This window comes from Rhinolophus ferrumequinum, chromosome 6, assembly GCF_004115265.2.
Source record: "Rhinolophus ferrumequinum isolate MPI-CBG mRhiFer1 chromosome 6, mRhiFer1_v1.p, whole genome shotgun sequence".
Lineage (NCBI taxonomy): Eukaryota > Metazoa > Chordata > Mammalia > Chiroptera > Rhinolophidae > Rhinolophus > Rhinolophus ferrumequinum.
In genome coordinates this window covers 51,955,220-52,475,386 of record NC_046289.1, presented here as the reverse complement: position 1 = coordinate 52,475,386, position 520,167 = coordinate 51,955,220, and the positions used below count along the sequence as shown (strand labels likewise).

At 36.9% G+C, this 520,167-nt stretch overlaps 1 protein-coding gene and 2 pseudogenes across 17 annotated transcripts; 2 read left to right on the top strand and 1 right to left on the bottom strand.

Moving 5' to 3' along the window:
- Positions 1–51,108: 51,108 nt before the first annotated feature.
- On the top strand, positions 51,109–51,458 carry LOC117023386 (programmed cell death protein 5-like; annotated as a pseudogene).
- A 31,217-nt stretch (positions 51,459–82,675) lies between these two features.
- On the top strand, positions 82,676–473,288 carry TCF12 (transcription factor 12). 17 transcript variants are annotated; one of them, XM_033108034.1, is made up of 21 exons: positions 82,676–82,694; positions 149,691–149,787; positions 150,826–150,898; positions 271,599–271,672; positions 292,974–293,076; positions 364,055–364,119; positions 388,816–388,948; positions 392,690–392,742; positions 427,978–428,083; positions 429,123–429,262; positions 429,546–429,690; positions 430,004–430,068; positions 438,554–438,632; positions 447,349–447,422; positions 448,434–448,505; positions 449,236–449,442; positions 457,587–457,701; positions 458,613–458,793; positions 463,086–463,318; positions 466,985–467,138; positions 469,983–473,288. In XM_033108034.1, exons 2-20 carry the CDS (start codon positions 149,713–149,715, stop codon positions 467,125–467,127), a joined length of 2,136 nt encoding a protein of 711 aa, XP_032963925.1. In that variant the 5' UTR covers positions 82,676–82,694; positions 149,691–149,712; the 3' UTR covers positions 467,128–467,138; positions 469,983–473,288. The 17 variants fall into 17 exon arrangements, with proteins under 17 accessions (XP_032963925.1, XP_032963924.1, XP_032963930.1 ...); XM_033108033.1 differs by lacking the exon at positions 82,676–82,694 and adding an exon at positions 147,913–148,048; XM_033108039.1 differs by lacking the exon at positions 82,676–82,694 and adding an exon at positions 148,473–148,731 and having other exon boundaries at positions 458,613–458,775.
- On the bottom strand, positions 219,865–220,876 carry LOC117023385 (L-lactate dehydrogenase A chain-like; annotated as a pseudogene).
- Positions 473,289–520,167: the final 46,879 nt, after the last annotated feature.

The following is a 520,167-nucleotide window of genomic DNA, read 5'->3' as shown; positions in this document are numbered from 1 at the left end:
TGATTTTTTTTACGTGTAAATTAGCAAGGTACTACCAGAAAGAGATAAGCATAGAACAGAATTAACAAGTTTACAAACAGAAATGAATGGGAATAGATAAAGTCCAGTATTTGGAGGGCTTGCAGGATTGGAAAATACAATACTTCTTAGATTCCAAAGAGAGAAGTGACTTTAAAAAGCTTTGAGCAAAAAAAGCCCCAGTACGATTTGAACAAAATGACTCAGCCTATGATTTGAACAAAACGACTCAGCCCTTAGGAAAACATCAGACTACATATGTATCAGATAGCACCTATTGTTTCAGATAGCCTCAAAATAGCAGCTGTTATTTTTCCCCCAGCTTGATAGAGGTATAACTGACCAATAAAATTGTATACACTTAAAGTGTATATAACATGATTTGATATACATATCCATTGTGAAATGATTACCACAATCAGGTTAATTAACTCATCCATCACCTCACATAGCTCTGTGTGTGTGTGTGTGTGTGTGTTGTGAAAGCTTAAAATCTAGTCAGCAAATTTTATGTACACAATACACTATTATAATTTACATTAGATCCTCAGAATTTAGTCATCCTATAATTAAAAGCTTGCACCCTTTGACCAGCATCTTCCCAAAGTAGCAGCTATTAAACTGAGAGAGAGATTCGGTCAAGGAAGTAGAGAAATAGGCAGCTTTTTGAACTATGTCTCCAGAGGGAATATTGTTGGTACTTCAACCATTACTGTTGACTATTTACCCACCTTTTTTGGGTGCTCCCTTTGCACCAAGTTTCACTGTGCTCTTACATCCAGCAGTCAGGATCGACAGCTTTTTCAGAGGACTACACTTAGGTTATTGGATCCACTTTGCCTGCCTTCATAGAGACGGGAAGTACCTGAAAATTTGTATGCCCTTACTTACGGCCAGCTCTTAACCAAGGACTGATAAATGCAGGAGTGTGAAAGCCCTAATTCTCCTGTCTTGGGTGGGAAAAACTTGGAGACATAATTTATACTCCAGAATTCCCCTACAGGGTCAGGCTGCTGCTACCCCGTAAGTATTTTGTCTAAAGTTGTACCCTTGCTTATGTGCATATTAAGCTATTACCCCAGCTCCAAAGCCACCTTTCATAACTGAACTTTGTGATGCTCTGTGCTGGGAATCTTCAAGCCAGTTTTTTGCTTTGCCAGCTGGCTCCCTGTTATGTTCTGCCAATAGAGGACACTAAAGGGAGACTGCAAGGCTGAAGGAGGAAGAAGGGATTGCTTCTTATTCCCATTTACTTCTATTTGCTTTATGTTCCTAATGAGAAATAGTGAAGAAATAAAATGGAGTCACTATAGTAAACCTGCTAAATTACTAAAATCAAGTAAGTTGAAGCATGAGGAAATGATTCTATTCTTGTTTTAACTAGCCTGGGAACTTAAACTTTTGAACTTTCCAGTACTGCATAAATGCCTGGATATACATCAAACCTCCAGATAACCCTCAGATTACCCCCTGAAGGACTAAGGAAAGAATGTTCCCGTATCCAGATCACCTGACATCTAGAGGATTACCATCTGGGACAAATCTAGAGGCTAAGAATACAGAACTAATTCCTCCAAAAATGTACTTTTTACGATAAAAACTCAGCTTTTCTTTCTTCTTCAGACATTCTGGATATTGCCTAGTTGTGATTCCGGTTTGCAAACTCTAAGACCCTTGAATAAATCTTTATCATTTATTTCTAGCCAAAACCTCCAGACTTTTTTTTAGTTCATTTGACACTGTGATTATGAATCCAGCAAGTTTTATCAGGCCCAGCAACAATTCATCCCAGTCAGTTGCAGAGGCTGAACCTAGTTTATAGTTTTCCCAACACTTGCAGAAACCTCACAGAGAGGTAAACACCAGGCATCATCACCACCTCCTCAGAGGTCTAGGTTCTCCTTCTCCTTCTCCTTCTTCTCTCTCTCTTCCTCCCTTCTTCTCTTCTTTCTTCCATCCCTCCCTCCAATACAGCAAGAAGGCGGCTGCCTACAAGACTGGAAGCAGGTCTTCCCAGATATATTGGACTTCCCAGCCTCTAGAACTGTGAGAAATGTTTGTTGTTTAAGCCATCCAGTCTATGGTATTTTTGTTGTAGCAGCCCAAACAGACTGACACTGTTAGTGATTCAAACCTCTTTTCTTTGTTCCCTCACTCTAGAGCTGGTAGCTGCTTCCTGTAGTTGCTACCTCCGTAATATTTAGTGTCCTCTTTTTGCCTTTAACAATTCTTTATTTTAAATTGTCTCTGTTAAAATAACTAGTATGCTTCTGTCTCCTAACTGGATCCTGAGTGGTACACTTTGTTGCTGCTTCTTCCCTGTCCAGGTTCTCCCACTCCCATACAGTGCTCTTAATAAATCATTATTCACAAATCCTCTTCTCAGGATCTACTTCTGGGAACTCAGTCTAAAACAGTTTCTGAAAGAACTTCAGGTATTGTTAATGGCATGTTGAACTGACTGGAAACAAATTGGTAAGAAGCCTACTACATATTTGAAGGAATTGTATTGCCAAAGCAACCATGAACCTACTCTAACATCATTTTTAATTGTTCAAACTGTAAAACATCTTTGGCTGACCCCCTAGCCTCTTCAAGTATGAAAGCTATACAGTCTCCAATGAGAGCAAGCTCTTATTCAGATACAGCCATGGAAGACTTCCCTAAGGGCAGACCCAGCAGTCATAGTGTGATGGTTAATTTTATGTGTCAACTTGACCAGTCTAAGGCATGCCCATATAGCTGGTAAGACGTGCCTAGGTGTGTCTGTGAGGGTATTTCCAGAAAAGATTTGCATTTGAATCAGTTGATTAAGTAAATAGAGAACATTGCCTTCACCAGTGTGGGTGGGCATCATCTAGTCTGAGGAAGGTTGAATTTGTTATCTCTGCTTGAGCTGAAATATGCACCTTCTCCTGTCCACAGAGTGTTTTGAAGGCCTAGAAGATGAGGGAGGTACTGGGTAGAAGTAGCGTGGGGTTCCTGAATGATGATGGAACAGAAACACCTCCTCCACCAAATACATCAATCAACACTAGACTATGAGGTGAGTGAGAAATAAACCTTAATATGTTAAGTCACTGAGATTTGGGGATTATTTGTTTGAGTAGCTAGTATTAGTTACCTAAATATATTGTTAGTAAATTTTCCTGTGACATTGACTTTAACCGTATCCTCATGATTCCTGAATTTCTATTTTCAAAGCACATCCCTCTCCAAAGCATCAGAGCCATATATCTTATCTCCAGCCTAGTTCTGTGTGATTTTGGAAGTTATTCTTGGCGGTGTGGTCTCTAAGATTGGTTTTTAAGCCTTTACAGACTAACCAAGAGCTCCTAAATAAATTTCTTTTCTGCTTAAATAAGCCAGAGTCTATATCTGTTGCTTACAGCTAAGAACTTGATTTATATAATACTCTCCTTGCTTGCTCCCATTGCACTTCATATGTGTGAGTTTGTGTTATTGTTCAGTAAATACTTCCTCCTATATAGTCCTGGTATACTTTCCTGCCCTACTAGTGTTCTACTTGACCACACGTTTTGCTTTGGCCAATGAGATGTCACCATTTGTAATTCAAACAGAGGCTTAAAATACGCTTGTGTGTTTGAGCTTTCCCTCCTGTACTCCGATGATGAGAAGAGCATATCCCAGGTGGCTGGTGATTATTCAGCCTGGGCCCCAGAGTGAGACACAAAAAGCAAACCACATACTTCAAGAAGCCACTGATTCAAAGACGAGGGACACCTGGAGCAACCTTGAACCCGCTCTTTATTGTCAGGCTCAAAATCTGGAGTGTAGAATCTCCTACAGACCAAGGAGCAAGAAAATAAGCTTGCTAGTTAAGTTGCTGCATTCCTTTTTATCTTTTTAAGTTGAGGTATAATTGACATAAAACATTAGTTTCAGGTGTACCAATCATGATTCCATATTTGTATATATTGCTAAATGATCACCACAATAGATCTAGTTAACATCTATCATCATACATAGTTGCAAAAGATTTTTTCTTGTGATGAGAACGTTTAAAATTTACTCTCTTAGCTACTTTCAAATATGCAATATGGTATTGTTAACTATAGTCACCATGCTGTACATTACATCACCATAACTTATTTATTTTATAACTGGAAATTTGTACCTTTTGATTCCCTTCACCCACTTTGCCCTCTCCCCAATCCCTGCCTCTGGTAGCCACCAATCTGTTCTGTTTCTATGAGTTTGGTTTATTTTAGATTCCACTTATAAGTGAAATAATACAGTATTTGTTCTGATTTATTTCACATATCATAATACACTCAAGTTTCACCCATATTGTAGCAAATGGCAAGATTTTATTCTTTTCTGTCTAAATAATATTCCATTATATATATCACGTCTTCTTTATCCACTCATCTGACAATGGATACTTAGGTTGTTTCCATTTCTTGGCTATTGTCAATAATACTGCAATAAACATGGGGATGCATATTTCTTCTCTAGTTACTGTTTTTGTTTCTTTGGACAGATACCCAGAAGTGGAATTTCTGGGTCATATGGAAGTTCTACTTGTAATTCTTTGAGGAACCTCCATACTGTTTTCCATAGTGGCTGCACTAATCTGCAGTCCCACAAATAGTGCATAAGTGTTCCCTTTTCTCCACATCCTCAACAACACTGGTTATTTCTTGTCTTTTTGACAATAGCCATTCTAAAAGGTGTGAAGTGATATTTCCTTGTGGTTTTGATTTGCATTTCCCTGATGCTTAGTGATGTTGAGCATCTTTTCATGTACGTGTTGGCCTTCTATATGTCTTCTTTGGAAAAATGTCTATTCAGATCCTTTGCCTATTTCTGAATTGGATTGTTTGTTTCTTTTTGCTATTGAGTTGTATGAGTTCTTTATATAATTTGGATATTAATCCCTTATCAGATATTTGATTTATAAATATTGTCTCCCATTCTAAGTTGCTGCCTTCTTATGCAGCATTGCATCTATAGCTGACTAATCCAGTATATAGTAATTATTAATAGTTATAACAATAGTCAGCCTATATTGTAATATTGGTTTATCAGTCTATTGACCTCTACTAGACTGTAAGCTTATTGTAGGTGGAGATTTTGTCTTATTGGCCTTTCATTTTCAGTACTTATCACAAAATCTATACCAAATTTCAATGAATTTTTAAAAATTTATTGGGGTGACAATGGTTAGTAAAATTACACAGATTTCAAGTGTACAATTCTATAATACATCATCTATATATCACATTGTGTGTTCACCACCCAAAATCAGTTCTCCTTCCATCACCATATATTTGACCCCCTTTACCCTCTTCTAATATCCCCTCTCCCCCCTTACCCTCTGGTAACCACTAAGCTATTGTCTATGTCTATGAGTTTTTGTTTCTTTATTTGTTTGTCTTGTTCCTTTGTTGCTTTCAGTTTTATATCCTACACATGAGTGAAGTCATATGCTTCTCAACTTCTTCTGTCTGACTTATTTCGCTTAGCACAATAATCTCAAGATCCATTCATGATGTTGGAAACGGCAGTATTTCATCTTCTCTTATGGCAGAGTAGTATTCCATTGTGTATATATACCACATCTTCTTTATCCAATCATCTATCAAATGATTCTTTGGTTGTTTCCGTCTTGGCCACCATAAATAAAGCTGCAATGAACATCAGAGCACATATATCTTTATGGACAAATGTTTTCATATTTTTTGGTTAAATACCCAGGAGATGATTTGCTGGGTCATATGGTAAATGATGCTGGGAGAATTGGAAAACCACGTGCAAAAGAATGAAACTAGACTGCTATCTGTCACCATGTGCCAAAATTAACTCAAAATGGATCAAAGACCTAAACATAAGACCTGAAACAATAAACTGCATACAAGAAAACATAGGTACTAAACTTATGGACCTTGGGTTCAAAGAGGATTTTATGAATTTGACCTCAAAGGCAAGGGAAGTAAAAACTGAAATAAATGAATGGGACTGTATCAAACTAAAAATCTTCTGCACAGCAAAAGAAACCATCAACAAAACAGAGAGGCAACAACCGAATGAGAGAAGATACTTAGAAACAGTGCCTTCGGTAGTGGCTAATATCCAGAATATATAAGGAACTCATCCAACTCAACAACGAAAAGACAAACAATCCAATTAAAAAATGGGCAGAGAACCCGAAGAGACATTTCTCCAATGAGGACATACAGATGGCCAATAGACATGTGAAAAGATGGTCAACATCAATAATCATCAGAGAAATGCAAATCAAAACCACAATGAGATATCACCTCACACTGATTAGAATGGCTATCATCAACAAGACAAATAATAAGTGTCGGAGAGGATGCAATGGGGGCGGGAGAGAGAACCCTCATACACTGTTGGTGGAAATGCAGATTGGTGCAGCCTCTATGGAAGGCAGTGTGGAGGTTTCTCAAAAAATTAAGAATGTAATTACCATATGACCCAGCAACCCCTCAGTTAATGTTTAATGAATGAACGAACGAATAAATGAATGATGGTAAGCATTCTAAGAAACTGCATTTTTTGTCTATTGTACAACTATAGGAGCCTTGTAGAACAGCATTGCTTTATTATAGGATTTCCTTCTTCAGTCAAAATATAGTAAAATTGATTAGATTAAGCTGGATTAAATAATTGCATATCAGTACAACCAATTTTCCCCAAGACTACTCTCTCTTTTTCTTGGAGTTTTGGATGCTCCTCAAAGAGATGAGAACACAGGAACAGCTCATAATAAATATGTTCAATGAACTTCATTTCAATTTTCTTTCCAAAACTCCTCAGTTAACAATTTACACATAAACTCTGCTACTACTACTTCTATAGGAAGTTGTTACTACCATTATGTATGGATTGTACTAGCTTCATTTTCAAATATTAAGCTAATATTTTTGTTTTCAAATATGGCCTTATTTGGTAGCATCTCACTGTCACTCCCATTCACCAAATACCTAACCTATAGCTAAGACAATAAAAATTCATTAAATAAACTTGACAATTTATATTAATGTTTTCCTGAGTATGTAAATTTTTGATGCAATCATTTTGATTATGGACATTTTAATGCAGCCTAAAATACAAACTCTTATACTTATTTTTATTTTGAGAAAATATACAAAATTATTGTTCTCAACCTATTCCTAAGCCTCATACAATTGCTGACATCCTCTATTGGAGTAATGATCAGGAATGTGATGAGGCTCAGAGATAAAGCGAGTGTGAGGAATGAGGTGTAAACAAACAAGAATTTATATTTTGTCATGACCATGACCATTTTGATGATTCTGTAACAACTGCATCAAATTGGCCATGTCAAAAAACAGAATTCAAAGATATGCGTGTGTCCTATCCCCATGTCTCAGTTTAAGTCCTGAAGTATCGGTAGGGAACTGAATCATAAATAGAGTGAATCATAAATAGACTGAATCATAAATTTCTAGTGATAATATTTCTAAGTGATAAGCAGGTGGAACTATATAATATGTTATATAATATATAATAATAACTATCTATAAATATGTTGATTGAGTACACATGAGCAACATTTACTCATCAAATAAAAATATAACATTTAATCCAAAATATTTAATAATATACATAATCATATTTATGCACCATAATGAAACATAAATGACAAAAAGTTTACAAAAATGATAATCTGTGTTTTTCCCAGTTTATTGATATAACGAACATGGCATAAGTTTAAAGTGTACAACATGATTTTACATATTGTATATATTGTAAAAAGATCACCACAGTAATTTTATTTAGCATCCATTACCTCACATAGTTACTTGTTTTCCTTGTGACAAGAACTTTTAAGATCTACTCTCTTAGCAGTTTTTAAGTATATAATACAATATTGTTAATTATAGTCACCAAGTACATCATTGAACATTACATCCCCAGAACTTATAACTGGAAGTTTGTACCTTTTGACCTCCTTCACCCATTTCTCCCACTCCCAAGGCCCTGAATCTGGCAATCATCAATCTATTCTGTTTCTAAGTTTGATTTTTTGTAGATTCCACATATAATTGAGATCATACGTTTTTGTCTTTCTTTGTCTGATGTATTTCACTTAGCATAATGCCTTCAAGTTTCATCTATCTTGTTGCAAATGCAGAATTTCCTTTTTTTATAGCTGAATAATAGTCCATTGTGTGAGTGTGTGTGTGTATGTGTGTGTGTCACATTTTTATTACCCATTCATCTGAAAATACACATTTCACGTCTTGGCTGTGGTAATAATGTTGCAGTGAACACAGGGCTTGCAGATATCTCTTCGAGACAATTATATCATTTGAATATATACCCAGAAGTAAAATTGCTGGATCACATAGTAGATCAAAAAATCTATTAATTTTTTGAAGAACCTCCATACTGTTTTACATAGTGGCTGCAACAATTTATATTCCCACTAACAGAGCACAAGGGTTCCCTTTCTCCACATCTCCCCAGCAAACCACTTGTCTTTCTGATAGTTGCCACCCTGACAGGTATGAGGTGATATTTCAATGCGGCTTTGATTTGCATTTCCCTGATGTTTAGTGATGTCAAACATCTTTTCATGTGCCTGTTGGATATCTCAGTATCTTCTTTGGAAAAATGTCTATTCAGGTCCTCTGCCCCATTTTCTAATTGGATTGTTTTGTTATTGAATTGTATGAGTTCTTTATGTATTTAGGATATTAACCCCTTATCACATATGTGGTTTGCAAATATTTTCTACCATTCTGTAGGTTCCCTTTTTATGTTGTTGATTGTTTCTTTCACTGTGCAAAAGCTTTTTTAGTGTGATGTAGTTCCATTTGTTTATTTTTGCTTTTGTTGCTTACGCTTTAGTTGTCATATCCAAAAAAAAAATCATTGTCAAAATCAATGTCCAAGACCTTTTTCCCTTAGGAGTTTTATGGTTTCAGGTCTTACATTTAAGTCTTTAATCCATTTTGAGTTAATTTTTGTGAGTGGTGTAACATAGGGGTCTAGTTTCATTCTTTTGTTTGTTTTTTTGTTTTGTTTTTATTAGTTTCAGGTGTACAAAGCAACATAATAATTAGACATTTACACCCCTTACAAAGCGATTACCCGCCTCCCTCAAGCTACTACCACTCTAACATATAACTGTTACAATACCATTGACTATCTTCCTTATGTTATACTCCACCTCCTGTGACTATATATATATATAATATATGATATATATTATATACATAATATAATATATAATATATATGTATATTTTTAAAATTATATTTGGCATACAATATCATTGTACTTCAGCTCCAGCTGTACAGCACATTGGTCAGGCATCTACACATTCTATGAAGTGATCCCCTTGATAATTCCAGTGCCCATCTGGCACCCTATAATAATCTTATATGTAAGATTATATGTAATAATCTTTATTACATTGTTGATTGTATTCCCCATACTGTATTTCATATCCCCATGACTATATTGTGTCTACTAATTTGCACTTTCTAATCCCTTCACCTTATCCCCCATCCCCTCCCCACTCCCATCTAGCAACCAACAGTTTTTTTTTCTAGTCTCTAAGTCTATTTCTGGTTTGTTATTCTGTTCTTTAGATTCCACATATAATGGGATCATATGGTATTCGTCTTTCTCAGTCTGATTTATTTCACTTAGCGTAATATTCTTAAGGTCCATCCATGTTGTTGCAAATGGTAAGATTTCATTCGGTTTTGTGGCCAAGTAAACCCAATTGTATAAATGTACAATTAAACCACTGTTTCTTTATCTAATTGTCTATCGATGGACATTTCAGTTGTTTCCGTATCTTGACTATTGTGAATAGTGCTGCAATATACATAGGGGTGCATATATTTTTTGAATTAGTGTTTTGGATTTCTTTGGATAGATACCGAGGAGTGGAATTGCTGGGTCATAAGGTAGTTCCATTTTCAATTTTTTGAGGTATTTCCATACTGTTTTCCATAGTGGCTGCACCAATCTGCAGTTCCACCAACAGTGCACGAGGGTTCACTTTTGTGCACATCCTTGCCAACACTTGTTGTTTGTTGATTTATTGATGATTGCCATTCTGACGGGAGTGAGATGGTATCTCATTGTGGTTTTTATTTGCATTTCTCTAACGATTAGTGACGCTGAGCATTGTTTTTAAAGTTAAAGTTTATTGGGGTGACAATCGTTAGTAAAGTTGTATAGGTTTCAGGTGTACAATTCTGTAATACATCATCTATATATCACAGTGTGTGTTCACCACCCCGAGTCTGATGTTGAGCATTTTTTCATGTATGTTGGCCATCTGTATGTTCTCTTTAGAGAAATGTCTCTTCATGTCCTCTGTCCTTTTTTAAATAAGGTTGTTTGTTTTTTTGGTATTGAGTTGTATGAGTTTTTTTTAATATGAATTTTGGATATTAACCCCTTATCAGATGTATCATTGGCAAATATCTTCTCTTACTCGATAGGATGCCTTTTTGTTTTATTGATGGTTTCCTTTGCTGTGAAAAAACTTTTTTGTTTGATGTAGTCACTCGTATTTGTTTTTTCTTTTGCTTCCCTTGCCCAAGGAGATATATCAATAAAAAAATTATTAAGGGTAATGTCTGCAAATTTACTTCCTATATTTTCTTCTAGGACTTTAATGGTTTCAGGTCTTACATTTAAGTCTTTAATCATTTTGAATTTATTCTTGTATATGGCATAATAAGGTGATCCAGTTTCATACTTTTTTGCATGTATCTGTCCAGTTTTTCCAGCACCATTTATTAAATAGGCTGTCTTTAAGGGGTCTAGTTTCATTCTTGCATGTTAACATACAATTTTTTCGGCACCATTTATTGAAAAGACTATCTTTACTCCATAGAGTATTCTTGGTTCACTTGTCAAATATTAGTTGACTGTATATGTATGGGTTTAATTTTGGGCTCTCCATTCTGTTCCATTGGTCTAAGTCTCTGATTTTATGCCAATATCATACTGTTTATATTACTATAGTTTCCAAATATAGTTTGAAACTGGGAAGCGTGATGCCTCCAGCTTTGTTCTTCTTCAGATTACTTTTGCTATTCAGGGTCTTTTGTGGTTCAGATGAATTTTAGGAGTATTTTTCTTCTGTGAAAAATGTCATTGGAATCTAGGTAGGATTGTATTGAATCTATAGATGACTTTGGGTAGTATGGACATTTTAACAATATTAATTCTTCAAATCCATGAACACAGGATATCTTTCCATTTATTTTTGTCTTCAATTTCTCTCATCAATGTGCTATAGTTTTCAGCATGCAGGCATTTCACTTCCTTGGTCAAATTTGTTCCTAAGTATTTAATTGTTTTTGATGCCATTGTAAATATGATTGTTTTCTTTAATTTTTCAAATAATTTATTGTTAATTTATAGAAATGCTACTGATTTTGTATCTTGCAACTTTACTGAATTTATTAATTAGATCTAACAGTTTTTTCATGGAGTCTTTAAGATTTTCTCTATATAAAAGTATGTCATGTGCAAACAGAGATCATTTTACTTCTTTCTTTCCAATTAGGATGCTTTTTATTTATTTTTCTTGTCTAATTGCTCTGGCTAGGACTACTAGCACTTGGTTCAGTAGGAGTGGAGAGGGTGGGCACACTTGTCTTACTCCCTCCTGATCTTAGCTTTCAGTTTTTCACCATTGAATATTATATGAGTTTTGGGCTTGTCATACTAGTATATGGTATTTATTATGTTGAGTTATGTTCCTTCTATACCTAATTTGTTGAGAGTTTTATCATGAATCAATGTTGAATTTTATCAAATGCTCTTTCTGCATCTATTGATATGATCTTATAATTTTTATTCTTCATTCTAGTAATGTGGCATATCACATTTATTGATTTCTGTCTGTTGAACCATCCTACCTCCTGGAAATAAATCCTGTTTGATCATGGTGTATGATCCTTTTAATATGCTGTTGAATTCAGTTTTCTAGTATTTTGTGGAGAATTTTTGTGTCTATATTCATCAGGGACATTGCCTTATAGTTTCCTTATCTGGCTTTGGTATCAGGGTAATGCTAGCCTTGTGAAATAAGCCTGAGAGTGTTCCTACTACTTTACTTTTTGCAAGAGTTTAAGGATTGGCATTAATTTTTCTTTAAATGTTTGGTAAAATTCACCAGTAAAACCATCTGGTCCTGGGTTTTTCTTTGTTGGAAGGTTTTTGATTACTGATTCAATCTTCTTTCTCTTTATTGTCCTGTTCAGATTTTCTGTTTTTCCACAATTCAGTCTTGGTAGGTTGTATGTTTCTAGGAATGTATCCTTACTTCTAAGTTGTCTAATTTATTGGCATGTAATTGTTCATAGTAGTCTCTTATGATCCTTTGTATTGTCATATCAGTTGTAATATCTCCTTTTATTTATAACTTTATATTTGGGTCCTCTCTCTTGTTTTCTTTGTTAGTCTAGCTAAAGGTTTGTCAATTTTGCTAATATTTTTCAAAGAACCAACTCTTAGTTTTGCTATTCTTTCCTATTGTTTTCCTATTCTCTATTTCACTTATTTCTGTCCTAATCTTTATTATTTCCTTCCTTCTGCTAACTTTGGGCTTAATTTGTTCTTATTTTTCTACTTCTTTGAAGTGTAAAATTGAAGTATTTATTTGAGATCTTTCTTTTTTCTTGATGTATGCATTTATCACTATATACTTCTTCCCTCTTAGAACTGCTTTTGTTGCATCCCATAAGTTTTAGTATATTGTGTTTCCATTTTCGTTTGTCTCAAGATATTTTTTAAATTTCCCTTTTGATTTCTTCTTTGATCCATTGTTTGTTCATGAGTACATTGTTTAATTTTCATGTATTTGTGACTTTTCGAGCTCTCCTCTTGTTATTGATTTCTTGTTTATATCATTGTGATCAGAAAAGATACTTGGTATGATTTCAGTCTTCTGAAATTTTCTAACTCTTGTTTTGTGGCTTATCATATGATATATCCTGGGGAATGATCTGAGTGCACTTGAGAGGAATGTGTATTCTGCTACTGTTAGATGAAATATTTTGTATATGTCTGTTATATCCACTTTGTCGATAGTGTTGTTCAAATACAATGTTTCCCTATTGATTCTGTCTGAGCTATACATTGTTGATAGTGGGATGAAATCCTCAACTACTATTGTATTGCTGTTTATTTCTCCTTTTAGTTCTATTAGTATTTGCTTTACATATTTAGATGCTCTCATATTGGGTGCCTAAAAATTTAGATAGCATTTTTAAATGTATCTATACAATGCTTTTTTCAAAAAATAAAGTATGTAAAGATACAAACAATATGGCAAAATCAAATAAATTAAAAATAAGAAAATAAGTCAAAAGTGAAGGAAGGTTAGAAAAATTTCATGTCCTAATGCAAAAAGCAAATTATTTTCTTAGGAAAGCAAATCTATGCTTGAATTAAAACCAGAAAATAATTTCTCCATTCGGTCATCATAGGCAAGATTCTCTGTATGGTATGCCTTAATCCAGGAGTACTATATACATTTCACTATATACAAAGAAATGGATGAATTACAAATCCCTTAAGCAGTCCTCCTTAGTGTTCCTTTCAGCTGAGCTTAAAAAAAATAGTGAACAGCTCTGAATTTGAGATTAATCCCCCTGAGAAATACCTAGAATACTGCTATTCATTGTCACTAATTAAGTACAGAGCCTTATGTTTTAATAATTAGCAGAGCTATGGGGTGGCACTGACATTTTCTACTGAATATTAAAACATGCAAAAAGCTGCCTGTATAGAAAGTCACTCCACCTGGTACTTGGGGTTGTGCCAAAGAAATAAAATAGTAGAAATAAGGATAAGATTGTCTTCAGAAAGTAATTTGTGTCTACTCTAAACCACACACAAATGGATAACTAATGTTCTAGAGTTCCATACCATAAAGTATGGCAACCATAATTTTGGTCTGGAAAATGTTAAATACCACCACCACACTTTGCCATTAAATTTTTAATATTAAAGTATTCATAGATCATCAAGATGTAAGTACTGTTAATTTCTTATTATGTAATAGTTCACCTGAAACTTGCCTGCTTTTTGAATATACTATTAGTCCAAGATGGCTAGAATTGCAATTTGTCAAGTATGAAAATAGCATCTTAAATGACCTATTTGGTAGGCAACACATAAGTGAAGCTTCTAATTTTTACAGCACAAAGGAGGTAGTATTTTTAAAACAGAATAGTCCATGTTGCCAATATTTGAAAGCTGTAGTGAGATGACTAAGTCATTTAAAGTAAGGTTCTTCATTCCGTTCTGGAACATCCTCTGTCAGCATGGCCTCTGTTCCATTTTCTTCTTCCTCTCCTTTTGGGACTCTAGTTAAATGAATATTAGATTTCCTGGTCTCCTCCATGTTTCCTACACTTTCTTCTGTATGTCTCATCTTTTTTGTCTATTTGTGCTGCATTTTGCATAATTTCTTGTAAAACATCTTGTAGTTTGCTGTTATATTCATCCACTCATCTTTAAAGTTCATATATTGTATTCATTTCTGTACAATATCATTAGTTCTTTTTCAAATCTGATCAGTCCCTTTTTAGAGTATTCTGATATCTTAAATGTTTTTTATTTCTTTAAATGTAGTAAGGCAGGTTTTAAAAATAATATCTATCTGAAAATTCCAATATTTGCTGTATTTTGTTTCTGTAGTTTTTCTCATGGCATCTTTTCCGTGTGTGTGTGTGTGTGTGTGTGTGTGTGTGTGTTTTACTGTGCACTGCTATTGTCCCTAAAATATTATGTGAAAACATTCTTTGAGGTCTAGTATAAATGTACCTTCTCTCAGAGAGGATTTTCTTCTACTAGTTTAAGACCAAATTTTCCTAATTCATGGCTTCCTGTTCCCTGGACCATCCAAATCCAAGTCTGTAATTCGTAGGGAGGATGAGCCCACTGCCACAACCTCTCAGGGAGGAATTTTTCTCCTTTTCTTTTTACATATGTTCTTCTCAGTGCCAAGTGAACAACATTCCCTTTGCTTCCCTGGTGTATGAGAATGTAGATGCATTTCAGATTTCTTTTTTCTTTGAGGTTGATGCCACTTCAGTGGGGAACGGGTCATCTGTTAGGCTCCCCACCTTGAGTAGGCCCTGGGTATCAACTTCTGATTCTTCCATGCATGAGATTGCTAAAACCAAAGCCCAAATGTGCCAAGATCAACAAGTTCCCTAAGAGTAGCCTCAGTGCATCAGTGCTCTGCTTATTTCTCCGAATTCTAGTGTTTTCTTTGATTTTGGTCCATAATTTCATTACTACCATGACAGTTCTACAATGCTTTTAAGAAAAAAAAAATAATTTTTAGGATTTTATTTTTTGGTTTTTTTTTTTGCAGGAAGATTAAGAATAGAAATAGAATATACATATAACTCTAAAAGGAAGAGAGGTTTTCTTTTCTTCTAATATCTGTGTCTCGTTTTGGTGTACCAGAATAATTCTAGCCTCACAGAGTTGTGAAGTAGTCTCTGCTCTTTAATTTTTTGGAAGAGTTTGTATAGAATTGGTATTTATTTTCTTCCTTAAATGTTTGGTAGAATTCACCTGGGAAGCATCTGGGCCTGGATTTTTCTTTGTGGGATAATTTCTAATGACAAATTCAATTTCTTTAATATATATACATATATTTAGGTTATCTGTTTCTTTTTGGATGAGCTTTGGCAGTCTTTGTCTTTCAAGGAATTTGTGTATTTCATCTAAATTGTCAGATTTATTGGCACAAGTTGCTCATATTATTTTTATTTTTTTAACAGCTTAAGAATCTATATGGATGTCTCTTCTCTTATTCCAGATATTGTTAATTTGTGTCTTCTCTCTTTTTTCTTTTTCTAATCAGTCTGGCTAGAGTTTTATTAATTCTTTTTTTATTTTTCAAAAAAAAACTAACTTTTCATGGATTTCTAGTATTGTTTTCCCATTTTCTATTTCACTGATATCCGCTATTGTCTGTATTATTTCCTTTCTTCTGCTTATTTTAGGTGTGACTTTCTCTTCTTTTTCTAGTTTCTTATGATGAAAGCTGAGGTTATTGAATTGAGACCTCCCTTATTGTCTAACATAGGCATTTTATGTATGAATTTCTACATAGAGATTTAGCTGCCTGTAATAAATTTGATTTGTTTTGTTTTCATTTCATTCATTTCAAAATACTTCAGTTCAAATCCCTCTTGATTTCTCTTTGACACATAGGTTATTTAAAAGTGTGATATTTAGTTTCCAAATATTTGAGTATTACCCAGATATCATTTTGTTATTGATTTCTAATTTTTTGGTTTGTATTTTAAATTAATAGACTTTATTTTTTAGAACAGTTATAGGTTTTCAGAAAAAGTGGGCAGGAAGTACAGAGTTCCCATACACCCCTTCTCTTTCTCACCTCACCCCAGGTTCCCCTTTTAGTAACATCTTGCATTCATATGCTACATTTGCTACATTGTCTCCAGTGTACATTAGGGTTCATTATGTGCTGTACAGTTCTATGAGTTTTTACAAATGCATACTGGTAATGTTATGTATCCATTATTATTTTATCATACAGAATAGTTTCACTGCCTTAAAAATTCCCTGTGCTGCACCTATTCAACCCTCCCCTGCCCTAAACCCTTGGCAAGCACTGATGTTTTTATTGTCTCTACAGTTTTCCCTTTTCTGGAATATCATATAGTTGGTATTATAGAGCGTGTAGTCTTTCAGACTGGCTTGTTTTGCTTAGCAGTATTAATTTGAGGTTCCTCCATGTCTTTTCATGGCTTGATAGATCATTTCTTATCACTGAATAATATTCTGTTGTCTGGATGTACCGCAGTTTGTTTATTCATTCACCATTCATTTGGTTGTTTCTAGTTTTGGGCAACTACCATATGATTAAAGCTGCTATAAACATTCACATTCAGGCTTTCTCATGTGCACAAGTTTTTAAATCATTTGGATAAATACCTAGGACACTAAAAATTTGATTCATTTGTCCAGGGTCATACAGTTAGGGAGTAACACAGCTATAATTTGAACTCAAACAATCTAATCCAGAGTCTGTACCCTTAACTCTATTCCAAACTGCCTTTCAACGTGTGATACAAGAAAGGTAAACACAGTAAGGGAAGATTTCACAAATAATGGGGTTTAAGTCCAATCTTAGAAGAAGACTAGGAGTTGGATAAATAGAAGTGGGAAGAAACTTTCAATGTGGGTGTAGCGAAAGGCTGCTTGAAAAACTATAGTGTGGGATAGTGGTGATGGTTGCACAGCAATATGAATTGCTTAATGCCACTGAATTGTAAAGTTAAAAATAGTTACAATAGTAAATTTTATGTTATGTGTATTTTACTGAGAAATTTTTAAAAAGCATAGTGTCCATGTTGGTTCATGGGTGTGGGAGTAAATTAATCTGACGTTAAAGTTTCACTGGGGGAATAAAAGGTGATCAAGTTAAATTTGTTAATTTAGAACAAAATAAGTATGAACTTCTAATTATAGTATAAGGTATTGGGGAATCGTTGAAAATTTTGGAAGATGTAACAGACATGAATTCTTCAAAGTGTTAAGAATTCTTCAAAGTACAACTTCAAAGTGTTAAGTTGTGTTGTATGAGAAATTTACTGAAGTAGGGGCAAGGCTAGAGGTAAGAGAACCAACTCAACTCAGCCTAGGTATGTTCCCGTGTTCATTATCTCATTTCGTCCAACAGTAGCATTATAAGGTGGGTGTTACCATTCCCATTCTATAGTCCATGAAGCTAAGATTTATTCACGTTCATAGTACTAGCATATAGGAAAAGTACAGTAATTTGAAACCAGACCTAACTTCCAATCCAGTGGAATTCATGAATAGCAAAAGTAACATGGACTTAGGGATCACACAGACCTGTGTACGAATCCTGGCTCTGTCTTATTAGCTATGTGGCTCTAGGGAGGTAATTTAGCTTGTTCTAGCCTCAATTTTCTCATCTTAGAAAATATGATAAAAATATCTATCTCCTCAGGATTAAATTCCATGTATATAAAGTGAGTGATAAGCCCAGTTCATAGCATCCAAGAAGTGCTTGATAATTGCTCATTCACTTTTTTCCTCCTTAATTTCTGATATTTTCTGACATTTTAAATAATATATATGAATCATTAAATAATTTGTTGATTGCATATAATATTTAAAACTTCCTATTTGTAAATTTAGGGTTTCTTGCATTGAGAAATGATAATTTTTCACACAATAATCTATTTCTAGGTACTAGAAAAGCACATTTCACAAATTAAAGGCACAAAATTCTAAAGAAGAACTATGAAGATGGTTTGGAAACTCATGTACATATTTATTTAACACCATTTTATATCTTTAAGAAGGCTTTTGGAAACTTATTTAGAAAGCTGAAAAGTCCTTGAATACCAAGTGGTTTAACAGGAATTTTTTAATGACTTATGTGTAAATGAATTAAAAACACATGAATTCTATTTTCTGTAAATAACACATGGTTTTTAAAAGTGAACATGTATTTGGAAAAAAAATGTCTTCTGTGTACTAGTGGATTAAAACTCTTAAAACATAATGTCCCCCCAAATGAGGCAAACCCCCTTTGGATTCTAGATTACTATCAGTTGAAGTTTCTCAGTCCAGAAAGAAAATATTGATCACAGCATATATTATATATTTGATTTTGTTGAGATAAAATTACTTTAGAATGGTGTCCAAGGCTACATCTGATGAGACTTCTTGGCTATTTCCATTTTCACTGTGGGTCCAATTAAATCATTTTCTTTTGTAGACAAAGGAAAAAGCAATTGTTTTCATCAATATAAATTGTTTATATGGGAGCAACTCTAGGATCTCAGACATGAGACTAGTGGGGTGTGAGTGAGGGAGGGAGTGTTTGCAAAATATGGCATCACAGTTTCCCAAGAAGAATAGTTTATTTTGCCAGAAATGCAGGAGAGCAATCATACATTTTCATCAAGATATTAAAACCTTTCACTAACAATGCCAAGAATATAAGTATCTCCAAATATTTTAGTTATATTCTGCCAATAACTTCCTGTATCTACTTCTCTCTCTCCTCTCTCTCTCTCTCTCTCTCTCTCTCTCTCTCTCTCTCTCTGAAAAGGAAGATAGCTACCACATTTGACATCCAGATGAGGCAATCATAATTTTAATATTACCATTATTTTGGAAGAAACCATTCAATTCATTCTTTTGGTATTTAGAAGAGTTTCCACTCATTTGAAGTAGTGGACATTGCCTTTAATAATCTGCAGTCCTCCTCTCCCCTCGATGGTGAAACTTACTACATTTTGCTAGCTGTAGAATGAAACACATGCAGATAAAATTGCTTTGGAATAAAGCATATGTTTGTATACTGAATGGGCTCTAATATATAACCAAATGGACATTGATTAAAAGGACCAGAAGAACTGTCAGAAGGATAGATATATAGATCAATGTAACAGAATTGAAGAGTCCAGAGATAAATCCTCACATTTACAGTCAACTGATTTTCAAAGTGTGCCAAGACAATTCAATGGGGAATGGATAATCTTTTCAAAAAATATTACTGAGATATTTACATGCAAAAGAATGATGTTGGACCCCCTACGTTATACCACATGAAACTTAACTCAAAACAGATCAAAGACCTAAATGGATCAAAAACCAACTCGAATCAAAGCTAAACTATAAGGCACTTAGCAGAAAATATAAGCATAATTCTACATGACCTTGGATTTAGCAATGGTTTATTAGACATGACACTAAAAGCACAGCAACAAAAGAGAAAAAATAAAGTGGACTTCATTAATATTGAAAACTTCTGTGCTTCAAACAACACCGTCAAGAAAGTGAAAAGACAAACCATAAAATTAGAAAAAAATATTGCAAATCATATTTCTGATAAGGGACTTCAATCTAAAATGTATAAAGAAATCTTACACACAATGACAGAAAGACAAATAACCCAACTTGAAAGTTAGCAAAGGATCCGAATAGACATTTCTCCAAAGAAGATATACAAATGGCTAATAAGCACGTGAAAAGATGCTCAAAGTCATTAGTCATCAGGGAAATACAAATCCAAACTACAATGAAATACCACTTCCTAACTACTAGTATATCATAAGCAAAAACACAGATAATAATTGCAATCCCTATCAAAATTCCAACTGCATTTTCCACAGAACTAGAACAAATTAATTCTAAAATTTGTATGGAATCACACAAAATCCTGAATAGTTAAAACAATCTTGATAAAGAAATACAAAGCTGGAAGTATCACACTACCTGATTTCAAACTATACTACAAAGTTATAATGATCAAAATAGTATAGCACTTGCATAAAAATAGACACACAGATCAATGGAATAGAGCCCAGAAATAAATCCACACAGATCTGGACAATTATTTTATGACAAAGAAGCTAAGAACATACAATGGGGAAAGGAAAGTCTCTTCAATTAATGGTGTTGGGAACCTGGATTGCCATGTGCAAAAGAATGAAACTAGATCACTATATTACAACATACACAAAAAGTAATTCAAAATGGATTAAAGTCTTAAACTTTCAGGGTGAGACTTAAAACCATAAAACTCCTAGAAGAAAACATAGGCAGTAAGCTCCTTGACATCGGTCTTTCGCAATTTCTTTGTGGATATGACTCCAAAGTCAAGGGAAACAAGCAAAAACAAACAAATGGGACTACATCAAACTAAAGAACTTCTGTACAGTGAAGGAAACTATCAACAAAATGAAAAGGCAACCTACTGAATGGGAAAAGATATTAGCAAACCATATATCTGATAAGGGATTGATATCCAAAATATATTAAAAAACTCACACAACTCAACGACAAAACAATAAACAATCCAATTTAAAAAATGGGTAAAGGATCTGAATAGGCATTTTTCCAAAGAAGACATACAGATGGCCAACAGGCATATGAAAAAGCATTCAACATCATGAATCATCAAGGAAATGCAAATCAAAACCACAAGATATCACTTCACAACTGTCAGAAAGACAACAAAGAATAATAAATGTTGATGAGGATGTGGAGGAAAGGGAACCCTGGAATACCATTGGTGGGAATGTAAATTGGTACAGCCACTATGGAAAAAATATGGAGATTACTCAAAAAATTAAGAATAGAATTACCATATAACCCAGGTATCCCACTTCTGGTTATTTATGTAAAGAATATAAAAACATTAACTTAAAAAGATCTATGCACCCCTATATTCATTGCAGCATATTTACAATAGCCAAAATAAGGCAAACAACCTAAGTGTCCATCAATGGATGAATACATAGATAAAGAAGATGTGGGGTGTGTGTGTGTGTGTGTGTGTGCGCGCCCATGCGCACAAAACAGAGTACTACTCAGCCATTAAAAAGAAGGAAATCTTGCTATTTGCAACAACATGGATGCACCTTGAGCATATTATGCTAAGTGAAATAAGTCAGAATAAGTATTATATCACTTAAATGTGGAATCTAAAAAACAATACAAATGAACAAACAAAACAAAACAAACTCACACATACAGAGATTAGAATGCCTTGATTTAGAATATGTGTCAGCTGGGCCTGTTTGCTCCCAGACCCATCCCTCTCCCTTCCCTTCCTCTGCTGGCTGATCCCTGCATTCTGCTTTATCCAGGCTCCTTGTCAGCTGGCTTCTGGCTGGCTATAGGCACTGACTGGAGGTGGCAAGTCAGGAATAAGGGGAAGCCAGGTCATTTCTCTCTCTCTCTCCCTCTCCCTCTCTCTCAATCTCTGCCTCAGGCAGCATCACTGGCAGGAATGGAATGGCTCCACCTCCTGCCATATGGTATCACTATGGATCCAGCTTCCTCTGGGTGGTCATGACCCCTCCTCCTTTTGCCCTCCCAGCCTGGACATGGCAGCAGCTTCCTAAGGTTGTTAATTTCTGGGTTGCCTCACCATAACATTTGGCCTCTCCCTTCTTACACCACTTGTGGGACCAATTCCCTGCATTAAATCCTCTCTGTTTTAAAAGACTTATATTTTCCTGGGTGAGCCTGAACTGATACAGGGGGTGATGGAGGATTGGTGAGAAGCATTGGAATCGGCATACAGTTTTAATGAGGGATTGGTTATGGAATATGAGAGAAGAGTTTAAAGTTCAAAATGGGACATTTCCTTGCAATCTTCTCACTAAACTGCTTCTCAGTCTTCCCCAACCTAGAAAATTACACCATCATCTACCCAGTCTCAAAACAAAACCTAGGTCTCATCTTTTATTCATTGGCTTCTTCAGCCAGTCCATCATAAAGTTTTATCCCAGCTTTTGTGATATATGGGGACTTACCTGGAATTATAAGAATTTATGTATACCTCATCACACCTAATCAAAACCCTTAGACTGGAAATAGAGCCAAATTCAGACATTACTGTTAATTTCAAAAATTCCAGTAAACGTCACAAAGACTGTGCTTTGAGAAAGAAACCAGATTCTGTATCTAGACTAGACAGCCTAGCCCTTGGACCATTGCCAAGACAGCTTCAAGGAGTGTAGGGAAGTACAACAACCCAAATTTTGCTATGTCTTTTGGAAAACTAGAGCATTTTTAGGTAGGCTAAAACATGGGAGATCCTAGGAATGTGGAAAGTGATCATCCCTTACAAAGGCTGAGGCTCAGAAAATGTCTATTTTCCTCTGGTTTGAGACTACTAGAAGACAATCTCTGGGAAGAAGACTTTCCTGCTTGTTAGCTATGTGACCTAGGGCAATGTTGTTCAACTCTGAGCTTCAGTTTCCTAAACTATCGAAAACAGGGAAAGTATTACCTACCTACCTTGCAGGATTGCTGTGAGTATTCAATCATGTGATAGGCCTTAGAACATAGCATATAGCATGCGTTCATATTCATTTGTCTTCCCTTCCACTATTCCCATGCTAGTAACACTGTAAAGTAGATTAACTATCGATAACTTTGTATGCTCTCCGTTATTAACTGTTGATCTTCCACACATGTGGTCCCCAGATCAAATGTAGACTATGGTTTGATTTATGATTAAGATAAATTGTTTTCATTGCAGAAATTCATTGCCAACTTGTTTAAGTTTGTGGAGAAAGTATTTATAGGTAATGGAGTAGGGTACAAAAGTTTTGGGAAGAAAGGCAAAATAATGTTATTATCTATGTTAAATGCAAGACTAGCAGTTGCAAATATAAGGACCATGCTCTCATAAGAAGCTCATAAGAAGTGCCTCATGAGCACCATTGTTTCGTTTTTCTTCACTTACTGGATTGTATAAATAAGTGGCAATGTGTAATGTAACAACTCATATTTATGTGCATCATAATAAAATAAGCTGTCTTAAAATACTTTGTAAATTTGATTTTAAAATATTCCTTATATAAACACCTTAATTCTCCAATTTATGAAGTCATTCTGGACAACATCTATTTGCAAAAAAAACACACAAAAAAAAACTCAAAATGGTGAGGACACAGTGTTTTTTATTTAATTTACTCTATTTCCTGACATTTTTTTCAAAATTTATAGTAATAAGCATGCATTAATTTTTGTTCTGCAAAGAAGTAAAGTTCCAAAATATTAAACATGGAGCTTGTATAATTACTGGATTCTTTCTGCTCAAGAGTTGGCCTGCTCTTTCTGTTTATAGCAAAATGAAATGAAAAAATTAAAATTAGTTACTTTCTCACATAGTGTGTGTAATGGTTAATTTTATGTGTCAGATTGGCTAGGCCACAGTATCCAGATATATGGTCAAACACCTGTCTGGATGTCACTTTGAAGGTATTTTTTTAGATAAGATTCTCATTTAAATCAGTAGACTTTGAGCAAAGTGGATTACCCTCTATAATGTGGGGGAGCCTTATCCAGTTAATTGAAGGCCTTAACAGAAAAAGACTGAGGTTCCCCAAGGAAGAGGGAATTCTGCCTCCAGAGTGCTTCCTTAGACTGCTTTTAGGCTCTAGCTGCAATATCAACTCTTCCTTGAGTCTCTAGACTGCTGGCCTGACCGGCAGATTTCAGACTTGCCTGCCCCACAATCACATGAGATAATTCCTTAAAATAATCCCCTAGATAGAGACATGGATGGATGGATGGATAGATAGATAGATAAAGATAGATAGATATAGATAGACAGACATAAGTATAGATAAATATATTCATTCTGTTTCTCCGGAAAACCCTGATTAATACAATAGGAAACAATAAACCAAGAATCAAAAGTTACAATAATATTTTGTCTGATAAAAACATATTTAGAACTTGCAACAATTCCTATTTTATTAATTTCCATTGATAATCTATATCAAAATGCCACCACATTTTTTTCCTACAAGGAGTGTTACCTCTTATCTCAAAAATTTCACTGATGAAAATCTTTTCATTTCCCTTTTCATTTTTTAATGGCTTGAGATATACAATTCAATGATTTTTAGTGTACTCACCAAGTTGTTCAGCCATCACCACAATCAATTAGAACATTTTCATCACCCCTAAAAAGAAACATCATATCTTATAGCAGTCACTCCCATGCTGGTCTGCACTGTTTTGCTTTAGGTAAACATGAATCTACCTTCTGTCTCTATGGATTTGCATAACCTGACATTCTATGTAAATGGAAGCATACAATATGTTGTCACTTGTGACTGGCTTCTTTCACTTAGCATAATGCTTTCAAGGTTCATTCATGTTGTAGCATGTATCAAAACTTCATTTCTTTTTAGTGCCAAATGACATTCCACTATGTAGCTTTACCACATTTTATTTATCCATTCCATCATGATGGACGTTTAGGTTGTTTCCACTTTTTGGCTATTATTATTTCTCTTTTTCTTGATCTGAGTGCTAAAATGTGAAATGACTGAAAGACAAGCAAGAAGAAAAAAAGTATTGAATCCTGGAAAAGTTCTCAGTTAGGTGAGGGATCACTGAATAAATGAGTTTTCAGAAAACAATATTCAGTATGGGCATGAGGCCTATTAACTAATCATTTCCAAAGCCATAACTATTAATGAAATGCCTTTCAAAATATCTTCTTATTGCAAGTATTTTTTCCTAAGTACTTCTGTTTATGGGACAAGAAATTGAAATGACTGTCTTAGCAGCATAACTCAAGTTGTATAAATCAAGGGATTAAGAGTACTTTTAAGAAGGAGTAACAGTGTGTTCCCTGTGGCTTTGGAAATGATGGTAAATTTATAAATAATGTATGGATGATTATATTATACCCTCATGAAACTGTCATACCCTTATCAGAGTGTCACTCAATACCTCATTTTCTTCAGGAGTTTCTAATTCACAAAATGTATTTTTTACACATTAGCTGGGCTTAGATTATATTTAATGTCCATGTTTCCCTGTTAACTTATTTTTATAAATACATTTCTAAAAATGAAATGACTGGATAACTCTGACTCTAAGTAACAACCATTCATGCCAGCCTGGCACGCTTATTGCTGAGCCTAACATCAGTCTTCATGTAATGTAAATTCTGTGACATTGCAAAATCCCAAGATGGTGCTCTTTTTAATTACCCTTACTAGCTGGTATAGCCAGTACTGCTTCACAGAATATAAAAAGAACAGAGGTTAGGCTTATATAGAGCAGGAAAAACAATAAAGGAAAAACAATACAGACAACTGGTCTTAGTGTGGAATGCAAGGCTTAAAAATTCCATAAAATAAGAAAGGAAAGCAGGAATGTACTTATAAGCATTTAAAAAGATTTTGCCTTCTCACCAGAAAGTGCTCACATATTAAACTTGTGGTTTCATCTGCCTATAGGTATGTTTACAGTAGGCCCCCTTATCCACAGTGGAGACATTCCAAGACCCCCAATGGATGCCTGAAACAGCAGATAGTACTGAACCCAATATATACTATGTTTTTTTTCCTGTACATACATACCCATGATAAAGTTTGAACTACTCTTGTACTTTGGGGCCATTATTAAGTAAAATAAGGGTTACTTGAACACGAGCACTGCGATACAATGATAGTTGATCTGATAACCTGATAGTTGATCTTAGAATCTGATGGCTTCTAAGTGACTAACGGGTGAGTAGCATACACAGCTTGGAGACAGTGGGCAAAGGGAGGATTCACATCCTGGGTGGGGCAGAGTGGGACAGCTCGAGATTTCATCACAGTACTGGGAATAGCATGCAATTTAAAACTTATGAATTCTTTATTCTGGTATTTTCCATGTAATATGTTCAGACTGAAGTTGACTGCAGGTAACAGAACCCATGGAAAGTGAAACCTCATTAAAGGGGGACTACTATATATAATTCTAACTATTAATAAAATGTGAATAACAACTTGACTTGCATTTTTTTATACAGGTCCAGCTAGATTAAATTGTTAGTGGGCAATGTTTATCTTGGTGTTCAATATTTACCTAGGGTGTTTCTTAATTTCCGTTTCCTGTTTCCTTTCTCAGTGTTCCTCTAGAAACATTTTTTAAAGTGATTTACACAAAGATGGTAATGACAATGCACTTATTTTCAAAGAAATATAGGCATTTTAAAAGAGGTCATAGTAACACAGAGGAATAAATTGTTACTGATGGAATTTTACATATTCACATAGACCAGAGGTATATTTCAGGGTGATCCTGAATCCATACTATTTTTTCCACAATAAAGCAGGTTATGCTATAGACTCATAAACATGAAAAACTGTCTTGCAGAACTGTGTAATGAGTATGTTTAGATGGAGGAAGGGCAGTTCTTAGATCAGAATCTCAATGTCAGCCAGGAAAAGCTGTTTTCCTTCAAATCAGAAAGTTGCAGGAAAGAATGAGTAATAAAGAAGACATTGATGGTTCTGATCGTAGAATCAGTGGATGTGAAGATGTTGCAGGCAACATACACAATTAGAAATAGACCAGTTCAGGCCCCCTTCTGTGAGTGATGCGGCTTCTGTTCTGCCATCTCATCACAATGCTCATGATTGCAGTTGTCAGCCGGTCTCCTCAGTTCAAATATTCATAATATTACCTGGAAGTGTTCTCTAACTTGGAGGTTTATACAAGCAATAAAACACTTATTTGAGAATGACTTATCCTAAACTATGGAAGAAGAATTAGATACAGATTTCCAGTTTGAAAATAGTGGGGTAAAATTGGCATTTCTGCCTTCTCCTCTAGGAAATCACCCAAAAGAAGAATGCGACACAGAAATGCAAGCTAGAATACATATGAAACCCTAAGCCACAAATAGATAGAAGGGCTGCCAAAAGCAGTGAAGATGAAACAGGATGTGGGAGGGAACAGAAGGGGATGCCTGTGGATACAAATCCCTGAGAAAGCTGGCACTACTCCAAGATGAGGATCATGCCTAAGACACAGAGCAGAAATCCTCCTGTGTCCTAACAGGGATAGGGGTGTGGGGTAATGACAGAAGCATCCATACATTAGTTTGATTCTGAGAAGCAGGGGTGACAGGACTAAAAAAGGACTCATGACAAGCCGTATTTTAAGAAACAGTGTTAGTGAGGCAGAGGAGCAGAAAACGAGTCTCAATGGTGTGAGTCTTACAGCTGCCTATCTCTGTTGGCTGGGTAGAGCTAACAGTTAAGTGGACTTACATTAAACTGAGGGCTCAGGGGAGATTTCTGCTAGCTTTGGACACAGCTTCAGTGTGTTCAACATATGAACCGTTTGCAAATAGATGGCCAAGGAAAAGCACATTCATCAAATATGAGAAATCAAAAATAAACTATCCAGGATCTATATGCAATATTAAAAGAAAAGAGGAAAGAAGGAACAAGAAAACAAATGCAGATGAATGCTGCTCAAAGCAGTATTTCCATAAAACAGATGAAAATTTTGACCAAATATTTTGCTATGGATTTAAACAGTTAACAAAGCCATTCATCTATAAAACAAGAGCCCATCTATAAAATACATGCAGTGTATTTTAAAAGATTTAAAAAGGAAGGGAGAGAAAATTCAATGAAGTCAAAAGCTGTTCTTTGAAAAAAAATCAATAAAATTGATAAGCCCCCAGCCAGGCTAACAAAGGAAAAAAGAGAGAGGACAAAAATTATTAATTTCAGAAATGAAATAGGAGACATCACTACAGATCCCAGAAAAGGCATTTCAGGTTTCAGGATAAGATTGACACATAATTGTCAACACAGACATATCCTAATACAATTGCTGAACTTTGAAGATAAAGAAAAATCCTTTGGACAATCAGACAAAAACAATGAGTCATCTATGAAGGGTTAAAACAAAAGAAGCTGATATCAGACTTCTCTACAACAATGTGCAAATCTAGAAGACTGGAGAAATTGTCTTTAAAATCCTCAAGGAAAGAAAGTGTGACCCAAGAAAATTTATATTAGCCAAATTGTTCTTCAAATATAAAGGCAACAAATAACTTTAAATATTCACGAACTCTAGAAATATTGGGAAAATATTTGCAATTTATATTACAAAGTGCCAATATTTTTAATCTATAAGGAATCTTATTTTTTTAACTATAAACACACCAACCAAATGCTAACAGTTTTGAAAACTCAGACAACATGGAGAAGTTTCTTGAAATAATATACAGAGAGTACCAAAAAATATATACACATTTTAAGAAAGGAAAAAAACTGTATTAAAATTGTAATACTCAATATATACTGATAACAAAAGATGAATACAAGTTATGCATATACATTTTTTTGACACCCTGGTATATACCTTATAAGAAGTGACTGAAGAAGAAATTAAAAGCTTGAATTTCTTCTTGAAAAGTCCTGCAACTATTAAAGATATTGAAGTAGTTGTTTAAAATCTTCCCCCAAAGATGAGATTAGGTAATGTGAGTAGTCATAAGGATGTATTTTTCTGCAGATCAGGAGAAAGGTCAGGACTAATATATGTCAATATGTTAGCAGAGAACATGTAAAATAGAAAAACAACTATGCTAAGAATTGTCAATAAATAAATAAATAAATAAATAAATAAATAAATAAATAAATAATTGAAACCTTGAATGTGTATATCAACAGAAGCTATTGCTGTTCTAAAAGGCCCAACTGGCAACTTGACCAGCCTGAGCTGCTCACATGCTGATGTGCCAGAGTTGTTGTTTGGAGCAGAGGCTGCCCCCATCAGACCAATCATAAACCACTACTTTTCTCTTCTGCCAGGAACAAAGAACACCTTTGTAGGTGACATTTGTGGAAATGAATGAATTGCGATACAGAAATTAAAGAAATGGAGTGGAAAGGAGACAATTGTAAAGTATGGGGGTGTGAAAATACTATTGCCAAAGATTTCTAGATTTTTTTATTTATTTCTGAGAAAGGGAAAAGTATGCCCATTTCCTCATTTCCAGTATATCTATATATATCTTCAAAGCTCATCATCATCTTTATTTTCAGCAGGGCTCATTTATTAGGTATTATTTTTAGGATACAAGATGAAGTTTAGTGGCTGAATTACCAGCAAAAAAGAGCTCAAGCCTCTTTCTACATGTAAATATCTCTTCCTTCAGTAACAGCACTGCAAAAAGTAACCACTTGAACCATCGAACATCCCCCCAAAATTTCAACCACTCCCCTGGACATAACCCAGAGGCTCATTTGTCCAAATCAAATATCCATCAACTAAATGTATTTTCTCATTATGGTCAGCAACTTCAGATTCATTTTGGTCTTAAGTAAATAAAATTGAATAAAAAGAAAAAATAATTTAACAACAACAACAGAAGCCTATAGATAAACCCATAACCCTGAAAATAAATGGCCGAAGAATATGAACAGTTTATATAAGGAAATATAAATGGCTCTAAAACATATATGAAAAGATGTTCAATCTCATTCATAATGAGAAAGGCAAATTAAAATTAAACTGAAATATCATGATTAACCCATCAAATTGGAAAAGATCATAAAGCTTGGTAACACTGCATAAGTGAGAATGTGTTAAAGAGGCATTTTCATATGTTACTGATAAGAACATAACCAATATTTATCAAAATTACAAGCAAACATACTCTTAGAATCAATAATTCTACCTCTAGGAATTCATCCTATAGATGACTTACATATGTACAAAATGACCTATGTACAATACAAGTCATTACAGCATTATTTATAATAGTGAAAGACTGGTGACAACTTAAATGTTCATCAATGTGGAGCTGGTCAAATAGATTATGATGCACCCATTCAATGGAACACTATGCTGCTGAAGATAGATTGGGTAAATTTATCATTGATATGGAATTAGTTCCAAGATACAGTTTAGTAAAAAAAAAAACAAAAAACAAAAAACAAGCTTCAGAGTATGTAGAATGTTATAATTTCTGTAAAAACTCTATGTACACTTGCTTATATGTACACTGACGAATGTATAAGATGCTGGTAATACTAGTTGCCTCTGAGGAGTGGAACTAGGTAGCTGGACAAGGAGTTAAAGTGAACTTATTATTGTATACTCTTGTACTTTGTAATTTTGAAGCGTGAATTCATTACCTATTTATACATATGTACATACGTGCGTACATACGTAATAGATACATATGCACATAAGAAAGCAATGTGTGATTCTGTCGTTTATGTCTGGTATCTTTTCTTGGGAATTTATGAATCCTCTTAGTCTTGAGTGGCTGAGGGATGGGTCCTGTGCTGCCTCTGCTTTTGCCAACCCACTTTTGGGTTATTTATTACTTTCTTCTGAGTCTTACCCTAGTTATAGTCCCATGATATCCTGAGTGGTAACAGTGCTTCCTTATAGCAAGGCTTTTAAGATTTCCAATAATCCTCATGCTTATTCACATGCAAACACTCAAAAATTCATACTTTAAACAGAAGCCTTCATTAAGCTCTAACTGTATCTGGTTTTTAATTGCATTGAACTTGAGGAGGTTTCTTTATATTTGTTTTAGGGCCTGCCAAATTAGGAATATTTCCCTTCTCTGGGATAAGCCATATTTTAATTCTTCTATCACAATGAGACAGAAATTCAGGATTATGAAAAACAGAAACTGGTCAAAAATGGTTAATATGCCCTTTTGTTTTCTATCAAATCCAATGATCAAATAATAATTATACTTAGCAATCCTTTTTTCAACTGTTTGCTTAAAGGTGGAAAATGTCCGTTGTCCAAGCAGTCCTGGGCTCTGAGTTTATATGTCTTGCTCATGACTGGAAGTGGATTACAGAGGGTGTATCAGAAACCTACAGGTAATCCCTGCAGGATAATTCTAGGTTATTGCTCTAGCAACGAGGACTATCCTGACTCCCTACATTAAAAGAGCAGACAGTCTTTCATGAAGTAGAGATTGTAGATGTCTAATGAAATTTACAATCTCCTGATGCCCTGTGAAGCATCCACCAATGGCAAAGTCCCATTGGACTTGCCCATGCTAAGGCCTATTTAATATTACAACAAAAGGAAAGGTCTCCATATAAGCAGATTAGGGAGACAAAATCAAGCAAACCAGGTTTCTAAACAAGGGGACTTTAAGCATAGAATTTGCATGTATTATTCCCTCCGTGCAAACATGCATATATTGCTCAGTGAATTTCGGCCCACCATGCTTAAAACCAATGGTAATCATATTAGTATCCCCCTTACTATGGCTGCTACAAGCGGAATTTCAGGCTCCATTTGGAGATTTTCACAGTAGTAGTAACTCCCTCTCAACAGTCTCCAATATCCTTTTTCTAAAATGCTACTTGGAACTTTGTAAGGGTAATGGTTTCTTTGCCTCTGTGTGGCAAGTTTCTGCTTTATACAATCTGTGTCTGCTTCTCTGTTGACACTTTTCTCTTTCATCTTAGCTTCTGGCTAAAAGAGCAAATTCCAGGTCAAATTTAATTTGATAACGGATTAAACACTGTAAAGAAATAATGGAATCTATGTTGTACGCTGTGTAACACTATTGAATACCCTCTATTCCACTTGGCTGCAGCCATCTAGGTTTTGGTGATGAAATTGTTTCATGTGTGCTCATGTTCTACGTCGTCATCTGTTCTTCGAGTCGTATTGTTTTCCACCTCGATTTAATACTTTTGTCCCTGCATGTCCATGTCTGCATTTATAAAGAAAAAATATAACTTATTATTGTCCATTATTGTCTTAAAAATTTACTCAGTCGGGGTGAGATAGAATGGGGGACTGTTCCTCTCACCCTGGATGAACACCTGAGAAGGCCTCATCACCTTTCATGTATGACAGGATGGCCAAAAGGGGGACTTGTTAAATTAACTAAACAAGGAGTCCATTAGACTGAGGTGGCTCTAAGGCCATGGTGGTCTATGTAAGCAAATCAAAGTCTAAGCCTGTGAATGTCTCAGGGTTATGAAATCAAAATGCTCAGGACAATAAGTCACAAACAGCCAACTAGGCTTTATACTATAACTAACCAATAATTTCCTTACTTTTCTTCCCCCTTTTCTTTATAATTGTCTCACCCTAAACCCCTGAGAGTAGAGTCCTCCTAACTACCTCTGATTTGGCACTGATTCCAAATGACGTTTGCTCAAATAAGCTCTGAAAATAAAAAAATAAAAAATGGAGAGCCTGGAGGCAAGGAGGACCCTGTAATGAGGGAGCAAATCGAGGGGAATGAGGCAACTGTGTATATCCGTATCCAGAAATAATCATAATTCTTCATTTAATTATGATTATTCACACCTGCTTTTAATACAAGCATCAGTATACACATGCTATATTAGTTTCCTGTTGCTGCTATAACCACTTATCACAACTTAGTGACTTAAAACAACACGATTTATTGTCTTACAGTTCTGTAGGTCAGAAGTCCGACACTGGTCTCGATGGGCTAATCAAGGTATTAGAAGGATATGGTTCTCTCTGGAGGCACTACAGACAAATCTGTTTCCTCGCCTTTTCCAGCTACAAGAAGGTGCCCCGCATCCTTGGCTCATCCCCAACCCCCAACCCCCAACCCCCATCTTCAAAGCCAGTAACATCACATCTCTCTGAACCTACTTCCATCATCACATCTATTTCTCTGACCACAGCTAGGGAAGTTTCTCTGATTTTTAAGGACTCATGATTAGATTGGGCCCACCTTGATAATCCAGGCTAATTCCCTATCTCAAAGCCTGTATCTTAATCACACCTGCAAAGAACCTATACCACTCATTCAAGCCAGAATCATCTCTCACCTGTATCTCACCTGGATTTGGAATAGCCTTCTATCTGATCTCCATTGTTTTCATCTTGCCCACTATAATTATCTCACAGCAAAATCAAAAGTTGTGTTTTGCACATTATAAGTTCGAAATACCTGTTAGACAATCAAGAGGATTTCAAGTAGTTGTCCAGTACACAGATGAATCTTCAGTTCTGGAGCTCAGGGAGAGGTTTGGATTAGAGATATAAAATTATGAGAGATTACCATATAGATGGCATTTAAAACTAAAGGGCTGGAGGAGATAATGAAAGGAGGGAGTGTAGCTAGAGAAGAGGCTGAGAACTGAGTCCTAGAGCCTTTCAACAAGAAGCAAATTAGCAAAGACTTCAAGTCTATCAGTGAAAATAGGAGGAAAACTAGGAGCTGTGGCTTTCTGGAAGTCAAGTGAAGAAAATTCTTTTAGGAAAGATAAAGTAATCAACTGTGTCAAATGCTGTTGAGAAGTGGAACAACATGAGGCTGAATATGAGGACTGCCAATGGATTTGGCAAGATGGAAGTAGTAATCTCAATAAGAGATCTCAACAAAAGCAGTTTCTTCAGAGGAGGAGGAGTAACTACCAACGCTTGATTGGACTATGTGGGAGCTATGGAAACCATCACTTAGATCTGCTGCTCCAGGGAGCTTAGTTGACTGGTGGCCCCAGCTGCAGTCCTTATACATGCACCCCATATGCAAAACATGTGAGAAAACTAAAGTTCAAAAAGCTTAAGTGAATCTCCAGGGTTTCCATGATTAGGAAGGAGTAGAACTGAGAGTTAAAATTTTGCTGATTCCAAGTCAAATATTCATTTTGATACCACACCCTCGGCCTCTAAGAAGACACAAGAGGTTGGATAGAGGGTAAAAAGAACAGGGTAGACAGGGAGTGATCTCACCAGGGTTAAGTGTCAGTGTAGGGGGAATTGGAGCTCATATTAAGGAGCCCAGGTCCATTCAGTAGACATAAACATAGGTAAAAATGAAACAGAATGCCAGGAAAGCTTTTATATAGGGTACCATAATTAAGCTGTAGTGTGGAAGGGAATCACTCAGGATTCTGAGTTAGCAGGCACGTAGGCATGTTAGAATTCAAAGGTAGCTTTATGGTTCCTGTCATGAGAGACCAAATGGATGCACTCAAATTAAGAATATTAAGAGAGGAGCAGGATGGGGTGGGGAGGTTGTGATAGAGGAAGATGCCTAATTCCTCTTGACATATGATGATGTTTGGGATGGGGAAAGAGTCCCCTCTGGACCTAAGGGGACAATATATCATGGCTTAATGAAGAGGTAGAACTGGTGTCATTTCTGTAAGTTATAGAAAGGGGAAGGATGGAGAAGAGGAGGCTTACGTAGTCCCTAGGGATCAGGAAAGAATAAGCCTTCCCCCCCCCCCCAAATTCCTGATCACAGTGGTGAATAATACATGTTTCCTGACTTGGTTAAGCTATCGAATGCTTAATTTTTATGTTCTTACCCCATGTCTTCCTTTTGCAAAAATAATTTCTGCTTTTTTCATTATAGGAATAGACATAACAATAGTTATTTCTCACTTCACATTATATGCTTTCCTGTACATAAAAGCCAGCCAATTCTACTAACCCATCTCTCTACTTCCCTTCTTGTCTTTCTCCCCTTCTTCTCCTCTCTTCCTGTCCTCCTCTCATTCCCTTCCTCTCTGTCTCTGTCTCTGCCTCTGCCTCTCTCTGTCTTTCTTATAAGCGTGTTCTAGAATGTGTGTTAGCCCCATAGTTTCCTTCATAACTCTCTCTCCCTCATGAGCAGAGGATCAGTCATCAAGGATGTATAGTAGAGGGAGAGAGAGAAACATTTCAAGATTCACCAAAAAAGAGCAATTCCATATTGATGGTTATAGACAGGAAAGAGTTGAGAGCAAGCTAAATTGTGCAACCTAGAAGCCTACAGCGTTGCCTGAAATTTCATTGGTGCTCCATCTTTCAGAACCTTGGGCATGATATATGAAGGATGATCAAGAGAGAAGGACCAAAATAAATGAAATATATTCGTATGTGCCAATAAGTATCCTTTAGTTCAGATTGTTCACTAACCATTTAAATATCTCATATCTGCTTACCAAATATAATTGAAGCCCCCTTACCCTCTGAACAGAAGAAATCTTCTAGTTATATATGCAACCCCTACCCTTTGACACTCTGTATTTAGCTACTGAATTCATCTTAGGTTTCTTCTTCTTTAGATTTTATGCAATTTACATCCATTGCCTTAATTTGTTCAGTATTGAACCAGTCATTTCTCATTCAACTCCCTTGTGCTGTATGGATAAGCTCCTTCACAGAGGAGCTTATGCTCCATCCTACACAAGGGCAGAGTATTATATACCTCTGTGATCTTTCACAGAAGAGAATCCCCCCAAAATGTGATGATGGATAGATGGATGAGTGGATGAATAGATGACTGAATTACCTTCCATTTATCCTCCATTCTCCACCGGATGCCTTACCTCAAATGATCCCTCTTTCATGAAGCCATTCTTCAGTTTATCCTCCACATACCCACTCTCATTTATTTGAATGCTTTGTTTCCTAAGACACTTATCCCATCCTGTATTTTTGTTTTACCATCCTGTGTTTTGTATTTGTTTTAGTCTTCCGTAGTGTGGGATTTTTGTCTCATCTTTATATCTCCTGTGGTACCTAGCACAGAGCTTACACACAGTGGATGATAAATAAATATTTTTAGTGTAATTTTATATAGAGTAATTTGATTTTTCTAATCCCCTTGCAAGACTGGTATTATTGTCCTCATTTTATTGATTAAGAAACTGAGGTTTAGAGAAGTTAATGATGATCACCCAGCTGACCACAGTCACCCAATTGGCCAAAAAGCTGATCAGCAGGAGACCACAGGGCTAGGAAAGGAGAATCAGCTTTTACCAGCACCATTTCCTGACTCAGTATGCATTAAACAGATCTGCTTTTAAACAGCCTTTAAAAGAAACATGCTGGGTCATAAAAACGAAAACCTTCTGCATGTAGGAAGAGAGGAAGGTCTTTAAATACATTTTCCTGCTTTGATCTTTCCTTTAGTAGGGCATATGTCATATTTTCCTTTTAACCAGTATACATCCATCACCATACACCATCTTACCCAGATGTCTTATGTGTTTAAAATCTGTTCTTATTTTTTAATGTCATCATTGCCCACCTGGTCAAGGCCTCCATTGCCTTAGAATTACACAATTGCTGAGATGCTTTAATTGTTCTTTCCACCACATGAGTCCCTCTACCTTCCAGTCAATTCTCCACAATACTAATAAAACTTTCAAAAATACCATTGTTTCCATACTGCCACTACGACCCCCAATATTTTTTAATGGCTGTCCTCTGATTTCAGAATAAGATCAAACTCTTCAGTCTGAAATTTGATCTGCTCACAGCCTTGTCCCCAACCTCATTTCCAGTCTTTTCTTGTACTACTTATCAAAGCCGCCTTCCGTTTTTCTGCCTCAGATTCTCCACACGATTCTCCATGTGTTCCCTCCTCTTAGTCATGTCATTTCTACTTAAAATGTCTTCTCCTTTCTCCACCTTTCATCAAAATGCTATACTATCTTCAAAGAACAGCTCAAATGCTAAGTCCATTCTGAAGTTTTAGCATATTCATCATCCTTTGCTAATCATTCTTTCTTCTTAATTCCTTTAGCATTGTCTATATGCCATTTGATGATCTTTCAAAGCACACATACTCACTGATAAATTTTTAAGTCATCCCAAACTGAAACTCTGTACCCATTAAACAATAATTCTCCATCCTCTCCTTAGCCACTGTCTTTTTTTATTTTTAATCTTTTATGATTATAACATGCACTGTGGTTGAGAAACGCTGATTTGTAGGTTTGTACACCCATCCTCTGCTCTAGACTGATGTATCACTGAGGCTTAGAAATCATTGCTGACTGCACTGCGCCCAGGGTGGTGGCATTGGTGGTATTTGGGGAGCCAGCTTTCCTACATTTTCAGTGGGACAGTTGACTGTGCACCTGGAGCCTCTCGTTTCTGGAGTTACCCAGCTGTCTGTCTGTCTGTCTCTCTCTCTCTCCTGCCCCCTTTCTCTTCCTTCCTACCCCACCCTAGCTCCCTCTCACTTTTGGTGTTCATAGCAATGAGGGACTCAAGCTCCATTTTCAAGCTCACTTTCTGGGTCTTTTCCCCTATTTCTCAGGGTTTGGTATCGAAAATGTTTAGCCTTGCTTTTTTCAAAAAAAATGTCTGGATTTGCAGCTTCATGGTCATCCTCCCCAGTACATTCCTTCCTGAAGAAGTGGATGAAGCTGTTTGTTTGTCTGTTGTTTCTTTATTTATTTCTATGTCATTCATTGACCACAGGGTGTAAAGTGGCCGTTAGGAACTTAAAGAAACTGTATGAGGCTGAGTATTTTAGAAGGCACTACATTTTTAGTATATGAGCTGCTGAAGCGAGCACTACGCTACATTTTTTTTTTTTATAATTTATTTTTAATTTATTGGGGTGACAATTGTTAGTAGAATTACATAGATTTCAGTTGTGCAATTCTGTATCACATCATCCATAAATCACACTGTGTGTTCACCACCCAGAGTCAGCTCCCCTTCCATCACCGTACATTTGATCCCCCTCACCCTCATCCCCCACGCTACATTTTTGATAGTGGGAAAAGTGATGAACAAATCTTTTGCTTTCTATTTCAGAATAATGAACTAATTCTTAACTTTTTTAGCTGCTGAATTATTTAGAATGCCTGATTTTATTCAATGCTTTTCTATTATAATATATAAGGATGTGGGTGAGAAGAAATATAGAGGGGTGAAATAGATTTATTTAAAATTTTGAAAGTATAATGCTGAAGTTGTAAGCCTGCTTTAACTCATGTTTGAAATTAAGGCAACACCATATGTGAGGGGAGAGTAGAGAACAAAAAGAAGTGATGGATAAGGTGGCATTATTTGGACATTTTATCATTCATTTACTTGTTATGCTATCTGTACTAGGTACAAAAAGAGGTCCAAAAATGAAAATGCATGGTCCTACATTCCAGGAGCTTATTTTCTAGTATGAGAGACAAAATAAGAAGCTAACAAAGTAAAATTAAACGCAAAAAAAGAGTGAGAAAAAAATGAGAAAGGTAGGAATCAAGAGAAAAAGGGAGATCCATTGCGATTGTGTCAAACCAGGAAAGCCTTGGTGGTAGAAACAAAATTTGAACAATGTCTCTGATGGCACGGAATGTTGTAGGAAGGTCATTGCTTTGGGAAGATCTGGCCAAAGTTCTGGAATAGTGTTAATAAAAGGATAGAGTCTGGCTAGGACACAGTTACCTGGGTGAAATGGCTGCACACAAGCATAGATTGGGGTCTTTTCTCACAAGACACAAGACTGTGGAAACCATTAATGTTTCTATCTAGAGGAGCGTCATAATTAAGTTGTGTTTCAGGTAGGTGAATTTGACCACCATGTGTTGCTTGAATTGGAATAGGGAAGATTAGAGGCAGGGATAATGCAACATTAGACTGCCTTTTAAAGTTTACACCCTTACTCTAACATGAGTGACAGCTTGACAGAGTGGAAAAATCATTGGACTTGAAGTCTAAAGGCATTCTCTGGCTGTGCCTCTTACTAGCTGTGACCTTGGTCATGTTACTTAATATCTGTACCCTCAGTTTCTTTTTGTATTAAGTGAAATTAATACCTATCTTGTAGAATTGCTTTGGTAAATGATATAAGCCCCAGAACACAATGCCTTGCACATAATACGTGCTCAATGAATGTTTGTTTCCCTCCTTTTCTGACTAATTCAGATTTTAAATTTGTTAATATTGCTTGAGTTAGTGAACACCCACATTGTTCATTTCAGTGTTTTAGATGATGCGAAAGTCTATGACACAGAAGGCAATATTCCATCACATTTGCATTTGGGATAATAAAATAACAATCAGAAAATTAACAAGTACTTTGGGTTCTCAACACAGTCTGAGTTTATTCCACATTCATTTAAGCAATATTTATTGAGCCCCTGCATGGGTCTGTAACTGTGCAAGGAGATTCCAAAGTAGATACAACTCAATCCTGTTCTGGAGAAGTTCAAAGTCAGGTATCAGAGACATACCAATACACAGAAAATCTAAAAAAGTTTACAGTAAGTGCTAGAAGTTTATACAAAGTGTTATGGGAACACAAAAGAATGCATAACTATCTGAGTTTGCAAAAGTAATGGAAAGATTCACAAGGAAGCAATCCTTTTAGATAAGTCCTGGAGTGTTGTAGTTTATCTGCTATACAGGTGGAGGAAGAACTACAAGCCAGGGGAAATAGGGTGTAAAAATATAAAGAAGAGAGGGGTTGAATTTGGCTGCATTTAACTGAAAATAAGAATGACAGTGGTTTAAACAAAGTTGGGATTTATTTTTTTCCCCTCATACTAGGAAATCTAGCAGTTGCTGGCATTGATTTCGTGACTCAAGGATGTCAGGTTCTAGGTTTCTGAGATTATTTTGCCCTATACTCCAAAGGAAGCTGGGAAATAAATGTTTCTTATTTATTTATTTATTTATTTATTTATTTATTTATTTATTTATTCCTTCTTAAGCTGGACACAGAATTACCCCTAACAAAATCAAAATTCTGTTAAAAAGGAAGAAAGGGGGGATATATTTGTTATAGGTAACTAATGGTCTTTTCTATGGCATGTTTACGGGATGGCAAATAGTCCATGTAGCTGGATGATGACATTTCAGAGAGGACTGATAGATTGGAGATATACGTAGAACTGAACCAAAGGAAGAACTAAAAATTCACCTGTGCAATTTATTTTTATGGGAAAATATATCCAAAGTTACATGATGGGATATCAGGAACATGTGCAGCAGTTCTTTATTCCCATCACATTTTGGCCAGTCAATTGATCAGAAACCTCCCAAATCCTACAAATGCAGCCAAGGGCAGGCTTCCAGCAGGAAATACTACTTGTTTTGCATAGGCTGCCTAAAATCCATTATTCTTTCATGCCTTGTTAATGAAAAAACTTTCTAACTGCCAATAATATTTCTTTTACTTTTGTCCTTCTATTCCTTTCTCTTTTTGCTTAGAATTTACACCAGTGTGTGGCCATTTCTTCTCACTCTTAATGAGTTTTCAGCAAGATTCCATATCTCTAACTGAAAGGCAGGTGTAATCATATCTAGGCTCCAGGGTTTCTGAGACTTAATTTTATTTCTATATTTCTCAAGTTTCCATCATTCTGTCACATTGCACGACTCCTCACTCCCTCATCCTGGAGTTCCAACAGTTGTCTTTTAGCATGTGCCCCTTCTCCCTCTGGACTCCTCCCTTCCTTGGGTACTCTTATCCTCTCTTGCATAAGGAAAGGTCAGGAAGGTAGTTACCTGGAGAGTTCAATGCTTTCTAATGGCTGACTAAATCATTAGACCATTCTAAAGTCTGCTGCCAAATCAAACCTATACCCTATATTGTTAATATAGATAAAAAGTTTTCATCATTTTTTTCTGAGCTCAAAAGTAATACCTGTGTACTTGTAAAAAATATTTGAAAAACACAGATCAACCATAAAAAGAAATGGGACTCATCCATAATCCCACCATCCCCAAATACCCACTATTAACACGTTGGTATATGTTCTTTCTTTTCAGTCTTCCTGTTACACATATGGACAATTTTTGATAGAATCACTGTGTACATACTGCTTTGAACTTGTTTTAGTTAATAATGCACCATAATAGGTTTTCCAGTCATTTTTAACAATTTAATTTTAATCTTATTTAAAGCATATAGTTTTTAAATCAAATAGTATTAACAAAATTTTCAATGAAAAATCATCAGCCCCCTGCCTGACCCCTCCCCATACTAATTTTCATTCTCCAGGGTCAAACACTTCAACCGGCCTAATTGCTTCTCCTGGAATGGATCTGTATATTTCTAAATAATATGCCTTTAAGATTCTTTCTGGGTTTTAAATTTTAGATGTTGAAAATGTCTCCCACAATGGAAAACCAGGACTTAGAACTCATGAACTCTTCCCTCAATGTACACACACATTTCCTCTTGGAGTTATCATTGAGTGTTTATATTAAAATGATATTAATAATGTGAATGTACTTAATGAGACTGAACTGTATACTTATTTAGTTAAAACGGTATATTTTATGTTAGTATATTGTACCACAAATTTAGAAAAACACACAAGCTGCAAAAAATAAATGATATGAACACTGTTCATAACTAGTCATTTAATACACTGTACTGCATTTCATTTCTAGTACAACTTTTTTTTTTCCTAGAATCAGTAATTGCCTGTGTTTTCTTTCCTATTTGCTTAGTTTTTTTGGAACTGATCCCAAGCCTTCCAATAGAACTATAAAACCTAAATCAGTAGAGACAAATACATCCGGTTTCTTTTCGTTTTTTGTTTTTTGGTTTTTTTACAATACCCCTTTTGGAGTCCTCCATAATCTTGATCCTATCAGACCTGGAAGCTAAATCTAGCTTTGTTTCTATCTTGAAAAGTCCTTTCGCCTCTTTCCTATCTTGGATGTCTTGTTTCCTGAATCCCAATACTTTTTTCTTGCTTTGTGGCCTCATTAATGAAGCATACTTGAGTAACTTCCTGAAAAACTTTGCACGAAAGTTAAAGTTTTTGTTTTTATGAATGACTGAAAATGGCTTTATTATAAATTACGTTCACTTGATTGGCTGTTTAGCTAGGTAAAGAATTGGACATTGCAAATAATTTTCCCTGAGAATTTTGAAAGCCTTTCTCCATTGTTTTTAGCTTCCAGGACTGTTGTTTACATAGCTGCCATTCAGAGTCTTAAAACTTTGTATGTTATTTGGTTTCTCTATCTGTGTGTGTGTGTGTGTGTGTGTGTGTGTGTGTGTGTGTGTTTCTCTCTCTTTAAAATTTTCTCTTTATACCTCGGAATTGGAAATTCCACAATGGTATGACTTGGTTTGGTATAGGACTTGTTTCATTCAGTGTGCTGCTCACTTACTATGCTCTTTAAGTTTGGAAACTTGTATCCTTTTGTTCTGGGTAAATTTTGTTTTTCTGTGATCATTTCCCTCCTCCATTTTGGGTTGTTTTGTTGGACTTCCATTATTCAGATGTTGGCTCTCTTGGACTAATAATCTTATTTTCTTTTCTTTCCTCTTTTCCATCTCTTGTCTTTTTGTATTGTTTTCTGGGAAACTTCCTCAACTTTATCTTCCCACTCTTCTATTGAATTTTTCCATGGTTATTTATTATCCATGAAAATTCCTTTGCTTTCCTTCCTTTCTTTTTTGATTTTTTTCTTTTTTTTCTTTTTTTTTCTTTTTTATAAAAGGGAATTCTTTGTGTGTCATGGAAACTGAAGCTATTAAAGACGGCTTTTTGTAGTGTTTTTTCTTCTCTAGGTGTTGTTTCTTCTTTTGTTTCTCCCCTCCTCCATCCCCCCCCGCCCCCCAGTTTCTTTGCTGTGGTCTCTTTGTTGGAAGCATTCCTCAAATATCTGATAATCTTCTCTGTTCATATTTAAGGAATCACTAAAAAACTGATTTGGTTAGAAGCTCTGTGTACCTGAGTGAAGCTTGCTAATTGATGAGTTATCTGCTATAGAATAAGCAGGCCCCAAAATCTAACTGCAAGTACTTTCTCTTATACTGATCAGTTTTGTTAAAGGAGAATCCTCCATTCTCTTGTTTAGGGGATATAGGCCTGACCACCAGTCTAGTAGCCTTACACATATATATATACTTTATATTATTTTTCACAGTTGAGATCATGCTATTCATGTTTTCTAAAATGTGTTTTTCATCTAACAATATATTTATCTTCCCATGTCTGTGTGCATAGGAATACACAGGAATATAAAATGGATGCCTAAAATTTCATATTATCTATAAGCCATAATTTACTTAAATTGTTTCTAATTGATGAGCATTTGGGTATTATTTTCTATAGCAATATTGCAATTGTCTTTTTCTTTCTATTACTTGTGCAAGAATATCTGTACAGTAAGTTTTTAGAAGTGGAAGGGTTGAATCAAAGCATGTAAATATTTAAAATTTTTATCAATATTGCCAAATTACTATCTAAGAAGGTTATACCAATTCATACTACCACCAATGGTATGTAAGAGTGCCTACTTACTTATATTCTTGACAATTCTGGGTGTTGTCAAATGTTTTCAACTTTGCCATTTTAACAGGATTTTAAAAATTATATCTAGTTCCCGTTACAACTTACATTTTTTTCATTACTAGTGAGGTTGAATAACTTTTACTGTTTTTATTAGCCATTTGCATTTATCTTAATATAAACTTTTTCTTTGAATTCTTTGCACAATTTTCTATTGGGTTATTAGTCCTTTTCTTATTGAATTGTTTGATTTTTCTATACATTGAAATTAGGCCTCTGTGTGTTACTTACTTTGTTTAACTTTTGTTTTCACTTTCTAGTTTTATTTTTTTCTGAATAGAAATTTTAAATTTATATACATTTTTTAGTTTATGGCTTGGGTTTTAGGTGATTCTTTGAAAAGCCTTCCTTACTCTAAGATGTTAAAAAAAAATTCACTATGTTTTATCAAGTGTTTCATATTGGCTTTTATTATATTTATATTTTATTATATTTATATTTTATTATATTATATTTTTATTATATGGTTAGATATAATATAATATATATACAATCATACTTTATTTAAACAATACTCTATTATTACACATTTATGTTGTTTTCCGTTTTCTGGAGGCTACGTCCTCTTGTTTTGTCCTGGACTCCTGAGAAACTGAAGAACAATAGGTGAATGTATTGTCTGTGGAGGCTGTACATAAATACGTAAAAGTTTTTCTTATCTGGTTTCAATAATCCCAACTGCTTTAAGCACATTTCATTTCATTTTGTGGTTCATTTTTGTTACTCTCCTCTCAAATCCTCCTTGCCATTTCACATGTACATTAAAATGCCAGTAGCCAAACTTGGCATGATATTTTAAGGGTGTGACCAATTCTAAGTTTAGCAGAGGGATACTTTCCTAGCTCTTGGATGTCATAGACCTATTAATATATTTCACTATCACAGTTAGCTTTATAAAAACAGCCACACTATATTGCTGACTCATTCTCAGCTGGTGGTCCCAAGCTATCCAATTCATAAAACTAGAAATAATATCTAATGTGTTAGATGAAAGAAAAAAGATTTAAAAAGATCCTGGAATTTTGGATCACTGGGCCAAAGATGTAACTTATCAGGAAGAAATGAAACGTTTTGCATTTAATGTAAAAAAAGAGAAATGACCTGAGTACAAGAGAGGGATGATTTCACTTAACGTTTAAACACTGAAACATTTTAGTTTACTGTAAATTTAATATCTGCAACAATGTGAAACAGCTGTCAACAAGTTTAATGCATTTTTGACAGGAAAAATATTGATGTTTGACTGTTCACAGGCTCTCTACCATATCCTTCAGTCAAGGAAAGTTCTTTTTTGGCCGGGTCAGTTCCCTGGTCTTTTTAAGAAATTAGTAGAGTGGGTAAGAGGAAAGAGGTTTGATCGAGCTATTGGAAAAGTTGGAGAGATGCTGAAGATGAAAGGAGGGATTAATAAAGGAAAAGTGAATAAGTATAAGTACTGCCTATGAGAGAGAGTTTGGGAAGTTTATAAAAGACAGAAAAGAGAAGGAAATTGGGTTAACTATTGTGTTGTTAGCAAGGGAGGCTTTTAGAAGAGGAGAGAAGCTTTAAAGGAAATGTCATGTGTTATGCATATCATGTCACTTTGTGTGTGTTCTAAAAGACTTAAGTAAAATTTAAACATTTTTCCAATTTTTTTGGATGTCTGAAATGTGTGTCTTTGGATGGAACTTTGAGCTGAGAAACAGCCACAGAATATCTGGACTGTATACAGTTTATAAAATCTTATGTCACATCAACAGAACTCCAGTGTTCACAATAATAAAGATGACAATCATGTCATTTGGTCATCTTAGCCCTGGGTACCACATTTTTACAAGATGTACATAGTTTGCTGGGTCTGCTACAACTAAGTACTACAGACTGGATGGCTTAAACAACAGAAATTTAATTTCTCACAATTCTGAGGTCTAAAAGTCCAAGATCCAGAGGTTGACAAGACTGTTTTTCTCTGAGGCATTGCTCTTTCGTTTGTAGTTGGCCATCTTCTTCCAATGTCTTCACATGGTCCCCCCTCTGGATGTGTCTATATGTGTGATGTCTTCTCTTTTTATAAGGACCCCAGTCATATTGGATTAAGGCTCAGCATAATGACCTCATTTTAATTTAATTACATCATTAAGACCCTATCTCCAAAAAGGAACCCTCATACATGGTGGAAACGTAAATTGGTACAGCCATTATGGAAAACAGCATGGAGGTTCCTCAAAAAATTAAGAATAGAATTACCATATGACCCAGGAATCCCTCTCCTGAGTATCTACCCCAAAAATCTGAAAACATTTATGCATAAAGGTATATGTACTCCGATGTTCATGGCACCATTATTTATGGTGGCCAAGGCATGGAAACAACCAGAGTGTCCTTTGACAGATGATTAGATAAAGAAGATGTGGTATATATACACAATAGAATACTACTCTGCCTAAGAAAAGATGAAATACTGCCATTTGCCACAACATGGAGGGATCTTGAAATTATCATGCAAATGAAATAAGTCAGACAGAAAAAGCATATAACTTCACTCATATGTGGGATATAAAACTGAAAGCAACAAAGGAACAAGACAAACAAACAAAGAAACAAAAACTCATAGACACAGACAACAGTTTCATGGTTACCAGAAGGTAAGGTGGGAGTGGGGATGGTAGAAGAGGATAAAGGGGGTCAAATATATGGTGATGGAAGGAGAATTAACTGTGGGTGGTGAGCACACAATATGATATATAGATGATGTATTACAGAATTGTACACTTGAAACCTGTGTAATTTTACTAACCATTGTCACCCCAATAAATATAATTTTTTTAAAAAAGACCCTGTCTCCAAATATAGTCATATTCTGAGGTATTGGGGGTTAGGACTTCAACAAGGACACACAATTCAGACTATAGCACAAAGCAACTGACAAATTCAATCCTTATTTTCAGATCCCTTTGAATTTTATTGCTGATCTTTCAAGACTTACCCAAGTTCTTGTAATCTATAAACCACCAGGATAGTCTCAACTTCATTAAATTATTGTTAAAAGTAGTAAATTCACCTGGATGATATCAACGCACATTCTTTCTATTCCACTCAAAAGTAATTAGAATCTGTTAGTTTCTTAAATATGTGCAAAAATGCTATGTAAGTTGGTCCTTTGAAGATTTTACACACACACACACACACACACACACACACACACACACACACACAATTTCCTTTTCTGCAAAATGAAGCAAGTGGACCAGATAACCTGTAAGTTCTCTTCTAGTCCTAAAATCCTACAATGTTGGTTCAAGGAAAATAAAAGTATAATATGTTGTTAAATATAATTTTTAAATATTCGTGTTATAAATAACAGGCATGCAGGAAAGGCAGAGATCATGTTAGGAATTGTTAGAGTTTTTCTTAGAATTGAAATATCTGGGATGAAAATCCTTTATGTAGGATTGCTATCTTAGAGTTAGGCCTTCAGAATCATAAGAACTCATACTGATGGCAATTAAGGCTCCCAGTTTCATATTGTTTCTATAACCAGTGTTTTCTCTTATAGTTGTATATGCTTCAAAACTGGTTCAGGAGAATTGACCATGTACAGTCATGCCCTGCTGTACATTTCATATCTCTTTAAGATTGTATGGAAAAATACATTATATTTCCCATTTCCTTTACTTTTATTTTATTTTATTGTTGCAGAAATAGTAACATTTAATCAGCATTAACTGATTATCCATGTATTTAGGCATAGAAGAATAGATAGTAAACTTCTCCAGTACACAGATAAATATCTGAGTTTGACACTGTTTTACACATTATATTTGTTCTCATTTCCCAAGCTCATGTAGAAATCTATTCATATACTTTTCAGCAAGCCAGGATTACACAGTAGATCTGCCAATCCCTAAAATTAGTTTTTTAAAATACCTTGTACAAGTCAGAAAATACGGCTCATCTCTTTGAAGGCTGAAGACAGGCTAATATTTTACTTCTCTTTTAAAACCAAGATAAGGGCCAACTATCAGGCAAAAGTTGTGAAAATGTAGCAATAATACTTAGAGGTTGCTTTCTACAGTAAATTATTACACTTTGAAAGACTTTCATACACTACTGAGGCTCCTTTCTGACATCAAGTTAAAATCACTTTCGTGTGAATAATTTTTAAATAAAACATTTTCTGAGGGTGGAAAAGAGCCATATTGGATTTTATCTGGTTATTGAATTCACAAGGTGCTTTGTATCAAGAAAGTGGGTATTGTGCCAGCATTATTAACATATTCTATTTAGAAAAATGACATTGTTATTCATATGAAAACAGATGTTGGTCTAGATAAAGTTAAATGCCTTCACTGGTTTCAAGATGTGTACATGAAATTACAGAAATTAATTATAGTTCAAGCCAGGACTTGACTGCTGTAACGGGAGTGTCTGAGTTATCTACTGCTGCATAACAAGCCACCCAAAAATTTAATGGCTTAAAATAAAGCATGGCACACTTTTTCTGTAAAGGGCCAAATAGTAGATATTTTTAGACTTTGTAGGTCATACAATCTCTGTCACAAATACTCAGCTCAGATCTTTTACCTCAAAAACAACCATAGATAATATGTAAACAAATGATGTGGCTATGTTCCAAAAAACTTTATTTACAAAGAAGCAGTAAGCCAGATTTGTCTCACAGGTCATAGTTTGTTTACTCCTACTAAATTAAGGCTCATAATTCAATGGGTTTGTATCTGGACAGGACTCTCAGTGGAGGTGACTTGTCTCTGCTCTCCAGGGTGGTTGGGTTGACACATGTTTGTGGTCTATTGGCAAATTGTCTAGGGGCAGAATGGTCCTGAATGGTCTCACTCATACGTCTGGCAGTTGAGTGTGGCTCTTGGCTGGTACCTTAGCTTGCTTCCACATGCCTCTGTAGGAGGCTAGCTAGCGTTTCTCACATGGCAGCTGCTTCCAGCAGAGCTAAAGCAGAAGCATCAAGGCTTCTCTGAGGCCTCAGGCAGGAAGTCACTCAATGTCACTTCATCATATTCTCCAGGTCAAAGTCAAAAGGCTGGCCCAGATTCAATAAACTCTACCCCTGATGGGAGGAGGTGCAAAGAATTAGTGGCCATTTTAAACTCACTAGAGAAAGTAAACTGTCAAAACAGAGTGCTATCAGCTCCTGTAAGACTTTTATCAACTTTCTTACTTTGAAAAACTTGTTAAAACCTCATGTATTGTGGTCACAATTCTCACTGTAAATTACATAGCCACAACTTTAAACAAGAAATAAGAATCAAAATTTTCATTGAAATTATTTTGAAATTTTTGTGAAAAGAAAGCATAAAATAAAAATAAAAGGAATCTTTTAAGGAGTAGGAGTGAATTGATCTCATTTTTATTTTTAATAGGCTACTTGGTCAAAAGGATCATTTGAAAAGGAGATAGTGAGGGAGAATGTGGAAGGTAGTGAACAGGGATGGCTAGAATTTTGAGCCTTGGAAGTGAAGAGATTATTGCTTTTGAAACTCCCCCTCAATGGGTCTTCAGTTACATTTGATTACTGTACAGCCAAGCTTCTCTGTAAAATTGTACTTTTTAACTTTTCAATTAAAAAATATTTTGTTGAGAGGTTCTTTATCCCATTCTTCATCAAATTTTACCCACTGGTTTTAGCATTCATTGTTTTTTTTGAATTTATTATTATTATTATGATTTTCAAATAATGATTTTCTAAAATTCCATCATTCCTTCTACATTTACTAGTCATAAGAAAAAATCTCTTTTCCTCCTCCCTTCGTTCTTCCCTCCTCCCTTTCTTTCTTTCATCAATATGGATTCATGAATTCCTATTTTATTCAATTTTATAATTCATATTATTGTTACAGATTGTCCCAGATTTGGCTAGTGGGAGCCTCTTGAAGCTGGTTTTCCTGTTCTTTTAACATCCTTGTCATTTTTAAATGTTTCTTTAGTTTCTGACACAAGATGTTCCAGGCCCATCTTGTATATTCCCTGCCTCCACTCTACCTTGTTCCTTTTAATGAATAATGGAATTTAGAAACCAAGATCTGGATGCTACATGTGCTCATTGCTTTTGGGATATTGCTGTTTCCAGGCTGTCACAGTAGACAGAGCTAGGGAATGTAGGTATATACACATGTTTACATATGTTTACAACTCTGTTTATCTATCCATCTGTCTAAATGCACACCCACCTATTGAAATCCATGAGTTCGCTGACGTTGCCCATCCAAAAACACAGGGTTCATTCTAGTTTTCTCATTTGTACTTACCTTTTCTGACAATGAGAATCTAGGCAACCTTTATTCTCAATACACATCTGACCCTTGAACAACATGAGTTTGAACGGTGCAAGTCCACTTATACGTGGATTTTTTTCAATAAATGTACAGTTGGTCCTCCATATCTCTGGGTTTCACATCCATGGATTCAACCAACCGTGGATCAAAAACAGTATTTTCAATCTACAGTTGGGAATCCGCTGGTGCACAGGTCTGACTGTTTGCATTGTTCTACTCCATCTTATATAAAGGACTTGAGTATCTGCCCATTTTGGTATGCCCCGGGGTCCTGGAACCAATCTCCCATGGATACCAAGGGACTGTAGTTAAGTTTTGGGGGAGTCAAAAGTTATACACAGATTTTCAACTGTGCAATAGGTGGGTGCCCATACCCACCATGTTGTTCAAGGGCCAAGCATATTCACACATTTGTTCAATGACCCTGTACGGAAGGACTTTCCCAGTGTCGCTGCTGCCCCACCATGTGAACTCCCCCCTCATTCCACTCCCACTCTGACACCTTGCTCCAGGCTGCCACCTCCCCACAGTCATGCCCTCTGGTTCTGCTCAGGTTCCAATACTGTATGCCGGCCCACCACAGCCACTGTTCATCCCTCTGCCCCTAGTTGCCCACACAGACTTTTGGGCAAATCTTGAAGGAAGGAAATAATGAGTGCAGTTTCTTGATTTTTTTTTCTATTATTTGGATTAGGGCCTATATAAAGTATATTTGCATTAACTGCAGTACAAACTTCAAGAACAGTTATTGTGTGCCTAAACCTACAAACAACTAATTATTATCACAAGACAAGCATTACCAGTGACATAGTTATTACATTATTGTTATCACTGGTTAATCTACAGCGTTCTTTTCAATAGTTCTGTTGTTTGGATGCTATGGTGTTTAGACTTCCAGATAAATGATCTGCCACTGTAATTGTCTTCGTATTCCTTATCTCCTTGTACTAGACGTTTTAATCAATAGTGACCATGACTACATTCCTCCTGAAAAAGCAGCCTATTAAATTCTGTTAATATCCCATAACTGCAATCCTTACAGAAGCCAAAGCTGATTAGACAGTGGCCCAAAAGCCACCAACCTATGATTTGACCAGAATAGGGTTCTTCCTATAACAGATGTTCTTGGTTCCCTGCCTATACACACTCCCTGATCCACACTATGCTGACAGCATCCTGTTATGAGCACCTACCACTTTCTACCTAAGACAAATGGAGCAGACAGGATGTTACATGAGTCAAGCCCCCTGGAATCAGCCCTAAGCCAATGACAGACGGGAGTTAAAGGCCAAATACCCAACTTCTTTGCTTCTAAACTGGGATAATTCTGAGGACTATTCTAAACTGTCTCCCAGAGTTCCCCCTTTGAAAAATTGCCCATAGCAGTAACCTGCTCAGTAATAAATCCATCCTCTGCAATGCGTAAGCAGAGGCTGGCAGAGCTGCAAGCAAATCTAGGGGATCCTGGTGAGGCAGCACAACAGGAAGCAAAGCCCAAGGAAGCAGAAAGGAGAAACAGTATTTTAGCCCAAGTTCTGGATCAGTCGGCCAGGGCACTTGTAAAGACTCAGCACTTGTAAAGACTGAGAAAACTAAAGCATTTGCGAATTACCTTAGACAGATGGCAAGGTATGGACAACTAAGTGGGAAGGTCACAGAACAAGTTTCACTAGAAATCCTTGGGAAAGCAAGTCAACAAACAAAAAAGAAAACCACAGTTAAATTCAACAGAAGAAAAGTGATGGATTCTGATGAAGATGATTATTGAATTTAAGAGGCTTAGACACTGGAACTTAATGAAACAATTCTAGGACAGATAATACTCGGCAGAAGTTAAGATCTCGTTGAATGTTGACTGTTTATTGTATATATGCCTTTAGAAATACATATATCTCCCAGGCATTGATGCACTACAGAAAGTTCAAAGTTAAAGTCCCAGATTAGTTAAAAAATGGAAACACTTCCTCATGCCTCAGCCTACTTGATTTTAGTAATTTAGCAGCTTGACTATAGTGACCCCATTTTATTTCTTCATTCTTTCCTCTGGTATACTTAGATGTACCTCCATTCAAAACTACTCTCTAAGTCTTAGCTATGAAAAGCAACAAAAATTTTTTCTCTTTTTTTCCCATGGAGCAAACACTTGAACATATTTTCATACTTTGTAACCAGTAGAACTAATTATTGTTTCTGTATGCTCAGCATCCCTTTCTGCCCTCTTCTGGTAACTGTTCCCCCTTTCCCACACTCCCGTTCCCTACATACATACACTCACAACTTCCTTTAGTCAACTCCCTGTTTCTTAATTCATGAGGTTCTGTCCCTACCTCCAAGAAGTTATATACCCTACAACTGGTCCATCACAATTCCCTAAATTCTGGAGGGCTTGCATATATGATCTAAGCCAGATCAAACATCTACCCTTGGATTTTATAAATGGACGATGGGGAGAGAAACTCTTTTCATCTCCTGAGTTTGCCAAGCTGTGGTAACATAAGCTTGAATTTGTTTATGCCTAACCCTGACACCTCATTCCCACCAATCCACAAGAAGGAAAGTCCAACTATAGTAGAAGTGGTTGAGAGAAACACATAGGGAAATGAGCGAGAGTGAGAGAGAGAGATTTTAGCAAGAATTTTCTGAGTCTCCAGAATCCTACAAGCTAGCCTCACCTTGTAACACTCCACCAGCACCTCCGTCCTTAGAGCATAGCAGAGCATCAGTAGAGCGATCTGGTTCTGTGTTTCCCATTGCCCTGCGTGCTAGATGTTTGGGAGCCTGCAGCAGGGGCCATTGTGGTCCAGGGGATTCTTTAATAGAGATTAGGGTGTATCCAGTGGAAGGGGATTTCAGAAAGAAAAGAGAAGATCCATAAGTAATGCATAAAGGGAAGATTATAGGAGGAATGTTCATACTTCTTTGTAGGGATGAGATGGAATGGAAAGCTACAATAGTCCCCCCTTATCCATGGTTTCACTTTCCGTGTTTTCAAAAAGTAACCCACTGTCAACCTCGGTCCGAATATATTAAATGGAAAATTTCCAAAATCAACAATTCCAAAGTTTTACATTGTGCATCATTCTGAATAATGTGATGAACTCTCAGGCCATCCTGTTCCATCCTGCGTGGGAATTGAATCATCCCTTGGTTCAGCACATCTACAACACCGTGTACAGCACCCATCTATTAAGTCACTTAGCCCTCACGGTTATAAGATCAACTGTTGGGATATCTCAGTCCTTGTGTTCAAGTAACTCTTATATTACTTAATAATGGCCCCAAAGCATAAGAGTAGTGAAACTGGCAATACAGATATGCCAGAGAAGCCATAAACTGCTTCCTTTAAGTAAAAAGGTATGTATGTATGTATGTATGTATGTATGTATGTATATATGTATGTATGTGTGTATGTATAAGGAAAAAACATAGCATATATAGGGTACTGGGGGTCTTGGAATGTCTCCACTGTGGATAAGGGGGAACTACTGTATTTTTTTTTTTCTAACAGGAAGGGCTTTTGGGAATTTAGCCAAGTGTGAAAGGTGATTTGTCCCAAAGACTTTAATAAATGTATCTGAGTAAATCAAAACAATCTAAGTGTCTTGTGGCCAGTTCTACTTGAATGTCTCAAAAGGAACTGAAATTAATCTGAAATTGAGACTGTATCTCCCAAAGTTGGTCTTCTTTTAATACCCCTTATCAGTACAATGTCACCACCATTGATCCGATTTATGTTTCAGCCAGAAATCTGGGGTTATCTTTAATAACTTCTTTGCCTTCACTTCCTCCACATCCAAATAATCACCAAGTTGTATTTATTTTATCTTCTAAAGAGCTCTTGAATTTTTCTGCTTATTCCCAGCGCTGTTGCCACTTCCTGTGTCCCAGCTATCATCATACGGGACTACTATTTAAAGCTACTAATTAGTCTTCCTTTGTGTCCTCTTGCTTCCCTCCAATCCATTTCAATCCATTTTCCACTCTGAAGGCCATCTTTTTGTGTGTATGAATGCTTATGTTACTGTTCATGTTTCTGTTACTTCCTCTATTCTTATCCTGCTTAAAAAACACGTCCGCAGTCTGTTGGACATCTCTGATGATTTCTGTCCAGAAAATTTCCACCCTCCTTATGGGAATAACACCCTGAATTTCTTTTAGGAAACCACCTCTCCCCAAAATGGTGTGGGATTACCCCCATCTCCAGCTCCAGAGTTATAAGTGTCCTAACTGGCATACTCTGCCCTAGCCACAGAGATTGTTTTAGAGAAGGGCACTTAACCCTTACCTAAACCACTTAAAGTACTGCATTCCCCTAGCCAAAGGAATTGGTTCAAGGTGGGCATGCAATTTAAGTAAATCCAATCGGGGACATTGAGTGGTTCTTGTGATCATAATGGAAACCAGACTGAAGATAAAGCTAGAATACGGATGAGAGCAGAGACAAGGGATCCCAGAGAGCCAGATATCCTCCTCCTATGGTTAAAACTGTGCTTAGGTAGGGTCTGAACTCTGAACTTAACTGTTACATAAGCCAATGACTCTCTCTTGTTTTTGTTTTTTGTGGCTTAAGATAGGGTAGACTAGGTTTTCCATCACTTGGCAGCTCTAAGATTCTTAGCTAATATCCATCCTAGATAATGTACCACTGCACATGGAATAAAGGCAAAAATCCTTAATACAACTTAAGGCACATCTGTATTTACTCCTTGGGTTCAAGCCACAGAGGCTGAACTTTAACCTCTGTTCATACCATCCCCTCTTCCTGAAATACTCTGGGCCACCCACATGCCCAATATCATGCTTCTTATCATACTTATTCATTAACTCAGTTCAAGTGCCTTCCATGAGTCCTCAAACGAACCACAATATGGAGTCAAAGCACAATACAGAGTCAATTTTCCTATGTTTGCTCTAATGAGAATTTCATAAATATAACAAAATTTATTATACACTTAGTAGAACAATACTTTCTTGTTGTTTTCAATAATGGTTGAATGAAAATATACCATTAGTCAATATGGACTTTGAGTGAGCTATGATTCTACAATTAAGGACATCTAGAAAAGTAAAATCGTAATGCTTAGATTTCTAAATTTATCTTTTCTTTAACCTGAAATGCCTTCACTTCTCATTTTTGTCTAATCCAAATTCCCCCTCGTTTTTAACAACAACTGAACTCACACCTTACAACCTATTATTCTGGCTTGGTTTTGCTGTTGTTTGTACTTCTAGACTAGTATACTTGTTGTGTGGGATCAGTGACTCCCAACTGTCAATCCAAGAACTACATTGTCTGTATCCCAAATCACCTGGAAAACAAAAAATACATCTTCCATACTGTTCCCCACTCTTCTCCCACTTCTAAGATTTTGACTCAGTAAATCAGAGAATCTAAAATAGCTGAAAAAAATTTTAAACATTCTCTGTACATTCGTGTTCATAGAAGAAGCATTATTCACAATAGCTGAAAGGTGGAAGCAACCAAGTATCCATCGACAATGAATGGATAAACAAAACATGGTATATACATAAAATGGAATATTATTCAACCTTAAATAGGAATGAAATTCTAATATATGCTACAACATGGATGAACCTTGAGGACATTATGCTAAGTGAAATAAGCCATTCTCAAAAGGACAAATACTACATGATTCCATTTATACAAGGTATATAGAATAGTCAAATCCATAGTGACAGAAGGCAGAATGGTGGTTGCCAGGGGCTGAAGGTGGGAAGAATGGGGAGTTATTGTTTAATGGATAAAGAGTTTTACCCATTAAGTGAGAAAAGTTTTGGACATAGATGGTGGTGATGGTTGCCCAACAATGTGAATGTACTTAAAACCACTGAACTGTACACTTAAAAATAGTTAAGATGGTAAATTTTATGTTGTGTGTATTTTTATTTGTCACAATTTTTTAAATGTTTAAGGTGATAAATTTTATGTTATGTATATTTAACTACAATTTTCAAAAAATTCTCTAGATGTGGGAAATGCTGGCCTCGGTCATTTGTGTTTGTTCTTTATTATTCTTTATTATAATATTTTATTCATACATTCCTTTATAAGTATTTACTGAGTATCTGCCATGCACAAGCCATCATCCTAGATGCTGGAGATGTAACCATAATGCAAGCAGACAAGGTCCCTGCTCTCAGAGAGCCATAATTCTACTGTCTATGATACCGTATTTGTAAGAACTAGGTAGTGTAGCATGAGATATAAGACCCAATTTCATAGTGGCTTAACACTCAAGATTTTATTCTCTCATGTCAAATGTCTGTTCGGCAGGAGCCAGGTTCCTTCTAACTTTCTTCTTCATGAACACTAGGGTATGACCATATAGGCATGGTCCAAGGTGGCTGCTGGATAGCTGGTCATTGCATCTGCATTCCTACCAGCAAGAAAGAGAAAATACAATCCAAAGGGCATAACCCTTACTTTAGGGATATTCTCTGGAAGTGATATCTCATTAAAAATTACTTCATCATATGGCCACATCTAGCTGCAAGGGAAACTGGGAAATGCAATCTTTATTCTTGGCAGCCATATGCCTCGCTAAATTTCAAGGGTTCTCTTACTGAAAAAGACAACAATGAATACTGGAGAACTATCAGACTCTGCCACAATTATTTTCCCAGCAGATCTTGAACACTCTGAAGGCTGAGAGGGCTCTCAAAGTACAGAATTATTAAGAGACCAAGGGGGAAAGTAAAGGAAGCATTTGGGATGATATCCCTTTAAAGGTTTCACCCCCTATTGACAAAGGTTGCCTTAGAGCAGTGGTCAGCAAACTTTTTATGTAATGAGCCAGATAGTAAATATATAGGCTCAGTCAATCAGGTCTGTCAACCACTCAGCTCTGCTGTGATTGTATGAAAATAGCTATAGAAAATAAGTAAATGAATGTGTGGCTGTTTCCAATAAAATTTTATTTACAAATACATGGTAGGCTTAGTTTGGCCGTTTGGAAATAGATTGCCAACTTTTGCTTTATCTTACAATATAAGCCCTTAAAAGGCCTTAGTATATTATTCATATATATTACATTTTGTCACCTTCATGGGTAGTATTCAAAACCAAACATGTGACTCGGGTCACTCAGGGATTTAGGTTTTGTTCATGCCATCAAGTTAGCCACTGAAACAAGTAGAGGTAATAGTTAAGCCTTAGGGGAATTTAGAATGGGTAGTAGAGAAGGTGTTGTGGAGGAGAACCAATTGTGGCAAATATTTTCTCCCATTCTTTGAGCTGTCTTTTCACTTTCTTGACAGTGTCCAACGAAACAAACATTTTTAATTTTGAGGAAGTGCAATTTTTCTTTTTTTCTTTGGCAACTCATGCTTTTAGTGTCTTATGTAAGAAACCATTGTCTGAGCCAAGGTCACAAAGGTCTAAACCTATGTTTTCTAAGAGTTTTATAAACTCTTACATTTAGGTGTTTGACCCATTGTGAGTTAATTTTTGTATATGATACGAGGTAGGTGTACAACTTCATTCTTTTGCATGTGGATATCCAGTCCTGTTAGCATCAGACTTCTTCAACAGACTCTTCCTACCCCATTAAATTATCTTGGCACCTTTGTTGAAAAAGCAATTGCCCATGAGTGTATGGGTTTACCTGTGGACTCTCAGTTCTACATATCTATCCTTATTCTAGTCCATAATTATTTTTATTAACCAGAATGCCTATTTTTCCAGTATGGGGGATAACATATTCTTTTATTCATGTAATCATTTACCAAATATTTTCTAAGCACCTTCTATGTGTCAGGCACTATGAGGGTGCTTAGGGGAGAAGGAAAAATACTGTCATTTAGATTAGGTCTAGGTACACATAAGTCTCCTAGGACGTGTTTCCTCAAATGTAGCTTCCTGGGAATAGTACCTTTTTCTCTGTAGACCTATGAAGTGAAGAGGCAAAATATCTCTTTGGCACATTCCCAACATACAGTGATGGGACTGGCACAAAATAACTACAATGGACACTGCCATTCAAAACGGGGGGCAATTGAAGCACACAGGCGTCACTGGTCTGTAGCAATACTAAAATCCAGCTGGACATGTTTCCAGTTCCTTGATGAGAGGATCAGTCCTTTAATCCTCTGGGAATTATTTGCCATGGCTCTTGGCTCCACACTCTGTATTCTTGACCTCTTCATTTTCCATAGAAAATAGCCCACATTTACAGCTAAGTAATTTTTCTCAGCCTGCTTCTGCCCATAGAAAGTTGGGGGTCCAAAGATCTCTTTTCATTTTATATAATCTCTATATCTTTTAGTCCAAGTTGATACAATTATTTTAAAACCTTTGTGGGTTTTTAAAATGAGTTAATTTATAATCCACTCCATTAAAACAAATCTATACCCCTGGTCTTTTTGGGATAATGTTCTCTCACTTTGGTCTTCCTATTAGGCTCTTGAGGGAGTAACACCTTTAAGATTCTTAGAAGTCCTCTTTAAATAGAGATGCTATTAAGATTCTTAGAGGACCTTTTCTCTGACTAAACTGCTGTTGAAGAAATCACTTAAGATTTTTCTGAGATCATAACAATGGATCTTGTAGTTCTTCCCTGGATTTGATCTTTGTTGTGAAGCTTTTTCTTAATTGAAATCTTGGAGAGCCTGGAAATGATAGTTTTATTATGCAATTCAGCTCTTTATTTAGCTTGTTTCTGACTTGTCACCTTTTACTATAAGCAAGAAGAAAAAGCCAGGTGGCACCTTCAACATTATTCCAGCTCATCAGGTATATTTTCTACTTTGTACCTTATCACAGGTTACAGTGTTGCTGTGCATTTTGTCACTGCATAACAAGCATCCTCTTTCTTCTATTGCCAATAACATTCCCCTTACTTTCCTTTAAGCCCTCTCGGAGAGCCCTCCTGAGGGCCATCAGACTCTGCCACCAGTCTCTTCAAGGCCCTTTCACCTTCCCTCTACTGCCCCAAAGTCCCAAAGTCACTGCCATATTTTTAGAGTTTTATTACAGCCACACAATACTCCCAGGTATTAAAACCCATTCCAGATGCTATGGCTGCAACATAAATTATTCCAAATTTGGTGACTGACAGCAACTATTTATTATGCAGATGGAGTCTGTGGGTCAGGAACTTTGTGGGAGTGGCTTGTCTCTGCTTCATAATATTTGTGAGATGGAAGACTTGAAGTTTGGGGACTGGAATCACCTAAAGCCACTTACACGTCTGGCAGTGGATACAAACCATTCGCTGTGGATCTCAGTCTCTCTCTATGTGGTTTCTCTGAATGGGCTAATTTTGGCTTCCTCATATAATGGTGGCTGGGTTATAAGGGAAAGTACCCTACAAGAGAACTGGATCACAGCTCAATTGCTTTTCATGACCTAAACTTGGAAGCCACACAATGTTACTTCTGTCTTATTCTGTTAGTTAAGATGCTCATAAGGTCCTCCCAACTTCAAAGACTCCACTTCTTCCGGAAGGAGTGGCAATTTGAGAAGAAATATAGAGTATGTGGGACGAGAAATAATGCTGTGGCCATTTTGGAAAACACCTAGAAAGATACTCCTAGAAGAAACCTAGAAAGGTACTCCTTCAATAGGTCTCTTGCATAAAAATTCCATCTCAGGCTCTGCTTCTAGAGAACTCGACCACATTAGTTTCAAGGGCTGCTGTAACACAGTCCCAGGGGCGGGGTGGCTTACACAAGAGAAATGTGTTATTTCACAGGTCTGGAGGCTAGAGATCCAAGACTGCGGTGTTGATAGGGTTGCTTCCTTCTAAGGAGAGGCATCGGTTCCATGTCCAGCAGCTTCTGGTGGTTTGCTGGTGATCTTTAGTGTTCCTGGGCTTGTAGACACAGCACTTCAACTTCTGCCTTCGTCTTCACATAGCGTTCTCCCTGTGTGCATGTCTGTGTCCAAACTCCCCCATTTTATAAAGACACCAGTTATATTGGAGTAGGGCCCACAGCAATGATGTCATCTTAACTGATTGCATCTGCAAGGACCCTACTTCCAAATAAGGTCACATTGTAAGGTAGGTGAGTTAGGATTTCAACATATAACCTTTGGCAGGGGGGCGGGCGGAGGACACAATCAAACCAATAACCCTGACCTAGGACATAAGAGTACCTACTTTACAGTATTTATTGTAAAGAATATCTGAAAGAATGCATAGGAAATTTGTGGCACTGATTAAATGAATAATAAATGTTAGCCAACATCATTATTTATCTCTGGATCCAGAGAGACTAGCACAGTGTAGCACATAGTGAGCAAATAGTGAACATCTTTGAATTTTGTCTGTCTGGCATTTACTCCATCATTTCTGGTAAGAACATCCTGAAACAATTCCCTTGCCAGTCTTGGTGAGGCAATCATGCAACATGCCCTCCCTCAAACAGGAGGTAAGTAGATGGATGCCATTCAGACTCTGTCTCCCGTTAATTAAACCTGCGCTGTCTCCTGCCTCACCGTGACTTAGCCATTTGAAGGAGGGATAATTGGCATTTGTCTGGAGCCCAGCCCTTTGTGAACGCTCTCCCTTTGGTTAGAGAGTTTCCTTCCTCTCCAAGTTAAAAGTCAAAAGTTGTACTTCCCTAGCCCTCCTTGTTGCAGGGCACAAGTATGTGACTCAGGCCCCTTCCCACCGCCCCCCTGCCAGAGACCCTTGTGAAGCGTCCTTTGAGAAGAGACCCAATGTGAGAAAGAAATGACACGTGGAATCCATTTTTGCCAGTGAGAGTGACACAACTGCCACTTGGCCTTCCGAGGTGGCGCTGTTGAGTTTCTGGTAACAGAGCTGGCAGTAGCACCTGCATCAGTAAAATTCCTGCTGGCAGCGGGAAATGTCGCATTGAGTGCTAGGAGGGGGGTGTGGGGGCTGTAGCAATGTCCTCAGTCTACTGCTGGTGCCTGTTCTAGGTGGTGGTCTGGAAGTTCAGCCTTGAGCCTGGCTCTCTAGCCATCCTGGCAATCCTGTGATCTGCCAAATATCCTTTAATAAATTTCTTTTTGGCTTAACCAGTCGGATTTCTTCCAACTAAAATTTCTGGTACTAATATAACAGTCAGTAAAAATCTGTTACACTGATTAACAGTACTACATCTGATGAATTAATGACAATTCTGTGAGGTAAACACTATTATTCCCATCATACAGATGAAAAATAGATCCAGTAATATTAAGAGTGTTCTGCTCAAGGTCACACAGCTAGTAAATCTTAGAGTAGAAATTTGAATTCTAGTCTCTTTAAAAAAAAAAAATCTCCAAAATTCATGTTTTTTCAGTATGCCATTTGAAACGTGCTTTCAAAAATAATCTTGTGACAGAGTAGATTGGCTTGCTCAGAATTCATCCTAATCTCCTTCTAGTGTGCCTTCCCATACCACAGAGGCTGGGGAAGCTAAAACTGACATTTCCCAGACTCATTTGCAACTGAGAACATGCTTTAGACTACCAAATAGATGAACTTGTGTGAAAATTGAATTTAGAACTAAGTCAAGAAGAAGGAAGGCAGGCCTTCATTCTGATGATACAAATCAGGTACATATGGTTTGGGAGCAACAACTGAGGTTACAACTTCCTGATTCCTGAACTGCGGCAAAAGTAGTGTGACCTTGGAACTGGCAGATGGCACAGGGGCTCCTTGATTCCCCAGCTTCCTGACTGTTACAGAGAGAGTTCTCAGGACAGGTCAGCTCTGTGGTGGTGTTCTGGAAGTCATTACTGGAGGCCCAGCCGAGAGCCCACTCCTCCAGCCCTTCTAACTGAGCATCTGAGTCCCTGCATCCAATCCTTTGCTACTTAAATTACTAGACTGGTGTCTAGTATCTACTTCCAAATCCTGTCTAATATAAGCATGTACAGAGGTCCAGTGCTACATAACCAAGCAGCACTGCATAGAGATTCTCATCTTCTCTCAGAATTGCAATTAGCTGCGGGGGGGGAGGAGTATGTATCGAAGGCAAATTGATATTTTATATTAAAGTATTAAGCACCATGGCTTTTCCAATCTTGCCACGCTTGTATCTCAAGAAACTGAGTGTATCAGTCAGGGTGCAGACAAGCAATAGATGGTTCATTCAAACTGGATAATTTGGGGAGACTTGAATAAAGACCATTTTTCAAAGATACACACAGGGCATGGAGAAGCACAGGGGTTATGCAATGCCGTGAGAACTATAGTAGCAAGAGGAGGGCATGTGTTATGGACTGAATGTGTCCCCCCAAAATTCATATGTTGAAATTCCAACCCCCAATATGATGATATTAAGAGGTGGGGCCTTTGGGAGGTACTTAGGTCATGAGGGTGGAGCCTCATGAATGGGATTGGTACCTTTATAAAAGAGACTCCAAAGAGCTCTCTAGCCCCTTTTCCATCACACGAGGATACAATGAGAAGTCGGCAGTTTGCAACCAGGAAGCAGCCTCTATTCAGACACTGAATTTGCCACGTGCTAATCTCAGACTTCCAGCCCCCAGAACCGTGAGAAATAAAGTTCTGTTGTTTATAAACCACCCAGTCTGTGGCACCTTGTTATAATAGCTCAAACTGACTAAACCCCATTATGCAAATCTGAAGACAGTTGTGTAGGGAGGAAGCCTTCCAGAAGCTGTGAAAATCGGTTGAGGGCTGCAGCTAACTCACAGAAACCTCACACTCTGCCCTCCTTTAAGTTTCCTGCCCATTTCCTGAACCCACCTGGAAGTCAGAGGACAAGAGCCTGTGTTGCAATCCTTACAGGACACATGCCAGGGTGGAGAATGGTGGAGACCCAATCTGAGGAGCAAATGGGAGATATCCAGCACGGGGAGTGAAAAAAATCAGCAACAACCCCAGTGCAGTCAGAGATCATAAAGAATGTAGGTTGAAGTGGTTTGGTGCTACTGAATTTTTTAATGCTCACAGGTTGAGTTTATTCATTCTTTTTAAAGATGGTCAATATCATCTGCACTATGTGATTTGAGGGCATTTTACTCAGTTTAGCAGAGTGTCAGAGAGCATGAGAAGTGGAGGTCACCTTTAGAGATCTCTCATTTCATCAGTGAGGAAACTAAGACTTAGTGGAATGAAATAAATTCCTCCAAAGTCACATATCCAAAAAGTTGCAGAACCAGAAGGAACACCCAAGTCTAATGATGCCCAGTAAGGGTTTCTTCGACTATCTGTAGCCAAAATCTGTGCTGGATACAAGTTATGCTCATTACAAAGCGCCAGATTCTGATGTAGCTGCAGTCTCAATCTTGAGCATCCTTCTGCCTTGGTTTTATTTTCCTCTTCATTTCAAACATTTACCTGATAAACTGAATTTCAAAGACACTTTTCCTAAAAATAACTAAAACATATACAGGAGGAAATTAGCATAATGTATTTTATCTATAATTTACCGTGTGTGATCTAACAATGTGCAACAAAGTAGCGCAGAGAAAATTCCCCTGGGATATTTGTTTCCATTTAAAAACACCTCAGTATGAGGGGGTGTTGGGAGCAGCAGCCTGTGACACTTCCATCAGGGGAAAATGTTATTCCAGTGATTCACAGCAAGAGCCCTGACAAACACTTTGAGTTGACATAAAGGTTCTTGCCATCAGGATAAAATGAGAATTGCAGTGGGTGGTCCCATTCTAGCCTCGTGTCTCCTTCTACTTCTGTCCTGGCTGAGGTGGTTGCCCTGGCAACAGTGGGGTGGCAATCAAAACCATTTGGAACAACTTTTAGGAAGCCTTATGCACGAAGACCTAATTTTTATTTGCTGCTGCCTTTTTTCTCTTCTTAAAGGGCAACTTTTCCAAGGCTGTCATTCCCTGAGAGGGTGTGCTCTTTGGACTACCTTAAAAGCCAAATCATTCTTAAGTCTTTGGCAAGGTCCAGCTGGAGGGCTGGCCTGAGCTTGGCAGACAGCAGAGGAAAGGGGCTTTATTTCTCATTATTCAGCTTTGGATCCCAACACAGATGGTCCTGATCTCCTCCTCCCCCACTGAAAAATTTTTCTAAAATGACACCCAAGTTTTTCTTGGCAGAAGTTATAATTCCTGGCAAACAGTTCATTGCAGCTCTAATTATGATGACAGCTTTAATGGAGAAGATAATCATATTAAATGGTTCTTATTCAGTTCCATGTGATGAATTAGTGATTACCATGAAATGTGTTAAACAGCCAAAAATAAGGGGAAGGGACAATGTACTGAGAGCTACAAGTTGAGATCTGAAGGATTCCGAAACTGTGTGGGAGACAGGACAAATGACCTTTAAAGAGGAGATCTGATTCTAATATCTCTTGTGGCTTATTTATTGATTAAGAAACCCCTTTTGCCTGATGTGTCCGAAAAAACTTTTGTTAAAATGGTAAAGAAGATTTTATTCGAGACTATTGCAATGGGAGCCATCTCTATTGCAAGAGGAAAGAGAGATTGGGCTCAACTCCCAATACAATAGGACAAGTGAGAATTTATAGCCAAGAAGCAGAGTGGGTGGAAAATTATTAAGAGGAGACATTAAGAGTAGGAAGATTCTTTTTCAATAGGATTCCTGCTAAAGGCAGGTCAAGGACTTATATATCAAAGGTGGAGAATGAGAGACTTGACCAGATATCACATGTGATCAGATGTCAATAGTTGAGGGGACTCTCACTAAATTTACTTAGCAGGATTCTTCTTAAAACCTCTTCTTAAAAGGTTAGGCATGCCGAAGACAGGATAAGGCCAAGATGGAGGCTTGAGAGTTTGTCAGTCTCTCCTCTTATTCAAGGAAAGAAGACACATTCTTCCTTCCTCTGAACAATGTAAGTCTATTTCTTATTTGGTCTCCTTTTGTTCATTAAGGACTAGATGAACCATCTGTTGGGACTAGAGGTTATTTGCTGGATGGTACAAGTCATTGTGTATTTAAGAAGGGGGATTTCTACCGTGTTTCCCAAAAATAAGAACCACCCCGAAAATAAGCCCCAGTTAAGATCATCAGCCAGACGGATGCATTTAGTACGTTATGACAATGTTCCAGAAGAAGATGACCTGACTGTATTTGAATAAATAGATTGTTGTACATGAAAAAATAAGACATCCCCTGAAAATATGACCTAATGCGTCTTTTGGAGCAAAAATTAATATAAGACCCGGTCTTATTTTCGGGGAAACATGGTATGAAAAATTAAAAAAACAAAGATTAATGGTTTGAGCAGACTATAAATCCAGTTTCTGAGTCTGGAGGGCAGCTAGTCAAGAAGATTTCTAGATGTTGGGTTTGAAGCATCTTTAGATAGTAGAGTAAGGATAGTGGTGGCAATCTGACAGATTTCCTTGCGGTTTGAATGTCTTTGGTGATGGCATAAACATCAGTGTCACAGACATAGTTACTTCTCAGAGTAGAGCATAGAAGATGTGAAACTTTCAGTAAACTTCCTGAGTGGCCTACACAGCCGCAGATCCAGGCTTGAAGGTTCTTGTCATCCAGCTTCAGCTTACAAGACAACCTCGAGTCCCAATAAGGATCTGGGCAGTCAGGTTTTAGTTCTTGGTGCCATCAAGTTAGGAAAGCAGGAGAACAATTGGAAACATTAATTTGGAGAATTGCAGACATACATTGGAGGAAATTAGAAGAATTGAGAATTTGGTAAGCACTGATAAAATGTGTAAGATGTCAGGATCCAGTCCAATTTACAAGAAGATAGCAAAACCTCAAAGGTTAGGACTAGAGTCTGATAACCCACAAGGGTGAGCTATAGTTTTACATTGACACATAAAATATTTCTCTACACTCACTCTTTTTTCATCAAAATTAAACAAAGTAAGATTATTCTTGTTTACAAAATGTCTGGTCTCATTAGATCTGATGTATTATTTACATAAGTACAACAACAATAATAATGACCACACAGACCTTTAAAAGTTTGCTTGGCTGGAACTTTTCCTAAGGAATCTCAAATTAGACTTTTAAAAGCTTCTCAAGACTAGGAAGCCATGCCAAGAACTTGCCACCAGATTTGACCTACAGTACCTATAGGTCCAGGTGAATTCCTCTCTTCTCTAGGTCCTCAAAATATCCTAAGCTTCCTGGGCCTGCAGTAGGTAAAATTCTTTGCTCACCTGTAAGGCTGGGAACCCTATTAGCCAGTCACCAGCCCTATTTTCCCAAAAGGGGTTTGTAAACATTGGTTCCATAAAGTCAACCTTAGTTTCTTAAAATCATCTGGTCATATCTAAATCAATACTGTGTTTCCCCAAAAATAAGACCTAGCCGGACCATCAGCTCTAATGCATCTTTTGGAGCAAAAATTAATATAAGACCCGGTCTTATTTTAATATTAAAATAAGACCGGGTCTTATAACATAATATAATATAATATAATATAATATAATATAATATAATATAATATAATATAATATAATATAATACTGGGTATAATATAATATAATGTAATACCAGGTATATAATATAATATAATATAATATAATATAATACTGGCTCTTATATTAATTTTTGCTCCAAAAGACACAGTAGAGCTGATGGTCTGGCTAGGTCTTATTTTTGGGGAAAAATGGCATATATCATTCTCAAATATGAATTCTGTATCATGTAAAAATAAGAAGCCGAAAGTATATAAACTTAAATTCGTGCTTAGTAATTTAAGGTTTAGTAGTTTCGCTTACTTAGAAATGATCTATATATTTAATGAATATCTATTAATTAATTTAGAATACTCTAAGGTTGCAAGTTACCAAAAAAATTTTGGAAACTTTTTAGGCGATATATTTCAACATTAAATAAAGTTAGCTATCATCTCAACCTAGTTTCCCTGTTAACTATTTTTACACCATATGTATGCTAGGCAAGTATCAAAATAAATTACAAAGCAAAGACCTAAAAAAAGTTAATTACAAAATGTATGCTATTATACTTGATATATTATGATATTATACTTAATACTGATAATTCAGAAGATGTAGCTCTTTTTTATTAAACCAACATTAAACTAACCTTTTTAACCAAGATTTTTCCAAATCATATAACTTGAAAAGCATTTGGGTCAGTTTCTATATTTCTGGGAGTTTTAGGAATATTTAATTTATATGAGCACTTATTTATCTCTTTTACACAGAATACAGCTCCTTCATGAGATTTATAAATTAATTTGGTAATACCATCTAGAGGTAGAAAAATATCACATATACATAACATACATATATAAACATACATACATAAATATACAGACAGATGCTAATAGAGACCTTATAGCTTTTATTCTAAAATTTTAATCATGAGTCAGATAAACATAGTAATACAAAACTCACTGGTTTGTATTAAATAGTTGACTCTCATCTTTGCTCCACTTTCTATTTTTACCTTAGTTGTGTTTCTTACAGCTGGAACAAGTTTAGGTTACCTGATCAATATGAGAGCTAATATTTTACCAATATTTGCGGCAGAGACTTTTAAGATTTTCTTTTTCCCTGACATGTAGTTTCTTTTGGGGGACCCTGAGTCTCTTGAGAGCCTCCAGTGGGGCACAGGGGTCCTAAAGTTCAAGGAACTATAAGGAACAGAGGGGCTGGAGTGAGAAGGGAAAAGTCTTGCAGGGTAAACTAAGAGATGGAGGAGGTAGGGACTTGAAAGTATTGATAGCAGAGGATTCAAGGGGGCTGAAGGGAAGACGAAAGTTGGTAGAAGGAAGAAGGAGGAACAGAAGTGATAGTAAGGGAGAGAGGTCTTAGAGGAACCAGTTTAGGGAAGTCATTGAAGTTCCAAATTATCCTTAGTAAAATCATTCCAAAAAGAAAGGAAGTAGACAGAGTTAGTGCCTGGTGGTGGGGCATACCGTCACAGGGTTGTGAGGTGGGATTTCAGTCCACTGAGAAGCTCCCTGCTTCTTAACTCATAGCACCTTATAAACAAAGAAGCCTGGGATTCTAAACCCAGCTTCTAGAGTAAGGCCTCCAAAAGAGCCAGGAACTTTCCACTCAGGAGTCAAGGTGTAAATCCCTACTCAAAAAGATCCAAGAAAACTTCCATCAAGGAAGATGCTTGCTCAAACAGGTATCTTTCAACCAAAGAATCCTGGGACTCAGACCCAGCCTTAGAGAGTATCTTAAGACTCAAAATCTGTCTTTACCAGGCTTCAACAGACTGACATCAGAACACTGGCTCAGGAGCTGGACTCACCAATGGATCCCTAATCGGTCAGGAGTGAAACAAAGGCTTGGGGTTCCTGGATGAAAGGACCATGTGTCCAATGGTGAATTTAATCCTGTCGGAGTCACGGCACCATAACTGTTAAAGAAAAAATTATTCAGACACTTATTAAAATGATAAGGAAAACTATTGAAGACTATTACATTGCAGTGTGGGAGAGATTACAACAAAGACAGCTGGGATTCATAGCCAATGAGCAAAGTGAGGCAGTTAGTGAATGGAAAATTACTCAGAGGAGACGTTAAGAGTAGGGGGATTCTTACTAAACCAACTTAATAGGATTTTTGATGTAGGTGGGCTGAAGTGATCAGATATCAAGAGTGGAAGATGAGGAATTTGATCAGATATTGAGAGTGATCAGATATCAAGGGTGGCAGGATTCTTGCTAAACTCACTGGCAGGTTTCTTGGGCTAGACAAGCCAAAGACAGCTGGGGGCCACGGTAAGACCTATGAGAGATGGCTCAGAGTTGCTGCGCAAAATCTGGTCAAGGAAAGAGCCTGTCCTGTTCATCATTAGGACTACATACTTTTACCTAGTGACTCAGATAGGAAAAGGGAAAAAAGGAGGGAGGAAGGGAGGAAAAGAAGGAGGAAAGGTTCTTAAAATTGTCTTCCAAAGTCAGATTATTCCGAGTGCTGCCACATACTTGTTTTGGGGAAGATAAATTTGATCTTTTGAAACAGCCAAGAGACATTTGGGGTCAAGTTTTAAAAACAAGGAGAGGATCAAATTGAGTAATATGGTTATAACTATAAGGCAATGAGCTGATGGTTCTTGTATAGTTTATAAACACGGTGACCAAACTTGACCCATTTTGCCTGAAACTTCCGCAGTTTTAGGACTGAAAATCTCCCTCAGTTCCAGGTAAACCAGGAAAGTTTACCCAAGGCTGTCTCAGTTTTCATCCTGGGAAACCCTTTAATCCTGGACAAACTGAGACGGTTGGTCACCCTATTTGTAAAAAGAGCTCTGAGGTACTTCTAAACAAGAAGTTTCAAACATCATTTTGAGTCATGGCACATAACAAACGAGGTATCTGGCTTTCAATTTAAGGTTGTTGTTTTTTTTTGTTTTTTTAAAGCCACCGCATTCATTTAGTCACATATTATGTAGGAAAATAAATATTCACCCCGACTCCTATTTAGTTAGAAGTACATTTACTTAAACAACTTAATTCAAATATGAGGCCTCTCCACAAATGTTCAGTTGAAGAAAGCTCACTTACCAAATTAAGACATTTGTGTACAGTTGTGCATATTTTCGTTTTATATTAATATATCTCCTTATGTTTTGCTACCAAATTCTTACTAGAAAACAAAGACATTCAGATTTTCTATTCATCCATCTGTAAGCTACAATAAATGTACTTACTATGTGTAATAACCAAAGTGTGTGTGGGGTGTTTGTGTGTGTGGTCTTCCATGGGAAAACGACTTTCTTTAGTTTTATCTTCGCTAAACTCTAATTCATCTGTACTTACACTCATTTTCCCAAGGGATGTGCTATTCCTTTAGAAGTCTTTTGTTTTTGTTTTTTCAGGGCTAGAGATAGATGAAGAGCATTGGATGGCAAAATCTTGCTCAGAAACCTCTGCTGTTGCTTTGATTAATCAATAGCATGTACGGTGGCATTACTTTATCCTTTAAAAATCTATTTCACATGTTCTCCCTTTCGAGTGAGTACCTCCCTCTCTAATCAGTGGGGCCCACACAGGGTGGGAGGGGAATGTGGTAGCTGGAAGCCTGGGACATGTCTGAGGTTTATTGGAGCTGAAGAGGTTCAAGAGGAAGCAATTTAGGGAGGTGCTGAATTAAAAATCACTTAATGCTAAAATATCCACATAAGAGGGCAAACAGGGAAAACCACTGAGAAGGTTAGAAACAGAGTATAGAAGTAGAAGCTAAAAACATTTAAGGTAGTTCTCTTGGTTTTTTTATAGGGTACCAGCAGCCTCTGCCTGATGGTGGTGGATATTTTAACGAGGCCTTGCTCTTCTTCCACATCACACTCCAGTAGACCAGTAGACTACATTATCCAGTTCGGATGGCTGGAAAGCCTTAACATGTTCAGGTGGGTTCTAAGTTCAGGTGGGGGAACATCATATGTTTGCTTCTCTTAACTGCCATCCTTTCTAATGGACAGATTGCTGTCTGTGGCCCTACTGGGAATCCAGAACTTTTCATAAGATTCTTGGGTTTTTCTAACTCAGTTGTCAGCGTATGATGATGGAGTTTAGGGTTGAGAGCAGGGTCTCAAATCGCTGGTGGAAACAGACTTCATCTCAACTTTTACTAAGAAAGTAGGAGCAACCAGAAAACAGCTATGACAATTTTCCATCATCACTTTTACTAATTTTTGCCTAACCTTCCTTTATGATCGAAGAACTGTCCTGAAGTGCTAAGTAAGTCCTGTTAGACTTCATCACTTAAACCCTGGATCCCCTCTCACCTATTCAAAGGCTTTGCTCTTTCCATCATTCATTCTCTCCAACATTTCCACATTTCCCCTATTATGAGCAGTCCCATCAGCGTATAAACATGCTATAATACCTCCCATCTTAAAATAAATCTGTCCTCCATAGAATCTATGCTCTCCCCCCACTACCCCATCCTGTTCTTAGGTCCACTTGTATCACTGTTTCTAAAATTAGTTGTCAAGACTCAATGTCTATACGTCTCACTTCACAGTCTCTTTTTCAGTCTTCTCCAATCATGTTTTCTTCCCTACAGCTCTACTGAAGCTATTCTGTTCAGGATCACCGATGAGCTCCATCTCTCCAAATCCTCTGAACAATTCCCAATGCTTCTCTCACTTGACCTCGCAGCAGCATTTGACTCAGACAACCACTTGAATTCCAGTTCAACCTTCTTGGTCTTCCTCCTACATCTGTAACTGGTTTCTTCTTAGTCTGCTGACTCCTTCCTCTTAGTCCCAGTTTTTAAATTTGTTTAAACCTCTCCTGTTCCTTAAATAACCCACTCACTTTGGAGGAGATCTTATCCAGACCCATGGCTTTAAATTATATCTCCCGGTCAGTAACTCCTTAATCTATATATTCTCCAGCCCTGACATTTCTCCTGACCTCCAGACTTAAGAAACATATCCTGCCACCTATGTGACATTTCCATTAGATGTCTAATAAGCATTATTTCAAACTGAACACTTTCAAAATAGAATTTGATCTTATCTCCCAAACCTGTTTCTCCCAGTTTTCTCCACTGCAGCTACTAGCTTTGCCATTCATCCATGCTGTATTCTGAATGTGTCCCCCCAAAATTCGTATGTCGAATTCTAACCCCAAAAGGTGATGGTATTAGTAGATGGGGCCTTTAGGAGGTACTCGGGTCTTGACGATGGAGCCCTCATGAATGGAGTTTGTGCCTTTATAAAAGCAGTCCAGAGAGCTCTCTAACTCCTTTCACCAGGTGAAGGCACGGCGAGAAGGCATCGGCTACGAGCCAGTAAGAGGACCCTCACCAGAAGGTGACCATCTTGGCTCCGTGATCTCAGACTTCTAGCCCCCAGCACTGTGACCAATGACTCCCTATTGTGGATAAGGTACCCAATCTGTGGTACTTTGTTATAGCAACCTGAATGGACCAAGACCATCCAGTTGCTCAGGATATAGACTTTAATTTCATTCTTAACCACTTTATTTCTCTTACACCTAGATATCATAAAAATCCAATTGTGTGGGCCCCTGGCTGTGCCTGATTATAAATTAATGACGGCTAGGACTGGATGTCCTTAGAATTCCCACCCAGATGAGTTCCAGGATTGGTGCTGTAGTCTTCCCTCATGGCTCTGTGGCTTCCAGGATTGGGACTGAAATAGTAAATCTAGTGCTTAAAAAAGATGACCTTGGTACTAACTGGATTTCCACATCTATCTTAGCCACACTAGCTTCTATGACAAGGGATTCATTTTCCCAAGGAGGATGAACAATTGAATTTTCCAATAGCCAATTTCCCAGAGAAGGAATTCTTCCCTTTCCTTGGATTTGTACTTTTCCTGGTTGGCCTGCAGGTGGTGCTGTAGCCTGCAGAGGACTGGACGGACAGGGACTGATGGGATGTTAGGTCTAGATAAGTATATCAGGATTTTTGTCTGAGTAGATCTTGCCTCCTTGATCCCAGATTTGACTTATTCAGCACAAGAAGATGACTAGGGCACCGCACAGGCAAAATGATACCATCATCTGCCAGACTGCCCCTGTCCCATTGATCTCAAATTTCTTAGACCAGAACCCTGGAGAGTGTACAACCTTCTCTATGTCCAACCAGGTGATAAGAGAAAAACTGCCTTCTAAATAGGTCCCAAATGAACTGCCCACGTGAGGCTGCTAATGCCTTTGCAGAAAGGGCACCTATCTATGAGGTAAGAGGCCAGTCTGTCATGATGCTGGCTCCTACACTCAATAGAGCAGGTTAGCATCCCGGCCCCACCCTATCACACATTCCACTTCTGCTAACACTTGTGAATAGAAGAGCTGTCCAAAACTGGCTTGGCAGGAAGTCATGCACATCGGCAGTGGGTCACAAATTCATTCACTCCGCACTGAGATGTGCAAAGAAAATGCAATTTCTTTATTTCTCCATAACTCATCTGCTCATCCATACGGAACTGGGAAAAAGGACCCTCAACTTATTTCATTCCGTTAAACTTAGTTCAGTTCGGTAATTCAGACAACCCCTTCATGTGCATTCTCCAGTTTCTTTGAGTAAAAGATTAAGTCTTTCAAACATTCTCTCCATTTTCTTGTTCTCCTTCAAGATAACATCTGCATGTACAGAGGTTTCGAAGAGTTAGATGACCCATGGCAGCAGAGGTGGTATGTTCTGGGTCTTCAGGTGGGGAGAGTGGAGTGGCTAGCTTTTGAGTTCCCTGGATTGGTGATCAATAAGCCCCATCTATTTCTTCAAGTGTAGTTTTTCTGGTGTAGCGTTTTGAAATGAAGTACTACCTGTCTCTGTAGTTTGTTTCTAGCCTTCTCAAAATTCCTACTCGGCCACTTCTTTGTTTTGACCAGAGCCCTCTGATGTTTCTCTGTGCTCCCAATACCATGTGTCATCAGAACACATGGACTTGCTGGGTCATGTATACACCCAGGACATGGAGGCCCAGGAGGAACGGCTCAGGTCCATCTATCAACCTACCTCCCACTACAGCTCCTCACCATCAGGCCTTGCCAAGACTTTGGCCCCTGACCTTGCCTCTTCTTTGTCTTATTCCTTTCATAATCCCTTAGAACTGAAAGAAGCAGTCGTTAAGCAATGCACTTGTCCATGTAACATCTCCCTTGTAGGCTACAGCAGTGAGCCTCATGGCCTAGCTTTCGTAGGTGAAAAGGCTATCTTCCTACACTTAAGAAAAAACACTGTGATTTGGGTTCTCCCACCCAGTTCTGGATAAGCCTTAAATCTGAATTTAGAAAATCTTTTCTTGACAAAGGCTGACTTGAAGTCTTGGCATAGAATCAAGGCAAAATACAATCAAAGCACCAAAGGTCAGAAATTACTTTGTTGTTCTAGAGCTACACTGTCCAGTATGGTAGCCAGTAGCCCCATATGGCTATTTAACTTTAAATTTAAAATAGTTAAAATTAATTAGAATTTAGAAATTCAGGTCCTCGGTGGCCAGCAAAGATACAGAATTAATATCACTGAAGGAAGTTCTACAGGACAGCTGTTCTAGAGGTACCCTTCTCCCTTTCCTGAAGCACTAAAGTGCTTTATTTAAATGGAAGCTTCCCGTAAGAATAAGTTTTGCATAACAGGGCACTACATCTGAAAATATATTTTTAAACAATTACTCCTAATGTTTGTTGCCCTGGACTCCTAAGACGCTGGGTTAATCAATAAGCCCCACCTATTTCTTCAAGTGTCAGTGATAGTCTCTGTTTCTCCTAAGGAGAGGCTACATAGTTGTGGAGCCTAGTGCAAAATAAAATTTTTGAAATTTTATTCAGAAGTCATTAAAAAAATCCAAGACAGCGACAACAGAGAGTATTAACCCAAGCACTGGCTTTTCTGAGTGTGGGGCTCAAGGGAACTGCATAGGTCTCATACTTATAAAGCCACGCTGGCTTTGTTCTAAGAAAATCGTACCTAAAAGAGAAATCAAGGCAGCTCTCCAGGCTCACTGGGGAATTTACTCACCAGTGGCAATGCCAGGGCCCACAGCTGCGCTAGTGGTGGCCAAGCTCTGATGTTAACTCAGACAGCTGCTCAGGGAATGCCTGTGGTTGAAAGGAGCCACCTAGCCAGAAAGCAGGGACAGGAAATAAGGACCCCAGGATGTACTGGAAAGCCCAATGCTGGAAGGCCTGGGCATGTCAGGGGCTTCCAGCTGGGTATGTGTCCATCACAGGCAGGGACATTTCCAGCCCGGAAGGCTGAGATCTATCAGGGCCATCATTTTAGAAACTGCTGGAGGACGAAGGAAAGGTAGCACATCCAGGAACTTCAGCACAGGGAAGTATGTCGCGTTTTCCTGCCTGGACTGTGGGTGTTAACACAGCTAACACCCAGGTGTCCAGGAGCTTGTGCATGGGGCAGGGCTTACCTGCCTCATCTGAGAGACAAGGGCATTTGAGCAAAGGCCAGAACAATAGCCACTCAGAACTTCAAAATGAATCATCACTGCCCAGGAGCAAGACAGAGAAAGAGAATCTACTCGTAAGTCGACTAACCGGAAACTGAGGAAAACAGACACAAACAGAAAGATCTGAGAGGTAAGGTGAGACTTGGAACCTGTAAACATTCTGTAAGATAAGTAAATTAATTCTCACAGCTTTCTAGAGTGTAGCAGATTGGTACCTACCCATGGAAATGCTGGTTAAAATGCAATATAAAATAATTTTTAAATAAACAGCTAAGTTCAAAGGAAAAAAAAGGTTTTAGAATGAAGAGAGAAAACAAAGCCAAAGTGGGTTCAGTCTGAGTTGACCCTCTGATTCATTTGATGGTCTACATAGTTCTTGTTCAGGGTTTTCTTCAGGTGCCCTTGTATCTCATACTGACCCCTGGCCTTGGGCAGACAAGTGCTGGCCCTCTGCCCAGGCCAGGCTCTTGTCCACCTTCTCTGTTCAAGTTCAGAAGCTGCATAAGGGATCTCCCTGAGCTCCCTGGAATGCAGATTCTGGGGACCTAAGACATGTCCTTGGAGAAAGACCCTGAAGAGCGAACCCTGCCATGAAAAGAGACGTAGCAATGTCCAGACTTCACAGCTTGGGAAAGTAGTATGAAAGCCTTGGGTTTTAATTTCTCACAGGGGACTTTTTTGTTTTAATTCCAACCCTAGGCAGATAGCAAACATCCAGTAGAGAGGAAAGGGGAGAATAAATTTAAAACTATATCAACCTAATAGAAAGTAGAAAAAAAGAATCAAAGTTAAAGAACAGTTAAGTACAATGGAAATGGTAGAAATAAGTTCAAATAGATCAATAATCAAAGTGCATGTAAATATTATGTATTGGACTTGCCTACTAAAGGAAAGATTCTCAGAAGGATTTTTAAAACTTCCACCATGTACTGCTTATAAGAGACACACCTGAAATATGATGACAGGGAGGCCATTATGTAAACAAAATAGAATTTACTAGAAACATAGTAATAAAAACTAAACTCATATAATAATATCAATTTGTAAAGCTTTGAGACAAAAAGAGGATCATTACATAAGGACACAAAAATAAACAGATTAATTCACATTGAAGAAATGGTAATTTGGAACCGTGTGTGTGTGTGTGTGTGTGTGTGTGTGTGTGTGTGTAAATCTATAAATATAGTTGTAGAAGATATAAACAACATAAGTAATCCTATACCCAGATTTCAAGAAATACATATTCTTTTTAGCACACTTGAAGCATTTTTAAAAACTGAAAAAGTAAATTAAAAACTCAAAAATTAAATTTCAAAAAAATACCAATCACTCTCAAATCACATGGAATATGTTCTCTGACAACAATGCAATAAAACTAAAAATCATTAGAAGAGTTACACTGCCCTTTTCATTATTTAGAAACTTTTAAATAATAATTAAGAGAGAAAAATTAATGGAAAATACCAAATGTTTAATACTGCTCGGACAATGAAAACCCTACTACCAAAGGGTGTGGTATACAGTTTAAGCAGTATTTAAAAGGAAATTTAGAGTTTCAAATGCGTATAACAGAAGAGAATGAAACATATACCTCAAAGGTAGATCAGAACAGAGAAAGTAGAAGGAAAGAGGTAAAACAAAAGAAGAGACATAGATAAAAGGGGGAAAATCATTAAGGAACCAATAGATCCAAAAAGCTAGTTCTTTCAGAATCGTAGACAAACCTGGCAAAATTGATTGAAGGAAAAATGTAGGGGGAGAAAGGACATGACTATAAATAAAAGTCAAGATTATTACAAGTACTAGAGAATACAATGAATATCATCACACTAATAAATTTGACAGTTTAATGAAATGGACAGTTCTATAGAAATACAAAAATCACTAGAACTGACTTGAAAAAAAATGGCAATCTATACACTTATTTATATCCATTAAATAAATTGAATCTTTAATTTTAAGAAATTGTACCCAAAGAAAAGCACCATGTCACGTAAGTGCTTACCCAAAATCTTCAAAGTTTATTTACTGTATTGGACATTTTCAGTGAAGACAAAAATAGAAAAGCTCCTTGCTTCATTTTTATAAGATATGTATATTTGTGACACTCAAAATGAACAAAAAGACAACATGAGAAAAAAAAGTTGATTATCCTTACTTTTGAACACATGTGCACACATATTTTAAAATATTAGTTATCTGAATTAACACATCACAATAGACAAGGCACAAAGCAAATATAATAAAATGTTAATTGCAGAATCTGGGTGGTGGATAAATGGGTATTCACTATGCAGACAAACATTACTGTATGTTTAAAATTTTCCACATGAAAACCTTGGGAAAAGTAAGAAATAATAATCTTTGTACATCTGTAACCTCTAAAAACATATCGTGACAGAATCCCAAGAATGATTGGACATTAAAAATCTACCAATGCAATTCATCTCAAAACAGATGAGCAATTTGTAAAAGTACAATTTATGAGAAAAAAACCTATTAGGAAACTGGGACTGGACTACAACCTCATTATCTTGATAAAGAGTATTGTAGGATTGGGGTTGGCTGTGAGTGGCAGAAAATTCCAAAGTATATAGAATTTTATTTCTCGCCTATGTAAAAGGCTGGTTAGGTAGCCCACAGCCAAGTTCCTGCTATCATTTTATTATGTTTTGGTGATCTTTATTCCTAAAATTACTTCAAGTCCGATATAACTGCTCCAGTTCCAGTCATCACATATGCATTTCCACTAGCAGGTAGGAGAAAAGAGGAAAGCGGTATGTTTCCCCTTTAGGGATCCTACTGGAATCGACATATGCGACTTTTACTTACATCCCAATGGCAGCTACTAATTTATACACCCTCACCTAGTTGAAGGTAGTTCCATATGCTGGCATTTTTCTTGACAGCTATGTCTCCAAATAAAATTTAAAGATTCTATTGAGGAAGAAAAATAGGGAGAACCAATTTGGGGGTGGAGGGGGGAAACCAGCCATGTCTTTTATATAAATCTACCAGAAAATATGATATTTAGGTAGTGCCTTTATTCATTTTTATGTTTATTTTTTTTACAAATTGTATTGGGGAATATTGGGGAACATTGTGTTTCTTCAGTGCCCATCAGCTCCAAGTCGTTGTCCTTCAATCTAGTTGTGGAGGGCGCAGCTCAGCTCCAAGTCCAGTCGCTGTTTTCAATCTTTAGTTGCAGGGGGCCCAACCCACTCTTCCATGTGGGAATTGAACCAGCAACCTTGTTGTTGAGAGCTCGTGCTCTAACCAACTGAGCCATCCCGCTGCCCCTCCAGAAGCTCAGCGGCAGCTCGTTGTCTTCAATCTAGTTGTGGAGGGAGCAGCTCACTGGCCCATGTGGGAATCGAAATGGCAACTCTGTTGTTCAGCGCTCACGCTCTAACCAATGGAGCCATCTGGCCATCCCTATAAGTGTGCTTTTAGAGTCAGGAACAAGTCAAGGGTACCTCTTATCACAGCTTGTGATAAACACTGGAAGGAGTCCTAGCCCAGGCAATACTTTTAAAAAGAGTAAGAATTAGAAAGAAAATTTATTTGCAGACTATAAGATTGTTTACATATAATTTGCAAGAGAATTTGTGGGCAAATAATTTAAAACAATAAGAGAATTTATCATTCTGGATACATGTTCAGGTTGTAAAAGAGAAAACACACACACAGACACACACACACACACACACGTGCGCAGTCTGACAATTAAGTTTGTGAACTCATCCTAGAAAAAGTACTACATACCTCATTGCTGAATATCACTATGGTCACCTTCCAAGTACTCCCCTTAGGAAGCTATGCACCAATGCCAGTGCCTAGTCCACCCTTCAAAGCAATTTTGGAACTCTTTTTCTGGAATGGCCATCAGAGCTATTGTCATATTACCCTTGATGTCCTGAATGTCATCAAAATGTCTTCCTTTATCTTCAGGTAAAGAAAGAAGTCATTGGGGGCCAGATCAGGTGAGTAGGGAGGGTGTTCCAATACAGTTACTTGTTTACTGGCTAAAAACTCCCTCACAGACAGTGCCGTGTGAGCTGGTGCATTGTCGTGATGCAAAAGCCAGTAATTGTTCACAAAAAGTTCAGGTCGTCTAACTTTTTCATGCAGCCTTTCAGCACTTCCAAATAGTAAACTTGGTTAACTGTTTGTCCAGTTGGTACAAATTCATAATGAATAATCCCTCTGATATCAAAAAAGGTTAGCAATATTGTTGCAACAAGTTCTCAAACTTCATTGTCAGACCGTGTGTGTGTGTGTGTGTGTGTGTGTGTAGTGTGTGTATACCTATACATATATACATATATATTATCTCATTTACAGTAGATACTTAGGCAAAAACTAATGAAATACAAGCAAGATCTATTTTGGGAAAATCACAAAAATTACATAAAAGATGCAATGGACAAATGATGAGACACTGAAAGATTGAGAAGTACTGTTAAATCCTGTAGATCTCCCCATAAATTTATAATAAATCTATGAATCATTGTAATTCTAACCAGAACCCCAACAAGAATTTTCATGGAATTTAACAATACTATCCTAAAGTTCAGGTGGAAGATTAAAGAGACAAAAGCAGCAAAGAAATTTTTGAAAAAGAAACACTAAGGAATAGAGATTTGCCCGACTGAGCTAATTATAAGGCTGTCGCTATTTAAACAGTGTGGCATTGGGGCAAGGATTAAAAATAGGTCAAAGAAACAGAATGAACGAAGTAAGTCCATACTGACCTATCTACACATATAGAAGCTTGATATGGACAGAGATGGCTTTACGTATAAGCAGGGAGTGATGGCCTTCAGATAAATCGTGTGAAGACAACTGGCTATAACCAGTACATCTACGGGGCAATTTTTTTAGATCTCCACTTCCTGCCAAAACAAAATACATCCCACTCCAATGAAAAACTTAAATGTATGGGGAAAATCTTGAAAGTTAAAAAGAAAGTATCGAGAATGTCTTCATTACATTCCTTTAGGTTTCTTAAATAAAACATCAGAAGCACAAGTGATCACAGTGAGAATTTGAATATATTAAAGTATTAAAATTCCATTAGACAGAAGATACCATAAACAATACAAATGCTAGTCACAGACTGGGAGAAGTTAATTATAATACAAATTACTGGGTATTAGTATCTAGAATAAAAAGATCCCTATAAATCAGGAAAAAGAAGTAATACGGTAGAAAAATTGTCAGAGGTTTCAATTGGTAATTATGAGAAGGAATGAAAGAACCCCAAAACATAAGAAAAGATATCTTCAGTAACAAACACAAATTAAAACCATAATGAGGCATTATGTCGTTACCTCTCAGATTGGCAATATTTTAGAAGTCTGAGAAGCCCAAATCTTGGTAAGAATGTGGGAAAAAAAAATATTTTTTTAAAAAAAAACATGGCTGGTGTGAATGTATATTGTTAAAAACCACAGTGGAAAACAACGTTGCAATATCATATGAAGTTGGTGAGCACATACCCTATGCCTTAGCAATTCTACTTCTGGGTATATATATTCTGAGGAGATATGAAAAAAATATTTATTGTAGCATTGTTTTTAACAGTAAAAAATTGGAAATAACCTAAACATTCAAAAATAGAATTGTAAATAAATGGTGCCAAAGTCACACAATGAAATACTAAATATGTGTGTATTAAACATATAAAAACCAGGCAGAAAGGATACATGCTAATTTCAGGATAGTGAGTACCTCTGGGCAGAGAACAAGGGACTTAGGCAATGGAGGTTGTAGTTAAAATGTATCTGTAATGTTGAAACAAAATAAACCCTAAAGCCATTATGGCAAGATGTCAACATCTGTTAAATCTGTTAAAAACAAGGAGCCTGACCCACCTGTACAGATTGATAAGGAATGATTTCCAGGATATACTGCTAAGGACAAGAGTAAGCTTCGGAAGAATATAGCGAGTGGACTACCACGTGTGCAAAAACTAGAGGACAGGATCAGCTTGTGTTGAATATTTCTGAATGATACAAAGTAAATGGACAACAACGTGGCCTCTAAGTGGCAGGAGACTGGGGGCTGGGGTTAGCAGTGGGAAAGAGACCTGTGTTAGGTGCCTTTTTCTAATATCAGGCTACTTGTATCACTTGCATATATTTTCTCAAAAGTAAAAAATTAAAACAAAAATAATTAAATTAAAATGATTCCTATCCCAACAATGCACTTAGAACCGAAATTACTGTTTTGAGGAATATTTTTTGTAAAGATATAAATATATCCTTATGTTTGCCATCTTCCCAAGTGACTGATTTTTCAGAAGAGTTCTTGATAACGAGCTCCTTATGATTAGTTACAGAGAAATATACACCCTTCCTGCTGCATCTGCTTTAACTGTGCATCTATTTATATGGGATGACGGATACTTTCCCTAATAAATCTTACCGTTTCCCCTGCTAAGGAACTGAGTGCTGACTAAATGGTTGATGACACATGGGAGTTATTCCTACATTTTCTGCACAGTGAAACAAATCAATGCAATACCGTGTTCTTCTGTTCTAAACACCAACAGCTTTGGGGCATGTCACAAAAGGGGGGGGAGGGGTGAACAATGATTCTGTTCTTTCTAGACTTTCCTGCCAGAGACAGCCAGAGGCAACTTGAGAGCAAAAGCAGGATTTGGAGTTTCTAACCCGAGGCGTTCTATTTCCATTAGCTAATTTACAATCAAGAGAGCCCCAATACTGCCAGATCTAGAACTCAACTACTTCAAACAGTGGCCTTTCCTCTTATATTTTGCATTGAGTTTTTACAACTTGTTTTCAGGTTGTTTAAAAGCTAATTACTTGAGCAGAGTAGTATTTTCAAATCTTTCAGCTTAGGACCACTTTAGGAAACAAAACAATCCAAAAGAACTGACTCTCACTGCCTTCTGTGACCCCAAGCTGGACTCCAGGCCTTATGCCCCAGTTGGTGGAAAGTGCGATGATCTGGTTTTTTCCACTCTGTAGGTACCAAAGAGGCTGGAGAAAGACTCAGAGCAATGGGGGGAAAGAGGAAAGAGGATCCCAGGCATCTCTTTTTCATGTCTTTCATTTCACAACTTCTTCCTTCCTATGCCTGCTGGTGTGCTCCCTTGCCTTGTTCCGGAGCCAAAAGACAGGTCAACTTCACTGCTTCTTATCCAAGTTGGCAGAGGTGGTGGCAGCAGGGTGGTAACTCTGCCCGATGTTCTCAAGCTGCAGTTGGGACACATCCAACAGCAAAGTCACTCAGTAAACAGTTCTCTGTTTTCTCTTTTCCTTGAGTTGGCTGGAATATCTCTTGGCCCTAGTACCACCCACTCTTTAATTCAAACCAAACCCACAGGCCAGAAACTTCACAGATCACCCTATCTTAAAGCAGTCTTATGCTGGGTACAAAATACCATCTACAAAATCATTGATATGCTACATTATTTCAATTCCAAGCTCTATAGATGTCCTTTTGATGGTTTGTTTTTTTTCTATTTTTAATATTCCTTGTACATCATTCAGTTAAAAATTCAAGAACCTTATTAAATGTTTATTTTGTGCCTAGCTTTGTGCTGGGGTGGGGTGGAGATTAACAAACATTGAATGTAACAGTTCCTTATTTTAAGATGTTTACAAACTAATTAGAGAGAGAAAAGTCAATATGAAACAAAGAATAACTCAGGACAAAATATCTTTAAACACCAAAAGCAAGAAGATACATATCAAAGACCTGGAGAGGTTAGGAAAAGCTTTAAGAAAGATATTAGACTGGAGCTGGGTTTTTAACCCGGTTGGGAAGGGTTTTCTAGGTGTGACAAATAGGTCAAGAACTCAGAGGCTGGTCTCAGAAGAGGAGATTGTGGGATGTCAGAGACCAGTCTAATAAAGTAACTCTGATACCCAGAAAATACGTAAATAAACAAACAAAACCACGGGGCAAAGACAGATTAATAAATTTGTTAAGAATTACTTATCTTACTCATATAGACTCCTAGAGATCAAAGGGACCTCATGAATCATGTCACCCATCTTCTGTCTCCATTTTACAGATGAGAACACGGCGGGGGGATTAGAGTCGTAAAGCGATTTCACCATATCAAGTAACAAATTAGTACCAAAGAGGAAATTCAACCCCAGAGCTCCTGACTCCCTGTGCACCGCACTCTGCCTCAAACGACCGGATGACTCACAGCCAACTGAGACCACTGACATACCCACAGTAACAAGGTAAGTTCCATAATAGAGGACTGTAGAAGACATAAGGCTCATTTTGCACACAGATACTTGGGATATTTCTAAATTTTTCTTTTCATGAATTGTAGTATTTATTACATCATGTTTTACCTCCTCTGCTTGACATTCAATATCTTCCATAACATGGCCCTGCCTGGCCTTTTTGACCTTATTTCCCAACACTTCCTACTATAAAACCTCTGCTCCATCTGGATATGATGATCCACAGTCCTCAGCTTTTTCCAGGCTCATCCTTACCTCTGGGACATTGATCCTGTCATTTCCCCCTTCTCTAAGGTTTTCCCCCCGCAAATTCAACATTGATATAAAACCCAGGTTCAGTTACCGGTAGGATTTTCAGCTACCTCAAGTCTTCTCAGAAATACCCCTACTTAGTTCAGTGCAACCCAGTTCATTTCAATGACATTTTATGGAGGACCTGCTGTGTACCTGGCACTCCTACTAGGTACTCAGGATTCCAAAATAAGTAAAGCATGGGTGTTGCCACCAAGGTGCTGAGTCTAGAAGGAGAATGCAGGCATGAAAACAAATCACTACCACCCAGAATCACAGACACAGCTACAAAAGACAGAGACAGCACAACCTAGAAGATAGAAAGGGAGACCTCATGTCTGAGGTAGCTTAAAGGATGAATGGGAGTTTATCAGGGGCCAACTTGGAGGAAAGGGAAGGAAAAGGGCTATTCTAGGCAGTGAAGACTGGATATGGACATTCACAGCATTTGGTAACTTTGGCTTTGTTTTGTTTTGTTTACTAAACCAGGCTTGGGTTTGGTACTAGGATTTGGTTTGCCTTCAAAACAGTGTGCAAATAAAAGGGCAAGAGGAGATAAGGCAAGAGAGGTGGTCCAGGCTCCTTATCAAGCTAGAGCCTGGACTGCATCCTATAAATGATGAAGAGCTAGTAAAGACATTTTAAGTGTCAAGTATTTGGGTGGGTAGTTCAGAGGAATGTGGGCCCTTCCTGGCATTCAAGCAATCAAGTAAAGCTAAGAAAAGTTATGGAGACAGATCTTCAAGAATGGATAAAATTTCAACACACTGAAATGGAGAAGTCATTAGTGGAAACAGCAAAGTAGTCATTTGATTGTTACCTGATTGTTCCAGGTATGTCAATTTTTTCTCCTGAGACATATTACCTCAATTCTTCAAGGAGAGATTATTTTTCAAATTTCCTTTTAATAGCTCCAAGTAGCTAATATAGAATACAGCTCTAGATACACAGTAGATGTTTGGTCAATTATCAATGCCCTTTTGGGATGTGGCAAAAAAGGGGAGGGGAGAAAGAGAAAAGAAAACCCCTCATATTTGTTCATGACAGGAGCTTGTTTTTATTCCTAAATCTGTTGCGAAGAATGAAAATTCATAAGGTTTTATAAATTCATATTTGAAATGAAGATGGTGTGTATAATTGGAAGCTTATGGTTGTCTAATAAAGGACAGAAGATTCCACTCAAAGCCAAAATTCCATCTCTAAGCAGCCTTTCTCACTGTGTGGGCATCCCAACTGCTAAGTTTGTTTAATAGATCAAATTAAATGGATGACTGCTTTTGAAGGGCATGTTAGAGACTTGGGACTTAGCTCTGCTTTGGAGCATGTGTCCCTCAGGTCACTGCTGACAAAAGTATTCAGTCTTATCAGAAAGTCAAACCACATTTAGATATTGGGGAGAATGATAATATGATTTAAATGTTTCATATACATATTATTTATTTTTTCTTAAAGAGAAACAAAGGGCACTGGGTTTCACCAATTCTCTTTCCCTGCTCCAAATGTGGTCTGGCTTTGTAAAACACCCTGCCAAAAAAAATTTTTAAGTGCAAAATTTTTTTTGTTCCATAAAGATAAATGTCCTTTTTATGTGTTCAACAGTGCTCATACTGCATTACATATGTTATTTTTAACTCCTAAGTGGTGAGAGGCTGTCACGCAGGGATGATATTCAAAATAGTTAACAATGGTACACCATGTACACCAGACACTCAAAAGGGACCCCTGAGCAATCTGGATGGTTGCCAGCTGGTTCATCAGACCTGCACATACAAGCTCCATCTCAGCCCTGGTGTACTGCTACTTTTGCCCATACATTTCCCTTCGGGAACAGCCATACATTTTCCTTTGGAGAACTTCCCTACTCCATTCCAAGTGATCTTGAAAGAAATGGCCATCATAGAACCCCACCTTCCCTTGGCCACAAGGCTGAGACATGGGACCCATATTTAGCCAGTCAAAACAGTCCATTCTTTTACCACAGTAATTGATTGAGAAATGGGAGTATGACCCAATTTAGTCCAAGCATAGTTCTCCCCAAAACTTTTACTCTGGAGTTAATTGGAAAGATGTCCCGTATGTTGGAGGTTGCCTTCATAAAGGAAAAATCCTATTGAAGGGTGAAAAAAGAGATCTGACAACACTGTTTGTTTTGAGCCTCTGGAACCAGTCATGTTTACAGCCAGATGCAATTTCTTGGACTTCCCATTTACTCAAGGAAATATTTTCATGTAGGCTTTCCTTCCTTCCTTCTTTCCTTCTTTCCTTTCTTTCTTCCTTCCTTCCTTCCTTCCTTCCTTCCTTCCTTCCTTCCTTCCTTCCTTCCTTTCTTTTCCTTTCTTTTTTCTTTCTTTCTCTTCCTTCATTTCTTCCTTCCCTTCCTTCCTTCCTTCCTTCCTCCCTCCCTTCCTTACTTCCTTCCTTTCCATTCTTTTCTTTTTTTACTTAAACTAAATTGAGTTTCTGTCCTTTGCATTCAGATAAGTACTTAATAATTATGCCCACATAATTCTATATAATTTCCATTACATATTGCTGATGAAATCTTGGATTTAATTGAAAACTCTGCTTTTCATTAGATTGTCCTAAGGCTCCAAACCAATACATTATGCAACTAAAAGCCATCATGGATCCTTAATCAGGAGAATAACAAAATAAAGATGGTGTTTTAGAAAAATTTGCCTGGCAAGAGATGTGTGGAGATAATCAAAACAACATATGCTCATACATGTATTCAGAAATTTATATTTATTCTTAATTTTCAAATATGCCAGATGCCGGTTTTTTTTTTTTTGTTGTTAGCCTAACTGAAAAAAAGCTATTATTTCCCATACCTTAAGAATGTTTAGAAATTTTTATACACTCTGCTTTTAGTTATTTGGAACACTGAATCATAGATTTACATCATTCATTTATCCTATAAGCATATATTAGGAAGATACTATGTGAAATTACTGTTACAGGCTCTAGGGATAAAAGATGAGTTAGATGATTTCTCTACCCAACAACTCACATTCTGGTGAAAGAAGAAGTAAATAGATCAACAGTGTGAGAACTGTCAGGTCTGGAACGCTTCCTTATGCTGGAGGTCTCCTCCTCTTCCTAGGAGATGTGGCTCGTCGAAAGCAGGGTGCTGTGGAGTATACTAGGTGCACACAGCTCCATAAAAGCAGCTCTTGAGTATTCCGGGCTAAGCTGCCTAGTGAATCATGTAGTCCTGGACTAAGTTAAGGAAAGTTATAGACAGACCTTGAAGATTGTTTTGGTCTTTTTTATGTAAAGAACTTTCTTAAGGGAAAAATAAAGAGTTAGGTATCCATGTTTGATGGATGTGATCTTAACTCTCTTTACAAGACCAGATATGATCTTCAGGAAATTACTTGGTTGATTCATACTTCCATTGGCAAATTAAACTAAATTTTTAAAAAGTTTAATTATTTACAAATTCTTGAGAACAAAGAGAAGGGACACATAAAATTTACATTTTCATGCATTATCAAGCCTCTGTTTATTCAGAGCCACTCCTTCCTTAAAGATGTACAGTGGACAGGTCTTTGGAGTGGATTGTTGCAAGAAATTTCTCTAGGCTGCCTCATTTTCCTCAATTCCTCCGTTAAAATTTTGCAACAACTTAACCCATAGCTGGCTGGAATTCACTTACAAACTCCTAGGAACGAAAAGCCAAAATGACACTGACAACAATTTCTTTCACCTTTTTTTCTTGTCCTAGTACCTGCATCTTTCTGTGAGTGTTGTTTGGCTTCAGTGAATGATTGGTGTGTTTGAAAAGGAGAAAAGAAAATAAGTCTTCGATTCTTTTTTCCTTTCTATTCTAACTAGCTTTTTAATTTTCCATGTGGACTTACAAATTTAAATATAGTCTAAAATGGCCTTTTTTTTCTCCCAAAGTAACTCTTAACTCTTAAAAGGGGAAAGTAAAATATTTATTATGTTAGATTATTTATTATAAAGGATTTAGTGCCTGACTTCTAAATTATATGATTTGGGGAGTAGAATGCTCTTTAGAGATTGCCTGGTCCAAATTCCTCATTCTACATTCAGACAGGTTAAATTACTTGTCCAATTTACAGAGCGAGTAAGGGGAACAGCCAAAACCAGAACCCAGATCTCAGAAAGGTTCTCAGAATTGCTGATAAGTTCCCTCCCCATTTCTCATAACAGCTATTACAAAGCTTCACCACTGTTTTCCTAAACCTTATACTACTACCTCCCCATAACTCTGGCCTCCTACTTCATAGAAAATTAAAAGTCACCAAGCATGATTCCAGTTTCTACTTTTAAACTTCCTCATATCTCATCTTAAAGGAACATTATCATTACTTTTCAAGGGTAAAGTACCATTTGTTATCTGTATCATACTGACTCCCATCTCCTCTGAGACCTTATTGTGTTAATTATTTCTTCTCATATATATGGGAAGCATTTCTTCATTAACCCTTCTTTTTAGCACATAAACATGCTTAAGGACTCGCATGTATCATGACTTTATACCCCATTCCAGAAACATTCTTTCCTTTTCATCATACTCAAGCTTATTTTAGGAAAGGTGTTGTTTCACTGATACTACATTTTCACCTCCTATTCACTCCTTTAACTTCAAAAATATGACTTTTGATGCTACTATTCAACTGAAAATATTTGGGCAAAGACCATCAGTGCCTTTTAAGGACATTTCAATTCCCTCCATTTGAGAACTCTCTTCTCTTTTGGCTTCCGTATTCTCCTCTAAACATTGGGTTTCTAAGTTTTTCTCTTCCCCTTCATTCATTCCTTAATTACTGATGCTTCCCAGGTTCTTTTCTAACACCTTTTCTCTCTCATTCTGTACTTTCTCTGGACAAGTCCCACTTATATCCATGGCTCAGCTCTCACACACAAATAATGAACACATACCTTTTAAAGGAAAATTTTCTCTTAAGTTTTCAAGGCTGATCAAAATTATTTTTATCATAATATTATTTACTTATTTAAATATAAAACTAAATATAAATTCCTTATGCTTATAGTTCTTACACAAATATACAACCAAAAACTTTATAAAATGAATTCAAATAAAACTAAAAATCTAAAAAACTCATAATATGAAATAAACATTAATTTATGTGGATTGTTATGTTGTTTTCTTAAAACTAAACTGCCAACACACAATATGAATATGAGGCTCACTGATAATAACATAGGTTCTTCTTAATTTAAACAAAAATGCGTACCATGTGATGATTCAGTTCTCCCACCACTTTTCTCTATCCAAACTACTATAAAACCTTCATTCATATGAGTAAGCACATGATGACACCATTTTGTCTTCACTTGACCTGATTGCATCATTTACCTAGTAAGGTTGGTTCTGTGATACTTGGCACCAACTAGTTTATAAACATAAATACAAATGTAGACACTGAAGTAAGGTGATCATTTAGATGATCCAGATTATTGTTGAAATGAAAGCAGGAATATAAAAATCGATAATTCACAAACCCCTGAAAATATACTTCGTGAATCCCAAGGATCTAGAAACCCCAACTTTGTGAATCCCAGATCTATGTTGAGAGCCCCAAACCCTCTCCTGAGCCTCTGTCCTGTATTTCCAACTGCCTACTAAACATTTCTCTACCTATATGACCTATAATCACCTCAGATGCAACATGTCCAAACTGAACTTGTTGTCATTCCCCACGCATACACCCACCTTAACCTGTATTCCCAATCTTAATTAATGACATCATCACCTACCCAGTAATCTAAGCCAAAAAGTTTAGTCTCATACTAGATTCCTTCCTCTGCCTCACTTCCTACATGCAAGTCTTGTAGATTCTACTTTCTAAACTTTCAAATCGATAGTCATTTTTCCCCCCAGAAATTCTACTCAAAAACTATTCCAAGGAAATAATCTAACAATAAAGCAACAAATAGAGAACAAAGATGTTCACCTTATTAGTATACTTAATAAACTAAATCAACATGACCATTTAACAGTAGGGGAAAGATTAAGCTAAATTCGGTACAGGTCATTCTTATTCAGAAACAATATAAGGTTACAGTTCCTGGCAGACTAGCTATCAAAACAAAATTTTAATCCCCATTGCAAAGCACCTTAAAAATGCTCATTAAATTAAAAAAATTTTTTGTAAGAGAGATTCTCAGAGGCCAAAATAAAGAGCAAGAAGGAGGGCTTCGTGAATCCAGAGAGATATGAGAGATCCAAAGCCAGCTCCTGCCTTGGGTATCTGTCAATCTCTGGTGGCCTAGAGCTTTAGTTTTAAAAGCCACTGAGCATGACAGATTAGAGACAATGTAGGCCCAAGGAAGGCTGGATTTATATTATATTATATTATATTATATTACATTACATTATATTATATTATGAAGCAAGGAATCCCAAAAAAGCAACATCCTCAGTGAGTTGAAAATAATCCACCCCACAGCGGAAGATGTGAATGAAAATTTTCTGTCTTGGCCATAAAAGGAGGCCAAAAAAAAAACAAACTTATTCTTGATAATTCAAGACTACAAGCCCAACCTCAAGTGGGTTTGGTAACAGAATTTATAGAATCTGAATGCTCCCAAAAATGTAAGTAGAAATTTTCATTCAAATTAGTTCTAGCTTACCAGTGCTCCAAACATTTAGCAGAAACTAAAACAAATCTCTCCCAAGAAATTCAACTTCAACATAACTTCAAAAAAATTCTACTAAGAAAGTTTCAAGGAACTGAAACCCATAGTACAATATAATGAGACATGAAGAATAAGTTATTGTGAACAATGTCAGCATAAAAATTTCAGGATAAGACTCACAAAAGCTTCAGTTATAAAAATTATTGACACAGAATATAAAATAAACATGTTTAATATATTTAAAGAAATAAAAGAAAATATAGCCAAAGAATGAGTCTATAAAAAAATTAGCTGAGTTATAAAAGAACCAATAAGAACTTTTAGAAATACAAAATATAATTACTGAAATTAAAAAAAAAAAAACACAACAACCACAGTATGTGGAGTAAATAGCAGGTTAGATAGAGCTGAAAAAATAATTAGTAAATTGAAGATAGTTCCGAAGAAACTATCCAGAATGCAAAAACAGAAAGTCAGAGATAGAATATATGTAATAAAGATGAACACATAGCACTCAGTAAAAGAATCTAAAAGTGAATACTTGTAATACTGAAAGATCAATGGAAAAATGAAGAAGATATTATTTCCAAAATGATTTAAGACATGAATTTTTGGAGTCACGAAGCCCAATATATTACAAACACAGAAAACAAAAAACAAAACAAAACAAAAAACAGAATCTGCTAGACCTAAACCCCCTCTAGAAAACAGCTAACATTGTACTCAATGATTAAAGACTGAAAGTTTTTCCCCTAAAATCAGTTATTCATATTGAACTGCAAGGGGCTCCAAATAGCCAAAACAATCTTGAAAAAAGAAGAACAAATTTGGCGCCTCACACTTTCTGGTTAGAAACTTACTACAAAACTACAGTAAACAAAACAGGCATGAAAATAGGTCTGTAGACCAAGGCAATAAAATTGAGAGTCCAGAAATAAACTCAGACATCTGTGGCCAATTGATTTTCAACAAGAGTCCCAAGACCATTCAAAGGCAAAAAACAAACTAACAAACAAAAAAACAAAAAACAGTCTTTTCAATGAATGGTACTGAGACAAATGGATATCCACAGGCAAAAGGAGGAATTTTGACTCCTAATTCACAGCACATAGAAAAATTAACTCAAGATGGATCAAAGACCTAAATGTAAGAACTGAAACTATAAAACCCTTAGAAGAAAACATAGGGGTAAATCTTCATGTGCTTGGACAATGGATTCTTAGAGATGCCACTAAAAGTAAGAGCAACAAAAGAAAAAAACAGGTAAATTTGACTTCATCAAAATTAAAAACTTTTGTACCTCAAAAGACATTGTTAAGTTAGTAAAAAGACAACCTCAGAATGGAAAAATATTTATAAAGTATATCTGATAAGTTTCTAGTGTCCCAAATATATAAGAACTCTTACAACCTGACAACAAAAACTTGAACAGACATTTCTCTTAAGAAGAATATACAGATGGTAAACAAGCACATGAAAAACTGCTCTACATCATTAGTCACTAGGGAAATGCAAATCAAAACCACAATCAAATACCACTTCACACCCACTGGGATAACTATAATAATAAAACAAAAACAGAAAATAACAAGTGTTACTGAGGATGTGGAGAAATTAGAACTCACATATATTGCTGGTGGGAATGTAAAATGGTGCAACCACTGCGGAAACACTTTGGCAGTTCCTAAAAAGATTAAACATATAATTACTATAAGACCCAGCAATTGCACTCCTGAGTACATACCTAAAAGAATTCAAAACAAGGACTCAAACAGATACATGTATGCTGAGGCCAACATTCACTACAGCATTATTCACAACAGCCATTAGAAAGAGTTCAAATGTACATCAACAGATGAATGGATAAACAAAATGTGTGTGTGTGTGTGTGTGTGTGTGTGTGTGTGTGTGAATATAACTCAGCCATGAAAAGGAATGAAGTACTGATACATGCTACAATATGGGTGAACTTCAAAATTATTGTGCTAAGTAGAAGAAGCCAGATAATAAAAGCAGACACAAAGACACAATCATATATTGTATGATTCCATTTTTATGAAATATCTATAATAGGTAAATCCACAGAGACAGAAAGCAGATTGGTAGTTCCCTGGGGCTACAGAAAAGGATGAATGAGGATTGACTTCTCAATGGGTACAGGGTTTTCTTTTGGGGTAACAAAAATGTTTTGGAGCTATTTAAATGTGGTGGTTACACAACATTGTGAATGTACTAATGCTACTGAATTATACGCTAAAATGGTTACTTTTATGTTACGTAAATTTCAATTCAATTTTAAAAAGATATATAAATTCATAATACTCATATAGAAATAAAGAAAGCAAACTATGACACAATGTTAACAGTTTGTCAATCTAGGTGAAAGACATATGGATTGGATATTTGTTGAATTATTCTTTCAAGTTTTATGTAGAAGTCTTTTTTTGAAATAAAATATTGGGAAATTTTGAATAAATAATAACTTAGTTTCAAAATATAGAGAGTAAAAATTTACATAATCACAAGGGCAAATTGACAAATTCACCATCAAAATAACAGATTTTAATAAACTCTATTAATAATTGATCAAACAGATAAAACATCAGTAAAAATAGCTGAACGAGTTTGATTTAATGGACATAGACAGAACATTGCACCCAAAAACTATAAGAATACTATCTTTGTAATACATATGAAGTATTTATGAAAATTGACTGTATTAGAAGATAAAGCAAGTCTCAATACATTTTGATGAATCAGTATCAGAGAATACATCTTGACTACAATGCTAGCTATCATAAATACATAACAAAATATATGTATATTTTAAAAATCTACATTTGGAAATTTCAAAACACATTTCCGAATTATTCATGGAATAAGAAAAATATGACAGAATTTAGAAGAAAATGGAACTAAATGGTAACAAAAATAGTATACATCAAAAGTTGTAGTACTAGAGAAAATACGAGTATATAGCCATGTCTTAGTAAAAAGAAAAGCTGAAAATTAATGACATAAGCCCTACTTAAACCATCATAAAAAGAGCAAAAGAACAAAGATATTAAATTGAGAAAACAATAAACACATAAAGTAATGAAAGAGAAAACAAATATATACCAAAGAGCATTAACAAAGAAAAAGGGTGTGTTTGAAAACACTAATAAAATTGGCAAACCTCTGGCAAGATTGATCAAGAAAAGGGGAAAGACAAGTTAAAGTACTGGAACTATTAAAGAGAAAATAATTGTAGATGCAGCATAAACTGAAAAATAAGAATATTAAGAAAATCTTTAGGCCGATAAATCTGAGTGAAGAGGAAAAATTCGTAGAAAACAAACTCAAGGGAAAAAACTGGAAAATAGAAAAACATGAATGGTCTTACAATCAATACAGAAATGGAAAACCTTGAGTAACTTAAATTTTTTCAAACACTTGCACACACGAAACAAACCTGACCTAAATGATTTTACCTGTAAGTTTTACTAGGAAGAGTTCATTTCAATTGAAACAAACTAGTCCCAAGAATAGAAACCAAGCATTCCCCAACTAAATCATAATGATAGCATAATTTTGACACCAAATTCAAGCAAGGGTATTGTAAGAAAGAAAATTTCAGATCAATCTCACTCATGAACATAGATGCAACAATCATAATTAAAATATTAGCAACCCAAATGTAGAATCCTTTTTAAAAAACTATTCATTATGAACAAGCCAGCTCTCCAGCTCAAACAGCCTTGGTTTGTAATTGTTTGCTGATTTCCGTGGTCCAAATACTACAAACTGGCTAATTTCAAAATACGAGTGTGATTTCGCTGAATACAAATTTGGAGAAAGATACTAATAATCAACTTTCACAAGTCACTCTGAGTTGGTTCATATATACCACTTACATGACAGAAGTACCACTGAATACCAGTGGGTAAAGATAACCAGGCTGTGATATTGGTTATCCATATTTTAAAAATAAAATTGAATGTCTACTTCATACCACACACAAAATTCATTCCAGATGGATTATGGATTTAAACATGAAATGCAAATTTTTAAGAATTTTAGAAAACAATGTAAAAGAACATTTTTCTGAACTTGAGGGAAGAAATTATTTCTATAAGACATAAAATCACTGACAATGATAGAAAAGATCGATTCTTTTTATTATATTAAAATTACAAAACGTTGCTCATCAAAATACACCCTCAAGAGAGTGGGAAAACACCACTGAGAGAAGCGGTGAAAATTCTCACTTGGAGATTTTTTCCCCCTGCTTTTTAGTGTTTATCTGACTAGCCAGTTCTCAGAACCATTCAATAATGTTGACCACTCTCTTCTTAAAATCAGTTTCTCCCTTTGCTTCTGCAACAGTACTCATCCCTAATTCTCCCTTTTTCTTCTGAATATTCTATGTAGGTCTTCTACTCGTTTTGCCTCTTCCCACCTCCCACCAAACTTAACTAGCTTTTAAAAATATATAAAAAAGAATATATGCTCATTGTTAAAATTCTAGAATATTTAAGAAAATATGAAGAATAGAATTTAAATTATCAGTAATCTTAACACCCAAAGATAACAATTATTATTAACATTTTAATTATTATATGCTGCCAGACTTTTACTAGGAATATATATTTATCTTCATAAAATGCTAACTACCATGTGTAGTAGACCTTTTCCCACTTACTATAACATCTACATTCTCTCATATCAGTATAGATTAATATTGTTACTCTACTTATTAATAGTCAACGTTCACTGAGCTTTTATTAAAGGTACTATGCTAAAAACTCTTTACCTCTACTTAAACTTCACAGTACAACCTTATAAGATAGAAACTATATCATTACCCCTATTTTACAGATGATAAAACTAAGGCTTTGACAATTTGAGTAAACAGTTCATGGTCTAATAGTGAGTAGCCCTAGTAAAGCAACCAAGATTTGAATCCGAGCTGTTTAACTCCAGAGTTGGAGCTCTTTTCAATATCCACTGATATAAACCTTTATCAGACAGAGTGAATTCATTTATAAATAACAGGATGCCCAACTAAAAGAAAAGTAAACAATTAAAAAGATTTGAATTAGATTGTTTTAAAGGTAGGTATACCACTCAACAAAGCAAGGCGTTGGGTTGGCATTTCTATGACTCTTTCTTATAGCTTTCCCTCAGAGTGGCTTTCCCATAAGATGGCTACAGAGCTCCAAGTACCACGTTCTTCCATCCTTACACAAATATACAAAGACAAATGGAAATAAGCCGGGTTTTCTCCTCATATATCTATTTTTATCAGGATAGAAAAACCTTCCCAAATGCTCCAAGGAGAAATGCCTCCATGTCTCATTGACCAGAAATAGATCGCCTGTTAACCTCTAAACCAAACACAGGTATAGGATTACCATCATCCTCACAATTCACTCCCTGGACTATGCCCACCTTCTCTGATCCTATTACCACTCAATACCTGAAAAAATGGCAATTCCCTTAGCAAGGGAGAATAGGAAAATGAGTGTTAGGGTAGCAACCAATATGATGCCAACAACCATTTTAAATTTTATGTATATGCCACAATTTAATTAAGAAATCCCATGATGAAAGATATTTAGGTTGTTGCTAATCCTATGTTATGAAAAAAAAGCTATAATGCACATACCTATAGGGTTTTCATACTTTTAAATTTCTCCTTAAGATAAATTCCCAGAAGTAAAATTTTTGTAGCAAAGTAAATTTTTAAGGTTAAAAAATATATTGCCAAATTACCCTCCAAAATGCCTAAGCAAATACGTACTCTCACCAGGAGAGTATGAGAGTACCCATTTCTTCACACTGTTAAAAAAAGTTAATTAGCTTTATCACTGTTTTTTAAATATTTGAAAATATAATTTTGAATTGTAAAACTTTTTCTTCTAAATCTTAATTTTTAAATTACAGAAGCAAAAGTTGCTTTTTGGCAAAAATTTTACAGTCCAAATATGTAAAAAGTAAACATCCTCCTTAATCCACCCCCAACTGCCAATATCTCATTTCCCAGTGGTAATCACTGTTAACAACTTTTTAACTCCACAGTTTCAGGGACTTTGGCTATCGTGTTCTTTGCTGGATCCTTGGTCAATGGCCTAGTAGTTGCCAGGAAATAATACATTTAATAAATGTTTATTTGTAAAAATGACATCATACCTGATATTATCTTCTGAAACTTGACCTTTTCACAACAACATATTTATTGTAAATATTTTTCTATTCTTGTATAGATATGCTTCATTTCTATAAATACATGAATTGTATGGATGTAACATAATTTATCAAACTCCTAGTTACATTATCCCAAGTTTTGACTATTATAAGCACCACTGAAATGAGTATCCTTGGAAGTATATCTTTGTTTTGTAGTGCAAATATTTCTGAGGGATAAGATCCTATACAGATTCAAGGTCAAAAAAATATCTGCCAAATTGCTTTCCAAAAGATTGCACCTATCTACATTCTCTTCAATATGTGAATGTTTTCCTAGTCTCAAGCCAGCATTTGACAGCTTAAGTATTTCACCTTTTGCTACTCTGAGATGCTAAAATTTTATCTCATGGTTTGAATTTTAGGCATTACCATTTAGGCAGTGATTTAACAGTTTCTTACAATCATTGGCCATTTGTATTTCATGGGTAAATTGCCTCTTTATATCCTTTACCTATTTTCCTGTTAGATTTTGTTGTCGTTTCCTTATTTGTCTGATGAACTGATGATATATTATAGATACTTATCTTTCTTCTACTATTTTTAAATATTTTCTATCCAGTTTGTTATTTGTTCTTTAACATTGTTTGTAGTATCTTTATCATACATGAATTTCAAATTCAAATCTTTTTTGGTAGAGTACCATGGTGGCTTAGTTGTAGCTTCATAACTACATTTTGCTATCTGATGCCACTTCATAACATTTTGCCCCTTCTCAATACTCTTTTTTAAAATGTCTTCAATTGTTGCATTTCCAATTTAATTCAGCATATTTCCCTAAAAAATGCTCCTATTCTTGTTCAATTCTTTGTGAATGGACTACCATGTCAAATCACCCAAGTTCAAACAACTTTGATTCTTTCCTCTCTTTCCCCAGTAGTCTATCTCTTTAAGATTTCTCAAATCTTTCCCCTCTTCACTGTTCCCACAGTTCTTGCCTTAGTTCAGGCTTCATCACTTGTGAACTGAATTATTGCAATAACCTCACAATCTCACCTTCAGCCAATCCATTCTTCCACAGAGATACTTTTATTTTTTAAAAAAATCTGATTATGTGACTACATTTTTGAAATTCTTCAGAGTAGAGTTTGGATCCTTTAATTTATCGTGGAAGTATCTGCCTATTACTTTGGTCTCCTTTCTGCCCATTTCTCTATAATTTCTTGCTGATTCTCTTCCAAGTCCCTTATGACTCTTTCCTCTGTCTAGAAACTTTTCCTTTGCTTTTTTATCTAGTCATTTCTCACTCACCTAAAATTTCAGCTGAAGCTTCACCTTCCCCAGAAATATCCATTTGTGATGCCACATCATCTAGTGCATATGTCTGTCATAGCACCTATCAAACTATTCTGTACATGTTTGATTTTATTCATAATAACCTAAAATAACCTATGTGTCCATCAGTAATAAATTTGGCAAGTAAGTTATGGTTTATTCATGCACTGCAATGCTTAACATCAATAAATGATAAACAAACTACCGATACATGAAACAACAAAGAAAAATCTTACAGATAAAATCTTGAGTAGAGAAAGACAAACACAAAAGAGTATACAGTACACCGTCCCACCAGCCTTATTAGAAAACTTAATGAATCACAAGGTATTGGGTAGAGTACACAGAGGGATCATACCTCTGAAGTGGGGAATAATTAGCTGTAAAGCACTACTTCAATCTTGCCTAACAAATCTTAAAAGCAAGACTAAAGAGGATCAAACTATTTCAGAGTAACTTATTGTGTCCAAGATCAAAACTCAAGAATACTTACAGTAATACAAAAATTCCTTGTATCCAATGAGGAAAAATCCACAATGTCCAGACTTCAATCAACACTTGTCAAACAAGGATCAGATCTGGTCAAGATGGTGGAGTAGGTAAACACTGTGCTTATCTCCTCTCATGACCATATAAAAATTACAACTAAACTATAGAACAGCCATCATTGAGAATCACCTTAAGTCTAGCTGAACCAAAGCCTTATAACTAAGGACATACAGAAGAAGCACCTCAAGACTAGTAGGAGAGGCAGAGATGTGGAACAGGCTGGTCCCACACCGGTGTGGGACCATTAAAAATCAGGAGGGATATCTCAGCTGCAGAGGTCCCCCCTGGAGGAGTGAGGGGTCCCAACCCCACACCAGGCTCTCCAGCCCAGGGTTCCAGTGCCAGGGAGAAAAGTCCCCATAACTCTGGTTGTGAAAACCAATGCAAATTGTGGCTGAGTAAGACGAGGGCAGCAGCAGTCACAGGCACTTCTCTTAAAAGGCCTGCACATGGACTTACTTGCTGACAAACTCACTTGCTCTGAGCTCAAGTACTGGGGCAGAAGCTTGAAAGGCACCAGGGACATATGGGGAGGAACTCAGTTGTCTGACTTCAGGGTGAGGGCTGGAGGGGCAGCTTTCTCCTGGACAGAGGAACTGGTGGAAGCCATTGTTTCTTTATTGAGCTGTCACCCCTCCCAAAATACAGACACAGGCAGACGCCATATCTGGGTGTCGAGACATCAAAGTGGTTAATACCTTTCGTTTGCCCTGATTCCCTGAGACCCCACCCCACCCAACTTCCAGGCACACCCAAGCCGCTTCCAGTGGCTTTTCCATATAAATGCTGTGGACTTTGCTAAAATCTCTCAAAACCTAATCTGGTTTCAGCATGTCCTGTATCTCTGGCTGAGCAGCGATAAGCCTGGCACTAGTGATATCTGGCCTTGGTTCACAGCTTAGCCTCTCTAGACACCTCTAAGCCCAGAATGAGCAACAGCCATATTTGGATTGTTTTGTGGCTCATGCCAGGTGCCCCAGGGAAGGGCACAGTCTACAGCTGAACTTGGCCTGGGGTGGGGCCCATCCCAGGAAGCCCTGGGGCTGGCACACCTAGTGGGCAGCTTCAGACCCAGCCAGAACATCACCCAGCTGCCTCCAGGGATGACACACCCATAGGGCACACTTGGCAGGCACCAGAGCCCTTATGAAGCAAATCCTCCTCTGTAGGGTCGACCCCTGTACAATAGTTCCTCCACATATGTCACAGACAGTCCATACAACGAATCAGCCTGAGAATCAATCCTGATCACTGACATACAAACAGCAACCAAGGCTCAACTACAACAGGAGGGCTGACACAACCCACACAAGGGATGCACCTGGAGTACACAGCTCAGGTGACCAGGAAGATTGTGCCACTGAGCTCCATCTACTACATAAGGCCAGTCTACTAAGACCAAGAGACATTACAGCCCTACCTAATACATGGAAACAAACACACAGAGGCAGCCAAAATGGGGAGACAAAGAAACATGTCCCAAAGGAAAGAACAGAACAAAGCTCCAAAAAACGAACTAAACAAAATGGAGATAAGCAATCTACCAGTCATAGAGTTCAAAATACTGGTTATAAGGATGCTCAGTGCTCTCAGTGAGAACTTCAACAAGGAGATAGGAAACATAAAAATGAAAATAGAAAAAGGAACCAGGCAAAAATGAAGACTACAATAACTGAAGTGAAAAATACATTAGAGGGAATCAACAGTAGATTAGATGAAGCAGAAGATTGAATCAGCAATTTAGAAGATAAGGTGGCAGAAAACACCAACAGAACAGCAAAAAGAAAAAAGAAGCAAAAAAAAAAAAATGAGGATAGTTTAAGGGGTCTTTAGGACAACATCAAGCATACCAATATTCACATTATGAGGCTACCAGGAGAAGAGAGAGCAAGGAACTGAAAACCTATTTGAAGAAATAATGACAGAAAATTTTCCTAACCTGGTGAAGGAAACAGATATACAAGCCAAAAAGCACAGAGACTCCAAACAAGAGGAACCTAAAGAGGCTCACCCCAAGACGCATCATAATTAAAATCCCAAAGTTTAAAGGCAGAGAAAGAATTTTAAAAGCAGCAAGAGAAAAGCAGTTAGTTACCTACAAGGGAGCTCCCATAAGACCATCAGCTGATTTCTCAGTAGAAACTTTGTAGGCCAGAAGGGATTGGCAGGAAATATTCAAAGTGATGAAAAGCAAGGACCTACAACAAAGATTACTATACCCAGCAAAGCTATCATTTAGAATCAAAGGACAGATAAAGAGCTTCCCAGACAAGAAAAATCTAAAGGAGTTCATCAACACCAAACCAGAATTACAAGGAATGTTAGAGGGACTTCTTTAAGACAGAAAGAAAAAAAATCAAAACTACAAATAATAAAATGGCAATAACCACATATCTATCAACAGTTACTTTCAATGTAAATGGATTAAATGCTCCAATCAAAAATATGGGATGGCTGAGTGGATAAGAAAACAAGATCCTTACATATGGTGCCTACAAAAGACTTCAGATTGAAAGTCACACACAGACTGAAATAAAGGGATGGGAAAAGTTATTTCCATCCCTTGGAAACAAACAAAGAAAGCTTGGATAGCAACATTTATACCAGACAAAATAGACTTTAAAACAAAGGCTATAACAAGAGACAAAGAAGGACCCAGTAATCCCACTTCTGGGTATTTTATCTGAAGAAATCCAAAACGCTACTTCAAGGGGACGTGGGCATCCATATGTTCGTTGCAGCATTATTTACAATAGCCAAAATGTGGAGGCAGCCTGGGTGTTCATCAATGGATGAATAGATAAAAAAGAGGTGGTACATGTATACAATGAAATATTGCTCAGCAATGAAAGGGAATAGGTTCTTGCCATCTCTAGTGGCATGGATGGACCTGGAGGGTATTGTGCTGAATGGAGTATGTCAGACAGAGGGAGACAGATACAATGTAATTTTGCTTATATGTAGAATCTAAAGAACAAAATACACAAAGAAACAAACAAAAGAAGATCTCAAATCAATGATTTCAGTTTCTACCTAAAGAAACTAGAAAAAAAGGGGGCAAATTAAACCCAAAGTAAGCAAAAGAAAGGAAATAATAAAGATCAGAGCAGAAATCAAATAAATAAAAGACAGAAAACCCATACACAAAATCAATGAAACTAAAAGCTAGTGCTTTAAGGGGCCGGCTGGATGTCTCAGTTGGTTAGAGTAGGAGCTCTGAACATCAGGGTTGCCGGTTCGATTCCCACATGGGCCAGTGAGCTGCGCCCTCCACAACTAGGTTGAAGACAACGAGTTGACACTGAGCTTCTGGAGGGACGGCCGGATCGCTCAGTTGTTTAGAGTCCCAGCTCTCAACAACAAGGTTGCTGGTTCAATTCCCGCATGGGATGGTGGTCTATGCCCCCTGCAACTACAGATTGAAAACGGTGACTGGACTTAGAGCTGAGCTGTGCTCTCCACAAGTAGACTGAAGGACAACAACTTGGAGCTGATGGGCCATGGAGAAACACACTGTCCTCCAATATTCCCCAATAAAATTTATTTAAAAAATAAAAGCTGGTGCTTTGAAAGATTAATAAACTGATAAGTTTCTAAACTGATCATGAAAAATCCCCACAAATTACCATAATGGGCATAACAGAAGTGACATAAATAGATTCTATTGATATTAAAAGGAACAAGGGAATATTATAAATAACTAAGCCAATAAATTTGACAATTTAGATAAAGTAGACAAATCCATGAAAGACACAAATTACAAAAACTCATTGAGGAAGTAGATAATTCTAAACATATGAATATCTGTTCAAAAAAATTGAATCTTGGGGTAAATTTTTCCCACAAAAAATACTCCAGACCAGATGGCTTTACTGATGAATTCTACCATGCACTTAAAGAAGAAATAATTCTAATTCTACACAAATTCTTCCAAAAAAAATGAGGAAGAGGAAAACTTTTCTGCTCATTCTATAAGTGTCATTAGATAAAGACATTATGAAAAACAGAAAATTACAAAGCAATATCCCTCATGACATAGATGAAAAATTCTACACAAAATTTAGTAAATCTACTCCCACAGTATATAAAAAACAACATCATGACCAAATTGAATTTGTCCCAGAAATGCAAGGCTGTTTTACATTTGAAAATCAATTGATATAATTCACCCTATTAACACAAAATTAAAAATAATTCAATATGATCTTCCAATAGACATAGATAAAGTCTTTGAAAAAAATCCAACATCTATTCCTATTAAAAACTCTCAGCAAACTAGTAATAAAAGGAAACTTTCTGAACCTTATAAAGGGCACCTACAAAAAAATCTACAGCTAGCATCATACTTAAAGGTGAAAAATGGAATATTTTCCTCTAAGATTGGGAATAAGACAAGGATATCTGCTCTCTCTATCTCTATTAATCATTTTACTGGAGGTTTTAGCCAGTGCAATAAGGCAAGAAAAAGACAGTGATGACATCCATATTGGAAAGGAAGAATTAAAATTGTCATTATTTTCAGACATGATTGTATACATAGAAAACCCTAAGGAATCTATTTTAAAAAGTTACTAATAGTAGTGAGTCTAGCAAACTTACAGGATACAAGATTAATATACAAAAATCAATTGTATTTCTCCATACATGCCATGATCAATTGGAAATCAAACCTATTTTAAAAACATAGTTTACAATAGTACCAAAAATATGAAACAGGGATAAATCTGACAAAAGATATGAGAGACTTGTACACTGAAAACTCCAAAACATTACTGAGACTAATTAAATAAAATCTGATAAATGAGTATTTATACTTTGTTCATGCTTTAGAAGGCTCAGTATTTTGAAGATGTCAGTTTTCCCCAATTTGAGCTATAGCATCAATGAAATCCCAGTAGGCTTTTTTTTTTTTTGGTAACATTTAAAAGGTTAATTACAAAATTCATATGGCAATGTGAAGGACTTATAATAACCAATATAGTTTTGGAAAGAAGAACACATTTGGAGAGCTAATGGTAACTGATTTCAATACATTACAGTAATAAATACTGTGTGGTATTGGTGTAAATATGACAAAGAAATCATTGGAACAGAACAGGGCCCAGAAATAGAACCATACATACGTGTATGGACAACTGAGGTTTTGGGTTTTTTTGTTTTTGTTTTGTTTTGTTTTTTACAAACGACAAAGGCAATTCAGTGGAGAAAGGATCCTGTTTTCAACAAATGGTGCTAGGATGTGGGAGAAAAAAAAACATTATCTTAAATAACAGAGAGCCTCTCAGGGCATGTCATATCTCTGGCAGATTGGGCTACATAAGAATTTAAAACTTGGATACGGAAAAGATAGCCTAAACAAACTAAAAGATAAGCAAAAGATACAGATAAAAGAAAAACAGATCTTTTGGAGAGAAGATATACTTATAAAATACACCAACAAAGGATTAAATCCCATAATCTATCAAGAGTTCCTGCAAATTAATAAGTAAAAGATAAAGCACAGTCAATTCCTAGGAAAATATGTCATAGAGCTTCTTTCCTATGTTTTCTTAAGAAGTTTTATGGTTTGAGGTCTTATATTTAAGGCTTTAATCCATTTCAAGTTAATTTTTGTGAAAGGTATAAGATAGAGGTCCAGTTTCATTCTTTTGCATGTAAATATCCAGTTTTCCCAGCACCATTTATTGAAGAGACTGTCTTTTCTCCACTGAATATTCTTAGCTCCCTTGTCAAATATTAGGTTTATGTCTGGGCTCTTGATTCTGTTCCGTTGGTTTATTTGTCTGTTTTTATGTCAGTACCATATTGTTTTGCTTATTATAGTTTTGAAACATAGTTTAAAATCAAGAAGTGTGATGCCTCTGACTGGGTTCTTCTTTCTCAGAATTGCTTTGGCAATTCCAAGATCTTTTGTAGCTCTATACAAGGTTTTGGAATATTTTGCAGCCATAAAAAGAAGGAAATCCTGCCATTTCAACAACATGAATGAATCTTGAGGGCATTATGTTAAGTGAAATAAGTCAGATACAAAAAGACAATTTCTGTATGATCTTACTTATATATGGAATGTTAAAAAATCAAACTCACAGAAACAGACAAAAGACTAGTGGTTACCAGATGCTGGGAGTCAAGGTAGTAGTGGATCGGGGAAATGAGTGAAGGTGATCAAAGGATACAACTTCCAGTTATAAGATGAATAAGTTCTAGGGAGGTGATGTACAGCATGGTGAATATAGTTAACAGCACTATACTGTATATTTGAAAGTTGTTAAAAGTAGATTTTCAAAGCTTTCACCACAAAACAAATTGTAACTATGGGAGGTGATGGATGTGTTAACTAACCTGATTGTAGTAATCATTTTTGCAAAATGTACATATATAAAATCACTATATTATACATCTTAACATGTAAACTTATACAGTGTTACATGTTATATCTGAAGAAAACTGGAAATAATAAAATAAATTTTAAAAAAGTTGTTCAATATCATTAGTGATTAAAGAAACACAAAGTATTTTCCCATGATATTATTATTGAACCTATAATGGTTGACATTAGTTCCCCAAATCCAAGCCAGTTATCCAGTGTGCTCTTGAAAGTAGGGTTTCCCCTCTCAAGGCACAGAAAAGTAACAAACATGATAAAACTTATTCTGCTTGTATCTATCTATATGATCATGAGAAAAGCATACCTTGTTTCCCCAAAAATAAGACTGGGTCTTATATTAAGTTTTGCTCCAAAACACGCATTAGGAGTTATGTTCAGAGGATGTCATCCTGAAAAATCATGCTAGGGCTTATTTTCTGGTTAGGTCTTATTTTTCGGGGAAACACGTATATCAATATACTACTGGGTTTCCCCACTCAACTCTGGGTAGTAAGGAAGGTAAACAAGACTCCCTCAATCGTTGCCAACTCTAATTTATCTTCTCACATTGGCTTAAAGGTATATTTCCTCCCAACTCAAAAGAAGATGATTCACCTTTCTGGAGTGGGCATTCAGTGACAACTGCTATGTCAGGGACTTTGCATTAACTATTTCATTAAATCTCTACCACAACATGGCAAGTTTTTTATAGAGGAGAAAATTGGAACTCAGAGAACCTAAGTAAGAATATATTTCAGTATTCATGTTCTTTCCACTGCATTGTAAAGAATCCATGAATTGTTCTCTAGTCATACACAAATCAGTGTATGAAAAAGGCTCTGATAGATATCCAGTTGGTTAAAATTAAATAATTTTAGAAGTTCCACATGAAATGCTGAAAACAATTTTAATGTTGCACATTCCTGTGACAAGTCCTGATATTTATGACACTGTGTTACAATTTTAAAGTGAAAAGAATGCTGGTCTTGGAGACAGAAAGACCTGATCTCAAATCCCAGCTCTGATACTTACCAGTGGTGAAACATGGTTCAGTCCAAGACCTGATTCTCTATGCTAAACCCTGACTTCACTCCCCACTGTAATCTATCCATAGTTATATCATTATATTGATCATCATTTGACTTGTTTTGGAGTTGTTCATATGATAGTCTTCTCCACCAATATATTGTGAGCTGCTGGAGGACAATCATTTTGTGTCACTGACAGCACCCAAAAAGTTACTGGTGTGTAAGTGTTTTACCATGCATATTTATTAGATGAATAGCTTATTATAAACAAAAACAAGAAAGATTGGCAATACTACGAGTTGGCAAAAAATGGGGAAGCAATCTGGTCAGGAGAATAATTTGTCAGTGATTATTAAAAGAAATGCTATGAAGAATAAGACTAAAATATCCCCCTCTACACCCTTCCACATTACTCCATGCTTTCCTCCACCCCTACCTTGATCCCTTGACTTTTCTTCCAATACTTTGAATTGAGAGAAAACTACTTAAGAACAGGGAGTGTGTTTTATTTGTCTTTGAATTCACAGAAGTAGCACCGTATAATGCTTAATAGATGACTGTTGAAGTGAAATGAATGGTAATTTTGAGAAGGAAGAGAGCATTGCATGCAGAATATTCATTTCAAGAGGTAAAGTTACAGTTTTAATTTATTTTCAGTTGTGATTCCTCCATAAGTAGGGAAATTCTATACCAAAGACTGAAAAAAGCACATCATAAAACATGGTTCAGTCCATTTGAGTGCTGTTTCACTTTTAGCACAGAATGTGTTGAACTTTAGTGTTCCTGAATCACACATTTCTAGTGCAAATACATCAAACTTTTAATTATTCGAGGGTGATTTATCAAATTTGTAGATTAGCAAGTCTTTTTGCTTCTTCTGCTCTCTCTAGATACATAGACCTTTGAGTGACTTCTCCTTTCCTTGTGCATGAATGGAAGTGGGATTAACTCATTATGAATAAAGGAAACATCTGTGGTGCTTAAATGGTGGTAAGAAATGCATAGAAATTCAATACCACCTGTATGTAGTTCTAATACTGGTCATAAATTGTGTTGAAATAAAATACAGTATTCAAAATTCAAAGGGTATTTCTTGAAGTAATTCATCAGAGAACAATTTTTCCTCATATCAACCAAACAACTAACTAAATGAAGCATTTCATTTACAATAATAAAAAATTTTATATTGATTCAAATCATTGGCAGTGTTTACACACACAAAAGAAAGCGGATGTCGACATCACTGAGAGATTTGGTCAGTCAGGCTTATTCCAGCTTGTCTATGTCTTTCATTTAGTGGCAGGAAATCTACCATCAGTCCCTGTCACTTAGTGGTCAATTAATTTAATGTTTTACTTCTATTCAAATCCTGTGCTTTGATACAGCTGTCATCATCTCATAAATGTAAGAAAAAAGCAACCCTGTTTATAAATTATGAGCATTTTTAATCCTAGTAATGTAATTTGTTCTTTACATTCTTACTTATATTTTCTATCACTATTAATATTTCACGTAAGTGTGAAATCAAGCTTCTGTGCACACAAACACACACAACTCCCAGTTTAATGTCAACGCATTTAGAAAGGAAGAAAAAAGACTTTTTATAGGGGAACCAATGTATAAAGCTTCAACGTTTATATGTCATCTAGTGAGTATACATACTTACAAATATATGAAAAAGAAAACAATGAAAGGAGTGAGGGGACAAAATTAAAGTGACTGAATGGGGGCGCTGCAAAGCTACCATGTGTAGCTGCATGGATTGTTCACCACAAAACTTCAGGGATAGCAGTAATTCTGAGTACAAGGTGGATGGTCCCGGCTGAGTTGTACAATATGGCAGTATTGGTGGACTTCCTTTTCTTTGGGACTTAAACATTTTCTTATAGGATTTAAACATCCTATAAGAAGGACTAGATTGTAATAACAGCTCCAAATCACACTTCTTAATTTCCTAGTATGGTTGGAAGTAACCTGTTCCCCCACAAGGGGATAGGGAAAGGAGAAAGAAAAGTAGAAAGGATTTATATAGAGGTAATATTTATATAGAGGTAATATTTATATACCTCTATTTATATAGAGGTAATAATGATAAAATAACAATAGCTGTATTTTTAAAAAATATTCACTATGTGCCAGGTATGGCACGTAGTATTTGCACATCTTAACTCTTTTAATGGTAGGAGTAGGCACTACTATTATTCACATTGAATAGACAAGGGAATTGAGGCCTACCAATGTTAAATAACTGGCCTAACACAACATAGTTGTAAGAGGGGAAGATGTGAGGTGGGAGAGTGAGCGGTGATTGACTCATATCCTTTGCAAAATTGTGACTATCAGTTGAAGGTCAGTTGAAGATTCCTCTCATTTAAATCATTCGCTCTTCCTAAAATAAATATATTTATAGGGAAACGCAGTCCCTTAAGAAGACACTTTGTCTTCAATCATAAAATCAGATTTAAGAATAAAGAAAAAATTAAGTTCTAAATATAATTCTGAAAAAATAATAATTTTCCAAAATTGAAATATAAAATGCCTAGGATAATGTTTCCAGTTAACACAAATGCTAAAGAGATTTAAAAAAATAATTCTTTTTTGAAAAATTAGTTCATTATGTAAGTTTCAGGTGTCCAGCATCATAATTCAACATCTGTATACACTACAAAGCGATCACCACAAGTTACCATTCTTCACCACATAGTTGACCCCCTTTGCCCATTTTGCCCACCCCCCAACTCCCTTCCTCTCTGGTAACCACTAATATGTTCTCTGCACCTATGTTTGTTCTTATTTTGTTTGTTCATTAGTTTTGCTTCTTTTAGATTCCACATGTGAGTGAAATCACATAGTATTTGTCTTTCTGCATCTGACTTATCTTACTTAGTATAATACCCTCAAGATCCATCCATGTTGTCCCAAATGCAAGATTTCATTCTTTCTTTATGGTTGAGTAGTATTCCATTACATATGTGTGTATATACGCACACACACACATATACGGGGGTGCCAAAAAAAAGTATACACATTTTAAGAAAGGAAAAAACTGTACTATATATATATATATATATAGAGAGAGAGAGAGAGAGAGAGACCAAAAAAATGTATACAGAAGATCTGAAATATATATATATATATATATCTTTATCCATTCATCCATCAGTGGACACTGGTTGTTTTCATGTGTTAACTATTGTGAATAATGAACATAGGGATGCATATATCTTTCCAAACTAGTGTTTTTTGTATTCTTCACATAGATATCCCAAAGTGAAATAGCTGGGTCATATGGTAGTTCTAGTCTTAATTTTTTGAGGAATCTCCATACTGTTTTCCATAGTGGCTTCACCAATTTACAATCCCACCAACAGTGTACCAGAGTTCCCTTTTATCCACATCCTCTCCAACACTTGTTATTTCTCGTCTTTTTTATAATAGCCATTCTAACAGGTGTAACGTAATATCTCATTGTGGTTTTGATTTTCATTTCACTAATAATTAAGGATTTTAAACATCTTGTCATGTGCCCGTTGGCCATCTGTATGTCTTCTTCTATTCAGGTCCTCTACCATTTTTTAAATGAGTTGTTCATTTTTTTTTGTTGAGTTGTATGAGTTCTGTGTATATTTTGGATATTAACCCCTTATCAGATACAAGGTTTGCAAATATCTTCCTCCATTCTGTAAGGTTGCCTTTTTTTGTTTGTTTATGGTTTTCTTCACTATGCGGCTTTTTAATTTGATGTAGTCCCAATGATTTATTTTTACTTTTGTTTCCCTTTCCTTTGGAGTCATATCCACAAAGACATCACTAAGACTGAGAACAAGGAGTTTATTGCCTATGTTTACTTTTAGGAATTTTTTTTGTTTGTTTCAGGTCTTACATTTATGTCTTTAATCCATTTTGAGTTAATTTTTGTGAATTGTAAGACAGTGGTCATTTCATTCTTTTGCATGTGGCTGTCCAGTTATCCAAACACCATTTCTTGTCCTTTCTCCATTGTATGTTCTTGACTCCTTTGTCATAGATTAATTGTCCATAGCTATGTGGGTTTATTTCTGGGCTATCAATTCTGTTCCATTGATCTGTGTGTCTGTTTTTGTGCCAATACCATACTACTGTTTTAATTACTACAGCTTTGTATTATTGCTTGAAATCAGGGAGCATGATACCTCCAGCTTTGCTCTTCTTTCTCAGGATTGTTTTTGCTATTCAGGATCTGTGGTCCCGATAATTTTAGAATTATTTGTTCTAGTTCTATGAAGTATGCCACTCGAATTTTGATAGGGATTGCACTGAATCTGTACATTGCTTTGGTAGTATGGACATTTTAACAATATTAGTTCTTCCAGTCCATAAGAATGGAATACCTTTCCATTAATTTGTGTCATCTTCAATTTCTTTCATCAGTGTCTTGTAGTTTTCAGTGCACAGGTCTTTTACTTCCTTGGTTAAATTTATTCCTAGGTATTTTATCATTTTTGATGCAGTTGTAAATGTGATTATTTTCTTAATTTCTCTTTCCAATAGTTCATTATTAGTGTATGGAAACACCACAGATTACTGTATATTAATTTTGTATCCTGCAACTTTACTAAATGCATTTCTTAGTTCTAACAGTTTCTTGGTGCATTCTTTTGGATTTTCTATATATAGTATCATGTCATCTGCAAAAAGAAACAATTTTCCTTCTTCATTCCCAGTTTGGATGCCTTTTATTTCTTTCTCTTGCCTGATTGCTCTAACTAGGACTTCCAGAGCTATGTTGAAGTACAGTACTGAGAGTGGCCATCCTTGTCTTGTTCTTGAAAAGGTTTCAGTTTTTCACCATTGAACATGATGTTAATTGTGGATTTGTCAAATATAGCCTTTATTATGTTGAGGTACATTCCCCCTATACTCACTTTGTTGTGAATTTTTGTCATGAATAGATGTTGAATTTTTTAAAATGGTTTTTCTGTGTCTATTGAGATGATCCTATGATTTCTATCCTTCCTTTTGTTGATGTGAAGTATCTTGTTGATTGATTTGCGGATGTTGAACCATCCTTGCATGCCTAGATAAATCCCACATGATCTTTGTAAATGATCCCTGTAATGTATTGTTGGATTTGGTTTGCAAATATTTTGTTGAGGATTTTTGCTTTTATGTTCATCAAGGATATTGGCCTGTAATTTTCTTTTTTGTGGTGTCCTTTTCTAGTTTTGGTATCAGGGGAATACTGGCCTCATAAAATTTGTTTGGAAGCTTTAACTCCTGTTCAGTTTTTTGGAAGAGTTTGAGAAGGAAAGGTATTAAATGTTCTTTGAATGGTTGCTTGAATTTTCCAGTGAAGCAGTCTAGTTCTTGACTTTTATTTATGGGAGAATAATTTATAATTGATTAGCTAGCATTTTGTGGAAAATTCTAGGTTTTAGAATGAATAAATAAAAATTGTCCGAGGAGAAGGGGAAATATCACAGAGGCACTGATAGAAAAAAAAAGGAGCAATAAATAATTATAAGGAGAAGCAGTCAGAGGAGGCTCTACAACTAAAGGAAATGAGAGTTGGAGGCGGGGCAAGTTAGTAATACACTGCACAGGAGACCTAAAATATTTCTAAAGTGAGACATTAGCCTTTCCATGTCTAATTGATTCCTCGTTTCATAACTTCTGAATATTTGAATTTCTGCACATACAATTTATCATATTGCATCACATTCATGTTAAAATGACTTCATATAAAATTTTAATTTGAAAAACCAACTTAATGAAATTATTATCTTAAGTTTAATAAGAAATTGCAACAATTATCTCTGTATATTTGCTTCCTCTGCCCCATCTCAATGCTGCTGTATTAAAATAATTTTTTGAGCAATTGAAATATTTAGAGCTACAAAGGAAAATTTGAAAGGTAAAGATAAAAATACCATTCGTAATATGAACACTATTTAAGCTCTGGCCTAAAGACTGCTGGCAAACAGTCTATTCTCCATCTTGTTAAAACAACCCATCTTCTGAGCATGTTCAGAGTTTGCAGAGGTCTTCATTTATATCAGAATGTCAGGAATTGGAGAAACAAAAATATTTTGAAAGTGATGTGTGATGTACATTGTTTTGTCAAATATCTAATTTAATGGGGCAACCTGTCAAAGTCAAGAAACGATATTTGGCTAAGATGGGTAAGATGCAGACCTGGCCACCCACCCACCAGCTACATGAAATGAATTTAAATTAAGTTGGTTATTTTTCCCAAGATGAAGAACAACCACTAAATATTTTATCCCAATTTGTCAGCCCTGCTCTATTCCAGTGAATTCCATTAATCCAAGGCCAGTAACACTGTTTATTCTCTCCAGAACAATAAGCTTAATCCAGTAGGTTTATTTGTTTAAGTCACTTGGTGAATTCTTTTAAATTATGCCTTGTTTCTAGTACTGCTTGCATTTTGCATTCATGTAAGCTTTTGCTGCAGCTGCTTGAGAAGAAAAGAAAAGAAGGCTCTTGTGCAGCAATGAGAAGAAAATACATTTGTAAACTTTCCATTCTCCTAAAATTAGCACCTGGCATATGGAATATTCAGCAGGTGGCTCAGCAGGGACAGGCTTACTGTTTTTCATACCTGCCACTGAGATGTTTGACATTTTGACTTGCTAAGGAGCATGATTTTTGAGGTTATCACTTGTGTGTGTGTGTGTGTGTGTGTGTGTGTGTGTGTGTGTGCGTGTGTGTGTGTGTGAGAGAGACAGAGACAGAGAGAGAAAGAGAGAGAGAGAGAGAACACATGTACGTGCATGTGCTTGTGGGCATGCTAAGGAACATCTCATAGAGGTCTCTTACAGGAGACAGTGCAAGAGACAAAAGCTACAAAGTTATACAATTAAGAAAAAATTAAATAGTATGTGTTTGCCTGTGTTCCATACATACTACTGAAGTTGAATAACTAATTCAAACCCCACTGGTTAGAGAATAGGGAATTACTGTGTGACTTAAAGAATTCCAGGAATTACACTTTATAATATAATAAGAATACTGTTTGAATATTATTTGAACACCCCAATTTAAAGTTCACTAAGATAACTTCCCTCAATTCTATGAAAAGCAGCTATTGAATCAGCATTCCACAAACATTCATAAACAAAGACTATGCATCATACACTATTTTAGGCAATGGAGCTTTTTTCTAAAAATAGTGGAGTTGCAAATTTGAATGTAACTTAGGAAGTATCATGAACTAATCTTGAATATGGGAAGTGAGGGAGACAAAAGTCTCAGGTAATCCCTTAGGCTTGATGACAAAGTGAATGATAGAATCATTAATGGTGTCTGACAAAGACCACTAATTGCTTACCTAATATCCACTGTACTCATTTTTTTAATGTAACTGACCTATATAGTATCAAAGATGACAATATGAACAGCTAAAAACTATATTTTCCAATCTCCTTTATATCTAATAAGACATAATGACATAACATATAAGCAGACATCTTTGAGTGGGGCATCCATGAAAGCTCTCTAAAGTACACTGACTTAGCAGGGTGGCAGCACTTTTTCTTTACCTCCCTTCTTTATGCCTGGAATGTGATGGTTGGAGCACCAGCAGCTAGTTTGTGACCATGAAGTAACTTGAAGCTAGGGACTTCATACTAAGGATTGTAGAACAAAAAGATGTATTCCTTGGGAGAAGATATTCACCAATGATATATATGATAAGGGGTTAATATCTAAAATTTATAAAGAACTCATACAACTCAACACCAAAAAAATAAACAGTCCATTTAAAAAAATGGGTCAAGGACCTAAATACACAGTTCTCCAAAGATGACATACAGATGACCAATAGACATATGAAAAAATGTTCAACATCACTAATCATCAGAGAAGTGACATGAAGACCACAATGAGATATCACCTCACACCTGTCAGAATGACTATCATCAATAAATCAACAAACAAGTGTTGGCAAGGATGTGGAGAAAAGGAAACACTCATGCATTGTTGGTGAAAATGCAAATAGGTGCAGCCATTATGGAAAACAGTTTGGAGGTTCCTCAAAAAATTAAAAGTACAACTACGTACCTTATGACCCAGAAATTCTACTTCTGAGTATTTAACCAGAAAAATCCAAAACACTAATCCAAAAAGATATATGCACCCCTATATTCACTGCAACACTATTTACAATAGTTAAGATATGGAAGCAACCTAAGCGCCCATTAATAAATGTTTGGATAAGGAAGATGTGGATATACAATGGCAGATTACTCGGCCATAGAAAAGAACAAAATTTTACCATTTGCATAACATGGATGGACCTAGATGGTATTATGCTGAGTGAAATAAGTCAGACTGAGAAAAACAAATACTATATGATCTCACTTAATGTGGAATCGAAAGAACAAAATAAACAAACAAACAAAACAGAAACAGACTCATAGATACAGAGAACAAACTGATGGTTGCCAGAGAGGAGGGGTTGGAGGACTGGGTGAAAAAGGTGAAGGGATTAAGAAATACAAATTAGCAATTACAAAATAATCACAGGGATGTAAAGTACAGCAAAGAGAATATAGTCAATAATATTTCGACAACTACATATAGTGCCAGGTGGGTACTAGACTAATCGGAGGGATCACATAAATTATATAAATGTCTAAACACTGTGCTGTATATCTGAAACTAATATAAAATAACATTGAATGTCAACTATAACTGAAAAAAAATGAATAATTTTTCAGAAAAAAGATGTATTCCTTAAAATTGGTTAGTTACCATGTTAGCCCTAGGTTGTCTAATTCTAGAGTTTTATTTTGATAGAAACATAAACCTTTATCATATTTAAGCTACTGTTATTTCAGGTCTCTGTTACTAGCCATTACAACTAATATTGATTGATATCCCATTACAGAGAACCAAGTTGCTTGGAACTTTTTGGTATGTGGCGGCATTAGGAGAAATTTCAGCTTTGTATGTGAGGTACTAGTGGAACACCCAGAAGTCACTTGGAAACAAAAGCGAGAGACATAGATTTGACATTGATCCAAGTGGGAGACTAACATCTACAGCTTATCATTTCTATTTAGTAGCTCTTAATTTTCTTCAGTTCATAACTATGGCAAGGACTTTCTATTTTTTATTTCTGAGCATTTAACATGAGCTTTACCTTGAATGAAATAAAGGCAATCTTTATTTTGCAGGGCAGTGCAGATCCATAAAAATGAGTGGGCAAGCTGAAATTGTGCAGTGATGTTAGTAATCAATGGAAAAATTGTGATTGTTCTGTGACCTTTAAAATTTTTGTCAAAACATTGCAACTTTTGCTGTCAGTTATACATGTATAGAGAAAAGAAAAATAGTAAAGCTATTATTTAATAGTATATTGGAATTTGAGGCATTAGAAACATTGAGAATTAAAGTTTTATTTCTTTGTTAAAAATGTATCAGGAGTAGTGCTTGCCTTGTCCTTGTATAACTTACGATACAGGGAGCGAGGACCTTTCATGTGCCCTAGTGAATTATTATTCTCCTTCCTAAGTTTGGATCAGCTTCAGACATTTTTTCCTTGTACCTTCATGTTGTGAAATATCTCCAAAAGTTCCATTAATGTGATGGGTTTTTTTTTTTAATATGTTCCTTCTTCTGGGACATCTTCATCTTTTTTGTCACAACGACTTTCCTTCTTTATGTTGATAAGTTTGCCTTCACCAAGTTCCTCTGGCTGCATATCTAGAGTCTCTCAAATGGTGGCAGTGTCAACCTTCCCACTGTCAGCTATTATTCTATAATTCCATTTATGTTCAATTCGAATTTCACTTCCAGCAATGTCACTTTTGGGTTATTTGCTATACTTTGTTCCCTGTTAGCTAATCCTCTCTTTTGATTATCCATTTTTGGAAAATGTCACATGGATTTATCACTGGGAGACAAGATGGCAACACAACTACACACTTTTGCTATCTCTGTATATGAACTGAAAAACAGATGCTGAGTGACCAATCACTGACAGGCTTTGAAAGAAGTGACGTGATTGGTCACTGATCATGATGTGCATCTGTTATTTACATAGTGATTTGTGGACTGAAGAGCTAGTAACAAAGTTTGTACTTTATGCAATTACTGAACTGAACTGAACCATGGTAACTGAAATGTGAACTGTGACGCTGGAGAACTAAGTTATTTAACTAAACCATGGTAACTGGAAATCGTGCATGTCAGAACCATGCAAAGTGAGCCTGTTGGACATGATCCAGTTCAGTGCTGGTGAGTAAAATCTAGAAGTGTTTGTGCAACATTCATTTTCTCCCTTTCGTACCTCCTCTTTTTACCCACTTTTTAGCCATTTCATTTCTAATAATATTACTTCCAGAGAGTGATAAGGGGAATTTACTGTGCATCTTAATCAATCAGTTGTGCAACTGATGGTTTTGGTTAAATATATTGGCTAAAATGTGTGTGGGCAGGGGAGGAGTTTTAAAATTATCCTTAATCATATATTTTCTGTCCTGTTCTTGCATCCTATAACCATGGACTGCTGAATCAGCATAGCTTTAACAATGTTTTATCATAAAGGACTTTATTTATAATAAATTCTGTGTTATTCAACATTTTTACTAATCTGAATTATATTTTTCTTCATTCACTTAGTAAATATGTGCTAGGCACTGTACCACATGCTTGGAATATTTCGTATCAGCAAATGAAACAGACACTAATGCTTACATCTGTGGTGCATACATTTTAGTTGGTAGTTTTGAGAGGCTAGAGCATGAGGCAATAATGATGAAGCTTGCTACAGTGCTGCAGTGTTGTCAAGATTATGATGAAGTTATAAATGGGAAAAATATAGATATCTAAATGCACATGTGAAAATAGTATTAATAACCTTAACCAGATGATCAACATTAATATCACTAATAAAGTGATATAATGGACATCATGTACCTCTAGATTCAGTACCCTAAGAAGGACACAATATCACTACGTAATATTCTGTCCAGATATGTATAACATAAATCTAATCATAAGGAAACATCAGACAAATCCCAAATCATGAACATTCTATACAAAAGGCAGTATTCTCCAAAAATGTCATAATTCTTTTTAATCTGAATTTTAGGATGCTTTATTACTAAGGATTCTTAGTTTTATCAAAGGATAATTATTCACATTTCTGTATCTGTAGCAAATTTTGACTAAATTTATTTATAAAAATATCTTCTTTAGCACTCATTTTGATACTGTTTTAGGCACTGTCTTAGCTTTGATTATCTAGGAAAAAGACCCTGATCAATTTGAGGACTATAATTCATTGGAAGGTTTGTAATCTGAGGACACTGAAAGTAAAGAAATAAGCAAATGAGGTAGAATAGGAGGGGGAATAAATTTAAGGGTGTATTATTGAACTGGCTACAGCTTCATGAAGAGATACAGTTAAGATGTCTCTGAGAAAACCATACATAGAAAACAGAGTAAGGGCAAAGCATAATTTTTATGCTTTATTTACTTTACACCACATTTGATCATTCACTGGCCTTACTGAGCACCTGCTTGCTCTGTATCAAAATATTACTTACAGTTTATCCCTAAACTATCTAATTCACATCCATATGGATGTCTCTACACTTGTGTTGAGTTTCTCTGCAAAGAAGTCCTTTCGAACTCAAATAATTTTCCACCTTCCTCCTTACTGAGAAAAGCAAAATGAGCAGTTATGGTACCATTTCTATATAGAAGAGACTTAATGGTTCAAAGTAGGTCTCAGAGCTTATATTCTACATAAGAATGGAAATTAGCTTCTTGACTTCTCCTGAGTTAAGCCTTATGATATTTACTTTGAAAACTGCTACAGACTTATATTCAGATGAAAGCAAAAAAAAATGATTCTAAAGCCAAGTAGAAAATTTAAGGGTATTAATATGTTTTGGGGATACCCTGATCCCTTTTCCCTCCACTGGTTAAAAAGTCCAGTTTTAAGCTCAATGGTAACATAATGAAAGAAATCTGTTTTTGCTATTCCTCCACTCTCCCCCTTTTCCATGTTTCTTCCCCTATACCCAATACACGCAAGTATCCTGAAAACTCATGCTGCGCTGTGCCTGTCTGTGGCATCCCCCAGACCTTTTCTCTTACTTCCTGTATTCGTTTGAGAGGGCTGCTATCACAAAATACCATATACTGGGGGGCTTAAACAACAGGAATTTATGTTCTCACAGCTCTGGAGACTGGGAGTCCAAGATCAAGGTGCCATTAGGGTTTGTGTGGAGAGAGCTCTGCCCTTGGGTGGCAGGCTGCTCGCTCCTACGGCCTTTCCTCTGTAGTGCCTGAGGTGGAGGTGGGTGGAGAGTGAATTCCCTAGTGTTATTTTTCGTATGGACATAATCCTATCAGATCAGAGCCGCACCCTTATGACCTCATGTAACCTGAATTACTTTCTTAGAGGCCCCATCTCCATATATAGACAAACTGGAAGTGACAGCTTCAACACGTGAATTTGAGGGGGACACACATATTCTGTCCATAACACCTCCTGTCCTAAGTCTTCCCTTAAACCTTATCTTCCCCTAGCATACATAACCCCTAGAGACTTGTTTTTTGCTAGGTGGCCAAATAAAACACCCACCCTATCCCAATTTGCCTTCAGAGCAGTATACCTTTCTCACTCCAGAATACAGGCTCTGAACCAATATGCTAATTTTTTTAAATCATTTTTATTATCTTATTTATTTTTCAAAGGCCTCAGCTTGCTCTACTTAATACTTGAAGGGCTTCCAATTTTTATATGTATTCCTTTTCTTTTTTTTTTTTTTTAACAAGACTTTGTTGGGGAACAGTGTGTACTTCTAGGACTTTTTTCCAAGTCAAGTTGTTGTCCTTTCAGTCTTAGTTGTGGAGGGCGCAGTTCAGTTCCAGGTCCAGTCGCCGTTAGGTGCAGGGGGCACAGCCCACCATCCCTTGGCGGGACTCAAGAAGTTGAACTGGCAACCTTGTGGTTGAGAGGATGCGCCCCAACCAACTGAGCCATCCGGGAGCTCAGCGGCAGCTCAGCTCAAGGTGCTGTGTTCAATCTTAGCTGCAGGGGGTGGAGCCCACCATCCCTTGGGAGACTTGAGGAATTGAACTGGCAACCTTGTGGTTGAGAGCCAACTGGCCCATGTGGGAATCGAACCGGCAGCCTTCCGGAGTCAGGAGCATGGAGCTCTAACCGCCTGAGCCACCGGGCCGGCAGGTGTTTACGAAGCACATCAACCTATTGTCTTTTTCCTGTATTGTACGTGTCTTTTAATTTTGTTTAATTAAGTCCAGTACAGAGATTGGCACTAAATAAATGTTAGTTCCCATTTCTCCTTCCCTGAAGACATACGTGGATTAAGCATCTTCTTTAGACCAAGCACAATGCTAAGTAGGTACTAGAGATCAAAAAAACCTAACAAGACACTATCATTCTCTACGTGGGCTGACTCTCCTGCTAGGGTGACAAAAGTTCTGGTGCTGATGCAGATGGTGTTACCTTGTTTTATTTTCCTGAGCCCTCCTTCCCTGTCTCCTGTTCTCTGGGGAAAGTACAGGCTTGTTCACTTTTATCACTTCTCAAAGATGAATATAGCATGTTTTCTAAATTTGAGTTTTACCTTATTATATAGCTTATTTTAACTACGTATTTTGTGCACAGACATCTTTAAGGGTTGACTATGTAGTAACTTCTTTTTAAAAAGACTCAGAGTCTGTAATCCCATCACAGTAGCCTGCTTTCAGTTTTTATAACATTTCATGCTTTTTCTTCTTCCAAGTCTTGTTAATCTTCTCAGTATGAGACTCTGCCTGGAATGTTCTTCTCTGGGCTCTTAAGCAGTCAGCTCCTCCAACATGAGGCCACCATAACCACCCTGCCTAACAGCCAATGCCACCACTATCCATTATCTAAGACTCGTTGGTTTCCTTTGTGATACTTAATACAATTTGTAATCATTTCGATTACTTGTTTTCATGTTGATTGTATTCCTCACTAAACTGTGAGTCAAATCTGTGTCTGTTTTTTTCACAGCTATATTCCCAATGTCTAGCAGAATGCCCAACATATAATAGTTGTTGAGTAAACACTTGTCAGATGACAGGATGACTACTGAGGATGAGAGCAGAAAGGGGAGAAGTGGGGGAGGGGGAAGAGACGTCTCTAACCCTCAACCATCTTGTTCTTCTTCAGAACTCCTAAAGGGTCTAATATCTAGTAACCTTCAAATACTTTCCTTGTGTACCTCCTAAAATAATGTATTTAAATGATACATGTCCTCACACATGTTTAAGTTGATATCTAAAATTTTTCATAACTTTAAACAAATGCAAAGGATAAATATCATGTATATTGTAAATATTGGCATTTAAAATAAATCTATTAGACACTGTTCTTTAAAATGTATCCCATGGAACCTAAATACCATAGAGATTTGAGATCCACCACTATCCATTTTAAAAAGGCACAAAAGTCCAGCCATACCATTCCCAGACATCAGAGACAATGTGGTGTAGAGGTCATCCACAAGACATGTATAAGAATGTTCATAGCAACTTTATCCACAATAACCACAAACTGAAGAGAAACCACTTTTTCCTCAGCAATACAATGGCTAAATACATTATGGTACGGACATACATACATACATTGGGATATTATATAGCAACGGTTTTCAAACTTTTTGGTCTCAGAACCCCTTTATATTCTTAAAACTTATTGAACACTTATTGAGCCATTTCTATCAATATTTGTTATATTAAAAATTAAGACTGAGAGATTATTATTTTAAAAATAACAATAACATGGATAAATCCTGAAAACATTATACTAAGTGAAATAAACCAGACACAAAAGCAAAAATATTGTATGATTCTACTTATAGGAGGTACCTAAAGTAGTCGAATTTATAGAGACAGAAAAAAATGGTGGTTGTCAGGCACTAGGGGAAGAAGCAAATGGAGAGTTATTGTTTAATGCATAAAGAGGTTCAGTTTGGGAAGATGAAAAAGTCTGGAGAAGAATGGTGGTGATCATTACACAACAATCTGACTATACTTAAAATCATTTAACTATAAACCTAAAAATGCTTAAAACGATAAATTTTATGTTGTGCATATTTTACCACAATTAAAAAATAACAATAAAAAATCCATTACATGTCAAGGTACATATTTTCATGTATGACTAAATTTTCCAAAGAAAAATATTAGTAAGAAAAAGTGGCATTATTTTACATATTTGCAAATCTCTTTAAAGTCGGGTTTACTAGAAGACAACTGGATCCAAATATCTGCTTCTGTTTTTAATTCGTCACAAAATGTTGATATGGTTGAAGTATATGAAGAAAATACAGCCTCGCAAAGATACATAGTGAAAAAGAGAAGGATTATTGTAGTATCCTTTTCAGAAAATTGTAAATGGTCTTCTTTAATACTACATCAAAACTTAAATAGTAGTTTCTTAAAATATGGGTTCACCAAAATACGCAGATCTTCCAAATATTCACACACTTCATCTTATATCAGAAAAATCACATTTGTTAATGTCAACAGAAAAGTCTTGAAGTATTAGAAAGATGTTAAGCCCAGGATAGTGAATATAAACTTCCCAAAATTCTACATTTTGCTTGAAAGAAAGCAAATTTTATCAATGTCAACAAATGTAGTCTGTTATCTGCCTTGAAGTGACAAGTTCACACCATTTTATTTTTTTGACAAAACATCTGCCAAATACCTAAGTCTGAGCAATCACTTTGTCTTTGGTTCCTTCAAGTAAAATGGTATTCTATGAAAAAAACAACCAATTCAGTTCATAACTCAATCACAGAAGTGCTTTTTCTTGAGACAATCATCATACTGCTGTATATAGCAGAAGCACTTCATGTGTATTTCCAATTTTATCGCACAGAAAATTAAGAATACACGTACTAATCCCTGCAACCTAAGAATGAAAGGGAACATCTTCAACCTAATAAAGGAAACACCTATTTCTAATATAATTAATGATAAAAGATTCAATGTTTTCCCTTCTAAGACTGAAAACAAGGCAAGGATCTCTGCTTTCATTGCTTCTACTCAACCTCGTACTAAGAATCTAGCCAGTGCAATAAGAGAAGAAAAAGAAATAAAAAGCATGTAGATTGGACAGGAAGAAATAAAGCTGTCTTTATTCACACATGATATACTTATATACATAAACATTTCAGAAATAGCTACAAAAAAGCTGCTAGAATAAATCAGTTTTAGCAAATTCATAAGATATAATGTCAATATATAACAATATATGAAACTAACAACTGGAAATTGAAATGTTAATATAAATACCATTTCAAAAAATATTAAATACTTAGGAATGAATCCAACAAAATTTATACAAGATTTGTATCCTGAAAATTACAATATATTTATGACATTTAAGAAGATATAAATAGAGAGATATGTACCATGTTCATGGATCTAAAGATTTAAAATTGTTAAGATATCAATTTTCCCCAAACAAATCTATAGATTCAATGCACTTTCAATCAAAATCCCAGCCTTTTTGTAGAAATTGACAAGCTAATTTTAAATTTTATATGGAAAAGCCAAGCATCAAGAATAACCAAATGAATTATGAATTATTTTCTTCTTAAGTTTTTTAAAATAGGTATGACTCTTAAAAACAAAGGCTTAAAACAAAGAGGCTGTCAACATAGATCCTACAGACATTAGAAGAATAACAAGAGAACACTATGAACAACATTATGCCAATAAATTCAACAACATAGATGAAAAAGACAAATTAGGGCCCTAATCCAATAAGACTGTTGTCCCTATAAGAAATGGGAAAGACCTCAGAGGCATGTACTTGCACAGAGAAAAGGCCATAGTAATAGAGTGGCCATCTGCAAGCCATGGAGAGAGGCCTCAGGACATACCTACCAAAAACTTGATCTTGGATTTCTAGTCCCCAGAACTGTGAGAAAATAAATTTCTGCTATTTAAGCCACCCAGTCTGTAGTATTTTGTTAGGGAAGCTTTAGCAAACCAACACACCAACATAAGTTTAATATCAACACCTGGCAAAGATGGTATGAAAAAACCAATTACAGACCAATATCCTTCATGGATACAGAGGCAGAATCTTTAATAAAACACTAGCCAATCAAATTAATAGTACATAAAAAGAATAGCACTACAAAACAATGTAGACTGTATCCCAGGAATGCCAGATGAGTTTAAGATTTAAAAATTAATTAATGTACAATAAGTCCTCACTTAAGATCACTGTCATTGATAGGTTCTTGAAACTGCAAAAAACTACATATAATGAAACCAATTTTACCATAGGCTAATCAATATAAACAAGAGTTAAGTTCCTAGTCAGACCATTAACATTACAACAGATAACATTGCATGAAACAACAGTATACAAGGACCTGTTGTAATTCACTATAATAACAGACTAAGGCAAAACCCATAGGATCATCACAATACATACAGAAAAAGCATTTGACAAAGAACAACATTCATTCCTTATAAAAACTTTCAGCCAACCAGAAACAGTAGGGAATTTCCTCAGATGAATCTGCAACATAATTAATGATGAAAAACTGAATTGTTTTCCCCTACACTGGGAACAAGGCAAACATATCATCATTACTAGTCTATTCAATATTTTACTAGAGATCCTAGTCATTTTATGAAGGAAAGAAAAAGAAACACATTAAAATAAAAAAGAAAGTAAAATTGTCCCTATTTGCAAATTCTGTGATTATTAATGTAAAAAAAAAAAAAAATCCCAGGGAATCTAGAAAACAATTACTAGAACCCATAAGTAGATCTAGCAAGGTCACAGAATACAGGCTTCAGACACAAGACTCTGTTTAAAGCAAACATTAAACATATGTCTTTATATACTAACAGCAACCTACTGGAAAATGAAATTTAAATAGCCATCCCATTTACAACAGCACCAAAAATAAAATAATTATAAATAAATTTAACAAAAGATCTTTATATTGGAAACTGCAAAAACATAGTTAAAAGAAATTAAAGAGTACCTAGAGCGATATAGCATGTTCATGAGTCAGAGGATTCAGTATTGTTAACATAACAATTCTCCCCAAATTGTGGTATTAGTGAAAGGATAGACATATAGATCAATGAAACTGAGTACAAAGTCTAGAAACAAACATATACAAAATTCGGACAATTAAATTCGCAAACTTAATTGTCCGATCTTCGTGTGTGTGTGTGTGTGTACATATACACACACACACACACACACACACACACACACACACACACATATATATATATATATATATATATATATATATTCAAGTGAGTTTTGACAAAAGTGCCAAGGTAATTCAATAGAGAAAGAGAGAAAGAGTGGTCTTTTCAGTAAGTAGTACTATAACTATTGGATATCTATATTAAAAAAAAAAAAAGGACTATTGATCCTAAAGTCACACCATATGCAAAAATTAACTCAAAATGGATCATAACCCTACATGTCCTATATGTAAAACCTAAAACTATAAAATTTACAGAAAAGAATATCAGAGAAAATATTTGTGTCCTTAGATTAGTTAGGCAAAGGTATTTCAGAGAAGACACAAAAAGTTATGAACCTAAGAAAAAAATATTCATGCCAAGGTGCCAGCAGTTTTAACCACCATTGCTTTTGCACCATCAATGAAAACATCAATACACTGGAAAAGGCAAATAAATAAAAGTCTAACCTGTTATGAGAACGGATCCCCCGAAAATTCTCAGAACCTCCCCTAACACACACACACACACACACACACACTCACACACAGGTCCTCAGGCCACACTTTGAGAACAGCTGTTTTGCAGCTATTCAAAAGAATGAACTCTGGTGTATGCAACAAAGAATGCATCACACAGACATAATGTTAAACAAAAGGAGAAAGAATCCTGGGACAAAGGATATAATTCTATTTATGTAACTTCCAAGAACAGGCTAACATACTCTATAGCATAAGAAGTCAGAATAAGGGTTATCTCTGGGATGGGGGGAAAGGAGATGAACTTGGAAAGGTCACAGTCAGGAGGGACACCCCCCACATCTTGATTTAAGGGGTGGTTTGTGCGTGTTACTGTGTGGATGTATACCTCAATAAAAATATGAATATGAAAAGAAGGAATATAAACAAGTTCTTCTTTAATAGTTTTATGTCTTTTTTCCTCCTTGAACTTATATTTCAATTCCATTTCTTAACAGAATATTTAATGAAATATATTTCTATACCCTAAAGTCTTTTCTTAAACATCATAATACTTCTACGTAACAAAACCATATTCTCAATCAGGTCAATTTCAGGGAAGAATTCCTAAGGAAGTTGAGAATCTGGAAATTCTAGTTTGAAGATGATGGACCCTAACATTCACTTGGCACACCACACCTTAATTGTTAAGTACCTTTTTATCTATGTCGGTCTTATTTCACTGGAAGGTTAGTTCCTTAAAGGCAGGGATCATCTTGGGTCTTCCATAGCACAGGACCTGGCGCACAGGAATTGGCCCATTGATTCATTTTTGTGTTCATTGGTGTAATGAAGATTTCCTTAGTATTTATATGTAAGGTACTTGCTAGGCCCTGGATATATAATGACGGGTAGGTGCAGGGCTGAATAAATTCCTGGTGATAATTGATTGATAATTATCAGCTACATTTCAGAAAGAGCGTAATTCTCTTTCTCTTCTGAACTCCATGTGCAGGTGCACTACAGGTCTTATTAACCCTGTTGTAAAAATGGGGACACCAAGACACAGAGATTAATTAACTGACTTGCTCGGGGTCATGCACTTCATCATGAGTTGAGCGAAGATTAAAACCTTTACAGGTCCTTTCCTGGACTGAGGTGCTAGGGGAATTCATTCAGATTGACTGGAGTTCACATTTCATTTAAATGCTCTCATTTCACTTCTGCTACATTCACTTTCTCTGATTCATATTTCAGGACCTGCAGTCTGAACTGGTTTACTTCCACTTCAGACCCTGTCAAGATAAATTAGACACTGAGGGTCCATGACACTATCTGAAGCAGAAGTACTATTGGTAGAAAATATATAAGCAGTTTTATACTTCAATATAGTGTAGCACTTTTTTTGAGAACCTAATTTCTACTAAAAATGAAATGGGAATAATAAACCTGGATGAATTTTAAAATTTGATTTTACTATACATCCTCAGGCAAGGATAACCAAAGAAAGGTGGGTTACAGTAAATATTTTTTATCTCCTGACAATATATCTACACACCATTCTGCTGAATAAGGTCTGACAGGTTCCTGACTGTGAGCAGATATATGGTAACAACTCTGATGATACACAAACTTCCATCAGATACAGGCTCATTTTTGCTGTATTCATCCATCCATAGCCTAGCCTGTTTGTTGCTGACAAGTCAGGTTATTAATAAAATGTACTGTACCATGAGTGCCTTGCCCTACATGGTGTTTATATTGTTGGAAACAGTAATTGTTGGAAACAATGGCCTCTGTGAAAAGATGTGATATGTATGAACTGTGTAAAGATCAAAATGATTTAGACTAATAATGGTAGTTGCTTGTGAAGGATTAAAACATGGGTTATGCTGCATAGAGCTAACGACTTGGCCTGGCTTTTGAGTTTTATTTCCATCCTGACACAGTTTCCCCACCAAAATGCAGAGAACTCTGAATTGACTCCCCAGTGTCTCCTAATACACAGTGAAATATTTGGAAGAGAGTCAACCTTTAGTATGTTAAATGAAAAAAGGAATGAATACAAGTTTAGGAAAGAAATGGACCAAGTTTCAGGTTCAAGCTAAGCCATTACCTGAGTTCCTTCAGGTTGTGATTCAGAAAAATAGAGTGGGACCCAAACTCCAGGAGATTGGTATTGGTGGGCAGAGTGAGGGCAAAATGGAAGCAGTTTGAAGTAAGTAGCTGAGGATACCACATGGCACTCCATGCTGAGGCAGACAGAGAAGCCTGGGGTATAGAACCCGGTTAGGAAAGGATAAAACTTGCCCTTGGTCCTCACCTCCCCATTCTTGCCCTAGCCCCACACCCAATAGGATCTGGATAAGTTCTTGCATCTTTCAATCTGGAGTCCCCTGGGACAACAAAAGGGGCTTCAGATCTCTGATTCTCACAAATGGAGTGCTAGGTAACTGCATGTGGTTTAGGGACCACTGTGAGTGGCTAGGACAAAAGAAACGTCTTAAGTAGGGTAGACAGGGCCAGGTCCTGAAATGGAGATGGATTACTTTTGCATTGAGGTAGTAAAGAAAGAACATAAGGGGAAGACAGAAAAATTTAGAAAGGATGGAGAGTAGATACAGAAACATTTTGAAGTAGAGGAAAGGAAAGATAAAGGAACTTTTTGAGGCCTAAACCACAGTCACTTTTCCTGATTTTTTTTTCTGGCAAAATTTGATGTTGCTTGGATGATACCCTTCCAATGCATTCATGGGAGGTGATTTCTCTCCCCAGCATGAGGGGTAAATTATGTTTGCCATCCTTCTTTTTACAAGTAGTTTAGGATGTGAGTGTGACACAATTCTGCCCAATGGGACTCCATTCAGCTAGAGGCCTTTAGAAAGGGTTACCCTTCCTTTTCTGTGAGAGAGATAGAAAGAGTTGGGAGACAACTTCCCTCTCCTTGGCTGGATGCCCCTGACTGCATTTGACGCCAAGAAATGCAGAAGCAATGGTGCAGCCTGGAAGGGAGATGGCAGGAGAGTTACCATCATCTGAGGACAGCAGAGCAGAAAGAAGAAATCTACTTGAGTCCTTGATGGCATCCTTGAGTTACTCAACTAATAAAGGAACCACTTTCCTCCAAACTTCTTACTTTCTGAGATAAATTCCTTGTTTTTCAAAAGGCACCTCTAGTCAGGTTTTCCATTGCTTGCACTTTTGTTGATAGCTTGGTCTTTTATACTAAAGGTGGAAGCATGTGTTATGAATGTAAACTGTATGAAAAGTTTGAAATGGATATTTCAGCTTTCACTTATAGCCTCCTTCCATCTTTTTTCCCTTCCTCATCCCTTCCCCACTCCTACTGGACTCAGACAAGGGCCAGGGGACACAACACTGAACGCAAAGGGATCACTCCTTTCTGGAGACTTAGTCTTTGTTCCTGGCTCAAGCACACTGTTCGGCTCCTTCTTCATGGAAGACATGTTCTTTCCCAAGAAGCTTGTCAGTCACTCCAATAAACAGGCTTCTGTTGCCCCATCAGTTCCACAGAGATATGCAAATATGTCTGAACTCAAGCCACAGCTTGGCTCATCTGGGAAGCCCCAACCACAGGACCATTCTGTACCTATATCTAGCAATGTTCTGTGGTCTTTGAGCAGAAATAGAGAATGAAAACAGCCAAGACTTAGGGATGGGACTGGTAGAGGCTCGGAGAAGGTCTGAGAACACAGAAGTTAGAGTTGCCTTACTACATTATAACCCCTATGAAGACCACATAGCACGCAGCACAGAACTCTGCATCTAAGAGTTAGTCTCAACAAAATTCAATTAAATTTAATTGAAATGACCAGATTGTAAGCTGAAGGTCAAATGGCTTTCTTTTACAGAATCTTCTGTTCAGAGAGTGCTTTTCAATCATCACCACTTCCCCCCCCAAAACAAAACCTTCAATGTTTTCATCTCGGTTAAGTAACTTTATTTTTATAATATACTTTGAGATAGGGAGTGGTAGGAATAGGTTTTAATTTACCAGGAAGAAGCAAAGACACAAAGAGATGATCTGAGTTGGCCACCATCCCAGAGGGCATCTGTGGCAGAACTAGGATGGTCAGAAGTCCCTGAGGGCTCTCGAGCCATTGTTCTGATGTCCCTGTCTGTAATTGTTTTGATAGCAATTTCCCTGCTTCTCTCTCACTAGCCTGCTAATCACACATGTCAATCACATTCAGGATGCCATGGGCCTAAGGGTCAGCACTGTCTCAGGGGGATGCAGTTCAAAAAAGAAAACAAGGCACAACAGAGTACTTTCTCCTTCAAGCGTGCATGTCAGTTGTAGCCTCATAAGTCTGACAATGTGTGCAGGACAAAGTGTTGCTTTTTTCTCCCCCAGATGGTGAAAGGATACATCAAGTGCTCTGACTACAGCTGAAAACCCAGTGACAAATCCACCAGTTTAAGATCCTCTTAGTAGAGAACACTCAAGGATATTGCAACGGTTCTCCACCCAATCTCTAAAGAATCAGGAGGGATGTCCTCTTTCTTCCTTCTCAACGACAGTCTCAGTAGCTTCACTCCAGGCGGTGGAGCAGTAGTGTAAATCTTGACACAGATGCTAATTACCCTTCTCCTACAGACCACTTGGCCTTCTGTCCTCATTTCACTTTCACTTTAGAGAGCAACATCAAGGGGCCCAGGAGACCAGGTCCAGACCCGAACCTGGAGAAGGCCCCAGGGAAAAGAGCAAGAGCGGCCCAGAGGGTGGGGTGGGTAGGGGAGAGTGCGCGGGATTGCGGCTGTTCGAGTAAGGCGTGGATCCTGGAATGTGCGTGTGCACGACCCTCGAGCACGGCCCGCGCGGCGCCGATTGGACGGGGGCGCGCGGCGGGGGAAGCCCTTGGCTAATCTCCTGCCACTCAGCCGGGCCGACGTCGGCGGCCGCAGCGCTGCGCGCGGAAGGACAAATAGTCCCCGAGGCAGCGCTGCGTGCCCCTGCCCGGCTCTGCTTGCCCTGCCGGGAGCTGCTCGGGTCCAGAGGTCCGCGCGGTGGCGGAGGCTCGGTTTATGCGGCTCGTCGATCCCCGCTTCCCCTTCGCAGTCTGACGGGTGGATGGTACTCCCTTGGGAAAAGTAATCGGATTCCGGGCCCCCTGCAGCCGGAATCAGCGGAAATCTGAGGCTGAGCCTGCAGCTTGGGAGGGGCGGCTGGGGAGAAGAGGAGAGGTCGGGGAGTAGCCGCCAGGGACTCTCCCTAAAGTATTGTTGGCGTGCTTGTTTCTGTACAGGCCGCGGTGGAAAGCAGAGTGGTAGAGAAGGACCAACGAGATTGCGCCTGGTGCCCTTTTCCGCCTGCCATGTGATACTTGCCCCCCAGGTTGTCATTATTCCGAAATCCACCTGGTTGCTGATCCCCGGGAAGAGAAATACTCTGGAACCTTTGAGTCTTTCAGCCACTACCACTTCCTTTTTCTCTCAGAGCTCTACCTGGAGCTGGGATGGAGAAAGAACACTGTCAATCCCGGGATTAGAGTTGTCTCTTCTTCATGGGTTAACTCAGGAGAAAAGAGCGTCCTTACCAGACTCATCCAAGAAAGTATCGCAAGGCCTTGCCTTAGCAGTAGCAAACTGAACTTAAATTCCCTTTGCCTTGGGGAGATGGAACAGAAGCGGAAGTCTTAAGCAGAGTTTTTGGCTGAGATGATAGGAATATTCTAGGAATTTATGTGGCTAACTCAGCCCTCTTGTGATTTTTTTTTTTTGTCATGTCGTTTGCTACATTTCATTCATTCATTCATCATCAAAAACTTTTATGGGAGATTTCTGCGTGCCAGGCTGTGTTGTACTTATCATGGATACATCAGTAAATAATACAAGTCCCTGCACTCCTGGAATTTCACTCCAGTTCCTCCAGTGGGGAAGACAAACAATATATTTACAAACAGATCTACAATATAATGTCGTGCAGTGATAAGTGCTATGAGGACAAAGCAGAGTAAAAGGACAGACGATGCAGGTGGGAGTAGTGAGTTATTTTATACTTTAGGTCAGTTGACCTAGAAAGGCCTCTGATGAAGTTATGTTTGAACAGTGGTCTGAATGAAATGAGGGAGAAAATCAAGGAAATGAATGGGGGAGTAACTTTCCAGGCAGATACAAGAGCAAGTGCAAAGGCTCTGTAGCTAGAGAGTGGTGAGTTTGAATTCGTAGAAAGCAAGGAGGCCAATGTGAAAGAATGCTGTGCAATAAACAGGAAGAACAGTTGTAGACGGGCTGATCTGTCCCAGTGCCGTGTAGACCATGGTATATGTGGGCTTAGCATTTGCTTCTAACAGCATTGGAAGCTTTTCTCTAAGCTTTTTATGCACTAAGGTGTCCTGCCTCTCTGTGTCTCCATGAAGCACTAGAGCCACTGCACTTTGGACGCCAGTTTTCCCTCCTGGTCTGTAATGTTAAGTATTCATTTCTGCTTTCTCCTCACCCTCTGGTACTCATCCACAACTGCTGTTTCATGTTTCTTCTGTGCAGATCCTTATCTTTAATGTCACCTTTGTCCCAAGTTGCATACTCACATCTTCAACTACCTAATCAACATTTCTAATTAGATGTGCTGCCATCTCCTCAATTTCAACAGGTCCAAAAACAATCTCACTGTCTTTTCCAAATCATTTCCTTTCCCTCTCAGTAATACCACTGCTCTCCCTGCCACCAAAGCTTGAATACTTATATGTCATTGTTGACTTATTCCTTCTCTTTATTCCTTTTATTCAACCAGTCATTGGGGACTTTGATTTATCCTTTAAAATGTCTTTTGTCAAATCCCTTCCTTTAACTCTACTTCATGGTCTTTATCTAAGCCCTTGAACACTGCCAGCCAGGACTAGTTCCACAGTCCCTTTATGGTCTTTCTGACTTCTCTTTCTGCTCCAATCTAACCTGCCAGAATAATCATCCTACATCTTCACTTTTAGCACATCTCTTCTTGCTTTCATAATTTCATGGATTTAAATTTAAATTCTTCTGACTGATTTTCAAGCTCTTTCCCTGATCTAGTTCCCCCTTTCCCTGTGAACCACTGCAATCTACCCCTTCAGTTTTTTTTATTTGTTTTGTTTTTGTTTAAATTTATTGGGGGTGACAATTGTTAAATTGTTAGTAATACCCCTTCAGTTTTAGTTAGGGCTCTCTCGCAAGTATGTTCATGTTCATTTATTCCTATGTATATTTATTTATGGATCTACCCTCACACAACTTAGTACTGATTCAGTAAGGATCCATGGTTGCAAGTGATATAAAATCCAACTCGAATTGGCTTAAACAAAGAGGGGAATTTACTGGCTCACATAACTGAAAAAGTCAAGATAGTTTTGTTAGACATGGCTTGGCTGAGGTGTTCAAATTGTGTCATCAAAATTTGGATTCTCCCTGATATGTTAGCTCTTTCCTCTGCTGTTGGCTTCATTCTGAACCTCCACAAATAAGCAACAACTAGCTGTCCTCACTACCAGCAAAGGTCAAGTGCCCGTTCCTAAACCGATCACTGTTTCCAAGAAAATGAAATGCTCTGATTAGCCTGGACTGATTCACAGCCCATCCTAGAGCTTGAGTCTATCAGTAACACATGAATGGCACATGATGACTCCACTTGGAAAGATAGGAGTATGATTATCAGAGGAAGAGTAGACATGTCCTGGTAATGGAAACAGCAGACATACCACACATCCCTGTTCTTCTCTTGATGCCCCTAAACATCTCTTCCCCTACACATGCCTTCAAAAATGTTGATGCCTACACAATGCAGCAATATTTTTACCACCAAAATGTACTCACTTCCTCTTCAGAGAGAGAGATGATCCAAAGTTTCATCTAGTTACTATGGATAGCTCCCAGTCCAGGATTGCAGGGTAATAAGCATGTTTCTCCATCGTGCAGTGATACAGTTCTTCATGCTGTAGTAATTGAAGGCTACATAATAAAATTAGCTACAAAATACTTAATATATGTGACAGAAAAAGAAAGGAACACCTGCAATAAAAACTCATACTTGGAAAAATGACATGGCAAACACAGTGGTCTCCAATTCATAGCATATATCATATCTAGCTGGACAGGAATTGCAAGGACTTACTACCATGAGAGAGGAGAAAGTTCTTTGATCAATCCATCTGGCTGCCATATGTTCCATTCCTGGAGAATCTCTCATTCATTTTTCCTCCATGTCATATCTGTAATACACAATAGGGAGGATAATTGTTCTAGGGACCATACCTCCTCAGCATTCCGCTTCCTGATACAGTGGGGATTGTAAAATCATTTGCTATGGCAGGGATAACCAGCTTTCACTACCAAATAGTTGTGATTCTCTTCTGTTATGTAGACTTGTTGCTAGGAAGTAGTTTCATAACTAGCAACTGCATTTCCCAGCTTCCCCATTAATTTTGGAAAAGTTACGTAACTAACTATCTCCATTGGAATCTGAGTGGACATGATGTGAATCACTTCTTGCAAATGTGGTTAAGAACAAGGTTATGACATCTCTGGTCTGTTTTTCCTCCTCTGGCTGCACTGAAAGGACCCTATGGCCTCACTGAAAGGACCCTATGGCCCTGGAGGACAGTCATAAGAGAACCATGAGATCGAAGGAGTCTGGGTAGCTGAAAGACCTTGTAGAAGACCACCCGCTGAATCAGGAATACTGATATGGGACTTTAGAAAAATGAAAAACTAAACATCCGTTGTGTTGAGCATTACTTCTTATAGCAGTTAGTGCTAAGGCTGAGTAACCTAACCTTTATTCTCCAGACTTAGGGTTTTTCTCACAATATAATTTTCTTTAGTTCTTAGTAAGCTTCCAGTCTATTTACATTTAGCCAATTCCATGGGGGGGGGGGAGGGAACTCCAAACAGAGGTCGTCTTAAACCGCTGTCTTTGCATCTAGATTCCAATGTGGGTAATAGGCCTTCATATTCTCCTAGCTTATGGCCTCCATTTTGGTTTCTGCCTGAAAACAATTAGAAACAATGGGTGTGTTCAATTTTACCCCAAGGGCCAAGCTTATTTATTTCTTGCCTTCATTTCTTGCTTTAACAGTCTCCTGGGGCTTTTCCAACCCCTTAATGTTAAAGTTTCTGTCATATTTGATTGCAGCCTATCAGCAAAAATAGTCATTCTTAACAAAGCAGTATTTTTCCTTCTCTGCCTTAGCTAAATCAAGCTCAGTCCTAAACTTGAGTCTTTCTTATAGGACCTTACTAAATGCCAACATGTAATAATTGATGTACTCTAATAGCTGACCTTTTAATAACAGGCTCTTTTACATTTCATACTTGATAAGCACATGTTCTGAATCCTAGTAGGCAACAGGTGCCAATTTAATCTATTATTTCACTAGTGAATTTCCAACCCAGTATAGGTGACACCTCACCTGAATGAACTGATTGAACATTTTAAGATCTTCTCTCACTAATTCCCACTCCTGTTACCAATTTATGAATTTTTAGAGCTATTTTAATTGCAGGTGGCAAAATAAAAAACAACGCAAACTGACTTATGCAAAAAGAAAAAGAGCGAGAGACTGCATTGTGTATTGGCTCACATAACTGAAGGACTAATGATATATTTAGCCTAAGGCATAGGTTGATCCAAGGGCTTAAGCAATGTCATTAGAATTCTATTCCACCTCATCTCTTGGCTCTGTCTTCTATGTTGGCCTCATTCTCAGGCTCCATATGGTGGCTCCTGGCAGCTCCAGTTCACATAATCCTTACTGTGAGCAATCTCAGTGGAAGAGTACATGCCTCTTTCCCACAAGTGCCAGCAATAGTCTCCTTATATTTCATTGGCTCTTATTAGGACATATGGCCAGAGGAATCCAGTAGGTTAGGCCTGATTTATATGATTTACTCATGTTGTTGAGAGTGGAGTCCGCCCAACCTAAAAGACATTGATGGAGAGTGATGGAAGAGGAAAATGAGGGTATGGTTATCAGAAGAGTGAATGGGTGCTGGGTAGCAAAAACCCAAATGTTTCTCATTAGATAACAATGTATAGTGTTTCCTAAGTGCTTCACGTGTTGGTTTTATCTCCTTCACGGGACTGTAAGTGTCTCAGGAGCAGGAACAGGTATTATATGTCTTGACAGTGTCAACCCAGCAGGCTGATTGATTGCCTCTTGTAACACTAAAGATGATACACTCCAAGAGGGTAAAAAGAGCTTAATAAAGGGACAATTTACAGAGGTGTGGGAAGGGTTAAGGGAACCCACAAGCAGTGGCAAAGCACATAAGGACAGGTAACAATGGGACACTAAGCTTGAAGGAGCAGGGGAAGGAAACCAATCAGAACTGTAGTTTGGAAGGGGATGTCTGAAAAAGGCTGTGACTGTAAATAGAGAAATGCCGCCACTGCCAAAATGTGGCCTACCAAAGGACTGAGAATAAACCCTTGTCCTTTTTTTCTCCCACTCTCCAAACTTCTGTTGGTTCTTCCCATTGACCAAATCCAACCAGAAGCTAGAGCGCTTGGGTGGTACAGTCTGTAGAGGTCAGCCTTTAGTACAGAGCAAGCACAAAGGATGAAAAATGGAGATGGGGGAGCACATGGAAAATAACCGAGACATCCCTGCTTATAGCCCTTAGAACAACCCTAAATAAAAACAATTCATATTCTGTGCTAACCATATAGCCTGGATTTACCAGGAAAATATAATTTTACCATTTCCAGTAAGTTTGACAAATATATAACTAATGTGGTTTAATTTGTATAGCTTTTTAAGAATTTAAAATTCATGAATTCATAAATCATAAAAGGTCTTTTGTTAGCCTATGTAGTTAAAAAGCTATCATCGTTGTATTGATATGGAACTCCTCAAGAATATTGTACCTGGCAATCCATCAGAAAGCCCTGGCACAGCACTTGTCAAATAGTGACAAATTTGATAAATGTTCTATGATTTGAAGAATGATTAAATGAATAAATTAAAGCATTTTGAGCCAGACTGTAAGTGGGAAACTAGATGGGTTTTCCTTGTTACAGGTTGATAATAACTATACAACATCTACCAAACCTGTCTCTTAAAGTCTGACATTGGCTTTTCAGATGTTGATCAAAGTATTATCTCATAGAAAATGGAATTGCAATAAATTTTCTTTGTCAATCTTTAGAAGTAAGAAGTTAACTGTCATGCTAATAAACTCACTATAAAGTCCATTTCAATTAAGGGGCTAATACTGTTTTAACCTAAACGGGGTTTCCTCATAGAATTATCATTCAAATGTAAAATATTGATATATCTATCTATCTATCTATCTATCTATCTATCTATCTATCTATTTATCTATCTATATTTACTTACTTCAACATATAAACTGGCATTATAAAATGTCAGTCCAAACTGTTTCTGTAACAGACTTTAGTTAAGCCAAAAATCCACACTTTGGCTATCCTGTGTATATAGGGTTTAAACAGTTTACAAAATGCTTTCATATGTATCATCATTCATTTATTCATTCAGCAAATAGTACTGAGTACCTACTATGTGCCACACATAATCTCTGCCCTCATGAAATTTACAGTCTAGAGCAGTGTTTCTCAAACTTTAATGAGAATATAAATCCCTTGAGGATCTTATGCAAATGCAGGTTCTAAGTCTCAGATGTGGCCCAAGACTACATTTCTAGCCAGCTCCCGGGTGATGGCAATGCTGCTGATCAAGGGACCACACTTGGAGTAGCAAGTCTAATGGACTCGTTTAATCCTCACAACAACAACCTTATAAGATATGTATCAGTGTTTTTATTTTATTGTCTTGAGTACCTACTATCCACAAAGCCTTGTGCTATACATTGTAGATAAACAGTTCAATTAGACATAAGCCTTTTGGAAACTCACTATATAGCGGGAAAAACAAGCATAACAAATAATTATTAATGTATGATTTTATATATCTATATGGTTTTATATGTATCAATATGTATATATTTCATATATTGTATATATTTCATATATATATGAAATATCCAGAAAAGGCATATCTGTAGAGACAGAAAGTAGATTTGTGGTTGCCTGGACTCAGGTGGGAATAGGGACTAACTGTGATTTGTCATGAGGATTTTATTGTGGTGATACAAACGTTTTAAAAACTGGATTATGGTAATGGCTGTACAACTTGATAAATTTACGAAAAATCATTGAATTATAACTGAAAATGGGTGAGTTTTATGATATATAAATTACATACCAATAAATAAAGTTAAAAATAATTATGATATCATGTGAACAAATGTAATAGTAAACATGTAGTCTTCACCCACTTTAATAGCCAAAGAAATGGAGCTCACAGAGGCTCATTTGCTCAAAGTTACAAAACTAGTTAATGACAGGGTTAGCATATAAATCTAGTCCTATTAAGCCAAGACTAGTTATTGTCAGAAATCTCATTGCCAGAGGAGGCACAGAGACCTATGCCAGGAAATAGATACCCTTCCACTAAGTAGAGGTTGCACCTCTCAGAATCATCCTCACCATGTGAGGCAGTGATCATCCTGAGTGGTGACCTATACACATACTGCCAGCTGACAGGCTGTGCAAGCCAGCTAGCTTCTGGCAGACCCTTTGGCTTCCTCAGGGTTCTTGAATTCCAACTGTAGCAAAGGAAGTGGGCAACCCACACAATCAATATGAGAACTAAGCTCAGAGCTGTGCAGCCAAGAACCATGTCCCCAAACAGGCTGCAGAAACTTCCTGGTGAGAAAACTGCTGTTACTGACACTGCTCTGTATGCTGGACTCTGCTCCCTTCCTCCGCTGCCACCATCACTGCCCTGAGAACTTAATTTGGCCACAGCTGCACTGTTGCAAGAGAGAACTGACTGCTATCCTTGCTACTTTGTGTTACTAGCTCTCTACTCAAGGCCATACAGATGCTTTTGGTTGGCTGAGGGCAGGTCATGTGCCTGAATCCAGGTGCAAGGGAGGATCAAGAGAGGATGGTAAGGTATTATATTTTACAACTTCTATCAGTTTCTACATAGGGAGAATAGGGCTTTACTTTCTTCCAAGACTCACATATCAGTGAATTCTTCAAGCTCAGAGAGTTCAGATGCTGGGCCACCAGAAAAGCAACAGCAACGAAAACAGAAACAACAAAAAAAGGCATTCATTATGGTGGTTCATGGACTAGCAGCATCAACATCAAGCAGAAGCTTGTCAGAAATACAGACTCTTAGGTTCTATTCCAGATCTGCAAAATCAGGATCTTCTTTCTAACAAGTGGCTGGGGTAACTTGTATGCACATTAAAGTTTTAGAAGTGTTGCTCTACATTATACAACATGTAGTTCTTTTTAATTTTCAAGTATCAGTCATTATTAGGCTCTATTCATCCATAAGGTTGCCAGATTTAATACAGGATGCCCAATTAAATTTGAATTTTAGATCAAGAGCAAATCATTTTTAAAATAAATATGTTCCATGAAATTGGGACATACTTACACTAAAAATTATTCCTTGTGTATCTGAAAATCAGCTTTATCTGGGTGCCCAGTATTTTATCTGGCAATCGTACTCATCCACAAAAGTCTCCCAACAATGAACAGAAATGAACAAAAAGAAAGGGAAATTAACGTAACTGCCTATAGTAAAGCATTTATACCAGTTTTCTATTTTGGCATGGTAAACTATAAATATGATTAGCACTCTTAACAGTTTCAAGCCCACCCTGAGTTCTGCTTAAGCTTTTAATTCTCGAGTCCCCTACAATATAAAGAGTGAATGTTCTTTTAACCCTGAATATTAACTGTTCTGTAGGATAAGAGTTTATTTTTAAATATACCTATGAATTACAACTAACTTCATTCATGAGTTTTGACCAATAGCACCTTTATCCCACAGAAACTGACCACACGTATTGAGTATATAAAGGAAATAACTGATGACAATCACTGCTGGCTTCCCTCTAGAGACTATTATTTCATTTTCTTCCTAAAGAAAGGGGTTTCTGTCTAAGTCCAAGAGGTTTAGAAAAACAGCTTTCAAACATTCTGTGGTAAGAGGCAGATTGTATGATTTATCAGTTGTAATTAGAAGCATGACAATCAAAAAGGAAAGAAAACTTAGTATTCCAAAATATATACTGATTGCATTTGCTGGAAGATGGCTTAATTTACTTAACATTTTAGCCAGTCTAAATATTTCCAGTCAGCTAAGTGGGGAATTTGGGGTGGCTGGGAGATGGTAACTTTCCTTTTATAACCTTTGATAACCTTTTGCACAGTTATCAGTGAGACACCTCCAATACAGTTTATCAACAAAAATCTCCCATTTATCATAGTCATACCAAGCCTTATCTTATCTCCTGGCTCACAGTGAAATGTCTAGGGACTCTGAGAGGGACTGCAGTGCTAAGAAGTAAATATCCTTAGGGGCTGATGAGTGTTGGGCCTAAACATACATCGTCTCCCCCAACTAGAAGCTTTATATTGTGTTTGCTGCCACCTTTTAACTGTTTGCAAGCTCCACCCTAGAGGCAGATGTCTGTAATAGCTGAATCATTAATAGTTAAACCAGCAGTACCCTGGTTTATGGTCCAGGTCATAAATGGGCCAATTGACTAGACTTTCTTTAAATGTTAAAAAACAAACATTTTATAAGTACACCATTAGTCACTTATTATACATGTTATTTCTATAAAATGGCTAAGTACTTAATTTATAATAGAGAATAGTTGGAAACTACCCGAAGCCTCTTCTCCCCCAATAGTGAACTGGTTAAACAAATAATGACATATGCATAGGATGGAAGCATTACAAATCATCTTTTCCGGGACTCGTTGGAGAAATGACTGATTCTAAGACTGAAGCAGGATATTACAAGATAATCCTGGAACATCTTGTTATATTAGAAGGTAAGTATCAAAGACTTCTGGATCATGTCAAAAGGGACTCAGAAGCTAACTTGAAGATGCTTCCATTGGTCAAAGAAGAGAAAATTTGAGCATGAATGAGGATAACTGCAATGGAATGAAGCACATCTGTGTTGCTCGCTTGATGTTCTAAAACAAAAAACTATTGGTATCCTTGGAAAATGCAAAGAAACCAACTCATTATTTTGAAAACTGATAATTAAAAAGAATTAATCAAGCATTTATCTCACTTCTCATATACAGATTGTACCTCAGGGTAACCTAATAGTTGATGAGAGGAAGTTTCTCTTTACAGAGTTTTCCAGTTAATAATAGATGTAGAAATGATAGAATATCATCACATTGTAATCCCTCATGAAATAATGCAACTAGGAAATGCTCATCAACCAGGGCTAACTTCACAAAAAGAGAGACAAGCAGACAGTACTTGCCTCCTGTACATAACATCACATGTGAAATATTCTTGCCAAACTGGAATTGGGTCAAGGCTATATATCTAAATAATAATTTACAGAAAATACAGGTGATAAAGAAACATAATAATTGACACCAAGAGAGTTACAATCAGAAAATCCATACTGTGGAAAAATCTTACAGGATAAAGAACACAGTTTTGCTTTAACAAACCAATTGAAAGAGAAAGGAGCTGGAGGAAGCCATAGATTAACAGGCTTAACACATATCAAACAATTCACTGTGTGGATCTTACTTGGATCCCAATTTAAACATATCAACTGTAATAAAAAACATTCATGAGACAATTGGAGGAAATTTGATTTGAAATCATTATCTTGAAGAGATATATCTGCATTCTCATGTTCATTGCAACATTATTTATAGTATCTACGTTCAGTTACTTTCTGAATATTTAATATTAAAGCATTATATAAACACTGTGGATGTGATAATGATATTGTTATTATATTTTTTAGAAGCATCCTATCTTTTAGATATAAATGCTGAACTATTTGTGGATGAAACGATTTGATGTTTGCTTCAAATTATCTGGAGGTGGGGATGGTTGAATAGTTATTGAAACTGGGTGGTAGGTTTAAGGACATTGATTATACTGTTCTTTCTACTTTTGCATGTGTTTGAACATTTACATAAAATAATTAGGTTTTAAAATTGTGTTTAGAATATGATCTCAATTTTAAGTTTGCAACATGCAGAAAATTAGTTCCTACTTGAGCATATCTCCTTCCCCTACTCTCACTTTCTTACCCATTACCCAATCATCCTTATGTTTCAAATAGTTCTTTTCTTTAAGTTCTCTATGTGTACCTGTCTCTAAATTAGTTCAGTTCTTAAATGGAGCAAAAAACAACACGCATTTGGTGTTATTGATGGGCCAGTGGCATTCTTGTGCTCTGTCCTTCTGGGACCAATACTTTTTGAGACGGTCAGGAATAGAAGACTGATCTGTAGTGAAGAGACCCCTGCTTCTCTGAGAGAAGTTAAGGGATCCTTTGGGGATAGCCCAGGATTTTGATCTCATTAGCATTGTGAGCTCCATTCAAGTGTGACTGACACTCACACAAGTCAATAAAGGAGCACTTCGGGAGAGCCAAGTTAGAGAGTTTTTTTTTCTTATAGATTAGTGCTTCTGTTCTTGCAGAGCTCATCAGAAAAACAAATCAGAGCACTTTTGATTCAACAAATGAATATCATGAAGCTGCATTGCTAAGAAAACTGCATTACTGTGCTAAAAGAGAAGTACAACACTAAATTGCTTGTTCAAATAAAAATGTTACTGAAAGAAATGGAAGTATATTCCGGATAATTATTAATGCTTTCATTTTCACTTTAGCTCAAGTCATATCTAAAGACTAATTGCAACCTCAGAAATTTAGAAAGCAGAGAATATATCTTTGCCAGTTTTAATCCCATCAAGCGTATTTTATTAAAGATTGAGTAAAATCAAGATGGAACACCATCATACCATTAGCAATAGAGTGGAAATGGGTATCCAAAGACTGGGAAATAGTGAGCCAGTCCTATCTAGTACTTTCCTTTAGGTTTCATTCCCAATTCCAGAGGAAGTAAAAGATGTTTAAAATACTCAATGGCATACTTTAATAATGCTACTTAATATAGTTTGAAAGCTTAAGGTAATATATTTAAACATTAAAAACAATATTTAAAAATCCTGTAGGCTTATAATACAAATGAAACAGGAAAAATTATACAGCAAGTTATTTTGGACTTAGAGAAGAATGTGCCAATCACCAAAACTTAATGTGTAATTACATAAAAATGTTGGTTCAGGGAAATTAGAAATTCAACAGATTGTCCCAAAATAAAATATTTCTGCAGTATATGAGAACAATTGTTCCCTAATTTCTCTCAAATGAAAGTGTGAATAATTAAGTGCAATCTAAATCATCCAATCCATGTCAATCAATTCATTTTATCAAATCACCCAGGGGAATGAACTCAAGTCAGGTGACTTCCACTGAAAATACAATTTCTCATTTAATTAATAAACAATTATTGAGGGATTATTGGGGTTAGAGAGAAGATACAGTTATTAATAAGAAAAGGAAAATACATCTTTTACCCCAAAGAGCTCCTAGTTGAGAGAAACTGGGCATATGCACCTAAAAACTTGAGAATATTGACCATGTATTCTCCAGATTTTTTGTAAATGTTAAGATAAACAATAAGTTGATTATAATAGACTGAATTTGCCTAAGATACCAATGACAAAAGGATTTATAAGATCTGACACATGGTAACAGTTGAACTTGGTGTCACCTAGTATTTTTTCTCTGGACTTTCCTCCAGCAATAACTTTTGCTTTTAGTAACTATTTAAAAACAGTTCATTTATAAGCACTTTACTCCTTTCAGCATTGCTCCATCTTGTTAAGCACGTTTCTCTAATAGTCATTACCTCTTCAAGGTAAATATACTCTGGCAGCTCACTTCTTGTTCATCTTTATTATCCTGAGGCTTTACGGACCTCACAGGGCCACCATTCTAAGGCACTGTTTCTCAGACTTTGGTGTGCTTCAGAATCTCAGGGAGGACTTGTTAAAAATAGATTGCTAGCCCCACCCTCAGAGTTTCTGAGATGGAACTCCACTCACAGAGTAGGTCTAGGATGGAGCCAAAAAAATTTGCATTAGTTGACATGTCATACTGACGCCACTGGTCCAGGGACCATATTTTGAGAACCACTGTTCTAAGTGATATCTATCTGCTTATTTCCAGAAGTAAGAGAGGTGAGATCACAAGAGGAGTAGAGGAAGCCAAGAAAGAATTTTCTTACTCTCATGAAAATCTCAGACCTGGCTCTGTTCACATATTTAAGGGCAATCTTTTCCTTTTGGAAGGGTTCCAGTATTGAGTGTCTTTATAACATAGGCAGCTGCTAGCACACATGTGCTCATAATGGTCTGATGAAAGTCAGCTTACATGTTTAGAGAGATGTGCAGGCTACACCCATAGATTAAGGATTAATTATTTCCAAAATAGATAAGATAAAAAACAAAGAACAGAGAATCCTGTCCATGTAACAGTAAGGGCCTCCTGACCACAACAAAGGAAAACTTCAACACACTAGAAGCCCAAGGATCAGAGAGCTGGTATATGGTCAGAATAGAGAAGGGATGGTTTTAAAATAATTGCTGGGAGTGTTATCAACTGTAGATACCAAGTTGTCTTTCCAGGTGATGAAGAATGAGGTTGTCACTTAGAGTAACAAGAAGCACATAAAATCTTAACCTCTAAACTTAGGGTGCTCCCGGTTATCCTCACCTTCTTTCATCTCCTACTTTTCTTTCTTGATAATGGAGCACAGGTGAATTGAACGAAAGGATTCAGAGCACTGCATTCGATAAATGATTAGGGACAATTGTATAGGCAACTGGAACGCCTACCTTACTCTCTACACTAAAACAAATTCCAGATAAGTTGAAGATTTAAACATAAAAAAAAAAAAAACTACAAAAGTTCCAGAAAAAATTATTAGCGAATTTTATTTTTTATAATTTCAAAGGGAGATAGACCTCCCTAAATATGACATATAACTCAGATGCCCATGCAGGATAAATACATTGGACTACATAAAACAGTTTTTTAAATTTACATGTAGAAAATAAAGACAAATTACAAGTATACATATTTGCAACTAATATCACAGACAGAGGATTATATCTGATATTACATGAAGAGCTCTACCAACCAACAACCAAATGACAAAATGGCAGCTGTTTCCTTGTGTTGCTTACTTCTGAACCAAAGTCTACCGGTGCTTAGGTCACAAGTCTGTATCCTGGCTGCAAGGAGTCTTGGGAACTTTTGGCTTTGCCTTACATGTTAGGGAGGCAAGAGTCATATCATGGCAATGTCCTCTAATACAAAAATGCTGTTTAAAAGATGGTGGACATTCATGACTAGGACAAATGCCCACTTTTGCAGGTTTTATTATAATGGTGATCAGTAGAAAATTATAGATGCAAATTTAAGATTTATTTTTCAAAAGTCTGGCTACTTACTTGGAAATACAGCTGCTATTTTGAAGACTAAAATGCCTTTTGTCATTCATTTATTCTTTAAGTTTTTCATAAACCTAACAAATATTTATTAAGCACATACTACGTACCTGGCACTGCCTTCTTAAGTACTTAGAGTACACTAGTGATTGAACTAGGAAAAAAAAAATTTGTTCCCATGGAGCTTATGATAAGTTATACTGGGATGTCTTCAGTCTCTTTGGTATTCCACATCAGTTTTAAAACTTTTATTCCAAATAAGGACTGGTTCAGTGGGTGGAGCAAAATAAGTCGCATGGTGTTTGTCAGCTTTTCAAGGCCAGTTCCATTACTTGTTCTAGTTTCTACCATGTTTCCCTGAAAATAAGACCTAACCGGAAAATAAGCCCTAGCATGATTTTTTTCAGGATGACATCCCCTGAACATAAGCCCTAATGAGTCTTTTGGGGCACAAATTAATAAAAGACCTGGTCTTATTTTAGGGGAAACACGGTAGGTAACTGCCTCTTCAAATACATGGCAAAGATAGATTCCAAAAAGGTATTTGCTGTTTGGGATGCTTCTCTCATTGTAGTGAATAAATGAGATCTGACAATAATATGTATATTGAATTGGACCATATTCAAAAGAGAATACAATAATTACATAAAAGGATTCTTTGCTTGCCAACGTTCAGTGGACACTAATATTTTCAAAATGCTTTAGAGATGTGAGAAAAATAGCAAAACGTGTATGTGTATTTGCAGGTGATGCCACTGTGTGCTCTACCTGGGACACAGTTGGGTGTGTCTCTGTATCCCTAACTCACACGGATCCAAACCAGACAAAAGCACTATTTGGTTTAAAAATGATATATAGAGTTATTTTTAAAATGCTTCCAAATCATTAAGTCATTTATCAAATATTTTTTCTTTGGAATGTTTGAAGGCCTTGCTCCATTGCCCTCTAGTTTCCAGTGGTTTTACTGAACCAATGGATGCTATCTTGTTTTTAGTCCTGTGTATGTGTCCTGATTTGTGTTCTCTCTGGAAACTTGAAGGTCTTCCCTTTGCTGTGTGCTCAAATTTCCTGGTCACCTGTTTTGGTATAGATCTATTTTTATCCATTGTGGTGGGTACTTGGTGAGCCCATTTAATTTGGTAACTCATGTACTTTAGTTCTGGGAATTTTTCTTAGATTATTTCATTGATGACTTTCCTCCTTTTATGCCCTCACCTTTCTTTTTGGAGCCCTTATTTGGATTTTTTAACCACCTGAACTGGTCTTCTCTTTTTGCGCTACTTTCTAGGAAATTTCCTCAACTTTCTCTACTCTTTTCTCAAGCTCTCCCCCCCTCTCATTTATACTCTTCTGTCTTCAATTCTAAATGCTCTAAATGTCTCACATGATGGTGGCTTCCCTCAAATGTCTGATAATCTTTGGTTGTCTGCTCATACTTAAGAATAGGGCAACAAAATGTTGATGGAAAACTCGGAGTGAATGAATGGCTGGGGTTTTGTCAGCTGTAAACTTCCTTGTAGCGTGATTTGTTTGGGCTTATAGTTGGGGAACCTCCCATGTCAGTATCTTCAGGTCTTTCCTCTTGGGTTGATCAGGGTCCAAATAGAATTATTTCTAATTTCCTTCTTGGAGGTTGCATGCCTGGCTGCCAAAATCTGGGAGCCAAGTTGGTAAAGGTATCTGGGGGTCTCAGCATCCAGTATGCAAATAATCATTTCATCCCCATATCCCCCAGAGACTTCCTGTTTCACTATCTGCCTAGAGTAAGTTTGCAGTATTTGACCTAGGTAGGAGGCAGGCATTTGTTTGCCTGACTGCCTGAAGTTGGGAAGCCAATTTGGGGATCTTATTGCTTCTTAAACAGATTTGCAAACAATCTTTATAGTACTTCCCTCTTTCTTCACTTCAAGAGGAACTAGTTAGGAGTCTTCTGGTAACACTGCAGTGCGTGCGTGCGTGCGTGTGTGTGTGTGTGTGTGTGTGTGTATGGGTTTGGTGATTGATCTTCCTCATTGCTGCCTTAAAAGTTAGTTTTATTAGTCTACTACATTTTTTTTTTTATCACTCTTCTAGCTAAATCTTTTTAAATTTTGTTGCTATTGTCCTCTTTGGCTCCCCATGCTTTTAATCCTTAAAAAGTCATTGTATGACATGACATGACATGACATACTTGATTTACTTTAATATGGGGGTAGAAAAGGAGGAAAGATAGAAGAAAAGCCCATCATTATTAAGTACATAGAGGTTCTTAATACTGTTTTTAAAATAGGTTTGAAATTTTTTATAATAATAAAAAAAACTTGCCACTTGACTTGGTTAGCTCTCTCTTTTCCTTCTCTTTCTCTTAGCTTTAAGGAATACTTGCCTTCTAAACAAGAGATCAAGGTTAAGTCAATCTCCCAAGGAAGCAAAGCCCATTGCTTTGGCTTCTTTTCCTTTTCTTCTAAAGGTTTCTCTGGGCAATTCAGGTGTGCCTGATAAAATTGTATGTGTGTGTGTTTTCAAGTTTGGGGGTGCTCTTAGAAAGTCAGAATTGAAAATATGCTGATGGAATCCCTGTGTCTGCCTAATAGCAGGCTAAGATGAATGGACTAAAATCTGTTAGATTAACCTTCTTGAGGGCACAGTGGGTTTGGGACTCTGTTCCTCACAGCATTTGGCACCATGTCTTGCATGTAAGAAATGTTCATTAAATATATTTTAATAATGATTTATTGACATTAACTTACACTATAGAAACAGTACTATTAATTATCACTAAATTTGTATTATTGGTTGTTTCTGAGTTTTTCAATAAAGCCTCTGGCTCTATCTGGCAAGGTCAGCAAAGGCCCAGAAATAAGTTACAAGTAAACAAAATTCCAGTTATATATATATATATATATATATATATATATATATATATATATATATCAGGAATATAGGAAATCCATCGGTGGCAATAATATTCCCTTATTAAAAATGATACATGCAAAGTTAACATTACAGCATGAAAATAATCAAGTTATAATGTCAAATGACAGATTTAATTCCAGCCTCCCTTTTTTGAGTGTCTATTATGCACTTGGCACCATGTTAGGAGTATGGTACAGACAGAAACGTGGCAGTCCCAGTGCCCAAGGAGTGTACAATCTAATGAGAAAAGTAAAATATAAAATGATATGACCCTTAATAGCTATGAAAAACTTCATTCAGTCTCGTAAAGGAGTGAGGGAGCCCCTGTGACTGAGGATTTGGGCAGACAGCTATTTCTTCTTCCGAATTAGTTGTATGAAAATAAACAGGCTTCTCTTTTCTCTTGAAGACAGTATAAATCCTTCAGATGGATTTCCCCTATCTCCAAGATTTCTCTTCATTATACTACTGAGCCATCAAATCTTACCACTGGTGGGCCTTAAAAATTTTTAGTCAGACTTTCCATCTGGCATTTAGGAATTTGCTATAAAAAATGGCCTTTGAACCTATATCGCTTAGAACACACTAGATTACAAATAGCAGAAAACTCTGATCCTGTTGGTTTAACCAATGAAGGGAAACCTGAGTTCAGAAGCTGTTTGATCAGAGAGGCTCGAAAACATCACCAACAATCACATCTCTTTCTGCCCATGCTTTCTCCGTGTTTGCTTTATTTTAACCTGTCTGGACCTCGAGGTTGGAAGATGGCTGTCCAGTCCAAGGGCTCCCGGATTTTTGTTCTCCATACAACATGAGGGTAATATGCCTTTAATTATGGGGGGTTGTTTTTATGCTCCCTGATATTTTGAGTACATGCAGAAAAGGAGGTTGCCTTTGAAGCTCTCTTGAAATATGAAACAAACAAACTTTCCCCCAAGTCCCCAGCAAATCGCTTCTCTCATTGGTCCAAATTGTGTCATGTCCATTGCCAACCAGGGAATGGGACCACGCTGAATTTTTAGGTTGGAATTATGTTAACTTGCTTATATTGGAACCATTTACTCCAATATGAAGCCAAGGCAGGGATGTGATCCTAAGAACAGGGGGTGTTTACCTAGGTAAGAGGGAGCAGACACTGAAGAGGATACCACAGGATCTGGCACAAGGTCCGGGGTGTAGTCATTGACGTCATGGAAATCCCTACCCTGAAGCTACAATTGCCTTCTGCCACTGGACAGCTCCAGCTGTAATAAAGTTAGTAATTGCATATTTGCAGGGAATCTGTCTCCTTGTTTCCATGTAAGTTGGGGCTCCAAAGGCTCCTTCTTGCCATGTTGTTACCCTCAAGGCGTTGGCTGCTTCCATTTGTTACTTTGGATGTGTCTCCTTTCTTCACAGTGTTTCTCTTGCCTGGACCTTTACAGCATTCACTGACTCAAAAGAGTGAAAACACTGACTGCCATTTGAGAAAATCTTACTTCCATCTCCGAATGGAAAGGAATTGAGGTTTAGTTATTTTGTCTTCTTTCTACTCTGGGCTTCTTCAGGCCAAGTTCAGAACTTGTGCCAAAATAGTGGCTGTGCAATAGAGCCTCCCTGGGCCGTCACTGTCAAATGAAGGGACTGGCTTGACCCATTTCCAAGAACTCGTCCTGCTGTGCAGTTTGGTGGCTCCGAATGGCATTCGGGTGGGAAGAGGTTATTTTAGACGTGGGGGCTTGAGTGAGTGGAGTATTTGGGAACCTGAAGCCCATGCTGCTTTGTATGATTTGAGCGAGTTTTTGCCCCTTCTGCGTTCCACTCAGCAACAAATTGGACCAACCGCACCTACTCCAAGAGCCGATCGAGGTGGCCGGGTGTCCCTTTCCCACACACGCATCTTCTGAGCCCAGCGCTGCGCAGCCTCCCGAGGCTGGAACCTGCCGTCCCCGCCCCGAGCTCGGGATCCAGCGTCCAGCACGGCTTGCTCCGGAACGGTAGCATTCAGGGCTCTGCGGCCTCGGGCTGGGTAGCTTGGGCAGCGGATCCAGATGGGTCCGCAGAGGCTTCTCCGCCGCTCCACTTCGGGGCCCCAGGCAGGAGCCGGGCGAGCTGAAGGAGGCGCCACGGGGCCCGCCGTCCAGCTCCCGGGGGCCCGGAGGAGGCGTCCTCGGCGGGCGGCCCGGCCCTGCTTCGCCGGGTGCCTGTCTCCCGCCCCTCCCCGCCGGCCCGACTCCGGCCCGCCTCACCCCACCGCGGGCTTTGTCCACCGGCCTCGCGGCGGCCCCTCCCCGTTCCCGCCGGCTCCTCCCCGCCCCCACCCCGCGGGCCCCACTTCCTCGGCGCAGGCGGTGGGAGCGGGACGGGGACGAAGGGGTTAAGCCGGGCTCTTCCCGGCGCGGAGGGATCCGGAGCCGAGCCGAGCGCGGTGCTGAGGCCGCCTTAGCGAAAAAAATGTCCGCCTGAGGAGACCCACAAGTTCTATTCGGGGGGACCGCCAGCCCGCCCCGGGGAGGAAGGGGCGGCCAGGCCCGAGAGCCGCCTCACCCTCCCGGATCCGAGAGCTCGCGCGGGGCAAAGTGAATCGAGCCGCTGGGCGGTGCAAAGGGAAGCCGGAGCCCGCTCTCCCGGCCAAAGTGAACTTTAATCGGGGTGGTTGGATGCGAAGACGGGGCGGCAGGTAATTGCGGGCAGGCGAGCGGGAGGGGGACGCCGTGGCGGGGCTGGGGGTTCCGGAGCGCCGCCGCGTCCCTGCCGAAGCGGAGGCGCCCCTGGCCCGCGCCCCAACTCTGCGCCCTTTTGTACGGAGCGAACCCGGGGTCCCTCCAACTTGGGGAGCAGAGTGGGGGACGGAGGCGAGAGTCGCGGGCGGCCAGGCCCGCGGGCGGCGCGCTCGGCCTGCGTGCTCCGTTCGGCGCTCGGCTCGGGCTCCGGGGCGCGCGGGAGAGCGGGCTGCTTCGGTCGCCGACCAAGCTCATTGTTCGGCAGGTCCGGGGCCGGCCGGCCGCGGGCAGGGCAGCAAAAGTGGGAGGAGGCCGAGCCGGGGGAGGAGGACGCCCGGCCAGAGCGAGACGAGTTGTCGGCGTTTCTGTTTTCTTTTAAAAAAACGCCCCTTGGACGCGCGGGGGGTGCTTTCTGAACCCCCGGGCCCGCCGGGGACGTCCGGGCGGCTGCGGCCGCAGATGCGGGCCTGCGAGCGGCGCGTTCCCTGCAACTTGTCAGTTCTATTGTTGCCGAGCGAGTGAGTCACTTCGCATCTCCCCTCGCCGCCGCTCGGCTCGCTTGGACGCCCAATCGTCCCTCACCCGCCCCTCGAGACCCCCGCCCCGGCCGGGCCCCGAGCGCGGAGCTCCGGGAGGCGGCGCGGGGTAGGGGGCGCCGGGGAGGGAAAAGGGACCGGCTTGGAAACTTGCGGGAGAGGCGGCGAGTTGCGGGAGTCGCTGCGTCGCTCCGGGCCGCGCCGAGGAACGCGTGGATTCACCGACCGGGAGCGGGCTCCCGGCTCTCTCGCCCCCTGCCCGAGCGGCGGGGGTCCCCAGTTGGGTATTGAAAGTCAGCCCCGTGCTCTTGGTCTTCACCTACGCCCCTCTCCATCCCCTCGATGTTCTCTCGCTGAGCCTGGTTCTTCCTCTACCTTAGGACCTGTTAGAAGTGGCCGAAGATGAATCCTCAGCAGCAGCGCATGGCCGCTATAGGGACCGACAAGGAGCTGAGCGACCTGCTGGACTTCAGTGCGGTATGAGAGCTTTCCGCGGCATCTTGGGGTTCTGCTGAGGTTTACAAAAAAAGAAAGAAAGGAGGTGGGGGAAGCGACTTGGAGACTAGGCAGCGTGAACTCCCTCTGCTTTGAGCAGTAGTTCTCAGGGCTGGAGTCCAGCTCCCCTAAGTTGGACACCTGAACTTTGATGTAATGTCTAGACTTGCAGATTTAAAACTTTATTGCCAAAGGGGTCATTTGATTTAACCGGTTAAAAGGAGAACAATGTAATCATGAGCTTTGGTTGAGTCACGCTCTGACCCTGATGATTATTAGGGATTTTGAACTTCATATGAAAAAAGAAAATTATTTTTTCTTTAACATTTCTCAGCATTTCTCGCCCCAAGATACGGTATAGTTTATGGTACCTGAAAGATGTCAGTTACAAGAAAGTCAGTCGAGGACTAGAATTTCCAGCCTTTAGAACTGAGTAGTTTTAGCATGCGTATGTATCTACGTGTGTGCACACACATATAAAGTACAAATGTGTGTATATGTGTGTGTGTGTATATATATTTAATATTTTTTACATGGGAAATGATTGAGTGACTTAAAAGTATCAGCTGGAACCAAAGAGCCCACCGTCCTTATTTCTAGTGGGTTGCATTCTTTTATTAACTGCTGTTAGGTGGGAGGACCAATACTTACTTTGTAAAAACTGTGTTATAATGGATTCTTACTGTATGTAGTAGTTCCATTGACTGTGATTCTGACTGTATTAAGTTGGAATGTAGATGTTATGAGATTAAGTTAGTTACAAAGTGAAGATCATGGACAAACATTCACCATTTAAACTTTATCTTGGAATATCTCATGTAAAGACAGAATATAGCCAGTCTTTCCAACTAGTGTTAGGAAATAGTGTCACTCAGTGTATTTGCCTTTCTGGGTCTGAGTGTATATTTCCAATTTCATTTTAACTTCCTTCTGAAATATAGTAACTAACTGATGACTTTTGGTTTGCAAGGAGTCTAGAAGAATTTCAGGACTAACAGATACCTTTGGGTTATTTTGCAGATGTTTTCCCCACCTGTTAATAGTGGGAAAACCAGACCAACGACACTTGCAAGCAGTCAGTTCAGTGGATCAGGTAAGATAATGTCTAAAATGGGAAATTCATATTTTGCTGTTGTGATACAGTTGAGTACAAAAATATAAAGTATTTTAATATCTTTCTTCATGCCAGTCTTCATGTCCAGTTCAAATTATAAATAAAAACAAGCCCCAAATGTGGGCTGTTGCTCTAAGAATCCAGTGGCATAACTATAAGAATTTCAATGTGGACTTAAAATTATTCTCTTTTCTATGAATTTTTGAAATGAAAATTGTTTTGTTTGAGTACAAGGGATTATACCACGTCTTTATATTTAGAAAAGTACCAGAAGAAAATGCTCTATGGTCCATGTGTGTTTTTTTATTTTTTAATGTTTATTTAAATATGTATTTAAAAATTTCACAGAATTTTCAGCCCATTAGCATTATTAAGTCGGGGGTTCTAAAGAATTGGTAAAACAGTATTTAATATATGCACATGAGAAGTGGAATGAGTCAAGCAATAATTACTAAGATGTTAATTTTAAAAGATGGTCATTCTCTTAAAAGTCTGCAGCAAATTAACTCTTCTGTGGACAGTTATTTAAAAGGTTAATGTAATAAAAGTTAAAAATAAGTGAATAGGAGTTAGATTTATTTTCAAATGATCCCTATTAGATGACCGAATTCTCCTATATTCAGTACATAGAATAATGTTTAGAGTAAGTTAAATTAGATTCCTGTTCCTACAGTAGTGCTTTCCTTTTTAAATTTACTTGTATATGTATAACTAATTTGCTCTATTAACATGTATTCCATATTTCTTAAGTGTCCATTTTTTTCTTATTTAAACTCATGATTAAAAAAAATAAACATTCCAGAAGCAAGGCCCATTCTAGTGTACAAAAGCTATAACTTTCTGTCTAACTTAATTTTATTCCTAGTGCTCAGAGACAGATGAAAAAAAAAAAAAAACCCTAAAAAAACGAAAGCCATGACAGTACCATCTTAAGAAAACCAGCTGTCAAATCTCTGGGTTGAAACTTGGTAATTCCTCTTTGAATGGGTACTTTTATTTCCCCTAGTAAATGATAGTTGATTTCTTAAGATACTGTGAGAGCAAAACATCAGAAAAAGGTTAAATTAATAATCAGTTTACCACTTTATACCACTTTACAAAAATATTTATTTAAAAATCATACACTAACTTAATTTGCTAAAATTCATTTTTAATGATGAAATTGTACCTTATGGGAAGATAGTACCATGTCGTTTAACATTTCAAATTAAGTAAAATAAAAGCACTTTGGATTGTAAATACCCTAAGGCTAATATCCTTAATCAAAAGAATATCATAAAATGTCAGCCAAACTCCAACTCTTCTCCCACGTCCTTCCTTTTACTGCAATCATTTAGAAAATTGTCGCTTTTTGGGAGAGAGGGGAAAAAAGTGTTAGGTAATGTAGAAGGATATACTTCCTTTTTTTACTACTGAGTACATTTCAATTTTTGCAACTAATAATTCATTCTCAGGAACTTTTAAACTTACTTTGTCTAATACATAGTAGATGCTTAGTATATTTCATTAAATGAATAGTGATATATTGCTATTTCAGGCTATTCCAGCTTGAATTGTGGAAAATATATTTAACTGACATCCTTGCCATCAAGGACATGGACTTCAGAAACTTTCTATTAGAAGGACTTTGTGTTTTTAGAATAAGGGCAATTAATTGTTTTCACTTTTACAAATTAAGGTATGGTTTTTGTAGTTTGTGAAATTAAAGTATGTGTGAACTTGGTGTCTATTACAAGCATGGCATTGGAGCACTTGTGGGCCCTTCTTTCCGGAGCTTGTATTATACAATGAAAAAAATATTTTTCTATATTGTAGAAGTGGTGATAGTATTTAATTCTTTGGAGTAGGAAATTTTTAGTTTTAAAACTGTCAGACTTGTTATTTATCTATTGAAAGTTTGAATTTAAACACCTGTATTCAGTGAAGATAGTACTGTTTATCTGTGGTTTGTTTGAAATTCAGAAAAAAATAATTTAAAAAAAGCTGTGACCTTTAATAATATAATAATTAGTGAATGGATTTAATTTGAGCGAAGGGAAAATGGCATGTGATTATTTTATATGGTTTTCCTATAGCCATTTCTTATCTTAAAGGAAATGTCTAAAAGAAAGTGTTATAACAATATTATTTTATTTATGTACTTTATTGATATTTGAATAATCTTCTGTGTTGATATCAAAGGATATGTAATACATCCTAATGCCTGTTTATTAGAAGCACATAAGGATCCAAAGGTCTGACTTTCCTTCTGAAAAGCTGACTTAAAGATTAGAGTTTTCTTGTCTTTGGAATAACATTTGTAAAACCCCAAGCCTTTTGCCTCATGAAAATTATAATTGTACAATTTAATTCCTTTTCTTGATTATTTGTCCTTTTTGAGGATACCTTAATTTCACAGTGGGATTTTTTTTGAGAAATATAACACTTGTAGAGCTTTTTAAACTGAAAACGTACAGTATATGCTAGAATATGTGATGTTATGTTTTCAATCTTATTTCTAAAGCAAAACGAATAACTCGTATGATACCTGACACTTCATCAAAAGTCCCTATGGAAAAGATGAATGTGTATTTAGTATTACTTATTTGTCTTGAAGAGTTTGTTATAATGCCATTTCTTCATCAAGGTGTTAATTTTCTTTGCCTCACAAGATTAAATTTGTCTGCTTGGTATGATAGAGTTTGTTAGGTGTACTTACAGTGACCCTGAGAGAGGTGTTTCTCTCTGTAGGAATTAAAGGTGAGGCACTGTGTTAGGGCAGTGTATAAGAGGAAAGCTTATTGAAAGGATTGACAACATGCCTATAGTTTAGGTGTTTAAATACACTATTCCCTCGAACTTCAGAGTTTGTGTAGAACTAAATTGTGATACTTGGTTTAATTTATAGTAGTTTAAATGTTTTTGTGTTACCTGAAAATTTTTCTTTGTTAGTTTTTGAATCCAAGTAATAAGAGATGTTGGGAGGGAGTGGGATGTATTTGTGAGCCATCTGTATGTATTGAGTCTGTTTCTGATGTTTCTATCTAGAAAGTTATATTAACTAGCAAGTAAAGCTTTACTTTTCCTTATTCAAATCAGACTTTTGTAAAATTAAGAGTTCTTCTTGCACAAGAGTTTTAGAAATAATTTAAGAACTATTTTCTAGCTCTTAAATTTTTATTCTTCAGTCACTGATAAATTTTTTTTTTGCGGGGGGGAGAAATTTTTCACATGTACATAGAGAGGCTTTTTGAAAATGTTTCTATAGGGCCAGAGAAATAAATTCTCATTAAATTCCTTTTTAGTAATTTTTTTTTAAATTTTTTGTTTCGAGATACTTGCAGATTCATAAGCAGTTGTAAGAAACACTACAGAGATGCCCTGTACACTTTTACCGAGTTTTCCACAATGGTAATTATCTAGCAGAACTTAGTACAATATTACACCTAGGTTGTTGACACTGAAACAGTCAAGATACATGAACAGTTCCATCACCACAGGGATTCCTGGTGTTTCTCTCGTATAACTGCATCTACTGCTGAAGTAATTTTTCAAGTCTATGGTAAGATTACTAAATACCTACTTATCATATTAAACATGGAGAAAGCTTTTCATATTGCTGTACCATTATTTGAAAATCCCAAGAAAAAAAAATGAAGAAAGAGAAACCAAGATTTTTAAAACTAAACTGTAGTATAAGTAGGAATGGTCGTTTAAAATAGGGTGGAAACTAGGTTTGGCCTTTTCACTTAAGGTATTTTAAGGTTAAATACTTTTAAGATTATGAGGAGGGTGTGGTTCATATTGTTCCTATCAGTGCTGAAATTTATAATAACTGTAATGTGTAGTAATACACACTTGTTCAAATTTAGTGCTGTTATTTGGGTAACCGAACCATGTTAGACATTTGCTTCCAGCAAGCTGTAGTGATGAATGAAATAGCTGCAGGGCCAGCAGGCATGTGAGGGAAAATATAATATTTTAGGATAAATGTTGTCTGCTGTTAAGTGGCTCATTTCAGGTAAAAGTTTAGTAACAAAGGAGTCTTTAAGAGAAAATCTGTATATGAAAATACAAACTTGGAGAACAGAAAAATTAGAAAAAAGATTATAACCATCAGTATCCTGTGCTTTTTAGAATAGTTCCTATAATGTTTGTTCAAGTAGTCGTTGGCTCATAATAGATTTGAAAAACAATTTGATTGGATCACAATATTTTAGAGACTTGTTTATTAGATACAGTGTGGCGTACATATAATTATTTTTATCTGTTTCATTAACAATTCAAATATAAGTTCAACTTTCTGTCTTTTAGGTTATCCTTTGGTATATCTTTTTCTTTGAGTTTTTAAATAATTCTCTTGGAATAGGAAGATACAGATGAAAATGCTCAACCTTAAATATAAACGCAGTTGTTTTCACACTTTAGATTTAATGGGGTCATTTAGAATAATCTCTTATTAAAGCCAGATAGACTTTTCTGTTCTTAACAATTAGTAATCACGCCTGGACTGTCACTGCCTCCTTAGTGTTGTCAAAGGCTTGGATGGTAACTCTTGCCAGAGGAGAATAAAGTAATACTATTAGAAAGGGAGGAAATACTGAGGAAAACAAAAGGCCATTCTGGACAGTGTGTGGGATACCTTTTTTTAAAAAAGTAGTTTAATAGGAGTGCTTTTGGCTATCACTTGAATATAGTTTTTGGATGGAAATGTTGAAATTACAAATCTAATGCTTTAGCATTTAGGGAATAAAATGAGAAGATAAACGTATCACTTTAAAAGACTGATGAATGACTTTCTGCTTTGTTAAATAGTTGAGCTATGTTTATCTCAGATTTATCAGTTTAACTGCATGTTTACTTAGCATCAACTTTGTGCAGCCTGCTATTCTAGTAACTTTTGTGAAGGTGGGACATGGAGAAGGACATAGACCAAAAAAAGTGGAAGCATTGCATTATCTATAGATAGGAAGATAACATGTAAAATTACGAGGTAGATAAGCTTTAGTAACATAAAAAAACATCTATAGCTGCTCGTTAATGTAGCTTAAATTGAGTCCATAAGAATAAGGATGTGCTGAGGAGTCAGGGAGCTGTCCCAAGGAAAACTCAGAGATGTGGAATTTAGAGCTGACTTTTGAAGGAGCTATGAAAAATGAATAAGGGAAGAGAAGAACTTGCCTTCTAGATGAGGAATAACATAAAGAGACCCTGAAATGGGAATTTGACTTGCTTCAAGGTCCTATACATTCAGGGAAAGAAAAGCTAGTTTTTATTGATCACCACTTGAGCACTCCTGGAGGAGCTCATATGTATATACTGTTATCTGGAGCCAGATTGCATGGGTTCAAATCCAATAATTGCTACTTAATAACTGGGTGATCTTGGGTAAAATACTCAACCTCTCTGTGCTTCTGTGCTTAAACTGTAAAATAAGACTAATACTAGTAGCTGTCTTCATGGAGTTGTTATGAATGTTGACTGAGTTAATACAGATAAAGCTCCAAGAACAGTGCCTGGCACATAGTGAGCTTTGGTGGAATTGTTAGTGGTGAGGCAATAGAATAGAAAAGCATTTATTTATTCAGGAGGCCACTGTGCTAATCTAGGTATGAGCTCATGAAGGTTTGGACTTGGTATTAGTATAGAAAGTAGGAAGGAAACATACCAGATGAAAAGAATTGACAGAATTTGAAGGATTGGATTTCGGTAGGTAAGAGAAATGACTTATGGTTGCAGTTCTGGCATAATAGCAGGATGATAGTGCTGGAGGAAATGAAGATGCTGAATTGTTTTGAGCATTTTTTTAAAAAATAGTTTTCAGTCATTTTCTCACTAAATCATTTGTATGTTTAATTGGGGAAGGGGAACAGGACTTTATTGGGGGAACAGTGTGTACTTCTAGGACTTTTTTCCAAGTCAAGTTGTTGTCCTTTCAGTCTTAGTTGTGGAGGGTGCGGCTCAGCTCCAGGTCCAGTTGCCGTTGCAACCTTGTGGTTGAGAGGACGCTCTCCAACCATCTGAGCCATCTGGAAGTTCAGCGGCAGCTCAGCTCAAGGTGCTGTGTTCAATCTTAGTTGTAGGGGCGCTGCCCACCATCCCTTAGGGGACTCAAGGAATCGAACTGGCAACCTTGTGGTTGAGAGCCCCCTGGCCATGTGGGAATTGAACCGGCAGCCTTAGGAGTTAGGAGCACGAAGCTCCAACCGCCTGAGCCACTGGGCCGGCCCCTGTTTTGAGCATTTTCAAATCCACACAACCTGGGACTTTTCTGGCTAATTGGGGGGGGGGGGGTTATGGGAGAAGAGTGCAGGGAGATGAATGAAAGATGTTAACAAAAAACAGCTCTTTTCTTCCTGTAAAATTCATACATAGTCATCATTGAAAAGAAAATTGGCGAACAGAAAAAGCAACAAGGAGAAAGAAAAACCCACCCATTATTTCACTATCCAGAGAAAATTGTTGTTTTATTTTCTTTTAATCCGTTTTCCCCTGTTAGTCCTATGTTTGCACAGTTGGGAGCTTTGTGATGGTTTCATTTTATGTTCTGCTTTTTAAATTTCACTTAATATTATGAGCATTTTTTCATGTTCTTAAAGATTCTTTATAAACTTGGTTTAAAATTGTTGTATGCTGTAACATGGAACAGATATAGCATAGCTTGTCAAATTAGTTCCCTTACTGCATGACATTTAGGGATATTAATTTGCTTTTTGTTATAAAAATGTGATAGTGAACACCTTTTTGTACATATACATATATATGTATTTATCCACACTTTGGTTTCCTTTGGATAGAATTTGTAGATTTGTTTTTTTTTTTTGTGCCTTCAAGTTGTAATTAAAGCTAAGTGAGTGAATGAATACCCTTAGGAAAATGAACTCAGAGGGAGATAAATTATCAGGCTGAGGATTGATGCTAATGGTGGAGTTAGATATATAATGTTAGTGACTTTGGTTGATTATTTAATGTAAAAATACAAATTTTTATTAGTATATGAATGGAGTGAGTATATGATGGCATGTGGTGCAGATTTGTATATAAATGGGGTGCGGTGACTGGAGGGAATTACTGTCATTCTTTGACCTGTGTTTATGGAAATGGAGTGGAATCTAATTGGAGTCAAACAGTGAGAGAGCCCTTGAATTCTTGACTTTTTACAAGAGAGACAGTGTGGTGTAGTGGGAAGAACTGGGCTCAGGAGTAAGACAACTGGATTGGAATCAGTGCTTTGCGATTTAGTGGCTGGGTGGCTCTAGGCAAGTCATTTAAATGATCTGAGTATACTTTTTCTCCTTTGTGAAAAGTGGATTCTAATGCCTTCAGAATCCTTGTGAGGATCAAATAAGATTATCTCTGTATCTCTATATATTGCCTGCCACTCAGCTGCTTCAAAATGGGTGGCTACGTTATTATTGTGGCACCCTCTTAAGTAATACTAATGATAATATTAATTCTTATTAATAGTAACAATTATAACCTGTTTTATAGTCAGTGTTTATTGAACTATTATTATATGCTAGACGCTAAGCAATTTACAGGCATTATGTCATTTTACTTTGGATAAACTGAGACGTTTCCTGGTGGTTGATGAGTGAGGAAATGCATATATCAAGGCAACATATCAAGGTTGCTTTTTAGTGCCATAAAATTATATGCGTATATTGTTAAAAGTCTAAAAATATATCAGGCAGAGAGTAGTTTTGAGAGGCCATCAGGTTCCTAAAGACCTTTTATTTTTGTAGTTGATTTCTTTTTAATACTGTTACTTTGTAGACTAGCTGTTGTGTACTGCAGAGATGTGTACACTTTTTGAAAACCCTCTTCCATGTTCTCTCTCAGCTGCTTGAAATTCTTTCTGGAATGAGGTATAGTCTCAGTAAATAAATAAAATAAAAATTGCATGACCTGAGAGGATAGAATAACTGGGAAACAGGTTAAAGAGAATGTTGTCTCTAGGGTAGGGCTTCTCTGCTTTTTTTTTTAATGGCAGAGGAGAAGGAACATAAACTCCTCTGGTAGCCTGAAGCGACATATTACAGTGAACAGAAGAAATCTTAAAATTCACATGCATTTAACTTTCTACTCCCTAGCACGAACATATTTGTTGTAATATAAATGTTTTAATTAATCATTGAGTAAAACTGAAGTTCTAGTAAGATGCATTATGTTTAGCTTATGGCATCTCCTTGCTCCTATTTTGCTGTGTTTCTTCGGGGTTAGGCACCAGAGTGGAGTGGGATGCAGGCCTGTATTATCCTTTCTGTAGTAAGAAGCCCGCTCTAAAGCATATTCTTTAGCTGTCTTGATCTATTTCTGGATCTTTTCTTGCTCCCACAGAAGTCTATGAAAAGCGATCATTCCATTAGGGGGAAAATGGTTTTGGTAGGGAGGAAACTGTTCATCAAAACCTGAAGCACAGAGAGATTTGTTAGTAACATAACTGCCATTTGAACCTGTTTTCTGTTTCCAGCCAACCCATCCAGCAATTTCTTGACATATGCATACGCATGACTTGAGAAGAAAACATATTTTTACAGAGAGAGCTTTTTTTTTTTTGTTCTGTGTTTAAAATGTGCTCTCATGTGTTCCAGGTTAAAAATGTGCTCTCATAAAGACCATGGTGAGTCATCCAAGCTACTATAAGCTGATTGGGGACTTAAAAATCACATTTAAAGATCACACTGAAATGAGAACTGATTAGGGGATTGGTTACTAATTTTTATTGCATTAGGTAGTGACTCAGGGATGAAACCTTCAAAATAAAACAACAACTTGAGGTAAGGTTCAGGAAAGAAAAGATATTACTTCTTTTTAAATGACTGCTAACATATCATACAATATTTTTGGTTATTAAAAATGGAGAAAGTTGGCCCAAGATGTCATTTTGTCAGATCTGTTTTAGGTGTTAGGAAAGTACCTGAATTTGAACTGAGGAAGTTCTTTGAATTTGAAAGATTATTCCAGTTACCCAAAGGAAATCTCTCTGGAAGAAGCCTTTCTCAGAAGTTGTTGGTTTATTTTTTTTTGGTGGGTTTGCCAGTGAGCCATTGTGAGGCTTTAAAATGAGTAGGATCAATTCATGATTACTATTCCACCACTTCATTGGTGGTTGACGTAGAGAACACAGGTTGAACTTTAGTAGGATGCTGCCAGTCCAGTCAGTGAGCAGATGTGCTGCTGCCCTCAGCACGTTGTGAGTGGTGGGGGTGCCTGCAGGGGACCCTGCTGGGAGAGGATGCCAGTGAGCAAGCTTCTCAGTCTGTGGGGCATTTGTTGTTTCGAGGTTGCTGGGGATAAGGAGAAGGTTTGCAATGCCACTAGAGAAGGAAACATGCTAGGCTTACTTTAAACTTATAGCAGAAGCACGATTTAGCCACAAGTTAGTTTAGAGAATCAGAATTTGTATTGGGACTCAGACCCGGAGTGAAAATCTTTTGAGCTCTCCTGAGTTAGCAGGTCCTCTTAGGTTTTGCTATTTGGAAGCCCTACTTTGTCCAGCTGTCTTTGTCATCTGTCAGAAGCCCATTACCTATCTGCTCGGCATTGACATGCTAAAGTTTTGAAAAATGTTTTTCAGTGTTGGTCCCAATTTAGAATAAAGTTAAAGGGGAAAGTTATTTCATGTTGAATCTCTTGGTGGGAACTTACAGTTTGCCAACTAGGCGAGTAATTAGAGCCATTTCAAGACTGTACTAAAGAGCCTACCTGTCTCTTATCGAAGCATAAGCTAGTTTTGTTGTTGTTCTAGGTAATCGCATAGTTTATTTAATATATATCAAGACCACCTTTTACCTGCCAAAGGTCCACAATCCCTGATCTGCAATTTTGAAATCCAAAAATGTCTGAATCAAAGATTTTCCTTTAAATTCAGCATAAACGATTTTCGTGGCAAAATCTCATCTGGAGGGAGACCATTGACGAACTGTGTTTTACTAGTTACTGTATGGTTACCAGGTGCCAGGGTGATTTTTAACGTATGGTATATAGAACTCTATATTTCTTTCTAAAATCTGAAAAACTGAATTGTAAAATCCACCTGGCCCCATAGATTTCGGAAAAGGTATTGTAGACCTCTCTCTGTGTGTGTCTCCCAGGTATTGTTTTCAACTCAAAATAAGTTCTTTTTGGACTAAAACTCTATCTTAAGAGACTTTATTACTTTAAATACAGAAAAAAATTGTAGTTAATATAAAGAAAATATAAAGAAAATTCTTCTTGGAATATAGGTTTTTTCAGGCTGAACTTTATGCTTTGAGTAGTTTGTCCAATTCATTGATTGAGCGAATTGTTTTCTATTTTGAGGAGGGATAAGCGTTTCATCTTTTGGGCCAAGGAGTGTACTGACATTCCCCTGATCATATTGCATGGAAATTTTAGGGTGCTAACAGGAGATTATTTACACACATACATATATAAAACCAAATGAAAATAATTATTTACACACACACACGTGCACACACACATAAAATTAGTATTATATTATTATCTCCAAAAGGAAGCCTCAACCCTGACCATATCCAATTTTAACTGCCGCCTGAGAGCAAACAGAGAAGAGAATCCTACCAAGTTATCTTCATAAAGAAAAGGAGGAACTGAGGTATGGTTTCATAGGGGACAGACGACAAAACCAGTCTTCGGTAGTTTTATTCTGTCCTTTTATATCTGTTAAAAGTTTTCACAGATTAGGAGCATGATGTTTATTCCTGCAATATACTCATTAAAAGGGTCTTCATTAAAAACTAATTGTAATTCTAGCGAGTGTATGAAAATATCCTGAGGAGCCTGTCATTGGCGTAGTCCCACTACTGTTTAATATAAATTACGAAAGTAGCAATGGAATGAGTGTGTAATAAACTAATTTGTTGTGTATCTGTTTTGAGAGGCAGAAAAATTGGCCATTCTGACTTTTCTGGTTGCCTTTCAAACTTGGTCCCTGTTCTATTCCCAATGTTACTGTCTCAAGAGCCGTGATACAATGTTGAATAATTAAATTCACTTAAAGTTTGTAGGCGTTTGAGATGCTCTGCTGTAGGAACACAGAACAGGCCATACAGCCAGGGTCTCTCTTGACTTCATAGTTCTGTACCCTCTTTTGTCATGCTTAAAGAGTGGTGAGCGCTGCAAGGAGCAGACTCTGAGTTTGACTCTGGAGGCTTGCTGAGCTGTTGTATCCAGTTGAACTTTGCCCAGTGAGTGATTGGGGGAAGGGGAGGAGTCTTATTGTTTAAAAAAATCAATAATGATAAAAGTACTTGATAAATATTTACTCACATATTATTTACTTCATGATTCTTGTAGGAAGTTGGTAACTGTTCATTTTAGGGAGGAAATAAAGAAATCAACAGTGATATACATTTCTCTGTGGTTTCTTATTGCCCCTCAGACGCAGCACACTGATCAGTTATAGTTGCACCTGCACTGATAACAATCTCCACCAGCGCATGGTTTGTGTTGAGGAGGAATTTAATATCTCTAGAAATCTTTAAAATTTTGTTGTTGTAACAGGAGGCTTAAATAATCTCCAAAAGAAAGTGCTTCAAGATTTATTTTTATTAAAAAGAAAACTGAAAAATCAAAAGCCTCCATAAAATGAAACCTTTTTTTAGTATTGCAAGGTATTAAATATAAGCAACTACAACTTGAAATGTCTTTAGGACAGTGTAATTCTTTTTGTGTGTGGTCTTCCCTTACTGTTCAGCTGTCATCAGATTTTGTGCCTTGGGAAGAAGATGAAATTTGGTAGATGTAAGATACTGGAATATTCACATCTATTGGAATATTCACATCTATTATTTAGTGGAGGCCGTAGAAAAGAATGGTTGCTTCATAGTGCGGAAAATTCTTTATTTTCACTTCCCCTTTTCAAAGATTTATTTAGTTATAAAGGCAAGTAAAAGCAGATGGAAAACAGTTATTCCAAAGGTAGTTTAAACATGTTATTAAACATACAGAAGAGATTTTAATGGAAATTGTTAAAATTTAATTTTGGGAACAGAACTTTTAATGCATTAAAATGAAAAGACTTATGCTAACTTTTATAATATTGAGAGGGTACTGATTAGTCCATTTTGTATTATCATTTACTTAAAAGTAAACTAAGATTTCATTATGTTGAACAGCATCTGTAGCTATTTGAGAGAGCTCCTAGTGATGTACTGTTTTATTTTCTTTGTCTTTGTCGAATGGTTTACTTTAAGGTGGTAGAGAACAGATAGAGACATATTCTGGTATATTGGAAAGAAGAGGGGTTCGGAGTCACAAAGTTTTGGTTCAGAGTTGGCTCTGTCATTTACTAGATTTGTGACCCTAGGGCAGTATGTTAACTTCTCTGAGTCTTGTTCATCTTATGTCTAAAATAAGGAGAATAAAAATACTGCTTTAAGGGGTTGTGATAGTGATCAAGTTAAGTAATTTTTAAGGAAATTCTTTCTAAAACGTGGAGGTTTGTGATTCTGCCCGAATATTAGTTGTTTTATTATGTTAGGTGCCATAGCAACTCTTGAAGGGATTCCAAGCTCGCAGGTATGTATGAAGAGAGTGACTGTTCATGCAAAACTCATACATTTCAGTTACATACATACAATTAGCTCTTAAAGATTAAATCAGGTGATTGAGGCTGATGATAGTCCAAGGAGCTCCTCACAGTAGGTAGTCTTTAAAATCTTAGAATTCTTCAAGTGAGTTTTTTCATCTTTTTGGTTAGGTGGGAGAAGTTAAAGCAATAAAGTAAAAGAAACTCTCACACACATTCTTTGTTAGAACTCTGTTGATTATATCCCAAACTATAGAGCCCCCAAATTAGTACCCTTGAGTCCTTTATTCTTAGCTTTGTTGTTTTAAATGCTTGTTGAGCATCTGTTGTACTGACAAGGTTAACAACCCAGGCTTCAGTAGGTACAACAGCTGAGTAGTTCTTAGGAAACGTCTGCTTTTGCTTTGTTTGATGAGCAGTAATCTGAACGAAATTTTAGTGTCAGTAAGAACCAAACTTTTAAAGATTTAAAAGCACAGGATGTGGTGGCCTTGGTATACTCCTGAGTGAGGAGGAGCGGGTGCAAGGATGAGCCTGGGAAACACGAGCAGAGCACCATGTGCTATGTGCCTGTGCTTCACGCAGGGAGGGCTGATTTAGTCTTATCCGTAGGGGACAGGGTATCAGGGCTTGAGTCTACTGGGTTCTTTGCGATTGGAGGAGATGAGGGCTCCCGCGTTCCCAGTACTGCCCTTTTCCGGTTAGTGTGCTTGTCTGGGTATGTACAACTCCTGGCTCACCTTTTATTGGGAAATATTGGGGTTTTCCCTGACGCTTGGCGTGCGTTTATGGGATTGTATGTTTAGAACTTTCCCCTTTATTTTAAAGAAGGAAATCAGCAAATCCAAATTTCATGGAACTGAGAGCCAGTAAGGCTATTGGGGTTGCTCTGATGAGGGCCTGGGGACTCGTGGGCTCCATTGGAGCTCTTTGCTGACTGTTCTTCAGGATGAGCCAGTGACTGGGTTTCATGAGAAGGGTTATAGGATAATTTGACAGCCACTTGACAGGAGTCAAGAAAGTTCTGGGACCGTCAGTCTCTGAGTTTCCCATTGTAATAATTCCTAATGCTTTTTTGAAAGATTTATATTAAACTGCAGTGATATGAGAGTAGATGGTAAGTGAAATATCAAAACTCAGGACCTTGGGGATGGAAAGCGAGGATTCCTGAATCTAACTCCTAAGAACCCTGGGCCCAGGTGAAGTAGCATATTTTTCTTTCATAGGGAATTGACTTCTGCATTCCTGCTGCCACCTCTGTAATCTGTTTCTTCACTGCTGGACATTGTAATAGTCTCCTTCATTGGGCTCCTTGTTGTTGCCAGTTCTCTCTTTTCCAGTCTGTCTTTGCCTGCTCAGACTGCCATAAGAAAATGCTGCAGACTGGGTGGCTTAAACGACAGTACTTTATTATTTTCTAACACTTCTGGAGGCTGAAAGTCAGAGATGGGGGTACCAGTGTGGTTGGGTTCTGATTCTGGTTCTGTCTCTTCCCGGCTTGCAGATGGCAGCTGCCTTCTGGCTGCGTTCTCACATAGCCTTCCCTGGTGTGTGAGCTAAGGGAGGTGTGGGGAGAGAGAACTGTGGTGTCTCTTAGAAGGGCATTAATCCCATCACAGGGACCTCGCTCTGATAACCTCATGTAACCCTAATTATTTGTACCTCCTAAAAGCCCCACCTCTGAATCCTGACTGATAATCCTCATATTTTTAAAATATTTTCCTCCTCTGATTTGTCTGAGTCTACATTTGTTCCCTGTTGGTTATCAAAACAATCAAAAGTCTCACCTTGGCATTTAAGTTCTTTAATGATCTGATAGGAATTTCGGTTATTCCATTCTACCCTCATCGCTTCCCAGTGTGGTTTGTATGAGCCAGACATACTGGTCTCCTTCCCTGCTCCTAGTTATTTTCTCCCAGGCTTGAATACCTTCTTGCCTTTCTTGTGCTGCTCGAACCCCATTTCCTGTAGGAAATCTTTTCTAACCATTTGAATTCATAAATTTGTAAAAATGTGGCTTCCAGATATTTTAAAGACTCTTGGGTAAAGGAAAGTATGAGGTCTTTCTTTGACCCTGAAGACGAAGCTAAGGTTAATATACATGGCAGTGATAACCAGTAGATTTTGAGTCCAACCAGTTACTGTAGCTGGACAGCCTCATAAATCTAATCCCATAAATTTAAAAGAAGACTGAAGCCTACTTCTGATGAATATTATTGAACAAAGGATTTCTGTTTATAGCAGTTGTACTCTATGATCTCTGAGTTCTTTTTAAACCTAAAATTCTTTACTTTCACCTTTTAAAAAATTCTATATAGATTAGCCAGATTATAAACTCCCCGATAGCAAAGATAGTGTTTTACACTTGTTTTTCTGCAAAGTACGCTACTTTGAAGTCAATAAACACCTGGTAATTCACTGTTTTTAGGTTTGGGGATGTGTGATAGGTAGGTGGAAAGAAAGATGAAATTCCTTAAATTAAATTTCCTAGGTTAAAGTCATTTTTCTTTGCTATGTAACATCAGTTGCATGGTGAGGCGTTAAGGAAACTCTGAATTTGTGTGGATTAACTGACTGGAGACCTGAGGTGTTCATTTATTTGAATAAATAAATTCCACCTGTTCTCTTATTTCTTCTGAAAAGATCTCAGGCCATGCAGGATCCCAATTTAAACATCCGGGATGAGCTAGAAGTGGCCAAGTGGTAAAGCCATTGAGGTTGTATGTGAATACAGCTGCTTGTGCCGAACCACAGCCAGCCCTAGCTCTGAAAAGTAGAGAGAAGTGATACTTTCATAGAGTTTTCTTTTCACAGGGTGTGTGTCACTTTTCTTCTTTAGTAATGTCAGACTGTGGGGAGAATGCATTGTCTGATTCTGGGATTGATTGGGTAGAGGAGTTCAGTTCTGTAAGGGCCATAGGAACCATTTTACCCCAGTCTGGAAATCACTTGATGGCCAAAACCTTGCAAGGAATACTTTTTCTAAAACAACCCTAGTTTTTGCCAATTGGATTGAGCCATGGAAGAGAGGTTGTATGATCTAGCATTAAAGTAGAGAAACATCCACAAGAGCAGAAAAAGATGATCTTATTTAATGGAAATGAGCCCATTCACCTGCTTACTTTGTGATAGAAAGGTAAACCACCACCGTTTTACTTAATGCCTCTAAATCTTCAGTTTGAGAGTTTGGGCCAAAGCTGCTTTTGTTGACTGTAGAAAATATGTTGGCTTCATATTTTGAAATTAGGCTGCAGATCTAGACATGTCATCTTTGGCAACTGTATGGTTTGTTTATGTTTGTTTATGTATTTATTTAACTAGGAATTTAGTTGATCACTCTGATGTAATTTGGAGCTAAAATGTTACCCTCATACATGGAATTTGGAAAAAATCTTGTTTTGAGGGAAACATCGATGGAAGGTTAAGGAGTTTTGTCAGGAGAGATTTAGGACTGTATCAAGAGGGAGATATGATCTGGATGATAAAGATGCTAAAAATTCTTATCTCAGTAATCTACCTCAACAAAAATTCTCCACTGTAAGCTTCTTACTGACATAGACCACTTTATTTGAGCTTTTGGCTGCTAGACTACCCTTTTATATGTCCCATTTCTCATGTAGCTTACCTCTGAAATGTGTAGAATATATTTTTTTGTGTAGTCTGATAGAGTGATTTTTTTTTTTATCTCAAATAGTAACTTTCATTGCTTGTAAAACCTGCAGATTTCTGAGATGCCACCTTTAGAGACTTAAGGTTGATTTTTAGTTCTCTGAAAGTGCCCATTTACTCCCTGTGAAAGGAGCAGGTTTGCATATATTCAGTGAGTCTAAAATGAGATAATTGGCATTTTTATTATTTGAATGGAGGCTTTGTAGTTTTGAATTCTGTGAAACAAAGCTGTGTTTGTAAACACATTTCAAAAATATAAATGACACTTTTTTGGTGAAGATGTTAACGGAATAGCAAGAAAGTTCAGAAAAAAGGAGCTTTTGTTAGCATTTAATAATAATCTAACTGTTTCCATTGACTATCCATTGATATTTAAAGACTACCTGGTTTTTAGAAGTTTTTGAATTGAAAATAATCTTCAGATTGGATTGTGGTAGGAAAATATTTTCTTGGTAGCCAATATCCTATCCTAGCTTGGGGTTTTCAAGTATTGTCTTGTCTTTTTGGAAGAACGTATCGTAAGCAATGTGCTTCAATGTAAAAATAGTCTTGGGAAACTCGAGGAAAGCGTTTGTTTAGTGCTCTAATGTAAGATGAACAAGTTGCTGTGGTATTGGACCAATAACATAGAAATATTTTGGTTTGGCTCAACTGGTTTAGGTGTAAATAAACAGTGCCAAGTGTTCAGGCAAAATCCAAAGTGAGTGTTCAGATTTGTAAAATAAAGTGGTTAATTTTATATTCCACTCCAATTCCTTCTTGTTTTAAAAACTTTTGTTGGCATTCTAATGAAGTTGTGTGTTCAGGTATGAAAGTATTATTTCCAGAGGAAATGTATTATATCTATTTGCAGTATGGTTCTCACTAACCTCCTAGGTAACATGGGAGGTAAGTGTTAAATTTCAAATTACTTTAGAAAGCCTATATGTAAGTGACTGAAAATGTTTTTCTTTATTAACTACTTTTGAAAAACTATAAAAATATAAGCGAAAGCTAAAAAAAAAATCTAAACAGCATAGAAAGGTATATGGTAGAAAATTAAAGTTCTTCTGGTCATCCTTCCTGTTCCCCATTCTGACTCCCTTGGCAGAGATTTACACTGTTAAGTTTCTTCTCACAGTTCTTCATGCATATATAAACGAATGTATAGCTTTTTGTTTTTACACAATAGGGAACAATAGTTCTTTAACTTAACCTTTTCACTTAACAAGAGAGGGAGTATAGAGGATCACTACGTAAAGGGCTTTCTTGAGCCCATATTGATTTTAATGGCATATTTGATTTCCTAAAATATGTGTTAAGATTTGACCTGTTATAAAAAGTAACATAATTGTACAATAGATATGACTTAAGAACCTCCAAAGTATTAGCATTTGTTGGTAGTCTTGAGAATTCAGGTTCACCAACTTAATTGTTCTCCCCTTTAAAACTCAGAAATGAGTTTTATTGTAATAAAAACCTTCAAAGTATTAGCATTTGTTGGTAGTCTTAAGATTTCAGTTTCATCAACTTAATCATTCTCCCCTTTAAAACTCAGAAATGAGTTTTATTGTAATAGAAATCATTCATTAAGATATTTGTTCCTTATGTATAGGCCCTGTGCACAGGGCACACTTTTACATGAATTATTTAACATAATTTTTATGACTCTTTGAGGCAGATTCAGTTTCACTCGCATTTTTGCAGATGAGGAAACAGGCTTCACGTGGTTTGAGTAACACAGCCGCTAAGTGGCAGAATCAGGTATCCAAGCTGACCCATACAAATTATGCAGTAGTAGCTAGTTATTCAGATTGTTTTTAAAAAATTGTCTCGTGGACAGTTGTTTAATATTCTGTTATTAGATATTACAGTTATTTAATATCAAAATTTGGTGAAGTAAGTTATTGTTAAAATGTGTTTGATGGAGGGATTGGCTCTGCCCTGGTCCCAAACTCAACAATGCAGCAGCAACATGGGGGAGGGGGAACTTTTCACAAATACCTATTCCTGGATCCCCCACTCCAAATATTCTGATTACATGGATCTGGGGTAGACCCTAGGAATCTGAATTTTAACAAGCAGCCTCTTAATTCTTAAGCAACCAACCTGGCTCCAGTTAGTTTAGAATCACCAAAGTGTGTCTTTGTTTTCAATTTATGAATATGAGGTTTCAGTTCTCCACTTGTTTTCTCTCTGAAGATAATGAACCATTACTTTGTAAAAACAAACATGTGAAACTTGAAAGTTCATTTAGTGATGTGGGTTGAAACAAAGCAAAACTTTACCTTGTTGAGCTGTGTTATATCATGCTATAAGGATTAATTTTCTTCATAGGGCCGCATGGTAACTGAAGATGAGTTAAACTGAAGACTTTATCTTGTCTCTTGCAGAGGCAAACACTTTGGAAACATTTTGTGAATACATACCTAAAGTGCATAAATTAGGAAACAAAATTAAGTGATCGAGACTCAAAAGCCTCTAGAAATGGGTTGTCAGTCTCATTTTCAGTTGAGAGCAAGATAATACTTATCCAAAGAAATAATTGTGGATTTGGTCTTTTGCTTTGTCGTTGCTTTAAATGTTGAGCCTAGATTACATGCTTCTGAGACAAGAGAATTCAAAAATAAATCACTTGGTAGCTTTTAGTTTTTATACATTTTTCTGCATTTTGGTAAGCCTGGATATAAGAAATAAAAAATTCTCTTGCCTCCTTTAGAAATTCTACTTACTGTGAATCAGAGAAAAATGATTGGCAGGCTTTCTGGCATTGTTAATTTTTAGTTCGCAAAGTATTTTCTTACAGTATTATCTTTTATGAGCTTTCCTACCACAGGGATAGTGAAGTTAGCAAGTCATTAAATTCAACAAACACTATTTACTGAGTTACATTAATTGCAAAATAATGTGAGAAATATAGAGAGAAGTATGATAAAGGCTGTGTAAAAAGTGATAAATAAAGTTACTCAGAGGAAGGGGTTAATTCTTCCATTTGATATATTAAGGGTGACTGGGGAGGAGATGGAATTTGAGGAAAAGATTGTCTTAGGACACAAAAAATTGGGGAAAAGACTTTCTAGAAGGACATAGTGTAAGCAATGTCTTAAATAGAAAATGGGCATTGTGTTCTAAGAATAGTGAATGGTTTAATCTAGTGTAAGTATGTGTGTGTGACTGTTCTAGATTCTTTGCCTTTCCATATAAATTCTAATCAGCTTTTCAAATTCTATAAACAAAGCCTGCTAGGATTTTGTTTGGAATGTAGTTAACTCTATGCACTTCAATTTGGAGAATGTTGACATCTTAATATGGATTTTCTAGTATATGAACATGGTGTAACTCTACTCATTCAGATCCTTTCTAAATCTTACTTGGCAGTATTTTGCAGTTTCAATGTAGAGGTCTTGTGCATATTTTATTAAATTTATCCATAAGTGTTTCATGTTATTTAATTTTATTATACATGGGGTTTAAATTTTTCACAATTTTTTGTTGCTGCTGTATAGAAATACTATTGATTTTTATATATTGACGTTGTATCCTGTGACCTTGCTAAATTAAATTCACTTATAAGCTATAATAACTTTTTTTTAAAATGGATGCCTTAGGATTTGCTATGTATTCAGTTGGGTTGTCTGCAAATTAAGACAGATATATATTTTTCCATTCTAATCTCTCTATTTTTTTTTTTTATTGAGGAATATTGCGGAACAGTGTGTTTCTCCAGGGCTCTTCAGCTCTAAGTCATTGTCCTTCAATCTAGTTGTGAAGGGCACAGCTCAGCTCCAAGTCCAGTCGCCATTTTCAATCTTAGTTGCAGGAGGTGCAGCCCACCATCCCATGTGGGAATTGAACCAGCAACCTTGTTGTTGAGAGCTTGCGCTCTAACCAACTGAGCCATCTGGCTGCCCCTTTAGCAGCTCAGTGGCAGCTCGTCTTCAATCTAGTTGCAGAGAGTGCAGCTCACTGGCCCATGTGGGAATCGAACCGGCAACCCTGTTGTTCAGAGCTCCCGCTCTAACCAACTGAGCCATTAGCCGCCCCTAATCTGTATATCTTTTATTTATTTTTCTGTCTTAGGATACTGGCTACCAAAGTAAATAAATTATGTTAAATAGAATTGCTGAGAGAGGATATCTTTTTCTTGTTCTCAATTTTAGGGGAAAAGCATTCAGTTTTTCATCATTAAGTATAATTTAAAGTGTAGGTTTTTCGTAGATGTCCTTTACCAGGTTGCAGAAATACCTTTCTAATCCCAGTATACTGAGTGTTTTTTATTTTTTTTTAATCTTTATCATGAATGTGTTGAAATTTTTTTTTTTCTGAATCCATTGAGATCATCAGATGGATTTCTTCCTTTGTTCTGTGCGTATAGCGAATTACACTGATTGATTTTTGAATGTTAAACCAACTGGAATAAATTATGGAATAAATTCTACTTGATCATAATGTATTATTTTTATATTACTGAATTTAATTTGTTAATATTTTGTTAAGGATTTTTAAAGTCTGTATTTATGATAGATATTGATCTACAGTTTACTTCTTCTTCTTTTTTTTTGGTACTGTCTTTGTCTTGGTTTTGGTATCAGGATCATTATGGCCTCATCAAATGAATTGGGAAGTATTTCCTTTCTCCTCTTTTATTTTCTGAGTGTTTGTGTAGAAGTGATGTTATGTCTTCCTTAGGTATGTAACAGAATTCACCAGTGAGACCTTCTGGGCCTGGTGCTTTCTTTATAAGGTTTTAAATTTTGAATTCAATTTCTTTACTTGATTTAAGACTATTCAAACTTTCTATTTCTTCTTGGACCAGTTTTTGTAACTGTGTCTTCCAAGGAATTTTCTATTTCATTTGTTACTATGTTTGTTGACCTAAAATTATTCATAATATTCCATTAGCCTTTTATTGTGTATAGGATATATAACCATGCTTTACTTTTCCCTCTTGATATTGGTAATTGTGTCTTTTTTTTCTTAATTAATCTTAACAGAGTTTATATTTATCTATTTCCATCATTCTTCATTCCTTTGTGTATATTTAAGTTTCTATCTCATCTCATTTTCCTTTTGTCTGAAAAATTTCCTTCAAATTTCTTATAGTGTAGTACTGTGGACACTGAATTCTTTTTGTTTTTGATGGTCTGAAAAGCTTTTATTTTGCCTTTATTTCTAAAGGATGTTTTTGCTGGATATGGAATTCTAGATTGACTTTTTCTTTTGACAAGTTAAAGAGCTCTATTATCTTTTTGCCTTTTATTGTTTCTCACAACTCTTCAGTAATTCTTTTTTCCTTTCTAGGTAATATGTTTTTTTCTTCTGGCTGCTTTTAAAATTTCCTTGTTTTTAATAATTTGATTGTGAGAATCCTGTGTGTGTGTGTGTGTGTGTGTGTGTGTGTGTGTGTTTGCTGTGTTTATTTACAGTGCTTTACCAAATTTGAAAACATTTTAACTATTTTATTGTCACATGTTTTACATGTTAACTTTCTTGATGTTATTCCACAGGTTATTGAGATTCTATTAATTTTTTTGCAGTCTTCTTTTTCTTTATAGTTCAGTTTCAATAGTTTCTATTGTGTCTTCAAGCTACTGATCTTTTCTTCTATAGTATCTAATTTGTTGTTCATCCTATACAGGAAATTTTTCATTTTAGATACTGGATTTTATTTCTTTTTTTAGAAAAACATTTTATTTGTATTGATTTTTATTGTAAGTTATTCTAGGGAGACAAACCATTTTTTTTATTTTTTATTTTTTAAGCTGTGTGCAGCTCACAGTGGCCCATGTAGGGATAGAACTGGCAACCTTGGTGTAATTAGCACCATGCTGTAACCAACTGAGCTACCTGACCACCCCTGGATTTTATTTCTAAAAGTCCTTTTTTTTCTGTCTTGCATCTCTTTACTCTGTTTTTATTTGAATCATTGAGCAATTTGTAAGAACTGTTTTCAAGTCTTTGCTAACATCACTTTTTTTATTTTAGGCCTATTTCTATTGACAGATTTTTCTTCTGGTTGTGGGTCACATTTTCTGCTTTTGCACATGTCTGATAAATTTTGATTAGATTCTAGACATTGTGTATCTAACATTGAGTGTTTGGATTTTGTTGTTTTTTAAAGAATGTAGGACTTTGTTATGACAGGAGATAGAGATCAACTCAATACCTGCAGTCTTGTTTTCAAGCTTTTTAAGAGTGGGTCTAGACTAACTTTTATGTTAAAATAGTTTAGCTTGTTACTAACCCTTCTGAGGTCTTTACTGAAGCTTCAAATTTTCAATGTTTACACACTACTCTGACTACTTCCAATTTAAAACATCTCCCAGTCCTGCATGAGCTCCGGGAATAGTTGAATTTACAACTGCTCGTCATTTTTTTGGCTGCTTTTGTGGAGGTTTACCATATGCTTGAGTAGCATACTCAAGAAGACCCCATGCAGATTTCTGGAGATCTTTCTTTGCATAGCTTCCTCCTCTGGATCTCTGCCCCACAAATTCCAGCTGCCTTTACCTCTGACAACTCTGATCTCTGTCCCCTCAATTCAGTGGTATTGCTTTGCTCTGTTTGAGATCCCCTTCCTGCATAATGATCTGCAAATTGCTTCTAGACAGGAAATCAGGATGATGGTTGAGTTCACATAGTTTGTTTCCCCTTTCTCAGGGATCACAGTCTTACAATGTTTGTTTTCCAATTTTCGAATTGTTTGCAGTGGGAAGTTAAATTCAGTCCCAGTTACAATATCATAGCTGAAATCAAAAGTGTTGCTTTCTTTAGGAAGTTAAATATAGCTAATAGAAGATGTGTAGTAGAAAGAGCGGAGGCAGGGTTCTTGAATAAGGGCAGTATTCATGAAGCCAGGACAACCATGTAAGTCTTATCAGATATTACACTGCATTGTAAGTGATGGCCCTGGAGATGTGTGATACACAGTTTAAATGACGGCTTTGCGTGGATCAGAGCTGGGTGAGGATACAAGTGAGAGCACGCAGATGTGGAATTGATAGAACATCACCTTAATTGAGTTAGTAGTGTGAGGTGGAGTATGCCATCCAAAATGATGTTAAGATTTTTATTTTACGTGATTTATTTATTACTATGGAGGTGAATAAGCCCTATTCATAAGGATTTCATGAGGCCTAAATGAGATCATGCATGTGAAAATGATTTCTAAATGACAAAGCAGTATATTATACAATTTGAAGTATTGTTTACTGCTGAAGTCCATCCTCTGAATCTCTACAGAAAAGCCTGAATAGTATTGCCCTGGTGTCATAGTGACCTGAAAAACTTACTGTAGTAACTCCAAAATATCAGAATTCATCTCCAGGGGAAGTTTTCTTCCTCTCTGAAGAATTTAGTCAGTATATGAGAGTTTCTTAGCCTCAGGGCAATCTGTATAAGTTAGGTCTTTAAATAAAATCCCTTGACTCCAGGAGAGACTGTTAAGACAAACTGGAGTAAATACCAGTGGAGCAGTAAATACCAGTAGAGTAGTAAATACCAGTGATATTTTGTGCAAGTTGAGTAGGATAAAAAATTGTTTTCAGTGGTGCAGTCATCTCAGAAAGAAGTTGAGAACTGAAGCTTATGACAGAATCAGCTCAGAGGTCATAGCCAAAAGTATGTAAGTGACAACAATTTTTAAGGCTCTGTAGGATATGAACATGTTCCATTATTACAAGCATTACCACGCCACTCACCTTCCTATATATTCCACTTGCACTCATCTTCCTATAGTATTAGAGAGAAGTCTTACACTTTTTGTGGTAAGGGCACAAAAAATCCAACTCTTTCCCGAGACAAATCATAACCTATAAGAAATGGACAACAAAGCCCCTTTAAGTGAACTGATTTTCTCTGCTTGCTTCCAACCAGATTTTCTTGGTGACTATGCATGAGAGAAAATGTCCAATTTTATGACTTCCAGAAACGGTCATTTTCCCAGCATCCTAAAAAGGCAAAACGGGCCGGCCCGGTGGCTCAGGCGGTTAGAGCTCCATGCTCCTAACTTCGAAGGCTGCCGGTTCGATTCCCACATGGGCCAGTGGGCTCTCAACCACAAGGTTGCTGGTTCAACTACTGGAGTCCCGCAAGGGATGGTGGGCTCCACCCCCTGTAACTAAGAGTGAACACGTCACCTTGAGCTGAGCTTCCTCCCGGATAGCTCAGTTGGTTGGCGCGTGTCCTCTCAACCACAAGGTTGCTGGTTCGACTCCTGCAAGGGATGGTGGCCAGCGCTCCCTGCAACTAGCAACGGCAACTGGACCTGGAGCTGAGCTGCGCCCTCCACAACTAAGACTGAAAGGACAACAACTTGACTTGGAGGAAAAAAAAAAAAGGCCTGGAAGTACACACTGTTCCCCAATACAGTCCTGTTCCCCTTCCCCAATAAAATCTTAAAAAAAGAGGGAGGGAGGGAGGGAGGGAAAAACTGGCTGGAGGCAGTTAATCAAAAAAAAAAAGGCAAAACAATTGTCACCTTTTAAAAATATCTTTATTCATTCCACTGAATTATTTTCAATGTCTGTTTATGTTTTTAAGTGTTTAGTTTTCATCTCTAGAATCTTGATTTGTATCTTTTTATATCGTTTACATTTCTAAATTTTTTGAACATATAGAACAGTTTATAATAACCTATTTAATATCCTGGTCTCTTCTTACATCTGTGTCAGTTCTGGGTGAATTTAATTGATTTTCTTTTTCTTCTGTATGGTTTGTACTCTTCTGTTCCTTTATATACATGGAAATTTTTTATTAGATTCTAGACATTGTGAATTTTACCTTGCTGGGTGCTGATATTATTATTTTTGTATTACTGAAAATATTCTTGAACTTTGTTCTGGGATGTAGTTAAGTTACTTTGAAACAGCTTGATTTTGTCTGGTCTTGCTTTTTAAGATTTATTAGGTGGATCCACAGCAGTGCGAGGTCTAGGACTGATTATTCCTCACTAATGAGGGAATCTGTTTTGTGTACTGTACTAGGGCTGCAGGACTCATGCAGTTTTCCAGTCTGGCTGCTGGGAACAGTCACTTAACTGGCCCTGTGTGGAATGCCTGGCACTGTTACCTTTTATCTTTTATGTTATTTTTCCTTCGGTTTCAGGTACTGTGTTTCCCCGAAAATAAAACCTAACCGGAAAATAAGCCCTAGCATGATTTTTCAGGAGAACATCCCCTGAACATAAGCCCTAATGTGTCCTTTGGAGCAAAAATTAATGTAAGACCCGGTCTTATTTTCAGGGAAACACGGTAGCTTCCTCACCTATAAGTGCTGATCAGTACTCAGAGGGAGCCCTTTGCAGGAGTTTGTTTGCTCGCAGTGCTGCTCTCTGGTTCTCTGTCCTGCTCGCTCTTTGAGACCTGTGTCCATGTTCTCAATTCATTGAGTCTGTCAGTCTTCATCTTTATTTCCCCTCCTGTACCTCAGCCTGGAAATTTTCTCAAGTCAGTAAGTTTGGCCATGTGTAGGACTCGTCTAATTTGTTTCTTGCCAGTTAGATACCACTGTCTTTTGTTGACTGTTGTCCATTGTCTTAAAAATTGTTATGTCATTTGTTTTCTCCATTTTGTACTTTTTCAGGCAAGAGTGTTTTCTAATCCCTATTACTCCCTATTATTCTCTTTACTGGGAACAGAAGTTCAGCCTATTTAAAGAAGTTTTAAAAAAGAAAATTCAGTTCCTCAGTTGCACTAGCCACATTCTAATGTTTAATAACAACATGTATCTAATGGCTGCCATATTGGAGAGTACAAATATAGAAATTTCCATCATTGTATAAAGTTATACCGTACTGTGCTGCATTAGGCCACGTATTATATACAGTGTGCTCATACCTATAATAAAAACTTACATAGAACTGTAATTAGATTTATGTTTTTAAAACATAAACATAGTTACTCAGTTTATGTTTAACTTAGGTATATGTATTTCTACTTACACAAAGAAATGTAGCTTTTTAATTTTGAGTTACCAGGTTTATATTACTTATCTGGTGGATTGTGAAGTTGGGAATGGGTCTCTATGCTGTGCCATCTCCCTGTAGCAGGGTGAGAATCCTCTGGCTTGTTGAGTTATGTCTTATTTTGATTTTTTTGGTTTGTTTCTTGTGGCAGCTATCATTCTGATTGATAATGTTCCAGTCCTTTACATTCCCAGGTCTAAGACAGTGTCTGGCATGCAGTAGGTACTTAAATGCTTATTTACTCAAAAAATTTTTGAGCCCTTACTATGCGCCTGGCATTTTCTTTGGGATATGGGGATGGAGGACTACTTTCTGCTGCACACTTATGAGTATCCATTGTTTTCATAGAGAGGCTACAACTCTAAAAGTAGAGTGAACCTATATGTTGAAAACATAAACTGTATTTCCAAGTCACTCTACCAGTTGAGATGTGGAATGGCACAACCGAGCTGAGCTGCCTTATAATCTTAGTGAAAAATGGTGCTCCCCTTTCCTAGTGACTATCAGAGCTATTTCATGTAGAAAGCAAAGTCTCTGATGGTTTGATGAGAACTGTTGAAGAGCTGTGAATGTTAGTTGACCATTGGGTTCATAAAAAATGGGAGCAAGAATCGTTTTTATAGATAAATGCCTTCCACATATAGGAAACCATTATCTTCCAAGAGTCTCTAATTATTGTAAGTTGAGAAATTGGGGACATTTTAATCAATATTTAAGTTTGTTTTGAGTTGGCTGTTTAATCTACTTAGTTGTTAAGAAAAAATTTCACATTCAAGTATCAAATGATTACTTTATTAAAATGGTTATTTCTGTTATTTACCATTTAATAAAATCATTTAAAAATAAGTCATGTTTTGGTGACGGTGTGAACAAATTTTGAATTAGAAGAATAGAATTTACAGGTATCTATTTCAGTTGACTTTGGTCTTAAAAAGAAATGGCAAGATTAATGTTCAATTTTTTGACATGGCATAAATAATCTGAAAAATAAAAAAATACCTGCTGTAAAATACAGCATACATTTCTTTTGCAAATGAAATCACTATATGAATTGTAAAGCTTGAAAATGTAGTTTTCAGATGTGTAATATATTTGTATTCTGACTTATCCCCAAAAGAATTTGAATTGGACATATTCACTTGCTGTAGAAAATAAATGATGAAGTTAAAATTTACTAACTAGTACTATATATTCTTTTTAATACTGATTTTATTCATTAATAACTGGCTTATGGAATTTGATTGAAGTGATTTTTGCAGTAGTCTGTTTTAAGTAATTTTAAAAGTCTTACAATTGTATGGAGCAAAATTTAGGCTTTCAGAGGTTTGCTTTGATATTTGAGGTATTTTAATAGCTGGATCCAAAAGTACTTTTGTTAACCCAAAGCTATTTTAGTGCCTTATCCTAATTCTTTGGAATATAAACTAATCTTTCAGATTAGAGAAAACCATTAGTTCAGTAAATAAATGCCTACCGTATGCTAGGCACTGTGCTAAGTGCTTTGAGGATAATGAAGATGTATTGTATATGGCCAGTGTGGTTCCATATATCTAATAGAAGAGCGAATACACACACACACACAATTGTAATACACATATAAACCTTTTTCAGATTCTTAAAGACACATTAGGAAAAAATATGTATGAAAACTTTTTAATGAGTAAATAAGTGGGTTCATAAGTCTGTCTTTTCCTCCTTATATGTGTATCCAAACTTATTGTTAAAATAGGTACAAAACTATAGTTATATTTGTATAAGCAATCTTAAAATCTTGTAGTACAATTATCTAGCACAGTGTACTCAAACACATAGTGTACTCACATAGTAAGTTAATAAACATTTGGGGAATGAATGTCTATGAAAACTGTTCTTCTTGAGGCTTTGTATCTTGTAAATAGCTAACTTATACTTTCCATCATTTTTAAACTGCAAGCCATTACCCATCATTGGGTTGAGAAATCATTTTGGGGATTTCACACAGCATGATAAAGAAACAGGAAAGAACAGAAGCCATGAGAATGTATTATATGCACTTAGAGGATTGTTTCTATAAAATTTTAGTTTGTTATATAAATATACATTTGTCTACACTAGGTGGTGATATAAAAATATATTTAACGGGATTGTGGTAGAAAGAAAAAAAAACTTCGAAAGACACAGTTTTTGTAGGTAATTTTAGCCGCTTTTAAATGCTAGTCTCTATTATTTTGTAAGGTGTGAAAATGATTTGATTTTCATAGCTGATGTGTGATGGGTTTGGTCCTTGTTGATGCTGCTTTGTAAAATGCTAGTCACTGTGGTTTAAACTCCACTCCAGAATTTCCTGCATTAAATAAAAGTTCTACTACAACTTTTTTTCTTCTTAGTAGCCTTTAGTCTTTCAGGTCAATGACCTTTAACTCTCGTTAGCTTCCTTTAATTGGTGTTGGAGGGCAATTGACATTTGTACCCTTATTAAGGAAAAGATCCCAGAAACATGAAGAGAGATTAGAATGTAATTTTGTGAAAACAAAAACAAAACACACTGTATCAAACAGGAGAAAATTCAATTAATGATGTAAACCACCTAGGCCTGCCTTAGTTTGAAAAGAAGGAGGTTCTTACTTGATATTTCAGGTTACTATCTGGTAACAAATTTGGAACTCTTGAGACATCTACCTCTCTTTCAGCTCTGGAATTCTTCTAAATATTCGGAGTGATAATATGAACAGCTTGACTTTAAGGAATTCAAAACCCTTAATGAAGTGGAAATTAACTGTGTTCATTAATTTGTGTACATTTAAATGATTTTATAAGAGCCTATATGTACTGTTTAACAAAATTCATGTAGGAAAATTAAATGCTCATAGCCTATGTATCAGAAAAAATGCCTCAGAACTTTCCTTGAAGTTAATGTTTCTTTAAAGTAGATTTTATTTGTTATGATGTGTCAAGGCCTATTTTTTGTAGGATTATTTTCTGAAATTGAAACGATTTTACTTGCAAAGGTAATTCAACATTGAAATACTCTGTAACTTTTATTTTCTAAGAACACATATAATTCTTAAAATGAGGTTATTTTCAGAATCTTAACAGGTCATTGCCCTTCTGCTTTTTTACAGTACTTGATTTTTAAATTCTTAAAAATTAAACAGTTTTTTTAGTAGTTTCAGGTTTACAAAGCAACATAATAGACATTTACACCCCTCGCAAAGTGATAACCCCCCCAAGCTATATTACTCCTTGGACATTTTATATAACTGTTACAATGCCATGGAATAGCTGTCTATCTATCTATACATATATGTAGATGTGTGTGTTATGTATATAATTTTCTTACAGTTGACATTATACATTATTCTACTTCAGCTTCAGCTGTACAGCACATTGGTGAGGCATCTACACAGTCTGTGAAGTGATCCCCTTGATAAATCCAGTGCCCATCTGGCACCCTACATAATCTTTACAACATTGTTGATTATATTCCCCATTCTGTATTTTCGTATCCCCATGTTGATTTTTAAATTTTATTGTCATGTATTTGCTGTTAACTTGAGGACTACTTGAACACAGAAAACACAGCTTACTCAGTTTAGGAATGTGGGACTGTATAAGTTGAACAGAGATGATAAAACAATTTCTTTAAGTCAGAAGTATTTTATATCTGGCTGTGGTTTTTCCACATGTGCCATTTATTAGCAAAGATATTCTTTCTGAAATTTTGACAAGAGTGTACTATAGAAATGGTTTCAGAGCTTCTACTTCTTTCTAAGGAGTGCTGTAGTTCTAGGCAGAATTTAACTTTGTTGGTTTTTATGAGGTGTTACATCTTCTCAGGGTAGGAGACATTCTTAAAGTAATGACTGTACTGTTTTTATCTTCACTTTATTTATTTTTAGATTGCCTCATTTATTTTTAATTTTTTTCTTTTAAAAAGATTTTTATTAAACCATAGCTAACATACAATATTATATGAGTTTCAGGTGTACACCGCAGTAATTCCACATTTATATACCTAAAGAAGTGTTATCTTCTTTGTTGCCATTATCTCCACTGTATTTTTTTTTTTTTTTTTTTTTTTAAGGAAAGTGTTTTGAGATATTTGAAAAGGAAGAAATCTTTCAGTGTTTTATTTCTTGGCTTTCATATGGCCTTCATACTTCAAGACATCTGCTTTATAATATGAAAGGGGGTTATCACCCACAACCCTCCCTGCCCCTTTCTGGATGCAGCTATTTATTTTGAAGTAACCCTGGTTCTCTGTGAACTGTAACATACTGTTGATACCTTGTATTAGAGCAAGTAAAAATTGGTATGGTTGTGACAGGATATGCCCGCGTGCCTCAAGGAGGAATCAGGCAGAGTTTGAACATTGTTCATGTATGTATCATAGGGTGCTGCTAACTTGGTTTCCAGAGAACATGAGATTGCCATGGCAACGGAAGCTCTTTGAAGGCAGAAATCTTGGCAAAATGGTTGGGTCTTTTGAAGTGATGAGCGTGTTGATAGGAAAGGATCCAGTCAGCAGTTAGCACAGAAATGTAGGCCAGCAGTCAAGGAAAAATAAGCATTTAGGTTTCAGCGTTAGCTTGAGGGCAAATATATTTTGTTTCCCCCCCCCAATGCTAATCTTCCTTCAAAACAAATATTTACATGAGGTTTTCTTTTCACATGTATGCTGTTTCAAGAATGAAAGTTTCCAAACATGTGCTGTGATATTTTGGCAGGCCTAAAATTGTTTCAAGTTTTGGTAAAATCAGGGTGGTGAAATGCGTTCTAACACTAATGGTTTCTGATATTAAAATCAGAATAGATAAAATCATTATAAATTACCAGACTAGATAAAAATCATTATAAATTACTCAGTTTGGGATTGGTATTGTTTAAAAACTAGTGAAAAACAAAAATAAATCCTCAAACTTCATGATCTGCCTATTTTTTCCAAGATCCTTGTTGGAGCTGACCAACATTCCTTCTCTGTCTCCACTGTAATTCTCAGACCTCCTTGTGCTTTTGCTCTTGTGTTTGCCCCTGGGCCATCGCTCAAGTTGTGCCTCTTGCCTTTCATTTTCTGCCTCTACAAACACTACTTATCTCAGAATTTTTTTAAGTTTCACCTTTGTTATTAAGCTTTTCCTGACTACTATAACCTCCAGGAATCTTTTCCTTTCCAAACTGTTGGTTAGAATTTGTATACTGAATCATTTAGAGCTTAATATGATTTTACACATTTTTTGTTGTTGTTTATGTGTTTTATGTTATGCATTGGACTTATTTCCTTAATAATAAGCTTTTTGTGGTCAGGAATTGTTCTTATGAGAAAGGACTAGACATAGATTAGTACTTAGTGAAAACTAGTTTATTAATAGTTTTGTTTGAAATATGTTAGTGAGCAAAAATTATATTCAAATAATAGACTATTTATTTAGCTTTTTAATAAATTGTATATGTAGTTACCATGGACGGTGTACTATCTTGAGGATACTACTGGGTTATTTTTAATGCTTGATCCCAGGGCTGATATAATTTGTATAGATCCTTTTCTAACCACAATTCCTCATCTAAACTGAAGAACTCAGAAAATGATTTGGATTAGTGTTTTCTCAATTCTCTCAAGAATGGTACATAACTAATAATCTAGATGCCTAGAAGTTAATTCAGTACATGTAGTGAATGAAGGATACTAGGGTTTAATTCTTTTGTAGAATCACAGATAAGAAAGGGACATATATATGAGAATGGGTCATTTCTATATTACACAGTTTCCTCATGTGTGAATGACTTGCTTGAATCTTTCTGTACATTAAATTTACTATTCTCTTCTGTTATTTCTTTTTTTAAGAAATAAATGCTGGTAAAACTAAGGAAAGCCATTCCAGGAACTAGGTTGAAGTTTTGCTGTTTCGGTTTATTAGAAGCTATTTGAGATGATAACCTAACTTTAAACAAAACTGCAGATGTAAAATGCAGTTCACCCTTTTTAGACTAGTTTAGAGTAAACTAGAGAAATTTTTGGTATTTGAAAAAGTAAAAAGATTTTCTTCCTCTAATCTGTGAATGAAGAGGAAGGTAAAAGCTAGCTGCTGAATCAAATGTTTTAGGATTATTTTATTACATCGTGCATTTTATACTGAGAAATGTTAGGCTTCATTCTTTATTTTTAAAAGTTATTATTTTTTGAAGAAATATCTAAAGTACATAATTAAATTCAAAATTCACATTTAGCTCTTTGTTTTTGTTTACTGAGCAGGTCTAGGGGAAATGCCTAGGGCCTTAGGGTCTTTGGGGTCTGATAAAGTTTTAGGGGTTTTCCCAGTCACTTGATAGTTATTATTCCTTTAATGCAAGTGGAGTAAAAAAGCTCTTGCAGGTAACCACTAGAGAAAATTATTTGATGGTTGATGATTTATATATAGTTCTTCACCATTTATGACAGCATAAGTTAGATTTAGGTAACAGTAATTGAAGGGAAAACACTTTGTTTTAGTAATTTTTTATTCAAATCTTTATAAATTTTTATTGTTTCCTTAAAGGTTATGAAATATTTAGCTTTATCAGGGTTACAGTCATGAATACTTGTACTTTGCTTTAATACAGCAATAGTGTACTGTATTATAATGAAGGTTGATAAGATTGTTTGATTCTATATAAATCTTTTTGTGGTTACTGTGCATTTATATAAGTGGCATTTTTATTTTATATTTCCTTTTTTACCTATAGTCATTTCTTAGCTTGTCAATTTTTAGTGGGATTGACCGATTTTTAATTTTTATTATGGTGTATAATCTTTATTCTGTTCTGTAATCTAAACTGCTAAAAACAGACCTCATAGGATTAATGAGGTAGGTAGGCCTGTTCAAGTCACAGACTGTGTTGATAACATGAGAATAGAAGACCTCTCTGGTGGAGAAGAGTACATGGGCTCTGTTTAAGCTCTTTTTCTGGCTTGTTTCTCTGTTTGCCTCTGGGTATAGTTGATTGCAGTCACTTGACGTGTGACTATGAGATATACAGACTGTTGTCATTTCTCCTTCAGGTGACTTTGATATTTAAAAAATTTTAAGCTTACTTTTTTTCTCATGTAGTAGGAAAATTTGAGAAAATATCCAAGTAAATGGTTTGTTTACATTAAATGTGTTGGAACATAAACTTTAATGTCAACCAATTGTGAATTAAAGGTATATAAATACTTTATTAAATAATAGAAATGTTTTTGGCATAAAATGGTTTAAGTTGATTTGGATTTATAAATATTGATAGTGATTACTACATTAAACTCTAATATGCCCTGATAAGGAACTTTTTTTTAATTTAATTTTATTGGGGAATATTGGGAGACAGTGTGCTTCTCCAGGGCCCATCAGCTCCAAGTCATTGTCTTCAATCTAGTTGTGGAGGGCGCAGCTCACACTGGCCCATGTGGGAATGGAACCGGCAACCCTGTTGTTCAGAGCTCACGCTCTAACCAGCTGAGCCATCAGGCCACCCAGGAACATTTTTTTGAATACCTTCTCACCTGTCCTGGTGTGAAGAAAGCTTTCTGTAAATGTAAAGGGAAACAAGAACATATAATCTACCCCTTTTGGTTATTTAGAGCAGAGACTGGATTGATCAGTTAAGAAATCGTTTTTAAGGACATCCTTTGGTACTAGATGGGATATAATAGTGTATTAATTTGGTGGGCTCTATGTAGTTGTTGAAACTTGTGGCTCTTGTTTGAGCCTTGCTTTAACCGTGACTTCCCTCTTTTTCTGTGTTTGTAAATCTGTCTAGTCCACTGAGTGAGGAGGATAGGTAGAGCTGTGTCCGCCAAGGACCAGATGTGCCTCTTTCCTCACTGTGACACTCTTGAGTTTTTGTTGACTTTTACCTATAATGGATTAGGCCAAGCTCAGAGGAGAGGAAGTGGGGAACCAACTAAATAGGACTTGTTCTGTGTTCAGGAAAAATTCATAAAGAGAGAGCGAGAGGATGTTTGTTACCAAGGATGGGGTCGGGGTACTGCCCCAGGTTTTTCAGCTCAGCCTCATCAGGGTGAAAACACTGGAGTTCAAGTATCAGGGCAAATATTCTATCCGTTAAAGATCTTCTCTGAGGAAGCTTGAACACAGTAACCATAGTTGAATTGCCAAAAAAGTGTAAGTGTTGTTTCATATTAAGCTAGTTAAGTGAAGGAACTTCTCTTTTAGCTAAAAAAAGAAAATCAATCTTTATATTGAAGATAGAACTGATGGATATTAGGTCTGAGCAACAGAAAGAATAGTTACTATTAATTGGAGAATGGGGAAGACTGAAGGAGGAACAAGTTAATTTTTTTTTAGAGATAAGATTGGGAATATACTTTTAGACATGTAAAATACCTATTAGACATCTAGTTGGAGATATGAGTAGGTAGGTGGGTATTCTGGTTTGGTACACTGAGTAGAGATGTGAGCTGGACGTATCAACATGGGAGTCATCTGTGTATATATGGAATTTAAAGCCAGGGGATCAGAGTGAATGTAGATGAAGAAGAGATCAAAAAACTATGTATGGACTTCGACATTTAGAGGTTGGGGTAATGAGCAAGAGAAACTTGAGAAGCCATGTCCAGAAATACAGGAAGAAAATGAGGCAAGTGTGGTATCATGGACGGCAAATGAAGAGATTGTTTCTAGGAAGAAACAGTTTTACTAACAATTAACTGTTGCTGATAGGTCAATTAAGGTGAGGATTATGAATTGACCGCTTGATCTGAGAACTGGCACCAAGGAGCAGAGCACTTTACTCCTCCCTCAGAAGGAATGGAGACCAAAAATGGGATGTTTATTCCCAAGAAAAAGCAGAATTTCCTTCAGCACTTCTGCCAGATTGTTAAGGTGCTGACTGAGAATGACATGGGGTACCCAGATACAGGAGATGCCCTAGCCTGCCTGGCTCAAAGCGGTCTTGGAGTACAAAGCCTTTGGAGGGAAGTACCAGCGGGGTTTGACGGTGCTGGTATGGTACCATGTTTCCCCGAAAATAAGACCAGGTTTTATATTAACTTTTGCTCCAAAAGACGCATTAGGGCTTATGTTCAGGGGATGTCATCCTGAAAAATCATACTAGGGCTTATTTTCCGGTTCAGTCTTATTTTCGGGGAAACACGTTAACTTTCCAAGCGCTGGTGGAGCCGAGAAAGCTGGATGCTTACAGTCTTCAGCGGGCCCTAACTGTGGGCTGGTATGGAACTGCTCCAAGCTTTCTTCCTGGTGATAGACGACATCATGGATTCATCCTGCACCCAATTGGGGCATATCTGCTGGTATCAGAAGCCAGGCATATTAATGATGCTTTGCTTCTGGAAGCATTTATCTACCAACTGCTGAAGCTCTACTGCTGGGAGCAGCCCTTTTACCTGAACCTGATCGAGTTCTAACTGCAGACTGAGATTGGACAGACCGTGGACCTCATCACAGCTCCCCGGGGCAGCATGGATCTTGGCAGATTCACTGAAAAGAGGTACAAATCTGTTGTCAGATACAAGATAGCTTTCTACTTCTTTTACTTTTCTGTAACTGCTGCCATGTATATGCTGGTCACTGATGGGGAGAAGGAGCACCCCAACGCCCAGAAGATCCTGCTGGAGATGGGGGAGTTCTTTCAGGTTCGGGGTAACCACCTTGACCTTTTTTGGGGATCACAGTGTAATGGGCAGGGTTGGCATTGACGTCCAGGACAACAAATGCAGCTGGCTGGTGGCTCCATGTCTGCTCCCGGCCTTTCCAGAGCAGCACCAGATCCTGCGGGAGAATTATGGGCAGAAGGATGCTGAGATGGTGGCCCGAGTGAAGGCGCTGGACAAGGAGCTGGACCTGCAGGCCGTGCTCACGGAGTATGAGGAAGACAGAGCCGCGTTGTGGCTCTCCTCCAGCAGTACAGTTCGCCATCTTCCTGGGACCAGCACGCAAGAGCTACAAGCTGAAGAAGTGAACTACAGACAGCCAGGGCAGGGAGGGAGGCTCTCTATAATAAACTACAGTGAATCCAAAAAAAACGAAGAAAAGAAAGAATTGACCACTTGATTTAACAATATGGAGGTCATCGGTGACTTTGAAAAGAGCAGGTGTAGTAGAGTTGAGGGGACAAAGTTCTACTGGGGGGTTTTGGGAGAGTGGAAGTAAAGAAATTAGGGGCAGCAAGTATAGGCTCTTCACGCAAGAGTTTGCTCTTGTGGGAAAGATAGAAATGGGGCTGTAGCTGTGTGGTAGTGGGGAGAGGTGAGTCAGAAGTAGTTTTTTATGTTTTACCTTTTAAGATTGAGACTTAATAGCGTGTTATAAGATCATTGGAATGAGTCAGTAGAAGAGGAGGCTAGCTGGGAATAAAATGTGATTTCTTCCTGGAAAGGTATAAAAAAATTTTTTCCCCTTAAACACATGAAAAGATATTCACTCTTACAATAGGAGAAATCCAAGTTAAAACATTGAGATGCCATCCTTCACTTGTGAGATTGGCAGAAATTTAAAACTACAACCAAATACTTTGTTAGCTGTGAGTAAAGTGGTATTTTCATACTTTGTTGACAGTAATGCAAACTGGTATTTTGGTGCAATGGTATCCCAGGTTGGTATAGGACAACTCAAAAAGTGTCTTTCTTCCAGAGCAAGAGGGCAAGGGAGAGAAGAGTTTATCTTCTAAGGCACTTTGGGACATACATCTGACCACTTCATTTGGTCTCTTCTCACAAATCCCTAGGGTCAGAAAGAGGTGGAAACCCCCCTCCCCTTCGTTTCTGGGTCTGTCTTACTTAAAACTCTGTGGTCTCTCCCACTAAGACTGGCTTTCGAGATGCTAAAGGCAGGCAAGTTAAGGAACACAATCCTTTCCCAAGACAATAATAGTACTATAACATGGGAAATCGTGTTTTTGATTGCAGGAAACTGAATATTCACTAACTCTATCTTGTTATATTCCTTTGTAGCAAAATCATAGTCTCTCTCAAAGTAAGTGGATTCATCAGGAATGTGAGAGCAAAGGTCAGGTGATTGGAAGGCCAACATTATTTTAATTAAATAAAATTTTTCTCATTAACTGGTTTTCATAAGGCATACATTTTATATGTATGTGTGTGTATACACACACACACATATGTGTATATGTGTATGAAGAGATTTGGGAAGGCATTTAATCTTCGATTATATGTATAAGTGGATTGTATGTATAAGTACCTATGAAAAAAGAATACTTAGAATGAATATATAAACTATCATGTGTTATGTAACTGCAAAGCTTCCACATTAACTCACAACAGTTATATCCTGCACTCTTATATACATTGCTGAGTAATTTTTAGATCAATGGTACCTACCACAAGGAAAGTTAACTAATCTAATTCAACAATGGCCTGATTTCACGTTTTCATATTCAGAGTTATCTTGTTTGTAGTAGTTGTTAGAACTGGAATAGGAGGTGACTTAACAACATTAGTCAAGTTGAAAAGTTACCCTGTTGATGGGAATGTAAAACAGTGCAAACTGCTGTGGAAAACTGTGTGGCTGTTCCTCAGAAGGTTAACCATAGAGTTACTGCATGACCCAGCAGTTCCACTCGTAAGTATATACCCAAGAGAGCTGAAAATATGTCCACTCAAAAACTTGTTCATGAGTGTTTATAGCAACATTATTCATAATAGCTAAAAATTAAAAAAAAAAGCCAAATGTCCAACTGATGAATGTATAAAGCATTGTATGTCCATACACTAGAGTATTATTTGGCCATAAAAAGGAACAAAGTACTGATACATGTTACAACATGGATGAACCTTGAAAATATGCTAAGTGAAAGAAGCCAGTCACAAAAGACCACACAATATATGGTTCCATTTATATGAAATGTCCAGAATGGGAAAATCTATGATAGAAAATAGATTAGTAGTCATGTAGGCCTAAGAGGGGCGGAGAGGTTAATGCATATGGGTTTCTTGGGGATGTTGTATGATGAAAATGTTTTAAAATTAATAGTGGTGACTTGATGGTCACACAACTCTGAATGTACTACAACAATTGTTACTTTAAATATGTGAATTGTGTGGTATGTGACATATCTTAATGAAGTTATTATAAAAGGAGCCATCTATGCTTAGTGATTAATAAGTTTTTTTCTCCAATTACTAAAATGTCTGTGACCATTCTTGTACATTGCTGGTGAGATGCAAATTGCTACCACTCTTTCGGAAGGGACTTTGGCAGTATCTAACAAAACTGCTTAACCATGTTTCCCTGAAAATAAGAACTAGCCGGACAGTCAGGTCTAATGCGTCTTTTGGAGCAAAAATTAATATCAGACCCAGTCTTGTTTTACTATAATATAAGACCGGGTATAATATAATATAATATAATTAATATAATATATAATATAATACCAGGTCTTATGTTAATTTTTGCTCCAAAAGATGCATTAGAGCTGATTGTCCGGCGAGGTCTTATTTTCGGGGAAACGGTATGCATGTACTTTTTGACCCAGCAATTCCACTTTTGAAAATTTACCCCGAAAATTTGCCTCCAGCAATACAGGAATATATATAGACAAAATTATTCATTGCAGCATTATTGTAATTATAAAATATTGGAAATGACTTAAATGTCAATACAGAGGAGGAGAGCGATTACATAAACTATGGTACATCCACACAATTCAGGTATATAAAAGCATGAGAAAATCTCTATGAATTGATCTGAGTGATTTCTATGATTCTGTGATTAAGTACCATAAGCAAAGTGCAAAAGAGCATTTATACTCTACTGTGTTATGTAAGAGAGAAGGCAACATAAGAAAATATACATATATCTGCAGATGAAATACAGGAAGGATAAGCCAGAACCACAAACACAGTGAGGAACAGGATGGAATGAAGGCATGGGAATGAAATTAATGGAATGGAGGACGTTGTTGTGACATTATTAAGTATACCTTTCTGTATGGTTCTGACTTTTGGAACTATGCTAAAGGTTCACATGTTTAAAAGAAACCTAAAGTTAGAGAAAAAAACAAAAATGAAAATGGACTAAAACAGAAACAAATGAATTCAGCTGATTTCAAATGAATAATATAATTACATGTGGGTTGGGGGGAAAACTAACACAAATAACTTTGAACACAGTATTTGGACTATATGGCCTCAACTTTGAAGACAAAAACAACTTAAAAAAATATTGAACTCTGGTTTATAGGCTTTCCTTTTTTGTGCAGAGCTCTGGGTTAACAAATCCAAAACTACCGTACTTTATCTGTATGCTAGGATTGAGCAAATAGATAAGTAAATATCTTATGGGTAATGGGAGCCAGATTTCTTATTGTTGGAGGAGGGAATTTTAAATATGTAAAGGGAGAAGGCTAGAAAGAAGAAATCCTGTAGTGTTCAGTTGGAATTTGAAGTATCAATATAAATTCATCTTTCTTCCTTCCTTCCATATGAATGTTCATCAGTCTGTTCATCTGTAGAAATAATTATAGATGATACAGGTGTGTGTGTGTGTGTGTATGTATATGAATATATGTGTATATGTATATATATTAATTTATTTCATACTTTTCTATACCAACCCCTCACATGGATCTGCTTACTAGATGATTTTTAGTCAGTAAGTTTATCATTGACTAAACTTGCTAGTAAGATATTACAAAAAAAATTCATTTAGATGCTATCTTTGATTTTGTAGTTTGGCTGTTTACAGAATGTATTTGTTAAATACATTTACTAAAACATTAGACTTCTAGCTATTTGATTGTGAATAGTGGACCTCCCTGAAATGTATTTGATTTAATTTTGTAAATGTCCCCCCAAATTTTCTTTTAAAAAAAGTTTGCAGTGTTGGTAAAATGTTAGTAAAGGACCTCCTATGGCAAAAATTTTTGGCTTATGTGTAAATGGGAAACAACACATCTGTAGCTATCTTTTAATCACTTAATAGATTAAATTCATTTTGACATTTGGATTTATGTACCAACCTCTAGCTGATGACCATGATCAAATAATAATCAGGATATGACAACAAGTCATTTAAAGTATTAGTGATCAAGATGTTTTTATCTGTAGTTGACAAAACGTAGTCTAAAGCAAGAATTAAAGTTGTGTTGGAGTCATTGAGTTTACTATTAAACCCTACATTTAAAAAATATGTATATATAATTATACTCATATACTTAGTATATAATTATACTCCTATACTTTGAGAAAGAAAATATGTGTGATTGTGGATATTTAATGATTGTTAATTATGTAATAATTGAATTTTATTTGGTGATTTCAAGTTATTAGACTCTCATCTTAAAAAATTGAATTAACTAATAAAATCTTTCTAGCCCTATCACCTGTGTGAATATGTTAAAAAGTAAAATATGCTAGTAACCAAAATCTAGTTTTTTGTTTATTACTATATAATATGAGGAAATTTTCGGAGGCACATTTTTAATCCACTCAAAATTAAACAGTGGTACTAAAATTAAAAGGAACTTAAGAGACATATCAAACAGTTGCAATGTCTGGACTTTTTTTGGATCCTGATACAAACAGATTATAAAATTAAAAGTTATGAGATGATTGCACATTTGAACCCTAGATATTTATATAAAAGAATTTTTGTTAATTCTTTTACATGTATTATAATTGTGTTTAAAGAAAGAGCCTTTATCTTTTAGAGGTACAGCAATATTTACAGTTGAGATGAAATGATATATTGGAGGTTCTTTAAGATAATACTTGAATGAGGAAGGGAATAGGGGTGTAGATCAGGGCCTGCAAGCTATTGCCCATTTAGCTTGTAGCCTCTTTTTGTAAATAAAGTTTTATTGGAACACAGCCACACCCATTAATTTACATATGGCCTTTGGCTGCTTTTGCAGTACAGAAGCAGAATCGAGTAATTGGAGCAGAGACCTATGGGCCTACAAAAACCTAAATATTTACTATGTGGCATTTTACTCAGAAAGTTTGTTGACCACTGTAGAGATGTAATTAGGTAGGCCAGAACATGAACATAGGTAAACCTGTCTTCTTTTTATATATGTTTGAAATTTTCCATAATATGTTAAACTTGCTGAAAAATAATAGTTGATTGTCTGACTTTAGAGTACAAAAGAACTAAGCCTAAAAGGAAAAATCAAAGGAAAATATGAAAAGATTTTACTCTATAAAAATTCTGTTATCTGTACTATCCTATTTCTTAAAGGTCTGAAATGAATATGATAACATAAATCTGGGCGGTAGATACATGATTATATTATTTTGTATTTATCTGTATGCTAATATATTTTAAATTTAAAAAAGCCAAACTCTGTTGTGTTATATCCAAGTTAAAACATATAAGGGCAGACTACACATTTGGGAAAGTATTTGCAATATATAACAATAGATTTGAGAGTCCTAATACATAAGTAGCCTCTCTGTAAATCATCAAGAAAAACTCTATTTGTGAAAACATGGATGGACCTAGGGCGTATTATGCTAAGTGAAATAAGCCAGACTGAAAAAGACAAATACTATATGATCTCACTTATATGTGGAATCTAAAGAACAAAATAAATGAACAAACAAAACAGAAAGAGACTCGTAGGCACAGAGAGCAAACTGATGGTTGCCAGAGCAGAGGAGGCTTGGGGAGTTGGGTGAGAAAGGTGAAGGGATTAAGAAATAGTTACAAAATAGTCATGGGAATGTAAAGCATAGAGAATATAGTCAATAATGTTGCAACAACTGTGCATAGTGCCAGGTGAGTACTAATCGGGGGCATCACTGCATAAATTATATAAATGTCTAACTGCTATGCTGTACACCTGAAACTAATATAAAATAATATTGAATGTCAACTGTAACTGAAAAAAATAAATAATTTAAAAAGTTGTGGGATACACACACATACAGACCCACACACTGGAATATTAGCCATGGAAAAGAGGAAATCCTACTATTTGCAACAACATAGATGGACCGTAAAGGCATTTTGCTAAGTAAAATGTCTCAGGGAGAAAGACAAATAGTTTATGGTATCACTTACATGTGGAATCTAAAACAAACAAATGAAAATGCTACCAAACTTACAGGAAAGAAGATCAGACTTATGGTTACCAGAGTTGGGGGTTTGGGGAAGGAGAAATTAGAAGTAGGTGGTCAAAAGGTATAAACTTCCAGTTTTAAGGTGAATGAGTGTACTAGGCATGTATGTACGACATGATGACTGTAGTAAACGCTGCTGTATAATATATAGGGAAGTTAAGAGATTAGACCCTAAGCGTTCTCATCACAGAGAATTTTTTTATTGACTCTATATGAGATGATGGATATTAACTAAACCCATTGTAATAATTTTACAATGTGTGTAAATCAAGCCATCATTCAGTATACTAGTATATCAACATTTCCTATTAACTGAGAAAATATTATTTTTGAGGAAATGAATTATGTTATTTGAATATCGAGAAGTCCTTGTGGAAAATTTTATTAAATACACAACCCATTTTACAGTATATGTAAATCAAGCCATCGTTATGTACACTTTAAATTTATACAGTGATGTAGTCAACTATTGCTCAGTAAAACAGGAAAAACAGTGTTCAAAAATAAAAGACACATAAAATTTAGAAAAGGACATGTATTTTCCAAAGAAACAACTGAGCAAGGTATATATGGGAAAAATGAGAGAGAAAGAGAGAGAAAGAGAGAATATAATCAGAAAAAGGTTAATTAAAAAATCAGGATAAAAATTGTATGTATATTTACACGTATAGAGTAAACTATATGTACATATAGAGAGAAAGTTAGGTTTGTAGCTTTGTTTTTTTGTATATATTTTGGTCTTTTTGTGAATATAGTATTTTAGAGTAAGCTGAAGTTTATAAAGTTCAACAGTGGAAAAAGGATAATCTATTTTTGGTAATTGAGTTTATTGGTTAACTGTTAGAAATTTCTGTTCATGCATGTGTTTAACATCTTATGTATACTGTTGTTGAGATACTTCTCTAGATGTTCTTAAACTTGAGCACACATCAGAATCACCTAGAGGGCTTGTTAAAACACGGCTGGACCCCATCCCCAGAGTTTTTGATTCAGTGGGTTTGCAATGGGGCAGAGGATTTGCATTTCTAACAAATTCCCCTGCCTATGATCTGATGCTGCTAGTTAGGGACCACATTTTGATAAACTTTTATAACTAAAGAAATGAAAAAAGGAGGAAAAGGTATATGTTTGTATAGCAGCTAAGATCTTTGATGCACAGGGAAGTTTTTCTCATTTTGGTTTATGATCAGTTAAATGAATATTAGAAACATTTATTCGTTTTATAGAGAATAATTAAGCCTTATATTTGTAAGCTTTGATACATAGGTGATGATTTCGTTGGTTTAGACCTAGCTTTTTTCTGAATAGAACTGAGCTCTTTAAAGTATGAGTTGAGCAGTGTTACTTAGATGGATGAAAATGAACTTCAGAGTAAGTGGAAACAGTGAAAAGAACAGTGGTGTAAAGAAAAAGTGTGATTCTGCTAATATAAAATTAAGCAGGCACAACAAAATAATACATTTTTAGGGAAACATATTTGGTAAAATTATTTTAAAGAGCAAGGGAATGATAAAGCTAAACTCAGCATTGTGGTTACCTCCCAGGTGAGAGTATTGATATTCCATTATTTGTCTGTACCTTACATATATGATATAAATATATATTTTTGTTTTTAGTATTCAGTAAGAATAATTAAATACTAAAGCAAAGTGCTCTATTTCCTTTATAGGAAAAAAAAACTTAGCAAGAATACAGCTAGCTTCCTTAGGCTCTGATTAAACCTGCTGAATCCCATAGGCCAGCACTAGATAGAATTTCTGCAGTGATGCAAGTTTTTTTAATCTGTGCTGTTAAGTATGGCGAATAAGCACTTGAAATGTGGCTAGTACAGCTAAGGAAGTGAATTTTTTGTTTTAATTATTTAAAATGTATATTTAAATAGGCACATGTGGCTGGTGTTACACAGTATATATAAATCTAGTCAGTTTTAGACAGTATATATAACTCTAGGCAGTTTAGAACATGGGTTATCCCTTGAATTATTAATCTATTAATTCTACAGAATATAGTTTGGTTTGCTGACATTTTACTTAGGTCACTGATTTTTGACTATTATGTGCTTTGACTTCTGCTGCTTGTATTCCGTGATAGTAGTTTGATTTACAGGCATACCTCGTTTTAGTGCGTTCCAGTTTATGGCACTTGACAAATGTTGCATTTTTTACAAATTGAAGGCAAGACCCACCACTAGCAAAATGATTAAGACTCGCTTTATTGTGATCCTCGCTTTATTGCGGTGGTCTGCAACTGAACTCAAGGTATGCCTGTGCTTTCTTGGGCCTTATATTCCTAAAAATTGAGTCTTCAGGATCAGAAGCTACTGGACTAAAGTTTTTATTGAAAGCACAGTAATATTTTACTCATAATATTGCTTAAAATTTTCATAGAATCATGTTTTTTGGTATGTTAGTTTTATTACTTTGATTTTTATTGACTTTATTTAAATATCTCTTCCATCGACTTTTCTGAGTCCCCAAAGTTATTTTTGTTTAGTTTATACTTAGTCATTCAGTAGGTATTACTTTCTTGTGAACCATGCATTCCTGAGAAATGGGAAATGATAGAGGAAATAGACTCTAACTTATGATGTAAGCATATTTGGAAATATTTTTAGGAAGCAGAATGTGCTTGACAGTAGCACATTGAATAGTCATGGATGAATGAGAGTAAGAAAGTATATGACTAGGAAGGGACCAGTTAAAAATGTTTGTTTTTACTTTGTTATTTTGTCACTTGATGGTAATGGAGATTGTGCATCACAGTTCTTTCTTAGTAGTGTACCTGTTGCTATCTAAATATTGTGAATTATTTTAATTTGCAAAATATACAAGTATTAAGCTTTCCAATTTTGAAGAACAGTGTGTTGACATGCTTATTTAGAAAATAGTCTTGCTACAGATCATATTAAATGGTTTAAAATAGCCAGTGAGTAGGACAGCTATTGATTGCAATTCACGATTCCATGATGAGGTACAGAATTCTTGGTCCAGTTTTCAAGATCAAGCTGAGTTTTCTGTGACTTTGATTTCAGCCATCATTCAAGTCAAACACTTTGGAGCTTGTTGAGATCTCAGAAGTAACAGTGTAGAGGGATCAGAGATGACTAGTTTAGTAAAAATAAAAGTTGGTTCTTGCATTTTAAAGTCAGGTATTGCACATTCTCTAGCATCTGAAAGAAATTTGAAGCTTCTGGTTAGTGATTATGAGATGGCAGCTCAAAAAAACAGACCTTACTGCTTCTGATACAGTAATTACACAACAACAATCTGGATTGTTGGAAAATGAAAACCTAACCGAATAGATAGAGGTCAGTTTTATTTATCTGAAAGATACTCCTTCTATAGGTAGATCCTGGTGTAAGTTGAGTGGAAATAGACTGGGTGACTCTACTTGTAGCTGTATGTGCAGAACCTCATGGTTATTTGATGGTTAAATTATGCAATCCTTCTTTGAAGGTACTTTCCTTTACCCTGGTTTCTTTATCATTAAATAGGCCCTGATTTCTTTATCATTAAAATATTTCAAAGGATATCAAAAACAACAAAGACTAAGCAAATCAGACTTAAAGTTCAGCCAGCTATAACCAGGGCTATTGTATAAATAAACTGCTCAAGAAGCTAAAAGCTTGACTTTTTTTTTTTTTTTAAGGAAGAGTTTAGGTTGGATCAATCAGTAAAATGACGGATTAGAATGAAATTCTCATAATACACATGAAAATTAAAAGTCTAAATTATCTTTAGAAAACTTCCATTTTCACAAGATATCTTATTTCTTTAATAGCTAGCTTCATGATGGATTTTGTTGATTGTTTTATCCTTTATCCTTTGCATTCTTTTTGAAATTCTCTTTTAATATTTAAAAATTGTTATTAAAAGATAATGAGAATTTTCTTTATTAAAATCACTTTATAGGCAGTTTACAGGAATATCCTTATTTCTGAAAGCAGGATATACAATGTAATATAATCAAAGCTTTTAAATAAATAAATAAATAAGTTTATGTTTTCTTCATACAGGAAATATCCTTAGTTTTATACTTTTCAAATTTATGGTAGTGTGTATTATTTCACACATATTCTTAATAGGTGTTTACCTCAGACTGTTCCTTTTTTTAAATACTCAAGTGTATTCATGGACTACTACCTAGTGTTCTAAACATAATCACCTTTACAATTATACATTTATTCTCCAGTCATAAAAAGAATAGTTCATTTTATTGCTGAAGCTCATCAGTAAAATGAACTAAAAAAAGTGTTCTTCTTTGTCCCCCACCAGATGCTTTTAAAGTGATCATTTATCAAAATTGCTTAAATACGTTTTAAAATCATTATATTTATTTACTCCTTCAATAAATGTTTTGGAGTGTCTTCTATTTGTGCATTTCTATAGAAAAAGTTAAGAATCTTTTCACATCTTACACTTTTCTTTAGTTTGTCACAGTAGTATGAGAATTATGAAGCATAAAAACATCTAAATTTCAGGGTTGCATTATTTTATTAGACTGTTAGCTTAATGTATAAACTCGGGTTCCTTTCTGTGGTTGCTGTAAGTGAGCTGATTGACTAGTAGAATTCTTAGTAGAATTCTCTCTGAAGGACAAAATCAAACTTGATGCCAGGTTATGATGGCTGAGTACAGATGAAAAATTCTCAAACAACCTAATTCCTACCTATTTTCTGGTTTTCTTATCAAGTATGATCAACTAAGAATGAAAAGCTGCAAGGCTATATAATATCAAATATATTTTAAAGTATTGTACGAGGTTGGACAATTAAAAAAGTTCGCAAACTTTGTTGCAATGATGTTGCTAACTTTTTCTGATATCAGAGGGATTATTCATTATGAATTTGTACCAACTAGACAAACGGTTGACCAAGTTTACTATTTGGCAGTGCTGGAAAGGCTGTGTGAAAACGTTAGATGAAAATGACCTGAATGTTTCACCTATAATTCATGGCTCTTGTATCACGACAATGCACCAGCCCCCATGGCACTGTCTGTGAAGGAGTTTTTAGCCAGTAAACAAATCACTGTATTGGAACACCCTCCCTACTCACCTGATCTGGCCCCCAATGACTTCTTTACCCGAAGATAAAGGAAATAATTGAAAAGAAGACATTTTGATGACATTGAGGACATCAACGGTAATATAACAACAGCTCTGATGGCCATTCCAGAAAAAGAGTTCCAGAATTGCTTTGAAGGCTGGACTAGGCGCTGGTGTCAGTGCATAGCTTCCCAAGGGGAGCACTTTGAAGGTCACCGTAGTGATATTCAGCAATGACGGATGCAGCACTTTTCCTAGGATGAGTTCGCAAACTTAATTGTCTGATCTCATGCTTTAAAAAGGTAAAAATCCCAATCTCAAAAAATAACTAGGCAATAAATAGCTAATTGAATGTCTACTATATTTCTAGATCTGTGTGAGGACCTTCAAAGACTCTTAAGATATGGTATTTGCCCTTCAGAAAGTTATGGCTCTTATTGAAGAGACAAGATTAATAGCTCTGACAGTTAAAATTCCGGAGTTTTAGAGTAACTGATGTGAGGTTCATAAAAATGGTAAAAGTGAAAGGTAAGGGTTTGTAGCTGTTGATCATGTGGTTTTGACTTGAGCTTAAACATCAAAGGACATGATGTAAGATTTGTTCTCTTTACTTTAGATAACAGCAGATTGAGTTACTTTTCTGGGATTACTTCGTAAATCTAATGCTAGTCCTAGAATTTTAGGTTCCTGAGAGAATAGTATTTGGTTCAAATTATTTTGTTAAAGGTTTTTCCTGTAAGAATATTTTATAAATAGGGATGTCTGTTTCAAAGTAGTTTAATGTTCATTTTAAAAACTAAGTTTTATTATCCGACCCGTGTGTGTGCGCGCTTCTGTACCTTTGCTTATGCTGTGCCCTCTGTTCATAATGCCTTTCTTTGTCACCTTGGGCTTAGCACCCTCTCAGCCCCCATATCCTACTCCACATTCCTGTGACAACCAGATCAGTTGTCATCTCATCTGTGAGCATGACCTTCAATTTCAGTCTTCTCTTCTAAGATTTTGTTCACACTGCCAGTCGTGTTCGGTTATTCACTTATGTGACTCTCCTCGCTCAACATTTGTGCTTTTCTTGAGGATAGGTATTATTTATATAGGTATTTAGGATGCCTCGCATAATGCTGGGCACATAGTAGTAGGTAGTTGTTGGAATAAATTATTGAATTACCAAAATGCTCGTTTTTGACGTTTGGAGGATTAAGCTATGCAGTGATCATCACTTTCATAGATTTATCTAGGTTTGGAGTTGTAAATCTTTCTGTATGTTTAGTAATAAAGAAATTTATGGCTAATGATGATTCGTGTAACAGCATGAACTTACAAAAATAACTTAAGACACTAAATTCATCAGTTTACTAAAAGAGTAAGTTTTGAACGGTAGATCTTTTTTAACATAAAGTTTACTTTTATGTATAGTGTTTACTAATTCTAAATTTAGATATAATTTGTTCATTCTTTTAGCAAATATTTATTGTCTACTAAGTATTTAATGTCTACTAAGCTCCAGGCATTTAGGTAGGCTTTGGGGATACAGTGGTGAGCAAGACACATGTAAGTTCATGGAGCCTATGAAAAAATAAAAAGAAGGTAAAGTGTGAATATGCTGAATATGAATTTTAAGCCTGTTTCGTTGATATAAATTAAATTTAATTTAGATAATCACATTTTGTATGTCTAATGTAGTTAAAATGTTATAAACAAAGTTTAAAAATATACAGTAAATTTGAAATGTCTGTTGATTCTCATGATGATTACTTCAGTAAATATTAATACACATTACCGCTTTGAATGGTATATTATTACATTTTTAAAGAAAAAACTCTATATCTACCCCTTGATTATGTAGAATATGCTTTAATGTTTTAAGGAAGAAAAGTGCACTCTCTGTAGAAAACAGATGAAGTTGAATCTTCTTGACGAGTGATTTAAATTGATTCAAGTCAAACAAATTCTGTATCTGAGGGTTGAACAGTTGCTCATCTAATCTAATATTAGCTGGTAATTGAAAAATCATTTATATTCTGTCTAATACATTATCTGATTTTCTTACAGTACATACGGATTCTGAATTATATTTGGGGTAAGCATTGAGGCAGGTCGTAAATATGTTATAGATGTTAGATAGTCTGAATATTAAGAATATGTAACAATTCTGCAAATGAGTTGTTTTATAAAGTGATTGTAGAGTGACTATAGAGTATGAAGGCCAAATGACATATTTGAAAGCAAACTCAAAACATTATCAATGCAAGGTTGTTATTAGTAAAATAGTAGCATTGAGAATATGGGACATTCTTAAGATTCAGAGTTCTTGGTTTAAATATTTTCTGTGAATGTTAATATGTAGTTAGCCCTCTTCTGTTACTTCTGTCTCCTCTAGTCACTCTTTGGCTGCCACTCCTGTCTGTAGTCCAGGTTAAGCCTTTCTTGGCAAGAAGGAGATTAATAAGCATTAAAGAGAGGAGTTAAAGACGTGGACCTTATTGTGGGTCCTTCCCTCCCTCCTTCCCTAATTTATAGAAGATTGCGATTAGTGAAAGCTGTAGTGGGAAAGCAGCCAATTATATAAACGTTGCCTTTTTTAAAATATAAGAGTATTACTCCACAGTTCCTTAGCCTCAAATCTTGAGACTGGATTTGTTTTAAAATCCAGAATTTCTTGAATTTTAAAAATTGAATTAGTGATATATACTGTATATTATGTAACATTTCCCAGGGGGTCAATAGCAGAGCCCTATAATCAAATACGTCAGTATTTATGAATTGAAACACATTAACATGCACATTGGGTGGGATAACTGAGAGCTATAATTATCCTCATTTCTGTTCAGGTCAGGTTTTACCACTAAATAGTTACGTTAAACTTAGGTTTTCAGAATTTTTTGGATTTTAGAATTTTTGAATAAGGGATTATGGATCTCTCTGTCTTTGTTTTAGTGTTCCCAAGGATCTGTAGGACCTATTCCTATGAAGAAAGGAAGATATACTGTTCTTTTGTTTTCATCTTTATGAACCATATGTGTGCCTGGTTGAGATGACGTATATATATAGAAGCACACATAATATACATATACCTATACACAAATTTAGGGACGCGCGCGCGTGTGTGTGTGTGTGGTGTGTGTGGTGTGTGCTTGTGGATGTGAATGGGAGGGATGGGGAGTGGTGACAGGGTTCATTGAGCTGTTTCATCTTTGTGCTAGCTCCAGTTTGGTTACTAACATGGTGTGACATAAACCTTATTAAGCTTATCACTAACAAATTCTCTCGACAGACATAAAACCTAGAAATTCTATGTAAAATTATAATCAGAACATTCTGTGCGCCATACAAAATAACAGTAGAAAAAGTTTTAACAGTCACAGCAGAATATGGCTTACACTACTGTTTTACTAATCCTAAAGGATTGTGAAATGTTTTCGGTGGTATATAAGCAACCAAAGAAGCCATTTCATTTTGCCCATTTCATAATTAGTGCATGGACTGTGGTTCAAGACAGGAAATGAAAATACCTGAGCCAGTTGGAATGGTAATAGGAATTTAGGTAAGCAGAAACTGATGATCCAAATTGGAAATAGGCCAGCACATTGGGGATTAACACCCTCCCGTCATGAAAAATCCCATGAGATCTGAGATGACCTCAAGAGGCTTGTAATTTTGTTTGTAAGAAATTTTGAAAAACACTCAGGTTTTAATATTGCTTAACTGTGTAAGTACCAGTCAATGTGGTAGAAATTACCGTTCTTTCCACTCAGTTGTAGCAATTAAATGCCAGGTCCTGAATCAACCAGATGAAATGAACTCTTGTGTTAGAATAGTATATTTCCTTTTTAAATATCAAAATCTTCAGTATTTTTTAAGTTAAATATAAGGTCCCAGATCTTTACAAATATAACCATATAAGATACACTTTCATATACTTCAGTGCTTCTGTGATGCTTTTTCTCCAACCTCTGTGTTCTTTGCTGACAGCAGCAAGTGTGTGTACTTTGTGAGGGCAATAAATGCTGATTCCTGCAAGAAGAAAGCTCTTAGGAAGTGAGCTTAGATGTTATGAAGAGGAAGCACAAAGAATGAGGCAATTGAATGAGGAGTATTGCAAATGATTATTTAAAAGTGTGAGTCAGAAGCCAGATTACTAATACTTCCCTTGGGTCTACCAATTTTCATATACATATATACACACACATATATATATACATATACACACACACACACATATATATATATATATATATATAATATATATATATGTGTGTGTATATGTATGTCATGGTTTATTTTGGTTTACCTGGTTAGTTTATCCAGATACGTAGATGGTAGCAAATTGGCATTATCAAATTTTCTGTTTTCATACCAAAAAGCTAAATAAGTATGCTTGTAACTATAGTTCTTGTCTCCATAAAAATGTTCTAATAAACTGGAGTCATCTAATTTAAAGGTATAAAATAGATGGCGTTTAGTGAAGAAAAGCTTGTCCTCATAGTATATCTTTATTTACCCCATGATTCCTACTAAAATCTGTTTTTTATTCCTTTTAGGACACCAAGGCTTAAGAATTGTGCTACTATAACCTGTTTAGTTCTGATTATTGTTCTTTTTAAATGAACTCAATGACTAAAAAGTTATTTCGTGCAGTTTTTCTTAAATAATAGAATTTAGAACTTTAAACGTGATAATACCAACAGGACCAACTATGAAGCTGAGGGAATTTCAGTTACGAGATTTTTAGTTTTCAATAAACGACTTGTTTTGAAGAGTGGGCAAAAAGGGAACAGAAATATTTTGAAATTATCCCAAGCGTTTTCAATCTTTTTTCAGCCTTCTGTGATGCTATAGATGAGTGCAGTTTGAAAATTGAAATCTGAAGGATTTGTGTATTGGATGATTCATATACTGTTGGGTTTTCCACAAAGTTTAAATTCTTTACAGAAACAGTTTTAAAAACACCTGGCCTGAGAAGAGGATCATGCTTTTCCTATGGGACTTGAAAACCAGTGACCTATGTTCTAAAAAGATGAAAGTGTGGTTTTATTCAAAATTATAAATAAATTGCCTTACATTACTGCTTACATTTCAGTTTTTTGTTGTATTATTAATGTTGACTAAAATTAACTGACTATGTTGACAGAACCAGAGAATAAAATTGAGGTTGTGTTGCTAAATAAAATTTAAATGCTACGTTTTAAAATAAAACTTTACCCTTATAGACTGTTATGTGTGATTTGTGTTTCCATGAGGAAATGTTGATTAAGTAGTTTCCATTTTGGTATTACAGTATGTCCTGTTGTAAGTTGCTGACTGTGGAAAAATCTTTTAAGTCAAAAAAGCAGCTCAGCTTAAACTCTTAGTATTTATTATGGCAGAAACCAGAAATAGAAATCTACCAGCAATTTTATAATCTATTGAATTCCTGCATATCTTTTAGAGTAAATTAGTTTCAAAAGTTTTTAAAAAGAGGTGTTGACTGTAGAACTAAGTGAGTTACTTTGTATATATCCTTATACACAAAGGGTCTTTTTTAGTTGATTTACTAAATACATGTCTGCAGATTTTTTAAAAAAGGAAGCCTTAGCCTTGAATAAGTGACAAAATTATCTCTGTTTGGTGTATTTGTAAGAGATGTTTTTAATCTATAATACATGCTAATTAAATATAATTCTGACAAGATTTGTTTGTAATACTTAACAGGATAGACATTTTGGATGAAATAAAAAGTCTTCAAAATCTGTTTTCTGTTAAATAAGTAGCTCCTTTTGGATTTTTTGAGGATATCTGACTGTCCTTGATAGCAATCTGGATTTATAATATAAATCTACATAAGTAAGATAAGTTTTTGAGGATAAGGCCAATTCTTGACATATGATGTCTACTTGCAAAGTACACTAATTCAACATTAAGTGAAGTCTTTGCTTTTAAGTTGTTACTAATAAGGCTGTGGAGTGTGGTTGTATCCTCAGAATAAATGTTCTAAGTTTCTCTATCAGTCTTTGCTTCTGTCATCAAGAGAAGAAGGAGAGGAGGAAAACTCTTGCAGCTTCTATTTTATACGAATTTAAGACTCTGGTGAGTGTTAAGTAGCTATGGAGTCTATTACTCTGCAGTAGTTTTGGTACATAGCATGATAAATAATTTTTACTTCTGAAAAGTATTTTAACATTTTAATGATATTAATTTTCTTACCAGTTAACATTGTGCTATAAAGAGAACAGAAATATGAGTGACACTTGGAAAGAAAAGCTGTTGTTGTAGTCTGATAATGTGGTATTCTAATTTAAATTTGTGGTTTGGGAGAATTAAATTTGGACTTTTAACATCATTCAGAAGTAAGACTTATGTGCATTTTCAAGATAAACCCAGGAAATAAACCATAAAGCAAAGACTGTTTTTTTGTTTCAGAACACAGAAGATGTGACTTTTAAAATGCTTTCTAACCAGTCAAAGTAAACCTCTCATTTATCAAGTTAGAGTTAAATCGGTCGTAATGATATATCATATACCATGTCTATTAGTATGTTATCTTATGTTTATAAAGTTAATAGTGTGCTTCAAAATAACAGCTAAAACATATAAGAACTTACTGAACAAGTAAATTAAAATACTATTCCTGAAAATAACCACAATTATTTCATTGTACCTTAGTGTTAGTAGAATACCTGTTTGATTTTTAAATAGTAACATTTTATTTTCTATCAGTACAAATATGTTTTTGTTTGAACTGTTTAGTTACTTAGAAATTGTACAGTCCAATATGACTTAAAATGGTAGGTAATGCTATGGTTATAACGGGCATGTGAAGTATGCATAGAATATATTTAAAGTTTTAGTCACCTTTGTTTACATGGTTTGAAAGAAAAATTGAAGCTAACATGATGAATATAGTAGAGAACTAATACTTGAATTGAACTTCCAGTTGTATTAAGTATCTTGAAGTGTGCCTGTAAATTAATTCCAAAGTAGTGACCTTGAAGTCCAGATAACAACTCTGTCTTCTGATAAACCAGAGGGCTTTCTCTTTCTTAGGTACGGTGAATGATGTAATAATACCATTTTAATTCGTAACGGTTTGATTTATAGATAATGGTAAATACCAGAGTATTACTGAACCTGTATGTAAGTAACCACATAACTACAATTCAAGTAACAAAAATACCTTTGGTCTATGTTTTCTGTAAATTTGCATTGTAAGCTTTCAAAACTATTTCCTGATTATAACAATGATATGCTCACTTAAGAAGATTTGGAAAGTACAGAAAGAAAAAGATGAAAATAACATTTACTAAGATAAGTTAACTATATATATGTTGACATTTTGATGTTGATTTCCTTCCTGCCCTTTTTCATGTGTATACATTATATATTATGCATGTTTATACCAACATTTAAATTGGGATCATACTGTTTCTGTAATGGTATTAGATTTTAACATTAAAAATATTGGTTGTTCTGTATAATCATATTTACACGCTATAAATTTATAGGAGGACAGTTTTTGCTTTAGAAATGTCAGCAAAGTTTTTCTGAAAGGGGCAGATGGTAAAATATTTTAGGCTTTGTGGGCCAAGAAGCAAATATCAGGATATAGTAATATAGGTTCCCATAACCATTTAAACTCTAGCCATTAAAAAGTTTAAATACCATTCTTAACTTGCAGGATTTAACAGACAACTGGGTAGATTTGGCCTATCAGCTGTAGTTTGCCATTCTCTGCTTTGGAAGATTATTTTCGTGTATTTTATTTATATTTTACTGTGTGTGTGTGTGTGTGTGTGTGTCTATATCTTTCTTGAACAATTCTTGACATTACTGCCTCACAGGCACTGAGCCAGCCTGTGTGTTAAAAACTCAAGGACCCAAATTGTAATTCCAGTCATTGCTGTAAGAATCAGTTTGCTGGCTCTTAGAGGGAGGGCTGACCTTGACTTAGTAAAATAGTTACTTGCTGTCTCCCTGTAAAAGAGCTAACTGAGCTTAGAAGTGAACATAAATCAGCCTTTACGAGAAACAGGCAAGTGTTGTGCTTGAGTCTGATGCCTAGGAGATGAGGATACTGTGTAGGAGGTATTAGACCCACCTAAAACTGTTACTTAGCCTTGAAATGTCAAGGCTGCCCTCCCAAATCTAGTTTTCCTTGACCTGGTTACATTCCCTTTTTAGTATCCATTTTTCTAACTTCAGAGGTGGAACTAAACAATAAAGAGTTTATTATTATATATGGATGTAGAGGAGTAAAGATAGAAAAGATAGAAAAAGTAAAGTAGCTAAAAATGTCAAAACCACTTTTTCTTGTCTTGGGATAAAATTTGTATCTTAAAATGTATCCAGTAGGGAAATTGCGGTAGCTTTGGTATTGGCAATGATACTGTTTATTGTTAAGCAAATTTTTGTGCCTGTGTGTAAGTATTACAGTTCCCATTTTCAGATTATGCGCAGAGCTTTCCAGTTAACTCTTGTCTGTTTGTTGCTCTTTATGTCTTCAGTGAAAAAAAAAATGTGTTTGGAGCAGAACAGATGTAAAATAAGATTTCATGCTGTTATTTGAAGTTGTATCACTAATGATACGATGCAGAAGTATTCTGCCTCCCCTTTTTTAGGACAGATTTATGAATTTACTTATAGTTATCGGGCAATTATACAGTGAAGCTTTATTCAAACAAAGCACCATCTTAAGATGGTTTTCTTTTATGGTGCTTATATTTCGCAGGAACATTTAGAGGGACACTGTACTTGAATTTTTCTTTGCCCTTCTAATTAGCAGTTTAAAAGTATTGAAAACATGCATTTGAGTGGTAAATTCTGAAGTGAAATGGCTTGTGTTGCCTATAATACTGGAGATACTGATTTTAATAAAGAAGTGGTGATGATTAATTTCTGACATGGGCAGATGTGCTGTTATTAACATTGCTCTACATGTCTGTTGGACTGTAGCATACTTACTACAAAATTCGGAGCAGAGGTAGTGTGTGTTTTGGTGGACCGATGTGTTTTTGGAGTATATTTGGGAATACTGATGAACTTTTAAGAACTTTTTAACAAATTTGACCAGCACTCCTAAATTAAAATTTCCATGTCACTCTTCAAATTTGTTAACTAAATTCTCAGGTATTTGCTTTAATTTTCTAGTTCCCTTACGTGGGACTAGATCATGGAATGAAAGATGATATTCCTGACCCATTATCTCTTTCACTAAGTTGTTTTTCCATTAATGGTAAAGGATTTGCACAGGCTTATTCATCCATTCTTTTCTGATTCCTTTGCTTTTTTTCTCTCTGCTTCCCTCATGAACCCTCCCTTCCATCCGGTGACTAGTGTTCTACATTGGACAAGATAAAATGGTTGACCAGATCTAGGGGCGTAGGAAAACGCTGAATATCGAACTTGCTTAGAAAAGGATTAAACTTGTGACCTTATGTTATCTTCCATGTAATTCTAATTGCTACATTATAATGTCTTAACTTATTCAATTCAAACTTTTAATTGGTTAACAAAGTGAAGTATGGGTCTATTTAAATGAAGTTTGAAGGAAATAAGATCTCATCACTATTCATTATGAAAAATGTCTTTTAGTTTGTGGGTGTAGAAACCTGCCTACTGCTTGAATAATGATGGTCTGAAGATTTAAAAGACATTTAGGGTTAGTAATTTTTCATGGTAAAGCATTTTAGATTTTTTAAAGAAATGAAAATAAACACTAATTTTTGTTTACCTTAATTCCTTAATTACTTATATGCTCTTGTCAGAACCACAAAATTGACTCATATAAATAAATAATTGTATTATAGTGCCCTTTTTTATTTATCATTATTGACTGTTACACTGTACAGCAGTTATAACTGTCTTATAACATTCAGAGTAAAGAAAAAGTAAGTTGATTAAAACAAGTCAAAGAAGTTTTTAGTTTATTTATGGAGACAAACTCCATTGGTGTGTGATTCCTTAGATTTTCTTAAAAATTGATCTCCTTAAACTTTAAGCATTCCTCTCAACTCCAAAACCCTCTTAAATTTTGTTGCCATACTCTTTTCTACTTTTGCTTTTTGTTGTTGTTGTTGTTATAAAACTATATTTTAAAACTTTCATTTCTCAGTCAGGTGCCAGAGTTTGAAAGAGTTTAAGAGCCACTCTTTTGAAAGAAAATATGTCCTTAATGATTTTAATTTGAGTCTACTACTGAAAGTCATTTAACATTTTCTTGAATAGTGATTCTTAACTAGTTACCTGTAAATGGATCACCCACATAAAGACGCAGTGATGTGCCCATTATGTCATTGTGATTTCCATAAAAAGTGAGAGAGCAAGTCCCTTTTTTTTTTAGTTTTAAAAATATTTTATTTTGATCATTTTCCTCCCAAATAGTAAAGGATACAGGAGGACATAAAGTTGAATGAGCTGCATCACTTAGATATAATTAGAAATATATTTTTATCATTGTAATAATTTTATAATTATAATTTGACTATTTTAAATAACATTTCAGACATCATAACATTTAAAATTTTTTATTTAAAATTGTTTTCTTTCAGTTTTATTGAGATATAATTGATATATATCACTGTATAAGTTTAAGGTGTATGGCATAATGACTTGACTTACACATAGTGTGAAATGATCGCCACAATAAGTTAACATCCTTTATCTTATATAGATACAAAAAAAACCCACCTTAAAACTAGTTTTTTCCTTGTGATGGGAAATTTTAGGATTTACTCTCTTAGCGACTTTCAGATATATCGTACATCAGTGCTGACTGGTCATACGCTGTACATTACTTCCCCAGTATTTATTTATCTTTAACAGGAAGTTTATATGTTTTGACCTCCTTCATCCTATTCCTCCCCCGCCTCCACCCCATCCTTCTCTCTGGTAACTATAAATTTGACTTGTTTTTCTTTGAGTTTTGTTTTGTTTTTAGATGCCACATAGAAGCGAAGTCAAATAATATTTGTTATTCTCTGACTTATTTCACTTAGCATAAGGCCCATAAGGTCCATCAATGTTGTCACACATGGCAGGGTTTCCTTTTTTAATGGCTGAATAGTATACTGTTATGTATATACATACACCAGATTTTCTTTATCTATTTATTTGTTGATGGACACTAGGTTTATTTTCCCATGTGTTGGCTATTGTAAAGAATGCTGCAGTGAACATGGGGTGGGGGTGGGGGTGGATACAGATGTCTCTTCAGCACAGTGATTTTGTTTCCTTTGCATATATACCCAGAAGCTAAATTGTTGTATTCTATGGTAGTTCTAAAAGTTTTAATTTTTTGAGGAATCTCCAGTCTGTTTTCCATAGTGGCTACATGAATTTACAGTCCTACCAGCAGTGCACAAGGGTTGCCTTTACTCTATATCCTCACCAGCATTTATCTCTTGTCTTTTTTATGATAACCGGTGTAACAGGAGTGAGGTGATCTCATTGTGGTTTTGACTTACATTTTTCTAATGATTAGTGATGCTGAGCACCTCTTCACAAACCTGTTGGCTATTTGAATATCTTCTTTGGAAAAATATTTTATTCAGGTCCTTTACCCAATTTTTAATTGGATTATTTGCTTTTCTGTTGATGAGTTCTATGACTTCATATATTTTGTATATTAATACCTTATCATGTATGTGATTTGCATATATTTTGGACATTTGTGGTTCCATATAAATTTTAGGGTTGTTTTTCCTACTTAAAAAAATGCCTTTGGAATCTTGATAAGGATTTCGTTGAATCTGTAGATGGCTAGAGTAGTAGACATTTAGCAATATTAATTCTTCTAATTCATGAACATGGGATAGCTTTCCATTTATTTGTGTCTTAAGCAGAGTCTTTATTTTTTGATAGTGCACTATAAATTTTGAGGACCTTGTAGTGATATTCTGTAATCATAAAAGCTCTCTAGCCAGAACATGATCAAGTTTTCTTAGTGTTATTGCTGTCTTTCTATAAGTTAGTAACTATGTGAATTAAGGCTTTTTTGGTAATTGGAAGGAGAAGTCATGGCACTATTCTCTTGGTTTAGATGACCAGTATCTTCTGATAAGGATATATGAGGCATCCGAGTGTTAGTAAGAATTGAGTGAGAATAGAATTTAGAGGGCAGTTTAATTTTCAATTAGATTAAGCACATTATTTCTTCTACTGAATGCATAAAACCTGGAAAAAGTGGATGGTTCGAACAGCTATTTGAGGACTCTAAAGAATAAATAACAGATAGATTGAGAAAGAAGACTAGAATACAAAGTACCATCAGACTGGCTGTGAGTTTACCCGTTTTTCCTTCCAGTATCCCTGAGCCTGAACTTTACACAGTCTGTTGTTGGATGGCTACACATGGGCACTTAGGCACAGACAAAGGGAGCTCCAAAAGAAGCCTGCTAGTTCTGGCTCAAGGAGTGGGAAAGATAACTTCTAATGCTCAGTGCAAATGTGGGAATTCTGTCTTTTGTTATTTTCTCTGTTCTCTCATGCCGTGGTCCCAAGCAGTCCTGTGGTCATGGCAGCAGGGACTGTAGCAGTATCCTGCAGCCCAAATACTGAGGGATGGGAACCTTACTCTCCAATTGACAAACCCCCATTACTTTTTTCCCCCTCTGTCCTTTCATTGCATGGCCCCAGAGCAGGTACAGCAGCAGAAGTGTGTGATGAAGTAGATAACCTAAAGCTCAGTATTCTGGTTGAAGAAAGGAAAAGAGATGCCCCAGGAAATTGGAAAGTGCTGCGATCATGTAGAGGGAGAAACTTGGCAAAACATACCATAAAGTTGGTTATGAGTTCCTGGACTTGCCCCTGAGCTATGCATACATGGAAATAACAGACTGCTGCCCAAGTCCTAGACTGATTGCTGGATGATAGATACAAAGTGAGACAGATTCAAATAGAATGGCAAGGGCCTTGAAAATTGAACTGATATTGGAAGCATGCCCACAGAAGCCACGTTAGAACCTGCAGTCTGAACCTAACTATGCTGGTCACCTGTTAAAGCAAAAATACTAACATTATCCACAGGATTTAAACAAGAACCAGAGTTCATGCATAATACTTAAAATGGCCAGATTACAGTCGAAAATTATCCAGCATATGGAGAACCAGGAAAATTTCAGCTCACATGGAAAGAGACGATCAAGCATACACCATCATGATAGAAATGTTGGGATGATATTGCAGAGATTTTATAGTAGTTACTATACATGTGTTCCAGAGAGCAATTGTGAATGCTCTTGAAATAGATGGAAAAGTAGAAAGTCTCAGCAGAGCAAGAGAAGATATTTTAAAAAGATATGGAATTATTAGAACTGAAAAATATAGTAAGTGAAAAAAAGAAAAAATCTCACAGGATGATTCAATAGCAAAGAGGAAAGAAATTTTGAAAAATTGTACAGAGCCTCAAGGAACTGTGGGAAATTAACAAAACGTTGGACATTTAAAGATATTTTGTGAAAGAATGTGGTGCTAAAAATATTTGAAGAAATAATGGCCCTGAATATTGCGCATTTAGTGAAAAATGTATACATACAGATTGAGGTGAGAGAGCCTGAAACAGGGTAAACCGAAAGAAATCCATACCTAGACATGTCATAATAAATCTGACAACCAAAATCAAGAAAAAAATATTGAAAGCAACCAGAGAAAAATGACATATTACCTATAAGGGAACACTGAATTCAATGGTTGAGGATTTCTCATGAGAAACCATGGAGGAGAGATGAAAGAGACAAACCATTCCAACGTGCTGAAAGAAAAGAATTGTATATAACCAGCAAAATATTTTTTAGGGATGAGAGTGACATAGGGACATACTCAGATAAAGGAAAACTAAGAGTATTCATTGCCCAAAGACCACATCTAAAAATTTGCTTAAGAATGTTCTTAAGACAGAAAGAAAAATACCAGAAGGAAACTTGGATATCAGGAATGAAAGAAGATCAACAGAAATAGTAAATATTTGTGTAAATATCATAGACTATTGAGTTCTTTAAAATATATTTGACAGTTAAAAGCAAAAATTATAACATTGTCTGATGTGGTTTTCAATGGGTATAGTATAATATATGACATCTTTGGATCACTTAAAGTGGTAAAATATTGATTCTAAGTAGACTCAGAAAAGTTAAGTATATATATTGTAATCCCTAGAAGCACTACTTACAAAATAAAGATATGTTAGAATCACAATGGATAAATTAATGGACTATTAAAAAGTACTCAACCAAAAAGAAGCCTGAAAAGGGAAAACAAAGGGAACAAGTGGAAAACAAAATGATAGATGTAAATTCTTACACATCAATAATTACATTAAACTTTTAAATCCTGTAAACACATCAATTAAAAGAGATTGTCAGAGTGCACAAAAAATTACCCTATTACATGCTATCTGTTAGAAACTTAATTCAAATATAATAATATAGGTAGGTTAAAAGAGAAGGAATGGGAAAAGATATCGTGCAACACCAGTCACAATAAAACTGTAGTGGCTACCGTGTTTCCCCAAAAATAAGACCTAGCCGGACAGTCAGCTCTAATGCGTCTTTTGGAGCAAAAATTAATACAAGACTCTTATTTTACTTATTTTACTTATTTTTTTTATTATTTTACTGTAAGACCGGGTCTGTAAGACCGGGTCTTATGTAATATCATATATTGTATCGTATCATATCATATCATATACCCAGTCTTATTTTACTATAAGTCTGGGTATATAATATAATATAATACCGGGTCTTATATTAATTTTTGCTCCCAAAGACACATTAGAGCTGATTGTCCGGCTAGATCTTATTTTCGGGGAAACACGGTATATGCATAGCAAAAAAGTAGACTTCGGAGCAAAGGTAATTACATAGGATAAAGAGGAACATTGCATATTGATAAAAGGATTAATTTATCAATTCTAAATGTGTGCCTCCCAAACAACAGAACTTAAAAATACATGAAGCAAAATTTGACAGAACTTAAAAGAAAAATAGAGAACTTAACAATTACAATTAAGGTCTTCAACAGTTCTTTTTTAGGAATGGATAGAACTAGCAGACAGAAATCACCAAAGAGTGCAGAATGCCTGAACAACACTATCTACTACATAGATTTAATTTATATTTATAGACTACTTTATCCGACAATAACAAAATATACATTCTCTTCAAGTACACATTATCCAAATAGAACATATCTTGGTCATTATACAAATCTTAACAAATTAAAAAAATTGAACTCAAAATGTGTTCTCTGATCATAATGGAAATGAACCAGAAATAAGAGAGATAAAAGGAAAATCTCCAAGTTCTTGGAATTAAAAAGCAGACTTCTAAATAATCTATTGGGTAAAATAGGAAGCCTCAGGGAACATGAAATATATTTGGAACTGAACAAAAACGAAAATATGACATGTCAAAATTTATGCAGCTGAGGCAGGCAGTGTTTACAAGAAAACTTAACTACATCCAGTGCTTACATTAGAAAAAAAGACCTCAAATCAATAATCTGTGTTTCCATCTCAAGGAACTAGACAAAGGAAAACAAAATAAATCCCAGATAATAGGAGAAGTCAATAAAATTTAAAGGAAAAAAGAATAGTGAAAATCAGTAAACCCAAAAGTTGTGGTTTTTTTGCAAAGATCAATAAAATTGTTAATTTCTAGCAAAATTGACAAAAGGAAAAGACATATAGAACCAGCATCAGCAAAGAAAGAGAGAATATCACTACAGACCCCACGGGAATCCAAAGAACACTAGGAATACTAAGAACAACTTTGTGCACATAAATTTGACAAATCAGGTGAAATAGACCAATTACTTGAAATGGACTAATTCCTTAGCTTACTACCTAAACTTACCCAAGAAGGAAAAGATTATTGTGAATAGTCTTATAATTATTAAAGAAATTAAATTCATAGTTAAAAACCTACCAAAAAAGAAGTATCCAGACCAAGATGGTTTTACTGGTGAATTCTACCAAATACTTAAAAAAGAAATAACATTATTTCTCTATCATTTCTTCCAAAAAATAGAAGAGGAGGGAACACTTCCCAGCACTCTTTATGAAGCCAGAATTAAACTGATAACAAAACTAGACAAAGACAGTGAATAATAAAGACAAAAAGGAAGGAAGGAAGAAAACTATGAACCAGCATACCTCATGAACATAATTGTAAAAATCCTCAACAAAATATTAGCAAATTGAATTCCACTATCCATGAGAAGAATAATATGCCACAAAAAACCTACCGAAAAAAAAATCTACAAATACATTGTACTTTATGGTGAGGGACTGAATGCTTTTTCCCATGAATGCGAACAAGGTAAGGGTGTGTACTCTTATCTCCTATTAATATTTTACTGGCAGTTTGAGTCATTGTTCATATGGCAATAAAAGGAAATAAAAGGTATACAGATTGAAAAGGAAGAAATAAAATTGTCCCTATTTTCAGACATGATTGTCTATGTAGAAAATCCCAAAGAATCTCCTAAGACTTAGAATACGTGATTTCAGCAAGGTCACAGGCTACAACATACATACAGTTCACTGTGTTTCTATATACTAGCATTGTAGAAGCAGAAAATGAAATAATAAATACTATGTACAATAGTTCCAAAGAAATGAAATACTTTGGCATAAATATAACTGTATACATGATCTGTATGATGAAAAGTACTAAACAATGATGAAAACAAGGAAGACCTAAATAAACGTAGAGGCGTACAGTGTCCATGGAGTGATAGTAAAAATGTCATTTTCCCCCAGTAGTAGAAATGTCATTTCTTCCCAATTAGATTGATAGATTTAACACAATTTGAATCAAAACTCCAGCAATATATTTTGTAGATATAGATAATTGACTTTAATATTTATATGGAAATGTAAAGCAACTAGAATAGCTAAAATAATTTTGAAAAAGAATAAATCAGAGGAATTACACTTGCTGATTTTGAATTACGATCATTCTACAGTAACCCAGACAGTATTGTTTTGGTGAATATTAGGGATCAGTGGAACATAATAGAGTACTGAAGAACAAATGATTTTTAAAAGTCACACTTTTTAAGGCAAAAAACACCAATGTTACAATAAATGAATATTAATTCACAAAGAGGGAAGCGCATTTAAAATTTACATATCTACAAAAACTTTCTCAAAATCAATCATAGATCTAAATGTAAAATATAATTAAACTTTTTGCAGAAAACCTTCCTGATCTGGGGTTAAGCAGAGAGTTTGAAACGACATAAAATGTGGGATCCATAAAAAAAGTTGATAAATTGGACTTCATTAAAGTTAAAAATTTTGCTCTATAAAAGACAATGTTAAGAAATGAAAATATGGGTGGGCCTGGTGGCTCAGGCGGTTGGAGTGCTGTGGTCCTGTGGCCGAAGGCTGCCATTTCGATTCCCACATGGGCCAGTGAGCTGCTCCCTCTACAGCTGAGACCGAACAGCAGCTCTCCCTGGAGCCGGGCTGCCGTGAATAGATGGCGGTTGGTGTGGGCTGCTGTGTGCTGACGTGTGCGACAGTGAGCGGCTGGTGGCCGCGGTGGCCGGCAGCCGGCGTGTATGGCTGGCAGTTGGTGTGAGTGGCTGGCAGCCAACGAGAGCTGCCATGAGCCGCTGTGAGCGGCTGACCAATGACCAGCAACCGACTGCCTCAGCCGGGGGAGCGCAAGGCTCATAATACCAGCATGGGCCGGGAGCTGCACCCTAGAACTAGACTGAGAAACAATGGCTTAAAAACCCGAAATGCGGGGGCAAAAAAAGAAATGAAAATATATACTAGAGATTAGGTGGTGATAGTTGCAAACAAATATCTCACAAAGGTCTTGTACTCAGAATATATAAAGAACTCTCAGAATTCAATAGTAAGAAAACAACACAATCTAAAACTGGGCAGAAGTTTGAGCAGAAGTTTGAGCAGACAGTTAACCAAAGAGGATACAAGGATGGCAGATACATGTCTGAACAGATGTTCAATGTCAATAGCTGTTAGGGAAATGCAAGTTAAAACCATAATGAAATATTCTTACCATAGCTATTAGAACAGCTAAAATAAAAAAATTCTGACAATACCACGTACTGTTACGGATGCAGATCAATGGAATTCTCACACATTGTTTGTAGTGATGCAAGATGGTATGACCAGTTTGGAAAACAGTTTGACAGTTTCTTAAAGAATTAACCATGTGCTTACCTTATGATCCGACAATCCCACTTCTCGATATTTACTCTAGAGAAACGAAATTTTATGTTTGCACAAAAACCTGTATTCAAATATTTATAGAAGCTATAGTCATAGTTGGAAAAAACTAGAAACAACCCAACTGTCCTTCAACAGGTAAATGGTTACACAAAATATGGGCCATCCATACAGTGAAACAGTACTCAGCAGTTAAAAGGAAAAACTATTTATACATGCATTAAATTGAATAAATCTCAAATGCATTATACAGAAGGAAGGAAACCTCTTTCAAAGATTCAGTTCTATGTGCTTCCATTTATACAACATTCTTAAAAAGACAAAACTATAGTGATAAGGATAAAGTGCCAAGGGTTTGCTTTAGAGGGAGCATGTGTCTATAGAGCCATGAAGGAGTATTTTTGTATAGTGTAACTGTTGTGTATTGTGATTTGGTGCTTGCTCCAAGAATCTACATGTGTTAGAATTCATAGACCTGAACACCACAATTTTTAAAAATCAATTTTACTGTACTACTTATACAATAGTATTTTGTTTGTTGGTAATGATTGATTCAAATTAATCCTTTATCATGTCACGCCTGGAAAACCAACAGATAACGTTAACTCTGCATCTAAGAGGAGGATCAATTCTAGAGGCAGGGAATTGGATTTATGGGTGAGCTTGAGATTCACCATTTAAAAGTAGTGTACTTCTTCCAGAGTTAACAGGAAACTTAGAAAAATTTCATTCTTGCGCAAGAGGAACATGATTATTTCCTATGGGCACTTTATATGAGAAATTTAATCAATATTTATTCATTTCTGAAAACTTTCCAGTAAATCCCCACTTCCTGTGGGTTGAGGTAACCTGACGGTGGTGTGCAGTAGGGTAATGGAAAACTACAGTCAATTCTTATTTCAGGTAGTCATGTTCTATAAAGCTACCACAGATAACTGAATTAAGGAATACTGAACCATTGCTCCTACTTGAAATAGAGGATTAGGTTCCTGCAAGCTCCTGATCACAACATTTTTGTTAATTGATTAATATATAATTTTGTTTTTGTGTATTTCTGTTTAAAGACGCCTTATTTAGTATATTTTGTGAAACTCATGGTCAACAACACTGTCACTCGTGCCTGAAACAAAGCATACCTAACACACATGTGCTCTCCATGAAGCACAAACAAGAAGGCCTTGTTTGACTTCAGCTAGGAATGTGCATGTCGGGTGTTACCAGTTTTTAGCTGCTCTGCACATGTCCACAAATGACTGGAAAGCCCAACCAGTGTGCAAATTATTTTTAGTAAGTATGGAAATTTGCAGATACAGAATCTGAATAATGAGGATCAACTGAATCTAATAGTCCCTGGGTACCTGTGCAGATGGAGGAACAAAGCTAAATAATGTTATTTCTCTTCTGTGCTTTCAGCTTCGTCTTCTTTTTTCCCTACTTGGTTGATATCACAAGGAAACTGAGAATCAAATGGAAATTTTCCTGAGGTTCCATTTGGCAAAGGATCATTGACTCAGGCTGCTCATGTGCTAATGCATCTCCCTTCATTTTTAGGGATAGATGGGCTGTTGGTGACCTTTCTTGAGGAAATAGCTTTTGTTGTCAGTGATGAAATTCCTATCAGGATTGATTCTCACTTCAAGTTATAATAAACAAAAATTCTTACTTTATACGACCAATTAGATAGTTTTCTCCTTCTTTTCAAAATATAGATAATTAAAAATCTAACTAAAACCTAAATATAGGACTTAACATTTATTCATTCCCCCCCAGTTCATTTATTAATTTTTAAAATTTCACATCGTGAGTTTATACTTAGTTTTCTAACTTTTCAGAGAAATTCAGAAATTCATTCTGATTCTTAAGTTATTAGCTATACCATGTGTATTTTAGAGGACTGTTTAAAAATTTTTAGAGGATTTTCCTCTTAAAAATGAGAATGAGATTATGGCAATTAATAATCTAGAAAAGGCATGTTTGACATACTGTTCATTAGATTTTTTTAGGTAAATCATTTTGGTAATTACTGCATAGTGGTTGGGTCATTATGAGGTTAATGAAGTCTCTAAAAGATTTTAGTTTTTCTTTTGTATTCTGTACATTGTTTTCTACAAAGTATAGGTGTTTATACCATGTAATTATGTAAAATATCACCTCTGAATTCCTTTTTTTTTTAAAAATTAAGTATCTCTACTATGTAACTAAATATCTTTCTGCAAGAAACAGTAAACCATATAGGTCAAAATAAGACTACTTCGTGATCTTCTAGCATTAAAATTCATTCAGAAAAGTAAGCATGGGTCAGTATTTCCTGTCTTTCGTCATGATAATTTGTAGGAAGTCCTTCCTAGCAAACCTAATCTGAGTTAGATCAAGAAAAATGTATGCTGTGTTCCATTTGACAGGTGCGTTACTGTTTTCATCTCCCCACCCCCATATTCTGCTCTTTTGAAGGAAACAATTAGTAAAAAATGTGAAATGATGGATTTGTTAATAGAGTTTTCTACAAGTATGTTCCATGTTCTCCACTTTGTAGTAAGGAAAGAATGTTGTACTAAGATACCTTGCTTGTCATTAACTGTTAATATTGGACAAGTTTCTCTAAATTTCTGGGCTTAAGTTTCTACTTTTGTAAAATAAGGAGGCAGCATTAGATTATCTCTAATGTCCTTTCCATTTCTAAAATTTTGTGGTTTTTATGTGTAATGGTAATTGACTAACAAAAATAAGTCTGACAGATCGAGGTATATCTTCTGAATTATCAGGGAAGATTATATAACTGAAATTATAGTCTTTTAAAATATTCTTTTGAATAATTGTTTTAATTTTTTAAAAACTGTGTTATTTATGCATATGTGGTAATTGGCACATTAACTATTTTCACTAAACAGCTTTTTCTTCAACCAATCTTGATTAATGAAAGTTTATGTTTTAGTTGTCTTAAAAACCCCTTAGGCATCGGTTTTCTTTTTTCACTGTTCAAGGTTTGTTTCTGTTTTAGTTGGTATGACACTTGGATAGTTGGCCGCATTATTTATATATAGATTTTTCTTTTTACATTATATGTCAGTGTACACTACTCTGATACATATAGTATGCAAAACAAGATTCTTTAAAACAGTTAGGCACAAGACGTGCAATGTTGGATTTATACATTGGATCCCAGGATGTGGTTGATTGGAGAAAATAAGTTGGACTAGGCATAGAAGGGTAAAGGAACCAGAAGTTACATAACAGTAAACTCGTATTTCGTTTTAAGGGTGCCTGTAACGTGTGCACCATTCGCAGTGGTGGAGTCTTGGAGCAGGTGGCACTGTCCCTCACTAACTGGTTAGGACTACACAAGAGCAGAACCATTCAGCATCACAATATAGCTGCAGGGTTTTATGACCATTCCTATTTCTAACTTTAGGAAATTGATGTTATTCCAAGGCTGTCTTAATACTACTGCTTTAGTCACAGATCAGATAAAAAGGACAATATGCACAACCTCCAACTAAAATCCTGTTGCACCCTAGACAGTGAAGTGGCCCGACATTAGAAGAGTTTAAAACTGCAACTCTCTTTGGATCCCCCAAAGTGTATCTGCACTGTCCTTCAAATGGGCCTCTTCTTCAGGTGTCAGAGTCACGTTCACAACATCTGACATTCCATTCTGTCCCAAGATGTAAGGAACAGCAAGGAAAATGTCATCTTTTATTCCATGGAGACCCTTAATCATGGTGGAAATTGGATGGACCCGCACCTAAGATTCTTCATTATCCTTTCTGCCAAATCTGCCAGAAAGTCCAGTGGCCCAGGATGTGTAGCCTGTCAGTTTGATCACCTCATAAGTACTGTCAGCCACCTGTTTGTGAACTTCTTTCCACTGTTCCTTATCTGCATCAGTGCCCAAATCAGGGTGCAGATTCTTCAGGGAGACACCAGCAACATTCTCTCCGTATAGGCGCACTAGAGTCTGTATGCTCCCCAAGGACCCACCCATAACAGCTTAGTGGGTGAACTCCCAGCCTTTCCCCCACTAGGTAACTGAACTGGGCTGAATCCAGATGGCGACTATTATTACTTCCAATAACGTGGTGTTTGGGAAAGTCGCTTATCTTCCAAGCCACATAGGTCAAGAAGCCCACTGGATTGGAAACAATAAGCAATTTGCAGTTGGGGCTATGTTTTACATTAGGAATGATGAATTTAAAGATGTTCACGTTATGCTGGGCCAAATTGAGTTGGCTTTCTCCCTCTTGTTGTGTGTCCCAACTGTGAAAATAACCAGCTTGGAGTTTGCAGTCTCATTATAGTCTTTGCCAGAGACAATTTTTGAGGTTCCAAGGAAAGGGCCGCTATGTTGGAGATCCATTATCTCTCCCTCCAATTTGTCTTCATGACATGAACAAGAGCAAGTTCATCTGCCAAGTTCTTCATTAAGATACTGGTGGCACAGGCCATGCCAACAGCACTAACCCAATGACTGTAATCTTATTCTGGGGGCTTTGTTTTTCCTTAAGAAGATTCACAATCAGCTGATCTTTGAGAGTTGCCATACTGGATTTAGGACCAAAAGGAATCGGGAGTGCATGGCTGGTGGGCGGGCGTTGGTGGTGCGGCGTTGGATCCAGACTGGGCGGCAGCTGCTCCAGGATTTGGAGCCCAACATGGGAGGGTCCTTCTCTCAGGCATCAATTTTGTATTGAAGTCCTCATTAGACAAGTATTCATAATCCCAGGTTTCCACAGATAGAGATTGCATAAGGAAGCTAAAGCTTTCATGGCCAAGAGTGTTTACCTACAAAATCATCTCCAATCAAACATACCCCTCAGCTCGACTGTCTTGCCATGTATGTTGGGTTAAAACCTTTATTGGTTGCTCTCTAGCGACAAAGTGCAAACTACACATAAAAATTGTAGATAATGTAAAAGTGTAGTGTTACATGACGACCATGAAAGGCCCATTGGAGAACAGTTCCAGTCGTACAGAAAGCCATGTGTAGATGAGGTTCGGACAGAAACAGATTAGTTAACAATTGTAGAAGAGAAATTTTCCAAGAGAATGACTTCGTAGGTGCTTCAGGAAAGAGTAGTTTGGATATCCTCGAATTAAGAGGAGGCTTTGTTGAAAAATTCCATTTGTTTAGATAATGTTCTGAAAGTCGGCTGGGAAGTGGAGGATGATATTATATATAGTGTCAGTTAAAATTATAACCTCCCTCTCATGTTTGTTCATTCTTCTCAGAATTAGCAGATGGCTATAAGAATGACCTAAATTTTGTGATATAAAATGAAATAGGCTCTTCTAAAAATAATTTTATTTTGAAATTAAAGTCCTAATCAAACCTTTTTTTCCACTAACATTATGAAAATTTGGTCCTGTTTTCATGGATTCATTAGGTGGATTTTTTTATCTAGTACTATTTATCCGTGGGTATTGAGAATTCTGTACACTTGTAACGAAAGATGAGAACGATGGATTTCTTGATACGCAACACCATTTTTGATATCAGTGTTACAAAGCATTTATTGAATATCTAGTTGGATGTTGTTAGTGTATTAAATTTCTTTGCTGAGAGAGAACAGAAGAAACACTGAAAACAAATCAGGAGTGTAGATAATGCAAAAGATCAAGCTCATGTGGAACATCTCTAAATTTCTCAACTCAGCTTTATTCTGTGCTACATGAAGTTCAAGTTCCCAAAGGAGACGTCATTTTCATCCCTACTTGGCTTGTATACTTAACCCAAGTTGAAATTAAACACTTCCATAGAATTTTCCACATACAGTTTAAAAATAAAATGAACCCAAGTATATCTGTGTGTAAAATCAGTTGTTTTTTTGGATGAAGTGAGCTATTTGGATCTGTATATTTAAGGGTAGATATACTTATCCGGTGGAGAAAATTACAGGGACTCTATAAGTAGGGACGTCTGGTTTAGAGGTAATGCTTCCTTTACCCAGTGTGGGTTTGTGTACAGCAGATCCTCGAATAATTTTGTTTTGTTATAACTACAAAATGCTGTAGGAACTTAACTCTTGTTTACATGAATTAGCCATCGGTGAAATTGGTTTTGCTATACGTAATTTTGCTGCATTTCCAAGAACCTATCGACAACATTAAGGGAGGACTCACTGTATTTGATGTAGCTGTATTAGCAAGTTCTGACTCTTTCCTTTGTATATCCGATTTTATTTCCGTTTGTGTGCAGTTATTTGTTTTACTTGATTGATCCTCCTGTACCCCACCCCTTTATAAAGTCCTTGACAACAAGAGAAGGCCAAGAAAGGTGCAAAGTGTGAAAGTTGGACCCAAGTAGAGAGCAGTTGTAACATTCATTTTAATTGCTTGTGGTGAAGCAGAAGTAGGGTAGTGGGAGAGAGCATAGTTGGTAAACTCTGAAACTTAAAATACAAGACATGTAGCCTAAGTCAGTAAAAAATTCTTCCGAAAATTTTTCATAAGAGCAAAATTTTAAAGTAAGTCCACATTAACACTGGCATGACTAAAGAATAGGAAGGAGAGACAGTAGAATCAGTTCATTTTCATTGCAGAAGAGTTTTTAACTCATAGTTGGTCAATACTGATCTCTTTTTATACGAGAAGTCTTTTCCCCTCTTTAAAGCAAAAGTAACAAAAATAGTTATTGCCTAATTTGCCAATTATCTAAAAACAGACCTAGGGCAAGTGAGAACCATCTGGATATGGGGGTGCTTGGATAGGGCTGATGTGGCCAGCCTAGTTCTAAGTGTTTGGAGACCCTCTTCATTTTAGAGATGGTTAACAAGCATTCTTCTGGGTGGAAATTCTCAGATGCTCTTGATGTTTTACTCCTGAAAATAGAATTTCTGGCAGTTTATGTGGTCCCATTTTTATTTAGTCATATTGCTGTGGGTCTGAGAGCTGGTCAGGTAGAGCCATGAACTGGTGAGTTTTAAAGATTTTAGGAGGTAGGAAATGCCTAGGACATTTACCTTCTTAAGGTAAAAGGGCTTCCTACTGGACTTAGGTTGGCAGCATCAGGATCGACACTGTAGAAAACGCTTAATAAAAATTTTGTTCACCATGGTGGTCATTTTAACTTTTTAAAATGCTTAAATGTGAAAGAAACCAACTATTTTACCAAAGAATGCTCCCCCTTTCTCCCATCATCCATATTTCCTTATTTTTTGAGTTGGAAAAAATAATTTTTTGTTCAGATGTCTTTTTGCCAATTTTTAAAGAATTTTATGATTTTAAGGACTTCTAAGAGAAGTGATTGCATTTTGAGAACCAACTATGAAAATGGACGTAGGAAGCGTTTTACTACATGTCTCCATGTAATTTATTCATGCTCTAACTTTGCTGCTTGGAATAAAGTTTATATGATGTCTAATTAAATCATTTCTAAATTTTTTGATTCTGCTGTTACATTTTAGGAAAGTATCTTACTCTTAAGCAGGGATTTTTAACAGTCAGAGTATCTTTCTGAATTTTAATTTGCTTAAAAGAAAGAATATTTACTTGGGGAATTTTTATTATTAGAAATTAAAATATGAAAATCACATATAATCCGACGTTGAACACACTAACTTAATATGTACAATCATTGTTATTTGGGTTTAAAATTAATGAAGTGTTGTCCCAGCCTGGAAGACAATGCTAATAGGTATACATACTGAGATCTTGAACATATTTATAACTTGCAGTGTATTGATCTTTTTTTATTTTAAGAAAATATTTTGGTTCAGTTAGTACCATCAGAGAAATTGTAGTGGCCTTTTCATTTTACAATTTTGTTTCTCCAGCTATAAGAATGTATAAGTGGGAACTATTATAGGTATTTTAATTCTTTTGTGCTCTACAGATCTACAAGTGTGGCTGTTGGGAATTGTTGCAGATTAGATTCCATAGGAAGCCTGAGATAGAGTTAATCTTACAGGATGTTCATTGAGTGCCCTTGGGATCACCATCTGTGAAAAGGAGACGAAGAAAGCAGGATTGGACAGAGGGAAAAATTGAGTTGTGATTCAGACCCAGTGATATTCTTGACTAACCCTACTGTGAATTCTGTAGCTAGAATGTCCCTTTAGAGTTATCCTGAATTGGGCTAAGATTGCCAGGCCTTTTTAGCTGCACATGCATCTGTCATTGGACATGGACTGCCCAGGAAGGGGCATAATCTTGGGCAAAAGCTGCTCGCTTTAGCTCAGGCGCTCACTCCCAACAGTTGGGGCAGTGAGTCCTTAATTAAGAGGGATTGGGTGGCACATCACAGGAATATTCTTGTAGAATCTGGTGTAGGGTTTTTTATGCTTATTTTTCTTTATAGTTTCCTTTGTGCCTCTGGGAAAAGTTATATCACTTTTCTTTCTCCTGTAAGCAAGGGTAAGAGGCTTGACTTACTTTAACTGCCTTAAAGAATTATTGAGTCTCTAAAAATAAATGCTTTAAGATCATTATTACACCTATATAAGATGCTTAAGTTTCTTTGCAAAACTGTACATTATGAGTAAAAAGAAAAACATGTTCTTTTGCATTTCCGTATACATGATCTTCTCCCTGGTTGTCTTGAGGGACTTAGTTTCCCTCGGATGGCGTGAGGATGGAGTATATTACGAAGACAGACACGATAAAAATAAATAATACTTGTCTTCTGACTTTAATTTATTTAGTGTATCTATACAAGGTGTGATCAAAAGATATGGTGAACGTTTATATAAAAAATTTGATTACAGTGAAAGACACATTGCCATTAACCCCCCTCAGAACACCACCCTCGCTTCAAACACATTTATCCCGTGGTTCTTGCCACCTTCTGAAGCAGTTCTGGAAGTCCTCTTTCGTGTCTTTACTTCATCCTCCATCATGACAACACTCCTTGTCACACATCCCTTCTGGTATGGCAATTTCTGTCAAATAAAAACATTACGATGTGTCCTTACCCACCTTATTCACTGTATCTGGCACCATGCGACTTCTGGTTCTTCGCCAAAGTCAAAATGACCATGAAAGGAAAATGTTTTGAATCGATTCAGGACATTGAGGCAGCCATGACAGTGCAACTGAAGACACTCAAGAAAGAGGACTTCCAGAACTGCTTCAGAAAGTGGCAAGAATGATGGGATAGGTGTGTTTGAAGTGAAGGGGAATATTTTGAGGGGGATTGTAATGCAGAGTCTCTGGTCCTGCTCTCGGCAGGTGGACAGAGGATATGGTGAGGCCAAAAAGTAACAAAAACAGAGCCATAGACAGGAGAGTCACACCACCACATTCTCGATGGTGGCTAGCTGAGACACGAAAGCAAACATCCGCCATTACCCAACAAGGGCCCCCTCTGTACCCTAGACCCGCTGGCAGCCGAGCGAGACACAGGAAGCGGGATCAACACGATCCACAATCCGCTTGCCAACCGCACTTGCGAGCTGCAATCTGCTCTATAGCGTAACCACAGCAATTATATTAGTGACTAATGGCTAACTGGTTACAGCTGATGGCCATCTGATCACAGCTGATGGCCATTTTTTACTACCTGAGCCAGCACCTTTGCACGTGAGGTCAAGAGCCTGGAAACTGCTCTCTGGGACTCCATCCGTACAGGTATCAATGGCAATGTGCCTTTTACTCTAATAAATTTTTTAAAATTTAAAACATTCGCCACATTTTGTGATCACACCTCGTATAAAGTACCTACTATGTACCAGGCACTATTACAAACTTTGGGGATAATAGAATTTTGGAGCAGTAAAATGGGCTTAACAACTAGGCATTTTTGGCAAGATGAAGCTTTTCTGAAGTCCCCCTATAGTGGCTCACGTGGGTCAAAGTTGGTGGGGTGCTGTCATGCAGGGAGTCATGTGGCGTCTCTGGTCCTGCTCCCCACATAAGAACACAGGACACGGTGAGGCCAAAAAGGAACACCCACAGAGCCACAGGTAGGGGAGTCATACCACTATAACCACTATAGTCTCCATGGAGGCTAGATTCACACGCTTTTCTGCCAACCGACCGACACCCCACTTGCTAGCTGCAATCCGCCTCTCTGCAATCCGCAGTCCACACTCCGCCGCTTGCTAGCTCAGCCACCATCTTCTTGCTAGCCCCCATTTTTCTGCTAGTGTAGCCACGGCAGTTATATTAGTGGCCAGTGGGTCACTGGTTACAGCTGACGGCCAACTAGCCACAGCTGATGGCCATCCAATCACAGTTGATGGCCATTTACTACCCAAGTGAGCACCTTTCCACGTGAGGGCGAGAGCCTGGAAACTGCACTCCTGGTTCTGTCCACAGGTGCATAATGGTTCTCTGGAATTTTGACTTTTAAAAACGTGCCTTTGTTTCTCTTGCACTTGATTCTTCCACGTGAAGAGACTGGGTCTGAGACGGACATTAGTAGATAAAAGTTGAATTTATGGTTACTGGAATGGGACGTACCGGTTTTTCTCTGATTCCAAGGGAGGAAATACCTTAGGTCCTGAGAAGTATGAGGGGTGAGGAGGAGGGTAAGGGCGTGGACACGGGGCAGGGGATGGGTACTGATGGGACAGTTAGTGATCTTAGTCTTTCAGAACTGCCCCCAGAGTCTTCCTCAATAAGGAGAACTTCCTGGTACAGCGCTCCCAAACTGTTAAAAGTGTCTTAAATTTAACTGAGTGCTGGGTCTGCTGTTTACCTCCAGATGGTTCTGACCATGATTTGATTGTCATTCCTCTTAACCTTACTGAGAAGTGTATTGGAAACAGGAGGGGATGGCCCCAACTCCCATACCTCCCACACTAAACACCTGTCAAAACCTCCAGATGCCTTCCCTGCCCCCATTCCAGTAGCCATTGCTCAATCATTACACGAAGTGGCCGAATGCCACCTGGCTGATGTTTGGACACACCAGACAGGTTGGACTGACTTTTCTCAGGCAGTCTCCAAAAAATAAGAACTAAATTAAACTAAATGGAGAACCCCAAGGCACACCAGCCTGTTAAAAGGCCACATGTGATGCCTTGTCAGCCCGCCCCTGACCGGTTTAGGTCTGACTTGTGGACCTCCAACAATTGTAAACACTCTTTCCAGGGACACCGTAAGCACTCCCAGTATTGTGCTTTGTATGTGGAAGCCAGGCGCTAACTTGCCTTTTTATCAAAAGCAGTTGACTTGCACCATAGGGTGTTGTATGAGACCTTGAGGTATTTAATGAAACATGTAGTTTTCAGATGATTGTAGAGATCTTTCCAACATTAGGCTAACCTTGATTACTTGGGGCAACTTCTTGGAGGGATGACTGATTCATTGTTTACACGTACTTTGCAGGTAGTTATGCCACGGATGGAGTTATCCAGTTACGGTAGGTGTTAAGAAATCGGTCACTGACTTTACCTAAAGTTATCAGTGATCCGACTTCATCGCTAGAAGGTATTCAGGTCAGCCTCAAGTCACTGGCCAGGGTTGGTATGGATGATACAGAATTGCCTCAGGTTTCCTTGTGGGTCAGGTGAATTACAAGGCAGATTCTTTTTAATGCTAGGACATGTTCCTGGATTAATGCTTCAGTCTACGTGGAAAGATCAATTCAGACACATAGGGAGAAAACCATTTGGATTTCTATGGTAGACCCTGATGGTTTATGGAATTTGTTCAGCTGATGTGGCCCAGGACTCTGGAGGACTTGGTGGAGGTCAGTACTGAAGGCTGGCTTCATCTTGCTGTTTGGGGTCCTGTTTAGAGTAGCCTTAGTTATAGGATGCTTAAGACAAATTAAATAGATTTGGTCCTACCTTTGTTGGTCAGATTAATCAGCTTGGTTGATAGAATGGGATGGTGTAGAAAAATTTGCCAGGAGCACAAGATAGTGCAGAAACAAGGGGTACATAGTGTTGGAAGTAATTTTCTGCAGTCGTCATACATGTTTTGCAAGCAGAGGCACTGACTGCCTTTGTTTTGGATTATCCTTGTCCAAAGGATGCTTGTATAGTAAACAGCCTAGGAAAATAGACATAGTGTCTCTGGAGCAAAAGGGCAGGGATGTTCAGTGTTAATAGAGATACACTGAACATGCCTCTCTTAAGCAAAGGTAAGCCATGCTCACTGCACACTATGAACGATTGGGTTCCCTAAACTCAGCATTCCTCTCCTATAAACCCACTGTGTCTTCCACGTTGCTGCCATGGGATATGACTAATAAAGTAGTTTGTCACTGACTCAGGAGCCTCATGTCTTCTTCTTACACCCATGAAACTGTGACAGTCTACCTTCTTAGCTTACGAGTAGGGCAAAATCTCAGACCCTTCACAATTCTTGATACTGGAATTATAGGTGCTCTCTCTGCAGTGTCCATTTAGGGCCCCCACATCTCTATTTAAAAAAAATGATCTATTTGAGTATCAATAAAAATGTCAAATGCATACGAGGTATGATTAAAAAATACGGTGAATGTTTACATTTAAAAAAAGTATTACAGTAAAAGACACATCGCCATTAATCCCCCTCAAAATACTTCTCCTCGCTTCGAACACACTTATTCCATTGTTCTTGCCACTTTCTGCAGCAGTTCTGGAAGTCCTCTTTTGTGAGTGTCTTTAGTTGTGCTCTTGTGGCTGTCTCGATGTTGTGAATCGATTCAAAACGTGTTTTCCTTTCATGGTTATTTTGACTTGGGGAAGAGCCAGAAGTTGCACAGTACCAGATCCAGCGGATAAGGTGGATGAGGACACACTATGATGTTTTTATTTAACAGAAATTGCCATACCAGAAGCAATGTGTGACATGGAGCCTTTCTGTTGTGATCACAAAATACTGTGAGTGTTGCTGCTGAGTGCTATCCAACGGAAAGGCAGGGATCTTCAATACAGGAAGTGGCACGTCGAACCTTAGTAACAATGTGTGACAAGTTTCAACTTGTTTGGTGCCATCAGTCGGGTGTGAGCTATGGTTGAGAGAAGGTGTGGTTTAAAGTGTGCCGTAAATCATCCTCCCTCATGACAATGCTCCGTGTTACACATTGCTTTTCGTATGGCAATTTCTGTCAAAAACATTATGGTGTGTCCTCATCCACCTTATTCACTGGATCTGGCACCATGTGACTTCTGGTTCTTCCCCAAAGTCAAAATGATTTGGACATCGAGACATCTACCACAGCACAACTGAAGACATTCACGAAAGAGGACTTCCAGAACTGCATCAGAAAGTGGCATGAACAATGGGATAAGTATGTTCGAAGCGAGGGAGAGTATTTTTGAGGGGGATTAATGGCAATGTGTCTTTTATTGTAATAAAATTTTTTGAATTTTGATATTCGCTGTATTGTTTGATCACATTTTATATAACTGTCAGTCTGGCAATGCCATTTAAATGTGTATTACTTCTAGTACAGGGTCACAAACTGCTGCCCTAGCCCTTGGGGCTAAATCTGACTCACTGCCATCTTGTAAAATAAAGTTTTATGGTAATACAGCCACACCCATCTGTATTTGTATTGTCTGTGGCTCCTTTTGTGCTACACGGCAGAGTTGGGTAGTTTCAACAGAGACCTTATGGTCAACAAAGTAAAAAATGATTATTTGTTTCTTTAAGAAAAAATGGGTAGAGCCCTGCTGCATGCAGCACTTTAACCCAACATTATTTCCTTTAAATAGGCTTGCAAATGTATGTCAGGATAGATGTACAAAGATGTTCATTGTGGGGTTGTTGATAATTGTAAAACAACAACAATTAACAAAAAACTGGAAACAACTTCAGGAAATGTGAGACGGTCTCGATTTATTGTCTGAACATTGACTTGTTCTGCAGATTTTCCCAAGTCACTCGTTGGACTGAACTCTTCCCAAAGAGTCTGAGATACCACGTTACATATTTGGACTTAAATACAGAGGGTGCCAAAAAAATGTATACACATTTTAAGAAAGGAAAATCTATTTAAATTGTAATACTCAATATATACTGATAACAAAAGATGAATACAAGTCCCGTTTGACTTCTGCAATTACAAGAGGTGCTCAAAGTGGTTACCATCAGCGTAATTTTAATAGTTTTTTTCCTTTCTTAAAATGTGTATTTTTTTTTTGACACCCTCTATACATAAAATTTCTTCTTCACTCAGAATAATGGGTTGTCAGATCATACAATCTGGGAGAGAAGGCAAGGGACACCAGATTAATTTGGCAAGCCTCTGCATACTGCAGGTTCCGGGGAGTCCAAGGATCACCAGGTAAGAGGCGGAGGTCCTGCTATTAAATTCTGCATTTTAGTCTAAAGATTTTGAAAGCCAGTCAAAAGGTAACCATTGGGAAAACAAAATAAAACAAAACAAAAACAAACAAAGGAAACAGAGATTGCTATTGTTCAACAGTCAAGGTATTGCTTTTGATGTAGATGAGCCACACTAACTTCTGATTCTTTTCTGGCAAGGGGGAACCCTCTGCTTGTGTGCTCATGTGTGAGGATAGACCCCTTCAATTAGGTGGGAGGCATAGGCAGACTGAGGATAAGGAGAGAGTTTAGTTGATTTTATTTTAGTGAGCCTTTAGTAAGGGAATCATGACCAAAGTGTTTTGGAGTTTGGTATCGTGGTAAGAAGAGGGAGGAGTTGATAGCCTGGTAGGAACTTAAATTTTAGGAATCCATCTAGGGAAAATAAGGTAGAGTTCTAATATTGTGGTGGGCAGCAATGGCCAAAATACACCTTTTTAGGGTGCAATCTTGAAGATGTTTCAGAAGTATTTTGCTCACTGCATCTAGAGGGGTTATATTTTGCTCACTGCTTTTTAGTTGCAGTGTGTTTTGAGCAAGAAATCAGTATTACTTAATACCTTTGGTTAGACGAAGGAATGATTTTTATTCAAGAAGTCTTAAAAATTTATAACATTTAATCATATTAAGTTGTACATTGACATCCTCCTGGGGGGAGGGAAAGGGTATATGAGATAGGGATTGTCCCAGGAAATCTAGGACATTTGTGCCATATTTATGTAGCCCAATGTTAACAGATTTGTGGTAAGAAGATAAGTGGTGAACCTGTTTTGGGGGAGGTAAGAGTAGAAGCAAATGTATTAAGCACATCTGGAGATTTACTTAGTTCAATCTGTTGTGTACCTTGTGTTTATATTTCTTCAAGTGTGGAGCTGGAGAAGTAATATCTTACATGGAAAAGTTTGACAAATATTGGTAAAGATGTCTTTTTTAAAAGCACTTTTCCCCCCTTTTGGAAGAAGTAGTAAGAATAAGACCTATTTTTATTATTGCCTAATTTCCAGATTCTGTTTTGCCTCAGACATTAAATTTCCAATTTTCAAGTAGCCTAAGATAAACAAGCAACGTTAGGGAACCATTATGTCCAACCCAAAGCTAATAAAGCCAGCTAACAGAATAAGAACACTTGGGAAATGTGCGCAACTAAATAAATAGATTGTTTAAGTGGTTTATTTTTCTATACGGGCAGTTAGTTAGGTAAGCATGTTATTTCAGCTGGCAGAGTTGAAAGAATTTTGAGACTGTGTAGGTGGAACAATGCTAAGCTTTCTTCTAGTAAATCTGGGACGGCTTCATGGAAGAGTCTTGAGTTAGTGTGTATGAGAACCGGAGGGTGGTATGCTTATCTTTGTGAAGAGCTTCAAAATCAAAGAGCAATCTATCATTTTTGAAATTAAGGATAACAAGCTTTAATTTTTGTGTTATATGAGGTGGATGGAGGAGGTAAAACACATACCAGCTTGTGTTTTTTTAGTCTTGATATATGTTATATGCATATATAATTTCATGTTTACTTCTTTCACCATGTATTCACTCTCTTTAATTAGACTAAGAGCATTTTGAGGGTAGAAATTATCTTTTCTGCTTCTTTTGTGCCCCACATAGAACAAAATTGTAGACTCATGCTAACAAAAATTTCAGTTTTTTTCTTTTTAAAAAGGAAAATTTAAGATTTCAAATATGGAAAGCTTGGGCACTTTGTTAGCTGTTGGGCACAATGTGAGTAAAGAAAGGACTTGGGACCAAGATCTGGGGCAGAACCTTTAAAGTAGTTCTAGGTTGGAGGACCAAGATGAGGTCAGAGTGACATGCTGAAATTGGAAGAATGGGGTAAGCTACTGAGTAGAGCAGTTAGATTAGTAGTGGGACAGGAAACATTAACAGTGCCTTAGTATACAGGTGTGGGTCAGGATTCTTACCAGTCATGAGGAAACAGTTTGGGAATGCTGTTCAAAATAAGATCCATGCCTCATAACCTGTGCTAGGAAAACACATTAATTTAGGGTAGGATCCAGGGTAAAAGTCTTGTTCTCTGCAAAGTAGTGACTTTGGTCTTAATACGACTTTACTTCAGTGACTGAAACCTAGCAGATATGAGCCTCTTATATTTACTGTACTGTATTTATTTTTCTTATATTTACTGTACTGTATTTATTTTTCCTATAATTGTAGGAAGTGTGATTCTAAATAGTTTTAAATTTCTTTTTTTCTTTTAATAATCATATTTCTTGGATGGATCTCTCTTGTCAGGCCATGGGACTGGTAGAAGGAAATGTGTAATAATACCCTGATTTTATGGGATTTCTGCACTGAAAGGAGAACAGGTTACTATTTCTGGCTCATGCAGGTGGGAGTGGAATAATCTGCACAGTGCTCTTTTAGGACATTGAGGCTATTCTTGTCTCTATTGATGTATAGAGGCATTAAATGTCACATTTATACTATTGGGGAATTAAAAAAATTAGCTTTGGTTGCCATACTGAAAGGTCAGCTGGGATTATGAGAAATAATCTCCAACAAAATTCCCAGTTTTTACTTTAAGTAGATATTTGGGTAAGGTTGACTTGTGTAATAGATTCTGTTTCGATATGGGACTTGGTTCCATTCAATGCTGGCTTCGTGTATTCATTGAGCACCTGATATATACCAGATACTTCTCTAGGCATTTCATACCTATTATGGGAACCTTAAAAGAAGGACAGTGGTATCCCCATTTTTAAAGGTGAGGGTATTGAAGCTCTTTTTACCAACCAGATTAATCAGTCCTTTTTATTCCCCCTCGAAAATATATACTATATATATATTACTGACAGTGGCTCCACTGGTCACTTATGTCTCCATTGGTCATTTATGTCTAATGAGTTATACTCTAGTATTCTTCCATAGTTCTGCTTCAACCATGTATGTAAGTTGTATCCTTACCAAGAGTCAATTGCCTTTATTCCCAAACATATTAATAATTATTTATTTATAATTAAACCAATGAAATCTTAAAGAAGGTTGTTTTATGAAAGCTGACTTGAATGTTTGGAAAGACTCAATGACAAGAAGCTTGAAATAGCTGTTGAATTAGAGGTAAAGGAGACAGCATTAATACAAATTGGGTAAAAAACACAAATCTGGAAGATGGTGAATTTTTTTTTTTGCGAATGCATTAGTTTTTGCCATACTTTAAAGAAACAGGCTGAACACTGTGGAGAATACATTAGGAATGTGACTGATGGGAGAAGGGTAACATGGAACACTAATCATAGGATCCATATTCAAAAAGAGGGCCCTGATCCTGAGTTTGGAACCAAATGAAAAATAAGACGAGAGTCATAAAGATTAAAATGTCAGCTTTAGTAATGATACATTGATTAGAGTTCATGGCTTTAAAAGTGCTGCTGCCAAAAGAGCTGGCCAACATTTCAAAGAAAATACCCAGAGTTTTTGCCTTATATCATTCCAAGACCTGATTGGAAGAATAGTGCCAATCACTAGTGTTGGCAGATTTGTTATTCTTTTAGCTCCACGTAGTCAAGAAATGTGCATATTAGTCAGGACACTCATCCTTCCTTGGGATGGCGTAAGTAAGGGAGCGGAGGGATTTCTTCCAGATAGAGGCCTGAGGCTGAGTAAAGGTGATTCCTACATCAAAATATTGGGTTATGTTTTGTGTTTAGAAATCATTTAAAGTAATGGCTTGGCAATTCAGTATGTCCTCGCTTTGATCTACTTTTGAAATTATGATCATGTGCTATATTTATATAACTAAAAACGAACAGAGCCCGAGTCAAGCAGAGTCTGATTTATAAGTCTATGTACTTTTCACTACAGCCACTTGTTGAGGTTTCTTCTGGGTACCTTCCTGCTTCCCTTTTCTTATCTCTCTTTATCTATGAACCAGTTCCTGCAATTTTCCCTTTGGACTTTGCTTACAGAGCCTATTTTGTTCATTCAGGAGAATAATCCTCAAACTGAAAGGCTTGTATCAAACAACGTAATAGAATTGTAACCTATAGTAAGTGAAGAGAAAGAAAATAATCACCTAGGAGCTTTAAATACCTGAAATAACATCTGATCTCCAGATCCAGGCAAATTATGTTGAAAGAATTTGTGAATAACTCTTCATACTCAGAGTGTTACAAAAGTAGTATATGCACATTGGTTTTTTAAAAAATTATTACTGTAAAAAATATGTGAGTCAGCGGTGTGATGGAGCATAAAAGAAGTAAATGAAACCTTAAACTGCATAAATCGAAATGTGATGTCAGAATCATAGATACTAATGGTTCCACTGTCATGTTGGATGGGGTGATGAATTTATTTTCATACTTGAAGAGGGTCACTTCAACTATGGTGTCTGGAAGGGCATGTTTAGGATTTGAGCTACTGAAAATGGTGACATAGGAATAACAGTAAGCAGGGTGGAAAGACCAAGAGCAAATGGGCCTAATACTCGCCATGTTTTTGAATAATGCCATTTAAAGGAGGGTATAGACATCTGTGGTGTTCCTCTAGAACAGTTGTAGGAAAACTGTTTTTGTAAAGGCCAGGTAAATATTTTGGGTTTTATGTTGCAACCATTTGACTCTGACATTGTTACATGAAAGCAGCCATAGGAGTAGACCGTATATCGTAAACAAATGGGCATGGCTGTATTCCAACAAAACTTTATTTGTAAAAACAATGGGCTAGATTTCATCCACAGGCAACTCCTGCTCTAGAAGAGCACAGTTTTCTTCTCAAGTTAAGAGAGAATTTTTCAAGAGATTGTGGATTTCAGCAGTGGAAAGGACTGTCTCATGAGGTGTGAGTGCCCCTTCACTAATTTATTATAACCATCCACCTAATATGCTGTTGGTAAGACTTTGCACTAACTAGAAGGAAAAACCAGATGACTCCTCTAAAACTTCTGCTGACTTTCCCCACCAATTTTCCATGCTTTTCTAACTGATAAAACTTCTCTGATTTAGTCATTTGAATATTTACAATTTAATGGGAAAAGATTCAGACCAGAAAATAGGTCTGTATTCAACTTTGCTATGTATGAGTTTATTTAATTTCATTTATTGACTTTATTTCAATACAGTATTGTATTTTATCTATGTATTTTATTGTATGTGTGCATTTTATTGCATGTAATAAAATACAAAATGAGTTTTATTCTATATATTCAGTTATACACTTTATTAAACTATACATCTAAAGTATGTAATTCAGTAGTTTTGAGATTTATTTTGACAGATGTATAGAACATGTCCATCATTCCAGAAAGTTGTCTTATACTCCTTTGAGGTCAATTTTCCTCAACACCTGTCCCTTGAAACCACTCATCTGCTTTCTATCACTGTAAATCAGTTTTAGTCTGTTCTAGAAATAACTTCATAATAATGGAATCAGACATAATAAACTCTTGTATCTGGCTTCTTTGACTTAAAATAGTATTTTTGAGATTCATCCAGGTTGTTGGCATGCATCAGAAATTAGTTGTATCATTATAGACGCGCAGAAGCAATGTGTGATTGTTCTAATTGCTTAACAGCTTCTGTAACACTTGTTGTCAGTTTTTTTAAGTATAGCCATATAAATGGTAGTATCTTGTTACGGTTTTAGCTTGTGTTTCCCTGATGATGTTGACCATCCTCTCATGTGCTTATTGTCCATTCGTGTACCACCTTTGCCCGTTTTTAAATTGAATTGTCAGCTTTTCATTGAGTTTAAAAGGCTCCTCATAATTTTGGATATGAGCTATTTAGAATTATGAATATTTTCTCCCAGTCTGTCTTGCCTTTTCATTTTCTTACCAATCTTTTGAAGGGCATTAGGTTTTAATTCTGATTGAGTCATTTATTAAATTTCATTTTTGTGATTAGCAAAACTTTCCTTGTCCTGTCTAAAAAATTTTTGCCTACTCCAAAATTACAAAGATTTTTTATCGTGTTGTTTCTTCAGAAGTTTTATATGTACTTTATGTTTAGGTCCCTGAGCCATTTCGAATTTTTGTGTACAGTGTGAGGGCTTGAGGTTCTTTTTCTTTCCGTAAGATACTGACTTGTTCTATCTAGCAGTATTTGTTTGAGACTATTCTTTCTTTGTTGCATTTTTGTTTAGTATCTTAGTTGAAAATCATTTGGTCACATATGTTTGGTTCGATTCCTGGACTCTCTTTTCCTCCATTGATCAATATGTCTGTTGTGATTTATGCCTATCTCAAAATGTCTTCATTACTATAGATTTATGGTAAATCTTGAGATCAGATGCTGTAAGTCAACCCAACTTTGTTTCTCTTTTCAAAAATTATTTAGCCTATTCTGAACCTTTGTATTTCTAGGCACGTTTATTTCAAATAAGCTTGTTAGAATTTTGATTGGAATTTCATTTGCTTCATTTTGTTTTTGTTTGTTTTTTTGTTACTCTGCAGTCTTTGTTGTTTGAAGGAAAATATATTTTGTAATATTCTACATGAGTTGTTTAAGAGGGAGTTGTTTAAGAGGGTTGTTTTCAAAATTTTATTTTTAAAATTAACATGTAGTTAAACTAATTTCTTTTTTGATGTATAGTTCCATGTATTTTAACATATCTATATCTGTATCTATATCTAGATTCATGTAAGTCCTACCACAATCAATATACAAAGTAATTTTATACCCCCCAGAAACTATTTCTTTCCCCTTTCCTCACCTCTTAATCCCTGGCAACCACTAATCTGTTCTATTACTATAGCTTTATCTTTTCAAGAACTTCATAAATGTAATAATACAGTATGTAACATTTTGAGAGTGGCTTCTTTCACTAAGTGTATTACCTTTGAGCTGTAGCTATGTTGTTGAATGTCTCAGTAGTTTGTTCCTTTTTCTTGCTGAGTAGTATCACTTTATGTGGATGTACCACAGTTTCTTTATCCATGTTAAAAAACGTTTACAGTGGTACCTCGGTTTTCAAATGTAATCTGTTCCGGAAGACCGTTCGAGTCCAGAAATGTTCGAAAACAGCCGACAGCTGGGCCTTAGGATCTTACACTCAGCAGAAGCCGCGTGACATGTTCGACTGCCCAGGCGTGTTCGAAAACCGAAGCATTTACTACCAGGTTTACAGCGTTCGTAAACCAAAATGTTTGTCAACGGAGATGTTCGAAAACCGAAAACCAAGGTACTAATGTATGTCGTTTATGGTTTTTAGAGAATATGATTTAAATTGCTGTGAACATTTTTGTACCAACTTTTGTGTGAACATAAGTTTTCATTTGTGTGGGGTAAACACCCAAGAGTGGGACTTCCAGGTCACATGGTAATTGTGTTCAGTTTGCTTTTAAAAAAAATAAATGTTTGTTTCTTATTTCGGAAGTAGTAACATTCATTAGACTAAATTTAGAAAGGGAAGGAAGAAAAAAATAGGACAAGTATTAAATATTACTCATTGTCTCTCTGCTGAAACACAAACACTGTAAACACTTCAATGTGTTTCCGTTTGTTCTTCCTCATCCTCTACCTCCGCCCTCCTCCTCCACTTTCTCCTCCTCCTCCTCTTCCTCTTCTTCTTCTGTTTTTACCTAACAGTAAATATATTGAAAATATAGTTTAATATCCGTCTTATTTCTGTTAATTGCATGATTTACATGTAAGACTCACTGGGCAGTAACTTTGTAAGTTGCACATGACGCGTTATCTAGCGTGTATATAATCACAATACACATTTGTAGAAGTGAGTAACTGTGGTGGGGTTTTAGTCAGTGCAGCTGGCTAATGTTAGATATTTTGGACTAACTTTTCTTTACTCATCAAATTCTGCCTTTTGGGTGACTATGGACTCCAACCAGTTGCCTAATTTGGTGGGTGCTGTGGTTGATGCCAGCCACTCGCCTTGCCACTCCACTAAATAGAGCCTTAAGGCAGCTGAATATTTGTCATTGTCTATCATGTGAGTGATTATTTCAGGGGTAGAGGAGACTTTTCATCTAAAGCTCAACAGAATAATACAGTTATTTGTATTCATGAAGCAAAGAATGTGGAAATGTTTCCATCGAGTCTTAGAAACTAGATGCTGCTAGCTCCATAGTTTTCTACTTCTTACCTTTACTTTTAAGAGCTGGGGATACTCCTGTTCTCAGACTATTGGCTTTTGTCAGGTGATTGCTCAGGCCTTGATGTGGTCTTGTGGAACTGATACACACTCCCTTCTTTGCATTTGGCTGAAGTTCTAGTCAGTGATGTTTGCAGCCAAGAGCTTGGTTAAAAGGATTGTTTGGATTGAGGTTTGGGGGATTAAATCAGCCTTCGGAGTCCTGATCTGGCTTCTCTCTATAGTTGGATACTGTGTTTCCCTGAAAATAAGACCTAGCAGGACAATTCATTCATCTCTAATGCGTCTTTTGGAGCAAAAATTAATATAGGATCGGTCTTATTTTACTATAAGACCGGATCGTGTGTAATATAATACAGTATAATATAATACTGGGTCTTATATTAACTTTTGCTCCAAAAGACGCATTCGAGCTGATTGTCCAGCTAGGCCTTATTTTCAGGGAAACACAGTATTAGAGAATTTCGTTAAGCTAATAGACACTATAACTCCGAATTCAGGCATCGGGAAATGTAGGGTTACTTTATTTAAAAAGGGGTAGTGTCTCCTGGTTCTGGGTAGTACCGCGTAAACCACAGCACCCTGAATGTGGTTGTAAACGCTGCACAGAATGCGTGGTGAACAGCAGTAGGCAGATTGGAGAAGAACGTCAGATTGTGAAATACCACCATACCTCCAAGATCCCCTGACCTCACTTCAGTGCAGCCAGAAACCGGGAATTGAGCAGTAGTACAGACAGAACAAGATGGTGTAAGGTCGAGAAAGGGTGAAAAGCTCAGGGAGTTGGGGTCATCCCTGTTTTTTTTCTTTCCTTTTTTTCTATTTTCTCACAACCTCGTTGATAATGACATCAGTTTGCAGTGGGTGCCTGTAGGAGCCAAAATTCGGAGGGAGGGGAACCTTACTCTGTGATGCAGCTGTGATTCCAAGTGGGCAGAGGCAAACCACTGGTTTTTGAGTCTGTCTCCGCAATGTTTGGCCCCCAGACAGGCATAGTTATAGAAGTAGAGGGTTCCTTGCAGAACAGAAGAGGATATCCTCAGGAAATTAGAAAGGAGACGATGAAGAGGAAGTAGCTTGAGAACGAGACCCACGAAGTTGTGTACAAACACCTGGGCTCACTGTCAACTTGTACACTTGGAAGGATGTGACCCTAATTAACATTTCAAAGACTTTGAAAATAGATTTGGGATAAAACTCCACCCAGTTTTCAGGCTGACCACTGGGTGGCGCACCCATGGGAAAAATTCAAACTGCAATGCGAAGGCTGACAACTGAAGTGACATTGGAACCACAACCTTACAGAAAGCATATTGGAACTGCAGCTTGAACCTAACCAGGTCAACTGCCTGTGAAAACAAAAATATTAATGTACTCCATAAGATTTAAGAAGATCCTGAGTTTCATAGTGTATTATTCAAAATGTCAAGAATATAATCCAAAATTACTTAATATGCAAAGAACCACAAATAACACACATTGGAAAAAGCAATGACAGACACTATTGACAAGATAATAAAGATGTTGGAATTATTTGACAAAGGCTTTAGACCAATCGTGATAAAAATGTGTGAAGACATTGGAAATATCCCTGCAACAAGTGTTAAAGTATCAGCAAAGAAATAAAAGGTAGAAAGTGGAGTCAAAATTTGAAACTGAAAAATACAATAATGAAAAACTCACTGGATGGATTTAATACCTGAATGGAAATGAAAGAGTGGTCACTGAACTCGATAGGTCAATAGAAATTTTCCAGTCTGAATAATAAAGAGGAAAATGATAGCAAAAAATGGTAAGAGCTTCAGAGAACTATGGGCCAGTAATATAAGGGCTTAACACTGAAGTCCTGGAAGGAGAGAAGAAATAGCACAATGCAGAAAAAAATGTTTGAAGAATTACTGGCTGAAAACTGAAATTGTGTTAAAAGTCGTAGAACTACACCAAAGGAGGAAGAAAGGTTAGTTTTACTGTATGAGAATTCTAAAAAAATAGAATAAATTTTGAATAGGGTGTAGTATATTGTAATAATACGGAATTTTTATTTAATGGTGGTAAATCCTGGACTCCTTTGACCTTGAGAATTACTGGTTTCACAGTTGGTGAGAGGGAATGTTTTATTTTTTCCGTCCTTTCCTACCTTTATTGTCTGAAGTGAATTTACTGATTTGGTGTGAATAGTGGTGGCAAGATTATTATTTTTTCTTCTTTTTAGAGCAACTCTTGGTATAAATTATGGTTTGGCTTCTTATATCTTATTTTCTAAACTGTAGAAGTTTCCTGTTTAGAAGGAACTGCAAGAATGTGAACAGCCTTCGGAAAGATAGAAAGTAGGTTCTTATTTTTCTACTTACAGAATTTTATGGAACATTAGAAAAAATTGGCAGCTTTGCTTATTTAATTCTAAAAATGTGACATTAACTAAATACCCCTAATTACACAGCTCTGTAGACATTTGGCAGGGATTGTACAGGTTTAAAAGGAAAGTAAACACCAGAGTATCTATTCAAAGGGAAGATAAATAAAAATGGTTCAGAAATAGATGCCATGAATCGACACATAAGATGTAAATGCTATTTGCTCTCTAAAAGAATACTTAACCAAAGCTATCTATCTGCAGTTATTTAGTGATATGGTGTTGCTGAAATTAAGGCATAAATTATGTATATTTCAATTCAAGTTAGTGAGCTACTTTGCATCATTGATTGGCTTGTTAGTTTTCGTAATACCTATTTGGACTTGGATACAATTGACAGTTCTTTAAGAAAATGACTGCTCGTTTTTGGGGGCTGTTTGGGTTACCTAAATGATATGTACTGAAATTGATCAAAATTACTTACGTCTCCAAGGCAATTATTTGCTGTTGATTAGACAACGGATGGGAGAATCTTTAGTGTTCTGCTTTTCTTGTTAGTTGATGGCCGGCTATCAGATGGTTACTGGACTTGAGCTACGAGTATGAGCTACTGAAACTCAGGATGATCACATTATTGACTGGTTATCCTTATTCATTGCTTTGTTTTCCTTCTTTTGCTATATGTTTTGTCACTGCAGTTGACCATTTCTAGGTGGATAAGACGAAGTTTTGGAGCTCAGTTCAATAAAATGTTGCCGCTTGTGAAAGAATTGTAATGTTAGAGAAGCAGAAGCGAAATTGATAATTAATATTTGGTTTTAAAATCATTTATGGATTTTTATATGGTCACCTTTATTCCTTATGAATGTGAATGGGTTCATAAATTCTGACGACTAATTTAACATAGAGGACATTTTAAAATAAGGACATATATGTATAACCTATACATACATATGTATGGATTTATAAGGATATGTAAATAGTTCATAAAGTTTTTTCTCATACATATGTATATTTTTCACTTCATATTCACAACAATACAGTGAATTTAGTAGTGCTGTTATCGCTCTTTTACATGTAAGGGACCAAGACTTAGAGAATTTAAATGACTTGACCAAAACCATGCAGTTAGTACAGTGGAGTTAGGACTTCAACACAGAACTAGGTCATTGATTCCCAGGTCAAGGTTATTTCCATTTCACAATATTGCCTTTTAAAAAGCAGTGAGAATCTGTAAATTACTATTTGAAAAGGGGATGTTGTCACTTAAAATTCTGTTTGCTGTGATTTCCACTGTTTTTAGGGGCATACAATACCTCATTGTGTGGGTACCATATGAGCAACAATATTAAAACAAAATACTTTCCTCAATGTATTAGTTCCCAGACCTTTGTACATGTGTTAGGAAATAATGATAATAATACTAATCAACATTTACTGAGTGTTTTCTATGTGTACTCAACATAATTTATTTTATTATAACTCTTCCCCACCCCACGAAATAGATACAGTTATTATTCTTACCAGATGAAGAAAAAGAGTCTTTGATATCTTAAGTAATTTGTATATATAGGTTTTATATATATATATATATATATATATATATATATATACACACACATATATACATACAAGGCTATGTATGTGTGTATATATATATATATAGATATATATACACACAAAGTTATATATATATACAATGATGAATTAGGGGATTTGATTTCAAACTTTTAAAATGGTACAGTGTTTCCTGAAAGAGTGGTTTTATTCAAATAGTATCATGAAAAGTGTTTATAGTCAAGTCGTATTACAAGGTGCTTTTGATGGACTCTGAAGGGTGAGTTAGCTATCTAAAATTTTCTTAATTTCATTCTTTTTTTTTAATATTCTGGGGAAAAAGACACCAAAGATCCTGGCCTGACAGGATTAGAAGACTCCTAATTGGAGTATTACTAGAAAAGTGTATCAGGATCGGACTGTGAGAAGCCTTGACTGACAAATTGAGTAATCTGGAGCTTTGAGGGACTCTTGAAAGATTTTGAAGCAATATTGGGAGGATTTCACTAAGTGTGGTATGGAATGAATAGACTACTCATGATGAGAATGATAAGGACATCTTGATGTAGAGAGGTCTGGATTACGGAAATAATAGGAATGGAATAAAAGATGTGGAGAGGAGCTATTTTAAAGGGCAGGTTGACTATTCTCCCCTCCTTCTGCCTCCCTGCCCCCACTCTGGTTCAAGCCGTTGCTCACAGGGTGCACCTCACTGGCCCATGTGGGAATCAAACCAGCGACCTCGGCATTAGGAACACGGCGCTCCAGTCACCTGAGCCACTAGGCCAGTCCAACTCTATTTTGTAATTTGACATTTACCTACTCCTGGTATATACCTCCAAGTAGGATTGGAGAATTGCTGGTCATTCACGTGGTACTTTCATGTTTAATTTTTTGAGGAACTGACAGTTTTCCAAAGTGGCTGTACCATTTTACATTCTCACCAGCAGTGTATGAGGGTTCCGATTTCCCCAAATGACAACAATTGTTAGTTTTTTATTATAGCCATCCTAATGGGTATGAAGTAGTATCTCATTTTGGTTTTGATTTGTGTTTACCTGATGGCTAATAATGTTGAATACCTTTTTATGTGCTTCTTGGCTATTTGTGTGTTTTCTTGGCAGAACTGTCTCTTCAGATCCTTTGACCATTTTTAAATTATTTTTTTATTATTGAGTTGTCATAGTTCTTTATATAGTCTAGATATAAGTCCCTTATCAGATACATAATTCTGTAGTCTTTTAAATTTCTTTCAATTTTTATTATGTCCAATTTACCTACGTTTTCTTTTATTGTTTGTGTTCTTGGTGTCATATGTCAGAGAGACTTGTACATAGAACAGAGAAAGAAGCAAGCCCTATATCATTTTTCCCTCTGCAGAAGAATTTTTTTGAGGCTTTCCTTATATTGTCATAGGATCTGGGCAGCTGCAAATAACTAGTATGTTGAGATGATGTAGCTGGTTCAAATAAGGAAGGAAGTCAGTTAATTAAAGGGAGAGGTCAATTGTTTTCCCCTGGACAAAGACATAAAAATTTAAAATGTGACCATTTTCTTAAATTGATAGTTATGAGGTGATAAAATCTAAAGTAATAAAACCAGAATAGTTTGGAAAATGACTTCCTCTGCAGATTTTAAAGAATAGTACAAGCTACCTAATATAAGGTGGGATCAGTAGGCAGTAGAAGGGTCAGGGGATCCAGTGTGGCAGTAGGGTAGAGGAGAGAGAGAGCATGTTGGGTTTTGGTAGCAATTTTGATTACCTTGGAAAATTGTTCCATCTCTTATCCCTACTTTTAATGGGAAAAATAACTGAAAGGTCGAATCCATTTTGGTACTGATTTCCCATCCCCCCATTCTTAGGAATATGTCATTGATTTCGGATGCATACACGCACACGAGCACATTCATACACATGTGATTTAGTTAGACATGGCAGGAAGTTGGTATTCCTTGTTCAAGAAGGACTTTAGTCTCTCGTGTTAAATGTGTGTATTACTGAACACAGTCATAGCATATCACAGTTAACACTGTAATATGATATAAGCCAAGCTTAAAACAGCCTGATGGATTTCTAGGGGAAAGGAGTTTTAATTACAAAATGAATAATTTTTAAAAATAAACTAATATTTTTATGCATTTGAACAAAAACAACGTTAAGAGAAAAATTCCTTTTTAGTTTTATTGGAAAGGAGTTAATAGCTGTTAATTCACATTGTCTGATTAGGAAGCTGGGTTAGGGAAAGCTGTCAGTAATAGAAAAGTGTCTGGGGACTATTTTGTGCTTCTTACAGATTGAGTTTTCACGTCTACTCCTTCAGGTTTCCAGAGGTGAATCATGTATGAAAATCTACTCTCATGTCTGCATTCTTGCCAACGGATAGCCTTCCCTTAATTAGGAAAGGACAATTAAAATATAACATGTATGGAAATAAAAAGGCAAAGAAGCCTTGGAGTTTACAATATTTTTGATCTTTTCAAGTGTTTTTGTTATCTTTAATAGGAAACTGCTACTTTAGGAACAGTGGGAGGGGAAGATGAGGAAGACCTTTGTTTTTCTTTAGCTAGTTCGGGTTCAAGTGTATTCAAGACAGAGGTAAAAGTTGGAATCTCAGTGGTTTCCTGGGCACATGTAAGATGTGCATGTCTTGTGTACTGTGGTTGGCTGAGAGTTAGAACATGGGACAGGTGACTTAGCCTTTTTGGCATTTCTTCATGTGTGAATAAGGGGAGAGGAAAAGAGACTCCAAATTTTATGATTTCTGTGGTGGAGCTACCTTGCCGAGCTCTTAATTGTGAAGTGACTTCCTCCCCTAAACCTTGTTTGCCTCTAAGATACATGTAACCAATATCAGTGTTTGAGCCAGTCTGCTTGTCATGTTTTATTCATTCTGGACCTTTCATTCACAAAAATTTATCTAAAGTCTCCTAGTACTTTTAAAAATTTTAATTAATATGTCTAACTACATTATAGACTGTCTTCTGCTCCTAGTATGTTAGGGCTAAGTGGACCCATTCATGTTCCTCTCTGGGTAGTTGATGATTTAATCAATGGTTTACTAATGACTTATATCATGTAAACAGAGCTTAGATTGTTTTTTCTTCCGTACTTGCCCATATTGAAACTCATCTGCTACTTTACTCCATGTATGAGGCGCTATGAAATATTCCAGCAGCAGTCTTAGCATTTTGTTAGCCAGAGTAACTTCCTTGACATTTGCTCACCCAGCCATTTTAACTTGTTTTCCCCGTGCAGGTTATTTATCTTTTCTGATTAGTTGTGGAATCCACTTTTCCATCTGTTTCAGTAAATGCTTTTCCCTGTCTTTGGTTTTGTTTGTCTGTCAAATCTTTAACCAGGACAAAAAAAAATACCTGTATTCCATCATAACTTAGGCTCTTATTTTTGTTGCTGCTGCTTTGAATATTATAGCATTTTAAAGTCTTTGAAAAGATGAATAAATTATGCCTAAGGTTTATTTTTGACATTATATTTACATATCCTAAGAGAGATTAGCCTTAGGTTATTCCCCCTCCCCACTAACCCATCTGCACCCCAACCTCAGTCATCTTTGTTCCCTAGCTCTCTGTGTGTTCTGCTTGCTTACTGAGTCAGTGGACTCTTGTTCCAGACCAGCTTTTCAAGAATCATGAGACCAATTTATCTGTACAGGTCAGGCTTTCTTCTAGACCTCCTTAGGGCAAATAGAGTTACTAATCTGCCTGCCCTCTGACACAATAGCTACTAATCACTTAGTAGTTACAGTTCTTTGAGCTTGTCAAAAGTCATGGTTGGTTTTCATCCAGACCTAGCAATTTCTTTGTATTATCTCTATTACTCTTTGATCTAATACTTTTACTCTGCTTCAAAAATTATGTAAATCTTTCTTGAACAACGTCTCCAATAAATACTGACGCATGCAATCAATGAATATCTCTTCTATCTCACTTTAATCCCTGAATAAGAACTTTTATTATTAAAATATTTTTTAAGTTATTGCAAAATGATTCCCAATTTCCTTTTCAGGTTATTTTTCTCTTTTGAGAAGTTATCTTCTCTCCATGAAAACATGATTATATTGATTCTTATTTATTGTCTTTCTGTCATAGAATAAATGTTTAATGCAACCCAGTTGGAAAAAAATTCTCAACCATTTAATTTCTTGTTCAGTCTAGATTCCTGTTTTTGTTTATAACATGGACTGTATATTTGATTGTAGAGCCTATCTTGACATAATGCGTGATGGCTTTTCATATTTTAAATGAATGATATTTAAGTAATTTGATTTTTTTTTCTCGTTTGTCTTCAACAGTGGATTCAGTATCCAGTGAAAGCTCTTTGGCAAGTGCATAACCTGAATGAAATGTCAGGGAACAGATGGCAAGGAATTCCATAAGAATTGGCTGAAGAGTAGGAGTTTAACTTTCTGTAAAATAGCTTTACTGGCTTTCCTCTTTTACAGAAATGATGTTAAAAAGAGCTCAACCTTTAAATGAAGGAACAGTTGTTTTTAGGCTGGTATTCAGTAAGAGATAAAAGTCCTTTCAGATAAGGTCTTAACCCTGTGATTTGTTTATTTTTTGAAAGGCTGTGAGTTCTCAGAACATTGGAATATCTCATGATCAGACTTAAATACAAAAAATACAGTTCAGAGCCAATGAAATCTTTTGAAAAATCCTAATGATACTGCTTTGATTAGGGGGGGAATTGCATTTAGGGTAATTAACTTACTCATAATATGAATATGAAGGTAACTGAGTTTGCTCATGATTTCATAGATGGGTTTGTGAAAGTTATAGTCAAATTCTCTGCTTATGTACATGTACGATATCCATACACATTTTTAAGTTTCACCATAGAGTGCTGAAGATCAAACTCATAATATTGTATAAATCCCTTTTAAAGTATTGATCCATTGCATGATCCACTTATGTGAATCTATACTGCAGTTCTCAAGTATTAACTGTAACAAAGCAACCTGTCATTTTCACAGTTACATGAAGAATTTGAGGCAGGAGACTACCTGACATCAAGTACTTCTGTATTAGATAAAACTAAAAATACATTGGGAAAAAAAAGAGAGATAAAGAGAAAGATGGGCATTTTGGTTGCCAAGCAGATTTAACTCTGGCTAGGGGTGGGGTGGGGAGCTCATCTCTCATCACTCAGCTTTTAATACATTAAAGTTGTATGAATTTGATGAGCTCTTCATGATGAATCTTTTGTATATACTGTTGAACCAAGTAGTTCTTTCTGTTACTTTTTACATCTTCAGGTAGAGAAATTAGGTGCTGTGTCTGAGTGTCTGCCTTTTGGGTCCACATAAGAATAATTTGCAGGCCTTTGCCTCAGTGAGAATTAATTGTGGTAGTGGAACCTAAGATATTGTTTAATGCTAATTTTATAATGTGTACATACTGCAGAAGTTGGACAAAGGAACTAAGTTAAACAAAGATCTAGAGCTACTGCCAAACCTAAAAACAACAATGGCACAAAGAAGAGGACAGAATGCAGGGTCCAAAGCCAACAGCATCCAAATGTAAATTTGCTAGTTGACAGGCATCACATGTAAATGGGATTATTTTGGCAACTGTTGGAGTTAAAGTACAAAAGACATCTTATACAAAAGCAAAAGTAATTGAGTTTTTTTTTTTTTTTTTAAGAAAATGGTCTTTCGAAATTTATAGTAGCCATTTAGTTTGTATGAAGAATGCTGTCTTTCACTTTTGTTAAAATCCATTTATTGTTTAGTTAATCCCATTACTAGTGTACTGTTTTTCTTCATATTCATGAAAGTTATTTTAGGTGACATAAGAAGAAGACATGACCATTACATCAAAAGTTTACTGAACACATTTTTTTTTTTAGGTCTTGGATTGGGGCCCATAGTTAGAATTCTTTCTTGGTATGTTTGAAGCATATTTTATATTGTGAATATAATTGCATTTTCCAGCCCTAAATGCCTTTTACCTTATTTTATGGCAGGGAATACAATAAAATGAATCCCTAGCTAGTTGTGGGTCTGACTGAGTTGTGGCTCATCAGATGGCTAAGGGTGAAGGGAAACAAAAGGAGGAAGCTTTCTTCGAAAATTAAGTTAAGGAATGACAACAGATCATTTTATAGAAATAAAAAGGTGTAAGAAATGGGCACCACTTTTCTGTATGTTCGAAATATAGTGATTTCCCCCACTCCAATGGATGGTATTGTTTACATACGAATATTCTTATTAAGTATTCAGTATTCTTTTTTCTTTTAATTGTGGTCAAAAACACATTAACATGAGATGTACCCTCCTAACAAAATCTTAAGTGTATAGTACAGTGTTACCTATATTCACATTGTCCCACAGCAGATCTCTAGAACTTTTTCATCTTGCATGACTGAAACTTTATACCCATTGAACAACTCCCCATTTTCCCCCTCCCCAGTCACTGGCAACCACCATTCTGCTTTCTGCTCCTATGAATTTGATTACTTTTGATAGATACTTCATTTAAGTGGAATGAATCATTCAGTAATTGTCCTTCTGTGACTGGCTTGCTTCATTTAACATAATATTCTCAAAGTTCATCTATTGTGTTTCATATGGCAGGGTTTCTTTCTCTTTCAGGGCTGAATAGTATTCCATTGTATGAATACACGGCATTTTCTTTATCCTTTTATCCATCAGTAGATATGTAAGTTGTTTCTTTCTCTCGGTATTGTGAAAAATGCTGCAGTGAACACAACAGTGAAAATAATCTCTTCAAGATCCTGTCTTCAATTCTTTTGGGTAAATACCCAGAAGTGGGATTGCTGGATCTTATGGTAATTCTATTTTTAATTTTTTGAGGAACCTCTATACTGCTTTTCATAGTGGCTGAAACTTTACATTCCCACCAATAGTGTATTTGGTTCCAATTTCTCCACCTACTCACGGATACTTATTTTCTGTTTTTTGTTTGTTTTCTATAATGGTCATTCTAACAGGTGTGAGGAAATGTCTAATTATGGTTTTGATTTGCATTTCCTTGATGATTTAATAATGTTGAGAATATTTTGATATACCTGTCGGCCATTTGTATGTCCTTTGGAGAAATTAGGTGTTCTTAATTCATTTCAAACAAAGTTTAAGTCAATGAAATGTCAGTGAAATCAAAGATACTGAATTTTTTGAAGTCTTTGTGATTGCATTTGAATTGTACATAATAAAAAAAAAGTTTAAAGGATGATGTATATTATCATTACTGGAAGTAGTTACCATGTACTGGAAGTAGTTCTGTATTTGCCTATTGATTCCTTTTGGCTTAACTTATGATTTTTTTAAAAACTTGTTTTTAATTATCTAAATTTATGTAAAAATTTTCAAATAACATAAACTCATTTCAGAAAAAATTTTAAAAACAGTAAAAAGGAAGAGAATAATAATCTAACTTTGCACATGAAACTATTAGTACTTTTTGTATTTCCCTCCAGGTTTTTACCCCCTCAGGCATTATTTTAAAATAGTTGCCATAGTAAATGTGCAATTGTATTTTGCTTTTTTACTTAAAACTATCATGGAAAGGAAATGTTTATTAAAACAAGCTTAATAAATAAAAGAAAAATAAGGTATATTGATTTTTTTCATTCAGATTGGATAGTTTATAATTGGAAACAAAGAAAAAGCTATTAAATTAAGTGGGATAAGTAAAAAAGCAGCGATATTAGATGCTACTGCAAATCTTTAAATTATTATAGGAGGAGAAAGTTGGAAATAGTATTGCATTATTGCATTTATATAATCTTAGAAATGTAGACATGAGTCAGAACACATATTAAATCTGTATCAAAATACGCCACATAATTCTACTGGGCTTTAAAAATTTACCTGTGGATTTTTAAAATATAGTACAGTTTTACACTTCTTACATTGTCATTTAATTATTTTTATTTTAATCAATTTTTTGTTCATTAGAGAAATTCTTCCAGGGCATATAGTCTATTTGTTGAATGAGTCGTGCTCAGAGAGAGTTCCAGATTTGTGACTGATTCACCTGTAAATTTGTATTCTTTTTACTTAGAATTAAAGCTTTTCATTCTGACTTCCAGGCACATGTGATTTTTCAGGTTAGTTTCTTATAGGACTCGTTTTAGGGCAATATCTGCTTGGAAGTAATTCAGTATTTTCAAAAGTCATAGATTTGTGATGTTTCCCTCACAAATACATGCTGTGAGGTCAGTGGATATAAAATGTAAATGAGTATACAGGGTAGGAATTTAATCTGTTTTATTGACTTTTTAACTTGCTTGGTCATTTGTAGTGCTAATGGCCTACCACACAGAAGATGTAAAAAGCAAATAAGAAACTTGGTGGGGAGTGAATGACTAAGGATGGTTCTTGACTCAGAGATCTTCAGTAAATAATTATTGAATACATATGGTTAAATTGTGGAAACAGGAATTAGGTAATTGTAGAAAACAGTGACATTATGAAATGATACTGCTTTCTATCATGTGTTACCTTAATCTTTTAAAACAATGCACTGAAACATTGCAGGAAACAGTTTTGTGAGGATAGATAATTGGGAACACTTAGAAACTACTACATGCAAGATGCTTTCCAGGCACTTTATATACTGTCTTCTTTAAGGAGGCAGAGCCAGGGTTGTCTGATTTTCACAAATGAGGAAATTGAAGCAGAGAAAAAGACGCTACATTAAAGTCGTACAACTTGAACTATTTTTGGCCTACTACCTCAAATCCTTCCCCGTACCCTCACAATATGAAGATTCTATTTCATTTTGATTTTGCAGGTTTTTATTCTCATATTCACAGGAAAAAAACAAAGTTGATCTGGTGTAAACTTGAATGTCTTTGCAGCCTGAGTACCTTTGCGATGGGCTCTGGATGTGTCAGTGTAAAGCTGTGGGATTAGACGTGGAGAGATGACATCAGTTACTATAAATAATCCGTCATTCAGTGAGGGGTTTTACACACAGAAGGTAATTGCTGCAGCAGGCTCTCTGTATTTTAGTCACAGAGGAACTGGTATTTGAAGAGGCAGTGTACCACAAATGGGAACTCCAGCTTCGCTCCCAGTCACTTCATTAAGCAGCAGTTAACCCACCACACACAATTTTCCTCAGTGGCAAGATACCCAAGTGAGTTCTCTAACAATAAGAATGGAAAGGTCTTCCCTATAGTGTCAGACAGCTTACATTTATTGAGCATTTACTGTGTGACAGACCCTGTACTATAAGTAAATGCCTTGTAAGTATCATTTCGTTTAATTTTCATCCTCAGTCTGTGAGTTATTTACTATTATCAACCCTATTTTATAGAGGAAGAAACAGATATACCTAATAAATGGAAAAGCCAGGGATTGTACTTGGAAATAGTACAATTGTAGGAATAGATAATATTTGAAAGGTAAGGGTTGGGTTTTACTCTTTTTTTTAAGTGAAGAAACTCATAGATGTTTGCCTTCCATTTCTCCAGCAAAGACTAGGCTACTGTTTTATATCAGATCACCATGTCATCCTTGCCACATGAGTGTGGACTTCTATTTGAACTTCAAATGGATACCTCTAAAAGTCAGCATCTCTTTTTCTTATAGTCTCTAATACTGGTGGCTATAGGTACCCACTATTGTTTCCAAAGCGGTAACTTGACAATGGTACTGTTCTTGTTTCTAAAATGTAATCTTCTGTCTCTCTCTTCATTCTAAGTATGTTAGTACTTAAATTGGTGTGTTTTTTTGTCGGTGTGTGTGTGTGTGTGTGTGTGTTTGTGTGTGTGTGTCCAAAATGAAGGTATAATATTTTAAAAACACATACAGGTGTTGGGGGGAGGCTTTTAGAGGGTAAGATTTACATCTAGTGAAATAAATGCATTTTAAGTGTATATAATTCACTGAGCTTGACGAATGCCTACACGCCCATATAACCAATATCTAACCCATATAACTAATATCTAGCCCATATAACTCAAGATCTAAAACATTTCTCTCATGCCATGAAGTGGTTACACCATTGTGCTTCCTGGATTGAACACTTGTACTTCTCAAATTCTTGGAGTATTGGTGGACGACTTTCACCAAAGTCCCTCTTTAAGAATTGCCTTCCGCTGAAGAGTGCCATCTTGACCACAGTCACACTCACTCTCTGGGGCCAACCTATATCCTATGACTGTATTAATGGTAGGGTAGGGCGAGAGGTATAAAGATTTTGGTTCACTTGCTGCAATTTGGGACAGTTCCTAAGGACCACCCCATCTGGAAAACTCCCTATGTGCTGAGTTAAGGCATTTGTTGCTGTATCACAATTCACCTTCTCCCTTTATCCATTTGTGCTTTCTTCAACTCATAGGTATTGAACATGATAGCACTTCCCAGTGGTCTGCTACCAGGGAAATCTAACCTACAACACCCCATAAAAATTCCCTCTTGCCCCAAATAGCCCCCACTCACCCATACAACCATCATTTTGATTTCATCAGCTTAGATTAGTTTTGTCGCTTCCAAAACTTCATATGCAGTAGTCCCCCCTTATCTGAAGTTTCGCTTTCCACCGTTTCAGCAACCCATGCTCAACCACAGTCTGAAAATATTAAATAGAAAATTCTAGGAATAAATAATTTGTAAGTTTAAAGTAATGTCATGAAATTTCACAACATCCTGCCCTGGATGTGAATCATCCTTTGTCCTGTGTATTCGCATTGTATAAGTTACCTGTCCATTAGTCATTTGGTAGCCATCTCAGTTAATCAGATCAACTGTTGCTGTATTGCAATGCTTGTGTTGAAGTGACCCTTGTTTTACTTAATAATGGCCCCAAAGCCATTCACATAACTTGATTACAGTATAATGTTACATTTGTTCTGTTATTAGTTATTGTTGTTAATTGCTTACTGTGCTTAACTTACAAATTAAACTTCATCATAGGTGTGTATATATATATATATATATATATATATAGGAAAAAACATAATATATTTAGAGTACAGTACTATACACAGTTTCAGCATCCACTTTAGGGGTCTTGGAACACATTCCCTCGCAGATGGGGGTGCTAACTATACTGTAAATGGAATCATATAGTATGTCCTCTTTTGTGTCTGGCTTCTTTTGCTCAAAAGATTCATCCAAGTTATTCTGTATAGCAATTTATTCTTATTGCTGAATAGTAGTATTCCATTGTATGAATAAACCATCATATATTTATCATTTAGGTGTCTGTAGGCATTAGGGCTGTTTTAAGTTTTTGACTATTATGAACAAAGCTACTATGAATAGTCTTGTGTAATTCTATTTCTGAATATATATGTTTTTATTTCTCTAGGGTATATACAAAGTGGATTTTCTAGGTCATGATGTAGAAATATGTTTAACTTTCTAAAAAAAAAGGCAAAAGTTTTTCAAAATGATTTCACTGTTTTATACACACAGCAACAATGTATGAGACTTCTAGTTCTAGTTGCTGTACATTCTCTCCAATACTTGGTACTTAGGTGTTATATTTATATTTATATATACATATCCATCATATGGTTATTTTCTTTGATGCCAGTATTTTGTGCCTCAGTTTTCCCTTTCTCACTTCTTTAATTAATCAGATATTTTTTGTACTCAATTTTAATTTCCCTAATGAATTTTTAGGTGTATCTCTCCTAACTACTTTTAAGAGTTGCTGTAGGGATTACAATATATATACTCTCTTAACTTATCACAGTCTACATGGAGTTTATATTTTACCATATCAATATAAAATTAAGAATTTTGAAAGTATTGCTCCTTTTCCCTTTCTTACTGTTTCTCATAAGAATGTTACAAAGTTTTCAACATTTTTATAGTTTCTGCTTTAAACATTCATGCACTTTAAAGAAAATAGAGGAAAAATAGTCACCTGTCAAAAATAGTCATATTTGCCATTTTTGTTTTCTCTCTCTTTTTTGAGGGGGGGAGGGGATCCAAATTTTATCTAGTGTCATTTTTCTTCAGCAAGAAAACTTTAGTTAGCATATCTTGTGATTCAGATCTCTAGGCAATTATTCTGACACGACCTTATTTTTTCTCTTAGAAATTTAAAAATGTCATTCCATTTTCTCTGGACTCCTTTGTTTCTTTTGAGAAGTCAGCCTTTATTTATTTATGTAATTTGTCTTTTCTTTGTGTTTGCATTTCAATATTTTGATGATTGTGTGTATTGGTGAGGTTGTTGAGTTCATTGGATCTGCAAGGCAAGTTGATGTTTTTCATTGATTTGGGGAAAATTTTGCAAATTTTCTACCTCCTCTTCCCTCTCATCTACTTCTAGAGAATTTTAGACCATTTAATATTGTCTAACACAGGGGTGTCCAAACTTTTTTCAACGTTTTTTACCAAGGGCCATATGTGGTAAAATACACAAACAGCCGGGCCACTCACTCCAGGTGAAGTACGTATTGCCTCACCTGGTTTATTTAAGTAAACTAAATATATTTTTGGAATTTGCTGCGAGCTAATTAAAAATGGATTGCGGGCCGCAGTTGGCCTGTCGGCCGCAGTTTGGACACCCCTGGTCTAACAGGTAACTATTCAGGCTCTATTCTTTTTTTCCAGTACTTTTTCTACTCCATGTTGAATAATTTTTTGTTGATCCATGTTCAGTTTCACTTACCACTTTTTCTGACTCTTCATTTTTAAGCCTATTTAGTGAATTTTTTATTTCAGGTATTTAAATTCTAGAATTTCCATTTTCAAGTACTTTTTTTCTGTTAAGTCTCCATCTGTTCATTCATTTTGATCATCTTTTTAAAAAGTCTTTGAATATTTATAATAGCTGCCTTAAACTCCTTTTTTGCTTATTCCAACATCTGTGTCTTCTTGAGGTATGTTTGTGTGGAGTGTTTTTCCTAGGCTATAGGTCACAGTTTTATTTCTCTCCACATCTATTAATTTTTATCCCTACTGGAAAATGTGTAAGATACGTTGTAGAAGTTTTGGTTTTTTCTTTTGCAGTTTTGTTTTTGCTTTGGTAAGTAGTTACATTATTGGCAATTATCTTGAGGCTTGGTTTTATGCTTTGTTAAGGCAGGTCTGTGGAAAGCTCAAATTATTTACCAAGCCCCTCTAATTAGTTTCATCTGTGGTAACCAGCAGTGAAATCTATGCTCAGTTATTTTAGCCTTCCAGCTGTTGATTTGAGTGGGTTCCTTCTATTCTCCCCCACGTTTATGTTGTTTAGAGTTCAGCCAAAGATTTGAAGGGAGTTTAAACTTTTGGACCTTCCCCAATTGTGGCATTTTCCTTTTTGTGTTTCCTCTCCTTACTTTGCAGCCACACTGACATGTGCAAATTGTAATTTCCGGTTCTTTAAGCAGAGAAAGCAGTGGCCCTCTGCTTGTTCACCCACCACATGCAGTGCTGACTGGGGAGTGTCCTCATTGGGCAAACCATATATGAGGTATGATAAAAAAGACAGTGAATGTATAAATCAAAAAAAAAATTATTACAATACAGACACATTGCCATTAATCCCCTTCAAAATACTCCCCTGGCTTTGAACACACGTATCCCATCATTCTTGCCACTTTCTAAAACAGTTCTGGAAGTCCTCTTTCATGAGTATCTTTAGTTGCGCTGTCGTGGCTGCCTCAATGTTGTGAATCAATTCAAAACATTTTCCTTTCATGGTCATTTTGACTTTGGGGAAGAGCCAGAAGTCACACGGTACCATATCCGGTGAATAAGGTGGATGAGGACATACCATAATGTTTTTATTTGACAGAAATTGCCATATACCAGAAGTGATATGACACGTAACCTTTCTGTTGTGATCACAAAATATGGTTAATGCTGCTGCTGAGCGCCATCCAATGGAAAGGCAGGGATCTTCAATATGGGAAGCGGTGTGTCAAACCTTAGTAACAGTGTGTGATAAGTTTCAACTTGTTCAGTGCAGTCAGTCAAGTGTGAATTATGGTTGAGAGTAGGAGTGTTTTAAAGTGTGCCATAAATCATCCTCCATCATGACAATGCACCGTGTCACACATTGCTTCTGGTACAGCAATTTCTGTCAAATAAAAACATTATGGTGTGTCCTCATCCAACTTACTCCCCAGGTCTGACATCATGCGTCTTCTGGCTATTTCCCAAAGTCAAAATGATTCGGGGCATCGAGGCAGCCACGACAGCACTACTAAAATCACTTAGGAAAGAGGACTTCCAGAACTGCTTCAGAAAGTGCCAAGAATGATGGGATAAGTGTGTTCAAAGTGAGGGGGAGTATTTTGAAAGGGATTAATGTCAGTGTGTCTTTTACTGTAATAATTTTTTAAAATTTTTTAAACATTTACTGTATTGTTTGATCACATCTCGTAGATTTGGATCTTAGTGTGTGTGGTTTTGTTTTTTCACTGATCAGATCCTCTCCAGTTTTAGCCTACTTTTTAGTTTTTAAATCTTTTGTCTACAGTTTATAATTGTTATTTTCAATTGAATAACTCCAGGAAAATGGTCACTGAACATTTTGTTGCATTTTCTTCATCCCGTAATGATTCCCTCCTACTTCTTCCTAGTCAGTCACTCTCTACCCAAGAAACCACCAGTTTATTTTTGTCACTATGATTTTTTTCTGTTTTAGATCAATATATAAATGAAATCAATGTTTTATCTCTAATTTCTTTCACTAAGCATAATGTTTGTGAGCTTTATGCATGTTGTTGCATATCCCTTTAGTCCATTTTTGGTTTTGCTGAGCAGTATTAAATGAGTAAGCCACAGTTCATTCATTTTTTTAGTTGATGGTCACCTGGATTTTTTTCTATTTTTAGCTATTATAAACACTGTTCTTAATATTCATGTAATAAACTCTGTGGGTGTATATTTTTATCACTTTATCTTGGGTAAATAGCTAGGATAGTATTGTTGTACCATTAGGTATATGTATTTTTGTCTTTTAAGAAACTGTCAATTTTCTATAATGAACCATTTTACATGTCCATAGGCAATACGTAAGATTTTAGGTGCAGATCTTATTTTTATGTCAAGATTACATTCTGGTATAAGTAGAAGTCATTTTTAATATATGTTTTTAATTTCTGGTAAATAATTTTGATAAATAGTCCTATTTTTAAGCTAAAAATACTCTGAATTAGAGATTTCAAGAATAATATACTTTATTCACATAGGCAAAAATCTAACTTTCTCAGCTAGTTTTAACAGCTCTAAAAGTTGGTTGCTGGGGCAGCTTATTGGTGTAATCATTCACCTTTATAAGTTGTAGATATTTTTAAATGATTAAAGATTGTTTTTTTACGATTTAGACACTAATTATAAGAGTTGAAAAACAAAAAATCTGCCCATGGCCGTAGTTTTTGCTTTCCTGTTACTGTAATGATTACACATGAGTGTGAACAAGGGAGTGGTCGTTCATTCCAGTAGAGCATTGTGCTGGTGTCAGGGCTTCAGCCGAGTGTCTTCTTGGTGTAGATCCTTTCATCCTGTGCCTTGCTCATCGGCTGTGTCTTTTATGAAGATTTCTTGCAAAGTGACGCTGTTCACCAGTGGGACGGGGAGAGTCAGTATAAGCAGATAAGTGAAAAGCTACAGCTGCTGCCAGAAAAGCTGTCCTTACATTGAGTAACAGTCTCAATTTGTATATGTAAACTTTTGTTTACCTTCAGCCGGGTATTCAGTAACGTAGGTGTTACAGAGTAAGAGCTGGTCTTTGTTCTGAAATTATTTGAGACCACATGTTGGATGATGTTCACTTAAGAATAGTATAACTTCTACGGTGTGTGACATAGATTTATAAATATGATGCAAGTATTAAAGAGGACCTAGTAAGGCTTAGGGAGGTTGGGCAAGTTGTACATCAGAGATAGAATTTAAAGTAAGCATTAAACCATTAAGACTTAATTAAAGACAAACAAATGAAGAAACTAAAACTCATAGGCACTGTCAACAGTTGAGTGGTTAACAGAGGTTAAGAGGGGAGGGAGGTGGGAGATGAGGGTAAAGGGGATCAAATATATGGTGATCGAAAGAGAACTGACTCTGGATGGTGAACATACAATGTGATATATAAAGACGATGTATTACAGAATTGTACACCTGAAACCTGTGTAACTTTACTAACAATTGCCACCCCAATAAACTTTTTTTAAAAAACAGAATTAACTGTCAAGGAGATTATAAGTGCTAAGAGGGATCATTAGAGCAGTGAAAAGTTTACGAATGGTGCTGTGTGCGATGAGCCTGCCTCATGGTTACAGGTGAGAGTTTGAATGATAAGACACTGAACGACAGCTCTGTGAAAGCAGGTTCTCTGTGTCTTCTGCATCTCTGTATTGCCCGTGCTTAGAATCCTCCCTACACTTGACAGTGTGTATGCCATAGTAGGAAATTGGTGTTTTTGACTGTTAGGGTTTGAAAAGGGAAGTCAATTATAACTGGGTTTTCAAAGACTTTAAACATAGGAGGGACAAAACCTAGCATCATTGACAGTAAACATTCATAGAACAGATGAGTAAATATTCCATTTCAGGTTGAAGAATTTGGGATTTTATTGGTCGTGGGAACTGGACGTTTTACTTTTTAAATCTATGGGTAATGTATTTTGAAGGATTGTTTTAGGAAGATTATATTGGCAGGATATTGCAAGCAAGTGAAGTATTATGAAATAATGTTTTAAGAAGATTCAGAGAGACTCTAGCAAAAGAATCTTAGTAGGATATCATGAAAGCCCAGAATAAAAAGTTGGCAGTGGGGATGAAAGCTGCCTCAGCATATGTATTCATAAGGAACACTCAGTATGGGGCTAGTGGAGGGACAAGAGAAGGAATAATCAAAGATGATGCCAGTTTACCAGTCTAGTCAACCTGAACCATTATATGTTATAGTACTTACTACCCTTTGTATTAGAAATAATAGTAAGAGTACAAAGGCATATGGGGAAGAAATGAAGGCTATGTGAAGAGTTTGGTTTTAGATATATGATAGGTTTTAGGTGATGGCAGAAGCACCAAATGAAAGCTTCCAGCAGAAATTTGTTGATTTAAGACCAAAATACAGAATTCAGCTTAAACCTGGGATTGTGCATTTCAAAATTGATAATTCAGAGGTGACAGTCAAAATCATAAAACTGCACAAGCAATCCAAGGGGTAGAGCATAAAATGAGAAGGACACGGGATGAAGAGCAGGTACTTTTAGTTGTTTTACACAGAAGGGGAAGTGATAATAGAGGCCCAAAGGTTAATGTCAGCAAATCTTAGAGAGGCAAGGTGGTTGGTTAACGGGATTGAATGCCATAGAGCACAAAAGAGGTGAACAAAATATAGCCTGTGGTCCATCAGCTATTTTTGTAAATAAAGTTTTATTAGAACACAGCTACTCTTTATTTGTGCACATACCTCCTATGGCTGCCTTTGAGCTACAGTAGTAGAGTTGAATAGTTGGTAAGGAGAGCGTATGGCCCACAAAAGCCTAGAATATTTACTGTCTGGTCATTTACAGGAGAAGTTTACTGACATCTGCTATAGAGATCTTAGAAATGAAAGCCAAGAGGGAACCTTTCTATTTTATGATTGGGATAACCGTTGATGACCTGAAAGTTCAGTTTTGTCCTGTAAACATATGTTTACTGAGAGCGTTTTATGTGCCCCCATTTGGTGTTTGCTGGTGTGGTGTAGGAAGAGGCTAGGTACTACGTAGCAAGAGATTTATTAACAAGTGAATAAATTGTAAAGAGTGACGGTGGTCAATTTAAATTTTTGTTTTATAGAGAAATGAGTGATACTTTGAAGAGAGAGGAAGAGATTTTTAAATATAGGGAAAATATGAAGGAAACATTTTTACGGAGCTCCTCTGGGAGAGGCCGTGTGTGTTGCCATTACAGGAATTAATGGTCTAAGACTTGAAGGCAGGGAGAACATGGGCCTCATTACAGGAAATGAATAGAATTGTTTGTGGAATTAAGTTAAGAATAGTAATTGCTCACACAGCTGTTTTTAAATAGCAAATTGTGTTAGGTAATCAGCGAAAATCCATTAAAATGTACTTGATAGTTATGCAGACGCTGCTTTATTGGTACTGACTTATGATCCTAATGGGTACTATAAAAACAAACAAACAAACAAAAAACCTTTGTATGCAGTTTTCACAGTGGTACGGTCCTGGGTCCTGTATGTTTTTTGTTTAATGTGCAAGTACAATTGTAATGTTTCCATCTTACTTTTCCCACCACCAAACCCAAATATAATTGTCTTGTTCAAGAAGAGCATCAGCATGAACTTGATGAGCTCACAGAGAGCAATGAGGTGTGTTCTCATTGAAAGAAGTGGAATCCATTTCATTGTTTCTCTGTCTTCCTCCCTAGACAAAAATGGCATGTTTTATTGTATGTTTGGATTTAGGTCTACTAATTTGTTTTCTGTTTGTTTTTTTTTTTTCTATCTGTACTTTGTTCTATTGTACTTCTGTTCTTTTGGATTTGACTATTTCTTAGGACTCCATTTTAATTTATGAGTTGGCTTTTTAGCAATGCCTCTCTAAAGATATTAAATACATAATTAACTTCTCACAGTCAATTTAGAGTTAATAATTTGCCACTTCACATAAAATACAGAAATCTTGTAACCTTATAGATCCATTTATCCCCCACCCTGCCTTCTTTATGCTATTACACGTATTACATCTAAATGCCTTGTAACTCCTATGAGAGAATGTTATAATTTTTTACATAAATAACTTGTAAAGAAGTTAAAAGGAAATAACAATCTTTCATATTTACTATTTCTGATGCTCTTCTTTCCTTCCTCAAGATTCAAGAGTTTCTCTCTGATAACACTTCTTTCAACTTGAAGAACTTCTTTTAGTATATAGCTGCAGTTCTTTTGACAACAAATTCTTAATTTTCTTTTGCTTGAAAATGTATTTCACCTCCATTCTCAAAGGATATTTTTATTCTGGTAACCCTCTCGGCCTCCTGCAACCTCACCACCCCTACCCCATATTTTAGAGATGGTGTTTCCACATCTGCTGGCATCCATAGTTTCTGAAGACAAATCTGCAATGTTTTGAACTGTTATTCCTCTGTATGTAATGTTTCTCTCTTTTTTTGTTTACTTTCAAGGTTTTCTCTGTATTTTTGGTTGTCAGAAGTTTGACTCTGATGTGCCTAGGTGTGGTTTTCTTTACATTTATCCTGTTTGGGTTCACTGAGTGTTTTTCATTGGTAAATTTATGTGTGTCACCACTTTTATGAATTTTTTGGCCATTGTTTCTTCAAATTTTTTTTCTACCCTATCCTCTTTGTTCTCTCATTATGCCTGTGTTAGACTTTTTAATATCTATCCTACGTCTCTAGGGTCTTGTTCATTTTCTTTTAATCAAATTGAATTATTTCTTTGATCTATCATCATGTTCACTCACTCTTTTCCTTTGTCATCTCCATTCTTCTCTTAATCCATTCAAGAATTTTTTTAGATTTCATGTACTTTCATTTCTAAAACTTCCATTTCTTATATTTTTTTTCCTCTGTGAGATTTTCAAGTGTTTTCATGCATTATGAGCATATATCCTTTAGTTCATTGAACATAATTACATATCTGCTTTAATGTCCTTGTCTGAAAACCTCAATATCTGGGTCATCTTGAGGCCTCTCCTGATTATCTTTTCTCTTATGATTTGGTCACATTTCATTATGAAGGAATTTTGGATTGTATCACGGATATTGTGAATGTCGTTTGTGTAAATTTGGTTTCTTTCATGTTTCTCCAAAGAGTTTTGATTTCTTTGTTTCAGTGAGCAATTAATTGGGTTAGATTCAAAGTCAAAACTCTCTCTTGCCTGGGGTTGGCAGCTGCTCAAATCTCGATTTGACTCTTTTGGCCTCAGCTGCAAAGGGCCTTGGGCCTGCCCTGGGAATGTGTGTGCTCCAGGGCTCAGCTGAAGACTTGGGTAGAGATATACCAAAAAGTTGGGAATCCACTTTTCTGTGTCTCTCCTTTTTTGGCATTCTGTCCTCACTTTCTAGTGACTATGGTTGTCCTGGCTCTGTCCTCTTTTTCTTCAAGTCAGAAAGACAGTGGGTGTTCTGTTGGAATTTTAGTTCCTGCACGCTATGGCTGCTGCTTGCCTGCAAGATAAAGCTTTAAGAATGGGAAACTCACTTGTGCTGATTCCTAAAAGCTATTGAAAAAGAGTAACTCATTTCGGTGTTTTCTTCTAAGTTTTTTTCCTACCTAAATCAGCCTGGTTTTGTTCACTCTCTAGAGCCTTTAGGTAGCTATTTTACATTTGTACCCCCCCCCCCCGCCCCAGAATTTATAGTAGCTGTCTGTAGGAGCTTAGTGCATTATATTGGAAGCTGAGCTCACTAGATCAGTTTTGAGATTTCCTCGAACATATTTGCAATCTGCTTTGATAAAGAACACTCCCTTTAAAAATAATAATTATTGGATTTCTTCCTTTTTAACCCATCTTTAGTTACTAAATTTTTATGACAGAGTGTCATGTGAATACCTTAATTTTATATGTCCTTAACCAGCTAATTAACCTTTTACTGCAGAATACAGTACTTCTGTTAGGTGCCAGAAGAACACAGAGATGAACAAGATGTGTTTTCCCTATTGCAACATTTTATTGGTAGGATATACATGGAAACAACTGTAGTGTTGAAGATAAAATAAGTGCAAATCAGTTTCTAAAGAAATGTGATTAGAGTTAATTGGTGGAAAACACTTCTCAGAGGAGAGGGCATTTGATCTTAGGATGATGTGAAATTAGAAATTCAATAGGTGGGGGAAAGACGAGGATGGATATTCCAGGACTAGGAAACAATAATAAGAGTAGAATATAAAAATGTGACAAGTCTCGGTGTGTTTGGGGACTGATGAATGAATGTCTTGATGAGGCTGGAGCATTGAGTTTTTGGTAAGTACTGCAGCTGAAAAGTTAATTGAGGCACCTTGTAGAGTATCATGCACAGGAATGTGAATGTTATTCCTGAAGCAGCAGAGGATCACATTTGAGTACTGAATGGCTGTGATCCAACTTGTGCTTATAGCAAGATACATGTGTGGGCAATGGTAACTACGGATTGGAACAGGAACATAATAGAAGAATAAGTAATACGCAGGACCTTAACCAGACCACTGTATATGTGAAGGGAACAAATGGGATAGTTCCTCGAAATATTGTCCAGATAGAAAATTAATATGATGAGTAACTGATTAAGGGAAATAGGAGAACAGAGTGTCACCAAATTCAAGAGAATCATTACATTTCTAACCACATTTGTAAATATCCCAACATCATGCTGAGTATATGAAACTTGTTGGAACATTTTTGAGTTAAAATTCCTTTTCTAGCAGTGTATTTTACACTGTACTGTAGTGAATACAAAGTGATTTTTCATAGGACATGGGATGAGGTAATTTCAGAGTCATGGTATTTAAGGTTTGTGTGTGATGTAGCCACCAAGCCTAGTGATGATTTAGTTTTCTCTAAAACTTTTAAATAATTTTTGCTCTTTGGAGGTTGTTACTTTTCTAACTCACAGATTTATTTACAGTCTTAACTGCTTCTCACTGGAGTTTTCAAAATACTATTCAGTTATTTAGAATATTGGTTTTGATTATTGTGTAAAGAGAAATGATAAGCTAACAAATAGGGAACCAGTTTCAGCTTCACTTTTATTAAACTGATTGTATTATTTCCGCTTTTATACATTCATTTCTTCCACAAATATTTCTTGATACTTTCTGTGTGTCTGGCACTGTTTTATGCATCAAACATAACAGTGAACAAAACAGACTACATTCTTTTTTTTTCATGAAGCTTTCAATGTATTGGGGAAAGATAGACAGCAAACATCCTCCCATAGGATGACATTTGAACAGAGACCTGAAGGAAATTAAGGGAAGAGACCATTCAGATGGGGGCGGGGGAGCGTTTTATGAAGAGAAGAAAGCAAATAGAAAAACTCTGAAGAGGAGCATACTTGGTGTGTTTGAGCAAAAGCAGGGGGTCTTGTTGAGATAGAGTGATCCAAGAGAAAGAATAGTAGGAGATGAAGTGAGAGAGGTGGGAGGCAGAACCTGTAAAACATTGTAGACTAGTGGATTTAATTCTGAATGCAATGGGAAGCCATTGGTAGATTTTGAGGATAAGATTCTCATGCTTTGTGTTGCCATTCTAGTTCCTATGTAGAGAACACAGTCTGTAGGATGACAGTAAAAAGGGAGTTCAGGAGGCAATTGCAGTAATACAGGTCAGAGATGATGGTGGGTGGACTAAAATGATCATGTTAAAAATAGGGAGTCATAGGTCAGACTTGGGAAATGTTTATAAGGTAAATGTAATTGGATTGTACCACTGAGAACCTGAGTAGTGAGATTTTTTATTGAGGGTCATCCAGAGTTGAAGAGGTATCAAGCCTTTTTGAAAAGAGTTGACTGTGCCTCTATGGAAGAAAACAACCGGTAATGGTTTTTAAGTGCAGGGCTTTGGTATTTAGATTGGAAAGGAATGTTGTAGTTGCTTCTCAGGTGCAGTGGGAAGACTTTCCTTGTTTCCAGAAACTTGACAGCTAGTTTAGAGGTTTGGAGACAGCTCAAGAGCTTTGTCAGGGTTAGAATGTCTCTTCAAACAGTTAGCGCAAAACCTCAGTAGACTGAGTCACTAGACAGTTCCAAGGTGGTACAAAATACCTGCTTGCCCTCTGGGAGCTTAGTTTCAATCCATGGCCATCAGCTCGTTTCTTTTTCTTAAAGAGGGAGATTTATTGTTTCCTTTGGACCCTCTCTAACTTCTTCCGTTGAATCACTGGAACATCCTTTTTAATTGTATCTTTACAGGACATTTTTATATACAGTGATGTGTCTAATAACAATAACATAGTAAAATCACTGTTTGAAAGTTATTTTCAAAGTTATTTTCTTGAAATGAGCCATGTGTTTACTACCTTATTCTAGTGTGCTTTGGCACTAGAAAGAATATTCCTACTTGTAAATCAGGGGTATCCAAACTGCGGCCCGCAATCCATTTTTAATTGGCCCGCAGCAAATTCCAAAAATATATTTAGTTTATTTAAATAAACCAGGTGAGGCAATACGGACTTCACCTTGAGTAAGTGGCCCGGCTGTTTGTGTATTTTACCACATACGGCCCTTGGTAAAAAACGTTGAAAAAAATTTGGACACCCCTGTTGTAAATCTTTGTTCGAAACAGTACCAAATAGAAATTGTGATTGAATTTTAAAAGATGACCTGAGAAGGCAAATCCTTCTCATCTTTTTATTGGTCTTATTTTCTTACATACTTTTTTATAAAAAAATCAAATTTTTATTTAACATTTCATTGTACAGAATCTCAATTTTTCATGAGTAAATAAAACTCTTAAAACCAATGTTACACTTCATATGAGGCAGCATGTCTTAACTTCTTTTAAATTCCGTTATAATTTTAGTATTCCCATAGCTCTTCTGTTTTGTTTGTCATTAATGTATAGCAAAACTACAGAGGATTTGCCATTATATTCTAATTGACCTTATATCACAGTGAATTTTTAGAAAAACACAGTGTATATTTATTTCATGAGTATCTAAAATCTGAAAAACATAATAAAAATGGTGTTGGGTTTTTAGGTGTATATTATTTTACAATTGATTGCAGCCTTTGAATCTTCTCTAAAGGAATATCATTACTCCATAAATAAAATTGAGTAAAGAAACTATTGAAGAGACACATTCATAGCTTTGGTTATCTGACATAGCTACGGTATCTCCAATGAGATTTCTTTCATCAAATCATTTATTGAATTACCTTGTAGCAGATGGCTGTTCTGCAAAGTATATTATCTTTCCTTTATTTATAACAGTGTTAGGATGTGATATTTTTTTTTTCCCCAAGTCAAGTTGTTGTCCTTTCAATCTTAGTTGTGGAGGGTGCTGTTCAGCTTCAAGTTGTTGTCCTTTCAGTCTTAGTTGTAGAAGGGGCAGCTCAGCTCCAGGTCCAGTTGCCATTGCTAGTTGCAGGGGCACAGCCCACCATCCCTTGCGGGAGTCGAACCGGCAACCTGTGTTTGAGAGGATGCGCTCCAACCAACTGAGCCATCCGGGAGCTCAGCGGCAGCTCAGCTCAAGGTGCCGTGTTCAATCTTAGTTGCAGGGGGCCGAGCCCACCATCCCTTGAGGGATTCGAGGAGTTGAACTGGCAACCTTGTGGTTGAGAGCTCACTGGCCCACGTGGGAATCTAACCGGCAGCCTTAGGAGTTAGGAGCACGGAGCTCCAACCGCCTGAGCCACCGGGCTGGCCCAGGATGTGATATTTTTATAGTGCCAGCAATGGGGGGGAGAGAGAGAGAGAGAGAGAGAGAGAGAGAGAGTGTGTGTGTGTGTGTGTGTGAGAGTATGTGCGCGCGCGCGCGCGCAAGGGACAGAGAAAGAGCAAGACAGAGAGAGAGAAAGAGAGAGAGAGACAGAGAGCAAGAGAGAGACAGAGAGAAAGAGCGTGTGCATATACAAACCCCTGTGCTCTCACTCCCAACTTTATATGTGCCCCTTTTTTATAGAGATAGATTTGGGCATGATGTCAAGCAGAGTGGCTGTATTGACTTGTTTTTCTTACCAGCTTTGCTGCCGGAATAGCCTAACTACTCTTCTCCTCTCCATTCTTTGTATCGTCCCCTTTCTTCCTTTCCTCCCTTCTCAGCTCACTACTACTTAAAACATTTTCCCAATTCCAGACCTGTTTCTCGCTTTACCCTAGTCTTGGCCTAGGGTGGCAGTCTTTGGTGATACTTCTGGTAGTGTCAAGTGGGAGAAGAAACTGATCTGCAGCTTTGCTCCTTATTCACCCCTTTTATCTCCAGGCAGGTCTTGTCTGAGCCTCACCAAACGTTGAGTAATGCGTTATGTACACACACTCTGTGCTGTTGGGGCCCACATGGGGGGGAAAAACAGGTCTTGAGAGTATATAAAACTCACTCCCTCAACCCCCAAAAATATGTTTCCAGTTTTTGCTAGTGGTTTAAAACCTAGCGAAGTCTATAGGACTCTGTGCTTGGAGAATGAAAGAAGGAATGGGATAGACACTGTGAGAGAACTTTTGGATTGATTCAAGGAAGAGAATGTTTTTGGTCAAAATCAAAAGATGGTGTTAGTGGAGAGGAAGCAGGTAGACTAATATCTGAGTTCTTCATAGAAAAGAGAGTAATGCTAGATATTGAACTTTGCCAAGAAGTTTACTTGGTCCTCCAAAGTCTTGCTCTTTGATACCTCAAAAACTTGGTTTCCACCTTTATTCTTTCTCTAGAAATTAGTCCTTCTCCAGCCTCTTAGAGAACTGCCTATATCTGTAGCAATAATCAATGATTTGCTTTGTTACTTTTCTATTAAAATGTTTTACAAATGAGGTAGCAGATTGTTTCATTGAATTTATAAGCCATTGTTTTCAGATATAAGATCTAAAATTTAATGTTTGTTTTTTACTAGAAAATATTAAGTAAAAATAGTATGTCTTAAAATGGGACATGTAGAATCAAAATATATATTGGACTTTATCTAATTGGTTCTAGTCAGAAAAGCAGGTACTTAAGAGATTGTGTATATAAAAGATTAAAACAGAAAAGATCATTTTAATACCTGTATTAGTTAAATTATTCATTAACTTTTAATCTTGTTGAGTAGAAATAGAATAGATTAATTATTGGAAAGTTAAGCAAGTCTCAAAGTGTTTCTACCACTTAATTATTAGTAATCTCTCTTTTACATCTACCATTTTTTAATCTGTCAGTTGAGGAACTAGCTTCTCTCAAATTGTTGAACTGGCATGCATAGACTAGAAATGGGAAGGAAATAAAATATATGGCAGTGATGGTTTAGACATATCTTAATAACAATGTTTTTCTCCCAATCACTGTATTGCAACTGTGATGCATTTTCTTATTGTTTTTCAGATTTTGGTCAATTTGTATAATTTCTGTATTCAGTTTATTTTCTATGTGTAACGTCTTTTTTCCTGCTTACCTTAATCTTATGGCTGAAGCTTTGGAAAGTTTATTCTTCCTGTCATATTTCTATGTTTGTATAGCCATTGTCTTCAACAGAAAGGAGTCATTGATGCCTAAAGATGACTGTTGCCTTTGTCAGTGCCAGCCACAACCTTCTATTCAGAGTCTGGATATGTTAACAATAAAACTATAGAGCTCTGAGTTTCAAACCTAGCCAGATCCTTCTTATTCTATAGCGTGCTTTGAGCCCCGTGCCATGTCCAGTATTATTGGTATGTAGTACTCTTTAGCTGGTGGCTTAATTACCAATATATTTAACTAATTTTGCTCTTCCGTCATTCTGTGGAAGTAATTAGTGTCACTTGATGAGAATTGAGTATGTTTTCACAGAATTTCATGTATCTCTTTTAAATTTTGTCTGAGATGTTTTCTGTAGCAGGCACCCATCTTTTCTATATTTTTCTTTTACAAATGTATTTAAAATAACACATAGGCCTCATATTTATTAATTATTTGGTATAAGACTGTTCAGCCCTAAAACAAATAAATTATGGTCTGATTTTTTTCATTAGGATAGGACCATCAAAATAAATTTCCATTATATGTTACATATGTTCAATGAAAATATGATTTTCCCTATGCCCCACAGCCCCACCATTCTACTTTCTGTCTCTATGAATTTGACTCCTCTGGGCACCTCATATAAAGTGGAATCATACAGTATTTGTCCTTTTGTGACAGGTTTGTTTTACTTAACATAATGTCCTCAGTTGCATCCATGTTTTTGCATGTGATTAATTTCCTTCCTTTTTAAGGCTGAATAATATTCCACTGTGTGTATATACCACATTTAGTTTATCCATTAATCCTTCGATAGATAACTTGAGTTGCTTTCACCTTTTAGGTATTGTAAATAATGCTGCTACTATTGCCGGGAAATGGGTTATTGTTATTGTCACAGGACGGAATTCAAGGGCGCACCAAATAAGCCAAGCAGACAGTGAATTTAGTAAAAGAAATACGATACTACACTCCCAAGATGGTGGGAGTGGGCGGACCAGGAGAGGGTCAACTGCTCTGAAAAACAAAGGGGCTTAGGAATTTATTACCCTCAAAATGAGGGCACAAAATTTCAAAATTTAGTGGTGGTGTTGTAGGCATTCCCAGGGCCGTCTTCACGACCACTCCTTCCCATGGGGAGGTGAGATTCTCTTGTCCTTATTTGGTTCTAGTCAGAACTGTCACAATGGCACGGGGTGGAGATTTTCCCTGTCCACAATGCTAATAATATTTATCATCCAATATAATTAGCTAAAGTTACCTTGAGGGACAAGATGGAGTCCTGGGTCGGCGTTGGCCACCAAAATCTAATTCTGGCTGGTCTGGTAGCTACACCTTTTCTTAAGAATGATCTCATTATCATTCCTTTGTATCCCTTTTCTTCCTCCTCCCTTTCCTACCCCCTCTCTTCCAGCAGCCCTATTCTTTTTGCCTGCAATAACACTATAAACATGGGTTTACAAATATTTGAGAACCTGCTTTCAGTAGCCAATTTACAAACACTTTAATAAAATTATTTGAAGTTTCATAAGTAGTTTTACATTAATGGATTTTATAGTTTAATAATAGCTTTTGTCTTGGATTGGGTCACATAAGAATCTTATCTGCCCTTCTGTAGTGTTGATTGTGAAGAAAATGCTTGGAAAATAGCACTCAGGTAACTGGTGATACTGGAGAGAGAGTAACAGTGTGTTTTTATAAGATACTCCTCAAACTTGTAGAATCTTTCTTAAATATAGAAATTTAATAAGAATTTTAATAAGAATGAACAAAACATTTTGTATTTTTACACATAATCTCTGTTTTCAAAGCTTCGAGTTCACTTGAGATTGTGCCTGGAATGTGGTCTGTAGTAGGTACCCGTTGTTTCTCTACATTGTAATAATCCCTTAATAAAGGAAGTACAGATCATTAAAAGAATAAATTAGGGTCCTACTAACTGAATTAGTAGTTAGTTGGTTTCACTTTGGAAACCAACTTCCCTTTCCATGCTTTTTGTCCCTTATCCCTTCAATTGGTAATTCTGTCTCTGAAAGAGCCTTGGGAAGGGTGGCTAGTTATTGGAAATTTGGAGCATTTAACTTCTACACATCACATTCTCATCTAAATAACAGAGGATTTAAAGGAACTTTTTGAAGAAAAAGTGGTTCTAAACTTACCTAGTAGAATGTTGTATTTGCAACATCTAGAGTTTTCTCATGCAAGAATGAAACAAAAAAGTCAACTATTTGTATTTCATCATAGAAAGAAGCTCAGAAGGGGTTGGGAAAGTGTATTCTGTTAGGAGTCAAGGATGAAAAAGAAAGGTTCTCAAAACAGAAAATGGAGAAATGGATGGATTAAGAGATCTCCAACTCTTTCAGATTTTTCTAGAGACTGATTAGAAGGTGAAAATAGTAGAGCCAGAGCTTCAGGAGGTACATTAAGGAGCACAATGAATTGTTTTGTTGTTAATGGTTACTCGTCCTTTCTCACTTTGAGTTTTCCTTTGCAACTTTCATAAGAGTGGATCTACTTACTTGGATTCAAATTTTAGAGGAGATTTTACTAGGATGAGGATAGTGTCATTTGGATTAATTTTGATATTTGATTGGTTCAATTAGTTTGATGTCTTTAGTTAAGAATATCTAATCAGTGCTCTGATAGAAACCAGTTTTATTAACTTGGGCAGTTTGACTTACTTCATTTTCTGAGGCTTATCCGTAAGGGCTGAATTGTTCATATTTTCATATAGGCAGTACTAAACTACAGAAAGCTCTAGGGTTCATCTACTCTTAGAAATAGTAATGGGGATAGAGATGGAAAAACATAGATTATGCCATATTCTAAAGTCACCAAAGATATATTTCGTTTCTGAAATTCTGCAGTGTATATAGAGCATTCTATGAAGCAGTGATGAAGATATTCTGAAGTAACTTTTCTACAGGTTTCTGAGACAAGGATTGATATGCAGCCAGTTCCATGCATATGCATCTGCCACTTGCTGAATTGTACTTTCTGCCAAAGCATAACAACAACAACAACAACAAAAAATCCATCATAGTACCCATTTGAATTTGTATATTTCACTTTCTTCTTTCCATAGGTATTGATGAACGAGGAAGTACAACATCTTGGGGAACAAGTGGTCAACCAAGCCCCTCTTACGACTCATCTAGAGTAAGTTTTCTCATTAACCATTGATTAAAGCCATAAAGATAATTTGACAAATAAGTAAATTCTTTCATATATGAACTCTATTTCTTAAGAGAAATGAAGATTAATGTATGTTCATTGGAATATTGTAGAATACGAGTACCTTTGTAGTAGATTCAGTTTTTAACTGTCATACATTGAGAGTTTATTTAATCTCCTACAATGAAGGAAACATTCTTGGTGGTGTTTGTACACTTGGACTACCTACAAAATTCTTTACTGAAATTAGAAGAGCTTCACTACATATTTTCCATACATAGGCATTTTTCTTTGTGTATTGGTTTTGAGAGATGGCACTGGCTATCACAGTACCAACTTCCAGTCGCGCCTCTTCCATTCTTGCTCGAGTAGTCATCAGCTGTTTATATATCAGGGACTCTATAGCCCTGTCGCTTGGAAGCATATCAAGGCAGACATAACATGATATTTCTTGGTTGGCACTTAAGAGAAGATAGGACCAACCCAACGTACTACACACTGAAGGTTAAAAAGTTAGAGCTTTTTGCAATGATAAACAAAAAATCCCCAAAACTTAAAAAAAGGAGACTTGAGAGATTGCAAATTAGATCAAAGAATTGGCAATAAAATGAAACCCTGTGCTCCCAGATGCCCCAATAAATTGGTGAGGTTAAGAGATACCTTTTCCAAAAGGTCATACTTTGAATGATTAATGAGTTATTTATTTCTCTCAGAATTAATCAAGAGAAGAGAGACAAGCATAAAATTTATGGGTACTTAACCCTAGAAGCAAATTGGCTTAAGTGGAAGGAAAACTCAATATGTGATTGAAGTTCATAGTCTTCATAAGGGTTACAGTGTTTTGCATTGAAATGCTGAGTTAAAGTTCTTATTAAAGTGTGTGGTTTTTGCTATTATATTTGGCTGTAGCCTATGTTTAATTTATTTTAAATACTTTGGTAAGAACTAGGGTAGTCATTTGGAATCCAAAAAGATATAGAGAGTGACTGTTAAAGTTTTAGTGTTTCCTTTTCCGGAGTCAGTGCTAAGAAAGCTGAGTTATAGTGTAAAAAGCCCTGACTGCCCTGGGTATCACAAGACTTGGATTTATTATTGACTCTCCTGTGAACTTGCCATTTAATCGTGGATACCTTATTTTATTTTGGGGGTAGTTCAACTGGTTTGTGTCCAAATTTCCTTCCATCCTTAAAAGTTTTTGATTCTTTGAATAATATTATGAATAGGAAAGGTAGGTTTCCTGTTTAGATTTTGAAATAGGGATTTTATATATAGTGGAGAACACAATACTATTCATTACTACTGGATAATTTTTTTTCAGAGGCTTGAGTTAGTGTGTGATAATATGTTATTTTTTAAAGTGCATTAAATGGTATCTTTGTACCTTATGTTTACTTCCCTTTCAAGCTTTCAATTTTTTTCTACTTGAGTACTAACTAGAATTTTAGGAGAAGAGAACATAATAATGTATCCAAACATTTACACGTATCATGATCCTGAAATGAAGTTTGCCTCTTAGAGATAGATTCAAAGCAATACTTGATTTTCGTTTTGCTATTTGATCTATAGGTCAAATGTGAAATGCCATTTTTCATTCTTTATTTTTTTGAGTGTATATTGTGTGCAGTGAAAAGTTAAATTGACTTTATGGTAAGCTAGTTTTCTATTTTAAAAAACAAGATTAATCTTTAGAGATTCCCAGTTTACTGAGAAATCTGATAGACTGCTGATTTAATGCTACCCTTCTTTAATTTTGTTCCCATTGAAATCCTCTCTTCGACTGACTTTCTTCTTCTATCCTAGTCATGATTTTGAACTTAAAATGGTTTAGTGAGCTAGTTTAAGAAATTAGGTTTTATTTACAATTTCAAACCATTTATTTCTCCCCTGAACTAATCTCACCAGCACAGACATTTATAGATATCTTTGAAATCCTCAGCACTTTTTAATATTATCAACTTTTTGGGTTGTATTACTAAGCACCTTCACCATCTTGACCATTTTTTTCATAATCTTAAGTGTAGATGGATATAATTTTGTTAATATTCTCAGTTGACTGAGTACTTCATTTCCCTGAGTATTTTAATATGTTTATTTTTTTTAAATTCAGAAATAAATAATGATGTTGGCTAAAAACCAGTTTGGCACATTGTAGTAAAATTATTAAGTCAGTTTAAACTTTCATGAAATTGCAGGTACTTTTGTAGAAATTATATGAATGATATTTATTTAGACTTTACCATGTTTACATAATACATTTCTATCACAGCAAATTTATCGTTTCAAAAATAATTTGTTTTCACATTAATAATAGAAAAATCTTTTGTGAAGTTTGAATACAGTAGGCCACAATAAAAGATATTTGAAAACAGCAAAGTGAGTAGTTTGGTGGAGGTATAAAACATATGCTTTTAATTTACATGGATTCAACTCTCCGAGTTGCTATTCTCCTCCCTCCCTGCCCTCACTCAAAACTATAAGGGAGAAAGAATAATCTTTTGCAGTATTGTAAAACCATATTTGGCACATGAACTATTAATACTGTATATTATGATATGTTTTACTGTATAAGATTGGCTACACAAAATCATACAGATTGAAGTTTTTAACAGCTTTTCCAGGAGAATTTTTGCTGTGTATACTTTTTGCCTAATAGCCTCTCACTTTAAATCGAATCCAAGGAAAATACCATTTTTCTCTATAAACTTGATGCATAAGGGAGTTTCACCGAAGTTGTGTGGTTAAGAGGTCACAAACTTCTCAGCATTGTATTTAGTCTTATACGTGTTCTCTTAGAAGTAGGACAAGTCACTCCAGCAGAGCTCCTGTCTGGTGTTTCTGCCCTGTTTTTCTCAAATCCACCAGAAAAGTAGCCTCTGTTGGTTGGATTTCTGGTTATGAGCACATTCAGTGCAGAATTTTTGTTAGGCAGACACAGAAATAAACACTGTACCTAAACAGTGCTTATAGAAGAAATGGATAGCAGTGTTAGGAGATGTGGAGATGACACAGAACATGTTTGAGACACTCAGAGGGAAGTAACAGTATTTGTGATGTGTGCCTCAGACTTCTCTACCTTTGTTGGAGTCCTGGTTTCTGTACTGTTGACATACTGCCCACCTGCGCAGGACAGAAACACACACATGAACAAATAACATCATCGTGCTGTGAATATCACTTCCAATTTCAGAAATATGTGAAAGTGGTGATCGAATTAAATCACCAGAGATCGAAAGGAGCGATTAAAATCTCAGATAGTTTAGACATGCGCAAGAGGTGTTGTTAATGAGTTTGTCCCGTCCCTCTCTTATTTTTCATCTTTTCTTGCAAGCGAATATTTTCTGTATTTGGCATTGTATTAGGCATAAAGGCCAGAGAATATCATAATTTTTCTTATTTATTACAGTGTTAATGACTTATTGTTCCAGTTTCAGAGTTTTTTTCCTCTTTAGAAGGCAGTGGTTAAGGGCACAGACTCTGGAGCCAGTCTGTCTGGGTGTGAATCCCAGCTTTGCCCCTTACTATCTATGTGATTCTGGACAAGTTTCTTAAATTCTCTGTATCTCAGTTTTTTCATGTGTGAAATGGGGATAATAATGACTACTTTATAAGGTGGTTGTGAGGATTACTTGAGATAATATACAAGTGTGTAAAGTGCTTAGACCAGTGTCTCGTACATTGTGAGTGCTGTGTAAGTGTTGGCTTTAGTCCTATGTATACCAACATTCCTCAATTAAATCTACATGTAACAAACAAACTTAAATGAATGAGTGTATTTGCAAATGTGCTGCATTCTAAGTGTAATGAGTAAGAATTATTTGCTGATTCAGTGATGCTTAATATACTTTTACTTCTTTTAGATGTGTAAAGCACATGAATAAAATCTATATCCTTTCCCCTTCAATTGTCTGTTTTTCTTTCTTGGGAAAGCAGAAGTCTTCTGACAAACTTTGATATAAAAGTTTTAGTCTGTGTAGGACAATGCTTTATACATAATGGATAATCTATATGTGTTTGCTGAATAGAATTAAATCAGGGAAGAATCATGCGATTTACTAGATTGTGTTGATCAGGGAGGAAAGAAACAAAGCTGACAAGATGGAGAAGCTTCAAGTAGATGGTGGTGGTATTAATGGCAATAGGCCTTTCTTCTAGGCCTTCAAATTATTGTCCTCATTGATGACACTATTAGTGAAGCATTTTAAGATCACAGCCTCTGGACAGTTGTGCTCTGTGACTGTGGACAAGTTCCTTAACCACTTTGTGCCTCATGTTGCTCTTCTCTAAAATTATGATAATTTTACACATACCTTACAGGGTTTTTGTTAATGTGAAATGTAACAATGAAGTTATGAAGTATTTCATTTATTAATACAATAAAGGAAAGCTGCTATTAATATTAGTATTATTAACACCATTATTATCTCCAAATATCTAATACTTCATTGTGCATTGTAATGGACATATTTCCTTGTGTACAAATTCTGTTTTTGAAAAGTCTGATCGTTTTAGTTCATGGAAATTCCACGGGGCTGTGTCATCTTGGTTTTCCTGCCTCTTAGCTCTGTTATACAAGCTAGGCCAAGCCTCAAGTACTGAAGTACCATTGGGGTTTGCAACCTGGGCTCGAAGTTATGAGGAGACTCACAGGAGAGAGGAGAAGTCTTCTTGTTGACACTCTTTCCTAAGATAGAGTTTTTCATTTCTTAATTTAAAAGCTAAATGAACTCAACATCAGTGACCAGGAATTGGTATTTTAATCATGAACAGTTTTTAGGTTATATAAAATCAATTTGGTAGTTATTTTTGGAAAAGAAGTAACATTCAATTGACTAGAGTTTGCTTATTTTTTTAAATTGCTAATTTTTACCATGGTTTTCCTTTTTTCTTTATAATACGGTTGCAGAATGAAACAGTAATGCCCATGTTGCTCTTTCTTCGCTCCCCATTGTGCAGTATCATAGAATTTTCAAAACTAGAAGGTATGTTAGTTGTGTACATTAGTCTTTTATTTCATAGATGAGGGAGCTAAGACTTAGAGAGTTTGAAATTTGGCTAAGTTGTGATGTGTGCTTTTTGATACAAAATGCACATGAGATTTGGCTGGATAGTTTACCTGGTTAGAAACAAACTCTGACCTAGAACTCAGATATTCGAATTCTATGCTGGTAATTTTTAACCCCCTTATGTTAGTATTTCTCAACTCAAAGAAGAACTGTCTTAAATTTTCTGCCATATACTGAAGGAATGGCAAAAGAGAGAGGAGAAAGGTAAAAGAGAAGAGGATCTGCAATTGATACTCCAAAAGAGAACATGGGGCATGATACGATTTTTTTTTAAAAAATTTGCTGAGCAAGTTTAGTGTATTGTGAGGCTGAATAGCATAGAATTTAAGAGCTTGAATATTGAAATCAGGCTATCAGGGTTCTGATTTCTGGCACTCCTCCTCCTTAGCTGTATGACTCTGGGCACGTTGCTTCTCTTTGCCTCAAATTTTCTTTCTTTTCCTTTTTTCATAGAATGGGGTTGGGTACTAATTATAGCTACCTTACTAAAGCCCCAGACTGAGTCCTATTAGTGGAGAAGGGGAAAACCAGTTATGTGGTAATGAGTTGGCTTTAAAATACTTGGTTTAGCTGCTATGTATGACTCAGCACAAAATAATTTCAGGGACTTTTTATTAAGGGGTAAATAGTAGGTACGTTTTGAGGTTTTTCATTTTAATATGCTATGACTTCTGCTACCTGTCCCAATGAAGGTTATGTGAGGGTTCGGTTTATTTAAAGGACGCCAGCAGTGGTCATTTCTCAGACCAGTTGTCAGGAATACACATGGATAGCAGCCTGATAAACCAGGTAAGGTAGAAAATGAAAATATGAGAGTACAAGGATTCAGGAGTTGCTCTAGTCTTCTAAGAGTCATAGTCAAAGCCCTAGATCAGGTACTTGGGTTAAGGGAAATAAAAATAAAATAAAATAATTCAACTAGAGTAAACATGTAGTTTTCAGTTTCTATGGAAACTACAGAGACCGAAAGGTTATCTGGATGAGTTTAATGTTATTTCTATAGGAACTCTGGACCATTTCTGCCAGATGTGGCTAAAGGGTTCTTTAATTTTGCTCAGTGCTCTCTCCATTCTTAGCAGGTATTCAGTATCTTTCCATTCATGTGGAAGAGCTTGGCTAAAAGCCACTCTATAGTATGATGGATAGTGAGACTGTGTAATGGAGCCTTAGTTCCCCTCGTATGCTATTTATAAAAACTCACAGAGGTCATTCTGACCCCGAGCAGGGTTATACTGCCTGGAGTTTTGGGAGAACCTGTTGTGTAGTTCATTTACATTTTACAGTAGAAGCCTTGGGGATATCTAGGGGTAAAGAGAACCTGTGGTTTTCTTCTTTCTGCGGAGCACAATGACATGAGAGCCAAGCCACCATTGTAAATAAGGATGGTAACACTGTCTGCTTTTAAGTAGTTTGTGGCTTACTATGGTCCCCGAGTTTCAAGATGATGAGGTTTGTAAATGTAGTCAGTTTCTGAAATGTAAAACATGATTAAGTGTATATCTTAGAGTTCAGGAAATATGGTTAGAAATACAAGTCATATTTACCTAAAGAGTTATATAAATTTTAAAACTTTAGCTCTTTTAAGGCAGCAAATAATTGCTGAATTAATTTCATTGATAACCATGGGATTACAGGTGCGGAAGAGATAATTTGGGGTGGTTAGGAAAAACTTAGTAGAAGAGGAAGTGTTTGAGTAGAGTATTATATACAGTACAAACAGAATTTGTATGAATACGGTTCAAAGGAAGACAACTTTCTGGATATGTGGGGTGATGGGACCACAGGTACAGAGGCCTCCAAATCACAAAACTCAGTAAATAGTAAATCAATTTGCTTTGTTGGTGAGTAGTGTGATAAGGCAGGTGACCTTTCTGAAGAAGAAATATAGTCTCTCCTTTGGGAAGCAGAGAGCCAATTAAAATAGACTTTCACACAGGGAATGACACAAAGGGCTTTATAAAGATCAATATATTGTGGTACGAAGGATGGAACCAAAGTAAAAGAGTGACAAGAAATAGGATGATCTGGTAGGATGTTGCTACACAGGCCCACTTGTAATGAAATAAGACTTAGATTAAAATGGTAGAATCACAATCACAAAAATAATGGAAAGAGAGAGATATCACAAAGGAAAACAAAACTGGCACACATGGTGACTGAGGAACATATAAAATCAAAATCATATGGACTTAACTTCCCGCACAGAATGATGACTTCTGAATTAAACTCCATGTGTTTTATTTAGGCTTTGACAAGTTAGGCTTTGAACAGATTGTCTGATTTTGATAAATAGTTTTGCTGATTATAAATGGGGAAATCTAGTTATGTGAATAAAAATTTAAAAAAATAGTTTTTATTTTATTGTCCTCCATTTGTCAGCACTGATGGGTAATAAAGTTTAGTGTTACTTTCCTTTAGCGTAGATATTTCCTTTCTCTAGATTGTTCATTGTTTGCTGTTGTTTTTATTTTTGAAGGGGAAAATGGTGTAGGTTTTATAGCTACTAGGAGTTCAAATGAAATAATTAGAAAGGACACACAAATTTTGAAATAGTATTTTATGCCTCTTGATCTCAGGTACAAAACAGGAGATGAAGCAGTTAAATAGCAAAGCAAGACAGGAGGGACAGAATTAAAGTAAGTGTTTTCTGTATATTGCATCTGTGTTCCCATTAATCTCTGTTTTGTTATGTAACTGCTCCTTCTGAATGTTGTGAATGTGAAGAAAACTATGGGTAAGAGAAGGGTGTATGCTAAAGTTAGCTTTAAATAAACCCATGAGGGAAATGTTTGTTACTCTCAGTTGTATTCAGAACAGCACCTGCCTGTCAATTGTAATCTTCATGTTCTTGGATACGAAAATAATTGGGTTAAGATGGTAATAAACTACTTTAAATCTCTTGCCAACAGATATTTAAAATGAGAGAAATCATAAACCTATCAGATTGCCCGTTGCCATTTTAAGCCAGTCAAAATGGACTTTTTTTAGTCTAGCCATTCTCCCAGGGACAGTGCCTGTTGAGATTCTCTAACAGATCTTCTGGAAGGAGCCTTTTTGTCAGTTTCTCACCTCTCGGTGAGTTTCACTTAACTTTGTATGCCTGTGAAATAGCAGCTTTATCAGAATTGATCTTTACAGTTCTTTTTTAAATCTTCTCATTGTGTAGTCTTTAAAGTTAACCAGTGGAAGTCAAAATATAATAATCTTTGAATCTCTCTTATGTTCCTTTTTGTACTTGTTGAGGTCTTACTTTCTGAAAGCTTTTTACTTATTTTCTATTACATTTAGATATTTATTATTCATGTTAACAAATTGGAGGATAGATTCTGGCTGAATACATTTTTAGACCTGTGTAGCTTTTTTTTTTTATTGGTAACTTGTAACTAGCATTTGTCACAGTATATTTTAAAACCTTTCACATGGTGCCTATTCTAAGTGTCAAACCAGCTCACCAAGAAGTCATTTTTTAAATTCTATCCATTTTAGAGGTTGAGGAAATTGAGTCTCAGAGGATGTAGAAAACTAACCAGATATTAAACACCTAAGATTAGTAACTACAGGTATGACTCTAAATTGCTGTCCCTTTCTATCATATCACACTTGCCAACGTATAAAAGAGACCTCAATACAGTTTGTTATTACTGCTAGTCCAGGACTGTAAAGACAGATATTCTAGACTTGTAAGATAATGGGTCTATCATTATTTCTTATATTATTGACATTTTATACGTAAAAAAACATGAGCCATGGAGTGAATTAGATTAAGTTTGCGTCCTGATTTCAACTCTATATTTGACCTTGGAAAAGATAAAATACTTAGTTTCTGAGCCTCAGATTTCTCATCTGCAAAGAAGAGATTTATCTCATAAGAAATTTGTAAGAATTAAACAGAGGAAGTTTTATGTTTTTATTAACACAATATCTGGAACTTAACTAGTCTATAAGTGTTCCTGTTTTTACATACAGTCTCATGAAAAGTATCTAAATCCATTCTGATACAAAATCATGTTGGGGATTTTTATAGGTCTCAGATGCTCCTTAGGAAGGAAACTGTTTTGGATTCCTGGGATATGTCCTGAACAAGATGAGAGACCTGTTACAGTTTCTAAATACTCATCAATAGGTTCTATAAGTCAGAAAAACTAAATTATGTTTACAAAATTAAAAGTATTGGAAAAGTTCATTGCATTACAGGTCTTGGGATGGATATTATTGGGGGGGAAATGGGTAACCACATTCTTATGACTATAGATTCTAAAAGAAGAGGCTTGAGTTCCTTAAATCTGTTTTAAAGGATGTCTACATCACAAGGAAATTATGAGACCTAAATGAGATCATGTATGTTGAAGACAGCATGCTCAAATAATTTTAGTTTCTTTGGTGATTTACTTTTGTTGTCATATAGTCTAACACTTTTAGTCTGAGAATAACAGCTTGGTAGGTGTTCTTTAAATATATTGAACTGACTCTTAATCCTTTATGCTGTTAAATGAAATAATTATTTGAATGTGGTTTTACATCATAATCAACTTTTTGCATTGATGACTTTTCCTCTGTTATCTTTTTTCCCAATCTGGAATCCTAGTCTTCTCTTGGACTTTTCTACTCTTGTTTGGGAGCTGTTCACATTTTTTTGTCCACGTCTGTCATTCATGAAGCGTTTATTGAGATTCCACTATTTTCTAGTCACTGGAATTAGTTGGGCAAAACAAAAATGAGAAGTCCACATACCCTGGGCAAAAGTAGTGCTCATTCTCATGGGAAAAAGGGATTATTATACTATAGAATGATAAAAGCTCTGATAATGATGTCCCAGGACAACGGAAGCACAGAAATAGAAGCAATACTTGGTACGAAATCTTGAGGGCATATCAAGTGAAAATGATTATCTGTTTTGTAATACAAAAAACGGAGGACTTAAGCCTGGAGACCTCTTCCATTAGGTAAATGAGCTTGGTTAATGAATTACTTATTCTGGACATTAGTTCCTAACATGTATAAAACAAAAATTTTGAACAATACTATAGTGGATATTATGCAATTGGAATTACAAGTGATCTAAAAGAGTAAGGTAGGGTTAGTGAGAAATCAAGAATAATTTTTATAGAGCACAAACTCAGAAAATTGTGAACTCAGTAAGATGTAATAGATCACCAACACAGAGAAGATAGTTCAGGACAGCTGATACTACTTAATCACTAAGTGATCTCCAATGCTAAACATCAAGAATATGGTGTGCTCCATGCAAACTTAATAGGATATTAATAAACAATGTGTAAATACAGAGCTGGTCCACTATTCATGAATTACTGAATTAAAATTAAACAGACTTCTTTGTTGATGTTAGATTTCTGTTTTTAATGATATTGTAAATTATATATATCTTTAAGAAAGGAATAGAGTATACTTCCTCATATTTTTCAGGAATATGGAATCCTTCTGTATTTCTTATGAATTAAATTTGACTGCTAGTAACAGTCTCAAGAAATAGTAAGTTAGCTATCTTATACATTTAACTATTTAGAGCTGCGATTCATTGCAAAATCATTTTTGATTAGGGTGTGAAATAAGGGTCCAGTTTTATTGGCACCATTATTAAAGAGATCTTTTTTCCGTTGAATTCCCTTGTTAGCTCTGTTGAAAATGAATTGAACATGTATGTCAGGGTTAATTTCTGAATTGTATTCTGTTCCATTGATTTTTTAATCATTGCACCAATACCATACTATCTTGATTACTGTACCTTTAAAATAAATCTTGATAATCAGGTAGTGTAAAATTTCCAAACTTGTTACTTGGTTTCAAAATTGTTTTGCCTATTCTAGGTACTTTGCATATAAATTTAAAAATTTAAAACCAGTGTATTGGTTTCTACACAGTCTTCTGGGATTTTGGATGGGGTTGCAGTCAATCTATAGATCAGTTTAAGGGGAATTGATACTTTAACAGTGTGGAGCTTTCTGATCCATGAATATGGTATATCTCTTAAGTTGTCTTTAATTTCTCTTAGTAGTGTTGTATAGTTTTCACTGAACACATCTTGCACAACTTGCATTCAGTTTATCACTAAATAATTTTTGATGCTGTTATAACTTTTAAATTTCAATTTCTAGTTGTTCATGTCTTATATAAAACTACAGTAGATTTTTGTTTATTGACGTTATATTCTTGGTAAACTCACTAGCTATAGAAGCTTTTTTGTACATGCTGGAGGATTTTCTGTTTGGATAGTATGTCATTCATGAATAATGAAAGTTTAACTTTTTCCTTTCCAATCTGGATGTTTCCCCTTGTTGCATTGGTTATGATTTCTTGTACAATGTTGAACGAAGTGGTAAAAGTGAATAGCTTTGCCTTGTTTTTGATTTGGGGAAAAAACATGTCTTTCACCATTAAGTATAGTATGATGTTAGCTATAGGTTTCACTGATGTGATTTATTAGATTGAGGACGTTCCCTTTTATTCCTACTTTGTTTAGAATATTTATCAAAACTGGATGTTGGGTTTTATAAAATATTTTTTCTGTGTGTATGTAGATGGTCTTATGGTTTTCTTTTTCAGTGTGTTTACTGTGGAAATTATATTGATTACTATTTTTAATTTTAAACCAAACTTGCATTCCTGAGATATATAGCACTGGGTTATTACGTATTGTTGAGTTTGATTTGCTGAAATGACAAGAATTTTTATATTTGAGTAATATTGATCTGTAGGAATTTTTTTTTCTTGCACTGTCTTTATCAGAATTTGGTATCACAGTAATACTGGCCTCAGAGAATGAGTTGAGACATATTACTTCCTCTTTAATTTTTTTGAAGGAATTTGTGTAGAATTGGTATTGTTTCCTCCTTAAATGTTTGGTAGAATTTACCAGTGAAGATAACGTGGCCTGAGGATTGGGGGGGGGGCGATGACGATTTTTAATTACAATTTTAATTTTGTTATGAAGGACTATTCAAGTTATTTATTTTTTCTTGATTGAGTTTTGTTAGTTTGTGTATTTTAGGAACTTTGTCCATTTCATCTATGTTGAATTTATTGGCATAAAGTTATTCATAATATTTCTTTATCTTTTAAATATTTGTATTAGTTTCTTGCAACATTAACAAATTATCACAAACTTAGTGGCTTAAAATAACACAGATTTATTGTCTCACAGTTTCTGTGGGTGAGGAATTTGGCATACTTTAGCTTTGTCCTGTGCTTTAGGGTCTCTTGCAAGGCTGTACACAAGGTATTGGCCAGAATTGGAGTCCCATTTGAAAGAATGATTTGGGAAGCATCTGCTCCCAAGCTCATGTGTTTTTTGGCAGGATTCAGTTCCTCTTGGTTTGTTGAACTGAGGGCCACAGTTCACTGTTGGCTGTTGGCTGGAAAATGCCCTCAGTATCTTGCCAACTGGGTCTTCTCATCACGGCACTTACGTCATCAAAGCCAGCAAGGGAGAGGGTCTGCTAGCAAGATAGAAGACACAATATTATGGAGCCTAATCATAGACAGGACATCCCATCACTTTTGCCATATTCTGTTATTTAGAAGCAAGTCATTAGACCAGCTCACACTTAAGACGGATGGTTTATATAGGAGTGTGAATGCCAGAAGACAGAGATTGAGGGCCATTTTAGAATCTACCTGGTACAATATTTGTAGGATTTATAGTGATAATACCTACTTCATTCCTGATACTGGTGAATCATTGCCTCTTTTTTTCCTGCTCAGTATGGCTAAAGGCTTATCTATTTTACTGACATTCTCAAAGAACTCATTTTTGGTTTCATTGTTCGTTTGTTTCTATTTTTCTGTTTTGAATATATTTGACTTCTACTCTTACCTTTACTTTGAGTTTAATTTGCTCTTTATTTTCTAGTTTGTTAAGGTGGAAGCTGAGGTCATTTTGAGACCTTTCATGTATTCTAATAGGCATTTTATACTATAAATTTTCCTCTGAACGTGTTACCTGCATCCTATAGTTTTTGTTGTGTTGTGTTTTTATTTCATTCAGTTCAAAATATTTTATTGTTCTCCTGCTGATTTCTTCCTTGGCTCATGAATCATTTACAAATGTGTTGTTTAATTTTGAAATATTTGGAAATTCTGTTGATATATTTGTGATAGTGATATTTAATAAGATTTCGTGATCAGAGAACATTTAGTTCCCTGTGTATATCTATATTTCCCTCTAGTATTCTTTTCCTTTTGACTGAAGGACTTCTTTTAACATTCTTCATTGTGTTGGTCTGGTGCTGGTGACATTTTTCATCTTCTATGTGTCTGGAATATTCTGTATAATTTTTTTAGTAGGCATGGAGTTCTAGTAGGGGAGTTCTAGTAGGCATGGAGTTTTAGTAGGGGAGAGTGGTGTGTCCCCCTCTCTCCCCTGCCCCCTTCAGCAATCATAGGACTGATTCACTTTATTACCCCTCCCCTGCACTGCCCATATCCAATGTCTCAAAACTTGTTTAATGTATTTTGTTTAGTTTTTATTATTATTATTGTTGTTGTTTCAAGTGTGAGGGTTAATCTGCACTCTGTTAATTCGTTCTGCATGGAAGTGGAAGTGGAAATGAAGTTCTTAGCTAGGCTCATCTGATAGAGACCATGGATTTGTTTCATCGGTGGAAGCCCTAGGAGCAGCACATTATGAGTGAATGGAGAAATTAAGTCTGCGGTATTAGTTTTACCTGCACAACACTGAAAGTACTGGCTTATTCAAGAGATCTTTGGAATTTTGATACCCTATTTGCTGTTGTGCAGTTGCTTTCCTTATTACCAACTAACTATCCCCAAATATTTGTCTACTGGTATTTTGTAGTTAGTAAGCCAAAAATGTGCTCTTTAATATAGTAAGGTTAGATGTCTGCCATTAACTAAGCTGTGTGATCTCAGGGATGCCCCTTGACGTCCCGGAATCTTTTTTCCTCATCTCTGAAATGAGGCCTCTGTCTTAAATAAATAGTTTTCAACTAGAGTTTACAGATTCTGACAAGGTAGTGGTAATGAGGATTTAAGATTTATTTTAAAATATAGTAAATACAGTTGACCTTTGAACAATACAGATTTTAACTGCACAGGATTTTTAACTGCATATGGATTTTTTTTTTCCATAAATACACGGTCAGCCCTCCATATGCCAGGATTTCGGATTCGCAGATTCAGCCAACAGTGGTTTAAGCCAATGGCGTATCGGAAGCAGTTGGGAATCTGCGGAAGGCCGATGCTATGCATTGTTCTACACCATTTCATATAAGGGCCTTGAGCATCCTCGGATTTTGGTATCCTTGGGAGTCTTGGATCCAGTCCTCCGTGGATACTGAGGGATGACTGTAGTTAAGTTTTGGGGGAGTCAGAAGTTATACACAGATTTTTGACTGCATGAGGGTTTGGCATCCCTAACTGCCCTCTTCTCCCCCACCTCCACCTCCAAGGATCAACTGTACTCTAATCTAGCAGTTACCTGGTGTGTTCCAGGGACCATAGGGTCCCTGAGACCCTCTTAGAGTGTTTGAAAGGTTAGAACTATCTTCACGATACTAAGACTTTATTTGCCATTTCAGTCGTCCTCTTTCCTGAATGTACTGTTGATTTCCAAATCCTACATGATATGTGACGATGCCTCTGCTCTGACAGGTTCTTATGTTTTTAAAATTCCTCAGGTTTAATTTCTAATATGGTAAATACCAGTGGGTGTATCCAGCATAAACAAAAGTTCTTTGAGTTCTCAATATTTACTAAGACAAAAATTTTTTTTTATACAAGAGGTTCTACGACCAAAGGGGTTCTGAGACCCTGAAAATGGCTGAACTAATGGAAATTATTCTCTATTTAAGTGTGTACACTATTGCCAGATTTCTTGGTGCTGGAGATCAAAAAATTAGTGGCTAACATTAAGTCATCTGCTGACATAGTTCCAAGTTTAAATCAGTTCTCTACCATTCTGATTTAGGAAAAGTTATTTAAATTCTCTAAGACAAAATTAAGTCAACTATGAGTTGGGGGAAATACAATGTATATAGTTTAAATGAACTGATACAATACATGAAAGCCCTTAATACAGTGCTGGCATATACTGTATCAGTTAATTTATTTAGTAGGCACTCAATAGAAGTTAGCTGTGACGGTTATGATGCCACAGGGGTGTACTCGTTGACACTCTTGTTTTCGGGTTATCAACATGTTTCATTCTGCTTTAGGGCATTCTTGGCAAATCTTGATGCTGTTCTCTGCCTATCTGGCAGTGCTCATTCTCCTTTGATGTTCCCATTTGAAGCTGTGCTTTTGTATTGCCATCTTCTATACTGTTCATACCGTACCCAGGAGTTTAACTTTGAAGTTGGCAGATTGGCAAATTTCACTGGTCATGCCATCTTGCCCCTTAGACTAATAGGGGGTCTAATATAATAACATAGAATAATGGTGCAGAACAGTGGGAAGCTTCTTGCTGGCAGTCGATAATTCAGAGTTTGAGTCTGTTTTGTAATCTTGTTTACACTGAGCTTTAATTTTGTAATATGTAAAATGAGACCAGTCTTTGCTACACTTGCGTCATAGTGTAAGTTTTAGAATCCTCTGTGAATTGATACAAGGTATATGGCATTTTTATTAATTCCAGCTCTGCCAATCCCTTACTTCCACATCTTAGCAAGACACTCAACTAGTGTCTCTTCATCTGTATGGTCGATAAAATGAGTGGGAACTATATGGTGTCTTAGGGTTCTAAAATCCTATTCTGTGTAACACCTAGACTCAGGAATATATTTTTTGCTTTTCCTGTTTTAATAAATATACTTTTTCCTGCGATGCCTAGAGTTTTGATTTTCCCATGTAAAGAATGAACTTTAAACAAGTAAAACACAAAGCTTTCCACTTGTGAACTTTCAAACACAACAAAAGCTACAGGCTGGAGCTAGAGAGCATCAACTCTGCTTGCTTCTAACAGGTGGCATTAGTAGTTACTTGGATATATTTGTGAACAGGGATGGGCTCAACTTAGAACTGAACCTGTGTGAATTTTTTTAGGTGATCCTCTGGGATCTCATGTTCAAAAGTATTTCATGCCCTCGTGCTAAGCAGTATTTCATGTACCCATCATATTTTCTGAGGATCCTTTCCCCCTCTAAAAGATTTTGATTCTCTCTCTCCACCCACCCATGACAATTCTAGTTTTGTTCTTCAGTCTGGGATTATAGTAATTCTGTGAAACTGCTTCTTAGCATTCATAAATAAAAAGTTATTTGGAGAAGTTATTCATTCTCTCAAGAAAAATTTAAGCATTTAATTACATGCAAAAGTTCTGTGCTGGTCTCTTTGGGGATCATAAAGAGGAATAAAATGTCCTTGCCCTGTAGGAATTTATGGATTTGGATGACAGAAGCCATTTCTCTGTCAAGAAAATTCATTGTATGTTTGCATCTGACCTCTTAAAGGATAACAGAACCATAATGTACTGAATAGTAGGTAGCTTTTTCAGATGTAGATCCGATTCTTTAACAATGAGCATTGTTCATTTTTTATTCATTCATTAAATTAGCATTTTATTCATCTTATAGGGTGTGCTTGTTAATGTTCTCGTCACTAGTAATAAAGTAATCAATTATATAGACACAGCTTCTGCGTCAGGTCAAGTCAACCCACTTGTCTTTTTCATGGGTGTCTTTTTCATAGGGGTATTTAACTGAGACAATCACGTTCAAGGATTTGTTTAAAAAGTGAAACGTTATTTATTTAAACATTTATTTTGGTAAGTCATCATAGGAGTAAATAAAAAATGCAATAAGGACTTTTTTTTCCCTCTTTTAAACTTCATTTCTTATTTCTACTTAGCTTTATTTCCATTTTACCTCTCTTTGAGATGTGACCACTCACTTATATCCAGGCCTCGTCCAGAGCTTTCTGTTAGCTTATGGCTTTTATCTGCTTCTACTGGCTTTGACCACTTAGAAGTTACAGGATTTCAATAGTTAGTGTGAAATCTTGTGACTCTTTGAATACCAAAAGGCTGTGGTTACTTGTTCAATCTACTTAGATAAGCCACTGTCTTATCAGCCTTCTTTCCATTAGTTGTTGGGTATTTTGTGGAAAAACTGAACCTTTATAACATCTAAAGCCCTATAACATTTTAAAGGTTTAGCAACTAAAACCTCCCATCCATCATTTATTGAGCACCTGCTATGTATGTGCCAGCCATTGTTCTGAGGCTGTAATTGTGAAAAAAACACAGTCCTTGCTTTCTCAGAATGTGTAAGATACAACAATCTCTCACTGAGATGATGATAATAATTAACTAGCATTTATTGTGTGCTTACTATGTGCCAGGCGCTTTTCCAATTGCTACATATTTTAACATATTTAGTGCTTTACAGCATCCTGTGAGACGAAGATAGTCTTTATTATTATCCCTACTTTACCGGTAAGGAAACAAGGCAAGAAATAGTATATTTCTCCAAGTCACATAGCCAGTGTGCGGTAAAGATGGAATTCAGATCTGCTAGTCTGGCTACAAGAATTCCACATTTATCCACTACTCTATACCGTGCAATTATAACAGATAATTATGGTATAATTTAAATGGATGATTAAATAGGTAATTTCAATAAGTGTGAGCAGTGATAAGATGGAAATGCTTTCTGTTGTGAGAGCTCAGAATGATTTTGCTAGAGGTAGGGAAAGCTTTTCTGGGAAAGTAAATCTTTACTAAATGAGCTCCCTCCCCCCCTTAACTGTTGAAAAGAATTGGAACGAATATTTTAAAATAGGAATAGACAGCAGCTTTCATACAAAGAAATAGCAACAAAGGTTAGAAAAACCATGAGTCTGTTCTCAACTTGGGAAGATTCTCTGGTGATTGCACCTTATTTATTGGTTGGGTGAAACAAATTGTTAAAATTAGCTATTTAAAAAATGAGCCAAAGGAAAAAGTTTTTGTATTTTTGAGGAGACAAACCAGAGGAGAGTACTGTTATGTAAATAATACTAGGTGTTTTTGTTTTTTGATAGAATGAAAGATTTGATTGATTATGTGCAGTTTAAATTAGTTTTAAATGGTAGCAGCTTTGATTGATTAATTCAAGTCTGTTGTCATATTGTAGTAGGGATTAACGTTTCTAAATTCTGTACCATCAAATGAGCATAGAGAAATGTACAAAATGTGTTATATAGAACATATTTCTTAATAGCGAAACTTTTATGAGGTATGTATTCATAAATGGGACTATTTAAGTTCTGCAAATTAAGTTGTAATTTAGACAGATTTTTAAGTATAGAATTGAACGGTTTTTGTGATCTCCGTATCAAGTGATTTTATCAGTTATTAATCTTTTGAGAGCTTTCAACATCACCTGTATGGAAATGCAGAATTTCAGGCCCTACTCAAAAAATACAGGCCCTACTGTATTTTTTAATCTGTATTTTAACAAGATCTCTAGTCAACTGATAGGAACACTGAAATTTGCAAAGTACTGTTCTGGGTATCATCGGCTAGTTGACACATTAACATGCTGACTGATAGACATCTGTGCACTTTTCTAGAATTGATCTTGAACATGTCGCCTATAGTGATCTTATTTAAATGTTTGTAAATTATTTTGTAACTATCCATCTTGGTTCACCAAAAGTTATATCCTGAGTGGATATCACTACTACTGTGTGAAGAAATGACAAAATTAATCTCAGGCAGTGGCCAGGCCCAGTCTTTTAAGTGAGGATTTGGTATATACAGTGTTAGATCTAAAACTATGACAAATATTTGTAAGTTCGATTTCTTGGTTGCTTCCTCCAACATCAGTTTGCATCTGTGGATGAAGAACTCTCTCTTTTTTGCTTCTTGGGCTGTGGCTTTCCAAGAAAATTATGTGCACTAAGATGAACCTTTGAGATATAGAAAAAATATTCAAATTTCTATTTAATTTTTATCTTAAATGGGCAAAATCATAGCTTTCTGAAATTTGGTATTTTGCTTAATAATAAATGTATATAGTTTATGAACAAACAGATATTACGAATCCATATTCAAATCTTGCTTGTACATGATGAAAAAACTTTATAGATTCCTTCTCTGTGGTGCAATATGACAATCCATAAAATCTCGTAAGAAATTTTATGAATGGACTGGGACATAATCTTGTAGTAAATTCAGTACTGTGCCCTGCAGTATGTGGGTGTACGTGGATAAGGGCCGATACTTATTATTTTTGTATGTTTGATATTAAAGTAATTGTTGTGTTCTCTAAGCGTATACGTATTAATGGGGCTTAGAGGTAGATATCCTTTACGCTGCTACATGTTATCTGTGAAGTTAATATATTATTTGTGTACAATCATTTGATGATACCCTAAAACTTAGATTTATTTGTGTATTTGTGCTTTAGGAAATAGTTTAAAAAACTTCAATGATTTTATTTTTATAATCATAAAGGAAAAATGTTATTTTTATTGTACTTAAGAAAGAAAAGGACTGAGAGCCTGCAAAGAACATACAAAATTAATCTATTATTATTCCTTTAGAATTCAGGTGAAGTGTGAACAGTGTGGCCGACCAACCAGTGCATTTCTGTTTCGTATTTTTCTAGAGTAATAGCATTGTTAAATGATGATAAACAATATTTCAGTGAGTGTTTTGTAGTTTCAGTGCATTGTTTTGACTATATGCGTAAGAAGGGCAGTGAGAGGGAGTGACAGAGAGAAGCACCCAGATGTATGTGATACAGTGTAGTATGTCACTTAGCACTTCAAGGTGTTAAGTTTTAAGCAACAAAAGTAAACTCCAACGAGTGACCTTAGCTAGGAGACTGTCGGTTTTGCCTAGGAGCTTCTGCTGCATGTGGCTGTGACAGACGGGACTATGGTTTTGGTTACCAGAGGGACATCCGGCGGTCATAACCAAGTTGTAAATGTCACTGAGATTCTTCGTGAATGCCTCTCATATGTATCAGTGATTCCAAAGCAGATAAAAATGAAACAAAGATTCATTTGGGAGTTAGCACTCCCAGAAGATTAGTTTTTAAAACAGAACAGCAGAAGGAGTTGTGACATGCATCCATAAGCAGTTGTAATGATTTGACAGTTATTTAGCCCTCAGTTCCTAGCCTTTTGGTTGAACTGACAGCATGCCTGCAAAGATAGTGAGGCCTGTTTCAGCCCCATTAATGTCTTCTTGAATGTTCCCCTGCAGTCTGGGTAGTGATAAATGTTCAGTGATTGATGATTTTATAGTACCAGGGGATTCTGGGTTGTTTCTGGTTTCTGTGAGCCAGGGCAGTTTTCTTTCTTGTTTGGGCCTCTTGTTAGTTTTTCTGATCTTTACTAAAATTATTTTAAGTTGGCAGAGGGTAGGTATCACCTGCAGTTTTAATTAAGTGTAGGGTTCAAAGTCTTAGAAACAATATGATTTTAGAGGTGATGCTATACTATATTTAGTATGTGTAAGAGTCTGAGAACGGGAACAGTTTTTAATCCACAAAGCTTTCATAACACTTTATTTGTAATTTTGGTATCTTTTTTTTCCTCCTTTGCTTAAAAAAAACAACAACATGTGTTACGTTATTACATAAGGAGAAATTTAATAACAGTTATTGTGAAATAATAACATTAGCTTTATTTTCATGGTGTTTGCAGTTTCATTTTTCAGACTCTTAAGAACTTAAATCAGCTATTTTTCATAAGTGTTCTCCTTTTTTAACATGACTCTTTCTGTAAGAGTGTATCTTGTTATACTAGTATTAAAATGAATATAAACATCTTTTTGGCTAAATATCTATTTGCCATTAGGGAAGGATTCATTTCTAATATATTGATTATGGATTATTTTTAGTATTTTAAGTAAAACTCATAATTGCCTAACCCTTTATTGGTAGGGTTCGGAGGCAGAGAAAGGAAGATAGAGATAAATATTTTCGTAATTTATTATAACTCAGAAATATATTTTCATAGTTCATCCTTTTACTTATTTATCTTTTAGTTTATCCTTTAAAAAAAAGATGTATAGAACTTTCCGTTTGATGTAAAACTATCACTGGGCTAATTTTCTTTAAGATAAATACAGAAACATTTTTTTTACTTCAAAAAGTAATAAAGGAATTACCTTTGTTTAGTTTCCAAGTAATGAACAAGAAACTTCGTTAGGAATGACCATTTGTAAGTCGGTATATTAATTAGATGAGTGTTATTATGCTCAATTAGCAGGACTGCCAAATAATCTCTTTAATACTCCGGTCTTTTCTTTCCCCTAGGGTTTTACAGACAGCCCTCATTACAGTGATCACTTGAATGACAGTCGATTAGGGGCCCATGAAGGCTTGTCCCCAACACCTTTCATGAACTCAAATCTGATGGGTAAGTTGGTAATTTTCTGCAAGCAGTCTTCACAAAGCCTCTTTGGTTAGAGACGTAACGAACGTATTTTATCCGCTGGTCCAGGAAAGACACATAAGTATCTAGAAGAAAGTTCCTGAGTTTCTAGGGGCATTTGGGCTTTCCTGGTCAGCTCAGTTTGAGCAGTAAGCATTCAGAAATGTGAGTCCTTTTCTCGTAAAGCATTAGTATTAAAAAGAAAGCATCAATGTTTAACTGTCAGTTTCAGCAGTGTATTTGTGACATTAAGCATTAAATATTTTCTGCTTTCTGGGCAGAGAAGCATTTCCAAGACATTTGTAATTTACTATTTATCTTAACAGCTGTATGTATGTGGTAATTAAAAATAAGACAAAACTGATTTTTAGGCAGATTTTACTCATGTTTGGACCTTATTTTCTTTTGGCGCTATTTGATTAAAACTTAATAGTACGCTTAGATGTTGCAGCATTTGTTTTAAGCACTTGGGTTCATATTGGAGATTTTTAAAGTTTTGTTCTGCATTAGTAAAGTTGTACTTTGAAGGATATTATCTATCACCTAAACCTGATTATTATATTTTGGTAAAATCTTGAAGGTTAACCATTCTCCATATCTCTTCTTTACTTTCTGTAACACACCCTTCTCTCCCCTGCTCCCTCACCTTTATCTTTCTCATATGCAGGTTTATAGCTGTTCAATGTGAAATGATAAGCCCAAGTTTTGGGTTTTTTTAATCAGTTTAGATGGTACTTTTTTTCTTTTAATGATAATTTTATCTTTTTGCAGAACCTGATTCAAAAGAATCTCTATTTTATGACATTATTTTTCCTTCTTGCTTATGCTGGGGCTGAGCACATTACAGAAGCTTTATTTAATCTGTCTTACTGGTTGTCGGTGGCTTCATGTAAATATGGAAGGTTTGTGTAATTGACATGGATTTCATTACTTATTCTATTCTTAAGGATGTGACCTATATTGTGATCTTGGAATTGTTCTTTTAAGACACAGCCATACTAATCTAAGTGGATTACCCAAATCCAAAATCCTGGTGGTCTGCAATTTCTTTATAAATGGTTTTGCTTTACACAATCTTTATTTCCCTTATCCTGTGTAATGTTGAGGAGACAGTTTGGTATTTTAGTGTGGATTTTGCCTAAGGCAGTTACCAGTCTAAAGCCAGAATCATTGTTACAAAAGAGTAAAATATCTAATCAGCAATAAAACTTGTGTTTAAAACGACAGTTTGTTTCAGTGTAACTGCAAATGAAAATCTGGGTATTAAATACATTATTGTTCCAGGTTAAAATCAGATTTATTTTAATAAATTAAGAACAAAATAATTATCCTTGCATTTGGCCAGGAAAAACTTTGTCATTTTTTTTTTAATTTTCTATTGAGCTTCCCACCAAAATAAAATAGAGGTGGCACTCCAAATAATTTCTTTTTGTCTCACAGCTTTTCCCCAAGTAGCATTTATTCTATAGTAAATGTGGCAGAGCAAGCTATATTCAGTTATTTTTGTAACTTCAGTTTGAACTAAGCTTTCTTACTTGAGACTGTAAGTCTGAATTGTGAAAAATCAGAAATTGTCTCTTTATATTTATGTTCTTACCTTTATTCTTAGCTCACAGAGATGATTCTTAAGCCCAGTAAAATGGTATCATTAACACAGCTTTGAGCCAAGGTTACTGTTAAAGCTGTGGGGGTAAGTGTGGAAATTGAATGAATCTAAGAAGTACATTGTTGGTCACTTGCTCTGAGCAGCTGTTGACTAAAAATATTTCTGTAAGGTATTCACTGAGTTAACATTTTCTTAGTTGGAGCAGTTAAGAGCCTGTGCTTGGTTTCTTGAGTTTACAGATAATTATTAGAATACTTTTGATAGTCATTCATATCCTGTGTATAAAATAAGTCTTGAAATTAAAAAAAAAACTTGGATTCTTAAACAGATTGATGCCTTCACAGTACAAATGGAAAAAAATCTGCATTCATCTGAACTACATTATACAGTCAGTTAGGTACAACTGTACATTTTCATTGTAACTTTTAAACTAAGTCTTAAAAATGTTAATTTACCTGTAAGAAAGGAGAAAATAATCCTGAAAAGATTAGGCAGATATGTTCAAAAGCATTTCACTGGTCTTTGGCAATATCTGATTTTCTACACTTCCTTCCCTTTATTTTCAGTAAAAATGATCAAGTGAGGTATCTAATATTTTAGTCTAAGCAATCTGCACAACAGTAGCCTGCTTTTGGAAATAAATATCTCTTAAATTGTAGAGCAGTTCCTTACAGCCACAGGCCATTCACACTTGGTGTGAGCTGAAGTAATTGAACTGTTAGAGATACTCAAAATTTGGGTTTACAACACTCGGTAGAGTTATAGGGGATGGGTTCACTTTTCCAGCCATTGGCAATTTAAGGGAGTTTCAGGCTAAAAACTGTTGTTAAATATGCATGGTAGTTTTAGAAGCATTTGGAGCTGTTGATACCTTATACCTAATCATAACAGGTAACACTTCAGAGGGGCTCTCTGAGTGATGAATGCTCAGAAACAGTTAAAGCTAATAGGAAAGCAGTAACATATTTCATCATTGCTGCCACATATAAAAACACCATTAAAGGGGGGGATTGTATGTCTAGGCAATGTTGTTATTTTTTGTATTATGTTCAGCCATAAGCACATTTGCCTGAAGAAATAGTGGATTATAAAGTGCCACTATCTTTCATGATGGAGCTCTCAAACACTTTAATGATTTTGCACATTGTAAAAATGAGAAATTTTGTCTAACAAGGGTTGATAATGATTCAATAATGAACAATTTGTCATTCTATATCCATTTAGATATTTTGAAGTGTTTTATACAGGAAGTAAAGCTATTATGTTGGATCAGTTAGTGTTCCTTTTTAATGAATTCCAAAATTATCCAGTTGATTTGTCAATATGGAAAAAAAGGGCTTTTATTATGTTTCAAGTTAAAATAAGTACATCCTTTTGGCACATCACTAAGTAATTAGCAGCAAACAGTTCTGTACTCTATTATAGTAAAACCGCAAAGCTTTGACAATAGCAGAGAATTACAGTAGTATCACCAAATAGTCTTATCTCTTTCTAGCCTCTTCCAGCTTGGTTCCATTTCTCTACCTTTAGTCCCCTCGTTAATTTCAGTAATATTTGCTTTCCATTACCTGTTGTTGATTAGATGTATTTTTGGTGATGCTGGGACCAATTTATTAGTTGGATGTAGAAGTGAATTATTTCATAGAATTGCCTACCTTCAATTCCCAGGTGATTGTGGAATGAATTACTCTTATCTTTCTACCCATCCACATATATCATAACTTTACTTATTTTAGACTGTATGTGCATGGGAAACTTAAGATGAGCTATTACCTTCAATTTTCCTCTTTTCTAAGACACATTCAGATGTGTTCCTTTCTGAGACCCATGTTGTTTTGTTACATTTTATCTTTTGAAGAATGAAAGCAACATGTGGTATTATAAGAGAAATGCAGGGCTGAGAGTTAGGGGATCTGGATTTTAATCAGGTCCTGAAAATAACCTTTACTTTTCTAATAGGGTATGCTGGGTAGTCTTAAAGAATTTATGCAGCTCTAGTATTTTATAATTCTGTCATCTAATGTATCTAATGTCTTCAACCCTGAAATAGGCTGCAACTAGAATTATAATTGCTATTTTGCAAGTGATAAAACTAAGGCCGGGAAAATTAAGTTTTTTTCCTGAGGTTACAAAGCCAATAATTGGCAAAACTGAATGTCAAACCCACGTCTCCTGGCGTCCAGTCCAGTGTTCTTTCCATTAGGCACATCAGGCTTGTAAGGCACTTGTTCTTTCTGTATCATGCTCCCGAGGTTTTACTAGCTCAGCTTTTTCCTAAACTATATGGAGACAATGGCCTTGAGAAGTGACCATGAGAAAGAGGCTCCATAGTGACAAAACTTTGGAAAACATTGTATATTGTGTGCTCCCTCTTAAGAGATTCATATTGTACTTTGGGATATTAAAGACTCAGGAAAAAAAGAAGAAAGCTTATTGAACTTTGTTCAGCCCATCACATCCCAGATTCAGATAATGCACAAAAGCCTTTTTATGAAAAGCGTCATTAGTCTCTGGAGAACCAGTTTTCTGTGGAGCACACACTGGGAAATGTTTGTAGGTTTTATTAAGGGAAAAATAAAAGATAATACATGAAATTTCTCTGAAGTGTAAAGTAACACAATGTTAATAATATTGCTGTATATATATTTTTTATAACTCATTTTAGGCAACTTAGCTAATTTAACAGGTTGGGTCCATTTGTTCAAGTACATTATGTAAAACCTCTGTTTACAAATATTTGACTTACAAACAAACCCGCCGTCCTTTCATTTCTGTTGGAGTCTGTGTGCTCAGCCGTACCCTTCTTTCTACCTCAGAGTTTAAAGGGCGCCTCTGGTACCAGCTACTACATTTTATTTTTATTTCATTGTGGATTGAATAGGTTCCTGTGGGCTTATCTGGGTATTTAAACCCAAGTGCACTTTTTCTCTATAATCCTATATTTCAAACAATCAAATTTCAAAAAAAACTCTCTTGTGTATTCTATTCTGCCTGCTCTATAATTTATGACTAATCCAGAAGTCTAGAGTTACAAAAAATATAGAATCACCATTTTCAGGATACCAAAGCACAATAGAATTCTGCCCTCAAAAGATCTCTAACTTTGCTGTACATGAAAGTTTTTCACTAGATAATGAAAATGGTTATAATTGTGCTTAGGGAAGACAATATGGCTTAGTATTTGACAGTATTTCATAAGGATGAAACCTTCAGACTTTCACCAACATTTTATTAACCTCAAGTTTCAAGAAGGGATATGAGTTAAATTTATTCATTGATCGGTATCCTCTTGGGTTGCTTACAAACACAAAATGTTGGCACTGGAAGAAACTTGAGTGAAGGAGACCTAGTTACCATTGTAGAAACCAACGCCAAGAAAAATGAAATGAGTAGTTAGTTAATTAGGAATCATGGACCCAGCCCTCTTGATTATAATTTAGATCACATCCCCTTTCTACTACACTGCTTTTTTTTTCCTTTTTTACCTCTCACATTCAACGATCTGTTTATTTGCTCCTTTTTCTACATTATAGCTCTTGTGTTTTTCGCTTCCTCTTTCTGCTTCTTAGAGAGTCTGAATTGTTGAATACCTTCCTTCTTCTCCTTCATGTACTCATTCATCCCTTTATTCTGCTTTTAACTGCGTGAAATACTGTGTGGCAGAACATAAAAGTGAATAAGATTTCATCTATGTTTATAGACCTGACTATTTTAGTGTGGTAGGGGAAGTATCTTCAATAATTAGTATACATGGTAGAGTGAGAGTGATACCAAAAACTTTTTACAGAAATTTAGAAGAGATTATGGTAAGGTACAGCCAGAAGTGATCAGGAAAAATTTTATTGTGGAGTAGCATTTTATCCAGTGTATTAGTGAATACTCTTTCTCTAACAAATGACAGGAATTAAACTATGTTCAACAAAAAGTTATATTTATGACTCTTATCCCGGACAGCTAGAGTAGGTTGATTTTAGGCATAGTGAGTCCAGGGATTCAAACAATGTCATTGGATCTCCTTCTTCCCCCTTAAAAGTGTTTATTGAGAGAATTATATAAAACTAGAGTGTCAAATTGGGCTGAGAGATTCGAGAAGTGGGAAAGGGTAGGGATGCAGTGTTCTTGTCTCTTCCTGTCTACTTCTAGATCCTTCAGTGTTTTCAAATTGTTCTAAATTGTGCTTTATGGCTACTATATTACAGGATACCTTATTCCTTAGTGATTTGAAATATTTTCTTTCAGTGCAAATATGCATTTTATTTATAATACTCTGTTCCTGGCAACACCATCCCTTTCCATACCCCTTCTCTGCCTCCATAGCCTGATAAGCAACCTCTTTCCACAGTTAAAATGGCTTTTGATAGTCATTCTTTTTAAGCCATTCCTATGAGCCAGAAATAAGCTAATGGCTTATTTCCTACCCAGTCTGGGAGAGACCCAACTAGTACTAATCACCCACTTTGAAAGAGATTCCAGAGTTTCAAGGGTATTCCTGTATAGACTTAGGTCCCTTTTACATAAGAGTAAGTAGTCCTGGAGTGAATTACTTAAAAGAATTACTTAAAAGTACTTAAATGAGATGCTGAGATTTCAGAAAATAGAGGGGGAAAAATTGTTTGGGGCTTTATTTTGAAAATTAAAATAATTAAAATTAGAAAGTGTTAACAAAGCAAACAATAATTACTATTATCCACTAGGTTTTAAGTGAACAGAGAATGAATTAATTGTTGAGATTTGGGACATATTTTTTCTTCAGAAAATTGTATAGTAATGGGGAAATCTCTTTTACTTCACATTTGAATCTTGTTGCTTTTCTCTTTTGTTATTAACGGTCCCTAGCACAATTAGGTCTTAATCTGTTGATGGCTTTTGTGTTTGATTAAATGATTCTTTTAACATCACTTTCAAGGACTTCATGAAATTTTTAGTCCCTTGTATGATATTCAACTTTCACTGGATTTCTTTTGTATATTCTTTGTATTATGGGATATTTATCAAAAGATTGCCCAATAATGCCATTGACGGTGGCCTGAAATAGCCACACCGTGAGAGAGATTTCACTGTGGTTTTTTTTGTTGTTGTTGTTTTTTAAGTTATCTGGTCATTAGTGAATATTTTCACAAGGTCACAACATTGGCTTGACTCTGTAGCCTTGAGAACTGGTAACTCTAGGGACTCGTGTAAGGAGGACCGCCTATATTTTTGTTTACTCATCCCATTTGTTTATTATCACTTGTGTGTGTGTGCTCTATGATCAACAGTAATCTTTCCTGATCTTCATGGTTTTATAGTGGCTCATGGGCATAGGTCTGATAGATGCTTCTTCCTGAATCTTCCCATTGTGTCTAACTCTAGGCAAGTTAATGTGAACTCTGAAGATATTCTGAGTTTTTCCTGAATGGGTTGGATGACACAGGACGTCTCTGCTTGGTTTCTAGAGATCAAAAGGATGATTTTTTTGTTTAAAGGAACTTTTATAAACTTTACCATTTTCCTAGATGTGTATCATGTCAGAAGCACACCATGGAACACAGTTGAGAATTTGGGGCACTATTTTAATTAGGAATAGTCCTAGAGAAGCAGTATCAGATCACGCCTTCTATGTGGTAACATTTCAGATTCACTGCTTATGTTTAAAATGATACCTTTGTTGTTTACTATAGGTTTTCTGAGTGTTTTGTTAAATATAAATGCTTAAATACTAAAATTCTCACAGACTGTGCTGGAAAGGCTTTTAGAGGTTATCTGGCTCAATGGTTCTCAATTTGGCAGTGTTGAGAAATATATACAAAGTCTCACAATTAAGTTTGCAAACTCATCCTAGAAAAAGTGCTACATACCTCATTGCTGAATATCACTGTGGTCAGCTTTGAAGTACTCCCCTTGGGAAGCTATGCACCCATGCCAGCACCTATTCCACGTTTCAGAGCAATTTTGGAACTCTTGTTTTCTGGAATGGCCATCAGAGCTGTCGTCGTATTACCCTTGATGTCCTGAATGTCATCAAAATGTTGTCCTTTCAATATTTCCTTCATCTTCGGGTAAAGAAAGAAGTCCTTGGGGGCCAGATCAGGTGAGTAGGGAGGGTGTTCCAATGCAGTTATTTGTTTACTGGCTAAAAACTCCCTCACAGACAGTGCCCTGTTGAGCTGGTGCAATGTCGTGATGCAAGAACCATGAATTGTCGGAGAAAAGTTCAACTCATCTAACTTTTTCACGCAGCCTTTTCAGCACTTCCAAATAGTAAACTTGGTTAACTACTTGTCCAGTTGGTACAAATTCATAATGAATAATCTCTCTGACATCAGAAAAAGTTAGCAACATCATTGCAACAAGTTGCGAACTTAATTGTCAGACCTGGCACATGGCTGTCATAAAGACTGGAGTAGGGGAAGGTGCAGTTGCTACTCCGCACACCCTGGGAACTCTGGGTCCCCTTACCAAGTGAAGAATTAGTACCAGCCTAGTTAGTGGTCACAATGTTTATGCAAGTTTTAATTAGGCACCAAATAAAAGTGAAATTTAAAAAATTTGGAAAGCATATCCTAAATTGCTTTGGTTTAAATTTGTGGAAATGTTACTGTTTGAAGATATTCATGGCATTTATCCTTCAGTTGTATAGGTTTTGTAGTATGTTGCTGTTATTTAATAAGCCACAAGTTTTAAATGAAGCAACCTCAAAAAAACTTGCTTATTTTGAGTGTCAATCCAACATTTTTATAATCACCTTCACATCTCAACTTTTTATTTCTTAAATATTTAGTCTTTGCTTTACATATCTCATGTTTTTTTTGTTTTTTTGGGGTTTTTTTTTTTTTGTGTGTGTGTGTGTGTGTGTGTGTGTGTGTGAGAGAGAGACTTCCAGGTTGAGTTTTTTTTGTTGTTGCTGTTTGGGATTTTAGGTTTTTACAAACATTAGAACTTATACATATATATGGCTGAGATTTTTACAAAACTCTTTCCTCTTGAAAAAAACGTTTTTATTTTTTTTTTGTTTTTTTTTTTTTGTTAGCTATTGCCATATGTGTGGTGTGGTAGAAAGTATGTAACAGTCATTCTTGCATTAAATACTTGTTTTTCAATTCAAGAATACCTCTGGAGGATTGTTAAGAATCCTCAGATTGTATGACATTTCTAGGGAGTCACAATTAAATGTGAGTAGAGTATAACAACACTTCACATCAAATTAAATCAGTTTATATAGTTGTACATTTTATTAATTTCTGTTACATGCTTTTCTACACTGGTCTCTGAGATCAGGGCTCAGAAAACTTTTCTACAGAAAGCCAGATAGTAAAGAGTTTAGGGTTTGCAGCTCAGGAGGCAAAAATGAGTGGCATTATATAGACACTTAAATAATCATTTAAAAATGTAAAAAACTGTTCTTAGTTCATGGGCTATAAAAATAACAGTTTGTAGCTGGATTTACTCTACAGGCTGTAGATTGCCGAACTTGTTCTAGATGATTTAACAAAAATACTTTAAACAGTAGCAGCGCTATCAATCTGTTGAAGAGGTAATAAATCATATATGTGAAAGTCTGTGGAACGTCCCAGGGTTGTTTTGTGGTGGTGAATTATTTCTAAAATTTCCAGGGCTTCATTGCCTCCATACAGAATGGTAAGTTTCTTATTAGGCGAGTTATTTTCCTGTTGTTTTTGTCGTCGAATACGATATTGATAGTTGGCTTTTTTGGCAAATATCAGATTTCCTTCATTTGAAATCCCGTATTTCCTTAGCTTTCTGTAATCTAAAATTAAAGAAAAACTATTTCTCAAAATAACAATATACATTAAGAAAGGAAAAGGTAAAAATCCAGTACCTTGATAAGAGATGTGCAGGAGGGCAGCTCTTTAGAGAGAAATCTTCAGAGAAGAGCTGTGAAGAGTCTACAGAGAGAGTGTCTGTGCAGAGAGGGTAGTGTGAGAATGGCACAGTCATCAGGAAAGGATACTGTTGTTTAGTGAGAGTCTGGACTCTCAGCTTAGGAATCACCCCCTTCGGGGGAGTGCAATAAAAATACTACAGCATTTTCTAGGCTTGTATCTGAACCATTTTTGTCAGTTAAATGTAAATTATGGATTCTATTGCAGCTCATAGAATATATACTTTAAAATTTTCATGTACAGTGCTCAATGGTTTGTGTTTGAGAAATTTTCTGATTTGATATGCTATTCATCTTTAAGGCTCTCTCCTATCTGAAAGATTTAAGAGGAAATACAGTGCTCTATTTGTTATATGAGTATGATAATTTTATAAATGTTTTCTCAGGTTTACATGAAGTGAAATATGCTCTCACCAAAGAATTCTCAATCACTTTTAATTTTTCTTTCATACAGGCTAATGGGTTTCAAGAAAATTAAATTGTACAGAGTATTTTTTACTCTGGGTGTGTGTGTGTGCATGCACATGTGTGTGCACCTGTATGTTTAGACAAGATAGGAGCACAGTAAGTATAGGCTTTTGTTTTATTTCATTTTGCAATAAGATTTCAATCAGGTATCTTTTTAAAAATTGTAAATAATATCTTAAGGTGTTTGTTACAAACTTACTAGAAAACATATTTTCAGGTACTGGCATAGTAGAGCAGGTGTCTGCTTGTAGTTTACTATTTCCCTAGAGATTTGTAGGGAGATATATGTGTGTGTGTGTGTGTGTGTGTGTGTATACATATATACACACACACATACATACATACATACATACATACATACATATATATTTACATTCGTAAATTATATTTTGTTATGTGTCTCCTATTTTTGTTTATATTTTTCTTTTAATCTGTCCCTGATTCCTTTGATCAACTTGTTGCACTGAACAGTTTTATTTTAGGACATTGCAGTTCATCTGAACTTCCCAACAGTTTCCTTCATACAATTTGCTTTTAACTTTCCGATTTACCATGATACACTTGGAAGGAAAAGAGTGCCCCAAACACACGTATGAATATGAGTCTATATATATACCCATTTAAAAATATATATACATTGTATGTCTACTTAACTCGACCAGTAAGGAATTGAACCCAGGAAATAATTGAAATTTTACATTGCGATGTAAAATGTATTTCCATTCTAGAAAACATTTTGGCACTTCATTATAAAACTAAAAATGCAATTACCATAGAACTCACCAATTGTACTCTTGAACATTTATCCCAGAGAGATGAACACTTCTGTTCCCACAAAAACTTGAATATGATTATTCATAGCACCTTGATTCATAATAGCCCCAAACTGGAAACAGTCCAAATGCCCTTCACTGGGTAAACGGTTAAACAGACTCTGGTGCACTCATACCATGGAATACTATTCACCAATAAAAGGGAATGAACTGTTAATCAGTGCAACAATTTAAATTGATCTTGCATGAATGAAGCTGAGTAGGGAAAAAAAAACCACTCTCAAAAAATTGCATACTGTATGATTCCATCTATATATTGCTCTTGAAATGGCAAAATTATAGAATCATAAACAAATTGTTGGTTACCAGGGGTTACAGAGACAGGTGGATGTGGTTATAAAAGGGCAGCATAAGGGATGCTTGTGCGATGGAACTGTTCTCTGTTATAATCGTGGTAGTGGATACATGAACCTACATAAATGAAAAAAAAACACAGGGGAATCTGAGTAAAATGAGTGGATTGTATCAATGTCAGTATCTTGGTTGTGATATTGCAAAACGGGGGAAATTTTGTAAAGGGTACACAGGATCTTCCCATTATTTCTTACAACCGCATATAAATCTACAGTTATTGCAAAACAAAAGTTTAATTAAAAGTTTGTATACAAATAGATGACCAAGTATGTAAATACATTAATTGAAGGAAATAAAAGTTGTCGGACAATAGGTTAGGTAATATAAGAGGGAAGAGACGGGTGAAGGATGTACAGAGATGTTTTTGTTCTAGAAACATTTCTAATGAAAATCTAGATCAAAATAGGCACCCTTTTGGCCTTTTAAATCCCTGAAAATTCATGTATTTTTAAGGCAAGAATGTGTCTTGAACTTTAATTTTTAGGAAACTGTACAACTCTAATAGATGGTATTAGCAAGTGAGAAGAATTGTTTTAGTCAACACCTGTCCTTTGCTTTGTGTACACTGCACTGTTGTACCTTTGGGCAATTGGGGCTGGGAAACAACAAAGGCCAAAAGCTTTATGTGTGTTCTGGACAACAACTTGAGAACATCTAGAAAGCAAGATAATCTGTATTTCAGAATTGAGTATTTCATGGAAAAATATTGGCCAGAGGGCAGCATATAAACACTTGGTACCTGGGGTGAGAGCAAGAGAGTAAAGTAAGCCTGTCAGAGAAAAATATTGGAGGGTCTCAAAGTTAATTCTTTAGTGATAAACTCCTCCTAGGGCTGATCCTGTCACCTTTCTTCCCCCCAAGAGGCCACTAGAAAGATGCAGCAACAAATGTTTTCTGGTCCTGTCCTCATTTACACTTGAGTGAGAAATTACGTGTGAGGAGTAGGTTGACTACAATCTGTAATGTCAACTAGATGTGAAAAACTCCCTCCTCTCCTCAAAAATGCTATTCCTACTTAGGAAACCCTTCCGTGGTCTTCAGTTTTTTACCAGTAAGCTGGCTCCACAGGAAGTGTTTGAGAATCTAGGTGAGGCTGTTTTGGGGTCCCAGGGGCTAGGTATTTTAGGCAAACAAGTCTTCAGAGGGAGCCCTGGTTTGGAGTCTCTTGAGGTGATTGTGGGGGAGAACAGGGTAAGGTTCTTGGAAATGGAATTGAGAAAAACACCAAGCTAGTTCGTAACTTCTCCTTGGATTTTTAAAGATTCTATCTAATTGGCCAAATTTTTCCTAAGCTTTCAAAAAAGTTTTGCTTTTAAATATGTGTACAAAGAGCCAATAATAAATAAAAATAGACTTGCCTCTGTACCGTCAAAATTTTTTTGCCATTCGTGAAAGGCAAAGACTATAATTGTGGATCTTTTAAAATCATAATAAATTAAGTATGGTACATTATAAAGTTTTCAGAAAGTTTTTAAATGATCAGTATAGAAACATGTTTGAGTCCTTGGGGGCAGATTGTTTGTATATGTGAAAACTGAAGTAAAAAGAAACCACCCCTTACTTTAAAATAAAGTGGCTAAATCTCAAATAATCACTTTTTGCTTCAATGTGTCAGTTAATCTGGCTGTAGGGTATATTTATCTACTGCAAGGCCACTGATGCATGCAAAGCTGAGCAGAGTACAATTTTCCCCAGTGGGGCTTCTTTCTCTGGGCATGTGTAGCCGTGCTTCAGTGTGGGGTCAGCTAGGGAAACCTAGCCAGGGCTAAAATGTCAGCAATTGTAAAGATACTAAGATCCTGTCTTAGGTAAGGGAATGGGACATCTGATCTTTTTAGAAAACGTATTTCTTATTTCCTATGAGGCATATTTGGAAGCATGCGCAGTAATGATAATTACTAATATTGTAAATAAGACAATCTGTTAAGGTATATGGAATTTAAAGACTAATTCTGTAATTCTTTGTAGTTAGCTTATACTTTCTTTTTTATAAGAGTATTAGAAGTTCTATTTCTCTTGTCTTAACATCAAATATTTTAACTTATTCTTATATTTAGTTAACTAGAACCTATGGCCTAGGTTAACTATTAACTAATTAAAGACTTCAGAGTATTTATCTTAACCTATTGTCATATATAATATTTTAGGTTCTTTGAGATGAATACTGAGTAGTATTGTGTATATCACAGATGAATAGAAATTGTCAAAGGCAGCTTAATTTGGTTTTCTACTTTCATAAAAAATGTTATTTTAAAGTTATGAGATTTATTTAATGTCATTAAATATTCATATTTAAATCATTTATATTCACATTATCATAAATCGTAATTGTATTTAAATCAGCCATAAGGAATTCCTACTCAGTGCAAATGTATATGTAAGGTATCTAGAAAACATTAATTTTTGAAGGAGCAAAATTAGAGGTTAGAATGTCCGTCAAGCTGTATATAATGGATGAAATAATATTTTAATTTAAGATCCAAATGGTCCTGATATTTCTAAAGATAAAATATGTAGATCATTTAGTGTTGTAGGAAACCAGACTTTGGAAATTTGGAAAAAGTAAAAAAAAGGACTCCTAAATTACCCAGCAAGTAGTAAAGATAAAGCTTTCTTTCTCAGCATGCATACCCATGCTAGCATAACAATGTATAATATATCTGATTAGTGTCATAATGGATTGCCTTGAAAGATAATGGTTCTAAGGGTCAATAAAGCACACAGTAGGAAAGATTTAATTAACATGATCAATGTGGGTTCGAAAAAAAATGAGGCTTTCTGTTCATCTGATTATTGAGATATTTTTTTTTTAAGAATTCTGTTCTAACGCATTTTAAGTGTACCATAGTCAGGGAAAAGGACCATGCTTTTGCTTTTGAAAGCACTGGCAGAATAGAAGTGTCACAAAAAATGTGAAGCTGTAAGACTGAATCTTCTTGGCTTGTGTTAATAGTCTCTGATCTAATGTGTATGACATTTTCGTTTTTAATACAGAATCTAAACAAATGTTTAGAGAAACCGGAGTCATCTTTCCATAGTGCCTGTTACTTATGTTCTCTATGACTAGGCTCTTAGGAATTTGGTTGAAAGTTTGTTTGTTTTTAATTGGGGAAAGTGAGGCATGTGTGTACAGGAAAGAAAAGAATGCAGCAGGAGTAATGTAGGTGCTGCCTTCTGTTCAGTTCCTCAAAACCCTTTAATTTAAGAGGCTCAGTCTGTCTATAGGTTGTTTTTGATGGGCCTAGATAGACTGGATGCATTGGCTATTGAAAGCTAGAAATGGACTCGGTTCATCTTGTACAGATGAGGAAACTGAGATGTCAAAATTTAGGTATTTGAAAGCCTCATCTTCAGAATATTCCCAACTCAATATTATTGAGTTGTTGTTGGGAAGGTGGATAGGAAAAAAAGGAAGATATGGTAATAGGAGATTCAAATTATAGTTTGTAGGCTAAAATTATGAACAGAAATGTAGAGTGTCAGTGAGTGAAGAAATCCATTTATATCTTGTTCCAGATGCAGTGTGCCTGGTGTTAGTCCCACCGATGGGGTCTTGAAATGAAGACATGTTTGAATGTCCTCCCTTTTCTGGCTTGCTCTGATGTCATTCTAGGTGTTTTTGGTTTTGTTTTTTGTGGAGGAGAGTTGTTTGTTTGTTTTCTTTTGTTTTAAGATGGAGCTCACCTGGGGCAAAACCGGCTATGGCTGAATTGACTTACTTCTGGTTGTTTTCTTGGTGGATGTCTTGTTATTTCACCCAGAACAGAGGCATAGAACAGCTGAATCCCAGTGAATTTCAGGCCAAACTTGATGAAAACACATTGCCTACAACTTTTCTTAGGAATTTGTTGTAGACATAAAAAGGGAAACTTTAGATTCACTGGAGGCACCCTGTTTCCCCGAAAATAAGACCTAGCCAGACAATCAGCTCTAATGCATCTTTTGGAGCAAAAATTAATATAAGACCCGGTCTTCTATTAAATAAGACCGGGTCTTATAGTAAAATATTTTACTATAAATATATTTTTACTATTTTATTAATATTTTTACTAGTAATATATTTTAGTAGTAAAATATAGTAATTTTTGCTCCAAAAGACACCTTAGAGCTGATTGTCTGGCTAGGTCTTATTTTCGGGGAAACACAATAGTCACAATTGCTTATCCTTCCTGAGGCCCTTGGTATATGTTTACTGAGAGAAAATGACACAGAAAGAACTGATTGGCATACCCTGGTAAGATTTCATGCTTTACCTCTGTGGCATAGAGGAATTGGTAGGCTTGGTTTATGTATCTTGAAAAGAATAAACACATTGTGAGTAGGGAGAGGGCCAAAAAAGAAGTTAGCCAAAAGGGGCATATGAACAAGGGGCCAACTCCTCTCTCCTCTACTTGTAGATGCCATAAAACACTAAAACCTTCAGGATGATCACAGGAGTATCACTGGAGTGTATAGTTTATATTTTCTATAATGTGATTTAGAAGGAAGGGAAATCTTCTACACCTCCTCATACTTTGTGAAGGTGGAAATGAGGACTTGTACTAGAAAATTTTCGGTCCAGAAACATGAGCCTTCTGACAGTTTGGGAACTATCTCCCTGGACTTGTGTAGGAAGCCCTGGAGCTGGGAATGTCCTCCATGCCAGACTAGCCCTGTGGCCTTACCTCACTTAAATTTTCAGGTGGTCTGACTTTCCAGTTATCTGACACCGTAGTGCAAAGGAGCCACGCCTCAGGTAGCTTTGCAGAGATGGGCCCGGGGTTAAATCTGTCCCTGAAGGTGGATGACTCCTTTAGCAGATAACTTGGAGGAAGGAACACTACCACTCCGAATGCCCTCAGCCATCTGCTAACTGTGAGTGATTGTGCATAGCCGCGCTGCAACTTCACCTTAACAACTGCTCAGGTGCAGCAGAGCTGGAGAAGAGCGGCTTAGACACCCTGTTCTAGGAGTGTAGCACTTGAGGTACGCACCATCCTGTCGGCAAGTCCTGGCTGGCCTTGATTGCCTGTAGAATTCATTTTTATGAAATTGATTTGATATACTAGCACAAATTCTAACAGTTTTTCCGGTAAGAGTTTTAATATACCACCCACCTATCTCCATATTTTGAGTGTCTTCTATGTGTTAAACACCTTGATGAGTTTTAGGAAATACCAAGATGAAAAAGACAATATTATCTTCAAAAGAACTATGAAGGACTCAGACTTTGTACTTAATAAATTTATAATGTATATAAATTAGAATATTGTGTAGAAATTATGACCCAGATTAAGCTGTAGGAACACAGTGCATTTAAGTGGAAAAGAAAAATAAAATTTAGACTCATTTAATGTAAACATTATTTTTCAGTTTGAATACTTTGTATTTCAGTTAGGAATTTTGCTTTTCTATGGCAAGAAGTTATCACAGATCTCTCCACATCATTTTCCTTGTGCCCTAAAGTCTCGGTCACAAGGGTAAAATCTAGGTTCCTTAGCATGGTGCTTAAGGACCTTCATTTTCTGGGTCAAGCTTCATTTTTTTCATTCTCATCTCTATCAAAGGACAGCCATATCCCAGCAACTCTTTATTTCTAGAACTATCATTCAATTTTACAGTTTTTTGCCTTTGCTTAATGACATTGACTTTCTTCTTATCCATCAACAATCAGCTTAAATTTGACATCTGTGACCTCAGATAGAGGCAATCACTGCCTTCTTTGCATTTACTTAATGTTTTATGTGACTTGCATAACTTTTTATCACCTTTTGTCATCCAGAGTTGTATACACCTCTGTCTTTTTCTGTTGAACTATATATTCCTTGAGCACAGGTCTCTATTATTATTTACCTCTGTATACATATCTGAAATATAATGGGTAGTGCTCAGTAAATAATTAAGGTGACACTTCTTTTATTGTTGTTGTTGTTGTTGTTTTTAATAAATTTTATTGGGGAATAGTGTATTTCTCCAGAGCCCATCAGCTCCAAGTCATTGTCCTTCAGTCTAGTTGTGGAGGGCACAGCTCAGCTCCAAGTCCAGTTGCCGTTTTCAGTCTTAGTTGCAGGGAGCGCAGCCCACCATCCCATGCAGCAACCTTGCTGCTGAGAGCTCACGCTTTAACCACCTGAGCCATCCGGCCACCCCTTCGGAAGCTCAGCGGCAGCTCATTGTCTTCAATCTAGTTGTGGAGGGTGCAGCTCACTGGCCCATGTGGGAATCGAACTGGCAACCCTGTTGTTCAGAGCTTGCGCTCCAACCAACTGAGCCATCTGGCTGCCCCAAAATGACACTTCTTGAGTTGCTCTCCCTCACCTTTCAAGAAAGGAATACTGTAATTGAGGGTGTGGTCTGCTAGAAGATACAGGACAACTTTTGAAAACTAAATTTAGAGGTGAAACCAGACTGTGGTCTTAACTTTGAGGTAGAGTCTTGGGCTTTGGTAACAATTTTTTCAGTAGGGATACAGGACTTCAGGGAGTGGCTTTAATTTTGAGAACCATATTTAAGCCTAAGAACTAAATTTATTCTTGTTAATCCCTTTTTGAAAGCATGTTTATCTCAGTAACATAGTATTACTTTTTGCTCTTTGACATATGAACATATTACATAATGTTTTATTTATTATTCCATCAGGAGCTTGGTACTAGGGGGAGTGGTTATGGTTGGCAGTTATCCCAACGTGCTTTTCAGCCAGTGAAAAAATTATAGGCTGTTTAACCTACTGTAATGTTTACATAAACAGTTATGATTTTTAGTGGAGGTAGTGGTGGGTTAGATGAATTGGAGTTAGCTTTGTAAGCATTTTTAGGATATGTAAATTTCTCTCAAAATTGGTTCTAGTTTGACCAAATCTCAATGTTGATCCTTCCAACTCTTCTTTCCAAATAGACAGTGTTCTTGGTTTCTTAATAGAATTGCCTGACTTTTAAATTGTTTTATATCTTTTGGCACTTTTATGCTTTTGCACTAATATGTATATATTGAATAAATGAATAAAAGCTGTTCCTTTTTAAACTGAGAACTAAAATGACAGGTTTTTTAATACAAAGAGGAAAGAACATTCTGAATTAACATGAAGCATTTTCATTTTGCTCTTTTTATATTTATGCTACATGACAATAAAAATAAAACAATTCCTGAACAGAATTAAATGTCTAATTGAGCTTTGGTTTAAGCTGAGAATACTTTGAGCGCTCAGATTTGTTCTATTTCTATGGCTTTAGAAAATAAAGACTTTGGGGGGAACCATTTACTTCATAGGGTATATATAATGATTTTCCACTCTTTCTTTAATTGGAAAAATTAAAGAAGGTCAAAGGTCCAAAGTTCTATTAAAAATTGCAGTTTGGTCCCTATTGATACTCATCAACTTTAACACATGTTCTTCAGGTATTTATGGAATGAGCTACTTAAGTAAAAGAAACACAAGTGTATTTTACTCTAAATGTTAACATTGGGTTAAGATAAATTAAAAATTCTACTATTTCTAAGGTTTCAGCATCAAAATACATGGTTTTGTGGTTGCTGTGAAATTGGCTTATAAGCAACTGTCTGTCTTTACCTGCACACTGCCATGGAATCTGTTTTGGAAATACTTAGAACCTGGTGGTGATACAGATTATATTGGTAGAAGCTCTGACTAGTTAGAAATGACCTAAAGAAGCAGGTCTGTAGGCTAATTCTTAGGAAAGGCCAGTATTTTTTTGCCTGAATTTTAATTTTGTTTTCAGTGTTTTATATTCTGCCAGTGATTGGTTTGGGTTGATAACGATACTCTGTTAGACTGTTAATGTATTATTAAACTTAGTCAAGTTAGATTGCTTTAATTCCCAGCAGAGAAGTCTTACTGAGGGAGAAGAGAATCTGGTCATTTTGGAGTGTGATGAACAATGGGTGACAAATCACTGCCAGGATCCACAGTGAAGAGTGGGGCACCCTGGGTACCAGGTGAGCAGGGATGCTAGGCAGTAGGAGGGGACTGTACAGGGAGAGGCAGGAAAGGAAGACACACTCTTCTCTCCTGTGGTCAGAAAAGAAGGAAGAAAATGCCATTTTCCTCCTTTCTGTGTCCAGTTCCCAGACTGCCATTTGCATAGGACCTCACTGTGTTACATTCTGTTCTAATTATTTCTATGACATTGTCTCATTTAATCCTCAGGGAAAAAATGTGAGATAGGTATTGTTATAGTACTTGTTTTCCAGATGAGGAAACTGAGGCATGGCGAGGTTAAGTATTTTCTTAACTCTGCTGGTAGGGACAAGGAAATTTGGTCTCCTTGACTCCAACATTTATGCTTTTTAGCCATCCCCACTATCCTAACCCTGGGTTCCACAGATGACATTTTCTCTTGTACAAATAGATTTTAGGTTCCTAATAGAGCTGACTTACAAGTAAAATCATGGGACGTGGTGGTTTGTGAGTTAGTTACGTTTTATTTTTTACTCTGGTACATACTGTTGCACAATATTTTCTAAGCATGGATTTTCTTTCAATAACTTTTTAGTTAGATGATGTGAGAGCTATAAGATCTTGCCCTCTGAGAGGTTACGGTTTAGTGTAGCGCATATAAAAATTGCCATTCTCATTTCATTTAGACTGCTGCATTGTTTTATTTTTCCCTACATAATAGCTGGGAAACAGGTATTTTGTTCAGTTGTGATAGAGTAATTGAAAAGAAGCCTGGGGACAGAATGATGAAGTGATTTATTAACAACTTTTATTGACTCACTTTCCAGGGTGTGAGTTGATTTGAGTACATACTAAGTTTCCAAATTTCATCATCCTTTGGCATCAAACTGCTAACCATGTAAGTTTATTCTTTCAATGACAGTTTTATTTATGAGGAAAAATAGAACTAGAGTAGAAAATATGCTTTATGTTGAAATTCAACTGCCAGCATCTTTAAAACCCAATCAAATGAGATAGAAGAAAAGCATATCTATAATTAGATATTATTAACTTCGCTAGAAGACGACCTCTCACATTACTATAATTTTAAGATCTGCCTTGAATGAGCAAAACTTCTTCATTACTGTAGGTAAGAGTTACTTTCCTGCACCATGAGTGATGTCAGCCTACCTGGGTTCAAATTCTCGCTCTGGTTTCTTCAGTTTCTTTATATATGATTGGGGATAGTAATTATACTTAAGTTATAGGATTGGTTTGAGAATTATAAGACATACTTAATGTAAAGATTTTAACATAGTACCGGGCACATTGATAGTATTCAATAAACATTCTCTGTTATTGATAAATTAAAATTTGTAATATTTCCCTCAATTTGGAGTGAAGGTCATTCTATTTCAGTTAGAATCTTGCTACCCCTCAGTATGAGAACAATTGTTAAAATAGTTGTATAATTTCACAAGTGATTTTATGGATCACAAAAGGAATAGGAAAGCTTGCAGATATTTAAAAAATTGTTTTTATTTTGTGAAGAGATCATATTCAACTAAGTAATATGTCCACTGAAAAACTAACAGGGAGGCATATTAAATAAAGTTCTGTTGTTGCTCATTCTGAGTCATTTCTGTCTGTTATCTATGTTCTATCAGTTCCTGCCATGCAAAGGCTTATCTTGTATTCCGTTCAATGATCAGTTTAATTGGCTCTGCAGTAGTTAGGATGAGGCTGCTAGGCCAGGATGTATTTGGCAGTGTGAGGAAGGCAAGCGTCACCGTTGATTATAACTCTGCCTCATCGCCATTGTGTTCTTTTCTAAGTACAGACACAGCTTGGTCCCCTGGCAGTGACATATAGCAAACGTCAATAACAACCGTTGCAAATGTTAAATAAAAGCAAATTGAAGGGCACTGATTCATTAGGAAAGAAACTGGAGCAAATTAACTCTTATTTCTGTTAACCCATGTTAAAGAATCACTGACTGTCTCTTGAGTCTTTGGATGCGATTGAACTAGAAGCTACACAGACGAGGGCCTCTCCTCTTTCATGGGTGCTTTGGATCTGGGATACGTGCTGTTCGTGCGCAATATCTTTCTCTCTTTTTTTCTTTTCAAATTATACTTTGACATATGGCCAATTTGATCAGCGTCAGACAGTGATGTTAACCTTAATATGTAGAGCAGTTGTCAAAAACTTTCTAAGCTATATTTATTTTTCATTATAAATTTTCAGTTAGTAGTTGCATTGTGCATGTGTGTTACTCCCTCGGACCCACCTGTCTGTATCAAATCACTAGTCATTCTATCTCAAAAGACTTGCCCGTCAGACAGCCAAGCAACCAGTGTATTTTCAGATTTTTTTGTTTGTCTAATGTGTTTTCCATTTCCCTTCCAGTTTTTCTTCTCTTGTTTAACTAGTGCAAAAGCAGCCTATGTGTCTTTAAAGTTAGCTTTCTAAAAATTCATTTTAAATGCTTCTTCAGCCAAAATTTGAATTTACATTTCTGTGTATGTACCTAATACTTGATAATATTTTGTCCTTAAGGTACATGTAAAAAGAAATTCTTCAGATTTTCAAAACGAAGAATTTTTGCCTTTTGTAGACGATATGACCATATCACCTACCTTCCACTTTCTCAGAATAACTTGTTCTGTCCTTTACTGTGATGGATTAATCATGAATTTGCAGTTAATGAGAGGCTAGTTATTTATGCAAACCTTCACAGATTTTTTTAAAGTAACATCTACATACTAGACACTGTACTATATGTTATTTTTGAGATTTTGTAGTCAAATAATTGTAAACCAGCTAACAAATAACTTAAGTTCCTTATTTGTATTATTTGGACACAAAATCAAGAAATAGATTATCTTTTCTTCCTCCTAGTTTATCCAACAGTCCTTACTCCGTGTGGAAACTTTATACTTTGAATTTTGGAGTATTGTAATTCATAAAGGAATGGGCAGTAAGATCACAATGTCATTGATTTAGCAGACATGTAGTGTAAATACTTACCATGTGCTCCCTTGGCAGTCCTAAATAGGAATTCATCATTTCCTCTTCTTTCACATAGTACTTTGTATCTCTTGAAAAATAAAGTCAATCAATTGTTTACATTATTACTACATTAAATATTTTTTGACCACCAACCTTGTTTCTGTTTCAGAACCTCAGTGAAATCTAGGGCATTAAAATATCTCATCCTTAATTTCCACCATTTCTTGCGTTGAGGGTGAGGCCCTAATATTACTTACTTGCTTATAGTTACCCACTTAGTTCAAACTATTTCATGTTTTTATGCTTTTTCTCACACTATTTCCTCTAAATGAAATGCTCTCCGTATCTTTATTTAACTAATTAATTTCACCACTTCATTTCAAAACTCATTGCATTTCTACCATTGCTAGGTACTATGTTAGCTACTTGGATGTACATGAGTAAAGAAATCAGTTATGACCCTGACCTCTTGGAATTTTCAACTCACACCTTAGCTTTTCCAGGAAGCCTTGCCTAAACTCCCATCTTGGACTCAAGGCTCCTTTACTCTGTGTCCGTGGCATCCTGTGCATGTTATAATGAAATTTTCTACTTGTGAGCATTTGCGTTAGACTGGAAGTTTCTTGAGGATAGGATGTCTGATTCATTTCCCCCTCCCTGAGCGGTTCAATAACCTGATATAAAGCAGATGATCAATAATTGTTGAATTATTTTTAAACTATAGAAAATTATATGATCCTTGCCATTGATGAATTCTCCTGACTTGTCGCTCTCTGTATGTTTCAGCTTGTGTTATGACTATTGCATGCGTATCTGTCTCTCCCACTAAATTGTCCGCTTCTTGAAGAATACAGTTCTGTCCCTTTCATACTGGTGTGTCCTATCATACCTGATGCCTACATAGGAGCTGTGACAATGACTCTTTTCTTAAGAATGTCTTTGCTAAATGCTGACTCCTGTGAGAGCCACCTGAGTGAGCAGTCAGATAGTGTCTGGGATATCAGGTAACTTTTCTTTAAAGAGAGAATGGAAGATCTTGGTTGTTGAGAGGGCTCCGAAAATGCCTGTCGTCTCTGCTCTGCAAAGGAGCTAATACTGAAAGGATATCTGGACTAGGAGTTCTATGGATGTCAATTTTTGAAATTGGAAGGAGTGGCAATCTTTAAGGCGTGGTCCGGAGTGACGTGCGTTCCAGAGGCTGTATAACTGATGACATCTACCAGTGAGGTTACATGACTGACAGACTGAAATCCCTCTGCTGCTCTAGGACAGATGAAGTGTGACTTCACTAATGGGTGGAGCCAGACTTTCTACTACTAACAGAATACATTTCTGGTAACTGGAGCTAAATAGAATTTACTTCATTCTGAAATTTGAGCAATTCCATGCACTTAGCAAATTCATTTGAACAATAGTGTTCTTCTTTGAAAAGGGTAATGTTCATGGATACAGCTCCATTGTTCCTGCAATGATTTGGGAGGGATTCTTTATAGTTTTGTGGAGTTGATTAATATATAACTAATTTGATTGTCATCAGTATATTTTCATTATGATGGATGAACACAGTATGTCCATGGGTGAGACCAGAATAAAAATAGAGATTTTTATTCATACATTGTATATTTAGCCAACATTTACTAATTGTTTACTATATGCTATTAAATCTAAAATGTTCTCACTTTTCCTGCTTCTCATTTCCCTGTCTCCTTCTGCAAAAAAGCCTACCAGTGCTTCATAGTCCTGCTCAAATGTCACTTCCTTTAAAAACCTTGCTTGATTTTTCCCCTTGATTTTTATCTTTCCCATGGCACCTTTAAGGAAATGTGAAATTTGCCTTGTATTATAGCTTCAAGTCCCCTTTATCAGACCATAAGCAATCTGAGGAGAGGGACACATTTGGTTTCCTGAAGCACTGTCACAGATCTTTGATTATATTTGTATCAAAACCAAAACTCAAGAAAAAAGAAAAGAAAAAAAAATGTACTTCTCATAATAATGATCATATAACAAAAACTACAATTTGTTCAGCAAATACCTCCAGGCCAGACATTGTAAGAAGTAAATGTTTATGTTAATCATTTCTTATGAGTATTTTTTATGAATAAAGGAACAAATTTGAGAAACCAAGTAGCAAACTTGCTTTGACAGCTATTAAGTTATAAACTGGGAAGTAGAACTCAGCTCTCTGATTCTACTCTTAAAACACAACACTATACTTGTACTGCTGTTCTAGTTTCAAAGCTTCAATAAGAACCACCTAAAGAACCAGTTTACCATATCATTTTCTTTCCTGTTTTCGTTTTCATTAGGACCTTTGTAATATGTCATTTAAAGAAAATTAAATTTGAAGTGCAGATTTCAGTAAAAGATACAGTCAGTAAGCGCCTTATAACTGGACATAAACTAAGCCTTGTGAAAGTGAGGCTCATAAATTTAAGGATGTGTTCATTGGCTGTAGAAAAAAACTAGAGCATTTAAAGATATTTTGTGTACATAAAATGGTTATTTGGAAGAACTTCCTGGTGATGAACAGCAATAGTTTTGTTATATTATGTAAAATAAGCTGGACAGACTGACTAAAAATAGCTGTTTTAAATTAAATTGTTGTAGAGGTAAAGTTGAGTGGATGGAAAAGCACTTAAACTAAATACTAAAATAATAACTGACATTAAAGCAAAAAAAGAAAAAAATTGTCATTCACAGCTATGAAAGATAAAATCACTAAAACCTGCTTTTATGTCCATTTATTTCTTGTTAAACTTAAACTTTAGCTCTTTACTATATTATAAAATTTTTGATTTACATGGCATTGGCAATATAAATAAAGTGAATGAATGTGAATGAGAGACTTTTTAAGTGAATGAAAGTTTGTGGCTTTTGCAATAAAGTACACAGTTAGCATAATTTTTAATCACGAGCTTTATTGTGAAGTGGTAAAGACTACTAAAAAGGTTTTTTTTTTAATTTTTTGAAATTATTTATTTGAGATCCCATTATAGAGCTAAATAACTTTGAACTCTATGGTGAGATTCCTTTTCAATGCTTTTTCAGTCTTTTTCATTTCTTCTGATTAGGTAGACAGTCTCCATTTTGCTGTTCGCATATCTTCGTTTTAAAGGAAGAAAAGTAGGCCTCATGCTGGAAGTCTAAGGCAGGAAAGGTTTCTGCTTATGGCGAGTGCTGCTGATCTTCCATTGGAGCTTCTCACACACTTCAGTTTCCATATTTCTACTTTGTGCCACGGACATTTATCATTTTCTTTTCAATGACTCGATTCAAGCAAAAAAATAGATGTGAAGAAATGATTAATTAGTGTAGCTATGTCAATTAATGCTGAAGGTGGTCTGGGAGTGGCTGGGGAGTGGGGGACCCAGTGTGCTTGGGTGTGTTTGGTCGTACTGTCCTTCCTAGGATTCGAGACAGTCTGTTGGACTTGCCCTTGGCCAGTGTGATTGGTGCCCTCTTCAAGTAGCAGGTCGGACTGATTCTGTGGGTGCTCCCAGACTTCCCAGGTGTTGCAGGGAACAGCTGCATTTCCTCCACAAAAACTAAGAAAATGGAGGTGGCCATGTCTCAAGAAGTCCCTGTGCTGGTCTCCTCATACCATGTCAGTGAGCTGAGATTTTTACCATGTTCTTGAGTCTCAGGCTATTCATTTTTTCTTACATTGGTCACATTATCGTGGTTATATTTCTTTCTCTTTTTTCTTATGACTAAGCATTGCCTCAGCCGGAAGAAATTACTAACTGGATGGGGTAAGGATACAGATCCCACTGGGAACAGATAACTGAGCTTGCATGCCCAGGTTCTGTTCCCTCACCAAGATCTGGCTGTATTGCTTGGTCAGGTCTCATGGAAAATTATTTGGATGCATAGAAACCTGAGAGAACTAAGTGTGGTCTGAAGCCTGAAGTGTAGGTGGTCCTGCTCTTCTTTTCTGATGGAAGATCCTAAAATAAACAAGCTAATGATTTTTATAATATTCTTCAAATTTTATTGTAGCAGATGCACCTGATAAGCCTGAATAAAATCATATAACTACTATAATCGGTAATAAGATGCACCTAGTATTTTAAGACAAGCTATAAATGACATGATTAATATTTTACTTTTACCCTGGGCAGACCTATAGGTAGAATGAGCAGTGGTGCTCATGAAATAAATAAATAGAAAACTATTACACATTAGCCTTTACACTTCAAAATGCTAGACTAATAATGATATTCTGATCAGCTGTAGTTCCACAACCAGTTAAATAAAACTAGTTACGTTTTACTTTATTACTTTCAAACTCAGCTAATTTCTAGAAGGCAAGAAGTTCTCACTTTACAGTGATGAATTTAATATTGTGATGTTTGTGTTAGGTGTGGGATGTACTATACTTAAAAAATTCTTTACTGTTCATTGTTTAAATAGTTTTAAATTATTTTATAACCTTTTAAGTAAAAGGTATATGTTTTTGTAGCATGGCTATAAATAGAAGCTATTCTTAGCTTGTTTTCTTCACATAGAGAAAACTAGAATTGAAGAAAAGATACAAAAGCTATAATAATTCTATATAATACAATGTTGTATAACTTTTAGGTTTATCCCACTTATATTTTGTGTATAAAGAATCTGATTTTTTAAATTGAGACATTGATGATGTGTTGTAATTTGTCTTTAGTGAAATGCCTTTTTTCAAAGATGCCTCTTTGTGGTATCATCTTTATAATTTTATTAGCAAAACTTTGATTGAGCTTTTTATTCTGTTTATTTATAAAAAGCAAAAAGGTATACTGAAATATTTTTTAAATTTCACAATCTCTATTCCCTATGTTCTATCTCACTCCCATTTGAGAATCATTGTTCGTGCATATTGCTGTAAGAAACTAAAACCCAAACTGCTCCCTCCCCCCTTAATCTACGTATTGGGAAAACCGCAATTGCTTGAAGTTAAATATATTTTTCTGATAATGTTGGTTCTTGGCTGCTTGGTCAGATCCCATCTTTCTTCTTCATTACTGTGCCTTAAACGAAACTGCATCTACCAATTTTGCTTTATTATCTGATCGTCTAGGTCCCCCAGTGAGTCCAGAAATGGTCACAGTAGGGATCTCTATGCTACATATTTGTTAATGTTTCAGGGAAATTACCTGTGATAAGGCAGCACAGGATAACTGTGGATTATCAAGATTCTTTGTAATTGGCTTAATTATATCAGTCCAGTGTGGCATTCTATATTGTAGGGGTTCTTTTTTTGGGGGGAGAGGAGGTGTAAGGTTCTTTACCATGAAAACAAATCAAAACAATAAATTCATTATTTCTTATTCTTCTCCTCTTTTTTCATTTATGCATTCTGTAAACATTCATAAAACACCTATAATATACAAGAAATTCTACCAAACTTGGAGGAGACAAAGATAGTTAAGGAACATTTTCAGTGTTAATAGTTTTTAGACATCCACAGATCACATAAGTAAAAGAAGGCCGTAATGGAGAGAGTTGCACTTACATCAATGCCATCACTATTTGTATAGAGAATTTTTGGTTCCCTTAGGTTTCAGGCTCTTTAAGGGTATCTTCCCAGTGCTTTGCACGCTGATTTAAACAAGGTGAGAACTCTTACTGAGGTTGAGAAGTATTTGTGAAATGCTGAATGAATGAATGTGAGAATATAGTATTCAGTAGTAAAATTATTTGCCAAATAATTCATTGGTCACCCCCAGTGAAGGTGTAAGAATAAATATAGAGAACTCTTCCTAGAGTTACCCATGGGGATAGGTCTCCCTGTCTATTCTTCACTATCACCTGCAGTAATAAATTAATTGGCATATAAGGACCTGCCTTTTGTATTGTTTGATCAGTGTTAGCAGTTCTCAGGAGAGCCATCTGATAGCACGGGACACAAATTTTTTGCTTGTTTGTTTTGAGACTTAAAAAATACTTTCCTCAACATCAGAATAACTAATTCTGAAAGTAGAACACTTTAAATTAGAGCTTAACCAGATTCATTTGAAAAATAATGTTGTTTTTTTAAAAAAAGAAGAGATGTTCATGGCTATAGCTCCATTGTTCCTGAGATGACTGCTGACAGATTTGGAAGGGATTCTTTGGAATTGTATATGATTAATTTGCCTGTCTCCAGTATGTTTTCATTATATTTAGGTCAGCTTCAGATGTTGTCTGGTTAATAAGTCCATTTTCTTTCATAGATGTGTACTAGTTTTCCTAACTTTACTGTATACCTGTAAACATGTAGTTGTGGCCCTTTATTGCTAATCAGATGACAGGAATTGGGTAGCTTTATTAAGCTCTCAGGTAAGAATCAATATCATTTTTAACTTCTATTGTTTCTGCAGTTGACAAAGGGAAAAGGAGGCCACATTTCATTAAGAACTTGCAGGGTGTCCCAAGCGCCATGCAGAGTGCTTTAGCTTAGTTCATTTAATAGTCATAATCCTATGGGAATGGTTTTGTTTTTTATCTTTGAAACTTAGTATGTTTAAAATAACAGCTTTGTTGTCATACAAGTCACATGTCATAAAATTCATCCTTTTAAAGTTTACAATTCCGTGGTTTTTAGTATCTTCCCAGAGTTGTACTATCACCACTATCAAATTTTAGAAGATTTTCATTAATACATGAAAAAACCATGTACCTTTTAGAGGAGCACTCTAGCAGCCACTAATCCATTCTCTGGCGTTATCGATTTGCCTGTTCTAGACATTGCATAGAAATAGAATCATACACTACGTGGTCTTTTGAGATTGGCTTTTTTCACTTAGCATAATATTTTCAAGGGTTACCCACATTGTAGCATGTATTAGTACTTCATTTCTTTTTATGCTAAATAATAGTCCATTGTACGGGTATACTACATTTTATTTATCCATTCATCAATTAATTGATATTTGGGGTGTTTCTACTTTTTGCCTATTATGAATAATGTTGCTATGAATATTGGTGTACATGTTTTTATATGGACACGGTTTCAGATTTCTTAAGTATATAACTAGGAGTGGAATTGCTGAGTAATGTAACTCTGTGTTTAACCATTTGAGGGACTACCAGACTGTTTTCTCAAGTGGCTGTGCGTCATTTTGAAATCCAACCAGCAATTTATGAGGGTTGGAGTTTCTTCACATCCTTGCCCTCATCTGTCTGTCTTATGTTAGTGTCCTAGTCGATGTGCAACTCTCACTGAGGTTTTGATTTTCATTTCCCTAATGACTAATGATAATGAGCATTATTTTATGTGCTCTTTGACTACTTGTACATATTCTTTGGAGAAATGTCTGTTCAAGACTACTTTAAGCAGCAAAATAATACATTCTTTTCAAGTGCACATAGGACATTTTCCAAGATAGGCCACATGTTAGGCCACAAAACAAGTCACAATAAATCTAAGGAGACTGAAATCATGTCAGGGGTCTTCTCTGAGCACAATGGTATGAAACTAGAAATCAATTACAAGAAAAAAATCTGAAAAACACACAAACACATGAACGCTAAATAATGAACGGGTCAACAGTGAGATCAAGGAAGAAATCAAAAGATACCTTGAGACAAATGAAACACAACAACTCAAAATCTGTGGGACACAGCAAAAGTAATTCTAAGAGTGGAATTCATAACAATGCAGGTCTACCTAAATAAACAAGAAAAATCTCAAATCAATAGGCTATCTTTACACCTAAGGGAACTGAAAAAATAACAGCAAACAAAGCCCAAAGTGAGTATAAGGAAGGAAATAATAAAGATCAGAGTGGAAATAAAAGAAATAGAGACTGAAAAAACCATACAAAAGATCAATGAAACCAAGAGCTGATATTTTTTGAAAAGATGAATAAAATTGACAAACCTTTAACTAGACTCATTAAGAGAAAGAGAGATGATCCAAATAAATAAAATCAGAAATGAAAGAAAAGTGACAACTGACACCATAGAAATACATAAAATTTTAAGAAAACATTACAAGCAACTGTATGCCAACAAATTGGACAATCTGGAAGAAATGGATACATTCCTAGAAGCATGCAGTTTTCCAAGGCTCGATCAAAAAGAAACAGAAAATCTGAACAGACCAATCAATTATTACCAATAAAATTGAATCAGTGATCAACAAGCTCCCAAAAAACAAAAGGCCTGGACCAGATGGCTTCCCAGGTGAATTTTACCAAACATTCAAAAGAGAACATCTATTCTCCTCAAACTATTACAAAAACTCCAAAAGGAGGCATGGCTCCCAACCTCATTGTACGAGGCCACCATTACCCTGATTCCAAAACCAGAAAAAGACAGTACAAAAAAAGAAAACTGTATTCCAATATCCCTGATGAATATAGATGCAAAAATCCTCAACAAAATATTAGCAAACCAATTTCAGCAATACATTAAAAAGATTATTCACCACATTCAAATGGGATTCATACCTGGTATGCAAGGTTGGTTCAATATCTGCAAATCAATTAATATGATACAATTAACATGATACATAAACAAAATAAAAAATAAAATAAAAAATGGTCATATCAATAGATTCAGAAAAAGCATTTAACAAAATGTAGCTTTCGTTTATGATTAAAAACTCTCAGTAATAGAAGGAACATATCTCAACATAGAATAAAAGGAACATATCTCAACATAATAAGGGCCGTATATGACAAACCCGCAGCTAGTATCATACTCAATGAGGAAAAGCTAAAAGCATACCCATTAAGATCAGGAACAAGACAAGGATACCCACTTTCACTGCTTTTATTCAACATAGTACTGGAGATTCTAGCCACAGTAATCAGGCAAGAAAAATAATTAAAAGGCATCCAACTGGGAAAGGAAGAAGTAAAACTGTCATTATTTGCAGATGACATGATAATATATAGACAGAACCCCAAAGATTCCACCAAAAAACTATTAGAACCGATAACTGAATTTAGTGAAATAGCGGGATGCAAAATTAATATTCAGAAATTGGTTGCATTTTTATACACCAATAACGAACTGTCAGAAAGAGAAATTAAACCATCACATTTACAGTTACATCAAAAAAAAATACTTTTATTTTATTTTGGAATAAATTTACCAAGGAAGTAAAAGAACTGTACTAAAAAAATTATAAGACATTGAAGAAATAAAGAAGATACCAAAAAAAAAAAAAATAGAAACATACATCATGCTCATGGATAGAAAGAATTGCTATAGTTAGAATGCCTATGCTATCCAAAGCAATATATAGATTCAATGCAATCCTTATCAAAATACCAATGGCATTGTTCACAGAACTAGAACAAATAATCCTAAAATATATATGGAACCATAAAAGACCCTGAATAACCACGGCAATCCTGAGAAAGAAGAACAAAGCTGGAGGTATCATGCTACCTGACATCAAATTATACTTCAAGGCTATGATAATCAAAACAGCACAGTATTGGCATAAAAACAGACACATAGATCAATGGAACAGCATAGAGAGCCCAAAAATAAATCCATGCCTATATGGTCATTTAATCTATGACAAAGGAAGCAAGAATTTGCACTGGGATAAAGACAGTCTATTTAATAGTGCTGGGAAAACTGGCAAGAAATGACACTGGACCACTTTCTTATGCCATGTACAAGAATAAATTCAAAGTGGACTAAAGACTTACATGTAAGACCCAAAACCATAAAACTCCTGGAAGAGAATATAGGAAGTAAACTCTCAGACATTACCCTTAGTAATATTTTCACTGATATAGCTTCTCAGGTAAGGGAAACAAAAGAAAAAATAAACAAATAGGACTACATTAAACTAAAAAGATTTTTTTACTGCACAGGAAACAAACAAAACAGAAAGACATCCTACTGAATGAGAGAAGATACTTGCCAATGATACATCTGATATCCAAAATTTATATATATATTTTTAAAAAAAGCCAAAAAAACAAAGAGCCCCATTTGAAAATGGGCAGAGAACATGAATAAACATTTCTCCAAAGAGGACATACACGTGGCCAATAGACATATGGAAAGAGGCTCATCATCACTAATCAGAGAAATGCTAATAAAAACCACAATGAGCTATCACCTCATACCTGTCAGAACAGCTATCGTCAATAAGTCAACAAATAATAAGTGTTGACAAGGATGTGGAGAAAAGGAAACCCTCACATACTGTTGGTGGGATGGGAAATTGGTGCAGCTACTATAGAAAATAATATGGAGTTTCCTCAAAAAATTGAAAATAGAACTACCTTATGACCCAGCAGTTCCACTCCTGGCTATTAATCTAAAGAAATCCAAAACACTGTTCGAAATAAAATATACTCTTATGCACCCCTATGTTTACTGTTATTCACAATAGCCAAGATACGGAAACAACTGAAATGCCCATGAATAGAAGATTGTATAAAGATGTTATGGTACATTTATAGAGTAGAGTATTAATCTGCCATGAAAAAGAACTAAATCTTACCATTTGCAACAGATGGATGGACCTAGAGGATATTATGCTTAGTGAAATAAGTCAGACTGAGAAAGACAAACACCATATGATCTCACTTATAGTGGAATCTAAAGAACAGAATAAACAAGCAAACAAAACAGAAATAGACTCATAGATACAGAGAACAAGCTGATGGTTGCTAAATGGGAAAGGGGTTGGGGATTGGGTGAGAAGTGTGAGGAGATTAGAAAGTACAAATTGGTAGTCACAAAGTAGTCACGGGGATGTGAAATACAGTATAGGGAATATAAACAATAATGTTGTAAAGACTGTGTAGGGTGTCATATGGGACTTATCGGAGGGATCACTTCCTAGATTACATAAATGCCTAACCATTGCACTGTACACCTGAAACTAATATAAAATAACATTGAATGTCAACTGTTATTAAATACATATACAGAGGGTGTCAAAAAGGTATACACATTTAAGGAAGGAAAAAACTGTATTAAAATTTTAATAATATATACCGATATCAAAAGATGCATACATGTCGTGTGTATATATTTTTGGCACCTTGGTATATATAGTCACAGGATTCAAGTACAGCATAGCGAATGTAGTCAGTGGTATTTTAATAGCTACTGTGTACGGTGTCAGAGGGGTAGTAGCCTTGGGATTATCAGTTTGTGAGGGTGTAAATTTCTAATCATGTTGTTTTGTATACATGAAACTAATGAAAAAAAGACTAATCTCTAAAATGGATAAAGTAATTCTGGTCTTGCTATTTCTTGAGGATGATGTAATGGAAAGGTGTATTCTGATGCCCAGCACAGGGCCTAACACTTAAAAGACATTTATTACATGTTCATTTCTTCTTTTCCATTTCATCTGATTTCACAGATGAAGAAACTGAGGCTGGGGGTGTGGGGGTTCGGGGTTCACCAGAGTTCATTTGTCATTTGGTTGGTGAATGCCAGATTCAAATCCAGATCTTTCTATGTTCCTATTTGATTCAACACTGTGCCTCTCCTGACAGTCCTTCCTCTTTGCCTCTGCTGAGCACCCTTCGCTGCTGTGAATGGTTACGATGACGAGATAAACTTAGTTCCATGGTTACAGGTAACATTTTATCAACCATTTTGATTTTTTGTAGCTACTAGTGAAGCAACATCTGTCAATTGGGTTTAAATTAACCAACTTTCCCCCCTAACTTTGCACAACTAACTCTAGAGAAAGAAAAGGGAGAAGTCTTTCTAGACAAAAGGACAAAATTCTACACTTTTGGTAGGTTTTCCTAATTTGGTTTCTGTAGGCTGTGTCATCAGGGGCCAGTGGAGGAGAGTACATTGACCAACACCTGCTATTAATTGTTGGTTACCATAAGGGAGCTCTCAGTTTCCTTGGGAAGTACTTTTTTAAACAACAGAGTTGAGATCAGTACTGTTCATGAACTGAGACTATAGCATTAAAGAGATTAATTTTCTCCTGATTTTTGATACTTTCAAATTAGTGTTTTTATTTTTAATATTAAATAACAAAAATTGCTTGCTTGCTGTATGTTAGACATGTTGCTAAGCACTACGTGCATTAGTTCATTTACTCTTCACATCAGCCCCTGAGGTATAGGTATTGCCGATACTATTATTCATCTTTTTCAAATCAAGAAATTGAGGTTTAGAGAATTCAGTAACTACTAGTCCAAAAGTTGCGAAATTAGTAAATCATGGAACTGTCATGTAAACCAAATACTGTGAATCCAGAGCTGTTCTCTTCATCTTTCTCTGTATTACTTTTAAATACCATTTTGTATTCACGGTGGTTAAAAAGTGAAAGTACTGTTTTCTACTTTGCTTTTCAAAGCCTTCTTGTCAGGTATGTTTTTAATAATATATTTCCTGTGTGTTGGGGGAAACAACTCTTCAAACGTAAGTGCTTTCACTCAGGATTGAATTTGGAATCGAGAAAGAGAAAACGTGTTTTGGTGGTCACCCAAGATATGCCTGGTGGCAACATGCTGTGCAGTCCTGTCTGCTGATTTGCTGAGGCCAGTCACCATCCCTTTTCTCCATGTTTTTCTGTTAAATGGATTTAATTCACATCATGTTTAGCTTCAACAGAGCTATTACAAGGATAGCTCAGCTTCCATGTGCGATGCTTCAGGAAACTTGAGTTCAAAGATCATTTGGGAATGTTTTATGCTCCTTTTTAGCTGTGGTGTTCTGGAGAGGGGGCGGTAACATGATACAGTTTTGGTATTATTCTGTTTGGGGAACAAGCAAACTTCAACCCAAATGTTGATTGTTTTACTTCTATTAAACCAAAGGAATGATTGTCTTTTGTATCTTCGTAAGAGTGACTGCACATGATCCATTGAAAATGACGGCTTGTCCATTATGACAATAAGTACGTTTTAGTATGCTTCCCTGCTAATCTTTTGAAACTGGCACACCTGATCTCTCTATTCATTCTTACGTGGTACTCTGAAAAACTACTACATAGAGCCTTTAAAGATTTCAGGCCAGAAAGGGAGATCATAAATTAGGAGAAACTTCAAGGTCCTCTCTAATCCAGTCACTCTGAAAATTAATAAACTGAAGTCATCAGCATTATCTGATCTGCTGAAGGCTACACAACTAATTAGTGAGTACCTGAAGTGCAGCATACTGGTGTTAGGCCTCGAATCTGTGTCCTCTTCCAGTCTAAGATAACTCCATTTGGAAAGAAGGTAGGCATGCATTTTAAAGTAAATGCTATGTAATAAACCAGCAATGAGATTATCTTGCCAGTTATTTTTTTGTGGAATAATAATAATAATATTTTCCTTTTACTAATCACATTTCTTTCCCAAAGGGACCTCTGTTATACTAGGTATATTTTCATAGAATGTATACATTCTTTCTTTTAGACTGTAGAAGATATAATCACTCTTAGCCTTATAGGGGCAAAGCATGATATTCATTAGATTTTCTATATATTGTTTTAGTGAGAGACAAAATGGTAAGAATATTAGCATCAAAAATTAATCATCCAAACCAGCTTTTATTGTTGTCTGTCAAAGGGTTAGTTTAGACTCTGCTACATGTCTTGCACTGGTTTCCACGTGAACTTTGGCTCTGGTGATCCTGTTCCTAGTAGGATCTAAGGATCTGTAAGGTCCCAAACTACCCTCTGAATTCTCAACAAAATCTGCTCTTTAAGGACAGATGTATGCCTGGCCCTGTTCTATCAAGAATTTGAGTTGAGTAGTTGGCTTTTTTAGGATGAAGCATATTTTTCCTGGTTTTCCTTTTCAAATTAGGTCATCTCTGTGCGGTGTATGGTGAATCAGTTATCCAACATACTCAGTTATCCAGGATATATCCCTGTCTAAACTTCTGAAAGGAGGTAACAGGAGCTCTGTGAATGCGACATCATAGAGAATGGAATTCTGCCTTGGTGGAATTATAGCAACGTTTGCTGGAAATTGTTATATTTATTTTCTGTAATTATACACTGTACAGTCACCCCTCAAACACTGGAAAAATGTGAGGAAAGCAGATCCAGTGAGTATACATATAAGTTTTATTCATGGTCACCTAATATTTATTTGCTGTTCGGTTTTAGTTATTTTAGAAAGAGGTATGGAGCCTTTTTATCCTTCATACACAATTACCAACTTCCCTTTTTATTTTCATCCTCCTTTGTTTTTTATCCCTTCAAGCATACTATTGTTTAACAGTTGCTTTGTGTAAGATACGAGCCTTGCATGCCGTCTTTGATGTGGCAGAATGAATCATGTTGCCACTGATCTCAGCCTGAACAGAACAGCCATCTTCAAATAGGAAGAAGTTTCTAGCTTCAGGTTGTTTCAGCCTTGCATGCCTTGCCTGGCCTGCCGTGTAAAGTCAGTTGCTTCACTCCAAACAGCACTGTATTAATATGCACAACATGACCATTTTCAGTAGAAGGTTATTAGAATGCTAGTTTGTATCCTCTAGTGAATGAAATGATGTGTGATTATGAAGTCATCAGGCATGGACCAGTAAGACTCCAGAGAGCCTGCCCCCTCTGAGGTCCTCAGGGTGCCATTGATTGGTGGCCATGTGTTTGTGCCCGATAGACTGTGAAATGGTGTGTTGCTACACGGCTGTGTTGCACCTGCGCCCCACGGAGGTGATTGATTGGTTTGGTCATGTGGAATGTTCCCATCTGGTCTGCAGTAATGTGTTTTTTTTGTGTGTTTTTTTTCATCTGTGAATAGCAAGTGCTGGCTGGATAGTAACAGCAAACAGTTGCAGAGGCTAAATAATCCTTTTCCTCTAAGAATAAATTGGGATTTGAAGGAGTTTGTTTTTGGTCTCCCTTTTTTAATGAAGGTAGTCGTTCTCCATCAGCTTCCTACCTACCCCTTCTCTCTAGGATGTTAATGCTCCTTTATCTTTTGACCTGTTTCCACCTCCTCTTCCTCATACTGCATTAAAATGTACTTTATGTATTTCTAATTTGTACAAGTCTAAAGGAAAATCTGTTCTTTTTGCTGTTTGTTGTTCTGACATGTCACTTGAGGTAGTTTGCAATTTTTAAAAAGATGGTTTCTATGATCATAATTGGATTATCAAAATACTGATATATTTTTAAGCCTTCATTTAACCTCACAAAAGTAGTGGTTTATTTATTGAAAACTACTGATGTTGCAGTTTAAATGTCAAGAAATTATTTATTAGGTTCTTTTTTAAAAAGATTCTATAGTTATATTGGGCGGTCTTGTTTGATATTTCTTAATCTTAGTCCTTTTTCATAATTGATCTATTCATTCCACCTAATGACTAATTACATATCAGAGCACATCATCAAGCACATTCATCATAGTAGAATGTAATAATCAATGACATTTCAACAAAGGAAAAAATAAATATGCAAATAAGGCCTCATTAACATTTGCATGAGTTGTTTGAATAATCACGTTGCTGACAAGGCTGTAATTAACAGAAATTGATGCTGAGTTCAGTATTTGATAGTGTGTTTTCTCAGCGTTTTATTGTTGTCACTGCGGGGGCTGAAATGAAGTTCTGCTCTACTTGTACCTTGACTGGAGTTTGATGTGCTGGGCTGTGCCAGGTACCAAAGGCTTCTGGGAGCCCTTGATTTGTCTGTGACCTACACTTAATGCATATAAAGACACTTTATTTAAATTACCTTATTTTTTAATGAAGCACTGTTAGATTTTAGCAATTATGAGACAACTTTAAGACAGAAAACAAACATGAAAATTTAAATCATTTATTATTTTGCCTGGACTGCTTTATATAAATCAGATACTGTAAGACTTTACATTTAGGTTTCTGCATACCATGGAAAATTGATGTCATTAAATTTTGTTTTTTCTTAAGTATGGCCCAGTGGATCACTGTCAAGAGGTTGTAGCTTACTGTAATTGAAAATCACTTGCTTAGGAAAAAAAAAATCTAATTATAAAATGTACAGTTTTTTTTTAATAACTCTGCTCCCCCACATTCCTCCTCCTTTTCCTGTACTGTTTCCTGTTTTTGTCATGGATATTAACTGAAATGCACTAAACACAATAAAGCTGTTTATGTCAGTTTTTTGGATGACTGCAAGTGCTGATTATAACAAGTTTAAGGAATTTCCTTTGTTGAATGTGTACCCGTGCCATATGGCTCAACATGGAACATTAACTTGACAGGGATAATGGATTGTGGTATATGGAGACAATTTTGCCTGCAGCTTTACTATAACTCATTCTGGTTGGGGATCACAGGTTTATAGTATGGGATGCAGCAAACATCCAGATGGATTTACTTTACATAAAAGAGTTGCATTTCTTTTTATTTCCTTCTTGTAATTGGAAAAAGAACATTTTTTTAAAGAAGCAAAATATAAAGAAGTAAACAAAGAAGGAAAGATTGCTCAAAAAAGAAAAATGGATTCTGTGCAGTCTTTTGTAAAATGCTGTGAAAGAGACTATTCTATATATACAGAGAGAGCACATTGCTTTAAAATCATTGTTTATATAGGCTTATATTGTTTATTCTTTTTAGAGCAATGTCTAAAATGAATTTTCCTTTCTTAAGAATAGAGAGCTGCCTATATCAGCTTTTTTATATCCTAGTGTTTCAGGTTAGTATACCTGAAGGAGCAAGCAGTGTCATTTCTGAAATTATTTTAGTAATGCTTAAATAGCAACCCTTCCTGAGATGAACTGGATTTGTACAGTTTAAGATAGAACAACCTTTTAAAAAATGTATTTGGTTTTTTAACTGAAATATATTACATGTAGTAATAGACGATAAGGTTTGTTGTTCTGTCAGGCAGTAATAAAACAAAATTGCTAACTTTAGGCTTCTTCATTTTATATGTACCCCTGTGATAATCTAATTTATCTGGTGAGAATAGGAAAACTAAAAGCCACTTTGGTAAAACGATCGGTGTACCAAAGGTTAGTTACCTATTGCATATTTAAATGTGTTGTTACTAAGAACTGACATGTATTTTAGCTCAGAGGGGGGGGGAAATGTAGAACCTTTTTTTATGAATTAGTCTTGTGCTACGAAACTGGCTTACTTGATTATTTTCAGTTTCTTTTGAAATCATTTAGGTTTTTAAAAATTTCCTATTGTGTTTAGGTGAAATGTAGATCTGATGTCATCAATTAAATTATGTGTAGCTTTACATTTTTCTTTCTAAATAAAATAATTGATTAATAATTTTGAGCTTGAATGTCTTGGATACATTAGGTAATGTGTCCTCGCGGAGCACAGGGAATAAAGAAATGTGTTTCTTATACCTTCTAAACTTTAGCCCTCAAATTACTGTCACCTTTGAAAGTTTACTTTGAGTATCTGAGACATACACAGAAGTTAAAGGCTGAACTTTTAACCATCTTTAGCATATGCTTACAAATAAAACACATTTTTTTTTTAATATTTAAAAAATGTAATTTACATAGACTGTGTGAATGAATAATGAAACAATGTTCTTTTTTCCACTTTGGTAAAAGTTTGACACTTAGGTATGAAGGGCTTTTATTATATTATTTTGAAAAATAATCTATGATAGTCAAAGAAAAGATTTATTTTTTAAACTTTTTATTTATTTTAAGTGTGTTTTCCCAGGGCCCATCAGCTCCAAGTCAAGTAGTTGTTTCAGTCTAGTTGTGGAGGGCGCAGCTCACACTGGCCCATGTGGGGATCGAACTGGCAACCCTGGTGTTGGCGAGCATCGCGTTCTAACCCACTGAGCTAACTGGCCACCCCAAAAGATTTTTTAAAGTTGCAGATCTAAATTGTGTATCTGAAATGCTATTTCTAAAAATATTTTTTGATTATTTGGGAACATTGGAATAGTTGTAGAATTTACGCATTCTAACCTTTGGTATTCAGTGGGATGGCTTTGCTTCTATAATACAGTGGCACCGTAACTACTACCTAGATTTGTTTAAATTGTAGAGTGCAATCATCTTACAAAAGTTTTTTGTTTTGTTTTTATATTGGCAGAAGTTACAGATCTGAGGTACTGTGCTTGTCTCAGTAAAGTGTTCATCGTGAAGATTTAAAAAGTATTACCAGCAATTCCTTTTCCTCTCTTTTCAACAGCCTATCCTTAAGCCAGTTTTCTCCTTGATAGCACTCCATCAGAGAGAACAGAGAGGGAGAAAGGAAAAGGAGTTCCAATTTTTCTATTTTCTTTTTACTTGTTAGTATCACTGGATGGCTGAATTTTTCATAAGATTGAACTTCAATCTCATGTCTAAAATAACATTTTAGCACTATCTGAGGATTTCTGTTTTTCATGCTTTTTCCTTTAACACTGTTTGTCTGCAATTGGAACTGGTTCTCAGTGCTTAAATCAGATTTTGAAGTTTGTTCCTAAGCTTGGAAAGAGCCTTAACTTAGGGCCTCTTTCTCTTACACTGTGTTTGTTAACCATTACTGGCTTACAGAAATCTTTGGGAAGTCTTAGGGATTGTTTAGGGAGTCTGCTGCCTCCAGTGGAAGTTCAGACAAGTGCAGCTGCTACCCCAGACAACAAGTGCAGCCCAAATACCCAGTACCTAAACCATACCAAATGGTAAAGCTTTGTGGGGGTTATTCATGCGTGTCACCTTATAAGCCATTCTGGCAGTTCTAAAGAAAAAGGCAGCTGTTTATTTTAGAAATGACTTGTTATGAAAGGAATTCATTAGGGTTGGAATAGGAGAATAGGCAAAAAGATACGGGATTAGAAGAGGCTTAACCATATTTATTGGGGTTAAAAGATAAAAAGCAAGTGACCAAGTATTTTATGTGTAAACAAGTTGTAAGCCATTAAAACAGTCTCTTTTTCAGGTGTGTGCTACCAGTTGATGCATTAGATTACTAAGACTTCTGCTATTACTAAATGATCAGAATTTTAGATTTAGAATATTATAACTAACATTTGTGATATTGTGAAGTTTTAAGTACGTAAGTGAATATGATTGATGATATTAACCAGTAGCTGAGGTCATTTACCCAATTTCAGGTGAGAATTTGAGTTCAAATTTAAACTTTATACAGAATTCAAGTTTCCGAAGGGACCTTGAGAGGTCCTCTAGGTAATATTATATTTGGACTGTCCCAAACACATGAAAATTAGTCTCCTTATGGCCACTCAATCTGTTTTTCTATTTTTCCCCTCCTTTGCCCCCCCTCTCGATCTACCTCTCCCCTCCAGTATCCTTTTCTCTAGTTTTAGTATTCTCTTCCCTTTGATATTTACTGTCCTCTGCTCTCAATTTTTTTTATTCATGTACCACAAAGAATGATGATCTTTGATAACTTATTTTATGGCTATTAACTGCATACACTAAATTTCAAAAACAAATGCTTAATGTACTATCACGAATATTTTTGGAAATCTTAATAAATATAACTAGATTTCATCTGCCTATCGTTATCTGCCCCCATATAGTTTAAGGGTAATAGCAGTGATTCTGATCATTGAGAGCAGAAGATAGATTCTCTGGAGTAGGCATACGTTAGTGAATCTTAGAACTTTTCCCTGGAAAAATTAGTAGTATCACTCATCATGCAGGGCTTTGCTCTTGTGTTATAGATAAAGCACTAGAGAACTCTTCATGTACTTAGCCATCATCTTTATTTGCAATCACTAAAAAATCTCTTATGTTTATGTCTTTAAATTAAAATCCCCAAAATATTAGTGTATTATACCTTTGGACTACACTCATAGAAGAAAGTGTACTTGCTGTCCTAGTCCATTTGAGCTGCTATAATAAAATACCATTGACTGAATTGCTTATAAACAATAAACATTTCTCACAGTTCTGGAGGCTAGAAGATCAGGGTACCAGCTTGGTCCAGAGAGGGGTCTCTTCTGGTTGCAGACTTCTCATTGTATCTTCACATGATGGAAAGAGACTAAGATGCTATATTGGACCTCTGTATAAGGACATTAATCCCATTCATGAGGGTTCTTCTCCCATGCCCTTGTCACGTCCCAAAGGCCCCCAACTCCTAGTACCATTGCTTTGGGGGTTTAGTTTCAACATACCAATTTTGGGAAGACAAACATTCAGCTCATAGCATTTGCCCAAATATCTAGGGGCCAGGAAATTTCAAGCCTTTGTTCTGATACACTCACAAGAAAAAGTAGTAGCAACAAAAAAATCATTATATATGTTTTCATTGTTTACCACAACCTCACTATAGAAAATTTGGAAATTATAGTAAACCAAAAGGAAGACAGTAAACATCATTTACTCATAATCTCATCATCCAATCAGTGTTAACATTTGGAGTACAGTAGAAGTTCTCTTTCCCACAGGTATATGACAGGTAGTCATTTAATTAAAAACAGTTTATTTCTCAAAAACTTAAAAACAAAATTACCATATGATTCAGCAATTCCACTTCTGGGTACATACCCCCAGAAAATTTAAAGCAGAGTCTCCAGATTTTGTACACCCCATGTTCATAGCAGTATTATTCACAATAGTCAAAAGGTAGCAACAGTCCACATATCCATTAGTGGAAAATAGATAAACAAAATGTTTGGATAATTATACAATGGAATATTATTAAGCCTTAAAAAGAAAGAAAATTCTGACATATGCTACAACATAGATGAACCTTGAGGACATTATGCTAAGTTAAATAAGACAGTCACAAAATGACAAATACTGTATAATTCCACTTACATCAAGTACCTTGAGTAGTAAAATTCATCGAGACAGAAAATAGAATGGTGGTTTCTAGGGCTGGGGAGGAAGGGGAGAATGGGGAATTATTTAATGGTTATAGAATTTTAGCTTTGCAAGATGAAAAGAGTTCTGAAGATTGGTTGTACAACAATGTAAATATACTTAACACTACTGAATTGTACACTTAAGATCAGTAAAATAATAAATATTATGTGGTGTTTATTTTACCACAGTTCAAAACACACAAACACTTCACTGAATCAAGTATAAAACATAATTAATGTTCATTCAGTCACCAGTCTTTTGAAGTAGAGACAGGCCTGCCTTTAGTGGGTGGCGCAATTTGATTGGGTTTTAGATTACCTTTCTGGCTTAAATCACACCTATAGTTCACCATCTGAAAACCACAGATGGTGAATTACAAGTGTAGTTTAAGTAAGAAAAAGAATTTATAAAGGTATAATATTAAGTAAAACTTAAATATTTTTGGAGCAATTGTATGCATTCCTTAGATTTTTATGACCCTCTGCCATCTTTTGCAGTAGTCTAGCTACCATATAATTAGACAATGATTTTTCATTTGCACATTTTTTCATAGATGAGAACATACTTAATTCAATCATGTGTTTGGCTCTTTCATTTACTATTATATAATAAGCACTTACCATAAATATGATTTTGAAGGACTCTAGGGTAATCTATCATGTAGTATATCATATAGTATAATTTTCTCCACTCCTCACCTGTTAATGGCAATTTAAATTATTTATAAACAGTTCTGTATTGAGCTTCTTTCATGTGTCAAGTTTTGTCTGTCCTAACTTGGTTATTTCCTTAGAATAAATTTCTAATAATTAAGCAGTTGCTTGGTCAAAAGTTACGAGTTTTTTGGATGGTTCTCTGATACACATTTTGTTGTTGATATATCTGATACACATAAAAATTGTTCATATTTTCTCTCCAAACCCAGGTATTGGGGAGAACCTAGTGTCTGATATATGCATTGAGTTCTAAGTAGATATGTACTGAATGTATATTCAACTATTTTCCACTAGATCCTCGACTCTTTGTTTTCGATAGGCAAATCCACTCACATTGTACTCTGCTCATTTCCTCTTTTTTAATTGCTTTGGGTGGTCTCTTATTCATGCAGTGTGTTACCATCCTCATCTACCTAGCTCTCTCTTTTCCAACTCCTTTTTTAAAATAAGTCAATCAACAGTGTTAGAGGCTGAGAAAAATAGCAATAAGCAAAACCCTCTGGTCCCACCTTCATGGAGCTTAAACTCTAGGGTTAATGTATTATGCCATGTGCTTGTCTTGTTTCATCAGCGAGGTTTTAGGTAAATGTGTTAGGCCCATAAAGGTATCCATCAAATTGTTCAATTGATTGTTCTAAATGGATGGGAAAGAAGATTGCCAAGGATTATGGATATTAACATAGACATTCTTTCACTAATACTACATGGCTGGGTCATAGATTATCAGCATTGGAAAGGACTTTACAAGGTTCATAATCCAACAACCCATTAGTATTTTAATTTTCTTTTATTTAACAGATATTTACAGATAATGTGCTAAACACCAGGCATTGTGCTAAGGACTGGGGAAACAAAGGAAACAAGATTGATAAAATCCCTACATTCATAGAATTAATACCTAATAATAATACCTTGCATATCTTAAGAGTTTGTTGATTACAAAGTACTGTGTAATTATAATAGAAAACATTTAGTAAGGATTTGCGACAGACACTAATCCTTTTGTGTAGATTAATGCATTAAGTTCACCCAACAATTCTATGTGATAGACACAATTGTATTCATTTTACATACGAGGAAACTGAGGTAATTAACATGCCCAGGATTGACAGTTTACATTGCAAACCCAGGTCCTTGTGATTCCACAACCTGTGCTTTTAACCAGTACGTACGTCCATGACTTCTGACTCCATGTCCAGTGCTCTCTTTTTTATTCTTGCCTACCTTTATATCTCCGTCACAGTGTTGTCCAAGCTATTCTTTGAATATCTTCAATAATGTAGTACTTACTTTCCCCCAAGGTAGTTATTTAATCTTTGAATAGCTCTGTTAGAAAGATCTTCTTTATGATATGCTTAAAAAACAAAATCTGTCTCCCTAGAATTTTCCTATTTTGGCCCTAAATATGCTCTTGGGATCACACCAAACTATGGCATCCCTTTAGATATTTAAAGCAAGCTATCACCTTTTCTTCTCCAAAAATGTTTCTCCACTCAAAACCCATGACTTTAAATGTCTTTACTGTCTCATTGTCTGTGAACTAGTTTAGATTGCTTGTGGTTTTCTTACTGTGATCCAGAAATTGTTGCATTATCTCCAGATGTAGAGAAAAGACAAACTCTCCAACTAAAGTGGTAAAAACAGGCATTAGCTCACCATTTCCCACTCTTTTTTCTTAGAGACTCTCCATTTATTTAGTAATTATTTTATTGGAAACATCTGATGTACCATATTTTGCCGTGTATAATGCGCAATTTTTTTGCCCAAATTTGTGAGGGAAAAATGAGGATGCACATTAGACATGGGTAGCACTAATTCTGTATCTATATAAATGTCTTTAATTCTTTTATTTATGTTTATGAGTTAAAAGTGTAACTCTAGAAATTAGTAATGATGTCTGTATGCTAAATAATGCCCTGGAATATGATCATCATTTTTGTTGAACTTGCAATGAACTTGCAATGACAAGAGTTCTTGGTCTTCTGTGATGCGTAAATATTGTACTTTTGTTACCGGTACATAAATTTCTTGTACCTCGTATCTGTTCTTGTGTTTTGTAATTATTTGTTACATAAAATTTCTTGTACCATGATATGTTAAAAAATAATGCTAAAGTTCCTTTATATTACAAAAAACAAGTACCTAGATGTAAACAAATAAATTTTTAAATTAAAAAATTAAAATGAAAGATTTTTTTTTTCCCCGGAAAGTTTGGACCAAAAACGTGGGTGCGCATTATACAGGGCAAAATATTTACAGCTCAGAAAAGAATCACTTTTTCTTTTATACAATATGTGCCTTATAATTCTGCAATCAAATATTAGAAATTAATCCACGTAGGCACATCTCTAATTTGCAGGGTGTGTGTGTGCAGTGTGTAGGTAGGAATAGGAAGATTGGTAGGTTTTGGAAAGGTGGGAAAAGATTTAGGAACTCCTTATTGAAAATCATAAAGGGAGAAGACGCACAAACCAGAGGGATAGTTTGGGTGTGTAGTAGCGTGAGGAGGGAGGACGCAGGCATGGATGGTCCTGCTTGGCTTTGTGCAGCGGCCTCTTTGGAAGCCAGGGGTCACAGCCAACCAGAGAAGGAGCGGTAGGTAGGAGCTTCTGTGCAGGCGGGCATCCTGCACAGACTGGCCAAAAGCTGCTATGGTAGCAGCACCTGGGAACTGGTTGTGTGCAGGGGATTGATTAACTAAGTAAATAGACTACGGACGAGGAGATTTCTCACTCCTGGAGAAGGAAGTTACAAATAAAGGGTGAATGATGGGCTATTGGATGGCAATTAGAGACATCTGTGTGAACTCATAGTTTTCAGTAAATATAGTGAGAGAGAAATTTAGATATGAATGTGTGTTATATGCGTGTATGTATATGTATGCATATATCCCCTGAGCTCTCTGGGAGCAGCAAATCTCAGTGCCAAGGAGCATCACGAGTGTCCAGGATGTGTTTCTGAATACTGTTCGCTACTAAAAGAAACTAGGGCTTTTTGGAGACATGACTGATTCTAGGGCCAAGGCAGGGAGAGTACAAGATGAGCCTGGAACATCATGCTATCTTGGAAAGTAAGGACGTACTCAAAGAATGATAGGGACTTGTTAGGTCACAGAAGTCAGCTTGATTGAGCTCCCTCTGACCAAATCTGTGACAGTTTAAACAAGATAAATAATGAGATTAATGGATTATAACTCATTGAATAAAATAGGGAACCATGAGTCCATGCCGATATAAATTTAAGGTTTTGTGAAGAACCAGATTTGTATCTAGTCTCAAAGTACCTTTCTACAAAATACGTATTAATTATGAAAGGAAAAAAGTAACTTCAGTTGAGAAGCTTGGCAGACACCACCTTACTGAAGCAATCAAAGTGAACATCAGTAATGGGATAATTCAATTCATTGGGAAGAACACACCATCACTTCTGTGATATTCCTGCCAAAGATTCATGACGTGAATCTAATCTTGAGGAAACATCACACAAAGCACATTTTAGAATGAGCGACATTCTGGCCTATAATGTCAAGAACATGAAAATAAAGAAAGTGCAGACAACTTAAGCCGTCATCATTCTGAACTTGGTCCTTTCGCTAAGGCATCATTGAGACGTTTAGGAAAACTCAAATGGAATCTGCAAATTAGAGGGTAGTAATGTATAAACGTTAATTTAATGATTATGATAGCTGTATTGTGGTTTCTTGCACAGTATGCAATAGGACATACTAAAGTATTGGGGGATGTGGGACATCATGTCTTCAACTTATTCTCCAAAATCATTCAAGGGGGAAAAAGTTCCTTTTACTGTGCTTGTAACTTTTGTAAGCTTTGGACTTTTTTCAAAATTAAAACAACAAAAAAAGGTTAGATTGGAATCTGAATGTGGAGGGTTTGGAATGTCAGGATTAGCCCTTAATATCTGCGGGTTCTGCATCCACAGATTCAACCAACCTTGGATCTAAAATACATGAAAAAGAAAATGTTATGTTGTTGTTGACATGTACTATATAGTTAGTACGATGGTTGCCTCTGTACTGACCTACAAGGATTGTGTCTGTACTGAACACGTACAGACTTTTTCCTTCTTCCTAAATAATACAGTATAACAACTATTTACATAGCATGTACATTGTATTAGGTATTATAAGTAATCTAAAGATGATTTAAAGTATACAGAGAATGCGTAGGATATGTGCAAATACTACGCCATTTTAATAAAGGACTTGAGCGTCCTCAGATTTTGGTATCCATCGGGGTGGAGGGCTGCTGGAACTAACCCCCCTTAGATAGTGAGGGATGACTGTAATTTGATGAAACATTACTGCTTTAATATAAATGCTCATTCTGTAAATAAGTAGCACTACTAACTCCGTAAATTACTGAGAATTCTTGTGATTTTTTTGCTTTGCTATCCTATATGGGTGTTCATGGTAACTTTTGTAATGATGATTCGGTAAATGACCTAACTTCTTCATGCACATATTATATAAAATACATACATTTTTAAAATATCTTTTTCCTAGATCAAATTAATACACTTTTATCGTAGAAAATCAAAATATAGATGAACTAAAAGACAATAACATTTTTATACTATTGCCAAAGATAAATCACTCTTGACTCCTCAGCATTTAAAAATATGGAAACTAAAAATCAGAGACTGATTAACTTGATCCAGCATCCCTTACTACCGTAAGTGGTGGAGCAAGTATTGGAACTCAAATCTGTTTGACTGTAAATCCACCACTTCTTCCATTTTGATCATCTGCCTCCTCAATTGTGTAACTAGGTGTCTGCTACCATGTTTCCACGAAAATAATACCTATCCCGACCATCAGCTCGAATGCGTCTTTTGGAGCAAAAATTAATGTAAGACCCTTATATAAAACGGGGTCTTACATTAAGTTTTGCTCCAAAAGATGCATTCGAGCTGATGGTCCATCTAGGTCTTATTTTTGGGGAAACACGGTAGTACTACCTGATTAGCCAAGAGGAGAAATGATTCTTTAGTGACACATGAACATGTTGTGTTTTCTAAAAGCTAGTTTGCCAGTCATTTGGAACATGTACATCTTTCCTCATAAATATGGTGTTGGATGTAATTGGAGTAGTATTCAAACTGGTCTACAAGAAAGTGACACATAATGTAGCTGAACTTGCATCCAGAAAGAGGATTATTGTGGTATAAGGACAAAGAGCAAATGGAATACCTAGAAGAAAGTGTTCTTTTATGCCTCACAGGATCAGGCATACACATATACCTATTTCCTCAGTATAATTAATCTTTCCAGTCTTTCCGTCTTCATGCCTTCAAGCCCCCTGTCTCTTTCCAGAGTCTCTTACTCCAAGTTTCCATATGCCCAGTGCTATTATGCTAATTTAGTCTTCAGCTATAAGGTTCTTACCCAGAGTGCTCTGCATAGAGTTACGTCATTTTTCTCCAGTTATCAGACTTCAGTATACTGACTCAGCTACTATTAGGAGAAAACAATCTAATTAAACTCATTCACATTAATGAGTAGTGGTAGTGTGATACAGTGCAAAGAACCTAGGTTTTGAAATTAGGACCTATATCTTAGCTATCTACTCAACTTTAGTTGTGTGACCATGGGTAATTTAGTTGATCTTAATGATTCTCAGTCATCTCGTTTATAAAATGGGAGTAATAACACTTACTTATCAGGGTAGGGTGAGTGTCAAATATTTGAGATAATGTATAGTAAGTGTGGGTTGTGATATGTATAAATACATGTACTAGGCATCATTGATGAGTGACTTACCATTTTTATATAATTTTTTGCATTTTGAGAAGTTTCTTGGTCACCCAAATTAATCTAATTGCCAGTTTTAGTTGTTGCTTTGTTTTGAAATAGTGGTTTCAGAAAGTGGGAAAACATAGTTGCACTAGGAGTCACTTAGTAGTTAATCAGGCAGACCTAAATTGAGTTATATTATCAAGGTTGCCTTCCCAAAGCTGTTTCTGATTCTCTTCCTCCCTTTGAATTCACTTGGTCTCTAAAGCTATTCCCCACGCCCAGATAGTCAAGACAGGAGATGGTACAACACTCCTATCTCCATGGGGATAGGAGAGCAGGGATTTTCTCAAGCTTTAATGCCCAGAAGAATCTTCTGAGATCTCGCCAAAAAGCAGGTTCAGAGCATTTGCGATAGGACCGGCAGGTCTGATTTTTTACAGTCATGCCCAAGCCTCTATTATGAGTATTACATTTTGAGTGGGGTTAAAACATGGGTGATGTTTTTCAGTATGTGTCATTTCTGAAAGTATATGTAGCTTAGAGAATTGCTCATATTGTCACTATAAATACCTTTCAAAATTTCATATTAATGTACTCCATTTAGTACAGAGTGTTTTGTATCTGAGTAAAGCTTTGGACCCTGAGTAAAGCTTGGTTGTCCCAAGCTGATAATGAAGGTAACCAATACTCATGTGAAGTGGTGTTCCAGAGGAGCCACTACAGGGAAAATGTAGCTGATGGTGCTGAGTGTTTTCGTTTTTAAAACTTTGTCAACCTCTCTTACTAATAGTAAATTAAATATGAAATTTAAAATAAAAATAACTACTGAATCTGGCAAAATTCATTACATTTTCTTCATATGGCAGATTATACATGTTAAAATCACTGGTATTGAATAGCCAACGTACTTATATTGTAATAAATTAAGATTTTTGTCTTAGGAGACCTGCTATTTATCAATTCCTATTTATTTCTACGACATGAAAATTATTAAAATCTATACCACAGAACTCTTAAGGAAATGAATATTGGATTTACTCAAGGTAGAAACATCAAGACACAAGGGGGCACTGTCTTACCATAATCTGATTGAATTTAACAGCTTTTTGTTTACTGCGAATGTTGCTCCCAAAATTCTGTCTTCTCTGGTTATCTTGAAAGCTTAAACACTATATGTTCCTCTAAAGCTGTATGTAATACTTAAACCAACTCAGAGTTCCCAAATCAAATGTGCTCTTAGAAAAATTCAGGGACTTTTCATTGTATTTGGCATGAGCTTGAGAAGAGTGGATGATTTGAAGACTGGAGATGGTGTAACACATTGAGTTGTTAGTGTTTCGGTCTGTGGTGGGGGCAAGGGGATCACTGTAAAAACAGTTCGGTTGCTTTGGAGAAATATAGTGCCTCTGTTCTGCAGAAAGAGTTGGGATAAAGATTGAACTGTTACAAGCTGCAGCTGCATTTGCCATCAAATACCAAGTTAGTTCTGATGAATGTTTTGTTTTTATTGTCATGGAAACTTGGAGCCAGAGAATGGATATTCTATTCATCTGGGAAAATAGCAGTTCCTTGCATAAAACATAAGGACCTTCCAAAGCAGTTCCTAAAATAGATATAGGCTGAATATAATCCAAAAAAGTTAAGGAAGTAAGTGTGGAATAAATGCAATCATTTCTGGATCACTTCTATTCTCAATACTAAGAATATATCTGTATATTCTGTTATTAAGCTTGTTGTTGCTGCTAGAAAGTTGAATTCCAGTGAGCAGGGTATTTAACAACATGATAGTTACCGAATCCTTTAGGAGCTGTCTTTGTACTTCCTCCTTGATCTTAAGATATCTATTGGGAACTCTTATATCTTATTAAACAATAGGATATGCTTCTGATCCCTGAATAGTATTTTATTTTATTCATGCTACTTTTCTGATATAACCTTCCATTCAGAATATTTTAAAGCATTTTATATTAGGGAGGGAAAAGCACTTTACTCAAAATAAGAAACTCTTACTGAAATTCCAAATAAGATTTTTGTATGGTCTGGAAAAAAAAATAGAATATAGAAATTTAAAAACCATAAAGATGCAAGTAAATCCATATACATATTTTATAAAGTTGTGAATGGAACACACATTATAAGAACAGAAAATGCTAAGGAATTTTGGTTCCAATTAGAGCAAATGGGCAACAGTAAAATAAAAATAATGAGAAATGATACTAAAATGTAAATAAAGTGACAACACAAATTAAAGCAGAGTTTTTTTGTATTACAAAAAGGGGAAAATTGAATTATGATAGTTTTACCAAAGGTTACCAGCTAACTTCTATTACCTCTGCAAAGGAAACAAGGCAAATATTTATGACTTCATAAAATATGATAGATAAGGAATAGTTAGAGTGGACTATTTTAGATAGGATAGTCAGAGAAGTCTCTTCTGAGGAAATAACATTTGTGCAAAGACCTGAAAGTTCTGGCAGAAGAATATTTCGTGCAGAGAGAGATTCAGCAGCCTTCAGTGGGATTGAACTTGGAATGTTTAAGAAACAAAATACAAGTTTATGAACAAGGTTGAAAAACAACAATGTTCAAATGGACATTAAAGCAATATGATTAACTGGAACATGGCCAGTTTTCTTACATGAGACAGGTCCAGGATTAGAGTTTAAATCAAAGTTTAGGTTGTCAGGATATAGGAATCTCTCAGAGGAAGTAAAGGATTGTTTCAAAAAAAATTTAAGTGTGACTTATAACTATTATTTAGTATTGCTTTCAAAATGTTTTAATGAAATCAGCGATTTTTTATTATTGAATGAAGTCTGATGTAGGCAAGAAACAATTCAGAAAAATGTGTCAAAAATAAATGTAAATAGCTAACATAATCAAACCAGATACTCCTCAGAAGCAATGACATTAGAGGAAATAGTTTAATAACAGCAATTTTCACAAATATTTAATGTTATACGGCACCTAGAGCATATACAAGTATATGTGTAAAATATATCAAGTCACATACAATAGGACCAGGAATTGAAGACCTGCACAAAAAATATACCTGAGTTTGAATTTAGAGAACTAGTCAACATGCTAAAAGAAAACAGAGAAACTACAAACTGGACATTGTATTCCATAACTGAAATGATGAAAAAGAAGTGGAAAATTGCCAACTTTTTAACCTTTTAGAAATAATGATGTGTGTAGTTAGTGCAGGAGATCATATTCTTAGAGCAGTTTGTTCTAAATTCAAATATCTCAGCAGACCTAGTGGAATTCAAGTATTTTATAATTAAAACATCTGAGGTTAGAAATACCGTGTTTCCCCGAAAGTAAGACCTAGCCAGCCAATCAGCTCTAATGAGTCTTTTAGAGCAAAGATTAATCTAAGACCCGGTCTTATATTATGTTAGATAAGACTGGATCTTAGATTAATTTTTGCCCCAAAGGACGCATTAGAGCTGATTATCCAGCTAGGTCTTATTTTCAGGGAAACACAGTAAGAGAATCTCTCTACAATGTCATAAAAACAAAAGTAGCTTAATAAAGTTTTTAAATTTTCCAAGAGTTTCTCAAACTTAATTTCTATTATGGTAAACTCTAGCTGAGCAGAATACTCCAAAATGTAAAGATAGTAACAATTGTGTTATGTTATCTTCTACATGAAGTCCTCTGAGCAGTTTTGTGTGTGTTTGTTTTTGTTTTTTGTGGGGTTTTTTGTCAGGAAGTCTGATTATTTATAGGAGTCAAGTTTTGCTTTCTGATCTATAAAAATGGGATTGCTAGAGAATGCTTTTTTTCCTATTAGGAGGGGAAGGACTGGTGGAAGGATTTCCAAGAAGTGTAAAAAGCTTAGGAAGTTTTATAGTAGTCCCAATTAAACCATTAGTTTTCAAACATTGGACAATAAGTGGTGCATGAGAGAAGGGAAATAAATACGGTGAGTCTCACAATTCTCCGTCTGATTCCCTGGAGAAAGATTCCAGGCCACAGCAATTGGAAGAGGAAATCAGACAGAGTCCCAACAACAGTCTTGCTGAGTTGAGGCGACAAAGAACAGAATTCAGGGAAGCCAAAGAGGGCCAAATTTGCAGGGCAGAAAGGAAGGAGCACAGAGAAAGAGCTTGAGATCTGCAGAGGGGGTTCCCTCAACTCTTTGGCTGACTACTGATTTGTGTATGCATGAAAGTAAGCTTAACTTGAAACCAGGAAACACACTTGAAAGGAATAGGCTGAACAACTATGGAAACGCACACAAAACTGGGAATAGATCGTCCAGCCAACTAAAGTAGAAAGATCTCGTAATACAGGCATATCTCATTTTATTGCACTTTGCTTTATTGTGCTTTGCAATATGAGTATTGTGTTTTTTACAGCTTGAAGGTTTGTGGCAACCCTGCATGCAGCAAGACTCTTGGTGCTGTATTTTCAACAGCATTTGCTCACTTCATGTCTGTGTCACATTTTGGTAATTCTCACAATATTTTCAACTTTTTCAGTATTACTATATTATATTTGTTATGGTGATCTGTGATCAATGATCTTTGATGTTGCTATTGTAATTGTTTTGAAGCTCTACCCATATTGTTTTGAGCCACAACCATATAAGATGGTGAACTTAATCGATAAATGTTACGTGTGTTCTGACAGCTCCACCAAACAGCTCACCCATCTCCCTGTCCTTGGGCCTGCCTATGATCTGAGACACAACAATATTGAAATTATGTTAATTGAGAATCTTCCAGTGGCCTCTAAATGTTCAAGTGAAAGGAAAGGTCGCACTTCTCTCACATTAAATTAAAAGCTAGAAATGATTAAGCTTAGTGAGGAAGGCATGTTGAAAGCCAAGACAGGCCAAAAGCTAGGTCTCTTGCACTAAACAGTCAAGTTGTGAATGTAAAGGAAAAGTTCTTGAAGGAAATTAAAAGGCTACTCCAGCCAACACACAAATGATAAGAAAGCTAAACAGCCTTATTGTTGATATGGAGAAAGTTTTAGTGGTCTGGATAGAAGATAAAACCAGTCACATTTCCTTAAGCCAAAGACTAATCCAGAGCAGAGCTCTAACTCTCTTCAATTCTGTGAAAGCTGAACAAGGTGAGGAGCTACAAAAGAAAAGTTTGAAGTGAGTAGAGGATGGTTCATGAAGTTTAAGTAAAGAAGCAGTCTGCATAACATGAAAGTACAAGGTGAAGCATCAAGTGCTGATATAGAAGCTGTAGCACATTATCCAGAAAATGTAGCTAAGATAATTAATGAAGGTGGCTACAGTAAACAACAGATTTTCAGTGTAGATGAAACAGGCTTATACTAGAAGAAGATGCAATCTAAGACTCTAATTGCTAGAGAGAAATCAATGCCTTGCTTCAAAGCTTCAAAGGACAGGCTGACTTTCTTGTCAGGAGCTAATGCAGCTGGTGACTTTAAATTAAAACCAATGCTCATTTACCATTCTGAAAATTGTAGGGCCCTTAAGAATTATGCTAAATCTACTCTCCCTGTGCTCTATAAATGGAACAACAAAGACTAGATGACAGCGCATCTGTTTACAATATGGTTTACTGAATATTTTAAGCTCACTGTTGATCTGTTGCTCCGAAAAAAAGATTCCTTTGAGAATATTACTGCTTATTGATAATATACCAAGTCACCCAAGAGCTCTGGTGAAGAGGTACAACAAGGCGAATGTTTTCACGCCTGCTAACGCAACATCCATTCTGCAGCCCATGGATCAGGGAGTAATTTTGGCTTTCAAGTCTTATTATTTAAGAAATATATTTTATAAGGCTACAGCTGCCATAGATAGTTGATTCCTGTGATGGATCTTGGCAAGTAAGTTGAAAATCTTCTGAAAAGAATTCATCATTCTAGATGTTATTAAGAACATTAATGATTCCTGGGAAAAGGTACAAATACCAGCATTAACAGGAGTTTGGAAAAAGTTGACTCCAACCCTCATGGATGACCTTGAGCAGAGGAAGTAACTGCAGATGTGGTAGAAATAGCAAGAGAACTAGAATTAGAAGTAGAGCCTGAATTTGTGACTGAAGTGCTGTAATCTCATGGCAAAACTCTTAACAGATGAGGAGTTGCTTCTTATGGATGAGCAAAGAAAGTAAAATTTACTCCTGGAGATGATGCTGTGGAGATTGTTAAAATGACAACGAAGGACTTAGAAAATTACATACAGTTAGTTGATAAAGTTAGCAGTGGCAGAGTTTGAGAGGGTTGACTCCAATTTCGAATGAAATTCTCTGGGTAAAATTCTATCAAATAGCATTACTACAGAGAGATTGTTTGTGAAAGGAAGAGTCAATCCATGAGGTCACATTGTTGTCTCATTTTAAGAAATTGCTACAGCATCCCAGCCTTCAGCAACCAATGCCCTCATCAGTCAGCAGCCATCAACATCAAGCAAGACCCTCCACCAGCAAAAAGATTATAACTTGCTGAAGACTCATGATGGTTAACATTGTTTAGCAATAAAGTATTTTTAAATTAAGGTATGTACATTGCTTTTTTTAGGCATATGCTATTGCACACTTAATAGACTATAGTATAGTGTAAACATAACTTTTATATGCACCAGGACACAAAAAAAATTTGTGTGACTCACTTTGTTGCAGTATTCACTTTATTGCGGTGGTCTGGAAGTGAACCTGGCAGTGTGCTCATAAATGGTATTGTGTAGGGTCCTCAGAAGGGTATTGTGTTGATGAGGTTAAATTAGCCCTGGGCTGAAGGCTGTTCTGGACTTGCCTTAACCGAGCTTAAGGGCAACCCTAAAACTGATTCTATATTACTTAACTACTTCCCAGAACAAAACCCAACATTATTTAAAGGAATATAACAAAATGTAGCACCTAAAAATGTGAACTTCATAATGTCTAGCATCAAATCAAAAATTATTAAACCTCAAAAGAAGCAGGAAACTATACTCTGTAATCACAAGTAAAATTCGTCAGTAGAAACAATAGAGCAGGAAATGAGAGAGGTAACAGAAATAACAAACAAGGGTATTAAAATGGATATTGTAAATATGCTCTATGGCTCAAAAATGTATGAGATGAGAAATGAAAGATACGAAAAAGATAAACCAAATGGAATTTCTAGAAATGAAAAACACACTGGACAGGATTAACAGCAGATTTTCCACTACAGAAGAAAAGATCAGTGAATTCGCAGACATGGAAACAAACTATCCAAAATGAAGATCAGAGGACATCTAACTTCTACTTGGGGTATAGAGAGCTGCAAAGAATCCCATTTCTACTCTTAACAAGGATAAACTACAAAATTCTTTTTTGAGTCAGTCAGAGAGCTGAAATTACAAGGCAGTAATGTGACTTGAATTCCAGGAAGAAATGGGACCATAAACTATCTTACTTACCTAGGGCAGAGCATGGAGAATTAGGTGTCATACCACTACAACATAAGCAGATTAGAGGAATGAGCTAAAATTTTGAAGTTTAACAGAGCTCGCTTAGGCAGCACATGTATTAAAATTAAAGTTTAACAGGAAGCCAAAAGTGGACTAGTAACATACCAGTTTGAAACAGCTGGGGATATCTAACAAAAAAACAGTTCAAAAGGGAATGTCACACTCACTCTCAAGTTTTTCCCCTCAAATCGCCAAGAAAAATTAGGGATAGGGCAGGAGATTGAAGAGAATTACTGTCGATGGTGCAGGTGCTGATTAGCTGTCATTGTAGGAAAGACAGAAAAGCCTGCCAGCTTCCCAGGATCTTAGGTACTGAAAGACTTAAGCTACTTTAGGAAGGGCAGCAAAGTCGTTGCCCAAAGGGTAAAAGCTAAGACACTAAGACACATTGTGACTCGGGGAGGACAGGAAACTCACCTTAGACCTAACATGCTGATACCAAGTACAGGTCTTTTGCCTGTCAGGGAGGGGTGAAAACTTGAACCCAAGGGCAACTTTAGATACAAAGCAGAATTTTGCTTTCCGGGAGAGGAAGGGACAAAGGACTGGTAAGCAACAGTAGTCTACCACTGGCGAGGGACTGAACCATGGAAGGAGACCCACTCAGGGCCACAGGTGTATAGTGTCTGCTGAAAGCTGTGGATGAAAAACTAACACTGAGAAATGTCCTACAACACTCCCGCCATGTGATAAGCACAAGACAGGAGCAGACAATCACTAGAGGGAGTTGAAGCCTCTGGTCAACTGAAAGTAACCACAGCAACAACAATCACGCCCAGGTAAACTCTTGATTTGATTAATTTTCAGGAGGAGGAATGTTCATTTCCAGGCCTAAATATTGTTTGCCTCTTCTACATGTGATGTCCTGCATTCAGTCAAAATTATGAGACACACATATAAATAAAAAGGAAAAAAAACATTGTCAAGAGGAAAAATAATCAATAGGACAAGACTCAAAGGTGACTCATGTTGGAATTATCAGCAAGGATTTTAAAGTAACTCTAGTTAACAATAGAATTTAATGGAAAAGGTAGACAACATACACAAATAGTCAAGGTATGTTTAACAGATAGATGGAAGTAATCAGTCAAATTGAAATGCTAGAAATACAAGGCATGAAATCTGAAATGAAAAATTCATTTTAGGTCATCAATAGACAACACAGATTGCAGGAGAAATCTGTAAATTTGAATATAGATCAATAGAAATTCAAACTGGAACACAAAGAGAAAAAAGAGTGATTATAGACAGAGCTATGGGTAAAAATAAACCACAGCACACTTCTCATTAGAAACTTTGCAAGCAAGAAGATGGTGCAGGACATCACTAAAGTATTAAAATTAAAAAACTGTCAACCCAAAATTATATCCATTGAAAATAATTTTTTTAAATGAGAACAAAGTAAAGACTTTTCAGCTACATGAAAAGCTGAGAGAATCCATTCCCAGCAGACTTGTATTACAATAACTGTTAAACAAAGTTCTTCAGGCAGAGGGAATGTGACTCCAGACAGAAACTTGGATCTACACCAGGACTCAGCAGATTTTTTCTGCAAAGGGCCAGATATTACATATTTTTGGCTTTGTGGGTCAGACAATCTCTGTCACAACTATTCAACTCTACCACTGAAGCACAAAATCAACCATAGACAATACATAAACAAATGAGCCTGGCTGTGTTCCAGTAAAACTTTATTTACAAAAACAGGACGCATGCCAGCTTTGGTTCATGGGTCACAGTATGCCAATCCCTGATCCATACAAAGAAATGAGAGCTCCAGAAATGGTAAAAATGAAAGTAAACATAAAAGACATATGTTTCCTCATTTTTAATCACACTGTAAAATGATTAAATGGCTAAGCAAAAATAGTAACAGTGTATGTGGGGTATATAAAATATGCAAAAGTAGACGGTATGATAACAGTACCACAGAGGATGCAAGAGAGGCTTTTGGAAGTATACTGTTGTAAGGTTTTTACACTATTACATTATAACTTGAAGGTAGACCCTGTTGACTAGAGATGCACTATATTGTGAATTGAGGGCAAACACTAAAAAATAAAAGCCAGTAATGCAGACTAAATGGAATACTCAATCCAAAAGCAGGCTGGGGGAAAAAAATAAAAGAGCAGTGAGAGATAGAATACATCTTTCAAAATGGTAGATTTAAATCCAACCATATCAATCATCACATTAAATGTAAATAGTCAAATTGAAGCACACAGATAAACGAGATTAAAAAAGAAATTTTTGACTTTTTAATTCTTTTTCCAGTAGTTTTTGAACATATTTTTAAGAATAGTTCTTCCCTAGATGAAAACATTTAAATAGAGAACGCCTCCACATCTGTTTATGCACCGCTAACGCTGTGTAACAAACACCTCTTCACAGTGTAGCGCTGCTCACACTTCCCTTTACCTAATAAAGATGGTCTGCCTCTGCCTCCCCCATGAACTCCAGACAACCACCAAGCTAGCTGGAACCAGTGACTTAGAACCCTCAGACCCAAGGTCATCTCCAGTAACCATTTTCCCTAGCTCCCATGAAAAAGGAAATAAGTAGGATAAGGATTACATGCAATCCTGTCCACCTGTTTCCTCTATATTACAGAATCTACAGCTCCGTTAAAATTCACTTTAGACTGTTCCTCTTTTATGCCGTCATTTCTCTTCAAATCTCTTAAACTATATTTTCCAGATCTTGCATGCGTTCTTTGGCAAATCTTTCTTTCTGTCTTAGTTGTGAACAAAAACTTAATTGTGGCTAAGTATACATACTGCTAGAGATATACCCATTCATTAATGCAGAGGGAAGAGTGAAGCCATTAGCTTTAATGAAATACAATGAAATGAAAGGCATAAAGAATATTAAAAGCTGTGAAAGTATCCAAAAGTTCCCTTTAAATTATTTCTTTGGAATCTACCTTTTTCCCCCCTCTATTTTTCTTCAAGCACTAATATTCAAGATTTACATATATATATTTTATAGTCAATATATTTCATTTAAAAAATAATAACTAACATTTAATTAGACCTTTCTTGTGTTTCTCACTTTTCTAAGCCCTTTATGTCCATACGCTTTATCCTAACAAAAACCCAGTGAGGTAAAACTGTTATCACATTTCACAGTTGAGGCACCTAAGGGACAGAGAAGTTAGGTAACAGTGTTAGTAAGAAGCAGGATGGGGATTTAAACCTAGTTGATACATTCAGAGTCTCTGTTCAAACCACTTCCTTCCTAATTTTATTATTATTTTTTTTTTTTACTTTTCTTCATTGTTTCTTCCTTCATTCATCCAACAAATATTTTACACAGGCATTTTGTGACTTAAGTTAATTTCTGTAGCCACTTACATTGAGTTGTGTGTAAAAAACTGAATTTTGCGTTATTCCTGATTCACAAATGAACTTTGGATTATAACCCATTAAGAACTTGAGGCTAGCTAGCCTTTACCTGTTTTCAAACTGCAAAGGTAGGGTGGCAGTAAATTGCAATACTGGAGGCCTCTCAGTGAAAATTGGATGTCTGGTATTTTACCCTCAGAGTACCTATCACGTAGCAAAAACCTTATTTAAGTCTTAGCAGATCACAAAGGGGATTTAAGACTCTCTTTTGGTCTTTCTCCATCTGTTTCAATAAAATCGAATAGTCTTCTTTTAGTTGCTCTATATTTGTATATTTTCTATGTTGTACAAAATGTACTGCCTTTCTGCATTGTATAGATGGAAGGTGTTGAGTGCCAGTTAGAAATTTTATTAGCATTTAGAGTTTTTCTTAATATGAATAGAATAGTGTTTTCGTAATTCTGAGGATATTGACTACAATTTGCTATATTCAACATACCATATTCATGGTTAAATAATATTGGTTATTTAATTCATGGTTAAATAAATAAGTGTATTAAAGAAATGTATGATGAACTGCTTATGCACTTCATTTTTATAACTGCACATCGTCATTATTCCAAAAGTCACTACATTTTTTAGCAGTTGTCTTCTTACTTTTAGTACTGCCAGTTCCCAAATTTATATTCTGTTAGAATGGGGTGTCTGATTAATAATAAAATGGATGAGGATGTCAGTTTTATAGAATATTAAAACAGAAAGATACCATATAATCCAAACTTGTCCACTGCAACCCATTCCCCAGGTAAAGAAACTGAGGCCTGGGGAGATTTACTGACTTATTCTTGTCACACAGCTAATTCACAACAGAGATAGGAATAGACTCTCCTGACTTTTTCCATGCTTGTTTCATTCCATTCTCTGTTTCTGACCAGATAGTTGGTGAATGGTAGCAGTTCCATTGACTAGTTCCTTTCTTTCTATTCCAGTTCTTGCTGTCAAGGGAAACTAGCTAATTAACAATCATTTATTATCTGCTATTTTAGAGCACAGTTCTGTTAATCTGTCTCTCTGCTTCCACGTGGCTGAGTGCCATAGATAGAGCCTAGGAGTAGAATCTGTCCCTGGCACACAAACAAAACAAGTCTAGAATTCCAGATCAGTGTACTTTGAACAAGTGGCATCTGCCTTCTGGTCCCTGGGTGCCATAAAAAAACAGACTCAGATATTGACCTTGCCTGGTAAGGTCATTGTTTAAACAGCCAAAATATGGAAGGATGTGAGACAGTGATAGGAGTTAACAATAATGAGCTTAACGTTCTCTGTTTATCATTGATGCAAGAAATTTTTGAGAGAAAAGATTCATACAAGAATTTGATGGAAACTGATTATATCAGTAGTACATTATTTATGTGTGTGATTACCAAGATAATTTGATATGTACTCCTTTCTTCCCCCAGCCAAATTACTTGGTGATGTGATTTTTACCTGATTTTTTTTCTTTATTTCAGGGTAAGGGGAATAGACAAGATTAAAGTGTTGAAGGATTGGCTCGATTTATTTAACCCGTAGAAAGTTATAAAGCATTGTTTAAATTATTTCAAATCCTTTTTTATTTAAGAATGAAATAAGCATTGTGATACAAAGGTTACTTGATTATTTTTAAAGAATATGCATTTACCACGTTTTCTCCTGAAGTGCAGCCAAAGATGAAGAGATGATTCCTAGTTATGTAATTTGTTGAATTGCTATAAAAATGAAACATCTTTGTTTCTAAGTTCTCAACAATATTTAGTTGAGGAAGTGTGGAGACATTAAGTGAGAAAAACAACACTTAAGTTCTGAACCTAAGGAAAAGCAACAATGTAATATGGATGTAAATATGATTTCAGGGAAATTTAGAAAATGCGGTTATAAAGTAAACTGTCTCAGAAAAGTAGAGTTTATATTTTGAGCGACCTATAATGAATACCTTGTTGTGTATTCTGTATGTGGCATAATTGGATCATAAAATGGTCCAGAAAGTTTGACAAATGACTAAAATTGATCAAATTGCATTTCTCTTATTCAACAGTGTTCACTCATTCCTAATTTCTCTACCTAGTAGCCATCTCACCCTGTCATATTGAATTTTACATTTTAATTGTTCTCTCTGGGCATTCTGATGGCTGAAAAGCAAACTGTTTTGTATAAATCTTCACATCCTCCTCTATTTGTTTATATTTAGTGTGTGGTTCTGATTTTAGGAGGAGGGGTGGGAAGCATGAGAAAGGGTAGCTGTATTGGTGAATGTTTGCATCCTGGACTACTTAGATTTCATCTCAGACTTAGTCTCAAGGTTTCATTTCTAAAGCCTATTCAAATTATCCAGGTCTGACTGTGTGCTCTTGTCAAGGATGAGATACTTTATTGGTACTTGAGCAATTCTTCAGGAACTATTGATTGGGAAGCTGCTTACAGTTCTGATACCTGTCACAGGAAGTGGGTACAGAGTAAAGATGGAATAAGTGATGAAATAAAGGTTAGGTTAGAAAAGTGATTGCAACTGGGAACTTGCTAATCACTGACCTCTACAGGGATCCTCTGGTTTATCGCTAATCTCACTCACACTTGGCACTTTCCTGTGCTTCAGCCTCCTCTTTCATAGCTGTGTGAGTAATTTGGCATGGAGTGAACAAGAGGAGGAGGGCATAGAGAGTCCAGCAGCTGTGCTTGTTGGCAGTAGATATTTAAATATCTTCAATGTAGCCAGCAGTGTGCTTGGCACAAATGTTAGCCAATAATACTTAAACAAATTGTTGTGAAGAAAATAGGCAGGCATTTATGTTAAAACTCTTTTCCTTCCTTCAAAAAAAAAAAATGTTACTTTGAGATCCTTTTTAAATTTTTTTTAAGTTTGAGCAGATTGCTCGAAAATTAAGTCTCTAATTCTAATAGTTAACATTGGCCTAGGTTCTTTCAGACAAGAATTTCCAAGTAGTTTATAGGCACTAATTAAACTGTGCAGGCCTGTGTGAGGTGCATGTTACTGAGTTGATCTTCCTAAAAGAGTGAGTGGGGCCATTGATGCTAAGTGACTTGTGACTTGCCCAGTTCATTCGGTGAGAGCGAGTCAAGAGCCAAGAGATAAATCCAGTCATCAGCATCCCAAGGTCTCTGCTCTGATGCACCCAACGGCATTACACATCTGCCCACTTTGTAAGATGTAGTGTCTTCTGTTTCTTCAAGTGGTTAGTGAGATACGAATTGTAGGAAACATGTAGTATTACTAACCCAAAAAAGAAAAGGAAAAGCTTCCCATGTGCAAAGAGCTTAGGTAAATAATAAGTTCTCAAAGATACCCAAGGGGAAGGAAGATAGTCTGCTTATAAAACTGGGATCAAATTTAGGTTTGTGCCCAAATATTTGTATTTGTCTATGTAAGGATTTCATATTGTTTGAAAACTAAATATGGAAAAGCTCTCATGATCTGCATATTAAAATATTTATTTTTGAAACATGGTAATGTTGATTTACCTAGGTAACTATTTTGAAACGTCCCTAGAATTCTTTTTCTAGGTCTAAGTCTTTATGTTATAAGAAAAACCAGTCTCATGCTACCCATGTAAAATATAGCACATGGAGTTTTTTTATTTAATAGATTGTGTATTAGAATTTATTAATGCAAATCAGTGCTCCTGACAAAAATGAACAATGAAGTAATATTGGCTTTCAGACAGGGAAACTATTTGTTCTAAATTGTGCTATTACTCATGAAGTCAACAGTTATTTCTTGAGTAGTGTATCTATTCATTGAAAGTAGTTAAGTTTTAGATTGCTGGATAATTTCAGGTATTCACTGGACTGCTGCAGAAATAAATGCTGAGCCAGCTACAGCTTCCATAATATCTTTGTCTCTGGCCATTTACCTATAACAACATTATTTTGAAGTGGTAGGGAAAAGAGCACATACCGCCAAGAGAATATTATAGGGCAAGTTTCTCCAGCCAATAGATTAAGATCTATAGGAAATCTTAAAAATTTACTGTCATACCTCAGAACTGGAGTCAGCCTCCGTCAATCACTCTGCTATTAACAGGATTTCTAGGAGGAAAACTACAACCAGCAATGGCAGCAGCAATGTAAGTAAAGCACCTTTCACAGTGCGGTGCACACAGTAATAGCTAGTCAGCAATGCTAGTTCCTGTCACCCTGCCCACAGCAATCTCAAGACTTAGAGAGTAAGGGGAGAAAGTGTGAGTCCTAACTGCTGTGCAGTGTAAGGAAAGTTCAGCAAAGCATCCTGGGAGTTCTTGAGCCAAATTGGTCAACAATGGAATGCCATGTCTCCCAGGAAGGGGTGTGCTTTAGATTCCCCACCACACTCTGTTGAAGTGTGTTGGAAGCTGGGGGCCCCAGTGCAAAAACAGTTATGGATTTCAGAGTACAGCAGCTGGAGCCCTCAGGTCAGTTACATTCTCTGAAGTAGAAGTTCTGCAAGGTGCATTCTCATGGCTGGCACAGGAATTAACTTTAAAAAAAAAATGTTTCAAATATACACACAAACAAATCCTCGCATTGGCCACACAAAATAACCATTCAAGATGCCATTATGCAACCTTTGATCTTGTCCAACTTGTTCGTTTTTGCAGATCGGGAAACTGAGGCCCCAAAAAACAAGATGAGCATAAATATTTTTTAACAGGCATTGAAGCAAGAGTAACATCATCATGTACACTTTTTGAGAACTGAAAACAATAGCATTTACTTGTGAGTGAAAGCAGCATAACTGACCATGTTCTAATTATACCCAGTGCCAACCTTTGCAGTAATTGGGTTTTGTTTGGGGTGATTTGTGCCCAGTCCCTCTTTTCAATAGGAACAGATTTTGCATCCAGTGGCAAATCAATTGACTGGTAGAGGCTGAACAGAGAAACATTATTATGCTATATTTGGGTTCTAGCAAATATTTACATATATGATCAGCATATGGGAATCGTGTCCTAAACCTCCATTGGAAAATAGTGCAATATAGTATGCTGTTAAGAATTTGGTGTCAGATATGCCTGCATTCTAGTTCTTTGGGCTACTTATTGATTCTGTGAGCTCGGGCAAATTATTTCTCCTTATTAGTAAGATTTAATAGTGCCTACCTCAGTGGCTTGGAAGAATTAAAACCATCATTAGCTTTCATCTGGATTATCTGAATAGTCTTCTAGTGGGTCTGCCTGCTTCCTCACTGTTCCCCTGTAGTGTATTCTCCACATAGCAGTCACAATGATATTTTAATACCTAGGTCATTGTGAACATGAGCAGTACTGATGAAGTCAATCGGATATCCCTACGGAAAACACGTGCCCTGACCACCCTACCAACATGCACAAAAACCAAATTCAGATTTAACTGTGAAAGATAAACAGTAAAGCTTTTAAAGGAAAATATACAAAAATAGATTTGTAACCTTGGAATAGGCAGAAATTTTTGTGTTTTTTTACATTTTCTTTGCCATTCTGTGTTTTCATTCCTTATCTTTCCACCCTCTTCTTTTTCTTAAGCTTAGAAAAAAAGCATTTAATTGCTTTTGAAAAAAACATCAGTGAGCTAGCTCTCTATAAGATTAGAGACGGGATCCCCTTTATATTTGGTTCTCATCACATTAGAAACTCCCAAGACTAGCTGCATTCTCGTTCTTCAGCCCTTGGGCAAAGGAAGAGGATTCCTGTCTGTCTAGCCTTAGGTTCCTCAGGTGTTTGATCAACTTGTCTCAATCCGTGCGTATCTCTTATTCGTAAGACTGATTGTTCCCGTAGTTTCGGGACAGCGTGGTCTATCTGGATCTAAATGAAAACCAATTTGACAACTCTCAAACTATGTGTAGGGCAGAGTACAGCTTATCTGCCAGGCCACTTTTGTTGGAAAGTCACTTGCCTAAAAGGCCAAATTGTTCTCACATAGACCCTTCTGTGACATGGTGGGTAACTTCATTTCCACCTTTAGTGTGACCAGAAGGTGCCTATTTCCCCATTCAAGTTTTAATAGGGGTTCCCTTCCTGGTTCAGTAGGCCTTATGGATTGCTCCATCCTCAGACAATTCCTTGTCCACTCCTCTGTAACCTACCCACAGTGCATTTTGGATCTGGATCTCAAGACACCTGACCTTAATTATGAAACTTGTTTTTCATCCAAGTGGGCTGTAAGCTTTCCCACGTTGGCATCAATTGAGGGCAGAAGTGTAGGTCTTCATCTCATAACCCCACCACCATCTGTCAGAGTGACTAGCCCATAAACGTTTGGTGGAATGTATCGAACTCAGATCCTCCTATTTAGTCAATTCTTGAATATTTGTGATTGGGTTGAGGAGGAATGGGAATCAGGCCTGCCTACTCCTCAGCTTGGCTGCTGATTGTGTGCTATGCCAAAAGAATATAGGCAGAATTGTCTTTTGAAGAACTCTTTATAGACAAATATTAACATTAGTATGTGTTTTCAGGACTCAGGAAAGCAGTGGAGAGTTGCAACTTGTTGCATCATGTATGTTATTGGTAGGGGAAAAGATGAATTCGTGTGTTTTTTTTAATTCCGAGAAAATTTGTCATAGTAATTATTGTCTCAAATAGTTTATGCATCTTATACAAACAACTGGGTAAAAGAATTTGAAGTTCAGGAAATTGCTGTTTACTGAACTGTTGTTTTAAGCAGTGTACAAATTAATCAAAACCATCTATCATTTCTTAAGCAGTTCTCTGGAGTCAGAAAACACTGAGTCTGGTTAATGGAAATCCTACAAGTCTAGCAACTTAAAATACATTTATTTCACATATTTTAGCACAGAAGATACTTATTTAGAAAGCATGTGTCTAATGACTTTATATACATATGTATATATCTTCATATGTATATTGGAAGATACACATAAGTATATTTTCCAGTAATAAGATGTTGTTCTACTAGAGTTGGGGTTCTTATCCTGGAGTCTAGCACTCCCAGAATAGTAAGAAAATTTAGTAAACTTGGACAGGGAAAAATTTGTAATTTTTACCAACCTGTAAGTGAAATTTAGCATGTCCTTCAATTTTGAATGAGGGTAGCAGAACAGTCCTGACAGTAGCTGTGATTTTTTTGGTTACCAATAGAACAGATATTTTCATAGCATAATATAGTTGTTACGGATATCTTAAACTATCACTTATGCTTTGAAATTGCCATTGTTAACAAGCCTGCTTCTAGATCTTATTTAATGTGTTAATAAAAGAGCATATATACCATGCTGCAATTTTTTTTTAGCATTTTGATAGCATATCAATATACTTTATAATACTTTGTATTTTGTTTTGTGCATTTAAAAACATTATTTTGAAAAGACTGCCAAAGGGGCCCATGGTGGATGTAGACTCATAACAAATAAAATTCCTCTACTAGAATATCCCAGTAAATTCTCTGTAATATTTTTTTCATAGGTGTTGCAAGGGGAATTACATATACATTAAGTTACTAATAGTTTTTAAACTGTGTTCAGCTGACTTTAATGTTAAAATTGTCCACATACTGCATTTCTATAATATTTATGTAAAAGTTAGCAGCAAAGAGTAGCCAGAAATTTTTGTTGTCAGACACGTAAGATAAAGAAACTTACTTGATTCATTTTAATTCATGAAAATAGTTCTTTTGAAAAGTAATTTTGAAAGAATTAAAGATGAATGTCTTCTAAATCTCAGACTGTATACACATTATATTTCAGGAGTACCCATACTAAGAAATAACTACCGTGTTTCCCCGAAAATAAGACCTACCTGGACCATCAGCTCTAATGAGTCTTTTGGAGCAAAAATTAATATAAGATCTGGTCTTATTTTAATATAAGACCGGGTATAATATACTATAATTATATTATGTTATAATATAACATAACATAATACTGGGTCTTATATTAATTTTTGCTCCAAAAGACGCATTAGAGCTGATGGTCCAGCTAGGTCTTATTTTCGGGGAAACACAGTAGTTCCTAACAAATAAAAGGTGAAATAAAAATGGATATACATTTCAAAATCTCATTTGAATAGGTTAAGTGTTATTTTAAAAACAAGCTATCTAGTGAACACACAATACAATATATAGATGCTGTGTTACAGAACTGTACACTTGAAAACTATATAAAATTAATTTCACTAACCATTGTTACCCCAATAAATTTAATACAAATTTTAAAAAAGAGCTATCAACTTTCATTACAGAAGAAACTTTGTGTAATGTTTTTAGCTTATGTTAAATTAGTTTTCATTCCGTATGCCATGTTACCCCAATAAATTTAATTTTTAAAACAGTAGTTTTCATTCTGATTTGAATTTCCTTTCTGAAAGGGAGAAGTTTAGAAATTTTAATAGGAGCAGGAAAGTAAATTTAACAACTTTACATTTTTTTAAGCAATCTATTTAATAGATAGCCTCCACACAGATAATTAAATTAATATTGCATTTGAAAGCTGTACTTTATTAAAGAGCTAATATTGATCTCTTACTTTGTTCTTTTCTACCTCAATAATAAAAATTTTTTTTAATAGTTCTCTGCTGATGTATTTGAGTGAAAATATAACAGACCTTAAGTTGTTGCTTAGCTTTAATTCTTTACTGGTTGTTTGAAATAATGTTTCAGGAAAAGGAATTTGCAAGGTAGAAAGGGCTTACTGAGTATTTCAACCAATAATTAATTAGTTATTAGTACATTGTGGTGAATGACAAGCCATTGGTATAGTCTTTTTTTTATTTTATTAATTTTATGGTATTTGTTTAAAATGTTAATATAGTCTTCCAATTCTGTCCTGCCAAGAATATGAGACATGATTTGTTTTTAAAGGCAACATTTTCTTAATGATTGCCGTAATGATTCTTAATGTCTCATAAACTTGTTTGATTTGATTAATAAAGCAATACCCCCAAACCATAGACGTGGGCTGTTCATTTTTTCCCAGTAATTTCTCTGCCATTCATTCTGAGTTGGCATTCCCCTTCAGTCTCTACCATCTTCTTGGTCCGGCAGGGTTTCTGATCCATTTTGATGAGGTTTGGGGAGGAGTGTGTGTCAGAATTGCAAATGTACAATCCTTTTAATAGTGTTGTGAGGTCATCAGATTCTAAGAGTAAAAGAATAGAGTCCAAAACCCCAAAATACCACCTTGACTCTTGCAAGCAGTCTTACTTGTAAAGGATATATCCTTAAAGAGTTACAATTTTTTTTCATTTTTATTTATTTCATATGTATATTTTGAGAATTAAAATTCTTTATGTAGAACATACTACTTTATGGTGAGAATGTGAAGCAAATAGACTGCATTAATTAACCTGTTTTCATAAATCTGCATTTTTTTGTGTTGATATCACTTCACTTGAATATGTGCTTAATCAGTAATAGCCAGTTAAGTGCTTCCTAAGACATGTGTTATAATATCCTAGTGGGCTTAGAATTATACACATAATTATTAAAGTATTTTCTAATAACTAGCTTTGGTATTACAAGGATTATTTTGTATATCTAAAAGTTCAATAGGTGCCAAATTTAGAGTTGTAAGATTTCTATTAGTTGGCTAGTGTGGCATGTATGTGTCAATAAAAATGATTGAACATTAGTCCATATGTTTCCAAGTTGTTTCTTTAAATTATGTACCATATCAGTAAACAATTTAGAGTATCCCGTGTTACGTGTTTTTAAAATTAATAAACTATACATTTGTATACAATCAGAAGCTAATAATTCACATAGTATACAATTACGGTGAAGTTCATATAACCTGAGTAACTTTAAATATTTTGAGTAACTTGTCAGATTTAATTACATTGTTTTTACCTCGGAATGGAGAAAACGAGTTCTGCCATTGTCATGGTTTATGTCTATCTCCATTTTTGATATTAACATCAAAACTTATCCCTGCAGAATCTTATCACGTCACATGTCTATTTGTGAGGGATTGAGTTAAAAACGATATAATGTTTGCAGATTCACTTTACTGAACATACTTAAGCTCCATTGTTTTAAAAAGTAAATGCGTTAAGGACACCGCTGTCCGTTGTCAGTACTGTGGGACCCATCCGTTCTCCCTCGAGAGCGGGTCCATCCCATTCCAGACACTTGGCTGTCTGACTTTGGAACTGCAGATACAGCCCAGCAGGAATTCGTATCCATTTCTGAAAAGAGTATAAACTGGCATCATGACTTCAGAGAATTGTAAGACAATACCTGTAAAGTTGAAAGTGTGTGTCTTTTAATCTAGACACTTCTCTGTGGTCTAGCCTGGAGAAACTCTTACGTGTGTGTCTAAGACATGTGCAGGTATATTTGTTTCAGTACTCTTCATGATAATAAAAAAGTAGAAACAATCTTAACTGTTTTTCCATGGGGGAATAGATCAACTGTGACTTCATCTGTATAATGGGACATTTTCTAATAGTAAAAATGAATGAGCTAACTAGGTTTCTATTATCAACCTATATGTCAAAATCATAATATTGCACAGAAATGCAAATTTCAAAGGAGAGATACCATGTAATCTCACCTGTTTAAATGTATTAAACACAATAATAATGTATATAGTTTGAGTACATGAATATATAGTAAAAGATTAAAAATATACATGGGAGTCATATACACCAACTTTATGATAATGGTTACCTTGGAGTCTGCGGTGAGATTTGAGCTGTGTCTATACTGTTTTAATTTCCGAGAGAGAGGAGAGAAGGAGCAATGTCCAATCGAAGCAAATATGGGAAAACGTTACTCTCACTAGTGGGTACATGATCATACTGTTGGCTATATAGATGTCCATTCTTTTCCATTCTTTTGAATATTTTTTAATGTTTCAAAATGAAAAAGTATTTAATAAAATATATGTTATATGTAGAAAATCACTTGACTGTTTGGAATAATTATAAGCCTTTTAATTTTTTTTATTGGATTTTATCGTCTCATTTCTAATTTGTTGTCTGTACTTCCAAACCCATTATAATTACCGTGAATGGTCTAGAAGTTGAATTGACTGTCTGTCAACAAATGAGGATTTTTATATAAAATTATTGCTTTGTTTTATAGGAAAAACATCAGAGAGAGGCTCATTTTCCTTATACAGCAGAGACACCGGATTACCAGGCTGTCAAGTAAGTTTAATAATTACAAAAGCTGTGAGATAATTTTTAACACATAAATAAAGATTCTAGTGGAGGAAGTAGAAATTTATCCAATTTATTTCACCATTATTTATGCTTTTAATTTGGGACTAAATGTTGGATTTTCAGCATTTAAACATTTTCTTATGCTCCCTCTGTTTAAAATGGTTTTCCATCACATTTCACCATACTGTCTTTCTCTATCATCATAGATTTTAAAAACTCATGTCCATTTTAACTGGAAGCAAAGTAGCAGTTATATTCCTACCCCTTTCCAAAATGCTTATCACTTCTGAAAATGATTTTTACATATTTCCTAAAAAGAACAGTTGCTGATATTGCATGAAGAGCTTACAATTGCTCTGTATAGCTTGAATATCCTATCATTTTAAACTTATTAATGTTGGAAATACTTTCGTTTTAGTCCTACATCTAATCAATTTTGTAGGCTTCCCATTGTCTCTTTAATTAGAAACTTTTGTTTCACCTCTTCCACATTCCCTAGCGTGTTGCATATCTACTAATGGGCATCTAATCTGCTTTTGTCCTCATATCTTTAGCCTGAGAATCCCAAACACTCACCACAGATTCCCATCAGAATCAAGCCAAACAGGATAGGAAGAGGAAAGGCAGAATGTACTAAACTTGTTTTCTGCTGTCTGCATGTTGGCCCACCCTGATTTCATACATGGGCATATGAGCCTGTTTTAACTGTCATACTAGCAATACTGCTCCATTTAATACATACCCCGTAATTGTGCCATTCAGAGTCAGAAGACTTGTAGAGATGGGTTCAAAGCCCATCTCTACAAATTACCACCTGTGGTCCAAAGAAGTCTTTTAACATTATATCCCATCTCTGCATTGATTTCCTCATTTGAAAAAAGGAATTAGCAATTTTTGCCTCCACCAACTATGTAGGTATCTAAAGGTTAAACTCCATGTACTTGTAAAAGCATTTTACAAAATAAATTAATATTTTTTAAAGTTTTCAATTCATATAACCCACAAAAACTACTTGAATCCTTAATATTTTTTTAATAGACCAAAAAGTTTGAGAGCCACTGGTCTAATGTTCACACCACTGCTAAACTTGAGAAAAAACTATTATAAACTCTTTGAAACTACAGCTGCATCTAATAAATTATAGTTAATGCTTATATTAATGAGGTTTGCTTTATATTTTCTAAAACTCTCTTGGCAAAAGTATTGCTAGTTAAAATCAGTGGTTAGCTCTATTTATGTAATTCTCCAATTTTGCAAAGATGAATGTTAACAGTTTTTGCCAAGGATTGATATGTTTGTACCAGAATTCTCATATCAAAAAACATGTATTTTAAATGTGCACATATATAGCACTCTAATAACAATTGCTACCATTTACTGAACACTAACTGAGCCCAGGCATTGAATTAAACATGATCACGTTTTATCCTTTTAACAATACCCATTTTGCGGATTAGCAAATGGATGTTATCCAGAGGTATTAAGTAATTTGCTCAAGGCCATACATCTAGCAAGTGGTAAACCTTCTAAGTTCATGCTTGATGTTTTTAACTATGATGTTACTAGACGGCACCATAAGAATCCCTCAGATTCCTAGCCTATGCCCTTACTTACTTCCCATTTTAACTTGTTTTTTCTAGAAGGGGCCTGGAAATTTATATTTTTAACAAGTGCCTGAGGTGATTCTGATTGACATGGACTGGGGATTATGCTTTGGGAAACCCAGTTCCTCTGTATATGCCAAATATCAGCATATATGGAATATTAAAGAAAAAAGAAGAAACCATAAGATTGCTGTTTAGCAATTGTTTATAACATGTTGGAGAGATCAGACCAGCCTGTGGAAAAGAGAAAAATAAGATTACTGGAATGTATGAAATATAAAATAATAACATTGCTATATATAAGAAGATTTAAAGCTATTCAAGTGAGGGAAAGATTTGTTTATGAAGAATTCACAGAAGCACTGCACGAGTTCCAAAGAAGAAGCCTAAAATTCAGCACAGAAGAGAGAAGATTGTACTGCAACAAGGACAAATACCATCAATGAAGACAGGAGGGCTTTTAAAACAAGCAGAAGGATTCCTTAATGTGAAAAGAATAATGGCATTGCTCTTTATTATTGTTACTTACCTCTGACTTTGTTTCAGTTTATAGGAGAAATTATGATGGGTGGCACCAGCTGATTTAAGACCTAAGTAGGAAGCAGAGGATATTCAAGTGTTAAAAGAGATGTATCATTTCCATTCAAAGAAAAACCTAACAGAACTTATTATAATGGGTCAGAAAAGAAAAAAATACACTGAGACAACTAATTGTCTGCCATTTTGTCTTGCCAGTTCACAAGCGACATAAAAATCTTAACCAATACTATGATGATACAAGGAAATATAAATAGTGACTATAAAATTATGTCCGAACACCACTTGAAACTATTGTTCTTCAGCAAAATCCTCCAAGGAACATTAACTCTGCTATTAATGTACATAAAATGCTGCTGACATACTGCAAAATTCAGGCTAATTTAATAATGCCTGATGGGTCTTACTTCATGTTAAGATGATGTAATAATATGTTGCTAAATGAGTCTCCTCATATTACCTTCACATCAATCGCATAACAGATGAGCCATTAAAAGGAAACTTGTGTAGCAGTATCACTAGAAACATTGATAGTTCATTCTGCAATTGAATTTTTTTTATTGATTCAACACAGAGCATAGAAGCCAACATCTTTATTAACAATAGGTACAGTACTTTAAAAACTGCCATCATGACATGAAAATCCTTTTGTCATTACAAGTTTCTTATTGGAACCTATTACGTATTTATTCAAGTTATCTGTATATGTTTTTCTCAAAGTGTTCAAAACTAGAACAGTAAAAGTCTTTTTTCCCCCCCAAAGATAGTTAAGTTTCAGTAGAGTTCAGATACTATGCACTTGAGAAAATCACAGTTAACTTTAAGAACTCAGTAACAGTTATTTGGAAATTTACCCATATCATTTGCTTCTTTACCATCTTCTTTTTCTATTATAGCCAAATGTCATTATGTGTAGACATTTGATAATGATAAAATGATAAGAGTCAATACATCAGGAAGATACAGCAATAATAAATGTGTATACACCTTATAGCAGAGCTTCAAACTAAATTAAATAAAAATTGATAAAGAGACAAATAAATGAATTCACAATTATAGTTGAAGAATTGAATAACTGTCTCAACAATTGACAGAATAACTAGAGAAAACTTGAGTGAAGACTTAGAGCTAACTGAATTGTCAACTGTGTTGACCTAGTTGATGTTTATAGAACTCTATTCCCAACAACCAAAGAATAGAAATTCCTTTCAAGGGCATATGTTACATTCAACAGGACTGAACCATGCGCTCATTCATAAAACTTAGTGTCAATATATTTAAAAGATTTGAAATCATACAGAGTATACCGTGTTTCCCCTAAAATAAGACCTAGCCGGACAATCAGCTCTAATGTGTCTTTTGGAGCAAAAATTAATATAAGACCTGATATTATATTATATTGTATTGTATTGTATGTATTGTATTGCATTGCATTGTATTATATTATATTACATTATATTATTAATTTTTGCTCCAAAAGACACATTAGAGCTGATTGTCTGGCTAGGTCTTATTTTCGGGGAAACACGATATTCTCTGACCACAAAAGAATTAAATGAAAAGTCAGTAAGATACCTAGAAAAACACCAAAAAATTGGAAATTAAAAAGCCCATGTCTAAAAAAAAAATCACAAGGCAATTTAGGAAGTAATTTTAACTGAATTGTAATGAAATATTATATAACAAAATGGGTTGGTGCAGATAAAGCAGTGCCTAGAAAAGATACAGCTTTAAATGCTTGTATTTGAAAAGAAGTTCTACAATGCATGACCAAAAACACAAAATAAGTAGAAAGGAGGAAGAAATACAAATAAAAGCAGAAATCAATGTAATATTACACAAGTAAGAGGAAAACTAACAAAATCAAAATTTGGTTGCTTGAAAAGACCCATGAAATTAGTAATTCCTCGCTAGACTGATTAAGACAGAAGAATGGGAAAGGAGAGGAAAGAACACAAATTACCATTACTTAGAATGGAAAAAAGGTTTATCAGTGTATATTGTATATACATTTAAAAGACAATAAGAAAATATTGTGAATAACTTAATTCAGTCATTGTGACAACTTAAGTGAAAAACAAATTTCTTAAAAAATACCAAAAGGGGACAAGATGAAACAAAAAGTCTGAGTAGCCCTATATAAAGTAAATTTATCTCAGAAACTTTCCCACAAAGAAAACTTGAGGTTGATATACCATATTTTGCTGTGTGTAATGCATTCCTGTGTATAATGCGCATCCACGCTGTTGGCCCAAACTTTCAGGGGGAAAAATCTTTTGTTTTAATTTTTTAATTCAAATTTTTATTTGTTTGTATTTAGGTACTTGTTTTTTGTATTATAAAGCAATTTTATCATTTATTTTTTAACATATTATGGTACAAGGAATTTTATGTAACAAATAATTACAAAACACAAGAACAGATACAAAGTACAAGTAATTTTATGTACCGGTAACAAATTTATGATATTTATACATCATAGAAGACCAAGAACTCTTCGTTGTTGCAAATTCATCATAAGTTCAACAAAATCAATTATCATATTCCAGGGTAGTATTTTGCATATGGATATCATTATTAATTTCTAGCGTTACACTTTCAACTCATAAGCATAAATCAAAGAATAAAGATATTTATGTTGGTACAGAATTAGTACTACCCATGTATAATGTGCATCCTTATTTTTCCCTCACAACTTTGGGCAGAGAAGTGCACACTATACATGGCAAAATATGGTAATTTGATTGGTGAATTTTTTCAAATTCTTAGAGAAAAAAATAACCCAATCTTATGCAAACTATTATTCAAAAATAGAGGAGGGAGCACTTTGCCACACATAAAATGAGGTGAGCAACACCCTAATACTCAAACTGCACATCTGGTTTGTACCAGAAATGAAATTTTGGCTTAACATTTGAAAATCAGTCAATTCAGTTCACCACATTAACAGAATTAAGGAGGAAACAAATATGGTTATTTCCATAGATGTAGAAAGGGATTTAACAAAATCAAGTACTCACAATAAAACCTCTCAACAAACTAAACATAGAAAGCAGCTTCCTTAGTTTGATAAAAGACATATATGAAAGATCTGTAGCTGAGTAAATTAATGGTGAAAGACTAATGTTTTCCCCTTATTATTAGGAACAAGGTAAGAATTTCTACTCTCACATTTGATTTTTATGTCCAGGCCAGTGTTATAAAGCAAGAAAAAAGCGTCAAAATTGGAAAGCAATAAATTGTGCTGAATTTACAGGTGACATGTTTGTGTACATGGGAGATCCTAAGAAATCATCAAGAAAACTTCTGGAACTAATAAATGCTTTTAGCTATGTCACATGATACAAAGCCAATCTAAAAAACCTATTGTATTTCTATAAACTAGCAATGAATAATAGGAAATGAAATTAACAAAATAGTACAGTTTATCGTCACATCAAACAGCGTAAAATACTGGACGATAACTTTTAAGAAAACATTGTAAGATTTCAACAATGAAACTATTACATAGGATAGACTAGTCTCCCCCTTACTTGTGGGGGATATGATGCAAGACACCCAGCAGATGCCTAAAACCACAAACAGTACTGAACTCTATACACACTATACTGTGATTTTCCTATACATATGTACTTATAATAAAGTTTAATTTATAAATTAGGCACAGGAGGAGATTAACAACAATAATAAAACAACAATAACAACAATGTACTGTATGTAATAAGTTATGTGAATGTGGTTTCTCTCAAAATATAGTAGCCCCCCCCTTATCCATGGTTTCACTTTTTGTGGTTTCAGTTACCTTGGTCAGCTGCAATCTAAAAAATACTAAATGGGAAATTTCAGAAATAAACAATTCATAAATTTTAAATTGTGTGCTAGTCTGAGTAGCGTGATAAAGTCTCACACTGACCCACTCCGTCCCACCCAGGACAAGAATCATCCTTTTGTCCAGCATTTCCACACTGTTGCTGCTACCTGCCCATTAGTCACTTAGTAGCCACTTTAGTTATCAGATTGATTAGTATTTTACTTGGTAATGACCCCAAAGTGCAAGAGTACTGATGCTAGCAATCCTGTTATGCCAAAGAGAAGCCATAAAATGGTTTCTTCAAATGAAAAGGTATGTGCATATAGGGGGGAAAAAAGATAGTATGTAAAGGTTTTGGTACTAGCCATGGTTTCAGACACTCACTTGGGGTCTTGGAACATATTTCCTACAGATAAGGGGGCCTACTCTGTATTACTATATTGTACTCACCTTTCTTGTGATTATGTAAAGTGATAAAATACTTACATGATGAGATGAAGGGAGGTGTGATTGACAGAAGGCATTGTGACATAGTGTTAGGCTTCTGACAATACATAATAAGCAAGTTTATGGTTGCTTTATGGTCAGTGTGAGATTTCATCACACTACTTGGAATGGCACACAGTTTTAAATTTATGAATTGTTTATTTCTGGAATTTTCCATTTAATATTTCAGACTGTGGTTGACTGGATTACTGAAACTGCAGATAAGGGAGGACTACTGTAGGGCTGAGAGAAATCAAAAAGATCTAAATAAATAGATATGCCATGTTCATGAATTAAAAGACTCAACATCATTTAGATGTCAGTTCCATTGCACCATAGGTTTATAATCAGAATTCCAGGAGATACTTATAGACATCGACAAAATTATTCAAAAGTTCGTTTGAAAAGGCACAGGATGAAGAAGAACCAAAACAATTTTGAAAAGAAGAAAGGAGGAAGGACTTATTTTATTTGACTTCAAGGCTTACTCTAAAGCAATACTAATCGAAACAGTGTGATATTCATTTAAAGATTGAGAAATATATTTGGGAACAGAATAGAGTCTGAAAGGGACCCACACCTGTATGGGAAATGATGCTTGATGAGAGCATCCCAGCAATTCAGTGAGAATAGGAACATCTCTTTTAACATATGGTGCTGAAACAACTATATGTCAATAGGAAAAAACAAAGAACTTCAATCCTGCCTTACATCATATACAAACATAAAGTTGAGATAAATCATGGATTTAAAAATGAAAGGTAAAATAATGAAGTCGCTAGGGAAAAAAATAGGTGACTATCTTTGCCACTTCAGTGTAAACAAAAATTTCTTAGGGAAGACATAGAAAGCATAAAACATACAAGAAAAATTGATGAGTTGAACTTAATCAAAATTAAAAACCTGCATTCATCAAGAAAATGAAAAGCCACAGAGCAGGAAAAGGTATTTACAATACATGTATCTGACAGTGGACTTACATGTAGAATATATAATGATCCCTGACAACTAAATAATAATAAACAAGCAACCCAGTTTTTTTAATGGACAAAACACTTAAGCAGATACTTTAAAAGAAGATATACAAATGGGCAATCAGCATATTTAAAAATGCCCACAGTTATCGGTTATCGGGCACATGAAAATTAAAACCACAGTGACATACCAGTACACAGCCACCAGAATATTTAAAAAGCTGATACCATTGCTAGTAGGACTGTAAAATGGTACAATGACTTTAGAAAAACAGCAGTTCCTTATCAAGGTAACTATGCATGTACCCCATGGCTCAGCAGTTTTACTCCCCAGTATTTATCCAAGAGAAGTGAAAACATTTTTTACAAAATGTGAACATTTTTACAAAATGTTTTCATCAAAAATGTTCGTAGCAGCTTAATTCATTATAGCCTAAAACTAGGAACAACCCAGATATTCTTCAACAGGAGAGAGGACAGATGACCTGTGTTTTGTTCATGCACTGAATGTATTCAGCAATGAAATGGAATGATCTAATGATCTCAGTAATGTTATGCTGAGTGAAAGGGGCCAAATGTTAAAAATACTGTATGACTCCCTTTATATTACTGTCCATAATAGGCAAAACTATCATGTGTTGATAAAAATCAAATCAGTGATTGCCAGTGAGAGAAGGGTTCTACTGTAAAGGGACCCCCATTTCCAAAGTGATGGAAATGTCTTCTGTCTTGATATACATTCATCAAAACTGATTGAGTAGTGCACTTAAAATTTGAACATTTTATTTTATGTAAAGAAGAGCTGAGTTTTCAAAAAGTGAAATGAAAAGAAATGCCATGTAGCATCTAAGAAACTTAAAATATTTAGGAATAAATTTCAACAAAAGACATACAAGACCGCAACACTGAAAACTGGTAAACATCCCTTAGAGAAATTTAAAAAGACCTTAGCAAATGCAGAGATATACCATGTTCATGAATAGGAAGATAAGATTCTTAAAATGTCATTTTTTCCCAGATTGATCTGAAGATTAAAAGCAATCTCAAATATAACTCCATCGTGTGTGTGTGTTTGAGAGAGAGAGAGAGAGAGAGAGAGAATTTATAAGCTGATGTTAAAATTTCTTTGGAAATACAAAAAACCTAAAATATCCAATGCAGCCTTGAAAAGTGAAGGGAAAAGTTGGAGAATTTATGCCACCTGACTTTAAGACCTAGTATAATGCTATAGTAATTCAGCAGCACAGTACTGGCACAATTGAGAACTATGACATTAAAATAGAATAGAGCCCAGAAGTGTAGTCAGGCTTATGTAGTTTGTTTCGTGAAAGGGCTATATATGCAAAGCTGTCCCCAAACACCAAAGGTGCTAAGAGGCCAAAGAACAAGGCAGACAAGTCCAGCTTGTCGGTTTAAAGAGTTTAATAGGAGCTTACATATAGAAAGCAGTCTCAGGCAGCAGCAAGGTGAATGGATTCCTGCACCTTCCACCCCTCAGACCAAGTGCTTTTATCTCCTAAGCAATGAAAAAGCATGGATCATCAAAAGGGCCAGGTGCTGGGCAGTTCTGGTGCCAGAGCAAGTTAAGAGATCTCCTCGCCCCAGAGAGACAGCTACTGGGAGTCCTGTGATTGGCCCAGAGCTCTGTGTATACATTTCAGAGCTCACCTGGGGGACAGAAATGGGTTTAAGGGTCTGGGTTCACCCAGATGTCAAGATAGCCAATTAGTTTTAAGATGGAGTCACTTATGTTCCACACACAGATCATTTGATTTTCAACCATGTTTGCCAAAGTAGTCCAATAGGTAAAGGAAAGATTTTGAACAAAAAATGCAGTAACATGTAGATATTCATATGGACAAATAGGAACATCAGTCCTCTCACTGAACACAAAAATTATTCAAGATGAATCCTAGACATAAATGGAAAAGTTAAACTACAAAGATTGAAGAAGAAAATACAGGAGATTATCTCCTCATGTGGGTTAAGCAAAGGTTTTTTACACAGAATATAGAAAAAAATAACCACAAAAGAAAAAAATAGGAAATTAGACTGCATCAAAATTAAAGACTTCTGCTCGTCAAAAGGCATTGGTTTGGACAAAAAAAAAAATGAATAGACAAGCCACAATCTGGGAGTCAAGATTTACAAAACATGGATCTGACAAAGGACTGATAGCCAGGATGTAGAAAGAACTCCTACAACTCTATGAGAATAGGGTTACCCAAGACTCCTACAGTTTTTGTCTTCATGACAGTATATTTAAGTGCAATGGATGAACCAATTTCCGTTACCTTCTAGACTTGTAATTCTATGGTCATTTCAAGAACAGGATCATTTCTAGTTGGTAGCATGATTGCAAGCTGCTACATAAAAGGTATTGGTATAGCTACTTCTCCTTTTTCTTTCTTTCTCCTCCTCCTTTCTTCCCCATTAAGGTTTCTAAGGAGGACAATTTTCCTTAGCCAGTGAGAAATGACATTTTAGAGTTTGAACTATGTTACTTGATGGAGTGATTTCTTACAGCACACTGGTATATAGAGAAAACCCTACAGAATGAGACCAATGGGATAAATTCCCAGCCTAAGATATCCCATAAGAATATAATGAAGTCTTGCTGCTGTAGGGGAGGAAAGTTTTCCTCAGCCCTCTTAGGGTCCCTGTCTGGGTCTGAAAAGCAAACCGACAGATTAACAGGAGAAAAACAAACAAATTTATTTACTGTAAGTTTTACATGACCCAGGAGCCTTCATAAGGAACTGAAAGAAACAGCCTCTTTTATGCTAGGTTTGATGATGAGTGGACAGTTTGGGAGAAATATGATAGATTAAGGAGTATGAGGTTATTGTAGTAACCGGGGGTGGGGGAGTTTTGAAAGGCCTGTTTATTAGGATTTTTCTTGGCATCCCTTTGTCTTTGGAGACAAGGATGCTCCTTTCCTCCAGGTATCCGGAGGACACCTCTCACATTGAAGACGTTACGACCTGTTTCAGGGAGAAGGGCTGGGGTGGAGAGGAAGGATGACAGTCACCTTCCTGCTTCTGCGGATTTCTCAAATCCCTCAGCTTCAAGTGTTCAGTAGGCTAAGGTACCATATTTTGGAGGGGTGCATCCTTTTTGGTGTGCTTTTACTTTTTAAGTTGGTAAGACATTTTAATGCATTTTAAATGATTTCAGTAACCCTAATTGTTTAATCTCGATATAGTTCGGTTTGAGATAGTTCTTTTTCAAAATTCTGTAAATTTAAAATAAATGTCTTAAGTATTTGAGATTATTTGTTTTATCTCAAGCCTGCTTTTAATCAAATAACAGAATAAAAGAATTAAAATCAGTCCTCAGGAAACTTACATTCTAGCTGGGGGAGACCAGCTGTGTACACATTAAATTAACTAAAATGATAAGATGATCCATAGTAAATCTCAAGTAAGTATCACAGATGTAAGTTAGAACTCAGAAGAGAGGAAAAATGAATGTGATTTTGATACAGAGAAGATTTTGCGAAGTATAGAGCTCTAATCTTGGAGGATCTATAAAATTTGACAAAATAGAGAGGAGGATATCTTTGGGAAAGAAATCATATGACTGATGTAAAAGAGGCAATAATATTCAACACATTATAGCTGCATCCTTAATTTTCTTCTACCAGAACTATAAACTGATAGGTCACCAGCTACTTGTTTGTTGTATTTCACAGGCACGTAGGTCTGTGCCTGACAAATAGAAGGTATCAATGAATACCTTTTAATGAGTATATTTTAAATGAAAAAAACTAAGTGAATGTGTATTCTATTCTAGGAGTAGTAGCATTTTAGTTTGGCTTGAATGAAACATTATTTAGGAGACCTGTGTGAGATGTTTGAATTGTAAGGACGATGCTTGAATGCCTAGCCAAAGAGCTTGTATTTTACACTTTGAGGGTTTGGCACGATGTCTCTTAGAAAGTTAAGCTCTCGTTTAGTATATACAAGAGGATTTATAAACTGGAGACAAGGAAACTATTTGCGATGTTACTGTGGTAGGCCATGTGTGAGGAACAGTGGGATGGGAGGTAGTTTAGACAAATCTTAGTTCTCATATAACAACAGCACATTGTGAGTGTTAAAAGATTTTTTTAAATGGGTAAAATCATGACTCTCCTACAGATATAAAAATGAGCATGTGTCTCATTAGTGAAGATACTTGTAAGGTGTTAGAACCAGTTCAAAGGAAAATCTAAAAGCAGGCACATTATAGATCAAAATTATGGAAATTAATGTTCATATGGAATGGAGGCAAAACTGTTTTTCCCTTTGGAGGAAGATGTTGGAGGTATTGAGGGTATGGGAGGAATGTTAATCTCTTCACTGGATATAATTTTTTTGCAGGTCTATCCATAAGAATTATTTTGCATTGCTATCAGTTATCTATAACTTACCGAGTTGTAAAATAGCTCCCATTAAAATGAGACTCAGGTACCTGAAAAGATGTACTCTAGGCCAGGGGTCAGCAAACTATGGCTGCTAGCCAAATATTCCCACCCTTTTCCTTTTTTTGTAAATGGTTTTATTAGAACATAGCCATGCCCATTCATTTACATATTGGCTATGCCTCCTTTCTTGCTACAAAGATGGAGTTGAGTCTTTACAACAGAGATAATATGCTCCAGCTTGAATGTTTTCTATCCGGCCCTTTACAGAATCAACCATGCTCTAAGATAATGCATAAGTCCATCCAAGTACAATTTTTTCCTATGCGGATACGTGTTTCTGACAAGAGAAACAAGGGCTTTCGTATGTGGCCAATCATATACTGGCCTGCTGTTTCCCCTAGAGAATTAATTAAAGCTAGTTTTAAAAAGCAGTTTGGGTGTTTCATTACATAACAACAAACCTAATAGTAGGGACCTTTAGCCTTTGGCTCAATTATTATCAACATAATATTTAGGACAAGAAATTGACATTGTATACCATTCTGAGCAAATACATTTCAAAACCGGTGTAAATAAACTAAAAATCATTCAGAGAACTCACAAATAGTATAGTAACTTGCGACTCTAGCATATAGAGAATGATTGAAGGACTGAGGGCTATTTAGTTTTAAGAAGGGAGGACGCCGGTGATATGAGAAGCATCTTCAAATATTTGAAGCATAATTTGGCTTGTTCTGTAACTTTTTAAATCTTTGGACAGTGAGTAGGAGTTAAGCAGTCCTGATTTTAACTTAATATAAGAATGTTCTCAAGGGATAGAATATTCAACCTTAGTAGTTAGTGACTTCCTTCTCACTGGATGTGTTCAAGCAAAGGCTAGGCATAAACTTTACTAGGATTTTTATAATAAAGGATTAGAGCATCTTTTGTTTGATTGAAATAAAAGACCTTAAAAATGTTCTTCCAATTTCGTGAACTCCCTAGTGATACGTAAAGGGCTTTCCAAGAGATGCTGATGATCCATCTGAGGTTGGAAACCAGAAATTATTATTGACATTAACCTATATGGTTTTATATGTGTTTTGATTTTTATTCCGCTAGTACTCAGTAGATTAAATGCAGAAATATAGAGGGCAAATACTTAAATTGATATAGTGATCAGGTTTCCAGGCCAATTAGACAGGTTAATGACAATAATAACACATAATGGCTAGCATATATCAGACACTCACTAGTGCCAGGCATTGTGCTAAGCACCTTACAGACATTTATTTCACTTAGTCCTTGCAGTACTCTTTGAAAAAAGTGTTGTTGCTGCTGCTGTTGCTATTACTATTATTCATCCTATTTGACAGTTAAAGGAACCTGAAGCCTCAGGGGTTATATGATTTATCCAAGGTCTCATAGCTGATAAGAGGCATAGGGATAGAAGCATTGAGGTAGTGATGAGATAATGGTTACTATGTGGTCTAGCTTTCCAAGGAAGGAAATGAAGCCATGATTACACTTTGGGACTGGAAAAGAAAAGGTCAAGATATTGGATGTCTTGAGGGGAACGAAGTGCAGTAAGTAGTAAGTAGGTGATGGTGCTGTAAGAATAAGTTAGGGCAGAGATGAATATTGGACTTAAAAATTTCATAAGTCGTGTGGTTCCCAGTGCTAACAGCATCCTTTTGGAAGTAGATTATTTGATGGTGAGTAGAGGATTGTTAGAGTCAGGAATATAAAGAAGACCTAAAAGTTTTGTACTGGATCAGTGTTGAAGCTCTCCAAGAAATGATTCACTCATGAATTAGCATGTGAAAGGGCCTTGCACAATGGCTGGCACACAGTAGGCAGTCAGAAAATGTTTGAATCTGAATCCTGTGATCTAGGAAAGAGCACATTAGAGCAAGAGGAATAAACCATCAGCTGCCTGCAGAGTGAGCTTCTAGGCTTTGTGAGTTTGTTTGGAACATAGGTAAAATAAATTGTTTTGTGGGAGGAAAGTCTCATCTTGAAGTATCAGGCAGTAGGTAGTTTTAATTTCCTACATCTGTTAAAAGGCCAGAGAGAGTTAGATTATGTAGGGGTTACTTGGCAGGGAAAAAACTTCATTGTTTCTTTGTTTCTGTTCTCTCAATAAAACTTGCTAATTATACTTTTGTTGGTTCTTAGTGCTCTTTGGGAACATTGTTTCAAAATTCAGTTCTTTCTTTCACAAACCTTTTTAATGTGAAAAGAGTCTGTTAAATAATGGCTACAGATTAGACACCATCTCCAGGGGGAAAATGAAAAAAGAGGTGACTGCAGACTGGGTATTACATGATAATAAGGGGTTGTTGTCTATTGGGGGTCGAGGCAGGGTTGTAACAAGAGCAAGAGCGGAGAGATGGCAGAATAAACGAAGCAGGGGCATTAGAATGCTGACAGTTGTTCAAGCTATTAATAGATGAAAGTTCATGAAGGTTCAGAGTACTGGTTTTTTTCCTACTTCTGTTTATATTTGAGAATTCCAAAAATAAAGTTTACATTTTTTTAAAGATGTCCAGTATAGAATGTTTCAGTTTAAAAAGTATTACATGCCTAACTACAGAGGGTGCCAAAAAAATGTATACACATTATAAAAAAGGAAAAAAAAACTATTAAAATTCAATATATACCGATAACAAAAGATGAATACGAGTCATGTGTATACATTTTTTTGGAACCCCCAGTATATACCTAGTACTATAATTGGGTTTTGTGTCAGTTACTCTTAATTGTATTCTTGAAAATGCAAGGGATTGGAAAGTGGGGGTATTGGTTTACTAAATGTGAAAGCAAGCATTAAAGGGAAAAGGAGTGGCTTCAAAGTATTAGAACCTCTGCTGAAAATCTTAGGGTTACATACCACCATCTCCCCAAAAGAGAAATGACATTTATATCTCCTGTCCTTCTAATGTTGGTTAACACATCTTTTGTATTCATAAAATAAATGACTCAAAGGCTTACTAGTAGTTTTGCAGATGACTTTCAGAGGTTTAATTTAACAAGGAAGTTTCTAAATTCAGATATTCAGAAAAACTTACGTAGGAGAAGACATACGTAGAATATGCCCACTCCTAACCCGCTGAGAGTCTGCCTTCAAGAAATCCCTTATGCCATTTTTTGGAAGTAGGACTCTTTGTGGAAGCCCATAAAATCCTAAAAGAAAGTTATTGCACATTTGCAATTATTTAAATACTGGATATATTAAAATGGCTTTTAGCTTGTTCTCTTCATATAGTTCTCTTATTTCCAAAAGTCTTTCTTTTGTTGATTTATATCCCAAATCTCTCTACCTTCATATCTTTTTATTGGCTGATGGCAGGGTTCAAGAGAAAAGTTTAGAGAAAAAAATTAGCGAATAGGAAATACTGACATGGTAAAAATTTCTCTCTGTTGCTGATAATTAATTTAATAGTACATAGGTAGTTTCTTTTTTCTCTTTTTTAAGCCAGAAAGATTGAGCTGATTGCGTTGGCAGGATGCATTTGATGGATGACTGTTATTATCTTCTCAAACCTGCATGACACTTTAAGTATAGAAAATGATAATTAAATTTTCAAGAGACCATGTTGAGATTATAAGATTTGGGACTTGTAAAAGAATGAGCACAACAGTTGGCTAGTGGTGGTTGGTGTGTTTTCATTAACCTGGGAAAAAGGAATAGGAGCACCTCAGGTTTTCTTTTACTTTGTTTCCCCATACATCTCCACTCCGCGCCCCCCGCCCCAAATTAATATCTTGTCCAATGTGTTGGTAATGACTTGGAACTATTCAGGTTGCACAAAGCGTTTAATGAAATCTTGTCTTAGACAAAACACTAGAGAGGATCATAATTAATGTCTCATTTTCTGCCAGTTGCTATTGATTACTCATTCAAGATCCCTTTGTTCTCAGAATGATAACAACTGTACTTTGCATCACTATCTAATGAGATTCTCAGGATAGAATTCTTTAACAACACGCTGATAATTGCTAACATATCCCTGGAATTTCAATGTAAATTAATTTGCATCATAATACAATTATTTCACAAATGTCAGTGTTTTCCAAATTCAAAATTTATTAGTCTGTTTTTAAATTATTTGTAGAAAATTAACAGACGACTGATACATTATTAAAGCCCAACATTTATATTATGCCCTGAGTTCCTCTTAATTCTCCGAGATTTTTGATTGTGACTTGGGGTGAGTGGCTTCTTTGTCACTCTTCAGTAATCTCTGAAACTTCAAATGGACTTACAGATAAACTGTACTGTGATTTTTCTAAGTTAAAAAAAAATTGCGAATATGATAATACTGTACTAATTTTGCATACCACTTCAGGGGTGTAATATAGGCATGAAATTAAGGAATTGTAGAATGTACAAAAAGCAGAGGTGTCATGAGTCCATATTAAATTTTTTTAATTTTTTGAGATATGTGACTGTAACATTAGGTACTCTCCATCTTATTTTCCTAGAAAACAGATTAATGATGAGTTAGTACTTCAAATTTTTAATCATAAAATGAGGCTAATAATTTTTGACATAGAGTAAATTAGGTCTGTATTCAATCTGAAGTTATGGATATAAAAGTATATGTAGTACAGTGTTTGGGCTAAGACATTTAGCGCTAAAAAGCAGTTCTTAGGAAGCAAGCCTGTGTTTATCAAGATTTCAAATGCTTTCCCTTTCAAGAATAAAGAAAATCGAAATTACTGCAGTGATTCTGAGTCCTCCTGGCTATTGAGCAGCACCATTTTTACATAGGATGTTCTTCTGTGTTCCTACTAAACCACACGTATTTTCCCTTCCAATATAATCAAGAAGAAGTTGTATTAGTAAATGATGTCAGCCAAGCCCACTACTATATTTCTCTCCTCTAATTTTCAGTTAGTATCACCATGAAGGCTTACACGGAATAGCCTTTTTAAGTTCACATTTTAAGTCGAGAATTCTCAAGCACGTGAAGAGGGAGGGAGAACTTAAAAGAATAGTTATCCCATAGACTACTAAAGGTCCTTATAAAGAAATGGGGCTTTTATTTATTGGTTTGTCATATGTAATTCAAAAATGAAACTTGCTGTAGGTTTTATTACAATCTTTTATTACAATAATCTTGTGTTTCAGGGATAACCCTTCATTGATTATTCTTCAGTAATTAGAAACATTTTTCACAGATGAGGTTCTAGATGACTATTAAAAAAATTGTTTTCTAAGCATGTGCTAAGAAATTTAGTGCCATGTCATTTCAGAATTCTAATTCTGCCTTTCATAAGACAGCTCCGCAGAAGAAAGCTGCTTTGCCTAGTTCGGTATCCTCTGGGATATTTGTGTATTCTTTTTGCCTGAGATACCTCCAGGACAAGATCAGTGGTAATCAATAATGCTTCTCATTTGTTTTATGCTGGCAAAAAAATCAAGAACATGAGCTACGTAATTTTATTTTAAGGAAAAATTAGTTTATTATGTGTGCTTTTGTGTTACCAACATTTTTAAAGACTCAAAGGAAAAATATATAATTTTGTTAGTGGTAGAATATCAAAATGTTAGGCTTATATCGGTTAGCCTTTGATTTTTTAGTCTTATTTTCCATTAGCTTCATGGTTATTACGTATTGCCTAGATTATTAAGTCCTTGTGGGAAAAAAACCTTATGTTAAACTTCTTGTGTATTTCTTATAGGACTGAACAATTTATTTTAGTGAGCAGGATAAAATACCATCTTATGTTCTTAAAAGGAAACAATTTCTTCTACACTTAACTTTGCCTGATCATGTAGCTTATGCTACAGATTAAACATGGGGAAATGGTTATTTCTATGATTAGGACAGCTGAGTGAAGAACATCTTCTATATTTTTTTGACATTAATATTCATTATAGAACAAGAAGACAAGGTATTTCCTAACCATATTTTTATATTTGTCTATAGTAAGGAGAAGGGTTTAACAACACTAAAATTGGTGACAGGTAAACTTTTTTCCTAAAAAAACTTGTTCTCCTTCTTTTTCTTCCTTCGTTTCATGCATATGTTCAAAATCAACCTGTTAATGTTCTGTGGATAACTCAACTTTAGGATTGTAATCCACTAATTCCTATATAGGTCACTTATATTTCCTCAAGTTACCAATCTTATAAATGATACTAGGTTCCGGGCCTATTGCAGAAGTCTTGTTGTATTGAGAAAAAGAGTTTCTGAAACAGATCTAGATTCAAATGAGGGTTCTGTCTACAGCTTGCTATCTGTGTAACATAAAATCTATATAATTAAAATTGCAGTAAACATTAACTGAGGTAATACATTTGAAAGTGTGCTAGTGAATCCTTGATATTTATTCTGATTTTCTCTAACTTTTTATTTTGAAAAATTACAAATCCACAGAAAAGGTGTAAAACTAGTACAGTGAGCATCTGTGTGCTCATTAACCGAGTTTCATTAATTAACATTTCACCATATTTGTATACACATTCCTTTTTTTTTCCATTCAATATATGTTTGTATGCTTAATGTGGGTTTATACACAATTCTGCTGAATCATTTTAAGGAATAAGTTGTCATTTTTCTATTTATTCTTGATTTAGGTTGAAACAGTTTGATTCTGTCACACTCCTCTTTGGATTTAGCCTCTAATTGTCACCTTCTCTCTAGGGGCCTGCCTGTGTTAGCATAGTCCTTGGGAGGTGTAACTCACCCAGCTTCCATTCAGTGCACACAAGGTCTCCTTACTTAGGACAAACAACTTGTGCTCAGGAAACAGAATTTCAAAAGTCACTCATCTTATTTTCATTCTGCTGTGATACTTAGAATGTGGTAATCTATGAGGAAATAAAAAATAAAATTAAGTTTTTTGTTTTTCACTGGGGCAGGCCTACAACCATGCTACTGACTTTTACTTAAGCCTTATTTACCGCTCCCTGTAATCCTGCGAGCTAATTAGTAATACAACCATTTATAGAAAAGGAAAAAGATGCATTAACGTTAGATAATTTGCCCAGAATAATAGTCAAGATTTGAACTCAGGGTAGCTACCTCCAAAGCCCATGTTGTTTCTAGTACATCAGAGTTTTTGTAAACATTTCATCCACTTTTGGGAATATAAGAAACATGCTTTCCTATTCATGGTTTAGATTATTTGGTGCCTCTGTTAGTCTTTATGATGACTATTCTTTGAAGAAATAACTCATTTTACTCATCTGAAAGTTAATCTGTCTTTATCTTATAACTTAAGCAGGCACACTTATTCACCATCCTCCATATTCAGTCTTTTGTTCCTCCATCAAAACATTACATAAAGGATTGATAAACATTTTCCAAAAGGTGCAGATAGTAAACATTTTAGGCTTTGCAGATCATATATTCATTCTCTTTTAACTACTCAACTCTCCCACTGTGGCACGAAAACAGCCATAGCTAATACATAAATTAATAGGTGAGGTTGTGTCAATAAAGGTATTTTTAAAAACGGGCCCAATTTGACCTGCAGACTATGGTTTGTTGACCCCTAGTATAGATCATCGTGTTATATATCCATTAGAATTTATATGCCAAGGAAATATTGTGAGGAGCACTGTTAATAGACATGAGCACAGTTCCTCTCGTGTATTTGCTCATATGTGTACAATGACCAGTTTTGTATGTGCCTTCTAACTGAGAAAAGGCAGGTGAAGTAATAACTATAGCAGGTGCTTCAAAAACATGATATCATGAAAGTCAGTTTTGCTCTGAGCAGGGAATATCCTAAAAGACTAATGTTGTTTAAAGGAAAATTTCAAGGTACATGACTCCTGCCTTCAAACATGTGGTAATAATATGTTATATCTAACATACTATGAGCCTATTCTGATAGCTATTTGAAGAATGTGAAATGTGCCTAACGGGTAAAAACGAAAGAAAAACACAAAACATATGTGACCATGGAAATTTCATTATAACGTGCAGAAGACTTAATGATTCCTACGTCACACAAGTAATGTAATCAGGAGGTCCATTGATAATGGTTTGTTTTAGAAATAGAAAGAACATGTGTTGTTATTTACATTTATATTGATTGTTTTCTCAATTTTATTTCTCCTGGAGAATATTATCTTAAGGGGGACTATTTCTTTTTTATGTCTGATAATCACACCTTTCTTTCTTAATCTGTCTAACCTTGTATCTGTTGGAATTTGTGCACTAAATGCTAAATAATTACATTAATATTATGTAGTCTTTTCATGTATACATCATATTATCTGGTGCTTAAAATCCTCTTCTCGCTTTTCTCCTTTATCAAGAAGGTATCAACTCTGTTCAAAGAAGAATTTACCTTTTGAGGAATCTGAAAAAAAAAATTAATTATCAGCATTTCTAAAAGATGTAATGATCTTTGGCTGGTTTAGTACATTGATTACTTAATGTGTGCTTCAGCATTGTTGATAGGCTTTTTAAATGCAATATCAAATAAAGATGAAAAGACAATATAGCAAAACATATCAGATGCAGTGAAAGCAGTGATCAGAGAGAAATTGATAGTTGTGAATACCTTCATTAGAAAAGAATAAAGATCTCAAATCAGTAACCTAACTGTACACCTAAGAACCTAGAAAAAGAAGAGCAAACCAAACTCAAAGCCAGCGGAAGGAAGAAAATAATAAAGATTAGAGCAGAAGTTTTAAAGAACAGAGTAGAAAAACAATAGAATCAACAAAGTAAAAAGTTGGTTCTTTAAAAAGATCAACAAAATTGACAGACCTTTAGGTTAACTAACAAGAAAAAAGGAGAGAGTAATTTCTAAGATCAGAAATGAAAATAGGAAGCATTACTATTAACCTTACAAAAATAAAAAGGATTATTAAAAAATACTGTGGACAATTGTATATGCTAACAAATTGGACAATCTAGATGAAATGGACAAATTCCTAGAAATCTACACACTACCAAAACTTAAGAAAAAACAGAAAATCTGAACAGAATTAAAACAAGTAAAAGGACTGAATCAATAATAAAAATTCTCCCAAAAAAGAAAAGCCCAAGACCAAATGCCTTCCTATTGGTCATTTAAAGAAGAATTAACACCACTCCTCAAATACTTAAGTCCTGAGGCCAGTATTACCCTGATACAAAGGCAGACTGAGATATCACAGGAAAAGACAAACTACAGACCAATATCTTTTTATAAATTAATGTAAAAATCCTCTACAAAATACTAGCAGCCTAAATCTAGCAGCACATTAAAAGGATTATACACCATGACCAAGTGGGTTTTATCTTAGGAATGCAAGGGTAATTCAATATATGAGAATTGATCAATGTAATTTATTAATAGAAGGAAGGGAGAAAATCACGTGATCATCTCATTAATACAGAAAAGGCATCTGACAAAATCCAGTACTCTTTCATAACCCTTAACAAACTAATAATATGAGGGAATTTTCTTAACTTACTAAAGGTCATTTATGAAAACCCACAACTAATATAGTACTTAATGGTGAAAACATGAAAGCTTTTCAGCTTAAGATCAAGAACAAGAAAAGGATATTCACCTTCAGCAGTTATATTCAACATTTTATTGGAAGTTTTAACCAGAAGAATTAGGCAAGAAAAAGAAATAAAAGTCATCCAAATTGGAAAGGAAGAAGTAAAACTATCCCTATTTGCAGATGAAATGATCTTATAAATCCACAATAAAACAGAGCTAATAAATGAATTTAGCAAAGTTGCAAGATTCCACACAAAAAGTGGTTGTATTTTTATACACTAATAATGAACACACTAAAAATAAAATTAGAAAACACTTTGTTCACACTAGCACCCAAAAGAGTAAAATACCTAGGAATAATTGTAACTACAAGGTGTAAGACTTATACACTGGAAACCACAACACATCACAGAAAAAGAAATAAGTAAATAAATGGAAAAATACTCAGTGTTCATTGATTGGAAGACTCAATGTTATTAAGATGGCAGTACTCCCCAAAGCAATCTACAGATTCAGTGCGATGCCTATCAAAATTCCAATGGCTTTTTTCCCCCAGAAATGAAAAAGCTGACTGTAAAATTTATATGTACTTTCAAGGAACCCCAAATAGCCAAAACAATATTGAAAATGGAGAATAAAGTTAGAGTACTCACACTTTCCAATTTCAAAACTTACTACAAAGCTACAGTAATCAAAGCAGTATGGAACTGGCATAAAGTAAACATGTAGACCAATGGGATAGAATTGACAGTTCAGAAATAAACCCAAATGTCTATGACCAACTGATTTTCAACAAGGGTGCCAAGACCACTGAATAAGGAAATACTATTATATTTTCCTCAACAGATGGTCTTAGGACAACTTGGTATCCACATACAAAAGAATGAAGTTGGACCCCTGATTTATACCATATTCAAAAATTAACTCAAAGTGGATCAATAATCTATGTATAAAAACTAAAACCAAAAACTCTTAGAAGAAAACATAGGGGTAAGTCTTCATTACCTTGGGTTTGGCAATGTATCTTTAGATATGACATTAAAAACATGAGAAACAACCAAAAAAATAGATATATTAGTTTCATCAACATTAAAAACTTTTGTGCATCATAGGACATTAAGTGAAAAGACAACCTATAAACTGGGAGAAAATATTTGCAAATCATATAAGTGTCTAGTATTCAAAACATAACAGATAAGAACTCGTAATAATAACAGCAGAAAGACAACCCAATTTAAAAATGGGCAAAGAACTTGAATAGACATTTTTCCAAAGAAGATATACAAAGGGCTAACAAGCCCATAAAGAGATGTTCGACATCATGAGTTCACACCCACAAGGATAGCTATAATTTTTCTTTCTTTCTTTTTTTTTAAGTAACAAGTATTGGCAAGGATGTAGAGAAATTAGAACCCTCATCCATTTCTGGTGGGAATATAAAATTGATGTAGCCACTGTGGGAAACAGTATGGCAATTCCTCAAAAAGTTAAGCGTAGAATTATCACATGACCCAGCAATTCCACTCCTAAGTATATATACCAAAAAGAGTTTAAATCAGGTACTTTTGTATACAAAAGTTCATAGCAACATTATTCACAACAGTCCAAAGCTAGAAGCAACCAAAATGCCCCATCAATGGATGAATGGATAAACACATTGTAGTGTATCTACACAATGGAATATTATTTGGCCATAAAAAGGAATGAAGTACTGATAACATGTCACAAATGGATGAGCTTTGAAAACATACTAAGCCAGACACAAAAGATCACATAATGTATGATTCCATTTATATGAAATATTCAGAATAGGTAAATCCATAGCGACACGAGCCAGGGGCTACCGGAGGGGAGAAATGGAAGTGACTGTTTAATAGATACGGAGTTTTCTTTTGGGGTGATGAAAATGTTCTGGAACTAGATGGTGATGGTTGTACAACATTATAAATGTACTAAATGTCACTTATTGGAAATGTTTAATTAATTTTATGTTATGTGAATTTCACCTCAACTTGTTTAAGCTAAAACAAATTATTTAAGAATCATTAAATAGTATGATAAACTGAAATAAGAATTTTTCTTGATTATCAGAATGGATGCAGGGCCGGGGCTGCTACTTTTGCAAAGTTCTTCTGATTCTGTCCAAGCTGAGTTTTATTTCTCAGTATCTTTATGATACTCAGAGGCTGAAAGGACCACTACTAAGAGTATGGTGATGGCAGTAAGGGGTGTTACCTGTGACATAGGAGGATAGTAAATGTATCAGAGGAATCACAGGCCTTTTCACTTGAGAGGATCCAACACCCTTTCCAGTTGAGGTCTTCTTTTTCCGTCAGCACCCAGAAAGCTTAGAACCAACTTCTGGCAAATTAACTTCATTTGCTTTATGATAGCATCACTGCATGAGTAGGTCAGGGCTGCTGAATCTCTGCATTTCAGTGAAGCACTTGACAAATTCTCATGATGTCAGTGTAGCATACCTTAGGGCTCTCTCCTCAACTTGTCGTCCTCATTTTTTTATCACATTTTTTTAGGCCTAGATACTGTTAATGGAAGGCTGGCAAATGCATTGGCTGACAGACACAAAATCTAAAAACGCTAGAAATGGATTATTATTATGGATCAAGTATAACAAGATGAGTTTTATCAGAGATCAATGTTAAATCTTGTATTTGGGACCATAAAACACAAACTGAACATGGACACTATTGGAAAGGCATGACTTAATTGCATCATATTCCATAAGGAATAACAGGGTGTGACCATTTGTAACCTTTCGATATGAGCTCGTACAAATGGGTTGTTTAATTGTAGTGTTGAAAACTACTCTGCATAATCTGGCGCATTGTCATCTATTCTGTTTTCCAAGAGACTTTGAGAAACTGAAAATAAATTCAGAGGTCTGTGTCAGGGATGGTGAGGAGCACATTCCAACCCATTGTCATGAGACACAGTTGAAGAAAACAGGAATTACTAGTCTTGAAAATATTGACACTCTTCAAACAGTGAGAGCTATCAAAAAAAAAAAAGGAAAGGAAAGGAAAGGAAAAAGAACAGAATTGAATGCAATGTGTGGTCGGTCATGAAAGCATTCAAGCAAAGACTGGATGGACATTTTTCAAAAATATTCTTTGATGATTAAAGGGTGGGAACACATAGTAACTAAAGTGTCTTTCAACCTTAAGATTGTATGGATTTACATAATTACTAGAAAGCAGGCAACATGAGGATGGAGAACAAGAGAAAATACAGGCTTAAACTTATTGTCTACTAGAACTCAAATAAGTACTTATTGGGTGCTTCCGGAATTCAAGGCATTGTTGAAGGTACTATAAATAATTTAGAAGTGATGAAATTTTCATACTTGGATTGTTTATCAGTGGAAAGGTAACCTGTTTCTCTGGCCTTGTTTTATAGTCTAGTCTCCTGAGACAAGATCTAGGGCTTGGAAGCCCAGCACAGTTGTCTTCAGGAAAACCTGGGACACCATACTACTCATTCTCTGCCACAAGTTCCAGAAGAAGACCACTCCATGACTCTGCAGCACTTGGTAAGTGTATCACATGACAGATCCCATCCTACAGATGTTTCTCCCCCACGCTTAATCTCTTCTTCTGGCTGTACTTTTAATTAGAAGAAATTTGGTTTCTATCGTATCATGTTGATATTGGGGCTTATGTGCATAAAATAATACATCTATTAGATATTTAATAAACAATTTAATACTCTTGTTTGGTTATCAATGTAGGAGGAACTAAATAGTGAAAAACAGGACATAAAAATGGGACTAGTTTTTCCTCTTTTAAAAATGTCATGAGCTGATATTGACACCTTATTTTTGACTAAAATTGATAAAATGCTGAACAGTTTACAAAGTGGTTTTAGGTACATTCTCATCTCATCAGTACAACAGCCCTGCTAGGCTAGAAAAATACTAGATACTAGATACTAGATTTAACATAAAACTGAGGCCCAAAAGAGGACACATTCATATAATTAATAGGTGGTTTACCCACGATAAAATTTAAGATTTTCTGTCTCCATGTCCAGTGTTCTTTGCATATGAATTGTTTCGACTCCCCGTCTTTTAAAAGATTGAGATGAAATTAATATAAAATTAATCCTATTAAAGTATACAGTTCAGTGACATTTAGTATATTCACAGTGCTGTGCAGCCATCATCTCTGTGTAGTTCCAAAACATCACCTCAAAAGGAAATTCAATACCTATTAAGCATCCAACCCTCCATTTTTTTATCCATAGGCTAACCAGGCCAGTCTATTTTGTGTTGCTGCTTATAGCAAGCTTCAGGTGTACTCTGACACTTTTTCCAAACACTGTTTAAATGTGGGAATTTGGGGTGATTCCTAATGAAAGAACCCTTTAATAGGAAAATTGAAGTAGTAAAGCATTTTTATATTAAGGATAGGCCAGCTTCTAAAATAAGTATAACCCACCAAAAGAAAATTTATTTATTTATTTATTTATTCCACAAGTATTTTTTGACTGCCTCCAATTTATGTATCTACCTCTGTCAAACCTCTATTTTGGTGAAATCACCCTAGTTTCTGGGTCTAGAGTATGCTTGAGGGTAACAAAGGGCACAGTGATGGATTGTCACATTCAGCAGAGGTCTGATTCGATGTGTCCCCCTCTAGCAATAGGAGTGACTTAGTAGTATACATACCGTTAGGATGAGCCCAGATGAGTTAGGCCAGTATACTTTCTGTTATTAAAAAAATGAGCTAAATTGTAAAGTGTCTTTTCTCCATCTCCACTTTTATTTCCCATAAAATTAGTCAGGGCAGGAGCATTCATTTGAGTCCAGATGTGTTAGTGTCACTCTAGAAAATACCTTGTTAGTACGTTAAGTGAACACATTCTGTGACAAAAAGCCCTACTATGGACCAATATACTATTACTAAAAGTTCAGATTGAAAATGAACTATTGAAATAACGGGGGCGTGGGGAGGAGTGGGTTTCATAAAAACTCAAATTTTCTGGAAATTAATCTTATGCAGTTTCACTTTTATTATGATAATGATAGATACTGTTCATTGTCTCCTCCGAGCCAGGTACTGTGCTATACTTGTACACACTACATCTTCACCAAAACTCTATGAGATGGTACTATGACCCTCATGTTACAAATGAGGAACCAAGGCCGAGAAGCTAAGTAAGTTATTAGCCAAGGCTTGGTACCTAGGGAGGCCCACTCGTCCCGTGTGAATACCACTTCGTGGATTATTACTCTATTCTTCATTATTATTTCTCGGGCTTAGCCACTGTTTCTTGGCGTTGCATTTATTCATAAAATCTCAGAGCTGAGATGACCTCAGAGATCATCTACAACAATCTGAGCATCTTCTCAAGTTACTTAGATGCTTAAGGCAACCAACATTCTGCAGAACAGTATCTAACAATCCAATTTACAATCATTTTGCCAGATTTTAATATAAACCTAATGGCTAAAATTTATTGTGTCACTGCCCTGAGCATCTTTCATGTTTTATGTTTATTACAATAACTCCAGGAGGTATTATTTCCCCCTTTTCCATCTTAGGTAACTGAAGCTCAGAGAGGTTAAGTAACTTGCCCACGCTCACACCGCTGTTGTATGATGAAGCTCAAATTTGAATCCAGCCAGCTTACTCTCTTAACTATTACACTTTGCAGCCTCTCAAAAGTGAACTGTGAATTCCAAATTCATGATTTTAAATTTGACATTATGTATGTAATTGTATAGTGGCAGCTTATGATGAGATAAAAATGTAAAAGAAAATTTTCTGTCCACCTGGCAGGGAAAAACTGTCCTGAACTAAATAGCAACACCTAGGAGTAATTACCCCATAATAGAATGATGGGTTCCAAAATAGTAGGAGCAGTTCACTGACTCTTCTTGGTATAGAGCGTGGCTTTTGCTCAAGGAATGCTATATTGTGAAAAATCGAGTTCTAGAAAAGCCTCACAAAGAACAAAAATTTTGGCTGTAAGTTTTATAAATAACAGTGTATCAGATGTTTATCTTTGGCGCTTTTGTTTTAAGGAAATATAGGCTGCCTCTTGGGTAGTGACTTAGGTGGTAATGAATGCTTTTCCCCTTTTTATTGTTTAAAATTTTCCCACGTGCTACTTATAAAGTAGCTTTTTTAGCTTTATAACCTCCTGGGAGATTTACTGTGAAGATTCCCAATTTAAATAGGTTTCATTCTTTCTTAAACACGTCTTATTATGTCATATCATTTGTGACCCAGGAAAATACAATGCTTGTTTAATTCTCGTTTTTACAGTTTTCAAAAATATACTTTGCGTTAGCCTTCATATTATTCTCTCATCTTAATTTTGAACCCCTCTGAAAAAATCCTAAATTGACCCATTATTTGTGAAAGATTGGAAAGTTGTACCTATTTACCAACTTTTTAAAAAAATAATAAGGACAAATTTTAAATTTAACAGATAAGTAAAATTAAAATACCAAGTGAGGCTGGTTAGGCATATGATAATACTCATTCTCATTTATATTAATAAATCATTTATGTCTTAGAAATAAATATACTTTCTCTTTGTAATTATTTCTTGGCAATAAACATAAACATCAAAGGATAAATTGTACAGTAAGTAGTGCTGAAGTTGCACTTTTAAGCACAGATTGTTAAAGTAAATATTCTTACAGAATACTGTGACATTATATATGACAATGACTATATTTAATAGTTTGGGGACCATATCCCTGACATTATTATAACCTTAATTTTCCTTTTATTACTGTCAAATTTCTAACATAATTTGTAACATCTCATTAGCTTTTAGTCTTTTTAATATGCTTTTAACCAAATTCTCAGTGTGATGTGGACACTAAATTTGTGTCTCTGTTAAGGAGTTGTATTATGAAAATAACCTGTTGCATCAAATGCGTCTCTGCAAATAAAACTGAGATAAAAGATGTAAAGTGCCTCTTAGTGTACAGCCTGGCATATAATAGGTACTTAAAAATGTTAATTCCCTTTCCTCACACAGGCTTAGTGGTTTGTTGTTTTCTTATTTATTTTGCTGTCATCTTCCCAAACTTACGAGATAATGTGTTTCAGAATATATATCGCTTCATTAGGAAAACCTGTTTTGCACTGGAACCAGTTAGAAAGAGTGAGGTCTCCATCCCTAGATACACTTGCTTACTCCTAAGTACTGGAAAACAAGAAAGACACTAGGAGGAAAAAGTATTTCGTGTTCATTTGAAGGCTGATCTTTTCTAATATAAATGCTGATGAAATACACTGTTTTCCATGTGCAGATCCTTTGCAAGCAAAGAAAGTCAGAAAGGTGCCTCCTGGTTTGCCTTCTTCTGTAAGTACCCATTTTTTTTGACTTGGTGCTAAACAAACTGATTCCAGATATTCAGTGTTTGCTGGCTGTAAGTGTTATGTTTGGTTGGTGTCAATAAGCTTCACACAGTAATCGTTCACTGCTTAACTGAGTCATTGATTGAGATAAATCCGCATTTAATGTTAGGTTTTTAGGTTTCTCTGCAATTATTTGTAGCTTCCTCATATGCTTTTACTCCATGTCCCTGTCATTTGAATTCCCCTCTTGGGAAGAGGACTAGGCCGGTAGCTGTCAAAGAGGATCTCCTGTACAGGTCTTTTGATGTTTAATTAGTCATTATGTTGCTGAACAGGAGGACAGACAGAGATTAATAGCTGAGAATCTTAGAAATTTACATTTGTAATAATCCCAGTGGAGCTAAAGACATTAAGATTCGTAGGACATGTTCGGCTCAGCTTGCCTCTGTAGGACTGAAGTTATTAATATGCATAAATCACCAAGTCAGATGTTCATTGTGAAGCCCGTGTGGATTTTAAAGCCTTCATTAAGCCTTTCCTAACTTCAGCCTAGCATCAGGAAAGCTTTCAAGCAACTAGTTTGTTGATCCCTCTTTGCTCAAAAATGTATCCTTTGAGAATAAAAAGCTTTCGTGAAGGAGGTTGGAAAGGTTTGATGAACAATCATTAATGGCCACGATAATCTAATGCTGTAGGGATGTTTGTGCTATTAAATATACTTTATTCTTTTAAAGAGTAAAAGTATTTGTAAATGAACCTACATCATAAATCCACCTACAATTTAAAAATCCCTAGTGCGAGGAGGGAAGATGTTTTCCTCTCCCTTTGCTTAGAACAAATGGGGAGTGGGGCTTTGGATAGAGGCCCCAAGCCTTGCAGGGTACATCTCTTTGTTGTGTGAATTGATGTGGGGCTTTTATTTGGCAGTACTTAACACAGGGCGCAGGTGCTGCTGGAGAGTCACAGCTCATCCCCGTGTACACTGAATGGGAACGTCCGGCTTGGCAAGTAGTAATCTAGAAGGAGCGGCATGGGTCTGAGCTTTCCATTTTTTATTAAGGCTGAAGTAGAGATATCATCTTTTGGTTGTTTGCTTTCCTTCTTTCCTATGTTCTTCCCCCGCCTTCTCTTCCGTGTGATACATGAAAACTCTAATTTGAAATCCTTTTTGAAACTCAGTTCCAGATGGATCTCAGTTTTATGCAGCCTAGGGCAGCTGTGTTCTGAACCTGCAGCCTACCTGGAAGGTTGGATTGCAGCTGCAGGCATTCTTAAAAGCTTTTGCTTGCATAAGCACTTGGGCCCGCTAGAGGCTGAATAGCTGCTTGATAAACAAAATGAACACAATGCCTCAAATCATTATTCCCGAAGACAGGAATTTTTTTCAGCAGCAGCTAAAAATAGTTGGGCAATTTACATTTTAACAGTTGTGTGCTGTGCAGGGGTAGGTGGTTCAACAGTATAACAGATGATTTCTGCTAGATTAACAGAAATCATATTTAAAACTGACAGAACTGCTAAAACATGTAAGTGCAATTTTCTTGTAATTTATTGGTATAATTCTATGAGAGTAATGAAAGTTAAATTACATATTAATATTTAGTAGAACTACACAGGTAAAAAATATATATACCACATTAGTACATGAAAAATGCATCTCATTTCTTTTTAGTCTGAGATTGATTTTTAAGAAACAGTGTATTTTTGGTGTTTCATAGTTCTTTCATTTTTAAACCAAAAGGGCAAAATGGACAGAACAGCCTGGAAAGAGAATAGAAACTGGAAATCACTAGCGCCCCTAGTCGTAACAGCATTCACTGCTTGGAGGTAGTTCTCCGTTTTGTCTCGGGTGTCCAGGATGAGCCACAGAGAAGGGGAAAGCCGCTGAACTCGGATGAAACCTTGATTTCTTTAAGAAGCGTTAGGAAGTTTCACAAGCCAAGCCTACTTACATATTGTATTACTTGCTATCTTATTTATGATTTATTAGGTAGTTTTACAGTATTTAGAATTTAGTATTTTAAGTTCTGTTAATTTATCAATATATTTAACATTAACTTCAAACATGATCATACTACTTTGAAACCATGCTAAAAATAGTATTTAAACATATTGAATGCTATTAAGGATACATAAATAATAAACACATTTTAATTAATCAAAAGTATATTTTATGTTGAAATTCTATGTCGAAACTCAAGTTTTTAAAAGAAATATATTTTTAAAACAGATACCTTGATAAATAATACACTTCTAAGAGAACTTTTAGTTACACTATTTATTTACCTTTTCAATGCCTAAAACAACTGAGAATTGAAAGTTATGGCTTTCTATCTGAATGCTTTTCCTGAAACATATGTAATTTATAGATCTTTAACAATGTGAATTGTTAAAGAATGGGTAAAAAATGCAAATGAGCTATGTATGTTTTATTTCATGATCATTTGAATGTTATACTTCCCAAACCAAACTAGAAACTTGACAGTAACAGCTCAGATTTCAGTTTGCTGCTTATCCAATCTCTTTAATCTTTTGTAAAATACATGTTACTGTTACTAAAGACACAGTGAAAGGGCTAGGTTAGTACTGCTCGTACTGCTACTACTAATAATAATAATAATGATAGGTAGGGTTACTTAATACATGCAATCTACATCATTTTGATCATAGAACATTGATTAGGCCTTTTCTTTTTATAAGCCATGATATATATTTCAGTATCATAAATATAAACCTTAGCTCTTCTGTTCCTCTTCAGAACAACTGAATGGTAACAGCTATCTGATTGAAAGACCAATAAGGGTGTACTGGCATTATTAAAGCAGTGTGGTCAGCAAAATTAAGAAAATGGTTTGCTCAAATCTTCTGGCTCAGTTATTTGACCCTAGACTCGTTACTTATCCATTAGGAAGCTTGGAGGGGAAATCTGAACTTCCTCTCAGGTCGAAATGCTAAGTGCTATTGGTTTTAAAACAGATATGTTCAATGTATAACCAAAAAGCATGTGGGCATAGTTTTCTTCCTACTGATGAAAAAATGGTGTTTTTAAGAACATGAAATTTTCTACTTGCTTCTCTGAACAGGCTGAAATGTTTAATAAAGTGGACTCTTATAGCCACAACAGTAGAATGATGCTTGGACACTGAGAATTCAAACATATACACACACTCTGTCATTGCCTTCAGGGAAATTCCAATCTAGTATGAGAAACAGACATTCAATAAATTAATTATATTGCAGTAAGGCAAGTGAAGGTGTATATATAAGTGCCCTGGAAACACTGAGTAGGTAGAACTAACCCTGGAAAGTAGTAATGACCTCAGTAGACAATGAGCTGTGTTTGGGAAGACGAGTAGCAATTCATCTATTAGAGAAGAGGTAGAACGGACCAGACAGGTAAAAAGCATAGACATATGAAAAAATAAATATATGCTTAGGCCACATCTAGAAGTATAGCATTATTGGATCCTATACCAAAATACAACCCCTGTACTTTTCCTATAGCAGACTCACTCTCCCACTCTAGAGGAGGGTTGGGGAACACTAAGACCATTCTAGACATGAAAAGGGATAAACTGTCATGGTGGTCTACCCTGGATAAAGGCCTAAAGTATCCTTATGGCCAATGGACAATAGGAGACATTTCTAATTGTTAAGGTTATCTGGAAGTCTTTCTGAAGACATGGATGGTGGTACTTTGACTTTGTGGGGTGTTTTTCTTCCTCTTCAGGGCTCCTGAACCTACCCTCCCCTTCTTTAACCACCAACTCTAGTCTTTGTTCTTTGTATGTACACCAGCTGTTTATCAGCTGTATCAGATTATTACGAAGATACAACATTTAAGGGAATTTTAAGCACTGGGTGAGGATTGGGAGCAGCGTGGTTTTTTCCTTCAGTAATTTGTGACAAAAATCAAAACCTTTGCTATATGTTTGTTTGCATCCTTCACAGCCTCAGTGGCACTCTGTCAGAGGTGCAGGACTGACCTGTGTGAGGACCCGTGACCATTATCTGCATCATCTTAATCTTTAGTCTTTGCCATACAAATCTCTTAAGTAACTTGCCCAAGATCACACACAGAGCCAAGATTACAACTTAATTTGATATTAGAGATCATTTTCTTTCTGTTTTGAATGTTAAAATGTATTATGTATCTTGGTTTACTCATAAAGTAGCTTATTTAGTATATTAAATATAAAACATAGTTTATTCTGTCAATTATGTTTTTGTTGATCAAATTTATTTTTAATTGGTTTTGTTGTTTAAAGACCTACCACCATCTGATAGGATGATGTAGGAAAGCACAGACTTCCTAGTACAGCAGATGATGGGTTTTATCTGGCCTTGGCTGCTTTTTATTTTATAACCTTGAAAAATTGCTTATAAGTTTTGTGACTGCCAAGTATCTATTTGTAAAAGGAGAAAATAATGCCTATTTCAAATGGCAGTTTGAGGGTATTATGTGCCTCACATGTGCCAGATGTATAATAGACATTTAGGAAACGTTCTTTCTTTGTTTTTTTCTAGTTCCTTCTACTGCAGCCTGAAATTTAAAGGAAACTTAGCATTTCATTTTTACCAAATTTTGTTGAAAAGCGAATTAAATTTTGAAAACATAAGGATAAATATTACAGTAAAAGAGAAAAAGAGATTATGTTAGCTAAACTTACATATGTAATGTAATGCCTGGATATAGTGAGTATAAATTGTAGCTGCTGCTGTTATTTAGAAAGCATTCATTTTCAGAGAAGGAACCTTGAAATGTAGGGAAAATTTGTTGAATCAAATTCTGCTTCCTAGAATTCATACTAATTATTTTTGTTTTCTGAACCATCAGAAGTCTATGCTTTTTTTTTTTTTTTTAATCATTGGTTGAACGAACATCTTTATGGCCCTGTGAAGCATTTCTCAGATAGAGAGAAGTTTCTTTGTTTTTTTATTCTTTATTTCTTAATTTGGTGTTAGTATTTACAAACATAGATCCTTTCAATAGGCTGCAAAAGATGCAGAATTCTGAAGAAGCAAGACACTTGCAAGATTTTTATCACCAGAAAGTAAACTCCTAGACAAATTCCTAGACAAATTTAGACCAGGGGTGTCCAAACTTTTTTCAACCTTTTTTACAAAGGGCCATATGCGGTAAAATACACAAAGAGCTGGGCCACTCACTCGAGGTGAAGTACGTATTGCCTCACCTGGTTTATTTAAGTAAACTAAATATATTTTTGGAATTTGCTGCGGGCCAATTAACAATGGATTGCGGGCCAATTAACAATGGATTGCGGGCTGCAGTTGGCCCGCAGGCCGCAGTTTGGACACCCCTGCTTTAGACCCAAAACTCCTAAAGCTGTGTGCTCATTCAATAGCATTTGAAAACGTCTTTTAAACATCAAATCTTACCTATGCATCAAAATAGTATGTCTTATTCATTTTTAATGTGACTGGTTTGCAGTCATATGCATAGGCTGGTGACACAAATCTGTTTGTTTCTTTATCAAATATTACTCTGTCCTTTGTCCTCTGTTTTTAAATATATTTTCCTACAAAGTCTATTTATCAGTTAATTTCTTTGGTTTTTATTTTAGTTAAACTCTCTCTCAAAGTGTATTTTACCATCCCAGCCATCAAGGAAAAAAAAAGATGTTTTTCTAGCTTTTCCCCCCATAAGTTACTTTTTTTCTGAGATGAATCAAAGCAGCTTCGATTCCACCTTTTCTTGCTTTGCCGTAAGTAGAAAGGTACAGAGGTCTGTAGCCTTTGGATAGGTAATGAACTATTAGGTTGGTGCAAAAGTAATTGCAGTTTTTTGTGATTATTTTTAACCTTTTAAACCGCAATTACTTTTGCACCAACCTCATATATTTTAGGAAATGATGCCTTCCATTCTCCCCAAGATTTTGTGGGATTTAATTTTGTTGGGAGTGGCTTTTTTAAATTAATGTGAATTTTGAGTCATTTTTAGTACTAAATTTGAAATTTTAAAGGTACCCCTTGAGATGACTGCAGCTATCCTGACGTGTTCCCAAACCACAAAGACCACTTAAACCATTTCCAATGATCTAGCATTTTCATGTACATAATAGAATTACCGTGTTTCCCCAAAAATAAGACCTAGCCGGACCATCAGCTCTAATGTGTCTTTTGGAGCAAAAATTAATATAAGACCCGGTCTTATTTTACTATATTGTAAGACCAGGTATAATGTAATATTATATAATATAATATAATATAATATAATATAATATAATATAATATAATATAATATAATACCGGCTCATATTAATTTTTGCTCCAAAAGACGCATTAAAGCTGATGGTCCGGCTAGGTCTTATTTTCAGGGAAACACTGTAGTAAGACTTATTATTAATGATAATAAGTAGAAAAGGTCAGAATATTAAATCCTAAGGGTGGCTAAACTGAGGGGTTTTTTTTAAATAGGAAAGAAGACAAATACAACTTTCTGGGGCTGGTAGAAATAAATAACTTGGAAAACTACTATTTGAAAGATTACTGGCTACCTAAACCAGTAAGAAAAAGGTCAGGAGTTAGAACTATAGAGAGACTGTTACCTCTGTTTTGTCCATGAAAACAGCAAGATGAACAACAAGTAGAATACTTTCAAAGGGCATGTCTCTAAAGTCACGAGGAAGCTAAGATAACAGGGTATTATAGACAATATCCGAGGCCTGTAAGACTAGCAAGAATCCTAGTGTTTGTGCAATATACAGTATTTACTCCCAGCACCAGCTTCAGCGGAACTTCATGAGCGAACCCTCCAGTTGTTGAACATGATTCGGAATAGGTTATTTGCTTAGCTCCTTTGGCAGACAAGCGTAGAGGGCACACAACAACTGTAGGTACTTAAGAGTTTCTTATTTATGGCTGTTAGATAAGCTGTCTCTCTTTGAAGGCTACCGCAATATAAAATTTCCAAAGTGGCCGATTCTTTTACTGACCTTATAGGTCAGACTAGCCGAAAAATCTTAGGTATATAAACAGAATGGTTCTAAAATCCATTCCAAATTTATATTCAACTTGGTCACTGAATGAAAGATTTTCTTCAAGCATTAATAAGAAGAAATAGCCACTGTTTATGCTGACAGTAACTACTGTTCAGAACAGTGTCAGAATTGTATCGTTGAAGATAATAGGCTTTTAATCCATAGTTCTAAGATGTTCATTTTTGTGACAAGCCAGTAATGTCTTTGATCTGATTCCAAGTCAAAAAGCAGAAGGAAAAGTAACCAGTGAATGAGTCCTATGTATCCAATTGTTTGTACTGATGTGATATTGTTGTACAACGTTGGTGATATTTAGTTTTCTGACCTATTTCTTTTTAAAGAAGAAAGAACATGGCTAAATTTCAGGTCTGGCTCTTAAGATGTATTGAACTCTTCAGCTGCTGGTATTTCAACTTTTTCAGACTTCACAAATCAGATACAGGATATGACCGTGTGTGTGTGTGTGTGTGTGTGTGTGTGTAACTTGTATGGTTTTTAAAGGATGTGTGATTGAATTCTATAAATGTTTTTAGAATTGTGTGTGTGTGTGTGTGTAACTTGTATGGTTTTTAAAGGATGTGTGGTTGAATTCTATAAATGTTTTTAGAATTGTGTGTGTGTGTGTGTGTGTGTGTGTGTAACTTGTATGGTTTTTAAAGGATGTGTGGTTGAATTCTATAAATGTTTTTAGAATTGTGTGTGTGTGTGTGTGTGTAACTTGTATGGTTTTTAAAGGATGTGTGGTTGAATTCTATAAATGTTTTTAGAATTGTGTGTGTGTGTGTGTGTGTGTGTGTAACTTGTATGGTTTTTAAAGGATGTGTGGTTGAATTCTATAAATGTTTTTAGAATTTGGGCCCACTGTCCGTGTTCAGCATCAATGGAACCATAAAGTTTTTTGTTTTATTTTTTTTATCTAATACAATTGATGATTATTTTTTAAACTATAGGAAAGAATGAATAAATTAAGAAATTAAAAATTTTATCACTGTGGATGTTTGGGGATTTGGATTTCATTTTAAATTAGGGAAGGCATTTGTGTCCTAAGTGATTTGCCGATATAAAATTTGCCATCGTTGATATTCCCTTTGTTTAACCAGTAATGATTTTATTTCGAAAAGTCATTTTTTGTACTTGTATAATATCTAATTTTGATGACTATCATATATGCTATATATATAAATTCATAGGGGTTGCCAAATTATGGCTGTGAGCCAAATATGGCCCACCACCTGGTGGTGGTCTACCACCAGGTAGACCCTGGCCCACCCCTACTAGACTTTTGAGCATTTTTATAACACTGTAAGTCCCAGGATAGTTTCTAATTTCTCCCCTGTGTTTATATTCACTGAATAGATTTTAAACAAATTTTATTAAAGTGTTGGCCATTCAAAGTTTTCATCTTTATATTACGTGTAATTATTTAATACTTAATATATCTATAATATGCCAACATTTTATTAGTTTTCAAAAATAATTTGGTTCTAGAAATTACGGTTTTGGAAAATATGCTAGAACCTGCTTTTCTCTCTTTGTTGTAGCCTATATTTCTACTCCTCCTCAATGTGTTAGACCAAGAGTCAGCAAACTTTGTGTATAAAAGGTTATGTAGTAAATATGTTCTGACTTTGTGGGCAAGACAGTCTCTGTCACAACTGTTCACCTGTGCTATTGGAGTGTTCAAGTAGCCACAGATGATACATACGTAAATGAATGGGCATGGCTGTGTTCCAGTGGAATTTTATTTGTCAAATCAGGTGGTGGGCCATATTTGGCTCACAGCCATAATTTGGCAACCCCTACATTAAACTTAAAGAACACAAATACATGCCTAAAGTAGATATATTCTTACCTTCTTCATAAATGTCGTTCCTGTGAAAAACAGACCCAAAGAGAAACAAAATTTAATATTCTTTAGGTGTGTTCCCTGGTAGGTTTTGAGGTTTTTTGGTTTGTGTGTTTGCTTATTTAAAGATCTATCACCCAATATTCATTAGTCCCTTCCTGGGCACTGGGCCAGAGCTTACTATATTGACAGAAACTTTCTAAAACCATTCTTTGCCTTATTCTAAAATGTACTTGACTGGGAAAGTGGAACACCCTCAATCTATAAAGTGGATGCTGTGACATCATTATTTTTCTAGGATTTAAATAGTTTATAACATCAGAAGGAAGCCCACGAATAGATACATTAGTAAATGTTTATTTGAAACAATTGGGTATAAAGTATTTACATAATTTGACTTTGATATAAACAGCTCTACTATAATTTTTTACCAATCCCCATCTTTTGTCCTGGCCCAATTTTCTCATAGAACCCAAAGCTAAAAGGTAGTTCCCAGCACCTTTAGAATCAGTTCCAACCCAAGTATGATTGTGAATCAGATTCTGTTGAAACGTGTGGCATGTCTCTGTATACACATAAAAGCTTCGTACCAAACTTAAAAGAGTCTTTTATCCCATGACTAGAAAATGCACTTTTTCAATGTTAATCTCTATAAATCTAAGTGAATACTTATGGTTTTTATTTAGTTCCCTTTTTAGCTTTATGATGGCTAGTATTAGGAAATAATTAATACTTAATAAATAAGTAATAATACTCTTCTCAAGTTTTCTGACATGCGCTTATTAATTTTTTAAACTATAAAACTTGACATTTGAAATCAAGTTATCCGTATCTTTTCCGACATCGCCAAAAATATTTATAAATTTCAAAAAACAATAATATGAGAACGATAAACTCTGCTACTAATGTGGGATTCATTTAGTAGGACTTCAGTGAGAGAAACATGCATCCATTCTGTTAAAGTCAGTAAATGTATATTAAGTGCTTATTGTGAATGAAGAACTCTTTCAGGCTTTAGGAATTTAACTATGAATAAAGCATGGACCCTGTATCCTGTCTTCAAGATGCTTATAGTCAAAAGATAACTTCGACCTTAAAAGAAGTAACTTTTAAATATTTTTTTGTTGAGTAATTGTTGCCCTCTGGGCACATAGTGGAGTGTCCAGGAAATGCTTTTTAAATTGAATTTAAAAGAATAAAAATAGATACTGTGAAGCCATTATTTAATATTATCTATAATAGGGAACATCATCTGCTCAGGACCTCCTGTTACACACTGTACTTCTCAGCTTCTCCTACTCTGGCTGTGTAAGTCATCAAAAATATGTTAACTTGCTTTCTTTGTATAAGAAACTGAATTATTTGTCCTATCCCCCGCCCCCCAATTATGCAGTTAATTCCTAGTTATACACAATAAGAGGAGTAAATTTGAAAAGAAAAGGGTAAATTATCGGCAGTCATTCTACAGTGCACTGGGGTGACCTAGTTAACAGCATAACATGTGATCCTCACATGACAGAGGAGTATGGAAAACAAGAATGCAAGAAACCTTTCCCTAAAGGAAAAAATGAGGTACAGATTCATTGACATAAGTGTGAAACAGGAGTTATATTCCCATGCTGAGTTTCTCATACTAAAAATTATCTTTAAGAATTTGACCATTTGTCACTACCTGCTGCTATGATCGTTGTCCTAGCCACCTTTATCTCTTTCCTGAATTATGACATCTTCCCAACTGGTCTTCCAGTTTTCCTTCAGTCGTTTTTTTTTTTCGGTATAGGTAGATCGTTTTAAAATCTAAGTCTGATACCATTCTTCTGCTCACAATTCTCCAATAGCATCTGTTATCACTGTAATACCATGGTCCTTAACATGGCTTTCAAGACCCTTCCAGTCTGTCCCCTGCTACCTCCCAGACTTCATTTTCCATTCATTTACCCCTCTAGCCACACTGCTCTCTTTACTGCTCCTTAAAGGTAGAAAGCACTCTCTTGCCTTGGGGTCTTTCTACTCTACTGCCAGAGCACACCTCCCTTAGTAGCCAGCCAGCTAGTTTTCTCACATACTTGTTTCTCTTTGATGACATACCACTCCATCCTATATAAAATGGCGACAACATCCTCCTCACCCACTTATTCTTCCTTGCTGTATTTTTCTCTTGAATACTTATTACCCTCAAATATACTATAATTCAGTTATTCTTCATCTGTCTCACCCAGGAGAAACTTGATACGACAGGAATTTTGTTTATGTTGCTTATTGCTTTATCTGCAGCAGCTAAGTGCATAATACATGTTCAGTGAATATTGGTTGAATAAATGAACAAACTCAAATGATTAGCAATATAGCCATAGCTCTTTTTTCTTCCTAGACCATGCTCAGCTAACTCAGAGAAGGTATAAATGACATACTGGATTATCTAAAGTTAATATCCTTTAAAGAGAAATACAAGTATATTTTAACCAATTATATTATAAAACATTTAACATGCATAAACTTTAAAAGTATTTCAGGGAGAATAAACTCCAATTTTTCTTCAGAAAAGTGAAAGTCTTTTCAGGCAAAGATCACTGAAATTCTTCCCATTTATAGGCATCATCTTTCCCTCAATTAGATACATTGGAGCTAGGAAGACCTGCATTTGGTCTTCCATGTGAGGTTTTATCATTTGATAGTTGTGTTCTTACATTCATATGATCTGTATTCCAATTTTAACAGTGGTAACACAGCTTGAGCCTTTTTTTAATAGATAAGTCATTTAAGTCTGAAATAATCAATGTTAGGGTAGCAGGTATCCTCGGATCACAAAGGTACCTACCTTTCACTCTTTCCTCTCCTATTGTAAACTTTGCAACCTACATATTCATTACAGCCACTTTTGTTTATGATCTACTTAGCAATGTTTTACTGGCCTACTAAATTTCCCAGCCTTAAGGCACAAAGAAACAATCACAGGCCCAATTTCTTTACCAGGGAATAGTGCAGGAGCCACAGCCTCCATAGTTAAGATGGGCTCCCTATTGACTCCTGAACTCCTTTGTTGCTTGCTAAAAGTATAACAAAACCATGTCTGTAGAGGCTTGCATGTTTATTTGAAGGACATGGCCAAAAATCTCTTGTTTTCCAGATGATGCTATGTTAAATATAAAATGTCCAACATGTAGATCGAATTGCACATTAGTGAGAAACAAAAATAGTTATCAAGCTAATTGAACAATGACAAAGTTAGGTAAGAGTTATTATCTATTGGTAAGATGTCAACTTTTTTCCTTTTTTTTACTATTTTGTTCTAGACACTACAAAGCTTTTTAAAAAGATGTTAGTTTTAAATTAAAATATTACTGGGTAATAGTATATAACTAACCCCTTATAAAAATACCTCATTTGCTAGCATAAATGTTATTAGAACAAATAAATGTTACTTGGACTCTTAGCTTAGAACTGAGATGTTGTAATTGTTTTTGGATTCCCTTTTCTATCAACCTGTCATTTCATGTGAGGCTTTAGACTTTTAATTATGCCACTTTAAGAGATGATTATAAAAATACAGTTTAAGGTTGGTGTGGATACTAAGTATTATCTATACCAGTGAGTCACAGCCCTGGGTCTTCAAAAATAGTCACCTGACAATTTGTAAAATATTTCAGAATACCTAACAAATTGTGTAATTTATTGAAATAAAATTATCCATGCTAGTTAAAACATCAAATGTCTTTCTCTAGAATTATTTCAGCTCAGCATTGCAGTGCTTCATTTCCCTTTTAATCAGAAGTTCTGAATGGAAGTTACATGGCTTTGTGTTTTGTTTTGTTTTGTTTTGTTTTGTTTTAACAGGGAAAATATTCATTATAACTCAATAAAAAGAGTTTGGGAGACCAAAATCCTTCAAAATAGGAATTCAGTTTTGGGGTGGAGTAGATAATAAAAGGTTTTATTGGTGGTGAAATGGCTAGTAAATCTTTGGCTGAGTTTAATGCCTGCATTTCGCAGAATTAGAAACTTAGACTCAGGGAAATTCAATGGCCTAACCTAAACTCTCATGACTCCTAAAAGGTGGAGATAAAACCTGGATCCCTATCTCCTGCCTCCTAGCCCAGTGCTCTTTTTCATCATCTGGTATGACATCACAGTGTCTGGAACCTGAGCAGTCTATCTCACAGTATAGAGTGCTAATGAGTGGTAGGAAGAATATTTCTGCCCCACTGTGTGTAGATGTGATATAGATACACAGAACAAGTAGTTGAACAGATTTCTTCTTTCAAAGTTTGTGTCTATTCCCAATCTGTCTCATAAGGGAAACTTACTGTTGGAGTGGCTTTACCGATGAAGTATACTAAACATTAGTCAAACTTCAGTTTTGTTTTGCCTTGTTCCATGTTGAACTGACGCCATCCCTCATCTCCTCCCTATTTATTATACCCTCCTCCGATGTGTTTTCAAAATGAAGTATTATTTGGGGTGGCTGGATGGCTCAGTTGGTTAGAGCACGAGCTCTAAACAACAGGGTTGCCGGTTTGATTCCCATATGGGCCAGTGAGCTGAGCCATCCACAACTAGATCGAAGACAACAAGCTGCCACTGAGCTTCCCGAGGGGCAGCGGATGGCTCAGTTGGTTAGAGTGTAAACTCTCAACAACAAGGTTACCAGTTCAATTCCCACATGGGATGGTGGGTTGTGTCTCTTGGCAACTAAAGATTGAAAATGGCAACTGCACTTGGAGCTGAGCTGCGCCCTCCACAACTAGATTGAAGGACAACTTGGAGCTGATTCAGGGCCCTGGAGAAACACTCTGTTCCCCAATAAAATTTATATATATCCATTTTTTTATATATAATTTATAATTTTTATATATAAATTATATACATAAATATTTATATATATATAAATAAAATATATATGTTATTTGGCTTTTGTTGAGAGTGGTCATCAGAATTTAGTACCATGTTTCCCCGAAAATAACACCTAGCCAGACCATCAGCTCTAATACGTCTTTTGAAGCAAAAATTAATATAAGACCCGGTCTTATATTATGTTAGATAAGACCCGATCTTATAATAAAATGAGATCGGGTCTTATTTTAATTTTTCTCCAAAAGACACATTAGAGCTGATAGTCCGGCTAGGTCTTATTTTCGGGGAAGCACAGTAGTAAGAAACCATTCTTTTTAAGATCATTCTTTTCGTAAATTCAGAATCTTCATGATTTCTTCAGTGAATATAGCTAAAATTAACTCTGCTTTGCTATTTGATCATTACAAATATGAGGCAGGATAATTTGGTAGACTCTCCATATTTAATTAATTAGAGAAATGAAATACTAGAAAATTATAGCCACACTCAGATCCAAGATGGCGGAGATTATAAAACACTGTTCCTTGCTTCCTTCTGTGAACACATTAAAATTACAACTAAATTACTGAACTGTCAACCTGGAGAACATCTGAAGTCTGGCTGAACAAAAGTTGTATAACTAGGGATATAAAGAAGAAGCCACATCGAGATTGGTAGGAGGGGCGCAAAACGGGCTGGCTCCAAACCCCTGTGTGGCAGTTGAGAACCGGGACATTCTTCTTGGAGGAGCAAGAGACCCCAGCCCACACTGGCTTTCCCAGCCCAGAGTACTGGTGCCAGGAAGAAGAGCCCCCGCAACATCTCGCTGTGAAAAACAGTGGGGATTATGACCGTCCAGGTGGGATGGAAGGCTGCGGGAAACCCATATGTCCTCTTAAACGGCCCATGCACAGATTCATTCGTAGGCATTCACCTTGGGTTTCCAGCAGAGGGACTGTGACTGGGGGGTGGAGGGGTACGTCAGAGGCATGGTGGGGGGTAGGTTTATGGCTGTGGAGTGAGGGCTGGATGACAATCACCATTTTCCGTGTGTGGGGTCCTCTTGTGCAGCCAGCAGGGTGGGTGCCGTCTTTCCTGTGTTGAGTCCTCTCCCAAAGGCCAAATCTGAATCTGATTGTCCTGGTGAGCTTCACTGCAACCCTACCCCACTCAACTTGCCCAACACCAGAGGCACTTTCTCAGAGAGCGACCGGACCCACCCACAGTGCACTCTTTCTTAGAAAACTATCGGAGTCTATGGGCCCCAGACAGGTGAAAGCTGGCCTCAGTGTGCTCTGAGACTTTTGCTGAGTTGTTCCATGCTCAGAACTGTTACCAAACCAGAATTTATATTAACCTGGTGACCATAACTCTTCCCACTCTAGTGACTCCCTGAGACCCTGCCTCACCCAACTCATATACGACACAAGGCATTATCAGTGGCAGAACCTTAAGGCAGGTGGCAGGAGGCCTCAAGGTGTCCTAGCATTTTGCAGAGCTACCCCAGGCCTAGTACTGATAGCAGACATCCTTAGATTGCAGCATGGCCTCTCCCACACACTGCCAAGGTTACCACAGGCAGTGAATAACCATGAATCGCTTTATATCTCCTACCAGGTAGTCCCCGGCTGGTCACAGGTAGTGGGTGACCAGGTCTGCACTTGAGTCCCCCAACACACCCTAGAAACAAAATAGTTGGAGGTTGGCTTCAGACTACAGCAGAATACCGCCCAATTAGCCCCACAAGAGCACACCCAAAGGGCAGTCTAAAGAGGCACCAGAACCCACCGGGGCGAATCCCACTTGCTGTGGAGGTGGCCAGGCCCCACAGCCAATCAGCCTGAGGGTCAATCCCACCCACTGATGTGCCAGTTGTCATCAAGGTTCAACTATAACAAGAGGGCACACACAACCCACACAAGGCACATTCCTGGAACACCCAGAGCAGATGAACAGGGACTCTGCCAGGGCCACACAGGGCACCTACTACATAAGGCCACCATCCAAGACTGGGAGACCTAGCAGGTCTACCTAATACATAAAAACAGGGAGGCAGCCAAAATGAGGAAACAAAGAAATACTTACCAAATGAAAGAATAGGAGAAAACTCCAGAAAAAGAACTAAACAAAATGGAGGCAAGCAACCTACCAGATACAGAGTTGAAAACAATGGTTATAAGGATGCTCAAGGAACTTAATGAGAACCTCAACAAAGAGCAAGTACAAAATAAAGGACATAGAAACCATTAAAAACAACCAGTCAGAAGTGAAGAATAGAATACCATGACTGAAAATGAAGAATGCACTAGAAGGAATCACCGGCAGACTAGGTGAAGCAGAGGATCGAATCAGCGATTTGGAAGACAAGGTAGCAGAAAACACTCAATCGAAAGAGCAAAAAGAAAAAAAGTCCCCAAAACAGGATAGTTTAAGAGATCTTTGGGACAACATCCAGTATAACAACATTCATGTTATAGGGGTACTAGAAGGAAAAGAGAAAGCAAAGGATTGAGAACCTCTTTGAAGAAATAATGACCAAAAACTTTACTAACCTGGCAAAGAAAATAGCCATACAAGTCCAGGAAGCACAGAGAATCCCAAATAAGATGAATTCCAACAGGCCCACACCAAGACACATTATAATTAGAATGGCAAAAATTAAATACAAAGAGAGAATCCTAAAAGCAGCAAATGAAAGGCAACCAGTAATTTATAAGGGAGCTCCCATAAGAATGTCAGCTGATTTCTGAAGAGAAACTTTGCAGGACAGAAGGGATTGGCACAAAATATTTAACATGATGAAAAGCAAGGACCTACAATCAAGATTACCCAGCAAAGCTATCATTTAGAATTGAAGGACAGATAAAAAGCTTCCCAGACAAGAAAACCAGTATTACAAGGAATGTGGAGGGACTTCCTTAAGATGGGGTAAAAGGGGGAAGATCAAAATTATGAATAATAAAATAGCAATAGCTACTACATATCTATCAATAGTTACTTTCAATGTAAATGGATTAAATGCTCCACTCAAAAGACATAGGAGGGCTGAATGGATAAGAAAACAAAACCTTTCCATATGCTGTTTACAAGAAAATTGCTTCAGATTGAAAGACGCACAAAGACCAAAAGTAAAGGGATAGGAAAAGATATTTCATAAAAATGGAAACGAAAGAAACAAAAAAAAAGCTGGAGTAGCATACTTATATCAGACAAAATAGACTTGAAAACAAAGCCTATAACAAGAGTCAAAGAAGGACCCACTAATCCCACTTCAGGACATTTATCTGAAGGAACCCAAACGCTCCTTCAAGGGGACATGTGCATCCATATGTTCATTGCAGCATTGCTTACTATGGCCAAGATGTGGAGGCAGCCTGGGTGTCTGTCGATGGAAGAATGGATAAAGAGGAGGTTTATCTGAAAATGTGTTTCTCTGAAAATAAGACCTAACCGGAAAATAAGCCCTAGCATGATTTTTCAGGATGACATCCCCTGAACATAAGCCCTAATGTGTCTTTTGGATTAAAACTTAATATAAGACCCAGTCTTATTTTCAGGGAAACACAGAATATATATATATATATATATATATATATATATATATATATATATATATATATGCGTGCGTGCGTGCGTTTGTGTGTGTGTGTATATGTATATGTATATGTATATGTATATATATATATATATATATATATATATATATATATATATGATGGAATATTGCTCAGCCATAGGAGGGAATGGATTTTTGTCACTTGCAGTGAGTGGTATGGATGGACCTGGAGGGCGTTGTGCTGAGTGGAGCGTCACACAGAGAAAGACAGATGCAATGTGATTTTGCTTATATGTGGAATCTAAAGAACAAAACAAAGAACTTGTTTTTTTCTTTAAGGAGGCCGCAGCTCACAGTGGCCCATGTGGGGATTGAACCGGCAACCTTGGTGCTACCAGCACCACTCTCTAACCAATTGAGCTAACCGGCCACCCCCAGAGAACATTTTTGATGGTTGCCAGATGGGTGGGGGCTTGGGAATGGGTGAATAAGGGGAAGGGATTAAGAAATACAAATTGGTTGTTACATAGTAATCGTGGGGATGTAGGGTACAGCATAAGGAATCTGCTCAATAATATTGTAATAACTATGTGTGGTATATTGGTACTAGATTTCGTGGGATGATAGATGGGAGGGGTTTGGGGGCAGAGTAAAAAATCTGAAGGGATTAAGAAGTACAAACTAGTAGACACAAAATAGTCATGGGGATTTAAAGCATGGGGAATATAGTCAGTGATATGGTAATAACTATGCATAGTGCCAGGTGGGAACTAGACTAGTCGGGGATTATTTCTTAAATTACACAAATGTCTAACCACTATGCTGTACACCTGAAATTAATATAAAATAATATTGAATGTCAACTGTAATTGAAAAATTTGAAAAGGGGGGGAAGGTGAAGGGAAATAAGAGTTTCAAATCTCTAGGTATAAAACAAGACATGGGGATGTAATGTACAGCATAGGGAATATAGTCAATAATATTGTGATAACATGGTACAGTGTCAGATGGTTGCTGGACTTAACCATGGAGATCACTTCTTTAGAGGTATAAATGTTGCATAACTATGGTGTGCTCCTGAAGCTAATATATAATACTGTATGTTAGCTGTATTTTAATAAAAATCTTTTTAAAAATTATAGCCACTAACAAGATTTTTTTACTGAAACAAAACATAGATTGGGGGGCAGAAATAATTTAATATAGGTTATTTACATCTTCAAATTGCAAATTCTTGAAATGGCTCTGGGCTAAGATGCAGATGTGCCTTCTGGTCTCTTTAAAAAGTAATTTTTAAAAAATAGAATATCTTGGTGGTGTTTCATTTCTCATAAATTGAAAGGCTCTGGCTTTTTCCAGCTCAGAAGGAAAAACTGTACAGGTCAGAAAAAGAAACAAAAAGATGGTTGGCACTTTCCTTATGGGAGAGCTAACTGGACTCAACACCAAATTGTTTACCTTCTACAGATGATTTTTTTAAATTGCTTTGTTTGCTTACAGTTTTCTTTTGTTGTTAGGTTGTTTAATAAGTCGGTAGTGCAAATCCTTGTCCAATCTTGAAAGCTCTTCAGATATGCTGGCTTATTAAGGAATTTAAAAACCTGGGTGTCCTCATTTGGTGTTTTTAAGCACTGCACACACCATTAGACAGTCAGTCCTGTGATTATAGAGCCATCTGCAGGAAAATTATCAAGTTGCAACGTAGTTAATGATTCTTTTACCATGTTATTTCAAGTGGTAAATGAGAAGTGACAAACTGCAATTCATGTGGGGGAAAAATGGACAGCCAAAGATGCAGGAATTACTAGGGAAGGGGACTTCCCCTCTCTGACCCGTCTCCCCACCCTTCCACCCCCGGTTTAATTTTTCAAAGAAAACTGCTTTGTCATAGTGAATTTGTGATCAAAAGAAACATGTAATTTACTTCAGGTTTTACATATTCTCAGTAATTATAGTTCTATCTCATTTGAAGGGGTGTCTAATGATTGCCTTTTAGAAGCTTTGTATGATCTGTCAATTCTGTTAGTGTTGATGTCAGGGGGATACTATTTATTTACCTCAGAAAGAGATTTATATGCTTTCTCTTCCAGGAGGTATGGCTGGAAGTGTTTTACACTTCCTCATTCTAGTCATATGGTTGTCAAAACGGAAGTTAAATAAGTGTTCTTGGGCCCGATAAATGCAATTTATGTATAGCTCATTGTTTCCATTGGCTATACAGATAGGTGTTTTCTAATTTGCTAATCATTAAGCATTTCTAAAATCAAATTAGTTTTGAGATTTTTGTACACAATAAGAAATCTGATGTTCTATGTCTGAACCAGGTGATGTGCTTTGTGAACTTGAGCCTCTGTTTTCACTCTGCTCTGAGTATATGTTGACGTGTGTGTTAATGCTCCTCATTTCCAACCAATGTCCAAATAAATGGTGTACAAGTGCTCAAACCAATCTACAGTATCATCCACTCTAACTGATTATTGGTTTGGCTAAGATTTAGGCACTCCCAATTAAGACATAATTGGAACAATTTTTTTCAGAGTATGAGCTGAACAAAGATCACAAAATCAGGTCTTTAGTTTTTAATATTTTTATACAGTGGAAAAACAATATTTTGAAGCCTTTTTACTAATTGATTGGTGTCAGCAAGATGAGAGTGATATTGTTGAATTAGAAGATGCACTATCTATAATTTCAGATCAATAGCATTATCTTTAAATAATATGCATTGAATGTTAGTGGATTGGTTTAAGAGGGATGCATTATTTCACTAGAATTTTATATTCTTGTTTTCTTTTTTGCAAAAGTAAATTTTCCAAATTGTGAGGATATTGGAGAAAGACCAATATCCATCCATGGTCTTCATGAACACTTAAGAATGAATTTCATGAATACTTAGGAATGACTTTATTTAAAAGCAGCATATTACTAGAAAAATCTGCAACATCATGTTCATATATAAAACCTAGAATTTTTGTGTCAGATTTGGTGTCTCCTTTAGTTAGCCAAGCGAAATAAACACTGCACATGTAGGAGACAGCTGTCACTCACAAGTCTTCTCTCTACAAGCTAAATAAGGAAGAGGAGGCATTGGAAAGAGTCTTTTGCATTGAATATGCCCACTTGTAGGTTCTCTCACTTATCCTCTTAAACCTGTCTTCACACACACACACACACACACACACACACACACACACACACACACACACACACACACACACACACTCCTTTGCAGCCAGTCATTCAGTAGGTATTTACTGAATTTCATGCTTTAGGAAAATATAGAACTCATCTGTGGAATTATTCACATGTGAATTTTGTTTGGCTTTATTTATCCCTCTGGAAGTCTTGTTGTCCAGGAATTAACTTAGAATTATGTTGAAACTTTTCATGAGGAGTCCTATAAGCAAGTTTTAGATTTCTTTTTCCAGCCAGATCTTCTGGCCTTTTGGGACATTGGAATGTTGCCTTCTTGTTTTAGAAAAATGTGCAATAAGGTTAACCACTAACTGGCTTTTATTAATTAATTAATTCAAGATATGTAATTCGGTTCAATTAACATTTTCTTTTGAAAACTTTTTAGAATTTTAGGTCACTCTTGAAACATTCTTGCTTTAAGGATAGTTTAAAAAACAGATATGAGAGTTGCAGTGATCCAAATATCAGGGATAAAGATTAAGAGCTAATAAAATAGATTAAAATACTACATGGTTATTCCCAAGAAATACTGCATGGCTCTCCAAGGAGGATCTGCCAATTTCCCAATCAACAAAAAAATAAGCAAGAAAAAGGACATTTTTTTGCATGGGGGCCTGAAAGGTAACTGAAGTGGCCAGAAAGTCCCTACCTAGTAGACTTTTTGAAAACATTTTTTCTTAAATCTTCATTAAAGAAGTAAATTGCTTAGGCAAAGCACTTTATAGCTTTTTCATATCAAGCTTAGGTTTGTGCTTGATGAGTGTTGGAATGGCAATTAAACATCGCATTCTGAACCTTTGAAGGGGATAAGCATATTTGAAAATGGTGAAATGCAGTAATACTCAAACCAGGAATCATCAGTTTGCAAATAAAAGATGTATGGCTCCAAGTCATATTTTTTCAGGGTTCTCTGACATTTTCATTAATCATGTTGTCCATGTATACAGTATGCCCATTTGGCTATAAAACTTGGTGATTTTTTAGATTGTTGGGCTAGGTAGCATGAATATTAAGTCAGATCACATAATCTTACAATAACACATAAGTGATTATGTAGAATTGTGGGTGGAAATAATTCAGGATAAAAAGTGCATGTCAGTTCAGAGCTCCTGTGCAGACTGCTTGTCTGTCTGAAATCAGGTTTAAAAAGTGGCCCTGTCTCCAGCTGACTCGTTTTGTCAGATGGAGTCACAGGATTAACCCTTGACATGTTCTTTAAAAAAAAGAAGGCAAAGATTAAACAACTGCATTGACTAGAGCAGCACTTGATCCAGCTATATGCATTTTTCCCTGTAATATGATTCTCCTTAAAAAAAAGATTGTGCTGCAGCTGTTACATAGATTAAATTAGATTTATTTCAAAAAATATTTTTGAGGAAGAGAAAAAAGACTTTATCATAGAAGATAATTTATAATTGTGATAAAGAAAATGACTGTCTACATCAACCAGTCTTAGTTTCTTTTGGGTAAAGATGGTACTTTGGAGTAACAAACCTAAAAGGCCTTATCATAGTGTACAGTCGAATATGGAAACATTTTATTTAGATTACCACCAGTTTTCTGGATGATTTGTTGTTTTTGAGGAATGAGTTTAATGTCATATATATGTAGATCTACCCCGACCCCACCCCACCCGCCGTTTGTACATACACTTTCTCAATTAGGCAGTGGTGTATACTGAGTAAATGTATTATGATGGGTGGTGATGTCTTAAATATACAGATTTTGTATCTGTTTTTGAGAGGAGGAATGAAGAGTAAAAGCAAAAGCTTTTAATTAGTTACTCAACTCTATTTAGAAACTATTATATTTCACATTCAGGTTTCAGGTTCAACAACAAAAATTATATAGTTGCTTAATAAACTGCTTTAGAACAGTAAAATATTATACTGTCTGGCTTTATTCTGAAGTTTTTATACTTGCATACTTGTTTATTCCTTTCGTAATACATACTTGCCTCTACAATAAAGAACTAATGATGAAATACTAAAATTTTCACTGTGCTTTAATAGCCAAGATTACATAGTTGGATTTATATCATGCTTTTGTTTTATCGGGCAACATATTACTCTCTTTCTGTTTTCTGACAAACCTCAAAGAAATGAGCCTATTGTAGGTGGATTTTTTAAAATCAATATATGAGTTTTGTCTGGTTGAAGTAATGATTGTAGGAAGAAAATGTTGAAGTATTGATAGTGCTTTGTGGCTCCCCTTCCCCCATCCCACAATTTCTATTCAAAAGTAAGGATTTTTTACATTTTTAATCAAGGAAAAAGGAAATGTCATTTTAGATGATCATTTTCCATTTTTTTCTAAGAGTAGATCTTCTGTCAGAAAGAGTATGTCTATGAAAGAGTAAAATTTACTTGAATGGTTTTAAGGCATGGCATTGTTAATTGTAAATCAAAGCTTTTACACAGTTCTCTAAGGATTGAAATGGGTCTTTGTGGTCTCTCAGGAGGGAGGAAGTTACAAACCACTCTGCAGACTGGCATTTTAATAGTCTGCTGTACAGTGATGTTCTTTTGCAGCTGCTGCTTAGCCTTTTCTGTATCTGGAGAGTGTGGGGAGGTTTTATTGTTATTCCGATACCATTAGCCTTTAAAACATTGTGAAGTTAGCTGGCCTTGTTGTTTGATTTAGTTTTATTACTAAAATTTGATCAATATGTTTCATAAGAATGGGGGAGGTGCTGGTCCCTTATAGAATATTTCTAAGTTAGAGGAGTTCTGCTTCGTCAAAGGTGTCTTTAAAAAAAAAAGTAATGTGCCCCTTTTTGCAGCCTGTGAGCTCTCTGATTAACAGGTTCTGTTAGAACCAACAAGGCACAGGGAGAAAAGATAATACAAAGAGGTTTTGATGGGGGCAAATGAGAGAAAAGAAAAGTTGCTATTCTGTTTTTCTGTCCGCACCAAAAGACAAATTGAAAATTTTTTAAATAACAAAGTGTGTTTGTACGTGAGAAGTATGTATTTGCAGACAATGTCTAAAATCTTTTGACTTCTAAATATAATGAATTTTAAAAATCTACAGGACATTTATTCCCACACTAATTTTTCCTTTTAGAGAAATTTGAGCATTCACATTAAAATATGAATATATAAAGTATTCCTTAAGAACAGTAATGAATTTAGAGGGAAGAAAAACTTCTAAGAAACCTTTTTTTAGTTTATCAGCTAGAGTGCACATTTTGTCAATTATACACACCAGCCTTTCATACTTTTTTTATAAAGGAAAACCAAACCTTGTTTTTCTATTTAATTACTGAATTGCTTAATACATATTAGATGTTCTAGAAAAGTGAAGTCCAATATAAACTTTTAATTGATGTTTTGAATGAGGAATTTAAGGATCTTTATAACTGAAAATCTGTATTATTAAACATTTCCATTTTAAAAAGAGCATTTATTTTCAAGATAATTGTTTCAATTTTTGGACTGATCATTTTCATGAAATGTGTTCTTTTCCCTTTTTTTTCAACATGATTTTTTGTACTTTTTAAAAAGTCATAGTTTGTTCTAGCTAGTTAAGAGTTACTTACATGACCGTCCGCTTGCTCCAGGAAGTGATTTTGTTCAAGGCTTAACTGTCTAGATCCTTCTTGTTACACATGATTCAGTGTTTCCAATTCCTGATTGCTTGATCATGTGTTTATCAAAGTTGGAAGCAACTTTAGACCTAGCCAGATGGTAATGTAGAGGTGTAGCAAGCTAGGTTTCCCTGCCACAAGTGCTCTAATTTAATTAAAACTAAAAACAGATTTGCATATCTGTCAGTTTGCCTTTCTTATAGATAGATGGATATATAGATAGATAGGTAATCAACCTCATATATATAACAAATTAATACTTCCTTGGTGTATTTATCACCACGACATTGCATCTTTTGTCATTATTTAGCATTTGTAAGTGACTTGTATTTTTTTAATACCCCAAAGTTTATCTTTTTGGTATCCTCCACAATGCAAGGACTTAATAGAAATTGAAAGAGGTTACTTACAGCATAAACCCTCCCTCTCTGCTCTGTGAGTTGGTTCAGTCCTGTTTTGCATAAGTTCCTTTTGAGTAGATCCATGTGTGGATGCATAGTGCTGAAGACTTAACTCTGTTTGGCTGTGTGGATGTATGTCTTGGAGAGAAGCTGTGTGCCTTAGCTGCAAACAGTAACATTTTCAAAATCAACATGTATTGTGCTTATCCTGTTCCTGGAATGGGGAGCAATTCTTTGATGTATTACTACAATGGTAAAACGGTAAGTCTTTTTCTTTGTTCCTATAGCTTCTAACTGGTTTGTTTAATGGAAAGCAGTGTAGATTAATTGCCTTTTACTAAAGCCGGTGAGGTTTTGTTTTATCGTTTTCTGCAATACATTTAGATTGTGTATTTCTTTGTGTAAGTAGTGTCAGTAAAGTTGTGTCTTTCACACAGTTACTCAGTAGTTGTTGGCTTTTTAAAATAGTATAGAAAATAAACTTAAATTTGTGAGTTATTTTAATGCCCGATGTCTTTACTAGCAGTGAGCTTGAAAGTACATTTGTTTTAATGTTTTCTTATGTTGTAAACATATAATCTTTATATAAAATATACACATATATGTATATAGACAGAGAGAGGATTATTTAATGCTTTGTAGATAGAAGGCAAAGATGAAAGTCATATTGGATATTCATAAAAATAACAAGTATGAAGCTCTGGGAATGATTAGGGAAGCAGTCAGCTAGTGAGGGCCGTATTTCCTGTTTGGAGTTTCAGGTCCAGAGCCTGACTTTACTGGGATACCATCTGTTTCCAATCAAAGTAGAATTTTGACCCTGTACAGATTCATAAAATAAATCACTATTTTCAAAGAATGCTTTTATATATTTTCCAAAGAATGTATTTCTGGTCAGTTTATAGCATATGGTTAGATGTTTTAAAATAATACCTTTCTGTGTTGCTAAGTAAGACTTTTCTGTTCTTTAATTACTTAGTATTAATTATTTAGTATGTTTCTGCAAAAATATCTTGGGTCAGAGGATTTTGTATGTTCTAAAAAGAAAGTGAATTTTTCTAGAAGAGTCAATAGAAGTTATCTTTGTGTAAGATATTTGATAAACGTTATAAAAATGTTATACTAATAACAAGCCTGGGTTTATGTCAGGAAGTCAGTATTTTTCTCCTGAACCATTCCCCCCCAAAATTTTCCCTTAGGTGTCTTATTAAATACATATATGACTTTAGTGATTCTTTTGGAGGGGTACGGGGGTCAGGAGTGGAGGCATTTTCATGTTAATGTTTGAAGTTATAAAGAAAATTTAATCACATTTCCTAAAATAGGTATAAATCAGATACATTTGTCCCTTCCCTTTTTACCACTTAAAAATGTTTTAAAGTAGCCTATGGCTCTGACCAAGCAACGGGAGAACTAATGAAAGCACTTTTTCATTCTCTGACTGCTTTGGTAAGGCCTGTTTGGACTGTAAGCATTTGGTTGTTAACTTTTGGGTAAACTTTCTTAATAGATTATAATCAAGCCAAAATATCCTTAAACTCATTAAAAAGTACGTGTTCACACTACCCGTATAAGCAGAGCTTCAAAGTATGTGAGAAGTAGATTTAGATGGGATAATATAAGTGAAATTATTTGATCTCTGTATAATTTTCTTGCCAACTCTTTCACATGTGAAAATATTTTTCTTTTATGTCCAATTTTAAATAAAATAGTCTGTTTGAAGGTGGTGTGTGTGTGTGTGTGAGAGAGAGAGAGAGAGAGAGAGAGAGAGAGAGACAGACAGAGAGAGAGAGAGAGAGAGACAGAGAGAGAGAGATAGATCAGTAAAATTAATTATACAGGACCCCTGAAGGAGAGAGACTATAACTCACATTGAGTTCAGATTTTATTCTTTCGAGAGCACAGATCATTCTATTACAACATTTCTCTTTGTTCTACATTGGTGGGGGGTGGGCGATGGCTTTGATCGTATTAAGTATTTCCAGGCTTACGGTAGATGACAGAACTGGTATGGTAGAGAAGTGTAGCCTGAAAATTGATAGCTGTGCCTTATATAGGTCAGAGGTGACTTTTATGTTCCTGAAAAATGCATAAAGAAGTGATATATTGTCTTAGTCTTCTGTTTCATAAGGCCCTGGTCTTACATGTATTTTCTTATATGCATTTTGTTTTTACCACCTCTATCTAGTTTATTATTATTATTCTCTTATAACTCTTCAATAAGAAAATCATGTAGTGTGTAGTTACATTATCCAAAGACTATGTAAATATCTCAGCCTTACTATATATTGAGAAATACCTACCCATAAATTCTTTATAGTAAAAACTAACACTTTAATATTTCTGGACTCCAAGTGAAATATACTTCCTCATTTGAGTTATGGAAGTTTTAATATAATTCTCATAGTACACCAGTTAAATTTCAGCTCACTCTTTAATCCCATTTCATTAATTTATTCTAAGATGATAGGACAGATTAATATTTTGAAGTGCTAATAAGTTCACATAGATTTCATTTTTACTATCTCATTATGGGTATTAAGAGAGTGAGAAATCTTAAATGGTACTAGTCTTAAACAAAATGTTTTCCCTTTTTTTGTTTTTTTTTTTTTAATTTCCAAGTTGATTCATATATTTTAAGGATGTTTGGGGTATTTTAATAATAAGACTGAACATGCTTTAGGGAAAAAAACAGATTAATCAGAGAAAACCCTTTTCATATTTTATTATTTAAGATTATGTGGCCGTATTGTGTTATTGGAAGTATAACAGGCTTGGGCATCAATGTGCAGAAAAGAAAAGCCAAAATGTTAACCCCATTTTTCCCACTATTTGAAAAGTGAAGGGTTAATGTATCAGAGGTCGCTTATGTGTAGCTGTGTTCTGTACCATACTGTAAGATATTAACATGTGTTTATGATAGAGAATGTAAAACCATTTTGAATATTTTTTTGAGATATAAAAATAGTGAGGAATAGTTTTCTGAAGTTCCTTATATGTAAAGAACTTGGTCTGCATTCAGTTTTCTCATTGATATGATTAAATTGTGTCCTTTATGCAAAAATGTAGTAAGTCTTAGAGGTAAAGGAAGTAAAGTTTTGGGACGAGAGGATTCATGTTTTCTTTACCTTGAGGATTCTGGAGGTTCGGCCTTCCTCTAATCTGATCAGCTTCCACTTTCTAGGCTTTGAACTGAAGATGCTATAAAGTGTTGTGTTCCAGGTATAAAAATTGCAGCAAGTACAGATATGATGCTCTTTTAATTTATCAAGGATTATTTTAATCTTATTAGAGACAATACAGAAATCCAAGTTTTAAAACTCAAACTTAGAAACACATTTTGAATATTGAGCTTCTTTGTATGGAATATGGGAAAGAAGAAACTGGAACTAACATGATTGTAAGGACAACTCTGTATCAGGAACTATACTGAGGACTTTATGTGTACCTCATTTAATTCTCACATCCACTCTGTCATTTACCTATTTCTAGTCTCCTTTCATAAATAAGGAAAATGAAATTCAGGGAAGTTAAGTAACTTGCTTAAGCCCCACCCAGTTAGTAAGTGCTGAGGCCAAAATTGAAAGCAGGTCTCTCTCCCAAAAGCAGGTTTTTCTCTTTTATATCATCCAAGTGCAAGTAAACTAGTCTACATAGCAAAGGGCCAAACTTCACTTATTCTTACTATCATTTGTATCAAAATATACTACAATGGAAAGAAAATATAAATGAGAAAAACACTTGACCATTCCTAAAAATAAATGTATTTTGCATATTTGATCAGAGTAACAATTTTCTGAATGCTAATTAATGTGGTCAGTCAAGCAAATTTTTATTTCTGTTTAAGATGAAAAACTTAAAACTATCCTAGATATGTTTAAAAACTCAGGAAATTAGACTAGCAAGTCTCCCTTTCTAATAGAACTCATGGTACTGAAAATAAGTTTAGCCATGGTTTTGACACCTGCCTGCCTACATAGTTTGTATTTTCATAAGAAGTGGAGTCTCAAATATCTAAAATTGCATCGAAAATACTTCTAAGACTTATTTTTCAAATAAACATTTTCAGTTAATAAAAGCACATAAACCGATGGGAGAGTGTATGGAGCTCCATTTCTGTTGCATTGGGATTTATTGCTAATTAACATGAGAGAAGAAAGAAAATACAGTTAAATTAATTCAAATTTCCAGGCTCTCTGTGGGCCCAGTAGAGTTAAATCTACGTGTATGATGAAGAAAACATGAAATCATTTAAGAATTCTCTGAAGATAGAATACTAATGACATTGAATGACAAGGACTTTAGTTTAAATCTGTTTTGATTGTTTTTCCCTTTTCCAAAAATACCAGACTATATTCCAGATATGAATCCGAAAAGGCCTTTTTTTCCTCTTGATTCAAGTAAACACAAATACCAGTGAGTTAAAACTATAGTCCCTGCCAAGAGAGTATGTTGTCACTCACTGGTCAGCTTTATTAATGTTTTAGAAAAAAAATTATATCCCTTTCCACTAGTTAATGAACATGTTGAAGAAAGGGACCAGGTGCTGTGTTGTTAGATCTAAATTTCTTTAAAATGTAGGTGACTAGGAAGTGATACTCATTGGTTTGTTCAGTATATTATCCTAGCACACAAATTTCAAAGCCAGTCCCATAAAAACTCCATAGTTTATTATCTCTCAGAAAAAAATTTGTGGTTATTACAAAAATGATAGTTACAATAAAGAGCTATTGAAATATACCCAGTGCTGTTAACTTAAGATTAATAAAAATGTGCTTGACTTACCTAAGAAGTTTTGCTCACAATTGAAAACCAGTAACATTCAACTATGCTTGTTAGACAGCAGAAGTAGTGATTGATTTTGAGCTGGTTTGTACTTACAGCTAGAATTCTTTTTTCTTACTGTTGTTAGAAAGGACATTTTATTTTATTTCACCTCTAAACATGTCTCTGGAAATTCTTGGGAAAAGATACTTGTCCTTTTATTTATGAAACCGTTGAAAGTATAAACATATATGTATCCCTTTTACAGATATTCTGGTTGTGTTTTTAGCAGGCTAATTAGGTGAAAAGAATCTTCCATAGAGATGGTTTGTATGTTCCTGAGTTAGTCCTTGTACTTCAGACATTTTGCTTTATAATGCATGTTGGTTTCAGTCCTTGTGGTATTTAGGAACTGTATAAACATTTCCTCCCTTAGGCTTGTGATTACCATAAAAAACTAGTCATAGATTGGGCTTTATAGCAAAGTTTGCTATTTTTATGTAATATTAGAATACTAAAAACATTGAGATATTTATCAAATCTCATTTGTGTATTCTTAGATATTGAGGAATACTTAAATTAGGCTGCTATTACATAGATAAATAAATGTTTTAATGACTTTTTCTTTTGGGGTTATGTTTATTTTAATTAGAAAATGAACAAAGAAAGTGGGAAGATCCTAAATTTCTGAAAGTTGAAAATTTTGCCATTTATGTTGAAGATGCTGTTTAATCGGAGTATACACATAAGATCTGTATTATAGGAAATCATGGATCCAAAATGATCAGAAAAATCAACAGGCAATCGTTTTTTAGGAAATTTCTTTAACTTCCTCTAACACTTAGCACTCTTATCTGAGTGAGTATAATTGTTAAACAATTTTTAAAATTTTTTTTAAACAGCCTCTTTTCACTGAATTCAAGTCCCTTACAAATCAGGAAGCTGTTGTGTGTGTATGTGACTGTGTGTGGAATTTGCATAGGTTAATCAGCAATAACTAAAAATTAATTTTATAATTACTTATTCTTTCTTAGTTTTTGAGTGTTAACCCTTAAATGTGCATATTTGAAATGTTATTGGCTCAGGTTTAATTACAGTTGTTCAAGATAGGATTTGACTTGGATTGGGGTTTTCTTTTTTTCCAGTGACTTAGTTTTTTTCCCCAGGTTTTAGGTATTAAACTATATCTTTTAAGATTTTTTATTGTTTAATACAAAATATGATTATATAAAATATCAGATAAATTAAGTGGATGTTCCTAAATATAATTTCACATTTTTACTTTAAAATTATGATGGTATGGTAAATTAGCCAAAAGATTTTGTTTTGTTATTCTGGTAAGTTGGTAAAGATTGTGCTGAAGATAATTTCTGTTATTAACATAAACCTTTTACATATTGGAGGTCAAAGTTAGCATGAATTAAAGTGTTTAATATTTAACATTGGAACTTAAAGAGAACTGCTGTTTAAACCATTTTGACAAAAAAAATAGAAGCCTAAACATAAAAAATCTTGGTAATAATTTCTGTATTAGAGCATGTTCAGATAAATGGATAAGCTTCTCTATCTTTCTTCTTTCCTGATAGCTGAAGGTATTCCCAAAATGTTTGAGAATTTGGGCTGATTGTGGTTTTCATAAACCTTGGAGCTTATGAGACTTCTAGAATATTTCTTTCAAAATAACTTATGTAATTTTAAACTGCTGGTAAGTGATCTGAACCTGTGTTGTTCCGAAGTAACCACTAGTCACATATGACTATTTAAATTAATTAAAATAAAATTAAAAATTCAGTCCTCAGTTGTACTATTCACATTTCAAGTGTTCGATAGTCACATGTAAACTAGTGGCGACTGTATTGTATCCCCCAGATCTAGAACATTTCCTTCATCACGGAAACCTCTATTGGATAGTACTCCTCTTGGAGGGGTATCTTAATTAAGATATATAGCTATTCTCACATACTAACGAAAATTCCCAGCTCATCTCCTCATCATTTGGAGCATTTAAAAATATCAGTTACCACACAGGCTATGAATCTATTTTAAAAAGCATGGAGAATGACACCGTCTTTTAACTCATCACTGAATTGGACAAGATAAAAAGAAAAGCTATCTTTTTAGCAAAAGCTTCTGCTTCCTTATATCTATTCTTAATAACTATCAGAAAATCATTATGCCTCTCTGCCTCACATGAATGTTTCCAACATTAATTATATGAAGGCTGCATTGAAATCGAGCACAGTATACAGCTCCAGCCTCTAGAGCTAAACAGAGAGTGGGCTGCCCTGAATTTGGGGTTATCCATGTGGCTAACCTGAACCATCCAAACAGGAAAAAGGGAATCTGTTTTTGCTAACTTGAGTCCAATTGGTTATATGAACTATGTTCCAAGGCTAAAGAGTAATTGTAAATATTCATCCCTGCAGTACTCTGTCACTCTTAAAAAGTCAGTTTGGGTGGATGGGATGAGGACATTAAAGATATTAATGTGGATTTGTTCTTTTCAACAGTGAAAGGAAGATATTGTTAGATTTTCAGTTATGTATTCATTCCACTCGAAATAAATGTTATGGTTCTAGTCACCCGACACTCAGTCTCTCTCATCTCCATTCCTGAAGGAGAAAATATAAGCGCTTGAGAAAGAAGAAAGTTCCATGATAGCTACTGTGAGCCTGACCTTCTGAAGTGGAGGCTAGAATTCTAAAGACAATTTCTAAATATCTACCACATTTTAATGGAACATCTTAAATTACTTAATTGTACCTGTTTCTATTTATCTTTAAAATAGTTTGACTCCTGGTAGATTTTAATCATCTTAAAGCGTACATATTCTTTTCTCTTAATTTTAAGATTGTTTGTTGTGATACAAAATCATACTTAAGATTTAAACGTATGATTAGATCACTAACTAGAAAAAAACTGGCATCTATGTGCAGGTGATCAGATGACATAAGCAGTCTGGTTTTAATTTGTGGCCAGTACTGATTGTAACTAAAAGAGACTTGCTCTTTTTGTGGAATTGGCTGACTGTTTCCCTACATCTGGAGTTAATAAAGTCGTTGAGACCACATCAGTTGCGCTTTGCCGCAAGAACTCTTTGATCTGAAAAATCGAGACTGGCACAACTGCTGCTTCATAACATTGCATCTATGTTTTTGCAAGCTATGGTTAAGATACCAAAAGTAAAGTTATTTGGCCTGTGTTAGAAATGCTGTTAGATGGGCCTCTTTGAGAACAATGTTTTTCAAAACATTTTTATGATACAAACTTTGAACTTATGTTGGTAAATAAAGGACAAACTTACAGCAGTTTTTACCATTTTCATTTATAAGATCTATCCTTTAAAAGTCCATTTATTTTTTCCAAAGCCTATTTGTAAAAACTAACATTAATAATAACTTTACCTCTAAAATGATCCCCGTCTTCTCCATACAGCTTCAGAAATTTTTACGAGTAGGCAAGTCTCTTCTGCTTTGTGTCTTGGTTTTCTTGCTTTCCACGACAGCCATCTATTAACCATTATCTGATCAGCATATTCTCCTTTATTTGACAGCGATTCATAAATCACTAAGGTCAGGTTTATCCCTTTATTTGTTTTTGTAATTGCAAACATTTAAAACTTTCCAAAGTATAAATACTGGGGGTGCCATTTTGCCAAAAAGTATACACATTAAAATGTGTATCATGTATATCATGTACAGAATACAGTGAATTGAATGGGAATAAGAACAAAGAAATATAAATTGACAAATAATGTATAAATTTAAACTGACAAATTATGTATGGTTTTTTTGTCAGTGAAATGACACCTCAGAACCTTTCATAATTATCATTGGGAGGCTTACATACTGTTTCAATCTATAATCTTGATAGAATTAAAGAATTTTATATTGCTTACTTTCAGATCAGCAATGATGTGTGTAGTAAATAAGCATTCGCAACAAAAAGCATATGTTCTAATACTATCTTCTAAATTTTATTCTCATTGTACTTTCTTGCTATGTCTGTGGATTTATTTTTCATTTATATGGTTTCAGGCTTTTAGGGAAATCTAAATAAAAGGGGACGGAGGGCATCTAGCTGTGGCTAAACTTAAACTCTGCAACTTGATTAAAAGAAAAAAAGCACAAAATTCCTTTCCTGAAAACTTTTTCCTGCCTATCAGCCTATAACCAAACACATTTGTATATACCCAATTATTTCATTTGAACACTATTTGTATGTAATAACACTACTAAACTAGAAAAATATGCTTAATATATATAATGAAAAAACCATTTTATCTGCCATATTCCTCTATGTAGGATCCTTCCAGCTAATTCATAGGAATATATCTTGTCACAAACTTCTTAGGTACCACAGGTGTGTGTTTTCACCTGTGGGATGTGAAAGGTAAGAAACTAACCTGAATTACCTGTCCATTAAAAAGACACATCTATACAAGTACTTGCACAACTAAGAGGAAGAGTAAAAATGGACTTTTTAACCTTTTATTTAGGTTGAATTTGTAAGATCACGTTAGACAACCACTGTAAGAAACAGTACTTGAGGATTCAACAGGGGCAATATGTACTGGTGTAACTACTCCCATACGAATGATAGAAAGATGATACTATTAGCTAATACTTAGTGAGTGGTTACTGTGCTAAACATTGTGTATGTATTATCTTGTCTGATCTTCGCATCAGACCCCTGATGCACTCACTGTTAGCACCATCTTACAAATGAGGAAGTTGGAAGTTGCATCTGGAAGGTTAGATAATTTGCCAGAAGTCTTTACAGTTAGTTAATGCTTCAGAGAAGGATAAATGAATACAAATGATAGTTTATGTAAATAAAAAATTTGACTCCAATTTCAATCTCTATGCTGCCTCAACTTTTTTATTGGTGCAAAGAAGTATATGCTCAGGGTGAAAATAGCAAACTGTGTGGAAGGGCATAAAGTAAATGTCCTCCTTCCCATTTCTAAGTCCAGATGTGTAACCATTTATGTAATTCATGTAATTACAGAAATATTCTATACTTATGCAAAAAATAAAGTTTTTTAAATACATATTCCCATTATTTTAGTACAGTAGTTACTTTGTTCCACTTAAGTAAACATTTAGGATTTTTATTTTGTAGTGAAATTTAATGGACGTACCCTTATCAGACTAGACAAAAGAAATATATTTCATATACTGCTCCCAGTAGAACACCATTCCATTTTTCCTGACTTCTGATTTACAGACCTTGTATTACCTTAAATGTTATTTGTTTTCTTTTTGGTTTCAGTAGTTATCATGAGAATGGTTTGATCATGTTTTGATTATTAAGGTTATTTGGCTGCACATTTAGTTTTCCAGAGAAATGACAATGTTGGCCATTTCCAGTTCAAAATGTTCATACTTGCTTATCTGAAGCATAGGATTACCAGAGGAAATTAATGCTGCTCTGACAATTAAAAGAAATTTTTCTTAAAGCTGTGCCGTACTTGAAAGTTTACTTGAAATGAACGAATTAAAACCCTTTGGCAGAATTTAGTTTTAATTTTGTTAACTCTACTTATCTGAGGAAGTTTCTGAACAATTGTGTTGTGCCTTTCACAGTCACCTTTCAATAGTAACAAAGGATAGTAACATTTAAGGTATTTTGATTGTAATAAATCAGTGAAAAGAATAAATTTTATGAACCCAAATTTTATTCCATGCTATATTCAAAACACATTTGTTTCTACCATCACATTTTGAATCCTGTGCCTGTATGGATTTGTGTTTTGTAAGCAAAGTCAATGTTTATGACTTTATTAAACCGCCTAGTTTAATTGTCACACAAAGGTGCATTACAAGAGTATTTGGAGTAGTATTTTTCTCTAGTAATCAGCTAAAACACATGTAGAGAGTAACCAAGTTAGACATTACTTGTGTGGATTTAGGCAGTTTCTTTGGATTTGTGGTAGGGCTTTATAGATAGATACTCGATAGGTCTTTTTTGGCCTTTTATAAATGAAGCACTCATTTTACATAAGTGACATGACAATAATTTACATTTTAATTAAATTTCCTATCTAATTTTAAGGTATATGCACCATCCCCAAATTCAGATGATTTCAACCGTGAATCTCCTAGTTATCCATCTCCCAAGCCACCAACCAGTATGTTTGCTAGCACTTTCTTTATGCAAGGTAAGTACTGCCAAATAGTTTTCAAATACTACAGTAATTATCTATTGTATATTAGCTAATATTTTAAAGTTGTGAGGAAGGAGAGTACCTCTGTAGGAATTCAGACATTATTTATTTACGTATTTTTGGCTGTCGTAAATTTCAAAGTTTTCTAGTGTTGTTTATTGCTGACCACAATCTAGTTGGACTATCCAGCAAACCATTGGAGTGCTCATCTAGTATAGATTGAAATTATAAAAGACTTCAATTGAGATATATGAATAGAGTTGCTCTTTCTCATTTCAGAATTTAAATGTATGAAAGATATTAACAACTCTAGTTTCTTACTTAGATTACAGACTCATATCACTCCTAGAATAATCAATATAAATAAAGAGTGACTATCATAGCAGAATAAGACTTAAGATAGAAAAAGTGTTGCATTTCCTTTAATTCACATCAGCAAATCATTGTTATTTGGTCTACTGTGGTTTTGGACTATGGGAAGCATATACTGTGGGAGCAATGCATTACTTCATAAGTGTTTCCTTGACTTTACATTGGTGAGTGAAGTCATTGCTAACACATTTCATATGAAGGCTGACTAGAACATAGTTATTATCAATTACTTAAGTTTATTATTAGAGAAATTTCTTTATTCCACAGTTTCAGAATGTGTGATATAATGTACATTGCTTGTTATAAATTAAGGACTTTTTTATGTATTTATGGGTATACCATGTAACAAAAATTAAATCCAACCTACCTCCAAATTTGGAATTTTTATTATCTTTGATATGAATCTAGATCTTTTGAGGATTTTTTTTAATGACCTACCTACTAGTTTGGATTACTGTTTTTACTCCTCTAACTATAAGGTTTTGTTCCTTCTTTTTAGATAGTAATTATACAGTTTGTGGGGAAGAAAACTGTAATAGACAATTAAGTTGGAAAGGACAGGAAAGAAATATCTGGAGGATACCCTTTGAATTTTTATAGCATCAAAATAAAAGAAAAATTTTTAGCTAAGGAACATTTTCTATTTCTCTTTTTGTCTTAGATGGGACCCACAATTCTTCTGACCTTTGGAGTTCATCAAATGGGATGAGCCAGCCTGGTTTTGGTGGAATTCTGGGGACCTCCACTTCCCACATGTCTCAATCCAGTAGTTATGGCAGCCTTCATTCACATGACCGCTTGGTAGGCTGTAACACATGACTGGGTTCAGCAAAACTTTGTCCTCACTTCTGTTTCTTTTGGGATTACAAGTGTAAGAGTTGATTCTACCAAAACTTCTGAAGTTTGAAATACTTCTAGGCATATTGCATTTAGCATGCCTTTTTTAAAAGTAAATGACAATAATAGCACTCTTTAGCTGCTAACTCTGTTCTTTTTTGATCTGTGATAATAGTTGTCCAGTTTTATGTGCATGTTATTCAGAAAACGTATTTAATAGATGATGTCTCTTTCCCCCTTTCTCTAGAGTTATCCTCCACACTCAGTTTCACCGACAGACATAAACACGAGTCTTCCACCGATGTCCAGCTTCCATCGCAGCAGTACCAGCAGTTCACCTTACGTTGCTGCCTCACACACGCCTCCCATCAATGGGTCAGACAGCATTCTAGGTGAGCTTTTTTACGTTGGCAAAACTTCCTAAAACCGAATATGGGGATTTTCAGTGAACCCCATATTTTTCAATATATTTTTTTAGTATAGAGTTTAAAAATGAAAGAAAAGAAACTTTTTGATTTTCATTAATGCAGAAACTGGTAAAGAACCAATCTTTACCTTAAGTACAACACATGCAGAGTATTTGCTAGCTTATGGTGACATCTGTGAGATAACTGTAGAAAGCACCCTAGAAATAATGGCAGAGTGCTAAAAAAGCCCGCCACCTTGCTAACATTCTTGATTTGTTTTCCTACTTGAAATACTCAGGAACCAGAGGGAATGCTGCTGGAAGCTCACAGACAGGTGATGCACTTGGAAAGGCTTTGGCATCTGTGAGTACTGATTTTACATATTCTACTGAACGAATTTTATACTGCCACATGCTGTGATTAGATTTTGTAGGTAGTATGTGTCATAGTTAAATGGTGTAGTTATAATAGGATCCAATTCATTGCTCTTTTAGCATTATACTTGGCTCATATTGATTCATGCTGCCCTTAAAATAACTCATGACAACATTCCCACAAGATCTGTCCTAACTTCAATTTAAATATATATGTCATTGTCTTAATGGAACAGATTTAGATAGAAGGAAATGTGGACACTTTAAAATCTAAAGCACAAATGACTGAGATTAATATTAAGCTGATTTGTTAGTTTTAAATACCTGCTTAGTGAGTTGCCCATTAAAATAAATCAGGTGGGACCGAGAAAGGCAACTCAGTTATTCTCCTGATCCAGAAAAGGAAGGGCTTTTATAAGGAATTTTTCCAAGACGGAAAGTATTTTTCATATTTTTTAAAAGGAAAAATTAACCATCTGCAACTGATTCATTCAAGAAATAGGAAAAGAGAGCCTTGCCTCAAAAGAGTGAGATTCATTGAAATTTCATGCTAAAATGAGTAAAACTGAATTTAAGGGATCCCATTGTATTTTCTTGAGCATCTAGTACATAACACATTAGGGCATTAATGACAAAGCAATGATGGTTTAATAAAAGCAAGAATTATGTTTCAATGTAAGTGATCCTTAAAGCATTAAAACTAAAATCCCTTCTTTTGGAATTTTTTTAGGGAGAGCATTTACCAGTAATCCACAAAGATTACAAATCTAATTACTTAATAGAGGCACTTCTGCTTTGTACTTTGTGAAGTTTCTTCTTAGGCCTTTTCTTTCTTTTTCTCTTCTGAGTGATGTGCTGCTCAGAATTCCCGGAGTTGTCTTACATTTTCTATGACATCCAGTTAACTCTCAAACACATTTGCTGCTGTTTATGGGAAGGGCAGACTACTTAATGTGTAAGTAATTAATGGGAAGCAAGTATTGAACATTTAAGGAGGTAAACCTCTTTGTATATGGTTTCTGTAGATAAACCTTTCTCTGCAGCCGAGTACGAGTTTCTTCAGAAATGAAGCCAAGTCAAATTCATCACATAATGGAATAGAGTAAATGTTTGTTGAATTCAGTCTTGTATCATATAACAATAATAGTGATGATAACAAAACCCACAAAAATATTGGCTATGATTTAAATGCTTACTAGGTGCTAGGCACTGTACTAAGCATTTTACATGCTTTGTTTTATTTAATCCTCAAGAAAACCCTGTGAGGTTGGCATCATTTTCTCCACATTGCAGATAAGGAACTAAGGTTTAAAAGGTTAAGTAACCACCAGCTCAGAAAGATTAAGTTGCTTGCCCTAGGGATCACCAAGCTAAAAGCCCTCATATGTTCAATGAGAACCCTGATCTGATGAGCTTTACTACCTGGTACTTCTGGAAAGAACAGTGCGGCAGTGACTTACAGGGTGAAGAGGGTTAGAGGCAGTTGCCCTACCTTCTCGGGACTTACTCCGACCTGCTGAAAACTACCGACTTAGAAGAAAATTATTCTATAATATGAAATCTGAGTGTCTCCCAGGTATCTTATTGGCTTGCCATATTCCTTCTGCTGATTCTAACGGCATTCAGTAGCAGAAATTTCATATGTAGGAGGACAGATAACATTTGAGCCTTCAATACTAGGCAACTTTCAAAAATATAATGTGCATTTCTGGGGCTTTTTTCTCAAAGGTCTTCTGTTTATTTTATTCAAAGAAAACTTCTGTAAAGGAATCTTGGCACATAAGTAGGCAAGAATTTGTGGTGATCTCAGTGGTCCTTCAAACTCCTTTTCAGTTTCCCTTCAAATCCTTGACTATTTTCCCATATTATGACCAGCATACTACCCAGCCAGTTGGCATTTGGAAAAGAAAGTCCAAATTCACTGTGAGTGGAAGCCAGGAAAGAATGTTTAATCTAGTTAGTGGGTGGGCTTTGGTTGTCATGGAAACTCAGATCTGTCATCCTATGTTGTTACTAGGCAGGAGCAGCTAGGTCATTCCATAAATCATGTCTGTCATAGCTGACGGTGATGCATTCCATCTGCTCCATCACTGCATGCCATAGTCTGCACACTTCAAATCCCTTCCTTCAATCCATCTGCTGTCCCCCACCCCACCGGACACCTCCCCCCAATACATTCTTTCTCTCTCCATTACAGACTCATATTCACTCTAGTGTTCTCAGAATGTACTGAAAAACAAAACATTACATTGGGGATAGGAAGGAATAGAAGAGATGAGGACAGAATTTTATGAGGATGACATTGAAGAGTCTGACATATGTATCAGAATTTTATGTTAGGTATTTGAGATCTTTGGAAATGGTGACCATGAATATTTTGAAATTTCAAGTTCTTTAGAATGTGATGTTTTTAATACAGCATCTAGTTTTAGATGGTGAAACACCATGCTATTGTCATTAGAAGTTATTTCTAGCTCCCCAATTGTCCGATACATGTCTTAGAAGGTCTTTCATGTGTGAAACATCAGAGGGTTCAACCTTTGTTCTTCAGTTTAGGTATTAAAGAGCACAAAGAATACTGTGTGATTAAACATGTAAGGCCAGATAATACATTTGCAAAGGTTCTTTTATTTTAGGTTTAAGCCTGGATAATTGTGGTCTTAATCTCAGCATAGCTAGAAAGAGAATTGTACATGAAAGTATTTACACAAAGTTCCCAAAGCCCTGTGGATTATGCATTAGTTTAGATAATAAACTAGGGTAGATAGAAGGAAAGGGAAATCTGGGTATTCGTGCCATTTCTAATGTGTTTCCCTGAACATTTGCCAGACAATAACCCTTTAAGATTGTGCCCATGGAGAGTTATATAGAGGAAGAAACATCTGGTTTATTTCAGTGCCTAATACCATATCAAAACACTTGGTCTTTAATTTAGAGGAGATCAAACAAGAGAACTGTTTAACTTTGTTGATTATATCAGACTTCTTTGTGATAATTTATGTTTTGATTTCTACCTCAGAGCAAAGGAGAGAGAAAAAAAGAGAATTTTAATATGGATAGTTCAATGGTCAGTAGTCTCTAACAAAAGAAGAGAAAATTCAGGGAAGTTGACGTTTAAAAGTAATTCATGAAATAAGTTTCTTTGTTCCTTAGACTCAATAACATTAGCATGATAAAGATTAACTGAAATGTGCACTGTAGTGTTTAAGAAATTGGGCTCCCAGTTCTGAGGTTGGGCTTGGGAGCTCTCTATTGTTCCTGTTTTGTCTGAGGCCCTTTTCATTACCCTCTGGCTTATTGGCTCCCTGCTGATTGGAATGGACCGTGACTGATAGGAGGAGGGGCCTCATTTGTTGCAGTAAAATGAGGCATATTACCGTGTAAGCCTGGCAGAAGGTACTGGGAGGTATTCATCATTGGTCATTTAACAGTACAAGGACCACGGCTGCATGCGGAATGAGTTCTTACTTTGTGTTTATGCTCCAGATTCTAAATCACTCCCGTCCTCATTTTTAAATGACTGACTTTTTTTCTTTTTTTTCTTTCAAACATCAATGTAGGAGTTATTTAAGGTCAGAAAGTACAAAAAGTAATGTATTCCTGATTTAGAATGCTCTTTGTCAAATAAAACCGTATGTTTAGAATTTCTTAAAATAGCACACTTTCTATATAAAATAATTTGTCTGTTATTTGGTAATAGAATAAACATGCAAAGGTGAAGTTTAATGAAATGATCTGTGATCTAAAAGGCTGTTATTTTGCCTTTTTAATGTTGTGTTACTCCTCTCCTCACGTACACATTTTTTTTTTTTATGAAAGTCAAACGGGCAAGAAAAGTCCTGTAATTTGCCAGGCTGTCAGTTCAGGAAAAGTATTAATAACAGTTCTGTGTATCGTCACTTTAGGACCAAGGAGAACCAGGGAATGTGAGGGGTGGGTGGAGAAAATGGCTTTTGTTGTACAGAGAAGCTGCTTTTGGAGAAAACACCAGAAATTATATGATTTTATACTTGATACATTTTTGGTACTGCCTCTCCTGTTTCCACAATGATTTTTAAAAGCTCCCACCTATTTTATGTACATTGTCAGAACATTTTGCTAAGTAGTTTCAAGGCAGTGATATATAACTCTATAGAGTGTAACCTCTTCCTTCTTTGAGATAAAGAAATTGTCACCAGTTCTTGAGATGGTTAGGGATTATTTAACACTAGTAGCAGAATTATCGGGGAAAATAAGGGTTGATGGTGTTTATACCCTCAAAAGTTCATACCTACCTGATGATGTATGGATAGCTTAGTCCATAAACAGTAATTCTCAGAAATAGTGGAACCTCACTATATTGTTGTTTTCAAATTATATACCATAAAACTGATTTATAAAAGAATTCATCTTTATAGCAAGATCTTTGGTATTTCTGTTACTAAACCCTATTATATAAATACTAAGATAAATACTACCACTCACCAAACCTTGCTTTTAATCAAAAAGTATTATAGCTAATTTCAAGTGCAATTTAGTGACTCAAGTATTAAAACATTACTGAGCACCTACTGTGGGTGACAATGACAAACAGTGGATTCAATGTGGGACAATATAAGGTCCCTGCCTTCAAAGAGCTTACATTCAAGGAGAGAAGATAAAACAGTTATACAAAAAGTGATAATGTAAAGAATAGCTTGAAGTAAAAGCTCAAAAAGAAGTACAGGTTATTTATTCTAAGAATATAAAGGAGGTAAAAATGAGTATAAATGAAAAGGTGACATTTAAGCTGGGTACTTTGATGTGGTTCAGAATTCCATCAGGGAGAAGTTAAGGAACAGACATTTTGAAAGGACAAGCAATGTTCATAAAATGAAAAAAAAGTATTTTGTTTGGATAATAGGGTACATAATGTTATAAGTAAGTTATACGGTAGAAAGATATTTTCGTGACCAGATTATAGAAGACATCAAATGTCATTCTGTTTTATTTAGTAAGAAACAGAAAGCACTGCATGGGATTTGGCTGTTCAAAACTGCTTGAGGACAATAACTCAAGGAATTATGTATTGGATGAAAGGAGCAGGGAGTAACTAGAAATATAAAGACTTAAATAGTCCAGCTACAAGTTCTAGTAAATGTTTGAAGAAGTGTCATGGCAGTGAGAATGATGTGTGCCAATCCCAGAAACTAGAGCATTGTGGGTATTGATATCTATGGTGAGAAGCATAGAAGGACAGGGAAAAGGAGGAGAGAAAGTGGTTTTGGAGACGATGAGAAGGGTAGTGCTGAGGTAGAGAAGACAGAAGAGTAGAGATGGGAAGGGTTAGAAAGCTCGGGGCAGTGATGAAAATTGGGTTTGGACATACTGAGCTTGAGATGAAAGAAGAATAGGTCCAGATGAAGAAGTCCAGCAACCAATGTGAGGATAGAGATGTCAACTTAGGAGTCATTCACAGGGGTGTCATAGTTAATACTTTGTGAAGAATGATATTACCAAGAGATAAAACACAGGTAAACAGAACAGGAAGCCGAGACTAGAGCTCTAGGGAAACCTACCTAAAGGGAAGTAGGTAGGTTTGAAAAAAATCAAAGAGGTATGGGGTCTAGGTAAATACATCTAAGGATTTAAAAGAAATACTCAAATGGTAACTGCTCGCAAGGATAATATTCTTTCAACAAATATGTATATATTTACCAGCAGTGTTGCAGAATCTGAAACTACTGCAGATTCTGTATAATTCAGATTTTGTCTGAATAAGACCAAGTCCTCGCTCTTGTGGAACATCCATTTCTAGGGGAAAGGATAAGAAAACAGGTAATAAACAAGTAAACAAATTTGGACAATTAGGGATCAATGTAAATAGTATGAAGAAAACAAAAGTAGGAGGGTGTAAAGAGAGGGAATGCTATTTCTCCAGTGCTTTCATGCTATTAATCCTTACAGACAAGGAAATCAAAAATCAGTGAGTTGATCTAGTTTATGACAAAGTTTTGCACGAAACTGAAACTTTTCTACTCCTCATCCACCCACCATCAATGTTATCAACCCTTCCCTCCTCTATTGATGTTATAGTCAAGACATAGTTCATAAAAGTTAGGATCAATTGTTCATAAAAGGTATAATTATTTGAATCTTAAACATGAGAAATAGTGATTTACAAAAGTAAAGTGGTATATTGATAAATGTTTGTATTGTAGTTCAGTGACCTTAACCTAGTTTACTTATGTGGTTGAAATAAATTACTGTGTGTATGCAGGCCAGTGGGAACCAAAATGTGACCTTTAGCTAATTTTCAGATGCTCCCTGAATTTTTAATAGGCAACAGATTTAAGACCAACAAAATTTATATTAATGACATACTATCTCACTGTTACTGAGTCTTCCCATAAAGCCTTTTGAAGTCTTCTTGTCAGCTTTGACTTTCTAACTTGAATATGCAACTTCTGGGTCTGGCTATTTGGAGAGAGTTTGTGTTGAAAGGCATTTACAGTTACTATTTAGTAACATCATACAAATTGGTGTGTTTTATTTGACATAGATATATCCATTTGTATTCACAGGAAAAAAATAGACTTTCTGGCTGCTTGCAATTTAATTAGTGCTGTCTTCTTCTTAAAATATGAAAATGTTATGTTTAATGATTATGACTTGTGGAATTTTGTTTTATATGAGCCTGGCCCAGTATCTGGGCTTTTTAGTATATTACACTGTCTTTAAAACCAATGCTGAGATTCTTTATAGGACATAATTTGGGCCCCTTTAAATTCAGTCGAGCTCTAAGCTTATTCAGAGCAAGGTTATTTCTCTTGGATGACTCTTTGCACCATTTATTAGTTTTCCTTTTTAAAATATTTGATCACAATTTGTCCACATAAGTTGGTTTGTCTGCCCTCTGTGCTGAAATGTGAAGATGATTTATTTTGCCCATTAGAAGAATAGGATTATCCTAGAGAAGACTTCCTAGGGACCCTTTGTACCTGAATTAAGGAGACTTTTAAAATATCTAATGATTCATTAGATAAACTTGAATAGATTTCTGTCAAACTTTTTTTTAGCAATATGAAATAAATGCTAGGTATTGCAACAAAACTTTCAGCCAGGGCGGTTGGATGGCTCAGTTGGTTAAAGGGCGAGCTCTGAACAACAGGGTTGCCAGTTCGATTCCCACATAGACCAGTGAGCTGTGCCCTCTACAACTAGATCGAAGACAACGAGCTGCCACAGAGCTTCCAGAGGGGCGGCTGGATGGCTCAGTTGGTTAGAGCGCGAGCTCTCAACAGCAAGGTTGCCGGTTCAATTCCCACATGGGACAGTGGGCTGAAAACGGCGACTGGACCTGGAGCTGAGCTGAGCCCTCCACAACTACATTGAAGGACTTGGAGCTGATGGGCCCTGGAGAAACACACTGTTCTCCAATATTCCCCAATACAAAAACTAAAATAAGAAAACAAAAGACTTTCAGCCAAAATACCAAAATTTCCACATCCAGATATGTTATCTTCTTTAAAGTAAACCTCTTGGAAGATGAAGTCCAGCCCACAGATTATTTTGGGAACATTTTTTGAAGAACTTGGAGGATTTTTTCACTTTCCTCCAGGGTGACAAAATATCCTTTGAGAGCAAGTTTGATTTTTTAAAATACTCATACATCATTTGGAGCTTAATTTGGCAAAAATGTAGTTAATCAAACTGAGAGCTTTTTAAATGAGAAATAAGGGGTAACTTTTAAATTATTTTCTTTGTCTGGCTTTTAAAATTGATTTTGAAGATTCTTCTCTTCAAAAGATAAGTTAATAGTTTTCCTGAGATAATTGTTTTTAATGGATATCACTTATTTAGATGGTATGTTCTAGAACCATTCTTTTTTTTTTTTTTTTACGCCGTCATGTTTTATTTTAAAATATGTCTACACTGCATTGAGCATCAACACAGATGTGACTAAGAAACCCACAGTCCTGTCCCAGCAGGCAATGGGTCCAGTGTACGACTTAGGGTGTGGACTATTATTTTTCACAGTGAGAAAACAAAGAAAGGATAGGACAGACAAAATGGACATTATTCCCAACTCCTGTTCAGGAATCTGAGTGATGAAATGGAAAAATAAGCTTATAAAGCTCTTCTAAATCCCCTTCTCTCAATCAGTTGATGAAGAACCATTCTTGATTGTTTATCAAGGTTGCTAACTTAATAGTCACTTCTCTTTTTTGTTCAAACAATTAAAAACTTTAATTTTCAACTAAAACAATAAAGAAATAGTTAAGATCTATTTTATTCCTCTCACATTAGAATATATATGATACTTTAATCCTAGTTTTAAAACAGAGGCTTTTATAGCCTTTATGTAATGGAATAGTCCTAAAATTGATGAAACAGTTTTTCACTCTGAGTTTTAGGGATGACAACTTAGGTTATAAAAATAGCTCCATGCTAATGGATTTATATTTTGCTATTGTCACATATTGATATGTGTGTATCTTTTTTTTTCTGGTTAGATTTATTCTCCTGACCATACCAGCAGTAGTTTTCCATCAAATCCATCAACACCAGTTGGATCACCCTCACCTCTCACAGGTAGGCTTGTCTTTTATCTAACTATTTAATAACATGTATGGGATTACTTGGAAATATCCAAAATTTGTTTTCTCAATAAAGTCCAATAAAATACTCATGGAAAAAAAATATTTAGATTTTGAGAAAGTATGTAAATAGCTTTCTTCTTGAGTTCATTTTGGAGAATGTTGAAATATTTGCTAGTTTTGAATTATTTGTTCATAGCTTCTTTGATTCTTAAAATAGTTTATGGTAATTTCTAAGAACAGTTGTTATAACAGGATAAAAATAAAGCAATGCAATTTCAGTGAAGAAGGTAATATGGAGGAGGTAAATCGAAACAAACAAAATAACCTATTGAGAAATACATGCAACTTCTTTCTTTCTTGTTCTCTGCATTTTTCCATGTACCGTGTGTAAGGCTCAAAAATGAAGAACTCGCTGCTAGTTTGTCTTTATTTTTAGGCACTAAGTTATTATTTCATATGTGTGTGTGTGTGTGTGTGTGTATAAATAAATAAATAAATAAATTCCTGGGGAAAATACAGTTTTTTGGCTAAGAACTCTGTGAATGTGGATAAATTTTGTTAGTGGAGTTAAAATAAGTGGTACAGATTTGCTTTACATTTTCCTTTTTTATTCACATTAGCTTTAACAAGTTTCAGCTATATCTTACAGTATAAATTTGTTGAGATACAGTTGTTATTGTAAATAGGAAATTTTACATTTATTAAGAATAAAGAAAATTACAGAAAAGTGCTTAATATCTGTTAAGCTATAATTGTAAGACTAGAACTTTATTTTTATGACCTGTGTTTGGAGAAAAACCATGCTGAAGAAAAAATGTATTAGTTCTCAGGAGGGACTTAGGCAACTGGGTGAAACTTGCCGTATTGCTCCAACAGTTGGCCTCAGAAATGATTCTCTTTTCCTGATCGAGACATTAGTTAAGTCCATATCATGTGGTTTTGTTGTTGTTGTTGTTTAGCCTTTTTCCATTGTTCAATACGTATTTCTGAAAATCAGGGCGCTGGTATATCAGGCCCTGGCTATCACCTGTGCTTTGTGTATTAGCCTTGTGACTCTGCTAAGAAGCATTCCAGTGTGTGGAGATGATGAACTGCTAGCAGCTGCTTTCAGCTATTAGTGGGTTCTGCCACTTTCTCAGACACCATGGCTTCAGCTGTCTAGTAAAAGTTGAACAGCTGTTCGCCACATAGACCAGACTATGAAAATATGAAAGACCCATTGACTTAAAGTTGTTGTTTAACAGAGAGCTGAAATTACAGGAAGAATGATGTAACTTTAACCCTACTCACCCTCTTGGCACAGTTTTCCTGAAATTATCAGTATTATTCTTTCACTTTCTCATCTGAGGTGCTGTATCAGCCCGTACTATATGTCCCCACTTCCTCTGTTCCTCTGCCCAGAAACAGAGCTTGAGAGTGTCCTTTGGTTTTTATTAACACTTGGTTGGAAAGCAGGCAGCAGAGGAGCTCAGCATCTTTGAAGAGACATCAGTAAAATGGAGAATTAAAGTCTTAGACCTATTTTTTTTTTCAAAAAATAATGGTCCAAAGTAGATTCTCAGATTCCCTCCTCCATCTTTAGTTGATGTTTAATGGATAATATTCTCTTTTCCCCTTTAATTCAGTGATTAATGAAAATCTATGGACTGTTGAATTGTATAATGAAGGTATTAATAGACTTCTTTTTCAATTCAGCCATCTAATTAAAGAAAAATATTTTCATATACCTCTGCTGAAATAGCAAATCAAAGACTGATTTTGTGCAGGTGTGTCTCCTTCCCATCTTCTATATCTAGTGTTTCCTTGGTATCAACACACACACACACTCTCTCTCTCTCTCACACACACTCACACTCTCACACCCCAAATTGGCAGGGATGAAAAGAGGAAAAAAGGAAATCAGCACTATGTGGTAAAGTATTCACAGTTGAAGGGAAAATTAAAAAGATGGAACAAAACAGAGCTCATATATAATGTGGAAATTGATGTGTTCCTTGTGTAGCAGTGGCCTATTTTCTAGAGTAAAAAATTCTACCCACTACCATATTTCCCTGAAAATAAGACCTAACCGGAAATTAAGCCCTAGCATGATTTTTCAAAATGCTCATAATATAAGCCCTACCCCCAAAATAAGCCCCAGTTAAGATCATCAGCCAGACAGACACATTTAGTACGTCCGTTGCAACACACGATAGACGTATTAAACTATAAAATAATAATATTAATACATAATTAAATGTAAGTAAATAATATTGACATTCATACTTAAATGATAATATAAATTATAATTAAGTGTTTGTAAATACCCAAGCGCGAACCTTTGGACGAGAGGTAAACGCCTGTGTAAACAGATGAACTCGAGACTTACTGCCGAATGACCAATCGGAGTACAGACACAACACACAAATAACATGCACACTTGGTAACGAATGGACGTGGTTGTGTCTAATATGAATCTTCATAATGCAATACGTCATTTGTTGTAACAGACATACTTAATGCACTCATGTGAAAATTTCTGAATTTTGGTGCCTGCAATTTTTCGTCACTTGTTTGTGGACCATCATTCTTAACTATCATCATTTTTGTTGCCACTCTTGTCTCATAAGTCTTCAGTTAACACTTGATTTAATGGTAGACTTAAAGGGAATAATATTTTGACCCCCAGACAAGATGAGTGCAAAAAGAAAGAGTTATTCCTTCGAGTACAAGAAAGGAATCATGGAGGACTCCTGGGGCAAGAATCTTACAGCTTTCTACAAAGTCGGAGAAGTTGGATCTCCGACTGGTCTGGAAATGGCAAGCAGAGTACGATAACCTCAGTCAACAGGTGGACGAGGGAAATGCTAAGAAGCCCAAGTGTGGATCAGGTCAACCACCATTATTTCCTGAGCTGGAAGACATCATCTGTGAACGGATTGCTGACAGGAGAATAAAGGCTTTGGTTGTGCACAGAGCTGATATTCAAGCATTTGCCCTTGCAATGGCACCACAGTTAGAAATATCCCCAGAAGAATTCAAAGCATCACAGCACTGGCTGGATGGCTTCCTTCAGCCATATGAACTGTCTCTTAAGATCGACAGCACTGTTCAAGCTTGGAAGATACTGAAGTTATGAAACATGCACTTACATTCAAGTCCTTTGTTGATGGCATCAACTTTTCTAAATACCAACTCTCCAACATGATTGCTGTGGATGAAACTGCAGTGTTTATGGGCCAAGGATCTCAAACGACAATTGATCAGAGGGGTGCCTCGTCAATCTACATTCCCTCCACTGGTTATGAAAGTGCACGTGTTACCTGTATTTTGGCAATTCATCTGGATGGAAAGAAAGCCCTACGTCTAATCATCACTAAGGGCAAGAAAGATAAGGTTGAACGTGTTTCAGGCATTTATGTCCTTGAAACTGAAAAGGCCTGGTGGACACAAGCAGTTATAAGGAAGTAGGTTGATTTAATGCTGCCATTTGTTTTGCGAGGTGGCCAAAGAGGTCTGCTAGTCTGGGATTCAGCCAGCACTCACCGTGCTAAAGACATGAAGAGCTTCCTTGCAGAGAGAATAGATCAAATAATGATTCCCACAGGAATGACTGCCTATCTCCAGACTCTTGATATTACAAAAACAAGCCATTCAAGGACCATTTGCGCATGGAAATCAATGACTACATTGAAAATAGAATGGAGAGTAATCAGTGTGGAAACTGTGAAGCCTAGCCTGCAAGAGATCGTGACTTGGGTGAAGAATTCATGGAATAAAATCTCTGACAGCTGTGTTGCCAATGCACTACGAGCAGGTTATGGACAAGAAGTGCTCATTTAAGGAGACTCTATTGCTGGACATGAGAGATTGGGGCCAATGATTCTACAGGAAATGGAGTCGCAAGAAATTCAAGCCAGAATTTGGGGTTTGGAGAGTTGTGACGATGTTCCAGAAGAAGATGACATGACTGTATTTGAATAAATGTAGATTTTTGTACATGAAAAAATAAGACATCGCCTGAAAATAAGCCCTAATGTGTCTTTTGGAGCAAAAACTAATACAAGACCCAGTCTTATTTTGGGGGAAATAACAGTATGTGCTCTCCATACTTGCTCTATCCCTTATGCCTTGTCAGTCAGACTGAGCACAAGCCTTCTAAGGACAGATACACAGATGCAGAACCCACACAGGCAACTTCTAAGGTAATCATCATTTTTGCTTAAATCCCACTTATTTTCATGGGAACTTTTCAGGCCAAAAACATGCATTTCTACTTACAGAATGCTTATGAAGAAGCTTCTGAATGATATTGTATCATTTAGGATGCTTTAGGCTAAAAGAAAGAGAAACTCTTGTCTGGACTAGCTTAAATAACAAGGGGATTGGTTATCTTGTAGAACAGGGAGCCCATAGAAGAGCGAGTTCCTGGACCAATATGTCAGGACTCCTGCTCTACCTCTTTGCAGTTCTTCCTCAGGCTTGTGGAAGACAGCAGTTCAAGGTACCACATGCAGACATAACAATGTCCAATAAAAGAAAAGGGACCATCTTTTTCTTGTCTTTTAAAGAATCTTTTTCCAGAAGCCTCTTAACAGATTTGCCTCATGACTCATGGGCCAGCATTGGACCTAACACAGTTGCTCACAGCAGACGTGGGACCACCATGTTTATCTTAGACATCAGGATTTATCCCGAGAGCTAAGAATGTAATTACTCTTCCTGGTTCACACTAGGAAATGATAGACACACACACACCCCTTGTGAACAAAATCAGATCTGTGGCAGCAAGGCAGAAGAGAAAAATGGCTGTGTCTATTACAGTTGTCATTTGGGAAAAGACAACGAGTGTTTGAGTTAAGAGAATGTGTTCACTAAGGGAACTTGGAGAGCAGACAATCAAAACTATGTTTTGAGTTTCTCTATCTCCTTCTGGAATATAAACGAATAAAAGTTTAATGACTACAGTACTTAATAGCAATCTTCAGAACAGCCACATAAAAATAAAGAGAGGAGATAGGAAAGAAAGGATTCCTCAGTTTTACCCGTTTAATCAATGAGATATTTTTGTCATCTGTCAGTGTGCCTGGTCTTAAAGCAATTATCTGACTTCAGCTTTAGTTGAGAAAATAAGACAAATACATAAAAATAGAACCATCAAAATGCGCTCTAAAGTAACATGCTCGGGATAGACTTCATGAAGAGAGTAAGATTTACAAAGGAGAAAGTGCTCTCCGGGTATAAAGCGAAAGCGTAACAAAGGTCTGGATATAAGAAAGTGAGTGACCTGTTCATCCACAGCCATTGAGATGGTTGATTATAAATTCATCATGTAAGGACATGTGACGCACTAAAATGGAAAGGTTGGCTGGGGCCAGATTGCTGAAAGCAAAGCATTAAATGCTGCCTTAAGGATTATCCAGCCTTTCCCAAGCATTGGGGAATCTCATGAAAGTTTGAATGTGGGATGAGATTACAAAGGGAAACAACTAACAAAATAAGAAAATGCATGGTAAATGGTCCTAAGAATTTCTCTCAGCTACATGGAATGTTAGGATCTCTTCTCTAAATTTATTAACCAGTTTGATTAGGTAAATACTAAGTCCCACTCAGAATAAGAACATATCAGAAACACTGGATGAGTTTTAGATTTAGTAATCAAAGAAAGCCTTTCCAGATTTTGTAGCCAAATAATTTGATCTGTTATCCTAGTCACCTAGCTAGCTTGTTTTCTGGAAATGGTCAATAAATTTTAATATCAAGTAGGTTTATTATAATCCTTCTTGAATTAGAACTAGTTTTTTCTGTAAGCCCAGGGTACTTACAGAAATTCTTAGCTACAAGATAGTTGAAAGCTTATGCCTGTCTAATAGAAGGAGGTGTAAACCCAAAACCTCTATATATGCTACCACCAGATAACAGGTAACATGGAAGGAGGCTGGGGTGGGGGGAATATCCTATTCTCTAGGAAATCCCTGAGGTTTCCAGCCTTTGCTCTTTTGTTTTTCTGTATTTGTGCAATGATGCTACAATTAGTGATTATAAGCTAGAGATACCAATTCTATGTGTCCTTTTTCTTCATTGATTACACGATAGAGCTACCATCAGGAAGAAATAATAATAATGTTCCATAGTCAGAAAGACCTTTAGGCTCATGAAGTAAGTACTTTCGTTTACCTCGTTGGTGGCCTTGTAAGGCAGATTAAAGAATGAATGAATGAATAAATAAATAAATAAGTGTGCCTATATTATAGTCAGGACTTATAAAATGAATTGGTAGTACAGAACAACAAGAATACACTTTCACTAATTCCATGCCCCCCCTTTGACTTATGCCAGCCATAGGCTTGATATCTGCCAAAATAACTCTTAACTGCCCAGCCACCCCCTTTGTGACCAATAGCGTGAATTCTTGAAATGACCAAGTGGGGTTGTAGGAAGTCTGTCCATGAAATACAACTTGGCATTTGTATGACGTTAAAACAGAAATCAGTGATTTAACCATGGTGATATTTTGTTTTAACCAATTATGTTACTTACAGTGGGCAGCCCCATCTAAAATAAAAACAAACTAGGTTTGAGTATATGTGTACTTTTCCAGTTTAATGAATTGCATTTTGGACATAGACTTTAGTATAGTTTCTTCATATTACTATCAAAAACTAATGTAGGTGATTTCCTACCTGAGTAATTCAGTAATCTCATTCCTCAATACTAAGCTAGTGAAGAAACAGCAAAAATTGCCTGTTTTGCAAAGAAGATGTATTCTAACAATTCTGAGGTGATTAAACATAAAACTTGTATTACTGTTCCACACAAATTAAGAAATTTGATTATCAGCCTCCTATCAGGCTTATCATTCAAGGGGGTTGGAAAGATGGAGTAAAATTATTGAAAATAAAATATTGTAAACATTAAGGAAACTATTTTAAAAATGATGTAGAGTCTTTTTCTAATTAGATTATGATTAACCTCTTACCCACATAAGAATTCATAATTCTGCATCAGTGCTATGAAAGTACTAATGTATTGAAATCAGTGGTAAAGTGTTGGCTGATTATTTTTATATGAATTCTTCGTATACTCAGTTACTGGGTTTTTCTGGTTGCCAAATTCTATTTGTTAATTATAAAATTAATCCACAAGCTTTTGTTTCAATGAGCAGTTTTAGATTGTCCTTAATTTGTGTAGTTGAATTATAATTACATTTGTATGTCTAACAGGGAGCCTTTATTGGTCCCCAAAATTATTTACTTATAGGTAAAAAATAAAAAATAATGGTTAGCTGATGCAGCACATAACATACTTTTTCTTACAATTTTAACATTTAAGATTTTTCTGTATAATCCCAACAGTATGCCTATGATTAATTGTGAAATATAAACAGGTTATTAAGAATCTATGTATCCAAATTTTCAACTTGCAAAATATATATGATTGATGGGAATGCAATTACTAGATTATTCAGCTAAAGTGAATTATAATAGTTCCAATTTACCGTAAGTTTTTGGTTTCCTAAATGTGGCAAATTAACCTGTAACAGCAGGCTCCAGTGGGACATGTTTAAAATTAATTTAGCAATAAGTGAGACAAATTAAGTAAACCTTCAACTTCTCCAACTTCAGATTTCTAATATAATACAGGTTGTCACTAAAGCTGTTACTAAGAACAATAATATATATATTTATTGAATGGTTCATTATTTTCTGGAAATAACTTATTTTACAAGGTACAATCATGAAATAGTTAAGATATTTCATCAATTGTTCTTTTTCCTTTAAAGCTATTTTAGCATGAGCATTGAAACACTGCATTGCTCCCCAACGTATGGATGAATTCATTCCTTTATTTTTCTTACTTTTTTTTTCTTTTTATTTCTACTCTGAGCTTGTATCCTTTCTTTTTCTATCTTCAGTTTTTATTATATTGCTACTTTTCTAAAGTTGAAGAATAGTGAAAATTTAATATAATTATTCCCAATTACATAATGTGTTTTGGTGTAAATTATGTTGGGAAAATTTTTAACATATGATCCTAAATGCCTTTGCAATCACTTGAAATTGGTATATTTGTACATTACTAAAGGCACAAGTTAATATGACCCTTTGGAAAACAGTTGGGCCTTATGAATTAAGGATCATAAATATGTTCATACCTTTTAATTCAGAATGTTACTTATCCCCATGACACATTCCCAAAAAGAAAAAAAAAACAGTAATATTTGCCATTCATAGTATAATAATACTCATTTACTATACATAATAGTCACTTGAAAGCAACCAAAATATCCAGCAATGAGGTTATGGTGATTAAAAAAATTGTGATCTAGAGAATCAGGTAAATATTAGCATAATCATTAATAGCATTATCTTAAAGACTATGTAAAATCATGGGGGGGCAGAATTTTAAATTATGTATACTTTTAAGTACATTTTCTCAAGATATATGTGCACATCGGCAAAGTCTGAAGAATATGCAAATACAAAAGTAGTTATGTTTTTAAAGTATAGTTATTGTCTCAATTTCCTACACTGTTGTATTAATAATGAAAAAGATTTTTTTTAATGTGCTGGACCTGTAAGTAGCTAATACTATGCTGAAGGCCAAACAAAACTTTTCATATAAACTTATATACAGTTACTAAATAACTTTATCCTTTCCTTCAGAACATTATTCAGATACCAGAGCTAACCAAGGTGTGTGGATGCTTTGGGGTTTTGTTTTAACAGGTACCAGTCAATGGCCCAGACCTGGAGGGCAAGCTCCTTCATCCCCAAGCTATGAAAACTCCCTCCACTCCCTGGTAAGAGTCTCTTAGAAATATATAGGTCACTTTTATCTTTTATCTAATAGTATGCAGTTCTTTTTTTTTTTCTTTCAGTAAATCTTTGAGTAACAATGAAAAAAACAGTAGGATAGCATTACACGCGAATTCTTTGCTAACAAATGGCCTGATTTAGTTGAACAATATAAGACACATTGGGTGTGCCTTTTGCCATTTGCTCTTTGGGATATCAGGCTTCTGGTCTAAGGGCAGCTGGTGTTAAAATAGCATTATGGGTTTTTAGTTTCTTTGAAAAATCTAGGGCTTAATTTTTCTATACTTTTACATTCATTTACATATAAGAGGAAACTAAACACACGCACACCAAGTAAAAGCAAGAAAACTAGTCCAGCAATGCAAAATGGTTGTATTTTACTTTCTCATGAAGTATAGTTTGCTACATTTCCATTAAAATTTTTAAATGTAACAGCAGTCATCTTTTTCATGAAGAATGTTATTTCACCATGTTTTCTTTTTAAAAATGTATTGCACAAATTGTACAAGTAAAACGTTATTTAACAAACAAAGCAGTAGAATAAAGGAGCTTGTCTAGGTATTGAGCGTGAAGAATTTGTGGTTGAATGTTAACTACTATTGGTTTTCTATGCTTACCACAGAATTATAAAATATTGTAAAAGCAAAATAAGGATGACTTGATGGAATGCTAAGTCATACTATCGTTCAGTAATTCCAGGTTGCAAATAGAAAAGTTCTTTTTCTGTGACTAACAGAACATTTTAAATTAAAGGAAAGTTTTCTTCTCTCATATTTTGCAAGCAAATATAAGCAATTTGTGCTATTTAGATGCTAACCTTATAACTTCGCTGTTAAATCCCAGCCTTCTCATACCTTAATACAAGTAGATCTCTCAGGTCTCCGCGTTCACTTTACTAACATGTTATGCTGACATGCACATAAGCTATTTCCTCATCTCTTTTGGAGTTAATCTTAACCTGTGCTTTGCCTCCTGTTCTGTCTTGACTTTGCCAGAAAAATCGAGTTGAGCAGCAACTTCACGAGCATTTGCAAGATGCAATGTCCTTCTTAAAGGATGTCTGTGAGGTACTATTTCTTTTAGATGGTGCCTTTTTGTGTTTCAATTAATTATACTTCCTATTATCCATTTAAAATCTTCAATCCTGTACAAACTCCAAAGTCTTTTAAAATCAAACAATGACTGTTTCTGTTTTGTAACAGTATATAAGAAGAGACTTTTGTTCTCTTCTGTTATTCAGAATGATTCTTTTTAAACGAGCTCTACTGGCATGTGCTTTTGATTTTAAAAATGCTAATATGTTTGTGTATGGGGCATGTATGTATCCACAGACAGACAATATCATTTCCTCAGTTTTGTGAAAGAGCATATTTGGATATGTTCACTATTTTAGATAGTATGCATTATTCACTTAAAATTGCCACTTAAACTTGATGGATTTGAGAGTGCGTCCCTAAATTGCCCTCATTTCAAAGATCAGTATTAAACTACAGGTTATCTTCTTTTATCACCTATAGCTGACTATCAGACACAGTACAGTAGCCTTCATCCTTTGTAGAAGCTAAAAGAAAGAATCTCATGGTAGATGGGTAAATTTGTTTCTGAAGCTTTGTTAATTTAGCACAGTCTATTTTCTTTGATTGTTGATTTGTAGTATAGGTAGTTGCTTTTGAAGCTACTTGTTACTACATTTCACTTGCTGTCTTCCATATATCCCAAAGTAAGCAACGTAGCAGTTTAGTGAATTTAACAGATACCAGCAATAACCTCCATGTTTCTTTTTTTCAATCCCTCCAGCAATCTCGAATGGAAGATCGTTTAGACAGACTGGATGATGCTATCCATGTGCTGCGGAATCATGCCGTGGGACCTTCTACCAGTTTGCCTGCTGGTCACAGTGATATACACAGTTTATTGGGACCATCCCACAATGCACCAATTGGAAGCCTCAATTCAAACTATGGTGGATCAAGCCTTGTTCCAAGCAGTCGATCTGCTTCAATGGTAAAATAGTGCTCATCTTTTTGTAATAATCCCTAAAGCCTATTGTCCTAAATGTTTTTCATGAAATCTTTGGGGGAGAGTGTCCTTCTTTTTGAAGGGAAGGTAGAGTGGCTTTTAAGAATTTCCTTTACTGTGTTGGGCAGGGTCATTGGCTGAGCATTGGCCCTTAAAATCCTGCTATGATCATGTGCAAAAAGCAGAAACTTTCTGTAGAGATCATTTGAGCTTAAACTTGGATTTTTTTTTTTCCAGATGCATAGTAATGGGCAGAACAGTTTTTGCCTTGAAATAGTGTATAGGAAGTCTGAATAGCAAAAGCAGCAAAGCAAGACTGGATTTCAAGGGTTCTGGTCTAGCAAAGCTGTTTATTATAGTTTGGAACAAGCCTTCAATAGCAGAAGGAATGTGGAATTATTTGTACAGTCCAAATTCAAGCTTTACTCCCAAATGAAGAAAAAATGTTGGGGTAGTTTTAAGAATGGCTATAATTTAAGTGACAATGAAAGGAAACAATTTTAGATTAATCCCCAAAGAGAATAAAATAATTCAGTCCATCTTTTTAAAGACATGGTAATTCTTTAGAGGGAAAAAAGTAAAATTCTGTAGCTACGCATCAAAAATTCTATGTTGAATGTCTTACATTATTTTTTTATCCAAATTGTCTTTTAAAGGAATGAAGCTCCTTTTGAACTTGCTATTTAACTGATACCATGTGTTTGCATGTTTATGGCATGGTTTTTAAGATTCATTGCATGTTGTGAAATATTCTCCTAAGAAACAGATTTCTAGCTGTAAGCCATGTGATCAAGGCTAAAACTCACCTATCATCAAAATAATTAGGTGCCCCAAATGCTGACAGCTTGTGTTCTGTAAAATAGGATTGTTTCCAGATTTTCACATTCACATGTCAGACAGCCATTTATACTCATTTTGGAGCCGCTGAAGTAAACCCGGTTTCCTGAGAACAGCGTTGTCAGCAATGTGGGTGACACTAGATGCCTACATATCTTAACAACCAGTTTTTTGGTTTTGGTTTTGTTTTTTTAATGTCAATAAATCTTGAAATTCAGTATTCTTTAAAATTAATTTTTGTTGCTATTGATAAGCTAATAAATGTGTGAACATTTGTAGATTGTTAAACTCATAGAAATAGGGAGTTTTATTATCACTGTTAGTAGTAGTAGTAATAAAATAATTTTAATAGAATAATACTACAGCGTTTGTTACAAATTCAAATGTGTAGAATATAAGACTATCATTTTATTGAAATACTATTTACCCTTTAGAAGAATGACTTGAAAATCAGTATATTTGAATCCCAAGTTTCTCTTACTACAACATTTGCTGTTCTTATTCCTCAACTCTTACTCATTTTTAATTCTTCACTGTGTATGGTTTACTGTTCTTATTTATCTGCTACAATATTTGATATATCTCTGGTTCTTCCCAAGTGGCTGTGTTCCAGTAAAACTTTATTTACAAAAAAAAGATTCCTTTATTTGTATAAAATGGAACTTATATCTTTGGGAGGTTGTTTTTACCAACTCTGGATATCGGTTGGGAAGGAAATTTTTCAAAATCCAATCCTCCAAAGCCATGTAGAAACCTAGCACGTTTTTAAAAGAGAGGGAAAAATTGTTTCATTAGATAACTGCCCTGAAGCTTTTAATTAAGAAAGTAGCTCACATTATATCCTCTAGGAATATAATTCCTGCTTCAGAGCATTTACGAAAGGGCCGCCACAGATATTCTTTAAAAGGGAAAAAAATTCAAAGTAGTCTAGAAAAAAAAGTCTTAAACGTAAGGTAAGCCTGGCTTCATCTGAGCAGCAGCATCGATGCCACAGCATCAGGCCAAGCTATTACTCGGTGTACCTGTCTATCACGGTCTTCTCTTCAGTTCTTACTACTTTCTTAGAGGACACAGAGCCAATGAAAATCTGCTAGACATCCTCTGCCGTGTTCACTTCACTCAGACACAGCATTAGTGAGGGTGGAGATTTAGATGTTTCAGCCAGGCTTACCCTCAAAATATAAAATTATTAACTGACAAATTCTGGCACTGTCAGGTGAAGCAATATTCATCTGGTAGCCTTCTGAAATAAACTCTGTAGCTGTGACTTCTCAGCTCTTATTGTCAGCAAAAACACGGAAGGGTGGAATAAAATAAAGATCAGAGTCAGCCGGTGACTCTCCCAGCTAAGTCTTAGACATGCTGTCAAGGAAGACACTTATCCCGGTGTCTCTATCCGTGTGTGTGGACTTCCATCAGTACGGCCAGGAGCCTTGCCTACATGCCCAGTACCCACCATGGAATCAACTCTTTGCATATCCTTGGAGGGTGTGTGATTTGGGGGGACATACTGTTGTAACTATTGCCAGCCATCATCAAGAGAGAATCTCCTGCTTTTATTATCCCTTCTTGCCCCCATAGATTGTAACTGATCATAACTAAGAAATGACACAATTTTACATTCTGGAATCACTTCTTTTTTTGTCATTTAACTTTTTGGTAGTGTATATACTTTTCCTCAGCATTAACATAAATTACTATTTGTTTTAGTAATTTAGTAACTCTTAAAAAGGGAAGTTACTTGGCCAAAATTATAAAATAACCATAGAACTATCAGTTTATCATCAATTCTGTGTCACCGCATAGAATTTTTGAAGTCTGATTCTCAAAATATTCATTTTTCACCATTCTATTTTCTGCAGAGTAGAATTCTAATAAGCATGAATACCATTTTAGTAACTCCATAGAACATTCAGATATTTTTGTTCTAATGGATTTTTGCCCTACTGAGCATTTACTATAAATCACCGTCCTAATTGCAGGTTTTAAATATGATATACTTTTTCTCCTAGAATTTAATAGGGTCAGCATACTTTTTTGAGAAAGGCCAAATAATAATTATTTTCAGCTTTACAAACTACATAGTCTCTGTCATAGCTTTTGAACTCTGACATTGTAACATGAAAGCAGCCATAGATACTACAAATGGGTGTGGCTGTGTTACAGTCAAACTTTATTATTACCAAAAAGGGTTCCTTTATTTGTAAAAAAACAAAAACAGACCAAACTTGACCCATAGACCATACTTTCCCAGTCCCTGATTTAAACATAAATTAGATTCACAGTGCAGGAAACCAGGGTTAGCAAGTTTTCTTTTGGGTTTTTTTTTTTTGTTTTTTTTGAGCCTATAACTTTTTGCTTATTTTTTTTTTTTTAATGAATAGTTTGGGAGTTTTGTTAAAGTAGTTAGATTATTTGAGGTGAGCCAGAATGCTCCGGGAGTGGAAGAATAAGAGTTGATGGCAGGATAAAAGTGGTACAGAGAGCTCAACTCCCAGCCTGCATTGCTATCAAAACTACTTGTGGTGTAAAAACTACATGGACAGGTTAACCAAAGTAGTGTTCTTGGTCAAGGAAATAGCTTTGTTGCTGACAACCTTTATTTCTATTGTCTTTAATTTTAACAAGAGTGTGCCAGCAGGTCATCCACAGCTGATAGTATTTATCTGTAGGGCATCAGTCTCATTGTCTTATAGATGAAATAATTGTCTAGTTTAACTGAACAGACTTGACTGTGTCAAAGTTTAGAATTAAATGAGGTTTCAGGCACGAAATGCTTTTAACATTTTAACTACCTAATATACACAAAAATTAAATTTCCTAAGAGATTATTATATTGGGAAAAGAAACTAAGAAATGGGTAGTTCCTACTTCTTTTTGTGTAATTAGTGTAACTAGCCTTGCATAATTTTAATATTTGCTCATATTTTTTAATGGGGTTAACATTTTCATTTACTTAATTTCCTATTCCTTTTCAGTACTTTTGATGATTTCTCCATACTTGGTTAATGCAAATATAAAACTTAAGACTTTTCATCAGACGCTTTTATTGGGATGTGATTTATCGTTGAAATTTTAGGGCACAAAATCAGGGTTTTTAGAACTACTAAAATGTCAGCATTGGACTTTAGTTTTGCTCCCATTTATATAGTGTAAGAATAAACTCTTGGAATAAACTGCTGACAAGAAAAAATACTGGTATTAAGCAGAAAACTGAAAAGGAGTAGAATCGTTATTTTCATTTGGGTGTTACAAAGAGTTCTCAGCAATGTAAAATTATTGTATGTCACATCTTTTTATGGCTGTCATATCTAAAATACTGAGGCCCATTGAGATAAACCCATGATAGCACTTTTATCTTTAATAACAAAGTACTCAGTTATTCTTCAGTGATTTCAACTTCAAACAAAACTAAGTTAGATTAGGAGCTTTTTGTATTAATAGAAGAGCAGCTTTGTGCAAATCTTTAAAAGTTCTTATTTATGATATAGGATGAAATTCCATCCATGAGGTCTTTTGATTTTTTTGTTGTTGTTGTTATAAGTCCTGAGGGAATTTAATGCAGGCATATCTCTCTCTCTGTTTTTTCTTTTCTTTCTTTTTTTTTTTTTTGGTATTGCTTGAGTTTATTGTTGTTTAAGCTGTGGTTGGAGATGAGTGGTATTCTTGTATGAGAGCAGAGAAAATAATGTTAAATCGTGGAATTTAAAACTACCTTATATGATTTAAAAATATAAATCATGTCTATTTTCCAAATCCTAAAGCAGTTAGAGAAACTATTTTTTCTAAAATCTAAGAGACTTTAAGATTATTAAAAATTAACAGGCAAATAGGGTATAATATTTTGTTTAAAATTAGTACTTTTGTTACTTACCAAAATAAATTTGGAATCATTTTAATCTTATGTTTAAATAGTATTTAATTTAATTAGTATAGGTTTGTATAGTGTAAAAACTGTGTCTAGGTGTCAGCCGAATTGAAGGAGTTTATTTTTAACTGTATTTTACTTCTAACCTATTTTTTCTTAAATGGGCAATTTAGAATTTTTTTCTTTCATTAAGACCACATTATAGTGCTTTTAAGGATTTTAATAACCAGTTTTTTAAATTAAAAATTGTTCAAAATGGCAACATTTTTTTAAGTTGGAAGACCATGCAGCTTATAAATTATGGAAATATCATTAAAAAGGAAACATAACAGATGGAATTCTGCCAAGTTCCTAGCATAAAACCTCTCTTCAGGTAAAACAAAATACATATAGTACATAAAGATCCTTTAATCAGCTTGTAGATTAGTGCTGATTAATTTAAATCATTAGTATTCAGTAAATAGTACAAATATAATAAATTATTAGAATAGAATTCAGAATCAGAAGAATTCATACTGAGTACTTTTCAGTCTGTTCCTTAATTCATAAGACCCCTTATTCATCAACTAATTAGATTTAACATTTTTCCCTTGTGGGTCTAAAGCCATTGGCCAAATTAAATGAAAACAGGTCCCCTTGTAGGGTACTACCACAAAAGTAAGGCCATACACAGATTGTGAAGATTTAGAATTCAGGATGATGTCATTTAATGGGATGGTCCTTTTATTCTGAAATGGAGCTCTTCAAAATCATTGAAAGTTTGAGCATAGCAGGCCAAAGGGTTTGCCTTCCTCTGTTTCTCCCTTGTAGAAGCAGCCTGTCAGCTGTATGCTAACGAGATGAACAATTAAACAGGGTCCTTCCTATCTGACTGGCCTCACAGGCTCTGAGCTCAGACAAAGAACTGTTTATACACCTGGTGTGTGTGTGTGTGTGTGTGTGTGTACGTGTGTACACACACACACAGAGCCATTTGAATGGGTAGCTGCAGATTAAAGGAAGGAGGCGGGAGCCAGGGTGAGCAAGGGTTAAAGAGAACTGGAAGAACTGTGAAAGTCAAATTCTCCAGAAAATACATGAGGGCCATTTGCAAGGGGAATCAAGTTACAAAGAAAAAGTTCCTGCTAACTTCATTAACATGAAAAACTCCAGACTTCAATCGTTTTGCTAGTCTAAGGCCAATTTTTAAAGGTTTAATTTTTTTTCTTTTGGAAGCCAGTGATGTAGGTTGGTGTGAGAAAATACTTAGTTTGTAGAAGTCCATAAAGACAAAAGTATTTGCTGGCATTCATATCCCAAAACAAATTGAGTAACATTTCTGATTTTCCTTCAGGGCAAGTCAAAATCCCTAAGGTTTATTGTTTAGATAATGATCCTTTGTCTGCCAAGCCTTTCATCAGAAAGGAGGTGCTAGAACATTTTTATTAGTTGAGATTTAGAAAAATCAAAGAATTATTTATATTAATGAAGTAAAAAGAAATAAGAATTCAGCAGATGCATCATCACTCAAATGAGTGAAAATTCAGTTTGTTACTGTTCAATGATGACTGTCTTACAGAGCTGTAAAATGAGTTTCACGCATAGAATATATAGTAAATATACATGTTTAAATTGTTTAATTTTAAAAGATTATTTCCTTTTAAATTACTTGGTATGATAACTCAAAATACTAGGTAAGAGCAGAAATAGCACATATTACCAAAATCATAGGAAGTTTTAAGATTATGACAAACACAGAAATTTTAGCTTTTGCTTTATCCTGCAGTGATTTCTTTAGCCAGTCACAATTGTTCTAGTAATATTTTTATCTTTAGAATCGGCCTCGGATCTTAAGGTCTCAAAGAATTTGCAACTATATATTATACATTTATACAATATCTGTTTTTATAAAATGGGGTTTTTGAACTGACCTTCCCCTTGGATTACTGAGTTGGTTCATAGCTAGCAAGACAGCACCTTGTGTGTCAAGAATAAACATGACCAGGATGCCCTGGAGACAGGATAGCATGAAACATTTTCAAAATAATATTCTCTTTCGAGTATAATTTTCACAATCCACTTTTTCACTGGTTGTTAGGTTTAGTTCTTCAGATTTTTCTCAAGTGTTTTGGAGGAGAAATCTAAAGGCTTAGGGAAGATTTCAAGTGGGAAGGAGATAAATCTGCCATAGTTTCTGTGGACCCTTCTCAGTTTTAAGATTTTATGATTCTAATGCGTGATGAAGTTGTGTGGTTTAGAAAAAAGGATATAGTCATGCTTGATCATCTAAGGGGTTAGTGATACAACTAATCCTCAGCAATGACTAATCCTCAAATAATTTTAAAAGTGGTTATGGGATACATTAAATGGGTTTTTAAAAATTACATTAAAGATAAAAATAAGGGTAGAGGACAGACAGTTCTTTAAAGGAGTGGTAGAAAACCTGATATGTTCTCATTTGGTCCACTAAATGGCCTGCATTGCCTAAAACTTGGGTTTCTTTTGTATAGCTCATAAGAAACCAAAGGATAAACTTGTATAGAGGTATTTATACCTCTTAGGGTAAAATCCATACAAAGTCATGAAAGATAAAAAGGTATATTAATTACTCAAGAGGAATTCAAAGCTGGGCAATTTACTGGGATTGAAGGATTTATTGAAAAACAGTGGTTCTCATGTATAACTCCAGGCAATAAACCTCTTTAATTAAAGGCTTAATCTTCGAGGTGACATGTCTGCTACTGTTGTAATAAAAAGCTTCATTTGTAACTAAAAATAATGCAACAGCCAAACACGTGGTGGTGGTTGCCTGCCTTACCTTCCCATTTCAAGTTAATTGGGACTTCCGTAAATTTGATTAAAACTGAGCATAAAAATACATGGTATTTTTGTTGCCTGGCAATGTAGAACTTTTGTTTTCAGTTATTTTAACTTTGTGTTGCCTTATGTTGCTCTTTAAAAATTTTTGAGGGAAGGCACTTAGAGGAAGAAAAACAAGATACTATGTGTGTGTGAGGAAAGGACACGCCAAAGTATAGATAAATATTATTAGTTGGAATCTAGCAATATTTTCTTAAATGCAAATTCATGCATACTTTAGTATATTTCAGTAGTATGTGGAATAGATTTTCGCATTGGCTGGCAGAGGATTATTAATAGATCCTATAATGTATAGTGCTTTATGGCTTCTGGAGTGCCTTGTCTCTATTAGCTCATTTGCTGCAACTTTCTGTGGGATATAAAGTTTGGAAGTTGGAATTTAATTTTTTTAAAAATAAATTTGTAGCTAATATCAAGTCTTTTGAAATCCAAAATCCAGGAAAGTGGCATGCAAGAAAAGTGGCTAAATTCAGATGAGTACTGTTGTTTTCTCTATTAAACCCCGTAAGAGAATTTAAACAATATTGCCCCTGAACTGTCTTGCCTTTTTTTTTTTTAACTTTAGGTTGGAACTCATCGAGAAGATTCTGTCAGTCTCAATGGCAATCATTCAGTCCTGTCTAGTGCAGTCACTGCTTCAAGCACAGACTTGAACCATAAGACACAAGAAAATTATAGAGGTAACTTTATTGTTGGTTCTCAGCAGTAACAGACAGATGTCATTTGGAACACTGTCACCTTTCTCACACACATACTGACATCTGTGAATCAAGAGTCATCTTAGGTGGGAGAATTCCAAACAGTTGTGTTACTGCCTGAATGTGGAGGGAAGGTATTTAGGGTTCCAGTTGGCCCGTTGGGCTGGGCAAATTGTAGGTACTTACTAATGGATAGAACCACTTGCACACTGTTCTTCAGTTGTTACTGGTCTTTTTCTTACCTGTTCCTGCTTCTGTCACGTATGTCTTCCTTAATCACGTCCCCTCATGACTGAGTCTCCCTGATCCCTAGAGACAGTGGGAAAGATACATCTCGAGTATGTTGAGAGCTCTGAGTGATAATAGCTGTTGTTTAGAAACAGTTCAGTTGTAGAAACAGCTCTGTTAAAAAGCAAACCAATCAATGTTATAATAGAGGTTATAAATAAATACAAATAAGCTAATATTAAGAATACCAAAGTAAAGTTCTCCCAGTTATATTTAACCATGGTGCCTATTTTATTGTATTTATCCAGGAAAATGTTAAAGCTTATTTCCTTTACCTGGGCAGAATCTTACAAGTCAGTTTCTAAAAATCCATCAAGTTTCTCATACCTTGTTCGGTTGTTAAATAGTGCCTGAAAGTTAGCATTCGACTGCTCATCAAGGCCAGGCTTGTGCTTTTAAATACAGATGCTTTAAAAAATTGTTTTCTCTAAGGTTTTTGGGCATGTTTTTTCTAAGTCTAAATATATACTTTTCCTGTATCTTCAGATTTCTCTCATAGCCCTGTAACAACTAGTATTTACCATCTAGAAAGCTTTTAACTATCTTCGTTCTAATTCATAAATGACTCTAGACATTTATTTTGTATTTCTTTGCCTCTTTGTTAGGTGGCTTGCAAAGTCAGTCTGGAACTGTGGTTCCAACAGAAATCAAGACTGAAAACAAAGAGAAAGATGAAAACCTTCATGAACCTCCTTCATCGGATGACATGAAATCAGATGATGAATCCTCCCAAAAAGATATCAAGGTTTCATCTAGAGGCAGAACAAGGTATTTGTTAGCATCCAGGTATTAAATTTTACTCATTTGCCATGGGTGAAAATACTTGGAAAATTGAAGGGTGTCACGCATTTATTAAGTGTCAGCTGTGTTCTAAATACTGTGTTGCGACTTTATGTTGTTCTTTCATCCTCAGCAGCTCCCTAACGGAATCATGAAGCTGACTGCAAAATTATGTTTTCTATTATACCACACTATTTTAGGGGCTACATATAAAAAAGAATTAGATCTCTCTGCTCAGTGCTTTTGTCTGTAAAACAGAGGACAAAATAGCTAAGACAAATTGTGCAGTATAGACACTTCATCAATAAATATTGGAACATATTGTTTCAAGGCAAAGTATATGGTAAGATTATCGTATGATTTAAACCAGGGGTTGGCAAACTATAGCCGATGGGCCAAATCCAGCCCACTGCCTATTTTTATAAATAAGTTTTATTGAAACACCTCCACATCCCATTTATTTACATATTGTCTATGGCTGCTTTTGCAGTGCAGTATATTAGTAGCAGTTTTGAGTAGTTGCTGCAGAAACCAGATGGCCCACAAAGCTAAAAATATTTACTATCTGGCCCTTTATAGAAAAAATTTGCCAACTCCTGGTTTAAACCATGATTTGGGAAGAGTGTGGAAAAGGAAGTACTCCACGTGGACTGATGTGTTTGGGGAAGGTTTTCTAGAAATTGGACTTGACCCTGCTTTGAAGTATGGATATTGCCTCACTATTAGTTTCAAATGATTTCCATATTCTTCCCTCAGATTTTTCTTCTAATTCTACATTAAAACTAGATGATTTGGTATATTTATGGTCCATCCTGTTTCTTGGTGTATATATTCATTTATCAATAATATGTCTATATTATGTACATTTATACTATAAACATGGTTCTTTGTATTTTTTGTATTAAATTATGGTGCAAAGAAGATTACAGTGAGTATGGTAGAAATAACTAAAAGAACCAGTTTGGTCCTTCCTGTATTCACATACTTGAAAGGTATCTTTTTGCCTTTGACATTCTCACTATTTTCAACTCTTAAACATTTCTCTTGGGAAAAATTGAATCTTAAGATTCTAATAATATCATTTTAATATGCATTGTACTCAGTTGTACAGAGGCATGAAGAAGTGAAAACTAGGTCATGGAATCTAGAGACCACTCCTTTGAGGCATCTTAATTCTTTCATAGTTTTATTATTCAAATATAATTTTAAGGGAAGTAATGTGCATGATTTTTCTTCATTCATTCTCATCCTGTAGGTCAGAGGTTGGTAAAATTTCTGTGTAAAAGGCCAGATAAGTACGTATTTTTGCTTTTGTGGACCATATGGTCTCTGTCCACAGCTACTCACTTCTGCCCTTGTAGCAGAAAAGCAGCCATAGACAGTACGTAAATGAATAGGCTGCCTCTTCCAATGAACTTTTATTCACGAAAACAGGTAGCCAGCTCACCAGCCATAATTTATTGAACCCTGTTATAGGTCATCAGAAATTGAGAAAGCAGTATAATAGGTCACTAATTAATAATATGTCCTTTGGACAAAGTGAAACTAACTTGGGTTTTACTCATGGAAGATGGCAGAGCGGGTAAACGCTGTGCTTGGCACCTAATGACCACATTAAAATTACAACTAAATTACAGAACAGTCAACCTGGAGAACCAGCTGAAGACTAGCCAAACAGAACTCCTATAACTAAGGATACAAGGAAGAGGCCATGTCAAGACTGAAAAAAATACTTAAAACTTACAGGGAGGCCATAGTATTTAGCAATTCATTAAACTCACACTAAACCTGAAAATAAAACAAAGCTCTCTGAGCTTTTGGTTCCTTCTCTAAAAAGGGAATTCTTGTTGTGGGATTCTTGTGGGAATAAACTGAAAACCATGCATATAAAGCCCTCTTCACACTGTGTCATACTCAGTAAATACACTATAGTTGTTATGATGATGGTGATTTTAGGGGTGTGGTGTAGGTTTGCTTCTGTGGGACACCATCCTGGATCTTTGTCATTCCACTGTCACTACTTGGCTATGGAATCCTGGGGAGGTCACTGATTTCTCAGGATCTTGCAGTGGTTTTCAACGCTGCTACAAACACTCCTGAAACATTTTTGAAGTACAAGTGACTGGTCCCCCAGCCCAAGCTCACTAAATCAGTATCTCAGATAGTGGGACCTTTGGAAGCTATATTTTTGCTCAGTGCTCCTGAAGATGCTGCTAAATGGCCACATTTGGAAATCTTTGGGCTCGATGATTTGTAAAAGTCCCATTGAAGTCCAACAGCTAGTGATTCTTTGTTACTAAATACTCTTATGTAATTCTTGACAATTAGCTAGTAAGAATCTATTTTGTACTTACTCTTTATTCCAAGGAGTTAGAGGTATTAAAAAAGAGGTGGAAACATCTGTTCTCTGTGCACATCATTTTAAGGTTCTGCTCAGTAATTTATTTCTGAAATGTAAATAGAATTTTCTAAAATTTATTCCAAAGCATTTCCCTCAAATGTGTTTTTCTGATATCTTAGTGCATTTTCCCTACAGAAATTTGGAAAATACATAAAAGTATACACACAACTCACAAGAAACTCCACTACCCAGACTTAACCACTGTTTACTTTTCAATGAATATCTCATTTTCCATAAATGTAGTTTAAATTGGAATTAAACTGGGTATAATTTTTATAATTTCAACTGTTTTCATTTAACAGTGTAATTTTAACATTATCATCTAAGCCTGACTGTTTTCTGCAATGCAGAAGAATACTTTTACCAAAACGTTTTCTCATGCCCCTTGGTAATCAGTATCTTCTCCTATCCCCTGGCAGCCATTGGTCTGCTTTCCATCACCATAGTTTTGTCTTTTCTAGACGTCCTGTAAATGGAATCATACAGTATATAGTCTTTTGTGTCTGGCGTCTTTTACTTGGCATAATCTGCAGCTTAATTTTTTTTAGAGTTTACATAGTAGACCATTGTCTAGATATACTGTATTTATCTAACCCACCTCCTATTATTGGACGCCAGTGTGTTGCTAATATAATATTTCTGTTGGATCAACTTCCTTTACATAAATTTCTATGTACATCTCTAATTATATCCTTAGGATGAATTTCTTAAGTTGGAATTGCTGAGTAAGAGGTAATGAAGATTTTAGGTCTTTGGATTTATTTTGCCAGTTTGTCCTTCAGAAAAATTGTTCTGGTTCACCTGTGTTTTAAATCATCACCACTGATGGAGATACTGATGGAGATGCTTCTCTCATTCTGTGTCTTTTTTTTTTTTTTAATTGGGGAAGGGGAACAGGACTTTATTGGGGAACAGTGTGTACTTCCAGGCCTTTTTCTCCAAGTCAAGTTGTTGTCCTTTCAATCTTAGTTGTGGAGGGTGCCATTCAGCTTCAGGTTGTTGTCCTTTCAATCTTAGTTGTGGAGGGCGCAGCTCAACTCCAGGTCCAGTTGCCGTTTCTAGTTGCAGGGGGCACAGCCCACCATCCCTTGCGGGAGTCGAACCGGCAACCTTGTAGTTGAGAGGATGCACTCCAACCAACTGAGCCATTCTGGAGCTCAGCGGCAGCTCAGCTCAAAAGGTGCCGTGTTCAATCTTAGTTGGAGGGGGCGCTGCCCACCATCCCTTGCGGGACTCGAGGAATTGAACTGGCAACCTTGTTGTTGAGAGCCCACTGGCCCACGTGGGAATCGAACTGGCAGCCTTCAGAGTTAGGAGCACGGAGCGCCAACCGCCTGAGCCACCGGGCCGGCCCCTCTCACTCTATGTCTTAAGCTTTTCTTCCTCTTCACCAGGTGACTGCCAGAATATATTTAAGAGCACAGGTTATGCAAATTAATACATTGATGTACTTCTCAAACTTTAATGTACGTGAATGAGCTGTGGATCTTGTTAAAATGTAGCTTCTGATGCAGTAGGTTTGAGTAGAACCTGAGATCCCAGTTTTAACCAGCTCCTCGTGATGCTCATGCTGCTGAGCACGTTGTGAGTGGCAGGTGCTAGAAGAGGATGTAGTCGTTCCGATTTTGTTTATGAAGAGTTTCACTACTGTGGAGAAGTCTTCATGCTATAATGTGCAATGAAGAAAGCATTTAAAAATGGATGTGGTGTAATTTCAACTATCTAACTCTATATGTGCATTAAAGGAAGACTGGAAAGAATCGTGAAGTGTAGCTATCACTGGTTGGTAAAATGTATAGGTAATTTTCATTTCCATCTTTATACTTTATAATTTTGTACATTAAGCCTATCTGTGCTTTATAGGGGACCTAATAGAAGTTGTTACTTTGTTTTCCAGCAGCACTAATGAAGATGAGGATTTGAACCCAGAACAGAAGATAGAAAGGGAGAAGGAAAGGCGGATGGCTAACAATGCCAGAGAACGCTTGCGTGTGCGGGATATTAATGAGGCATTCAAAGAGCTTGGTCGAATGTGTCAGCTTCATTTAAAGAGTGAAAAACCCCAAACAAAGCTTCTTATTCTTCATCAGGCCGTGGCAGTCATTCTTAGTCTAGAACAGCAAGTCAGAGGTAAGTAGGTTCAGCAGAGATCCATAACGTTCTGCCTCAGGTGGGCAGACAGGCCAGTTGTGCGTCTTCTGAACCAAGGTTCTCTCTAGTTCTCTCGCCTCTGTCTGACTGTGTTGGCCAGTATCCATAGGCTGCGTGCTTCCCACAGATCGGTAGAGAGTAGCCCTGTGTAACTGCGGAGAACAGCCACCTCCGCCTGCTGCTCTGCGCCTTTTGTTCTTACTGACCCTGATCTCCCACACTGTTGATTTACCTTCCTGGACCTGTCCTCCCTCTCTCCTCTGTGCTCAGTGTCTTGCCTGCCTTCCCCTGGGGCACCTACTAGGTGTACTGCTTAACAGGAAGCCTGGCCATGGCTCCTCTTGCTCTGCCTCATACGGATGTCCTTTATGCGCAGGTCAGCAAGGTCTCAGGGCTTCTTTGTTTATCTCTGATGAGGAATTCCATGAACTTGGGAGGCCAGTGTGTCCCTGAGGGCAAAAGTGTGATTTATATAGGCCCATCCACTGCTGACTCTGACAACTCCCCCAGCTGTTTTCCTTTTCAAGAGTTTTGATGGAATCCTGAAGATACTTTGAAACTTCATTTTTTGAATAAACATTTATTGCACACCTCCTCTGTCCTAACCAGCTATGTGCTAGACCCCAAGTTATCGATTAATGCAAGCCCTTGAAAGGTTCTACAGTTGATCTTGCTCTTTTGCATATTACTTATATATCATCTTACCCAAAGTTACGAATGCTTCATACTAAGCCTTTTTGCAAAGAATTTTTAGATGTGACCTTAAGTTTCAGCCCCTACCTCTAGCCTCTCTTCATTGAGAGCAATTCTGTCTTTCTTATTTATTGGATTTTTGTGTAAGAGTTTATTTAAAAAGACAGTTGGAAAAGAAAAAAGAACAGGAGTGGACAGATGGATGACAACTATATAGTCATGGACCTTCAGTATTGGTTCCAGGAGGACTACTCTTTTTAAAGAAACCAGAGTTAGAGAACTGGAACACATTTTCAGAAAAACATACAATAGTAATTAAATATCCATCCACTTTCCTCCAATATATTTAATTAATGAGAGTGATAAATAGATTATTTCATGCATAACCGACCTACCAGTAAAGCCAGATACTTGCTCCTATTGTCTTAAGGCCCTTGAAATATCTGTAAAGGATAAGTGTAAATGACACCTATCTTCAAAGAGTTATAGACTACCTGCGATATTCATGAAGACTTTCTGATTATTGACAGCTCATCTAGGGCAGGAGCAGTTGTTCCTTGAACCTTCAATATCTCCTGTCACTTTACCAAAGATTCTTCTTCGATTGTGTCTTGACACCCTTTGTGTCACTCTGAAGATAGCAAGATAGCTGTGTTCAGTGGTCCAACTACGTACATCCTGTGCCACCCAAGATATTTTCTTCCCTGACTCTACTTATTTATTGTCAAGACTACTGCCTCTGTCTGGACTGTGAAAGTCTTGCTGTCTGGACAACAGTACTATTTCTGTACAACATCTTGCCTTCCCACAGTTTATTAGAGCTAGAGTCATTTGTGTTTTTAAAAACATTTTTTTAAAGATCGGAAGTACCTACTCTCAGATACATCCAAGCCATAAAAATGAGAACCACCCCAGTGTTTGAAAAAAGTTACGAACTCTACCATGCCTGGGTGGACCTTATTCATTTGTAAGATTTGACTTTGTAGTGGTTCCACTCAAGTACCTAGAATAGCAAAGCTGAATCTGAGAGAAGATCTAACATCTAGGTTCTTACAGCTGCCTAATAACTTTCTAGTCACTGTTATGGATGCTCACTTTTTCACACATTTCTGGAAAGCTCTGTATGAGGAGCCATTGACTAATTAATTAGAGTTTGAACAAAACTTAAATAAAATGAACTGTAAATTCGTCAGGGACTACTTTAATATGTATGAAGGCCTACCTTACTCCCACCCTCAGACTCTGGGCTTCAAAGCCAGAGCCTTTATTTTACGACTTAATGTAAAAACCTTGGGATCCACGTGAGACTCCTTACAAGGCACTCTCATGGCTGGCGATCAAACAGGCTTTCTAACCCGTCCTACAGCCCCCAATACTTGTGCCTTGTGTGTGGCGATCCCCTCAAAGTTTAATGTAGCCACTGTCCTTCCCTGGACTTTATCTCCAGCAGTTTTGAGTTGTTTTGGTAACCTGTTCACTTTTAAGAACTTTTTCATCGCTGCAGAGGCTGTACCCCCGCAGTGCCTGGGCCCAGCGGTTTCTAGAAAGACATACATTTTGTTTACATGTCTCCTTTAGGGTCTTGTCTGGGCTGGGATGGTGCTCCAACATTGTATCTGGCTACGCACAACTCAGCATACCTAGACAAGTGGTTATGCCAGGAGGGCAGTCACACCCAGGCCGAGCAGTGTATCTTGACAAGAGCCGAAGAGTAGCTTTTCTTCCAGGCCTCAGATTTTGCCAGAACACTTTTTGTGCCATGATACCCCACATACTAAATCCCATCTGGTCCCTGCCATTGCCACTCTAAGCCTTTATATTATCATGACTATAATTTTACCATTACAGTTTTACCAATCCTCAGCAGATTTCACATATTAACTTCATGTTTGTACGCTCAGCTTTACTAAAGATTAAATAACTGGTCAAACACTTCCCCATCAAACTCTTTCACGGGTCAGCGCTATCAGCTCACTTCTCTTCAGGTGATAATTTAGGGACAGCAGAACTATTACAATTTTGGTTTCCTCGTCTCTTAGTGAATTTGAAGATGACTGAACTAGGACAGTGGTTCCCAAATCTGGCTGGTTCCAGAATCACTTAGGGCTTTTTCATTTCCCAAATAAATTTCCAAGTCCTACACCCACTAGATTTTAATTTAGTTGCAATGAGATGGTCACACATGGTAGGTAGTCTTAACATATTCATTGATAATACTCTACTCCTTACTAAAATCGCATGAAATTAATAAAAGTGGCATTAACCCACAAGGACAGATGGAAGAGAAAACAATAGCAGATGAGAGAGCAAAAAATGTGTGAAAAGAAAGTAGAGTGCGGTAACTGACTTATTTAGACAAGAAGTTAAGTGGAGCAGGAATGAATACCAACAAGTAGCAGAACCTTTTGCCACACGCAGCCCCCAGCCCTGCCAGCCTCTCGCCTTCAGACATACTGATCATTAGAGGAGGCATCAGACCTAGAAAAGATGCCTGATTGGAGGTCTGCTATGGAAAAATTGGATCCCTAAGGATCCCTAAGTCTCCTCTCTACTTCACTGCTTCTGCCCTCTCTTCCCTTCCACTATAAGACAGGAGGAGTATTTTCCAGAAAAAATGAAATCAGAAAGGCTGCAAATCTGGAACACCAAGAAGGGCAGAGAATGAATGAGGCATGGAGATGAACAGTGAAACCCTCAGCCTGTGTCCTGCTTTCTTCCCTAATGCCGGCAGCAGAGTATATCAACCCCATCTTCAAGGAAAGTCGGGAGTTCTTTTCTAGAGAAATGACCTCCAGATTTAGGAATTCCTGAGTAGTAATGTCTCACTCTTGGATTACCATACAGTAAAACCGACAGAAAGAAAACATAACAGCAGTTTGCTCAGTTTAAGACCTAAGAGTCCCTGAGTCATAACTTGTGACTGTAATGACACAAATTATTTTCCTGTTTCAGAGAGGAATCTTAACCCCAAAGCAGCCTGCCTTAAGAGAAGGGAAGAAGAAAAAGTTTCTGCCGTATCGGCAGAGCCGCCAACCACACTGCCAGGAACCCATCCTGGGCTTAGTGAAACTACCAACCCTATGGGTCATATGTAAACATCAGCCAGGTAAGTGAGGGTATGAAAAAAGGTGTAAGGAAATCACCCGATTTATCTTAAACTGAGTTAGAACCTTTGAACAGGCACTGGTCATGGTAAAGTTCACGTGTTTACCTTTCTGTTGTATAATCAGAGAGCCAGGGTCATTTTATACCAAATCACTGTTCTCCTCTAAGTATGAGAGTATCCTGTGATTATTATAAAAAATTTGGGGTTCTCCTGTTCTGGATCATCATGTATACTCTACATGAATGTCATTCTGATGCAAGAAGAAAATAGTTCAATGACTCTTCCATCAAAAAAATTAGTTTGCTACCACTCATACTCCTCATTACTCAGAAATACTTTACTGTATCATAAACCAGTTTGCTGTTAACCATCTACCTCTTCTTTGCCATGAAATCTTTATATACAAGAGTTACTGCTTGTTTCCATTTGGTTCAATAACACACATTTGTAACATGCATCTTCCTTCCCTGGGAGCATACCAGTTGCACCTTCTGGAATCTACTAATGAATGTAAAGGTGTTATATATAATAGAACCAGAATGCCCTCTCTCTGGAATTTCACTTGTTGAAAGACTTTTTTTATCTTCCTCTTCGTGGACTAAACACAATTCACTTCCTTGTGGTTTGTTTTTTTTTTTTTTAACAAAGTGATAAAAGTAATACAAGGTTATTGCCCAAGTAGTTAATGTGAATCATCTTTTTCTTAACTATATACATTCACATTGTCTATATTCTAAGTTGTAAAGTTGTTATTTAGGCGGCAAAAATTAATATAGGCTGTAATTCAGTATTTTGATCGGTAACCCTTTGGCTAGCAGCATGGATTCATCGGCACATTAATAGCAGTAAGGAAGTGAATGGGTGGCAGGTGTGGAGCAGGAAAAAATTTTAAGTACGATTTTATTTGGTCAGCTTTGTGGCTGTCATTTTGAGCTGAAAGTCTGGAATTTGATAGAATATTTTGTAAACTGCAAACATTAGTCAATCACCCTTTCCTGAAAAATTTGGTTCCTACCACTTCTACATGTGTCCTTCCTAGGACCAAACCTGAAGATTTCATCTGGGGACAAGAAGAGGAATGTTGATGTAATTATTTAAGTCAATTATAATTCTAACATTAGCACACTGGAGAAAACTAAGCCACCGCCCCCACAAAAAACATTCAGCATCCTAAATAATCATTATGCATGTCAGAGAGACTTCCAGCAAGAGCCAGTTAACTTGCAGATCCTCTAAAACCCAAGCCATTTTTTGATATGCTGTGGAAAATACAGAATATTATGAAAAAAAATAAATATTTTTGTTCAAAAATAGACATTCAAGTTTTAAAATAAAAACATGCTACTATTTCTCAATGCAAAAGTGACTTTCTAAATTGGCAGATCATTTCAAAGAAGAGTAATAGAGGTAACTTCTTATGCTCATGTCCCGGGTAATCACCGGACTGTGAAAAGAATGCTTTATCTCAGAGCCTGTGTCCTTCCTTTCTCCCTCTCCCTCCCCCTCCCCCTCACCTCCCCCTCCCTCTCCCCCTTCCCCCTTCCCCCTTCCCCTCTCCCCCTCCTCTCACCCATTTGTTCTTACTCTCCTCCTAGCCTCTCTGGCTCTTTCCTTTCAACTCTCTCCCTACCTCACATCTCTCTTTACCCCTTCTGTTTACTTCCTGCTCTTTTACTGCTTCTGTATCTCATACTGCTTTCATATCTCTACCCTTATCTCTATAATGAGGAAATTCCCCCACTTAGATTAAAATTGAACCTTGAACGTTCTCACATGTCAAGAAGAGGTCAGGAATCCCCCCCCCCTTTTTTTTAAAGAAATATAGTAAATGCCCTTTGTTCCATTAGATTTTATAGGTTAATGTTTATTATCTTAAAATACGTCTTAAAGGTTGATAATTTCATAAAGGTAATCATCTGGTTTTATTTGATAACCTTCAATTCTTTATAAAACTAGATAGCAGATTAACACAAGCAAGAGACTAGGCAGCAGGAAAACAACTGCTAGCATCAAAATAGCTGATAAATGACCACAAAATGAATGACGTAAAAGCAGGAGAATTGAGCACCACATGATGTAAGGCAGGTAGCTCTGAGTGTCTGTTATCCATCCCTAAGAGCATCAGTCTGTTGTTACAGAACAATAGTGGTTATTGTTTAGTAAGGAAGTGAAAAGTATGATTCTTCCTAAAGCTATTTCCATCAAAAAAAAAAAAGGCTAAAATGGAAAATTTCAGAGGTACTGTGTACATTATATTGAGAACATAAATATGAAGAAAATTTTTACTATAATAGAGTAAAATTTTCTTAAAAATTCTTTGAGCAAACATTTATTGGGCACTACTGTCAACCAGGAACTGGGATAAGTGTGAAAATGAATACAAAGGGGTCCCTGCCTTCAAACTTTCCGTTTAAAGGAGATAGCTGTGAAGTACTAACACAGCATGATGGACTGGATTCAGCAATAAATGTGTGCTTTAACATTGTCTCCGCACTATGAAATGGATGAGTAGAACCTCAAAGCTCAGGTATTGCCAACTCAAATGTTGCCAGAATCAAGGTTTGCATAATTGTCACAGCTGTTGTGTAATCCTGTAACTTGTGATTCTGTAATCACATGATCTTTAAAAAATCTAACCACATACACCAAGTAAAACCATTTCAATTACTACTTGAAAGAAAGAAGCTCATTTATACATTTAGCAGACTGCTAATTTACTGTAAACCTGGGTATAAAGGAGGAATACCAACTTGTGTTTTGTTTTTTATTTTCTGGGAAGGTGTTTATTTTTAACGATGATGTCCTAATTGGTTCTGTTCTCTCCCTTGGCTCTCTCTGCCACAGTTCCAGAGTTATCAGTAGGCTAGATAGAAGGTGACCTCTCCTCATAAGGACTTGGACAACTCAGATTATCTGAAGACATAAACCTGATAGGAGGGAGAAGAAAAAACAAAACACTTGAAGCAAGAAACTCAAATGTAATCCTACGATCAAAGCAACTGGTCAACACTTCCATCAGAAGTGAAGACAGGAAGCCCATCAGATAGAACGAACGTCAGCCCATTGGCAACATATCACTTTGTTGCAAGCAGTGTGTCGCTTCTGCACAATCAGAGACTGTCTCAATCTCTCCACTCACCGTGGAAGTTGCCTTGTGCCTAAACTGAATTGACAAATGCATTGTAACTACAGATTTTATTTATTGTTATGGAACTGTAAGGTCTACACATAAAGGGAGAAAGTTGATGTGGAAAGCTGATCTACACTCAGCTGATGCCAGCATTCGTTAAAACTGTTCACGTGCAGAGAACAAAGCAGTGACAACCATTGGCCCTTAGCATTCCTGGCATACCTATTAGTGTCTTAAAAAGGAAGGGAAAAGTCTTTCGTTGCCCTCTCCTATCTTTTTGCCATATGAATAGTGTTTTCCATGAAATAGGAAAATATTACTTGGTATAGCATTTCTCTTGCTCATTTTTTCATTCATTTTTATTTTCTCTTTGTGGGTGTTATATTTGGTCTCTGAATCTGAGTAGTTTATGGTCACAGTCCAGAAGCCTCCATGTAGCCCAACGTGCTTTGCATACTTACCTTACAAAGATCAGCAGAGACCATCTGTGACCAGAGCCTAGCTAAGATTTTGAAAGGGGAAATTTTGTCCCCTGGATTTTCCCCCAAATAAATATTGCTTTATTTCTAATAATAACCAAGACTTTTCAAGCTTCTAGATATCATAGTAAAGCTTGTAATAGCAAAAAGTGTAAATTACAAGGAAAGAATCTACTATTTAGAAATTGCTTTGTTTTCCAAGCAGTAAGTACTACGTATAGTACTTGTAAAGTGTTAGCTATAAGTAAGCACAAAATGGATTTAAAAATACAAAGAAGATTTTCAGGCTGTGGTTATGGCGAACATAACAAAACTCAGTAGTCACCAAGGCAGGTAGTGTGATAAATGAACACACCACTCTGAGGCTAATTACTTAATGGAATACAAGAGCAATGGTCACCCATGTTTCCTTATCCTAGCCTTTATTTCTCTGTCATTTGGATGGCTGGTCAGTAGGGAGAAATTCAGTGGGTGATTTAATCAACTGCAAACCATCTGCCCCTGTCCCGAGAAGATGAGCCAGATCAGCATTGAACCAGTACTTGTCAGTCCATCTTAAAGTGTGCATTAAGGCACCCTGTGTCTCTAATTCTTAAGAGTTGTTTTTTAAGACATAATAATAACTTCAAACTTCCATGAAATCTGTCTTCCACCGCAACAAGATCTGGGAGAGAAAAACATGCTAAACGATGTTGACTTGGCATAATAATTCCGCCAATATCAACAGCGGCAGTCCGCACACAGAAGAAAGGACCCAAATCACTATGTAACGTAAAGATTTCTGTTAATCTGAAAGAACAAAAACAAAACAGAACGTCAGATCCTCCAATCAGGACAATTCCTAACAAATCAGTCTTTTGTGAACGTAGTGGACTTTTTTGGTTACTTTATTTTGCATATATCCTCCAATTACATCAGATTCTATCTGTGGCCTTGTTCTTCATTTCAGTGTTAATCAGCTAAACAGAAATTGTTGCTTATGATGTGTGAGTGAACATACGCCACTGCCTGGCCTTTTTTTCTTCAGAGCTTGTTGTCTTTTTCGCTATATTAGACTTTGCAGTATGCCCAGAAGCTTTCCTTCATAAAATAGAAAGAAAAAAACATTTGGCTTATTTTTCACTGTAGCTAGTCTTTTATACAATAATCTTGTAAGAAAATTTCTTGAATTCTAAATATTACTCTTTCTAGATTTTTGAAATCGAAAAGTTTTCAGTAAAAAGTTTCTTACTTTATTTTATTATATTAGGTAGTAAAAATGTAGGGTTATTTACCATAACCTGTTCATTAATATCAGAAATTTACAATAGCATTTTAAGACCATAGTAGGATTCTAGCATACCGTGTAGTACCTATGGAGTATTGTAAGAGCTAATTGTCCGAGATGAATTGCTTCTCATCTTGTTCTCCAGTTTCCATTGTTGGTTTACTGCAGATTTGTATCCTGTGTCAAATTTAAGGTATTATTGATAAACCTTTCAACCAGCAGCAAGAAGTTCAAAATTTTTTCTGTCACTGTAACAGAAAACACAATATGTATATAACATTTATGTAGCAATAAATGTGCCATCTTTTTTTAACATAGTAAGCCAGTGAGTTTTTTACATTCCTCTCTCAAAGAATAATGCATTTTTTCCTCCATCTCATTCCTCCCAGAAATGTCCACACTGCTTTTTTCCCCCAGCTTTCTTGAAATATAACTGACATATAATATTGTAAAGTTTAAGGTATACAGCACAATAATTTGCTATATGTATATGTTGCAAAATGATCACCACAGTAAGGTTAGTTAACACATCCATCACCTCACATAGTTGCGTTTTTGTATGTATGGTGAGAATTTTAAGACCCACCCTGCCTTTCCTGTCTGCATTATCTGCGACATTATCTGCCTGGGAAACCTGGCAGGACAGAATCAGACTTGTAGAAATAAGTTGGTAATCAAGTCTGTAGCTTCTCTGAGATGTGTGTTTCTCCTCTTTCTCTCTTTATTGATAGAGGCCTTTTAGCCTCTCCCTGAAAGTTGACCAAACATCAATTAGTAGTTAAACATCGACTCATTTGCAGATCTAGAGAAAAACGAAGATGGAAAAAGACTCAGGTGAGGCTTTTCAAATCAACATCCTTCAAAGCACTTTCACATGGTGTATGTCCCTTTTCCCACAAAAAAAGCCTATGTTATAATTAGGGAATGGTATTCCTTACTGTTTTTCAGATAAAAAGTTCTGCTTTCATCCCAGTTTGCACACACACCACCACAAAAATATGCATAGTGATTAGCGATGAGGACTTCATGCCAAGCGAGAGCCTGAGAAAAACAGTGGACAAACTTCCTGTGGGGCCTGTGTGTGATACCTGTGGTCGTTATCACACCCTCTCGGCATCCTGGCAGATTGCTTCTCTTGGTGAATTCTGAAGTCCACTGTTCACACTGGAGGCCCAACGGATCATTTTAGTAATGGTGGGATTTGGTGAAAGCAGTTAAACATTTTAGTTTGATTTTTCTTTATACAAAATAATAAACTAAGTTAAAAGTTCCATCCAAGAAGAAACTACAGAATATTAGAGCTGAAGTGGAATCTAGAGACCATCTCATTAACCATCTTATTGATAGATTTATAAAAACAGGCCCAGAGAGGTTGTTTGTTTCCAAGAGAACATAATATCTAGTAACAACAGATCAAGACACTTAAAACTTTTCCCACAAAATCTCCCTGCCTTTATTTTCTTTGTCTACTGATTTTTTTTTTTTTTTTAATTGGGGGAACAGTGTTTCTCCAGGGCCCATCAGCTCCAAGTTGTCATCCTTTGAACTACTTGTGGAGGGAGCAGCTCAGCTCAAGTCCAGTTGCCATTTTCAATCTCTAGTTGCAGGGGGCACAGCCCACCAACCCATGTGGGAATTGAACCGGCAACCCTGCTGTTGAGAGCTTGCGCTCTAACCAACGAAACCATCCGGCCGCCCTCTCTACCAATTTGTAAGCCCATTCTATTTAGTGGCTTTAATTTTTCTACTACTTTATTTTTCTTTCATTTTTCTCTTCTCTAGTTAATGTATTTTTTGTTCTATGGAAAGTAATATATACATCACATCGTGTGAGAGTGTGTGTGTGTGTGTGTGTGTGTGTGTGTTAAAGGTTAAAAGAGTATTAACTTTGGCATCAAACAGTCCTCAATTCAAGTCCAAGCTCAATATCCAATTAACTCCATTTCCTTATCTGAAAAAATGGAGATACTAGAATTGTTTTAAGTATTGAATGAAATAATGTATGGAAAGCTCTTACCATGGTTCCTGTCACATAATAAGTACTCAATAAATGGCAAATATTTTTTAAAATAAATAGTAGCTTTCCTTATAACCAGCTCCCAGGATGATTCCTCTTCAGCCATCCTGTGACAGGTAAATGGTGGTAAAATCCACCCCAAGAAGCTGTCAGCCCATCTTTGCAGGAGTCTACATTCTTTTGGGGCGATCCAGTTTATTTACAGTGCCCTCCTATGGCTACATTTCATGAGGACTTCTTTAAAACTTCCTGTTTCAAGAGTGAGGCCCAGTCACACTGTGTGGGTTGGTAGGCTCCTGAACGTGGGTCCTCAGGAAGCAGATGCCAAGGTGGGTGGATGTGCAGGGGATTTACTGGGTGTAGTTTTTATGGGAAACAGAAGGGAAAGGAATCAGGAGTAGCCGTCGCCTTCAGACCGTGCTGCGGGGCTGGCATCTGTGGAAGAAGGGGAGAGGGAGGATTAGAGAGGAAGAGCCTCAGACTGCCCTGGAGTTCTGAGAAAGTCCCGGGCTATCCAGTGGGGTCCAAGAAGACTGCGCATAGAGGGGCCCTGTGTTGGGCAGAACGGGTGAGGTGCTAACGTCCCTGTTGTGGTCAGTCCTTGTTGGGAGTCACCTGGGAAGGTGGACCTCAGTGTGAACACTGCAGCAAAGGTGCTGCACCTGAAGGCAGACAGTTCAGGGGACCCCCCCCCCAACAGGTTATCCCTTGAAGGGAGACCTCAAAGGGAACGCCTCTGAGTAACACCTTTTTGTGACTTCCTACAAAACTGGCAAAACCAAACCAAAGGGTCTTCTGTAGTTGCTGAGACCGTAGCTGACCTTGGGCTCATCAGCATTTCAAAAATTGCTCTTCTTTCTCCCCTGGCATTCTGTGGTCAAAGCACAGCTACACGTTGTCAGGAAGGATGAGTCCCGTTCCTCCCACACCTGCATGGGCTACAGGGTGGGCTGCACCCCATGCAGGGTCGGGCCGAGTCCCTGAGTCACGACCTGTCTTTAGTGTTGTGTTCACAGGACATCGTGGTCACCCCGGTCAGTGATGGCCCACAGTCTTTGTGGCCACCTGAGTTTGGAAGGCCTCATGTCCTCCTAATTTTGGGTGGTTTTCCCAGCCCCAGAAGCTCTTACCTCTGCCCTATATGGGGACATGTGCATGGGAGAAGAAATATCTTTCCTGGCTTTTTCTTTCCCTGTTTAATCACTTATTCTGGAAGAAGTGATGGGAGAAGAAATATCTTTCCTGGCTTTTTCTTTCCCTGTTTAATCACTTATTCTGGAAGACAACCTGAAAGGGTGTTTCTGTTCCCTTTGGCCTAGACCTACAGTCTCTTCCCAAAACTGATAAGGAATACTGCTGCATGCTTGCCAGGTTCTCTTTTCTCACTCTTGAGGATCAATGTTCCACTGGACAGGGTCCCTAGCTGAAGCTTCACAGGCTCGCTGATCCATTTTATCCTTAGGCACTGGAAGCAACACCCACGGCCTGCTAACCTTTCAAAGCCTGTGAAAATTTTGCAACCTGAAAAAATGTTATGGTGCGAAAAGGTAAATCGCAAAAATGAAATTCATTTCGAAAACGATTATAAAAATCATCTCAAATTTTTCACAGCAAACTAAAATGTTTAATGTGGGATTTAAGCTCATTTTGATACATTTAACTATGATGACAGAGGCTAGGACTTTCAAAGGCTTTACAACCATCCTGGTGCCTTCAATTCCACAGTCTGTTATCACTTTCTCTTCTCTGGTTTATTGACAGTCTTCTTGAGAAGAAATACAACTGTGTCTTCCCCTCTGGAGGCAAGGACCATCTCTAGATCTCTGAAGAGCTACTCTGCCTGGGCCCGGAGGACCCAAAGGCAGCATGGATTTTTTAGAAGCTCTCAACAGGCCACTTTTCCCCTGCTCCCAGGGCCTGGGCATTCCTTCCTTAGTCCTTGACAACCCTAGGAGACGGCTTTTTGCTTTCTCCCATGTCCTTGGCCTTTTGCAGTCCCGTTTCCCGCAAACCTGAATCTTCTCTCCTGGACAGTTGGTGACCCTTAGTCTTTGTGAGCCTGCGGTGGTAGCCCAGTGTTGGGAGCAGGCCATGGCCGGCTCTCTGGTCAGCCAGCAAGCAGGACCACGTTGTTCCGAAATACACCCAGCCATTCGCCATGATGGCTTTTCTCCATCGCCTGAGGACTCCCAGTAACCACTCTCAGTGCCCAGAGAAGCTGGCTGATGTGTTCCGAAGCAGCACAGTCATGAAGCTTCAGCCTGCCTTGGGGGGGCCAGCTCACACTCAGGAGGCAGCTCCCCTGACACCTGCCTCACATCAGGCCCGGCCACCACACCCACTCGTTGCAGGCCTCCCCCAGGCCATCCTGCCTCCTCCTCATTAAAACCTGTGCTGAAAGGAGCAGGATTGTTTTTCAGACTCTCAGCAGTGAGTTACTGATCAATACTGATAGTGCAAGGACCTTGACCTCACCCAGGGCTGGCAGAGATTAATTAGCTTGATTCCCAAGCATAATCCTAATTAGGCATAGGAAGAAAGGAAAGAAAACACAAAGGAACTATTCTTCCCCAAGAACCAGCGGCCTTCTGTCCAGGGGTGGAGGAGGAGCCGGAAAGAGGAAGAAACAGGGAAACCTGTCCCAGCACCTGAGTGTTTCCTGCCTGGTCCAAGCCCAGGTCATCAAACGTGTGGGCACAGACAATGGTGAGGAGGGGTGCCTTCCTACTAGGACCGCATGTTTGCTTTGCACCCTGCCTAACGAGAGTTAAGCAGGAGGTACCTCCTGCATCATCGGAAATACTGCTCTAGGCTTGCTCAGCCACCGGGGGAGAAACAGCTCCATTGGGCTAGGGGGAGAAAGGGTGCAAGGGGAGGGGGTGACCGCCCTGAGACCTGAGGAGAAATAGTGAAAGGAAGGGGGGTAGGTGAGGAGCAGGAGCTGTCTTGCTCTATTACTGGCATTTTCTATTACTTTCCAGTCAGGACTGTTGGCCCAAATGGCTCTTCATTGGTGGTGGGGAGGGTAACGGGACGTAGAAGGGACTTCCGACATAGCAGCCATGAGATTTGACTAACCCACCTAACCACTCTGAGCTTCAGTTTCCTTTTCTATAAAATGGGGATAACTAATAAATAATACCAGCTCACATGATGGTTATGAGAACTGAGAAATTCAGAGGTTTATGGCACATAGCAGGCACTTCCTAACACCCCCTAACGAAAACAAGTCAAGGGAACAGGAAATCAAAAACCAATGACTTGCACACCTACTGTTTATGCACCAGCACAGACTGAATAGGCCTGACAGTGGGACAGGCACTTGCAGACTTTGCCATCACTGAGGTCACAGTGGCGTGTGAAGACCGACTAGTTAGAGGAGTTGCAGACAGTGTGACCAGGGAAATACAGTGGACTTGGGTACAGAAAGGCAAGGATCCTGGCCAGGGGCTGACAGGCAGGGCGGGGGTGCAAAGAAGGCTGCCAGGAAGAAGTGCAACACCCCTGTGTCTGACCGGGAACAAGGAGAGAGAGAGTTGAAGGCCTCCTCGCTGATGCTGCGCTCAGGAGAGTTAGTAACAAAAGGGAGGGAGTCTCTGCGTCTGCGGTCCACCCCCAACCACCCCATGCTCACACCCACACCAAAGTGTGGCCCCTGCTCCCTGCTCCAGTCTCTACTCAACCTGTGACCTGTGTTTGGACCCTGATCCAACCAACGACAAAAGTACAGCCATGAGACACTTGAGGAAATTTGAACACTGGCTGGACACTTGATGGTATCCAGAAAATAATTGTTTACAATTTTAGATGTGATATTGTGGTGGTTTTCTCAAAGTGCTTGCCTTTTAGAGATTCCTACTGAAGTGTTCACAGAGGGAGTGAGGGGTACAGGGGGTGTCTGGAGTTAACTTTAGCATAATCCACTGGCGGACAGCGGTGACGGGGAGGTTTCGATGGAACAAGAGGCAGTGGGTTGATGGTTAATTCTGAGTGATAGATTTGTGGGGATGCATTATTCTCTTTACTTTTGTAGATGTTTGACATTTTTCATGATTGAAAGATGAAAGAAAGGAGAAAGGCAGCTAGGAAAGGATGAAGGGAGGCAGAGACGGGGAGGAAAGAAGGAAACAGTCTGCTCGTGTGCACCTCCTGAAACTCTCCCCTGATCGCCACATTGGCAGGGGGAGAGCAGGCCGTTTTTGCTTGGGCAGAGCATTGAAGCCCATGAGGGGACAAGTGGGGCATCCAGGGAGCAGCCCCAAGCTGTAGCCCCTCTGGGGAGCAGCCCACACCATGGAGACACACGGCAGGACAGGTGGTACACATGACATCGGGTAGCGAAGGGTCTTGGGCCCAGGAGGGAGGCCTTAGAAAGGAGACCGTTAATAGCTGTCGCGAAGGAAGCTATGTGAGCCAGCTTCCCTTCCTAAGGAAAGGGTGGCAGGGTCTTTGGAGGTGGGTGGTGGGGAGCGTGTCCCAGGATCAGAGTGATTTTCTTTTGAAGGAGAAAGAAAGCCTACTGTACCCCCAAGTACCAAGCAGGTGGTATCTGGAGAAACAGGCAACTCAAGGCAGTTTTGTGGTCTGGAAATTGGAAGTATCTGTTCCCCCACCAGCTGGCAGATGGCCCTGGTCTAGGGCCTGGGTCTGCCCCCACCAGGGCAGAGCTGCCCCCACGTGCCTGCCTCAGGGATGCATGACCAGACCGTTCCCACTTTGCTGAGCTTCTCCAAGCTTCCCAGCAGGACTGAGAACCCTACAGCACTGACCCGCTCCCAGAGGAAGGGCTGTGTCTCTGTGCAGCCTGCATGGGGCAAAGACTGTGTGGGAGGGACGTGTCCAGATCTGCCTGGGACGCTGCTAATGGGGAGAAAAGAATCTGCCAACCAGTGTCGGCGAAAGTGGATTTTGCAACAACCTGGATGATGTTAAGTGCTTGGGGGGCCTGGGATACCAAATGTTTAATATTTGGAAAAGAGGCTGTCTAAACAAAATAATTAGGAGGCTCCTTTGTAGTGATACGAAAGAGATGAATTGGGTTTATCCGACATCAAAGGAGAGGAGATACAATGGGGAAGAGGCCCCTGGGCAGCGTGGGCAGGGCGGGAGTGGAGACTGCAGCAGTCTCTGGGGTGGGGAAGGCTTCCCCACTGTGTGCGTTTTGAGGATTGCTTTGAAGCACCCCCCCCCAATAAAACTTTCGCCCACTTATTTAAAATGCTTCCTAAAACCTAGCTCCCCCAAAGCTGCCTTTTCACAAGCGACGTTTACCACCAACCAGGAGAAACACAGGAGCCTGCCCCCAAATGTTTGTGGTTGTGAAGGGGGTGTTCACAGACTGCCCCCTTCTTCAGGCTAAACCGAGGACATCAGGCCCTGCCATTGGTGCAGTCCGGCAAGATGGGTGAGCATCCTGCTTCTGCCCCCACTGACTGGCAACCCCTGGGGGAGGCTCTTAGCCTCTCAGCATAAATGGCCTTGCTTGTAAAATGGAAATGATAACCCCTAAATCACAAGGGTGTGGTGCCTAGGGAGAAAGAGAACTTGGAGAAAAGGAAGCCAGGGGGTCCCCTGGATGGATGGAGTCTGTTGGGTGCAGGAAGAACTAAAGCAGTCACCACAGAGGACCTATTTTTTCCTAGACCCCAGCAGAGAGCTGGTCAGTGGCACTGCCCTCGGCAGCCTCCTGGCCTGGGGCTGACCCAGGGCTGGGCACCAGCTGCACAGCCTGCCAGCCCAAGCTGCCATTTTGGGACACAGATTCATTTAACCCCAAAATTCAGTGGGTCTACATCTCAGCCTCACATTTTGAAGTGTTTGTGGAAGAAGTGATATAATATCTGGGATTTATTTTTTAAAATTTTAGCCAAAAAAAAAAAAAAGAATGTACAGACTAGATGAAACAAGAATGTCAGAATATCGATAGTTCTTGAAACTGGATGAAGACACATGAAGATTTATTGTTTTATTCTTTTGTGTATGTTTGACATTTTTCATAATGAAAAGTTCATCACAAAAATAAATTTCAGGCTCTTGTAGCTCCAGTTCCCTAGCAGGCAGAGCTGAAGCTGAGCTCTCTCCCGCCTCTCCCTCCCTCCAACATTTGGAGTCTCCCAAAGTGGCAGGCACCACACCAAGTGCTTCAGAAGACACAGAGCTGACCACAAGGCAGACCAGCGGGAGAGCAAAGAAATTACAAAGCAGCACGGGGTGTGCTCCCCGGGAGGCAGACTGGGGCCCTAGACTTGAGGGAGCAGTTAACTCAGATGAGATTTAGGAGGACCACAGGAGGACCACAGACCTTGGCTGGGGGCTGCAGGGGGAATTCTCCTGGACTGTCTTCACTTACAAGCCTGTCAGACCCTGAATTTGACAGGAGGGGCTGCTGAGGTGGCTACTGTCTGCAGATATTCCAGAGTTAAGATCGAAGGCTTTAGAGCAGGGGTGTCCAAACTGCGGCCCACGGGCCAGCTGCGGCCCGCGATCCATTTTTTATTGGCCCACAGCAAATTCCAAAAATATATTTAGTTTACTTAAATAAACCAGGTGAGGCAATACGTACGTCACCTCGAGTGAGTGGCCCGGCTGTTTGTGTATTTTACCGCATATGGCCCTTGGTGAAAAACGGTGAAAAAAGTTTGGACACTGGGCCGGCCTGGTGGCCCAGGCGGTTGGAGCTCCGTGCTCCTAACTCCGAAGGCTGCCGGTTCGATTCCCACATGGGCCAGTGGGCTCTCAACCACAAGGTTGCCGGTTCAACTCCTCAGAGTCCCACAAGGGATGGTGGGCTGTGCCCCCTGCAACTAAGATTGAACACGGCACCTTGAGCTGAGATGGCTCAGTTGGTTGGAGCGCGTCCTCTCAACCACAAGGTTGCCGGTTCGACTCCCGCAAGGGATGGTGGGCTGTGCCCCCTGCAACTAGAAATGGCAACTGGACCTGGAGCTGAGCTGCACCCTCCACAACTAAGACTGAAAGGACAAGAACTTAAAGCTGAACTAAGATTGAAAGGACAACAACTTGACTTGGGAAAAAAAAAAAAGTCATGAAAGTACACACTGTTCCCCAATAAAGTTCTGTTCTAGCTTCCCCAATTAAAAAAAAAAAAAAAAGTTTGGAGACCCTTGCTTTAGAGAATCGGGTCTGGACTTGAATCCTGACTTGGCTTGGAAACATATGATCCCAACTCTGGAATATCTGCAGCCAGTCGCCCCTTCAGCAGCCCCTCCTGTCAAATTCAGGGCCTGACAGGCTGGTAAGTGAAAGACCTTGGGCTTCATCTTTTTCAATTTAACTCTTTCTTTTCAATAATTGTGGATTTCCAGAAGAGTTGCAAATATAGAAAGTTCCCTTATATCCTTTATCTTGCTTCCTCTAATGCTAATATCTTATATAACCATGGGACATTTATTAAAACTTAGAAATTAACAGTGGCACATTATTAGTAACTAAACAACAGACCTTATTCAGATTTCGCCATTTTCTGCACATATGAGGTATCATCAAACAATGCGGTGAATATTTAAAAAAAAATTATTACGTAAAAGACACATTGCCATTAATCCCCCTCAAAATACTCCTGCCCCCACGCCCACCCCCTGCTTCGAAAACACATATCCCATCATTCTTGCCACTTTCTGAAGCAGTTCCGGAAGTTCTTTTTCGTGAGTGCCTTTAGTTGCACTGTGGTGGCTGCCTCGACGTCCTGAATTGATTCAAAACATTTTGCTTTCATGGTCATTTTGACTTTGAGGAAGAGCCAGAAGTCACACGGCGCCAGATCCAGTGAATAAGGTGGATGAGGACGCACAGTAATATTTTTATTTGACATAAATTGCCGTACCAAAGTGATGTGTGATGCGGATCGTTGTCATGATGGAGGATGATTTACACCACTCTTTAAACACACCTTCTCTTAACCATAACTCACACCCGACTACACCGAACAAGTTGAAACTTATCACACACTGTTACTAAGGTTCCACGCGCCACTTCCTGTTGAAGATCCCTGCCTTTCCCTTGGATGGCACTCAGCAGCAGCATTCACTGTATTTCTTGATCTCAACAGAAAGGCTCCATGTCACACATTGCTTCTGGTATATGACAAATTTTGTCAAATAAAAACATTACAGTGTGTCCTCATCCACCTTATTCACCGGATCTGGCACCATGCGACTTCTGGCTCTTCCCCAAAGTCAAAATGATCATGAAAGGTAAACGTTTTGAATCAATTAGGACATCCAGGCAGCCATGACAGTGGCACTAAAGACACTCACCTTTAGTGGAACTAAAGGACTTTCAGAACTGCTTCAGAAAGTGGCAAGAATGATGGGATAGGTGTGTTTGAAGCGAGGGGGAGTATTTTGAGGGGGATTAATGGCAATGTGTCTTTTACGGTAATAATTTTTTAAATTTAAATATTCATTGTATTTTTTGAGGACACGTCATATGTCCTTTTTCTGTTCCAGGATCCAATCCACAGCACTACACTGCATTTTACTATGTGTTCAATCTGCAGCTATTTCTGTCTTTCCCTGTTTTCTCATGACTTTGACACTTTGCAGAGTACTGAGAAGGTATTTTGTAGAATGTTATCCTGATTTGGATTTTCCTGGCATTTTCTCATAATTAGACCTGGGTTATGGATTGGGGGAAGAATAGCACAGAGGTAAAGTGCCCTTATCACATCAGGTGAGGGACACATGCTACCAACATGACTTGTCACTAGCTATGTTACCCTTGATCACTTGGTTAAGGTGGTGTTTGCTGGGTTTCTCCACTGCAAAGTTACTGTTTTCCCTTTCCTCGTTTCATTCCTTAGAAGCCAGTCACTAAGTCCAGGTAATTATCAGGGCAGAGGAATGAAGCCACACCTCTTGGAGGAAGGAGTATTCTCATTTACATTTGGAATTCTTCTGTCAGAAAGATTTGTCCCTCACTTTAATCTTTGTAAGCCTCAGTTTCTCATCTGTGGAATGGGGATAAGTGCTATTATCCAAGAGGGTTGTGGAATGTTTAAATAATAGAATGTGTGGAAAGCACTTAGCACTAGCAGAAGTTAAATACTATGATCAAGAATGATCCGAAGACATATCAAAGCATTACAGGAGTCATTTAACTCTAGGCCCATTGTGCAGCTGCTGGTGTCGGTCTCCTCCAGATCCAGGGATTGAAGTCCCCTGAGAGGGGCTGTTTGGGCCAGGCCGGTGTTAGCCTGTTCTCTGCTTCCTGTGAGCCCTGCAGATGAGAGGTCTGGAGACAGAAGGCCAAAAGCCCACCGAAGGCCCGGCCTTGCAGGCAGAGAGGGAGCAGGTCGGGTGAAGGGAACCACGGAGGAGCTGGGCTGAGATGTGGTGTGTGGATTGGATTTAGGTGAAAGATGACCAAAAGGTGGTGAGAACCAAACACCTCAGAAACCACTCCAGAGACAGGTTCAATAGAGGTTAATGTATAATGAGCGCTCAATAATTACATGTTCATTAAATGGCTTAATGAACAACTAACCAAAGAATACTGGTCTGTGAGTCCAGTGTTTTGGGACTTGCATTCCAGATTTTTTTTTTTTTTTTTTTGCCAACTTGCTGTGTGACCCTGAGCAAGTTTCTTAACTTGTCTAGGCCTCATATTCCATCTATGTAAACTGTGAGGAAGTTGGGGAGAGAAAGGGCCTAGGTCCAGGGTCTAGAGGCAAGGCACTGGTCCCCACTTCTCCTTCCGTCACCCCACTTTCCATGACCCTGCCTAAGGGTTGGACTCCTTTCCTAACTATCAAAGCACATGCCGCAATCTTAGCACTTATCAAAGGACCCGGCATCGTTGGAAGCTTGTCGGCATGTGCAGTAAAGGCGGTTGTAACACTTGTTCTGGCTGCTTTGCTCTGTGCTTCCAACACTACTCCCTTTGTTGCTCTTTGTTTCCCCACCCCCCGACTATTGTCACCTCATGTTTGTCTTCAGCTGCTGAAAGGGCCACGTTTGTTTCAATTACAAATAAAATCACTTAGTGGTCTCCTGGGGGTGGGGGCCCGCCTTGTGCAATCCTGGAGGTGGCCCCACCGGCCTCTCTCTGAAGGGTGGATCTTTTCTTTCCTCCGTGTTTATTTTTAGACGAAGACAAGCGATGGAGGAGCTCTCCAGATCATAGCCGTCAGAGGCGAGGCTTAGCTTCGGTGTTCACCCCAAATGCTCATGACCTTAATGTGTGTATTCCTGGACCCGAGTAGAGCAGTTCTCTTTACCCTTCGGGGAGGAAGCACGGAGTCTGGGGAAGGAGATCACCAGACAGGAAAGGGCTTTTCAGAGGTGGGGTTGGGTAAGGGGGATGATGAATTATTTTTAACATTTGATTTATTTTTCAACCTAGACCTCTCCTTCCTAGAAGGGATCTTTCTAAATCTAAGCTGCCTCTGTAGGCTGCTGCCTTAGTGTCATGGTATATCCCGCCTCCAAGTCTTCTGGCTTTTTCCGCCCACGCCAGTTTTCCTGCTCAGCTCTAGTCACCCAGGCCCGGCCGGGGCTCTGAGCTACACTGGCCCAGCCAACCTTTAACTGGCAGCTCTGGGGCGCCCCCTGCTGCCTAAAATTGTTGTGACCGTTGGGCAGCAGTTCAATTTGGGGGCTGGTTGGATTCACATGCGTTGGCCACAAACTTAGTGGCAAACACTCAATCAAAATGAACTTCTTAATTATCCCCAAGCCGGCACTCAGCTGCGTATTGTGCAGACACGGTAAGATGCAGGCGGTCTCTGCCGGGTTACAATGGCCCCTGCAGCCCTGCCCGCCTCCAGCCTGGAAGTTCCGCGCCCGCCCCTCTTTTCACGTGACCCTCTTTTCAGCCAGACCCCAGGCTCTGGGCCAGCCTTGCCCTCAGAAACGAGATTCGGATACCTTTAGATGAGAAGGGCAAGAGAAGAGCAAGCATGGCAGCATCGAGGTGCCAGCCCGGCAGGAGTCACGCGCCTACCTTTCCGGTTCTCGCTCTGGGGACCAAGCAATAGCCAGTGACAGGGTCCCCCTTGTGCTTTACTCTCTGCCCCTGTTTCCCTAAGAATCAAGTCTGGTTTTCCATCTTCCAAGGGCCAGAGCCCATTCTCCGCAACCCTCCTGCCCAGCCTGTGAGGCGTCTGGGCTCCGGGACCCCTCACACTAGGACCAGTGCTGCCTCACCCAGGAGGCCCCGTGGGCTCAGTGGCCAGGTGCCCCCACACCGTAAGGGCCCTCAGGAATGTTTCAATTTCTTTTAAAATCAAAAGGAAGAAATCTACTTTCAGGTTGAAGAAAATGTTTTAATATTACCATATTCATCTTTATACCCACACAGTCCAAAAATACAACCATAAATATTTTGATGGAGAAAAAATGCCTGGGCTCCACCAAAGTCCTAATGTCCCCTGAACACTGCCATGCGCCATCTGAGGACTGGCAGGGTTAAAATGCTGGCAAAAGCCAGTTCCTTGGACATGGCAGTGATAAAATCTCTCTAGAGAGCCTCACATGGAGTCTTTGCTCCTTATTTTCTCTCTTAATAAAAATGTGTAATGTTTGCATTGTCCAAGAACAAACAGAACCTTGGCTTGTGTTTCGTGTCTTAGGAAGTGGGTCTCGTGTACTTTTGGCTGTTGCTTCATGTTCCTGGTAGTTACAGATTCGACCCCCTTTGGAATGGAGGGACAGTAGTGTGTCAGTGTGGGGAGGGTAGGAACTCGCCTCCACAGTTCTCTCTGGAGTCCCTGCTTTGCCTTCTAGCTGCTCTTCCTCCCGGGGCCCAGACCTGCCCCAGGCCGTCCGCTGACTCCCAATTCCACCCCCCAGCACGCCCCTTTCTGTGTGTCCTCAGCCCCGGCCTTCTCAGCGGTTCTAGCAACTTCTTCTGTTTCTACTAAAACCCACTGTTTCAGTCTACTCATCTGTCACAACAAAGTACCACAGACTGTGTAGCTAAACAACAGAAATTTCTTCTCCCACAACTCAGGAGGCTAAAAATCCAAAATCAGGTGCTGGCAGATGGCCGTCTTCTCCATGAGTTCTCACACGCTCTTCTCTCTGCGAATGTCAGTGCCCTAATCTCTTCTTAGAAGGACACCAGTCATTGGAGTAGGGTCCATGCCCCTGATGACCTCATGATAACTTAATTACCTCATTAAAGGCCCTGTCTCTAAATAGGCACATTCTGGGGGGGGGGGCGGGGGGGTGTTGTTAGGACCAATTCAGTCCATAACACCCATGACCACCTCCAGTTCCGTGCACGGAAATGGTTGCCAGAACTACAGAACGTGAGCTTGTGAAGAGTGACAATCTGATAAGTAACAGGCTAAACAGAGAGTTTTGAGGGCTGCACGCCAGGATGCTGGCAACCAGGGCTGCCAACACTAAGCGCCACCGAGTCCTGCCCGTGTCATGGCCAGCATGGGCCACTCTGCCTAGGGGAGCAGGGGCTCTCCTTGGGTAGGTCCACCTGGCCTGCCCTTGAGAAGACTGTTGACATTCGTCAGATACTTGTAATCAATGGGAAGTATTTAGTGCCATTTGCTCTAAATTTAAGGATACTCTTTTTACTCCAAGCTTACAGCAGAAACCAGCAGTACTCCCACCCCCAGGCCTATTTAACCCACGAGCCTAGATATCGTCTGCCTTTTTATCCAAAAAGTCTGATCCCTGTTCCAATAATTACTCAACAATTATCGCTCCAAATGCATGAATTGAGTTTATGAAAAACCTCCTGGAGGGTTGTTTTGGATCGGGGCATCTTTCACAAACCTAGTCTACGCTTATCCAGTTGTTGGAAAAAGTAACTTCCAAAGGGCTTCCCCAAAGGGCTTCCCCAGTGACACTCCAGTTTTTTGATCCACTCATTTGGCTGGTGCATGCTGAAAGGAGTCAAGTTCATTTTCAAAAAGCTGAAGAGGAGCAAAGTGGGGAAGATCAATCTTAAAAAAGAAAAAAGAATGATTTCCTATATTCCAAAGCCAAATGAAATTAAAAAAAAATAGTTTTTTAAGATAAAATATTGTTTGGCATTTTTCAAGCGGGTGCTCCTCTCCCTTCCTGCAGTTCCAGGTCTCTTTCCAAACCCATCAATCCTCCTGCTAGTAAAATAAGAACTAGCTGGAGAATCACCTTTTAATCTTACCCATGGTGGCAGGGATCCTTTCTGGCTCTCCCTTAACCCTGCCCACGTTTTTCCTGGGGGTGGAAGACGCTATTGCAGCTGTCTCTCAGGTCCTTCAAAGCAAACCTCTCTGCTTACGTCCCCAGGTGCTGATGGGTATCAAGGAACACCAAATCCCCTCGGATTGCCCCTGGGCTGGAGGCATTTGTGCAGAATAACAATGGCCCCCAACTGCCCTGGATGCAGAATTTAAACCCAGAGTGAGCTAAGGAAGCGAACCACAGGCTCCTCTCCTCCCTGCCCTCTTTCCAGGAAGAGCCGGGAACAAATGGGAAGCCTTTCTGGGAATTTCTGTAAGATAGTCTCGAGAGACTGTGCATCCGTGTCATTTTCCCTACAGTTTTGCTCCGTAAGCACACTGACATGCCCTTATTCTCCTCCTCACCTCCTCCAGTACAAGTCAGGCAAATTCATACCCATAAAGTTTCATTAGCATGCGTGCTCCCACTCCAGGGCCTCATCCCACTTTCCTCTCCTTTACTGAGGACCTCGGAGGCTCCCCAAGCCATTTCTCAGGCCCTTGCGGGAGCCTCCAGACACTCTCTCCTGGGCCCTCTAACAGCCCTTTCACTAGAGCTCCCACGTGCCATGTGTAGATGACGAAACACAGTGCTGTCCCTCCACTGCCAGGGCCTCTGTGAGGTGCTGCTTTGGGGCCTCTGCCTCTTAGGAAGAAAACCCCTGAGTAGCCAAAATGGTGCTGGGCCTCCTTCAGTGCCAGGCTGGGGCCAGACTGTGCTCCCGCAGCTAAGGCTCCCTTCCCAGTCGCTGCCTCGCCCTCTCACCCTGACCCACCCACAGACCCTCGTGAACACCTCCAAAGGGGACAGACTCAGTTTCTAGGCAAGTGGTTATTCCCAGGCATCGTCGCCCAAAACACACTTCTTGCGTCCTTCCTTCCTCACACAAGACAACGAATGGTACAAAATCCCAGAGGCTGCTGGCCCAAGATTCACTGGATGTAGCTGTGCCTGGAACCCAGGGTCCGACTCTGCTAGGGCAGCCTCCAGCTGCATGGAGAGCATGCCCAGCTCCGGTGGTCCTGCCAAGGAGCCGGATGTAATATCCAGGTATGCACGTACTGACACGGACGACATCATAAAGCGTGACTCTCCAAATAGATGGCCGAGGGCACAGAGCCCAGTGTGGATGGCATTTCACCCACAATATCAACCCAACCCCTGATCTAAAATAATGTCATTTATATTATTTTCAAAATCATCCATGTATTAATAGTTTTCATGATTGGCATAGTGTTTTTACTAACTACTATCTCACTTAAGTGGAGGAAGCCTCATCAAATTAGTAAAATGAAATCCGAATTACATCTGTTAAACTACACAAGCACGTGTGGAAGTTTAAGTGAGGTAAATTTCAGGCAGGAAAACTCCTTTGAGATCCTTAATGAAGACAGGAAAATGGTGTATCATTAGCGTATCAGTTACTACCATACGGACATGGAAGATTTTCATAGTTCTAGAAAAACCTGCTCTTTCTCCACTGCAGTAACATCTGGTTACAGCATTTGCTCAGCTGACTCTGCCTTCATAATTTCCACCAAAATAAACGTCAGTCTTGATTCTGCAAAATATCACACATTTCAAATTGTTGCAGTAAATATATCAATAAATGTATCAAGTAAATTCTTGATATATTACCCTGGTTTATCCTAGGCTCTTAAAATCCTTTTTTAAAGAAACCTGCTTGGACCTGTGGAAATAGGCTGTTTTATTATTTTCTTTTTGAAGATTACGTCACAGAAATGTTGAGGTTGTGATTTCATTGCTTGCTGAGTTCTCAGGACCCAGGCTCCCACCTGCCCTTTTTGCCTCGTTTACTGGGCAATAATGCCCTCTGGTCACAGCCCAAGGCTTGAGGAAAAGCCATGGATGAAGGGGACACCTCCACAGCCCCCTGTAATGATAGCACAAACATGGCCTGTCCAGTGACCGCTGCCTGGCACGTGATTCGTGGCCTGGCACAGGTGACATTCCCAGAGTGTGTCCGTCCATCAGAGTCACAGGCACTTGTTTTCCTCATGCATCTCGAGGCTGCAGGCCAGCTTGACCGTGGCCACAGACGCACAGAGCCCCACCGCTTCTTGGCAATTACCTGTTTTTCACACTTCTATTTTTAAAAGCCTTGGAAACAAGTAACCTGGGGCATCAGGGTGATTGGGTGAATGTCTTTCCAAAGTTCTCCTGGTCAGAGGCCCTGTCCTGGCAGGGGTCCCAAAGCAACTGTGAAACCAAAATGCCACAACAGGGCCTGCTCTGCCAACCTGCTCCTCAGATGATAAAAACAGAAACACCCACGGCACCTGGGCCCTCACAGTCTGTCCTACGGAACGACAAGGAGTACATTCTGGCCTTTTCCCCACTTGGACATTATCGTCCCGCTGCTTTGTGCAGGTACAGAAACCTTCACCTGTGGGATCCTATAGCAGTGGGTCCCCAGGAAGCCAACTCAGAGATGGAGGTCAGCGCTCAGGGGGCTTGTTGGGGGACCCACGCCTGACAAGGGAAGGGACATAGTGAGAAGGGGGCAGGCGTGGGCACAGGGAATGAGCTGAGCTGTGGTGCAGGTTCAGGGGACCTTTGGGTGCTCTGCGGTTGGGAGACCCCTCAGAGCTGGCGTGGGGCCTTTATACTCCCACTCCAGTCAGTCAGGCACTGGGTGTCCCCCCTGGGGAAGGTGTGTGGCTGGGGGTGTGGGACTGACATCCAGGCCTGGCTGTGGGCAGCATCCCAGCAGCTTGGGGAGTAAGTTCTTTCTTCCTGAAGTGGGACCTTGCTGCATCATTAAGCATCCACGACAGCATTTCATTTCTCATCTTTCAGCTGCAAACTTTTAAAAAAATTGAGATGAAATTCATATAACATAAAATCATAAAATTAACCATTTTAAAGTGGTACTTAGTACAGTCACAATGTTGCACAACTACCACCTATAGGTCTCAACATATTTTCATCACCCCAAATGAAAACCCCAAACCCATCAAGCAGTCACTTCCATGCCCCCCCCTCCCCGCAGCTCCTGGCAAACCCCAGTCTGCTTTCTGTAGAGATTTACCTAGTCTGGACATTTCATAAAAATGAAATCATACATGTGACCTTTTGTGTCAGGCTTATTTCACTTAAGATTTTCAAAATGCATCCACGTTGTGCATGCGTCAGTCCTTCATTCCTTTTAATCTTTCATCGTACGGATACACCATGTTTGGTTTATCCATTCATCCATCGTGGACATTTGAATTGGAGCTCTTTTTTAAAAAGAGCTTAGGGCCCATGTGGAAGTTCTCCCGCCATCCCCCACCAGGTACAGTTGACCTTCAACGCGACTCTGCTATTTTGACCAGAGTCCCATGTAGAAGTTCTTGATTGTCAAAGATAGGACTTGCCCTCCTTTGGAAGCAGGAAAAGCTCTCCTAAGGCTACTGAGTGGATGGGACATAGCATGAATTTACATCGTAGAAGAGGCTCTTGTTCAACGGCCAGTCCATTGCCGCCAGCCTTCCTGGGCATGACAGTGCTACGTCAAGCGTGTCCTGCCCTCCCACCTCTATGTGCAGTGCTGGGGTGGTCTCAGCCCAGCCCAGCCTTGTTCAGGCCACACTAAGGCATTTCTGGGGGTGCTGGCTGTCTGCTCCAGGGAACCAGCATGGGCTTTGGGGCTTCTTGACCAGCCTTTGGCTCAGCTCCCCTTTCCATCCCCTTGTGTTGCTGAGAGTGTTTCCCCTCTAAGCCTTAGGACCACCTTCCTTGGCTTGAGGTCAAAGCCGCCATTCACATAGAAGCTGAACCCACAACCTGCCAGGCTTAGTCCATCGGTGAATCTGCGCATGGCCCTTCTGCCCCACGTGGGTCCCCGCCTCAGAGAAAAGAAGATGTGGCCCGTCTATGACTCCCCAGTGCCTGGGTCAGGGCGAATGCTGGGCAGCCACTTTCCTGGCTCCTCGTCTGGCCCCTCTGGATTCTGTCTGCCCCGTGGTCCTTATTCCCTCGTTCCCAGGTGCTTAGCGGTGCCCCCGCACCTAGTACAGAGCTGCTTGAAAAATGTTTGACTGAAGGTTCTCTTCCTTGGAAACTTTGACTCTATACCTAAGAGCTTCCTTGGAGAACTCTTTATTTGTTGTCCGGTTTTACATACACTGTCTGTGATCCACCAGGTGGGCATCACTATTCCTATTCTACAGACGAGGAAGTTCAGGGCAGAGTCTACCCAGGTGGGGAGGGGCAGGGCCAGGATCTGCCCCCAGGTGCCTCTAGGAACCAGCTCTTCCTCATCCCTCAGCTACTTCTGCCCATCAGGTAAGTTCTATTGTGAACCTACCATGTGCCAGGGTTAATCCCTGAGGTTCTCAAGGCACTATGGGGGTGGGGGCGGGGAGCGGCTGTCAGATGACTTAGTCTCCTGAGGGAGCGAGTCACCCACCAGGCTGAGAGCTGTGCTCAGCCTGAGGGAATTAATAATAATAATATTGTTACAATTCATAATAAATATTTGTATGGGTGACACCTGTGACCAACTATGTATATCCTCACCCAGGGGCAAAGTTTGCCCAATGGACATTCACCTGCTGAAAAACCTTACTGTTAAACCCCAATCTAGAAAACAAAGGCAACCCCCACAGCAGGAGGGGTGACATATACCGATATGTCACAGCCTCCCCGAGGGGTTTCTTTGTCTCCCAGCAAGAGTTGCTCAGACCTGAGGGCAGGATTTTTTTTTTTTCCCTTGTTTCTTTCCCAGCAACAAACTCCGGCCATGGTGCAGAGTGGGTGCTGAGGAAACGGGCAACGAATGAGTGCTTGAGCAGGGACGCTGAAGAGCAGGAGGGCGGAAGGGCAGGGATCTTAGCGCTTGAGATGGAGGCAGAGGTGAAGTCCTTCGCACGATTTTTTCCCTTAAGCCACGGATGGGGTGTGAGGGTGTCTCGTTCTTCTTTTTATTTAGGATGGTGCGCAGTGAATCGCGCATGCCACAAAAAGGAACGAACGTTGAGGACCAAGCACACGTGATCACTATTTACATCAGAACCCCCCTGGCCTGCTGCTGACAGTGCACCTGGATTAGCGTGCCCAGGTGTGGCCGTCAGCGGTCCACAGAGGAAACAGCAGAGAAAAGCTGGGGTCTGCTGCCAGAGCTCCAGGCGTCTGGCAGGAAACAGGTAGAGCGGTTGCTGGTTTTATCCCTTCCCTGAGTTGGTGGGGCTTCCCCTCCTTCCTACTCCTAACCCCACCCAGACTGCAGACCTCAGGGGTGGGCAAACCCAACTCCCACAGATGGACCACCTGGCTGTGGGTGAGGGCCTGTCTTAGGGGAGAGGACAGTCGGCAACAGGTGGTGCCCCGTCCCCCCATCTTGTGCTGTGAAAGGGAAACCTGGAGGACGGTGGGAGTCAGGGCCAGGGAGGCCCATATCCCAAACAGCCTGTCATCATGTCTTTTTTGTTTCATTGTGTTTCTAATGCGAAGCTCTAAAGCAATGGGGATGTGATTAGTTCTAGAGTGAGGAGAGCGAAGGTTCTGGAGTCCTGGACATGGTGAGCAGCGCAGGCCTGACTGGGACACTGAGGTACATGGTGTGGACATGGTGGGCAACTTCAGACTCTGAGCCAAATAGGAGAGAGAGAGGGAGGGTGGGAGGGAGAGACACGTCCTTGGGCCCAGGAGGCAGGAGAGAGCCCCAGCCTGGAGAAGCACCAGTCTCCAGCTGGGTGAGGCTGTGCCTTCCACTACTCTGGCCCTTTGCCTCTCTGTGTCTTGGGTGTCCAGGGTGAGGGGCAGGGAGGTGTTGACAGTCCCTGTGTCAGGAGGGAAGCCCACCTTGGCCACTTGCCTGGCAGGGGCCCTATAGAAGCCCCCAAAGCCTTAAATAGGTTCATTCCAGCAGCACCCCTGTGGACGGGGAGGGCGAGAGGAGCAGTCATGGGGTATGAGGAAGACAGAGACTGTTCTCCAGGAGCTGGAAGCTTCCAGGCAGTCAGCCCTGGAGTAAAAGCGCACACACTCCCCACTCCACAACTGGGATCAGCAGTCCCATACATTCCTGCTCGCCTGGTTTCTTCTCTGTGAAACGAGCGTTAGGGGTCCAGGCGGACTTGAGGTGGTTTTCCTATTTCCTTTCCCATTCTGCCAAGGAGGGGAGGGGATGCTTTCTGACATAAGAGAAAAAAGGGACGTGAGAAGGGAAGGAGGTCTCCCCAGAGCAGCTTGGAAGAGGCCTGGGCTGCAGCCAAGGCCCATCCACTGCCAGAGGAGACCAGATGGCATGGGCTCTCCTGCCTGCAAAACGGCGCAATCCTCTTCTGTGCTCCCCACATTTCTTCAGAAGGCATGTGAGTTTCACTCTCACACTGATATCCCTGGTTATTGTTTCATTTTTGAGACTCCTATTAGCTTCTACTTCAGCTGAAATCTGAAGATTAGGCCAATTTCTTTCTCTCTCAGACTTAGGGAAACGAGAGGCCTCAGGTCCTCTGAAGATGCCGAGAACTCTCACTGTACTTCCTTCTTAAGGCTCCAGGGATATAAAATGGTTGCTATGGAGATTCCTTCATTTGTAGAGTAACACTTTTCAGAAAAAAAGAATGATTCACAAGTAGTTTCATGGGGAACAGAGTCAGTCCTTGGGGATGACATAATGTAGCAGAGTTTAAAAGAGGAAGATGACTGCCTTCGGTTGGTGTACTTTTGTCCTCTCTGATCCTTGTGCATGCCGGGGCCCACCAGCAGCTTCCTCGGAGCTGCACTCTGCACACACACTTCTAGTTGACACCTGATACCTCCATTTGCCTCTTCACAACATCTGAGGGCAGGTGTTAAAAATAGTGTTAGAAACGCCCAGCTAGCTTCACCGGGGAGTTCCTATCCCAATCTCCACACAGGTCCTCATGGCCACTTCTGGGCCTGTCTGGCTGGGTGAAGTCATTAACCTGAGGGTGCCACAGGGCCTTTGCACATTCAGTAGCATTATGACTGGCTGGGCAGAGGGCTTTCGCTACATTAACTCTCTCCAGAAAGGCTGGGGTTAACATTGCATACTGGAAACTGAGGTCCACAGAGGGGAGGACCTGACCCCAGATCCCACTGTATCTAAGTGACAGAGGTAGGCACAGAAGCCAGGCTTTCTAAGCAGCTGGGAGCAGCAGAGCAGGAATCAGGAGAAATACTTTTATGAACAGAGGCTCACTGGGTCTGGTTGCAGGGCAGGGCCTGGGTGAAGACCAAGCCATGCCGCAGCCCTGAAAAGTTTCCAGGAGGGAGAGGAGGAAGAGTACAGGGGAAGGGGAAGAGGTGGGGGAAGGGAGAAAAGGCAGTGGGAAGGAGGAGGGGCAGGGAAGAAGAGGAAAGGGATTGAGGAAAAGGTGGGAGGGGGGAAGAAAGGAAGCCAAGGAAGGAAATGGAAGGAAGAGGAAGGAGGAGGAAGAAGAGAGATCCAGCCCCTCCCCCTGAACTCCAGGGACTGCTCCTCCTCCTCAGATTAGAACGCCTGCCCCCATATCTCTGTCTTTATCTACAGGCAGGAGAAATGGCAATGTGTGTTTGTACCACAATTTAACTAAAACTCTAAGGTTGAACTTTAAGTTGTTTTTCATTTGACTTCTACATGGAAACCTGTAATGACCACACGAATGAATACTTGTGCTTGTTTATAAGCGCTTTCTTCAAAATGTATTTTCTTACGTGCCTCCAGTCCCTTTACCGAAGCCTATCACGAAGGTCATGGCTATTGAAAACTTGTCCTTTTCTGCTTGTGCATGCGCATGTATTCCCATGTTAGGCGTATCACTCCTTTCTGTCACTGTTTGTCTTATAAGAGTTGAATCATATTGGATAAAATTCTTGGCCGTTTGTATTGCTCACTGAACAATAAATACATCATGAAAATCCCTCTGCATGAGCAGATGGAGATCTTACTCATTCCTTTTCATGCCGTGTGGGCTTAAGAGGGCACTCCCCACACAGCCAAGAGATTTATCCCCCCCATGGTAAAATAGACATAAATTTTTCGTTAATGCTGGAGACTTTACTAGAATTCTTTTTATCTGACAGTGAGCGAAACTACTGGTATGGTTCAAAAGCAAGGCCTGTGCATGGGTTTGTTGGTAAAGACAGAGAAATGGGCCCGCCCCAGGTAGTTGGCTGTCCTGCCAACTGTCCTGAGAGGCTGTGGCCATTAGCAATGCCACAGCTGTCTGGAGGAGGTCTGAAAGGTGAGCCTGCAGGAGTGAAGGCTCCAGTTACACCCCCAGGGAGAGGGCAACTCCATGGAGAAAACTCTAAAGGGAAAGTGCGGAGGTCGGAAATTATCTGATGGGCCCATGTGGCCAAGACATGAAGCTAAGTAGGAAAAAGTGTGGTTATTCAAAGGATTGGCTGAACAGCCACTGACTTTCCCCCTGGAATTTCAAGAGCCCCAGGTTATTTTTGGCCTTTAGTTTCCCCTTGTGGGAGACTGGGCCACTTGTCTCTTGATTTTTCTAACTGCAGAACGGATAAAAGTCTGAGATTTCAATCAAAAGCTTAAGAAAATAATAATCCTTGGTCGCCCTAATTCTTTCCTGCAAATACCTCACACTGACAGAAATTGTCTTTAAGCCCCTTTTCTTTGCTTTTGTGCTTTGAATTTCTTGCTTAATTAAAAAGAATTGTTTTCCTGATGTGGGCTTGAAAGTGCTTATTTATTTTAACTTCTTATTCCTTTTTTCCTTATCTGAGCCAGTTGACTTGATAACTCTATAAGTGTCTATTCTTCTGTCTTAAAATGTGCATTGTCTCTGTCCCCGAGGGAACATGATGAACTTTATAATCAGCCCATTTCTATTCCCACGGAATGGAAGTTGTTTGGTCAATAACAAGCAGAGTCCCTAAATTCAACTGCTCTAACCTAACTTGGCTGCCTGTCCCTAGCAGAGATTTTAGAATAACCTTCTCAGAAAAAGATTTCAAGTTCACTCACCCCTTCCAATATTTAATGACAACAGTAACTGAAAATTAATGATGCATTAGTATCTTCATTTCGAAGTACTTGGTTAAATTTACTGTTAAAAAATAAAAAGGCAGCCAAACTGATCTATCACTGAAACCCAGCAACTGCTGATTGACAGAACGTTTTTCCCATCCCTTAAGGCGATCAAGTATAATAAGTCCGCAGTCTGAGAATGCCTCTGAGATATGCCATCCAGCGGCTTGGATTCTTGCTCAGAGGATTGTGATAGAATTAAGTCTGACTCAACGAATGAGGTCACTGGGAGAAGCGCTGGCATTAAATTGACCGTCAGGGCCAGGGTCAATTTACTAGGCAGTCATCTGCTTGTGGTTCCAGAAGACCTCTGGGTAAATTCCAGGCACCGCCTGGGCTGAAGATAGCTTGCGCATGAAGTCACCGAACCCTGGTCAAGGCGACTTTTGATGACCGTCTCTCAGTACACCGGAAAGTATTTCCAGAGACAGGATGCCGTTTTGGTGTGCAAAGCCTTAGAAATCTTCTTATGTTTTTAAATCTAGAAATGGGATGGCAGGTGCGGAAGACTCTGTGACTCTGGTGCCAGGAGACTCGAGTTCTAGTTCTACCACAGATGTTAGTTAACTGGGTTTGGTAATTTGAGTCCTTGAATGGCTCGTCTTAGAGGTGTTTTCAGATTGGATATTGCACTGTATGGAGAAGTGTAGACAAGTAAGGAATTCTGTCCGTCCCCAGTTGTCAGGCTTAAAGGATGCCTTTTCTCCTACTTCACTGGGCACCAGTTTTTTTATCTGTCAGGTGGAGGCAGTAATTATTACGTACCCACCCCTCACCTCCCAGGACAAGTAACATAAATAAGACGAGAATATAGTGTATGAAGTTACCGTTACAAAGCTCTAAGTTCTACACACATAGAAAGCACTCATGGGTATGATTTCTGGATTCCTTTTAATGAAGCTTTTCAATAATTCCCAGTCACAATTTTAGGAATTCATTAAGCACACCCTTGTTATTCAGTCTGCTGGTTCAGATATCACAACCCAGATGGTCAGTGGTGTCTTCTTTTCATGCACAAGCTACCCTTGGGGGTCAACCTGACCTTCTTGCTTGTTCTGTCGCTGCTTCACACTTTCTGCCTCTGACACTGCAGAAGCAAGGACCACAGACGTCTCTCTTGCCTTCCTCTGGAAACTTCCCTCCTCAAAGTTTCTCAGCTGTGTCTTCTGGAGTTTCTCAGAGAATTCTCGGCTAGGAAGCCATGTCCCTTCAACCAAGTCAAGTCGCTTGAATTCCTAGAGGCAGCATAGCACAGGAACAGCTTGTGGGACTTTGGGCTGGACAGGTCACTTATTAATTATCCACAGGCTTTGCTGAGCTTTGGTTTTCTCATCTATAAAATGGGAATAAGAAATCTACTTTCCTGGGTATCTATGAGGATGAAGTAAAAGAATATGGGTGGAAGGGTCTGGCATATTATAGGAGCTGAACATACTACATCTTTTTCCTTCTTTCCCTATTCCTTCCCCAGTCAGCCGCCTGCAAGACACTACCTCCTCTCTCGAGTACGAACTCCTTTTCTCTCCTTGCAAAGGAAAGGAAACTCAGCCCCATGTCTGTATATCTTCCTGGAGAAGCCCTCAGAAGGCTCCAGTCTCCCCTCCCATACTGGCCTTCTCTGCACTGTTCCAGAGTCTTCACATTTGGAGTTGTGTGGGGGAAACATCTGGATGTATCACTTATGTTCCCATGTCACATCTGGACATATTGCATAGCCACAACCACCCGTGCACACTGAGAATCGTGTCATCTGTGCTGCTGGCAAGCCAAGAGGTGGCTTTGTGTGAGTCTACATGTAGGTGCTAAGGTGGCCTTAGAGGAAGGAAGAGGGACTCAAAGGGCCCAAAGAAATGAGGAGTCAGGTAGGATCTTATAAAGTGGGTTTCACTAAAGGCTGTGGAGACACTGCTCATAAATTCCCCACGTCCTGCTGTTTTCACAGGAGACAACGCTGGAAACCAAAGGAAGTGGAGGCTTCCCAAGCCACTGGAGCTGTTCCTTCTGAATCCAGGGCACTGGGATAAAATGGGGGCCTATACCACACCTGCTGCATACGTGTCCCCATCTCGTTCTGCAGGGTGCGTAGGAAGAGAGCAAAGTGTTGTTGCCATTCATGCTGGCATTTCTGTGTTCTGCATCCCACCCCTCCCCGGGGCCTGCCTGCCTTCGTTCTCCCCCTCTCCATATCTCTTCATCCATCTTTCTCCTCTTTATTTTTGTCTGTCCAGATGGCTGTCAGTAGGGTCACCCTTGTCATCATAGTCTTGCATGTTCCAAAGTGTGCTCTGTGGAACACATGTTACTTCAGAATGTGCCTCAAAATATGGATCCCACAGCTAATGGCAGGGAGCACTGCTTACCCCATCTCCCTCTTGGAGACACTTGATTCATATTATCTATTAAGAGCTCTGAAAAATCCCCCATAAGTGGTTTCCTTTGGCTCAGCTAGTTTTTGCCAAAACTACTTGGATCGTGGGCCTTTTCCTATGAACTCCCAAGGAGCACCCATTAGAGTTTGGTGAATCACACTTCGGGAAAAGCTGGCATGAACAATGTATTATTTAAAGGAATGCTGTGAAGTCAAAATTCACTAATGAGAAATCTGGCATCAAAGGCCTATGGAAAAATGTGCGTGCTTTGCTTTAACGAAAATATGACATTTGTGTAAATCAGAGTTTCCCACCCCTTTCACCACGAAAGATCCTTTTTAGTTCTTTCCTCAAGGGATTCCATGTTTTGAAAGCTTTTATCTACCCAGCAAACTACATTTATTGAATAATAATTTGTTTCTTTGAATTTTATTCATCAAAGACATATAACTGCCAATTAGTGTTTCTGATCAGCCAAGATAACCACTGTTACCACACTGAGTTGATATGACTCCAGCCCAAAGCAAATAAACTTAATGTTTTATTTAGTCTGAGAACTTCATTGAGGTAAATGTATGATTTCCTTTGGGCTTTTTGAAATCTTGAAAATAGCTTGCAGACCCCCCTCATTGACTTTACAGAATGCAGGGTGCAGGGAAGCAGGACTGTCAAACCCAAAGAGGACACACACAGTTGGAAGGAAGGCAGGGAGGCGGTGGTTTGGGGGCCACCTCCAGACAGCATGGAGAGTGAGAGGCTAAGTGGCTAGAGCCCCTGTGAAGCCAAGGGTCCTCGGATTGGAGAGTCCAGATCCTGGAGAACAGGTAAGAAGCCAAAAACACATGCATGAGGCTCCCCAACTATGGGTAAGAACCAGGCAACAGTGTCTTCTACCCTGTGCGCCCCCTTCACCCTGGTCCCCAGAAGAGAGCTGGAGAAGAGTACGGGACCATGAGAAGCCGGGGGGCTCTGCAGGGCCCCCAGGCTCCTCTCCCCAGGCCTCCCTCATATGGTTTTCATTTATGAGCTACTACTAGGAGGTGAGTGAACTCAATTCTGCTTCCATCTTGGGTGTCAGTGAACCCCCTGGAGGGCCCCTGAGGTACCCTCCTTCTATTCTGTGCTTGGCTCATTCCAACCCTGAAGGAGAACCTCTCCCCAAGGAGCTCGTCCTGCCTTAGCAGACCCCGTTCCCGTCCCTCTGGGAAGCACTGAGGCATCATGTAACTCTGTCTCAGACGATGGGTGACCACAGGCTCCTTAAATAGAGACATTCCTGGTGCATTTGAAATGGAAATTGGTGTCTTGTGATCCAGTCTCCACCTGACTGTGCAGAGAGCTGTTGGGGCAGCTGCGGGTACGGTGGGGTGGCCCCTTACCGGAAATGAGACAGGGGGCTCCTCCATGGGAGACAAGTGGTCAGGCATTCTGAAACCCTAAGTGGCCTCTGTGAGCCACATTCGTCCTCTGTGAGCCACGGCCGTCCTGGGCCGTGGAGGTGCTGTTGTGGACCCCAGCCCTCCCAGCCGTGGACTTAAATACCCAGCCTCGCTCCTTGACTCTCTTCTCTCATTAACAAGGACCTAGCATTTTCCTGGAAGATACCATCTGTGTCTGGCAAAAGTCCACTTGCAAAAATAAATCTTTCCCTGAACGTTTTCCAGGCCCAGAAACATATCTGGGTGACGCCTTTTACTCATTTCCAAAGAAAGACAACTGACGCCTGAGGCCTCTCTCTGTGACATAAAGTTATGAGAACAGAGGGATGGGATCTACCTCTCAGAAGAACAAACCCCCTTTGAGCAAGGAGAATGAGTAGTCCTCGAGACTGTCTGCTGCCACAAACCGCAGCTGCGCAGGTCTGAGGGCACAGGTGGGATGGAGCTCAGAGGCCTGGGCCGCAGGGCAGCCGAACTACGCAGGGCGGGCCCTTCCTGCTCACCCTGCCCAGGTTCTCCCAACAGGTGGGAGCCTTTCTGTGGCCTCTGGAAGCACTGCAAAGGCTACAGTCTCTCCAACATCCATCCATCCATCCATCCATCCATTCATCCATCCATTCATCCATCCGTTCAGTAAATATTTACATCTGCTTTGTGTCGGGATAGGAACCATGCTAGGAGCTGGGGATACAGTGGGTGTGCAGAATGGGAACTCTGTCCACAAGGCAATGACTGAATGAGTGTGAGGGATGCAGGTGTCACACAGGCTGCAGTTTTCTGTGCTCTATCACAGCATTTTCTCATGTGATTTTCACAACTGCCCTGTGAGCTGGGAAGGAAGGAAGGAAGGAAGGAAAGAAGGAAGGAAGGAAGGAAGGAAGGAAGGAAGGAAGGAAGGAAGGAAGGAAGGAAGGCAAGAAGGAAGGAAGGAACGAACGAAAAAGGGAGGGAGGGAGGAAAGAAGAAGGGAGGAAAGGAAACTTGTATTTATCCAGTCAGTGCCCTCTGCTTTCATGTGCACTGTCTCATTTCATCTTCCCAACTACACTGTATGAGAAGAAGTTATCTCCATCCTTACTTTCACAGAAAAGAAAGCCAAAGTCCAAAGTGGGTGATAGAGGAGGGACTGACACAAGGTTGGACTGATTCCAGAGCCCCATACTCTCCCCGGTCCAGGCACACGCACACGGGCCCTCACACATGCCCACATGCACACACTCATGCATGCTCATGCACACTCGCTCACGCATACACACACACACATCTGGACAGTGGGCCCCTGCTCCAGGGGTACCAGCCATTGGTCCACGTGCCAACATTTTACTTTCCTTCATCAACAGATATCTTCTGAGCACCTGTTTTGCATCCTGTACGCTCCTCTCCTGGCCTGGGTTTCTCACGCCTCTCCCTTACTCAAGAACCCACAGGGGCTCCCTATTGCCAGTTGTTTTGTTCTTCAGCTGACCCTTTGCCACAGGGATCACTCATGCCCCTCAGGACTCCCTGTCCAGTGATTATTTGCCAAAAAAATCTTGGCTAAGACTTCTGAAGGACATTATTTATTTTATGCCAAGAGGGAAAGATCTGCTGTAATGATGTTCCCCCCCCCCTCAAGAAAACGATTCTCCTGCCATTCTCGGAACCAGAAAGTGAGTGCTTCCTTGGCTTTCTTGTCACTTCGAGAGTGCGTCACAATCCTGTGGGATGCATCAGGCTCCGAGAGACCGAATGAAGTTACTCAGGGCAGCCTCGCCCACTGACCTGGTCTGGACTCGATGTCCTAGCAAAGGAGACGACTGTCAAGCTGTGTACAAGCTTTTTAGCAGAGCAGGGTGCATGCAGAGAACACTGGCTTCCCACCCCGTCTACATTCACTTAGCTCACATATACTGAGGACCTAGTGTGTGTCGGCCACTGTGCTATGGCCTTACGCATTCAAACGTGGTTCCTGTAGGAGGGGCTTATTCCAAATATGCTTCTGTTAAAGGACAACCTTCACTAGTTTTTAAATGACTGCTTGTAAAAATCTAATAACCCCAGCCCATAAAGCTTATTAAAAATCTTTCCATATTCGATCACATCTCATAACGCCTGTTGCTTTCTGATGTCAGAGGAGCTCCAGCGTCTGGGTCCTTCGGTTTGCTCTGTATCGGGAAGATGGGCATCATCACATAGCGATTTGCAAATGGGACCCGGAAAGATAAGGTGACTCGCTTCAGTCCCACAGCCCCACGATCTGCAGTCAGGGTGGAAACTTCATGCCTGAAACTACCGGGGTTCTCTATGCTGGCTGCACAGGAAATCACTGGGGGAACTTATAAACTACCAACCCCCACAGCCAATGCCCCCAGAGGGTCTGATTTAATTGGCTGGGCCTGGGCTGGGGACTTTAAAGCTCCCGCGCTGATTCCAGGCTGAAGCAGCTGAGAACCACTTGTGTTCCAGATCCTGTAGCACAAGCACACTGGCCTGGAAGCAGAGGAACCCTCGGGCTGAGCTGCTAACTTGCTGTGGGATGTGGAGCAGATCCCATCACCATGCTGTTCTTCAGTGTCTTCCGTTGCCGGAAGGGATTTCTCTATCAGAGTCTCTTCCACATGCAGGACCTGTGAGTCACAAGGTAAGGGCAGATGCTTGAAGCCCTCAGGGAGGTTTACCTGGGAAAGGGGTTTGGATCATGGGCCACCCCACAGCAGCCCAGAGGGAGGGGCAACAAGGCCCTGCACAGGGAACCTCATCACCAGTTCCTGTCTGCACCCCCCTCCCCCCCCCCCCCCGCACTCCCAGGGATGTGCTTCCTGGGGTGCAGGTCAAGTTCCTTGGCAAGAGAAGTGTGCGGTGGGGGTGGCGCAGGTGCCCAGGTTCACACCTTCCTTGCGTGTGGCCAGCGCCAAGGACAAGTGGACCCTAAGTGGCTGAAGCCACTGGATCTTCAGGGCCAACTTTGGGCTTCCTGTGGCTCGGGAGCAAGGAGAGAGGCCACCAGTCCTTTGGGCTCCATGGCCCGGGAGGGGTGACCTGCCTTGGGCGGTTTCAGACAGAGGCCCAGCCTGACGGAGATGATGGGGAGAGGCGTCCATCCCATAATGTGATTCTCAGAGCTGTTCTTTGTTCTCAGTTCCCGATTGTGAAAAATGTGCTGTAGCACAAACAGAACTATGTTTATATTTCCCAAACTATGAAGGTGATTTCATATTCTTGGGTGTTTTTTTTAGTATTTCTGAGATAGAGTTCATTTTTTTCCTGGGACATTTTGGGGATCACTGTGACCTTAATGTGAGCTGTTAGGGGGCCACGGGTGGCTATCGCCTCTATAAACGCTACCCTTGTTATTAAAGAGGAGGCACTCAGAGAGCTGCAGGCTGGCGGTGGAGGAGGAGGCTGGGGCTCTGAGAATCAAAAGGCATGAGGGTCATAGTAAAAGGGCCTGAGCCACCACGCACTGAGGTCCTCTCCTGTGAGGCGGGCGGCGAGGTGGGGGCAGAGCCCGTCTCCATAGGCCCCATGAGCCTTGTAGAGGCAGATGTCCCCGCACCTTTCCAGCTCAAATCAGAGGGAAGGCACCCTTGTCATGAGCTGAACTGCCAAAGGTGGCCTGGCTTTCTCTCTCTCGACTCCATGGATGTGTTTCTCCTAAGCATCTGGTCCACAGCCGGTCTGGACGATGCATGTTGACTGGCCACGTTCCCACTAAAAATGTGGACCCTAGAGCCAGAATTTCTTGGTGTGAAAAAACACTTCCTGCAGGCAGAGCCTCAGGAAGTGGATCATTAAAGTTCTTTCCCGAGGCTTCTCGTCTTGTGTGGTGCCTCTGTGTTTAGAGTCTATAAAAACGAACCAGCAACGGCCAGGAAAGGGAAGAAGAGGGAGCCAGCGGTCATTGGGCAGTGTGGCGTGGCCATGGAGTCCTTTTCAGCAGGGTGTGTCAGAGCAATGGCTATGGATTTGTTTCATGACGCTCAGTTTCCTTTAGTTTTTCTAGCTCCCACCTACCAGGCTTGGAAGGAAATCCCATCTGTTGTGTTTGGGGAACTTTTCTGCTCCCTGGGTCCTGTGGACCACAGAGTGTCTTGCACTGTTCACAGGTGACGCTCTGGCCTCAGGACACCATGGGCATTGCTAAAAGATGGTTCTCCAGTCATATTGGTCCCTGGAGGCAGTGGCACCATTGAGTGCAGGCTCAGCCCCGGGTATCCTGCCCATCCCTGTGAGCAATCTGGGGCACACTCGCACCACCCTGATTCCTCGACGTTTGCTGAAACCACCAACCCTGTGCCCCACCTCTATCCTGGCACTGTTGACTCCCCTCTTCATCTCAAGGTACCAATCTCACCCCCTCTTCCCCTCTAAGACCACCCACCTTACTCACCACTGCCCCCTCCATGGGCCTAAAACAGAAGAGCTCCTTACCTGCGGAGTTGGGTGGGTAGGTGAGAGAGCTCAGCCCTTCAGAGACGTGAAGTGGCCTCATTCCCAGAATAGGGAGGCAGCAGGAGGAAGGAAGATGCTTTATTTTTCTTTGGGGAATCCAGAACAAAAGCAGTAGCCAAATGATACATCCACACCCCAGCCTCACTGTGCCCCCCGACCCCGGCCACACACACACACACACACACACACACACACACGCAAAATAAAACAAACCCCAAAGTCCAGTTTTTTTGCTTTACTAATATCTCCCCTTTTACATTAGCTTCATTTTATAGACAAAGAAACCAAGGCTTAGAGGGGTTCCTTGGGCTGTCATTTGGCCCTGGATGGAAGTTCACAGAGATATGGGCCCCACGGTTAACCAACGCAATGGTGCCAGTGTCAGGCGCAGTGGAGGACGCTGCCCTGGCTCTGTGGCCACAGAGCCCCAAGTAGATAACCACCAGCTGAGACACAGCCTCCGTCACAACCTTCGCCACCACCAGAGACTGGGTGGGATGTGACCAAATGACTGTTACATTCCAGCCACTAAAGACAGAGCTGGCTAAGCCCTTCTTCAGTGAATGGGTCACCATGGCTTAGGTTTCCTTAGAACTTGGGTTTCATTTTAAGCACCTCTCCTGGACCAGGCGCTATGCTCACAGGTGTACATGTGTTATCTTATGTCATCCTCACAAGAATCCTACTGTTATCGTCATTTCTTCAGAGAAGGAAATGGGTGCTACGGGTGCTGAGTGGGTTGCCAAAGTGGGTTTTTAACTTGAATCTCCTATTTTTAAGTCTTGTGTTCTTTCCATAATATATCAGTAGATATAGTTGAGCAATTCTGTTTTTTTAGATTAAAGCAAGAGAAGTTAATGCCAGTATTCACGCCTTTCCTTTGTGGTGACACACGGGCATACAATAAACAACAGGGAAAGCAATGAGACATTTCAGTCTCTCCTCAGGAATTTAGGGATGGGATACACGTTACTGGAGCGGTTATTCTACAAAGGACCACCAGGTGGCACCATTGCACAACAGCTGCGTGCTCCAATGGTTCAAAGCTGAAGGAATGGGAAAATGCAGCCCAGGGGGAGTGGCCTGCTTTCCAAAAGTCACTCTAACATCTGTTAAGTCTGAGGCGGCTGTGTCCACGCCCAGCCATTGCTCATGCTCCCCCTGATGATTAGAGCTGCTGTCTGAATAAGGACCTCTGTCAGCTCCTGTCCATTTACTAATCCATCTATTTGGCAAAGATACCCTTTGTAGCTAGTAACTATTTTAAAATATTTGACCTTGTTAGATCTTTTTTGTAGGGAGCAGGATGAATTCTTTAATGAAGTCCTCCTTTGGCCTGAGGAGGTGGTAGGGACAGGTGGTTGGGTCTGGGTTGAAGGTGGGAGAATCAGTGGTCATGCAAGGGCAGGGGCAAGGTGTGACCACCATTCGGGGCCAGCCAGGCAGGTTTGCACAGAGTACGCTTTGCCTCTGTATGGGGTCAGGAACTGGGGAAGCTGTGGAGTTGGAGAGGGCGGGGAGACAAGAGGGTTATGAATAAGCCGCCCCTCTCACACTGCGAATGGACATGGAGTCCTTGCCGCTGCTCACTTGGTTCTTGGATTTTGGAAGTTCCTAGGAAGGGCATGGTGGGGCAGGAGCTAGCAGCTCAGGGAAGTCGCCAGGCTGGCTCTACCCTGGCCTCACGGGTGTCCAGCACACGCTCTGCAAATGCAGAGAGCTGTCAGGGCCCTGACGCTCGTGAGGAGAAGCAGGAAGTCAACACTCAGGTGTTGAAATGTGAAGAGATGGGTCTTTCTTGACAGAAATGGGGCAGTCAGAGCCCTCAGTGATGACGGCTACATGGGGAACATACAACTGTGCCAAGCCCAGAATTACCTTCCAAGAGCAGATGAAGTAGAAGATGAGGAGTTCCTAGTCTTAACAAACTCCCAACACCTACTTTCTATAACTGGAGACAGTCAGATTGAGGGCCCACGCCTGGAGAGGACCCTGGAGGCCTCTCGGGGACCCAGGCATAAGCCGGAAGGCAGTGCAGGCAGCCTGTTGTCCAAGGGAAGGAGATTCAGAGGCAAGAGGGAGACTGGCTTCCTCCCGAGGGCCCAGGCAGAACCTTGGGCCGCATCTCACCGTGCTGAGAGCCGAGTGCTGACCAGGTGGGAAGGATCTGCCTCGGTGAGGGAGGACCCAAAGCTCTCCAACTGCATTTCTTAGCTTTTCTTTTCTCTGAAATGTTAGCCTTTCATACAATGAATAGCCAGTATAGAGAGTTCGCTGGAAGGAATTTAGGGTGTTGGGCAGACATTCTAGGCTGCGTTGGAAGAAAATATAAAGTGCTGTGACAAACTTTGTAAATTACAGCTTAGGAGATGCTTTTTATTTTTTACTAACCTATTGTCTTCTGATGACAGGTATGTGATTATTTTTACAATAACAAAATCTGTAAAGAATGAACAATGAGTATTTTTAAATGTCGCATAAAAATAATTCCATGACTTATTTAAGTATAGTTGCAAAGGAAGTCCAGAACACAATTTGCATTTAAGCACCACTGCTGTGTAACTCAGAAAAAAAAATCATTCTGTGCATGGAAGCATAAAACGTCAGAAGCAGTTGTTCTGTAAGAAAACATAAAAGCAAATCAACAAATGAGCTAATAAACACAGCATATACTCTATGCACTGTAGAAATAGTTGCTTTCTGTTTAACAACTTGGATTTAAAGGGCTGTGAATATTTTGATGTGCTTTGCATATCACCAACAGCTAGAAGATCCTTTAAGCTATTAAATGTCAATTCTAGTCTGTGGAGAGACGATGCCATCCATTTTCAGAGTGGTGTGGGTTGAATTGTGTCTTCCCAGAATTCATATGTTTACGTTCTAACCCCAGTACCTCAGAATGTGTATTTGGGAGACAGGTCCTTTAGAGGGGTAATTAAGGTAAAATGAGGTCACTGGTATAGACCCTAATCCAATATGAATGGTGTCCTTATGGGATGAGGAATTTGGACGTAGACACAGAGACGGAAGACCGTGTGAAGACACAGTCTACCTGTAAACCAAGCAGAAAGGCCTCAGAAGAAATCAAACTGACCACAGCCTTGGTCTCAGACTTCCAGCCTCCAGAACTGTGAGAAGACAGCTTTCTATTGTTTAAAGCACCCAGTCTGGGTCCTTTGTTATGACAGCCCCAGCAAATGAATACACTGGGTTATACAGACTAACAAGGACGAGGCATAAAAATAGAGAAAGATAAGATTGCTTCTTTCAGTGATAAATCACTTTTCTCCAGAATAATTTGTCCCTGTCTTCTTAAAGGAGTTATTTTCACCAAAAGAGAGAACCACAAATTTTCAAATTTCAAACATGTGCATTTGTTTCTATGCAACTGTATGTGGCCTGAAAGTGACAGTTAATCCTTCTGAGAGATTCCCCTGTCTTCTAAAGACTGATAGCCTATACTAACCAGAGCTGTGCCCGGGCCTGGACTCCAGTTTGGGAAGATAAATGGACAGACTCACCTGGTCCCCTTGCCACTGCTGAGCTCAGGTTTGGGCATCAGGAACTGGCGCAGGTAGCCCTGGAAACTTGGGCAGAGCAGCCAGATGATGAGGAGACTTCCAGAACCCTGAGGCCAGCTGCAGTAAGCTTGGCGAGGGCCCTGAGCAGGGGCTGGGCAGGAGATCCCTTTGGGCAGCAACAAATGCCACAGCGGGTCAGGGAGGACCGGCCATGTAAGAAGGCCTGGTCCCCCACCCAGGCCTGGATCAGGAGCCATGCGTGGCACAGGTGGCCACACAGGGCCAGCGCTCTAGTTTGAAGACAATACCTAACTACAGACTGTTTTTAAAATAAACAGTTGATGGACTGAACAGTGCTTTTTGAAAAAATGGTTTTTATGTGGATGGGCTAGATTCTCCTAACACAAAGGAAATTTTCTAGGGAAATAACTCCAGAATCTATAGCTCTAGGTGTATTTGGTTGCCAGGATAAGGAGGGAAATTAATTATTTTAGAGCTCTATTACTTGGCAGTCAGCATCCTGCTGGCATTGCTGCATACAGGTACCTGAACTTTTTCTACAATAAAACCTTATTAATTTGAAATCCAAAGAACAAAAAGAAAAATCCTCCAACCCCCACTTGACTCTGCATTTACCAGGTTCCGCTTAGCTCAGCACTTTTATTAAACAGCAATAAAAGGTGTCTCCTGGGTTGGGGACTAGCAGTAGCTTTGAAATAGTCACCATTTTTAATTAACCAATGTTGAAATAATGAGGTTTTACTTTAATTTGGTATGATTTAATTAACTCTAACTTTGCGTTGGGCCTTAACCCTCCCTGCCCCGATCAAGACAGCCCTCAGCAAAGTGCTTGGATTAGTCGTAACCTCTCAGAAGTCCTCTTGGGGCAGCAGTGGGGACCCCACTTTTGCTCAACAGCTTATATGGAACTGTTGTTCTTTTCTTCTTCTTCTTCTTTTTTTTTTTTCCACTTGCCATTACTGCAAACTCAAGATATCTACAAAGCTTATCACCTTCCTCCCCCACTGGGTTCCCTGTTTCATATCTATCTACAGACTCCCAGGCTCAGAAATGCCCTTAAAAAGGCTTCTCCTTTTTCCCCTCTGTACCAAATCCTGGGCCAGCTTCCTTCTCAGAGCTCCTCCACCTCTGTGGTCACCCCGCCATGGTCCAGGCCCTCCACACCTGCGCCTGCAGCTCTCTGCCTCCCTTCTCAGCCTGCTTAACCCATTCCCTGTTCAAATAACCCTCTCGTTCTCTGGTGAAAACCCTCTGTAGTCCCCCACTGCCCCTTAGAGATTGTCCTTGTTTTGCAGAGCTCTGTGAATTGGTGGTGGGACCTTGAAGGTGAGGATGAGTCAATGGAAGGGACAGAGGGATTCCCAGCAAGTCACTTTGTTCTTACTACTGCTTTGACCTGAACAGCCCTGCTTTCCTGTGATTCATGTGTGAAGCTCTGGGTAATATTGGATATGAAAACAAAAAGTTTCTGTTGCTAGAAGTAAGTTAGAAAACCACCGATTGGTTCAATAGGATCCGTACTCTTCACCTTAATAATAATGACCCAGAATAATGCCAACAAGAGCCACCTGTCTGTTTTTCTCCACTTCTTTCTCTCTCACCCACTGGGCGTAGAGAACCGCTTGTCATTTCCCACCTCTGTGTCTGGAATAGAAGACCCCTCTTCTCCCTCTAATTCCCTGTGGTTGAAAGCCTGGGGCAGATCCCACGCCCTCCGCCCTCTGTGTGGCTGTGTCTGCCCAGACCGCTGGGGCTGGAGGGCTGTCCAATTCTGCAGGCCCCTGCTCCTTGGCCACAGCTGGATGGACCAGGGGAGCCTTCATGGGCCTTCTGTAGCCTGGCGCAGAAACATGTGCCAGCTGGATAATATAGAACTGAGAATGGAGACCGAGCCATTTTGTGATTGTGGCTGGTGCAGGCGCAGAAGACCAGGTGGAATCGGGAGCTACTTGCCAGTCAAAATCGGGAGGTGAAGAGTACAGAGGCTGTAGATAAACTGAGGAAGCTAGTCAGCAGAGGTGGGACAGTGGGGAGGATGGGAGAGAGAGAGAGAGAGAGAGAGAGAGAGAGACGTTTCGCTCAAGGATGCCTGGGTTCTGCTCCTTATTTGTGTCCCCTCACTGGAGCCCACTGCGGGGCCTCTGTTCCCGTCAACAGAAGAGCTAGTTCACGTCTCCTTGTCTGGACCTTGAGCATCTCAAGGGCAGAGATTGTGTCTCACTCAGCCCTTATTCCCTGTTGCACCGACTACAGGAACACGGTGGGGAGTGTGTGTGTGGTGGGGGAGCCAGCGCTGTCTGCTTGCCTTGAAAATACACTGTATTTGAGCTTTACTACTGAGTGAATACACTGTATTTGAGCTTTACTACTGAGTGTGCACAGCCCAAGCCTGGGTGGGGAATCATTCAAATCCCAAGAGCACTTCACACCCACTGGGAGAGCTCTCATCAGGAAGATGACAATTCAAGTGTTGACAATGATGTGGAGAAATTGGAGCCCTCATATGCTGCTGGTGGGAATGTAAACCGGTGCAGCTGCTGTGGAAAATAGTCTGGCCGCTCCACGAAAGGTTAAACATAGAGTTACCGTATGAACCAGCAATTCCACTCCTAGGTATGTACCCAAGAAAAATGAAAACATATGTCCACATAAAAACGTGTACATGAATGTGCACTAGTATTCATAATAGGCCAAAAGTGGAAACCCAAATGTCCATCAACTGAAGACTGGATAAACACTGTGTGGTTTGTCTATACAAGGCTTTTTAATTAAGAATAAAAAGGGGGGCTGGCCTGGTGGCTCAGGCGGTTGGAGCTCCATGCTCCTAACTCCTAAGGCTGCCGGTTCGATTCCCACATGGGCCAGTGGGCTCTCAACCACAAGGTTGCCAGTTCAACTCCTCGAGTCCCGCAAGGGATTGTGGGCTCCGCCCCCTGCAACTAAGATTGAACACGGCACCTTGAACTGAGCTGCCACTGAGCTCCCGGATGGCTCAGTTGGTTGGAGTGCATCCTCTCAGCCACAGGGTTGCCGGTTCAACGCCCGCAAGGGATGGTGGGCTGTGCCCCCTGCAACTAGAAAATGGCAACTGGACCTGGAGCTGCACCCGACACAACTAAGACTGAAAGGACAACAACTTGAAGCTGAACGGCACCCTCCACAACTAAGATTGAAAGGACAACAACTTGACTTGGAAAAACAGACCTGGAAGTACACACTGTTCCCCCAATAAAGTCCTGTTCCCCTTCCCCAATTAAAAAAAAAAAAAAAGAATAAAAAGGGATGAAATATCAATACATGCTGCAACATGGATGACCCCAAAACACTATGCTAAGTGAATAAGCCAGTCACGATAGACCACAAATGATTCCATTTAGGTGACAGGTCCAGAAGAGGAAAATTCACAGAGACAGAAAGTAGATCAGTGGTTGTCAGGACCCGGGGAGAGGGGAAAAGGGAGAGTGACTGCTATTGGGAATGTTCTGGAATTAGTGATGATGGTTGCCCATACTTGTAAATATATTAAAACCACACTGAGTTGTACACTTTAAAACAGTGAATTTTATAGCATGTGAATTACATCTCGATTAAAAAAAAACAACAACAAACAAAAACACGGGTAGCCCTAATGAATTAAACATCTAGGCACTAAGCAGCAACTCCAGCTACTATGGTAAAAAGAAAGACAACCAGACATGGTGAGCCTCCTGTTGGAATGCTCCACCACCTATATAAAGGAGCCTTGCCAAAAAAAAAAAAGAACCTGAATCCAATCAAGCTCATAGCTCCAGCACAAACTTACGGGAAATAGAGAGGCAGAAAAACATGTTAAATGACACCATGGGGATGTAGTCCAGACTACGGGAACTGTCAGGCAAACAACTCAGTTACTTCCACAAATTCTAAAGGGAAAAAAGAAACCATGGGGGAACCTGTAGATTATAAGAGACAATCCACCACTTGCTAAGTGTGGACCTTACCCAATCCTGAGTCAAACAACCTGTTCAAACATGACATTTGACACACTTGGAAATTTGAACACTGACTGGATATTTGATAATATTGAGGCATTATTGTTAATTATTTTCAGATTTATTTCCAGGTTTATTGAGATATAATTGACATATAACGTTGTGTAAGGGTAAGATGCACACAGTATTGAGTTGATATACTTACATATTGCAATATGATTACCATAGTAGTGTTAGCTAACACCTCCATCATGCCACATGATTACCATTTCATTTTTGTGGTGGGAATATTTAAGATCTACTCTCTGAGCAACTTTCAAGTGAATAATACAGTATTGTTATCTATAATCACAGCGCTGTGCTTTAGATCTCCAGAACGTATGCATCTTCTAACTGGAAGTTTGTACCCTTTAACCAATATCTCCCCATTTTCTCACCCACCAGCCCTGGATAGCCACCATACTACTCTCTATTTCTGTGTGTTTGGCTCTTTTATTCCACACATAAGTGAGATTATACAGTATTTACTATTTTTCTTTCTATGTCTTATTTCACTTAGCATAATGCCCTCAAGATCCATCCATGTTGTCCCAAATGACAAGATTTCCTTCTTTCTCATGGCTGAATAATATTCAATTACACACACACACACACACACACACCGGGGGTGCCAAAAAAATGTATACAAGTGGACACTAGTCAACGTTGCTCAAGCTGTAGTTCACCGTAATCAGAAGTGTCTGGATGCTGATGGTAACCACTTTGAGCACCTCTTGTAATTGCAGAAGTCACACGTGACTTGTAGTCATCTTTTGTTATCAGTATATATTAAGTATTACAATTTTAACACAGTTTTCCTTTCTTAAAATGAGCATATATATTTTTGGCACTATATCTATATCTATATCAATTCTATATATATACATATAGAATTAGATATAGATATATAAAATTGATATATATATGTAGATATATATATAGAATTGATATATTGATATATATATAGAATTGGTATATATATCTATAGATATATATTGGTATATAGATATATATACCAATTGGTATATAGATATATATACCAATTCTATGTATATATATAATTCTATATATATATATCTATAGATATAGTTCTATATCTATAGATATATGTATCAATTCTCTCTATATATATATCAACTGATATATATATATAGAGAGAATTGATATATATATATGTATTTATATATCTATATATCTCACATCTTCTTTATCTATTCATCTATCAATGGATACTTAAGTTGTTTCCTTGTCTTGGCTATTCTTAACAATGCTGCAGTGACCATGGGGATGCAGATATCTCTTTGAGATCCTGAATTTATTTCCTCCGAGTAAATACCCAGAAGTGGAATTGCTGGATCATGTGATAGTTCTATTTTTAATTTTTTGAGGAAACTTCATACTGTTTTCCATATTGGTTTAACAATTTACATTCTCACCAACAGTGCACAAAGATTCCTTTTTCTCTACATCCTCTCCAAATCTATCTCTTGTCTTTTTGATGATAGCCATTCTTACAGGCATGAGGTGATATCTCATGGTGGTGTTTATTTGCATTTCCCTGATGATTAGTGATGTAGAACATATTTTCATGTACCTGTGGCCATTTTTATGTCTTCTTTGAAAACATTCTATTCAGCTCCTCTGTCCATTTTTAAAAATTGGATTATTTGTCTTTTTGCTATTGAGTTGTGTGAGTTCTTTATGTATTTTGGATATTAACCTTATCAGATAGGTGGTTTGCAAATATTTATTCCCATTCCATTGGTTGCCTTCTCATTTTGTTGATAGCTTCTTTTGCTGTGCAGAAGCTTTTTCGTTTGACGTAGTCCCACTTATTGATTGTTACCTTTTGTTGCTTGTGATTTTGGTTCATAGCTAAAAAGTTGTTGCCAAGACCAATGTCAAGGAGCTGTTCCCCTATGTTTTCTTCTAGGAATTTTATGGTTTCAGGTTTTACATTTAAGTCTTCAAGACATTTTGAGTTACTTTTTCTGCATGGTGTAAGATAGGTGTAAATTTCATTTTTCTGCATGTTGTTATCCAGTTTTCCCAGCACCATGTATTAAAGAGACTGTCCTTTCGCCCTGATTATTCTTGGCTCCCTTGTCAAATATTAGTTGACAGTATGTGCATGGGTGTTCTTCTGGGCTCTTGATTCTATTCAATTGTCTATGTGTCTGTTTTTATGTCAGTACCATGCTGTTTTGATTACTATAACCTCGTAAAATAGTTTGAAATCAGGAAGTGTGGTGCCTCCAACTTTGTTCTTTCTCAGGACTGGCTTGGCTGTTTGGAGTCTTTTGGGGTTCCATACATATTTTAGGATTGGTTTTTCTATTTCATCTTTTCAGATTTGATGATAATATTTTTTTGTTGTGTTTTTTGAAAAAGAATACTTTTCTTTTAGAATTACTGAAATAGTTACAGAAAAAAAATGATATGACATTAAGTGCTTATTTCCAAATAATCAGCAGGGAGGGAAATGGGTGGAGGTATAGAAAAAATGAGACTGGTTGTAAGTAAATCATTGTTGAAACTGGGTGACAGGTATGTGGGAATTCATTATATGTTCCTACTTTTGAATTCTTGAAAATTTCCATATTTCCATGTTTATTTATTATTCTAAAATAAACAAACAAAAAAAAAGAAGAATTGAAAAAGAAAAATCTTGGCAAAGTAATTGTCGAAGGTGGGGCGTCAGGCCCCAGCTGTCTACGGTTGACCAGCAGGCTTGCTCTGGCTGATCTGCTGGCTGCACTAGGGTGTCTCCACCCTCGTCCCTCCCTCACTGTCCTGTGGTCACTTCCCAGGAGGGAGCACTCGCAGTGGCTGTGCCCACCTGGGCCTGGACTCACGACTGTTTCCAGAGGAAGAAAGGTGGCTCCTTTGAACCAAGGTAGGAAGAGTAGATGATCACACGAAGCCACCACTGTTGTGGAACAATGCTTCTAAACTGTGGCCCTTCCATGCTTGGAGCACTTTAGAAAGCAAAGAGTTGAGGTATATGAGAAGAAGGAAGGTAAGAAAGCTTCTTGGCTAAGAGCACACTGCAGTTTAGGGAAAGGAGAAGTGGGTTTTGGATCAGAGGTTGGGGAAAATTCTGATCAAAGGAGTGAACTGAGTTAGAGAGACAGATAAATCATGCAAAACATCTTTGAATGCACTTCTTAATTAAAATTAAAAAGCCCTCCAGGGAAATGTGCTTCTCCCTTGTTCAAAGATGACCCCCTTGGAAACGGCTGGTGCCCCCAAAAGAGGTCAGTTGTAGGCTGGCTGTTTCAGAAGAGAGAACACATTTCCCACGGAAGCGATATTACATGCAGCGTTGGGATCTTAAGTTCTCCCTTAAATGTTTATTTAGCCAGTTTAAATACTGAGCATTTGCACCTGAAGTAGCTAAGGCAATTTTAAAGGTTTGGCAAGTTAGATAACACTTGTGTTACACATCAGGCCAGCTGGGATAAAAGCCCGCAGCCCTCAGCAATTGTTAGTGGGATTCAGAGGAGGAAGGGAATTCTTCCAGTTAAGAGGCCCAGGGAAGCAGTGAGAGTTGAGCAGGGTGTGGAGTGGTGGCCACAGTTCAGGGGCAGGAGCAACCCCACCATCCTGCTTCCTCATCTTTGTTAAGAAAAATTCTGAAGTGTGCTTTGGTGCAGTTCCCAAATTAGCCTTGAATCAGGCCCAGTGAGTTATGAGGGAATGTTAGGAGCAAGGCCAAGGTCATCTGAGACAGTCACAAACGTGCTCAGGGTGTGTTGAATTGATAATCATGCCTCCAGGTCTTCAGGACACTCCCAGTTAACCGTCACTGCCCCATAGTCCTTCAGATTCCAGGTCCTCAGCTCCCTCACCTGATTTCTCACTTCCACTTTTGTCAAAACTGCAGGGTCAGATTGGGTCTTATTTTTGTTTTTATATTTAATGTTCCAAATATAGGCTTCTTAAGTGATCTTTTCCACCAGGCCCATAACTTTTTCCTGAAGCCAGCATCCAGAATGCAGATTCATCAGGCAGGTTCAAAAAAATAGATCTCTGATGGCTTCCTCATTTCAGGAAGCATTGAATTAATTATTTCCACTCAGGAAAATATTATGTTGGAGCCCATTCCTGCTTCTAGTCCCCAAGTGGAATCCAGGAAGAAGCAAATGAAAAGCTGTCCTAGTCCATGTAGATCAAAGGAGGAGAAGACCTCATGTTCCCTAGACCAAAACTTTAATAATTAAAATAATAAAAAGGATAGATTCCCTTCACTCCCTCCTTTCCATTGCCACAACAGCCAAGCACTCATTTCTCATTTGCTTCTTAACTGTCCTGTATCAGTTATCTATTGCCATACTAATGCTGTGTAACAAAACTCTCCCCATTTTAGTAGCTTCAAACAATAACCATTTATTGTTGCTCATGTATCTACAGGTTGGATGCATGGTCCTGGTGATTTGGGTCAGGCTTGGCTGAACTCAGCTGGGCTTACTCTGTGGTCAGTGGCCAGCTGAGCTGGTAGCTGGAGGATCAAGCGTGGCCTCAGGTAGGCTGAATCGTCTCTGCTCCGCAGACTAGCCCATGCTTGTTCTCTCCCAGAAGCAGACTAGTCCAGGCTTGTTTTCACAGCCGAGGCAGAGGTCCTAAGAGAAGAGCAGAAACATGGCACATCCCTTCTGCTATATTCTGTTGGCCAAAGCAAGTCAAGAGACAAGCTCCCATCCAAGGGGTGAGAAAACACACCCCACCTCTTAATGGGAAGAGTTGTAAAGTCACGTAGCCAAGGGCGTGGCTACAGGGAGGTCATTCATTGTGGCCATGAATGCCTGCAATCTGTCAGAACTGACAACACGATTTTTCCTTTAATTGCAAACTTAGTCCAATTTCATACATTAAGGAAACTCATCCAGATTCTACTTCCAAATTTCTAATTTCTAGGGAACTGGGAAAGCAGAGCATGCCAACTTTCTGTAATCCTTCTTCATGTGACAAACATTTCCAGAGTGCCCACTGTGCCAGACCCCTTGCTCAGGAGCTCACCAGGAAATGTAGGCAAATGACAACTCTCCTGTCTTCTAGGTGCTCCACATGCAGGAGAATAGGGCCATGAACAGGTTGAGGAGGCAAGAGGAGGGGGCCACTCAGCTCCTGTGGAATCCTGGGGAAGTGATATTTGCTCTTGAAAGATGAGTTACAGTGTTCCAGAAAGAGAAAAAAGGAGTTTATTCCAGAGATCTTGAGGACATACAGATTGTTGTGTTTTCAGGGAAGAGTGTTGTTTTCAGTGAAGGGCCAGCCCCAGGAGGTGACCAAGGGCTGACGAAGCTTTGTTAGCCTTTACCGTGAAGGCTACAGGAAGCTGCTGCAGGGCTTAAGCTGGATGTGCTCAGGTCTGCCTTTGAGAAAGATCTCTGGGGCAGCAGGGAGGTGGAGGGAGTGCTGAAAACAGGGAGACCAGTTGGGAGACTATTTCCTTTCCAAATACATCCTTTCAGGTTGAAGTCTCTATGACCGTCCACCTGCCGGCTTAAATGGGAAGACTCTCTGCAACATCCAGACCCTCTTGGTTGCTTGCTCAGATCCTGCACGCCAGTGTGCAGTGGGGGCAGGGCTGGGGAGATTTGCCCTTCTCTGCTCTTGGCCGACTTCATAACAGGTTAGCTTTTACACTTCTGGTTCATGCCAGATACTACGCCTCTGGCCCTGGGAAAGAACTTGGCCTCCTTGACCCCGCATAACACAGTCACTTTCTGGGAAACACACCCTATGCATGATGAGGTGAGGGAGGCACACATAAATCCTTTCTGTCTGGAACCTCCCTTCTCTGGCCCTGGTGTTTAGTGCACAAATGTTCCAACCTGGGTTAATCACCAGATGCAGTTTTCTTCTTCTGACACCTAGTTCAGCCCTCCTGAGCTCTCAGATTTCCAGCCTTCCTCTCATCACAGTCAGGTTATCACAAAGCCTCACGGGGAGTGTGGCAGGCAGAATAATGGTCCCCCAGAGATGTCCAGGTCCTCATCCTCGGAACCTGTGAATGTGTTGTTGCATGGCAAAGAGGGGTTCAGGTTTCTAATCAGCTGACCTTAAAATAGGGAAGTCATCCTGGATTATCCAGATGGGCTCAATGTAATCATTAGGATCCTTAAAAGGAGAAGAGGGAGGTAGAAGAGGAGGTCAGACTGAGGCAATGTGAGAAGAACTCAGCCCAACGTTGCTGGCTTTCAAGATGGAGAAAGAGGGCCATGAGCCAGGAATGTGGGTGGCCTCCAGAAGCTGGAAAGGGCAAAGAAATGGATTCTCCCCTGGAGCTTCTAGAAAGTAACACAGCCCTACCAACACCTTGATTTTGGCCCAGTGGGACCCATCTCAGACTTCTGAACCACAGAACTGTAAGGTAATACACTGGTGTTTTTCTGAGCTACTAAGTTTGTGGTAATTTGTTACAGCAGCCATAGTAAACCAATGTACGTAGGACGTGTGAGTTGACAGTGTGCTCCTGAGGACAGGGCTTTCTCCCGTCACCCAGCACGTGCTGTCATAGACCCAGTGCTCAGAAAGTGTTCTCAGATGGACAGGACTGACTGAGACAAAGGAGTAGGCATCGGGTTTCTCCAAGTCCCTTCGGCTGTGTGACCATGGGTGAGTCCCTGCACCCTCCAGTGATTCCATTTCCATGTCTTAAGTGACAAAGTCAGGCCTGATGACCTCCAGGTTTTGGTGACTTTTGACTTGACTCACGGATATATCCCTTAACTTCCTTTTCTCTTCTTTTCTCTTCCTTCCTCTTCTTTTCCTTTCTCTCCCAGAATCATCCAGTAGTGGACTGGATGACTCTCCACCCCTCCAACTGGTCTCACCCACAAAGTTTAATACCATCGGTCTCAAATGTCAAGGTCATTAATTAGCACCTGAGGTCTTCAGCAGTTCTGTTCTTACCACCCTCTCTGGAGTCCCCTGTAATTCCTTGTCCCATATGGGTTCCCTGTCCAAAAATTCGATTTGGAGACCATGGTAGACATTGCTGCCTAGACTTTCCTCATCCTCCAAACCCTGGGAAACCACCCTCCCCATTCTCAGCCATGGGGTGTGTGGCAGGGACTCCCGCTTCACAGTTTTGCTTAGGGTCAGAGCCGAGACATCATCCCTCGGCCCATGCTGCTGCTTTCTGTAGAGCTCTGAGTCTGAATTCGGCGTTTCCTCATAGCAATGTGTGGCTATGAGGAAATGCAGGATTGATCTCATCTTTCTTATTCAGTGACAGGGAACAATCATTGATGGGAAGAAAAAAAAGAAACTCTGTGTCCTTACCTACTGTAAGAGCTATGTTGAAGTGTAGGAAGATGTTTATGGTGATAGTCTTTTCCTAACCTTCTTACCCGTTGTCAGAGAGTAATCATGTGTCTAAGAGCAGATTCAGTTTAGAGGAAATGTTTTCATTTGATAAAGAACTGAACCAAATTACACCATGCTACCTCCAGGTGATGGTAAGATTTGCAATATTCACATGATCTAATTTTTTTTTTTTTTTTTTTTTTAGGTGACAGATGTTCTGTCTTAGAGCAGGAGTTCTCTACGCTGGCTACACATTAGAATCATTCAGGAAGTGTTTAAAAGTCCAAGCCCAGCTGTACTCCAGAGCCACTGAATCATTGCATTCAAATCATTTGGTTTGTGGAGAAAGTGACTCCACTTTTCCAGATGATTCTGATGTGTAGTCAGAGTTGAGAACCACTGCCTTAGATGACAGTAATTATTCGTGTTCTTCTCTTTGCTATTTACAAGTCAAGTTTACTTAATAATGACTATAAAGAGTGACAACATCTATGCACCCTTGATTGTTATACTAGATGATGCTTTGTCTTAACTAACCCTGAATCCCCTCTTATTCCCAAATGACACTTTCAGGTCGTCCTGGGATGCCAGCCCTGGGCCTTCTGGCCAGCTCAGCATCCAAAGTCCTCCGGAGGTAAGTGGATGAGACTCTTACAGACATTTTTAGCTAACTCTCTCCTAAGAGCCAAAAGGGACAAACCCAGCACATGCACTGATCTGGTCCTCTCAGGCCCTGGTCCAGGAAAGCTGCTTTCTCTATGTGGTCACCTCTCCAACTCATGTCCTCACTTCCTCCCTGAATCCCTCATGGTTTGCCAACAGCTTTTCAACCTTGGT

Bases quoted from the DNA above. Each gene is read 5' to 3' on its own strand.
- TCF12 (XM_033108034.1), top strand. From the start codon at position 149,713: ATGAATCCTCAGCAGCAGCGCATGGCCGCTATAGGGACCGACAAGGAG. The intron at 149,788-150,825 runs GTATGAGAGCTT...GTTATTTTGCAG, and splicing joins ACCTGCTGGACTTCAGTGCG to ATGTTTTCCCCACCTGTTAA. The intron at 388,949-392,689 runs GTAAGTGTATCA...TTCCATGTGCAG, and splicing joins CCATGACTCTGCAGCACTTG to ATCCTTTGCAAGCAAAGAAA.